Raw genomic sequence first — 576,716 nt, forward strand, 5'->3', positions numbered from 1 at the left:
GCTGAAATCCAGAGCTGGCTGCTCAACCCACTGAGCCACCCAGTGCCCCTGCAATGCATCTCTTTAGAGCAAAAGCTCTGTCCATATTTAGCACAGTATTCTTTCCTTTCTTCCTTCCTTCTTTTTCTCCTCCTTCCCTACCCATTCCCTCCTTCATCCTTTCTTCCTTTCTCCCTTTCTTCCTTTCCTCTCTCACTCTTTCTTTCCACTTTTTCTTTTCTCTTTCTTTCTTTCCCTTTCCTTCTTTCTTTCTTTTTTTTTTTCTTAAGACTTTTAAATTTATTTATTTGACAGACAGATCACAAGTAGGCAGAGAGGCAGGGAAAGAGAGAGAGGAGGAAGCAGGCTCTCTGCGGAGCAGAGAGCCTGATGTGGGGCTCGATTCCAGGACCCCTGGGATCATGACCTGAGCTGAAGGCAAAGGCCTTAACCCACTGAGCCACCCAGGTGCCCCTCCTTCTTTATTTCTTAAATAGGGTTTGAACTCACAACCCTGAGATCGAGACCTGAGCTGGTATCAAGAGTCAAACACTTGGGGTGCCTGGGTGGCTCAGTGGGTTAAGCCGCTGCCTTTGGCTCAGGTCATGATCTCAGGGTCCTGGGATCAAGTCCTGCATCAGGCTCTCTGCTCAGCAGGGAGCCTGCTTCCCTCTCTCTCTCTGCCTGCCTCTCCATCTACTTGTGATTTCTCTCTGTCAAATAAATACATAAAATCTTAAAAAAAAAAAAAAAAGAGTCAAACACTCAACTGACTGAGCCAGACAGCCCAGCACAGTATTATTTCTTTAGAATATATTTTCAAAACAGGACTTTGTAGGTTAAGGTACATGGACATATTTAAGGCTCTTTAAAGGATATAATATCCTGTAATTTGTTTCTTACTATATAAGAATATATAGATATATCTCTTACTGGGAAGATGGCAAGGATTAAACCATAAGTGCCAAAAATAGATGATGAGACAAAAAACAAAAACAAAAACAAAAACAAATGGGCCAGAGATAGACCCTTTATTACTCACAGCCCAGCAAACAGCAGGAGCCCTAAAGGAGAAGCCAGTTCTGGCTCCAGGTACCATCAGACAACACCATGGGCCCACGTGTGGGCAGTGGACTGGGAGAGAGCTAAGGAATCCAAGGCTAAGGGCTCATCATTTTTGTAGCAAGCAGTAAACAAGCCTGGGCCCCTCCCCCTGGGAAGTGAGCAGGTGCTCCTTAGTCCCACTGTGACTGCTGTCATCTACTTAATTGCCTATGCACTAGCTAAAGAAACAGCTCAAAGTGAGAGGACAGTTAAGTCTTGTGGTCTGGCGTACTTGGGAATGTGTGCAGGGGTCCTGAGGGTCCCATAACTTCACACTGCATAATTGCTGCATGGTATTTCTTAACATAGGTAGACTGTTCAATGAAACTTTACCTGTGATTTTTATAATAATCATTGGGTTTCAGGTTTTTTTTTTTTAAATCAGTTGGCAGATCTTCCAGTCCTCATTTTAGATTGACCTGCTCTATATTCAAAGATTGACTTTAACTCCTAATTAAAGCAGACATCAGGCACACCTTGTCAGGGAGTTGGAAGAAAAACAGAAATGTACTGGAAAGAGAAGGGAGGGTAGGCTTTGAAAACAAGTCTGTTTTCTTCAGAGTTCTGTTCTCTGTATTACCAGTCGTAGGTTTCTGAGCAAACAAATTAAACAGAAAAGATTTAATATTCTCAAGTGAAACACTAAGTAACTTCAGAAAGTGTAACCGTCACAGGGGCGCTGGACAGACTCAGTCGCTGGAGAGGCGCTGGGACTCTCGATCTCAGTGCTGAGAGTTGGAGCCCACCCACCTTCAGTAAAGGGCCTACGCAAAAGTAAAAAAAAAAAATCTTGGGGGTGCCTCAGTGTCGGCACCCCAAGTCGGTTAAAGCGTCTGCTGCAGTCAGGTCATGACTCTGGGGTCCTGGGATTCAGCCAGCATTGGGCGCCCTGCTCAGCGGGGAGCCTGCTGCTCCCACTGCTTGTGCACTCTCCCTCTTAAATAAAATCTTTAAAAAAATTTTTTAAACTCTTTTTTAAAAAAAAGATTTTATTTATTTTATTTGTCAGAGATCACAAGTAGGCAGAGAGGCAGGCAGAGAGAGAAGAGGAAGCAGGCTCCCTGCTGAGCAGAGAGCCCGATGAGGGGCTCGATTCCAGGACCCTGTGACCTGAGCGGAAGGCAGAGGCTTTAACCCACTGAGCCACCCAGGCGCCCCTAAAAACTCTTAAAAAAAAAAAAAAAAAGGTATAAACGTCTTTGGAAAGTTATTTCCCTGCCCTTCCTCTCTAAAAGCACACCTTGGAATTCTCCCCAGGCCCCGCCCTCCTCCATTTTCCCCTCCATGCAGTTGCCCTTTAGTGAGCCCGCCCTCTCCGTGGTTTTTCACTTCTCCCGCTGCGGGGGTACCGTAGGGTACCGGCCCCGCGGAACTGCGCGGGGTGGGGTGGGGGGGTGGGGCAGGGGTCGATGAACCCCTTACCCGCAGCCCAGCACCCGGGACCCCGCAGGGAGCAGCGCCCCCCTGACCCCGCGCGGGCCTCCCCAGCGAGAACCGGTGTGGACTCCCAACGGCCGAGCCTCGGCGGCCCCCGAACCAGACTCAGCTCCCCCGGCGCAGCGCGGCCCCCTGGCCCGCCTGGGTGACTGGCCGGTGGTGGCGGCGAATCGCGGCAGGTGAGTGCGGCACCGGCTCCTGTCCCGGGCCCGGCCCGCTTTCCTCCCTGGGTGGGGGGACTGGAGTCGGTGCTAGAATTCAGTGTCTCACCTCCCCGCTAGTCCTCCCGACTGGCCCAGTCAGCCCCCTGCTGCAGAACCGCTGCTCCGTCACCTCTGCCTGCGAATCCCAGTGTGTTCCCTGGACGTCCGACCTCACCACTTTCCTCCTTTTAAGAAGTCAAAATTAAGATAGACAAAATATCTCTCCCTCCGGGTTTGTGTTTCCAACCTCTCTCTTCCTCACTCCCTTGTACCCCAAAAGTCTCATCATCGAACTTTTTAAAGACACTTTTCCCAAGGAAGCGCTGCCTTTTCCTGCTTTCTGGCATTTACACTCTGCTGTCTCCCCACTTCTGGCCTAGAACAGTCCCCTCTTCCATGTTCTCACGAAAACTCTTCAGACCCAACTCAAATACCATTTTCTCTGTCAGGGTTTTCCTGAAGTTTCTTTTTCTGCCAGTCTCAGTCCCTTTGCTAATTTAACCTTTTCTCGACCTTGACCATGGGGTGTGTGTGGTGTTTAATGGTTTGTCTTTCCAGTTTGTGCGTTTTGCTTCGGGGGGAGCCTCTTAGTTTTATGCGTTGCTACAGCGGCTGAGCACACGGAAGACCCTCCACAGTCACGAATGAACTAATGCGTGAAGGGTTAGGGTTACAGAAATGGGTACAAGAAAAAGGAGTGTGGTTGAAGTGGCTCTACGCTGAGCACACCAGTGTACCAACCTGCTCGCTTCAATACTCCTCTGGGTGGAGAAGTCCCACTGTCCTATGGCTCCTGAAAATGAGCAGGGATGACTTTGTGGACATGCAATTAACGTTCAAATTGAACTTAAGGAGGAGGGATGGTGGAAGTTTAGAATGATTGCCTGTGGCATCAAGTTGTGTGTGGAGGAGGTGGGGGAGGGGAAAGAGATGAACAGGCGATTATCCTCAATTCATTCTGTACCAACTGATGGCCAGCCAAGTATGAACACCTAGAGCCAAGACCTGCCTCTTTTTTTAGCAATCTTGCTACCTCGGAAAATTCATGGGGAATTTAAGGTTCTAAATATTAATGTTGGTGGAGAAAATTTAAACACATATTGTATGTTGTATATGATACATACACATATGAGTAAAATATATTATGTGTAAAATATATAATATCATTATGATCCACTAAAAGTTATAGAATTGAAAAGCACAACTCTTCCCCTAGTTTCCCCCTCTGTCTTTCTCATTCAAGGTGATCATTGTTGATAAATTATTGTGTATCTTCCCTAGAAAACTTTTAATGTGTTTTATCAAACCTAAACTATTACCGATTATAATTTTATGCAATTACACAAATGCAAATTATATATATGTGACTTCATGAAGGAAAAAATGTGAAGAAAGAAAAAAGTGTTGCCAATTAAGACTTTTAAAAATATGCATCTTAGAACAGATGTAGTAAAAAGTAGGGCCACATGCACCCCAATGTTCATAGCAGCAATGTCCACAACAGCCAAACTGTGGAAAGAGCCAAAATGCCCTTTAACAGATAAATGGATAAAGAAGTGGTCCATACACAGACCTGTACCCCTAGGGCTAATAATGCAATATATGTTAATAAAAAAATTAAAAAATTGGGGCGCCTGGGTGGCTCAGTGGGTTAAAGCCTCTGCCTTCGGCTCAGGTCATGATCTCAGGGTCCTGGGATCGAGCCCCACATCGGGCTCTCTGTTTGGCAGGGAGCCTGCTTCCCCTTCTCTCTCTGCCTGCCTCTCTGCCTACTTATGATCTCTCTCTCTGTGTCAAATAAATAAATAAAATATTTTAAAAAAAGAAACTTAAAAAAAATTAAAAAATTAAAAAAAAGAAGTGGTCCATATATACAATGGAATGTTACTCAGCCATTAGGATGAATACATAACTTTTTCATCAACGTGGATGGAACTGGAGGAAATTATGCTAAGTGAAATAAGTCAAGCAGAGAGAGTCAATTATCATATGGTTTCACTTATTTGTGGATCATAAGGAATAACATAGAGGACTTTAGGAGAAGGAAGGGAAAAATGAAGGGAGGAATCAGAGGGGGAGAAGAACCATTAGAGACTATGGACTCTGGGAAACAAACTGAGGGTTTTAGAGGGGAGGAGGATGGGGGAATAGGGGAACCCAGTATTGGGTATTAAGGAGGGCACATATTGCATGAACCACTGGAATCATACACAAACAATGAATCCTGGAACACGACATCAAAAACTAATGATGTACTGTATGGTGACTAACATAACATAATAACAAAAATGTGCATCTTAGAAAAGACAAAATATATATATAGTTTTTAAAATGAATACAATTGGTATTATGCAGTGTACCCTGCCTTCCTTTTTTCTTTCATGAAAAATGTGTTAGAGATCTTTCTGTATCTGTATATGTAGCTCTACCTCATTCTTTTTACTGCTAGGGTCTGTATTAAAACTCTATTGAACAGGATACTGTTACCAAACTCAGACTTGACTGTGCACCCAAAGAGCAGTAAGCCAATGGCTAACACACCAGTTTTGAAGCTTTATTATCAGAAGGGCAGCCCAACAGGAAGGCAGGGGTCGTTCCCAAAGCTACTTTTCCCTGAATCAAATTTTGACATACAATGGGTCCTTTATTAAGGGATATTTTGTTTATTTCCAGGAAATGTGGTTCTTTTTGTGCTTATTTTTGCTATTATAAACATGTTGCAGTAAATAATTAACCTTCTCTGTATACATACATACATACAAATGGATATAATGTGTATAATGTAGTAAGCTGATTTATGTTTACAAAGATTGTCCCATTTCAACTATGTACTCTTCAAAATTTTGCTACAATTTTTAGAAATTCTACATAAAGTAGTTGTATATATTTCCAACTTAAAATGAAATAGTTGCATTGCTCTTTGGAAGTGGTAAGCTGATATTTTATATTTACAGTTAATTGCATGCCAAGTACAACTTGACAGTTGAAAACCACGTAGAAAATGCATCTCAGATAATTTTGTTAAAGGAAGAATTCTATACTCCCCTAAGCAAAATACCCCCAAATGGGCAGTGGTTGTTTGTCTTTTTGTTGGTTTATTTATTTATAGCGTCTCAGATATATGATTTACTTAAAAATGTTAAACTATAACAAACTATTTGGAATTTATTTCTCAGTCACAATAGTAATTAATACCTGGTTATCAGTTTCCTTACATTCAGTGTTTTTTCCCAGACTACTAACCATAAAGACTCTTTAATGTTCACAAAATAAGAGCTTAATCTGTCTTTTGCTTGAAATATTGGGGCACCTGGCTGGCTCAGGGGGTAGAGCATGTGACAATCTCAAGGTTGTGGATTTGAGCCCCATGTTGGGTGGAGAGATTACTCAAAAATAAAATCTTTAATAGAAAAGAGAAATAGATGTGTCATCTGTCGGTAGGGCACAAGTTAAACTCTTTACTCAGAACATGCATCTGGGAGTATTCTAATGTTTCAGAGATTAAGTGTTTTTTATTTTTCCTTAAATAATTTCACGTAAATTCTAAGAAAATTAAGAGGACACACATAGAGGTGGAAAGAGTATACAGGCTATAGTGAGATACGGTTACCTGAGCCAAAGCTATAGATTATGTTTATTAGATTACCATACAAGCAGAGTAACTGACAATGACCTCTTCCTGTGTATTTTATGATAAATTTGACGTATTCTTTTTAAAAAAGATTTATTTATTTTAGAGGTGGGGGCAGGTAGGAGCAGAGGGAGAGAGAAAGAATCCTGAAGCAGACTCCCCAGTGAGCACGGAGCCTGAACTCGGCTCTGTCCCAGGACCCTGAGATTCTGACCTGAGCCAAAATGAAGTGTCAGTGGCTCAATCGACTGAGCCACCCAGGCACCCCTGGACGAATTCTTGATTAGGAGATTTTCAGAACTACTTACGGGTGCTAGAAAAAAAGCATTGGTAGAACTGTGCCAATTTCCTAACATGTTAACAGTAAGATCTGTGCTTTATAAAAACCACATTTTATTATTCATGATTTATTTATTTTAACTGATTCTGAATCTTTGCCATTTGTAGTCTTTTGGAAGAACAAATAAAATATAGCATAATTCTAAGCTTTATTTTTTTTCCCCAGGCAGCTTCTCCTCTTTTTGATCCCTTCATAGCTTTTCATGCCTTTACCTCTTTTCTTTTCTCTCTACATTTCTTCCCTCTCTTCTTATTGAATCCTACCTACTCTTCAAGGGCAGCTTATGCCCAAATCCTCTGTGGAATCCTCTTTGTCTATTTTGTCTTTACTAATTTTTTTTCCTCTAAATTTTCTAGTAGAGCTCCACAATTTTATTTTATTTTTTATTTTTAAAAAGATTTTATTTGTTTGTCTGGGGAGAGAATGAGCAGTGGGGAGAGGCAAAGGAGAGCGGGGGAGAGAGAAAAGCAGAAGCTTACTGAGCAGGAAGCCCAATGCAGCTATATGCTGGGACCCAGAGATCATGACCTGAGCCCAAGGCAGACTATTTTTTTTTTTTTTTAAATATTTTTATTTATTTATTTATTTGACAGACAGAGACCACAAGTAGGCAGAGAGAGAGAGGAAGAAGCAGGCTCCCTGCAGGGAGCCCGATGTGGGGCTTAATCCCAGGACCCTGGGATCATGACCTGAGCCAAAAGCAGAGGCTTTAATCCACTGAACCACCCAGGCGCCCCTCAATGCAGACTATTAACTCACGGAACTACCCAGGCCCCCTGAGCTTCACAATTTTACCACTGATTGATTTGCAAAGATTACATTTTCTCTCCAAAAGCATTGTGAGTCCTGTCTTGTTTTCTGCCTCCCAGAGTGAGTAACATAGCCCTGAGCATATATACCCACTTTGCATGGGGCCTGGGGCTTGGACACAGGAAAGAGGGAGAAGCTTCCATTTTTTCCTTCCCTTTCTATACTTGTTTTCAGTGAGATTTCCTACTCTAAGTCTGTGGATTCAGCCTGATCTTAATACCATAAATATTGTTTAATCCAACTGATGATATTCAGGACTAAATTAAACATTTTCAGCTCTAATATTCCTTCTTTGCAAGATTACAAATAACTACTTGAGCAAGGGGGAAAGAGTGGTGCCTACAGATGGGTAAGAGTGCCTTAACTAATTCTATCTCCTTTTAACTTTCTTAATTTCAAAATGCTTTTTTTTTTTTTTTTCTTTTAATTTCCTGGTGAGTTTAAGAGGAAGTTTTCCAAACTAAAGCCTCCTGACAGATGGTCAATACATTGGTCATTTCCTTTTTTTAAAAAAATCTTTTTATTATTTTTAATTTTATTACAATTTTTCTTAGGTAATCTCTCCACCCAGTGTGGGGCTTAAACTCATGACCCCAAGATCAAGAGTTGCTTGTTCTACTGACTGAGCCAGCCAGGAACTCCAACTGGTCATTTCCTTAATGCAGTTGATCATATTTTCTTTTCTTTTAAAAAAAATAGCATTTTAAAATTGAGTTATATAATTACTTCACTAAGGCATATCCTTCAGTGGTTTTTATTATATGCACTGTGTTATACAACCACGGATAGTCACTATTGAATCCCAGAACATTTCTATTAACCTCAAAAAAGAAACCCAGGCCAATTAGCAGGTAGGCTCAATTCTTCCTTCCCCATCCTCTGACTTCCACTGATTTATTTTCTATCTCTATGGATTTGCCTTTTCTGGACATTTCAAATAAATGGACTCATATAATATGTAGCCTTTGTGTCTGGCTTCTTTCACTTAGTGCAATGTTTTCAAGGTCCATCCATGCTGTAGCATGGGACGGTCCTTCATTCCTTCTTATGACAGAATGATATGATATTCCAAGGGTAAGGATATGCCACATTTATTTATCCATTTGTCACCTAACTCGGCATTTGGGTTGTTTCCAAATTGAACTCTACATGAATAGTGCTGCCATGAACATTTGTATACAGATTTTTGTGTAAACAGATATTACCAGTTCTCTTGGGTAGAATTGCTAGAACTCCAGGTAGGCCTGGAGGGACTGGCTTATTTGCTAATTCTATGTTTAACTTTCTGAGGTACTACCAAACTGTTTTCCTCAGAGGCAGCGCAATTTTACATGCCCACCAGCAATGTATGAAGATTTGAATTTCTCTGCAACGTTCTCAGCCCTTTTTAATGTCTTTTAAGAAAAAATTTAGAGCCATCCTACTGGATGTAAAGTGCCATCTCATGGTGGTTTTGATTTTCATTTTCCTAGTGGCTAGTGGTATTGAGTGTCTTTCCATGCACTTGTTGGTCATATGTGTATGTATATAAAAATACATATATATTTATATATATTTTATATACATATATATTTTATATACATTTATATATATTTATATATTACATATTTTTATATATATTTATTAATTAAGCATAGTTATATATGTCACCAAGCATAGAACTTGGCATTTAGTTGTTGACAATTAATATTACTTCCCCATTCTTCTCTATGGAACGCATATGGATCCTATTAAGACCTACCTTAAATGACAGCTTCTCCTTAGAGAGTTCCTTCTTGAGTTTTCTGCACTGATGCTACAGATTCTTGTCCACTCCTTGGCTGGTTCTGTGGAAACCGCGAAGTGTTCATTGGTATGTTTGGCCTTCCTCACTAGGCTGTGAGCTCCTTGCCAAGGACTAGCAACTAGGGGTGAGAGAACAGTGCTGGTTTCAGGAATAGCCAGAGTTGCTGTCACCTCAGGCAGCACCTAGGGCAAAGGCAATGGAAGAAACTGGAGAGAGAGCTTGGAACCAAGTTAGGAAGCCCTTGGAGGACCCAAGGATTTGTATTTGGCATCCAGCGGAGAACTTTAAGCAGGGCAGTGATATGATATGATTGGAAGTTCAGAAAGATCATTTTTGTCTGTGCAATTGGGTAAGACCTGTACCTTCTCTGGATCTTAGTTTCATTAGCAATAAAGAGGGAGAGCTGAACTAGGTAATTTCTCAGGTTTTTTTTTTTTCCCTACTTCTGAAATGATGTGCCATAAATCGCAGCTATCTGGACTCCTCAGGGAATGAACTGTGTTGGATAATAACATTTTATTAAAATTTAATCTGTGCCAACACTTAAAAAATAGTAGCCAATTTTAGTTGAAAAATGCATGAAGATTAATTACATACCTCCCTGACTTATTAAATATAATATGATTCCATTTTCATCTTTCCTTGATGGCTTAAATAATAATGGCTCTACAGTGACTTAAATAACTCTGTGGCTCTAGAAAAAGCACTGGTTACCTGCAGAGAAGCTCTCCAGTCCTACTGAGCTCAGTTAGTGTATGTGTTTTACTATTACATTGAAATTAAAGTAAATTTTGCATTGGTTTCAGAAATCAGACAACTATGCCTGTCAACATCCTTTGAGAGAAGGCATGATTCTCTGACTGAGTAAAGTGAAGTGTTTTGCAGAATTCAAAAGTGCATATTGGAGCAGAGTGACAGGTAGTTGCTATGACTTCACTAATATGTATCACTATACTTGTTCTTGATAGACTGTAGGTAGGAGGATCAGCTCTGGGCCAATTTCAAGGGTAAACATGTAATGTGCACACAACTCCTGAGTATTGTAGATCACCCTGTCCAATAGTAACTCAGAGATGTTCACTTGTTACTTTCCAAGAGAAGGTACTCGCATGTAAAGAAAACAGACGTTAGAATGTGGTCAAGGAACAAAGACAAAAACTGGGATTTCTAAAAGAGAGGAAAGAGGAATAAAAAGAAAAATCTGCAGACAGTTTGGGAACAATTGTTCTGGTTTGCGGATCTTGGGCATGAGTGCTTAGCTGGCAGCAAACAGATTGATCAGTTTGGATATTTTCACTCTGGAATAGGCCAATTTAGGGTATCAAAGGAAACAATTTCTTCTGTTGATGGGATCTCCATAAAAGCAAGAGGGGGCAGCTGTGGGGTGCAGGTTACAGGCTGTCTCTGTGTCTTATGGAGGTCTGCTCCTGTCCTTCCATGAGAAACACCATTTAACTTAGCCTAGGTGTGCACAAGTCTCCTCAGAATTTTTCATTAGCAAGCCTCTTTCTCTGTCTTCCTTTGAACTCTCTGCTTTGGAATTTTTGTTGTTATTCAAGTGTTTACTATAATCCTGGCTTCTGGATTTTAGCCATACTCTGAAGATTTATTTCATTGTAGGTTTGATGACTGTCCTATAAGTGATTTTTTTGTAAGTGACATTTTCTCCTGTCCCACTGGTGTCGCCTGATTTTCCTGGTTATGTGCTCAGGAAAACTTACACACTTGTGTATAGAGCTTTTCTGATTGGGTAGGTCAGATTTATACTTCACATGATATCATTGCTTCCGGAAATAATCGCCATCACATTTTAGGGGCACATTGGGAAGGCCATTACAAACAAAAAGTCCATTGGAGTAAGCTGGGTGCTGAAAGTACAGTCGTTTTTCATTGGCTAAGTTGTGACCATCTCTCATTGGCTGGGCTGTTGCTGGGTGAGAGGAAAAGTCTTAGTCCCTCTGGGATAAGAAAGTAGGATCTGGATGCGTCATGGGGCTCTTCCTGTTTGGTCTGCAGTTCACAACCAGTGGTAGGGCTGGTAGGGTGAGAGCCTGTCCTTGCTGGCACCCTGAATACATTCTAAATGAGGTTTCCTTTTATTAGTTTTCACACTGCCAAGAGGATGTTTTATGTTTTGGGGGCGTTCTTGGATATGCACATGTAGATGAGATGACTGGACAGTTGAGTCTCTGATTGGTGAATTGTATCATAGCATGGAAGAAATGTTTCAGTCCATGTAGTTCTTTGATTTGTCTCTTGGACAAGTCAGTGTCTCAGCTGTAACACACAGCTCTCAATCTTTTTTCAGCCCTTACATACCTGAGGACAAGTACCTTTCCATCAGTTGCAATAATTACTATGACAGGGATGGGATGTGTGTGGGGTAGCAGCACCTTAGGGTCAAATCAGTCAGGAGGAGCACTTAGAGCTTCAGAAAGCCCCTAGGTGTATGTGTGCTGTCACTCCTAAAACAAACAAACAAACAAACAAACAAACAAAAACAATTATGATATCACCAGTCCTGTGAGCTGAGCTTCATTAGTTAATATAGCAAGGAAGAAATAGATGATTTTGCTACCTGTCTAGGTTCAAAGGGAGGAATAAATTAACAGAGAACATTCAACTTATTGTACAGTTTTAAAAGAAAACATTTTGTCATTCTAGGTCTTAAAGTTTAAGGTGCTCTATGGGAGGAAAAAGCTGATAATATGAGCGCCAAAGAAGGGGGTTCACCCCCTCCAGAAGAACCAGCTCCTCCCTCTTCAGGAGATACAGTACCCCCTGGGTCAGAAGGGACTGGCCAGAGGGATCCAGGAGATGAGGCCCCCCCCTCTCCAGGAGAAGAGGCTCCTCCTCCTTCAGATGAAGGCCCTCTGCACCCTGCCACAGAGGCAGCCTCAGCTCTAGATGACGGCTCTCGTTCGGAAATAGGTCCTGTTCTTTCTCCAAGTGATTATCTGAATCTCATCCCTTCCGATGAAAGGATAATTCTTCCAGAGGATGAGGAACTGGATGCACACAGAGTTCGAGCTAAGCCTACGCTTCGACTGGGTCAATCCATGCTTTCTGATATGCTTTCTCAGTCTTCCCATAGATCGTCTCGGTACCGCCGAAGCATGAGTGGCATTCCAAATCTACAGGAAACATTAAAAGAGAGACAGGTTTTTTTTTTATAATAAGATTCTACTTGTGTGTCACTTTTATGTCAAATTAAGTGTTTTGGTGGTTTTTCTTCATAATGACATGTTTTTCATTCTTTAGGCAAGATTTAGAGATGCAAGAGAAAACCGAAAAATGAAAATTGACCCTTCATACAAATATATATTTGAAATTCTAGCGGAAAAGCTTGGCCTGGACTTAGTAACCGTTGAAGAATTAATTTTGGATTGTCCATCTGTAAGTTTAAATCTTATCATTATATTTTTAATTGCTCTTTGAGAACTGATTGCTTTAAGCTAGAATCATTGTCATGAACAACAAAACACTTAGAAATGGAAAGTAGTAATTTTACATATTAAGGAAGTTTTATAGAACTATACCCAGATGAATCATATTTCTCGTTAGGTCTACTATTGAAGAGGAAGGGAAGAATTAGCTATAAGAATTTGGCTAAAATTCTAACTCAAAATGCCTTTAGAGGTTAGAGGGATAGTCAAGCACAGGTGGAGTTAAATATTCTAAAAGTACAGGTTATATGAACTACACATGCAAATCATTTGGAAAGATAAACAAACTGCATACATATGAGCTAGGGAACAATGATTTTTGCAAGAGTATAGTAGAAAACAACAAGGTGATTACCATGTGTCTCAGCATGTCAGAGACAGTCCTAGATTATGCTCACTTTCCTGGCATATTTTTTTTAAAGATTTTATTTATTTATTTTACAGACAGAGATCACAACTAGGCAGAGAGGTAGGCAGAGAGAGACGTGGAGGCAGGCTTTATCCCAGGACCCTGGGATCATGACCTGAGCCAAAGGCAGAGGTTTTAACCTACTCAGCCACCCAGGTGCCCCCTAGCATAATTATTAACAGCCCCTCCTTTCACTCCTAAAATGTCCCAGTTTGGGCTGATGAATTTCTATGGTCACCCTCATTAGAGTAATATATGGTAAACTGTGGCTTTCGTAGAAGCTGCCAGAAGCAGTATCACAGGTTCCTTTCTGATAGCTAAGCTTCTAAATTAACTCTCAAAAAAAGTACTATAGTTTGCTTGAATTTTTACCAGTCCTAGTTGTGGACTGGCCTGGAGCCCCAGCAAGACCAATGGACAGGTGCATACTGATGGTGAGCTGATCATCCCACTGAATGCACTGGTGAGAGCATAGGGTAGGGGGCCGTGTTGTGACAAGGTTGTCATCACTGGGGTCCATACCCCCTGCTTTTACAGAGAACTGTTGACGGGCAAAACTCTTTTAGCTGGTTATAAGAGTCAAGATTCTGTGGGTTGGTTTCTAAAGGAATCTCTCTCTTACTCCCTGCCATGTGTTGCCAAGTTCTGGAAAGTTGTCTGCCTTTTCTGTCAGGACCCTTGTAAAAGTTGAGAATGGGCTGTCCTCTGATAGTATGAGTGGGATCGCTTGTTTTCCTGTTCCCTTAGTGTGTTATGGTGATCTGGGAATGTGAGTGATGCAAAGAGATCAATAACTCTGAGCTATTTTAGTGATGAAAGATAGGAAAATTCATGAATTGTGCACATAAAACAAGAGGCAGTACAGCAAGCAGCTGAAAATAGAGCATAGTTTCTCAGGCCACCACAATTCCCTGTAGGGATGTACAGGTGTGGTCAAGAGTGGCTGCCTGGGCACACGGACTGTGTCATCAGACAGACCCGTGTGCTGAAAGGCCCTGCACTTGGTTTAATGATTTCCTGTTACCACTTGGAAATTCGTTTAAAAATATATTTTTTTAAGTTTTATAGTTCCAGTATAGTTAACATAGAGTTTTATATTAGTTTCGGGTGAACAAAACAGTGATTCAACAGTTCTGTACATCACCTGGTGCTCATGGTGATAAGGGTAGTCTTTAATCCCCATCACCTATTTCACCTATCCCCCCACCCACCTACCCTCTGGAAACCACCAGTTTGTTCTCTATAGTTAAGGGTCTGTTTCCTGGTTTGTCTGTCTCTTTGCCTCCTTTTACTCCTTTGTTTAATTTCTTAAATTCTATATATAAGTGAAATCATGTGGTGTTTGTCCTCTGACTGGCTTATTCTGCTTAGCATTGTACCCTTTAGCTCCATCCATGTTCTTGCAAATGACAAGATTTCATTCTTTTTTATGGCAAAGTAATATTTCATTGTTTATATATACCATGGCTTTTTTACCCATTCATTTATCAACAGACAAGTGGGCTGCCTCCATAACACTATTGTAAATAATGCTGCAATAAACATAAAGGATCATGTATTCCTTTGAATTAATGTTCTTGGGTAAATACCCAGTAGTGTGATTACTGAATCATATGGTAGTTCTATTTTTACTATTTTAACTTTTTGAGGAACCACCATACTGTTTTCTACATGGCTGTTTCCACTGACAGTGAGCCAGGGTTTCTTCCCTTCCATATCCTTGCCAGCACTTGTTGTTTCTTATGTTTTTGGTTTTAGCCATTCTGACAGGTGTGAGGTGATATCTCATTAGAGTTTTGATTTGTATTTCCCTGATAATGACTGATGTTGAGCATCTTTTCATATGTCTGTCGGCCACCTGTATATTATCTTTGGAGAAATGTCTGTTCATGTCTTCTGCCCATTTTTAAATTGGACTATTTGGTGTGGTTTTTTTTTTGGGGGGGGTGTTGAGTTGTATAAGTTCCTTATATATATTGGATACTAACCTTTTATCAGATATATCATTTGTGAATATCTTCTCCCATTGAGGAAGTTGCCTTTTTGTTTTGTTGACTGTTTCCTTTGCCATGCAGAAGCTTTTTATTCTGACATAGTCCCAATAATGTATTTTTGCTATTATTTCCCCTGCCTCAGGAGACATACCTAGAAAAATGTTGCTATGGCTAATGTCAGAGAAATTACTGCCTATGCTCTCTTCTAGGATTTTTATGGTTTCAAGTCTCACATTTAGGTCTTTAATCTATTTTGAGTTTATTTTTGTGTATGGTGTAAGAAAGTGGTCCAGTTTCATTCTTTTGCATGTAGCTGTCCAGTTTTCTCAGCACTATTTGTTTTTTTTTTTTTTTTTTTTTTTTAAAGATTTTATTTATTTATTTCACAGAGAGAGATCACAAGTAGACAGGCAGAGAGGCAGGCAGAGAGAGAGAGAGGGAAGCAGGCTCCCTGCTGAGCAGAGAACCCGATGTGGGACTCGATCCCAGGACCCTGAGATCATGACCTGAGCCGAAGGCAGCGGCTTAACCCACTGAGCCACCCAGGCACCCCTCAGCACTATTTGTTAGAGACCTTCTTTTTCCCATTGCATATTCTTGCCTCTTCTGTCAAAGATGAAATGACCATATCCACCTTGAAATTCTTTTTTTTTTAAGATTTTATTTTAATTCCAGTTAGTTAACATATAGGGTAATATTAGATTCTGGTGTACAATATGGTGATTCAGCATCTCCATACTACCTCCGGTGCTCATCACAAGTACACTCCTTAATCCCCATCACCTGTGTAACTTATCCCCCTCAACCAGCTCCCCTCTGGTAGCTATCAGTGTGTACTGTATAGTGAAGTTTCTTGATTTGTCTCTCTCTTTCGTTTTGTTTCTTTTCTTTCTTTCCTTCCTTCCTTCCCCATTTGCTTGTTTTGTTTCTTAAATTCCACATATGAGTGAAATCATAGGGCATTCGTCTTTCTCTGGTGATTAATTTTGCTTTGAATAATACTTTCTAACATCCATCCATTTGAATGGCAAGATTTCACTCTTTTTTATGGCTGAGTAATTTTCCATTGTATATATACACCAAATCTTTGTTTTCCCCCTTAGATCTAGGATTAGGGTTTGGTTTAGGGCCAGAATAAGGGTAAGGGGTAGGGTTAGGGCCCATGTGATTGTATGTGTCTATTATCATGCAATTTAGAGACCACTCTGGAGGGATAAGTTTAGGGTTAGGTTAAGGTTAGTTTTAGGGTTAGGAATTAGCGTGTGTGTTTGGATTAGGATAAGGTTTTTGCTTAGAATAACGTTTTCTACCTCCAGCCACATCTTTTAAGTGGCAAGATTTTATTCTTTTTTATGGCTGGGGAATAGTCCATTGTATGTGTATGGGTTATGGTTATTGTTAGGGTGAGAGGTTAGTAGTGGTTATGGTAGTGGTTAGTAGTTAGCAGTAAGGGTTAGGGTTAGGGGTTGGTTTTGGGTTAAGATTAGATTTAGAGCTAGGGTTGGGGTGAGGGTGAGGGTATGTGCCTGTTATCCTGCAGTTCAGAGACCTCTCCAGAGGTTAGGTTTAGGGTTAAAGTTAGGGTTAGAGGTAGAATTTAGAGGTTACCTGCAGTTCAGAGGCCTTTCCAGAGAATAAAACCTCAGACCTCCGTTAGGGTGAAAATAAACATGGCAACCATCCATTGCATTGAGGTAAAGAGAGGATTTGACATGCGAAATACTCTACTTTTTAAATTAAGATTTTATTTAAATTCCAGTCAGTTAACATACGATGTTATATTAGTTTCAGGCGTAGAATTTAGTGATTCAAGACTTACATAGAACCTCTGGTGCTCATTACAGCAAGTGCCCTCCTTAATCGCCACCACCAGTTTCACCCACCCTGCCCCTCCCCAACTCAGCTCTGGTAACCATCAGCTTGTTCTCTCTAGTTAGGAGACTTTGCCTTGAAATTCTTACTAATTTTTTTCACAAGTGTTCCTGCAGTTTTAGTTTTTACTGGGCCTGTAGCTCACAAATTTTGTAGCCTGTCCTGGCTGTGGATGGTACCATCCATGTAGTAACATAGGTGATCAACCTTGTTTCACCATACATTTGGTGGATTGGAATTGCACCGGCCAGCATGACAGTGTCATATGCCTTCAAACCGTTCCATTTGTCATTCCTAGAGTATGTCTTGTACTTTAGGTCAGAGAGCTTAGGTTCTTCTTTGAAGGCCATCATGGACCAGTTTAGACCCTGCTTCAGCTGCACATCTAGGAAATCTAGGGAAATGTAGGTCTTAAGGGAAGATGTAAACCAGGAAAGCTGTTCTGTAAGAGTGGTTCAGCAGTTGCAAAGCCACAGTGGAGGGGAGAGAGTATAGTCAGGAGGGAAACCAATCTCAAAATCTGGGAGAGATCAGAATGCTTATTTGGTTGAAGGTTCAAGGCAAGCACCTAAATTGGCATCAAGATTGGTGGACAATTGAATAAGGAGATGGAACCAGGAGCAAAGGGTGGCCTAGTTTGCTGTGGTGATTTAGGAAACTGGTTATATGGAAGGGTTTCCTTTTATGTGAATCCTGGTGTAGCAATCCAAAGTGGAAACAGCTCATTAAAGGTCACACAAAAAGATGAACCGTAGAGGGTATGATGCTTATTTTGTTTGCCTTCAGATCTGTTATCCAGTCTTTATTACTGATTCTGTGGCCCGAAGGCTGACCTCTCTAGCACCTATCACCTGGGCTCCCTTGCTCTCTGACTTGCACGGGACTCAGTCACTAGGAGGCTCCAGCAGGAGGTAGGAGGGCAGAAGGGAGACCAGTCTGACCCCTCCCTGCTCAGCCATTTTTTCTGGCTATAGTCATATCTTCTAACTACATTTCTTCCCAAGCCATTCTCCTTCCACAGCTCTTTGTCTTCCTGCTTCCAGCTGTCCCCTACATTACTCATCACACTTTAAGGTCTTGGCTGGTGCTGCTTTTCCTTTGTTGATAGTCCTATTGTTGCTGCTAGTCACAGCTTCCCTTAACCCTGCTCTGGCCTCTGGAAATAGCCTCTATGTTATAAAGTTTCTTTAAAAACCCATTTTTGGGACTTCTTTTCTTGCCAGGACCCTGACCAATACAGAAGTTTCTACCGCATTGGTGTCCATGGTTTGCTGCTGTCTTCATTCAGCACTGCTCAGGATAATCACAGACTATCTTGCTTTCCCCGCTTACATGACAGTATTTTCCAAAGTCAAGGCAATAGCAGTGTGGTTCTGTGGATGGAGCACAGCCCTGGAGGCCCAAGGCTGGCCTCTGGTTCTAGGCTCTGAACTTGTGGTTGTGTGTCTTTGGGTCTTTTACTCAAATTCTTTTTAGCTTTACTTATCTCTTCTGTAAGAGGGGCATAATAATGCCACCCTATCTAGTGTAAGGCAGTGGTAAAGTGCAGATGAGATATTTGTAAAATTTATAAGTGAATTTTTAATTTATAATCATGATTTCAACCCATGACAATATTCACTCTCAGATCTCAGGAGCACATTGTGTCCAGAGAATAAGAATTTGTTGCATTTGATATTGTGATGTCTTTTTATCATGGGTGTGTGCTCTGTTTTTGATAATTTGGATACTATCAAATCTAATGGGTCATATGATCAGACACAGCAAGAAGGTATTTATGGAACTGAGCAGGAATCGCTGTGCTGACAGTTTTTGTATCTTTCAGATTGTAATTATGTAAGAGTCAAGTTTATGTGTGAGATGGAAGAGTAGAAAATGAAGGGCTTCAATTTGGTGCATCTGTGTGGATGTTTCATTTTCTGGGATGGCGGTTCTCAAATGGGATCCCAGAACCAGAAGCATCATATCAACTGGAACTTTTTAGAGATTTATTTATTTCAGAGAGAGAGAGAGAGAGAGAGAGAATGAAACAGAGAGAGAGAGAGAGAGACGTATCATGCGCAGGGGGAGGACCCAAGGAGGAAGGAGAGGGAGAATCTCAAGCAGACTTCCTGCTGGGCTCAGAGACGACCCATGTGGGGCTCAATCTCACAACCCTGGGATCACGACCTGAGTTGAAATCAAAAGTCAGAGGCTCAACCGACTGAGCCACCCACACCCCTCATCTGGAACTTTTTAGAAATACAAGTCCTCAGGGCCAGAATTCTGTTTTATTTTTAAAGCCCTAGGTGCTTCTCTGATGTATGCTAAAGTTTGAGAACAATTGTCCTAGGGGGAGAGGCTTTGCCAGATCTGGTGTACTTCCCACATGTGGCCAGTAAGCGAAGAGAAGCCCGTTGCTCAAGAGAGACATTAAGTATAGACTCCGTGGACAAAGTGGGTTGAGTAACTTTGTATTTCCCAAGCGATGTGTGACGATTTTTGTTTACATGACCTGTTTACTTTTCCACTTACTGAAGATATGACACTTACATATAAGTAATTAAATAAGAGCTTCATATTCATTAACATGGGAAACTCTCATTATAATAGTTTGGTTTTGGGGGTTTTTTTTTGAAGACCAGGAGAGAAGTTTTTTTTAAGATTTTATTTATTTTTTTGACGCAGAGAGAGAGATCACAAGTAGGCAGAGAGGCAGGCAGAGAGAGGGAGAAGCAGGCTCCCTGCTGAGCAGAGAGCCCGATGTGGGGCTCGATCCCAGGACCCTGGGATCATGACCTGAGCCAAAGGCAGAGACTTAACCCACTGAGCCATGCAGGCACCCCTAATAGTTTGTTTTTATGTTAGTTTGGCTACAATATGGGTCAAATGACAATAGCTGAAAACATAATTACTCAAATAATTGGTCTAAAAACCAATTAGTTCGTAAGGCAAGTTTTCTATTCTCCAAGTCAGTTTTTAAGAATAGTTTGTTTTAGTAATAATTCTTTATATTTACCTCCAGTTGGACTCATTCATTTACTCCTATAAAGTTCTGTGAGGCAGGGTCAGGTAAAGTGCCTGCCTAATTATATATGCAGATCATTAGTATAGGTTCAGAAATAGAATTTACCATCTATTTCATGGTAATTTGGGGGTTAAAGTAGTTCAAATTCTAATCCTGCTTCTGATGTCCCTGTCACTCTTGAATAAAGTCTTGAATCTTGAATAAAGTCTTTGAACCTGCCTATCCCAGTTCAATTTATTGTAGCTAATGTAACTAGTCATTTTACTGATCATCATTTTCTTTTTTATTTAACAGCTGGAAGCATTTACTCATTTTTTTATGAAAGATGGTTGTAAGACACTGAAATTTTTGTACCAGGAAGGAGATGTCCCTGGCCTTGGTAAGGATATTTTATGAAAGCAATGTGCTGGCTATTAGTTAATGAATATTAAGATGCAGCATATCTTTCCTCTTCTAAGTAGATATATATTTATAAAGATTTACAGAAGTATATTTATACAGAAAATTTATCAGAAGCTTAGGTGTGGAAAAGAGAGCGCCTTTTTTTTTTTTTTTTTTTAAGATTTATTTATTTGAGAGCAAGTGTGTGCATGCACAAGCTGGGAGGGACTTGGGGAAGGGAGAGAGACTCTCAAGCAGATTTTTTGTCAAGCATGGAGTCCCTTATAGGGGTCAACCTCATGATCCTGAGATCATGACCTGAGCCGAAATCAAGAGATGGAGGCCCATCTGACTGAGCCACTCAGGTGCCCCTCCAAAAAAAGTGTCTTAAAAAAATACATTTTGGGGGGATCTGGGTGGCACAGTCTTTGGCTCAGGTCATGATCCCAGGGTCCTGGGATCAAGCCCCACATCAGGGTTCCTACTCAGCAAGGAGCCTGCTTCTCCCTCTCCCTGCCTTTCCCTCACCCAACTCATGTTTTCTCTGCTAGCTCTGCTATCTCTTGCTCTCTCTTAAATAAATAAATTTAAAAATAATACATGTTCAGCCCAAATATGTATTTCAGGGACCACTATAATATAAGGAGAAAATGTACTTACAGAAATCACTGATATCTCTTAATGGATATATGTTTTCACTAGAATTTAATTCCATTTTCCCTGAAACAGGGGGAGCCATTTTGCATACAGGATTTCAGATGACCAGGAGAACTGTGAGGGCCCAGCAGCTGGCCCTGTGGTCGTGAGTCAGCATCTTGTGTCTGTTGCTGCTGTCAGTTGGAATATCTGGGCTCCTCACTATTGGCAGGATTCCTAAAATAATTAACACTTTACTAGGATGTGAAACTTTTGTCTTAATAACCAGATGAATGGACCATCCTTTTGGTCTTAGACTATTTGTCTTAGAAGTCCTGTGGATTGTCCCTCCTGTTGGTTCTTTTTCATTTTTCTCCTCTGCTGCCTTTAGGTGAGGTTCATCTCTCATGCTTGCTCTAGTGTTCCAGAATGAAGACCTGTAGCTCTGAAATCAGATTCCCTCCCTGAAGTTCACACTGCTTTACTTATAAATTATAAATTGTAAATTATAAATATTTACTTATAAAGGAAATCTTTTATTCCATTGTATATGTCTATCACATCTTCTTTATCCGTTCATCTATGGAAGGACACTTAGGTTGCAGCCCTAACAAAAAATGACATCTTGGGGCACCTAGGTGGCTCAGTTGGTTAAGGATCTGCCTTTGGCATAGGTCCTGGGATTGAGTCCTGTGTTAGGTTCCCTCCTTGATGGGGAGTCTGCTTCTCCCTGTCCCTCGCCTGCAACTCTCCTTGCTAGTGATCTCTTTCTCTCTCAAATAAATAAATAAAATCTTAAAAAAAAAAAAAAGATTGAAAGCTTGCCATTTGCAACAATATGGGTGGATCTAGGGGGTATTATATTAAGTGAAGTAAATCAGAGAAAGACAAATACCATAGGATTTCAACTTATTTATGGAATTTAAGAAACAAAGGAACCAAGAAAAAAAGAGGCAGACTAGCAAACAAAAAACCAGCCTCTTAAAAATACAGAGAACAATCTGGTGGTTTCTAGAGGGGAGGCAGGTGGAAGACTGTGTGAAATAGGTAAAGGGGATTAAGATCACACTTATCTTAGTGAGCACTGAGAAATATATAGAATTGTTGAATCATTACATTGTACACCTGAAACTATGTAACACTATATGTTATCCTTCAGCAAAAATTCTAAAAAGTAAAACTTTATATTGTGATGCTAGTTATGGGACTGGGTCCAAACCCCTCATTTCTCTGCCCATCGTAACCTGGACACACAGTGTTTATTTAGCCTGCTCTCCTATTCTTGCAGACATAAATTTGTTGCTCCCTTTAAGCCAGTCTCTTCCTTGTTTTCTGGACATTCTAGGTCATTTCTGTGCCCTTTGCTCTGTTCTCCTGACTTTCACAGAATGCCTTTTTCCTCTATACCCAGCCAAATCCTACCCCTCCTCTGGATTACCTCTGACATTCTTTTTTCTACAGAGCCTGCCCAGGGCATTCCAGACTTATCCACCACTTTTCTCCAAACTCCTCCTGTCTCATTAAGTTTGCACTGTGAAATACAGAACTTGATTATGTTCTTCTATTTTCATCTAATGCTTTAATATAAGAAAATACCTACAATGAGAAGAAAAATGAAAAACACCCACATTCTTAGCCATTTGGAATAAGCACTGTTAATTCCTTGATGACTATTCCTCTGTAACTTCTTTGCCCCCTCTTGTATTTGGAGAAAGGATGGGAGTGAAAGAGAGAAAGTTATGTATATGTATAGTGTGTATGTATATATATGTAGAGTATAATATGTAAAAAAAAGTATATATAAAAATAGGTATATATGTTACAAAAATGGGATCCAACTCTACATGTTATTGTATGGTGGCTTTTAAAATTTGATAATATTCCCTTCTTCGTGTCACAATTTTTACAATTTAATTTTAAACAGCTGCATTATATTTCATTAGGCTAATGATACTATTATTTTCAAACCTTATCTCTTATTATTAGAGCTCAGGTTGTTTACAACTTTTTGATCTTGTAAACAATGCCTCAGTAAATATCACTAAAGTTAATGCGCATTAGGAAGACTTTAGGAAGGATTCTCAGGAGGGCAATTGTCAGTAGAAAAGATATGTATATAAGATATGTGTCTATATATATATATATATATTTTTTTTTTTTTTTTGAGAGAGAGAGAGCACATGGGGAAGGGGAGAAGGAGAGGGAGAGAGAATCCCAAATGGGTTCTACGCTCAGCACAGAGCCCAACACAGGGCTCAGTCTCATAGCCCTGAGATCATGACCTGAGCTGAAATCAAGAGTTGGAGGCTTAACTTCCTGAGCCACCCAGGTGCCCCAAGATAGGTATATTTTTAATGATTATTTTGCTACCTAGAAAAGTAATACATTTATTAGCTAGGCAAATATTCCTCTACATGTATTTCTTAGAGGCATCTACTAATACATAAATGTTTATTATTATTTAAAAATGTGATCATATAGTACATTTTTTTCTTGATTTGAGTTTTGCATTTGACAGTATAGACTGGACATTTTCCAGTTATATATAGATTTATGTTACTTTAAAATACCATACAGGTGCGCTTGGGTGGCTCAGTTGGTTGAACATCTGACTTTTGATTTGGGCTCAGGTCATGATCTTGGGGTCCTGGGATAGAGCGCCGCATCAGGCTCCCTACTCAGCGGGGAGTCTGCTTGACACTTTCCTCTGCCCTGCCTCTGTTTGTGTTCTCTCTCTCAAATAAATACATAAAATCTTTTTAAAAAAGCTTTAAAAATGCTTTGCAATATTCCATAGTATAGTTGCATTGTGGTTTTTAGATACCATTCCCCTGCTGATGGGTATACAGAATATGTAGTTAATATACAGAATATGTTTAGCTGTAGGTAATGGAAGTCCTAATAGTGTCTTAACCAAACAGGGGCTCTATTTTTCTCTCATAAGAAAGTGGGTAGTGGTTGGCAATGGTTCAAATACTCAGCATTGTCATTAGAAAGCCAGATTCTTTTTTTCTTCCTATTCTGTCATTTTTAACATGTTGGCTTTTGTGTTCATATTTGCTCCTTATAAGATGAAGTTCTAACCATCACATCCAAGTCTAAGGTGCTTGTGGGAAAGGGCCTTGCCTCTTCCTGTTATTGGGAAAGCGTGAGCTGATCAGCCAGAACTGTGTCATGTGGCTACCACAGGGGTTCAGGGGGCTGAAAAAGCTGTTGTCTCTTTGGGGATGTACATATTGCCGGATGGGTAAGAAAACCCATTGCTGGATGGGTTTTCTTATCAAGGAAAAAGAGGGAGGGAGGTTATTAAGGGTAGAGGCACCTCTCTGTGCCAACCTCCATGAATGAGCACATGAGCTCTTACATACCGTGTATCAAGGCTCTTTGGTTGTAGGCAACCTCAGTAAACAGTAATCTCTGGTTTACATTAGCAAAAAAAAAAAAGTCTGGGCTGTTCACAAAATTGAGAACTAGTGGAACCACCAGGCCTTGGGAAGGACAAGCATAGAGTATTCCCACAGATTTCAAGGCAGTTTCCTTAGGACTCACCACCAGATTGACATCTCTCCAGTCTCCTTTTACCTTTGTGTGCCTCCAGTCGGGACTGACCTCCTTGCAGAGAGTCTGCTCAGTCTCGTTTGCACATGCCCACCACAGCAGGGCTCTGAGGCTGGTGTCCTCCAGAATCACAGGACAGGAGGAGCCCCCCATACCCAGAAGAGAGAAGGCTGGGAAGACAAAATATTATCATGGCTTCAGGATAGGGATTTTAAAATTTCTTTTATCATATTTTAAATTATTGTGACTAGGAAGACTGATAAATTTTGTTTATTAGTAGTACAACTAACCATCTAACAAAATTCTCATCTTTTACTAGTTTTTAAAATTAAATGATTAGTTTTCACTGAGATCAGTTTGAGGAAGAATGTAATATACTATATTTTCCTATATATCCATAAAGTTTAGTTTCTAAATTAAGCCTAGTAAGATTAACAATAATAATAAAATAGAATAATTATAACAAAAAAAGAATTTAATATAATTGGGGACTATGAGTGTGTTCATAGGGGGCTATACCCTAATATATCAGTATATCAGATATCAGATATCAGCTGATATCTGAAAGATAAGTAGAAACTGGGGAGGCAAAGGACTGGAGATGGGTTAGAACAGTCTGTGTGAAGACCCTGCCTGAGGCGAGGCCAAAAGGAGCAAAAGCACAGAACTCGGGGAAAGAAAGCTGAGGATGCCACACTTCAAGTATTCCAATTAGTGATGTCTTTTTGTAGACAAAAAAAACCCACAAAAAATTATTACAATCATATAAAAAATTCCTTACAGTAAAGTGAAGCAAGAGGCAATGCTGTGACACCCATAATCATTTGCCACAGTTGATCCATTCTGTGATGACGCACTACACTCTTGACTTTTGTTTTCAGAATGTGGTCGAACTATTGCTGGAGCAACCAAAGGGGCCAAAATGATGAGATTGTATATAGACAATGCTGCCCCGGAGAAACTAAAAGGATTATGTATCTTTTTTGTTCGCTGTCACAGTGATATTGCTATAAATATTAAAAATATTCATGAGGTATGTTTGCATTTTTTTCAAATATATAGTTAAATGTTTTTTCCAGCTTAACTGGTGCACCTAACAAGAAGTTTAAGTTGTATGTAACATGTTGATTTAATACACTGATATTTTGTGAACTGATTACCACTGATTACCACTGTAGCATCAGCTCATCATCTCATTTAATTACCTTTTTTTGGTAATGACATTTAAGGTGACCTGTCTTAGCAACATTCGAGTATATATGTTTTTATTAGCTATAATCACCATGCTGTATGTTAGATCCCCCAAAGGTATTCATTTTGTAGCTTACAGTTTGTATGCTTTGACAAACATCTCCTGATTTCCCCTAGGTAATCAGCATTCTACCCCCCTGTTTCCATGAGGTCAGCTTTTTTTGATTCCACATGTAAATGAGACCATACAGTATTTGTCTTTTTCTGTTGGACTTATCTCACTTGGCATAATGTCCTCAATGTCCACCCATGTTGTCTCAAAGGCAGGATTCCCTTCCTTCTTGTGGTGAAATAATATTCTATCCTGTATATATCCTTTATCCTGTATATATCAGGTATATCCTGTATATATATTTTATCCATTTATCCATAGATGGACACTTAGGTTGTTTCTATATCTTGGCTATTGTGAATAATGCTGCAGTGAATGTATAAGTGAAGATAACCCTTCAAGATCCTGATTTCATTTCTTCTGGATATAGATCCAGAAGTGGGATTGCTGGATTGTATGGTGTTCTACTTTGAATTTTTTGAGGAACCTCTGTACTGTTTCCCATAGTGCCTGCACCAATTGACATCCCCACCAAGAGTGCACTAGGATGCCCTTTTCTCCATATTCTCACCAACATTTATCTCTTGTCCTTTTTTTTTTTTTTAAGTTTATCATTTAAGTAGTCTCTACACCCAACGTGGAGCTCAAATTTATTATGCTGATGTTGAGAGTCACATACTCCCTTGACTGAGCTAGCCAGGCATCCCTCACTATCATCTTGTCTTTTAGAATTTAGCCATTCTAACAGGTATGAGGTGATATCTCATTGTGGTTTTGATTTTCCTTTCCCTAATGATTACTGATGTTGGGCATCTTTTCATGTTCCTGTTAGTTATTTGGATGACTCTTTAGAAAAATGTCTGTTCAGTTCCTCCACTCATGTTTTAACTGTATTGTTTGCTTGTTTGCTATTTAGTTGTACAAATTTTATCTCTATTTTTCCTATATTCTCAGCTCAGATAGATGGTCATTCTATTAGTTTTCTGGTTTCTATTTCATTTATTTCTGCTCTTTGTTATTTCCTTTCTTCTGCTAACCTTGGGTTTAGTTTGTTCTTCTTTTTCAAGTTCTTTGAGGTGTAAAGTTATGTTGCTTTATCTTTCTTTTTTCTTACCATAGGCATTTATTGCTATAAACTTCCCTTTTAGAATGGCTTTTGCTGCATCCCAAATCCTATAGATTTTGGTATGTTCTGTTTCCATTTTCATTTGTTTCAAGGTATTTTTTATTTCCCTTTAGATTTCTTCTTTGACCCATCGTTTTTGCAGGAGTGTGTTAATTTTCACATATTTGTGAAATTTCTAGCTTTCATATCATTGATTTCTAGTTTCATATCATTGTGATTGTAAAAAAAAATTTGGTATGATTTCAGTCATCTTAAATTTGCTGTTTTGTGACCCACAACAGGATCTTTCCTGGAAATGTTCCATGTGCATTTGGGAAGAGTATATATTCTACTAATGGGTGGAATGTTCTGTATATGACTACTAGGTCCATTTGTTATAAATTACAGTTCACGTACAACATTTCCTTCTTTATTTTTTATCTGGTTGGACTCTCTACTGTTGCAAGTTGCTGCAAGTTGCATTGTCTGTTTCTGCCTTCAGATCTTTTAGTATTTGTTTAATATATTTAGGTGTGCTCTGTTGTTAGGTGCATATAGATTTATGATTGCCTTGTCTTTTTGATAAAGTGACTTCTGTATCACTCTATAATAACCTTTTCATCTTGTTACTGTTTTGGTTTAAAGCCTATTTTGTCTGATATAAGTATCGCTACCTCCACTTCCTTTTGGTTTCAGAAGTATATTATATTATTATAATGGAATATTTGTTTTCTCTTTTCACTTTGAGCCTCTGTGTATCGTTAAGGCTGCAGTGAGTCAGTCTCTTGTGAGCAGCAAATAGTTGGGGCTTACTTTTTGAATCCATCCAGCCATGCTGTGCCTTTTGATTGGTGATTTCAAAACATTTACATTTAGAGTAATTGTTGCTATGTAAGGACTTATTAATGCTGTATTATTGATTGCTCTCTGGTTGTTCTATACTTCTATTTTTTCTTTTTCCTCTGTTTCTACTTACCTTTGTAAACTGGTGTTTTTCCATGTGGTATGCTCTGTTCCCTTCCTTTTTAATCTTTGTGAATCTACCCTAGATTTTTGCTTTGTTGTTACCACGAAGCTTACATAAAACATTATAGATATAACAGTTTATTTTATGCTGATAACAAGTAACTTTCATTGGAAACAAAACTCTACCTTTTGCTCTTCCTTTTTATGTTTTTGATGTCACAATGTCTCTTTTTATACTGTGTATTCTTTAACAAATTTGGTAGCTATGGTTTTTATCATTCTTATTTTTGAACTTTTTTTTTATCATTCTTATTTTTTTTTATTCTTATTTTTGAACTTTTATACTAGAGCTATGTGGTTAACACCACTCATATTACAGTATTTAAGTCTTCTGAATTTGACTGCATACTTACCTTTCCTAGTGTATTGTATATTTTCATATGTGTTCACGTCAGTTATTAGTGTCCTTTTATTTTGTTTTCTTTTTTTTTCCTCAGATTTTATTTATTTATTTGACAGATCACAAGTAGGCAGAGAGGCAGGCAGAGAGGGGTGTGGAAAGCAGGCTCCCCGCTGAGCAGAGAGCCCGATGTGGGTCTGGATCCCAGGAACCTGAGATCATGACCTGAGCCGAAGGCAGAGGCTTAACCTACTGAGCCATTCAGGCACCCTGTCCTTTCATTTTGGCTTGAAGAACTCCTTTCAGCATTTCTTGTAAGGCAGATCTACTCCTGATGAATTATTTCAGCTTTTGTTTGTCTAGAAAAATCTTTATCTCTCCTTCATTGATGTAGGGTAATTTGTCAGATAGAGTATTCTTAGTTGGCATTTTTTTTTTCTTTTAGCACTTTGAATATATTATTCCACACATTACTGGCTTATCAGGTTTCTGCTAAGAAATCTATTGGTAATTTTATTGACTTCCCTTGTAAGTCACAAGCTTCTTTTCTCTTACTACTTTCAAGATTTTCTCTCTGTCTTTCAGGTTTTTTTTAAAAAAATTATTTAATTTTTTCAGTGACCCAAGATTCATTGTTTATGCACCACACCCAGTGCTCCATGCAATACATGCCCTCCTTAGTACCCACCACCAGGCTCATCCAACCCGTCACCCTTCTCCCCTCCAAAACCCTCAGTTTTTTCTCAGAGTCCACAGTCTTTCATGGTTCATCTTTCCCCTCCGATTTCCCCCAATTCACTTTTTCTTTCCTTCTCCTAATGTCCTCCATGTTATTCCTTAGGCTCCACATGTAAGTGAAACTATATAATTGACTCTCTCTGCTTGACTCATTTCACTCAGCATAATCTCTTCCAGTCCCATCCATGTTGATACAAAAACTTGGGTATTCATCAGCTTTGACAGTTTTATTATCATGTGTCTTGGAAAGGATCTATTTCAGTTGATTTTTTTTGGTGACATATGAGCTTTATGAACTTGGATATCAAAATCTTCCCCAAGATTCGAGCAGTTTTCAGTCACCATTTCTTTAAATAAGCTTTTTGCCCTCGTCTGCCTCTCTTCTCTCACTGGAACTCCAATAATTTGCAAATTGGTGCTTTTGATGATATCCCATATTTCACATAGGTTAAAGTTTCTGAAATTCTTTATCCTTTGTTGTGCCCTGACAAGATAAACTCAAAGTTCCTATCTTCTATCTCACAGATTCTTTCTTCTGCTTAGATCCATTTTGTTGTTGATTATTACCATTGCATTTTTCATTTCTTTGTATTCCTCAGCTCTATAATTTCTGTTTGGCTCTTTTTTCATGATTTCTAACTCATTTTGTTCATGTATTGTTTTTCTGATTTTGTTGAATTATCTTTGTGTGTTTTCTTGTACTCATTGATCTCCCTTAAAATAGCCATGTTAAATTCTTTTTCAGGTGAATTGCAAATTTCCACATCTTTGGGGTTAGTTACTAGAAAATTAATTATGATCCTTTGGTGATAATATTTCCTTTATTTTTCATGTTCCTTATAGTTTTGAACTGCTCTCTTTGCATTTGAGGTAATAGTTACCTCTGCCAGTTTTATTGTCTTTAGTAGAGAAATACCTTCCCTAAGATGATCCTAAGGCTCCCTTGGACCTTCTATGGATAAACCTGCTCTACAATTTTTCTCTTTTTTGTGGCTGAATTCTTGTGTTTGTATGCCTTCTCTCAATCCTGCAGTGTACCAAGCTGACAGCCTCCCTTTCATTTCCCAAGGTGATGTGAAAGCTCAAGTTTGTGATCTCCCCCTGGCCAAAAGATTTGGGCTGGCTTTCTTCATGTACTCAGTAGCCATCTGCCAAAGCTTGCTCTTCCTGTTGCCATCAGGAGCATGCACAAGGAGCCAGCCACAGGGCAGAGGGGCATGTGTGGCTGAGGCATGCTGAGAGCTGGGGGTGCCCAGGGCCAGTTGGGGGAATCCATGAGTCAGATGTTCCCAGTGACCATGCTCTCTCAGGGTGGGCTTTTTGATGAACTCTGTGATGCAGTTTGTCTGCTTCCCTTTAATGTCTTCCAAAACTCTTTTCTGGTACTCTCTCTGCTGCTTTCTGCCCCCTGCTCCCAGCCATGCAGCTCATAGTTCAGTACTCTGGATAGGGTGGGAGAGAAATGAACCTCTTTGGCAGCATCCTACACAGCTGGGGAGGTTGGATGCTCACTAACATACTCTTACTTTCCCCTGCAAGAGAAATTGAAGGCTGAGAAGATCTCTCTTGGTCCTAAACTATGCTGCCTTGGGGGAGGGGTAATACACATAAAGTCAAGGTGCTCCTCTTACCTTACCCAGTGCACCCAAACTCATTTTTTTTTTTTTTTTGCTCCAACTGTGTGCTAGAACTTCTTTTCTGGAAATCTGGACTTCCATGAAGGCTCTTCTGTCTGTGAGTGATTAAGAGTGCTTTCTAGGGGCCCCTAGACAGTATCTGAGTGGGGCTGAAGTTGGTACATGGCCACTGCAGTTTCCACACCAGGACTGAAGTCTGTATGCCTGTTCCCTGATGCATGGTGGGTGAGACTCCTCCTGAGTTCCTTGGCAGATGGTGCTGGATGCCCAAGCTCTCATAATGCCACTTTTGTCCATGGATAAAAACTAAATTCCTGGTTCTTGTTAAGAGACAAAAATAAGGGCCATTCTATTCTGCCATGTATTGACATCACCAGCCTATAAACATTGAACATACCGTCATAGTCATATTTTCACTTTACTTTATCTCCTTTCTACACATAGGACTGAATTGAGTCCCAAGAAAAATAATGTATTCATGTATTCAAAGAAACTGAGAAATTACTATAATAGAGCTCAGTGATATTTATCCCTTAGATACTGCTTTTAAAATTCATGAAAATTCCATTTCTTCTAGATGGTGTGCAAAAAATTTCCATCTTTCCATTCACTGGGAGTGAATTTAATGCAGTTCACACAATTCTGAGTATAAGTTACTTTATTTAGCCTCTTCTTTCCTTAATATTTTAACTCTTTGACAGTTTCAGAAAGAAGAGAGAATTGACCTAGACATTGCTTACTTAGTCCCAGAAAGGCAGCTTGTTAGATTGGGAAAAACAGCAGTTTTATTCAGATAGACCCAAATTTGCCTCCTAGCCTCACCACTGATGAGTGGTGTTCCTTGACAGGTTGCTTTTCTTTTCTGTCTGTGACTTAGGGTTTTACATACTTTGTTTTTTAAGGTTGTTTTTCACTTTTTATTTAGAATAATTTTAGATTAACAGAAAGTTAGAAGGTAATACAGAGACATCCTATATGCCCTTCCCAGATTCCCCTAATGTTGGTTTTTACATTCTTAAATTGGGAATGGTCATACCCACCTTAAAGCATTTTGGTGAGACTAAATGATAATATCAGCAAGTTCTTATGTCGCTTAACATAGTAGTCCCTCAACAAATACTAGTTCTCTATTATTTTAAAGAGTCTTAGTAAATAAAAGTCTTCCTTTTTACAATAGGAAGGGTTGTAAATTTTTCTCCTTTTCTTTTTATGCCAAAAGTTTGCTTTAAGAGAGGTTGTTTAGCTTGGTTTTAGATTCTGGGAGTTATTTCCCTCTAACTCCTTGTAGATATTTTGTTCTGATATCTCTGGAAGCTGATGAAACTTATCCTGTAAGTGTACTTCATAAGTGATCTCTCTTTTCTTTGTTTTTGTCCTTTGTCTTTGAAACTGTTTTGCCATGATGTCTGCAAACATGTGGATTTGTTTCCTCAGTGTATCTTCCATTTCATGAATTCTCCCTTCAGCTTGTCTGTGACAACCCATTCTTTTTTTTATTATGTAGTTTTTATTTTGTCACAGTTGTATGCAGTTTTTAAAAAAAGGAAGAAATTCTGGAAGTCTTGTTATAAGAACTGACTTCAATCTCACTCTCTAGAAACAAACTTTAACTCTCAGCAGATTCTTTGATTTGCCTCCATATCTCCAAGTAATAGGCTCTAACTGCTCCTTTGCCAGGTTAGGCATTATCTATCGACTCTTCCCTATGGAAAATGAGCGTTTAACTCTTTTTTTATCCTCTTCTTCTCCTGCCATGTTCTATCCCTTCATTCTTTCAATGTAGTTATATTCTATTTTGCTTAGCTAGATGTTTGTTTATATCATTATAACTGTGTAAATACAATCATGGTTGAACATCAGTATACCAGTGAGCCTCAGCATGGTCCCTAAGACTCTTCCATGCAATCTACAAGGTCAAAATGTATTTTTATTATAATACTAAGAAATTTGTCCTTTTTACTGTGCTGACATTTTCCTAATGGTGCAGATGCAATTGTGAGAAAGACACCTTAGCACAAATCAAATCAATAGCATCAAACTGGACTAGTAGCTGTTGTATTCTTCTGTGAGTTAAATGCACTCACAGTTGAAAAAATATTTTCATGGCTTTGGGCAATTAAAAAAAAAATTAATTTAATTTAATTTTTTCAATGCCCCAAGATTCATTGTTTAGGCACCACACCTAGTACCCCTGCAATATGTGTCCTCCTTAATACCCACCACCAAGCTCACCCATACCCCCACCCCCATCCCCTCTTTCTCAGAATCCACAGTCTCTCATGGTTTGTCTCCCCCTCCAATTTCCCCCAATTCACTTTTCCCTTCCTTCTCCTAATGTCCTCCATGTTATTCCTTATGCTCCACAAGTAAGTGAAACTATATAATTGACTCTCTCTGCTTGACTTATTTCACTCAGCATAATCTATTCTAGTCCCATCCATGTTGATACAAAAGTTGGGTATTCATCCTTTCTGATGGAGGCGTAATATCCCATTGTATATATGTACCATATCTTCTGTATCCATTTGTCTGTTGAATGGCATCTTGGCTCTTTCCACAGTTTGGTGATTGTGGCCATTGCTGCTATGAACATTGGGGTACCTACAGCCCTTCTTTTCACTGCATCTGAATCTTTGGGGTAAATATCCAGTAGTGCAATTGCAGGGTCATAGGGTAGCTCTATTTTTAATTTTTTAAGGAATCTCCACACTGTTTCCAAAGTGGCCACACTAACTTGCATTCTCACCAACAGTGTAAAAGGATTCCCCTTTCTCCACATCCTCTCCAACACTAGTTTTTTCTTGTCTTGTTAATTTTGGCCATTCTAACTGGTGTGAGGTGGTATCGCAATGTGTCCCCCCCAAAAAATTTTTATTTATTTATTTGGGAGAGAGAGAAAGAGAGAACATGAGATGGGAGAAGGTCAGAGGGAGAAGCAGACTCCCCACAGAGCTGGGAGTCTGATGCGGGGCTTGATCCTGGGACTCTGGGATCATGACCTAAGCTGAAGGCAGTTGCTTAACCAACTGTGCCATCCAGGCGCCCTCTCAATTTTTTCTTTACAGATATTGGATATCAGCCCTCTGTAGTGTCACTTGAGAATATCTTCCCATTCCGTGGGTTGCCTCTTTGTTTTTTTGACTGTTTCCTTTGCTGTGCAGAAGCTTTTGATTTTGATGAAGTCCCAAAAGTTTACTTTCGCTTTTGTTTCCTTTGCCTTTGGAAACATGTATTGAAAGAAATTGCTGTGGCTGATGTCAAAGAGATTACTGCCTATGCTTTCCTAGATTACTGCCTATGTTCTCCTCTAGGATTTTGATAGATTCTACCTCATGTTGAGGTCTTTTATCCATTTCAAGTTTATCTTTGTGTATGGTGTAAGAGAATGGTTGAGTTTCATTCTTCTACACATAGCTGTCCAATTTTCCTAGCACCATTTATTGAAGAGACTGTCTTTTTTCCACCGTATATTTTTTCCTGCTTTGTTGAAGATTATTTGACCACACAGTTGGAAGTCCATATCTGGACTCTCCACTCTGTTCCACTGGTCTATGTGTCTCTTTTGTTCCAGTATCATGCTGTCTTGGTGACCACAGCTTTGTAGTAAAGCTTGAAATCAGGCAACGTGATGCCCCAGCTTTGTTTTTCTTTTTTCTTTTTCGACATTTCCTTAGCAATTTCTGCTTCCATTCAAATTTTATAATTGTTTATTCCAGCACTTTGAAAAATGCCAGTGGAATTTTGATTGGGATGGCATTGGAAAGGTAGATTGCTCTGGGCAGTATAGACATTTTAACAATTGTTTATTCTTCCAATCCATGAGCATGGAATGCTTTTCCATCTTTCTGTGTCTTTTTCAATTTCTTTCATTAATGTTCTGTAGTTCCTTGAGTACAGATCCTTTATCTCTTTGGTTAGGTTTATTCCAAGGTATCTTATGGTTCTTGGTTCTATAATAAATGAAATCGATTCTCTAATTTCCCTTTCTATATTTTCATTGTTAATGTGTAAGAAAGCAACTGATTTCTATACACTGATTTTATATCCTGTCACATTACTGAATTGCTGTATGAGTTCTAGTAGTTTGGGGGTGGAGTCTTTTGGGTTTTCCATATAAAGTATCATGTCATCTGTGAAGATAGAGAGTTTGACTTAATTTTTGCCAATTTGAATACCTTTTATTTCTTTTGTTGTCTATTGCTATTGCTAGGACTTCTAGTACTATGTTGAATAATAGTTGTGGGAGTGGGCATCTGTGTTGTGTTCCTGATCTCAAAGGGAAGGCTGTCAGCTTTTCCCCATTGAGAATGATATTTGTCGTAGGTTTTTCATAAATAGATTTTATGCAGTTGAGGAATGTTCCCTCTATCTCTATACTTTGAAGAGTTTAAATCAGAAACGGATGCTGTATTTTGTCTAATGCTTTTTTTGCATCAATTGAGTGGACCATTTGGTTCTTCTCTCTTCTCTTATTGATTTGTTCTATCACATTGATTGACTTGCAAATGTTGAACCACCCTTGTATCCCAGGGATAAATCCCACCTGGTCATGGTGGATAATCTTTTTAATATACTATTGGATCCTCTTAGCTAGGATCTTGTTGAGAATCTTGGCATCCATATTCATCAGGGATATTGGTCTGAAATTCTTCTTTTTGATGGGGTCTTTGCCTCGCTTGGGGATCAGGTAATGCTGGCTTCATAGAAAGAGTCTGGAAGTTTTCCTTCTGTTTCTATTTTTTGAAACAGCTTCAGGAGAATAGGTATTAGTTCTTCTTTGAATGTTTTATAGAATTCCTCAGGGAATCTTTCAGGTCCTGGGCAAGTTTTTTTAATCTTAATTTCTTGGCTTGGGATTTCCATGTCATTTAAATTGTATGAATTTAGTTGTCATACTCATAAATGATGGATTTCTGATTTCTGTGCCTTTGATTTCTTCAGCTGATCATTTTTCCCACTTAAAATGCTGGGCTAGTATCATTGCTCTTTCCCCATCCTACTGGAGTTTTTATAGTCCCATTTCTACTAAACAATTTCTGCAGAAAGCTCAGCTTCATTTCCTTCATATTGTATAGGCTCCAGGCCATGTCTCCTTCCCTAGGTAGAAACTAAAGCATTAAGGAAAATGTCTCCTTGATCAACCTATATGTGAACGGTTAGAATGGGGGCAGAATATAAACTTGGGGATTTTAGAACTCTCATTTTCATGACCACTTATGTTTTCCTATTAGTATATAAAAGTATTATCTATGCATGTTGTAGTGTGAAATAGGTTATGATTTTCAGTTCTTTAATGGGATTAGCATATAAAATCACTTTTCAACACTTCCCTTTCAGGAAGTGCTATTTACTGTACTGGATGCATCAACAGGAATCTTAAATGGGATTAAGAATATGCTGTCAAGTGTATTTCTACCAGCTATTCTTGCAACAAATAACTGGGGTGCTCTAAACCAGTCCAAGCAAGGAGAATCTGAAAAACACATTTTTACTGAAACCATCAGCAGATACCTTTCATTCTTAGATGGTAAGTATAAAATTTAGTGCTTAGTAAATTGCTAAAAATGAGCAAATTAACTATAATACATGTTATTTTAAAAAGATTTTATTTATTTTTTTGAGAGGGAGAGAGCACATGCAAGCTCATGAGCAGGGGGAGGGGCAAGGGAAGAAGTAGACTCCCTGCTGAGCAAGTGGCTGGATATGGGCCTCAATCTTAGGGACTCTGGGATTATGACCTGAGTCAAAAGCAGGTAGTGGGGCGCCTGGGTGGCTCAGTGGGTTGGGCCGCTGCTTTCGGCTCAGGTCATGATCTCAGGGTCCTGGGATCGAGTCCCGCATAGGGCTCTCTGCTCAGCAGGGAGCCTGCTTCCTTCTCTCTATCTCTCTGCCTGCCTCTCAGTGTACTTGTGATTTCTCTCTGTCAAATAAATAAATAAAATCTTTAAAAAAAAAGCAGGTAGTTATTCTGAGATGCTTTCTGGCAGTTAAAGATAGCTATGCCAGCTACTCTACATGTCAGACTTCGAATAAAACATGAAAGCATTAAAAAAAAAAAAAAAGCAGGTAGTTAACTGACTGAGCCACCCAGGCACTCCTGTAAGATATGTTACTAAAGGTAATCATTAGAGGAAAAACATTCCATCCTAAAAGAAATTGTTAATCAAAGTAATTATGAGACCTAGAGGTAAGAAATCAGATCCCTAGATCCTCTCATTTCCAGGGATCTTTGCAGGAGTACGATATGTTTTTTTCTTCCATCGTAGTGGGAGGAGTCTATTCTTATATTATTAATGAAAAATTTCACCGCATTTTAAAATACTGCTTCACTATTAGCTCTTTTAAAAATGTATAATTTTATTTTGTTATTAAAATAATATTATTAAAAATTATCACATCACGATCTAATGATCAATTTGTATTATATTTCTATAAGGTATTCGATCTTTAACATTTGAGTAATTATAGCTGGAAACCACGCATTGACGTTAAAAACCTCTTCTCAATATTGTTTCTTCCCTCTTAGGTGCTAGAGTAAGTATCGAGGGAACAGTTATGTTAAAGAAGGTAGACAATATTGATTTTTCTAAACTGCACACATTTGAAGAAGTGACAGCTGCAGCTAGCAATTCAGAAACTGTTCGTCAGCTAGAGGAGGTGCTGATGACATGGTATAAACAGATTGAACAGGTGAGCTAACTCAAGTAATTACACCAGATATGAGTTGTAGTCCTCATCTGTGTCCTAGCCATTGCATTTTTGTCCCTAAAAGTAAAGGGAAGAGGAGTCCTGCAGATTCTGTTATGAAACTTAACCTATTCTTGACTCTAGTGCAAAATCATTGTTCTCTATGAATTTTATTTTATTTTATTCTTTTAAAAAGATTTTATTTATTTATTTGACAGAGAGAGAAACAGCAAGAAAGGGAAGACAAGCAGGGGGAGTGGGAGAGGGAAAAGCAGACTTCCCACTGAGCAGGGAGCCAGATGCAGGGCTTGATCCCAGGACACTGAGAGCATGACCTGAGCTGAAGGTGGACGCTTAATGACTGAGCTACCATGGTGTTTCTGAAAATCAATTTTAAATATTTTTCACTTTTAAGGAGGGAACCATAACAATATGGGTTGAGAGTGGAGAAATGAGTAATTAGGAATAGTTGTTCATTTCCAATAGTTTGTGTATTGCTTATACTCTTCATAAGCAAAAGGAATAAGATACAAGGAAGTGACTGTAATCACAGTGCTAGACACTAAATAAATAGCTCTTGATCAGTGGAATTCTCTCTGTTGACCAAGAGGTTCAAACTAGGCTCATTCATGTCAGTACTGCAACTCCCTGGTCAAATAAATTTTTCTCTGGCAGTAGGAAAAGCAACAATAGGAATGGGGCATATGTCAACATTCTGAGAGGTATAAACCTACACTGTACATACAGCCCCAAATCAGCTACTATGTAATTGCTCTAAACTGAAAGAGGACACTATGAACCAACACACAGATCTTATTCATGAACACAGGACAGTGGAAGTAAAGAAGAAAATCTTCAGTTAAGTGAAGACTAAGATAAAAAAAATCTTGACCAAGCCAGAGTTAGAGCATTTTCAGTTTTACCTCTCTTAGAGCTATGTTAGAAAGAAGGAGGTACAGTTGGAATGGAAACATTGGAAGACTTTGGAAACTCTAACTGGAGTATGGCGTGCTGGCCACAGAATTTCTTCCAGGTGTCACTAGGAAATTGAAGTGGGTAATTGGACACCGCAGGACTTCTGTACTCACCTACTATGTCACTGGAGGAATTGTAACCCATTGTGGAAATTAGGGTCTGACCTACACAATGGCTGAGGAGATCCTCTCTAACTATTATGATCAATCAATACAGATTTTCTTTCATAGAAATGAGCAAGCAAAAGACAATAACTTGAGATTTAGCAACTTGAAATAAGAAAACCATGTGGGCAATTGCAACAGATAGCTCCAATTAAGCAGAATCAATGCAGGAAATGGAAAAGATCTTTAATATGAAAAAAATCTGAACTGTGACATCTAAAATAAACCTTGACCAATAAAACAACCAAGCAAACAAATAAAATAAACCTAATCCTTGTTCTTGACCTCTTGTCATGCCTAAAAATTAGTCAAGATGGATTATAGACATAAGTATGAAAGCTTAAATTTAAAAAACAGATACATGCAACAACATGGATGAATTTCAAAGATCCTTTGAGTGAACGAATGCAACCTTAAATAAGTAAGGTGAAAAATAAAACAAAACCTATAAATGAACCAGAGGACAATACAGGATTATATTAATATGTTCTTAAGAGGCAAAACCCAGGAACCACAAAGGAAAAAAACTGACATACTTGACTATACGAAAAAATTTAAGAACTTCCATATGGCAAAAATTATCATGGGAAAAACTAAAAACTAAATGATATTCTGGGGGGAAATATTATCAGCATATATAACAAAGAGTTAGTATCCATAATACATAAAGAACTTCTATAAATCATTAAGAAATGAGCAATATAGAAAAAAATAGGCCAATGATATAAACAACATCATTCAAGGAAAATATATGGAGATATTTGACCTAGGGGGGAAAAACAGAGTTGGGACTATCATGTTATCTTCAGATATTTGATGGGATTTCATGTCATTGAAAGTCTCAATGTATGGTCCTAAATGGCAGAAGTAAGACCAGAATGTGATGGCTATAAGGAGAGAGATTTTTAATGTTAGCAATCAGGGTAACTTTCTCAAAGAATCCTCTCCACACAAAAAAGTTAGAATGTGGTGATAATGGACATCCCTGCCGTGTTCCTGACCTTAGCGGAAAAGCTTTCAGTTTTTCTCCATTGAGAAAGATATTTGCGGTGGGTTTTTCATAGATGGCTTTGATGATATTGAGGTATGTGCCCTCTATCCCTACACTTTGAAGAGTTTTGATCAGGAAGGGATGCTGTACTTTGTCAATGCTTTTTCAGCATCTATTGAGAGTTTCATATGGTTCTGGTTCTTTCTTTTATTGATGTGTTGTATCACATTGACTGATTTGCGGATGTTTAACCAACCTTGCAGCCCTGGAATAAATCCCACTTTGTTGTGGTGAATAATCCTTTTAATGTACTGTTGAATCCTATTGGCTAGTATTTTGTTGAGTATTTTCGCATCTGTGTTCATCAAGGATATCGGTCTATAGCTCTCTTTTTTGGTGGGATCCTTGTCTGGTTTTGGGATCAAGGTGATGCTGGCCTCATAAAATGAGTTTGGAAGTTTTCCTTCCATTTCTATTTTTTGGAACAGTTTCAGGAGAATAGGAATTAGTTCTTCTTTAAATGTTTGGTAGAATTCCCCCGGGAAGCCATCTGGCCCTGGGCTTTTGTTTGTTTGGAGATTTTTAATGACTGTTTCAATCTCCTTACTGGTTATGGGTCTGTTCAGGCTTTCTATTTCTTCCTGGTTCAGTTGTGGTAGTTTATATGTTTCTAGGAATGTATCCATTTCTTCCAGATTGTCAAATTTATTGGCGTAGAGTTGCTCATAGTATGTTCTTATAATAGTTTGTATTTCTTTGGTGTTAGTTGTGATCTCTCCTCTTTCATTCATGATTTTATTTATTTGGGTCCTTTCTCTTTTCTTTTTGATAAGTCGGGCCAGGGGTTTATCAATTTTATTAATTCTTTCAAAGAACCAGCTCCTAGTTTCGTTGATTTGTTCTATTGTTTTTTGGGTTTCTATTTCATTGGTTTCTGCTCTGATCTTTATGATTTCTCTTCTCCCACTGCTATTCAACATAGTACTAGAGGTCCTAGCCTCAGCAATCAGACAACAAAAGGAAATTAAAGGCATCCAAATTGGCAAAGAAGAAGTCAAATTATCACTCTTCGCAGATGATATGATACTATATGTGGAAAACCCAAAAGACTCCACTCCAAAACTGCTAGAACTTATACAGGAATTCAGTAAAGTGTCAGGATATAAAATCAATGCACAGAAATCAGTTGCATTTCTCTACACCAACAGCAAGACAGAAGAACGAGAAATTAAGGAGTCAATCCCATTTACAATTGCACCCAAAACCATAAGATACCTAGGAATAAACCTAACCAAAGAGGCACAGAATCTATACTCAGAAAACTATAAAGTACTCATGAAAGAAATTGAGGAAGACACAAAGAAATGGAAAAATGTTCCATGCTCCTGGATTGGAAGAATAAATATTGTGAAAATGTCTCTGCTACCTAAAGCAATCTACACATTTAATGCAATTCCTATCAAAGTACCATCCATCTTTTTCAAAGAAATGGAACAAATAATTCTAAAATTTATATGGAACCAGAAAAGACCTCGAATAGCCAAAGGGATATTGAAAAAGAAAGCCAACGTTGGTGGCATCACAATTCCAGACTTCAAGCTCTATTACAAAGCTGTCATCATCAAGACAGCATGGTTCTGGCACAAAAACAGACACATAGATCAATGGAACAGAATAGAGAGCCCAGAAATAGACCCTCAACTCTATGGTCAACTAATCTTCGACAAAGCAGGAAAGAATGTCCAATCGAAAAAAGACAGCCTCTTCAATAAATGGTGCTGAGAAAATTGGACAGCCACATACAGAAAAATGAAATTGGACCATTCCCTTACACCACACACAAAAATAGACTCAAAATGGATGAAGGACCTCAATGTGCGAAAGGAATCCATCAAAATCCTTGAGGAGAACACAGGCAGCAACCTCTTCGACCTCTGCCGCAGCAACGTCTTCCTAGGAACAACGCCAAAGGCAAAGGACGCAAGGGCAAAAATGAACTATTGGGATTTCATCAAGATCAAAAGCTTTTTCACAGCAAAGGAAACAGTTGACAAAATCAAAAGACAACTGACAGAAAGGGAGAAGATATTTGCAAACGACATATCAGATAAAGGACTAGTTTCCAGAATCTATAAAGAACTTAGCAAACTCAACACCCAAAGAACAAATAATCCAATCAAGAAATGGGCAGAGGACATGAACAAACATTTCTGCAAAGAAGACATCCAGATGGCCAACAGACACATGAAAAAGTGCTCCATATCACTTGGCATCAGGGAAATACAAATCAAAACCACAATGAGATATCACCTCACACCAGTCAGAATGGCTAAAATCAACAAGTCAGGAAATGACAGATGCTGGCGAGGATGCGGAGAAAGGGGAACCCTCCTACACTGTTGGTGGGAATGCAAGCTGGTGCAGCCACTCTGGAAAACAGCATGGAGGTTCCTCAAAATGTTGAAAATAGAACTTCCCTATTACCCAGCAATTACACTGTTGGGTATTTACCCTAAAGATACAAACGTAGTGATCCAAAGGGGCACGTGCACCCGAATGTTTATAGCAGCAATGTCCACAATAGCCAAACTATGGAAAGAACCTAGATGTCCATCAACAGATGAATGGATCAAGAAGATGTGGTATATATACACAATGGAATACTATGCAGCCATCAAAAGAAATGAAATCTTGCCATTTGCGACAACATGGATGGAACTAGAGCGTATCATGCTTAGTGAAATAAGTCAAGCAGAGAAAGACAACTATCATATGATCTCCCTGATATGAGGAAGTGGTGATGCAACATGGGGGCTTAAGTGGGTAGGAGAAGAATAAATGAAACAAGATGGGATTGGGAGGGAGACAAACCATAAGTGACTCTTAATCTCACAAAACAAACTGAGGGTTGCTGGGGGAGGGGGGTTGGGAGAAGGGGGTGGGATTATGGACATTGGGGAGGGTATGTGCTTTGGTGAGTGCTGTGAAGTGTGTAAACCTGGTGATTCACAGACCTGTACCCCTGGGGATAAAAATATATGTTTATAAAAAAAAAAAAAACCTATACCGGATATTAAGGTAAGAAACTCAAAATTTTCCCACTAAGATCAGGAGTAAGGCAAAGATGTTCCCTTTCATCATTTGTGTTTGAAATCATATTGGAAGTCGTAGTTAATGCAATAAGATAAGAAGGAAATAAAAGACATGAATCTTGGGGGAAAAAAAAGTTAGAATGTGCTGCATTCCTGAAAGTATCCACTTTGAGGATGATAATTATCTATAAATAATGTAACAGGAATTAAACATCAAAAGAGTTGTTTAATTTAGTTAATTCTTTTTTAAAAGATTATTTATTTATTTATTTGACAGTCAGAGATCACAAGTAGGCAGAGAGGCAGGCAGAGAGAGAGAGAAGGAAGCAGGCTCTCTGAGAAGCAGAGAGCCCGATGCAGGGCTTGCCCCCAGGACCCTGGGATCATGACCTGAGCTGAAGGCAGAGGCTTTAATCCACTGAGCCACTCAGGCACCCCTGATTTAGTTAACTCTTAAAGTCCATTTTCATTCTTTAATTCAGTGATTCAAGCTATATAGACTTTTAGCCATTTAAGAAAACTTGAAACTATCTGTAGTATCCTCTTTTTAAGGAGATGGGGAAGACTGTGATAAGATCAGGAAAGAGTTCCATACACCATGGTTAAAATTAAAAGCAAATAATTCTTTCATGAATTAAAGAATGCACCTTCATAGGTCTAAAAAATTAGCTATGTATTTTACCTCTTTGTATTATTAAAACATTACATCACAATTTAAATTATGTCAAGTTATGGGACTCCTGGGTGGCTCAGTCAGTTAAGGGTTCAACTCTTTTTTTTTTTTTTTTTTTAAACATTTTATTTATTTATCTGACAGAGAGAGATCACAAGTAGGCAGAGAGGCAGGCAGAGAGAGAGAGGAGGAAGCAAGCTCCCTGCTGAGCAGAGAGCCCGATACGGGACTTGATCCCAGGACCCCGAGATCATGACCTGAGCCGAAGGAAGCGGCTTAACCCACTAAGTCACCCCGGCGCCCCAAGGGTTCAACTCTTGATCTCAGGGCTGTGAATTCAAGCCCCTTGTTGGGTTCCATGTTGGGAGTGGAAGCTACTTAAAAATAAATAAATAAATAAATAATGTAACATTATAAACATAAAAAGTACAGAAAATAACATAACAATGACTCCTGAAAACAAAGACTCTTGAGATTAAACAGATACTGTTTGCCACATTTGCTTCTGATCTGTTTTATTTTCAAGAAAGCCTCCAACCCATGCCGTTTCCCTCCCTCTGTATTACCACTGTCCTGATGTCTTTGTCTTCTTTCATTCCCCTGAAAGTTTCACACTTTTATTATGTTTGCATACTTACAAGCTTTAAATTATATATAAAAATAAATTATGTATATATATAAATACAGAATATAAATTTATGATTAAAATCTTTACACAAATGTTATAACACCATTAAATATCATTTTACAGTTTATTTTTTTCTCATTTAGTATTCTCTTTCATCTATGTTGGTACAAGTAAATTAGATTGTTCACTTAATTACTGCCTGATATTCCTCTATAAAGAAGTCAGTTTGCTATATAATTTTTCACACATTAAGGACACATATAAATCATGTCTAATATCCTCTGTTTAAGGAGGTAAAGAGGTTTATTCATCCATTCCCTTAGAAGAACAGTTTTTTCTATCTTTTCTTTCTTCTTCTTTTTTGCTATTACAAACAATAATAATACATATTCAGTGAATACTTCTGTTCAGATCTCCTTTGCACATATTCCAGAATTTCTCAGTGGAATTGCTGAGAGAAATAGTATATAAATCTTTACTGGATATTACAAATCCCTTCAAGTAGTGGTTATATTAACTTATTTTTACAGAGCATATGAGAGTTCCCTTTTCTTCAGATCTTTTGTTACACTTACGATTGTTAGACTTTTAATCTTTGCCAGGATGTTGGGTGTGAAATGATATCTTATTTTGCATTCCTCTGACTTCTGTCGAGGGTTGAGCACATTCAGTGACTATATAGGTTTCCTCTTTGTTGAGTTCCTTGTTCACATCCTTTGTTGAATTCCTTTAGTTCAGATTGCTTGATGATATATTACTGAAATGTTGGAGTTTAAATAATATTTTCCAGATGTTAAATCCTTTGTTGGTCCACAAGTGTCCTACATTTGGTATGGTGTCTTTAGTCATGTGAAAGTTGTACATTTTAATGTACATTTATTAGTTACAAATTGTAATTTAGCTTCAACTTAGTCACCTCCAGTGGCTAGGAACTTCATGCTTTCTTGTATTTTACTTAAGAAACCTTTGTTTAGTATTACGAAGATATTCTCTTAAGTTATTTATTTATTTAAAATAGCAAAACCTACAGAAATGAGTACAATAAAAGAAATGAATTATTGTAAAGTGAGCATTCATGTAACTTTTTGCACAAGAAGCAGCATCACCAACACCTTAAAATCCCCATGCGGTCCTCTTCCCAGTTTCAACTCCCTTTTCTTCCCCCTAGTGGTGACCATTTCCCTGACAATTATGGTATTCAGTTGCATGCTTTTACTTTATATTTTTACTCTCATCTTGTATATTTTCTTTAAAAGCTTTGCCATGCTGTTTATAATATTTAGGCTTTTAATATATCTGGAATTATTTGTGTGTGTACGTGTGTGTTTATGTAAGGTAGGAAATTAATTTTGTTTTTTTTTTTCCATATAGTTAGCCAGTTTTCCATATAGTTGTCCCAAAATTGAGCTGTTTAATTGACAGCCTATTGTTTCCTTTTTAAAATTTTATTTATTTATTTAAATTAAATTAATTAACATTTAGTGTACTATTAGTTTCAGAGGTAGAGTTCAGTGATCAATCAGTCTTATATAGCACCCAGTGGTTATCATATCATTTGCTCTCCTTAATGTCCATCACTTGGTTATCCCATCCTTATTCCCCCTCCCCTCCAGCTACCCTCAATTTGTTGCCTGTGATTAAGAGTCTCTTGGGGTGCTTAGGTGGCTCAATCAGTTATGCGTCTGCCTTCAACTCAGCTTGTGATTTCAGGGTTCTGGGTTTGAGCCCCACATCAGCCTGCTTGTTCAGTGGGGAGCCTGCTTCTCCCACTGCCTCTGCCTCTCTCTTTCTGTCAAATGAATAAATCTTTTAAAAAAAGAGTATCTTCCAGCAATTACACTACTGGGTATTTACCCTAAAGATACAAATGTAGTGATCCGAAGGGGCACGTGCACCCCAATGTTTATAGCAGCAATGTCCACTATAGCTAAATTATGGAAAGAGCCTAGATGTCCATCAACAGATGAATGGATAAAGAAGATGTAGTATATATACACAATGGAATATTATGCAGCTATCAAAACCCCCGAAATCTTGCCATTTGTAATGACATGGATGGAACTAGAGGGTGTTATACTAAGCGAGATAAGTCAATCAGAGAAAGATAATTATCATATGCACTCACTAATATGAGGAATTGGAGAAACAAGACAGAGGATCATAGGGGAAGGGAAAAATGAAACGAAATGAAACCGGAGAGGGAGATAAACCATAAGAAACTCTTAATCAGGCGCCTGGGTGGCTCAGTGGGTTAAGCCGCTGCCTTCGGCTCGGGTCATGATCTCAGGGTCCTGGGATCGAGTCCCGCATAGGGCTCTCTGCTCAGCAGGGAGCCTGCTTCCCTCTCTCTCTCTGCCTGCCTCTCCGACTACTTGTGATTTCTCTCTGTCAAATAAATAAATAAAATCTTTAAAAAAAACAAAAAAGAAACTCTTAATCTCAGGTTGCTGGAGAGGAGGGTGGAGGAAGGGATGGGTGGCTGGTGATGGACATTGGGGAGGGTATGTGCTATGGTGCGCACTGTGAATTGTGTAAGACTGATGATTCACAAACCTGTACCCCTGAAACAAATAATACATTATATGTTAATAAAAAATAAAATAAAGGGGGTGCTTGGGTGGCTCAGTGGGTTAAGCCTTCTGCCTTCAGCTTGGGTCGTGGTCTCAGGGTCCTGGGATCGAGCCCTGCATCGGGCTCTCTGCTCGGTGGGGAGCTTGCTTCCCTCTCTCTCTCTCTGCCTACTTGTGGTCTCCCTCTGTCAAATAAATAAATAAAATTTAAAAAAAATTAAAAGAAGAGTCTCCACATATGAGTGAAATCTATGTTAATTGTCTCGCTCTGATTGACTTATTTTGCTTAGCATAATACCCTTGAGTTCCATCTATGTTGTTGCAAGTGGCAAGATTTCTTCTTTTGATTGGCTTCATAGTATTTCATTGTATATGTATATGTATATATCACATTTTCTTTATCCATTCATCTGTCAATGGGTATCTGGGCTCTTTCCATAGTTTTAGTCCATTTTTTCCTAACACATTTTTAAAAAGATTTTATTTATTTATTTGAGAGAGAGAGAAAGTGAGAGAGGCATGAGAGGGGAGAAGGTCAGAGGGAGAAGCAGACTCCCCATGAGCTGGGAGGCCAATGGGGTCTCGATCCTGGGGCTCCAGGACCCTGACCCGAGCTGAAGGCAGTTGCTTAACCAACTGAGCCACCCAGGCACCCTTCCTAACACATTTTTAATAACACTTCTGTAATATATTAAATTTCAAAATCCACTGTCTGTCCCACTGGTGTACTTATTTGGGTTTTATACTCATATAATATGGCTTTCATTTCTGTAGTTTTTTTACTAACTCAATATTTGGCATGGCAAGTCCCTTTCTGTATTTTTCTTCAAAATTACATTGATTTTTTCCTGGTTAATTGTTTTTCCAAACTTATTTTAAGACTAGTTTGTCAAGTATCACAAAAAACGCTATTGAGATTTTGATTGTTTTATGTTGAAGATATACATTAATTTAAAGGAAATTGTCATCTTTATATGGTTGAATTTTTTCATCCATGAACATGGTATCTCTCCACTTATTTGGGTTTTCTTTTATATGTTGAAAGTACATTTTCTAATTTTATTCATATTGCACATCCTTTGCTAATCTCTAGATATCTTATCATTATTGTTATTTATTATAACAAATGCTCTTTTTTAGAAATTACATTTTTGGTTTGCTAGATGGCTTGTAGAAAAATACTACTGATTTGTGTATACATGTATACATGCAGTAATCTTACTGAATTATTCCCTTTTACTAAGTGTAAAAGTTTATCTTTAGATATTTTTGAATTTTAAAAATGTAACCAACCATATCATCTTTGATTTTGTCATTTTCGTTTTTTTAATTTCCAATTCTTATGCCTTTTGTTAACTCTGCTTATCTTGTTTGGAGACCTTCATTAACAGGTTGAATAGAAGTGGGCGGCATTCGTGGCAAACTTGTCTTGCTTGGTTTTAAAGTGATATTTTATAAAATTTCATCTTCAAGTATGAGTTTGCTGTAGATTTTTGGTAGATACTATTTGTCATGTTAAATTCCCCTTTGGGGGCGCCTGGGTGGCTCAGTGGGTTAAGCTGCTGCCTTCGGCTCAGGTCATGATCTCAGGGTCCTGGGATCGAGTCCCGCATCGGGCTTTCTGCTCAGCAGGGAGCTTGCTTCCCTTCCTCTCTCTCTGCCTGCCTCTCTGCTTACTTGTGATCTCTCTCTGTCAAATGAATAAATAAAAAATCTTTAAAAAAAAAATAAATTCCCTTTTGGGCACCTGGATGGTTCAGTGATTGAGTGTCTGCCCTCAGATAAGGTCATGACCCCAGGGTCCTGGGATAAAGCCCTGCATCAGGCTCCCTGCTCAGTGGGAAGTCCACTTCTCCCTCTCCCACTCCCCCTGCTTGTATTCTATTTCTCACTCTCTCTGTCAAATAAATAAAATCTTTAAAAAAAGAGAAAAAGAAGGAAATTCCGTTTTGCTCTCAGTTAAGAGTTTTTAATATTATTATTCAGTGCTGAAAGTTGTTTTTTTATAAGCTCTCTTTGAAAAGATGCAAATAATAAGGATTTACCAATGGAGAAACTATCATTTCTATAATCTGTGAATTCTTTTGATTGCAGGTACTTATTGAGAGTGAGCAAATGAGAAAAGAAGCTGATGACTCAGGTCCACTCACCGAACTGGAACACTGGAAGCGCATGTCAGCCAAATTCAACTACATCATTGAACAGATTAAAGGGCCAACTTGTAAGGCTGTTATAAATGTGCTTAATGTTGCACACTCCAAACTGTTGAAGGTAAAATGTCTTTTATTTTAAAATTTGTTATGTTTCTGAACAACCAACTGGAAAATTACCCTTCTTGAACTGCTTCTTCACATCATATAGTGGAACCATATACTTACAAGTGTTAAATTTTGAATAAGGCTTTCTTATATTCTACAATTATTTCCCAAAGTAAAAAAAAGAAGTATAGAAATATTTAGTTCTCAATATTTTCACACCAATTTTGATAATACTCCTGTAGGGTGATTGCCATTTATTTTTAATTTGTTTTTAAAACTGTGAATCAATAGAGGCTCAGGGGGGTAAAGAATTATATAGAAAGTCAAAAACAAAAATAATGTGGTCAATATACATCTCCTGTCCACTATTCCACAGTTTGATTTGATTCTTTCTGGGTCATTTTCTTTTGCTATATTCTTCCTTTAAAAAAATCTGTATCTATCTACATCTGTATCTATGTAACTATATCTTTCCATCTGTACATATATCCTATTCTCAAAGACCCAAAGTAATGTAATGTCACAAATAAGTAACCCAGAAAAATCACTCCAGATAGAAGCAAGTCCAGTTTAAGCCTACAAACAGGATGTTAATTACAAACAGAATGAGCCTTCAGTTCTACTAAGTCATTTAAGGTATTTATAATAACCTTAAGTTTTTTTTTTAAAGTTTTTTATTTTTATTTATTTATTTTAAAAGATTTTATTTATTTATTTATTTATTTGATAGAGATCGCAAGTAGGCAGAGCAGCAGGCAGAGAGAGAGGGAGAAGCAGACTCCCTGCTGAGCAGAGAGCCTGATGTGGGGCTCCATCCCAGGACCCTGGGATGCGCCGCAGGCAGAGGCTTTAACCCACTGAGCCACCCAGCTGCCCCATAATAACCTTACGCCTTAAATAATATAAGAAAAAATACATCATTCACATTTTATTTTTATTTTATTTTATTTTTATTTTTTAATTTTTTTTAAAGATTTTATTTATTTATCAGAGAGAGAGAGGGAGCGAGCACAGGCAGACAGAATGGCAGGCAGAGGCAGAGGGAGAAGCAGGCTCCCTGCCAAGCAAGGAGCCCGATGTGGGACTCGATCCCAGGACGCTGGGATCATGACTCGATCCCAGGACGCTGGGATCATGACTCGATCCCAGGACGCTGGGATCATGAGCCGAAGGCAGCTGCCCAACCAACTGAGCCACCCAGGCGTCCCCCATCATTCACATTTTAGTATCAACTACTTTAGGGAAGATAGCTTGAATTTCTTTTTTTTTTTTTTTAAAGATTTTATTTATTTACTTGAGAGAGAGACAGTGAGAGAGAACATGAATGAGGAGAAGGTCAGAGAGAGAAGCAGACTCCCCATGGAGCTGGGAGTCCGATGCGGGACTCGATCCTGGGACTCCAGGATCATGACCTGAGCCGAAGGCAGTCGTCCAACCAACTGAGCCACCCAGGCGTCCCAGATAGCTTGAATTTCTTGATTAAAATTAACTACAGTGATATATTTGGGTATTTCATGATATTCTTATACATTTTTTCCTAGAATTGGCGTGATTTGGATGCAAGAATAACAGATACAGCAAATGAATCAAAAGATAATGTCAGATACTTGTACACTCTAGAAAAAGTATGTCAGCCTCTCTATAACTATGACCTCGTAAGTATGCTTTTTAAGGTGTAGTTTGAACAATAACTCATTTTAAAGTAACTTTATAATGTGTGCTGTGAAATGCATACTGAAGAAAAGTTAGTTTAGTTTGAAAAATAACTCATTTTAAAGTAAGTTTATAATATATGTGTACTGGGAAATGCATACTGCAGACAAGTTATTTCAAAGATATACTTTCCTATTATATAAATATGATGAATTAAAAACTCATTTAAACCCACATCTAAATATTTGATATTATCATAAGTATAATCTCATTTGTGAGTTAAAGTAATTAATTAATGCATTGATGCATAACAAATTACCCCAGAACTGACTGACTTAAAGAAATAAGCATTTACTACGTCACAGTTCCCGTAGGTCAAGAATCCAGGCATAGCATAGCTTGAGTGCCTCTGCTTCATGGTCTCTCATGAAGTTGCGGACAAAATTTTTAGCTAGCAATCTTGTCTCAGTGCAGTGCAGGCTGACAGCTAGAGAGTCCACTTCTAAGCTCACTCATGTGATTGTTGGAAGGCCCCAGTTACACAAGCACAATGAGACTTTCAGTAGGGTAACTTCCTTCCCTTAGGGTGAATGATCCAGGAGTGAACAAGAGAGAGTACCCAACCGGAATTACCCTGATACCAAAGCACTTCAAGAAAAGAAAATCTATTATAGGTCAACATCTTTGATGAATATAGATGCAAAAATTTTCAACAAATACAAGCAAAGCAAATTCAACAGCATATTGAAAGGATCATACACCTGACCAAATTTGAATTATTCCTGGGATGCAAAGATGGATCAACATATGCAAATAAATACATGTGATATGAAGGGTTAATAGAATAAAAGAAAAAAAATCATATGATCATTTCAATTGATGCAGAAAAAGCAATTGACAAAATATAACATCCACTCATAACAAAAACTCTCAAAAACTTGAGTACGGAAGGAATGACTTCAACTTAATAAAAGCCGTTTGGGGTGCCTGGGTGGCTCAGTGGGTTGAGCCTCTGCCTTCGGCTCAGGTCATGATCTTGGGTCCTGAGATTGAGCCCCATTTCAGGCTCTCTGCTCAGCGGGGAGCCTGCTTCCCCCCTCTCTCTCTGCCTGCCTCTCTGCCTACTTGTGATCTCTGTCTGTCAAATAAATAAATAAAATCTTTAAAAAAAATAAAATAAAAGCCATATATGAGAAGCCCACAGCTAACATCATACTCAACAGTAAAAACTGAAAGCTTTTTCTCTAAGATCAGGAACAAGGCAAGAGTGCCCCCTCTTGCCAATTTTATTCAACATAGTACTGGAGGTCCTAGCTAGAGCAGTCAAAAATAAAAAAGAAAAAAAGGCATTCAAATTGGAAAGGAAGAAGTAAAATTATTTCTGTTTGTAGATGATATGATACTGTGTATGGAAAACCCTGAAAAATCCACCAGAAACTTTTAAAACTAATAAACAAATTCAGTAAAGTTGCAGAATACAAAATTACATACAGAGATTAGCTGTATTTCTATGCATTAACAACAAACATCTGGGAATTCCCCAGGTGGCTCAGTTGGTTAAATGTCTGTCTTCTGCTCAGGTCATGATTCCAGGGTTCTGGGATCAAGTCCCATTTCTCTCTCTGCCTGCTCCTCCCCCTGCTTGTGCTCTCTCTCTCTCTCTCATTCTCTGAAAAATAAATAAATGATTTAAAAGAGTATTTAAAAAACCCAAAACATCTGAAAAGAATTAAGGAAAACAATCTCATTTACAATATCATCAATAAAATAAAATATGCAGTAATAAATTTATTCAAGGAAATGAAAGCCATAATGCTTTGATGAAAGAAAATGAAGAAGACAAAAATAAATGGAAAGGTATCCCATGTTCATGGATTGGAAGAATGAATATTTTTAAAATTTCCATACTACACAAAACCATCTATAAATTCAAGACAACCCCTATCAAAATTCCAATGGCAGTTTTTTAAAATAAAGGAACAAAGTCCTAAAATGTGTGTGGAACCACAAAAGACCCCCACAAACAAAAACAATCTTGAGAAAAGAGAACAAACATAGAGACATTGCACTTCCTGATTTCAAGCTATACTGCAAAGCTATACTAATCAAAACAGTATGGTACTGGCATAAAAATGGACACATAGACCAACTGGACAGAAACAAGAGCCTAGAAATAAATCCTTTCATAACGGCTAAAAAAATTTGATGGGAGACAAGAATACTTAGTGAGGGAAGAATAGTCTCTTCAATTAATGGTATTGGGAAAACTGGATAATCACATGCAAAAGAATGAAATTAGATCCCTACCTTACCTTGCTTACAAAAATTAACGTGGGATGGATTAAAAATTTAAATGTAAGACCTGAAACAATAAAACTCTTGGAAGAAAAAAACAGGGTAATATCTCTGTGACTTTGGTTTTCGGAATGATTTTTTGGATATGACACCAAACATACAATCAACAGAAGCAAAAATAAGTGTGGCTACATCAAACTAAAAAGCTTCTGCACAGCGGGGTGCCTGGGTAGCTCAGTGGGTTAAGTCGCTGCCTTCGGCTCAGGTCATGATCTCGGGGTCCTGGGATCGAGTCCCGCATCGGGCTCTCTGCTCAGTGGGGAACCCGCTTCCTCCTCTCTCTCTCTGCCTGCCTCTCTGCCTACTTGTGATCTCTCTCTGTCAAATAAATAAATAAAATCTTAAAAAAAAAAAAAACCTTCTGCACAGCAAAAGAAATAATCAACAAAATGGAAAGGCAACCTTGAATGGGAGGAAATACTTGCAAACGATATGTTAGATAAGGAATTAATGTTCAAAATAGGTAAGAATTTGTTCAACTCAATAAAAAGAACAAGCAATGCAATAAAAAATGGGCAGAGGAGATATGAGGAAGTGGAGAGGCAACGTTGGGGGGTTGGGGGGAAAAGAATAAATGAAACAAGATGGGATCGGGAGGGAGACAAACCATAAGTGACTCTTAATCTCACAAAACAAACTGAGGGTTGCCAGGGGGAGGGGTGTAGGGAGATGGTGGTGGGGTTATGGACACTGGGGAGGGTATGTGCTATGGTGAGTGTTGTGAAATGTGTAAACCTGGCGATTCACAGACCTGTACCCCGGGGCTAATAATACATTATATGTTTATAAAAAAATTTAAAAAATCGTTAAAAAAACCAAACAGACAAAAATGGGCAGAGGAACTAGACGGATGTTTTCTCAAAGGAGTCATCCAAATCAATGAATACATGAATACATGAAAAGATGCTCAACATCACTAATCAGGGAAGTGCAAATCAAAATCACGTGTGATACCACCTCACCCTTATTAGAATGGCTATCATCAAAAAGACTAGCTAAGAAGTGCTGAGAAGGGTGTGGAGAAAATGGAGCCCTTGTGCACTGATAGTGGGGATGGAAATTGATGCAGCCACAATGGAAAACAGAATGGAGGTTCCTCAAAATATTAAAAATAGCACTATCCTATGATCCACTACCAGGTATCTAGACAGAGTAAATGAAATTTACTTTGAAATTAGAATTGAATTAATTCTATTTTAAATTAAATGAAATTAGAATCTTGAAGAGATACCTGCACTCCCATGTTCTTCACAGCATTACCCATATTAATCAAGATATGAAAAAAAATCTGTATCTGTCATTGGTTAAGTGAATAAAGACTCTCTCTATATACATATGGATAGCTAGAAGGATAATGGAATATTATTCAGCTACAAGAAATCCTGTCATTTGTAATGGGTTTGGACCCTGAGCACATCATGTTAACTGAAATAAGTCAGAGAAAGACAAATAGTATATGATATCACATGTGGAATCTTAAAAAAGTCAAACTCATGGAAACAGAGTAGAATATTAATTGCCAGGGCTGGGAGTGGGGGAAATGGGAAGATGTTTGTCAGTGGGCTCAGAATTCCGGTTATAAATCAGTAAGTTTTGGGAATCAATGTACAGCATGATACCTTTCATCCTTTCTTTAGATAGAGAAGGGAAGTCAGGGAAACTAGTATTTGTTAAGAACTTAGGGCGGTGTTTCCCAGTTTTGACTGGGTGTTGCCTCTTTTGTGAATCACATGTAGGTAGGAGGGTTGCCCAGACAGTTCTGTTTTTAAAGGTGTCCACCGTCTTAGGGACTCCTGATCTTTTGTTCTAGGCAGTGTACCACATACTTTCTATATATTTTTACTCTGTATGCACAACAATCCTCATTCTAAAGATTAGGAAACAAAATTGGAGCATTTCTACGGCTGTAAGTCATGAGACTGAATTTGAATATAGCACTGTTTGGCATTATGTGTTGTATTTGTTTCTACTTCTCCATGCTGCTTCTTCAAGGCATTCTCTAAGTTAAAATGCATTCAAAATAATTTATATTAATGTCTGATACACATATTCAGCATTCTCCATTCTAATTTTTGAAGAAATAGTCAAAGCCTCTACACATACGGCTGTTGACTATATGGTTTGGTTAACCAGAATTCTGGAGGCAGGAAAAATGCTGGTTTCATCCTAGAAGCATGGAAAGAGGAAGAGTCTGTGTTCCATGTCATTTAGATTTGGCCGAGAGGGTTGTGTTTAGGGCTGGTTCATACCCCTCCCACGAGGGCCTTGGAGTTTAACATGGGTGGGGAGGGAAAGATGTCGGGCTGAGAGTTTTGAGCAGGTGCAGCTCTTAGAGCCATGCAGGAATCCATCCTCCATGAGAGAGAATAGGAAGACTTCCAAGAGCAGTCTTTAATTGCTTCCATAAAGACATGATGGATTTTACTTACAACTTATTTACACCCCTAGTACTAGGAACTCAGCTTCTGTTGGGGACCTTTTAAAATCTGTTTTTCATAAGAACATTTTGTATCACTTTTTAGGTGTTTGTGTGCATGTGACCATGAGTAAAGCAAACTAGACGGTATGGTGATAGAGAAACATGGCCATTACTTAGCTCGCTCAGTAGCCTAGCGACTTGATTTCCTGGCTTTACAGCATGTGCAGTTAAAATTTGTGTCTAAGAAAAATCAGAATTTTCAAATGTCACGTGTATACAGGGTTGTTCACAAGAGCTGAAGATGCACATCTTAAATATACATATAGCTAACGCCTATTCTAGGAATACCTGCAAGTAGGTCTGGAGTGAAAAATAATAGATGAGGCACATGTACTAAAATATGAACATTTGTCAAGTGTAGTGATGGGTATAAATGATCATTATACTGTTCTCTGTGCTTTTCTATATATTTAAAGCTTTTCATTATAAAAGTAAACTTGGCAGAAAGGTACAGTGCTTTTTATTGTTATCAAGAACTCTACATTTTTAGGTGTACTACTTTCAAGTTCTTTGTTCAAGAGACTTGTTTATATAAGTTTCAAATCTTTTGGTTTTGGTGTTCTTTTCATCTTAGTAGTTTAAAACTTTTTACTCAATTGCTCTAGTGTGGCTATACCTTATTATTAGTAGTATTGTTATTTTGTTGTTATTAAACTCTTTACATTTTCTCAGGCAGGAATGTTTCAAACATTATCTTTGAAATTAAAGAAGTTCTAAAAGTATTGTCCTATAATTGCTTCCCCCTCATATATTTGCTATTTTTGAGGTTTCAAAAATTCTATTTATCCTCATTTTCTTTTTCTCATTAAAAGCAAACAGTAACTGCTGTTTGTAACTCACATTTGAGCAGGAAAAGTGCAGAGGACTCATACTTCCATTTCTTGTAGATAAATTTTGTGAATTTTGTGTTTAATGTTTCATTTTATTATCTTGGTGTTACAATTTCTGCTATTGGCATATCTATCATCATGTATTTTACATACAAAGTGTCTGAACACTGTGTATAGATAGGTAAGAACTGTGTGCTCAAGGAGCTTCTATTGTAAATGATGTTTAAAATTTAGATGGAGGGCATTTTCCTGATGGAGCCATTTGATGCCATCTCTGAGTCTTCTTCACTGGAATTATGGGTACTTTGTAGACTTGTCCTATTGAGAGTGGAAGGGTCCCCTCCTAGGTTTATTTTTATTTTTTTTATTTTTATTTTTTTAAAGATTTTATTTATTTATTTGACAGAGAGAGATTACAAGTAGACAGAGAGGCAGGCAGAGAGAGAGGAGGAAGCAGGCTCCCTGCTGAGCAGAGAGCCCGATGCAGGACTCGATCCCAGGACCCTGAGATCATGACCTGAGCCGAAGGCAGTGGCTTAACCCACTGAGCCACCCAGGCGCCCCCTAGGTTTATTTTTATTACACTCTTCTTGACATACAGATAACACATATAATATGAATTCTGACATACAAGGTTTCCTGCAAAGTAATGATATTAATTTTATAAACCACATACCATTGAGCTAATTATGTCATAGTTACAACTCATACCTAGGACACCCAGTACACTAATTAGTAATTGTTATTTCTAGGGTGCCTGGGTGGCTGAGTTGATTAAGCATCTAACTTCAGCTCAGGTCATGATCTCTGGGTCCTGGGATTAAAGCCCTGCATTGGGCTCCCCACTGGGGGGAAAGCCTGCTTCTCCCTCTTCCTCTGCCTGCTGCTCCCCCTGTTTGTGCTCTCTGTCAAATAAATAAATCTTTAAAAAAAAGTTATTTCTGGTTTTATTTATTTTGTCACCATTAAAACATCTTTCATATATTTTATACTGTCCTAGCAATTAAGAGACAGCCTCCTTGTGGGAATGCCATTGACCTTACCTGTTCTTCCAATCTGATTTGCATCATAGTTAAAAGCACGATCTCAAAATCTCAGGCACATAACTGTGGTTATGTAGCAGTTGTAGAAACCTAGACAAGGTGCTTAACTTCCCTAGGTCTCTATTTTCTCATCCGCACAATGGGAATAATCATACTTTATTTGATAGATTCTAAGACAGTAATCTTTTTTTCACACTTAACATCCTTATATTCAGAGCACATCTCATAGTTTCTCTAGTTTTATGAATCATTGTGGATGTGCCTTAACAGGATCTTATATTATCAGTTCTCCCCTTGGGTAGTATTTTTGTTTTGTGAATTTGTGTGAATACAGATTGCTGTGCGTAAGTAACTAGACTGTGGTACAAATTCTCAGGATAGTTTATTTTCCCAGCCTACCCAAGGAGCAAAATATGGACACGGAAGCTTTGTTTCTGTCATTTTCTCCATGGCTGGTTTATTTCCTGATTACCTTTACAGAAAGCAGACAGCTCATTGGTGACTTAGTTTTATGCAGGGGTGGGGGTGGTTAAGGCTCCCCATCTTGAGCATTTTTTTTTTCTTCCTCAGTAGCATGTAAAGAATTGGTTCAGTCTTGCGATGATCAAATCTACCTTAAATGGCTCATTATTAGCATAAATGAAGGTGATATGAGAAGCTCTTTTCCTGGTACCTGGCCTACAGGAAGCATTTAGTATGTGTCAGCTTTGCTTTATCTCTCTGTTGCACTCGATTTCCTTTGCTGTATACCGATACATTTGTTTCACTGGTTTGTGTGCATCTCTCCCACTCTGCTATGACCTCCAGAAGTTCCCCTATACTTGAATTTCTCCCGATATCCTCTGAAACGAGTGGCATTGAGTAGGCTTGCTGAAAGGTGAATCAAACTGACTTAAGTGGAAATGAGTTGTAGTTTGATCTCTGTCTTTAACTGGCTTTCTGACCATAAGCAAGCCTCTTTACCCTTCAAGATACCAAGTTTCTTCATCTTTAAAAAGATCATCTTGGGGACACCTAGATGGCTCAGCGGTGAAGTGTCTGCCTTTGGCTCAAGTCCTCCAGTTCCTGGGATCGAGCCCCGTGTCCGGCTCCCTGCCCAGTGGAGAGCCTGCTTCTCCCTCTCCTTCTGTCCCTCCCCTGCTCATGTTCTTTCTCTCTTTCTCACTCTCGCTCTACCTCAAGTAAATAGATAAGATCTTTTTTTAAAAAAGGTCATCTTGAACTATTAATCCTTAAAATTACTTTCACCTCTAAAATTGTATTTTTAAATAAACTTTTAAATTTAGATGTACAGAAAAGTTACAATGATAGTACAGAATTCTCTTCACCCAGTTTCTCCTGTTAGGATCTTGTATTACCATGGTACATTTGTCAAAACTGATGTCCTTTCTCTCTTCCAAGATCCAGTCTAGGATGCTACATTGCCTTTAGTAACATTTGACTCTTAAGATAAAAGTGTTACACTATTTTATCTGTGGTTAGAGTTTTGAATATTATAGGATATTGGTTATTAAAACTATAAATATATGATGGAATTCACTTAATATATTTCAATTTTAGGTTTCCATGGCTCATGGAATACAAAATTTGATTAATGCCATCAGAATGATTCACAGTGTGTCACGGTATTATAATACCTCAGAGAGAATGACCTCACTGTTTATCAAGGTAAGTTTCCAAGGGAAGAAATCACAAATGTAACCTTGTAAAAAAGCGAACAGTATTTTCCCTCTGGGCCAGGGAAGGGAAATGGGAAGTTTGGGTGCCTTTCAGAATTCTGGATTTGAATACTTCCAGGGGACAAGAAAAGAAAGTTGTACTTCATTGAAGGCTACCTTTTTCTTGTCAGAGGTAAGCCCTCAGGCTTTTTGTTTAAATGTAGCTGGTCCTCTCCCTCTCCCCTCCCCCCTCCCCCCTCCCCCTCCCCTCATCCCATCTCCTTTCCTTTCTTTCTTGTCCTATCTTATTCTCTCCTTTCCCCTTTCTTGTCTTTTCTATTTCTTTCTCCTTTCCTTTTCTTCTTTTTTCTTCCTTCCTTTCTTTCTTAGAGAGAAGTGGTGGGGAGGGGCAAAGGGAGAGGGAGAGAGAGAATCCTAAGTGATCTCCATGTACTCAGTGCGGAGCCTGACATGGGGCTCAATCTCACGACCTGGAGATCATAGCTGGTGCTTTTCTAATTTATTCATTCCAAATAGTTCTGCTGAAGAGCTAAGAATTATGTGCATGATCAACAACACTTCTTTAGCTACTCCCACCAGCACTGTAATTTGTGTAAAATCTTCCTCTGTCGTGACATATGGTTCATTACTTAAATAATTTGAAAAGCCATCCAATAGACACATGAATAAAATTTCTTTGTGATGCAAGCAAAACATAAACACATAAAATAACAGTCACATCTCAATTCTCTTTTTAGAAAATCAATTAGTAGGGGCGCCTGGGTGGCTCAGTCGGTTAGGCGGCTGCCTTTGGCTTGGGTCATGATCCCAGAGTGCTGGGATTGAGCCCTGAATTGGACTCCCTGCTCAGTGGGGATTCTGCTTCTCCCTCTCCCTCTGCCTGCTGCTCTGCCTACTTGACTCTGTCAAATAAGTAAATAAAATCTTAAAAAAAATCAATCAGTAGATTTAATCACTATCCATCTCTTAAATAAGGCAAGAATGTTAGGATTTTCCCCCATCACTTGTGTCTTTCTTGCTATATATGTCCCACTCTGAGATTTCTTGTTCCATATTTTTAAAAATATTTATAAACCATTTTGTCTAATATTTTGTGAACATTATGAATCCATGTGTGTTCAGAATAAAATTCAAGCATTGCTAGTTTCTTTGATCACCTCCATTTTGTGATTTTCACATCTTCCTCCTTCTTGGATTCACTATTTCTTCAGCCAACAAGTATTCTCAAGTGGTTCTTTCAGAGAGGGTCTATATGTGGTAAACCTCTGAATTCTTGCATGTCTGAAAATAACTTCATTTTTGTCCTGCCACTCAATTTTAGTTTCACTGGGACTCCCAGTTCAACATAATTTTCTCCTGGAAACTTGAAGTATTGTTGTCTCTTATTCAGTACTGTTGATGAAAAATTTATGCTAATCTGATTCTTTTTCCTTTGTAGGCACCTTGTCTTATTCTTTCAAGAAGATCTTAGGATTTTTTTCTTTATCCTTGAACATGTAAAATTAATCATTTATTTTCTTAAGTGTTGTGGTCTTTTTTGCATTTATGTTATTCTATACTTTTGGATTGTTGTAATCCAGAAATTTTTGTCTCCATTCCTGGGAAATTTCCCTCTTTGCCTTTGAATTATTCCTTACCTGCAAGTTCAATTTAGGCTGTCCCCTTGAATCTAACTTCTATTTCTTCTAATATTTTATGTTTTGTTTTATTTTGTCAGTTTCTGCCATTTGATCTTTCAGCTCATTTGTTTGCTCTTCATTTATGTCCCAGTTCCTGGTCAGGTCCTGAATATAATTTTTTTATTTTGATAATACAATTTCAATTTCCAAGTTCTCTAGTTCTTTTTTTCCCCATGATGTAAAATACTCTTATATCTTTCTCGTGGATTAATTTAGTTAATAAAAGATACCTTGAAGTATTTTCCATGTCTTTTTTTTATATTTCTTCTTTGTTGAGTTTAAAGCCTCTGTTACCATGTTTCTTCTCTTTCTTTCTTTCTTTCTTTTTTTTTTTTTATAAAGATTTTATTTATTTATTTGACAGAGAGAGATCACAAGTAGGCAGAGAGGCAGGCAGAGAGAGAGAGAGGAGGAAGCAGGCTCCCTGCTGAGCAGAGAGCCCGATGCGGGACTCGATCCCAGGACCCTGAGATCATGACCTGAGCCGAAGGCAGCGGCTTAACCCACTGAGCCACCCAGGCGCCCTCTTTCTTTTTTTTTAAAGAGGTATTTATTTATAATTAGAGAAAGAGAGAGAGCATGTGAAAGTGTGAGTGGGGGGAGAAGCAGAGAGAGAATCCTCAAGCAGACTCCCCACTGAGCACAGAACCTGATATGGGGCTTGATCTCATGACCCTGTGATCATGACCTGAGCTGAAATCCAGAGTCCGATCCTTAACCAACTGAGCCACCCAGATGCTCCACCAAATTTATTTTCTTTAGTTGCTTGGTGATTTGGAGTTGTCTGCCCATCTTTGTATTTAACTCCTCATTTGCCTCCCTGTTCTGTTTCTTGTGGTCTGTCTCTTGTGTGTGTGTGTGTGTGAGGGGGTAGGGAGTGTGAAGAGCCTTTTTCTCTGACCTATCTTTCTGGGGTGCTGTAGCTACCTGGGGTATAGTCCACGCTCATGGCTCTGTCCTGTCAGCATATGCAATTGTTCCCTGCCATACAAGTTGCTCCAAATTCAGTGTGTAGGGTCACCTCCCATTGTTTCCCACCTTGAAGATTTCCCATAAATGTTCCACCTTCACAGTAACCTTCTCTAGAATTGGGTTCTGGTTTTCCCTAGTCTTGTCTTGTCTTGTCTTGTCTTGCCTTTCCATTCCTTCCCTTCCCTTTTCTTTCTTTCTTTCTTTCTTTCTTTCTTTCTTTCTTTCTCCCCTCTTATAGAGTTGATCCTTTGTGCTTTCCATATTTTAGGAATTCCCCCAAATTTCTGTGTGTCAGACTGTCCTCTCTCTCTAACCTCCTGACCATTTTTGTTTTTGTTTTTCTCTCATGATTTTAGGGTATGTGGAGGTGGTTAACTTTAAACTTAGTTTGTGTTTTGAAGGATGGTGAAGAATGACACTTGGATCCTAGTTAGAGGAAAAACAGATGAAAGGAAAATAGGGTTGACTTTGAAATGTATGGCCCTCATGACATTGACTTAAATGCAGCCAAAAATTTGTTTTCTTGGTTTTGACTAGAATATGTATTCTTCGTTTTTTATATTGTGATTTATTCATCCCATAAGTTTACTATTTATCTCAGTTTTACAATTGTGGTTTAAAAATCTTAGATTTTATTTCTCTCTTTACCTATAGCTATTTTGGACTTGTATTTATTTTAGGTGACAAATCAAATGGTGACGGCGTGTAAAGCATATATTACTGATGGAGGAACCATCCACGTGTGGGATCAGGAAACACCACTCGTATTAAAGAAAATTCAGGTTTGTAGAGATATTCTTATTTTCTTAAAATATAGCTTTCACCACCTGGCCCATTTTTATTTACCTTTGTTCATTCATAAACATATTAACTTTGAAAAAACACTGTACAGATTAGCACAAGGAGCCTCGTTAAAATTATTGACTTCCCTTTATATTTAGTGCAGAATTCTTTAGGATAAAATTCAGTTCTTACCGGGCACCTGGGTGGCTCAGTGGGTTAAGCCGCTGCCTTCGGCTCAGGTCATGATCTCAGAGTCCTGGGATCGAGTCCCGCATCGGGCTCTCTGCTCAGCAGAGAGCCTGCTTTCCTCTCTCTCTCTGCCTGCCTCTCCATCTACTTGTGATTTCTCTCTGTCAAATAAATAAATAAAATCTTTAAAAAAAAAAAATTCAGTCCTTACCTTCACGATTGCCTGTAGTGGACACCGCTTGCTTTCTCATATTCCCTGGTCCCCACCTTTCACTCCAGCCCCTGTTGATTTCATTTTCTTGCCTTTTTGCTTTGGCTGGGACCGCCATGCATTCTTAAATAGTCAAGGTGATTGTTGGACAGAATGTTTCTGACATTTCCCCATTTTGATGTATTCATAGGTTTGATCAGATTAAGGAAGTTCTGTTCCTAGTTATAAAGTACTAGGAGATATTTTTAAAGTTATGAATGGGCTTTTAAGAAATGTTTTTCTGCACATATTTATTGAGATGCTTATTAGATTCTTCTCCTCAATCCGTTAGTGTAATGGATGACATTTTTAGTTTTTCTAAAATGAAACTTTCTGGGTCATGGTGTAAATTTATTTAAAAAATTTTTCATTTATTTATTTGTCAGAGAGAGAGAGAGAATACAAGCAGGGGAAGTCGGGGACAGGCAGAGGGAGAAGTAGGCTCCTCGCTGAGCAATGAGCCCAATACGGGACTTGATCTTAGGACCCTGGGAATCATAACCTGAGCTGAAGGCAGATACTTAACTGACTGAGGCGCCCAGGCACCCCGTGGTGTAATTTTTAAAAACTTAAAAAAAAAAACACTCTAAAATTTGAGTTGCTACAATTTTGTTTAGGAGTTTTTGAACTATATTCATTAGAAAATAGAAAGCCTATAAATTTCCTTTCTCATACTGTTCTTGTCATTAATTTTGGCATTAAGGTCTCCGACTGAGTGGGGAAGGAGAAGCAGAAGGTAGCAGGAGTATTCATCCCTTTTCTATTCTCTGCAAGTGTTTGCAGAAAATTAAAAGCATCTGTTTTTTGAAAGTCTGCAGGAAATGACCACACTGGGAAGGCTGCATCCGACAGTGGTTATTGGCTGTCCACATTTGCGGTTCCCTGGGCTTTCTGGAGCCAAGGCACCAGGCTGGGACTGGGAGGGAGAGCCAGAAAGGATGCTCAGTGCCCTCCAACTGGAGTGTGAAGGACGGCACTCACAGGGCTTCCCCTAAGCACTGCTTTGCCATGCTCCGATCTCTGGAACCAGAGGATAAAAAGGAGTGAGGAGAGGGAGCAGAAGATGAAGAATTACAGTTACTGAGATGAGGAAACCCAAAGGAGCCCATGAAAGGAAGCGCTGTTTTCCCCTTCCTTTTGTTTCTTTTCCAGCTTCTGTTCTGGCTAGGACCTGGACCCTCACCCCACTCTACACAGGCCTTATAATGCAAAAAACTTATGTCCTCCTTGTAGGGGATAAAGAGAGAATGATATCTTTGGAGTCTTCCATTATAATAGATGATATATAACAAGTGATCAGGCAGAGCCATCATGTGCCTATTCCAGACTTCAGGCACTAGACATTTCAATGCCAAGACCCCTGGCTTCCGGAAATGAGTGACTTTTAAAGGACATCTGGACCCTGTCTTGTTCTGCCCAGTTCCTGGATGCCTAGGAGGACATGTGCACCAGACTATGATTGCCAATAAAAACTCCAGACCCCAAGCAAAGACGACTCAGGCTCCTTTCCTTTCCAGGTCTCCCTGAGGGTCTGTCTGTATTTGCTTTCGACACATTGTCAATAAACTCTTGCTCTTGCCTCCTGCTGGCTCACATCTGATTTCCATCCTGCATGAACCCAAGAACCCTTTTGGCTAGTCCTGTGGGGCCCCCTCTCCGTCCTCAAACACAGGCTGCCTACATCATTTGACACCCATTTCAATTTATTATGGCTTATTATGTGGTTCTTAGACTTAGCCATTCGAGACACAGAGTTACACAGAGACAGACCAAAACTGCTCATAAAGCAGTGGTATTAAAACATCCCTGAAAGAAGCCAGTGACCCAGTAAAGGTAGATCATGGCTATTTCATATCCACTGGCATAACAAAAGCTTATGAAATGTTTGATCCAGTGAAAATAAGAGAATCTAAGAAATGGAGCTTATGTTCCATAAGTCTGTTCCTTCTAAAAGTAAAGCAAAGGACAGTTTCTTTGGAGTGTTTTCCCTAGGGCTTGAAAGGAATTCTAGATCGTTAAATAATAAAAAGGTTCCTAAACTTGATGATATGAAGTCACCATTTGAAGAAGTAGAAATTTTATTCCTCCTGGTGTATTTTTTACTCCTAGAGAGAATCTACATATTTAAATGAAGAAGCAGGATGTCATGATGGCTGAAGATGGATTGAAAAATAGAACCATGAGAGACTATGGACTCTGAAAAACAATCTGAGGGTTTTGAAGGGGCAGGGGGTGGGAGGTTGGGGGATCCAGGTGGCGGGTATTGGAGAGGGCACGGATTGCATGGAGCACTGGTTGTGGTGCAAAAATAATGAATACTGTTACGCTGAAAAAATAAAAAATAAAAATAAAAAAAGAAAAATAGGACAGAACAAGGGAGTACCAAGAAAAAAAAAACCTGAATTGAATGAGAACATTAATTGATCATGCATGTAACTGTGATACAAGGATAAACGCATTCTAAAAAGAAAAAGTCAAGAAAGAAAGAGAGAAGAAATGGGCACAGAAGGAGCCAGAAGCTAAAGAAAAATAATGATGAGCTGAATCTGAAGCTGCTTGGGTTGCTAAGGAGAAAGGAGTGGAGGTCAGACTATAGGCATTATTGACAAGGAAGGAAAAGATACCCAGGGGGAAAAAAGCTATTAAAAGGGAAAGGCAAAAACTTCAAAATTCTTTGGAGACCTGGAATCACTTTTCCAAGAATGAGATGGGACAGGCTGGAAGGAAGGGAGAAGTGGAAAACCTTTCAGATAGGTTCCAACTAGCAGACTTGGGTACTTAAATGAAATGTATCAGGATCTGCAAAAGAAGTAGGCGTGGAAGCTCTGATAAAACAAAGAAAAGAAACAAATGAGCCACTTAGAAAAAGGAGAGAGGAAGCTGAGGCTTGTATGTGACAAGCATCTAAGAATGCGGGGACATCAACTGCTGAAAGGTAGAAATGGCAGTAAAAAGTGGTCAGAAGAGAATTGACTTGCAATTACTAATCAAAGCTGTGAATTTCCTTGCTGGAACAAATTCAAGATGGGGAAGTAAGGGTTGTGGACTCAGTTCTAGTGTGTGTGTGTGTATGTGTAGGGGGCTGTTTCCCATACCAGCAAGTGATTCTTAGACACAGCTGGGTGTCCTACAGTTTAACTCAATTTTGACCCACAGGAGTGGGGTTTCTGATGCCAGTTGTAAGTCCAGGTTGTCACACATGCTTTTGACTGACTGGCTGTAGATTGGAAGTTCCCATGACACCCCCAGACCTTGAGTTCTAGTAATTTGCTTGAGTGGTTCACAGAACTCAGAGAAGTATTTTACTTACTAGAATGCTGGTTTAATGTACAAGAATGTAACTCAGCAACAGGCAGATGGAAGAGGTAAGTACATGGGGAAAGGGGACAGAGCATGCATGCTCTGAGTGCACCACTCTCCCCAGATCTCCATGTATTCACCAACTCGAAAGTTCTCCAAACCTCTTCTTTCGGAGTCTTTATGGAGGTTTCATTACATTACATAGGCATGGTTGACCAACTCCTTGGCCACTGGTGATTGATTCAACCTTCAGAATCTGATTGGCTCTGGTTAGTTCCCCTGGCAACCGGCCCCCACCCATAGGTACTTCAAAATGTGAATCCAGTTGTGGTAGAAAGGGGCTTGTTATGAATGACCAGATACCCATTTCACCTTTATGGCTCAGAAAACAGTTTCAAGAACTGAGGACAAGAGGCTGAATCTTATAACAAAAGATACTTTCATTGTTCTTATAATTTAGGAAATTGTAAGGTTTGGGGGAGCTATGAGCCAGGAACCATGGATAAAGACCAAATATATATGAGAAATGTATTTTGGTCTTTGGAATGACCAGATATATATATATATCTCTTATAAATTACAGTATCACAGGAAGCTGTTGCTGACTACATGAAAACAAATTCTTTTTATGGAGTTGGCAAAAAAAGAGTCTCCGGAGTCATGACCTGCATCAAAAAGATGGCTCACTACAGAGAGTCAGGCCTCAAGATGACAGTACACCACCTTTGGAACAATTTGAAAGTCTGCACACATTTCACCTCTTGGACAACAGAGGAACGGAAGCTTTGCAACAAGCTTTGAAAACCAATTCAATAAATACACCTGAAAAATGAAGGGAAAATAGCAGAAGCAGTGCCTTGCGGATGGAAAAAGACTACCTAAAATAATATAAGGCACTTGTTGAAACTGTGAAAGCAAAGAAAGGTGCTCAAAACAAATGCTGAGTGCAAGTAGAGCCATGACATGACTTAGTGATAATCTTTGTCATGTGTGCCTTTCAAAAATAAAACTGAAAATGTTCTCAAAAAAAAAAAAAAAAAAAAAGGCTGATAGAACTCATCTATTAAATCACCTGGGCTTGACATTTTCTTTGTAGGAAGATTTTATAATTATTTTCCTTTTTTACAATTAGAATTTTAAAATGGTGGAAAAACACACTTAACATAAAATTTACCATTTTAAACCATTTCCAAGTGTATGGTTCAGTGGAATTGAGTACATCTCCAATATTGTGCATCCTTAATGACTATCCATTTCCAGAACTTTCACATCCTCCCAAACTAAAACTCTGTACCCACTAAACAGTAACTCCCCAACCTCTACTCCCCACAGCCCCTGGTAACCTGTGTTCTATTTTCTGTTTCTATAAATTTGCCTATCCTAGGTACCTCCTTTAAGTGGAATCTTACAGTATTTGTCCTTTTGTGTCTGGCTTCTTTCACTTAAGTTGAGGCATGTTGTCATAGCATGTGTCAGAATCTTATTCCTTTTATGGCTAAGTAATGTTACATTGTATGGATATGCCACCATTGTAAATCCATTCATCTGTTGGTAGACATCTGGATTGTTACCACCATTTATCTGTTGTGAGTATTTCTGCTGCGAACATTGCTGTGCAATTATCTGTTTGAGTTTTTGCTTCCAATTCTTTTGGGTATATACCTAGAACTGGAACTAGGTATATACCTAGAACTGCTGGCCATATGGTAATTTGATGTTTAATTTTTTTCAGAAGCCACCAAACTCTTCTGCAGTGACTGTACCATTTCACATTGCCATCAGCAATGCAGGAGGGTTCCACTTTCTCCACATCCTTGCCAGTGTTTGTTATTTTCCATTTTGTTGGTAATAACCATCCTGATTGGGTGTGAAGTGGTATCTCATTGTGGTTTTTATTTGCATTTTTCTCTAATATCTAGTTATGATTGAATATCTTTTCATGTGCTTATCAGCCATTTGTGTATCTTCTTTAGGGAAATGCCTATTCAAATCCTTCACCTTATTTTTCCAACATGAAGAGATTGAGTGGTGAAGAGAAAGTAATATAAAGTAATTGGTATTAGGTGGTATATTCCATGAGGGTTAGGGGTCTTATCTATATTCCTAACATCTCAAGGAGTTCCTAACACTTGGTGGGCACTGATAAACACTTGTTAAATGAGTAAAAAATAAATCTGTGACCTTGAATGGAATAATTACATTGTTTTGGAGACTGAGATAGAAGAGGGAAATGTGTCATAGTTAGAAGTAGGTATGAGACCATTTATTGACAAAACTCAATGTTTGTAGGAATCACCCAGGAACTTGTTAAAAATACAGATTCCTGAGTCTCAGAAATTCTGACTTAGTGCCTGTGGTAGGCAAAAAATGGCTCCCCAAAATATCCATATATAATCCTCAGAACACATTTATGTTAAATGGCAAGATGGTGGGGAATAGGATTTTAGATGGAATTGGTGTTGCTAATCAGCTGACTTTGGGAAGGGGTGATTATCTTGGATTACCCAAGTGGGCCCAATGTAACTGCAAGAGTCCTTATTTGCAAGGAGGGAGATGGAAGAGTCAGAATCAGAGAGATGGCATTGTGATAAAGATTCAACTGGCAGTTGGTGGCTTTAGAAAAGTTTAACATTATTATTATTATTATTATTTTTTTTTTTTTAGGAAATGTTAACATGACAGAGAATTCCTACTGGACCCTAGGGACCATGTCCGCTTCTATATTTCTAACAGATTCACCAGCCTGGCCAGTGGGATAGCTAGAGTCAAATACTCTGGTTTCAGCAATGTATTCACCAAAGACTCTAGGATAGCCTTGTGGAGAAACAGTGGTTAAACAATAAATTAGTATCACAGAGTCTTAATGTTTACCTGTATGTAAAGAATGCTGAAGAAAAGACAGATACTAAGTGATAGATGAGTGACAATAAATAAAATTGAGAGAGAATTTCTGACTTCCCAGGAGTTCTAATTAGCCATGAAAATGTACAAAAAATGTATGGCATACTCTGGTAAGGATAGGAGAGAAGGGGGAATAGTGAAAATGAAGAAGATGAAAATATGATGTAAATTAAGAGAAACAACATTTACGCTCCCGGACTTTTCAGTATATAGGCAGAGAACTTGAGGTTTTATTTATTTTTTTCAAAGATTTTATTTATTTATTTGACAGACAGCAATCACAAGTAGGCAGAGAAGCAGGCAGAGAGAGAGGAGGAAGCAGGCTCCCTGCTGAGCAGAGAACCCGATGCGGGACTTGATCCCAGGACCCTGAGATCATGACCTGAGCCGAAGGCAGCGGCTTAACCCACTGAGCCACCCAGGCACCCCGAGAACTTGAGTTTTAATGTTAACAGCAACAGCTCCTGTTGAGGGGCTGTTGTGATCATTCCTGCGTGAGGACAGATTCTTGAATTACTGACTCCTGAAAAAACCTGTTCTCTCCTTTTAATTTTCTCATAGGATTGCATTTTTCTATTCAAGGAATATCAGACATCATTTCATAAAACAAGGAAACAGATTTTAGAATCCTCAGGGGAAAAATCTTTTGAGGTTTCAGAAATGTATATATTTGGAAAATTTGAAGCTTTCTGCAAAAGACTGGAGAAGGTAACCATTATGTAGTCACTGTACCCACACCCCCACCCCCCTCTGATTATTTCGTACTCTATGTGGTCCCCCCACTGAGAATTACTGACCTGGATTTTTTTGTCTCACTGTGGACATGAATCATCTCCTATTACTTACAGTTCACTACATTTTGGTCTAACTTATTTTTCAGTCCTGATGACTGTGAAGCTATTGTAGACTTCCCTGCTCTGAAGACCTCAATTCTATCTCTACCTATGGAACATGACCTTAGAAGATTCTGTGTCTAAGGATTATATTAGGTTGAGGAGAAGTGTGTGGTGAAATTCCCACAGTACCTGGCAGAACCCAGTAGGAGTCTAATATCTGGATGTGTAGACACCTTCTCTTTCTTGGCTGGTAAAAATGGTGGATACCTAAACTCTGTGGGGGAGCCTTTGTGGGTCAGGCAGAGGTCAGACACTTCACCTTTGATTCATGTATCAGCTTTAGCTGAGGGGGTGTTGGGAAGCTCATACCAGAGGCTTCTTGGAGTCAGCTTTTGAAAAGGGCATAAAGATAGCATATAGGTACCACCCCTTCTGCTCCCCTAGGAGTTGGCCAACTCCTAGGTCTTGGTAGTATCTAGGATTCTGTCCACCATTTGTTGGAAATTGTCAAGGGCATCATATAGGTTGAAGGGCCTCTCCTAGACATGTCTGGAAGCCTGGTTTTTGTTTGTAACCTCCTGATCTGGCCAGGATAGGAAAGTGTGGATGATGAAGAGAACCAAGTCATTGAGTGGGGTCCTCCATACATACTTGTGTAGAACTGTTTTTTTTATTTTTTAAAGATTATTTATTTATTTATTTGACAGAGAGAGAGATCACAAGTAGGCAGAGAGGCAGGCAGAGAGAGAGAGAGGAGGAAGCAGGCTCCCTGCTGAGCAGAGAGCCCGATGCGGGACTCGATCCCAGGACCCTGAGATCATGACCTGAGCTGAAGGCAGCAGCTTAACCCACTGAGCCACCCAGGCGCCCTAAAGCTGTTTTTTAGTTAGTTTTTTTTTTTTTAACAGCTTTATTGAGATATAATTCACATACCATACAATTCACCAATTCAAAATGTACAAGTCCCTATTTTCTAATATATTCACAGGGTTGTATAACCATTGCATAGTCTAATTTTAGAACATTTTTGTTTTCCCTAAAAGAAACCCCATCCACCTATCACAGTCTATTCTCCCCTCTACTCACCTCTAAGTAGACACTCATCTACTTTCTCTTTCTCTAGACTTGCTTATTCAGAACATTTTATATAAATAGAATCTTATAATATGTGGACTTTGTGAGTGGCTTCTTTCACTTGGTGTCATGGTTTTAAGATTCACCCATGTTGTAGCATAACTTTTTAGTGCTGAATCATATGACAGTGTATGGATGCCGCATTTTATTTATCATTTTATTTATCACCTCATTAGCCACTTTTGGCTAGTATGAATAATGCCCAAATGAACATGTGCATACATGTTCTTGAGTGGACACGTACCATTGTTTGTCTTGAGTATACACAGGATTGGAATTTCTGGGCCCTATGGTAACTTTTTGAGGAAGAGCCCAACAATTTTCTCAAAACAGCTGTATCATTTTACATTTCCACCAGAAATGTATGAGGGTTTTGGTTTCCCCACATCCTTGTCAGCACTTATTATTATTTACCTTTTTGAACTTATATAAACTAGAGGGAGTGAAGTAACATCTCTCTCACTGTGGTTTTGATTTGCATTTTGTTGATGACTAATAATGTTGAACATCTTTTCATTTGCTTATAATCCATTCATAATTCTTCTCTGGAGAAATTATAATCACATCTTTTGCACATTTTTAATTTGTTATTTGAGTTTTTAATTGCTGAGTTGTAAGAGTTCTTTATATATTCTGGGTATGAGTCCCTTATCAGATATATTTTTATCCATTCTGTGAGTTGTCTTTTCACTTTCTTGATGGTGTCCTTTAAAGCACAATAGTTTTTTAATTTTAATAAAGTCCAATTTATGAATTCTTACTGTTGCTTGTGCTTTTTTACCTTATGTAGGAAACTATTGTATGGAGTTGTGAACAATAGAGATTTCTTGGGGACAAATGTCCAATTAGAAGGATATCAGAATGGAGGCCCTATTGCTCAGACCCTGTTCCATAAAGATGTTTAATGTTTCTGAGTGCCCTGTAGTGTAAAACTTGGGGTGGGTCCTGGTTACTCTAACTTTTTCCAGGGACTAGTCCCCTTGACAACTTGAGCGTAATTTTATGCTTGGTAGTGTTTCAGGGTTGGACCTTAATGGTTAGCCCATTAGCAGTAAAGATCTTTGGTGGCAGTTGGAATGCTGGGCATAGTGGGCATCTATTCATGAAGTAGTAGCCTGAATATTCATGATGCTAGAAGGAGTGGGTGGTAATGGCCAGCTGCACTAACCACTTACCTGACTCTACCTCTGGAGAAGCCTTGCCACTAATCTTAAGGACACAGCTTCATGTCACAAGGGCTCAGCAGCCAGAGCTAATGCAGAAACACCCAGAGACCTCACCTAAGGTGTATTCTGATTGCTAGGTCATCCCAATTCCCCTGTTTTAAGAATCCCTTATTTGATAGGCATCACTCCCATGTGTAACTGGGAATATTGGCCTCCAGATTTTCAAAGATGGGACTATAAAATGTACCCTGAAGTGTGGCCAGGTTTTCCATCATCTCCCAGAGGTGATTACTAAGCTGCCTGGATGGGCTTCCTCTGATGAGTGGGCCACAAGAGGGACCACTATTGGGCTACCCCTGTAAACTCTGAACTAGTAGAAGAGGAGAGTCAGAAGATCAAGCTAAATCAGAGCCTTCTAGGGAAAGCAGAGACTGAGATGTCAGAATGAACACATGGTAAAGTCACAGGACAGACAACACTGAGGTTGGGGTTGGAGGGACAAGACCTCAGAGTTAGGCAGAAATGTTTAAGTGAGGAAGTTTTCTAGTGTGTCACTAGTTTGCACTTCAGTTTGCCTGAAGTGCAAACTAGTGCACCTTCTCTTGGTAGGTGGAGACTTGATAGTACATTAAGTGTTAGTCTGTCCCAACGAGCCAGAATTGAAGGGTGTACTTTGCTTCTTTTTCCTCTTCCTGCCGTATGAATTTTGGTGAAGATTGGTGTTTCCCAGAGCCCTGTCTTTAGCTTTGTTTTCTTCTCACCCCAAACATTTGTGGGAGAGAAGGGATAGGAAACTTGTATTGGTGGGGGGAGATTTAAGGGACTGGAGCCTTGTAGGTGGGGTAGGGTGAAGTCGAGATAAGACAATCACAACAAGTTGAGAACTGGAAAGGGTGCCAAGACTGGTGAGCAGAAGAGGGATTACAAGTCTGTTGTCAATATGGAGGCGTCAAAAGCACATAAGGAGAGCTGACGAAAAAGCCAAGATGAGGACAAACAAGCAGGAATGTGGTTGAGGTTGATCACCCTTGACTGGCTTTTACTTTGCTACATGGTGTTGGAAGTGGGAGAAGCCCTGGCTGAGTTCAAAAGGCCAAGCATGGGATAGACTGCTGTCTCTGCCCCCGATGACTCTTCATCTGGCCATGGACAAAATGGAGGATGTGTCAGTGGCAGGAGTTCCATCCCAGTGTCTGGGTGGGAAGGGATAATGGCCAGAATTTTGGCAGGTTATAAGAGCAGAGCATGTGGGTTTTTTCAGTTCTGCAGTTTGTTTTTGTTTTTTAAGGGAGTGGACTGTATGTGTTGGTAGGAAACCCAAGTATTTCTTATCTTTACATACAGTATGTGGACATGTGCTACAAATTGCAGGCAGTTTGTATTTCCTCCAGGGTTGGGCTGGTTTCTAGGATGACAGTGGAGTTTGGAAGAGTGAAGGTTGCTCTGGAAATGGTTGTCTGGGTTGATGTGCACAGGGAATTTATGTGAATTGTGCGGGCTAGTTGCAATCTGTAGTGTTTCTTCATGGTGTGTAGTATTTGGAGGAATCCCCTGAAAACAGGTTTATTTTCTGTTTGGCCATTGGACCCATGGGCCTGCCTTGAGGAGTTTTGAGTGTTGTTCTCCAAACCAGGAATCAAAGTGGGAAATCACTGATGAAGATTCAGGAACTGAGTGGCCTATAGACATGAAGGACTTTTATTTTTGGTGTGTGAGGTTGTTGTTGGTGGTACATTGAGCGAGAGGCAGCCATTCATGGAGGAAAGTTCATTTCTAGGGTTTCCCAAGGCCCCTAGGGGTCAGAAGGGACTTCAGTTGTCTTCAGTCTTCTTGGGCCTTTGGTTGCCTGGATGCAGGTAAAAGGGAAAACACATGTGGACTCTTGATAGTCTTACATATCAGAACTGTGGTGAGGGCCAAGAAGAACACTAAAGCTTTTGAATCTAGTGGCTCAGGGAAATGATTTTCAGAAAATTCTCCAGAGCAAGAGGATGAAGCTATTCAGACATCTGTAATAGCTTTTACTCTAATTCTTTTCTTTTACCTCTTAAGGGACAAAGTGATCAAAATCTGAGAAATCTAGCAAACTTTCTCTGGATATGTTAGAAGTAGCCTAAGAATAGTAATGATTGGTGACAGAGATTTGTCTTCTATTTTATCTCCTCTAGCTGGTTTTAGCTAAATGATAGTAGGGGCTGTTTATTGTTTGTTTCTAATTTTTTCTTTGTATTATTTATTTTAAAAAGATTTTTCAAAAAGATTTATTATTTTGGGAAAAAGAGAACATGGAGAGGGGAGTGGCAGAGGGAGAGGGAGAGAGAAACCCAAGTAGACTCTACCCTGAGCACAAAGCCATGCACTGGGCTCCATCTCGCCTCCCTTGAGATCATGACTGAGCTGAAACCAAGAGTCAGATGCTCAACTGACTGTGCCATCCAGGAGCCCCCTAAAGGTTTTTTAAAATTATTTTTTAAATTAACATATAATATATTATTTGCACCAGGGGCAAAGATTTTATTTTGTAATCTCCACACGCAGCATGGGGCTTGAACTCAAAACCTCAAGATAAAGAGCCACATGCTCCACTAACTGAACCAGCCAGATAGCCCTTGGTTTGCTTTTTAAATCAATATTTCATTAAGAGTTTATTCTAGGGAAGGGTGCTAACATCCCATTTCTAAAATGACACTTCTCTTTTTAAGATTACAGAAATGATAACTATTGTGCAAATGTATTCAGCCTTGAGTAATTCGACAATAGAGGGAATAGATATTATGTCAATAAAATTCAAAAACATATATCAAGGGGTTAAGAAAAAACAGTATGACATCCTGGATCCAAGAAGGACAGAATTCGATATAGACTTCACAGAGTTCATGACGAAAATCAATGGTTTGGAGGTAAATAATTATATATACTTTTAATTAAGTAAACCTGTAATGTAACCAATAGTACTAGAATTCACATATTTACTATTTATTAGAAGTTACTCTTGTGTATTTGATCAAAACTATTTGATGTGAAAAATTTTTAAACTAGTCCACAAAACATTTTCTCTCTTTTTAAAATGAAAAATCAGCATATTCAGTAAAAGATATCAATGAATAACCAGGAGGCCCAAGGGTTATTATAGCTGGGGTTCATTTTTCATTTGCATTGGAATTTGTATTTGATTTTTGGTGTGCTGAGGAGCCAGTGTCATTTTTTCCAGGCCAAGAGGAAGTGTGTAATCCTTATTCTTTAAGTGTGAAAAGATTTGAGGACAGGTTAGAAAGATGGATCACTCTCCCCTTGGCCTTGTACTTTATGGTCACTTTCTCTCTGCAGCTTAGAGGACAACTCTAAAGAAGACTTTTCATCCTGTTTGTCATAACTTAAGGGACATCAGAAGGGTGAAGGGTACTTAAAAAGAGCATGTCTGGTGACACCACAACATATTTCTCTCCCACCTTTTGGGCTTACATGACCACAGTTACTGTCTTATTGTAAACTACTGTAAACCCAGGCTTAGCGCCAGGGAGAGGTCTCCTCTTTGCTCCAGAATGTCTTGGAGATACAGAAAGGGACAGGAATATACTGTATCCACTTCCTGAATCTGAAATTCTTGTCATGAATGTGAGAAAAACATATATATATATAACATATATGTTTATTTAAAAAAATATATATGTATATAAAATAAAATAAAAATAAATGAATACATGTATTCTTTAAAAGGATTCTTTAAAAATTATATTAAGATAATCTAGGAAATATATATAAGAATGATCCTAAAATTCTAACAATGCCTTTTCTTTTTGGAATAGATTTCCTTTCAGTTTTTGAGAGACTGTTTGATATTAAGATATGTTTTAGTTATTGTTTATAGTGTCTGACTAGTTGGGCAGAGTGAGAATTTGCTTCCAAAATGCTTTAGGTGTTATAGCTTTATCGCAATTGGAATTTGTGAGTTTTAAAAAAACTTATTGTTTAACTCACTTGCTGTGGCTAGGTCTTGCATACTATGTTGAATAAAAGTGGTGAGAGTAGACTTGCTCCTGACCTTAGGGGAAAAGTTCTCAGTTTTTCACCATGGAATATGATTTTGGCTGTGGGTTTTTCATATAAGGCCTTTATTAAGTGCAGTTTTCTTCCCTCTAGGCCTACTTTACAGAGGGTTTTTTATCATGAATGGATGTTGTAATTTGTCAAATGCTTTTTCTGCATCTATTGAATTGTCAATTGATTTTTATCCTTTTCTCTTACTGATGTGATGTATCATGTCAATTGTTTTACGAATATTAAACCACCCTGCATCCATGAAATAAAACCCACTTGATCATGGCGTATGATTTTTTAAATATACTGTTTGATTTGGCTTGCTAGTAATTTTGTTGGGGGATTTTTGCATCTATATTCATGAGGGATAATGGCCTGTAGTTCTCTTTTTGTGATGTCTGTATCTGGTTTTGGCATCAGGGTGATACTGGTCTCATGGAATGAATTTGGAAGTTTTCCTTCCTCTTGTACTTTTTGGAATAGTTTGAGAAGAAGAATTAATTAAATGTTTGGTAGAGTTTGTCTGTGATGCAGTCTGATCCTGGGCTTTTGTTTATTGAGAGTCTTTTGATTAATGAATCAATTTCATTGCTAGTAACTGCTCATTTCAAATTTTCTATTTCTTCCTACTTTAGTTTTGCCAAGTTATATGTTTCTAGGAATGTATCCATTTCTTCTAAGTCGTCCAATTTATTGGTATGTTTTCATAATATGCTGTTACAATTGTTTGTACTTCTGTAGTGTTGGTTGTTAGCTCTCCTCTTTCATTAATGATTTTGCTTATTTGAGTCCTCTTTTTCTCTCTCCCTTTTCCGTTTATGATTCTGGCTAGAGATTTACCAATTTTGTTGATTTTCTCAAAGAATGAGCTGCTGCCTTCATTGATCCATTCTATTGTTTTTGTTTTGTTTTGTTTTTCAGTTTTAATGTCATTTCTTCTATAGAATTCTTGATTCCTTCCTTCTGCTAGTTTTGGATTTTATTTGGTCTTTTTCTAGCTCTTTTATATAGAAGGTTATGTTGTGTATTTGAGATTTTTCTTGCTTCTTGAGGTAGGCCTATGTTGCTATAAACTTCCCTCTTTCAACTACTCTTGCTGCATCCCATATTTTTGTGATTTATTAATAAAGATTATGTGTTATAAAGGCTTTTTTGTGGCCTTAGGTACAAATTTTAGCTTTCAGTATATTTAGAGGCCATCTTGAATTTTTAATAGTTTCAAAGAAGTGTCAGTGTTTAAATTTTCCTTCCTTTCCCAAATTTTGATTAAAAAACATGGTCTATATTAGTAGACTGTACCAACTTATAAGTGAAAATAATTTGGAAAGATTGCATCAGTTCCATTGGTTGGGTACCAGGAGTTTGGAGTTCATTGTGAAGGACGGTGGGAGTTTTGGAAAAATATTTTCTTCTTCTTTTTCTTCCTTAATGTTGCAAAGGGGTTTCTGAGAGCAGCAGTGTTGGAAAATGACACCTGTTGACCCTGGGCATCGACAGTGTCATTATGTTGCTCTCCCAATATGCTTAGAGTTTGAGAAGTTCTTTATAGATCCTGGATATCAACCTTTTAGTCTGTACTGTCATTTGTGAATATCTTCTCCCATTCTGTGGGTTGCCTCTTTGTTTTTTTTTTTTTTTTTTTTTTTTTTTTTTAAAGATGTTTTATTTATTTGACAGAGAGAGAGAAATCACAAGCAGGCAGAGAGGCAGGCAGAGAGAGAAAGAGAGGAGGAAGCAGGCTCCCTGCTGAGCAGAGAGCCCGATGCGGGACTCGATCCCAGGACCCTGAGATCATGACCTGAGCCGAAGGCAGCGGCTCAACCACTGAGCCACCCAGGCGCCCATGCCTCTTTGTTTTGTTGACTGTTTCCTTTGCTGTGCAGAAGCTTTTGATCTTGATGAAGTCCCAAAAGTTCATTTTCGCTTTTGTTTCCTTTGCCTTTGGAGACATATCTTGAAAGAAGCTGCTGTGGTTGATATCGAAGAGATTTCCGCCTATGTTCTCCTCTAGGATTCTAATGGATTCCTGCCTCACGTTGAGGTCTTTTATCCCTTTCAAGTTTATCTTTATTAATTGTTGTTAAACAAAAGGAATCTCTTCCTTAACGCCCCCACTCAATGGAATATTCATATTTTATTTTAGATACAAATACAGGCATTTATGAACAGTACGTTTGGAAAAATCTTATCTTCTCAACAGGCCCTTCAGCTGCTTCAAAGGTATTTATAATGCATTAAGCAGTGTATAAAGATATAACTTTATATCTGAAAATACAATTTCAAACACGATATTTTTAGAACTCTCTCCTCTGTAAACTTTAAGACTTATAAACATTAATCTTTCAATTACCATTAAGTAGACTGGTAAGAATGTGAAATATGGTATGATATTTTTCATCGCATTTTTTGAAGCAGAAAGTCTTCCAATAAGAGAATGGAATTATTTCATATGATTTTTTTCCTCCAGCTATGTAATATATTTGAGGTTAATTTCATAGACATTATTGGAAAAGGAGCCAATAATATTTAATTCTGCATACTGCAAGGATTTCCGAAAGTGAAATTATCTAAGGGTAGTAGATCCTCCAACTTCCCATTTTCCCTCCAGAGTGCTCCTGCTGCTTCTTTCTCCTCTATCCTGACAACAGTGCTCCCCTGAAGGGCAGGAAGGACAGCTTGGACTATAGGCCATTTCCTTTGAGCTCAGGGAGGGCTCGAGGCCTGTGTTAGGGACCCTCTGGGAACTCTTTCCTGAGTGCCAGTGCCTCTGCTTTTGGGCCCAGTTTTGTTGGAGTTCCGCGTTTCTGTGATAATGGACATACCTGTGAGACCTTACCTCATGACCCCACTGAGAGAGTTAAACGAGTCATATTAAAATGATTTTGACAAATGAAAGTACTGTACAGACAGATGGCAGTACCAATTTCTTGGCAATTTCTCTCTGTGTCTCTATCTATCTTCCTGTCCATCTGTCTCTCTTTTTACCTCCAGTGCACTGGTGTAAATTTGCTGTGTTAATAGGATGTTACTGTCCTAGTGCTTCCTGTGCATCACTTAGTCTGACAGGGGAAGTGATATTTGGCTGACAGATCATTGCTATGATGTGGCAGAGGGAAGCTCAGTGTGCTGGCCTCCATCTTGCTGAGCCAACCGCCACCACCTTTACTCATTTTCTCAATTTCAGTTTAAAGGTCTCCTTCTAAGGGATATCTTCCTCGACTCCCCAGACTTGGCTGGGTTCCCCGATATGTGCATTTCTGGTATCCTTGTAATTTAAATAATTATTTACCTAACTCTTGACTAAATCTGCATTTTCTGTAACATAACTGGAGGTTCCAAGAGGACTGGAGTGACATCTGTCCTGTTCCTGTCTGAATCCTGGGATAGTGGGTGAGGCCTGGTACGAGTATTTGTCAAAATGAGTGAATGAATGGATTTTTAGGATGGCAGCAATTCTTAAGTATGTTTCTCATTTACTTTTAATTATTCACCTTCCTTTACTTTCAGATTCCAGAAGCTGCAAATCCCCTGTCTTCAGTCAGAAATAAACCACACAATTGAGCGTATTCTTCAGTTTTATGTGTCTGAACTCGAAGCTACTAAGAAGGCAAGGATGGTTTTTGTAAATGGAATAGTACTTCAGTTTTTAAAAAAGATTTTATTTATTTATTTGAGAGAGAGAGAGAGAATAAGTAATGGGGAGCAGCAGAGAGAGAGAGAAAGAGAGAGAGAGAGACTCCCTGCTGAACAGGGAGCCCGACACCAGTCTCGATCCCAGGACCCAGATCTGGAGATCATGACCCGAGCCAAAGGCAGACACTTAACCAACTAAGCCTCCCAGGCGTCCCCAGAATAGTACTTTGGTACAAAGTGAAAGTATCTGCCATTATTATCTTGTGCTAAACTTCCCAGAATGATCCCTTCACTGCTAAGTACTTCCCATGTGCCCTTCTCTGTGTGGGAAGGTGTTGACAGTTTATGTCATTGGACAGTCAGCTTTGCAGCCCCGTGCTCTTCACAACTGTTGCTTTTTTTTTTTTTTTTTTTAATTTCTGCAACAGCATTTATGTGTATATAGGAAAGCCCATTGAAGTTAGTATCTCTGTGTACAGAAATAGAGGCTCTGAAGCATATTATAACAATTAAATATAGCTCATGTACTCCCTTATTTGAAGAACTCCTTAAAGTTTGGGATGAAATATAGAAAAAAGGTACATGTCATGGGAAAGAAGAGTTAAGAGAGAATTAAATGTCATATATTGTAAGCATCATAGTTTCGGAGCCGCAGATTATCACTGAAGGGCATTTACATATTTTTGCATTACCTCCCATGTGTAAAACATAGGAATACAAATGTATTGATTACTTTTGGCATTTTCCATTGTACTGAATTTTAAACATTAATACCAGATCTTTAATTACAGCTCTATCATTCTCAAAAAGATGACCCTCCCCTTGCTCGCAACATGCCCCCCATAGCAGGAAAAATACTCTGGGTGAGGCAGCTGTACCGGCGGATCAGTGAACCCATCAACTATTTCTTTGTAAGCCAGTAGTCACATTTACAGTATGAAGATTATGGTGGTTTTAATACAAGATGTGTATTTTATCCTGTAATGTTTGTGTCCAATAAAGTTAGTTAGAGCTACTGCTTTCACGAGGCAAAGAAAATTTAGTTTATAAAGATGCTTGAGGGAGACTAAACCAGTCCTCTCATGTTTCCGTAGGTAAGCTCACTTAATTACAGTTAATCTTTAAGGGGGGAAATCTTATAATCTTATGACTTTTAATAATACAGGGCACTTTATCAAGGCTTTTAAAGAGTCATTGTTTTGAAAATAGTGAAGTCTCGGCGTCGTACTGAAGATTTCTTCTGTGTGGACGGATGGGTCACTGACATGTATTAGGGAAGGTGAAGACAACTCTTAGTATGTTTCTGAATTAGGAATTGAGATCTAGAGTGAAGTATAAAAGAGTTACATGACTTCTCTGTGTCCTTAAAATTATTAGATTTCTGAAAAGCCCCACGATACTCTTAGGCCCCATTGTCATTCTGAAATTGCCAAGTTTCCTTCTCTTTGTTTTTGGTTTGGTTTGATTTTGTAAAGAGACAGACTCACAAAGTAGAATTGGCTTGCTTAGGGTAGCATCTTTTTAAATTTTTTTAAATTTATTTTTTATTTTCAGCATAACAGTATTCATTATTTTTGCACCACACCCAGTGCTCCATGCAATCCGTGCCCTCTATAATACCCACCACCTGGTACCCCGACCTCCCACCCCCTGCCCCTTCAAAACCCTCAGATTGTTTTTCAGAGTCCATAGTCTCTCATGGTTCACCTCCCCTTCCAATTTAGCATCTTATGCCCAAATACAGGACAAAATAAGTACTAAAAATAGTCTTACAAGTAATTTTAATATTTAAGCATTCTTGGCTGTTAAGTTTCGATTGTTTCTGCTTGGCTGCTGTCAATCATTTTACTGTTCTCACTATTTGTAAAAAAAATTCAAAGCCTGGTCTTAAAAAAGTGGCCAGGGTGGGGACTCCATTATTGATTGACTTTGCATGACAGAGCCAAGATTGCCCTGTTTTTGACATCTGCCAATCAAAGCATAAAACATTTTTTTTTTTTTTTTGTTTACCTAAAGGAATTTGGTTTTTGTTCTTTGATATACAGTTACTTTTTTTCAGTTCTGGAATTTGGGAATTTTCCTGATATTCACAAGTCAAGGAAAATGAGTCCATTCTATCTTTTTTTTCCCCTTTTTATTTAGTATTATTATTAATTAAATATTTCAAACCTACACAGTATAGAAAATACAAAATTGACACCTTATCCTGAATTGTGGGGAGAGAATAGAGAGTTGCAGGCAGAGGCTCTCAGCCTGGCCGGCTGTTAAGGCTAGAGACCTTTCCTTCTTAAGCCCTTTATTGCCTTTTCCAATGTTCCCTTTCCACCAGTGAAGTTTTTCTACTTCTGTCTCTAGTTTGTATGGGTTTCCTCATCTCTGTTTTACTCTGAGGCAAAATCCAAGGCATAATTATTTGATGACATTTTAAATACCAGCAGCTATCTGCTTGGGATAGGAAAACAATCAGCAGTCTTTTAATTATAAATATTTTTTTCCCAGAAAAACTCAGAAATTTTGTCAAGTGCGGAAGGTAAAGCTGTCATACGTCAGTATAACAAAATTTCCTATGTTCTGGTGGAATTCGAGGTGGTCTATCACACAGCTTGGGTCAGAGAGATTTCACAGTTACAATATGGTGCGTATAAGACATACGGTGATGCTGTGGAGGGGTATTAGGTGATTTTGAACAAAGTCATGGTTCTGGAGAATTTGTACATCCCTTTAATACAATATTACAATAGTTACTTTTAGATTTGGGGATAATATAATAATTTTTTTATAGTTATTACTAGTATTCTGATTCTATAAGTGAAATTTGCCATCATCTTAAAGTTGATATACTTCGATTGTGACCTCCCACTAAAAAAGCAGCATTTAAAAGTAACTATTGAGACTCTTCATAGATATTTCTCCATAGACGTGGGGGAAGTTTTCATATTCAGTTTTATCATGTTATAGATTCAAATCTCAGTCCTGATCAGGGGAGAAAGAATTGCACTTTGTTTGTCTTCCTCCTCCCCTTCCATTCTTTCTTTTTCTATAAGCGAATTTAACTTCACTTTTGAGCTCCAGGAAATTCACAGTATTAGGGCTGTGCCTGAGTACCTCTGTGGGGTGCCAAAGTGTTGGGTGGAGTCAAGTGTGAGGCAGGGGATGGGCAGTTTCAAGCCCTCATGCATCCATGCTGCCATCACCTGTAATGTTTGTTACTGTGGGGGCTCAGTTATTGGTTGGTTCAGGTTCCTGCTTTGTGCCATCTTAACCTTAAGCTCTTATCTATAATCTTGGTGGAACCCTGATCGTGACCCCAGACAGAAAGGTTTCTCCCTCCCAGGCCAGGATCCCCACTCCAGCAGAGTACAAATTTGCAGACACAGAAAGCACAAATCCTGCGGTTGGATCATTGCGAGTGATAATAAGAAGGGCCGCTTTTTCTGCCCGTTGGTTCTAGACCCATGTATTTTAGCTGTTGGAGGACATGTCACTATTGCCACCCATTGTTTAGCTCATGCCTGCGTCCTGGAGGACAGGGTTCCAACCCTGCAGGTTGTCTTCCCCGCCTGGCCCCTTTAGCCATTAGTAAGCCACTCGTACCAGCCCAGGCGTTTCTGGGTAATGAGTATGGTAGAACCCTATGGATCCTACTGAAAACTAGCTCTCAAGGACTGTCAAGAGAAACTTAAAGTTCACGTTATGGAGAAGGACAAAACAGAACTGTTAACTGAAGTATGGAGCACGTGCTATCTTGCTTCTACAATATCATATGCTTTTCTACTTTTCATTTGTCCTGATTGTTTTTCCTCTTATGAGCCCATGTTCAAAAACAAGTTCACCAGTCACCTCTTCAATATAGCCCTTCCTTATTCTTCCTCCTCTACACACTTTATTTGTTCATCGTTCCCCTGACACTTACTGCTTTAGGGATCTGTCTCAAATCCCCTTCACATTCCAAGGATACTGTCTCTGTCTGTTTCTTCTTGTATACTTTAAATAACAGTCAGTGATGCCAACACTTACAGAGTCCTTACCCTGTGCCAGTCAAAGCAGTTTAAACATGTAGCTTCCCTTTGTAGCAACCCTACGAGGAGCTGTATTTATCCTCATTGTTTAGATGAGGAAACTGAGGTACTAAGAGATTACGTCACTTGCACAAGCTCATCACGCAGCTTGGAAGTGGCAAAGCTGTGGTTTAAATCTACCTTTCCTATGAACACAGGTTAGTGGAAATGAATTGTTCTGCAAGGCTTCTTGTTATATTGACGTGGCTATATTTAACCATATAGAAGCTTGGAATAGTAATTGAGGACCTGGAATTGGCCTCTTGTAGATGGTTGGTCTATGAAGTTGAATGAAATGTCACTAAGTCCTGGAGCCGACTTCCTGGCTGTCATAATTCTTAGTGGTCTTGCTGACCATTTCGTCCTTTGAAGAAAGCTCAGTACAGCCTTAAGGAAGACAGATTTCATTACATGAGTGTTCCAAGGTTATTTTGGAATTTACTTGGGAGGATAAATGATTTCTGGCTCAATTTTAAAAAGATTCCACGTGAATTTGGTAAGAATTTTTGTTGAAATCCTCATACAACCAGCATCATTAAGAACCATTTCGAGACTAATGTTATCTGATGAATAAAAGTCAGCTAACTTCAAAGGAATATATAGACAATTCCATTATACTAGAAAATAAATGCAGCCACATTCTATGAAGTAATGTGAGGCTTGGAAGATACATAAGAAATTCTCCTGTTAGTAATGTTTGTTAATATAAGATATAATTTAGGCTAGCACATACTCATCTAGAAGTGTGTTATTATTATGCCTCTAGAAGTAATTCATGTTAGGATAACAATTTAGCTAAGGCTACTCAGCACTAGCCAGGATTATATATTTCAATTCATAATCAAAAGCATGCCCGCAAATTCCTATTTATATGAATGATGTTCAGGTAGTAGTTTAGGTGTAGCATAAAAAAAATCTTTATCTCCTAGAAGCTCACAATGCCATGGTCTTTAATAAATATATCTTATTGATGCTGAGCTTAGTTAGCAGACTTTCAAGATGAGGGCTTAATTCTTCCTTTAAAGGAGCAGTTTGGGTTTCATTGTGGAAAAGGGTTTGTCATATGAAGCATGTCCTATTTTATACTTGTGCACACAGTTCTCTCCCAGAGGTGCATGAAATCACAATCCATTAAAAGAAACTACATTGTGTTATAGCTCTCGCTCTCTTAGACCCACTCAGAAAAGTGTTGCTGTTCATAGCATGAAGGCTATCTGTTTTTTTTTTTTTTTTTTTTAAGATTTTATTTATTTATTTGACAGAGATCCGAAGTAGGCAGACAGGCAGGCAGAGAGAGAGGAGGAAGCAGGCTCCCTACTGAGCAGAGAGCCCGATGCGGGGCTCCATCCCAGAACCCTGAGATCATGACCTGAGCCTAAGGCAGAGGCTTAACCCACTGAGCCACCCAGGTGCCCCAAGGCTATCTGTTCTTCATTCATTTTTATCTCTCTGGATCTGATTTTATGGGTTTGCAGACATACTGCATTCCCTTATTTAAGTTTTGGGCACAGACCACATGTCAGATGCTATGCCTCATCACTGGGGTATCCAACACTGTTGTTCTATTAAGAAGTCAGCAGCCAGTGGGGAAGGGAGGTATGTAAGCATGGCTGGAAGCAGAAGAGAAATCCAGAAAAGCTAATGTCAGTAATGTCAATAATTGTTTATTTGTAGCTTTACAAGCCACACTTTTTGTGCGACATCCAGAAACTGGGAAGTTGCTGGTTAATTTTGATCCCAAAATTCTGGAAGTTGTTCGGGAAACCAAGTGCATGATAAAAATGAAGTTGGATGTACCAGAACAGGCAAAGAAATTGCTAAAATTGGAAAGTAAATTGAAAGCAGACAAATTGCATTTGCAGGTAAGATAGATTATATACATATATTTTAAGATTTTATTTATTTATATGAGAGAGAGTGAGAGAAAAAGAGAATGTGCGCAACCATGAGCATGAGGGGAAGGAGGAGGGAAGGCAAAGGGAGAAAGAATCTGAAGCCAACCAAGTGCAGAGCCTGACTTGGGGCTCCATCCTTGACTTTGAGATCACGACCTGAGCTGAAACCAAGAGCCCGATGCCCAATTGATTGAGCCACCCATGTGCCACAAATTAGATTATATTTTAAAATTATTTTGGGGGATGCCTGGGTGGCTCAGTTGGTTAAGCAGCTGCCTTCGGCTCAGGTCATGATCCCAGCCCCTGGGATCGAGTCCCACATCGGGCTTCTTGCTCTGTGGGGAGCCTGCTTCTCCCTCTGACTCTGCCTGCCATTCTGTCTGCCTGTGCTCGCTCTTGCTCTCTCTCTCTCTCTCTCTGACAAATAAATAAATAAAATCTTTAAAAAAAATTATTTTTGAAGGAGGTTTTTTGTGTGTGTGAAAAAAATATAGCAGTTGTGCTGATATGGTAGTGAGAGATAGTTTTTTACTTTGTTGATTCTTTTCATTTTTCTTCAGCTTTATTGACGAATGGTTGATAAGTAAAATTGTAAGATATTTAAAGTATACATCATGATGATTTGATATGAATATACATTATGAAAGGATTCCTCTCATGTAGTTCATTCATCAATATGTCATGTATAATATATAAATATATATGTATTTAGGTATCTGTATATTATACATATATATTATATCTTGATATATATATGTATATATTAAACCAAAAAGAAACAGTATATATTTGTTTGTATATACACATATATCGTTTCTTTTTGGTGAGAATGTTTAAGTCCTACTCTCTTAGTAAAATTCAATTAGATGACATAGTGTTATTAGTTACAGACACCACATTATACATTGGATCTTCAGTCCTTATTCATCTTACACCTGAAAGATTATACCCTTTTACTCACCTCTTCTTATTCCCTCCCCACCCCCAACCCCTGGCAACCACTTTTCTACTGTTTTTACAAGTTCAGCTTTTTAAAAATTCCACATATAAGTGAGACCATACAGTATTTGTCTTTCTCTGTCTGCCTTATTTCAATTAGCATAAGGCTTTCAAGGTCCATCCATGTTGGTGCAAATGGCAGGATGTCTTTCTCATGGCTAAATAATATTCCATTATGTATATATACCATATTTTCTTTATCCATTCATCTACTGATGGATGTTTCCATATCTTGGTTGTTGTAAATGATGCTGCAGTGAACATGGGAGTGCAGATATCTCTTCGAGATCCTGATTTCATTTCCTCTAGATCTACAGTTAGAAGTGGGATTGCACACATCATGTGGCATTTTTATTTTGAACTTTTTGCGGACCCTCCATACTGTTTTCCACAGTGGCTGCACCAATTTACATCCACACCAACAGTGCATGAGGGTTCTCTTTTCTGCATATTCTGGCCAGCACTTGTTATCTCTTGTCTTTTTGAGATAACGATTCTAACAGGTTTAATTCTAATTAATTAATTAATTAAATTTAATGATTAAATAAAATAAATAATTAAAATAAAATGGAAAATAAATCATAAAAATAATAAATTAAATTAAATAAATAAATAACTTAACTTAAATAAATAAAAACCATTCTAACAGGTGTGACATACCATCTCACTGTGGTTTTTTTTTTTTTTTTTTTTTTTTAAAGATTTTTATTTATTTGACAGAGAGAAATCACAAGTACACTGAGAGGCAGGCAGAGAGAGAGAGAGGGAAGCAGGCTCCCTGCTGAGCAGAGAGCCCAATGTGGGACTCGATCCCAGGACCCTGAGATCATGACCCGAGCCGAAGGCAGCGGCTTAACCCACTGAGCCACCCAGGCGCCCCTCACTGTGGTTTTGATTTGCATTTCCCAGACGGTTAGGGATATTGACTACCTTTTCATGGACCTATTGGCCATTTGTGTGTCTTCTTTGGAAAAATGCTCATTCAGTTCTTTTCACATGTTTTAACTGGATTGTTGGAGTTTTGGGTTATTGAGTTGTGTGAGTTAGTTCCTTATATATTTCAGCTATTAACCCTTTATCAGATATATGATTTGTAAATATTTTTTCCCATTCCATAGCTGCCTTTTCATTTTGTTGATGGTTTCCTTTGTTGTGCAGAAGCTTTTCATTTATATAGTCCATTGGTTTCTTTTCGCTATTGTTGCTTGTGGTTTTGGTGTTAAATCCAAAAATCACTGTCAGGACTGATGTCAAAGAGTTTACCTCCATGTTTTCTTGTTGGAGTTTTATAGTTTCATGTCTTAAACTTAAGTCTTTAATCTATTTTGAGTTGATTTATTTGTGTGTGTGTGTGTGTGAGATAGGTGTCCAGTTTCATTCTTTTGCATGTGATTGTCCAGCTTTCCCAACACTATTAAAGAGACTGCCCTTTTACTATTGTGTAGTTTTTGGCTCATTTGTATATTCTTGCTTCTTTGTACATTAATGGACCATATGCACATGGATTTATTTCTGGGTTCTTTATTCTGTTCCCTTGTTTATTCTTTATTATATTTTGCTTTATTTTATATTCCAGTATGTTAACATACAGTGTTATATTCCCTTGTTCCTTCTTTATAGTAATAAAATACTAATGTGCAAATAGGAGAGTGGGAACAGAAAAGGAGGAAAGGAATTAATAACTTCAAAACTATTAAGTAAACTTTGAAACAGCTTAATATTATTTATTTGGGGAAAAATTAACCTGAATCCACATTTCCCAACACACTATGCAATAAATTACAAAATGATCAATTTTTACTGATCATTATCGTTCATCTCTAAAAAATATCTAAAAGAAAAAAGAAAAGCCTATTAACTCTGATTGTGCATACATTTATTTTGATTCAAGGAAAGAAGTGTGGCATCAGTAACAATATGCTTTAATGTGTCAGAAGACAAGGAACAGAGAGGGGAAAAATGTATAATGACAGCTACTGTGGAAAGATAATTATCCAAGCTATTTGAAATAGCATAAATACAGAAAAAAATTAAATAATAAATACAAAACATGCAACACTAGAAAGTTTCACTGACTTGCTGTTTAAAGGATATGTTAAGGTAATTTACAGGGGAAGAAAAAGTATGATAAATTAATCTAAATTTAGGCGAGCAGCCTTAATCTTGGCAGGACTATGAGGAAAAAGGTATAATGAAACCTTCCTGGTATGGATGAAAATATGACTTGCTTTACAATAAATTAAAATCACACATACCATTTTGACTTTCAACAGGGTCTTCTGCAGTATTATGAAGACTTATGTCAGGAAGTGCCTTCGGTGTTTGTCAATCTGATGACCCCTAAAATGAAAAAGGTTGGTAATGCTGAAGGTTTATATTATTTCCCTGTTGTTTAAAATTAGATCCACGTTCTACAGATTATGGATTTTAGAACATCTATTCTTGCCTGGATCTTCTGTCTTTCTAGTTCAACATCATAGCTCTATTTTTCCTATAGAGTGATTTCTTGTCAACAAGTTTTGTTGCCTTTGAAAAACAACTAAATCTCAATAATGAGCACTTTCTAAGAATCCATGATTCTTCATGGACAACCAAAGATGATTAAAAAGCAAAGTCACCTTTACCAGGTATAGTGGAGGGAAATATAATTAAGGAAATATAACATATGATAATTCCAGGTAATAAAAAAAAGCTTTTTTTTTTCTTTTTGTAAACGCAGATATTCCTGCTAATCATGGAAGCTGCTACTTTTTTTTCTTCTTTTCCTAGGTGGAATCTGTGTTGAGACAAGGGCTCACAATATTAACATGGTCGTCTTTAACACTGGAAACCTTCTTTAAGGAGGTTGACTCAGTTTTGAATATGTTCAATCAACTTTTAAAGAAGGTATGACACATACATTTTAAAAAACTACATACATTCATACTCAGGCTATAAGGAATAGTTTGCTTACGTATGAAAGCTAAAGGGTGTGACTTTTAACAAGAAGGACTCCTATTAAGTCAAAAAAATAATGCTTTATGTTTCTCTTGCTGCTTTGGGACCTTTTCATTTAGGGTTGCCTTGTTTTTATCTCTGAATTACTTGCTTTCAATTTGTTAAAATGGCGGTTCTTCTCCACTGTGCAGTTTAGAAAATGGGATGATGGTAGACTGTGGAAAATGGCAGAATAGAATGCTTAAATATTAATATTAATACAGCTACTATTAGTTAGTTGAGGCATTCATCTAACTGGAGACTGCCTATTGATTTCTGACATCTTTGCTATGTAGATTATGCATGCCTATTAGATGTGCTATCTGTGATGGCAGCCTGGTATAACAGACAAAACTTGGAGGTTTGGGAGTCCGCTAAACCTAGCTACGGCGATCTGCCTTTTGCTATGTATGTGTTCCTTGCCAGGTTACTTTACTTATCTGAACCTTTGTTTCTTTAGCTATATAAATTGGATAGTAAGTGAGTCATGGACCAGAGTAAGGATTAAAAGAGATAACACATAGGAGATTATGGTTCATGATGCTTGCTTGCTGTATAAAACTTTATTTCCATTTTAAGCCTTCTTTGCAGATGTACTCTTAAAATTTCTACTAAATTGTGCTTGGCTCAAGGCCCAAGTTTCTAGATATAACCCTCTAAATTAGTTTATAACTCAAGTACATTTGGATGAAAGAAGAGTTTTCCTCTACATTTATTTTTCTTGTTGGTAGATCAATGACTTGTGTGAAATGCATATTGATACGGTTCTAAAGGAGATAGCCAAAACTGTGTTAATTTCCCTGCCCGAAGGGGGTGCTACCAAAGTAGAAGACATGTTGACGCTCAATGAGGTATGCATTTATTTATTATGTTTTAATCATAGAAATCCTGGCTCATAAACCTAACATGGAAAACCTAACAGTGGAATTCTCTATCAATAGCATATAGACGTCCTAGCTTTTTTGGAGAGCCTCAGATCCAAAGATTCAACATGGCTTCAATAGCTCAAACTCACGGCCACACCCTAGACTGATCTTTCTAATATCCTCAACCTCAGGCTGGAGTTTCCTGGGTTTCTAGCAGTGGTTCACTCTTCTTCCTTTGATGGGTGACCTCAAGTGCCTCTTGGTTTTAATTGCTACAGACTTTCCCTTAAGCCACTCACAGAAATCTGCAAGTCATCTGGAATCATTTCCTGCCTCCCATTTCTAAATTCTCAGTCAGTCTTCAGAAATAGTGAGGTTTTTGCCTTTGACTCCAAGTTTACTTGAATTGCCTCTTCTTTTCCATACTTACTACCCTTTCCTATGTTGGGCCCTTAAGGTTCATTCTGAGTTTAGCAACTGATATTATGATCTAACTGGTCTCTCTGCCTCCATATTTGCCCCTGTCATATCCATTCTCCACATTGCCACTCATGATCTTAAATCCTTCAAGAGCAGTTTCATCCGGTGTCTAGAGGACAAAACCCAACCTCCTCAGCATCACAATATACTGAAATTCTTTGAGTACATATTTATGTTCCATTGACAGGAACCCTGTCTAATCATTTTTGAGGCCTGGCACATAGCAGTCTCTTAGAAATTCTTACTTTATATCTTGAACCAGATTCTTCTTTCTTTCTTGCCTGCTGTGTGCTTCAACTACACTCACCCTGCTGGTTTGGCTCACCTTGCTCGTGTCAACCAAAGGTAGCTCTATCTCAAGGGGTCCAATCCTGCCCATGGCATACAGGAATGTTTGCTCCTTTTTCTATGGAAATGCAGACTCCTCTTGCCTTTAGGGGTTTGGACAGCCAGCTGGCCTCTTGCCTTAGGACAACTTAGGCATAGGTCAACTCCTCTATCCCCCAATTCTAGAGGACATGGGTCAAGGTCTCCAAGTGGTCCCTTTGGTATACCCTACACTTATTTCTACCTGATCTTTACCAATGATCATACTTCCTTTCTATAATCTCAAGATGGGCAAAGGTCTGATGATTGCCTCCTCTGCTACCATTTAAGAACTACCTTCTGCATAAACTGTAGGATGTCATTTGTTCTCAGCACTGGGGCTTTGGCTATAACAGGGACAACACAAAATGGCCCATTTTTATATCTTGTTCTTGGAGCATGCAAGTTTAAAATGATCATGTCTTCCTGACCATTTGTTCCTTCTATCACTGTTAAGCTTTTAATCTTTGAAGACTATTTTATTTGTCATTATTATAGCTACACCAGACTTCTTTGGTTATTATGTTCCTATTTTATCCATCTCTCCACCCTCATCCCCTCTGGCAACCACCAGTTTTGTTTTCTGTATTTATCAGTCTGTTTCTGTTTTTTTTGTTGTTGTTGTTTTTGTCTGTTTGTTCATTTGATTTTTTGTTTTGTTTCTATCCAAGTTGTTATAAATGGAAAGATCTCATTCTCTTTTATGGTGGGAAAATATTCCATTGTTTCTACATATCACATCTTTATCCATTCATCTATTGGTGGACACTTGGGCTGCTTCCATAATTTGGCTATTATAAATAATGCTGCAGTAAACATAGGGCTGCATCGATTCCTTTGAATTAATGTTGGTTTTTTTTTCTTTTTTCTTTTTTTTGTGTAAATACCCTGTATTGTGACTACTGGATCATAGAGTAGATCTATTTTTAACTTTTTGAGGAACTTCCAAACTGTGCCAGTTTGCATCCCTATCTATAATACAAAAGGGTTCCTTTGCCTCCACATCCTCGCCCAACACTTGTTTCTTGTGTTTTTTATTTTAGCCATTCTGACAGGGGTAAGGTGGTGTCTTATAATTTTGATTTGTATTTCCCTGATCGGGGACATTGAACATCTTTCCATATGTCTCTTGGCCATTTGTATGTCTTTTTGGGAAATGTCTTTTTGGCGTTAAATTTTTTCCATCTTCATTAAGTGGAATCCTTCAGGCTGGCTTCTATATTTTTTTATATGACTCCGGTAGTCTTTGAAAGCTCCCTTGCTTTCTGGAACTATAGGGTATCACGGGCTTATCTTGTACATTTCCTGTCCCAGATCTGGGATCACCCATTTCTCCAGTCAGCCTTCATTCCTTTCCACATTACCAGTACAAAATAGTATATGGAGATCACAATTTGGGTCTTAGGAAAGGCACTCAATTTTAAACTTTTGGCTATTCCTTATAGTATTATTTCTGTATCTCCCAAGTAGTATATCTGGGGTGCTGCTTCTTGAATTGACAAATTTGCATATTATTTGCTTCCTGCTTTAATAAGTGAGCCCTATCCTCTATCAATCCTCCCTTGTTTTCTCAATATAGTTATAAAATAATTTTTAGTTAAACAATAATGGTAAATAGCAACACTTAATTATGCCCATACAAATATTAGTCAATGCAGAACCATATATTGTACATGTAATGTATTTTTTCTTAAACAACTTTTCTGTTTTGCTTGGGGTTTCTCATTGTTTCTGTTTTCACACGTTCTTTCAAATACACAATTATATCGGACTCCCAGTTTTCCCCCCAAGAGACTTCCTCTCAGAGCCCTCTGACTACCCGTTTTTAACCCGGGTTGATTAGTCTCTAGGTCAGCTGCAAAATTATTAACCTGGAACTCTCACTGTCTGCTCTGTTTCTTGAATTCTGTATTATTCTAGGAGGGACTGCCCTTCAGATGCTGAAAAGGCCTTTTCTGAGCAAATGAAATTTTCCAAAGAAAAAGTCTACTGCTTCCTGCCCCAGGGGGGTGGAGGGGGTAATTTCCTGCCTGTCATTTTCTTCTCACTCATTCTAGAATCTGACTCTATGCACTTCACACCAGGCCTTACTTAGAAACAAGCAGAATACAAAGGAACAGGAAATATCTCTATCAGTATCCTTTTTGTCCCATTTACAATGATAATCATTTTCTATTGATATATACCTATAACTGTTGTGGGAGAAAAACTCACACTACCAGATAGAATTTACTTTGCACACACTAATGAAGAAATTTTATATGCATAGAAAGAGAAACCGATCACACAAATCAGGGAAATTAGAATAAAGTGTGACCGAGTTTGAAGGTGGTGATTGCATTGATATCCTACCAGCAGATGCTATTACTATTAGATAAGTGATAAGTTAAGATACAAAAGCTGGAATTTTGAAGAGCGCTTTGCCAATCAATATGTGCCAGTCACTTGTATCAGACGGATCCAAGGTCTAGTAATATAAACCTGTCATCAGGTGGGCCTTTATAATGAAGGCAGAGTAAGATTTATAATGACAGGGCAAGTCTGGTAATATTCTGGACAGAAATAGTTTTGGAAACACACATACAATACACATACTGCTGATTTTGGTGGGAGGTTTGTGTGGGCCAACCGGGGGTTTCAAACCATATTTCAGACCGGCGATATTTGCAGTCTGGGATGTGGTCCTTGACTTGGAGCATCTAACTGTGGTTTTAGGGGAGATTATGTTCTTTTAAAAAAAAAAAACTATCATCACCGGCTTCACTCTGGATCCTTTGCTCCATGCTGCTGAGCCTGGGACTCGGCAAAGTGCATTTATCCTTGGCCACCTGGCTTCCTTTTAGACTTTGCCAATAGCGGTGATAGAAGGAGGGCGGAGGAGAAAGAAGAGACTTACCCTTTCCGGCTTTTCTTTCTGTTCCCAATATAGTCAGACAACCTCTCTTGGCTGGCAGTGACAGTCAATCCTAGGTCCTAGCTTTTTCTAGTCCTTCCAGAACTCACCTCTCTGGCTTCTCAGATGTACCAGCCCCACAAGGCCCCGCCCTGAGGCAGGAGCACCGGCTGGGCAGCTCCCTTACTTCCCAGCTCCAGGTTCTAGAAACTCCAGCCTCTTGCCTTTGCTTTTCCAGGTTCGGGAGCTGCTTCCTGCAGTAACTCTCCATGTGACTTTTGTGTCTCTTTTTGCCTATTTGAGTCCTTTAACAGTTGTTTAATCACTTCTCTATATTACGTTCTCTCATTCTGTCGGGTAGAATAGCTGGTGCGGCATCTGTTTTCCTGACTGAACCCTGACTGACATATCTGTATCTCGATAGGTACACAAAGGGAATAGAAAATCAGGGAAATGTGATCCAAATTATGATAGGAAGACTGGTAAATACATCAAAGGGTATTAAAAGTTATTTCAACCAAATCAGCTTGGCTCCATGGAGACAGAAAGTCGATTGGTGGCTGCCAGCTCTGTGAAGATGGGTGAACGAGGAGGGACTGCTAATGGGTCTGAGAATTCTTTTGGGGGGAGATGAAAATACTCTGGAAATAGCAGTGATGGTTGCACAGCTCTGTGAATATACTAAAAACCAATGAATTGTATACTCTACAAGGATAATCTTTGTGGTATTGTGTTGTGAATTGTATCTCATTTTAAAAAAATAAAAAAGAAAGAAAATTAGTTTGACGGTTTTCCAGTCTGTCCCTGGACTGCCCTTCAGTTCAGGCTGCTCTTCACTGAGTTCTGAGAAGCCTCATGGAGGAAGTTCCAAACTCTTTTCAAAGTCTCGGTCCTCCAGATGGGCCCCAAATCCCACTGTTTTCTTTGTTTTTTTTTCTAAATTTTTTATTTACTTATTTGACAGACAGAGATCACAAGTAGGCAGAGAAGCAGGCAGAGACAGAGAGGAGGAAGCAGGCTCCCCGCTGAGCAGAGAGCCCGATGTGGGGCTCGATCCCAGCACCCTGAGATCATGACCCGAGCCGAAGGCAGAAGCTTAACCCACTGAGCCACCCAGGCGCCCCCAGATCTCACTCTTTCTTGCCCTCTTGGCAGCCTTCCTCCCACAGTCTTCTTTCCTCTCTTCTCTATCTTCACTTTTCCCCTCCACCGGACCCCTCCTTCTAGCAGTCTAATACGTTCTCTTGTCTTTTCCTTGTCAACAAACAAAAACCTTCACACACTTCCCTTCATTTCTCATTCACAGCCCAACTTCCCATGCGTGCTGCCTTCACTGTCCCATCTTTCACTTCCCATCTCCTTTTGTGTTCCCCAGTTCCTGGCTCAGATTATTTCTGGCACGAATTAATATTTTTAATACCTTTATGGAGATACATGATTCACACAACATAACAACATACTCATTTAAAGTATACAGCCCAGTGGTTTTAGTGTATTTACAGAGTTGGGCAACCATCATCACAGTTTTATAATATCTTTCATCTCAACCCTTCCAGCCCTGGGCGACCAATAATCTGGGTTCTGCCTCTTCAGAGTTGTTTGTTTTCCCTGCTCATCTAACATGGCTCTCACCACTGTCATTCCAGTGTTAACCACTGTGTTGAATTAATCAGAAGGGCTAGAATGAATAAGTCTTCCCAGTTGGGAAGAGCTGGCGCGGTGGGGAGGGCATTGGAGAATATCTCCAGGTCGGAGGAGGAACAACACCACTTCTTCTGAGACTGAGAAAAGAAGAGGGTGGGTTCAGATACACACAAAGTGGAATAAATGAGAGAGAGAGAGACTTCGAAGTAGCTCTCTCAATCCAGTAGTCAAAAAAGGAACATGCAAAGGCAGTGCATGAGAGATATGGGACTTTCTGAGTCTTGTCTGTATGGAGGTTTTTGCTTAGACAGGCTCAGATCCCCTTGCAGAAATGAGTTTGAAAGCCTGTGTCGGCTGCTCCCTTTTATTTTCCTCTTCCCTAAAAGGTATGGACATCATAGACATGTCAAAAGACCTGTTCAACCTCATAGGCCAGTTTTCTTTTCTGAATTTAATTAGTTCTTAATTTCTTCCCAAAACCTATTAGAAAAGTTCAGAAAGGCAAAGTCCTGGGTTTAAAATCAGGCAACACTGGTTTCAAACTCCTGCGTTGTCCAGTTGCTATGTGACCTTGGACAAGTTGCTGGTTCTTTGAGCCTCGGTTTTCTCATCTATGAAATGGGGACAATGATATTACCTATCCCAAGTGGTTGTCATTTAATTAAATGGGCTATTACATGGGAAGCTCTTAAATAGACGCCTGGCATAAATGAGCCTCGTGCTCACTTTAAAACCTTATTTTTTTTTTTTTTAATTTTTTATTTTTTATAAACATATATTTTTATCCCCAGGGGTACAGGTCTGTGAATCACCAGGTTTACACACTTCACAGCACTTGTTTGAATCTCAAAGCAACTCTTTGGATTGTCCTTTTTTGAAACCACTTCTCATTTTCAATGTTTGACATCCTTATCTCTCTTGTTCTTCAGCTTTCTAAAAAAAATGTTGTTTTTATTTCTTTCTTTGTTTTGTTTTTGTTTTTGTTTTTTAAGTAAACTCTATATTCAACATGGAACTTGAACTCATGATCCCAAGGTTAAGAGTCTGTTCTACCTAATGAGCCAGCCAGGTGCCAGTCATCATTAAATGTGAATGTAGATGTTTACGGGTGATTGAGTCAGATAAAAGTCAAAGACTTTGAGTTTTTCTTTTTCTCTCTTCCTTTTCTTTACTTGGACCTTAGCAGCTATGCCTTTAGCCATTGACAGTTTTGGATCTAAAACATTATGCTACTGGCAACTATCTCTAGTCATTTTTCTTTTCTTCTTCTTCTTTTTTTTTTTTCTTCAAGATTTTATTTATTTACTTGACACAGAGAGAGTGAGCAAAAGAAAGAGTAACAGAGAGCAAGCACAAGCAGGGGGAACAGCAGGCAGGGGAGTAGCAGGCTCCCTACTGAGCAAGGAGCCTGCCGTGGGGCTCAATCCCAGGACCCTGGGATCATGATCTGAGCTGAAGGCAACCACTTAACCAACTGAGCCACCCAGGCACCCCTCTCTAGTCATTTTCAAGTGATGTTAATTATACTTTTAGAGATTAAAGTTATATTAATAGATTTTACAGTATTTTTAAGCATCTGTAAATTAATAGTCATTGCCTTATTTAATAGACATACACAAAAGAATGGGCTGATGTTCTAAACCACAAAAGTAAGCATGTGGAAGAAGCTGTCAAAGAACTTATATTAATATTTGAAAATATTTATGAAGTTAAGTACAGTGGGAAAACAGCAAAACCACTACCAGGTAATTTTGCTTCCTAGTTACAGTGTTTGAGTTATGATAGTATAATCACAAGAGTGATGGATATGTTCTCAAGCAGGTGCCTTCTGCTTAGCAGGTACCCAAATTCCAGACTCCCTGAAGGAAAACGTGTTCAGCATACACTATACCATTTGCACAAACTACTTAGGCATACGGCGCCCTTATATCAACTAGAGAATGGTGGGAATCAGATGCCAACCAAGGACCAATGTTGCAAACAAATCTTAGGCCTGCTATGTTAATCTCTCTCTTTTTTCTTTTAGCACACCATGCTAAAATGTCTGGAGACATTTTTGGTTGTCATATAGCAGAGGCGCTGCTACTGGCATCTAGTGGGTAAAGCTCAGGGATGCTACTGAACATTCTTTAGTGCACAGAACAGCCTTCAATAACCAAGAATGTCAGTAGGGCTAAGACTAAGAGCTTAAATAACTATCCACAACCTTGGAACTAGAGGGTATTATGCTAAGTGAAATAAGTCAATCAGAGAAAGACAATTGTCATATGATCTCACTGATATGTGGAATTTAAGAAAGAAAGCAGAGGATCATAGGGGAAGGGAGGGGAAAAATAAAATAAGACAAAATCAGAGAGGGAGAAAAACTGCTAGAGACTCTTAATCATAGGAAACTAATTGAGGGTTGCTGGAGGGGAGAGGGATGGGGAATGGGGTAACTGGGTGATGGACATTAAGGAGGGCATGTGATCACTGAGCTCTGCCTCTGAAACTAATAATAACTATATGTTAATTAATTAAATTTAAATTTAAAAAGTAAGTATCCATGGCCTGTCTTATTTCTCTTAGAGGTTTTCCTACTTAGTTTAATTAGCTTTCTTCAGAAGTGTCAAAAACTCCAATTAGCTCATTAAGTTAAAATGCTCAAAAGATAAACACATATTTTATTTTTAATTTTTATTTATTTGACAGAGAGAGAGAGAGCACAAGCAGGGGGAGTAGCAGAGGGAGAAGGAAGAAAAGACTCCCCACTGAGCAGGGAGCTCTATGTGGGCTTGATCCCAGGACCCCGAGATGACTTGATCTGAAGGCAGACGCTTAACACTTAGAGCTACCTAGGCGCCCCAACACATATTTTGGAAAGATAATATATAAAGCCCACTTAAAATCTTTCTTAATTCTGTATACTAAGAAGGAGTATATTTAAAGAGTATTTCTTAGTAGAATTGTGATTCTATTGAGATGGGTGATTTAAATTGAATTCAAAGATGATTCCTACTGAAACAAGTCTTAAGCTTTTAGATTAAAAACTTTTAAGGAAGAGGTTTCCTAAGAAGATTTGGGTATGTGGAATAAACTAAATGCTCAACATTAAATGTTATACATATATACATTTTTGTTTTTTATCTGTAGAACAGAGGAAACATGTTGTTTTTGGAAGTGAAACAGAAGAGGGTGAAAGCACTGATTATGAGGCTAATATCATTCCTGAGGTTGATGTTAATGATAAAGAAGATGAATTTAAGAAGGTATTTATTATGACATGACTTCATGCAGTTTAGCTGAATTATGACTCCTTGGGCCATAGATGACACCAAATGATGCTTCCTCTAGGCAGTTCTGCACCCAACCTGTATGGACTTATAACCAACCTGGATTTATAATGAAATCTAGAAAATGTAATTTTTGATTCTACACTGTAGGATCTTGCAAGATCTAGCCATCCTTCTAGTTTTCCCCAACACCATCAACTTTTAAAGTGATTCATCAATACAATTTATAAACTCATCTCCCTGTATTGTGATTGGCTGTGTTTTCTTATACAGTAAATGTCATACTCCTGGGGCTGTAGTGCTAGTCCATCTAACCCAAGAGTGGAGAACTCTGTTTTTAGTTACTGTGTTTTATTGAGTTACCTAACTTGCAAGGCCAAATTTTGATTCACTTGGGCCCAAGGATCTGCATTTTTTACTAGCATCCCTGGGATAACCTGTGGACTCCCCTCCAGGAGAAATCCAGTGTGGGCAGATTTTCATGTGTTGAGATGTGTTGAGAATGAAGGTTGACAAGGACATATGGGGTTTCTTGTTCCTTTTGAGGCCTCACCCTTGTGATCATGCACAATTCTGAATGCCACTCCCACATTTGTGCTAATTCCTACTTTCTCCTCCTCCTGCCAGTTTTCTTTTAATCCCTTATCTTCTTTTACTTCTTCTTCTATTTTACACACTTCTATACCTCTAACGAACACTGTAATACAGTTTTGGAAATAATCAGCACACATCTGATCCACTTTCACCTTCTTGCTCAAGGAGGTTATCACCAGTGGATAGAAAAGCCCTTCTCCACCACTGAGACTAGATTTTAGCTGTAGATTCCTTCTCAGTACCGTGCTTCAGGTGGCCGTCATCAAGTGGCAGGAGGCAGCAGGAGAGAGGAAATGTACGCCCCTGCTAGCGGTTCTCCTCTTCCAATTCCCATTGAAACTGGCTGGGGTCCTTAGACCAAGGCTGATGATCATCAGAGTCTCTTGAATTGGGGGATCACTTGGAGCTGCATGAGTGCCATCACCCCTCAAATCCATCATCCTCCACATTGCTGCCAGAATGGTCTCTCTAACGTAAAAATCGGACTATGTCATGCCTGTGTTTTAGCCTGGTAATTCACCAGCACTGATCCTATTCCTCTTTGCTCAGGCCTGATAACTCTGCCTTCTTTTTTTTTTTTTTTTTTTTTAAGATTTTATTTATTTATTTGACAGAGAGAGATCACAAGTAGGCAGAGAGGCAGGCAGAGAGAGAGGAGGAAGCAGGCTCCCTGCTGAGCAGAGAGCCCGATGTGGGACTCGATCCCAGCACCCTGAGATCATGACCTGAGCCGAAGGCAGCGGCTTAACCCACTGAGCCACCCAGGCGCCCCGATAACTCTGCCTTCTGACCCAACTCAAACTGGCTGGTCCACCCTATCCCAGAGGACGTAGAAGGGTATAGAAGCAGAGAGGAACACAGAAGCTGAGAGGAACAGAGCCTGGGCCTGGAGCTGTGACTCACTGTGCTAGCAAGACATGGTGCCCAGATCCCTGCCCAGGCTCAGTATTTGTTCTGTGCTCTAACCAATAAACTTGGCAACACCTTTAGAGGGGGGAAAGAAGGGCTTAGAAAGGGGGCAAACCATGGTCCCCGGGTGGTGGAAATTTCATTCCATATATTTTGGTGTTGTACATTTTAATTTTTTTTAAGATTTTATTTATTTATTTGAGAGAGAGAATGAGAGAGAGTGAGCACAAGCAGATTCCCCACTGAGCAGGGAGACTGAGGTGGGTCTCCATCCTGGGACTCCAGGATCATGACCTGAGCTGAAGGCAGATGCTTGACCTGGGTGCCTTTGTTGCCACCTTTAGAGAGGCAGGTTCTCACCCTGCCACTTGCACTAAGTTCCCTGGATCTGAAGTTTTGTGAGGAGAGGGTCTTGAATGGTCCCTAACATTGGGGCATGTGACTGCTAGTGTATCATTTACAGATGCTTTCAGTTTTTTCCTTTAGATCTGTTAATATTTGCTTTATATATTTTGATGCTCCTGTTGGGTGCATCTACATTCATAAATGTCCTATCTTCTTGCTGGGTTGACTCCTTTTATCATTAAGTAATGCCATTCTTTGTCTTTTTTTTTTTTTTTTAATTTTTTAATTTTTTATAAACATATATTTTTATCCCCAGGGGTACAGGTCTGTGAATCACCAGGTTTACACACTTCACAGCACTCACCAAATCACATACCCTCCCCAATGTCCATAATCCCACCCCCTTCTCCCAAACCCCCTCCCCCCGGCAACCCTCAGTTTGTTTTGTGAGATTAAGAGTCACTTATGGTTTGTTTCCCTCCCAATCCCATCTTGTTTCATTTATTCTTCTTCTACCCACTTAAGCCTCCATGTTGCATCACCACTTCCTCATATCAGGGAGATCATATGATAGTTGTCTTTCTCTGCTTGACTTATTTCGCTAAGCATGATACGCTCTAGTTCCATCCATGTTGTTGCAAATGGCAAGATTTCATTTCTTTTGATGGCTGCATAGTACTCCATTGTGTATATATACCACATCTTCTTGATCCATTCATCTGTTGATGGACATCTAGGTTCTTTCCATAGTTTGGCTATTGTGGACATTGCTGCTATAAACATTCGGGTGCATGTGTCCCTTTGGATCACTACATTTGTATCTTTAGGGTAAATACCCAATAGTGCAATTGCTGGGTCATAGGGCAGTTCTATTTTCAACATTTTGAGGAACCTCCATGCTGTTTTCCAGAGTGGCTGCACCAGCTTGCATTCCCACCAACAGTGTAGGAGGGTTCCCCTTTCTCCGCATCCTCGCCAGCATCTGTCATTTCCTGACTTGTTGATTTTAGCCATTCTGACTGGTGTGAGGTGATATCTCATTGTGGTTTTGATTTGTATTTCCCTGATGCCAAGTGATATGGAGCACTTTTTCATGTGTCTGTTTGCCATCTGGATGTCTTCTTTGCAGAAATGTCTGTTCATGTCTTCTGCCCATTTCTTGATTGGATTATTTGTTCTTTGGGTGTTGAGTTTGCTTAAGTTCTTTATAGATTCTGGACACTAGTCCTTTATCTGATATGTCGTTTGCAAATATCTTCTCCCATTCTGTCAGTTGTCTTTTGATTTTGTTAACTGTTTCCTTTGCTGTGCAAAAGCTTTTGATCTTGATGAAATCCCAGTAGTTCATTTTTTCCCTTGCTTCCCTTGCCTTTGGCGTTGTTCCTAGGAAGATGTTGCTGCGGCAGAGGTCGAAGAGGTTGCTGCCCGTGTTCTCCTCAAGGATTTTGATGGATTCCTTTCGTACATTGAGGTCCTTCATCCATTTTGAGTCTATTTTTGTGTGTGGTGTAAGGAAATGGTCCAATTTCATTTTTCTGCATGTGGCTGTCCAATTTTCCCAGCACCATTTATTGAAAAGGCTGTCTTTTTTCCATTGGACATTCTTTCCTGCTTTGTCGAAGATTAGTTGACCATAGATTTGAGGGTCTATTTCTGGGCTCTCTATTCTGTTCCATTGATCTATGTGTCTGTTTTTGTGCCAGTACCATGCTGTCTTGATGATGACAGCTTTGTAATAGAGCTTGAAGTCCGGAATTGTGATGCCACCAACGTTGGCTTTCTTTTTCAATATCCCTTTGGCTATTCGAGGTCTTTTCTGGTTCCATATAAATTTTAGAATTATTTGTTCCATTTCTTTGAAAAAGATGGATGGTACTTTGATAGGAATTGCATTAAATGTGTAGATTGCTTTAGGTAGCATAGACATTTTCACAATATTTATTCTTCCAATCCAGGAAATTAAAGGCATCCAAATCGGCAAAGAAGAAGTCAAATTATCACTCTTCGCAGATGATATGATACTATATGTGGAAAACCCAAAAGACTCCACTCCAAAACTGCTAGAACTTATACAGGAATTCAGTAAAGTGTCAGGATATAAAATCAATGCACAGAAATCAGTTGCATTTCTCTACACCAACAGTAAGACAGAAGAAAGAGATATTAATGAGTCAATCCCATTTACAATTGCATCCAAAACCATAAGATACCTAGGAATAAACCTAACCAAAGAGACACAGAATCTATACTCAGAAAACTATAAAGTACTCATGAAAGAAATTGAGGAAGACATTCTTTGTCTTTTTATACAGTCTTTGTTTTCAAGTATGTTTTGTCTGATCTGAGTAGGTACTTCAGCTTTATTTTCATTTCCACTGCATGAAAGATCTTTTTCCGTCCTTTAACTTCCATTCTGTGTGTGAATTACTTCTGAAATGAGTCTCCTATAGGCAGCATATAGATTGGTCTTATTTCTTTATCCATTCAGCTACTTTGTGTCTTTTGTTTGGAGAATTTAGTCCTTTTCATTTCAAGTAAGTGTTGATAAGTATATAATTATTGCCATTTTGTTCATTGCTTTCTGGCTATTTTTGTTTTCTATTTGTTCCTTTCTTCTCTTGTAATCTGATGACTTTGTTTACTGTTATATTTAGATTCCTTTCTTGTTTTCTTCTGTGTATTAAGTAAAAGTTTTTACTTTGTGGTTACTCTGAGGGTCACATAAAATACCCCATTTAAATAGCAATCTTTTTAAAATTGATAGCAACTCAATTTAAACATATTTTAAAACTTTATTTTTTCTTCCCCACCTCTAGTTTTTATAATTTGGGTGATACACTTTATATCTTTTTATTTTATACTTCCTTTAACTATTAAAATTTTAGCTAGTTTTACTACTTTTATCTTTTAACTTTCATGCTTGCTTTATAAGTCATTGGTTCACTACCTTTGTCATATATTTACTTTTTCCAGTGAGGCTTTACTTTCATATGTTTTGTTATTATTAATTAGTGCCAGTAATTTTTTTTATCATAAAGAAATCCCTTTAACAATTCTTTAGGGCCAGTGTAGGTGATGGACTTCTTTAGCTTTTGCTTATCTGGAAAGCTATGAATCTCTCCTTAAATTTTAAATGATAATCTTGCCACTTGTCACATAGAGAATTCTTGTTTGGAAGGTTTTTGTTTTGTTTTGTTTTGCTTTGTTTTGTTTTTGTTTTTTTCTCTTTCAGCACTTTGAATGTGCCATACTACTTCCTTCTGGCCTATAAAGTTTCTGCTGAAAAATTTGTTGATTGCCTTATGGGGTTTCCCCTTGTATGTGAAACATTGTTTTTCTCTTCTCGCTTGTAGGATTATCTCTTAAATTATCCTTAAATTTTATCATTTTAATTACAATGTGTCTGGGTGTGGATCTCTTTGGATTCATCTTAGTTGGAACTCTGGGTTTTGTGCATGTGGATGCCTGATTCCTTCTTCAGACTAGGCAAGTTTTTAGCCTTTATTTCTTTAAGTCATTTTTCTGGCTCTTTTTCTCTCTCTTTTCTCCTTCTTGATTCCCTATAAGCACTTTTACTACTTCATGTTAAAGGTACCTTAAGATATTTTCACTTTCTTAATTCTGTTTTCATTTTGCTGCTTTGTCTGGGTGAGTTCCATTACTTTGTCTTCCAGCTCACTGATTTTTGTCCATTTACTTCACTCAGCCTGCTGTTGAACCCCTCTAGTGTATTTTTCAGTTCAGTTATAACTTATCTTTGGTTCTTTCTTTCTTTCTTTCTTTTTTAAGATTGTATTTATTTATTTGAGAGAGAGAGAGAGCATGAGCAGGGGGAGAAGAAGGCAGAGGGAGAAGGAGGCAGAGGGAGAGGGGGAAGCAGGCTCTCCACTGAGCAAGGAGACTGATGTGAGGCTCAATCCCTGGACCCTGGCATCATGACCTGAGCCAAAGGCAGATGGTTAACTGACTGAGTCACCCAAGTGTCCCTCTTCAGTACTTTCTTGTATTTTCTCTCTTTATTGAAGTTCTCCTTACTGTGTTCATCCTACTCTCAGTGGTGGGTAGGCCTGGCACTCAGTCTGACTGTAGAACACGTCTGTTACTGCTCTGATACATTGGTGGGTGGGGAAGTTTGCTATGCCACCATCTTGAACCCAACTCTCAATATGATTTTTTGTTACAGGAATGTAAAGAGGTCTATGCTTTTTTCTCTCATCAATTACTAGACAGTCTTCAAAAAGCGACACGGTTATCTTTGGACACAATGAAAAGAAGAATATTTGTTTCAAGGCAAGTAGAAAATAAGCTAAGGTCTGGCAATACTATCATAACATAATACTAATAGTACCTCTTATTTTTATTACTTTAAAAATATTAAAATTTAAAATATCACATTTATGAAAAGACTGTATGAAAATATGTGTGTGATACTTCAAGAACAGTGATCAAATGAACAACCATGTTTCTGGCACCCAGGCTAAGACAAAGAACATTGGATATTATCAATCCCTTTACCAGTCCTTTCTCTGCTCACCCAAAGGTAACCACTATCCAAATTCATGTTGATTATTGTCTTGGTTTTCCTTACACCTTACCATATGTTTGTATCCCTAATCAATGTATCATTTAGTTTTTCCTGTATCTGAACTGTGTTCAGTATTGTGTTTTGGGGATTCATCTATGTTGCTATACTTTATTATACACAACCTGTTTATTCTACTGGTGATGATCATTTGGGTTGTTTTCAGTTCAAGCTATTCTGAATAAAGCCTTTATGAATATTTTTGTACCTGTCTTCCTGCTACACTTGCTACAAATGGAAGTGTTGGTCCTGAGGTATGTGCATACCTCACTTTACCATGTGATGTCCACCATGAGAGTCCCCAGGGTTCTTCATTCTTGCACACAGTTGTTGTTAAACTAAAAAATTCTTGCTAGCAAAGGGGTGTGAAGTTGTATCTCACTGCGATTTAAATGATCATTTTCTTGGTTAATAATGAGCTTGAACATGTTTATGAGCCATTTGTGCCTTCTTTCCCTTGAAATTTATGTTCTTTTCTTTCTCTTATCTCAAGTGGCTTCTCTTTCTTCCCTTTTTTCCTTCCTTCATTTCTTTCTTTTTTGCCCATTTTTCTGTTGTATTGGACTTATTCATGGATGTTTTCAGTATTTTGCTTTGTTGATGATAATATAGCAGATATCTTCTCCCTCCTGTGCCTCTCTTTTCATTCTTTTTATGGTATCTTTTACTGAGTTTAGAGTATTCAAGTTTATCAATATTTTCTTTAAAAAATTCAAATTCATTTATCTTTTTCTTGTGGTTTTTATGTCTTTAAAAAAAATCATTCCTTACCTCATAATGTCTTCTAAAATTTTATACTATTGTCTTTATATTTAGGCATTTAATCCACATGGTATTGATTTTTGTGTTTAATATGAGGTAGGAGATCAATATATTTTTTCACATGGTTAATTAATTGAGCAAATGAAAGTTGTTGAAAATATTACTTTTCTCTTTGAGAGATTTATTTATTTATTTAAAGACTTCATTTATTTGGAGGAGAGAGAGAGATGGTGAGAGAGCACAAGCAGGGAGAGGGACAGAGGGAGACAGAGAAACAGACTATCTGCTGTGGTAGAGCCTGACTTAGGGCTCGAATCCTGGGATCCTGAGATCACGACCTGAGCCAAAGGCAGGTGCTTAACTGACTGAGCCACCCAGTAGCCCCAAGAGAGTTATTTAAATGACATTGAATCTCTAGATCAACTTGGGAGAATTAGCATCCTTACAGTATTGAGTCTTCCATTCAGAATTATGGATTACCTCTCCATTTAAGTCTTCTTTACTATTTCTCAATGATGTTTTATATTTGTCTGTGTAAAAGTCTTGCACATTTTTCTTAGATTTATTCATTGACTATTTATGAATTTATTAAAATTAAATAAACCAAATTTATTTAAATTAATTATTATTAATATTGATCATTTAATTATTAAGATTTAAATAAATTTAATTTAATTTATTTAAATTAATTTAAATAAATCAATCACACTGTTATAATCTCCTAATGTGTTGTGAACACATTGGCAAATTTACAAATTTTCCTTCTCTTTTGATCAGTTCTTGTTTTAAGTGCTTTAAGCCTATGCTTAAAGGTGTATAAAAAATCATAGTAGCTAAATCTGTTTAGAACACTGTATTTTTAATTTTTATTTTATTCCTTTATGTTTGTTAATCCTAACTCCTCAAATTCTTTTTTTTTTTTTTTTTAGATTTTATTTATTTATTTGACAGAGATCACAAGTAGGCAGAGAGGCAGGCAGAGAGGAAGGGAAGCAGGCTCCCTGCCAATCAGAGAGCCTGATGCGGGGCTTGATCCCAGGACCCTGGGATCATTACCTGACCCGAAGGCAGAGGCTTTAACCCACTGAGCCACCAGGCACCCCTCAAATTCTTTTTAGTCTGTTATTAATTTTCCTTTACCAGCTTTTTTTTTTTTTTTGGTATATTGCTTTTTAAGACTTTGTTTAAATCTAACTGTACAGTTTTTGTTGTATTTCTTAAAAGATTATTTTTTAAAGATTTTATTTATTTATTTGAGAGAGAGAGAATGAATGAGAGAGAGAGAGCATGAGAGGAGAGAGGTTAGTGGGAGAAGCAGACTCCCTGTGGAACAGGGACCCTGATCCGGGACTCCAGGATTATGACCTGAGCCAAAGGCAATCACTTAACCAACTGAGTCACCCAGGTACCCATTCTTGATTACTTTTATTCAATCTGATTATCTCTACTTTTTTTTTTTTTAAGATTTTATTTATTTATTTGACAGAGAGAGATCACAAACAGGCAGAGAGGCAGGCAGAGAGAGAGGAGGAAGCAGGCTCCCTGCTGAGCAGAGAGCCCGATGCAGGGCTCGATGCAGGGCTCGATGCAGGGCTCGATCCCAGGACCCTGGGATCATGACCTGAGCCGAAGGCAGCGGCTTAACCCACTGAGCCACCCAGGCGCCCCTGATTATCTCTACTTTTAAATGGAGTGTGACTTGTTTACATTTTTTGTGATTTTTTTCATGTAGCTGTACTTAATTTTTTACATTTCAGTTTGTGTCTTCTTTTAGCATCTGTTTTCTTTGGTTCATTTCATTACCTCTGTTATCTTTGGGATGGATAATATTTTCCTTCCCATATTTCAGTTTTTAAAGTAGTTATCCTTAAATTGAGAATACGTATGTCTTGCTCCAGTTTTTTTAAAAAAATACAATCTATGGTTTTTCAGTTTTCTGGTCTTATTTCTAACTACAAAGGCGTTGGCATGCTTTACTCACTGAACTGTATCTACCTTGTTATTGCTGCTTGATAGTTTCATTTTACCTTTTTTTAAACAAGAATACTGGCATATTTTATTACAATCTCCAGATTCTTCTGTATTTCTTGTATCCCACTAGTTCCTTAGTCGGGGTATATGAGGGGTAAACTCTCTTATTCTTCATTTTAAGTCTGAAAATTTCTTTCTTTTCTTTTATTTATTTATTTATTTTTGCTCTTATACTCTCATGACAGGCTGGATAAAAAAATTCTTGTTTGTCTCTTGGCATTTTGAAAGTATTTCATTTTTTTTCTTACTTATGTTGTTGCTGATATGAAGTTCACAGTAAGTTCAAGTGAAGATTATTTTTTATCCTTGATGTTCTGTAGTTTTCTTTCCCTGTGTGGATTTGTTTTTACTTAGTCCTGCTTTGTTCTCAGTGTGCACTTTCTATTCAAGGGTGTATAGCATTCCTCATCCTGGAAAATCCTCAGCAATTTCCTCTTCAGATATTTCTTCTGGGACATTCCTTTCATTCTCTTCTGATAGAACTCCTAGCAGCTGAATGTTGAATAGATTAGCTACATGATTAATTGTTCCAACCAGGACACTCTTTTGAGTGAGGGGACACTATCCAGATGAAATGTTAGGACAGATTTAATCTGGAACTGTCCTGGGCACACTGGACATGCAGTCATCTCAAATCTTGGGGCTTTTGGTCTGTCCTCCCTGTCTCCTAACTCCTCTGTTATATGTTTTGGCTTTTTGCCTTTCTGGGCTACATTATGAGCAAGTTATTTCTCTTTCTCGTTTAAAGATGATCTCATCAATTGCATCTTAAATATCTCAATTAGTACTTGTTCATTTGCAAAATGCAAAAAATAATCACAGGATCTGCCTTACATAGTTAATGTGAGCGTGGAATGTGTTAATTCGTGGAAAATGTTTGGAAAAGTGCCTGGCATACATTAAGCATTCAATAAACATTACAAAGAACATTACAAAGACAAAGAAATTTGTCTTTTTTCTTACTTAGTCTTTATTTTTTTATGTTTTATTTTTTGTTGTGTTCAGTTAGCCATTATAGTACATAATTAGTCATTGAAGCAGGGTCAACGATTCATTAGTTAAATGTCACACTCATTGCTCATCGTAGCATGTGCCCTCCTCAATACCCTTGACCCTGTTTCTCTCTTCCCCAACTCCCCACTGAAACCTCCAGATTGTTTTTCAGTGTCCATAGTCTCACGGTTCATCTCCCTCTCTGATTTCTCCCCCTTTGGATTTCCTTCCCTTCCCTTATGGTCTCTGTGCTATTGCTTATGTTCCACATACGAATGAAACCATATGATAATTGTCTTTCTTTGTTTGACTTACTTCATTTAAAATAATCTCCTCCGGTTCCATCCGTGTCAAGGGAAATGGTGGGTATTCATCATTTCTGATGGCTGAATAATATTCCATTTTTTATATGGACCACATCTTCTTTATCCATTCATCTGTTGAAGAGCGTATCGGTTCCTTCCACAGTTTGGCTATCGTGGACATTGCTGCTATGAACATTGGGGTGCACATGCCCCTTATTCCACTATGTTTCTATTTTGGTGGTAAATACCCAGTAGTTCAATTGTTGGGTCATAGGGTAGCTCTATTCTTAACATCTTGAGGAACCTCCATACTGTTTTCCAGACTAGCTGCATCAACTTGCATTCCTACCAATAGTGTAAGAAGGTTCCCCTTTCTCCACGTCCTTGCCAACATTTGTGTTTCCTGTCCTAATAATTTTGGCTATTCTAACTGGTGTAAGGTGGTATCTCATTGTGGTTTTGATTTATATATCCCTGATGGCTAGTGATGTTGAGCATTTTTTCATGTGTCTGTTAGCCATTTGTATGTCTGGCCTTCTGCCCAGTTTTTGCTTGGGTTATTAGTTTTTTCAGTGTTGAATTTGAGAAGTAAGTTCTTTATAGATCTTGGATATCACCCCTTTATCTGTAATGCCATTTGCAAATATCTTCTCCCATTCTGTGGGTTCCCTCTTTGTTTTGCTAACTGTTTCCTTTACTGTGCAGAAGCTTTTTAACTTGATGAAGTCCCCAAAATTCATTTTTGCTTTTGTTTCACCTGTCTTTGGAGACATGTCTTGAAAGAAATTACTGTGACTGATGTTGAAGAGGTTACTGCCTATGTTCTCCTCTAGGATTTTGATGGATTCCTGTCTCACATTGAGATCTCTCATCTGTTTTGAGTTTATCTTTGTGTATGGTGTAAGGGAATGGTCCAGGTTCATTCTTCTATATGTAGCTGTCCAATTTTCCCAGCACCACTTACTGAAGAGACTGTCTTTTTTCCATTGGATATTTTTTTCCCGATTTGTCAAAGATTGGTTGACCATAGAGTTGAGGGTCCATTTCTGGAGTCTCTGTTCTGTTCTACTGGTCTATATATCTGTTTTTGTGCCAGTACCATGCTGTCTTGGTGATCACAGCATTGTAATGTAGCTTGAAGTCAGACAACGTGATGCCCCTAGCTTTGTTTTTCTCTTTTATCCTTCCCTTGGTCATTAGGGATCTTTTCTGGTTCCATACAAATTTTAGGATTTTTTTGTTCCAGCTCTTTGAAAAATGCTAATGTTCCCCCCCCCCCAACGGTATTTTAATAAGGATGGCTTTGAAAGTGTAAATATCTCTGGGGAAGATAGACATTTTAACAGTGTTTATTCTTCCAATCCACATCAATAAAAGAAAAGATAAGAACCATATGATCCTCTCAATTGATGCAGAAAAAGCATTTGACAAAATACAAGTTCCACTCCTGATTAAAACTCTCCAGAATATAGAGATAGAAGGAATATTCCTCAATATCATAGAAACCATCTATGAAAAGCCCGGAGTGAATATCATTATCAATGAATCAGGAACACGACAGGGATGCCCACTCTCACCACCATTATTCAACATAGTACTAGAAGTCCTAGCTTCAGCAATCAGACAACAGAAAGAAATGAAAGGCAAATTGGCAAAGAAGAAATCAAACTCTTTCTCTTTGCAGATGACATGATACTTTATGTGGCAAATCCAAAAGACTCCACCCCCAAATTACTAGAACTCATACAGCAATTCAGCAATATGGCAGGATACAAAACCAATGCATAGAAATCCGTTGCTTTTCTATATAGGAATGTAAAGAAATCTAACAATGTAACTGTAGAAAAAGAAATTAAGGAATCAGTTCCATCCACAATAGCAACAAAAACCATAAGATACCTAGGAATAAACCTCAATAAAGACATAAAAGATCTATACTTTATGTCTATATACATAAGTGTATATACACGAAAGAATTTGAGAAAAACACAAAAAGATGGAAAACTATTACCTTATCTTTAAATAGTATCTATCTCTTTGTAAGTTACTGAATGATCTAGTGTGCTGTTCATGACCTCTGTTGCTTCACATGTTTATACTTTATAAAACTCTTTCTTGCTCTGGGATTCTGCCCTTTTAAATACAGTTTACACTTGTCCTGTTTCTGCATCTTGAATTTCACAATGAGACTATGAATTAGAGGTTTTCCCCCTTTATTTGCTTGCTTTTGGTTCAAAGACTTCCTTGCTATAATAAGTTTTTCTGGGAACAAATGGTCCTGCATCCTAAAGTGAGTCTTCACGTTGGAGGCTTTGTGTTTCTTATGACACCCCCCACCCCCATCTGCTTGCATATAAATACAGGTGTAGTTTTTCAGTAATTGCCCAGCACGTGAAACCTACACATTGATCTTAAGAAGAGACCTATTTTATCATCTTCGAAAGATTCTCTGTGTACCTGGGAGGATTCAAGGGAAAAATCACCTACTCCTGGTCATAAAATTTGTGGATTTCTAGAATCAAAGGGAAAGCCCTCTAAGCATCCAAACAACAGGGTGTCACTTAGAAAACTAGACTAAGGGCAGAACCCTCCTTTGAAAGTAGAAACAAAGGAGCCAACAAAATGGTATTTGTAGAGTGTGAGAGAAAGAAATTGTGAATCAAGTGGACAGCATTTCTTGCTATGGAGAGCAGTAAAACATGGCTAATAATTTTGTCTGGGATGGGGACAGAGGTCAAGGCAGACGGAGATAACCAAACTAGTTTGCAGCTCTGATGTTTGTTCTTCGTTATTTGTACTTGTGTGTCTGCATGTACTTCTGTCTGAGCATGAATATGTCGTTTAAAAAATCAATTATAGGGGTGCCTGGGTGGCTTGGTCAGGTAAGTGTTGGACTCTTGATTTTGGCTCAGGTTATGATCTCAGGGTGGTGAGATCGATTCCCATGTCAGGCTCCGTGCCCAGCTTAAGATAGTCTCTTCTTCTGCCTCTTCCCGGCACTTCTCTCTCTAAAAGAAAAAGAAAAACAAACAAACAAAATTAAAAAAAAAAAACACAGTTTTGGAGGGCTTTGGCCAGAATTCTCCTATGTAATCTTGCAAAAGAGTATATATAAAAATACAAAATATATGAAGGTTTTTTTTTTGTTGTTGGTGGTGATCTTGTCTGGCATCTGTTACAGGGCAAGAACAGGATGTGCTTTTATTAATTTTTAAAAAGATTTTATTTATTTATTTGAGAGAGAGAGCAAGAGAGAGAGAGCCCACAAGCAGGGTGGGTGGGGGGAGCAGTGGCAGGGAAAAGGTGGAGAGGGGCAAGGAGATTCCAGGCTGAACGGGGAGCCTGATGTGGGGTTTAATTTCAGGACCCTGGGATCATAATCACAGCCAAAGTCAGATGTTTAACTGACTGAGTCACCCAGGTGGCCCTGGGATGTGCTTTTAATAAACAATATTAAATGGTTATTACTGAGAGAGAGCAACATTAAAATGCTAGAAAATGTATGGGAGACTAATATTTCACTTCTAATAATATTAAAACATTATGTTTTCTTAGTTCTTTGAAATGTATGGTTTCATTGTAAGTAATATTCCCCATGTAATTTGGTATTTTGAAAAGGTCTTTATTTTTAGGATCGGAAATGGTAGCAGAAACAAGCTTTTATGAAATTTCAGGTTAAGTTTTATAAGTTAAATGTCCATCTTCTTCCAGCCACCATGGACGAAGGCAATCAGAAGATATTATTTCCTTTATAAAAACTGAAGTACATCTAGCTATTCCGAATGTGGTAAGTATAATTTAATATTCACATTAATACAATGATATTTTGATAGTTTTTAAAGAAGTACAGCACTACAGCTGAGCTTACATTTAGAATAACTGCTTGGCTCTATGTCTTTTTAGCTCCACCAGTATTTAATGAAAAGCGGAACATTATTTTAATCTATTATAAACAATTACTCTGCATAGTTCTTGCTGTATTGACGGTTGGCATAAAAGAGGAGTTAAGCATCTAGTCAGCCATCAGTCAGCAAGTACTCTAAAAATATTCTTGCTTTTTCTTTCTTCAAGCATTAAATGATCTGAACAGTCCACCTCAGAAGTCCAGATCCCTAACTCCCCAACACATAACTGTGAGGTAACCAAGAATGGCAGAAGAGAAAGAAAGAAAGGGCCTATGACTCGAGCACAGGGACACTTATGCCTTCTCCTGGCATGTGTTTCTACCACCATCCCAGCTGCCCCTTGGCATTTGGACCTCCGGGTCACACAGGCTGACTGGGGTCCATTTTGTGATGTGCCATGGGATAAGGAAAGGCAGGAACAATCCGTGACTCATCTCCCACCTTTGACACCAACATGGTTTGGGCTCCCGGAGGAGAGCTTCTGGGCTTATTTGGCACATTTCAAAGAACCAAGGTCAAACCTTGGTGGTATAGCTTCTTCAGTCACTTTGCTTCCTGAGCTCCACACAGAGTCCACAATTTCTGGCTGCAACCAGAAATTTCCCTCACAGGGAAAGGATGACAAGGACTGTTCTTGACCTGTTTAGCCTGCAGGAAATGACAGAATGGGCAAACCTCAGGATAGAGAAAATCCACAGCCTATCCTCCTCTAACAGTCCTCACCTCAGAGCAGCCTTCCACTGGGCCAGCTGGGGTTTTCCTACCCAGTGGGGAGTGATCTGGTGAGAAACAGAGAGATGGGTGGTACTTGGCGCCAGTACCAGGAGCCCAATTCTTCTCTCCACAGGTAATGATTCCTAGTTTGGATGACATTCAACAAGCCATCAATCGGATGATCCAGCTCACCTTGGAGGTCAGCAGAGGAGTGGCTCACTGGGGGCAACAGCAGACCCGTAACATCAAGCCTGGCATCACCAGTCCCAGCCGTACTGCGCCTGATGTGACCCCTGTAAACGCAGCGAAACTGGCGAAGAAGGAAGAGAGTAAGAACATTAAGACAAATCTCAGATGAATAGAATCTTAGAGTTGTAAGAACTAGTCAATGGTCTTTAGGACTCTTCTGGGTATGACAGCATGTAGATTTTTAAAATTTTAATTCCAGTGTAACTAACATATAGTGTTATATTAGCTTCAGGTGTATAAGATAGTGATTCAGCGCTTCCATAGATCACTCAGTGCTCATCACGATAAGTAGACACTTGATCCCTTTCACCTGTTGCCTCCAGTCCCCCACCCTCACCTCCCCTCTGGTCATGATCTGCTCTCTATAGTTAAGAATCTGCTTTTTGGTTTGTCTTTTTTTTCCTTGTTCATTTGTTTTGTTTCTTAAATTCCACACATGAGTGAAATTATATGGTATTTGTCTTTCTCTGACTGGCTTATTTCTCTGACTTAGCATTGTACTCCCTAGGGTTATTCTCCAGCCATGTTGTTGCAAAGGGCAAGGTTCCATTCTTTTTTATGGCTGATTAAAGTCATTTCTACATGTTTATTTGTTTAACTTTGCATTAAAAATTTAAAAATTAGTGTTTTCCGTACTCCATCATAAATATAACACACAGACATTTTCTTTTTTTAAATTTTTAAAATTATTTTATAAGCATATAATGTATTATTAGTCCCAGGGGTATAGGTCCAGACAGACATTTTCTTTGTTTTTTTTTTTTTTTAAAGATTTTATTTATTTATTTGACAGAGAGAGATCACAGGTAGGCAGAGAGGCAGGCAGAGAGAGAGGAGGAAACAGGCTCCCTGCTGAGCAGAGAGCCCGATGCGGGACTCGATCCCAGGACTCTGAGACCATGACCTGAGCCAAAGGCAGCGGCTTAACCCACTGAGCCACCCAGGCGCCCCAGACAGACATTTTCATCCAGAGTTTGGACATAGGTGAACAAGGATTTCTATATCACTGCTCTACTATCATAATCTTAGATTCAAAGAGAAATTATAACAATGCTTAGTACTAATTCTACTTTTAGCATTGTATTTGGTCCAATGAACTTAGTTTGTCAGAACATGATACCTAACAGTTCTGAGTCCTGTGTTCCTTGTACATAAAATACATATAAGCTATTCCCTTAAGTAATTATGAATGTGATACAGTACTGACCCAAAGTTTCATGGATGTTTTTACACAGTTTTGTGTAGAAAGCCAAATTACTGAGAAGTAAAAATTGCATATATTTAGGATACAAATGTGATGTTTTGATATATGTATATGATTACCACAAAGTAATTAACATGTCCATCACCTCCCACAGTTACCATTTTTTGGTGTATGCGTATGGTAAAATAATTTTAAATCTACTCTCTTAGCAAATTTTAAGTATACAATACTTAAATACTTATTGTAGTATCTGTAGTCACCATGTTGTACATTAAATCTCTGGACCTTACTCATCTTATAATTGAAAGTTAGTACCCTTTGATCAGTATCGCCCCTTTCCTCCACCCCTCAGCCTCTTGTAACCATTGTGTTACTCTGTGTTACTATGGGTTTGGCTTTTTTTTTTTTTACAACGGAATATTATTCAGCTTTAAAAGAATGAAACCCTGCCTCTGGTGACAACAAGGAGAACCTGAAGGGTATTATACTGAATGAAATAAGCCAGACACAGACAAATATCATGTAATTTCATTTATACATGAACCTAAAAGAAAAGTCAAACACTTTTTTCTAAAACTACATCCTCTCCATTGGTAACCAGTAAAATGTAAATTAAAAACAGTAAGATACCATGTAAGTTACATGAACAGGTGGCCCAGGCTCCATATACCCTTTCTACGTTGCACCAACACTGCTCTGATTCTATCTGTGGTCTCATGGGGTATTCCCTACAGCCAGCTAATGGAAGATGAAAAATCTCAGGCCCAGTCTATGTTGAGTTGGTTTGATATATTGGTGTGAGTTGAAAATGGACTATTGCACTATAGACTATAAGAAGTGGCCCTTAAGGACAGCAAGAAGGGTACTTTCCCCCAGTAGGCAGAGCTTCAAGCAGTATATCCTTTTGAAGGAGAGGTGAATGATCTAAAGCAAAGATATACATGACTCTTGGACAATGATGAGTGGCTAGACTGGTTGTTCAAGACCTAGAAGGAGCAACAATGAAAATCAGAGGTATGGAGGCCTGGGGAAAATCATGCGAGTGGTTCTATGTATGCACATAAAATAGCTGGCAAAGGAAATATTAGTGCCATCCTTTTTTTCAGAAATGTTAAATAATTTGTCCAGGGACACCTGGGTAGCTCAGTCAGTTAAACCTCTGCCTTTGGCTCAGGTCAAGATCTCAGGGTCCTGGGATCGAGCCCTGTGTCAAGCTTGGTGTTCAGTGGGCACTCTGTTTAATGGTTCTCTCCTTCTCCCTCTGTCCCTCACCTCTTTATCTGTCTCTCTCTCTCAAATAAATAAATCTTTAAAAAATTTTTTAAAAATGAAATGGAAAAAGATTGGTCCACTGCCCTGGCCATATTCCTGCTGTGGACTCCATTACATGGCTCATAAACACAGCCTTGCCAGATGCTCTGATTAAGATGAGACCTTTATTTTCCAGATCATAAGTGATAGGACTAACCTATGATCCTAACCCATGGCTTCTCCACAAAGGGCTTTTGTAAATTTTGAAGCCAGACTGGACACAGTCGTTTAGCTTCTTTTTTTCTGAGAACCTTCTTCTAATATGGGCGAATAATGTTCTTTCCAACTAGGTTTGTGCTTAGTGTTCAGTTAAAAAAAAAATTAAACAATATATTATTTATAGATAAGCATGTTGGTTTATCTTCAATGAAAATTCAGGATCCTGGTTACCACTGAGAGTAAGGGATGAATATATGATTGAAAAGGACCGGAGGACTCGAGTCAAGATGGCGGAGAAGTAGCAAGCTGAGACTGCTTCAGCTAGCCGGAGATCAGCTAGATAGCTTATCTAAAGATTGCAAACACCTGAAAATCCATCGGCAGATCGAAGAGAAGAAGAACAGCAATTCTGGAAACAGAAAAACAACCACTTTCTGAAAGGTAGGACCGGCGGAGAAGTGAATCCAAAGCGACGGGAAGATAGACCCCGGGGGGAGGGGCCGGCTCCCGGCAAGCGGTGGAGCAACCGCGCACAAAATCAGGACTTTTAAAAGTCTGTTCCGCTGAGGGACATCGCTCCAGAGGCTAAACCGGGGCGAAGCCCACGCGGGGTCAGCGTGGCCTCAGGTCCCGCAGGGTCACAGAAGGATCGGGGGTGTCTGAGTGTCGCAGAGCTTGCGGGTATTGGAACGGGAAAGCCGGCTACAGAGACAGAGCCGACAGTAAGCTCGCAGCTCCGTGTTACCTTGAACCGGTGGCAGGCTCGGTGAGCTCGGAGCGCGGCCGGAGGTCAGGCAGACGGGAGTAACTGGGCGCTGTTCTCTGAGGGCGCACTGAGGAGTGGGGCCCTGGGCTCTCGGCTCCTCCGGGCCGGAGACCAGGAGGCCGCCATTTGTATTCCCGTCCTCTGGAACTCTACGGAAAGCGCTCAGGGAACAAAAGCTCCTGAAAGCAAACCCGAGCGGATTACTCACCCCGGCCCCGGGTAAGGGCGGTGTAATTCCGCCTGGGGCAAAGACACTTGAGAATCACTACAACAGGCCCCTCCCCCAGAAGATCAACAAGAAATCCAGCCGAGACCAAGTTCACCTACCAAGGAGTGCGGTTTCAATACCAAGGAGAGCAGCAGAATTCCAGAGGAGGAGAAAGCCAAGCACGGAACTCATGGCTTTTTTCCTGTGATTTTTTTTAGTCTTGCAGTTAATTTAATTTTTTCTTTTTCATTTTTTTTTTTTTCTCGCCTTCGGGTAAAATTTTTTTTTAACTGTTACCTTTTTCTTTTTTAACGATTTTTTACTAGTTTATCTAATATGTATATATATTTTTTTACATTTTTCTTAGGTGTTTTCTTTCTTTAAAAATATTCTTTTCTTTTCTTTTCTTTTTTTTCTTTTTTCTTTCTTCCTTTTTGAACCTCTTTTTATCCCCTTTCTCCCCACTCACGATTTTGGATCTCTTCTAATTTGGTTAAAGCATATTTTCCTGGGGTTGTTGCCATCCTTTTAGTATTTTACTTGCCCCTTCATTTACTCTTATCTGGACAAAATGACAAGACGGAAAAATTCAACACAAAAAAAAGAACAAGAGGCAGTACCGAAGGCTAGGGACCTAATCAATACAGACATCGGTAATATGTCAGATCTAGAGTTCAGAATGACAATTCTCAAGGTTCTAGCCGGGCTCGAAAAAGGCATGGAAGATATGAGAGAAACCCTCTCGAGAGATATAAAAGCCCTTTCTGGAGAAATAAAAGAACTAAAATCTAACCAAGGTGAAATCAAAAAAGCTATTAATGAGGTGCAATCAAAAATGGAGGCTCTAACTGCTAGGATAAATGAGGCAGAAGAAAGAATTAGTGATATAGAAGACCAAATGACAGAGAATAAAGAAGCTGAGCAAAAGAGGGACAAACAGCTACTGGACCACGAGGGGAGAATTCGAGAGATAAGTGACACCATAAGACGAAATAACATTAGAATAATTGGGATTCCAGAAGAAGAAGAAAGTGAGAGGGGAGCAGAAGGTATACTGGAGAGAATTATTGGGGAGAATTTTCCCAATATGGCAAAGGGAACGAGCATCAAAATTCAGGAGGTTCAGAGAATGCCCCTCAAAATCAATAAGAATAGGCCCACACCCCGTCACCTAATAGTAAAATTTACAAGTCTCAGTGACAAACAGAAAATCCTGAAAGCAGCCCGGGAAAAGAAGTCTGTAACATACAATGGTAAAAATATTAGATTGGCAGCTGACTTATCCACAGAGACCTGGCAGGCCAGAAAGAGCTGGCATGATATTTTCAGAGCACTAAACGAGAAAAACATGCAGCCAAGAATACTATATCCAGCTAGGCTATCATTGAAAATAGAAGGAGAGATTAAAAGCTTCCAGGACAAACAACAACTGAAAGAATTTGCAAATACCAAACCAGCTCTACAGGAAATATTGAAAGGGGTCCTCTAAGCAAAGAGAGAGCCTACAAGTGGTAGATCAGAAAGGAACAGAGACCTATACAGTAACAGTCACCTTACAGGCAATACAATGGCACTAAATTCATATCTCTCAATAGTTACACTGAATGTGAATGGGCTAAATGCCCCTGTCAAAAGACACAGGGTATCAGAATGGATAAAAAAACAAAACCCATCTATATGTTGCCTCCAAGAAACACATTTTAAGCCCGAAGACACCTCCAGATTTAAAGTGAGGGGGTGGAAAAGAATTTACCATGCTAATGGACATCAGAAGAAAGCAGGAGTGGCAATCCTTATATCAGATCAATTAGATTTTAAGCCAAAGACTATAATAAGAGATGAGGAAGGACACTATATCATATTCAAAGGGTCTGTCCAACAAGAAGATTTAACAATTTTAAATATCTATGCCCCCAATGTGGGAGCAGCCAACTATATAAACCAATTAATAACAAAATCAAAGAAACACATCAACAATAATACAATAATAGTAGGGGACTTTAACACTCCCCTCACTGAAATGGACAGGTCATCCAAGCAAAAGATCAGCAAGGAAATAAAGGCCTTAAACGACACACTGGACCAGATGGACATCACAGATATATTCAGAATATTTCATCCCAAAGCAACAGAATACACATTCTTCTCTAGTGCACATGGAACATTCTCCAGAATAGATCACATCCTCGGTCCTAAATCAGGCCTCAACCGATATCAAAAGATTGGGATCATTCCCTGCATATTTTCAGACCACAATGCTCTAAAGCTAGAACTCAACCACAAAAGGAAGTTTGGAAAGAACCCAAATACATGGAGACTAAACAGTATCCTTCTAAAGAATGAATGGGTCAACCGGGAAATTAAAGAAGAATTGAAAAAAATCATGGAAACAAATGAAAATGAAAATACAATGGTTCAAAATCTGTGGGACACAACAAAGGCAGTCCTGAGAGGAAAATATATAGCGGTACAAGCCTTTCTCAAGAAACAAGAAAGGTCTCAGGTACACAACCTAACCCTACACCTAAAGGAGCTGGAGAAAGAACAAGAAAGAAACCCTAAGCCCAGCAGGAGAAGAGAAATCATAAAGATCAGAGCAGAAATCAATGAAATAGAAACCAAAAAAACAATAGAACAAATCAACGAAACTAGGAGCTGGTTCTTTGAAAGAATTAATAAAATTGATAAACCCCTGGCCCGACTTATCAAAAAGAAAAGAGAAAGGACCCAAATAAATAAAATCATGAATGAAAGAGGAGAGATCACAACTAACACCAAAGAAATACAAACTATTATAAGAACATACTATGAGCAACTCTACGGCAATAAATTTGACAATCTGGAAGAAATGGATGCATTCCTAGAAACATATAAACTACCACAACTGAACCAGGAAGAAATAGAAAGCCTGAACAGACCCATAACCAGTAAGGAGATTGAAACAGTCATTAAAAATCTCCAAACAAACAAAAGCCCAGGGCCAGACGGCTTCCCGGGGGAATTCTACCAAACATTTAAAGGAGAACTAATTCCTATTCTCCTGAAACTGTTCCAAAAAATAGAAATGGAAGGAAAACTTCCAAACTCATTTTATGAGGCCAGCATCACCTTGATCCCAAAACCAGACAAGGATCCCTCCAAAAAAGAGAGCTATAGACCGATATCCTTGATGAACACAGATGCGAAAATACTCAACAAAATACTAGCCAATAGGATTCAACAGTACATTAAAAAGATTATTCACCACGACCAAGTGGGATTTATTCCAGGGCTGCAAGGTTGGTTCAACATCCGCAAATCAGTCAATGTGATACAACACATCAATAAAAGAAAAAACAAGAACCATATGATACTCTCAATAGATGCTGAAAAAGCATTTGACAAAGTACAACATCCCTTCCTGATCAAAACTCTTCAAAGTGTAGGGATAGAGGGCACATACCTCAATATCATCAAAGCCATCTATGAAAAACCCACCGCAAATATCATTCTCAATGGAGAAAAACTGAAAGCTTTTCCGCTAAGGTCAGGAACACGGCAGGGATGTCCATTATCACCACTGCTATTCAACATCGTACTAGAGGTCCTAGCCTCAGCAATCAGACAACAAAAGGAAATTAAAGGCATCCAAATCGGCAAAGAAGCAGTCAAATTATCACTCTTCGCAGATGATATGATACTATATGTGGAAAACCCAAAAGACTCCACCCCAAAACTGCTAGAACTTATACAGGAATTCAGTAAAGTGTCAGGATATAAAATCAATGCACAGAAATCAGTTGCATTTCTCTACACCAACAGCAAGACAGAAGAAAGAGATATTAAGGAGTCAATCCCATTTACAATTGCATCCAAAACCATAAGATACCTAGGAATAAACCTAACCAAAGAGACACAGAATCTATACTCAGAAAACTATAAAGTACTCATGAAAGAAATTGAGGAAGACACAAAGAAATGGAAAAATGTTCCATGCTCCTGGATTGGAAGAATAAATATTGTGAAAATGTCTATGCTACCTAAAGCAATCTACACATTTAATGCAATTCCTATCAAAGTACCATCCATATTTTTCAAAGAAATGGAACAAATAATGCTAAAATTTATATGGAACCAGAAAAGACCTCGAATAGCCAAAGGGATATTGAAAAAGAAAGCCAACGTTGGTGGCATCACAATTCCGGACTTCAAGCTCTATTACAAAGCTGTCATCATCAAGACAGCATGGTACTGGCACAAAAACAGACACATAGATCAATGGAACAGAATAGAGAGCCCAGAAATAGACCCTCAAATCTATGGTCAACTAATCTTCGACAAAGCAGGAAAGAATGTCCAATGGAAAAAAGACAGCCTTTTCAATAAATGGTGCTGGGAAAATTGGACAGCCACATGCAGAAAAATGAAATTGGACCATTTCCTTACACCACACACAAAAATAGACTCAAAATGGATGAAGGATCTCAATGTACGAAAGGAATCCATCAAAATCCTTGAGGAGAACACGGGCAGCAACCTCTTCGACCTCTGCCGCAGCAACATCTTCCTAGGAACAACGCCAAAGGCAAGGGAAGCAAGGGAAAAAATGAACTACTGGGATTTCATCAAGATCAAAAGCTTTTGCACAGCAAAGGAAACAGTTAACAAAATCAAAAGACAACTTACAGAATGGGAGAAGATATTTGCAAACGACATATCAGATAAAGGACTAGTGTCCAGAATCTATAAAGAACTTAGCAAACTCAACACCCAAAGAACAAATAATCCAATCAAGAAATGGGCAGAAGACATGAACAGACATTTCTGCAAAGAAGACATCCAGATGGCGAACAGACACATGAAAAAGTGCTCCATATCACTCGGCATCAGGGAAATACAAATCAAAACCACAATGAGATATCACCTCACACCAGTCAGAATGGCTAAAATCAACAAATCAGGAAATGACAGATGCTGGCGAGGATGCGGAGAAAGGGGAACCCTCCTACACTGTTGGTGGGAATGCAAGCTGGTGCAGCCACTCTGGAAAACAGCATGGAGGTTCCTCAAAATGTTGAAAATAGAACTGCCCTATGACCCAGCAATTGCACTATTGGGTATTTACCCTAAAGATACAAATGTAGTGATCCAAAGGGACACATGCACCCGAATGTTTATAGGAGCAATGTCCACAATAGCCAAACTATGGAAAGAACCTAGATGTCCATCAACAGATGAATGGATCAAGAAGATGTGGTATATATACACAATGGAATACTATGCAGCCATCAAAAGAAATGAAATCTTGCCATTTGCAACAACATGGATGGAACTAGAGCGTATCATGCTTAGCGAAATAAGTCAAGCAGAGAAAGACAACTATCATATGATCTCCCTGATATGAGGAAGTGGTGATGCAACATGGAGGCTTAAGTGGGTAGAAGAAAAATAAATGAAACAAGATGGGATTGGGAGGGAGACAAACCATAAGTGACTCTTAATCTCACGAAACAAACTGAGGGTTGCCGGGGGGAGGGGGTTTGGGAGAAGGGGGTGGGATTATGGACATTGGGGAGGGTATGTGATTTGGTGAGTGCTGTGAAGTGTGTAAACCTGGTGATTCACAGACCTGTACCCCTGGGGATAAAAATATATGTTTATAAAAAATTAAAAATTAAAAATTAAAAAAAAAAAAAAAAAAAAAAAAAAGAAAAGGACCTAGAGGGGACTACTGATATATTATGACCATTCTTCCCTTAACCTGGGTACTGAGTACATTGAAATTATTTTCCTTCTAATTTAGTATGTTTTATATATGTTATATTTTTTTTAACAAAAGATTTTATTTATTTATTTGACAGACATTTATTTATTTATTTATTAGATCACAACTAGGCAGAGAGGCAGGACCTGATACAGGGCTCCATCCCAGGACCCTGAGATCATGACCTGAGCCGAAGGCAGAGGTTTAGCCCACTGAGCCACCCAGGGGCCCCTTATATGTCATATTCTTATTTAACTACTGTTTTATATATGCTGCTGTATATATGATATATTTCAGTCACCCATACACATTCTTTTAGCACACTAAGAATATGAAGGATTTTCTGCTGATGGTATCTGTGGAAAAATTTAGTAGCATTTATTTCCCATTAAGTTGAAGAATAAAACAAAGAAGACTGCTATCATCACCTCTATTCAATATTTTATTGGAGAAATGAGGCAATAAAAAATGAGATAATTGGAAAGGAAAACTAAGTTGTTCTTACTTTAAAGATCATGCATAGGAAATCCCATGAATCTAGAGATGTCTATTAGAACTAATAAGTTCAATAATGTTAATGTATAAAAGGCCAACATACAAAAGTATTTCTATAATGGTCAATAATTCAATTAGAATGTAATAGAATTATATGTCACTTATATCTCAATAAAGCTGGGAAAAATGTAATAGAAAAAATGGGTTTTTCAATAGCCACAAAACGATAAGGTGGTTAATAAATAAATGTAAAAAATATTTGCATAGCATTTTTGGAGAGAATAATTATTATGGAATGGTATAATGAAAAATAGGAATAAATCCACAACATGAAGAACTTCATTTGTTAGTTAATTTACAAACTCGACATAACTCGATAAAATTCCAATGAAATCACAACAGAATTTTTTATATAATTTGTTAAATTAATTTTCATTTTCTTCTGTAAAATTATATGGAAGGGTAAAGAGCCAAAAATAGCTCAAAATATTGAAGGAAAACAAAGTAAGGGGTCCTATCCTGACACATAGGAAGGAGTGTTATTACGATAGACTAATTAAAACAATCTAGTGTGTCTATTAAGACAGACTAATTAAAACAACAAAATAAATGCTTCTAAATTTTGAGTGGTCCAAGAATTGATAGACCAGTGGATCAGGACAGAGGTACAGCAATACTTATATATATGAAAATTAGATATATGACACAGGTAGACTTACCAATCAAAGAAGAAAGAATGTGCTATTTATTTATTTATTTATTTATGATATACTTTTATTTATTTATTCTTTTGAGAGAGAGGACAAGCAGCAGGAGAGGCAGAGGGAGAGGGAGAAACAGACTCCTTGATGAGCAGGGAGCCGGACTCAGGGCTTGATCCCAGGATATTGGGATCATGACCTTAGCTGAAAGCAGACACTTAACTGACTGAGCCACCCAAGCACCCCTTAAATTAGATTTTAAAAGCATCTTAAATTCATAACCCATTATTCTATATTTTATAGCACTGTTAAATAAATATATATATATATATATATATATATATATATATATCTCCTATAACACTCTTTTGAGTCAAATATAACAAATATATTTATAACATTAGAGTAGGGAAAAATTCTTAAGACACATGAAAGTCAAACCATAGAAGAAAATATGTTTAAGTTTGACTTCTTTTTTTTCCCCCAAGCTTTTATTTATTATTTGACAGAGAGAGACATAGCGAGAGAGGGAACACAAGCAGGGAGAGTGGGAGAGGGAGAAGCAGGCTTCCCACTGAGCAGGGAGCCTGATCCGGGGCTGGATCCCAGGACCCTGGGATCAGGACCTGAACTGAAGGCAGACGCTTAATGACTGAGCCATCCAGGCACCCCTAAGTTTGACTTCCTTATATTTAAAAACATTCTTTTAAATTTAAATGACTGTGCTGAGATCCTTAATAAAATATCAGCAAACTGAATCCAGAAACACATAAAAAGGAGCATCTATTATGACCAAAAGAGAATTATCCCAGAAGGTTGGTTTGACATGACAATATACACCCTCATAACAGAATAAAGGACAAAATCACATGATCACCTCAGTAGACACAGAAAGGATTTGGTAAAATCCAGCTCTCTTTCATGATAACATATTCAACAATCTGGGGACAGAATTAAACTTCTTCAACCTGATAAAGGACAACTATGAAAAACTTACAGTCAACATCCCACTTAATGGTGAAAAAATTAATTATTTTCCCATAAGATCAGAAACAAGTTAAGAATACCAGCTTTCACCACATCGATACATTATACTGAACATTTGTTCTAGTGGCTTTAAAGATTTTTATTTATTTATTTGACAGAGAGACAGTAAGAGGGAGCATGAGAGGGGAGAAGGTCAAAGGGAGAAGGAGTCTCCTCATGGAGCTGGGAGCCTGACTGGGGACTCAATCCCGGGACTCTAGGACCATGACCTGAGCTGAAGGGAGTTGCTTAACCAACTGAGCCACCCCTGATCTAGTGGCTTTAATAAGAAATTAAGATATACAGACTGGAAAGGAAGAGACAAAACTGGCTTTATTAACAGATAACATTATCATGTAATGTTGATGCAAAAACATCCTCAGGAATATATACACATGTAAAACTATTAGAACTAATAAATGAGTTCAACAAGTATGCAGGATATAAAGTTGATATAAAGGCTTGATTATATTTCTAAATACTAGGAATGAACAATCCGAAAATGAAATTAAAAAAAATAATTTCATTACAATAATGTCACAAAAAATAAGTTTAACAGAAGTTTTAAGTCCTGTACACTGGAAGCTACAAAATGTTGCTAAAAGGTACACCATGTTCATGGATTGGAAGACTCAGTACTTACTGCTAAAATGGCAATTCTCCCAAATTAATCTATAGATTTAGTGGAAACTCCGTCAAAATCCTAGAAAGTGGTTTTGCAGAAATTGAGTTGATCCTAAAACTTGAATAAGGAATAGGAAAATTCAAAGAAGCTATAACAGTCAATATGATTTTGAAAAAAGATAGTAAAGCTAGAGTACTTGAATGAGTTGATTTCAAAACATACTATAAAGTTCAGTAATCAAAACAGTACAGTGTTGCCCTAAGGAGAGACATTTAGTTCAGTGGGACAGATAGGCAACCCAGATATAAACTTTAAAGTCAACTGACTTTCTGAAAGGATACCAAGTCAAAAAAATAGGGTAATGGATTGCCTCTTCAACACACAGTGCTGGAACAATTAGACATACATATACAAAAAAAAAAATGGAGTTGGTATCTTACCTCACAATATTCAAAGAAATTAACTCAAAGTCAACTATAACAAAGCTTTTAGGGGGGGTGGGGGGTGAGTTAGTCTGGTGATGGGTATTAAGAAGGGCATGTATTGCATGGAGTACTGGGTGTTATTAGACAAAAAATAAATCATGGAACACTACATCAAACACTAATGATGTACTGTATGGTGACTAACACAGCATAATAAAAATTTTTTTAAAGAAAAGAAGAGCTGAATCTATACAAATTTTAGAAGAGATCATATAAGAAGTTAGAATTTGGGGTTAGATAAAAATTTCTCAGAAAAGACAGTAAAAATGTGATCCATAACAAAGAAAATAGACCAATTGGACTTCAACCAGTTTAAAAACTTTTGCTCTTCAAAAGACACCATTTAAAAAATTAAAAGGGGAAGCCACACATTTGGAGAAAATATTTGCAATTCATACATTTGATATAAAGTACTTGTAATTCAGAATATATATAAAGAATTCAAACTGAGTAGTAAGAAGACCATCACCCTTCCCAAATGGGAAAAAGTGAGTTCAACAAAGAGGATACATGAATGTCTAAAAAACACATGAAAAGATACTCAGCATCAATAGTTATTAGGGAAATGCAGGTTAAAACTATGATGATATACCAATGCACACCTACTGGAATAGATAAAAATTTTTAAAAATCTACAATAATAACTGTTGACAAAGAACTTGGAACTCTGATGCATTACTGAAGGGAATATATAGAAAGGTACAGCCACTTTGGAACTGGTTTGCCGCTTCCTTAAAAAGCTGAACATAACTCTGCCATTTGGCTCAGGAATTCCACCCCTAGGAATTTACCCAAGAGAAATGAAATCATTGGTCCATGTGAAGGTATGAATTTTCACCGCCAAATGTGGTGAAGCTATTTCTAATTGCTTCAAATTGCTAGCAAACCAGATGTCCAAAAGCCAGCCAATGGACAAACAAAATGAGGTAGAGCTACACCGTGGAATGCTTCTGTGCAGTAAAAGGGATAGAACTGCCAGTACTTGCAACATTAGTTACTTAGCTAATTAAGCCAATACCTTGTAGTTTCTTTTGCTTTGATTTTGATTAAAATTAAGACAAAAGAGCAATTGAGTGACCTGATCTTAAGAAAAGATAGTGGTGGAGAGGGAGACGGACGTTGAGAGAACGAGAAGGAAGGAGAGAAAATGGCGTCCACGGATTACAGTACATACAGCCAAGCTGCAGCCCAGCAGGGCTACAGTGCATACACCGCCCAACCCACTCAAGGATATGCACAGACCACCCAGGCAGATGGGCAGCAAAGTTATGGAACCTATGGACAGCCCACTGATGTCAGCTATACCCAAGCTCAGACCACTGCTACCTATGGGCAGACCGCCTATGCAACTTCTTATGGACAGCCTCCTGCTGGTTATACTACTCCAACTGCCCCCCAGGCATACAGCCAGCCTGTCCAGGGTTATGGCACTGGTGCTTACGATACCACCACTGCTACGGTCACTACCACCCAGGCCTCCTATGCAGCTCAGTCTGCTTATGGCACTCAACCTGCTTACCCAGCCTATGGGCAGCAGCCGGCAGCCACCGCACCTGCAAGACCGCAGGATGGTAACAAACCCGCTGAGACTAGTCAACCTCAATCTAGTACAGGGGGTTACAACCAGCCCAGCCTAGGATATGGACAGAGTAACTACAGTTATCCCCAGGTACCTGGGAGCTACCCCATGCAGCCAGTCACGGCACCATCATCTTATCCTCCTACCAGCTACTCCTCTACACAGCCGACTAGTTATGATCAGAGCAGTTACTCTCAGCAGAACACCTATGGGCAGCCGAGCAGCTATGGACAGCAGAGTAGCTATGGTCAACAAAGCAGCTATGGGCAGCAGCCGCCCACTAGTTATCCCCCCCAAACTGGATCCTACAGCCAGGCTCCAAGTCAATATAGCCAACAGAGCAGCAGCTACGGGCAGCAGAGTTCATTCCGACAGGACCACCCCAGTAGCATGGGTGTTTATGGGCAGGAGTCTGGAGGATTTTCCGGACCAGGAGAAAACCGGAGCATGAGTGGCCCTGATAACCGGGGCAGGGGAAGAGGGGGATTTGATCGTGGAGGCATGAGCAGAGGTGGGCGGGGAGGAGGACGGAGGACGCGGTGGAATGGGCGCTGGAGAGCGAGGTGGCTTCAATAAGCCTGGTGGACCCATGGATGAAGGACCAGATCTTGATCTAGGCCCACCTGTAGATCCAGATGAAGATTCTGACAACAGTGCAATTTATGTGCAAGGCTTAAATGACAATGTGACTTTAGATGATCTGGCTGACTTTTTTAAGCAGTGTGGAGTTGTTAAGATGAACAAGAGAACCGGACAACCCATGATTCATATCTACTTGGACAAGGAAACAGGAAAGCCCAAAGGTGACGCTACAGTGTCCTATGAAGACCCACCAACTGCCAAGGCCGCTGTGGAGTGGTTTGATGGGAAAGATTTTCAAGGGAGCAAACTTAAGGTGTCTCTTGCTCGGAAGAAGCCTCCAATGAACAGCCTGCGGGGTGGCATGCCGCCCCGTGAGGGCAGAGGGATGCCGCCGCCCCTCCGTGCAGGTCCAGGGGGCCCAGGAGGTCCTGGGGGCCCCATGGGTCGCATGGGAGGCCGTGGAGGAGACAGAGGTGGCTTTCCCCCAAGAGGGCCCCGGGGTTCTCGAGGGAACCCATCCGGAGGAGGAAATGTCCAGCACCGAGCTGGAGACTGGCAGTGCCCCAATCCGGGTTGTGGAAACCAGAACTTTGCCTGGAGAACAGAATGCAACCAGTGTAAGGCCCCGAAGCCTGAAGGCTTCCTTCCACCACCCTTTCCACCTCCTGGCGGTGACCGTGGCAGAGGTGGCCCTGGTGGAATGCGGGGCGGAAGAGGCGGCCTCATGGACCGCGGTGGTCCCGGTGGGATGTTCAGAGGTGGCCGTGGTGGAGACAGAGGGGGCTTCCGTGGTGGCCGGGGCATGGACCGAGGCGGTTTTGGTGGAGGAAGACGGGGTGGCCCCGGCGGACCCCCTGGACCTTTGATGGAACAGATGGGAGGAAGAAGAGGCGGGCACGGAGGACCTGGAAAAATGGATAAAGGCGAGCACCGTCAGGAACGCAGAGACCGGCCCTACTAGACGTAGAGACCCCGCAGAGCTGCATTGACTACCAGATTTATTTTTTAAACCAGAAAATGTTTTAAATTTATAATTCCATATTTATAATGTTGGCCACAACATTATGATTATTCCTTGTCTGTACTTTAGTATTTTTCACCATTTGTGAAGAAACATTAAAACAAGTTAAATGGAAAAAAAAAAAAAAAGAAAAGAAAAGATAGTGGCAAATTCAACAGGAATCCTCTTTTAAGAGATGCTTCTCGTCTTCGGCTAATTGTTACCATGCAGAAACATGGGTCCTGTGCTACCAGATTAAAGCTTTTCATTTTTATTTTCATTTCTTTTTAAAAATTTTTTTTTGAGAGAGAAAAAGAGAGAGGAGGGATAGAGAGAGAATCTTAAGCAGACTTCATACCCAGCATGGAGCCCAGGGTAGGGCTTGACTTGGGGCTCGATCTCACAACCCTGAGATCATGACCTGAGCTGAAATCACATAACAAATTGAGCCAACAAGATGCCCTAGATAAAATGTTTTTATTAAAAAAAATTTTTTAAGTTTTTACTTATTAACTGGAGAGAGAGAAAGCACAATAATAAGCACAATAATAAGCAGGGGGAGTAGCAGGCTCCACACTGAGCAGGAAGCCAGATGTGGGGCTCAATCCCAGGACCCTGGACGATGGCCTGAGCCAAAGGCAGATATTTAACTGACTGAGCCACCCAGGCACCCCAGATTAAACCTTTTTAAAAGAGAAGTTAGAGATCTGGCATTTTGCATGGAAGATCATGCTTTTTAATTGTTCACAACTGTTTTGAAAAAGCAAGGTATTATTTGGTCCAAACATATCTGTATAGTCTGTTGGATGGGGAATACTTGAGAATTTTGAGCAAAGCGGTGACATGATCAGATTTTGCCAAGAGATGTTTAAAGTCGTGGTTAATAGTGATAGCATGATCTAGATATACCAGATGTTGAGCTAAGATGAACATATGTTGTCTCATTTAATCCTCACAAGTATTTTCATGAAGATTAAAAAACTGGCCTAAAGTTATTTAGATAATAAATACGGTGCCTCTATTTAAACCACCATGCTTTTCTGTGGGGCAGCAATGCCAGCGCTTTTGATCTTTCCTTGGAGGATTTATTTGGCGGGGGGGGGGGGCAGGGTTCATCAGTGTCTTTCTCTTCTCTGAAAAGAGTTTCCCCACATTAAAGAAATCTAGGCCTCAGAATGTGACACAGTGGTTTAATAAGAGTAAATGAAGGCATAAGAGAATAGTTCTAATTACTTGGAGGGTCTTTCAAAAATGACAGCTTGAAAAAAGTTTATAAATACTAACATTGATAATATTTAAAGTTGAATATAGAAGTTATCTACATAGAAAAACATCTGACATCTGTTTTCAGGATCTTTTGAAGAAATTATTCCTGCAAGGAAGCTGAAGAATTTTTATCCGGGGGTAGCAGAGCACAAGGATATTTCCAAGTTGGTTCTCCTCCTCTCTTCCTCTGTGAATTCTCTGCGAAAGGTGGCTCATGAAGCTTTGCAGGACTTTCAAAAGTATAAGACGCTTTGGACTGAGGATCGAGATGTGAAAGTGAAGGTCTGTTTCTGCTACTTGTGATACATTCTGGGTTTGGGTTGTTTATATCTAACCGGTGGCAGAGGACCAGGAAAGTGTCAGTGACCATGACAGGAACTCCTGAGCCGAGGTCAGGAACCTGTAAATGCCCAGCTCCTAACATACTTGATTTTCTGCAGTTCTCCCAATGACACTCGGAGGCAACTGAAAGGAATGAAGCTCAGGCAGATTTTGTTTAATTTGCGTAAACAGTTGAGTACCGATTACGTTCCAGACACATTCAGAGGCTGGGTATTTGAGAGCATGTCACACTTACATAGATACAGTGTCTTTGTCACACTTACACAGATACAGTGTCTTTTTGGTTAGAGACCCAAGGACACATGAATAACTTATTATTATTATTATTATTATTGTTATTGTTATTGTTATTCATGGTAGACTATGGCATTCCCTCACATAACCTCATCTTCTGATATTACTGGCTCATCCCTCTCTTTACTGAGCTACTAGGCTCACATATGAGTGGAAAAATATATAAGCAAACAAAATAAAACAAAAAAATGCAATGTGAGATTTATACTATCAAAAAGCTAAATAAAGAAAACACTGTTTCCTTACTACAGGAGTTTTTGGCTAACAACCCCTCTCTGACTGAAATCAGATCAGAGATTCTACACTTTGCTACTTTTGAACAGGAGATTGATGAGTTGAAGCCTGTTATTTTTGTGGGAGCCCTTGAAATGCATACAGGTATTTAAAAAATATTATATATAATATCTGTATTTTCACGTGAAATGTTGCTTTATTTAGAAAACAGTTATGAAGCTACCTTGGTACAATTTTATAAATATCAAATATTTCTGGACCACTAATCTTGTTCATATATATGTTATATATATGTATATATACAATGTGTGTCATATATATTATTATATATTCTTTGCATATAATATTATATCAGGGTGGCTTAATTTACTGAGTACAATGCAATTCCTTAACTGGCAGTCAAACAACGAAGTGACAGGTGAAACTCTTTTTCAGGTTACTGTGAGGAAGGAATTGTATATATGAGATAGGAATGAAACAATTTGAGGTTTCCTGAGATGTTAATCCACTTGTGATTAGAGTATCAAAGGATGATAAGACAGCCAATTAATATCTGAAATAAAAAGCCCAACTTGATTTTACTGATTACAAGAGTAAGGGAGAGTGATGCTGGTCAGGCCCAGGTGTTCCCAGGAGAGTATACTCATAATGGGGTGTCTGGGCAGCATGGGGTTTCAGGACTGTGGGTGTAAATAGGTTAATACCATCTGTGGAAAGATATTTACCCAGGTGAGGTTGTTGTTGATTGGTTGGCACACAGAGGTGGGTTTATCCATATGTTCTTTTTGATTGGTTGACATTCAGAAGGGAGGGACTGATGCTGATTGGGTGGCAGAAGTATGTGACCTGAGGTCAGTCGGTCTATAGATTGGGTTTAGAACTGAGTTATGGTGGCTACTAATTGCCATGGTTACAGTGGTACTTTCTTGTCAGAAGTTTGTGAGATTTTATTCTCAGAAGATATTTGAATGACCTATTTAACATCAACTATTCGCCTTAAGTAGATTTTCAGATCTATCCTTAAGGAATAAGGGTAACTGTGGCTCTCAAATTTGACTATTAAGGTTACCCAACCTCTTTAACCCCATTCTTTCTGTTGGTGGTAATGACAGAGCTCACAACATGAATTGCTTTATATGGGACACTTAGCATACTACTTGGCAAATAGTTGATGTTCAATAAATACGAAATATTGTTATTGGTTTTTTAAAGGTTTATTTGTTTATTAGAGAGAGAGAGAGAGCATGGGAGGAAGAGGGGGGGCAGAGAGAGAGGGACAGAGAGAATCTCAAGCAGACTCTCCACTGAACAAGGAGCCAGATGCCGGGCTTGATCCCACCACCATGAGATTATGACCTGAGCTGAAATAAAGAGTCGGCAGCTCAACTGACTGAGTTACCCAGTTGCCCCTTAAATGCTGTTACTATATCTATAAAGAAGGGATTTAATTTGGGGAAGAATCACAAATACTTGAAGGGAATTAGTTAGAATTAGAATTAGTTAGAATTAGGGAATTAGTTAGAAATCAGAAGCTATGCTTCAGGGGCAATAATTCCAAGAAGTATAGACTTTTGAAAAAAGAATTTACCTGTTATTATTACTATTATTTAAATTTCCTACTTGTTTTCTCATAGTGGTTAGCACTGTGATTCCTCATACAAAAATCAACTCCAGCTCAATGTGAGAGTTGACTGGGGGCTCGATTTTAGAGAGAGAGAACTCAGAAATGGAATAGGCAGCAACGGTTCTAACGAATGGGGGGAGATGGGCTGAATGCTTGGGAACTGAAGAAAAGGACAAGGCAGGCCCATGAGGTGCACACCTCACGAGAGGATCTCTCAGTCGCAACCAACAAACTGGCTGTATGTTACCTCAGCTCCCTGGTCTAACTGTTGGAAGTTGGCGGGGAGCAGTCATGTTTCAAGTGCGGCAGGCCTGGGGGGCCAAGGGATACTAAGAGAAGAAAAGAGGAATGTGTAAGGATTGATAAGATAGAGTTGCCTAGTTGGAGCTGGGATCATCGAGTAGGACGGTGCAGTTAGAGATGCTCAGATTAGACAAGAAGGAAATAGTTTCAGAATGTCATTTGTATTCCATTCTGATCATTCTTCCTCTTCCCCAGAGCCAATGAAATTGGCCTTATCAATTGAGGCTAAGGCATGGAAGATGTTACTCTGTCGCTACTTGAATGAAGAATACAAAAAGAAAATGTCAGACATGATAGCATTTATCAATGAATACTTGAAAAAGTTATCTAGACCTATTCGTGATTTAGATGATGTCAGGTTTGCAATGGAAGCCTTATCATCTATTCGTGATAATGAAATTCAAATGGACATGACTTTGGGACCAATTGAAGTAAGAAATGATCACATTTTTCTTTCTTGAAATTTTTTTTTAAAAGAGATAACACTAAAAAATTGATTCTGTTAACATCCTTTCTTCATCTATTTTATGGCACAGTCTGCCAGTTTCTCCTTTCTGATTTGGTGTCTTTGGAGGGGTTTTGAAAATTACCAACAGTAAACAGTATACAAAGGAAAATATTAATTAAATACTTATATATAATACAAATATATTCATAAAATATTAATTAAAATATTGATAATGCTGAACTGGTCTAGACCGTGTTCAGTTTTTTAGGCTAACACCAACATTTTACAAGAATGAATGCTGGTGTTGTCCATGTCAATCCCAACATTCCAGGCAAGTTCCCCAAATATCTTTGACTTTCTTTAGAAACTGCTTTTAGGTCTCATTCATGACCAAAGGCATGCTGAGGGCAGCATGGTGGGAAGAGTCCCCTTAGGCTCAATAGTAGTCTGTTGGAACTAACATCAACCAGAGATGTTTTTAGGGTGGAGTAATATATTAGTTTCCTACTCTGGCTATAACAAATTTCCATAAACTTAATGGCTTAAAAGAACATAAAGGTATTATTTCACAGTTCTACAGATCGTAAGTCTGAAAATGGATTATACGGAGTTAGAATCAAGATGTCAGAAGGGCTGTATTCTTTCTGGAGGCTCTAGGAGAGAGTCCATTCCTTGCTTTTTAGCTTCTCTTCTAGCTTCTACAAGCCACCTGCATTCCTTGGCTCACAGCTCCTTCTAGCAGTGGCATCACTCCTGCCCTTGCTTCAGTTTTTACATCTTCTCTGGCTTTACTCTCCTGCCTCCCTCTTTCCCTCATATGGACCTTTGTGACTACACTGGGTCCACCCAGTTTGTCCAGGACAATCTCCCCATCTCAAGTTTTTTTTAAACATAATTGTTTCTGCAAAGTCCCTTTTGCCATGTAAAGTAACATATTCACAGGCTCTGGAGATTAGGATGTGGACAACATTGGAGAGGACCATTATTTTGTCTACCACAAGTTAATTATGACTAATATTTAAATTCCTGGCTCAAGGTGTTAATAAAAATTTGCTTAGCATAATACATCCATGTTGCAGATGGCCCTTAATTTATTTTATTACTTTTTTTTTTTTAAGAGAATGAGTGCACTTGTGTGAGTGGTGGAAGTGGGGCAGAGGGTGGGGAAGGGAGAGGATCTTAAGCAAGCTCCATGCCCAGTGTGGAGCCTGATGTAGGGCTCAATCTCATGACCTTGTAATCATGACATGAGCCAAAATTAAGAGTTGAATGCTTAACCCACTGAGTCACCCAGATGCTCCAGAAACCTTATTCTTAAGCATAAATTCTTTTAGTAAATCCAGTTGCCAGTCCCTCCCTTTGACCATTCAAGTTTCTTTTCTTCAGAGTATCTCCACATCATTGTTTCATTCTGTTCTTTATATAGCCAGTGCATATTTTAATAGAGTAATGAGAAGATATTTTGCATGGTGTTGGACAAGATCAAAGAGGAGAGAGGAGAAAATGATCCTAGAGATATTTTCTAGGCTAGTATTTCTTTCTTTTCTTTTGTTTTTTTAAGTTTAAGCTCCAGCCCACTGTGGAGCCCAGTGTGGGGCATGGACTCATGACTGTGAGATCAAGACCTGAGCTGAGACCAAGGATCAGATGCTCAACCAACTGAGCCACACAGGTGCCCCGACTAAGATAGTATTTCAGTGTTATCTGCCTGCATCTCCATCAGAATCACCTAGGTGCTTATTAAATGTAGATTTCAGGACCCAAGATCTAGAGTCAATATCAGGTATCAGGGAGAATCTAGAGGTGCTTTATATGTATGTATGTTTAACTCTTCTAGAATATACTCTCTTTTTCTAAGAATAGGAAGACTAGGAATATATTTCTAGAAGGCATCTAAATCATTTGGAATTTGCTTTTCTTATGATGTTTCTGAACTCTCTTTCACTTTCCAGGAAGCCTATGCTATTTTAAATAGATTTGAAGTTGAAGTGACCAAAGAAGAATCAGAAGCAGTTGATACCTTGAGATATTCTTTCAATAAATTGCAGAGCAAAGCTGTAAGTACAAACTTAATTCTTATTTTTTATAAGTTACCATCTCTAGAAAAAAGTTTTATACATTTTAAAGCTTTAGTATTATTGTTTTATTAGCCTTATTGAGGTATAATTTACATACCATAAAATTTACCATTTCAAAGTATACAGTTCAGTGATTTTTCATATATTCATAGAGTTGCACAACCACTGTAATTATCTAATTTTAGAACACTTTCATCTTCCTGAGAAAAACCCCATACCCATGAGCAGCCACCCCATCTTCTCTCTCTTTCCCTAGTTACTGGTAGCCATGAATCTACTTTTCCATCTCTATGGATCTGTCTTTTCGGGACACATAATATAGATGGACTCATACAATATGTAGCCTTTTGTGACTGGCTTATTTCATTTAGCATAAAGTTATAATGTTTATCCATGTTGTCCTCTGTACCACTGCTTCATTCTCCTAATGGCTAATGATGTTGAACATCTTTTCATGTTCTTATTGGCCATTCATCCATCTTGTTTGGAGAAATGTGAATTTAAATCCTTTAGTTTTTAACAAATGGGTTGTCTTTTTATTTTTGAGTTGTATGAGTTCATTATGTATTTTGAATATTTGGATATCCCATATGAAAGAATTTATAAATATCTTCTCTCATTCTGTGGATTGTCTTTTCAATTTTTTCAAGTTTTTATTTGAATTCCATTTAATGGTATAATATTAGTTTCAGGTATATAATATGGTGATCTAACACCTCCCTACAACACCTGGTGATCATCACAACAGGTGTACTCCTTAATCCCCATCACCTATTTAACCCACCCCTCACCCACCTCTGCTCTGGTAGCCATCAGTTTGTTCTCTATCATTAAGAGTCTGTTTCTTGGTTTGCCTCACTCTCATTTTTCCCTTTGTTCATTTGTTTTGCTTCTTAAATTCTACATATGAATCCTATGGTATTTGTCTTGCTCTGATTGACTTAGTTTGCTTAGCATAATACATCCATGTTGCAGATGGCAAGACTGTTCTTTTTTATGGTTAAGTAATTTTCTATGGTGTATATATATATACCACATCAAAATAAAAAGCTTTACAACAAAGGAAACAATCAACAAAACGAAAAGGCAACCTTTGGAATGGGAGAAGGTATTTGCTGATGCATATCTGATGAAGGATTAGCATCCAAAATGTATAAAGATCTTAAAAAACTCAGCATCCCAAAATGAATTATCCCATTAAAAAATGTTTAGAAGTCATGAATAGACATTTGTCCAAAGAAGACATACAGATGACCAACAGACACATAAAAAGATACTCAACATCACTAGTCTTCAAGGAAATGCAAATCAAAACTCCCATATCACCTCACACCTGTCAGAATTGATAAAATCAACAACACAAGAAACAAGAAGTATTGGTTAGACTGTGGAAAAAGGAGAACGGTCTTGCACTGTTGGCGGGAATGGAAACTGGTGCAGCCACTGTGGAAGGCAGTATAGACATTTCTCAAAAAGTTGAAAATAGAAACTGTCCTATGATCCAGCAATGGCACTACTAGGTATTTATCCAAAGAACACAAAAATACTGATTCAAAGGGATACATGCTCCGTGATGTTTAAAGCTGCATGATCTACAACAGCCAAATTATAGAAACAGCTCAAGTGTCCATCAACTGATGAATGGATAAAGAAGACATCTTTTTAGTTTCTTGATGGTGTTTTTCTTTTCTTTTTCATATTTTTACTGTTTTAAAATAAAAATAAAATTTACCATCTTAATAATTTTTTAAGTATGCAGTTCAGTGTTATTAAAGACATTAACATTGTTGGAGTTACATCCCTGTAACTCCTTTCATCTTACAAATCTGGTATTTCATGTGTATTAAACTGTAACTCTACATTCTCCCTACCCCCAGTCCCTCGTAACCACCATTCTGCTTTCTGCTTCTGAATTTGAAATGCAAATTTTTAAAATTTTAATGAAGTCCAGTTTACCTTTTTTTTTCTTTTGTCGCTTGTGACTTAGTATCATATCTAGAACATGGATGCCTAATCCAGGGTCATGAAGATTTACTACTATATTTTCTTATGTCAGTTTTATAATTTTAGCTCTTACATTTAGATTTCTGATAAATTTTTTTTGTATGGTGTGATTTAGGGGTCCAACTTCATCCAAAAAAGACATGTGGATATCCAGTTGTCTCAGCACCATTGGTGGAAAAAAACCATCCATTCACCAACAAACTGTTTGGCTCCCTTATCAAAAATCAATTGACCATAAATGTAGAGAGTTATTTTTGGCCTCTCAATTCTATTCTGTTGATTCATATATCTATCCCTATGCCAGGAACTTACTGACTTGATTATTGTAACTTTTTGTTTGTTTGTTTGTTTGTTTGTTTTTTAAATTATGGTAAAACACACATAGCATTTGTCATTTTAACTATTTTTAAAAAGATATATTTACTTTTTTAGAAAGAGAGTGTGTGCACAGGTGAGCAGGGGAAGGGAAAGAAGGAGAGGGAGAGAGAGACTTAAGCAGAGCTTAAGAGCATGGAGCCAGGCGCAGGCCTCCATCTCAGGACCCAGAGATCACAACCTGAAGTTGCTTAACTGACAGCACCATTCAGGCACCTCTCATCTTAACTACTTTTTTTTTTTTTTTTACAGTTTTATAAACATATATTTTTATCCCCAGGGGTACAGGTCTGTGAATCACCAGGTTTACACACTTCACAGCACTCACCAAAGCACATACCCTCCCCAATGTCCATAATCCCACCCCCTTCTCCCAAACCCCCTCCCCCCAGCAACCCTCAGTTTGTTTTGTGAGATTAAGAGTCACTTATGGTTTGTCTCCTTCCCAATCCCATCTTGTTTCATTGATTCTTCTCCTACCCACTTAAGCCCCCATGTTGCATCACCACTTCCTCATATCAGGGAGATCATATGATAGTTGTCTTTCTGTGCTTGACTTATTTCACTAAGCATGATATGCTCTAGTTCCATCCATGTTGTCGCAAATGGCAAGATCTCATTTCTTTTGATGGCTGCATAGTATTCCATTGTGTATATATACCACATGACCTTGCCTCATGCAGATGCTGAGACTTTGGGGAAGTTCCTTAGTGTCTCTGTGCCTCAGTTTTCTCACCTGTAAAATGGGTATAGTATTAGCATTTGCCACACAGGGTTGTCCTGAGGATTAAATGAGTTAATATAGGTGAAAAAACCTGGTGGATAGGAATTATTCCTTAAGTGCCAGCTATTATGACTGAAGGTTTAAGCAGAAGCTTAGAAGACGGTCATGGGAGGCATTCACTTTTTTTTTTTTTTTTTTTTTTTAATACCCAGAGTAATATTACTTTCTTTTAGAGGTGACTTTTTCAGCCCTGTGAACCTACTAGAGATTACTAATCCCAGACCTTCATCTGGTCTCAGAGATGGCATGTGACCCAGATTGGGGCCTATAGCAGTAACTGTTTCCCTGGCCATAGTGATGGCCAGAGCTGGGTCAGCCAGAAAACTTTTTCCTAACTGCAGTTATAGAATATGGCTTTGCCTCTTGGGTCATGAATTAGAATGTTTTGTGTCTTCTTTTGGTGCATTTGGGTTGTTTATTTCCCTTTGCTTTTTTTGTTTCTTGTTTTTTTGTTTTTTTTGTTTTTTTTTTAAAGCGGAATTGTAGAGACACCCTTGTTCATACTGGACATCTGCAGGATAACGAACTTGCTGGGACAGAATTAGAGTTTTCATTTAAATACATTTTCACTTGAATCCGTCTCATGTTGGTTATTCTTTTTTATTCTAGGTTTCTGTGCAAGATGAACTAGTTCAAGTGCAACCAAAGTTTAAAAGTAGTCTTCTTGAGGCTGTGGAAGTTTTTCGTGAGGATGTAATGAACTTTGCAGAATCATACGAGACGGTAATCTAAGTATTTGCATGCTGTGTGATAAAATGTTCTGTGGCATGTTTATATGGGATGACAGTGATGAATCTTGAAAAATTCACTGTGATTTTCACATTGTATATAAGAGGATAGATTTAATATTTGGAGAAATCAGAAAAAAAAGGGGGGGGACAGCTGAACCTTTAAACTTATTTTATAAAGGAAGAAAGAAGATTTAACTGTTAAAATGAGCAACAACTTCTGAGATTGTGGAAGGAAGGAACAAGAGGTTTGGTCTTATGTCTTCTTTCTCAGGCCAGAATGCTCATTGTTGAAAATGTAATACAGTTGTTGGAAGGCTATAAGAAATTATAAAAACCTAAATACCAGGGTATTATGCAACAGATCTTTTTTTCACTAACTCTTAGAGAACCAAAAGGGTCACTGAATATAAATAATCAATGTCACACCTGGTCAGTCCCTCAGACAATTCAGCCTGGTAACATGACTGATGGTGATTCTCCCCTTTGAAGTTAAACTCAGAAGTTGAATATATTCCCCTAACATATGCTACTTTCTTTTCATGGTCGCAGTGGGTCTGGATTCATAAGCCATGTTAACTCCTTAATAATAATCACATAACACATTTTTTTTGCATGTACTAAACTTCCCTCTTTTAGTTGGATTTGTCAACATTTTATGGCCTTATCATTCCATTATCCTGCGAATCTGGTCTATTATTTAGCATATTCATATATTCAGGATTGTACAGACCATCTGGAGTCCCTTTTGCAACTGGGTTCTGGATGATGGCCACCAGAGACTGCATTTGCTTCATCCAAGTATTCAACCTACGTGCTCCTTTATTTCCATATTGGGCTGAACAGTCAGTGGAAGGAGGCTGTTTTCAGAACTCTGTATCAGTTATTCTAATGCACAAACACAGCATCATTACTTACAATCATAAGTGAAATGAAACAGAGCTCTAGTGGTGCAGGCTTCCTACAAGATGTAATTCTGGCACATTTTTAAAAAATGAATGGAAGTTGGAGTGATGCAAATGTTCTAAAATTGATTGTGGTCATGGTTACACAACTCTGTGAATATACTAAAAGCCATTAAATTGTCCATTTTAAATGAGAGATTGTATAATATGTGAGCTATATCTCAATAAAGCTGTTACAGAAATTAAATGAAAGCTTCATATATGGGACAAAATTAGGTTTTCCAATTAAAAATAATGTTTATTTGTTTAAAGGAAATAATGGATAAACTCAAAAAATTGATAAATACATGTGTTTAAGAATTTAAATGGAGATTATATTATTCATTACAGGAAGGACCCATGGTTCCAAATATTCCACCCCAAGAAGCTAGTAACAGGCTACAGATATTTCAGGTGAAACTTCATTTTCTGTATGTCAACCATGTGTTGTTATTCTTTAAAGTAATTTTAGAGAACAATTTATGTGTTCTACCTTACACTGGAAAATTTAGTGTTTAAAGGGCATACAGATTTTAATCTGCAAAATAATGTGATTGATTCCTTTTCTTGTATCCCTTTGTGTTGTTCTCCACAGAATCTCTCCCAGTATTTTTTAAAGAATAAGCCTTTGATTTTGAACTTACGTGTATACCTTATTTTGGTTCCAAGCATCTCATTTGTATGCAAATGGTAAAAATTCATAGAATAATAAAATATATCAGAATAAGATCTAAAATATTGACAAATGGTTTCCCGGTGTTCCCTCAGTATCCATTCCTTTTTTATTCTTGACTTTAAACTTCCCAGCTCATTTCCCTTACCCTGGACTCTATTATACTCATTGGATTCACCCTCTTTTCCTATGCTCAGATTGCTGAGCAAATCTAGAGAAAAATCACATACCCCTTTGGGTCATTGTTTTGCAGATTCATGGATTCCTATGTAAGCTAGCCCCTAAAAGGATCAGGCATTATTTGTGTCTGTTCTCTATCCTGTTTTCTGTAGTGGCCAGGCTATATGTTCATGTTCTGTTTATGTTCTCTGTCCCGCATGCATTTGTAGTCATTAAAAAATATTTATCAGATGCCAACTGTGTGTCCTGGTCAATAGAAAAGTGATTAAGGCAAGGTTCTTCCCTCTACACTGCTAAAATCTGGTAGGGAACAGAGAGCTAGATAGATAGTAAGTGCAAAACTGTGTGGTGAGCCCTATGATCTAAGTGTGAGAACTAGTCTTACGGAAACAAATGTAGGGAACTACCAACCAAAATAGGAGGTGGGGCAGCCAGAGAAGGCTTCCTGGAAGAGGAGCCATCTGAGCCGCATCTTGAAGGACTATTTAGAGTTAGCCGGGGAAGAAGGAAGAAAAACAAGTTAGACAGAATTTATACCTCTTACAAAGGCCCCGAAATGAGGAGTTAAGCCAGGGGATTTAGGGAGATGTGGGGTACAGTGGGCAGAGAGGATAGGGATGAGGCAGGGATGGGACAGCTGAGAGGGTGGAAATCACTGCTGAGAGGGCTTTGTAGGCTCTGGTAAGGAGCTCCTGGCCCGTTCTGGGGGCTGGAGGGCTCTAAGCAAGGAATGGCCTGTTGAGATTTGGATGTTTTTTTTTTTTTTTTGAAGATTTTATTTATTTATTTGACAGACAGATCATAAATAGGCAGAAAGGCAGGCAGAGAGAGAGAGGAGGAAGCAGGCTCCCCGCTGAGCAGAGAACCCGATGCGGGGCTCGATCCCAGGACCCCGGGATCATGACCTGAGCTGAAGGCAGAGGCTTTAACCCACTGAACCACCCAGGCGCCCCGAGATTTGGATTTTTAAAACAGCTGCGTGTTAAAAAGATTTCTCTGGCATTAGTGCGGAGAATGCTCTGGAAGGAGGATGGTTAGACTCATGGCCGCTTCAGTCATGCAAGTTAGAAATTGTAAAGAGTGAGACCAACCAAATGCACTTGCAATGAAGAAAACTGGATGAATCATGAGTTTATTAACAAGACCAACGTGATAGGCCTGGAGCCTGGGCTGAGGGGAAGAGGGGGAGATGTCCAGCTTGGGAAAACAGAAGAAAGTAGAGTCCTTTACTGAAGTATGAGTGTGGGAAGAGTCGTTTTGAGATTAGTTTGGACAGATGACCTTGTCTCCCAATTTACAGAGATGATTTAGGGTGTGTGTGTGCAGTAAATTTCAGAGAGATGTGTTGCCTTTCCTGTCCCTGGGGACTCTGGACTCTCTCTTGTTCCTTCTTAGCCAGACCCTTTTCTCTCCTTTCCTCTTAACCCCGTCCCCTTCACTAAGTCTTCCCAATCAATATTTTAAAAGCTGTGTGTCTTTCCTTTTTAAAGTAACGATAAGACACCTATTTCTCTGTTCTGTGCTTCCTTTTAGATGTTACTTTTTCTTCACCAGGCCCCAGTTTCTGCCTGCCTTTGTGCTCTGATAGCTTCCATGGTTGGGCCACCAGAGATCCAGAGATGTTGTCCAAAATCCAGTGTTTTCTTCTTTACTAGCAGCCATATGAAGGCTTTCTGTAGCTAACTTAGTTTCACCTCGTGCTGGGTGGGTATTTCTTAATATCCTTTTACCTATGTCAGAGATAACTTCCTAATACTTAGCCATTGGGTTTTTTCACCCCAAAGCAAATAAAAAGAAGAGTAGATTCAGTAATCTTGTCCTCGATGCTGTATGTGCATGTTCCTTAGATGGTTCAGGCTGGTTCCATGCATGCTTTTCTCAGAAGGGTTCAGTCAAGTGGAATTTCTCATATGGTATCTAACTTTCAAGTATCTCCCTTGATTTGAGTGATTTAAATGGAAAATCCAGACCCAAGTAGCCTGGGTGGCTCAGTTGGTTACGTTTCTGCCTTTGGCTCAGGTCCTGAGTTCAGGGTCCTGGGATCCAGCCCAGCATCGGGCTCCCTGCTCAGTGGGGATTCTGCTTCTTCCTCTCCCTCCCTCCCCACTTGCAGTTTCTCTTTCATTCTCTCTCTCAAATAAATAAATAAATAAATAAATAAAATCTTGAGGGGGAAAAAAAAAAGGGAATCCAGACCCAGATAAAAAAGGGTTCTTCTAGGATCACTGGAGCAACCAGGATTTGTAGCCTAGACTCTAGAGGAATAATCTTGTGCCAAGTAAGGAAATCAGCTGTCACAGAGCCCATTGTCTGTGCTGCCTGGTTCCACGGGCCAGGTAGGTCTAGCCCAGAAAGCCTGATGGATTTCTATAAGGCAGGTTGTCCATGCCGGCCAGGGTTTTCATGGGAGGCAGCAGGCATAAGCCTTCCACTTGAATATGGTGTCCACAGACAAAAAGTCTAGTCCCTTGTTATTGCTGTGGTTCTTTTGTCCTAAGACAATAGTGGTCACTTTCGGTACCTTTTTGCCGGACCCTGGAGGAGGCTCTGATCCTTAGCTACCTGAAGTCTCCTGAGTCCCAGGGAAAGACCTGCCTCTCTGGAGGAGCCAAAACCAACACAAATTTGCTCACCTGGTAGCTGCCAGCTGAGCCAAGCAGAGCCCCTCAGCAATAAAAACAAGGTGAAGATTGAAACTAGATAGTAATGTTGAAGGGTGATTAGTGCCAAGGGAAAAAATAGCGGAGAAGGGGCCTAATGTGCTGGGCTCTGTGTATGTAACATGGAAGTGAACTTTAACACCATATCTCCAGAGATGGCCACCTTGAAAAGCTGACATTTGAGTAGAGACCTAGAGAAATGAGGGAACGAGCCAGACAGGTACCTGGAAGAGCAGCTATCCAGACAGGAGGGAGAGCAAGTGCAAAGGCCCTGAGTGAGAGCAAATACAACATCATCTTACCTATGTTCTTAGTGGATTGTCCCGGCTACACTGTTGAGAGTAGATTATTGACTGTCAGGGGTGGAAGCAGAGAGAGTAATTAGGCTATTGCAATAATCCAGAGGAAGGTGACAGTATCTTGGACCAGACTGGTGGCATTGGAGTTGATGAAAAGCGGTTGGAGCCTGGGTATATTTTGAAGGTAGATCCATTTCCTTGCCTTTCCCTCAGGAATTACCAATTCATTGGTCAGTGACTGGGACTATAATATACTACCTTTTCCCTGGGGGGTGTGGCTACTTCATTGAAAAGACATTGTAGGGCCCATCTCTTGCTATCTTGCTCCTTCTGTTCTAACTATGCTTGGGGGTGTGCACACAGTAGGCTATTCTCCATGCATCTGGCTGGGTATATGACCCAACTGTCCTCAAAAGCAGGCCCACCCTCAACTTCCTATCCCCCCCAAAAAAACAGATGCCAAGATCTAGATCTTGGAAAAAAGCAGGAAGCCTCACATTAGGCCTCAGGGTGCAGTGGTGTTCCCAGAGGCAACTTTACTCTGATCTACGGAATTACTGGGCACTGGGTTGGCCTGCTGACAAAGTTGATATTTTGTTCCCCATTTGGCTGGTGACATGGGTCTTTTTATACTATTTGGGGCCTGAATGGAAAAAGGGTGAGTGACTGGCATTCATGAATAGTCTTCACCACATAAACAAGATTTGAAGTGTCATTATTTTAAAGTATGCTAAGTTTCACATTTTTGTTTCTCTTTTTCTAGTGTTCACATGGTTCCATGGCTACATTAGTCAGTAACTTTATTGAGTGACCACTGTGCTAACCAGCAACTAATAGAAAAAGTGCAAAATACGGCCCTTACTTTCTTGAAAGGAAGAGTTCATTGGAGTTCCCCTAGGGTCTTCCCCACTTCCTGAGTTGGGTCCTCTAAAATATGCTAATGGTAGCTGTCAGATCGGATTCACTGAATGTGTGAGGTCTCCAGGGCATTCTCCAGGGTCCTCACTGATTATACCCTTATTTTAAAGCCGCACATACCTTGTCACATGTGGATTATTTCTGTTTGCTTTTGTGCTTTAAACACGCTCCATGTTTAGCATTCTAAGTATAGGAGATCCCACTTCCAATTCAAGGGGCATGGGCATTCATTTTGCTGATTCAGATTGTTAGAATTCTCTCAAATAGTGTTAAAAGGGAATCCTTCATTTTATAGACTATTGCTTGGAGGGAAGACAAGGTGGTAAGGATTATACTCACTCATTTGAACCCTGTAGAAGAGAGGACAGGTCTAAATTAGTGAAAAAGCCTGAATTATAGATTTTTTAAAATGCAGTTTTATTACTTTCAGACATATTTATGGGAACCTGAAGTATAGGTCTTCTGGGGACCACAGAATTTACTAAAGAAAAAATTTTATGTAAAATGGATGCTTTTAGAGTGTTTGAAAGTTAATTTTCCTAAGTGCTCAACTTTTCTTCTGATTGCTTGGCACCAGTATAAATTTCTTCACAAAACTTTGTTTCATAGATATTATTAAATAAACCTCAGTGTAGCTTTTATTCCAATTATAATAAATTCTACTTTAATGGGGCCTGAATTAATTTTATTTTACTACAACTTAAAAATCTTTTTATAGGCCAATTTTGATGATCTGTGGAGGAAGTTTGTTACATATTCATCTGGTGAACAACTTTTTGGATTGCCTGTGACTGATTATGAGGTTTTACACAAAACTAGGTAAGTGTAGAAACTGGGCAAGTATTACATGCAAATAATGAAACACTGCCCATTAAAAGAATCATGTCATCATTAAATCCTTTATCATGCAGAGAAGAGCCTCCCTTAGAACACTCCTAAATATTTCCCTTTTTCCTGGCTGTTGCTGACCTACTAGATCAATAGTTGTCACATGTAAAACAAGCATTCTTGGGGAATGCAAAGTACATTGCAAAAATCCCAGTGTTTTTAACCTATATTTAGCCTGTGCTTTACTTTGTCCTCTTGAATATTTTTAAACAGTGTCTATTATTGTGCAGAAGCACGCAAATAAAATATTGTTTATTTCGAGGACTAGTCTCCCTGGCTTTCCAGCGCTTCTTACTTTTATGCTAAGTGCTCTTTTCTGTTGGGTAGACATAGAAATTCATCAGGGTTGAAGGCCAAGGAACTTCATTGATTTTAAACAATACATAGATCTAGGATTTAAGCAACAATATTTAATTGGAATTTTATGTAAATTTCCTCAAGGTCAGAATTAAAACTGGTTTTTTGCTTATTAGGATTATGGCTTTAGAAAAGGACTTTATGTTAACTTCTTTCAAAGTCGATTTACGTCTTTGCAAGAGAGACAAGAAATTGTCCAACCATAAATTAATGCCTCAGCCTACTTTAGGGTACATAGTTTGTATTCTTTTTCCAAAGCAGTCATTCACCAAGCTTAATCTGATGACCAGTTGCATTAGAACTGCAGGCATCTGTTGCTTACCCTGATTTGCTGAATCAAAATCTCAGGTATTGGGTCTTGCATTTTTATAAATTCTCTAGTTAACTCTTTCGCACGTTCATTCCAAGACTGTTTTATTTTAACTGGCAGAATTCCAGGAAAAACAATCATCTTCATTTATCATCTGGACCAATGGACCCTTTTAATTTTTTAATATTTTCAAGTAATTGATGAATAATTTGCAAATTAAGAATAAGGGAATAGTGAAACACACTTTTGTTAGAAAATGTAATAAAAATTTAAGCAGAGAAAACCCACACTTTTACTCCATTAACACCCTGGTTTGAAGATACACACGCAAAATGGAGACTGATTCCAGAATGTGACTGGAGCCCAACCAATGTGAGTTGACTCTTTGGTGAGTCAGAAACTACCAAAGATGAGTTGTTGCACAAAGAAAACCTGATTTACTGCAAATAAGGAAATCATAGGCAATGTCTTCCAAAGCAATGGCTCCCCAAGAAATGGTGAATGGGTTCCTTTTGTTTAGGGTTAGGATGAATGTTTAACGTAGAGATGGGCATAAGGTCACACATGCGCCTTAAGGAAACATGCCTAATCACACATTGTATGTTATGCAAATGAGGCTGTGCTCTTCTTTGGGCTGAGCTTTAGTGTTATAGTGAGGTAAAAGTGATTGGAGGTCTTTCCAGAGGTTCCCTCCATGGTCCATCTGCACAGGTGCTAGTCAGAGGTTTGGCTCAGAGGGTCTGGATGGTCAGGTCAGGTGGGAGGTCTTGTCAGGGGAGTGGCCATCACCTAAGGGGTGCTTTCAGGTTTCCTTTGCCCAAGTGAAGAGGGAAGCTGGAAAGAAGATCTTTAGGAAAAATGTAAGAGAAAATGAATAAGTAGAAACGGGTGGGTAGTGAAGGTCAGGTTATGGGGTCTCCTAGGTGACACAACCAACTGCTCATCAGCTATCCTGCAGGAATGTGGATCATACTCATTCTGTAAACTCTGATTTCTGGTTTCAAATCCATCTCCTACAGCTTCTAGCTTATTATTACTTCTGATTCTTCTTGCACTTGGATTATTAAAACACAAAACTGTTGAAAACTCAGACACTCGTAGTTTTGTTGAAGAGAGGATCACTATCTTTCTTATATTATAAATGCCAAAATCTTTATTTGTAGATTTGAATCTTTAAGTCAATGAATTTCTTCATTTCTGCATCATCTGTCTCCTTTGAGTATACATTTGCTTTCAGCATTCATCCACTTAGGGGAAGTCCCCAGTAAAATCTATGCAAACATCACAAGTAATGAAAGAACAATCATTTATCCTTTTCACAAAATGGGATGGTCTAGGTTCTTATAAAGCACTTCGTGATGAAGCTCTTGCCTCTATTGAAATATATTGCTCACTCATAAGGGACTGATCTGAGTAAAATTCATCTAGGTAATCGTCATCTAAAGACCCACAGTCTGAGATCTCACTACACAGTTCCACTATTACAGTTAGAGTCTAGAGTGCTGCTCTGTGTCATTCTCTTTAATATTTGGGGAGAACCTTTCTTATCAGTTGTCTTTTCTTTACTGTTTTAGGTTTAAAAAAAATTCTGAATGCTTAACCCTATTAAGTGAAAATTAACCAAAGATCAAAAGAACACAAAGATGGTTGATGTCTGTCTGGTGTTCTTTTCTGATAATTTCTTAAAAGATGATGCAATGAGGGGTGCCTGGGTGGCTTAGTTGATTGAGCATCTAACTGTTGGTGTAGTTTAAGGTCATGATCTCAGGGTCATGGGATTGGTCCCACATTGGGCTTGTGCTCAACATGGAGTCTGCTTGGGATTCCATCTCTCCCTTTCCCTCTGCCTGTCCCCTCTCTCTCTCTCTCTTTCTGTCTCTCTCAAAATAAATAAATAAATCTTTAAAAAAAAAAAAAGATGATGCAATGCTTTGGGTGTCACAGTATGAAACTTGAAGGATGACTGTTGTCCCTTCCTTATGGGAGATCTTGTCATACTTTTTGTATTATTTTAGTCATTTTTAGCATAGCTGGGAATACTCTGTGATTAATAATGAAATAGTTCCTAAGATGATCAGCAAAATAAATCAGCAAAATGAAGTAAGAATTGGAAAAATAAGATAACCAAGATTCCAGAATGTGTTTTAGATTTATAAAAGGGTCTGATGTGCCCTTTTGATAATTGCAAGATAGAATGAGTTTTACTATATTAAAAACATAAGCAAACCTTGCCTTTGGTCTTTGGATTATTTACAATAAGTAATAAAATTGTGAATATCAATCCTTAACAATAGAACCACTCAAAAAATAACCTCAAAAACTAAAATTGTGTCTCAGGGACATTCATGGTCTGCTAAGGAGGGTGGAATGCTAATGTGAGGCATTCTTGGGAGTATCCACAAACTCTGTTGAGTGTTCAATTTTTGATGTTTGACACAATAAAGGACTTTTTTTATGCTTGGATCTATAATCACTCCTCTTATTCTTGTAATGTATATAATTCCATTTGGGTACATAAGGGAAAGCTTTCAGTAGGAAAGTGATGTATAAGTCACTTTCCTAAAGGCAGATGTTCTCATAAAAAACCAGCTTGCATTTGGAAGAAAGACAATCAAAACCTTAGCCTGAGCTTTGATCTTATTATCAGGTTCTGGTCACATTGTTTGCAATGTTTGGAACCATAATAATAATCACACCATTTGTTAATGTGAAGTCTTAGTATGACTTGGAATGTTTGAAAACTATAAAATTGACCTAATTGATGGGGCTTTAATAAAATTTTTGTTTGGAAACTGACAGAGTTGTTTGCATGTTGGTGTCTGTAAGACATGATACATGTCATGTATGAAATGTTTGATTGGATGAATTCTGCCTATCCAATAATGATATTTATTTTTAAGATATACATTATGTTATAACTTAATTATTTGGTTTCTCAGAAAAGAGCTCAACTTGCTGCAGAAGCTGTATGGACTATATGATACTGTAATGAACAATATTAGTGGCTATTATGAAATACTTTGGGGAGATGTAGACATTGAAAGCATTAATGCAGAACTGCAGGAATTTCAAAACAGGTGAGTTTGAATTGAATTAAGCTTACCTTTTTATAATGCCTATCTTCATAGGAACTGTAGGTATTTTACAAATACATTTATCTTCTGATATATTGTTGTATACAGATAATGCTTCAAAGAAATGTGTAGTGATGTGATTTTTCCTTTTTTCTAAAAGGTGTCGTAAACTCCCAAAAGGACTTAAAGATTGGCAAGCTTTCTTGGATCTGAAAAAAAGAATTGATGATTTTAGTGAGTCATGTCCTCTGCTGGAAATGATGACCAATAAGGCAATGAAACAGAGACACTGGGACCGAATCTCTGAGTTAACTGGAACCCCATTTGATGTGGAATCTGATTCTTTTTGTCTTAGAAATATTATGGAAGCACCACTACTTAAACATAAGGATGACATAGAGGTACATAAGCTTATAAGATCTTATCACTGGTTCATTAAAGAACATCTCTTATTTTTTTGAAAATTATGCAAATGGACATTTGATTTAAGGGTGTACTAATTGCTCTATATATTGTACCCTCAAAATTTGGAATAGCCCTGAACATCCTTTGGTTTTGCAAAATAATATAGTAATTCGAGGAGATAAGATGATTATTTGAAATATGTTAGTTTGGGAGATCCTAATCTATCCTCCTTGTCCCTTAAGTAGCTCTCATTTTTAAAAAATAATCTGTTTATTTATGTATTGCATTGCTGTTGAATCCCTCAGAACTATTAATATTAATAGTATGTGCCTGTTGCCTTTTTGTTATTCATTTTCTGGTTCTTTTGTAATTCCTTTGTTCTTGTCTTCTCTCACTCTCTTCTTTTGTTATTTGTATATCTGTAGTGGTATGCTTTATCTCTTGTGTATCTACTACAGGTTTTTTTCTTTGTGGTTGCCATGAGGTTTATATATAACAATATATTTATAACAGTTTGTTTTCAGTTGATAACTGAAGCTTGAATGTATTCTAAAGCTCTACATTTTTACTCCTCCCCCACTGCATTTTGTTTTTGATACCACAGTTTTCATTTTTTTTAATCCGTGTCTCCACTGACAAATATTGTAGTTATAGTTTGTTTTACTACATTTGTCTTTTAACCTTCATATTGGCTTTTTAAGTAGTTAACTTACCACCTTTACAACATTAGACTATTCTGAATTTTACTATATATTTATCTTTACCAGTGAGATCTACACTTTCATATATTTCCTGTTACTAATTAACACTGTTTCATTTTAGCCTAAAGAAGTCCCTTTAACATTTCTTGTACGGTTCGTCTAGTAGTGATGAACTCCTTAAGTTTTGGCTTGTCTGGAAAACTCTTTAGCTTTCCTTTGATTCTGAAGGACAACTTTTCCATGATAATTTTTTTTCCTGTCATCACTTTGAATATATTGTGCTCCTGTCTTCTGGTATGCAAAGTTTCTGCTGAATAATCTGCTGTTGGTCTTGTGGGAGTTTCCTACATAACAAGTTGTTTTTCTCTTGCTACTTTTCTGATTTCCTCTTTGTTTTTAGCTTTTAATACTTTAATTATAGTGTCTTGGTGTGGGTCTCTTGGGTTCATCTGTTTTGAAATTCTCTGGGCTTCTGAGATCTAGTTTTCAGCCATTATTTTTTCAAATACATTTTCTGCCCTCTTGTCCTCCTGAGATTCCTATAATGTGAATGTTGGCTTACAGGATCTATAAGTCCCTTAAGTTGTCTTCACTATTTTTCATTCTTTTTTTCTTTTTGCTCTGGTTGGGTAAGTTCTGGGCCCTGTCTTCAAGTTCTTGATCCTTTCTTGTGCTTCATCTAGTCTGCTGTTGAACTCCTTTATTGTGCTTTTCAGTTCTGTGATTGTATTCTTCAGCTCCATGACTTCTACTTGGTGCCTTTAAAATATTTTCTTTCTCTTTGTTGGAATTCTCACTTTGTTTATGCATTGTCCTCCTAAACTTGGTGGGTATTTTTATGACCATCATTTTGAGTTCTTTATGTGGTAAACCACTCATCTCTGTTTCATTAAAGTCTTTTTCTGAGGATATTACTTGCTTTATTTGGATCATATTCCTTTTTTTTTCATTTTACTTTGCTCTGTGTTGATTTTTATGCATCATATAAGACAATAACCTCTCCTTGTCCTGAAGGAGTGGCCTTGTGAGGAAATAAACCTTATCCTTCAAGCCTGCCCTAGCTCTTGGCTGTCTCTCAAACCTTTATGTTTGTCCCAGTGGTCTACTTTGTCTTTAGGTGCTCTCAGTAATTGAGGATGTAACGAGACCTATCAGGTCCCGAAGTGGAGGATTTCAGTCAGCACCTAGACTTAGGCTGATTGGAAACTACATCCTTAGGCAACAACTATTAAAGCATGCAAATATGCCTATTTAAGGGAATACTAGGATATGGACATTTATATCTGTTCTCTCTGCTCTAAAGCTGGGAATGACAGCCAGTTAGGAACTTTCTTTGCTTCCTACCATTCTGTTGAACCCATGAACAAAAGCCCTGCTGGTCACCACAGTCAGGGATGTGCCTTTTGCATGACAGCCACAATTGTGGAGTGCCAGTTTTTTACTCAGGCTCCTTTGTTGGAGATGCCAGCATTTGGGAGCACAGCATAAGGAGTCTGAATATCACACTCACCCTTCAAAGTCTCTGGAGAGGATTACAGTTGACCTTTGGACATATGTTTAATTGGGACTCTGCTCCTCAGGCCACAACTGTGAAGAAAAAGCAATAGGCCTCTTTCACAGTAAGAAACTGAGCATTTCAGTCTGATGTCTCAGTGCTCAGCACTGGGAGGTGGGTAACTAGTTAAGAACTACCCCCCTCCCCCCGCCATTTATTCTAGTCCTGTGCACCTCAAACATAAGCCTCATTTGCCACCATAATCAGGGGATCATCCAGATCCCCTGTGTGGCAGCTACAAAACAAACAAACAAAAACAAAAACAAAAACCAGGGTGCCTGAAATGTGCATAAGCTCCTTTCAGGGAGATACTGGTGACCTACAGTGAGGTAGATGGACACTGCAACAGTGGTGCCCACCAGTGTCCATCTTGGGAGAGTGTTTTGGGAGGCCCCAAGTTGTGTATTAAATTAGATGTCTGCCCCTAAGGCAGAAGCTCTAATATAAGCAAATAGGCCTTTTTCACAGAAAGGATGGGCAGTTTCCAGGGGTCTGCCTCTGTGGGCAGTTTCCAGGGGTTTGCCTCTGTGTGGAACCCACGGGTGTAACCAGATATGTCGATGCAAACTGTTTACAAGGGCTTGCTGAGCCATCTCCCCTCCCCCTCACCTTACAAGAGCCCTCAAGCTTGGGTTTCATCTCCATCTACTGGTCTGTGTATATTTTCTGCTCTGGTTCATGGAGATGTTTGTTTGGTTTTTAAGCCTGGCTATGTTTTCTACTTTCTCTGTCACGTTTTATCAGTTATTCTATATTTTTGGAGGTGAGGAACTATACCATGTAACTGGAAATCTCTCATATATATGATTTTGAGTTTTCTGCCTTTTCTTCCCCCTTCTTTTTTTTTTTTTTAAATTATTTATTTATGAGAGAGAGAGAGAATAAGCAGGGGGTGTAGCAGAAGGAGAGGGAGAAGCAGACTCCCCACAGAGCAGGGAGCCCAACACGGGAGTTGATCCCAGTACCCTGGGATCATGACCTGAGCTGAAGGCAGATATTTAACCCAATGAGCCACCTAGGCTCTCCATTTTCTTCTTCCCTTCTTAACAATACATGTACACCAGCAATATATATTTCAAAGAATTTTGTCCTATTTATAAATGCCATGCCAATACTATTGAAGGAAATGAGGAATTGAAAAAGAACTTTGGTGTCCATCTCATTCTTATAAGTAGGTTTTATACTGAAGAATATAGCCATTTGTAAGCTGTGCTTTGAAAAATGCCATTTTGTAATTCCAAGGAATTCTAAGGTTCAGTTACTATTTGTACCCCAAAACAGATTCTCAGCACTGTATATGCCAGTACATCCTGTTTGCTCTGCTCTGCATGTCCTGCTGTTTGCCAAGTTGGATTCTTTCTGTTCTGGGACTCACTACTCCTAAAGGAACTCTTTCCTCTCTCTGTAGAGTGTCTGCTCCCACCACCCACGGGAATCCCACTCAGTCTCATGCTCCCTCCTCAATGAGGCCTTCCCTCCTGCCTGCACGCAGGAGTCCTTTCTCCCTTTTCGGAACTCCCAACGAGTCATACCACTCTGAGGACATTTATTTATTTTTATTTTTATTTTTTTAAAGATTTTTTAAATTTACTTGACAGACAGAGATCACAAGTAGGCAGAGAGGCAGGCAGAGAGAGAGGAGGAAGCAGGCTCCCCACTAGACATAAAGCCCGATGCGGGACTCGATCCCAGCATCCTGGGATCATGACCTAGGCCGAAGGCAGAGGCTTTAACCCACTGAGCCACCCAGGTGCCCCTGAAGACATTTATTATATGCTACTTGTATTATAATTATTTGTGGAAATACCTTGCCCCTTTCAATTCCTTTTCATCTCTGAGATCTGTGATTCTGAGTATGAAAACAAATAGAAGCATGATGGGAAAAATATGTTACTTTTATTTTCCTTTATGAGACTTTCATATCAAGGACTCTCAGAAAAACAGGAAACCCTGTGAGGAAAAAAAAAAAAGAAAAGAAAAGACAAGACTTTTAAGCAAATGAGACATTCAATTAGGGCCAGAGCAGGCTGGAATACAGAAACGATTCTATGCTACTTTGAAGAGTTCAAAGGACCCCCCACATATATTCTCCCTTGTTTCCTGTAACAACCTGCTGAGATAGAGCAGCTGTTATTATTTCCATTTTGGCCAAAAATCTCCAATTAAAATGTAATCAAGAAACATGAAGATTTAAACTCTGCTATTGCTTGTATATGGTATCATAAAAGAACTAGTAGTCAGATGCTCAGAAGGTTTCCTTGGCCATAAAATGACTAAATGACTTCTAGGTTCAAGCTTGAAAATGCTATGATTTTCTAAGGCACTTAATTTGTAATTGGAAATGTCATGACATATTCTTTGATCTCCCTCTGAAGGATATTTGCATATCTGCCATTAAGGAGAAGGATATTGAAGCCAAGCTGACTCAGGTGATTGAAAATTGGACCAACCAGAACCTGAGTTTTGCAGCATTTAAGGGAAAGGGAGAGCTCCTTCTCAAAGGAACTGAATCAGGAGAGATCATCACTTTGATGGAGGATAGTTTAATGGTCTTAGGTTCCTTACTAAGCAACAGGTAATTTTATACTTTGGGGGAAGGTTTTAACTTGGTTTCTAGGGTTATATAATACTGGATGAAAGCCCAGTTTTGCATCTATGGCAAGATTCTGAACTCAAGGGCTCACTCTTGTCTGTCCTTAAATGAGCTACCTATTTCCCTAATGATCATGGCTTCTGTCTCTTCTTTGTTGTACTCATTTCTTCTTAACTGTTTTTCTGGTGGGCACCGTCATAATTATTTCCCCTCAGATTGGCAGTTTATCTCTTGAACATCTTGGGTCCCCACTGAGATAACATATTCATTTTGCTTTCTTTCTCTTTGGTTCCTCTAAGTTGTTATCTTTGCCTTCCTTGGCTAGCCCTGCTCAGGTGTTCACCCAGTGACCCAGGAAAAGTATGCTGGCAACACATGAAAGGAATATATTATTAGGGGCTTATTATGTAAACCCTTCATGCATTCTTTTATGAGGAGAATGGTCTATATGTGTGTTGGTTTTACTTTTCCCTAAGTGAGACAACCTATCCATCATTGGATTACTGAAACAGCTGGAAGGTGACTGTGACCTTGAGTGCAGTTTTTGGAAATGGGACTCAGATTAAGTATACTGTCAGGTCGTAATCTGGACATTAGCAACCTCTAATCCCCTAGCTGACTATGCAATAATTCTCAACTGTTCTTCATTTCAGCACACCTAAGAAATATGACATTACCTCATCATTAGCAGAATCAATGTCTGGGGTGCATGGGAATTCTAATATCCCTTCTCTAGGTTGGAATTACTGGTTAATGAATGATACCCTCCATGACTGCTGGCCTCAAAGGCACACTTGCACTTGGATAATGACCTAACTCCAAAGCTCCTAGTTCTGGGAGTTCTGGGTTGACTTGTTGGGGTTAAAACTGTACATATAGGGCTGCCTGGGTGGATCAGTGGGTTAAGCCTCTGCCTTCGGCTCAGGTCATGATCTCAGGGTCCTGGGATCGAGTCCCACATCAGGGTCTCTGCTAGGTGGGGAGCCTGCTTCCTCCTCTCTCTCTCTCTCTCTCTGCTTGCCTCTCTGCTTACTTGTGATCTCTGTCTGTCAAATAAATAAAATCTTAAAAAAAAAAACCACTCTACATATATCTCTGCTTTCAAGGAATCTGAATAATCCTGGCAAAGGTGACCATAGGATATTCAGTGGTTCTTAAACTTTATGGGATACTGCTTCCATTGCTCATTGCAAATTTTTCCTTGCTGATTTCCTGGGTGATGTCCTCTTGAAGAAAGACTGTAGATTCATCTGAACAGTGTCTATAGCCAACGAATTTGGGATTGGAAGCCTTTCTTAGTTTCATTTTTAACTTGGATTTAGCCTGATCAGTATAATATTTATTTATAGTACTAGTAAACTCAGTGCTGACACAGTGCCTGCTGGGTCTCTAGGGCTACCTGGGTGTGACTTCAGGAGGAAATTATTTATCTCCATAGGTGAGACTTGACTCCAGATACTGCCTGGTTGGTGACACCTTGCTAGTGGATTCCTGATTGATCTATAGGACTAACTATCCATCATGACAGGTTCCACTAGCCAAAGTTGTGCAATGACCAAAGGGCAGAACGTGGTTATGCTAGATCTTATTTCAAGTCTCCCTTTTTGATGCTGGGAAGTTACACACCGTCAAAGATGATTTTTTTTTCCCTCTCTCTGTGCAGGACCATTTTTATCCTAAATATCTAGATGCTTCAACCCCCTGAAGTGTCCATCTGTACCATCTTAGTGTGCTTGTCTTAATTTCGAAGACGCTTTTAGCATATTGACTTCTTTTGGCTCTAGAGTGTTGGCCAGATGGACAGTATAAATTGAGTGTTGAGTCAAAAGCCTCTTACTACCTGAGTAGCTCACGTATCTCCTACATAACTCCCCTTATACCTCTCTATATAGCATGGGCTTCTAGAGAAGTTATGGGTTGCATCCAGGCATCAGACTATACCCAGAAGAACCCCCTTCTGTATGTAAGCAACTGCAAGTCACCCCACCCTGGATTATGAAAAGTTTGAAGAGTGTTATCAATAATGGCCACTCACCAGCAATATCACTATACCACACCAAAACTGCTTGTCATTGCCACAAACTGAGGTCACCTTCTTTATCCAACTATAGGTAATTGGGTCCTTACCTGGTAGCTTCCCATCACTTCTTGCACGACATCCCCTGTATTTCTTGTCTTTCTTGGCTGGGCCCGGCTTTCTGGACACCTCAAATTCTCACAAACTCTGCAGCTAGCCCTGATGTTGAGAAAAGAGGAAGCATGCAATTTGGGGCCAACTATTCTGGATCTCTAACTCCCTAGAATCTAGGCATAGTGCTTGGTGGAATTAAAGTCTATGGGTGAGAAGAGCCCATCTGGAGGTGAACATCAACCCTCAATCTTGACTATTGGCCTTGTCGTCATAGTTACAGAGACCAGGAACAGTGCCCTATGTGTTATTCCTGCAGTCAGTGCTCACTTAGATTTGGTTCACAGTAGTCTTCTAAAAACACCTTACTCTGTGTCATCATTTTCCTTCCAGAAACAACCAGACAATCATTTTGCTGGACCTCTGTGTCCAACACTTGGCCCATCTTCCTAGTCTGTGACTCATACACGGAAACAAGGAAAATTGCTATAATGATATGAGTTTTATGCCTAGAAAAACAAATATCTCATTCGCTGTATGAAATTTATTAGGAACTGCCTTTTAGGGAAAAAAAAGTTAATTTCCAAAGGAATGTTTCTCCTCTAATATACTTTTTTAAAAAAAGATTTTATTTATTTATTTGACAGAGAGAGAGATCACAAGTAGGCAGAGTCAGGCAGAGGGTGGTGGGTGGAGCAGGCTCCCCGCTGAGCAGAGAGCCTGATGTGGAGCTCTGTCCCAGGACCCTGAGCCAAAGGCAGCAGCTTAATCCACTGAGCCACCCTGGCACCCCTCGTCTAATTTTCTTTGTTAGGCCATAGTATTTTCTGCATCATCCTTCAAATATGGTATTTTTCCATTTTTACTTTTTAGATATAATGCTCCATTTAAAAAAACTATCCAGAGCTGGGTGTATAAATTGTCCACTTCCTCAGATATAATTGAAGAGTGGCTGGTAGTCCAGAACCTTTGGGTGTATCTTGAAGCTGTCTTTGTAGGTGGAGATATTGCCAAACAACTCCCTCAGGTAAATACGGTTTTTGTAACTACCAAACGTACAGTTTGATGTGTGTTGTCTGTATGTCTCTGTAAAAGTCTTTACAAAGACATATGGCTGTACCTTGATTATTTAAACCAGGGTTGGCGATCTCTGGCCCACATATCTGTTTTTGCAAATAAGTTTTATCAGAACACAGCTGTATCTATTCATTTATGTTCTGTCTACAGCTGCTTTACCATTGCCGCAGCAGACTTGAGTGGTTATATCAGAGAACATATGGCCCACAGAGCCTAAAATATTTACTATACAGCTCCTTTGCAAAATAAATTTTTAAAATGTGCTGATTTCCTAATTTATATTAGTAGAAAGAAGAAATTCACATATTTTCAAATTTCCAGGTTTTCTGAGGTTGTAAGGTACATTGAAATGTGGTACTATTAAATTATAGTTGTTCATCTCTTCTAAGAGGTTACCTTAAATCTTCCTCTGAGATTAGAATTAAAATTAATCTGTATTGTATAAGCACAAATTAACTATTAGTAAGTTGACCAGTAAGAGATCAGAAATATCCCTTGGGGCAAAGAAACATCTTCAGAAGCCCTTAACAAAAATCTTTTAAACAGCTTTATTTGGGCCTTTTAAGTAAATACACTTACTAATAGCTTTATACTATAAAGGTAATGTCCCTCTTATGAAATTAAGGCTGCTCTTTCTGAATTTCTATAAATATAGAATCTATATAAATTAAAAATCAAGGATAAAAGTGGTTTTTTTTTTAGATTTTATTTATTTATTTGACAGAGAGAGATCACAGTAGGCATAGAGGCAGGCAGAGAGAGAGAGAGAGGAGGAAGCAGTCCCTGCTAAGCAGAGAGCCTGGTGTGGGACTCGATCCCAGGACCCTGAGATCATGACCTGAGCGGAAGGCAGCGGCTTAACCCACTGGGCCACCCAGGTGCCCAAGGATAAAATTGTTTTGAAAATGACTTGTTTCCCTTTGTAACAACACATTTTTAAAAATAGTTCTTTTCTTTTTCAATCAGAAAGTTGTATTGTTGAAAAAAAAATACACTTAAAAATGTTAAGAATCAAGTTTATGCCATTTCTTGAGGCATTTTTGCAATTGAATGCAAAGCTTAATATCATCCATAGTAAATAGAGAAATTTCATTTGCAAAAATGTAAATGAAGCTTTGTTCTGGGGTTTTACTTTTTTTTTTCTTTTTCCTGAGGTATTTTTGAGCTGTCAGAGGATCTTGAGATCAGATTATTTTCATACTTCTTCAGTTTGCTCATCAAACCAAACACCTGGGGTGCTGAAAGACTAGATTTGAGCTTTAAGTTGATAGCTCTGCAAATTAATCGTGTGGCATTTTGAAAAATATATTAAATGTAAGAAAACAAATAAGCAATAAGCCCCATTGTGACAAAGCAAAATGTCAACAGGCAGTTTTATGGCTGGTTTTTTGTTGTCCAGAGTTAATGCAGATGAAAAAAAAATTGCTCCTTTAAATTATATAGACTGAGAACTAATAGAAGCCGGTCTGAGGAACTCTAGAAAATTCCAGAATGAAGACTTTGCTTTATTCAAATGTTAATTTTTACTGACTAGGAGTTTTTTTGTTTTGTTTTGTTTTGTATTTTTTAAATTTTTTATTTTTTATGAACATATATTTTTATCCCCAGGGTTACAGGTCTGTGAATCGCCAGGTTTACACACTTCACAGCACTCACCAAAGCACATACCCTCTCCAATGTCCATAACCCCACCCCCCTCCTCCCAACCTCCCCTCCCCCCAGCAACCCTCAGATTGTTTTGTGGGATTAAGAGTCACTTATGGTTTGGCTCCCTCCCAATCCCATCTTGTTTCATTTATTCTTCTCCTACCCACTTAAGACCCCATGTTGCATCACCACTTCCTCATATCAGGGAGATCATATGATAGTTGTCTTTCTCTGCTTGACTTATTTCACTAAGCATGATACGCTCTAGTTCCATCCATGTTGTCGCAAATGGCAAGATTTCATTTCTTTTGATGGCTGCATAGTATTCCATTGTGTATATATACCACATCTTCTTGATCCATTCATCTGTTGATGGACATCTAGGTTCTTTGCATAGTTTGGCTATTGTGGACATTGCTGCTATAAACATTCGGGTGCATGTGCCCCTTTGGATCACTACGTTTGTATCTTTAGGGTAAATACCCAAGAGTGCAATTGCTGGGTCATAGGGCAGTTCTATTTTCAACATTTTGAGGAACCTCCATGCTGTTTTCCAGAGTGGCTGCACCAGCTTGCATTCCCACCAACAGTGTAGGAGGGTTCCCCTTTCTCCGCATCCTCGCCAGCATCTGTCATTTCCTGACTTGTTGATTTAGCCATTCTGACTGGTGTGAGGTGATATCTCATTGTGGTTTTGATTTGTATTTCCCTGATGCTGAGTGATATGGAGCACTTTTTCATGTGTCTGTTGGCCATCTGGATGTCTTCTTTGCAGAAATGTCTGTTCATGTCCTCTGCCCATTTCTTGATTGGATTATTTGTTCTTTGGTGTTGAGTTTGCTAAGTTCTTTATAGATTTTGGACACTAGCCCTTTATCTGATATGTCATTTGCAAATATCTTCTCCCATTCTGTCAGTTGTCTTTTGATTTTGTTAACTGTTTCCTTTGAGGTGCAAAAGCTTTTGATCTTGATGAAATCCCAATAGTTCATTTTTGCCCTTGCTTCCCTTGCCTTTGGCGATGTTCCTAGGAAGATGTTGCTGCGGCTGAGGTCAAAGAGGTTGGTGCCTGTGTTCTCCTCAAGGATTTTGATGGATTCCTTTCGCACATTGAGGTCCTTCATCCATTTTGAGTCTATTTTCATGTGTGGTGTAAGGAAATGCTCCAATTTCATTTTTCTGCATGTGGCTGTTCAATTTTCCCAACACCATTTATTGAAGAGGATGTCTTTTTTCCACTGGACATTCTTTCCTGCTTTGTCGAAGATTATTTGACCATAGAGTTGAGGGTCTATTTCTGGGCTCTCTATTCTGTTCCATTGATCTATGTGTCTGTTTTTGTGCCAGTAACATGCTGTCTTGATGATGACAGCTTTGTAATAGAGCTTGAAGTCCGGAATTGTGATGCCACCAACATTGGCTTTCTTTTTCAATATCCCTTTGGCTATTCGAGGTCTTTTCTGGTTCCATATAAATTTTAGAATTATTTGTTCCATTTCTTTGAAAAAGATGGATGGTACTTTGATAGGAATTGCATTAAATGTGTAGATTGCTTTAGGTAGCATAGACATTTTCACAATATTTATTCTTCCAATCCAGGAGCATGGAACATTTTTCCATTTCTTTGTGTCTTCCTCAATTTCTTTCATGAGTACTTTATAGTTTTCTGAGTATAGATACTGTGCCTCTTTGGTTAGGTTTATTCTTAGGTATCTTATAGTTTGGGGTGCAATTGTAAATGGGATTGACTCCTTAATTTCTCTTTCTTCTGTCTTGTTGTTGGTGTAGAGAAATGCAACTGATTTCTGTGCATTGATTTTATATCCTGACACTTTACTGAATTCCTGTATAAGTTCTAGCAGTTTTGGAGTGGAGTCTTTTGGGTTTTCCACATATAGTATCATATCATCTGCGAAGAGTGATAATTTGACTTCTTCTTTGCCGATTTGGATGCCTTTAATATCCTTTTGTTGTCTGATTGCTGAAGCTAGGACTTCTAGTATTATGTTGAATAGCAGTGGTGATAATGGACATCCCTGCCGTGTTCCTGACCTTAGCGGAAAAGCTTTCAGTTTTTCTCCATTGAGAATGATATTTGCGGTGGGTTTTTCATAGATGGCTTTGATGATATTGAGGTATGTGCCCTCTATCCCTACACTTTGAAGAGTTTTGATCAGGAAGGGATGCTGTACTTTGTCAAATGCTTTTTCAGCATCTATTGAGAGTTTCATATGGTTCTGGTTCTTTCTTTTATTGATGTGTTGTATCACATTGACTGATTTGCGGATGTTTAACCAACCTTGCAGCCCTGGAATAAATCCCACTTTGTTGTGGTGAATAATCCTTTTAATGTACTGTTGAATCCTATTGGCTAGTATTTTGGTGAGAATTTTCACATCTGTGTTCATCAAGGATATTGGTCTATAGCTCTCTTTTTTGATGGGATCCTTGTCTGGTTTTGGGATCAAGGTGATGCTGGTCTCATAAACTGAGCTTGGAAGTTTTCCTTCCATTGCTAATTTTTGGAACAGTTTCAGGAGAATAGGAATTAGTTCTTCTTTAAATGTTTGGTAGAATTCCCCCGGGAAGCCGTCTGGCCCTGGGCTTTTGTTTGTTTGGAGATTTTTAATGACTGTTTCAATCTCCTTACTGGTTATGGGTCTGTTCAGGCTTTCTATTTCTTCCTGGTTCAGTTGTGGTAGTTTATATGTTTCTAGGAATGCATCCATTTCTTCCAGATTGTCAAATTTGTTGGCGTAGAGTTACTCATAGTATGTTCTTATAATAGTTTGTATTTCTTTGGTGTTAGTTGTGATCTCTCCTCTTTCATTCATGATTTTATTTATTTGGGTCCTTTCTCTTTTCTTTTGATAAGTCTGGCCAGGGGTTTATCAAATTTATTAATTCTTTCAAAGAACCAGCTCCTAGTTTCGTTGATTTGTTCTATTGTTTTTTTGGTTTCTATTTCATTGATTTCTGCTCTTATCTTTACGATTTCTCTTCTCCTGCTGGGCTTAGGGTTTTTTTCTTGTTCTTTCTCTAGCTCCTTTAGGTGTAGGGTTAGGTTGTGTACCTGAGACCTTTCTTGTTTCTTGAGAAAGGCTTGTACCACTATATTTTCCTCTCAGGACTACCTTTGTTGTGTCCCAAAGATATTGAACCGTTGTATTTTCATTATCATTTGTTTCCATGATTTTTTTCAATTCTTCTTTAATTTCCCGGTTGACCCATTCATTCTTTAGAAGGATGCTGTTTAGTTTCCATATATTTGGGTTCTTTCCAAACTTCCTCTTGTGGTTGAGTTCTAGCTTTAGAGCATTGTGGTCTGAAAATATGCAGGGAATGATCCCAATCTTTTGATACCGGTTGAGTCCTGATTTAGGACCGAGGATGTGATCTATTCTGGAGAATGTTCCATGTGCACTAGAGAAGAATGTGTATTCTGTTGCTTTGGGACGAAATGTTCTGAATATATCTGTGATGTCCATCTGGTCCAGTGTGTCATTTAAGGCCTTTATTTCCTTGTTGATCTTTTGCTTGGATGATCTGTCCATTTCAGTGAGGGGAGTGTTAAAGTCCCCTACTATTATTGTTGATGTGTTTCTTTGATTTTGTTATTAATTGGTTTATATAGTTGGCTGCTCCCATGTTGGGGGCATAGATACTTAAAATTGTTAGATCTTCTTCTCGGACAGACCCTTTGAGTATGATATAGTGTCCTTCCTCATCTCTTATTATAGTCTTTGGCTTAAAATCTAATTGATCTGATATAAGGATTGCCACTTCTGCTTTCTTCTGATGTCCATTAGCGTGGTAAATTCTTTTCCACCCCCTCACCTTAAATCTGGAGGTTTCTTCAGGCTTAAAATGAGTTTCTTGTAGGCAACATATGGATGGGTTTTGTTTCTTTTCCATTCTGATACCCTGTGTCTTTTGATTGGGACATTTAGCCCATTAACATTCAGGGTAACTATTGAGAGATATGAATTTAGTGCCATTGTATTGCCTGTAAGGTGACTGTTACTGTATATTGTCTCTGTTCCTTTCTGATCTACCACTTGTAGGCTCTCTCTTTGCTTAGAGGACCCCTTTCAATATTTCCTGTAGAGCTGGTTTGGTGTTTGCAAATTCTTTCAGTTTTTGTTTGTCCTGGAAGCTTTTAATCTCTCCTTCTATTTTCAATGATAGCCTAGCTGGATATAGTATTCTTGGCTGCATGTTTTTCTCGTTTAGTGCTCTGAATATATCATGCCAGCTCTTTCTGGCCTGCCAGGTCTCTGTGGATAAGTCAGCTGCCAATCTAATATTTTTACCATTGTATGTTACAGACTTCTTTTCCCGGGCTGCTTTCAGGATTTTCTCTTTGTCACTAAGGCTTGTAAATTTTACTATTAGGTGACGGGGTGTGGGCCTATTCTTATTGAGGGGCATTCTCTGAACCTCCTGAATTTTGATGCGCGTTCCCTTTGCCAAATTGGGGAAATTCTCCCCAATAATTCTCTCCAGTATACCTTCTGCTCCCCTCTCTCTTTCTTCTTCTTCTGGAATCCCAATTATTCTAATGTTGTTTTGTCTTATGGTGTCACTTATCTCTCAAATTCTCCCTTCGTGGTCCAGTAGTTGTTTGTCCCTCTTTTGCTCGGCTTCTTTATTCTCTGTCATTTGGTTTCTATATCACTAATTCTTTCTTCTGCCTCATTTATCCTAGCAGTGAAAGCCTCCATTTTTGATTGCACCTCATTCATAGCTTTTTTGATTTCAACTTGGTTAGATTTTAATTCTTTTATTTCTCCAGAAAGGGCTTTTATATCTCCGGAGAGGGCTTCTCTAATATCTTCCATGCCTTTTTCGAGCCCGGCTATAACCTTGAGAATTGTCATTCTGAACTCTAGATCTGACATATTACCAATGTCTGTATTGATTAGGTCCCTAGCCTTCGGTACTGCCTCTTGTTCTTTTTTTGCGGTGAATTTTTCCACCTTGTCATTTTGTCCAGCTAAGAGTATATGAAGGAGCAAGTAAAATACTAAAAGGGTGGCAACAACCCCAGGAAAATATGCTTTAACCAAATCAGAAGAGATCCCAAATCGTGAGGGGGGAGAAAGGGGATAAAAAGAGGTTCAAAAAGAAAGAAAGAAAAAGAAAAAAAAAAGAAAAGAATTAAAAAAAGAAAATGAATAAAGAAAAGTATAAAGAAAAAATATATATATTCGATAAACTAGTTAAAAAACGTTAAAAAAGAAAAGGGTAAATGTTAAAAAAAATTTTAGCAGCAGAAGAGAAAAAAATGAAAAAAAAAATTAAATTAACTGCAAGACTAAAAAATTACAGGGAGAAAGCCATGAATTCTGTGCTTTGTTTTCTCCTCCTCTGGAATACTGCTGCTCTCCTTGGTATTGAAACCGCACTCCTTGGTAGGTGAACTTGGTCTTGGCTGGATTTCTTGTTGATCTTCTGGGGGAGGTGCCTGGTGTAGTGATTCTCAAGTGTCTTTGCCCCAGGCGGTATTGCACCACCCTTACAGGGGCCAGGCTGAGTAATCCACTTGGGTTTGCTTTCAGGAGCTTTTGTTCCCTGAGCGCTTTCCATAGAGTTCCGGAGGACGGGAATACAAATGGCGGCCTCCTGGTCTCTGGCCCGGAGGAGCCGAGAGCCCAGGGCCCCACTCCTCAGTGTGCCCTCAGAGAACAGCGCCCAGTCATTCCCCTCTACCTGACCTCTGGCCACGCTCCGAGTTCACCGAGTCTGTGGCTGGTTCAAGGTAACCCCCTGAGCTGGGAGCTTACTGTCGGCTCTGTCTCTGTAGCCGGTTTTCCCGTTCCAATACCCTCAAGCTCTGTGACACTCAGACACCCCCGATCCTTCTGTGACCCTGCGGGACCTGAGGCCATGCTGACCCTGTATGGGCTTCGCCCCGGTTTAGCCTCTGGAGTGATGTCCCTCAGCGGAACAGACTTTTAAAAGTCCTGATTTTGTGCTCCGTTGTTCTTCTGCTTGTCGGGATCCGGCCCCTTCCCCTGGGGTCTGTCTTCCCATCGCTTTGGATTCACTTCTCCGCCAGTCCTACCTTTCAGAAAGTGGTTGTTTTTCCAGAATTGCTGTTCTTCTTCTCTTCAATCTGCCGATGGATTTGCAGGTGTTTGCAATCTTTAGATAAACTATCTAGCTGATCTCCTGCTAGCTAAAGTAGTCTCAGCCTGCTACTTCTCTGCCATCTTGACTCCTCTCCCCTGACTAGGAGTTTTGTTTTAGGAAGCAAAGCGGTTTCAGAATATTGACAAGTCCTGGACGAAGATAATGCAGCGAGCTCATGAGAACCCCAATGTGATTAGTTGCTGTGTTGGAGATGAAACCATGGGTCAACTTTTACCTCATTTGCACGAACAGTTGGAAGTATGTCAGAAGTCACTCACAGGGTAAGAGTGGAAGTTGTTAAGTTTCCTCTCATTTTATATGTGATGGTATTTTCTCCCAAACAAGTAAATAATATTGATGGCATTTCTGGTTTGATAGGGATGGCTAAAGTGGCTCTAGGAATTTAACATGAATTTAATTTACCTGCAAAAAAGAACCCATAGCTTTGGGGGTTGGGGAGTTAAGGCATTGTAGTAGTTCTATAGGGCTTCTGTAAGAAATTTCCACCAACTGGGTGGCTTAAAACAACAGACATTTATTTGCTCACATTTTGGGAGGCAAGAGATCTGAAATCAAGATGTCAGGATCTTCTGAAGGTGCTGATGGAGAATCTTCCCTTCCTCTCCAAGGAATCTTCCTTTCCTCTCCTTGGCCTGTGGCTGCATAACTCAGATCTCTGTGTCTTTGCATGTCCTTCTCCTCTTCTTCCTGTGTGTCTCTTAGGAGGACTCTTGTGATGGGATTTAGGGCTCATCTGGATCAACCAGGATTCTCTCTTCTCAAGATCCTTAAATTCAATGCATCCACAATGACCTTTTTTCCAAATAAGGCCACACGCACTGCTTCCAGGGAACAGGACGAAGACATGTCTTCTGGAGGACTACCATTCAACTCATTACAGGCATGGAGTAGAGATGCACACTAATCGATCAATTAGCCAGACAAATTCATGGATGGTTTTCTTAAAAGGCAGTTCATTCTCAATTTCTGTTTAAAATAGAGTTATTGGATATCCTAGTTTGTCCAAGTTTATGTGCCTCTGCCCCAACTTCATGACTAGTGGGTCCCCCAGTGCTTCTCCAGTATCCTGGTTGGGAGATAATTATGTGTTCATCCTGGGTTTAAGCCATGAAGTTCACAATATCCCTAGAAAGATCACAGTGATGTGATTTGAAGTGGGAGTTCATGAATGAATGGCAAAGAAAGAATTCTTGAGACGTTTTTGGTACAAAAAGGTGGCTTTGTTAAAGCACGGGGACAGGACCCATGGACAGAAAGAGCTGCACTTGAATTGTGAGGAGCAGTTTGTTACATACTTTGGAGTTGCAGGATGGGTAAAGACAAAGGAAGTTTCCAAAAAGATTTTCATATGCTAAAGAAGATTTATAGAATCCTGGCTAAGGTTTTTGTTTTTGTTTAATTTTTATTTATTTTTTAAATTTCTTTTTAGTGTTCCAGAATTCATTGTTGATGCACCACCCCCAGAGTTCCATGCAATACGTGACCTCCTTATTACCCACCACAGGGCTCACCCAACCTCCTGCCCCCTGCCCCTCCAAAACCCTCAGATTGTTTTTCAGAGTCCACAGTCTCTCATGGTTTGTCTCCCCCTCCAATTTCCCCCAACTCCCTTCTCCTCTCCATCTCCCCATGTCCTCTGGGTTATTCCTTATGCTCCACAAATAAATGAAACCATATGATAATTGACTCTTTCTGCTTGACTTATTTCATTCAGCATCATGTCTTCCAGTCCCATCCATGTTACTACAAAATTTGGGTATTCATCCTTTCTGATGGAGGCATAATACTCCATAGTGTATATGGACCACATCTTCCTTATCCGTTCATCTGCTGAAGGGCATCTTGGTTCTTTCCACAGTTTGGTGATTGTGTCCATTGCTGCTATGAACATTGGGGTACAGATGGCCCTTCTTTTCACTAGATCTGTATCTTTGGGGTAAATATCCAGTAGTGCAATTGCAGGGTCATAGGGAAGCTCTATTTTTAATTTCTTAAGGAATCTCCACACTGTTTTCCAAAGTGGCTGCACCAACTTGCATTCCCGCCAACAGTGTAAGGGTTCCTCTTTCTTTATCCACATCTTCTCCAACACATATTGTTTACTGTCTTGTTAATTTGGGCCATTCTAACTGGTGTAAGGTGGTATCCCAATGTGGTTTTGATTTGGATCTCCCTGATGGCTAGTGATGATGAACATTTTTTCATGTGTCTGTTAGCCATTTGTATGTCTTCTTTGGGGAAATGACTGTTCATGTCTTCTGCCCATTTTTTGACATGATTATCTGTTTTGTGTGTGTTGAGTTTGAGGAGTTCTTTATAGATCCTGGATATCAACCCTTTGTCTGTATTGTCATTTGCGAATATCTTCTCCCATTTCATGGGTTGCCTCTTTGTTTTGTTGACTGTTTCCTTCGCTGTGCAGAAGCTTTTGATCTTGATGAAGTCCCAAAAATCATTTTTGCTTTTGTTTCATTGCCTTTGAAGACATATCTTGAAAGAAGTTGCTGTGACTATGTCAAAGAGGTTACTGCCTATGTTCTCCTCTAGGATTCTGATGAATTCCTGTCTCATGTTGAGGTCTTTTATCCATTTCAAATTTATCTTTGTGTATGGTATAAGAGAATGGTCGAGTTTCATTCTTCTACACATAGCTGTCCTATTTTCCCAGCACCATTTATTGAAGAGACTGTCTTTTTACCACTGTATGTTTTTTCCTGCTTTGTCAAAGATTATTTGACCATAGAGTTGAGGGTCCATATCTGGGCTCTCTACTTTGTTCCACTGATCTATGTGTCTGCTTTTATGCCAGCACTATGCTGTCTTGTTTTTGTTTTTGTTTTTTTAACAGTAAGATATTGGAAGCTCTTGCAGGAATGTTATACTCTGCCTGTCTCAAGTATTTGTCAATGGGCTGCAAGTTATAAGAAAATCTAATTTTATCTACATTTCTTTTTTCCCTTGTTCTCCACATCGACAGGAGGGCTCTTGAGAAAGAAGAACCATAGGTGATGGAGCAGGTTCGCTCTGAATCCCTTTCTTATTTTACTTGCTTTCCCAAGTGCCATCCATGACCTAGCACAGACTTTGGTTCTAACCAAACATTTCAGAGGCAAATGGGAATTGACTGTAGGTGTTTGCTATTATCTTACTGAAGATGTTAGGGATTGTGTCTTGGCTAAAAAATACCCCCAAATTACTAATTCAGAAAATGCCATTTGGTAATATGACTTTATTTAAAGGTATTTGGAGAAGAAGAGATTACTGTTTCCAAGATTCTTCTTTGTATCTGATCCAGTTCTCCTGGAAATTCTTGGACAAGCCAGTGATTCCCACACCATACAGGTATAGTCTTAATATCTGTTACCTAAATTGCTTTTTTATACAGCATACATAATTTATAATAAAAATGAAGTTAACAGCTTAATAACACAGGCAGGAGAGTATTAAAAATTATGTTGAGGGTAAAATGTCCTATTTCCTGTGTTTTCTGAGCTCATCAATCTAAGACAGGAGTCACTGATGATTATGCAACTCAACAGTTGAGTGACCTTAGCCAGATTCTTAATTTTCCCATGCCTCAGTTTCCTCATCTGTAAAATAGGAATGTTAATGGTTCCCACCTCATAGGATTATCATAAGGATTATGTGAGATCATGCACTGGAAAGTGTTTAGAACACAGTATGTGCTCACTAAATGTATTCATTATTGTGAGTATTTTAGTCTAAATATTCTTAGATCAAATTGGGATTGTGGTTTGGATTTATTCAAGTCCAAGAGTTTCTCAAGAGTTTTTAGACATTTCCAAGGGTGGTACTTCCAGAAAGCAGAACTAGGTATGGGAGGCACCAAAACACCCCATCCCAGGGCTTTGTCTGGTTTGGCAATCTGGGAAGCCACTGCTAATGTCTTCCTTGCTGGTTTCTGGGGAACTGTGGGGAAGAAAAAAGAGTTGAGGGAGGTCAAATCTGTGTCAGACAGAGAGAACCAGGAGAGAAGCAAGACAGAGATGTGTCTGGAAGGGACATAGGTAGGGACCGTGGGTTTTAGTCTCCATGTGGAGGAGGGCAACAGTCTTAGTCCGGCCTCCATTGTGGAACAAGGGCATTTGCAGGAAACAGGCTGTGGGGCTGATCTTAAAAGTGGTCCTCTGAGTTAGTCGAGGATGAAAGCAGTGTTTTGTTTATTTGTTGAAGCAATGAAATGCGTTCTTTATCTCTTACATGTAAAAGCTTTTAAAAATGTCTCAGTGGCTTTTGTGTTTAGCCTCATGTATGATGCCTTTTCTCTGTCTTGTGCTTCCTACAGCCACATCTCCCTGCAGTATCTGACAACATAAACGAGGTGACATTTCATGCAAAAGACTACGATCGTATCCTGGCCGTCATATCAAGAGAAGGAGAAAAAATTATTGTAATTTAATTTGGTTAAAATTCTGTTATTTGGATTTATTTCAAAATTTAGGTTGAAAATTTTTATTTATTTCAAAATTTAGGTTCTCTTTTGAACAACAGAGAGTTAGGGAGGAGGGTGAACTTGGGTTCTAATCCTGTCACCTTGGCTTGGTTACCCTGGCTTTCTATTGATTTTTAGCATTAGTTGATTTTTCTCATGTTTTAAATATGCTGTGTAAAATTATTTGCTTTGCATTGAGGTACTGTGATTTATCAAGTGAAGTGTGACATTTGTAAAAATAGGAAATTATTATCAATTTGTAATCTCTCTGTAATATACTTTTTAGTTGGACAATCCCATTATGGCCAAAGGTCCGGTAGAGATTTGGCTTATGGATTTGTTAAAAATGCAGATGTCGTCCCTACATAATATCATTAGATCTGCATTCTACCAAATCAGTGATTCAGGATTTCAACTCTTACCTTTCCTCAACCACTTCCCAGCACAGGTGAGAATATATGTTTAAATAATGGAAATATGGGGGAAATATACTCAGGAAGCAGTTGGCCTTGATGGTGTGGCAGCCTTTGTAGCCCTGAACTAGCTAGGGAGGCCTTCCCACCCTCAGCAACCATCTCCCTACTTGTCCACCTACATGGTTCTAGGCCAACCTGTCCCATTCCCAGGAAGAGGATTTGCCACTCTTCTCCCATCATTAAGGAAAACACTAAGACTAAACTCACAAATGGAAAATTTCATCTTACATATAAAACACACCTCTCATTTTATGAAAGATATCTGTCCATGTATGGATTAGATGGTATATTTTCCATATACCTATGTATAGATATGTGTAAATACACATATTGCTAGAAACATAGACATAAATAAAAGGAATGAGTATATTTTTTCCTAAAACAAACTCTATCTTGGCTGTTGTGTATTTTCCCCTCAAGGGGTTAAAAGTTGGCATAATCTGTTAAAGGAGGCCTCTTCATGCAGCTAACTTCCTAACAGGACAGGACCTTGAAGAGCCTGGGATTAGACCAGGTGTTTTCTTAAACAACCCTCACATTCTAAGGCTCTCAGGAACTTATCATGTTGCGCCAAGTATTATTAAAACTGAGTGCAGGAAAAGAAGAGCCAACAGTTCATTCAAATTTTCAAATTCCAGCCAGAATAAATGAAGAACGATGCTTTGTGATCTGGGTCAGAGATAGCGTGGGAGAGAAGGCAAGAGATATCAAGGGAAGAAACAGGCAGTTTTGACCCAAACTACACTTCTTGTCTAACTGCTTCTCCCAACCCAGTGTCTAAATCATGACTTAATGCACACACAGCGGAGACAGCTGAAATGATAGGAAATTACTTATTCAAATGACACAACTTACTGCTATAGAATCAAGCTTTATTAGAGAGAATATTCTGATATTGTATTTAATATTTTTGTATTGTGTAATCTCCTTGGCAAACCTTAATATCCTTCTTAGCTTTATTACCTTTGTGATGAAGCTTTATAAAATATTTGATAAGGTGAGAAAAATAGCTTCTTAGACCAAATCAGCATACCTTCCCTCTCCTAGAAAACTTGATTGCCTGTGTATTCTGAAGGAGATGATCAGTCTACTGTAGACAGAGCAGTTAGCATTGTGTGGAGAACTGAAAGCAAATTCAGAGCAGGCATGAAGTTGAGCAAGGATGGAGCAGGAAAGCTGACCAGCCGTCAGGATTTTCTATAGTGTGTATACAGCACAAATGAGGAGATGAAATTTTAAAAAATTTTAGTGGGCGAACTTCAGTTATTTGGAAAAATTGCTGTAAGGAGTAATGGGGATATATATTCATCCAATATCTATTCTGTACACACATGTTCATTCAGTATATACATTACTTATTTCAACCATCTGGAAATGATGACTTAATATTTTAGTGTTTTCCTTTCTAGCCCTTTCCCCATGTTTATTACAGGTAACGAGTAACATCGAGGAGAATGAGCATTCTTGTTTTGTTTTCATTTTAATGAGACGTCCTCCAGTTTTCACCCTTAAGTGTCCTGCCTTCTTAAACTGAGTTAAAAAAACACAATTTAAACATTTCTTGGTGTCTGAGGATAGTCATTTTATTTTTAAGTAATCTCTATACCCAACCTGAGGCTTGGACTTCACAACCCTGAGATCAAGGGTTGCATGCTTTGAGCCAGCCAGGCTTTGAAAGATTAGTTTTCAGACTTTACCACTAAGCAGTGATTTCTCAGAGAGTGTGGGTCTCTGTCTCTAAATCAGAGAGGCTTACACTGCTGGGTATTTTTGTCTTTTGCTTTGTTTTTTTTGTTTTCATTTTTTTGGTGTGTGTTTTGTTGTTGTTGTTGTTTTTTGGACTTCACAACCCTGAGATCAAGGGTTGCATGCTTTGAGCCAGCCAGGCTTTTAAAGATTAGTTTTCAGACTTTACCACTAAGCAGTGATTTCTCAGAGAGTGTGGGTCTGTGTCTCTAAATCAGAGAGGCTTACACTGCTGGGTATTTTTGTTTTTTGCTTTGTGTTTTTTTGTTTTGTTTTGTTTTCATTTTTTTGTGTGTGTTTTGTGGTTGTTGGTGTTGTTTTGTTTTTCCTCTCTTGTGCCATTTTCTGCTGCTTTCAGAGTCAGAATTGGCTTGCTACTGGGAGCTTCCTGATGTGGGAGGTTTCCTCCACATCGGTTTGGTCTCACCTCAGTTGGGTGCCTTCATTTGTCTTCACCTGCAGACCACAGGTTTGGCCACTGCTCTAGCACAAAACATTTTGCAGTCTTGAGAAGGCAGGGATAAGGAAAGGGTTATATTCGTGCCTTAGCCACATTAATACCATGCCCAACTGTATCCCCATGCCACTCACTCTGTTCTCAACCCTCCACCAAATGTGAGGTTGCCTTAGGTCCAAATGATCTCGGATCTGTTACTCAACTCTGTGGATGAACAGAAGTTCTTAAAGGGACAGCTGGCGCAGCAAGGTGAGGGTGGGCCTTGTCCCAACAATTTTATTCCTTACTCAGGGTAGAAGTTGTAGGCAAGGTGACAGTCACAACTTCCCTATGCCATCATCAGGAGAAAAAGGACTAGCTTCTTCCCCTTCTCATTTTCTGTCTCTCTCTCTCCTACAGATAAATATATATAGAGAGAAGTAGATGTAGGAAAAGATACAGATGATAGAGGGAGTGGGAGATTAAGAAAGGAGAAAATGTACTGTTTCTAGAAGCTGCAAAATGTACTGTTTCTAGAAGCTGGGAAATCTTCCTGCAGAAGAATACACAACAATGAGTCTAGTAATTCCATTTGCTTTTGTTGGTGAAGAAAAATCATCATATGGAGCTATCTGGTTGTCTCATACCTTCCTCTATAGACAAATTTGTTAAGCATCCTTCATAAAATACATACAGCTCCATAAATGATAGCCGTTGTTTTCATTACTATTTATCTCTCTGCATTGAAATCATTAGATATCAGCACTTAGAACTTCAAATGTTTATTTTTCCCCTTTTGGGAGTGGAGAAATGCATGTCTTTTTTGAGTTTAAAGTGGGTCAAACCTTGCTCGCCTTCATATTGGATGAGTGACCGCCAAATTTTAATGCAGATGTGCTTTAAATAGTTGGCAAATTTACTTATTGTTTTTCTTCCGGATGCATAGGTGGGGCTTCTGGGAATTCAGATGTTGTGGACACATGATTCAGAAGAGGCTTTAAATAATGCAAAAGATGACAGGAAAATCATGCACGTCACTAATCAGAAATTTTTGGATATTCTAAATATTCTAATTGGCCAGACAACACATGACCTAAGCAAGTTTGATAGAGTGAAATTTGAAACTCTGATTACCATCCATGTGCATCAGAGAGATATTTTTGATGACTTGGTAAAGTATCTTTTTTTTCTTAAACTAATGTAGTATACTGATTAAAAACTTAGTGCTCCTAATAATGAGCAATTAGATATTATATATATGTCCTAATGTATATGAACCTTCCATCTACTTGGTCCTTTTCCAAAACTGTCTCCATATATACCATGTCAACAACTCTCTCCATTTGGTGGTTTAAACAACTATATATGTACATTCACATATGTCATTCTGAAAGGATGGAACCGACTGATGAGATGTGAACTAACTACTTGTTCCATTACACCAAATCACCAGGGATAGGATACAGACTAGGTGAGATTGGTCATGAGTTATATGTTCCATTGAGAAATAAGTCTTGATCAAATAGAATCAAGCTTCAGAGAAGTCTCATGGACATTTGTCCAGTTGATAGCGTCCAGCAGGGCAGCATGGACTAAATTTGGACAATGTTGTGTAGGGTGAGAGTAGGAGGTGTGGTATTTGAACTCCCTTCAGAAATAGGGGTCTAAACAGCGGTCTTGAGCCAAAGTTCTCCTAAAGCAGTGGTTATCATTATAGGGTAGGAGCCCAGGAGGCTTTGATAAACACCCATTTGACTATCTTTGTCTTTAGCTACCATTGCTTGATTTGATTTGATTTGATTCATTTTAAAGACATCTCTTTTCTTCACCAGAGACATGTAATTCATGCACCGTGGGGCTCTTTTTTAGAGAATATAATCAATCAGAGACAAATGGTTTCAAACTTGTATCAAAGGTTCTAATCAGGGCACCTGGGTGGCTCAGTTGGTTAAGCCTCTTCCTTTGGCTCAGGTCATGATCCTGGGGTCCTGGGATCGAGCCCCACATTGGGCTCCCTGCTCAGTGAGGCATCTGCTGCTTCTCCCTCTGCCCCTGCTTGTTCTCTCTCTCTCTCTCTCTCTAATGAATAAATAAAATCTTTAAGAAAAGGAGTTCTATCAGATAAGTTCATATTTATGGAAGGTTAAAGGACATACAGTCCATTTATTCTCCTGGAATCTAGAGCATCACTTCTCAAAATGTTATTATATGCCAACCAGTTGCATTAGCATTTCCGGGGAGCTGGTTAGAAAAGCAGAATCTCCAGTCCTCTCCTCCATCCCATCCCCCACTGAATGAGAATCTGCATTTCAGGATTCCCAAGTGATTTATAAATGCAGGTTAACGTTGAGGAAACATTGCTCTAGAATTTATCTCTGGATCTTCTGATCACACCAGTCATACTGAGCTGCATACTCAGACCATAGTTCTTTGGCCATCTACAGAGTTGCTTTCAGTACATTGTAGTTACTGTAATATGTTGGCTTTCTTTGAAGTCCACCTCAAGAAACTCCCGTGAAATCCCTTACTGTATCTGTGAAGAACATGAGGCTAACCTTTCTTATTTACTTTTTTAAAAAAATATATTTTATTGATTTATTTGACAGAGAGAGAGAGAGAGAGAGAGAATACAAGCAGGCAGAGCAGCAGGCAGAGGGAGAAGGAGAAGCAACTCCCAGCTGAGCAAGGAGCCTGATGTGGGGCTCAGTTGTAGGACCCTGAGATTGTGACCTGAGCCCAAGGCAAATGCTCAACTGACTGAGCCACCCATGCACCCCCTCTTGCTGACTCTTAAAGCTGAAATACCATGGAAGAAATTTCTTTTAAATTGAAGTGCTGAATAAAGCCTTACTTCACATCCAGAATGGATTTTTTAAAAAGAAAACCCTATACACAATGAAAACCACATAACTGTAATCTTTTTGTCTTAATTACTATTGAACTCATGGTCTCTCTGCCTCCCAACTAAGATGAGATCTCATGGCTGGCATATTTGCATTTTATTTTTCCATGTGCAATGCTTAGAACAGCCTGATGCACGGAGAGAACTCAATCAGTATTAGCTATTATTTTTTCTTCAACTTCCGTCTCCTCCTCACCATCTTAATGGATTGTTGAGAGGAGCTAGTTGACAGCATCTCCGTGGCTGCAGGTCCTGTGTGAGGGAAGGAGTCCCCGGGGGAGACACTGGATCGTGTCACCTGAAAGTTGTTCTTTAAGGTGATGAATACAAACTGTGATTTAGCAGAGAAGCCAGAATTCCTAAGTGCAGGGGGAAGCAAGACCGTAAACAAACGATGATGACAAAAAGCGGGACTCTTCCTCGCTTGGAGACTTGATTAGGTGGAGACTGGACCATGGCAGGGTTCCCGGAGGTCAGCTGAACGACCTGGAAGTGAGATTGAATTTAAGACCAGTGAAGGGGGATCCTTTGCCACTTGCCCCTGTTGATGCACCTAAGTGGGCAGGACCAAATTTTCTCCAAGGTTGCCCATGGAAAATCACAAAGTACTTGAGAATGTGGTTTTGGTGGGACATTGTTCCTAAATGTGCTTCCCTGGTTTCTCTCTCTTGTATACATGGCTGTAGGAACCCAGGACCTCTTGCTCATACAGGTCATACATTGATGACCTGGCAGATTGGTGGGTTTGGCCACATTGCTGGTGTAGGAAGGCGTGTGTGCATAATCGACCGTACATTTCCCTGCTGATCCCTTTGGAGGCTTCCTTTTGCCACGAGAATACTGTTCAGCTCTGCCTCCATGTCTTGTGAAGCCCCAGTTCTCTCTTTCTCTAGAATCCCAGATGCCTCAGCTGTACTGAACTTCTTTCACTTTCCCGAACATGCAGCCAGATCTTCTGAGTCTTTGCCTGGGACATTTTACCCCTTTTAAAGATTTACTTATTTTTTTTCTTTCAGTTTTGTTTCCCTGGGTAGTTCCTACCATTTTTTTCTGGGTTTAGTTTGAATATCCCTTTCAGGACCCCTAGACTACATTAGGTCCTCTTGCTACATATTTCCATGAACCCTGAATTTCTTTTCATACATTTTTGCAATTACTTGCTTATCTGTTTGTCTTTTGTCTTCTTTTGTCAGCTCCAGAAGGCAGGAACAAAGCCTGTCTGTGTTCACCCAGCACAGTGTCAGGCCCAAGAAGGGACTTAATAAATATATGTTAGATAAATGAGAATTAGTTTACAAACGAGGATAAAAACTGCACATATGCTTGTTTTATGCTATTGCAATTCAGTATGTAATCTCTTTGCATTTCATGTTTTTAAGGTAAAAATGCATATCAGATCAGTTACTGACTTTGAATGGCTGAAACAGAGTAGATTTTATTTTAAGGAAGATTTGGATCAAACTGTGGTGTCTATTACAGATGTGGATTTTATTTACCAGAATGAATTTCTGGGATGCACTGATCGTCTTGTCATCACTCCCTTAACAGATAGGTGAGACACTCTGTTTTTGTTACTCCATTTTCTAATTAAATGATGTTCTTAACATTGCTTTCAAATTGCATTTGAAATATTAACAAAAGCGTATTGCTGTTGTGTTAGGTCTATGCTAGCTCATCAAAGTCAGTCTAACAACGAGAGAACCAAGGTTATTACTTAAATGTACATGTGCATTACATTTTTTGTAAAGCAGGAAAAGATAAAAGAATGAAAGTGAGCTTAACATTGACTGTGAGTAATACAGTAATGAATTTTAGATGGCAAGATGGAAAAATATCTCTGGCAACAAAAAAGGAACTCGTTAGATTTACAAAGAAGGAAGGGACCTTGGAGATTATCTAATTTAGTCTCCTGGTTTTCCAAATGTAGAAATGGATACCTAAAGTGAAGTTTCTTGGCCAGGTATGAATAATCAGTCAACGACTGATCTCCTCACAGTTCTTTCCAGCATGTGACATCAGACAGAACTGGTCCTTTCTCATCTCTACATAATCCCACGGCAACCAGTTCAATATGTTATACATAGAAGATGCTCAGTAAGTGTGTGTAGAATTGACTTAAATTGGGTCACAGAATGATTAATTCTGCTCTTACTTTAAATAGAATTGTCTGCAGGTAAAATTATGGTGCAGATTATGTCTTTAGTTTCTTGATTCATCCAACCTCCTTCTGTATGCCCAGTGCTATTGTAGCATAAACTTGTCCATGTGTTTCCTCTTCCCCTGAGGTTTACATATAAAGCTTCAAATCTAGGAAGCTTCACTAAGTTTTACTTGGCTCTGAAACAAACATAACTTAAGCTGGATCATGGATACAAGAAGATTCATTATATTATTTTTTTTACTTACCTCAATGAGTGAAGCATTTCATAGTAAAATGATTTATTTGCAGTGGCGTCCTGGAGTTGACTCATACAGCTTTTTTTTTTTTTTTTAATTTAAAGATTTTATTTATTGATTTGGGAGAGAGAGAGAGCACAAGATGGGGGAGGGTCAGAGGGAGAATCAGACTCCCCAGTGAGCAAGAAGCCCAAGGTAGGGCTCGATCCCAGGACTCCAGGATCATGGCCAGAGCCAAAGGCAGTCGCTTAACCAACTGAGCTACCCAGGTGCCCTTGTACCAGCCTTTGAGAGTCAACAATATGCATCTCTTCCCAGTTTTGTGATATCACATCGATAGCCTTTCGTGGCCCTGGTGGAAATATTTATACCACTGCAATTGGCAAACATGAAAATAAGATTGATTAATTGATTGGTTGATTTCCTGGAGAGCCAGTTGTTCATCATCTGCCAGCATACGATGGCTTCTTTGGTTCTCTGACTTGCGATTTATCCTGACCATAGTGCAGGGAAGGCCTGAAAGTTTTAAGTCAGGGTTGAGGAGTTTAGAAAGCTTGTCCTAAGAAATGTTTGCAATCACTGTACTACTTCTAGTGAATATCAAGTGCTTCAGCCTCTTTTATGTGAGCAGCTCCAATTCTCAACTAGATAGGCCCATTCCAGTCACATTGGACTTTGGCTTATGCTCTAGGGCAGTAATAAGCTCTCCCACACTCCCGGTGATTTCTCTTTTTCCTGTTTGCAGATGCTATATCACCTTAGCGCAGGCTTTGGGAATGAACATGGGAGGTGCTCCAGCAGGACCTGCAGGCACTGGCAAAACAGAAACTACAAAAGACATGGGAAGATGTTTGGGGAAATATGTGGTCGTGTTTAACTGCTCAGATCAAATGGATTTCCGAGGGCTGGGACGGATTTTTAAAGGCAAGTGTCAAACACTGTTGAATACATTGTTAGTGAATGTATTTTTATTGCTCTTTAACATTATTTTCTGATATTAACCTAAAGGGATATTTTTCCACCAAAATAGTATAGGTTGGTGCATATGATATTGCCATTTTTCTGTGTCAAAATGGCTGGATGTCATCAATTTCATATGGTTCAATGCTATTGCTGGCATTCTAGTCCATGAGTTGAATGTGTATTGGACTGTGAAAATAAAATCAATTTATTATTGCCTGAAATGGTGGTGGAGGGGATAAGATCAAGATAGCAAACCCATGACACATGTGGCTTCCCTTCCTGCATTAAATCCCATTGAAATGAAAGATATCATTTAGGACAGAATTTAGAGATGGTGGTATTGGTGTGGGGATTGATAAATAGACCAGTGAAATATAATGGAGAATGCAAAAAATGGGCCAAGGAGATTTGACATATGGCAAAGGTGGTATTGTAAATCAGTGATGAAGAGATAGACTTTACTATAAATCATTCTGGGATAAAAGATGATTAATATTTAACAACGGAAATCAGATCCCTACACACATAAAAATTGGATGCCTACACCATATATAAAAATCAGTTTTGGGGATGAAATACCTGAATGTGGTGGGCAACAACCATACAGTTTTTAGAAGGTAATAAATAAAAATATCTTTAATACAAAAATCACAAGCCATAAAGATAAGACTGATAAATTGCTTATCCTCAATCAAAAACTTCTCTTCATTGGTGGATACCAAAGGGAGAAAAGCCATGCCAGAAATTTGGAAAGGCATTAGCAACCTATATTACCTGCAAAGCATTAAGATCCCAAATACATGACTAATGCCCATGAATGAATGAAAGCAAACAGAGAAAAAGTCTTGAATAGACTTTTCATGAATGAAGAGAATCCATGTCACCAGCAGTGGAAGAATTATAAATCTTAAAGTGATTCCATTTTGTACACACCAGATTGCATAAATTTAAGTGTGACATTTTGACCATTGGTAAGGGATAGCATAACAGAAACAATCATCAGCTCCCAGTAGAAGTGTAAAAGTTGTTTGGGAAAAAACAGCACCATGTGTATTCTCATCTGTCCCACTGAAAGACCCGCGGATCCCCTTACCCAAGAATCCAACACTGCCACTGGATGCAAACAGCAAGAGGTTTATTGTCACGCAGGTACCAGCGGGTGGTCGGCAGCTCCAGCTAACCGAGCACCCCGACCGGAGTGAAGCAGGGTCTTTTATAGGAAGGTACAAACAAGTTTTGGATGGGGCGCAACTGATTGGTGGACAGTTTGAACTTTTGAAAAAGGCATACTTGGAGTTTGCGGGTTGGCTCCAGGGACCCGCGCGCGCGAAGAGAGCGGCGGGGAGGGGGGAATAAGCTGATTGGTTATGAGGGCCCGCGGGCGCGAAAGGAGAGGTGGGGAAGGGGAACAAGAAGGGGGAAGGGAGGAATGCCATCATGGCGTCTCTATTATTTCTATAAGCCACGCGGCTAGAGAAAGGTAAGAGAGCAATTCACACAATTGATGACCTAATTTCATACCTAAAAGCCAGCGGTTTACAGAAAAGCAAACAAGCAGTTAGTTATCCTATCTATCTACTAGGGGAGGGGTCTATCTAGGAGAGGGGTCTTTCATTCCCCCCTTTTTCTTTATCATGGATAGAATCTTATATCCATTTGTCTTGTTCCTGCTCTAAGCTTGTCCGGGACTCTGATCGTTTTAAAAGTTGGTATTGTTGTGTTAGTACCATAGTCTGAATTACGGACAAGCGGTCTTTAGTGAATTGGACAAGTCTATTAATAATGCAAGGGCCAACTGACAGAATTAGTAATAAGATAATGAGGGGCCCCGTAAGGGTGGATATTAAGGTTGTAAACCAAGGGGAACGGGTGAACCATCGTTCAAACCAGCCCTGTTGGGATTCAGAGTCCCTTTTTCTTTGGGCTAATCTTTCCCTTAGCTTGTCCATTGTTTCTCTGACCACCCCGGTATGGTCGGCATAAAAGCAGCATTCTTCTTTTAAGGCTGCACATAATCCTCCTTCTTTCAGAAATAAGAGGTCTAGTCGTCTCCTGTTTTGTAGTACAACTTCTGATAAGGAAGTTAAGGATTTTTCTAAGGCTGTGATTGATTTTTCTATGGCCTCAAGGTCAGCGTTCATAGCAACTTGTAACTGTCTGAGCTGATTACCTTGGATTAAAGCAGAAGCTCCTGTTCCAATACCTGCTGTTATTCCTCCAATGCCCAACAGTAAAGCAATAGTCAGCAATAGTCATAGTTATGGGCTCCCTCTGGTATCGAGACCTATGCTTCTGCTCGAAGAAGTCAAGGACAAATCTCGAACTGTGGTAAGTTACCTTGGGCCAAAGTTGCACTAATATACAATAATCAGCAGCAACATTTAAAATTTGGGCAGAGACACAAGGGGTCAAGCCGGTGCTGCAAGCCCAATATGTCCCATTAGGTGCTGCTAGATAATTACTACCAGGAGGGATATTCCGGATGGTGGTATTACATAGTGCCTGATGGGAAGTGGGCACGGGGCCTAAGCATAGTCCCTGGCCAGATACTTCAGAAAGGGTGAGTTTATGCCCCTGGGAGTTGCAAGCAGGTGGGGGGCTTAAGTGGTTGGTGTAATTGGCGACGATGGCTATCCCCTCGTAATAGGGGGGACTTGAAACCAGACAAAGCCAACAGTCTTCAGTAAATTCAGGATTGGAATAATTGAGGGCCGTATATGTTCCTAAAATTAAATTGAAAAGCCGGTCCCCAGTTCCAACAAGCGGAGTCTCTGCTCTACCGACTGAGCTAGCAGCGGGGGGTGCAGAGGGTGTGGAAGTCCCTTTATAGGTTTCTAATTCATGCTTAGAGGCGGGGCCTTCGGAGGCGTGGGTTGGATGGGGAAGTATGGGAGGTTGGCGGGCGGGACCTGGTGGAGCTGAAGGGCGCCGGGGGTTGGAGGGTTTCTGGTCTACCAGAACAGAATTTGGCCCTATGGGGTAAGTTTGGGGATTTTCTATAGAAAGTTTCTATAGAAAGGCTGCACATAATCCTCCTTCTTTCAGAAATAAGAGGTCTAGTCGTCTCCTGTTTTGTAGTACAACTTCTGATAAGGAAGTTAAGGATTTTTCTAAGGCTGTGATTGATTTTTCTATGGCCTCAAGGTCAGCGTTAGACCGTCGTCATAACGTTCTTTGTAGAATCTGAGGCCCCATGTATATCCCCTCGCCCAGTTAAGCTGTCTTTTTCCTGAATCAGTAAAGACTATTTTGAGTGGGTGACACCAGTTATCTTTACAGGCTGGGTTCTGTGTCCATCTGGGGCGGCTCCTGGCGTGAGAATAATTCGCCGTCATGGTTATGTAGTCCCAGCCTGAGGTGGGTTTCCAATAAGTGTCACCCGTAGTTTCGCAGCCCCAAGTGCGACAATAAAAGTGGGCTGCCCCACTACATGAGGTCCATTCCCTGGGTCTGTGAAACCCGGGGCATACATAGAAAGTAAGTGTGCTTAACATACTTCGCTGACTCCAGCCCCCACAGCCTCCCCAAGGATCTAACCCGAGTCACCCTGGGGGGGATGGTTGTGAAGGGGGCTTCCGTAGGTTGAAGTAGTTTTCTATGTCCCAGTTAGCTGGAGCTCCCATGGCTAGTTTACAGATGTCAGGGTACAAGTTAGGCCACCAAGTGTAGGGAGTGGCTGTGTGTGTTATGTTCCAGACTACTAGGCCTGCACGACTAATGACTTGCCAAGTTAATTGTTTGGGGAAATGTGGACTGGTACCTCCAAAGGAAAGGAAAGTGTGAACAAGGAGGAGGATTAGCGGCGCATGAGTCTTATCTTTAGTGGATTTGAGGATCGTCGGATGGTCCATTCTGAGTCCCGAAGGGGTTCGGTCTGTTCCTCCGGACGCGCGGCTTTCACGTGGGAGGCGTGGATCCAGGCTGCAATCCCGTCAACCTTCAGTGCTGTGGGTGTCGTCAGGAGCACTGTATGGGGTCCCTTCCAACGGGGTTCAAGGTTTTCCGCCCGATGTCTGCGAACCCAGACGGTGTCCCCTATCTTATAGGGGTGTGGCCCCAGTGGGACGTCGAGTCTCTCCTTGTAGGCGGCTGCCAGGGGTCTCCAGATTTCCTGCTGCACCAGCTGCAGAGCTTGCAGGTGGGCCTGTATAGAGGGGGAGGGGGCATGAGCGGAGATATCGGGGGCAAAGAATGTGACAGCGGGGGGTGGAGCACCATAGAGAATCTCAAAGGGAGTCAGGCCATGAGGCCCTGGGGTGTTCCTAGCCCGATAGAGTGCTAGAGGTAGGAGTGATACCCAATCTTTAGAGCCAGTTTCAAGCAGTAATTTGGTCAAAACCTCCTTGATGGTTCTATTCATTCTCTCTACCTGCCCTGAACTCTGGGGTCTATAAGCACAATGTAGTTTCCAATCAATCCCCAGCAGCTTGGCCACTGACTGACTTACCTGGGAGACAAAGGCAGGCCCGTTGTCGGACCCTAGCACCTCAGGCATACCATACCTTGGGAAGATTTCTTCTAATAGTTTCTTAGCAACCATGGTAGCTGTCTCCTTTTTGGTAGGAAAAGCTTCCGTCCATCCTGAAAAGGTGTCTAGAAATACTAAGAGATACTTATATCCATACATGCCGGGTTTAATCTCGGTAAAGTCAACTTCCCAGTGTGTGCCAGGTCGCCGTCCGCGTGCCCGGACACCTGGTCCAATAACAGTCTTTCCAGGATTGACTTGAGCACAGGCTCTACAATTAGCAGCTGCTTGGTGAAGAAGAAAATTTTGTTTGGGGAAATGGTTTTCTAAGTTGGCCCTTTCCATGAGGGCCTTCATTTTGCTTGCACTCAGGTGGGTTAGCCGATGTAGGTGAGTTATTAGCTCCTTTGCCATTTTTATGGGCATTACGGCTTTCCCTTTATATTCCCATCGATTGAGGGCTGGATTGTAGTCAGCTCCCAGTTTTTGTACATAGTCCAAATCGGCCTCCTCATAATTCCAAGTGGTGGCATTATCTATGTCTTCTGTCTCAGTAAGTATTGTGACAGTTAGCAATTGGGGTCCCAGGGCTGCCTGTTTAGCCATCATATCAGCCAGGCGGTTTCCCCTTGCCTCAGGGGTCTCCCCTTTCTGGTGGCCAGGACAGTGCATTATGCTCAGCTTTTTGGGAAGGAATAAGGCTTTTAATAAGGCTAATATCTCGGCTTTATTCTTGATTTCTTTGCCATCTGAGGTGAGCAGTCCCCTCCTTCTATAGATCTCTCCATGGACATGGGCAGTGGCAAAAGCATATCTGCTGTCGGTATAGACATTAAGGCTCTTACCTTCTGCCAGTTGGAGGGCCTGGGTCAAAGCTATCAGCTTTGCCCGTTGTGCTGATGTACCTTCTGGTAGCGCGCTGGCCCATACAAGCTGAGAGTCAGTCGTGATGGCCGCCCCTGCCCGTCGCTTTCCATCTTGTAGATAGCTGCTGCCATCTGTGTACCAGGTCAGGTCTGCATCCTTGATAGGCTGATCAGTCAGGTCGGGCCGTGTCCCTTGAGTCTCAGCAAGGATCTGGTGACAGTCATGTAATGGCGGCATCTCTCCAGGAGTGGGCAGCAAGGTTGCAGGGTTAAGAGTCACTACAGGCCCGAACTGGATTCTGTCCGTGTCCAGGAGGAGGGACTGGTAATGAGTCAGGCGGGCGTTTGACAGCCAGCGGTCCGGTGGTTGTCTGATTAAAGACTCCACTGTATGTGGAGCTAGTATGGTTAGGGGCTGCCCCAGTGTCAGTTTGGTGGCGTCTTTGATAAGGACTGCAATTGCCGCAATCATCTTTAGGCATGGTGGCCAGCCAGCCGCTACGGGGTCTAATTTCTTAGAGAGGTAGGCGACGGGGCGTCTCCAAGGCCCGAGTCTTTGGGTCAAGACCCCTTTAGCGAAGCCTTGTTTTTCATCAACAAAGAGGTCAAAGGGCTTCGTTATGTCTGGCAGGCCTAATGCCGGAGATTTAAGAAGCGCTCGTTTGATATGATCGAACGCCTGTTGCTGTTGCTCAGTCCAAACAAAAGGAGTATCTTGTTTAGTCAATGGATATAAAGGGGCCGCTATCTCTGCGAATCCCGGGATCCATAGTCTGCAAAAGCCCGCTGTTCCTAGGAACTCCCGCAATTGCCTATGGTTTTGAGGCGCAGGAATGTTAGAAATAGTTTCCTTCCTTGCAGCCGTTAGCCACCGTTGTCCATCATATAGTTCATAGCCCAGGTAGGTGACCCTAACCTGACAAATCTGGGCCTTCTTGGCAGATGCCCTATACCCCAATTGGCCTAGGGTCGTTAAGAGATCCCCAGTACCTGTCCGGCAGTCTTCTTCGTTGGTGGCTGCCAGCAGGATGTCATCGACGTATTGAAGCAGGATCAGGGAGGGGTGCCTTACCCGAAAGTCGGCCAAGTCCTGGTGAAGAGCCTCGTCGAACAGCGTTGGGCTGTTCTTGAACCCTTGCGGTAACCGAGTCCAGGTCAGCTGACCTGATATTCCCAAGTCTGGGTCCCTCCATTCAAAGGCGAAGAGAGGCTGGCTCTGCGGACTCAGTCTTAAACAGAAGAAAGCATCCTTGAGGTCCAAGACGGTGTACCAGGAATGGGTTGGAGGCAGGGTGCTAAGTAAGTTATAAGGGTTGGGCACCGTAGGGTGGATGTCTTCTACCCTCTTATTGACCTCCCTGAGGTCCTGAACTGGCCGGTAATCATTGGTGCCGGGTTTCTTGACGGGCAACAGAGGGGTGTTCCAAGGAGACCGGCATGGGGTCAAAATACCCTGGTCTAGTAACCGCCGTATGTGTGGCTTGATGCCCTGATGGGCCTCGTTGGACATGGGGTACTGTTTAACGTTGACAGGAACGGCGGTTGCTTTTAACTGTATGTGAATGGGGGGCTGCTGGATAGCCAATCCCATTCCTCCTGTTTCTGCCCAGGAATCCGGGTAAGATGTGAGCCAGGACTCTATGTCCCTCTGAGGTTGAGAGGGCTTCTCGTGTAGTCTATATTCCTCTTCCAATTGTAGGGTGAGGACATGTAGAGGAGTCCCATTAGGGCCGGTTACGGTGGCCCCTTGTGGTTCAAAATGGATCTGGGCTTTGAGTTTGGTTAATAAGTCTCTACCCAGAAGTGGGTATGGGCAATCGGGGACATGAAGAAATGAATGAGAAACTTTACCTGAGGCCAGGTGTACTTTCCTGTCCGTAGTCCAGCGATATTGCTTCCCTCCAGTGGCTCCTTGAACCCAGGCCATCCGGTTGCTGAGTGGCCCCGGGTTCTTGGTCAAAACGGAGTGTTGAGCCCCTGTATCTACTAGGAAGGTGATTGGTTGCCCCCCAACGGTTAGGGTTACCCGGGGTTCAGGGGGGGGCTCCTGACCCTGACGCCCCTAGTCTTCATCTAAAGCCATAAGTTTTGTGACTTGCTTAGCGTTCTTCTTAGGATTCCTCGGGCAGTTCTTGGCCCAATGTCCTCTCTCCTTGCAATAGGCACATTGGTCCCGTTCTATCCGGAGCCTCCTTATCTCTCCCTCCCTATTTGGCCTTCCTATCTCTAAGCCCTGACTGCCTTGCACTGCGGCGGCCAAGATTTTACTAAGTTCCTTGGTTCGCTTACGCTCACGCTTCTCTTCCTTCTCTTCAGCTTCCTTCCTTAGTTTCTCTTCTTTTTCTTCCTGCAACTTCCTAAGTCGTTCCTCCTTCTCTTCCTGAGTTTCTCGTTTATTAAAAATCTTTTCTGCCTCCTTTAATAAATCCTGCAAGGAGAAATCTTGTAGGTTCTCCAAACGCTGCAACTTGTTCCTAATATCTGGAGCCGACTGCCAAATGAATGTCATGGAGACATTTCCTCTCTGTTTGTCACTATTTGGGTCAAAAGGCGTATACCTGCGGTAAGCTTCCTTAAGCCTTTCTAGGAAGGCGGTTGGAGATTCCTCCTTTCCTTGAGTCACCTGTCTTACCTGGGCCAAATTAGTGGGGCGTCGCCCTGCATTATGGAGGCCTGCTATAAGTAACTGGCGGTAAAGACGTAGGTGGGTCCTACCTGCAGCTGTATTGAAGTCCCAGTCAGGGCGAGTCAGAGGGAAGGTTTCGTCTATCATGTTAGGAAGTTGTGTGGGCCTTCCGTCATCCCCTGGGACATTCTTTCTGGCCTCTAAAAAGACCCTCTGTCTCTCCTCTGTGGTGAGAAGAGCCTGCAAGAGCTGCTGGCAATCGTCCCAAGTAGGCTGATGTGTAACTAAGATAGATTCAATTAAGGCGGTTAGGGCCATAGGGTCCTGTGAGAAAGAAGGGTTATGAGACTTCCAGTTATATAGGTCAGATGCAGAGAAGGGCCAATATTGGAGGCTCCCTGGTTCCCTCCCTTGGCGCAAGGGAAAGAGCTTAGAAGTCTCCCCTTGTTCTGGTCTCTGCCGGCCTCTAACTCTGCCGGCGATTGGAGATGGATGATCTGATTCCCCCATGGGGCCGGATGCCGGCCTAGGAGGATGATAAGGTGGAGGGTCCTCGGTTAGGAGGTCTATCAAAGGGGATTCCTCGGGAGGGAGGACCTGCCTGGGGCGTCGCAGAGAGGAATCGTTGTTGGACGAGGGAGATTCAGTAGGGACTATAGGGTAAAGGTTGGAAGAGGTGGGTGGTTTGGAGGGGTCAGTGGGAGTTTGTCTGGGGCGTGGAGTCGGTATCGGTGGGGCGGAGCGAGCTGGGTGAGGGGTTGGAGGCGGCGGGGGCGGCGCCGAAGGGCTTAAGGGAGGGCAAGGGGGAACAAAGGGAGAGACCCACGAAGGGGGCTCTTTGACCAGGCTTTCCCAGACTACGATGTACGGTGTTTGGTCTCGATGTCCCTGTTCGAAGATTCGCCCTTTGACCTGCAAGATAATATTGATGTTAAAAGTTCCTTCTGCAGGCCATTCAACCTTGAAGGTGGGCCATTCAGAGGTGCAGAGAGCCTGCCATTTACTCTTCTTAATCTCCACTGATAAGTTGTTGGCTCGGATCCGAACATCTTTCCAGTGACCTAGAGTGAGGCTCAGAGGGGTTGTGAGAGTCTGCCCCATTTTAGACTCAAAGAAAACACCAAGGACAATGAACAGCACGCACAAAACAATCAACAAAAAGGTCGCTGCGCGGTTTCGGTATGCTACCGAAAGCAAGGTTTCCACCGGCCCAGAGGAGCCTCGAGATCTCCCTGCGGTGGACAAATTCCGTCCAGGGCCGAGGGGTTCCTCTGGAACGGACAAACGAATATATCCCTCGGACAAATGAGGGGCTCCAAAAAATTGGGCCCCTCGACACCCTGGAGCGTCCCCCAGGGTTGGCAGGGGAGAAGTCCGAGCTCGTCAGCTCCTTCTCAAGCTGCCTACAAATACAATCCAACAACGCACGCTGTTGTACAAACACTATACCGCTACCCGCAGTATAGGTCAAACAGAGGCCTCACAAGACTAGAGACAAACGAGAACACGAGACAAACGAGAACATGAGACAGGAGACAAGAATGCTGGCCAGCTTACCTCCCGGTGGGAGTCAGTTGGATCCGTGGGCAGGAGTCCGACGATCTCGGTGGAACCTCCAAATGAAAGACCCGCGGATCCCCTTACCCAAGAATCCAACACTGCCACTGGATGCAAACAGCAAGAGGTTTATTGTCACGCAGGTACCGGCGGGTGGTCGGCAACTCCAGCTAACCGAGCACCCCGACCGGAGTGAAGCAGGGTCTTTTATAGGAAGGTACAAACAAGTTTTGGATGGGGCGCAACTGATTGGTGGACAGTTTGAACTTTTGAAAAAGGCATACTTGGAGTTTGCGGGTTGGCTCCAGGGACCCGCGCGCGCGAAGAGAGCGGCGGGGAGGGGGGAATAAGCTGATTGGTTATGAGGGCCCGCGGGCGCGAAAGGAGAGGTGGGGAAGGGGAACAAGAAGGGGGAAGGGAGGAATGCCATCATGGCGTCTCTATTATTTCTATAAGCCACGCGGCTAGAGAAAGGTAAGAGAGCAATTCACACAATTGATAACCTAATTTCATACCTAAAAGCCAGCGGTTTACAGAAAAGCAAACAAGCAGTTAGTTATCCTATCTATCTACTAGGGGAGGGGTCTATCTAGGAGAGGGGTCTTTCACCACCTCCTGGTCTATAGTCAGATAAATGACACTCGTGCACTGAGGTCTGTGTGTAGATGTTCTCTGCAGCATTGCTTAAGACAACAAACAATGGGAAACACCTCTAGTGTCCTCTTCAATGGGGTGGATGTATACACACATCAATTGGGAGAATATAATTTATATATTGTGTATCCAGGAAGGAAAAATATAATGTATATATATGGATTTGTGTATAATGGTGTTATGGAGCAGTAAAAAGGAATAACTACAGGGCGGTGTGTTGACACAGATATAATTCAGAGTGAAGGAAGCTAGTCTCACAAAAATACATGTAGTATGATTAAATTTATTTAAAATTCAAAAATTGGGGGTGCCTGGGTGGCTCAGTGGGTTAAAACCTCTGCCTTTGGCTCAGGTCCTGATCTCAGGGTCCTGGGATCGAGCCCCAAGTTGGGCTCTCTGCTCAGCTGGGAGCCTGCTTCCCTTCCTCTCTGCCTGCCTCTCTGCCTACTTGTAACCTCTGTCTGTCAAATGAATAAACAAAATCTTTAGGCCAAACTGTGGAAAGAACCAAGATGCCCTTCAATGGACGAATGGATAAGGAAGATGGGGTCCATATACACTATGGAGTATTATGCCTCCATCAGAAAGGATGAATACCCAGCTTTTGTAGCAACATGGATGGGACTGGAAGAGAATATGCTGAATGAAATAAGCCAAGCAGAGAGAGTCAATTATCATATGGTTTCACTTATTTGTGGAGCATAACAAATAGCATGGAGGACATGGGGAGTTAGAGAGGAGAAGGGATTTGGGGTAAATTGGAAGGGGAGGTGAACCATGAGAGACTGTGGACTCTGAAAAACAATCTGAGGGGTTTGAAGTAGCGGGGGGAGTGGGAGGTTGGGGTACCAAGTGGTGGGTATTATAGAGGGCACGGATTGCATGGAGCACTGGGTGTGGTAAAAAAAAAAAATAATGAATACTGTTATGCTGAAAATAAATAAAAAATAAATTAAAAAAAATTAAAAAATTAAAAAATTGGATAAAGCTGAAAATACATATCATTCAGATATGTATACAGAAATAGTAAAAAGTCAAAGAAAAGCAAGAGTATGATGGTCACACAGTTCAGACTAGCAGTGCCTCCCTCTGGGAGGGAAGAAAGGGGATATAGTAGGGGAGAAGTACATTGGGGCTTCCTTCCATAAAAATCATGAATCACCCATGCAGCCCTTTCTTTCTTTCTTTCTTTTAAATTAACATATAATGTATTATTTGTATCAGGGGTACAGGTCTGTGATTTATCAATCCTACACAATACACAATGCTCACCATAGCACATACCCTCCCCAATGTCCATCACCAGCCACCCCATCTTTTCTGCCCCCCTCCTTTCCAGCAACCCTCAGTTTGTTTCCTGAGATTAAGAGTCTCTTATGGTTTGTCTCCCTCTATGGTTTCGTCTTGTTTCATTTTTTCCCTCCCTTCCTCTATGATCCTCTGTCTTGTTTCTCAAATTCCTCATATCAGTGAGATCATATGATGATTGTCTTTCTTTGATTGACTTATTTTGCTTAGCATAATACCCTCTAGTTCCATCCATGTCATTGCAAATGTCAAAATTTCAGGGTTTTTGATGGCTACATAATATTCCATTATATATATATATATCACATCTTTTTTATCCATTCATTTGTTGATGGACATCTAGGCTCTTTCCATAATTTGGCTATTGTAGACATTGCTGCTATAAACATTGGGGCACAGTGCCCCTTCGGATCACTACATTTTTATCTTTAGGGTAAATACCCAGTAGTACAATTGCTGGGTCATACATAGGGTAGCTCTGTTTTCAACTTTCTGAGGAACCTCCACACTGTTTTTCAGAGTGCAGCCCTTCCCTTAAATACAATTTGAGAATATTCCTGTAATAGATACTATGAGATTTCACATCCAGCTCTCACTTTAATATATGTACATAACATCTGAAATACATATATACAAATACATAGTCATACATATATATCTATATTTACATGTATGTGATGCAAGTCTTTTTTTTTTTAAAGATTTTTATTTATTTATTTGGCAGACAGAGATCACAAGCAGGCAGAGAGGCACACAGAGAGAGAAGGAGGGGAAGCAGGCTCCCTGCTGAGCAGAGAGCCCAATATGGGGCTCGATCCCAGGACCCTGGGATTATGACCCAAGCTGAAGGCAGAGGCTTTAACCACTGAGCCACCCCGGCACCCCTGATGCACAGTCTTTGTGTGACATTTTTCCACTTAAGAAAGAGAACAAAACACAAGCTATAGACTGGGAGAAAATATTTTAACATGTATAGCTGACAAAAAATTAATACCCAGCATTAAAAAAGATTTTCTTCTGATAAAAAAACCAAAATAAAGCAAAAATGAGATATCAACCTCACTCCTTCCAGATTGGCAGAAATGGAAAAGTCTGGCCAAAACACTAGTGGTAAGGATATATAGAAATTACAACCATTGATACTTCTTAGCTGTGTGTAAACTTGTAGAGCTGCTTCTGAGAACAGGCTGGCAGCAGGTGGTAAATGTGAAGATGCACATACTCTCTTTGACCCAGCATTTCCATTCCTCACACATGTTGTAAGAAGACATGAGTCAGATTGATACATTGTTACAACAAATTATTAGCAGCAACCCAAATACCCATTGAAAGGAGACTGAAATTTTAAACTGGCATATTTATGCAATAGAATACTGTACGGTATAATATTTAAGATAGTGAATTATATCTATGTGTATCAGTTTAGATAAATCTCAGAAAAATAATATGGAACAAATAAATCAGATTTCAGGAGGAGATATGCAGTGTCTTATAGGTAGCCACATGTAGATAGATACATATATACAAATCTTGAATAAGCAAAATATACAGTGTCCACGAATACATGCATAAGAGCAGTCTTTTAAAGCATGAATTTGGGATCCAGCCATTGAACTGGGATACAGGTTACCTCTGGAGAAGGAGGGAGTGTGCATCCAAGAGAAACATACATGGATTTGAGCTGTAGTTCTAATATTTTATTCTTTAGAATGAAATTTGAAGCAAATTATTAAGGTTTGATAGGTAGGTGCATGGGTATTCACTAAATTATTTTTTATAATTGCCTGTTCAGCCATTTATGAACCTGAGAATCACTTCCTTAACCAGAAAGAATGGTTCTTCTGTAAATGACTCCTAGCTTAAAGGCTGGGGATGGGGGAGAGCAGCAGACTAGAGCACATGGTAAATCCCAGAGTGCCAAAATGATAACAGATGACAGAACAAAAGAAAAGGATGTGGCTATGTCCAGTAGTATTCCTCTGTATAAAAGTTGTAAGTCAGCTCTCAGAAGTGGGAATCCTGTCAAAGATAAAGATGGGGTCCATACAGATGATGGAATAGTACTCAGCCATGAGAAAAGATGAATACCCAATTTTGGCATCAACATGAATGGGACTGGAGGAGATTATGCTGAGTGAAATACATCAAGCAGAGAGAGTCAATTATCATATGATTTCACTTAGTTGTGGAACATAAGGAATAGCATGGAGGACATTAGGAGAAGGAAGGGGAAAATGAAGGGGGGGAACTGGAGGGGGAGATGAATCATGACAGACCATGGACTCTGGGAAACAAATTGAAGGTTTTAGAGGGGAGGGGGGTGGGGGGATGGGTGAGCACAGTGATGGGTATTAAGGAGGGCACGGATTGCATCCCCCCACCCCCTCCCCTCTAAAACATCATAACTAATGATGTACTGTATGGTGACCAACATAACATAAAATTTTTTTAAAAAATTTAAATCAAAAGCTTCTGCACAGCAAAGGAAACAGTCAAAAAAACAAAGAGGCAGCCCACGGAATGGGAGAAGATATTTGCAAATGACAGTACAGACAAAAGGTTGATATCCAGGATCTATAATGAACTCCTCAAACTCAACACACACAAAACAAGCAATCATATAAAAAAAAAAATGGGCAGAAGATATAAACAGAGATTTCTCCAATGAAGACATACAAATGGCTCTCAGACACATGAGAAAATGTTCATCATCACTAGCCCTCAGGGAGATTCAAATTAAAACCACATTGAGATACCACCTTACACCAGTTAGAATGGCCCAAATTAACAAGACAGGAAACAACATGTGTTGGAGGGGATGTGGAGAAAGGGGAACCCTGTTACACTGTTGGTGGGATGCAGGTTGGTGCAGCCTCTTTGGAAAACAGTGTGGAGATTCCTCAAGAAATTAAAAATAGAACTTCCCTATGACCCTGCCATTGCACTCCTGGGTATTTACCCCCAAAATACAGATGTAGTGAAAAGAAGGGCCATCTGTACCCCAATGTTTATAGCAGCAATGGCCACGGTCGCCAAACTGTGGAAAGAACCAAGATGCCCTTCAATGGACGAATGGATAAGGAAGATGGGGTCCATATACACTATGAAGTATTATGCCTCCATCAGAAAGGATGAATACCCAACTTTTGTAGCAACATGGATGGGACTGGAAGAGATGATGCTGAGTGAAATAAGTCAAGCAGAGAGAGTCAATTATCATATGGTTTCACTTATTTGTGGAGCATAGCAAATAGCATGGAGGACATGGGGAGTTAGAGAGGAGAAGGGAGTTGGGGTAAATTGGAAGGGGAGGTGAATCAGAGACTATGGACTCTGAAAAACAATCTGAGGGGTTTGAAGTGGCAGGTGGGTGGGAGGTTGGGGTACCAGGTGGTGGGTATCATAGAGGGCACGGATTGCATGGAGCACTGGGTGTGGTGAAAAAATAATGAATACTGTTATGCTGAAAATAAATAAATTTAATTTAAAAAAATTAAAAAAATTTTAAAAAAGAAAAAGATAAACCTTGGTTGGGGGCTTGTGTTCAAGAGGCAAGCAGAACACCAGGTCAGATTACAAAGCTTCTTTGAAGAAATTCAGGAGGCACTCCAAACAGCTAAGAGACCTACTGACAACTAAACGGATTAATAGAGGAAACAGGAGAAAACAGTAAGTAAAATCAGTAGCTTCAGGGGCGCCTGGGTGGCTCAGTGGGTTGAGCCGCTGCCTTCGGCTCAGGTCATGATCCCAGGGTCCTGGAATCGAGTTCCGCTTCGGGCTCTCTGCTGAGCGGAGAGCCTGCTTTCCTCTCTCTCTGCCTGCCTCTCTGCCTACTTGTGATCTCTCTCTGTCAAATGAATAAATAAAATCTTTAAAAAAAAAATCAGTAGCTTCAGAGGGATTCAAGAATTCATAACATACAACTGATCGAAGAAAAACAGGCTGCTAGGAAAAAAACAATTAGAATAATAAATAAATTAATGATTTAAAAACCTCTTTTGAGTTAAATGATCTAGCCAAGAGAATAAATACACTGCAGAGAGAAATGGGAAGTTTGCCAGAAAAGCCTGAGGGTCATGGAGATAAATACAAAAGTTCCAACATCCATATAATGGAAATTTCCAAAAGAAAGAAAAGAAAAACTGATTTTTGAATTCAATTCAAAAATCACTACAGGGGGGACAATCATAAAAGGAAGAAGACCATTTTATGCAGCTGAAGATAATGAGGGTTTTCATCCTTAGAGATAAGACAGGAGCAAGGTTCTTCATAATACTTCTTTTTTGTATCCAGTTTGTAAGGAATAAATATCCCTTTGACCATTTTCTGTCTCACCCAGCATCCCCATGTGTCTCTCATTGCAACAGGAAAGAGATAGAGTGGTCTGACACAGACATTTTTATCAGTTTCGTTTTGTCAGTTTCCCCAAACAGGGCTCTTTCAGCTCCTGCACTGGAAGTGGGGCTTCCAAGCTGAATCAACATTTATCATCACCCGGCATCCCTGGGCATAATGATCTGTCTATCCTTTTGATTTTGGCAGTGCACAAATTTCCTTGTTTCCAGGATGATGTACAATTACTTAAACCTCTCTATGTCGCTGGAATTAGATACGTCTTTACAAACAGCCAGACTTGACACTTTATATAAGTTGTATTTCAATCTATAGTTGTTTGAGAGCATTTTAGAGAAGTGCTTCTTCTTCTTGGTAGCAGGTATATTACAAAGTAAAACTTTTCAAATCAACTGTTTTTCCTGCCAGGTCTTGCGCAATCCGGTTCTTGGGGCTGTTTTGATGAGTTTAACAGAATTGAATTACCTGTGTTATCGGTGGCAGCCCAACAGATTTATATTGTTTTGACAGCAAGAAAAGAGAGAAAAAAACAGTTCATTTTTTCTGATGGTGATTGTGTTGATCTGAATCCAGAATTTGGAATCTTCCTAACGATGGTGAGAACATGATCTTTAAATACAATGGGATTGGTTTAATTGCTAAAGACTTAAATGAAAGAAAGCACGTATTAGTTAGTAAATGATGGACTATTCGGAGGTCATGAGTGATTCTCTCTCTTCATATGATTTTTTGAGCACTAAAAATAGCCCAGAGAGAAGATAAAATAGTAATAGGTTAATGAAAATAATAGCAATTGTTTAGTGAGTACTTGTAATGTGTAAGGTGCAGGGCTAAATGTGTTCTGTATCGTATCGAACTGGCTAGCTACAGTAACAGCCCCCAAATCTCAGCTGCTCAAAACCTCAAAGATTCATCTCTCCCTCATGTCACATGTTTTTATATGTTCTTTATATAGTTAAATCTCTACATTGTAAGATAACATGTAATCTAAATTTTAAGTGGCTCAGTGGACAAAGATAAATTATAGAAAGCAAAATCAGGAAGTTTTCTGATAAGATTTATTGTAACCAAACCTAAGCAAAACAGTTGAGAGTAAATAATGATAATCCAGAAGTGATTATTTATAACTCAGGTAATGGGATGAATGAATTTATTGTGTGATACTATGGTGTAGAATAATTTAAAAGAAGAGTAACAGTCTCCATGGATTAAGAATAATATTGGAAATATCAATTAGATATTGCATTGGGTTATAAATAACCAAAACATGAAAAATAGTGTCTTAACGCATGATGATTTATTCTCTTAAGATCCTCCCATGTTCTACACCATCATGATTTCCATCTTCAGTTTACTTTATGACCCAAGGTGCTAGAGAAGCATCTATCTTGCTGCAGCCAGTTAATTGAATCATCTCCCTTCAAACAAGCACCAAAGACACTGTGTGCCCCTTTGCATCTCATGGTGTCAAATTTTTTTTTTAAGATTTTATTTATTTATTTGTCAGAGAGAGAGGGAGAGAGAGCAAGGGAGCACAGGCAGACAGAGTGACAGCCAGAGGCAGAGGGAGAAGCAGGCTCCCTCCTGAGCAAGGAGCCTGATGTGGGACTCGAACCCAGGATGCTGGGATCATGACCTGAGCCGAAGGCAGCCGCTTAACCAACTAAGCCACCCAGGCGTTCCTCGTGGTATCAGATTTAATCATACCAGCTGCAATGCAGGCTGGGAATTGTAGTTTTTATTCTGGGTGGTGATACACCAGTTTGCAGCTGGGGTCCTGTGACTGAGAAAACAGAAAAGAAAGAGCAATGGGAGGCAACCAGCCACTGCTGTATTCTCAGCACTGAGCAAGATGTCTGGACAGTGGACAGTGCCCAAGAAATGCTCAGGGACTGAAAGTTTCCAAAAATAACTGACCCCTTTTTGCCTTACTAATCTTTGAACCCCAAACCTCTCCCTTGGAGCTTTTGGATCTTGCCTATCCTCAACCTATTGATACTTGTGAGTCCTTAGCTTTCTTTCCACTTCTACTTTTGTCCTTTCTACTATTTTTCCCATCATTCCCGTCTTTATTTCCCCTCACCCCTGTGTTTTTTTTTTTTTTTTTTTAAACGGTCAGCCAGAGAAGTTTATCATTCTGACTGCAGAGAATAATGGAAGAGATAAAACAAAGAATTACCTATGTAATGATCAGTATAAAATCTTGAGTTTTCTCTCTCTTTCAGTGACCTATTTTAGACCATAATGATCCTGGTATTTATGCATCTTTCTTTTCTATTTTCTTAACCAACAGATACATGGATGCTTAATTTTGCTACATAAAGTGGTGTGTGTGTGTATCACTTTGTTAGTATAATGAAAATGGAAATATGTAGCAGGGAGTGATATGACATTAAAAAATATGGATGGTTCAATACATATTTTTGAGAAAGGAGGGGTGTATTGTGAATCTAATGTTTTTCAATACAACCTTAGAATATGAACTAGGATTTTGAATGTATTTGTATTCATGAAGTGAAAATTATATCAATATTTCAAAACAATTTTAATTTTTAGAACCCTGGATATGCTGGGCGCCAGGAACTACCAGAAAACTTAAAAATTCAGTTTAGAACTGTTGCTATGATGGTTCCAGACAGACAGGTAAGCACCAGGTTTTAAAAACATAGTATAATTTATGTTCTTTACTTATTTTTCACTAATGTTGAAAAAAATCTCACAATCTTAATTTTCAGATCATTATGCGAGTTAAACTTGCAAGCTGTGGTTTTCTTGAAAATGTTATCTTGGCTCAAAAGTTTTATGTTCTTTATAAACTCTGTGAAGAGCAACTTACCAAACAGGTAACTTTGTGAATCTGTTTTTTACCCAGCTGCAGAACTTGATTTTTTTACTTTGCAATTTTATCTTGATAAATGTTAATCAGTGAGTTAAAAAAAAAAAACTCTTTTAAAAATATATTTATAATTAATTTATCCATGTGTGTAGTTTTCAAATCTTTTTTAGTTTGAAATTACTATGAAGTCTCAAGAAAGTTGCAAAGAAATATACAGGAGGTCCTGTATACCATGCTTCCTGCAATGTTGACTTTTAATTTAAATATTTCACTTATTTATTTGAATGAGAGAGAGAGAGAAAAAAAATTAACAGGAAGAGAAGGGCAGAGGGAAAAGCCAACTTCCCCACTGAGTGGGGAGCCCCACACGGGACTTGATCCTGGGACCTGAGCGGAAAGCAGCCACTTAACTGATTAAGCCACCCAGGGTCCCAGTGTTAACATTTTGTAACTACAATGACAAATAAGAAAATGTACAATGTACATTGTACAATGTACAATAACAACAAAACCAGAGAACCCACATTAGTACAATTCACACAGTTTGTTAAGAGCTTGCCAGCTGTACATGTACTTTGTGTGTGTGTGTGTGCGTGCAGTACTGTGTAGTTATGTCACATGTGCAGATTCATGTAACCTCTACCACAATCAACATACAGGACTGTTCTGTCACTGCAAGGTTTCCTCACACTACCCCTTCATAGCTACACCTACCTTTCTTCCAGATCCCTAACCCCTGGCAACCCTGATCTTTCCTTCATGTCTATAATTTTATTATTCCAAGAATATTACAGAAATGGAATTACAGAGTGTTTAACCTGTTGGTTACTCATTTAAATCTGTTTGCTGTATGGACCATATCAGACTGTATTATTCTCAAATTATATTTAAACTGTGAACTTCCCATGGGGCACCTGGGTGGCTCCATTGTCTGTCTTCGGCTCAGGTCATGATCCCAGGGTCCTGGGATCCAGCCCCACATCAGGCTCCCTACTCAGCAGGGAGCCTACTTCTTCTCCCTCTGCCCCTTCCCCCTCCTTGCGCTTGCTCTTTCTCTCTCTCTCAAATAAATAAAATCTTAAAAAAATAATAAAGTATGAACTTCACAATGGAATGGTCATTTTGCAATCAAGAAAGGTGAGAGACTGGAGCTAATAGAACTTTGTAGCTCAGTCCCTCAGAACAGCACTGTGTACATACCAGAATATGGACTCTGGGAAATAAACTGAGGGTTTCAGAGAGGAGGGGGTTGGGGGGATGGGTATTTAGGAGGGCACATATTACATGGAACATTGGGTGTTATATGCAAACAATGAATCATGGAACACTACATCAAACACTAATGATGTACTGTACGGTGACAAACATAACATTTTTAAAAAAAAATCTACCTGTGTGTAAATGGTGTGAGTCTACATTTAGTTCAATGAAACAACCTTTTCTCCCCCCATCTTAGGTCCATTACGACTTTGGGTTGAGAAATATTCTATCTGTATTGAGGACACTTGGAGCTCAAAAAAGAGCCAGACCAGAAGACAGTGAGCTAAGCACTGTCATGAGAGGACTGAGAGACATGAACCTTTCCAAGCTGGTATTCTCCGAATTCCCTTCTCCTTCCATAGTGTCATTTGGGTTTTTCCCTCCTTAGCTCATATGTGGGGGTTGGCTTGGGTTGAGCTGCGAGCATTAATGGCTACAGGGACAATGGATAGGTGAAGCTACCTGCATGTTTCCAGAAGGCAAAAAGCCCATGACCTTGTATGCCCAACATGGGCGGAAATGCATCCTCTTACCAGCTGTGAATAATAAAATAGGCTTCATCGGTGGACTCTGGCCCTCATATTTCAATCCAGCCTTCTACCATTACATGATGTAACATGAACTCTAAACATGAAAATCCCTGTTTTTTGGGTTCACAGAGAACCACGGGAACTTTTGCTTTCTCAGAATATGTCTAAGCCTATTTTAGCTATCTATGTATCTCCCAAGACATCAAAACCATTTCTACTTTCCAAAAGCTCATTGGAAGTTCGCTATGAAGATGTCATAGTTATCTTACTGCTTTCATGCTTGTCACGATTATAGCCAGCTGCCTTGAACTAGCTGAAGGACAGATTCACGTGGTGTTTATTCAAGGGCTCATGTGGGTTACATATTGTGTCTGTGCCCTGGGAGTACGAGGTTGAGGAAGACATGATTCTCAGGAAGCTCCCGTTCTAGTTATGGAAGCTAACAGCTGACCTCCATGTAGTTCCTTAGTATTACAAAGCTTTCTCAGGGGTACTGTCTTGTTTGCACCTCCCAGCCACTCGCGGAGACACCAATGGCGAGTGTATTTATTCCCTTTTTACTTATGAGGAAACCAAGTCTGGAAGACTCACCCACTATCATGGTCCGTTGAGAAACTGGAACAAAGATCCAGGAAACTTTCTGATGCCAAGTCCCCTGCCCCTTCCAGTACACCTCACTGCACCTCCCTTGGTAATAGTATTCTTGAAACTGGTAGACAGGAATTCCAGAAGGCATCAGAGGAGTCCCAGACAATAAGGAGAAATCAAAAGGGGTCAGCAGTTGGGAATGGGGTGAGGTAGGTATTAAAGACAGAGCAAATGAGGATGAGGGTCCATTTACTCAAAACTTTGGCTTCCAAGGAAGGCCAGACACTGCTCTGATGGAGTTTTCCAGTCTGTGTTGGATGAGCCAGGCAGGTAGGGTTATAGCTGTTTTCCTAATTTCAATGAAATATTAATATTCTATTTTCGTGGGGTTGGTTTTTAAGTGAACACCTACAGCTGTTGGTGGGAAGCACAGCATTCGTAGATGGTCAAGTAATGAGATCAACCTTGAAGCAGTAGATTGTAGAATATGTTGAATGCCGAAGGGCTCTGGCTACCATGGTCTAGGTAGTGTGGATTTGGTGGGGGTGTTTGGGAGTCGGTTCTAGAGGATGCAATTCTGGTCAGGAGAAGTAGTCCATGATTTTTTGGGCATCCAGTGATTAGTGCTATGATCTTCCCAGCTGGCCCATAATTACTCGTGGACTGAAGAAGCATGTATTCATTCTCTGCCATCTTAGGTTGACGAAGACGAACCCCTGTTCCTCAGCTTAATCAATGACCTGTTTCCAGGATTACAGCTGGACAGTAGTACCCACGTGGAGCTGCAGGCTGCTGTAGCCAACCAGGTTCAGATAGAAGGTTTGATTAACCACCCACCCTGGAATCTCAAACTTGTGCAGGTAAAGACATTTTAATCTCTTATCAGGGTAGTGATAAGCATGTGTTGTTTAAAAATGGGCCAGTTGAAGAGAAGAACTCAGGAGATTTGTCTTACCTAATGTGGATGTTGAAAGTAAATTAAAACACATCCTGGCAAGCAGAGGACGCTTGCCAGGATAGGTGGGTCCGAGAGAGAGTGGGGATTCTCCTGGCCTCCACCTTGCAATCAGCAGGCGATAATTTACTGAGGTTAGCTATGCCTGGGGAGAAGTTTAGGTGGTAACCAGAATCTCAAGGACAGTTGGGAGGGGATTGTAGGTTATAAAAAGCTGGGGAGATGGAATGACCCTGCTGGCTGCTTGTGTCCGGCTGGCAGGATCCCCGTAGCTGGGTGCCTTCATGGGCTTGGAGCCCAGGGAATCTGAGAATGATATGGTGCTTCTGGTCTGTGTGTGGGCAAGTTCACCTCCCCTAAGATTTGCATCTCTTGCCTGTGTCTCTTGGTGTCTTTTTGTCCATCACGTTTCATCCTTGTGACAACACCCTACAGTTTATCAGCAGAGTCAAGAAGGGTTGGAGGAGAGGCAGGATTAAATCTCTATGGGCCTGATGTTTCAGGGGTATTTTCCAGATTTCAAAATGAGAGAGCCGAAATTGTGGAGAGGGTTAAACACTGCTTTTTGAAAAACAACGATTCTTATTTTAACTTACTGTTCTTGCCAGATTATAAGAAGTGTAAGTCCAATTTTCACAGGGAAGGCTATGAGGAACAGCTTAGACATTTTTCATCATCCATGGGTTGGAAAACCATTAAACCCTTGTTTTTAATTTCTGGGAAAGTTTTCCAAAAATTTCTATGTGATATGCATACAGTATATTGAGTACTAAAGTTGTAGTCATCCCAGTGGGTAGGGGAGCAGAATATGGTGGTGTTACTCAGTGTCAGTAGTGTTACTCTTGAATACAATGTGGTGGAATGAGTCTCTGCTGCGTTTAAACTATGGGCTACAGCAGTAATACATTTCTCTCTAAAAGATTAGGAGAGTAACTTAAATTCTGCCTCTGATCAGCTGTGAGCTTTTGCCTTCTTATTTTCATCAAGAAAACAATAGAGAGGATGTTCTAACAGATATTGTCCAGTTCTTAGCTTGTCTTCTTGAATCTCTTCTACCCTAACTATGTGCCTCTTCCCTGCTTTTAATAGCCCACATTCACTTTTCCCTTCAGGACGACTGGGGTCATTTGGTTGGCAGGCACAAACAGCAGGTGGTACCTAAAATTTATTTCCCACCCACTCCCAAACCAAACTCTCCTTAGTTAAAGACTATTGGATGATGGAGTAGGAAAGTCAACCTCCCCTTCCAGGTGGAACATTCCAGAATGTCCCGCAGGATCAGTGTTAAGGTTTCCCTCTACAGGATTTTGTTCTCAATCACACCCTGCCTGACTTCTCTCTCCTGTCCTGTGTCCCCCATTCCCTTACCAGTTTCTGCCGGAGCAAATCACTTGCAGGGGAATCCTCAATCTCAAGCTGGTCTTCGTTGTGATGGTTTGTGTTGCCGCTTTCCACCACCAGGGGGCGGCGTCATCACATTGAATGCAGGGAAAGCTTGTGCCAGGAAAAAACCTATGCACAAACCCCCAAAACCACAAAGAAGAGTAGTTTGAGAAGGAAAGAGAGAGAGAGAGAGAGAGAGAGAGAGAGATCGCTCCTGAATTAATTACTTCCAAAATGGAATTCAAGCTCCATATTATCATAATTTTATCACTTATCACTATTTTATACTGTGGCACTAATTTGCTATTCACATCTAGCAAAGCAAACTAGACACTTCTTCTTTTCCTTTTTTTCCTTTTTTTTTTTTTTTTGCATTTTTTCATCTTTTAAATCGTGAACTAGTTGCTTTAATAAGAACCCATTTAAAGCTGTTTAAATTTCAGCACGCTGCTTCTGTGACTATCAGCAAGAGACTCATTAGTTACATTTTTCAATTGATTGCCTCACTGCGCAGTTGTACGAGACATCCCTGGTCCGTCATGGTTTGATGACTCTGGGGCCCAGTGGTTCTGGGAAGACAACTGTCATAACAATCCTGATGAAGGCATTAACTGAGTGTGGGAGGCCTCACAGAGAAATGAGAATGAATCCCAAAGCGATTACTGCGCCTCAGATGTTTGGCAGACTGGACACCGCTACTAATGACTGGACAGATGGGATTTTTTCTACACTGTGGAGAAAAACATTAAAAGCTAAAAAAGGTACCCATCCGCTTTCCTTTGTGAACCTCCCTCCGCAAGCCCCACCTCTTCAAAGTTAAATGGCACGTTCAATTTTTGGTACGTGAAAAGTGATTTTTTGCCTTTTAATTATTCGCAGGTGAAAACATTTTCCTTATTTTAGATGGCCCCGTGGATGCCATTTGGATCGAGAACTTAAATTCTGTGCTCGATGACAATAAAACCCTCACACTAGCCAACGGAGACCGCATCCCCATGGCCCCCAATTGTAAGCTCTTGTTCGAGGTGCACAATATTGAGAACGCTTCTCCGGCCACGGTTTCCCGCATGGGCATGGTCTATATCAGCAGCTCCGCGCTCAGCTGGAAGGCCATACTGCAGGTGGGGACAGGAGGCCGGTGCGTGCGCGCTCAGCATCCTCTCGGGTGTCGCCTCCTTGGCAAACTGAGGTTCTGTTTCTTTGCCACAGGCTTGGCTGAAGAAGCGCAGTGCGCAGGAGGCGACTGTGTTCCTTGGTCTGTACAATAAAATATTCGAAGACATATATACGTATATGAAACTAAACCTCAATCCCAAAATGCAGCTCCTGGAATGCAACTATATCATGCAGGTAAGACTGTTTGTGTACATTCATTTTTTAGGTTGGAGATGTCCTTCCCCAGTACCCCCTCGCAGTTTAGAGGCATCTGAAATAGAAAATTCTTGCAATCCATAGAAATACTTCTGTGATATGGCTGTGAAGGCCCAGCAAAGTTTGATTCCTGTGAAAGATTTTGGAAGAGTTCATTCATGATTTTACTGCCATCTGCTTTATGATTTTTCTCTCCCCAGAGTGGGTGTTGGCAGGGGAAGAGGAGTGAATGATCTCTCCCACTGGCAAGCTTAGTAACCTTCCCAGGAAGTGCACCCAATAATGACACTAGACTGAGTAAATAAAGCAGGCAGTCCTCCCGAAAAATACAAAGGAGAGCTGAAGACCAGCAAGAAAATGTGAATGGCAATCTCAGCATCGTAAATTTAGAGTATATAAGATAGGGAAAAGCTTTAAACAATTTTCCAAGTCATTTCTAGCATTGTATGCATGTTTTCCTCTCATACTCAGTTTGCCTTAATAGTCTTTGGAAAAAATCAGAACCTAATTATAGATTATGAGGGGCTCCCCTGCTTCCAGGGTATAAGTGATCTTTCATGATCCGTTCTGGTACTTTGGTTTTCTCTAAGTTTAATAAAGGACTCCAGTCAGTGAGGGCGGGTAGATAAGAAGTAATACATAAGGGCCCAAATCAATGAATTATTTAGTAATGATTTTAAATGCATAATATAAATGAAAAATCTTATCTTGAGTTAATTTTGTTTTGCAAGACTGAGGATGTCTTACTGTAGATATATTTCTTTCTGATGCCAAATGGGAGTTGGCACACTTTTCCTTAAATGAGCGGGTAGCAAATATTTCGGCAAATGTTTGCACAACTGTCTGTCTCAGCCACTCACATCTGCTGCTCTATTGCAAAGGCAGCCAGACACAGTGCTTACACGAGTGAGTGTGACTGTGTCTCCGTGAAACTTGATTTGCGAAACAGGTGGCGGACCCCTGGGGCCACAATTTGCTGACCCCTGCCAAGAGTGAAAAAGAAATGCAATCTCTGTTGTAGAAAATTTGGGGTAACTAAACTTTAGATGCAGAAACTACCTTAGAAAACATGTAATCTTTAAAAAAAAAAAAAGTGAAGGAAGAAAGGAAGGAAGGAAAGAAGAAAAGAAAACATCTAGTTTAGGACATTTGTTTTTCAGATCAGGAGACCGAGGCTCAGTGAGGTTGGTGGCATGAGTGTGGGGTAGAAACCACATCCTCAGATTCCCATTTTGGCATCTTTTCTGCTAGTCCATGCAGTCTGTTTAAATAAAGCAGAATGATCTTTCTCTAAATGCTATTCGTGGTTAGGACAGTGATCAAGAAATACCTGGAGAGCTATATATTTTTCTTCCCCATTTTCCTCCTTCTTTTAAATTTATTATCATTTAAACGTTTTTATTTCAAAAACTTGAGTACAAAGACTTATTGTAATTCAAATATTTGCAGTCTCTCAATCTACTGGAAGGTTTAATTCCCTCCAAAGAAGAAGGTGGCATTTCATGTGTCGAACATCTTCATAAATTATTTGTGTTTGGCCTAATGTGGAGTTTAGGAGCCCTCTTGGAACTGGAAAGCAGAGAAAAGCTTGAAGCCTTTTTACGAAATCATGAAAGCAAGTTAGATTTACCAGAAATACCCAAAGGCACTAGTCAGACCATGTATGAGTTTTATGTTACTGATTATGGTAAGTAATGTGACTTTTACCTGAAATGAGATAATCTCTTTTTCAATGAGAAAAACATAAACTTCCATAGACTCTTCTATGGGAAAATATTAAGCCTGTTGTAAGTAAGATGATTGCTAATACCATTTTTAAAAGGCGTATATACAAAGAATCATAGAGTTTTGCATATTGGCCATGTTGGGAACTGATAAGAGACTCTTGGCTTCTCCTGTTTTTGGAATGGCCTAAGTGAAATCTTGCATAAGTAAGTTGGCAATAACTCTTATGTCATGTGCTTTCTTTTTTTTTCCTTAAGATTATATTTATTTATTTGGCAGAGAGAGAGATCATAAGTAGGCAGAGAGGCAGGCAGAGAGAGAGGGGGAAGCAGTCCCCCTGCCAGAGAGCCCGATGTGGGGCTCCATCCCAGAATCCTGGGATTGTGACCTAAGCCGAAGGCAGAGGCTCAACCTACTGAGCCACCCAGGTGCCCCTTACGTCTTGTACTTTCTGATGCTTGAAGAAGAAGAAGAAGGAAGGGCAGCAGTATAGAGAACATAAATTCTTCACAATGCGATAACAGATCAATCCTACAACTTCTCTGTTGGAAATGCCAGAATAGTTAGAGAATGAACCAAGCCAATGGCGTCCTACTTAGGATTTACATGTAGGACTTGGCAAAGCCCAGTGCTGTGACCTCAGCCCCCAGCCTCCTGTGTGTGGCAGGGTCCAGCTTCCCTGTCTCTGAGAGAAATGCCCTTAAATTCAGTGTCCTATACCCAGAGGATAGCTCTCAATTCTTCTAAGCTCCAGAGAAGATAAAACATGATTCTTAAAAACTGTATTTACCTCTAATTCTTCCCAAGACCTCCAAACAGCAAGAGCACTTGTTGTTTTTTGTTTTGATGCATAAACTCTAAAGAACAAGAGACTAGACAGCAAAAATAGCATTTTGAAAGCAAGAAGGCAGAAAGGTAAGGGATATTGCTTTAGCACACTGGCTAAGGTAAGTCCTAAACTGACAGTGGGAAGAGTTGAGAAGCAATGTAGTGTGTGCCACAAAACCTTCAAAGGGCTTGAGGTAAAAACCAGCAGGCTGCTTGTAAGTCTGTTTAAGACACAGACCTCCAGGTCTTCTTTCCAAAGTCACATGGCTAGAGACCTGCACCCACCTCACACTGGCTGAAGATGGAAGAATTAGTTTTTAGGGAGTATGAAGCACAGGGTTGCCTAGATTTGGAGGACACTGGACACATGTGAGAATAGAAAAGTCATAGTGAGGGGCGCCTGGGTGGCTCAGTGGGTTAAGCCGCTGCCTTCGGCTCGGGTCATGATCTCAGGGTCCTGGGATCGAGTCCCGCATCGGGCTCTCTGCTCAGCGGGGAGCCTGCTTCCTCCTCTCTCTCTCTGCCTGCCTCTCTGCCTACTTGTGATCTCCCTCTGTCAAATAAATAAATAAAATCTTAAAAAAAAAAAAAAAAGAAAAGTCATAGTGAAAATAGAGATTAAGTGAAAGTCTGTGTTTTAGAAGGTTTTTTAAAGAGACTGAGGCAAGGGACACCTGGGTGACTCAGTGGGTTAAGCCTCTGCCTTCAGCTCAGGTCATGATCTCAGGGTCCTGGGATGTAGCCCTGCATCGGGCTCTCTGCTCAGCAGGGAGCCTGCTTCCCTATCCCCCAACCCCCGCCTACTTGTGATCTCTCTCTCTCTCTCTCTGTCAAATAAATAAATAAAATCCTAAAAAAAAAAAAAAAAGAGAGACTGAGGCAAGTGAATTATTTCCGCTGGCCATCTTTAATCAGAATGACCAGTGATTCTACCTGTGATTACATGTTATTAAAGATTTGGGATCATAAAAAGGAGCTCTAATTCAAAATGCCAATGACAATGAAATGCAACCTTGGACCTAGATATGAATTTTGTTATAATCCAAAGCCAATCAAAAAAACGTTCTTTGAAAAGATCAATAGGATTGATAAATCTATTATCAGAGATACCAAGGTAAGTAAAAGAGAAGGCATAAATTACCACTGTCCAGAATGAAAGAGGGAACATCGCTACAGGCCCTGTGGACATTAAAAAATAAGAAGTGAATACTAGGAACAATGTCATGAAAGCACTCTTGACAATGTAGATGAAACAGGCAAATTCTTTGAAAAATACAAGCTATTAAACCTCATCAAGAAGAAATAGATATCCTACATATCCCTATATTCACTAAAAAAAAAAAAAAAAGTATAATTAAAAACCTTTCTACAAAGAAAACTCCAGGTCCAGATGGCTTTACTGGTGAATTTACCAAATAGCTAAGTAAGAAATAATGCCAGTTTTACAGAAGTGCTTCTGAAACATATATTTTTATAAGGACAGTTTTATAAGGATATTTTATAAGGACAATATTATCCTGATATCAAAACCAGAGAAATACATTTTAAGAAAAATAGAGTATAGACCATTATCTCTTTGGAGTATTGATACACATTTCTTTTTTCTTTTTTAATTTTTAAAATTTTATTTTAAGTAGGCTCCACATCCAGTGTGGGGCTTTCAGACCTGAGATCAAGAGTTGCATATTTTACTGACTGAGCCAGCCAGATGCCTGGACACACATTTCTTAGTAAAATTTTAACAGGTTAAATCCAAGTAAGCATTTATTCTAAGAATGGAAGGTTAGGTTAACATTCAAAAAGCAATCAATATAATTCATCACATTAACAGACTAAAATCCAAACAAGCCATCAGTCCTCTAAATAGATACAGAAAAAGCAGTTGACAAAATTTAACACCCTTTTATGATGAAACTCTCGGTAAACTAGAAATAGAAACTTCACCATTTGGAAAAAGAGCATCTACAAAAAGGCTAACATTATACTGAATGGTGGAAGACTGAATACTTTTGTCCCAAGATCAGGAACAGAACAAGGATGTTCTTTCTCACCATTGCTATTCAACGTTGTACTAGAGGTCCTAGTCAGTGCAATAAGGCAATAAATAAATAAACACAAAAACAAATACATAAAATATCTAAAGATTAGAAAAGAACAAGCATATCTCTCTTTATTTGTAGACGATGTGACCATCCATATACAATCCTCAAAAAAGTTATTAGAACCAGTAAATAACTTTAGCAAGGTCATAGGATAAAAGGACAATATATAACAATAAATTTTATTTCTATATGCTTACAGTGAACACTTAGAAATTGAAATTTTAATATACTATTTAAAATAGCATCCAAAACTTAAGCAGCTGTGAAGTTAATATTGATTGCTATATGCAGAAGATGTTATGTACAAACCTAATGGTAACCATAAATCAAAACCCAGTGATAGATGTGGAAAGAATAAAAAGAAAGAAGTCCAAATATATCATTAAAGAAAGTCAACAAATCATGAAAAAAAAGGGAGGATCAGAGAAAAACCACAAAAACAACCACAAAACAAGTAAAAAAGCGGTAATAAATAAATACATATCTATCAGTATCATATCTAACCTTGAATGTAAACGGACTAAATGTTCCAATCAAAAGACATAGGGTAACAGAGTGGATACAAGAACTATCTATATGCTGTCCACGAGAGACTCATTTTAAACTTAAGGACACCTGCAGATTGAAGGTGAGGGGGTGGAGAACCATCATCTATCATGCTAATGAACATCAAAAGAAAGCGGGGATGGCCATACTTAGACAAATTAGATTTTTTAAAAAAGATTTTATTTATTTATTTGATAGGCAGAGATCACAAGTAGGCAGAGAGGCAGGCAGAGAGAGAGGAGGAAGCAGGCTCCCTGCTGAGCAGAGAGCCCGATGTGGGGCTCGATCCCAGGATCCTGGGATCATGACCTGAGCCGAAGGCAGCGGCTTTAACCCACTGAGCCACCCAGGCGCCCCCAGACAAATTAGATTTTAAACCAAAAACTGTAACAAGAGATGCAGAAGAGCATTATATCATAATTAAGGGGCCTGTCCATCAAGAAGATCTAACAATTGTAAATATTTATGCCTGCAACTATAGTAATAATAAAAGGACAATTCAATAAGAAGATATAACAATTATAAATATTTATTCACCCAATATGGAAGCATCCAAATGCTTTTTATGTATCCAAATACGTAAAAAGAGTTAGTAACAAACATAAAGGAACTAATCTATAATAATATAGTAATAATTCCCCTACAGTAATAGTAGGGAATAACAATACTCCACATCAATGGATAGATCATCCAAATAGAAAATCAATGAGGATACAGTGGCACTAAATGACACAATGGACCAGGGAGATTTAACAGATGTAATCAGAACACTCCATCCTTAAATAGCAGAAGACACATTCTTTTCAAGTGCACATGGAACAGTCTCCAGAAGTTGTCACATATTAGCCTACAAACTGCCTCAACAAATCAAGAAGACTGAAGTCATACCAAGCATTTTTTTTTTTTTACCACAATCCTATAAAACTAGAATTCACAAGAAAAAAAATCTGGAAAGAGCATAAATACATTGAGGTTAAATAACATGCTATTAACAATGAATAGGTCAATCAAGAAATCAAAAAAGAAATGAAAAATTACATGGAAACAAATGAAAATGAAAACACAGTGGTTCAAAATCTTTGGGATGTAGCAAAAGCAGTTCTAAGAGGGAAGTTTGTAGCAATACCTTAAGAAGCAAGAAAAATCTCAAAGAAACAGCCTGACCTTATGCCTAAAGAAGATAGAAAAAGAAGAAACAAAACCCAAAAGCAGCAGAAAGAATGAGAAGGGAGAAGGTCACAGGGAGAGGCAGACTCCTTGCGGAGCTGGGAGCCAGATACGAGACTCGATCTTTGAATCTGGGATGATGAACTGAGGCAAAGGCAGTCGCTTAACTGAGACACTCAGGTACCCAGAAAGAAAAAATTTAAACAGACCAATTACCAGCAGTGAAATTCAATCAGTAATAAAAAAAATTCTCAATAGACAAAAGTCCAGGTCTAGACAGCTTCATAGGTGAATTCTATCAAACACTTAAAGAAGAGTTGATACTTTTTTTTTTCTCCAACTACTTCAAAAAGTAGAAGAGGTAGGAAAATTTCCATATTCATTCTATGAGGTCAGGTTCACCCTAAAATCAAAACCAGATAAAGACACCACAAAAAAAGAGAATTATAAGGCAATATCTCTGATGAAAATAGATGCAAAAATCCTCAACAAGATTTTGATTTTGATGAAGTCCCAAAAGTATTTTCGCTTTTGTTTCCTTTACCTTTGGAGACAAATCAAAAGCTTCTGCACAGCAAAGGAAACAGTCAAAAAAACAAAGAGGCAACCCACGGAATGGGAGAAGATATTTGCAAATGACAGTACAGACAAAAGGTTGATATCCAGGATCTATAATGAACTCCTCAAACTCAACTCACACAAAACAGGCAAACATATCAAAAAATGGGCAGAAGATATGAACAGACACTTCTCCAATCAAGACATACAAATGGCTATCAGACACATGAAAAAATGTTCATCATCACTAGCCATCAGGGAGATTCAAATTAAAACCACATTGAGATATCACCTTACACCAGTTAGAATGGCCAAAATTAACAAAACAGGAAACAACATGTGTTGGAGAGGATGTGGAGAAGGGGAACCCTCTTACACTGTTGGTGGGAATGCAAGTTGGTGCAGCCTCTTTGGAGAACAGTGTGGAGATTCCTCAAGAAATTAAAAATAGAACTTCCCTATGACCCTGCCATTGCACTCCTGGGTATTTACCCCAAAGATACAGATGTCGTGAAAAGAAGGGCCATCTGTACCCCAATGTTTATAGTAGCAATGGCCACGGTCGCCAAACTATGGAAAGAACCAAGATGCCCTTCAACGGACGAATGGATAAGGAAGATGTTGTCTATATACACTATGGAGTATTATGCCTCCATCAGAAAGCATGAATACCCAACTTTTGTAGCAACATGGATGGGACTGGAAGAGATGATGCTGAGTGAAATAAGTCAAGCAGAGAGAGTCAATTATCATATGGTTTCACTTATTTGTGGAGCATAACAAATAGCATGGAGGACATGAGGTGTTAGAGAGGAGAAGGGAGTTGGGGGAAATTGGAAGGGGAGGTGAATCATGAGAGACTATGGACTCTGAAAAACAATCTGAGGGGTTTGAAGTAGCGGGGGTGTGGGAGGTTGGGGTACCAGGTGGTGGGTATTATAGAGGGCATGGATTGCATGGAGCACTGGGTGTGGTGAAAAAATAATGAATACTGTTTTTCTGAAAATAAATAAATCAATTTAATAAAAAAAATAAAATAAATAAACCTTAAAAAAATCCTCAACAAAATACTAGCAAACTGAACCCAACAATACATTAAAAAATTACACATCACAATCAAATGATATTTAGTTCCAGGATGCAAGGGTGGTTCAATATGGAAAAATCAATCAGCATGATACTTCACACTGAGGAAAGAAAGGATTAAAAACCATATGATAATTACAACAGACACAGATACAAAAAGACATTTGGCAGGGTACAACATCTACTCATGATAAAAACTTTCAACAAAGTAGGTCTAGGGGGAACATACTGCAACATAATAAAAACCATATATGAAAAACCCACAGTGAACATCATTCTTAAAGGAGAAAAACCAAGAACTTTTTCCCTAAGGTCAGGAATAAGACAAGGGATGTCCAAAAGACAAAGCAAGAAACAGACTTTTTTTTTTTTTTAAAAAGAAACAGACTTTTTAACTCTGGAGAACAAACTGATGGTGCCCAGATGGGTGGTGGTGGGGAAGGGGGAGGTGATGGGGATTAAGGAGGGCACTTGTCATGATGAGCACTGGGTGCTGTATGGAAGTGTTGAATCACTATATTGTACACCTGAAACTTATGCAACACTTTATGTTAACTGTATTGTAATTAAAATAGGAAATGTCATGGAAATATACATCAGATAAAATAATTTAATACAGAATGCATGAAGGCTCTTTTAATTCTATAATAATGGGTAGACAGCCAACCCAAATTTTTTAATAAATGGGCAATAGATTTCAATACATGCTTCACCAAAAAAGACCTATAAATGGTGAAAAAGGCACAAGAAAAGATAATTCCACGTCATTGGTTATCAAGGAAATGCAAATTGAAACTGTAATGTTATATCATCACACAGCCACCAGAATGATTAAAATGAAAAGATTAGTTCTACCAAATACCGGCGAGAATGTGGAACAACTGGGGCTCTCATATAGTACACAATGGTATAACCACTTTGGAAAACAGTTTCTCAGTTTCTTGAGAGTTAAACATATACTTAACATATGACTTGATATTTTGCAAGGAAATTTGAAATTGAGGTCATTCCTGTAGTACTGAATATTGTCTTTGCTACTCTCAAATGTGTGCTCCCCTGCTCTGTTTTTGTGCACTCAGTATACACAGCACCTTTTTTTGGTTCAATCCTGAATGGTAGTATGGTATTTCTGGAGACATTTAAAATGCCTGTCAAAACGAACAAAGCAATACCAACAATGCAAGTAATCTAATTTAAATGGTAGCAATATTAGCGAATCTGACCAAGCTGGCCTAACCAATAGTGATTATAAGCCTTCCTAGGTTGTAAGGCACATTCCAGATATGCTAAAATATAAATAAATAATTTTTAGAATTGATGAAATGTGGTAATAATAATTATCATACCAATAACATCAGTTAATAAATTAGTAGTCAGGAGCCTGAGTACTTTATTAAGTAGTTTTAGAGCTAGATTTATTTTTCCCATTTTCCATGGCAAACATTCTATGTTCATTAATCAGTTACCCCTTTAGGTGTTTCTCATTCTTTTTTTTTTCTTATTTAATTTTATTTTTTCTGTGTTCCAATATTCATTGTTTATGCACCACACCCAGTGCTCCATGTAATTCGTGCCCTCCTTAGTACCCACCACCAGGTTCACAAAACACCCCACCCCCACTCCAAAACCCTCAGTTTGTTTCTCAGAATCCAGTATCTCATGATTTGTCTCCCCCTCTGATTTCCCCCAATTCATTTTTCCTTTCCTTCTCCTAATGTCCTCCATGTTATTCCTTATGCTCCACAAGTAAGTGAAACCATATGATAATTGACTCTGCTTGACTTATTTCACTCAGCATAATCTCAATTGATGTGGGTTTCCTACTAGACACCAAATATGTCTTTGGTTTTTACCACTAGCCAATCCTAATTCCATTTCGGGCCAGATCTCTCTAGATGAATGATTTAGAAATTTAAAAATTGACTTTATAAAAGTGGCATAACAGATTTTTTTAAAGATTTTATTTATTTATTTGACAGACAGAGATCACAAGTAGGCAGAGAGGCAAGCAGAGAGAGAGAGGAGGAAGCAGGCTCCCTGCTGAGCAGAGAGCCCGATTCGGGACTCGATCCCAGGACCCTGAGATCATGACCTGAGCTGAAGGCAGCGGCTTAACCCACTGAGCCACCCAGGTGCCCCGAGGCATAACAGATTTAAATGATCAAATGCCATATATATTAGATAAGCCGCTATGTTAGCATATTTTTGGAAAATGTTTTAAATGTTCCTATGATTCTGTTGCTTACTTATAGTATTTGCATTTTTATATTTTGAGATAACTTTCAAAGAATGCAGTTTTTGATGAATTAAGATGAATTTTTACTTACTGTGTAGGAGATTGGGAACACTGGAATAAGAAACTTCAGCCATATTATTATCCAACTGACAGTATTCCAGAATATTCATCTATTTTGGTTCCAAATGTTGACAATGTTAGAACGAATTTTTTGATAGACACCATTGCAAAGCAACAGAAAGTAAGTTTGATTTGATAGTTTCTTAGCTGATCACAAACCTATACAAAACACATGCCTTTTCACACGCTACAGATAGAAAAACCAAATTCCAGCACAAAGGGCTAGAGGTGATGCCATTTAAAGGAAGCACATTTAGGAATTGAACCCCAGGACATGCTTCAATTCATTATCCCCTGAGCTGCTGACGTCCAGCTTGCAAGGGAAGTGGGTGTCTGCTCATAGAGTCCCTCCCTACTCCCATGGTCACGTGACTATTTACCCATACTTCCTTCCAGCATAGTTATAGTACACATTTTATATTGAAATTCTTATTTGAACTAGAATTGATTGGTTGACTGATTATTTTTTTTTAGGATTTATTTTGATGTGGGTCTAATTCTAAAAAGTGATTACAATTAGTTGTGTTAACTATTACAATGAAGAAAAAAAAAAGCTACCAGAACCATAAGGTATTTAAAGCTGAATGCTTTACAACCCCTTTCATCATGATTATCTGATTATTGCAGGCCGTTTTGCTCACAGGAGAGCAGGGAACTGCAAAAACTGTAATGATTAAGGCCTATTTGAAAAAATACGATCCTGAAGTACAGTTATCCAAAAGTCTGAACTTTTCATCTGCCACAGAACCCATAATGTTTCAGGTAAAACCCATCATCTGCTGAGGTAATTAACATTTTAAATGTTTTGAGTGCTGGTTGCAGTAAAATGTGTATGAATATAAAATATGGTATGTATGTGTGTGTGTGTGTGTGTGTGTATAGGAAATGGGGCTGCACTTGGCGTTCAGTTATTAGCTTTCCTAGGCCAAGTATAAACAGCAGATTTTCACCTAATATTGAGGTTGAAGCTGAACTTTGTGTATAAAATTCATGATTCACATTTTAATAACTTATTTTTTTGCAGTCTTACAATGTCTATTTTAATAAACATTTATGTAAGTTAAATAAGTTCTACTCTGAAAAACAGGCTCATCATTTCTAGGAAAATGGGTTGAAATCTTAACACTTAAGACAAACATTTCCTCTTCTCTAGAGAACAATGGAGAGCTATGTGGATAAGCGAATGGGAAGCACATATGGGCCACCAGGAGGCAGAAAAATGACTGTATTTATTGATGATATTAATATGCCTGTGATTAATGAATGGGGAGATCAGGTATGACTACATTATCTCATATAAATGATATTTAATTGGTATTTTTAGTTATATTTGAAAGGTCTCAATAGCTTTCATCTTGTGAAGCTGAGTAGCAATTCTCTCAGTTTTGGCTTCTCTGTTAAGAGCTGGCATTCTCCCTTCTTGAAATCCCTGTGTGTTTTCAGCAGTACCCCTTCCTGCCTTCAGGCTTCTCGATTTCACCATCCTTTCTGACTCCTCTTTTTCTTTCCCCAGGGTTTTATCCTTGCTGTTACCTCTTATTCTATATACTCCCTCTGAGGAATATCCAACTTAGAAAACACCTTTTTTTTTTTTTTAAAATTTTTAACTCTGTCACATACGTGCCTTACTCGTGATCATCTGTCAACCCCAGAGTCATTCTCTATCAGAGACCGTCACTGATGATTTCAGAATTCTGCATGTTCCTTGTGGGATTCTCAACACCTCCCTCTCACCACTGCCCACTGCCTCATCAGTAATGTCCACCTAGAGCTTGCCAGGACCCATTCCATCTGGCCTTTTATCTGAATTCACCTCAGATACCTATAGGAAGTCAGGACTCCCAGATCCGTGCTTTCCCTGAGACTGTTCCTCAAACAGCTCTGCATGGCCCTTGCAATAGCAAGAAGAGAAAAAGCCAGTGAGGGAACCCTATAGAGCAGTGAGGGATGGGTGGAGAAAGAGTGATTTAGGAAGTTATCCAAAGTCACAAGGTGAGCCTGGGAAGAACTGAGCCTCTGAATTCAAAAGAGGAAAAGTTGTCAGTGAGGAGGGAGCGTTAGCAGTGTGAGAGGCCACCAAAAAGATAAGAACGTAAAACAGAAACCCAAAACACTTAGTAGTCCTGAACGCTCAAGAGTAAAACCATCCCACATTCTGATTTAAAGTAGTTTGAAGTGTTCAGTATTGATACTTGTAACTCTGAATACTGTTGTAACTCTACCAACTATTCCATTACTCATTAAATTTCTTTGGAGATCCATTTCATCCACATGGTAAAGAGCACCCTGGACTCAATTCAGACGTTTAGCTTATGGTTTTGTTCATGAATGGTAGTACTGAAATCAGATGGCCTTGCAGGTGACCATCAACATTCACAAACACTTCACTGACAAGTGTTGAATACTTTCTTCTAATCTCAGGTGTACAATTTTGTAGGAGTTGTGGAGGAATATGATAGTGGAATGTGACTGAAGTATCACTGTATAAAATTTCAGATAACTAATGAGATTGTGCGCCAAATGATGGAAATGGAAGGAATGTATAGCTTGGATAAGCCTGGAGACTTCACTACTATTGTTGATGTGCAGATCATAGCGGCAATGATCCACCCTGGAGGCGGTCGAAATGATATTCCCCAGCGTTTAAAAAGGCACTTTACTGTGTTTAACTGCACATTGCCTTCCAACGCTTCAATAGACAAAATTTTTGGTATGGCTATTTTTTCGCGTTTCTGTCTTTTTTTGTTTGTTTGTTTACTGTATTACATAATGGACATAAGCCAAGCAAAATCTTATTTAGGAGACAGAAAGCCTCTGTCTGTAGTAGGGATTCATTATCTGAAATGCAGAGCTAAACAGAGAGGAGGGACTAAATATTCATGTTTATAGCCCATTCTAAAAATATTTAAAAGTTTGGCTTTAAGGTTTTAGTTTTCTTGACATGATCAACCAGAGAAATTTGAACTAATAAATGACAGCAGATCTATCATGGATAAACAATATAATGTATCAAGTCAAAAGTAGCATTTTATGTAAGTTAATGAAATGAGATTTTTAAAAAAGATTTTATTTATTTATTTGACAGTCAGAGATCACAAGTAGGCAGAGAGACAGGCAGAGAGAGAGGAGGAAGCAGGCTCCCTGCTGAGCAGAAAGCCTGATTCAGGGGCTCGATCCCAGGACCCTAGGATCATGACCTGAGCCGAAGGCAGAGGCTTTAACCCACTGAGCCACCCAAGCTCCCTGAAACGAGATTTTTTGACAACAAATTTAGGCTCATATAAATTGTTTTGTCAAAAATTATATAGATCAAGGCATACAAGAGGAACTGACCCATGCATATATGTACATTAATTGAAATAGCAAGTACTAAAGATTAGGAAAAAAAGGAAAGGGCAGACTTTCAGTAAATAGTAATGGGATATGTAGTAATTTTAATGTGAAAATAATTGGAATGGAACCCCTACCTCACGCCAGGCATATCATCAATACAGACAGATTAAAGACTTAAAAAGCATTTAGAAGAATGCCCAGGAATAAATCCCACTTGATCATGGTGAATAATTCTTTTAAGGTACTGTTGGATTTTATTGGCTAGTATCTTATTGAGAGTTTTTACATCCATGTTCATCAGGTATAGTCTTCTTTTTAGTGGGGTATTTGTCTGGTTTTGGAATTAAGATAATGCTGGCCTTTGTAGAATAAGTTTGGAAGTTTTCCTTCTATTTCTATTTTTTGGGAACAGTTTGAGAATAGCCATTAACTCTTCTTTAAATGTCTGATAGAATTTTGCTGGGAAACCATCTGGCCTTGGACTTTTTGTTTGTTGGGAAATTTTTAATTACTGATACAATTTCTTCATTGGTTATGCAGCGGTTAAAATTTCTATTTATTCTGACTTCAGTTTTGGAGGTTTATATGTTTCTAGGAATTTGTCCATTTCTTCCTGATTGCCTGGTTTCTTGGCATATAATTTCTCATAATATTTTCTTATAGTTGTTTGTATTTCTGTGCTATTGGTTGTGATCTCTTCATTTGTGATTTTGTTTATTTGGGCCCTTTCTCTTTTTCTATTTGATAAATCTGGCTAGGGGTTTATCAATTTTATTAATTCTTTCAAGGAACCAGTTCTTTCATTGATCTGTTCTACTGTGTTTTTTTTTTAATGTCATTTATTTCTGCTCTAATCCTTATTATTTCCCTTCCTCTGCTAGTTTTAGGCTTTATTTGATGTTCCTTTTCTAGCTCCTTTAGGTATAAGTTTAGGTTGTGTATCTGAGACTTTTCTTCCTCCTTGAGGTAGGTCCGTATGGCTATATACTTTCCCTTAGGACCACTTTTGCTGCATCCCAAAGGTTTTAGATTGTCATGTTCTCATTTTCATTTGCCTCCATGTAATTTTTTATTTCTTCTTTAATTTTGTGGTTGGCTCGTTCATTCTTTACTAGCATGTTTTTAAGCCTCCATATATTTGTAGTCTTTCCTAATTTTTTCTTGTGGTTGACTTCAAGTTTCAGACCATTATGGTCTGAGGATATGCATGATATGATTTCAATGTTTTTGTACTTGTTGAGGGCTGGTTTGTGACCCAATACATGATCTATTCTGGAGAATATGTCATATACATGCAAAAAGAATGTGTATTCTGCTACTTTAGGATGAAAATGTTCTGAATATATCTGTTTAGGTCCATGTGGTCCAATGTGTCACTCAGCCATTGTTTCCTTGTTGAGTTTCTGCTTAGATCACCTGTCCATTGCAGTTAAGTGGGGTGTTAATTTCCCCTATTATTACTGTATTATTACAATGAGTTTTTTAATGTTATTAATTGGCTTATATATTTGGGCACTCCAAATTGGGGACATAAGTATTTATAATTATTAGATATTCTTCTTTAAAAATTTTTTTAAAGATTTTTAAAATTTACATATTTGACAGAGAGATAGAGAGCACAAGCAGGCAGAGTGACAGGCAGAGGCAGAGGGAGAAGCAGGCTCTCTGCTGAACAGGGAACCTGATCCCAGGAGCCTGAGATCATGACCTGAGCCAAAGGCAGATGTTTAACCAACTGAGCCACCCAGGTGCCCCTACAATTGTTAGATCTTTGCAGCACTGTGTGGTCAGTAGACAGTGTATACTGTGTGCCTGCTTGCACTGATTCTCAGTCACAGTGGAGAGTCACCTACAGGGTACCAGGGTGAGGGCTTCGTATAAGCATCTCTGGCCTCCACTGAGGGGCACGGTGTTTCTCCCTGAAGTTGGTTAGTGCCTATTGGGATGGGTAGGGGACAGGGAATGGCATCGTCCCACTCTCTCATTCTGGAGTGGGGAGTACGTGCCCACCACACCTCCGGAAGCCCTCGCAGAAAAATAATCACTTCTCTGGGGTCCCCAGCTTCTGTCAGATCCCTGCCTTCACCCTGTCTGTGTCCCAGCTGTCTGCCTGCTAGGCAGCATAGAACTCCCGTGTTTTATCTCGGGCACCTCGCTGGTTTTCAAAACTTTTTAGGGATTCTCATTGCACAAACCCATGCTGATCTTCTGGGGGAGGGTCTCGCCATGCTATGGCTGGTGCTGGTGTGTCCCAGAAAAGCAGTCGTGTGACCACGCAGTGGTTTGGGATTTTTGGTAAAATGCAGCAAAATGGTGGCACCAAGCCTTGCTGCCCTCCTCAGGCATCTCTGTTCCTGTGCTAGCGAACAGACCAGCATGTTGGCTCCAGCCAGCTCTTCTGCCCCCAGAGAGGTCATGCCATGACTCCGAAACTCACTCCCAAGAAGGGGAACTGTGCCTCCCCAAGTGACCCCGGGGATCTTCAGACTACACTGCACAGTCCCGGGCCTCTGCCCTCCTTCTCCACCAGACTAGCGCTAAGCCCACCATGCATGACCCCAGCGATGGTGCAGATGTCTAGAACTTCTGACTTTGGGCTTCAACATTTATAAAGATTTGTGATAGTCAGCTCCTCTCCTTTTCCCAGTCTGGTTTTGGAGAGTTTTTATTGTGCAATCCTCTGCCTGCTGCATCACTCTTTCTTTCTCTCTCTCTTTCTCACTCCTCTCTCTCTGATCAGGGCTCCCTCCCCTTTGCAACACCTACATTTCTTCCTCCTCATAGATAACCTTTCAGCAGTTCCTACAGTCTATGATGTAGACATTTTTCTATCTCTAGGTGTGCAGTTTGTTCTCTTAGTCCTCAGATCTATTTCTTGGGTGTTGAGAATGATTTGATAATTATCTAGCTGTGTTCAGGGGTTGAGGCAAGCTCAGGGTCCCCCTATTCCAACACCATCTTTACTCCTCCTCCAGGAAAGAACTTTTTTTTTTTTTTAATTTATTTGACAGATGGAGATCACAAGTAGTAGGCAGAGAGGCAGGCAGAAAAAGAGGAGGAAGCAGGCTCCCCACTGAGCAGAGAGCCAAATTCAGGGCTCTATCCTAGGACCCTGAGATCATGACCTGAGCTGAAGGCAGAGGCTTAAACCCACTGAGCCACCAAGGCACCCCAGGAAAGAACTTTTTAAGAGAGACTCAGAAAGCATAAACCATAGGGAAGGAGATGACAAGCTTGACTAGATTAAAAATAAGATCTTTTGTTTGTCTAAAAAGCAACATTAAAGACTGAAAAGACAAGCCCCAAAAGTGGAAGAAAAAATTTCAACACCTATAGTAAAACAAAAAAGTTAGTAATCTGAACACTTAAAGAAATCCTGTGAATCTATCAGAGAAAAGCAAACATCCTAACATAAAAACCAAACCAAAGCATAAAACCAAAGGTCATAAAACCAAGCATTTTAGAAGAGGAAAGCAAATGGCCAATAAACAAATGTAAAGATGATAGACATGCTAATATTCAGGAAAATGCAAATTTAGAACACCAAGGAAATACCATTTTATACCCACTGGATTTGTAAATCAGGCATTGGTGAGAACGCACGAGAACTGAGACACTCACGCTGGTGTCTCATTGGGACAAGCACCAATGACTGGACCTAACTGCTGGTAAAGCAGAACGTGCGGACACCTGCGGCACTTCCACTCCCAGGCATACACCTCTTTATCCTTTGTCTCCTTAATGATTTGCACATTCTGAGTTGCATTTAGGAAGTCCTTTCCTACCCAGAGGTCATGCAGATACTGGCCTGTATTTTTTTCCAGACATTACAGTTTTGCCTCTCATAGTTAAACCCTTCAACCATCTTTACTTGATTTTGGGTATGTGTACCAGAAGACATGCAAGCATATTTATAGAACAACGTTCATGATAGCAAAAACCGTGAAATAATCCAAATATTTATTGGTGGAGAAATTGCGTCAATAAATGACAGTGTAGGCACCCAGCTTAATGCTATGCAGCAACAAACACGAATAGACACAGCTACAGGCTCCCACGTGGCTTCAGTCCAGGAGTATCTTGGGTAAAAGAAGCAAGTCAGAAAGGAATACGTGAGAGGATGTGCAATTAAATTTCAAAAGTTGAAGTTAAAGAAAAGGTTCAAGGTCAAAACCCTAAGCAGAAAAGCTACAAAGAAAAGCAAGTCACAGGTTCTCACCAGGTCAGAGTCGTGGCTGCCCGGGGAGGAAGAAGGGGTTGTGGACGGGGATGGACAAAGGGGGGCTTCTGCTGTGTGGGGGCAAGGTTGTGTTTCTCAATCTAGTAGACTCTATGTGAGCGTTTATTTGTTAAACTATTTTATACATGCTTCCGTGTGATTAATACTGAAAAGTAAAGATAGAAAGAAACGAGAAACTGAGGCTCAGAGAAGTAAAATGACTGCCCCAGCATGGCAGAGGTGTGGCGCTAATCCTGTTTTTCGATTCCAGACACCAAGCTTCTTACAGAACACTTGGCCCACAGGAAGTTAGGGATCTAGAATATGGGGATTCAGGGAGCAAAAGGGCCTTGTAGGCATTGGACACAACCAACCCTGGCTTTACAGGACAATCTGATATTCCCTCGGGGCTACTCTTCTTCATCCATGTGAATGACCCCAGTTTCTTTAGCTGGTCCTCCCTTTGTAAACCTTCTCTGTGTCCCTGAGCACATACTCCTGTTTGTGTTCCTCTGAAAATACCATGTTCAGAACTGAAAGCGTCATTCGACATGCAGGCTCACCAGAGTGAAGTAGAGTAAAATCTGTAAAATTTTGTAGTTTAAAACCCAAAACACTGAGAATTTAGAGACCGTCTATAAATGTACAACCCAGTCCTTCGTGAGGAGGGATTGTGTCCGATTGTCATGGTGCTGAGTGTTTCCTAGGGGCGTCACCAGCCCAGGCGAGTGTCCCAAGGTGTGGGTCCTGATTCCAATTCTGTCAACAACCAATCCGTGTGATGTTGAACAATTTGCCTTCCCTGTCTTGATCTGGTCTCCGTATCTGTGATACGAGCAAGAAGTCTCTAAATTCTTTTCCAGCTCTTGTTGGCTTCAGGGCAAGTGTTTTGTAGGCTTCAGGGCAAGTGTTTTGTAGGCTCCAGACCCAGGCTGCCTAGTTTCAAACTTCAGATCCACCCACATACAAGCTGTGTGACCTTGGGCAAGTTACTAAACTCATATTAGAATGGGAATAATGATAATATCTTTCTGAGATCCTTTTCCATAGGATGTGGGGAAGATTAAGTGAGTTAATACATATAAAATGCTTACTGCTGCACACTAGCTTTGCTGGCCCCACTTCTGACCTCCAGTCTTAGCTGATTCCTTGAGACAAATTCTTAACCTCACCCAGCTTACTCAGTCTTATCATGATTTATTCACCAGGATAAACATGCGCCTTGTAATCTTTTCGTAAGTGTGTGCCTTCAATCTTGTTTTCTTTTCCAGGAATTATTGGCTGTGGGTACTTTGATCCTTGCAGAAAGTTCAAACCTGAAGTATGTGATATGATTGCAAATTTAGTCTCAGCAGGCAGAGTGCTATGGCAGTGGACAAAGGTACAGAAGCGTTATTGTCCGTAATAACAGAAAGTCAGCTGTCCATTCTCACCTCATGGCTCATGAGCTTATAATCACATCATGGAGTAGTGGGGGGGGGGGGGATGGGGGAAAAACAAATTAGGTGCTCGAATAGATTTATGACACTTTTTCCTTCCAGGGAGCAAATATTCTGGCTGGAAGTTGCTTTCCATATGTATGAGATATTACTATAAGATAAAGTAGAATTTTGCTAAAATGAGAACACTGCTTTTCCACTTGTTACTCTGATTTGTATGTCAGACACTCATGTGTTTACTGGCTGACTGAATGCATGAATTTCAGGATGTTCTTAGCTACCTGAGACTTAAAGTCTAACTTGTATGAGTCTCTGAGATGGAGCGGGGATTAGATGGATAGAAATGTATTTCACAAAAAAGAATATATATATATATATATATATATATATTCTTTATATATGTATATATATATTTATATATGTATATTTAAGATTTATTTATTTACCTTAGAGAGTAGGGGGAGGGGTAGAGGGAGAGGGAGAGAGAGTCCCGAGCATAGTCCACTCTAAGTGTGGAGCCCAACGCTGGGCTCGATCTCACGACCCCGAGATCATGACCTGAGTCGGATGCTTAACCAACTGTGCCACTCAGGTGCCCCTAGTCTAGATTTTAATATACAGGTCAGTCTCCTAAGTAAACTCAGCAAACCTGTAGCTATCACCAGATGACTTAAAGCAGACTCATGAAAAAGCAATTAAGTGTAGGTCTGTGACATCTCAGACCTATGCTTAGAACGAAGTTGAGGTATTTGCTAAAAAACGTTCATTAGGCCAATTACACATTTCCTGGAGGAAGTTTATGTCCTGGTAAAACCTGGAGGGTGCCAACCTCTCAGATTCCTGGAATTCTGGGTAAGAGAATTACCAGGAGAGGAATTGGGTGTTTCTTATGAAATGCTCAGTCCACACAGTGCCCTGTAGTGGCCAGTTCCTTGCAGGGCCTTCTCCTTGCCAACACAGGGTCTTTGCACATGCAGTTCTGCCTCTTGTAAGGAAACTTCAAAATGAATGGCAGGGGCTGAGTGTCTGAGATAATTTTCTGTGGTAAGACCCATCTGTTTTCCCAGGGGGCTACTGTTCACAGTAAGGAGATTATATACATATTCTCCTGAAAAGCTTTCGCCTTCTGGGTGTCTTTCCATCAAAGGTTCTTTTGTTATACAAGTGTTTACTGGTTCCTTTCTCATCTTTCTTTACTTCTTTAACCTGTATGGCACAAGCTTTCATTCCACTGCTCTCATCAAGGTTACCAGAGACCTCAGTCTTGCCAAATAAATCCAAGGGGTGATTTCTTCTTCTCACTTGACCCTTTAGCAGCATTTGACATAAATTATCCCTCTTTATTTTTTTTAAAGATGTTTTTATTTATTTGACAGAGAGAGATCACAAGTAGGAAGAGAGGCAAGCAGAGAGAGAGAGAGAGATGAGGAAGCAGGTTCCCTGCTGAGCAGAGATCCCGATGTGGGACTCGATCCCAGGACCCTGAGATCATGACCTGAGCCGAAGGCAGAGGCTTAACCCACTAAGCCACCCAGGTGCCCCTAAATTATCCCTCTTGACACCTTCTTCACTTGGCTTCCAAGGGACCTCATGCTCTTGGTTTTCTTTCTACTTGACAAGTTACTTTTATAAAGATCCCCCTCTCCTTCCCTTCCCCTAGATACTGGAGTGCGCCCGATTTCGACTCTAGAACCTCTCCCTTGTATGCATTCTTCACCCAGATGGTTTCTCCAGCTTCAGGGCCTTAAACACCATCTCCATGCTGATGACTTCAAAATCAGTGTCCAGTCCAGGCCTCTCTGCTTGGCTCCTTACTGGTTTCTAACTGCTTAGTAGACATTGCCGTTTAGATGTCCAATAACCATCTTAAAGTTAACGTGTCTCCACAGAATCCAACTGAGCTTCAATATGACCTTGACTCAGACTTTGGCATCTTTTTGGTTAATAGCAACAACACTGATCCTCCTCCACAGACTAGGAAACTGCTGCCATCCTTGGTTTGTCTCCTCTGCCCCTCTACTTCCAGTTCTTCAGCAAGTCTCCATTACCATGCTTTCAGAATACAGTCCCAAGCTGAGCACTCTGCCATCTCAGAGTGACCCCCTCGCCCCAATAGATGCTTCAATCACCTGCCCTCTGGACCATTCAGTGACTTGCTTTCTTCTTGCCATCCTAGAGCATGTTCTTTACATAATGCTTTTTTAAAAAGTAAATCAGAGGTGCCTGATCCTGGGGTCCTGGGATCAAGCCCCATGTCAGGCTCCCTGCTCAGTGGGGAGTCTGCTTCTCTCCCTCTGCCTGCTGCTCGCCCCTGCTCTTGCTCTCTCTCTCTCTCTCTCTGTCAAATAAATAAATAAAATCTAAAAAAAAAAAAATTTTTTTTTAAAGTAAATCAGAGATCATTACTTCTTGAAACCACCAGGAGGCTCCCAGTTAGACTTGGAGTGAAACCCGGATACATCTTACTCTGCCCTCTTGCTGTTCCTTCAACACCCCACATTTTTTGCGCCTCTGGGCCATCATACTTTGAGTCATTCTCATCCTTCTTACTTTCAGAGGGGCTTTCTCAGGTAGGCTCTAAAGTAACTGTCCATGGTCCCCAATGGTCATTATCTGTCTCCTGACCATACTTTTATTTTTTCTGACCATGACTTTTATCATTATTTTTTGTCAACTTGTTTGTTTACCGATATATTTGCTTCTTATTTATTTATTGTCAGGCTCCCCCACTAGAATGGAAGCTCCCTGATGGTAGTGGATTGAGCTGCTAGTTACCATGCTATATTTTTAGTTACCATGGTATCTTCCTAAGGACAGCAGGAAGTACTTGAAAATAGCCACTGAATAATGAATACATCTTTCTCCCTTCCCTACCCCCAAATAAACAGCAAGCAGCCTTTTTTGTATCTTTTCTTCAAACCTCTCATCCTTCCAAAGCACTTTTAATCCTTGTATACCATTTCATCCTTATATTATTGGACACAGCCTTATCTTTTTAAGATTTATTTATTCATTTGAGAGAAAGACGGAGAAAGAGAGTGGGGGGACAGAGGGAGACATGGGGCTGGATCCCATGACCTTGAGATCATGACCTGAGATGAAATCAAGGATTGGATACTCAACCAACTGAGCCACCCAGGCACCCCTACTTTGCAAAGCTTTAAAGGAAAAGCCCAGGTGAGAAAAGAAAGGAATTGACAAAAATTAAAGTGAAAGAAGCAGGTTAACAGGTGAGAAGAGGGGGAAAAAAAAAAGGAATTTATTCAATTCTCTTTAATGATTGCCTCAATGGCTGTCCCAGCGGAGGTCCTTCATAGCAAAGAAATAAGCAGTATTCACACAGCCTGAGCCCTTTATTTCTGCATATTTGTAATATAATCTTACATTTTGGTGAGTAGAATGCATATTTTATCTGGGAATGGAACTGAGCAAAGAGGGAAATTGAAGGATAATTGCTAAAATAACACTTGTCTTCATTCTGTCTTCCCTGGCTACCTGCTGTTTTAACTGACACAGGGAATTAGCCTATAATGATTCTGCGATAAGCTCAATGGGCTACTTTTTCAATGTAGAAAGGGCATATTCCATGAATAGGTCCTTAAAAAATATTTTTTTTTTTTTTGCTTTCCCAAATTAATCATGTGGGGAGTTTACTTTGAATCTCCAGAATTATTGTTTGCATACTCAAAATGATGCTATTGGTATCATTTACAATCTTTACACATGGCCAGCAATGCTTCCCACACCTAGTAAACCTCAAGTTTATCCGTTGACTAGTATCTCTCCACACAAGAATGTGTCGTTGGTATAGATTTGCCTGTTTGGATTCAAAACCCAGAAAAGCTACCTAGTTATTACAGCTGCATTTCACAGTTGCCTGCCAACTTACTATGGGTAGACAGATAAGTGAAAGCATGCTGACTGAGTTTGGATCTCCACAATGAAATGTAGACTATGATATATTGACAGAAATCCAAATATACTAAAGACCTTATAGCAATCTATGGAAATGATCGTTATTGACTTTAGAAGTGAAATTTCATTGTTCTTAACTGTGTGGCAACAAGCTCACACCCAGTTTTTTGTTATGATGTATTTCCACATACACACTAATATGGTTAACAATGATTAGGAATGGTCATTCCCACAACTCACATAGTTTTTTAGAATACAGGGGAAAGCGACTTGTTCAAAGCCAACTAATGCTGATGGAACGGGCATTGGCATTGGCATCTAGAGTGTTACTCTCGAATGGATCTGATTCAAGAGCTTATGGTCTTTGAAATTCTATGTTGGTTTATTTATGATGTGATTTTCTTATCAGCGCTGCAACAAAAATATAAACTTAATCTTGATTTATTTACTCAGCTGATTTCATTTAAAATGAAATTTGTGAAATAAAGTAATTCTAAAGAACTGTTTTTATCTTTTAGTTTTATCTGTGAAGCACCTTGAGAGCAATACATTTTTTTTCCATCTCTAGATGAAAATGCTGCCAACGCCTTCTAAATTTCATTACATTTTCAATCTTCGAGATCTTTCCAGAATTTGGCAAGGAATGTTAACCATAAAAGCCGAGGAGTGTGATTCGATATCTATTCTCCTTTCACTTTTCAAACACGAGTGCAACAGAGTAATTGCAGACAGGTATATATCGTAGCACTTGAGTTTAAATGTACTATGTAAAAAGTTGATGCTGTGTGACCCAATTCCTGCATTATCTACTCAAATAATTAGAGTATTGTCTTCATTTGCTCTGGGGCTCGTGAATCATTGATGCCATTTCCCACTTGCTGGTCCTCTTGAAAAATGTTCAGCCAGTCTACTTGAGTATTATCTCCATAACACATCTTTTTAAATGACCACATCATCTGATAACATTCAGAGGTGAATTTTAGTTATGTATATTTTCTAAAATGTTTGAGCTCTGTGTAGTTTTCACTTGGTGAAATCTGGGAACATAGGCTCAGTCATAGTTCTGAGCCTCCCCTTCCTCCCGTTTAAAATACGGATGGTGATGCTGATCTTGCAAAGCTGTAAGGGATTATCACAACATCACATACATATGTAGTTTTTCTCACATGTTGGTCCCCCTGCTATGGATAGATTTACAATGAAACAAATGAAACAAATGCTCTTCCCCCTCTGATACTGGTAGGTCTGAAAAGGACCTGTGCTGTGTGCTCACAAAACCAGAAAGTGGGCGCTCTCCCACTACTTAATGTCAGTCTGCACTCTTATTGCAAATCTTAGGAACCTTTGACCGCACTTAAGTGACTCATCTGTATTGTTAAAGAAAAAAATTATTTATGACACCTGTTCAAACAATAAGGCATGCAGACTTTATTCAGGACTATTGGCAATGGGTATATGGACCACTGCGATGGGGTCTCCTGTGGAGAGAAATTGAGCTCAACTCCAAATATGACAAGGAAAGAGTGGGAATTTATAGCCATGGAGAAGTTTAGGGTAGGTCGGTGGTTATAAACTACTGAAAGGATATATCAAAGGTAAGGGAGGGATTCTAGCTAAATTGACCTAATAGGATTCTTGCCAAAAACAGACTAGGGTGAATAGATGTTACATGGGGAGGGTGGGGAGTGGTGATGGGACATGAGGAATTTGGTCAGATATTGGAGGGTGATCAGATCATGGGGAGTGGGAGATTCTGGGATTAAACCCACTTGACAGGATTCTTGGTACAATTGGGTAATGCAAAGAAAGACACAGAAGTCCAAAAGTCAAGGCCTAATTGGTAAGAGGATTCAGAGGAGACTAAGATTTTAATCAAGGAGAGACTCTTTGCCAGTATTTTCTTTAAGTAATACTCAGTGTTATAACTCTCTTGAATGGAGCTACATCCTTTTCTGTCCTCCTGTTCTGAGGAGCCCGAGGTGCAGGATGGGGCCTTAAGAGGTAGAGGGAGGTCAGGCATGTTCAATTAGGAAAGATGCCTTCATATTTTATGTATTTACTCCTGTATTTCTCTCCCAGATTTATAACACCTGAAGATGAGCAGTGGTTTAATATCCATCTTGTTCGAGCAGTTGAAGAGAATATTAACCCAGATGTGACATCGTACATTCTTCCTGAACCATATTTTGTGGATTTCCTCCATGAGATGCCTGAACCAACCGGTGATGAGCCTGAAGACACCATATTTGAAGTGCCCAAAATTTATGAACTGGTATTTATTTTCTCCTTTGAAAAGAGCTTTTCAATCAAGCACCTAACTGTATATTTCTTAGCACCCTGGAGTCCTACCATGGAGTTGGAACTTCTGCATTAGTTATATGTTGGGATTCATATCCAAGAAAAATATTTCAGTGTAATTTAGGAAGTAAAACATTTCAGTGTAATTTAGAAGCAATCTCATTAAAGTCAAGTATAAGACAAGGATGCCTCCTATTATCACTACTATTAAGTATGGTTTTGAAAGTTCTAGGCAATGAAACAAATGACAAAAAAAAAAGATAGAAAAAAACAAAAGTATTGTGTGCAGGTGAGGTGATTATCTCTTAATATAATAGAAAAGAACTGAACATCTGTTTTAACTCTTAATAGTTCAGTAAGATGACCAAGTGTGATAGAAATAAAAAACTCAGTAACTTTCCTCTATATGAAAGGCTGGAAAGTTATGGTTGTTGGGCCAGATCCAGCCCTCTGCCTGTGTTTTGTGAAATTTGTGAGCTAGGTAGGGTGTTTACATTTTTTATATGGGTGGAAAAAGAATCCAAAAGAGAAGAATATGGTGGGACATGTGAAAATTATATGGCATTCAAATTCAGCGTTCATAGGCAAAGTTGTATTGGAACCCAGCCATGTGGATTTGTTTCCGATGGCCCAGGACCACTTCTGCACTATGAGGGTGGAGGGAAATAGTTGTGACAAACCATATGGTCCAGGAAGCTTTAATCCTGCCCTTTGCAGAAAAAGTTTGCCAACTCTTGCCAACAATCGTGCAATAGAAACTATAATAGGAAGGTACTTCATTTAACAACAAGTATGTTAAACATCTAGGGATAAACATGATAAAACTTGACTTAAGTCAACACATCATTCTCCCTAAATTAATGTATAGGTATGTAAAATTAATGTATAGGTAATATATAGATTTCATGAAGTTTGAACAGGACTCCAAAAGGACTTTTTTCCCTCTGAGAGAGAGAGAGAGAGAGAGAGAGCATGCACATGCATGCTTGTGTGGGTGAGGGGGGTCAGGCAGAAGGAGAGGAGGAGAGAGGATCTTTTTTTTTTTTTTTAAAAGATTTTATTTACTTTTCTGAGAGAGAGAGAGAGACAGAGAGAGACAGAGAGAGAGCAAGAGAGCATGAGCAGGGGGTAGAGAGAAACAGGCTCCCCACTTAGCAGGGAGCCTGATGTGAGGCTTGATCTCAGGACCCTAGGATCATGACCTGAGACAAAGGCAGATGCTTAACCAACTGAGCCACCCAAAATCTTAAGTGGGTTCCACGCTCAGCACAAAGTCCAAATTGGGGCTCAATCCCAGGACCCTGATATCATGACCTGATCCAAAACCAAGACTCAGAGGCCCAGCTGACTGAACCACACAGGTGCCCCCCAAAAGGATTTTTTTTTCAAGATTTAATTTACTTTAGAGAGAGTGAGAACCTGGGGGAGGAGCAGAGGGAGCATGAGAGAGAATCCCAAACAGACCCAGTGCTGAGTGCATAGTTGATGTGGGGCTCAATCTCACAACACTGGGATCATGACCTGAGCCAAAAGCAAGAGTTGATGCCCAATTGACTGCTCCACACATGTGCCCCACAAAAGGTTTTTTAAGCAGGGTCACAAACAAAGTACTTCTGAAGTGCATGTAGGTCAAAGAATTAAAGGGAGAGAAAATATTTGCAAAACAAAGTATTTACTTAGAAACTGTTTGACTACATCAATGATGTAGAACTTCTGTGTGTTTTTTAAAAATCCATAAACAATATTAAAAAGCAAATACAAACAGAAATATTTGTTATATTCCAATGGTAGTTCCCATGGGTGGGAGTTGGCACTGGGGTTTCTGAAGGGGAAGGTCAAGGAATGATTTCATGCTGGCAACCAGCTAATGCTGTTAAAGTTTCAGACCTCTGATAATGGAAGTAACTTATAGTCAACCAATCCATGAAAGATATTTAGAAGTCCATTAGGTTTTTATCTTTATTTTTTGAAAGACTTAATTGATTGGGCCCCTGGGTGGCTCAGTCATTAAGCGTCTGCCTTCAGCTCAGGTCATGATCCTAGGGTGCTGGGATTGAGTCCCGCATCAAGCTCTCTGCTCAGCAAGGAGCCTGCTTCTCCCTCTCCCACTCTCTCTGCTTGGGTTCCCTTTCTTACTCTCTGCCAAATAAATAAATAAATAAATTCTTTAAAAAAAAAAAAGACTTTATTTATTTATTTGAGAGAGAGTGAGTGCAAGAGAGGGGAGGAGCAGAAGGGAAAGAGGAAAGAGGGAGAGAGTCTCAGGCAGACTACGCTGAGTGTAGAGTCTGATGCAGGGGTTGATCTCACGACTGGAGATCACAACTGGAGTTCACAAACTGAGCTGAAACCAAGAGTTGGCACTTAACCTAACCTAACTGAGACACCAATCCACCTCTCCATTAGGTTTTTTAAAAAATTAGAATTACTTTTAAGAGCCTTTACAATTGGTGATTTCATAGATTTGAGCTCTTAAATATTTTTTTCTCTCTCTGTACCCACAGGTCCCATCCTTTGACTTCCTGTCTGAAAAACTCCAGTTCTACCAGAGACAGTTCAATGAAATCATTAGAGGAACATCTCTTGATCTAGTGTTTTTTAAAGATGCAATGACTCATCTTATTAAGGTTCTAACTATTGACTATTTGTTGATATATGTATCAATATATCATATATATTATATGATATATGGTCATATAAAAACTGGGTAAATTGCACAGACAGATGTTTTGAGAGAAGAAATAAGTAATTTCAGGCAGAGTATAGAAGAATGTCTGTAGGTTGGGTTGTTCACTGTCTCAGAAAACAAAGGCTTAATCAGAAACCCCTTAGCTGAATCCATCTACATGACAGCAGATGATTTTCAAGGACAAATTGATGGGTTTTTGTATTCAGAGCTTTTGACATGTCCAGAGTTTTTCCTTTCTAGAAAGTAAGCTAGAGAACCCTGTGAATATGTAGTCCAATTTTTATTTTGGTATAATGGGAATCCTGTTCCCTTCCCTGTAGCGGAAAAGTTGATGCTTTTAAAAATGTCAATTTCATGATTGGCTTACAGATCATGGGCAAACTGATGAGGAAAGAGTAAGGTGGGAGCACAGGACTGGTATAAAAACAGAAACCAATTAGATAACGACACCCAAAGGAGCCGTTTGTATCATGTGTAGATCGAAAAGGAGTTTCTACAGGAAGTCTGAACACAGTGTCAGGAGGTTTGATAAAGAGGCAGTTTGTTCTGTGTTTATTATACTTTGTCTTCCCCAAAGTTGGTGAATTTCCAGATGTCCTAGGGCTGTTTTACATCTATCCACGTCACAAGTAACTATTGCGTACTCGCTGTGACAAGGTCTCGGAGGCCTGGTTAACATATTAAAAAATATAATGATAGAATTGGACCCCCCAAGTGGTTAACATATTAAAAAATATAATGATAGAATTAATACATACCACCGTGTTACTATCTGCCATCTGTCAAATTTCCATTTAAAAAAAAAAAGCTTTTTAGTATGATAATGAAATTAGTGATCCAACTAGACTTTCATCTTAATCAGTGGCATTAATGTAAAAGGCAGTTTTTTAGCAATGTCTTCAATGGCCTGCGTAAGATGTGAGCCACAATTCCAATCTTATCCTTATCAAGGAAATCAGCCATAGAAAAGCAACACAAGACTAGTCTAAGTCGTTTTCTACAAATGCCTTCCTGCCTTTCTTGTAAGTAGAATTTGGGTACTTAAAATTTTTTTCATTGGCAGAGATACAATAGAGGTAATATTCATTGTAGAGCAGGGTGTCTATCTAGGTTAGTGTGTTAGACTGAACAATAAGCGGATAATCCAAACCTTTCTGTGGATTGGGAAGAGTAGCTCCATCATGCTTTGTGTCCGAAAATAATAAAATTCAAAATTACACACACACACACGCACGGAGAAAGTGGCTTTGAAAAAGGAGGTAGGAAAGCCAATTTGTTCTCTCTTTCATGACAGGCAAGGAAAGAATTTGAGTTGACTAAATCAGTAGGAGGCATAACTAAAAAACTGACATAAACCATTAAAGGAAAAAGTCCAATGTAGTCTGCACACGTACCTTCAAAATTTCGACTCATGTAGGGCAAGAAGATGTGAACAGTTGAATTCTATTTGTAAATACATACCGTTTTATTCCCAAACAGATTTCACGAATAGTTCGAACATCCTGTGGAAATGCGTTGCTGGTGGGTGTTGGTGGTTCGGGAAAACAAAGTCTTTCGAGATTGGCCTCTTTTATAGCTGGATATCAAATATTTCAGATTACATTAACCAGGTAAGGTGAAACAAAACCCAGAAATATATTTTTCTATAATTAATTTCTCTGAAATAAAATGTTCACTTGAAAAATATGACAATTTGGTGTATCTTTTAAATTAACTTTTTATTTAAGTATAACTTATTTAAGGAAATGTATGCAAATCTTGGGTGTCACAAAGTATGTACACCTCAGTTGTTAGTCTACAGATGAAGAACTAAAATATCAGCAGTACCCCTCAAGGGTTGTCCAGTCATTACTCTCTTAAGGTTAATCATACTCTGACTTCTAAACCTACTTAGTTTTACCTATTCTTGAGCTTTCTTTCTTTCTTTTTTTTTTTTTAAGATTTTATTTATTTATTTGACAGACAGAGATCACAAGTAGGCAGAGAGGCAGGCTGAGAGAGGAGGAAGCAGGCTCCCTGCAGAGCAGAGAGCCGGATGTGGGGCTCGATCCCAGGACCCTGAGACCATGACCTGAGCCGAAGGCAGAGGCTTAACCCACTGAGCCACCCAGGTGCCCCCATTCTTGAGCTTTCTATCTATCAAATGCTATGCAATCGACTCTTGGGTCTGGTTTCTATTGCCTGTATAGTGTTTGGGGCTTTCGTCCATGGTACTGCATGTACCTGTGGTTTGTTCATTCTTGTTGCTGGACAGACCTCCACTTTCTCACATTTTACCACAATTTGTTACCTGCTGTGCTATTGATAAACATATGTGGGGATTTTTTGGCAAGTAGAGCTGTAAGGAGTGTTCTTGCCCATGACTGAGTACAGTTCTGGAGATAGAACGGCTGGGTGTGGAGTGGACATATATTTAGTGTTCGTTCCCCTGAGGAGTTGTTTTCCACAGTAGTTCCACCTACACTTCCACCAGCGGTTCATGAGGGTTTCAGTTGCTCTGCATCCGGGAGCGCTTTCGGCACCGTGAGTCTTTCTCGCTTGAGCAGTGCTGGTGGATGTGTAGTGCTATGTCTCGGTGCCTTCTGTTTGCATTTCCCATGGCTCATGTTGAACCCATTTTCAGAACTTACTGGCTGTTTGGACAGATCTGTGTTATGTCCTTTGCTTATTTTTTTCCCCAGTTAGGATGTGATTCTTTCTCTTACTGATTTTTAGGAGTTCTTTATATGTTTTAGATCTAATTCTGTTGTCAGAATGTATATTGCATGTATCTTCTCCAAGTCATTGGCTTGCCTTTTCACTCCTGGCGGATCTTACTTTGTTTTTTTTAAGATTTTATGTATTTATTTGAGAGTGAGCGAGAGAGCACACTCACACGTCTGCATGAGTGGGGGGAGGAGCAGATGGAGAGGGAGAAGGAGACTCCCGGCTGAGCTGGAAGCTCCCATTTGGAACTCGATCCCAGAACCCTGAGATAATGACCTGAGCTGAAGGCAGATTCTTAACCACCTGAGCTACTCACGTACCCCTTGGTAGATCTGATCTTACTTTTATTATTATTATTATTATTATTATTATTGTGTTTTTATGTCTAAATTACATTTTTTATTACGTTCAATTAGCCAACTTAAGTTACCAAATTTTTTTTCTTTTAGTGTTCTTTGTATTCTGTTAAAAAATATTTGTTTACCTTTGTTTACCTATGAAGATATCTCCTGTGATTTCCTTCACATTTACAAACAAAATGTGCTCTTTCTACATTTAGAACTATAACCCACCTAGAATTTATTTTCTTATAAAGTCTGAGGTAAGAGTTAAGATATAGATATACAATCACTCTCAACTCCATTATTGACAAGGTCATGTTCTTCCTGACACATTTCAGTGTCTTTGCTTCCCCATCAATCAACTGATCACGTCTTTGATTACAGTCTATTCCACTGATTTATCTATCTTTGTACTATTACAACTGTTTTAATTACTGTAGTTTTAATATATTTTGAACAATTTTGTTGTTCTTCAGGATTGTCTTGAACATTTGGCCTTTTGTAGTTCCTTCTAAACTTTAGGTCACTTTTTAAATTACTAATTTATACAAACTACTCTGCTGCCAAATAGATAAAAAAAATTAGTAAGGTACAAATGATAAGAGCAGTTAAAAAAACATAAAGCATTAAATATCTAGAGATAAATTAAATCAGCTGTCAACATTTAAAAATTGAGAGATTTCACATAAAAAATGGATTTCGGACTTCTCTTCACACAGTTGGAAGATCTGGCAACACTGTGCCTACATTCCCAGGTGGCTGGGTCTGAACAACATGCCTCCTTAGGTGAGACATACAGTCCTCCAGTTTACCAGAGTGTTGACTGTATTTTCTTGTTTTCTTTTTTCTTGATGCTCTGGAACTGGGGTCTTGCTGACTGCCCCTCCCAGGGCAAGCCAGTTCTTTGAGACAGCTAATGACTTGTTCCAGTACTGTGCCTTCCATAGGTAAACCAACCAGTCCAGAGGTCCTACTCGGAACCACCCCATCTATCTGGCATTCTCTGCCAGGAAGCAGTATTGCTCTGCCCTAATCACCCCAGAGTCAAGGACCAGTAACTAGGGACAGCATCGGTGCCCCAGAGTCCATTGAAATGATTCAAACAAGCCAGTCCTAAATCTGCTTAGCCTGCCTACCTTTGGCTTTCTCATGGAAACCACAGTTAAGGCCATGTTGCCCATGGTTCCTTTCACTCCTTCCACCTCCTGACTGACCCTGGTGCTTCCCCAGGCAGCCCTATGTGGTGTGGAATATCCCCTCCTGTTTCTTGGTGTCTGTGAGTTTAAGCTTCTTCCTTCGTGGCAGTCCTTTCCATGTCTGTGTCTCTTACCATACCTGACGAAACAAATCCTGAAAACATTTTAAAATGGCAGGGAAGATGGGAGTAGAGTGGAATCAGAGGGGAAATTTGAAGTAGGACCTCATAGTACCTAGTATATTGGTAGGACTTAGTAACTGATTGGATACGGGGTAAAGAAGAGGAAATAAGGTCTAGAAGGACACACCTAGTCTCTCTAGTGGTATTTATCACACTGCACTCTAAAAATGCTTGTTCGGTCCTCTGTCTCTTTCACTGGGCTGTAAGCAACCTGCGGATGGACCATCGTAACCTTTGTCTTATCTACCTTTACTATCAAGTGGGTACTTTTAACCGACACCACCGTAAAACTATCTGTTGAACAAAGTAACAGTTTTGGAGGGGTGGGCGGGTAAAAGGAGAATTCAGTCAGTACATGGGGCGAGTGAAATGTTTGAGCACATGCAGTTCATGGGTGTGGAGTTCAGGAGTGGGTCCTGGAAATGTCAGCACAGATGGCTCACTGGAGAGAACACATACAAGGTAATAAGGAGTACGAGTAGGGTGTGTGGCTAGAAGAAAAGATGACTGAGGGAAGAATGCTGGGGTCTCCCAACATAGAGGAAGGGGACTTGCTTGCAATGGAGAATGAGCAGAAAAGGCAAGGCGGGGAGGAAAAAGTCCAGAGTGGTTTCCAGAAACCAAACTACATCTCAGCAAGCCATCTTACCAATTTCTCCTAGCGAATGTCCGCCCCTGCTTGGCAATTATTTTAAAAGACATGTATATTCTCCTTTCAGTGGAGTTCCTCTTGCCCAAGTCTGCAAGACATGTTACTGTAGTGTTCCTCAGAAGGGGGTAGCTGCTTCTCCTACTTTAAAATCAGCTCTTTATTCATTCGAGTGCACTTAAGCCAAATCATCTCTAATGCCCACAACAGTCTTTACAAACAGGTACTATCTTCATTTTGCAGAGGAGGAAACAGAAGCTGAGAAATGTAAAGGAACATTTCCAAAGCTGCAGAATAGGGATTTGAACGCAGGTCCTTCTGGTTCGAATGCTGGTAGTCTTTCCGCTAGACCCTATGGCTTACACTAAACTCCCTGTGACCTGCACTGTACAACCTCCTTCAAGTGAAGATGTCTGTGTTGTTGATTTACTCATGAGGATTTATGCACAACACTTCAGAAAATGTCTGCTTTATTTCTGCACATCACCTCATCTCCAAGAGCATGTACATTCAACAGGAAACAGAGTAAACAGAAAAGCAAAGACTAAGATCTTCTTGTCATAATCTGTAACTACATAATTGTAACATTTCAATTATTTATATCACATTGCATATGCATATTCTTCTGTAGGCTGTCTCTGTATTTAGCCACTTAATGAGATACACAAATTACCACTATATATAATTTATCACTAATTTTATTTATAATTTATCTTGACTTTCTTACCAATCCACACTCATCCAAGTTTCAGATTAGTTTTAAATATTTTACATATATTCACTTGGGACAAAATCTGTTGTGGAAGACTGTCAGCTTGCTGAGAATAAAGTTCATATCTGAATTTTTAATTACTCTTCATGAGTCACTTCTAGTAAATTCCCATTTCTCCCTTCTCAAGTTAAATAAAACATTCTTGCTTTGAATGATAACATACAACTATTTCACTCGAACCTCTGTGGTTTTTTTTTTTTTTTTTTTTTTAGCAGCTAAGCTTATTTAATACTTCTTGGAGCAGGTGCAGAGTATACTCTTATTATCATGGGTTATATTGTCTTTTGAAACACTTATGACTATATATGTATATAAAATTTTTAATTTTAAATTTCCTACCACCTTTTTTAGGTCTTATAATGTGAATAATCTAACAGATGATTTAAAATATCTGTACAAAGTTGCTGGTGCTGATGGAAAAGGTATCACCTTCATCTTTACTGACAATGAAATAAAAGACGAGGCATTTCTGGAATATCTTAACAACCTGTTATCTTCAGGGGAGGTAGGTCTCAAAAGGAGAGAAAAAGCTCCTATTTTTTAAAAATGTAAATTATATTTGAACAGAAAAAGCAGCAACCCTTCATAAGCGAGGCCACTTAACATACATTTTTCATTTTAGAAAGGATTCATGTATATGACATACTAGATTTTGTTTAAAACAACCTGTGAAATTTATGCTGCCCACCTCCAGGTTGTTTTTTTTTTTTTTGTATGCATTGTTCCATTTTAAATATGATTGCTTACTTATTTTGTCAGTCTTCTATTTGGTCCTGTAATTTATTTTAGAAGAATCACAGAATGTATCTGAGAGTCAGGAGTATAAAAGAGATGAAAGAGTTCTGCCAGCTCTAAGTAGATGTTTGTGTCATCTCTTCTGACACCACCTTTGTCAACGCTCCCATGACCACTCACATGCTTTGTGCTTCATTAGAAGGACTCACGGGACTCAGCAGACAGTTGTACTCCTAAGATTTATGACAGCAGCACAGCAAGGATTCACAGCCACATCAATGCAGAAAAAGGCACATCAGGTGAAATCTGGAGAAATTCATGCTTCGTATGTTCTCATCAAAAAGGTGATACTGGATGTGAGTCCCCTCCAGTGGTGAAATGCAGTCACTTATGCACTGTGTTTCCACTCAGGAAAGCCTGTGGGAGATTCAGAGTTCAACAGTTTTATCAGGGTCTGGTCTGGTTATTTCTCCCTGCCTAGACACAGCTGCCAAAATTCCAGACTCCCAGAAGGAAAGCAGATGCTCACCATGTATCACAATGTTTGTATTAAGAGCCCAGGCACAGAAAAGCCTTTTCAATTAGTAATAGAGAAGACATTCAAAAACCAAGTTCCCAGAGGGTGGCCTAGTGCTAGCCATCCAAACATATGCTTCTCAAAGTCGGACCCACTGTGTTAACTCTTCCTTGCCCCATGGTGTCTATCAATGCTTGCTGCTGCCTGAGCTCCTTAACTCCCTCAGAGAGGACTTCTGTAAGATGGTGGCATAGGAAAATCCTGAGTTTACCTCCTCCCATGGAAACACCAAATCTACATCTACATATGGATTATTTCCCTCTGAAAAAGATCTGAAAACTAGATAAGCTGCTTCTCCACATCAAAGGATAAGAAACCCACATGAAGATAGGTAGGAGAGGCGGAGACACAGTCTTGCCAAAGACTTCACCCTTATCATAGTGATGTGCAGTAGGGAGGGCTCTCACAAATTTGGAGGAGTGACGGGTTGGTGCCTCACATCAGGCACCCCAACACCTGGAATATACACCAGAGAGAAAAGCCCCCGAAATGTCTGGCTTAGAATACCAATGGGGGGAAGAAAAGAAAAAAAGAAAAGAAAACCACTGGGGTTGACATTCAATGACCCAAAATGCTATAAGAAACTGAGATTCACTACTGATGGATTTCTATATAGTCTTATATGGAAAAGACCATATAAAGACCCAGCAAAACAAACAAGCAAACCAACCAACAAACAAAAACCCCAGCACTTTCAAAGTGCCTAGATCATATGTGAAGAATCATTTGCTAATCTGCAAAATGGAGGTGGACAGGTGAAACTCTCCCCAGAGATGGAAGTTGCTGGTGGATGCCAGTTTTGCACTTTCTACCTACCCTTCTTGCACAAATGAGAAAGCTGGGACAAAGCACCCTACTGTCACCATACTAAAACAGGCTGGGGTGAGTGAGTGTTCAGTACTATTCTGCCACCTTGTTGAAGTTGAAGAGCGTGGGTTGCAGCAATCCCTTGCTCACTGGCTGGGGCAGGTGAGCATTAATGTGGAATTCACCTGTTCCCTAGGTAAGGTCAGCAAGCATTGGGAGGTTGAGACACCCCCTTTCGTTGGCTGGGGCTGGCAAGTGCAAAAGGAGGAAACATTCTTCCACTCTAGTTTAAAGCTGGTGCATACACTCGGACAAGGCACTCAGTCTCTGCAGTCTTGAAGACCACGGAAGCATGCAGTTAAAACATTTTTCCTACTGCTTTTCTGAAGCTGGCAAGTGTACCCCTCTTACACATTCTCCAGCTGCCTAGTTAAAGCCAGCAGGCATGGGCAATCTACATGGGGATGCCACTTGATTGCCTAATGCTGGTAGCCAAGGGGACTGACATTCCTAAGCTCCACAGGAATGTAACATTTGTAAAGACAGTTCTTGGAAGACCATCACACCCAGGACACTGCACAGATGAGGGACTGTAACACAACCCCAGTCTTCCTGTGAAAAAGCCTATATATTTAGCTTGAAGCTTCCACAAGAGGGACAGGCTTTCAGTTTCCCACACATCTAAAGGTTGAGAAGACATTCAAAGGGAATGTAAGCAGGAAGACACTATCCTTCCACAACCCCTTGGCCTTGCTATAGTTCAACAAGACCTTCTGGGAAGGAGTTTATATACTTGTCTGGAGCCCCAACTTTTGTGATTTGGAGAGATTTCCTATTCTGAGGACAGCAGGCATTATGACTGTGGCCATAACAGGACTGTATGTATTTTCACAGTTTAAAAACTGTTGCCAGAGGGTCTACATTCCAATCAATCCGAAACCAGGTACTAAATGAGATTCCTCCCCCTTGGACACTGACTGGTTTTGGTGCACCCTCAACAACAGGGGCATATCAACAATAAATCAGGTGGTTTGGACAATCAAAAAGTTTTGTCAGACAACCGAGAGCTAGGGCAATGTTGAATGAGAAGTTCCATCACCTACATAAGGCTACTTCTTCAAGACTGGGAGAGGTAGCTGTTTTGTCTCATAGAAACAAACACAGAGAAAACAAAAACAAACACAGAGAGTCAACCAAAATGAGGAAACAGAGAAATATGTTCCAAATGAAAAGCAAAAGCATCAGAAAAAGACCTTGATGACAAGGAGATAAGTAACCTACCTGATAAAAGATTCAACTTAATGATCATAAAGATGCTTACTGAACTCATGAGGGGAATGGATGAACAAAATGAGAACTTTAATAAAGATATTGACAACATAAGAAAGTACCAAATAGAGGTTACAGAGCTGAAGAATTACAATAACTGAACTAAAAATAATACACAGGAAGAGTTCAACAGCAGACTGGTAGAAGTGAAACAGATCAACAAGCTGGAAGACAAAGAAATGAAAATCAGGGCAGCAAAAAGAAAAAAAATAATGAAGATAATGTAAGAGATATATGGGACAACAGCAAGTTGAATAAAAGTTGCATTATGGGGGCACCAAAGGAGAAGAGAGAGAAAAGAGGACAGAAAACTTATTTGAAGAAATAGTGGCTGAAAATTTTCCTAACCTGGGGGAGGAAACAGACATCCAGGGCCAGGAAGCCTAGAGTTCCAAATAAGATGAACCTAAAGAGATTCATGTTAGGACACATTATAATTAAAATGTTAAAGGTTGAAGATAAAGAGAGAATCTTAAAAGCAATAAGAGAAAAAATTGTTACATATAAGGGAAAATTCCTTAAAGTTATCAGCTGATTTCCCAGTAGAAACCTTACAGGCCAGAAGCGAGTGGCACAATATATGCAAAGTGCTAAAAGGAAAAAAATACTTCCAATTAAGAATACTCTATCCAGGGGGCGCCTGGGTGGCTCAGTGGGTTAAAGCCTCTGCCTTCGGCTTGGGTCATGATCCCAGGGTCCTGGGATCGAGCCCCGCATTGGGGCTCTCTGCTCAGCAGGGAGCCTGCTTCCTCCTCTCTCTCTCTGCCTGCCTCTCTGCCTCCTTGTGATCTCTGTCTGTCAAATAAATAAATAAATAAGATTAAAAAAAAAAAAAAAAAGAATATCCAGGAAAGATATCATTCAGAACTGAAAGAGATAAATAGTTTTTCAGGTTAGTAAAAGCTAAAGGAGTTCATCCCTACTAAACCAGCTTTACAAGAAATGTTAAAGGAACTTCTAAAAAGAAATGGCACTAATTAATAACAAGAAAGCACAGAAAAATATAAATCTCACTGGAAAAGATAAATATAGTAAATGGATTTACTATATTTATGGTATGGTATTTACTATATTTATGGTATATTATGGAATATAGTATGGAAAAGATAAAAATAATAAAGGGAATGTGTTAATCACTTAAGAAACTACTAAAACTACTATGAAGGTAGTAAAGGTAAAGGTGATAAAATTAACTAAAACCATAATAATCAGTTAAGGGATATAAAAAGATGTAAAGTGTGACATTGAAAACATAAAACATGGGGGAAAGTAGTAAAACTGAAGAATTTTGGACTGTGTTGAAATTTAAGTTTCTATCAAATTAAAACAGAATGTTAAATATATAAAATGATAAAGTGAACCTCGCAGTATCGACAAAGCATAAACTTAGAGTAAATGCTTTAAAGAAAAAGAGCAAGGAATCAAAACGTAACACTGAAGAAAGTAGTCAAACCAGAAGGGATAAGAGAAAGAGAAGAAGAAAGGAACAGAAAGGAACAATGAAAGCAGCCAGAAAACAGTTAACAAAATGGCACTAGGTTACATACCCATCAAACACTACTTTAAATGCAAGTGGACTAAATTATCTAATCAAAGACAAAGAGTGGCTGAATGGATTAAAAAAAAAAGAAAACCCATCTATGTGCTGCCTACAGGGGACCCACTTCAGAAGTAAGGACACAGAATGACAGTGAAGGGACAGAAGATAGTCCATGCAGATGGAAATGAAAAGATAGCTGGTATAGCTGTATTTAAATCAGACAGAACAGACATTAAAACAAAGATAGTAATAAAAGACAAAGAGGGCACTATATAATGAAAAGGAGTCCATCCAGAAAGGAGAATATAACATCTATAAATGTATATGAACCAAACATAAGAGCACCAAAATACATAAAACAAGTATTAATATATCTAGAAGGAGAAACTGATAGCAATGCAATAGTAGGGGACTTTAACACCCCACTTAAATCGATGGAGCAATCATCAAGATAGAAAATCATTTAGAAAATACCCTCTTTAAATGATTAGCTAGACCATGTGGATTTAATAGATATACATATAGGATGTTCCATCCCAAAACACTCTTCTCAAGTGCACATGAAACATTCTCAAGGATGGATCACATGTTAGGCCACAAAATAAGTCTTAATGAATTCAAGACTATTGAGATCATATTAAGCATCTCTTTAGACCACAATTGTATGACACTAAAAGTCAGTTATACGAAGAAAGCTGGAAAGACTACAGATAAGTGGAGATTAAACAACATGTTACTGAATAATTACTGGATCATAGAAGAAGTCAAAGGAGAAATTAAAAAATACCTAGAAATGAAAACATATATGATATGCCAAAACATGCAGTGTGGTAAAAGTGGTTTTTAGAGGGAAGTTCATGGCAATATAGCCTTACCTCAAGAAATGAGAAATCTCAAATAGAGAATTTAACTGTGCACCTACAGGAACTAGGAAATGAAACAAAAAGCCCAAAGTTAGTAGAAGTAAGGGAATAATAAAGATTAGAGTGGAAATAAATAGAGACTAAAAAGACAATAGAAAAGATCAATGAAGCTAAGAGCTGGTTCTTTGGAATGATAGGCAAAATGGACAAACCTTGAGCTAGACTAAACAGGAAATAAAGAGGGAGGACTCAAAATCAGAAATAAAAGAGATGAAGTTGCAATTAATATCAAAGCAATACAAGAGAGACTACTGCAAAGCATTCTATGTCAGCAAATTAGATAACCTAGAAGAAATGGATACATTTCTTTTTTTTTATTAATTTTTAATTTTTTTATTAACTTATAGTGCATTACTAGCCCCAGAGGTACAGGTCTGTGAATCATCAGGCTTACACACTTCACAGCACTCACCATAGCGCATACCCTCCCCAATGTCCATAACCCAGCCATCGTATCTCTCCTTCCCCACCCATCAGCCCTCAGTTTGTTTCAAGAGCTTTTGAGTCTTTTATGGTTTGTCTCCCTCCCAATCCTATCTTGTTTCATTTATTCCTTACCTACCCCCCAAGCCCCCAACATTGCCTCTCAACTTCCTCATATCAGGGAGATCATATGATAATTGTCTTTCTTTGATTGACTTGAAATGGATACCAGATGGATGGATTTATAGACACTTATAATCTTCCCAGACCAAATCATGAAGAAATAAGAAATCATTCTGAATAGACTGATCACTAACGAGGATGTTGAATCGGTAATCAAAAATCTGCCAACAAAATTCCAGGCCCAGGGGCTTTATTGGATAATTCCACCAAACACTGAAATAAGAGTGAGTATCTATTCTTCTCAAACTCTTCTAAAAAATTGAAGAGGGGGAACTCATTCTCACTCTTCCAAACTTACTCTACAAGGACAGACTTACCCTGATAGCAAAGCCAGACAATGATACCAGAAGAAAAGAGAATTACAGGCCAATATTCCTGATGAAAGTAGATGCAAAAATCCTCAATAAAACAACAAACTGAATTCAACAATACAATAAAAGGATCATACACAATGATCAAGTGGGGTTTACTCAAGGATTGTGAGGATAGTTCAACATCCATGTCAATCAACATAATACATCACATTAACAAAATAAAAGATAAAAACCATATCATCACAACAGATGCATAAAAAAGCATTTGACAAAATTCAGCATCCATTTATGATGAAAAACTCTCAATAGTATGGAATGGACAGAGGAAATATACCTCAAAATTATAAAGACCATATATGACAAACTCACAGCTAATATCATACTTAATAGGAAGCTTTTTCTTAGGGAAGATGAAATAAAAGTCATCCAAGTTGGAAAGGAAGAAGTAATACTGTCAGTATTTACAAATGACATGCTCTTAGATGTAGAAAATCCTAAAGATTCCACCAGAAGACTGTTAGAACTAATACACAAATCCAGTGAAGTTTCAGGATACAAGAATAAAATACAGGAATTGGTTGCATTTTTATGCACTAATAATGAACTATCCCAAAGAGAAATTAAGTAAACAATGCCACTTACAATTATATAAAAAAAATAAAATACCTACAAATAAATTTAATCAAAGAGGTAAAAGACCTTTACATGGAAAGGTGTTTTGTGCTTATGGATTGGAAGAATTAATATTGTTTAAATGTCCATACTATCCAAAGCCATCTACAAATTCAGTGCAATAGCCATCAAAATTCCAGTGACATTTTTCACAGATACAGAATAAAGAATTCTAAAATTTATATGGAACCATGAAAGACCCTCAATAGCCAAACAATCTTGAGAAAAAAGAACAAAGATGGACATATCACGATCTCCGATTTTTAAGTTATACTGCAAAGCTATAGTATAGTAATCAAAACAATGTGGTATTGTCATAAAAATAGAAACATAGATCAACAAGACAATAGAGAGCTCAGAAAAAACCCACATATATATGGTCAATAAATTTATGACAAAGGAGCCATGAATATCCTTTTCCATGAGAAAAGGATAATCTCTTCAATAAATGGTGTTGGAAAAACTAGACAGCCACATGCAGAAGGAGGAAACTGTACCACTACTTTACACCATGCACAAAAATTAACTCAAAATAGATTAAAGACTTAAAAAGGTAAGACCCCAAACCATAAAACTCCTAAAAGAAAACATATGTGGTAAGCTCTCTGACATTGGTCTTAGCAATGTTTTTATGGATGTGACTCCAAAAGCAAGGGAAACTAATGGAAAAAGAAACATATTGGATTATATAAAACTAAAATTCTTCTGCACAGTGAAGGTAACCATCAACAAAATTAAAAGGTAACCTACTAAATGGGAGAAGATATTTGCAAGTTGAATATCTGATAAGGGGTTAATATTCAAAATATATAAAGAACTCCTCCAACTCAACAACAACAAAAACCCCAAATAATCCTATAGATTATAGATCAAAGGATCTGAATATATATTCTTCCAGAGAAAATATACAGATGACTAATAAGCACATGAAAAAATGATCAGCATCATTAATTGTCAGAAAAATGGAAAACAAAACCACTGCAAAATAACATCTCACACTTGTCGGGATGGCTGTTATCAAAAAGATAAGAAATAAGAAGTTTTGATAAGGATGTGTAGAAAAGGGAACCCTCATGCACTGTTAGTAGGAATGCAAACTGATGCCCTCACATCACTTGAAAAACAGTATGGAGGAGCCTCAAAAAGTTAAAAATAGAACCACTGTGTGATCCAGCAATTCCACTACTGGGTAGCTAGCTGAAGAAAATGAAGACATTAATTCAAATAGATATATGCACCCTTTGCTCATTGTAGCAATATTTACAGTAGCCAAAGCATGACAACAACCCAGATACCATAAGTGGATAAAAGGATAAAGAAGATATAGCATGTGTGTATACACACACACACACACACACACACACACAGTGGAATACTATTTAGCCCCAACAAAAAATATAATCTTGCCATTCATGAGCACATGGGTAGAACTTCAGAGTAGTAAGTTAAGTGAAATAAGTTAGAGAGAGGCAAATACTGCATGAGATAAAATATGAGATATCTAAAACACAAAAAACTCCTAGATAGAGAGTATAGATCAGTGGTTGACAGAGGGAGGGGAACTTGCTGGGATGGGAGTGGGGGAGAAGGGCAAAGGGTATCAAGCAAAGGGTACCAACAGAATTTCCTCCTGATTAAACTGCCCAATAACAAGTTGCATTATTGGTTATCTCTGGCAAATGAGGGATTCTGACTGTGGAGATGCAGAAAGAAAATATGAGAAAACATAACGTGTGGGGGGCGGGGAATTGGTGTGGGGAACTTACGAAGTACGAGTCTTGTCTGTTTCTCAAAGATTTCCAATCTGTTTGCACGAGATGAGATGGATGAAATCACCCAAGGTCTGATATCAGTGATGAAGAAGGAAATGCCTCGCCACCCTCCTACCTTCGATAATCTGTATGAGTACTTCATTTCAAGATCAAGGAAGAACTTGCATGTTGTTCTCTGCTTTTCTCCAGTGAGTTGTTACTTTATATTTACGTGGGAGGAATTATTTGTTGAAATGCACTTAATAGTTTACGTTCTCTGATGAGATGGTTTGCTCAGAAACTAACGTTTGTCACACTGAATTGAAATCAACACTTCATTACTACCAGTCTCTGCGGGAGGCAATCTCATACCAAAGTGTAATAATTTAAAATATTCATTTTATTAGATATTATTACATAGCCTACAACTTCCATTAATTGCCTAGAGATATAGATCACTTGAATTGTAAGGAATTTGGTGATCTTATCCATCTCTTCCTTCAATATAGACATATGATCTAGAATGTCCCTGATGTAGGTTTGAATATCCCTAGCACACTGTATTATCCAGTAGTAGCTAATAAACATGTATGGCCATTTAAATTTTGATTAGTTGAAATGAAGTAAAAATAAAAATTCAATTCTTCAGTCCCATTAGTGCTATTTCAAGTGCTCAGTAACTACGTGTGGCTTGTGGCCACCATACTGGATGGCACAGACACAGAACACTTCCACAATTCTGGCTATATCACGCAGCTCTACTCAGCGGGTCTCACTAACTTACAAGCCAGCCTGCTTAATTTTTACATAGTCTAATTCCTGGAGAGGCCTTCTATGGGATGAATTGAATTTTGTCTATTTTTTCCCCCCTGTGATTCTGTTTTGGCTTGTAAAATGAATCCAATCCCTCCCTGCCCCCCATACCTAGCTCCTCATATATTTAGAGAAAATTTTTGCAGATTCCCAAAGTTGCTTCCTCTGTGGACCAAACACCTCCCACCCCTTCTGCAATTCTCACTTGTCCTCGTGTCCAGGGCTTTCACCGTCCTGGTCATCTTTCTTTAGAAGAGTCTTAGTCACTTTCCTCATAAAGGTAACTTTTACAATCCAACCCAGTAATGCCAGATCTAGTCTTAACGTCAGGGAATGGTGTGGAGGAACGGTGTGGAAATACTACTTCCCTTCATCTGAACATTTCATTGATATATTAATGCAGCATAAGATTTTTTTTTAATTGTGATGTCACACCGTTGGCTCTGAATACCTAAGCCTCTCTTGAGCGGAATCATCATCACTGTGTATGTCTGACGCTTTCTGACTTTGTTGTCAACAGGTTGGCGAGAAGTTCCGAGCCCGTTCTTTGAAATTTCCTGGCTTGATATCAGGTTGCACCATGGACTGGTTTAGTCGCTGGCCGAAGGAGGCCTTGATTGCAGTGGCCTCCTATTTCCTTTCAGGCTATAATATTGTCTGCTCCAGTGACACTAAAAGACAGGTTGTAGAGACAATGGGCCTCTTCCATGACATGGTCTCCGAAAGCTGTGAAAATTATTTCCAACGGTGAGTGGCTTTCCCTGAGGTCTGACTGCAGCACCAGAGTTCACTCCAGAGAGGAATTCTGTCAGCAGCCAGACTGAGTGTGTACAAGGTCCCAGCTGCACTTAGATTTTTTTTTTCCTGGCTTTGATTTTCTAATGATTATGTATTGAAATCAGGATTAATCAATGAGACTTCAAGAAGAGCTAGTGTCCATACTTAAGCACCTCTTTCCCTCCAGGCTTCAAAGGAGCAGATGCTTAATGAATCACTTTATTTCCTTTGCTTATGAAATGACTTAACTAATTCCCGATAAATTGTTTAAAATTAGTTTCCTACTCAAATGCATTGTTTATTTTAATTAAAGAAGTACACTGTTTTAAAGTTTCACTATTGCCTGATGTTAAGGGACATTTGGGTTTTGTGTTTGAACTTCTTAGTCTTAGCAATGTTTTTGTGCCAAATAATTTTAATTAACTGCAGGAGAGTCCATTGGCTAAAAGTAGCAATGGTGTTCACACGTGAAAACTGTTGTCAGCAGTTCAAAAATACAACTTCTTCCCTTCCCAAAGCATGATAGCCACTGTGTACATTTGATAGATGGAATTTGATAGATAGAATAAAGGTGGACCAAAATAATCGTTGAGCTTCTGGAGGCAATGAACCTGCCAGAAGGAATTTTTCCAGCTAGAGAGTCTAAGTAACACTTAGAGGTTCCTATCTCGTAAAAGGATGTTTATCCTGGACTCTATCCCCAGAAAGCCCCCTCTTAACTAGTTCTGGATAACCACCCTCCAGATCCTCTTGATGGACCCATGCATATTTTTACGCTTAGCAAGATTTTCCTTCCATTTAACTTGAACTCCTTCTGCCACTGTCATCTGTGGAAAGTTTTACCTTCTTACAGCTACAAAAAACTGTGTCTTTATTTTTGAAAAATTTGGTATATTTTCCAAAATTCTCATATCCTTTTAGGTTGGGGAAGTTTATTCTGAATGTGCTATTTATCAAATGCTTAAGTGCTAGTCACATATATGCCTGAGTCCTTAAAATTTTTTTAATGTTAATAGTCTTCAGGGGTGCCTGGGTGGTTCAGTGGGTTGAAGCTTCTGCTTTCAGCTCAGGTCATAGTCTCAGGGTCCTGGGATCGAGCCCCACATCGGACTTTCTGCTCAGGGAGGAGCCAGCTTTCCCCTCTCTCCCTGCCTGTCTCTCTGCCTACTTGTGATCTCTGTCTGTCAAATAGGTAGATAAAATCTTAAAAAAAAAAAAAAAAACCCTCAGAACTCCAAAAGTGAAAAATTAATTAAAAGATAAAATTATTTTATAGTATGTGAGGAGCTCTTCTTTGACTTGAGTTTCTCCTGTATAAAATTATTCCTTTTATTTAATTCTGCCATTAAATAGAATTACTGTACTAAAGCCACAGTGAGTTGAACACTTGAATCAAGTGTGACCATTCACAGTTCCTGCCCTCCCGCTAGTGAATCACCCTTCAGAATTACACTGATTCCACAGTGGGAAGAATGTCCGTAGGATGCTTTCTAGGTATAATCAGAATGATAGAGATGAAGATCATCTTTACGTTCTATTTTCAGATACCGCCGAAGAGCACACGTGACTCCCAAGTCTTATCTCTCATTTATAAATGGTTATAAGAACGTTTATACTGAAAAGGTGAAACATATCAATGAACAAGCTGAACGCATGAATATTGGTAAGCAGAATGGGATCTTTTAAGGGCTTCTTGATAGGAATCCATATATATATCCACAGATTATGCATACATATATATGGACTATATTGGAATCATATGGTTTTGGGGGGAAAGGGGGAACACTCATCTGTACATTTCCCAAATTCCATGGTCAGTACTCCCAACATGGCTGATGAAACACAACATTATATGGAAACAATATGTAATATATTTAATGTATATATGTGTATATAATATGATATAATATGAAATGATAATGTAATACATATGTAATATTGCATATGTGTGTATATTATTGTATGTATGTAATATGCATATTATGCATATATGTGTAATGTGTATAATATTATATATATTACACTAGTTTATATTGTGTTTGAAAACAAAGTACTGACTTTACCCTTAGTATAGGTTATTTTGAGGGATACTGTTAGGGCCTTTTAGGTAAAAGAAGAAGCTTCTTCTTTGAGAACGAAGCTTCTTCGTCGAGAAGCTTCCAGGCAAGGGCTTCTGGGTGACTCCGTTGGTTAAGCATCTGTCTTCCGATCAGGTCATGATCTCAGGTCCTGTCATAGATTCCCATATTGGGCTCCATGTTCAGTGGGGAGTCTGCATCTGCCTCTCCCTCTACCCTTCCTCTTACTTGTGCTTGCTTTCCCTCTCAAACAAATAAAATCTTAAAGAAAATAAAACAAAACAAAATGGAACTTCCGAGGAGAAGAAAATATAAACAGAGGTAGTCTGTTTTCTCTCTTGAACATTTTCTCCCCGCCCCTTCAACTCTGGGTTCAGGCTGTTGGGCCAGGAGCCCCATTGTCACTGAGTTACTATCTGCAGATGGAGAAAATCCAGCTCTTGGGAAGTGACCATGATTTCAGTTTTTGTTTCATTACAGTTTGTTTTGATTTGCATAAAGTTTGCCATGTTAATGGTTCTCATATTTCTAACAAAGGAAAAAGAAAATCAAAACAAAAAGAGGTAGTTTACCTGAACAATGAATTTCTATGTCCAGTACATGTAATATAAGCAGAAAAAGTATAAATTGGAACAAATTATATGTTAAGAAAGCATATGGCCCAAACACTCCATAGAGAAGTACAAAAATCCTGGACCCCCTTCTTCTACAAAAAATATGATCCCATAGCTCCAAGATCTCCAAGATCTGTGCAGTTACACTGATGGAAACACCGTGGAAGAAACCATCCTTTGTTTTTCTCATAGCTCACCTTCTTGTAGCTTTCCATATGATTCTCTATGATCAGTGGTGGGCTGGAGCTACTTGTAGCCTCTACAGTTGATTGTTAAGTCATAGAAATTTTATAATCTGGTTACATAGCACATCTTTAATTAAAAATTAAATCCTATAAACTAACAAATAAATTATGTTTGAAAAAGGCAAGAACAGGGATGCCTGGATGACTCAGTCAGTTAAGCATCTCCCTTCATCTCAGGTCATGATTCCGGGGTCCTGGGATTGAGCCCCGAGTCAGGCTCCGACTCAGTGGGGAGTCTGCTTCTCCCTCTGCCTCTGCCTTCCCTCCCCATCCATGCTCTCTCTCTCAAATAAATAAATAAAATCTTTAAAAAAAGGGAAAAGGCAAGAATACTCAAAATTCATCACATCTTAGTTATTTTTATTCTATTTTACTGCTATGAATGTTGTTGAGGTTATTTCTATTCTATCAGTATGATAGGCATATAATGAATGGTGTGCTACTGGGAATCTCTTGGTAACTTCAGATCAGCCCTTGTGGGAATACTGACACCATGGAAATTGGAAAACATATAGATGAGTGCTCCCCCCTCCTCCCAAGACACTCGTGCTAAATGCTCACCCACACACCACTGTCTAGAACTCAGTTGGAATGGGAGAAAATCCAGTTATTGTGCTCTATGGCACTGAAAGTCACAGGGCCAGTCGCGCAGGTGTTAGCAGCTGTCTTCATTTTCACAGCAAAGAGAACCACACGACTGTGACTATATTACCTGTTCATTTGTCACAGCAGCAGTGTGATTTGAAGGCAAAAAAAAAAATGATATTTACATCATTAAAAATGATGTTTGCAAAGCCAAGGAGAGGACTAATTTTGTCAACAACGTGTCCTAAGTTAATCTTACTCAATATGGCCTTGGGATCTTCCCTTAAATTTAGGTAGATGGTGTTCTTCACCCCCTGTCAAAACCCTCAGAGATATAGTCAAAATCAATGGTCCTCATACATACATATTTGTCCATAAATAATTATCTTATGGTTGTTACAATACTGGTACAGTTCCTTGTAAGTAGTAAATACTGAGCAAATATTTGAGGAAGGATTGTTCAGATACTAAGCAAGCATGTATGTGTGTGTGTGTGTTTGTAAAGGTCTGGATAAGCTCATGGAGGCGAGCGAATCAGTGGCTAAGCTCTCTCAGGACCTCGCAATAAAGGAGAAGGAGCTGGCAGTGGCTTCCGTAAAAGCAGATGAAGTGAGTTGGCATTTACTGTATAACCAGTGGTGAGGAATTGTAGTTCACATTTTAAAAAGCATTGTTTATAAAAATGTTACTAAAGGGGTGCCTGGGTGGCTTAGTGGTTGGGCATCTGCCTTGGGCTCAGGTCATGATCCCAAAGTCCTGGGATAAAGCCCCGAGTCAGGCTCTCTGCTCAGGGGGGAGCCTGCTTCCCCCTCTCTCTGCCGGCCTCTCTGCCTACTTGTGATCTCTGTGTCTGTCAAATACATAAATAAATAAAATATTTTTAAAAAAACATTTCTAAAAATGTATAATGAGGGATGTCTGGGTGGCCCAGTTGGTGGGACATCATCTTTGGCTTGGGTTATGGTCCTAGGTCCCTGGAATCGAGTCCCACATTGGGCTTCCTGCTCTGTGGGTAGTCTACTTCTCTCTCCCTCTCTGCCCCTTCCCCTGCTTGTGCTCTCTTTCCCTCTCTCTCTTTCTTTCTCTTTCTCAAATAAATAAATAAAACCTTAAAAAAAATAATGTATAAAATCACAAACTGGGACGCCTGGGTGGCTTAGTTGGTTGGGCAGCTGCCTTCAGCTTGGGTCGTGATCCCGGCATCCTGGGATCGAGTCCCGCATCGGCTCCTTGCTTGGCTGGGAGCCTGCTTCTCCCTCTGCCTCTGCCTGCCACTCTGTCTGCCTGTGCTTGGTCTCTCTCCCTCTCTCTCTGATAAATAAATAAAATCTTTAAAAAAATAAATAAATAAAATCACAAACTATTTCTAGTGAGATAACGTTCACAATGACTATTAGGTATTTTTGTTTAACTTACACCAAGAGACACCTAAATTATTATATCCCCTACCTGGTCTAAGACTATTCTTTCTTCTCTCGGTCTGTCTTTTTTGTTCTCACTTATCTATGAAATGTTTGCCTCTCTCTAAGTTATATTTGATCTTCTCTTTGAGGTTCCTGCATGATGAGCGTTTCTAGTATGGCCCAAGTCTCATCTAAAGTTTATGTCAAGGAGGGAAAAAGCTAAGAGGAATTGTTGGTGGAGTTAAAAACAAACAAACAAACAAACAAACAAACAAAAAAACTCCTCCCAAATTGAAAAGGATATATGTATGCTATTTTTTGATCTGTGACCATCATCTTCCACTCACTCAGTTGGTTAAGTGGGTACTTACCTTAGTCAGTTACTGAAATGAGAGATATAGCATAGGAGAGGGTCTTAGCATTGTCCTGCTGTATAGGCATTCAACAAATACAACCTATTTTATTTTCCTTACCTGGGCTTTGATATGGTTTCTGACTTTCTTCCATTACACATACTTGAGCTGTGTTAATTTTCTAGAAATTACATAGAATAAAAATGCCATTTTCCTGAAAGCTTAAAATTTTATATTTACATATTTTATATATTTGGCATATAAATATATAAATATATAAATAAATATATATTTGTAAGCCTCAGGGAAGCTTAGAACATAGAAGATCTCAAGAATCTGCTTAAAGGAGTTACTGTAATACACCTTAAGACATAGATTGGGGAATATATATAAAATATACATAGGGAATAAATTTGCTCTTATTTGTGTTTTCTTTTTTATTATTATTATTTGTGTTTTCTGTTATATCAAATAAATATTCTCTCACTGCTCAAATCTGTCCATTTTGCTCAGAAGCTACCTATTTGCCCTCATGTGTCCTCTCAATTTAACAGGTACTGGCAGAAGTCACGGTAAGTGCTCAGGCTTCAGCCAAAGTGAAAAACGAAGTGCAGGAGGTGAAAGACAAAGCTCAAAAAATTGTGGATGAAATTGACAGTGAGAAAGTAAAAGCGGAGACCAAGCTGGAGGCGGCCAAACCCGCCCTCGAAGAAGCAGAGGCGGCCCTGAATGTGAGCATGCGCTGTTGCCCCTCTCAGCGCCCATCCCAGCCCGCTCCCTGGGTCCTTCTGCGAAAGTCACCGCGCAACTTCTAGAATCTGAAAACTGAATGGAATTCTAATGTGATTGATAATCTCTGAGTCTGAAGACAAATGTTTCTGTTGGTTCAATATTCTGAGTTCTAATTTTTTTTTAAGTCTTTAGTTCTTATAACTTGTTAGTTTCATGCCACAAATCAGCTTTCCGTGAGAGCTGAGAAATAATGCGAGTGATTCATGGCCTGAACAATAGTGTAAGGGATGTTGATTATATAGACAGCCTCCCCAGTTCCTCCAAAGCATCCCCTCCAGATTACTTTATGTGCCTTTTAAAAATCTTCTCGCGAGTTCTGGGGGCTCTTAGGATAAGGCCTGCGGCTAGGCGTCCACAGTTGGGAGACAACCTATAGTTGCCTCTTGCAACCCCCACGCCCTAAATAGATGATATGAAGTAAATTTACTGCACTTTTTTTTGGATCTCTGTGGGGATTATAATTCCTCATTGATCCTTGAAAAATCAATGTAAGCATAAAAAGTAATGAATACAGTTTGCTGGGCACACAGAAAGTACTTAGTAAATATCACTGCCGCCGTTGCAACTGGTAACTGGTCTCCTGTCTACCCCTTGGGCCCTTCTGCCATTCTGTCTCCACACACAGTATGGTCCAGCCATGCAGAAACACCCACAGGCTTCTGGAAGAATCACGGTGTGTTTAAATGTGTCTCTCCCTCTGCCAGGAATGCCTCCCCTAACCTTCATTGCCTAATAAGAGCCATTCTCCAGGACCAGGCTCATCCCTTCCAGGAAGGTTTTGACTCTTCAGGTTTACCCTTGTGTTTCCTGTCACCCCTCTGCTTCTAGCATAATGACAATTCTAGTTTAGGATAATTGTGCTTTCTTTTTCTTCCTTGGAAGATTATGATGACAGGGCTATTTTTCTTTATTTTCTTTCTTTTTTTGAAAAATGGGAGGATGCCTGTATTTGTTGAGTAACTAGATTTATGATAATCATTTAATAAAATTGTGACAATGATCAGGACACATTCTCCACCCCCAATCCCTTTATGAGTACTACAATAATATACAAGAAAGAGAAATCACTGAACAAACAAGTCTTAGGGGATTTTATTGATCATGTTATCTTCCAATCCTTCTTGCCTTGAATGTCAGCTAACATCTTATTCCAAGCCCCGCTGACAGATAGAAACTTGGAAAAATATTTTTGTGAGCCATATGTTGTAATAACTTCTCTTTTCTCCTTTGAATTTCTCCCTCTTCCTTTGATAGGGCAGCCCTTAAAATGAACACTGAAGGTGAGGTTTCTGTTATTCAGAAAGTGCAACAGGGTTCCTGTGCTCCTCTTTTCCTACCACACTTAGAGTATGTGCTCTGAAGATACAAGTTACCTGAATGTTACCCATCAATGAGGCTTGTTGCCAACATAGACTTGAGGTGGAGGGCAATGAATGGTAGTGATATTCTATAATAATTAGTTGAGAGCAACAGGAGAAAAGAGAATAAAAACTAATAGAAATCCCAAGATAACAATGAAAAAAGCATAATGCGAAATTCTTGGAGTACAAGTCCTTAAGGGAATAATGTCAGGGGATAGGGAGAAAGTACATTTTAAAGCTTTCTACTTTCATTGTTTAAAAGCATTAGATATCAATATGATTATTAATACTACTCAACAAAATAACATATTGATTCCTAATCCCAAATACAGACTATCAAACCAAATGATATTGCCACAGTCAGGAAACTTGCCAAGCCCCCGCATCTTATTATGAGAATCATGGACTGTGTCCTGCTACTATTTCAAAAGAAAATTGACCCAGTTACTATGGATCCAGAAAAACCCTGCTGCAAGCCTTCCTGGGGAGAGTCATTAAAAGTAAGTAAAAAAAATCTTTGCAAGTCCTAAAGGTGCATTAGAGTCTCCCAGCCCAGGACCTTCAATATAGACCACACAAGCTGGCAAGGCAGTAATTGATAATTGTGTACGGAAGACTTTTTCTTAGATTGCATTTCCCAAAGTGTAAGTAGGGAAAGCTTGTAAAGCTGAATGGTTTCTTTCTGTAAAAAGTGTTTAAAACCAGAGGCTTTTTTTTTTTTTTAAAGATTTATTTATTGACAGAGAGAGAGAAGGAGAGAGCACAAGCAGGGGGTAGTGGCAGATGAAAGGGAAAAGCAGGTTCCCCACTGAGCATGGAGCCTGATGCAGGGCTGGATCCCAGGCCCCTGGGATCATGACCTGAGCTGAAGGCAGATGTTTAACCGATGGAGCCATGCAGGCACCCCTTGCCACACTCTTGATGTCACCCCAACCCAGTCTCCAAAAGAGAGCTTGTATGGTTGTGGCATTTGGATGCATGCACTGGACAGGAAACTTATTCATTCACCACAGTCACAGGAAGACAATTTGCAACTTACAGATTTAGGCTGACTACCATCGCATAGTCTTGATTTGTATGTATAAGAGTGTATCAATCATTACTTCTTTGAAAAAATTCGATTTAGAATTATATGCTAACTCGGGAAGAAAGTATTTTACTCCCAGAGCTTACAGGTTGTAATGCTATTTTTCAGTTGATGAGTGCAACGGGGTTCCTGTGGAGTCTCCAGCAGTTCCCCAAGGATACTATAAATGAAGAGACTGTTGAGTTACTGCAGCCGTATTTTAACATGGATGATTATTCTTTGGAAAATGCCAAAAAAGTCTGTGGGAATGTGGCTGGTCTGCTATCTTGGACCCTTGCTATGGCAACATTTTATGGTATCAATAGAGAAGTGTTGCCTCTGAAGGTAAGAGTTTCCCTCCTTCTCCTAGGAAATCAATGTTTAATAAAATCTATCTCTGGTATTACTCCTATGAAAAGACAAAGCATAATTTTGACTAAATTTTTTATTTTCTTCATGTCCTCTCACATTTCTTGTTTTCTTTACCTCTGATTAGTGTTTCTTGGCATGGCGGACAAGAAATCAAAACCAACTTGTTAACTTAAACAGAAAATGGATTCATTGCCAGTAATAATTAAGCTGTCATAAAAGAAAACTTGCCATTTCTTTAAAGTTTAAAGAGATTAAGTTTGGAGGTAGAATTTGATTACTATATTCCCAACAAAGTTTATAAAAATAAAGCTCAACACCCAGAAATGTTTTAAATTTGAAAGATGGGGGGGGGGACCCTTATATGTATCTAAGAAACAAATGATCAGTCAAAATCAAAAAAGCTTGCAGAAGAGAAATCAGGATGGCACAGACTTCCTGCAACCCTAAATATTAGAATGTAATGGGAAAATATGTGCAGAGTATTGAGGAAATTGCGGTGACCCAAGAATGTAAGAATTGGCCAAGCTGACCTTCACGTATAAGGGGAACAAAAAGACGTTCTTAAGGATGTGACTTAAGGAGTAAGTGGTAGGCACACACATGCATCCACATGCGCATGCGCGTGGACGCACGCACACGCAAGCACACATACACCTTTTTTACATTGTGCCAGACTGTTCTTCTGGTCTAAGGGATCATTCGCAGGAGTGCAAAGGGTCCATGAAATACACCACCCTGATGCTTACTACCCTCCTGCCCTCCGCCCCCACATAAAGCTGAAATCAGTCAAGCAGAGAGTCAACTATCATATGGTTTCACTTACTTGTGGAGCATAACAAATATCATGGAGGACAAGGGGTGTTAGAGAAGAGAAGGGAGTTGGGGTAAATTGGAAGGGGACGTGAAGCATGAGAGATTATGGACTCTGAAAAACAATCTGAGGGGTTTGAAGTGGTGGGGGGGTGGGAGGTTGGGGTACCAGGTGGTGGGTATTATAGAGGGCACAGATTGCATGGAGCACTGGGTGTAGTGAAAAAATAATGAATACTGTTTTTCTGAGAATAAATAAATTAATTTAAAAATAAAAAAATAAAAATAAATAAACTTCTGGGACTTCTTCAAGATTAAAATTTACTGCACACCAAACAGTCAACAAAACAAAGAGGCAACCCACAGAATGGGAGAAGATATTCATAAAGGACACTACAGAGAAAGGGTTGATATCCAAGATCTATAAAGAACTGTTCAAACTCAGCATAAAAAAAAAAAAAAAACAGATAATCTGGTCAAAAAATCATCATATAATAATAAACAATTATATAAAGAATAACTCATAAGAGTTATCAATTAAATAATTAATAAGTAACAATAATATGTAATAAAGAGTTATCATATGGTCTCACTTGTGGAGAATAAGGAATAACACGGAGGATAGTGGGAGTTGGAGAGGAGAAAGGTGTTGGGGGAAATTGGAGGGGGAGACGAACCAGGAGAGACTGGACTCTGGGAAACAAACTGAGGGTTTTGGAGGGAAGGGGGTGGGAGTTGGGTGAACCTCGTGGTAGGCAGGTATTTCATGGGACACTGGGTGTTGTGCATAAACAATGAATCTTGGAACACTGAAAAAATAAAACTAAATTAAAAATATATATATACGTACACACAAAGCTTAAGGAAAGTGGAATACAGCTAATAAAAATAACATTAAAAATTAGAGAAAAGTAGCAGAATTGAAGAATTGTTGCTTTGCAAAAACAAAATATAAAAGATATATTCTTGGAAAATATCAAGAAGAAAATATGTATAATCACAGGTATGTGGATTTCAATAATTAGAAAACAAATTTTAAAGTTATATGTAAATACATTAGAAAAATTAAATTTAATAACAATACTATTAATATTATTTAAATTAAAATTTCCTGCAAAAGAGGACTAAATTTAAATAAGTATTGAGAAATAAAATGAGAATGTTATCAAAAAACTTCTACTCCAGAAAGCTTTAGGGCTATTATACTTTACCAATTTTTTTAAATTTCTAAGGAACCAATCATTTCTAAGAAACAATTTCTAAGTCCATGCTCTAGGAGTTAGAAAAAAGATGAAAAATCTACCATTACAGTAAGTTAACTTCAAAAAATCCTTAAGAAGGAAACAATCCAAAATGTTTGCATGCCCAATAACTTTGTTTATAATAATTAAAAATGGTGGGAGGGGATGTCTAAAAGTAGGGCTATGGTTAGGTGAATTGTAATACATCCAAATAATGTGATATTGTGGTAGCCATACTATTAATGTTCGAGGACATGTTTAAGGGGAAATGAATACCCTATATTAAGTGTAAAAGAAAAAACTGGAAAATGCCAGTTATCACCCTCTTAACACAATACTGACTGCTCTGGGTAAAATCACAGATAATTTCTATTATCCTTTCTGTGCATTGTTGTGGGTTTTTTCCATTTTTTGGTTGAATATTAATAATTATTTTTTTAACAGATGTAAACTATTTATTGAATATTTGCCACCAAATATTGTTAAATACATTATCTTGCAGCATATCGCTTTCAAGTTAAAATGTCAAACAAACATCAATATTTACAATTCTTTTAAGGAATGTTATATAATGACACATTAAGGCGTAAATTCTTTTGGCTTATAATTCTTAAAAGAATGATAATAGCAAAAGTGATGCAAAATCTTTAGTGTGAGATTATGATTAAGCTACATTTTACAAAAATATGGTGTAAGATGGCAATAATCCCATTCAACATCCTGGATTAGATCCCTTCAGGAGGGACTGATAATTTATACAGTCAAACTTTAAAATTTACAGATAAAGGCAGTCCAATACTGCCACTGAGAAGTACATCTCTTAACATATACAACTTTCAGGCCACAGTTTTGAAGGTCTGAAGTATCAAGTTGGTTTGATGAATTAGTCGGTTGGCACTTATGAACACATTTATTGCCTTGCCATCTTTAAAATAGGTTTTCAGAGTATCACTGAAACTTTTGGAGTACTTTACAAATTCTTTCTTTTGGTGTTCAAGTGCCCTGCGGTTCTGGTATTGATACTTCTTGAAGACATTATTCACCGTGTCAAGAAGTTCTTTTATTGCACTAGCTATATCCTTGATTGTCTGCAGAAACCTCACTCTGTCATTGATCTCATCTGGGATCTTACTGAGAATCTGTTTAAGTGCTCGTGCCTTTTCATTTAGGTCCTGGAATTCTGGCTCTGGTCGTTCAATCATATACTCTTCTACATCATCAGCTGCCATTCGAAGAAGGGACTCTGTGAAGTTAACTTCTACACTTTTTTTCTCTAAAATTTTCATAATGATGTCTTGTGTGAGTCCTGGATTTTCTTTTTCAGCCTTAATGAAAGCTGCTCTCAGTGTCTGAGCTGCTGACAGGTTTACTCGTTCTAGCTCATTAAACACAGGATACATGACTGCATAAAGGGGCATAGAAACCATGGAAGTGGTCTCAGCTTCATTCTTCATCTCTTCCATTGTCATCCTCATTCAAAAGCCAACTACAGTAGAAAAAGCAGTGCTAAAATGCAGAGGAATCTTCATTCACTACAGTATTTCTTCTCTTTTTTGTGATAAAATAGGGCACAAAATATATACTGACCGGCAACTGGGGCACTGACTTCACTTCCCACCTTTGGAGCCCTCTTCAACTCCCGGATCGAATATTAATAATTAAAAGAAAAAAGAGAGGGGTGTCTTGAAGGCTCAGCCCGTTAAGTGTCCAGCTCTTGATCTTAGCTCATGAGGGTCTTGATCTCAGGGTAATGAGATTGAGCCCTGCACTGGGCTCCATGCTGGATGTGGAGCCTATTTAAAAAAAAAAAAAAAAAAAAAAAAAAAAGGAAAAGGAAAAGAAAAAGAAAAAGAAAAAATATAACTTTAATGGAGTATCTCCAACATCCTTTGCTTCCCCAATTGAACACACTCAAGCCTCTAAATACCATCTTGGGCCACAAATGCGAAAATTCTCACCACAATACTAGCTAGGAGGATCCAACAGTACATTAAAAGAATTATTCACCATGACCAAGTGGGATTTATTCCAGGGCTGCAAGGTTGGTTCAGCATCTGCCAATCAATCAATGTAATACAACACATTAATAAAAGAAAGAACTAGATGATACTCTCAACAGATGCTGAAAAAGCTTTGACAAAGTACAGCATCCTTTCCTGTTCAAAACTCTTCAAAGTGTAGGGATAGAGGATATATACCTCAATATCACCAAAGCCATATATGAAAAACCCACCGCAAATATCATTCTCAGTGGAGAAAAACTGAGAGCTTTTCTGCTAAGGTCAGGAACGTGGCAGGGATGTTCATTATCACCACTGCTATTCAACATAGTACTAGAAGTCCTAGCCTCAGCAATCAGACAACAAAAAGAAATTAAAGGCATTCAAATTGGCAAAGAAGAAGTCAAACTATCACTCTTTGCAGATGATAAGATACTATATGTGGAAAACCCAGAAGACTCCACTCCAAATCTGCTAGAACTTGTACAGGAATTCAGTTAAAGTGTCAGGATATAAAATCAATGCACAGAAATCAGTTGCATTTCTTTCTTTCTTTCTTTTTTTTTTTTGAATTTTGTGGGGTATTTTTGTTTGTTTTGTTTTTTATGTTTTATTTATTTGACAGACAGAGATCACAAGTAGGCAGAGCAGCAGGCAGATAAGGATGGGAAAGCAGGCTCTCTGCTGAGCAGAGAACCCAATGTGGAGCTTGATCCCAGGACCCTGGGATCATGACCTGAGCCAAAGGCAGAGGCTTTAACCCACTGAGCCATCCAGGAGCCCCTCAGTTGCATTTCTTTACACCAACAACAAGACAAAAGAAAGAGAAATTAAGGAGTCAATCTCATTTACAATTACACCCAAAACCATAAGATACCTAGGAATAAACCTAACCAAAGAGGGAAAGAATCTATAGTCAGAAAACTATAAAGTACTCATGAAAGAAATTGAGGAAGACAAAAAGAAATGGAAAAATTTTCCATGCTCATGGATTGGAAGAACAAATATTGTGAAAATGTCTATGCTACCTAAAGCAATCTACACATTTAATGCAATCCCTATCAAAATACTGTGAATTTTTTTCAAAGAAATGGAACAAATAATCCTACAATTTATGCAGAATCAGAAAAGACCTCAAATAGCCAGAGAAATATTGAAAAAGAAAGCCAAAGTTGGTGGCATCACAATTCCAGACTTCAAGCTCTTTTATAAAGCTGTCATCATCAAAACAGTATGGTACTGGCACAAAAACAGATACATAGATCAATGGAACAGAATAGAAAGCCCAGAAATAGACCCTCAACTCTATGGTCAACTAATCTTCAACAGAGCAGGAAAAAATGTCCAATGGAAAAAAAAAGAGTCTCTTCAACAAATGGTGTTGGGAGAATTGGATAGCCACATGCAGAAAAATGAAAATGGGCCATTTCCTTATACCACACATGAAAATAGACTCAAATGGATGAAGGAACTCAATGTAAGACAGGAATAATTAAAATAATAAAATAATCAAAATCCTTGAGGAGAACACAGGCAGCAACCTCTTTGACTTCAGCCATAGCAACTTCTTCCTAGGAACATCACCAAAAGCAAGGGAAACAAGCACAAAAATGAACTATTGGGACTTCATCAAGATTAAAAGCTTTTGCACAGCAAAGGATACAGTTAACAAAACCAAAAGACAACTGACAGAATGGGAGAAGATATTTGCAGATGACATATCAGGTAAAGGTCTAGTATCCAAAATCTATAAAGAGGTTAGCAAACTCAACACCCAAAGAACACATAATCCAATCAAGAAATGGGCAGAGGGCATGAACAGACATTTCTGCAAAAGAAGACATCCAGATGGCCAACAGACACATGAAAAAATGCTCCCCATCACTCGTTATCAGGGAAATACAATCAAAACCACAATGAGATACCACCTCACATCAGTCAAAATGGCTAAAATTAATAAGTCAGGAAATGACAGATGCTGGCAAGGATGTGGACAAAGGAGAAACCTCCTACACTGTTGGTGGGAATGCAAGTTGGTGCAACCACTCTGGAAAACCACATGGAGATTCCTCAAAAAGTTGAAAAGAGAGCTACCCTATGACCCAGCAATTGCACTACTGGGTATTTACCCTAAAGATACAAGCATGATCCGAAGGAACATGCGCACTTGAATGTTTATAGCAGCAATGTCCACAATAGCCAAACTATGCAAAGAACCTAGATGTCCATCAACAGAAAATGGATAAAGATACAATGGGATGCTATGCAATCATCCAAAGAAATGAAATCTTGCCATTTGTGATGACATGGGTGGAACTACAGGGTATTATGCTTAGCAAAATAAGTCAATTGGAGAAAAATAACTATCATATGATCTCCCTGATATGAGGAAATGGAGATGCAACATGGGAGGTTTGGGAGGTAGGGAAAGAATAAATAAAACAAGATGGGATTGCGAGGGAGACAAACCATAAGTGACTCTTAATCTCACAAAACAAACTGAAGGTTGCCTGGGGGAGGGGGTAGAGAGAGGGTGGTGGAGTTATGGACATTGGGGAGGATGTGTGCTATGGTGAGTGCTGTGAAGTGTGTAAACCTGGCGATTCATGTTATAATGTATGTGTAACATACATTATATGTTAATTAAAAAAGAAGTAATTTTTAAAATACCATCTTGGGCAAAAATTATGTAATCTGTGTTATTATTTATAAATTAAAACCAAAAATATTTTGCAGACCTGCTACCACTCCATGCAATGACCTCTTCTTCCTTTTAAGGCTAACCTGGCCAAGCAGGAGGGCCGTCTGGCAGTTGCTAATATCGAGCTGGGGAAGGCGCAAGAGCTGCTCGATGAGAAACAAGCTGAGTTGGATAAAGTACAAGCAAAATTTGACGCAGCCATGAGTGAGAAAATGGTGAGATTAAATCTACAAAATTGCAGGAATGAGGTGTTAACATTGTCCAAAAGCATGTATTGTATATAGAAGTTAGGTAAATGTTGATGACAAAAAGAAAATAGATACGTGACTGTCCTTCACAGGATGTGGCTACCTGTTTGGGATTTTTGGCATTCTAAGGTCTTTTTTTTTTTTTTTTAAGATTTTATTTATTTATTTGTCAGAGATAGAGAAAGAGAGCACAGGCAAGCAGAGTGGCAGGCAGAGGCAGAGAGAGAAGCAGGCTCCCCGCAGAGCAAGGAGCCTGATTTGGGGCTTGATCCCAGGACCCCAGGATCAAGACCTGAGCCGAAGGCAGTGGTTACCTTACCGAGCCACCCAGGTGTCCCTCTAAGGGCTTTTTTTTGTGTTTTTAATAATCATTTTTGGTAAGAGTAAGCTGGGATGTCATACCCAAAGTGTCCTGATTTGGGGGTTAGAAAAGTCAGTTTGTGATCCAGTGCAGGTGCATAATCATGAGGCAATTGATCAAGGTTCATCTATCAGGCAGGGCTCGTAATACAACCTTGTAGGATAGGTTGTAGGCAGTGGTGGTCTGGTACCAATAGGATTGGAGGCGGGGGGAGAAAAGCCATGATTTGCCCTGTTGGCTGTTTTCTGTGGTGTAGGTCCTCCCACCACTGTCCGTTCTCAATTACCAATGTGCTGACATTGAGAACAGATTTGGAAACAGCTGCACAGCAGGGCACGGTTGTATATCTAGCCTTGTTATATCCTGCACCCCAACCATATAGCACCGTGCAGGTACAGTGAACATAATCCCAAGTGCATAGATCATCCAAAACTGTAGTGAATTATTAGGAGGTGATGAGTTTTGATTATCCATTACCTTTGCTTGTAATGTAGTTTCTGTAATTGCACGTTTATATGATTTAATTATTTAATAATGTCTGTGTTTAACATTAGCCCCCAAGTCTTCTAAAATGTAATGGTTGGCTCTGGTGAGGTGACACAAGTTGGCTGCAGCACATCACTGCTGTGTAGAATTTCCTGGGAGAAAAAAAAAAATCACTTTGTGAACTTCCAAGAACTGAGAACTATTAAATCCAAAACCTAATGTGGTGTATTTTATTGATTTGATTTGTTTTGAAAACACGGACTAGAAACGCTATATTAATTTAGTGATTGGCATTCTCTCTCACAAAAATCTCTTTTCTTGAGATTTTGTAAGGTTAAAATAACTACATTATGGATTAATTACCAGAATTTAATATGTAAAGTTTCACTCACATTGCTTTTTTAGACTATTACATTTATTTTGCAATCTAAGAAATTCCTCCCTGTGTTTTTATGTGTGAATACAGTGGATGTTTGATTAAATACTTAAAAAAGTTCTTTGGGATCTTCTCCCTTTCTGAATGTAGGATTTGGTAAACGATGCGGATATGTGCCGGAAAAAGATGCAGGCGGCTTCCACCCTCATCGACGGGCTGAGTGGAGAAAAGGTCCGGTGGACTCAGCAAAGCAAAGAGTTCAAAGCTCAGATTAATAGGTATACATTTTGGCCTGTGTTATAATTGCTTTCCTTCTTAGTCATCACCCCAAACACCTCCTCTCTGTGACATGAGAGAAAATAAAATACATCTCCCCGGTGAAGCCCTTTGCTCCTTCATTTCCGTATATCCATTTCCGAGTCTTCAGCGGAGGTTACCCACTCTTAGTAAAACAGAGGGATTAAATGGTTGTGAAACATTTTTAATCTCAAGTTTGGTTCAGCAATGTAGGTTTTCAGAACACGAGTGCTTCTTTTTGTTGTTGTTGCTGTTTTTGTTTTTGTTTGTGGGGGGTGAGGGGCAGGTGCAGAGGGTGAGAGTGTCTTAAGCAGGCTCCATGCCCAGTGCAGAACCCAGTGCAGGGCTGCTCAATCTCACGACTCCGTAATCGTGCCCTTTAGCTGAAATCAGGAGTTGAACGATTAACCAACTGAGCTCCCCGGGGACCCCAAGAGTGCTTCCAATATTGTTTGGATCGGCCAGAACTGTCTACATAATTTCTCCAGTTCTGCACTCTTCATCTCAGTGATTTTCAACGTGTGGATCAGTTGCTCTAAGTACCAGGGTGCCCTGTCATAGTGTCTATTGGTGTTCTCAGAAAACTGGAAGAAAGGGGAATGGAAGAGGCAGAGAATAGCAAGAAGTGGGAGGAGGAGAAGGAAATATTTATCGGGACTGAGTCTGAGCGGGACCAGAGCATGGCATGGTAAAAGGATACTTTCCTTCTTAGGAGTCAAGACTAAACCTACAGGCTTAAAGGAAGCTGTTTCTCTCTTGCTCCTTGGCCTACCCCAAATGCGGCTCCTACTACCACCACTTGGGTTTGCAGGCTCCTTTTTTTTTTTTTTAATGGATTCTTTTTTTTTTTTTTCTTTTTAGATTTTGTTTATTTATTTGACACAGAGAGAGTGAGAACAAGCAAGGGGAATGACAGGCAGAGCATAGAAGAAGCCTCCCTGTAGAGCAGTGGGGAGCCCGATGTGGAACTCGATCCCGGGATCCCAGGATCATGACCTGAGCTGAAGGCAGTCACTTAACCAACTGAGCCCCCCGGGCACTCTGGGGGCTCCCTTTGCATGGTCTCTCCATGTCTGGTTACCAAGTGTTAAGCAGGGAACGGAGAAGGATTTTGCCTAGTAAGGCTGAACTGTGGCCTTTCTGACCCATTAATGGGAGAGAGTGAATGTGTTAGGTGACCCACGTTGTCTCCTTTCCCCACAGACTTGTAGGTGATATTCTGCTGTGCACTGGATTCCTTTCCTACCTTGGTCCTTTCAATCAGATATTTAGGAACTATTTGCTTAAAGATCAATGGGAGATAGAGCTGAGAGCTCGGAAGATTCCTTTCACAGAAAACCTGAATCTTATTTCAATGTTGGTGGATCCCCCAACAGTGAGTGTCACTTTCTTCATAATATTCTTTGAATTCCACCCTTACTCACTGAGAAATCACAGTACACCTACTTTTTTTTTTTCTTTTTTCATTTAATTGAAAAGACTGTTTTGAAAATACTTAAGAATTAACAAAAAAAGCAACATTTCTTTTTGGTATAAAAGTTCCTTTCAGTTTTTTTTTTGAGATATTTTTTTAAATTTATTTTTTATTTTCAGCATAACAGTATTCATTATTTTTGCACCACACCCTGTACTCCATGCAATCCGTGCCCTCTCTAATACCCACCACCTGGTACCCCAACCTCCCACCCCCCACCCCTTCAAAACCCTCAGACTGTTTTTCAGAGTCCATAGTCTCTCATGGTTCACCTCCCCTTCCAATTTCCCCCAACTGCCTTCTCCTCTCTATCTCCCCATGTCCTCTATGCTATTTGTTATGCTCCACAAATAAGTGAAACCATAAGTTCCTTTCAGTTTTAAGAAATTTTGCTTTCGAATTAATATTACAGCACTGCTGTGAGCTGAAAGATGGGGGTGCCTGGCTGACTCAGTTAGTAGAAAGTGCAACTCTTGATCTCAGGGTCATGAGTTCAAGACCCACATGGTGGGTGGAGAGTATATTAAAAAAAATAAAAACTTCAAAAAAAAAAAAAAGATCATTCATGAATTATAGGTTTACTAATATTGAGCCCTTATTTTAACTTTCCATTATTTGCACCACTCCTATTAAGTCACACTCTTTCAGATGTTTTAGGTAATTATAGGCATTAGCTAGGCCGTAAGTACTGGTATTAATCTTCTTTGGATCATGAGCCATCTTTTCGTTGTGCCCAAGAGCATAGCACGTCAGTACATTCTGGCATCACTGCGTGATGGCCCCATGACCCTAACCTTCCTTGCTGGGAATTGATGCCACTGTCAGTTTTCAGTGTCTCTGGCAGATCTCCTCTGGCATTAAATGCCTTCCAGGCAATTTGTATTCCTGAGCTGCTTTCTGATCTGTAAATAAGTTCCCCAGTGGCCTTTTCCTTTGGGAAGCCGTGCTATTAGTTCCCTGTTATCGTATTTAAAAGTTAAAAAATTAATGTTTTCCAATTCAAACAGTGTTCAACTGCCTGTTTCCAGGGACTAGGTAATTAAAGATGCAGTGGACACTGACGAGGCAAAGTGGGCCAGGGTATTCCTTATTAATTATGGCCTTTGGGGGCTGCTGGGATAATTTAATGAGCATGGAGGCTGGTGGATTCATTGGATCGCTGGTGATTTTATTGACCACGGGAAGGCAGGCTGGCAATTCTCTCATAATTAGGGAGGATGTTTTTTAAGTTGAGTTATTTATTTCTCAGTGATCTCTACCCCCTAAGTGGGACTCAAGCTCACCGCCCCAATATCAAGAGTCGCATGTATTTCCAACTGAGCCAGCCAGATGACCCAGGAAATATTTTTTAAATGTCATTGATGAGCACCTGCCAATATAATATTTTATCTCTCCTAATTTCTCTGCCTCCAGCTATACAAATAGCTGGAAGCTATTTGGAGCTGGAAGCTTCAGGGGTTTAATCCTTGGTGCTTATCCTTCCAGGCATTTCCATGTGTTCTTCCCACTAACCCTGCCTAGCCTTGTTCCCACCACTCACCCAGGCTTACCGTATTTTAAGCCCCTATGTTCTCTGAATATTCAGCAACCACGCTTCAAAAATCCACAGATTTTACCATATTCTCTCATAAATTAAAAAAAAAAATGTAGCATAAGGGACTAAGTCCTCATCTTGGGTCATTAAAGGATTCATTAGATTATAAATTTATTTTTTTTACGTGAATGTTATTTGATTCACATTTACAAATTTGTTTTTTTTTCTAGGTATCCATTTTAGAGTCTCAATGGAAAAAAATATGTATCCCAGTATTAAATTCTTCTAATATTGTGACACTTAATTACTATAAAAGCGTTCTTGTTCTCCTCTGACTGGCCATATCTGTTTCTTGTTACTTAGATTGGGGAGTGGGGTCTGCAGGGATTACCAGGAGATGACCTCTCAATTCAGAATGGCATCATTGTGACAAAGGCCACCAGATACCCACTCCTCATAGACCCACAGACTCAAGGCAAAACTTGGATTAAATCCAAGGAAAGAGAAAATGACTTGCAGGTACGTACCATTTGGTGTACGGGAAAGCTTTCCTAAAATCATGAAGTTTTCCCAAAATTTCAGTTGATTCTGCCAGTCATAAAGTTGTCATCTCTGATAACTGTTTGTTAATTTATAACCTTGAGTTTTTTTTTAACAGTGATTTGGGGCAAGGGTTCTGATTATTTTCTCTCTTTTGTGTTCTCTCATGATACATTCTCCTGTCTATCCCTTTCCCTGTCTCTTCTGCTGTTGCCAATATTGCATGTGGCTTTTATTCTGGGCCTTGAGTTTAGACTTACAAGAAAGCAGCAAAAATAGAACTCATGACTCCTCGGTTTAAGGATATTTGCTCCATCCTAGCTCAGGCCCATGGTACAATATGACATTGTGCAGTCCAGTTTTAGAATTGGGGTATAGGGGTACCTGGGTGGCTCAGTGGGTTAAAGCCTCTGCCTTCGGCTTAGGTCATGATCTCAGGGTCCTAGGATCAAGCCCTGCAACCGGCTCTCTGCTCAGCAGGGAGCCTGCTTCCCTCTCTCTCTGCCTGCCTCTCTGCCTACTTGTGATCTCTGTCTGTCAAATAAATAAATAAAATCTTTAAAAAAAAAAAAGACTTGGGGTCTAATAAAGTGTTTATTTTTAATTAATTAATTAATTTAGAGAGGGAGGAGTGGAGGGGCAGAGGGCAAGGGAGAGAAAGAACATCTTAAGCAGGCTCCACGCCTAGTGCAGAACTTGATGTACAGCTCCGTCTCATAACCCTGAGATCATGACCTGAGCTGAAATTGAGAGTCAGATGCTTAATTGATTGAGCCACCAGGCACCCCATAATAAGATCTTAATTTTAAGATAGAGGTAGACAAAGGCAGGATTCCAATCTCAGATTTACCATCAATATTTTAACTACCAATACAGACTATTCTATTTCCCGGGCAATGTTCGCAGAGTTCTAAGTTTCCTGCCTCCATATTTTTGCTTATGCTCTTCTATTAGCCAGGATGTCTATTGCCCTACCCTATTGCCCCCTTCACTTACATCCCAGATAAATCTCTTGAGTGTTCTTCTGAGTCCACATCCAGCAGTACCTTTGTCAAGACTCCCCTGTGTCCTCAGTTTAAAATAGCCTCTCCTAAATGCTCACAATGTCTTGTTTGGATTTCTGATGTGGACTTAGAGTCTGTCTTCAATACTGTTCATTGCACATTTGTTTTTTGTCTTTACTGTATCGTAAACTTCTTGCTGGCAAGATTTTTATTTTTGTTTTCTGCACTGTTTTTTCTATAGAGTAGGAATTCAGATATTGAATTTCAAGGAATCAAAGTGTGCCATCATTACAAGGAAAAAAAAAACAGGAAAATCATGTGATCATCTTGATTAACGCAGAAAAACACTTGGTAAAATTCAACACCCATTCATGATAAAACCTCCCACAAACTAAGAACAGGAGGGCTCTTCCTTAATCAGATAAGGAGCATTTACCAAAAGCCTACAACAAACATCACTTCCCAGTGTAATACTGGATGATTTCCTTCTGAGATGAGGGCTTCCCTGACAGGTGGGAGCTGCCCCGTGCTCAGGGACACCCCTGAGATACTCCCAGCTCACTGATCTTCCAGGATACAATGCACCAATCTGTTTATTTGGAAAACCCAGAGAAACCTCAGAAAGAGGGTGTCAGCAGAGGAGGAGAGTTAAGGGAAATGAAGCCAATGGGAATGTAGCATCTGAGGAGCGGTCTTCACAGAAGGAAAGCGCGAGTAGCATGTACCAGAGCATTCCTGCCCCTGAACTTCAGCTCCTGGACCCAGTGTAGCTGCAGCGTGTCCCCTGTTCCATTCCTCTCGCCTCTACTGACTGTCCATCTCCCTACTTTTCCTACTCTTGATTTTCCTGATCATAGCTTTGTCTCTACATTTTGGCATTAAGCTCCTTGCTAGACTTTGATGCTTCCTGATGTCACCCAGTCTCAGCAATCTTCTTGAGGAAGTAACAGAAATATGCCAGAGATACCAACACGTTTTAAAGCCATCAACTCCTGGAACGTAAGGAGATTGAACTCTAGTCTCCTTACTTAGGAGTCGTTATATTTTTTAAATGTTTGGGTAACTACATGCACAGACACACATAAATGAGAACAGAACAAAACAAAAATAGTATTTCCTTATTTGGGAAGGAAAACAAAATGAAAAGGGAAACACTTTATAAATAAAAACAAAACGTGTTTCACATGCCCAGGACTGCATTCCACTGTGGCAGCTTTGCCGAGGCCACCTTCAACAGTTTCCAGAACCTTCAGCTATCACTTCCAGAAAGAGAAGGTCAAGTTTCCCTGTAAAGAATTCACTGACCACCTTGTAAAGACCCAATACCAGAGTCTCTGTGCAGGTGACCCAGGCTCTGATGGTAGCTACCACATAGTGTTTCTACACAAGAAAATCAGGTGAAAGGGTTCCTGGTTGGCTCAGTCAGTTAAGCATCTGCCTTTGGCTCAGGTCATGATCCTGGGGTCCTGAGATCAAGCCCCACATTAGGCTCCCTGCTCAGCGAGGAGTCTGCTTCTTTATCTGCCCCTCCCCCCATTCATGTGCGACTCTTTCTCGTTCTCTTTCAAAAATGAAATAGATAAAGTTTTTTTAAAAAAAATACTCAACTAATGAATTGTTGAACTTTACATCAAAAACTATTGATGTACCATAGGTTGGCTAATTGAACATAATAATAAAAAATAAAAATAAAAATAAATAAATAAATACAGATATCTAGAAAAAGATTTACTATGAGAGATTGGCTCATGGGTTTGGAGAGGCTAAGAAATCCCACAATCTGCTGTCTACAAGTTACAGTTCCAGGCAGACTGGGCATGAGTTTAGAAGGTAGTCCCAGTCTAAACTCTGAAGGTCTGTGAACCAGGGGAGTCAGTGGTATAAGTCCCAGTTCAAATCTGAAGACCCTGGAACCAGTTGCTGATGTCCAAGGGCAGGAGAATATGGATGTCACAGCTCAAGCAGAGAGCAAATTTGCTCTTCTTCCATCTTTGGGCTCTATACAGGCTCTCAGTGGATTGGCCGAAGCCCACCCAAAGATAAATGAGGGTGATCTTCTTTATTCAGTCTACTATTCCAAGGCTAGTCTATTCTGGAAACACCCACAAAGAAAGCCTAAAATAATGTACATCAACTCTCTGGGCATCCCTTACCCCCATCAAGTTGACATGTAATATTAACCATCACACTTAGGAAGCAAATCACAAAAACAGAATTTACTCCTTAGGAAACAGAGCAGGACAATTATACTTAGTCTCATTAGGATCTTGTTTCATCTTGTTTAATAAGCTGGTTAAAGCTCTTTGTTTAGATTCATTTACCTTATCAACTCATAATGAGGTCTTTCACAGCTCATCATTTGTGTAAATAAAGCTATCCATCCAGGGAAACAAATTCCTTCATGTGCAGAATTTTTTCTTTTAGTTATTTCCCTTTTTATCCAAAACAGGAAAGAGTAGACTTATTTAATTTTTAATTCCACATCTTTTTTTCATAGCAGGTGAGAGATGATATCTTTTAATTCCACTCCCTTAATCACCTGCTATCCCAGAGGATCTTCCTTGTGTCTTAAGATCAGCACTCACAGCCACATAGAGACAGTAGCAGAATCCAGATGTAAAGTATGAGGAGACAGAGAATTGAGGGCTGAACCTTCAGGAATCCTCCCATTTAGGCAGGGGAGGGAATCACAGAAGTCAGAGTTCAAAGCCATTTGGTCAATGCAAAGATCAACCAGCCCAGTGTGTCTATTTTTTTTTTAAAGATTTTATTTATTTGAGAGACCAAGAGAGAGAGAGAGACAGAGACAGAGAGAGAGAGAGAGAGACAGAGAGCATGATGCGGGGAGGGTCAGAGGGAGAAGCAAGCTCTCTGCTGAGCAGGGAGCATGATGCAGGGCTTGATCCCAGGACCCTGAGATCATGACCTGAGCCAAAGGCAGGTGCTTAACTGACTGAGCCACACAGGTGCCCCTTGTATATCTATTTTAACTACTCAGCGAACACTGAACTAAAACAGTGGGCCCCACCAGGTACTCAGAATTCTAATTTAAAAAAAAGTGAATATACAGTCTTTTAAGTTGATTTTGTATATTGAAATTGTAAATGAAGTATCTACCCTCTTCTTCCATTGTGCCACTATTAGAGGCAGAATACATGGATGGGCTCTGGGTTTGACTCCATATATAATTTCTGGCATTCTTATGCCTATTTTTTTAATCACTTGATGATCTCATGAGTGGTCCTGAAGAGATAAATGAATATTGCAAATTTGCAAAGTTACTTTGCTTTCCCTGTACAGTTGTAACTGTAAATGTAGCAGGTTTAGTCCGTGATTACTTCTGTGCTCTGTGTAGGAGCGAAGCTCTGAGGAGTGCCGCTCGATTCTCGTGTTGGGATCAGAGAGACTGTTGCTCCTCCAAGGCTTCCACAAAGTCATGAGCTCACCAAGTTTGGAAAATTAAATGTCCTTACTTTTATTTTCATAAAGCATCCTATATCGCCCTTAAAATTCTCAGGCACTTTGCAACAATTCTCTTGGTTTCCACCTGGGAAATAAGCACATCCTTTATCACGTTTCTATAGCAATGAACCTTTTATTTTTAGGTAACATCTCTGAACCATAAATATTTCCGCACACACTTGGAGGACAGCCTTTCCTTGGGCCGACCCCTTCTCATTGAGGACATTAGTGAAGAGCTGGATCCAGTCCTGGATAATGTATTAGAAAAGAATTTCATTAAATCAGGCACCACATTCAAGGTGAGCTTTGGGAAGGGGGAAAAAAAAAAAAAAAAAAAAAGAAGAAGACGACAAGAAAAGAACAATGGTGACATCTACTTATCTTTTTGAGCATAGCAGCACAGGTTCCTTTGCTTCAGGTGGTAGTATTTGATACACTGGAAAAATTATTTCCAAACTTATATTTAGCATTTCTCTTATTTTTAAAATTATATATGAAAAATACAGGGGGAGAGCAATATTTTGGTAAGAGTAACCATTTAGCTGACACTAAATAACATATTAAGGAAAGACATTGTCTGGTCATAATAATATATTAGTATTACACACTATATGTGTATATATATTGGCAGCTCTGAGAAAATTGGATTTATAATTTATAATTTACAATTACAAGTCATATATTCATCTGTATAATAAAGCTTACATTTTCTCACAGGGAGAAAATGCCATTTTAATAAAGTCTATGGACACTGATTTGTTCATTTCTTTCTGTATTAACTTTCAATCTAAACAGACTTTGCTAGAAGCTGAGGAGTCACGTTTCCCATCATTGGTGAGAACATGAATGGTTCTCAGTAGAAGTGTTTCTTTCTTAATTGGCAGTGTTCTCCACCTTTAGGCTTCTTTGGTTTTATTTCTTGACGAATGACAGCATTTCTGATGCAGATTTTTCACTTTGGACAATTTAATTTCACAAATATCACCGAATAAGTACAGAATGCAAATGTTCTCATTAAACAAAGATTTATTTAGAAAATTTTTCTTCATAACGTGAGTCTTTAATGTGCTGTATTTAACATGCCAAAGGAGGGTGTAGGATTTTTATTCCTGAAGGTCTTTCAAAAGAAGAGATTCTTCTCTGTAGTGTGAAAGCATGGTGCTTGAGAGCATGGTAATGCCTTATAGATGTGGTTTCTAACCACATGTAGAACCAAGATTAATTAAAAATTTAAGTCCTCAAGAAATTAAAAATAGAACTTCCCTATGACACTACAATTGCACTCCTGGGTATTTACCCCAAAGATACAGATGTGAAAAGAAGGGCCATCTGTACCCCAATGTTTATAGCAGCAATGGCCACGGTCGCCAAACCATGGTAAGAACCAAGATGCCCTTCAACGGACGAATGGATAAGGAAGATGTGGTCCATATACACTATGGAGTATTATGCCTCCATCAGAAAGGACGAATACCCAACTTTTGTAGCAACATGGATGGGACTGGAAGAGATTATGCTGAGTGAATTAAGTCAAGCAGAGAGAGTCAATTATCATATGGTTTCACTTATTTGTGGAGCATAACAAATATCATGGAGGACATGGGGAGTTAGAGAGGAGAAGGGAGTTGGGGTAAATTGGAAGGGGACGTGAATCATGAGAGACTATGGACTCTGAAAAACAATCTGAGGGGTTTGAAGTAGCGGGGGTGTGGGAGGTTGGGGTAGCATGTGGTGGGTATTATAGAGGGCACGGATTGCATGGAGCACTGGGTGTGGTAAAAAAATAATGAATACTGTTTTTCTGAAAATAAATAAATTTAAAAAAAATTTAAGTCCTTTAGGGGCACCTGGGTGGCTCAGTGGGTTAAGCTTCTGCCTTCAGCTCAGGTCATGATCCCAGAGTCCTGGGATCAAGCCCCACATCAAGCTCTCTGCTCGGCAAAGAGCCTCTGCCTGCCTCTCTGCCTACTTGTGATCTCTGTCTGTCAAATAAATAAATAAAGTCTTTAAAAAAAAAAATCTAAGTCCTTTGAAAATGATATAATTTCCACCTTAATTTCAGATAATAAAATCAGTTGTTTTTTTAATATAGTATACTGCAAATTGTAGTGTTTAAGATAAATGTCATGTTTGTGGAAAAAAATGTTGGCATTTTTTTCTTTGAAAATTTCATTATTCCTTTCTGTTGTCAAATATGCTTTGGATACGATTGAAATGCAAAGAGAAATAACAAACACTTCTTCTAAACTCCACAAATTTCCTCGGTAGGAAAAAATTTCCTCTAGTGGGAGAAAACAGTCAAATCTGAGATGTGTTTGAGTTTTCCTTTATTCTACATATGTTGGGGATAAATTTTTCATTTAATTTGTTTGTTCATTTAATTTGTTTGGTGTCATGGTTAGCAACGTCTCCTGGCAAGACCGCGAATCTGAATTATTTAAAATCAGTGATTAAAGTCTTATAACCTTTTCCTTTGCAATTCATTCAAGTTTCACAGCCCTGACCTCTGGTAAATTCTTTCCTAAGTTAACCCCAAATTCCTTGTCCTGTTGCTTAAGCTGTTTTTAATTTGGTATTTGAATTGATGTAGGTGAAAGTTGGTGATAAGGAATGTGATCTCATGGTTACATTTAAACTGTATATTACCACGAAGCTACCCAACCCTGCCTTTACCCCTGAGATCAATGCTAAAACATCAGTTATTGATTTTACCGTCACCATGAAAGGACTTGAGAATCAGTTATTAAGGAGAGTGATTTTAACTGAGAAACAGGTAATAATTTCTCAAGGTAAACCAGTACTTCTAATAAATCATAATAAATACTTAAAATGGGTTATGAAATTTTTAAGTATTTGGGAAGGGAAAAAAATGAAGCGAATTTTTATTTACCTTCGTAAGCATAAATATTAGTTTAGTTGTCTCCTGTCAAGTCCTGTCAAGAAATCATGTAACTAACTCAGCTGTCCTCCAACTGCAAACATATATACATGTGTGTACACATACATATACACGTGCACACACACACCACTCACACTGTTCTTTCTACTTCTGTCTTTAATCCTTGGAGTATGTTGAGCTCTTATCTGTAGTCCTAGGGATAGATGCTCTTTGACATTCCTGAAAAATTCACTAAAATAATGATCCTGGAGAAAAAGAAATTACTCTGAATGAGTGTATTACCACTGGGGTATTTTCAACTACTACATTCTAGTACTGTAGTGATACAGAAAGCCTAACTTGAATTTTAATCAAATAAAATTTACATTAAGACAGAGAAATTAAGTATGATTGAGGGTTCTCATAAAACAAAGAACAACTTAAAACAGGAAGATTTTAAGAGACTGATACAAGTTGAAACTAATTTTTGAGATAAATGTCAGAATACATTTAACATTATGCATAAAATATGCTTGCATAAAATGTAATTATACTTATTTGCATATGGAAAACATATTTGCGTAAAATCTGAGAAAGATTATGTTTGCCTACCTAGAATTAATTTGAGTATTGAAGGTTCAAGGAAAGGGCAAGGTTAGCAATACTAAGACCAGAGAGGCTTCCCGTGGGAGGGTGAGGGAAAGATCAGTAGCAGAAGACTGGACAAGCAAACGAGAAAGACAAGAGATAGGAGTAGATGCCACCAACATGGGAAAGACATTGGAAGAGGGCAGGAGAAATGATCCTCACACCAGAGAAACAGACTCAGTAAAAGGCGAGGGGAAGCCCTACGGCGGGGCCGGCCCTTAAAGGGGACCATTCTGGGCAAAGCAGAACCAAGGGGACATAGTCCCAGCCTCCGCTCTCACTAGCTGTTTGACCTTCCCTTCTAACAAACAGCCGGGGGCTTCTACAGTCTAGTAAGGGAGCCATGCTCTTTCCACAGCCTGGCAGAGAGAGCCCGGGCCCTTTAGCTCATTGCTCATCACCTCTTAGGGCCACATGGTGACACCTGTTGAAAATCAGTCCTTCCTTGATGGTCTCACTCGTGCTGTTGGTCTGATGTGAGAGGATTCCTCATGGGTCCAGGTGCCACATACAGGCTGCCCGAACTTCCCTAAGGCAGGCCACTCCACAGTCTAAGGCAGGCTACATCCCATGTCCCCAAAAAGCCCACACACTCTCTCCTAGGCCCCAGTTTCCTCTTCAAGGGATGCACTAAGGTGCTTATACCGTCCTTGCTGGGAAAAGCCAAAACACACAATCTGTAGGAGGACATCCTGACCATGATGTTTAACCTTCTTAACTATCCTGCTCTTACATCCTCATTTTACAGAAGAACAAACAGAAGTCAGAGAGAATAGGGTCTGAGCTTCTAAAAGCACACCGACTTTCCATCCTGTCAGGCCTTCTAGATAAACCTTTCAGATGATGCTGTAGAACCCATGAGTGCCTACTGTACCATGATGCTTGTTTTGCCAGATCACACTGAGAAGGAGGCTCATGGGATTTCATTTTGTCCAGATATTCTTATACTGCCACCCAGAGGTGACCATCCTAATGGAAACAGCTCATTAGGTACTCCCCCGCAAATGCAGCCATGACCTTCGTTGCCACCCCCATCAAACACGGCAAACCTTCTAGGACTCTGGCAATCCAGAGCCACTGGTCTTGGAGTTGGAGAACAAGAGCATGATCCTGCCTTTGCTGGTAACTAGCCATGAGGACCCTGCTGGGATGGGATTTGGAGTTAATATATATTTTCTGGGTTCTCAGTTTCCCCAGAAGTAAAATAGAACTGTTGAACTCCATTCAGCACACTTCAATTTAACACATATTTCTCAGATTGAGTCCCTTTTCTGCAAAACCTCAAGGTAATGCTGTCAAGAATACAAAAGTGAATAGGACAAGTGTCTGCCCTCTAGATACACAGAATCTCATTGGAGGGACACGATCGACACACAGACAATGATGCAAGATGTGCCAGGTGTAGAGGTGAACACCTTGCCATAGCTTCGGATCCACAAAGTGGTTTAAGGCTTTCAGAAAGTGGTAGAACTTCTGAAATGGTTGTTCAAGAAACTTTCTCAGATAAGTAGTTTAAAAACACCTCCTTCTAACATAATTCTAAATACAATGTGTGATTCTGTATAAGATCAGGAAAAAATGCTGTAAAAATGCTATTCAGACAACTTTAATTTACTCTGCATGTAGCAAGAGTATTATATCCATGTTAAATCTCCTGAATTTGAAAATTGGACTATACTAGTGCAAGAGAATGTCCTGGTTCTTAGGAGATTTGCTGAAGTTTTTAGGGGGGTAAAGGATCATGACCTCAGCAGATGGTTCACCAATAATAGAAGAACAACAATGATAATAAGTATTATATATATAAAGAGAGTGATAACGCAAAATGGTATCTGGTGAATCTGAGCAAAACATTTATGAGAGTTAATTATATCCGTCTTGCACCTTTTCTGAAAACTTAACATTTTTTCAAAATATGATTAAAGAAGACATTATTCTTGTAGGAAAAAATGTGCCTTCCAAACATCCAGTTTAGCCCCTCTGGTGGAAGGAGATGTAAAACAATGGAAAATGGATTTGTATTGGCAGCTGGCTCTGGTAGACCAGATACCTGGTGTCCCTACAGGTAGATCCCAGACCAAGAGCTGACATTGGGCTTGGCTGTCCTCATGGTGCTTTGATATTACATCTCTGCTTCTACTACTTCTGATGGCCAAAAAGTTAGCATTTCACACAGAGGCCATGTGGGGCAGGACCAAGAGAATGAGACACTCTAATTTAAATAAACTTAGAGCCAGGAAGGGAGCATGGAGGATAATCAGACAAAATTCCTTTAGCAGGGGAATCTTGTGCATGCCAGAGTAAGCAGTGTGGAAACCTAGTACTAGTGGGCATAATTTCTTAAAAAGCATCCAACCAAATTAAGGCCTTCCAGAGGCACTTTAGTTTAATCTTTTAAAAACTGGAAGCACCTGGGTGGCTCAGTCCATTGAGCATCTGCCTTCAGCTCAGGGCAGGATCCTACTCCAGCCCTGCATCAGGGCTCCCTGCTCAGCGGGGAGTCTGCTTCTCCCTCTCCCTTGGCCTGCTGTTCCCTCTGCTTGTGCGCTCACGCTCTCTCTCTCTCTCTCTCTCTCAAATAAATAAATAAAATCTTTAAAAGAAATAAACTTTTTAAAAACTGTTAAGAAGCACTAAGTAAATTGGATTTGCCATAGTGACTGGTGATTACAATTTGGCTATTATTTCTTGTTTGTTTGTTTGTTTTTAAAGAGAGAGCACAAGATGGGGGAGATGTAGGCAGAGGGAAAGCAGGCTCCCTGCTCAGCAGGGAGCCTGTTGCAGGACTTGATCCTAAGACCCCGGGAACATAACCTGAGCCGAAGGCAGATGCTTAACGACTGAGACACCAGATGCCCCTGTTTCTTTCTTTTTTAAAATCTGGATTTGGAAAAAAAAAAAAAAAAAAAAGGATTTTCTTTATTTATTTGAGAGAGAGAGAGTGAACAGGGGGAGGGAGAGGGAGAAGCAGACTCCCCCAAGCTGAAGGCAGACACTTAACCGACTGAGCCATCTGGGCACCTCTATTTTTTGTTTCTTAACAGGAATTAGAGTCTGAGAGGGTTAAACTTTTGGAGGATGTGACATTCAACAGGCGGAAGATGAAGGAACTTGAAGACAACCTTCTCTACAAGTTAAGCGCCACAAAAGGTACTGTGTTATGAACAAGTAAACTGAATGATGGTCCCAAGTAAGGGTTTCGTGGGCCTTGTTTTCAGCATCTCAGTATTATAGGTGTTAGGAAACTGTTGAGTTATTAATGCAAACACAAGCGAGGCACTTTCCCTCTAGACATTTAAAGAGGGACCGCAGAGAATGTGATTTTTGAATTAGCAAACAGAGTCTGAGCATTTGAGAAGAACAGTTTTCTAGATGTATTTGCTCTCTCCTGAAAAAAAATAAGGGCTCCCAATAGAGCTAGGTGACTGGTAATAGGCTAATTTGCTTGCCCAAAGGAAACTAATGTGCCTCATCTATTGTTTTTTTTTTTTTTTTTTAAAGATCAACTCTTGCATTTGGTGCTGAAATGCAATTACCACAATGGGTGATGATGTGTGTAATCTGTATCAGCCGTTCTTGAGCACCAAAGGCCCAGGCTCACTCCCCACTGGCCTTGACCTCCTGCTTAGAAGTCAGGGGTGTATTCTCCTTCGGGCAGTCAGATCATCATGCCACACCCTGATCTGGGGATGGAGACTCTCTAAATAAATAAAAAACATCCTATCCAATGACACTAACATCAGCAAACACTGTATTGTTCTGCAGTAGGCAAATTCCAGTAGCCTAAATCCTACCATTTATTACAACTCATAATGAATGCTTCCCAATAGCACTTTATGCCTTGGATAAACAAAAACCTTAACCTCCCAGAAGTACAAGGTAGATGATTCTCATGCCATGCTCCCGCACTGCTTGATGGAGACCACAGGGAAGAGTCCTTTTCATCTGCCTTGATCACACTGCTTATGTTGATGAAGTTGTCTGCGCTCTGGTCCAGTGACTTCTCCCAGCCATTTGGATACCCTTGGGCATCCTGCTATTAGCAGAGATGGCTGAGAGGTGAATTTCAATTTACAGTAGTAAACCGCCGGGTGGAGGTGGTGGGTGGAGGTGGCCAGATTTTGTCTTCAGACCTTTGGAGACCAGTCATGTGGGCTGCCTTGGGAATCCCCTTTTGCAGATTTACAGGAAGCATCTGGGATAACTTGTCCGCAAGGGTGTTTGGAAGGATTCAGGCATCAAATGACAGTTGGGCCAGAAGCCTCTCAGCGTGTTAATATACGCCCTTCTACCTGGAGGGGCATTGAAGAAATTGATGTGAAAATGAGCAGGTCGATTTTAGAAGTGCTGCCTCTTGCTTTGTGGGCTTCCCCTTCTTGTGCTCTAGGGTTTTCCTGTTTGGCTTTTAGGTTCCTTGGTAGACGACGAATCTCTCATTGGTGTTCTTCGAACCACCAAGCACACAGCAGCCGAAGTAAGTGAAAAGCTGCACGTGGCTGCAGAGACGGAGATCAAAATAAACACGGCTCAGGAGGAGTTCCGACCTGCTGCCACCCGCGGAAGCATCCTCTACTTTCTCATCACAGAGATGAGCATGGTCAACATCATGTACCAGACCTCGCTGGCCCAGTTCTTGAAGTTATTTGACCAGTCCATGGCCAGGTAGGGAGGCCCTCCCTAGCCCCGTGGGGAGCCATTTAAAATTTGTGTTTGTTTTCCTACTGTCTTAGTGATGGCTGTTGACATCCTTAATTTTTAAAATGTATTGCAGATCTGAGAAGTCTCCACTGCCTCAAAAGAGAATTACAAATATTATTGAGTATCTGACATATGAAGTTTTTATATACTCTGTCCGAGGCCTGTACGAAAACCACAAATTCCTCTTTGTACTCCTCATGACCTTGAAGATTGATCTTCAGAGAGGAACAGTGAAGCACAGGGAGTTTCAGGCTCTCATTAAAGGTGAAGGGCTTAGAATATGAATGTGGTATGTAAAGGAGGTTGCTTCTGATATGCTCTTTGATGTGCTGGGGACCTGTTTTTATGATACAGTGGGGAAATCATGTTCCCATGAAAGGGAAATTCTTTGTACCTCATTTTCCTTTTCTGATTCCCATTCGTTTTGCTCTGGTAACTCAAGATGATTTATTTCAGGTCTGTGTTCACTCCGTGGGTTTTTCTTTTTATTATTTTTTTTTTAGTTATATCATTACCTGAAGTTTGATCATCGTTGCCTGGGATTAGGAAACCTGAAGGCAAAAGGGAAGAAAAGTGAGGCTAGTAAGGAGGTTCCTATCACAAAAGAACAATTCCTTGAGCAAGGGATTATCACAACTTTTAAGACTGCAAAAGGCACACGTGTATTTTGTACTGGAAGTTAGTCCTATTCAATGCTCATCTCCCATGTTAAAAGTATTATCAAGAATATCAAAGAGTTGTATTTTCATTCAATTTGGTTAAGCAAATATTTATTAAGCATATACTCTGCACCCAGCATAGTAATGTTGGGATAGAAGGGTAAACCAGACATTGCTTTCAAAGAAAACAGTATTATTATGGGGATAGAGATAATAAAAAAAAAATTATTGCAAAACAAGACAGAATACTCTCACTGTTAGAAAAGAGCTAAAAACAAAGTCTTAATGTCTAAAAGGAAGGAGAGACTTGTGTTGGGTGAGGCCAGTAGGAGCTCTTTGGAAAATACACTGTTGTGGGGTAAGCCATGAATTTTTCAGATGATTCTATCCATGGGAAAAATGTTTAATGTTTTAAATATCTCTTACACTTTTTGCTCTTTGTGTAAAGCTTAATAAATCATTTCCCAGCTGTCCCTCTCCCTGCAAGGAGTTAAAGTGGCCTTTAAAAAGGACTCTGAAGGCTGAGTAGAAGTGAATGTGATTTGGGGACCTAATTTCAGTCAGAATAGACCAGATTTTGTGGCCATACAAACAATCCCAGACTTTCAGTGGCTTGACATGATCAGGGTATTTTCTCATTTATTCTCTCTCCAACATGCCTGTGGTGCTCACCCAAGAATTTCTTCTATAATTACTACAGCAGAGGAATGGGATAAGACAAATCATGGGCCAGCTTTTAAAAGTTATCCCACAAGTGACCTTTGTCACTTAAATGCTCATCTTACATTAGGCAAAGCAAGACACACAGTGATCACTAACTTCAGAGAGGGCAGGGACCTGCACTTCTCCCATGTGCCTGGATGAAGGGAAACTTGAATGTCCTTGAACAGCTCTGGTGACTAAACACACCTGTTGAATTTGAGATCTCCAGCAGACAGAAAGGGTAGGCCAGACGATTCAGAAATCAGACAGCTACAAAGCTAGGGCCATAGAAATAACCACCTAGCCATGGGAATGAAAGAGATTATGTAGGAAGAAAATGTAGAGTATTTCTAAATTCAGAGGACAAGGGCATAGGACACGATACACAATACACTTTTCTCCATAACATCTCATTTATAATAAACAGGGAGTAAACTATGGGTTACTACTCTATCTTCTTTCTCTACTTCAGTGAATTTCTTCCTCAGCTTCAGGTTAGAGGACTGTTGTAGAAACTTTGCAAATAATTTTGCAGAATGGCTAAAATGTCTTGACTTTTTTCTGTCTTGTAGTTCAAAGGAAACTGGAGCATGTCATGCAGTTCATAGTTTTTCTCAGGTCTAATGCACCTGGAGAGGATGAGGTCTTAAAGTGTAGCGTAAGGCAGCGTGGTGCAGTGAGGTGTGGGCTGGACTAAGAAGCGGGATACGAGCTGGGCTCTGCTGCTGACCAGCTGTGTGAGCTCAGAGACCATCACCTCTCCTTACAGGTACAAGGGGTTGTGGGGCCAAAGGGGAAGTGCTAAGTACCATCTGAGAGAGGCGGGCAAGCTGTGCAGAGCGTCCAGATGTACAGGTCTCTGGCCTCTGTGACATTTAAATAAAATGAGTCTAAATTTACCAAACCTAGAAAACTCCTTTGACTATCTAGGCAGAAGCAGGAGCAAAATGAGCCTCAGGTGTAGGAAGGCCTTTAAGCATGGCATACGAATGGGATGGGAGGTATACTTTGGGTCTTTCCTGATCTGTGAGCTGGCCTTGCTTCCTGAATCCCATGTGACAACATGGCCACTGGGAAGGAGATAGACAAGCTTTAGAAAGAAGAGGAAACCTGGCACTCTGGGCCACAGCGGAAAGGACGAGAGATTCAGAGGTAGACGGAGGTCAGGTGCAAAGATCCTTGTTTCTTCCCAGTCTCCTGAGGCAGAACCGCGTGTGGGTACAGAAAGGTGCTCGAGAAACATCCAGACAGGAGATGCCCCTTCATTCTGCTCAGCGCCAAATCCCACATGGTGGCTGTAGGGCAGACTTGGTGGAGGGGAGCGGCTCGAGGGCTAAGCCTGACTTATGTTAGGCAAGTAGGAGTGTGTATGTGGACATGTTGCAAGGGCTGGTGTGCAGCAGAGGCCTGGGCTCAAGCCAAGAAGCTGCAGGCCCCGGGGAACTTAAGTCCTGGACACAAAGGACCGGTCTGTGGACAGCAGCCCAGCACCCCTGTAGGTCAGACAGGATTTGTCACAGCACGGAGGACGCAGTCCAGGGATCCCAGCCCATGGCAGAGACTGGAGGGCAGCTTTCGGGTCTGAGGCATCCTCCCCATCACAACGCAATCCCAATCCACCTGCCTCTCCCCTCGCCCACCCAGCCAAACCAGAGCCCTGCCTGAGGGGGCTGGATGCTTGGAGAGACAGGTTGTAAGTCAGAAGAGACTGAGAAACCCAGGGAGGAGGGAATTTGTGAGAGGATGGGAGTGGTCACAGAAAAAGTAAAAAGCCTGCGCATCTGGGTCATGGTAAAGGTACATCTGGGACCCCAACTTCATAAAGCTGGAGCGTCATGGAGACTCGGATTGCACAGGGCCAGGAGAGACGGTGAGAAGAGCCTGGATTTAATTTCATTGGCCATAGAAGCCATCGAATGTTTTATGAGCAGGGAAGTAACCGGAACAGAGCAGTGCTTTGAAAAAGATTAATTTGGGATTGTATGACAGGTTGTCGACCGAAGTACAACCAACTCAGCAGTGAAAGAGGGTTTTGTTTTGTTTTGAAAAACAAAAACCAAAACAAAATTGGTTTGTTGTACAGTTTGTCCTAGTTTTGAAGTGGTTTACATTTTAACCAAATTATTTTTATAAAAATGATAGATGGTTTTGTTTTTTACAAAGTTAACAAATATAACCCTTAGATCTTCGACATCTTTTCTATCATTTTTAACTCAGGACTTAAGAGGGAAAGAAGACAGACTTATTTATCATAGCAGAAATATTTGATCTCCTAGGAATTACTATCCCTTTATGTCAATTCCTACTTGTTTTTCTGCAGTATGTGGAAGGTGCCTTTGACTTTCTTCTTCAACTGAGAATGTCAGGACACTTTGAAAAATGAAATAGATACCACGGATAGCCCTGTGTTATAGAGTAATTGATATAACTATTTCCCCTGCCTAGTTATTTTAGAAAGACACCTTCTTTCTTTTGTTATAAACCATGGACCCAACATGAGTGGGGTGGGGAGGGGGGAGGTCTGCGCTTGCCTTCCAGATTGGATTGGACCTAAGGCTTCCAAAATAGAGAATTCATGTTGAAATGACAGCTAATGATTACATAACTCTTATTATGGGCCAAGACTGTTCTGAGGTTTTTACATACATGAATTTATTGAATTTTCACAGAAACTGATCTGGCAGAGTCCGTTATTATACCCATTTGACAGAAGAGGAAACTCAGAGAAATTGCGTTCTTTGTCTGTGCTTCGGCAGCTAGCATGGTCGAGCTGGAATATTTTGGGGAGTACAGTGGGATGTGATTTTTCTGGGTTCATGGGTGTCCACTGGGATGTTTCAAAACACTTGTGGCTTAAATGTTTTCTCCTGATGTTTTTGAGGCTTACGGTCACATGAAAACATTTCCTTTGGAAAAAAAAAAGAAGAAGAAGAAAATGCATTTGTCTTTACGTTAGAGAACCAGAGTCCCTTGAGTCTATCCATGATGCTCTCCAGCCATGGCTTCTCCAGTAAACTCGGTTCTGGCAGATATGCTTCGAGAGGATGGATTTCTCTTCCCCCAAGTAGCAGGGAGTGGGGTGTCAAGAGGAAGGTTTGCCTGCTCTAAAGGTGTTATGGCACTAGGAGTTGCTGCCCCAGAGGTAGTGCGAGGGGATTTATAAGAAAAGATCACTTCAGCTCATTTACCCTCTCAAGAAGGTGCTGGAGAGAGAGCGGCCACTGACGGACGTCCCCTCCATCCCCTCTTTTGCCCAAGGGTCAATATGTGAAGTGGTGGCATTAGATGTTTCTTCAGTAGGACTAAAGGATTTAGGATCACTGTTTTGCACACATCCAAATTAAAACACAACTGATAAAACATTACTGAAGATAATGCAATAGAGGAGTTTTGAAGCTGGGATTATGTGTCTTGGTGGAAGATTGTCCCATTGGGAATGCTCATTTGATTTGGGATTTGCTTCAAAATGTGATCCAATGCTGTAATTCACGATCTCCTCTAGACTCCGTGAGAGCAGAAGCCTTGTGTGGTTTTCTCTGCTTTATCCCCAGTGCCTGGGATATGCTGGTGCAGAGAGGGTGCTCAATAAATATTTCTTGAATAAGTAAGTGAACAAATTATCTGAACATGAGTTACTTCCTTAAGAACCCACAGAAGTATCATATCCCTCCCACCATCCATCTATCCATCTTTCTGACTTAAAAAAATATATATTAAGTATCAAATTTTTGAAAGAATGAGAGCTAAGAAGTGACTTTAAAAATCACACATGAAAAGATCAGGCTATTCACTGATATCAAAATTGTAAATTTCATGAAATTGGCTGTTTAAAAAATAAAAACAGTAAAAATGCAAACAACTGCAACCACCTGAGAAAAATGGCATAAATCAGAAAATAAAACCCTAAGACTTGAAGGAAATGGACCTAGAAAATATAGCCACATTTTTTTCATGATTATTTCTCCATTTTCTCTGTAATATGGTTACCTTTCTTGGAAAATAAATGTCTAAAAACGAAGCCCAAGCTGACCTGATTCCTTCCTGCCAATGCCTTTCCCCAGGGGGAGCAGCTCTGGATCTGAAAGCCTGCCCTCCCAAGCCTTTTCGCTGGATCCTGGATATGACCTGGCTGAATCTTGTGGAGCTGAGTAAGCTTCCACAGTTTGCAGAAATTATGAACCAGGTAACAGAGGACTGGGAGAAATAAGTACAGATCTGTAAACCAAACATACCTGGGGCCATTTTAATTGGGGCCTCCTGGCCACAATTCCTTCACCCAAAAGGCTCAAAGGAAGCATGTAGTTTTAAGGCACTAAGCTTTCTGTGGGCAATTTTGGATGAAGACTATCAGAAGGAGCCTTATCGTAGGGGCAGGTGACTGCCTTTTCCTCTTGTGTGATGGGTGTGGGTCATTTATAAGCCTGCTTGCCTCAAGCTGTCAGAATTAGAACCAGTGGGTGGACCTTTTTTTGTAGACTATTTCGTTAGAGACCATGTTTTTACATTTTTCCTGCTGCTTCTGATCAACTAAATTGTGCGGATTTGAATTTGAGGCAAATTAAGAGAGTGGGGTCCTTTCAAAAAAAAAATTATCAGTTTCCTGGTGAAAATATAAAAGGGTGAAGGATAACAGTGAAACAGGTCCTGATTCACCCATTGCTTTTCTTATTTGAAAATGTAAATATGGTGTTGGGGCTTAGTTGATTCAGTCCTCACTGGGAAACAATTGTACAACTCAGCATAAAGATGATTTTTATCTTTGAGGGTTGTTGGTGACAGCCGCCTGTCACTGAGGCAGGCCTGTGGTTTCCCAGCATCAGCTGCCGAAAATCAGCTTTTTGGGGGTTACTGGTGATGGACAACTGGGGCGATGGGTTGACCACAAGTTGACAGACATCTCACGCTGTCATCACAGCGTGATTCCCTCCCATCCACACACACCTGCCTACGCCCTGCCCAGTGTACAGTAGGTGTGTCCGTTCAGTGGCATTTCTGAAACATTATGGAGATTCTTTACCTATTCAGCTGTGGCTAGGTCAGAGTCCCTGGCTTCCATCCATGGTGGATGGGAAGCTTTGTTCTGTATGAGTCCTCCAAGCCCAAACAAATACTTTGGGAAGAAATAAAGTTGGTCTGGGTCTGGCAGGAGACTGGTAAGGGAGACCTTGGAGCACCACTGGGGTTGGGGGGGGAATCACTTAACACTTGTGCTCTCTGCTGATGGGTTGTATTGATCCGGGGCTAGACATTATCGTTTGCCCCTGTTAATTAGAATTTAATTACCTGCTGTGTAGAATCTGATACCTGCTACTCTTAACAATACGATAAGTACTTTGCAACAACTATAACCGTGCTAGGGTGAAGTATTATTGACCCCACTTTATAGATGAAAAAACGGAGATTCAAACAGGTTAAGTACTTGCCCAAGTCTGCATAGCCACTAAATGGTGAAGCTGTAATCTGACCTTATGTTCTTTCCCTGCCATCAGGGTTATTTCTCTCCAACTCAACATGGGGTGGGCTAGAAGTAAGGGGAATGGTCATTCTCAGGAAAGTTGCAGAAGTTCATGGGACCAGCGATCAGGAGGCCATCGGTTTGGCGTCTCCTTGTGGGGGGAAAGGGCAGAAGGAGAAGGGGATCCGTCTCGGCTGATGGGTGTCAGGACCTGAAACAAAAGTAGCCTCCAACAGCACCTAGCCGGCTTGGGCATCTCAGAGAGAACTGTTTAGGCCCTGGAAGTGGTGTTGCTAACAGGGCCAGGAAAAGCAGTAGGAAGTGGAGGTGAGCAGCGAGGGGCTGGAGGAGATCCCATTGCCCCTTGCAGAGGCGACTGGCCCTGGAGGCTGTATTGAGTAAGTAGAGTCAGAATGAGCAGATACAGGGCCAGGAAGCTGGGAACGAACACCCTCTTTCTTCTTGTGCATCCTCTCTCAAGCGGCGAGGCTGGAGGAGACCAGCAGGGGGCGGGGTGGGTCGTGTGCAGGTATCCATGCAGTGGGGGTGGGGGGTGTGGTGCTCCAAGGGCGGTGGCCAGATTCTTTGGGAACAGTCAATGTGGGGGAGCCACTGCAGTCTTCAGGAGAGAGAAGACATTTCAGAATTCCTCCTCTTAGTGTCCCAAGGCGACAAAACTGTAACTGAATTCCCGAGCATGGGTTTCGCTCATTGGCACCCCGCCTGGATCCTGTATGATTAATTGTTTGCGTGGTGTGGGCTTCGGGGCAGTTATTTAACCTCCTTGGGTCTGCGTAAAGAACGAGGATAATGCAGCTAAAAGCACAATCCTTGGTCTTCTTCATAGGACCTGCTCCGTTCGCATTTGCCACTGGCTTTTAATGCTGACCGTGGCTTTGAAACTTGGTTACAAACCCAGTCTCAGTAATCCAGACTGCTTATTGCTGAGGGCAGAGTGGGACTCACCAATCGGCTGTTTTTGTAATTGGTTTTGTCAGGACTGGAGCTTCCGGGAGTGCCTTTTAATGACCGAAAACTGGCGTCTTTTCCCATGCTTCTGAGAGAACAGATATCAGACACCAGCTCTTGGAGAGACGTGTGTGTGTGTGTGTGTGTGTGTGTGTGTGTGTTACCTTAGCTACCATACAGTACATCATTAATTTTTGATGTCGTGTTCCATGATTTATTGTTTGCATATAACATCCAGTGCTTATCACAACACGTGCCCTCCTTAATACCCATCACGGGGCTGCCCCATCCCACCACCCCCCTCCCCTCTGAAACCTTCAGAGTGTTTCCCAGAGTCCATAGACTCTAATGGTTCTTCTGTCCCTCTGATTCCGCCCCCCCTTCAGATTTCCCTCCCTTCCCCCAATATCCTCAATGTTAGTCCTTATGTTCCACATCTGAGGGAAACCATATGACAATTGTCTTTCTCTGCTTGACTTATTTCACTCAACATAATCCCCTCCAGTTCCATCCATGTCGATGCAAATGGTGGGTATTCATCCTTTCTGATGGCTGCGTAATATTCCATTGCACTATTGGTTATTTACCCCAAAGATATGATGTAGTGAAAAGAAGGGACACATGCACCCCAATGTTCATAGCAGCAAAATCTATGATAGCCAAACTGTGGAAGGAACTGAGACACCCTTCAACAGATGAATGGATGAAGAAGGTGTGGGTCATATATCCAATGGAAACTTCTTTTATTTATTTATTTATTTGACAGAGAGAGATCACAAGTAGATGGAGAGGCAGGCAGAGAGAGAGAGAGAGGGAAGCAGGTTCCCTGCTGAGCAGAGAGCCCGATGCGGGACTTGATCCCAGGACCCTGAGATCATGACCTGAGCCAAAGGCAGCGGCTTAACCCACTGAGCCACCCAGGTGCCCCGGAAACTTCTTTTATTCTTGGGTTTAAGGTCTCAAGGCAGGGAATCATTAAGAAAATAAAAATTTCTCTTTTCTTATCTATTGCTATTTTAAGTAAAGGTCAACATTTAGACGTTTGGTTATCAGAATGATCTGTATCTTCTTAACCAAGAGAGCATTTGACAATATCGGGAGACATTTTCATTATCATGAGTTGGTGACAAGGGCGCTATTGGCATCTAGTCGGTAGAGGCAAGAGATGCTGCTAACAGTCCTACAGTGTGCAGGACTGCTCCCCCAAAGTCATCTGGTGCCAAATGCCAATCGTATTGGCAGATTTTAAACCCCTGGTCTGTGCCTGATCATTTGGTGTAATTGACCCACAGTCTTAATTTCAGTGAGTAATATAGAAAAGCAATGGAAAACCTGAGAGGGATTCGTAATAGCCATGTTCTTTGAGTCATTGATTCTGAAAAATAAATAAATAAACAAATAAACTGTGTGGTTATGTTTGAAAAACTGTCTACCTATGAAGAATGACCCCCTAAGTTTACTCAGAATTCTCTCCAGTATATCCCAATTGCATGTGGTCCTATGGCTTGCTAATTGGCTTATTTATTTTAGATATCTCGTAATGAGAAGGGTTGGAAAAGCTGGTTTGATAAAGATACTCCAGAGGAAGAAATTATCCCTGACGGGTATAATGATTCACTGGATACCTGCCGCAAACTTTTACTTATCAGGTAAGAATAGGTATTATCAGACCTAGAAACATCACTCATCATATTGTCAAATTACAGATCTTACCTCTGTGAGTTTACTTCACTGTGACCCAGTGGTTATTGTAAATATGTGTGCTTCCAGATTGCCATTTGGGATGGCAATCCCTTGTGTTTTTTGACAAGCAAATACAATGGTGATGGTGGCGGGGAATGTATTAGTGATAGTGCTTTGAGCAAAAAACATGAACAATATGCCTTTGTTATGTCCTCTGTTCATCATTTACCAGTGAGTGAATTATTTATTGTTCAATTCACTTCTTAAAAAAAAATACATGACAGAGTTGCCAGGCAATTAGTCGATAAGCTGAAATTCAATTTTACCTGACAAAAAAAGCTAAGAACTGCCTATTGAAAAATATAAATGCTGTCTTGGCTATTAAAAGTGGAAACAAATTCTGAAATTGATGTTAAGGAAGAAAATTCTTCTGTTTCTTTTCTTTTACTTCTCATTTTTCATATTTTTTATATATATAGGAGCTCAAAGAAGGCTTCTATACTGGAATGTAGGGGTGTAGGGGTGTGTGTGTGTGTGTGTGTGTGTGTGTGTGTGTGTGTATGTGTGTGTGAGATTGAAGGGTGAGACAGGAGGGTGGAATGGGAGATATATGGGACCACCAAAAGAACAACAAAAAGATGTAGGATTATGTTGGAGTAGTTTTTGTTTTCCTAATATTATGCACCTGAGCTTGCTTTTCTTAGAACAAGTTGTTTCCTGGATGTTGTCTACTCTTTGAGGGTCATCAGAGTGGTCAGCTGTGATGACTTCATGATGTACAAAATATGAAAGGGTTACTTTTTTAAAAAGATTTATTTATTTATGCACTCTCTCAGAGAGAGAGTGCATGAGCAGGAGGGGCAGAGGGAGAGAGAGAATCTCAAGCAGATGCCATGCCAAGCGTGGAGTCTGATGTGGGACTCGACCTCACAACCCTAAGATCATGACCTGAGCCGAAACCAACAGTCAGATGCTTAACTGACTGAGCCACCCAGGTGCCCCAGGGCTACTTGTTTTTATTGGAATAGATGTATCTATCTTTTAACCATCATTTAAAAATTAAAACTGTGTCAAATGAATAGCATGATCTACGAACAAATAAGCATCCATAGAGCTTGTCTGTTATCTAAAATACCAAATACCAAATGATATTTATTTGAACTGTTGCTGTGTATAGAACCTACTACAGTGTGAGCTATACAGATGGTATTGAATACATGTTTGCTGGTCAACCTCCTTCTGAGAACTTTGACACTTTAATTCTCTCCCTGAATGCTGCAGAGCTCCCGCGTGGGCAGCAGGTTGGCCCTCAGAGCTGACATAGGGCACCTCTCCTTGTGTCCCTGTTGAGTCCCCACACCTGATGTGGGTCTGATGTATAGTAGGCACATGGTAAATATTTATCAAAGAGTGAGTGTGCTCCTGTGGGTTAGTCTGAATGAGGAATTGCTTACCTGAATTTGATAGCTTCAGTGACTACAGATAATCAGTGATGTGATTTTTAAAAAATATTTATTTACATTTAGAGAGAGAGCATGTGCATGGGAGCAAGGTTGGGGGGTGCAGGGAGAGAGAGAGCCTCAATGCAGGGCTTGCCCTCACAACCCTGAGATCATGACTTGAGCTGACATCAAGAGTCAGATGCTTAACCAACTGAGTCACTCAGGCACACCATCACTGATGTGATTTAAAAAAAAATAACTGAAAGTAATTCAGATTAAGTAAAACAAAAACAAAAACAAAAACAACAACAAAAAAAACCCCACACTAAGAGCTTCCAAGTAATTGATGCTTCTGAAAATGAGACGATTGGATCAGCTAACTTCTAAGTTTCCTTCCCTATTGGCAACAGACCCTGTTGTTACCAGCTCTGCCCTATTTTTTGCCAGTGCCTCATACCAAAACCAAATGACTAAATTTGTATCCATCCAGGGATGGAAAACCTTCCGATCCTTCTTTCACAGACCTGTGAGAGGGAGGATTACCTTTTTGTTCTTCGCTAATTAAATATGTTCTTTACATGCTTGGAATTAAATAGAACAAAAAATGAACACACTGAATTTTTTCCTCTAACTTGTATTCATTTCTAGGTCCTGGTGCCCAGATCGTACTGTTTTTCAAGCAAGAAAGTATATTGCAGATTCTTTGGAGGAGAAGTACACAGAACCAGTTATCTTGAACCTGGAGAAAACTTGGGAAGAAAGTGACACACGGACACCTTTGATATGCTTCCTGTCCATGGGATCTGATCCCACAATTCAAATTGATGCGTTGGCCAAGAAACTGAAGCTGGGTATGATCAGAAATCTATGCAATTCAGCAAAACTTCCATATCTTAGTCTCAAACCTTACCTTTCATAATTTTATAACTGATTCTTAGAAGTATATCTAAGTTAGATATAGTATATCTGTATATATAGTTAGAAAAAAAATTAAATTCTTTCCTCCCTTTTTAGATTTCCTAGAGTGTGGGTATGATACAGATATCTTTGTGCAGAGAGGAACACACTTACGTTATTATTTTTTTTTAAGTTTGAGCAGAGGAACATACCACATAGATAGTAGGCTAGCAAAAATGAACATACAGGGGTATTGCCATGTCTATATAAAATTATAGGAAAAAGTCTATTAGGTCACAAATTAAAACATTTTAACACTGTTATGACACACAGTAATTAGGGATTTATTTATTCTTTTTTCATACAACTTTCTTTTCTAATTTAAATTCAATTAGCTACTATATCATCATTAGTTTTTGATATAGAGTTCAATTCATTAGTTGCATAGAACATCCACTGCTCATCACATCACATGCCCTAATGCCCATCACTCAGTTTCCACTTCACCCACCTCCCTTTCCACAACCCTCAGTTTGTTTCCCAGAGTTAAGAGTCTTTCATGGTTTTTCTCCCTCTCTGATTTTTTTCCCATTCAGTTTCCCTCCCTTCCCCTGTGATCCTCTGTGCCATTTCTTAGATACCATATATAAGTGAAACTCTATGATAATTGTCTTTCTCTGATTAACTTTGTTCACTTAACATAATCCCCTCCATTTCCATCCATGTCGATATAAATGGTAGATACTCATCCTTTCTGATGGCTGAGTAATAGTCCATTGAGGGATTTATTCATTCAATAACCCTACAGGTTATTGTACAGACAGCAAGTTAGATTCAAGAAGTACAGAGATGAATACAACATAGCCAGGGAAGACAGTCATATAAGCATATAATTGTGATAGTGCTGTAGGAATTACATAGACACACCTGACTACAAGATTCAGAGCTACTCAGACTGCAAAGGGTGCAGGGGGAAGGTATCACAGTGATGATATTTTGAGTAGGATCTAAAAAATAGATAGTGGGATAGTAGGAGGTAGAAGGAAAGTTGCTCTAGGGGGAGAAGGTAGGGCAAGGAGTCAGAAACATGTAAGTGGTGAGAGTAGTTACTGAGTCAGTAAGACCAGAGGACAAGGACCCATATGATGCAGAGCACATCTTGTTAAGATCGAGGCACCCTTTTATAGGTTGGATGTTTGTAGGAGGGCTGTTTACCTGCTCTTCATACTCTGTACATCAGAATGTGTTTGGAATTGCCATTTGGTATCTTTTAGATTCTGATCGCTATAACTATACCTTATTGGGTTAACTCGTTTATGTCCTCATAAAGATTATAAAAGTGATTGATTATGAATAACTAAACCTACCCTATGAAATAAAACTTACCTTGAGTTCATTATTATGTTAACATAACATGATATAAAATCAATTTCTGTCCTCTCTGAGTATTCACCATGTATCCTGCATGAAGAAATTACTATAAACCATTACCTTAGGGTAGCATGGTCTATGTTCATTCCCTCTTTATTCATCTTGACCTTGCTCTGTTGTCACTACACCCTTTTATGTTCCATATGGATCCATGTTTGAATGGTCACTTTCTTCGGTTTGAACGCTGATACCCAATATAAAGAACTCCCAGGCTCTAATAGCAACTGTTCCTGATTAAGTCTCATTAACCACCTTTAGTGTAGGCTATGTTGCTCTCGTATTTATGGCAACATGCCAGTCTTCTTCATTGGCTTAAGAGTAGTGATGCCTCTCTTGCAGCCCTGTAGTTTGCAGATCTCCCTCAGATGTATTCCTCTTTGGATCTTTGTCCCATTGCTTTGTCCAGCTGCCCCCCTTCTTTCTGCTTATGGGTTTCTTTTTTCTATCTTACTATGAACCAATCTCCATGTGACAGAACTCTTGGTCTCTGGTGGCTCATGAGCTACACTGCTTACGTGTTCAGTAAGTTCAGTACTCTCAAGGAAAGTCCACTTACTCTCTTGGTCCCAAGTCCAAAGGAAACTTCAAAGGAAGAAATTAATTGGTTTTGCTTTGGTCAAGTGCTCCTTTATGGACTAATCAATGAACTGTTGCTGCAGAGATAGATTCACAGTAGAAACCACATGCATGGAACTAGAGCGGGGTCATTTCTTAGAAGGGGGGGATATTTTTCCTAGAAGATGGGTGTTTTTCCAACTAGAGATACAATGTCAGATGTTACCTCAAAAATGGTGCTGTTGTCTAGGACAAGGGTTTAGGAACAGAGTTTAAAAATTCAAGGTCTCCATTGGGAGAAATTATAACCATAATATTAAACGGAGTTGTCCTATTACCTTTAGTATTATCACATGTTATCGTACTACTTTGCTTGACAATTTGGTGACTTTAATTTCTTGCCTGATTTTAGTTTTTCCAACAGTTGTTCCGGTTTCTGTTGATTAGGATGCTAAAATAGAGTAAGATCTAAAACAGATGCTAAAATAGAGTAGGATCCTAAAACAGAGTAGATCTGATCCTGAAGGACCCAATGAATTTGAGAAACAACTCTTTGCTGAATAATTTTTAAGAATGCTAGAAATTCTCATGCTCTTCACCACTTTGGATTAAAAATCCCCAAAATAGCTGTGAAAATGAAACTATTATATAGGCAAAATAACATATTAATCTAGTCTCTACCACAAATATTTTATTTGAGAAACTGGATAATAGATAATCATAGAATTCTCAAGGCGAATAGGTTAGAAATCTTGAAATTCAACTACTTTATTTTATAGCTGGGGAAACTAAGGTCTGAAGAGCAGGTCAGACAGCTAGCTGGGGTCAGACAGCTAGCTGGGGACAGACTTAGGGGGAACAGATCAGATCAGGCCTTATCCCAGGGCTTTCAAATTTCACTACAATGGTGTGCTCTTTCCTTCCGTCTCACTGCCTTCATTGGATGAATTAGCCAGTTACCAGGCAGCCATTTGAAGGATGGGCCCAAGTCAAATATACTTTTGTAAGAAAAGTATATATCTCACTATGGATATTGTCAGGTGCCTGTCAGACTCTGCAGTGAGAGATTCAGAGCAGATAAATTCTTCCCAGAAGTACTGGGTACCTGGGCAAGAGGGAGAAGAGATGGATGACTTTAGCATGAGAACCCTTCCAGAGCCTGGATAAAGGGGCAGGGGTCCCAGAGGAAGGATGAGTTTGAAAATTGAATCCAAACACAAATGAAAGAGAACAAGTAAAAAACAAACCCACAAATATACAGGAGAAGGAATGAGAAAATGGGTATAAAAACATATATAGATGAAAAAATATAAATAATAGTGTATAGTTATGGTAATAACCTTTAAGATATCATTATAACTGACAAGTTTGTAGAAAAATACAAATTGAGCAAATTTTCCCAGAAAAGGTAGAAAAACCTGAATACACCAGTAATCAAGATGAGAAAAATTAGAAGTTTTTAAATTATGAACTCAGCAAAGACCCTGGGGTTGGATGACATTTTTAGTAAATCCTTTAAAAATTTTACATGTTTTATTCCATTTTAGAACAAAGAAAAAGAAGATATATTTTCCTTTTTATTTTAAGGGGATAGCATTATCTTACATGTTTTATTCCATTTTAGAACAAAGAAAAAGAAGATATATTTTCCTCTTTATTTTAAGGGGATAGCATTATCTTGATATAAACAGATAAGATGGTAACTTTATAAAAGAAAAAACTACAGATTGACCCTACTTGTCAATATAAATGTAAGGATCTTAACTAAAAATGCAACCAAGAAGAAATCATTATAATATTAAAAGAAATAACATGCAAAAAAAGTAATAATTTACCTTGACCAAAGTGGAAATGCATGGGCGAATATAGGAAGGATACAGTATTAAGAAATCTCATCACAACAATAAGTAAAAGGCTTTTCTTTAGGCTATCATATTATTACTTTGATAAATGCTAAAAAGACATTTTATAAAAATTTAGCATTTGTATTTGACTTCAAAGAAGTTGAAACGGAACACTTTTTAATATGATAGTGAAGATGAACTTCAGACATCAACATTTTACTTACTGGTAAACAACTAGACACATTAAAGTCAGAAATCAGATAAAGATGTCTGTTATCACCCTATTATTTGGCATTGTTGTGGAAGAGGTAGCTAATGTATTGTAAGAACCATATATAAAAGATATAACTACTGGGAAGAAGGGACAAAAATCATCATTACTCTCAGGCAGTGTAATTGTCTAACTAAAAACGCAAAAGAATCAACTGAAAAACTAAGATTTAACGGGACAGTTTGGTAAGGAGGCTGGTCACAAAATAAATATATAAAAAAATTAATGGCGCATTCTTGTAAAATAAAATGTAAAAATCCCCTTCACTATAGCAATAAAAATAAAACCAAGAAATAATTTTTAAAATACCTATTAGAAGAAAACTATAAAACTTTCTTAGAGGCATAAAAGTAGGATAGAATAAATGGAGAGTTAAACCACATTCCCAGTGTAAAGACAGTATTGTAAAGATGTCAATAGTCTCTAAATTAATCTATAAATTTAATGCAAGTCTAATTGAAATTCCAACTATATTTTCTGTTCTAATTGGATAGTAGAGGGATCTTAGATCATCTAGAACAGTAAGTGAACAATGACAACCAAGAAAGCTTTGAAAAGGAAAAAGAATAATGGAGAGCAAGCACCACCAGATTTGTAAACCCTTATCAAATGGCAATATTTTAACCAGTATGGAACTGGCTCAGAGTAGATAAACAGATCAATGAAGCAAAAGAAAAGACCTCAAATTAGGCTCTACTATCTATAATAGCTGAGTCTATGATAAGATTCACATTTCAAATCAATGGAAGAAAAATGGATTAGTTAATAAACATTGTTGGGATAGCCGATTAACTTTAGGAAAAAGTAAGAATTTTATCTCGCTTTAAACTCCAAAGTAAATTCTAGATTAATTAAGGTATAAAAGAAAAAAAGAATATATTGATATGATTGCGATAGCTAAGATTTTCTTAATCGTAATACCAGAATCCAAAACCAAGGCAGATAGTCTGACTGGGTGAAATTTTGAAACTTCCATATGTCAAAGCACCATTAATAAAGCACAAAAGAGGATAACTATGTGGGCTGGGAATGACAGCATTCCATTTCAGCTAGAGACACTGGTTCCACTTGAGTCTATTACAATTCCTGATTCTCCCAAGCCGTGCTCTTTTATCCTCAGTCAGGCACCCTTGCAAAGTTTCTCTCTGTGACCCTGAGTTCATGAATAATCCCTAATATTGCATCATACAAATCCTCACAGAATCTCTGCCCATTAACCACACAGCGCCATTTAAATGGCGTGTATCCTGACAATTTCTTCTGTGGTTCCTGACATACTTCCCTCCTACCCCATAAATTTCTCCAGTCCCTTGTAGCCTGTTGCAGCAGTTCCCAGGCTAGGCTCATTATTTACCCCATCACAGTGGCCCACTTTACTGAGGATCCAAGCTCATCCAGGAGAGCAGGGCAAAAGCATTTACTGCTTCACAGGGCCTCCACTGACTTCCTTTCTCAGTGCTGAGATGGCACCTTTAAAACTTGAAGAAATCAGGTCTACAAAAGTTAGTGTAAAAGTTAATTTCCAGGTCAACTAATCTTCAACAAAGCAGAAAAGAATATCCAATGGAAAAAAGTGTTGGGAAAATTGGACAGCCACATGTGTAGATGAATGAAACTGGACCATACACCAAAACTCAAACTGGACCATATACAAAAACCCTTGCACCATACACAGAAACTAAAAAATGATTGAAAGATCTAAATGTGAGACAGGAATCCATCAAAATCCAAGAGGAGAACACAGGCAGCAACCTCTTTGACCTCAGGTGCAGCAACTTCTTGCTAGACACATCTCCAAAGGCAAGGGAAACAAAGGCAAAAATGAACTATTCGTACTTCATTGGGATAAAAAGTTTTTGCACGGCAAAGGAAATAGGCAACAAAACCAAAAGGCAACCTACAGAATGGGAGAAGATATTTACAAATGACATGTCTGGTTAGTATCCAAAACCTGTAAAGAATTTCTCAAACTCAACATCCAAAAAACCAAAAAAATTCATTCACAAAATGAGCAGAAGACATGAACAGGTATTTCTCCAAAGAAGACATACTAATGGCCAGTAAACACATGAAAAGATGCTCAACATCACTCATCATCAGGGAAATACAAATCAAGACCATAATAACGTGCCACTTCACACCTGTCAGAATGGCTAAAATTAACAACTCAGGAAACAAGAGATGTTGATGAGGATGCAGAGAAAGGGGAATCCTCTTACACTGTTGACCGGAGTGCAAACCGGAACAGCCACTCTGGAAAACAGTATGGAAGTTCCTCAAAATGTTAAAAATAGAATGACTCTATGACCTAGCAATTGTACTACTGGGTGTTTATCCAAAGGATACAAAAATAGTGATTCGAAGGAGCCCATGCACCCCAATGTTTATAGCAGCAATGTCCACAGTAGCAAAACTATGGAAAGAGTCCAGATGTCCATCAACAGATGAATGCATAAAGAAGATTTGGTGTGTATGTATCTACAATGGAATATTACTCAGCCATCAAAAAGAAGGAAATCGGGGCGCCTGGGTGGCTCACTGGGTTAAAGCCTCTGCCTTCAGCTCAGGTCATGATCCCAGGGTCCTGGGATCGAGCCCCGCATCGGACTCTCTGCTCAGCAGGGAGCCTGCTTCCTCCTCTCTTCTCTGCCTGCCTCTCTGCCCACTTGTGATCTCTGCCGGTCAAATAAATAAATAAAATCTTAAAAAAAAAAAAAAAAAAAACCAAGGAAATCTCGCCATTTGCAATGATGTGGATGGAACTAGAGGGCATTATAAGTGGAATAAGTCAGAGAAGAACAAATGCCATATGATTTTACTTACATGTGGAATTTTAGAAGCAAAACAGGTGAGCATAGGGGAAGGGAAGGAAAAATAGAAGAAAATGAAAGTAGAGAAGGAGGCAAACCAGAAGAGACTCTCTAACTATAGGAAACAAACTGAGGGTTGCTGGAGGGTGGGGAGATGGCAGGATGGGCTAACTGGGTGATGGGCATTAAGGAAGGTCCGGGATGTGATGAGCGCTGAGTGTTCTACGCAACTGATAAACCACAAAATTCTACCCCTCTGTAACTAGTAGTACAGTATGTGTTAACTAAGTTGAATTTAAATAAAAAAATTTTTTAAAGTTAATTTCCAGTTCCAGTTTCACAAACATGATTCATAGACTTCTTCATTTAGTAAGTTCTTACTGCACAGCACAAGTGGGTTCTCTGCCTGGGACGACAGATTCACTAAAGAGCCTAAATACTGTATTCTCCCCCAGACTGTAATCCCACTTCCAGTCTTGCGGCGGCCTCCACTTTCTCTTCACACCTCAGTTCCAAGGTGGTGATCTAGTCTAAGCAGTAGTTACCCCTGAATGTAGCCCTCCTGGGGCCGAATGGCCTTGAGTCCTATCTCAGAAAACGGACAGCCATGCAAACAAAACCAAAATGGACAGAAAGCACTGTAAGCCTGACATCTTAAAGGAATAAAAACCCAATTCCATTTTCACGGAAGCATTTGTGAAACCACCAAAGAGAGATTCTAATCAAAACATACGGCAAAACTAAAAAAATCCTCTTTCCCTATAAATACCTGTGAGAGCACTGTCGCTGCCTCTCCCACTGTCAGCCTTTCTCCTCCTTACCTCCAAACACCCCCAGACTCTCTAAGAGCCCAGCCACACACCCTTTGTGTGGCTTTCCATGCGGTGCCTCCAGTTTCCGCCCCACCCATTTCTCTCATCAGCACAACCAAAGGCCACACACCTGTTTGAATCACAAGAGGCCTTCTTAGAAGCCATGGAGTGAGGGTGGCTGTGACCATTCAGAAATTAATTTTTTGTCCCAATCCTGTTACAAAATTATGTTTCATTGTAGTGATCTTTCTCCTATGTTATAGAATGCAGAACTATCTCAATGGGGCAAGGACAAGAGGTACACGCTCGAAAGCTAATTCAGATGTCCATGCAGCAGGTAGGTAACAAGGCTAGCTAGTGGCAGGGCATCCTTCTTCCTAGGAGCCCTCTGGCCATCAGGTCTATCTCAGACCACCACAGTGGTGGCTAAAGCATTCTGCCTGGCATGGTCCATCACAGTTTTCCATTTTTAAAAAAATATATGCATAGTCAGCCTTTGATTGCCAATACATTTTAAACCTTAAGCTGGTTGCTCCTGACATCCCCACGGAAAGCTTGTTTTATTTTCCATAGTATAAACTCTAGCTTATTTTCACTAAATTCTTTTTTCTTTTTTTAGTGTCAGGCAGACAGACTCCCTGGTCCTAAGAATGTAGCTCTAGCTGGAATTTTGCAATCCATATTAATAGATAGTGCTTAAGAAGCGACAGACCAACACAGTTAAATTTCTATTTTCGGTTAAAGTCGGGCTTCTTCTTTTTTTTTTTTTTTTCATTAATGGGTAGTTTCAAACAAAAAACAAATATTTGAGGATGTTGTGTTTAAATATCAATAATAGTTTTTATTGAAAATTGCAAGCTGAATGGAATGCTGAGAAATGTTTTCTGTCACACCTAATAAATACACAGAACATTAATTTTCTAGGGATGCTTGGTAGATAGCAATTCCAGCTGTGATAAGAAATCACACTACTTATAAAAATAAAGGAAGATCTCAGTTTATGTTTAAGTGTTTGATCTCATAAGGTCTGAAGCAACTTTGGTGCCGCTTTTCCTTGGGAATTAATGACTAGAGAGGGTTAATGAGCTAAATCTCTGCTTGGTCCATCAGATTTTCAAGTTAGTCATTAATTCTCAAGTGCCTGAAGCCTTTTTCTTTGCCACTTAATTATATTTAATAATATATTGTATCTAATTTATATATATCAAGGCAGTTACATATAATTATTTTTACTTGGATCAAATGATTCCCTTCACTGAGTGATTTGACAGATTAACTCTGGACCTTAAATAATTTCTTCAATTTCCATGAATGAGAAACCCTTAAATTTCAATACTGCATTCACACTAACCTTCTTTGGAATATGAGCTTTTATAAGTTCCATGTTCTCTTTCTCAAGGTGGGGTAAGTATTGATAATAATGACATTATGAGGGAAAAAACCCAACAGCCCAGGAACAGGTACAGCCACTTGGCCACATTATGGACCCCAGAGGGAGGATGAAACTCACATTATTGAACAAAAAGGGGAATGAGAGAGAAACTGGATCCATTATGGCGCCAGCTGACTCAACTTTGAGGTCCTTCCTCCTCCGCACACCCCAGCTATCTAGGTCAAACTGTACCCTTTGCTGTTTAAGTCTGAGTTGTAGTTTCTCCCACAGTAGAAGGCATAATACAGAATACATGTATTTACTGTGCTCAGGGTTTTGTAGCTCTATTGATCTGATCTCGTTAATATAAAGGTATCAAAATGTTGTCAGTTAAGAAACTATGTTCTCATAGAGCAGTGATGGTTCTGTGACTTATATATTGCTAACGATAGTTTTTTCGAGTATTAAAATAGTGCTTAATAAGTTGTGCGGTTTGGGAACTATATGGGAAGAGTGATGAGAAAGATTTAGGCTTAGTATTCTTGTAGCCCAAGTCACCACATGTATGGTGTCCAACTTTCAGGAGGTAATATGCATCTCTCTTTGTGACTATGGATGATATGATTTGGGGGTGAGTCCGTTCGGATTCATTTTAGGATGAGTTTTTACAAATTCCAAAATACCCGTTCCCACCATTAGATGGTGCACACACTATATTTACACAAGACTTCAAGTTTTAATTTCTGTTTCCTTCCAAATCAGAGATGGCAGAGTACAATTGTTTTGAACCCACTTGATTCCAGTCTTAACAAGTAGCAGAAGGAATGTTTGTATTGACATATAATCATTTCATTAAAAATAGGTGCTCATGTATTTACATGCCCTAAATAGAGTTTATTTTTTAAATTATACCTTTTGTTTTCTTAACATCATGGCAAAAAAATTACAAGAAATTAATACAAAATCATTTTTGAATACAGGGTGGCTGGGTATTACTGCAAAATTGTCACCTTGGCCTAGAATTCATGGAAGAATTGCTAGAGACGTTAATTACCACCGAAGCCAATGATGACTCTTTCCGAGTGTGGATAACTACTGAGCCCCACAATCGATTTCCAATTACACTGCTTCAGGTTTGTTCCTGTGACATAGTGTCTTTTCCTTAAGAGTGGTTTGAATGAAGATGGCATAGTGGCATTCCTGAAAGATGAAAACATGCCAGGGCTTTCAATCCAGCAGAGTCTCCAAGACCCTATACTCTTAACTGTCAAGATCTTGACTATAATCATCAATATTACATAGCAAATATTTCTGCACAAGAGTTATAAGACTCAGTTCTAATTTATGGGGTTTCAGTTATGATGGACATTACTTTCGAATTTCTGCTGACATTTTATGTTGTCTAGGTATTGTCATTTCTACTTTATCCCTCATCTAATTTATAAAAACAAAACCACTGTTTGCTTTTTACAACAGACTTCTCTTAAATTCACTAATGAGCCCCCGCAAGGCATGCGCGCTGGTTTGAAAAGAACATTTGCCGGAATTAATCAAGACCTTCTGGATATCAGTAACTTACCCATGTGGAAGCCGATGCTTTACACAGTGGCATTTTTACACTCCACCGTGCAGGTAACTTCTGACACAGTTTGCACCTTTAGGGGGATGTTAGTGACACCCTCTTGTTTCTCTGCCACGCTGTCTGCTCTCCTCACCCTGCTTTTTCTGTCCTTCATGGCACTTTGCCCCACCTGGCATGGTATATATTCGTCTGTGTACTTAACGTGCCCCCTGTCCCTTCCCATGACAGTGTAAGACTCTTGAAGACAAAGACTGTCGCTTTGTAATTGCTGAATTCCCTCCATCATAGCAATGTCTGGGGCATTGCTAGAGCTCAGTAAATATTTGTGAGGGGAACATGGGTTATTTATATAAGAATTTAGTTTTCACAGTGCCTATGCCGGCCAGGGAGGGTGTGTGCACCTTCTCATGTAATACTAACCACTACGTTTCTCAAGATAAGATTATCACCATGTTCAAAACGAGGAAATTGATGGATAAGATGTCCAGATGCATGAATGAATGAATGAAGATAATAGTACTTTGAAATAGACACCAGAACAGGAACGTCAGCTATTTGCTAGTGATTTTTACTAAACTACTCTACTATTCTAATATTTTACTAAACTATTCTACTAAATAGATTATTTAACCAGTATGACTCCAAAGCTTGTGATTTTCCTCAAGCTTTCAGGAGTTTATGTCCTGGATTGTCCTAAGTAACAGGAGAACTTTGTTAAACTAGACACAGGGACAACAGAGCCCCAGCCCCAGGAGGGATCCATCCCCCTCATCCTTTCAGTGTGTGAAAAACAAATGAACTGCATCTCCAGAAAAATAAAATAAAATAAAAATGAGGACATTGAGGCTCAGAAAGATTAAGTTCATAAGCAGTAGATCTAGGGGTCGAGTCCAACACTTCTGCCTCGCATGGTAGTATGTTTTGAGCCCACCAGTGAAAGCAGTGCTGATATTGGGAGGGACGGTGGCTAGCTGTCATTTTCTTTTACCAGGCACTTGTGTATTTGCTTTTATTATACACTTCTATATTAATGTAGTAATTTTATAGCTCCACAACCACTTGTCTATGGGATATTTTCATTTTGTTATTGCTTTGTTCTACATTTGACTTTGTATTTTGTTCTGGTTTTTTTTTTTTTTTTATGCTATATTAGTTACCATACAGTACATCATTAGTTTTTGATGTAGTGTTCCATGATTCATTGTTTGCATGTAACACCCAGTATTTCAAAGCTGTATAAGTTTAATGTACTTGACTGGCTCCTTCAGAGAGAGAGATGGACAGAACGGGCTCCTTTAACACCTTTCACATCTCTTCCCCGCTCTGAGGCTGGAGTGAGGAAGGAATGAATGATGTGGCTGTGTCAGGAGCCGGGGTTTAGCTCTGCAGTGGCATGGAGAGCTTCATCTCCTCTCTCCCCATCCTGCCCAAGGGTGGGGGGAATTTGGTGCTCATCCCAGAACATCTTGGGCGTATTTACCCTCAGGTTCCTTGTCCCTGCCACTTTACCAGGATCTCTGCTGCCCAGTGGGGATGGCTATGCAGAGGAGACAATTGTGCATCTCCTGCCTATTGGTCCCCTAACCCTGAGAGAGTTAAAATCAGGTTAAACACTTTGAGGGTGGTTATTTTTACTAAGTCTGATTGTGGCCTTTGGATTGTAAATTATAGCTTTCAAGTCACTGAAGCCTATTTCATACATTCTTATCTGGGAATTATTTGCTTTGCTAGGCCTTATCATACTCTAATACAAATATTACTTTAACTCTGCTATTTAATTCACAATTCACAAATAATGTATTTTATGATTCTTTTCCCAGTAGTGATGATTCAACTCTTCCACCAGGCTTATCTTGGGGCGATGATTGGGGGTATTTTCCATATGGTCAGTGCGGTAGCCTGTCTTTCAGTGGCCATTAACCAAGTGTGACACAGAGGAACCACAACAGGGCCATGGGCCAGTCATGGGGCTAAGGTGTGCTTGCACTTGACATGACATGTATTTGGGTTAAAACAGAAAAAGTCTCCGTTGCGTAGGCCGTGAAAATAGGAGGTCCAGTGTCTTTTAAAATCCAGCCATCATGTGCTGGAAAGAACACGTCATTGCGGACCAAGAGGCTGGGACATTAGACTCACCGTGAAATCAGTTAGCTATGTAAAGATAGTTTCCTATCTGTGTGTTTTGAAGCAGAAGGAGGTGACCTTTCAAGTTTTTTTCCCCATTTCTAAAACCCATTTCAAGTTCTATGACTACACAGGGAGCATGGATAATTCAAGCATGGTTTCCTCTGTTCTGTTTTCATCATTAGCAGAAATACTTACTGTGATAGTGCCTAAATAGTTTCTTTTACTTGTTAGGATAGAGCTGGCTTGAGAGGAAAACCCAGCATTCTTGAGGAGCCTGTGGTCCTGGACCAGCAGCATCCCTGTGACCTGGGAGGTTGTAAGGGAGCTTGTAAAAGATGAATCTTGAGCCCCACCCCAGACCTGCTGAATCAGAATCTGCATTATAATAAGATGCCCAAGAACTCATGTGTGTTCTAAAGTTGGAAGTGCAGTCACTGCTCAAAGGATATTTTCATTTTGTTATTGCTTTGTTGTTGCTCTGGGTTGGAGTGGTTGTGACTTAAATTTCTCTAGTGTTGGACATAATAGCCAAACACCTGATTTGTTAACTGATTAATTGATTCCTCCAAATTTAACACATTTATCACTTGCTCTATGCAAATATGAGGTTTATATACTTGTCCTTGCAGAGACAGACAAAAAGAACAAGGAATTGGGTCATGTCACATAATCTGAAGCTTTAGGCCTGGGGAAGAGTTCATACTGGAGCCCATCACCCCTCAGAATACAAAGCCTGGTAGTGAAACAGAGATCAAATGCGAGAGCTGTGTGACCCCCCACCCCCATGTAATTCCCTTACTGAATTGCAGTTTGGCCCCATGTCATCAACTCATCCCCACGCAAGGGCATCATGTGTTATGTGAACCTCACTCGTCACAGAGAACTAAATGAATACCCCTCCTCTCCTATAAGAAGGGGAACTAGACTTGGATGGTCAAGGGTGGTACAGTAAAGAGTGTGGTTTGTTTTGTGATTGAGGTAAGAGCAGGTTTACCCAGTAGAAGGGGGCCCTGGGTGCTTCCATGGGAACTGCAGAGACATACAGACCAATCTACATTGAGTTCTTCTTTCCTCAGTCTCCCTTGGGCTTCCCTCCCCTCTCCACCAGGAACTTACCAACCACAGAGGCCAGGAAGTTACAACAGCAACAGCACTCTGACTGCAATCAAGTGATGTCTCTGCCATAACCAGCCAGCCCTCCTGCCTTTCCCATGGGAACCCACCACCATCCCCAGCATCCTAGTGGATGCCTTGGCCACTGCTCCCTGACGACATATCCACCTCCTCTTGGAGCTTCGTCTCAATGGGATCTTCCTTCTGGCCTTATCATCTCTCTATGGTTTCCCAGAAATTCCAGTGCAGCGCCATTTTGGGTTTCAGAGCAAGGTTATATTCACCCTTCAGAATCCCAATTTTAAAATATCATCCTCCAAAGTCTTGGTCTTTTGAAACAAAGTAATTACATTTGTGTTGTCCTCCCAGTACCTCCTGCAGAACGTCAGAACAGCACCTTCTGGTGGTCAGTGTGCCATCCTTTGATGGTCCGTGTGCCACCCTCTGTTTGAACAATGCATTGGACCGAGGGAGTATCTAACACAGTCATTGCCTGGTTCTCAGTCATTGCCTGGGCCCCAGAATCCCTGGGAGCAGGCAGCAAGGTGGGCTGCTCAGTCCTTCTTAAAACCTCGGAAGTGATTCTAATACCAACAAGAATTAGGAATAACTGCCAACGGGGCGCCTGGGTGGCTCAGTGGGTTAAAGCCTCTGCCTTCGGCTCAGGTCATGATCCCGGAGTCCTGGGATCGAGCCCCACATCGGGCTCTCTGCTTGGCAGAGAGCTTGCTTCCTCCTCTCTCTCTGCCCGCCTCTCTGCCTACTTGTGATCTCTGTCTGTCAAATAAATAAATAAACAAAATCTTAAAAAAAAAAAAAAAAAAAGGAATAACTGCCAAATATCCATTGTCCTTAAGACAGGAGTCCATCACTTTTATGTCCTTTCCATGGTTTGGAAATTGTCTCCTCCTCACCTTGGCTTGCCGAAATTGAGGCTTGCTTTTTGAGAATTTTCCAATAGGTTATGCACGAGTCTATGAGGTTTTGTTGCTAAAGTCATTGATTAGGCCCTCTCGGGGCTTGCAGTGGCAGATGCAGACGTGCATATTTTATCCTGGCCCTTAAAAATAATTAAATATTTAATGAAAATGGCCCTATCAAATAGGATTCAGGGAATTCCACGGCCAGCAGATTTTCTTTCCAAAAAGTCTCCTACATCTTGTTTTCTTTCTCAAGTTTGAGCCTTGACAAGGATTACCTTCAAGTTTAATAGTGCATATGAAAGTCTTGCTTTGGGGAAGAATGACTACAAAGTTCTTAGTTTAAATGTCTTTAGAGGACCCCAGATGGCTGAGGTGGTTGGGCATCTGCTCTTCAGCTCAGGTCATGATCCCAGCCTCCTGGGATTGAGTCCTGCATGGGCCTCTCTGTTCAGCGGGGAGCCTTGCTTCTCCCTCTGCCTGCTGTTCTCCGCTGCTTGTACTGTTTCTCATGGTCTCTCTCTAATAGATAAATAAAATCTTTTTAAAAAGTCTTCAGAATAATTTCAATAATATGATACAGGTCTAGAGAAAGATCTTTTACATTTTGCTTAACGGTTTTTTGCAGGGGTTCTGGCCATTTCTGTTCGTTATTTTTACCTTTTAAAATTTCCCTTGTGTTGTGTAGTATGAATTGCATTTTTCATTTTATGTTAGTTCCAGTAATTGAATAAAACAGGATGTGATGCTCCAAAGAGATCCTTGTTTTGAAGATGCAGCTGAAGTGATTCTGTCTTGGGCTGTGGGAGATGGGCTCATTGAGCTGAGGTAGAATCCAACATAAAATTGGAAATGGCTTTGACATCATTAAGATGAGCAACTTGTCTTCAGCATCCAAAGGAGGATTCCAAGTTTTCCGTATTTCACTGTCTTGTTGATTCTTTGGAATACAAGAAGGAACCATATTGGTCAAATTCGGTAAAGAGTAGACTAGTTTTCTTAAAACCACCACTCTCCAACTTAGTAATGAATAATAACTCCCTACCGTTGAATCAGGTTTTCGCTCTCTTTCCTGACATTCATATCTGTCTTGTGTTTTACCCCTGAATCATCACATGAGCGTGTAGTTCTAGCTACTCACCCGAGGTCACTCTCTGCTGCAGTAAAACCATTTACCTGCAGCCTCTTGCTAGAAAAATCAGGAGCTTTGTGTTTCTGTCTTTGTCATAGCCTTCACCAAGCCCGGAAGTCTTTTCTCCCTGCTTTTAAAAGACCACCTTCAGGGGAAAAAAAAAAAAAAAAGGAGCAAAATATATATAGAGAGAGTAAACATGAAAAATGTATATTTATATTCTAACAATAAATTTTATATATTCATAAAGCAATATGTACGTTAAGTTTAAAGAATCTGAATAATTAAATAAAATGCAAATGGTTGCAAGAAATTAAAAAAAAAAAACCACCTTCGGTTTCATTCTTCCCACAAGCCTCTGACTGAATGTCCTCTTCAGGCTTATCATTTGTTAAATTTTGATAATTAATTATAGTCACCATCACCTTGTCCTCTCCTTGTTTCTAAGTTTTATTTTCTCAACTGGATTAAAACTTCTTTAAAATACATTGATTTTAATATTTTTCCATTGTCTCACATAGGACTCATTCCATAGTTTCAAAAATACTAAAGTACTAAAATACTAAAGACTGAAGAGATTTAGTATTCCCAATATTCCAAATTCTAGCAAAGCAGCCTGCTTTTGATATTCCAGATGTGTTAGCTCTTCTCCCGAGGGTTTGAGTCTATGATCTGACAGTATTCAAGGTGATAATTCAGGGTACTTTCTTTATTTTTTTATTTTTATTTGTTTATTTATTTATTTACTTTCTTTATTGTCACTTAAAGAGATCAGTGAATACAAAAAAAAGTTACAAGAAAATGAATTTACTTCATTTGTAAAGAAAAGTCACCCTCCCAAGATTTTGTCTTTTGTTTTTTCCAAGATAAGCTAAATAGCCTATGACTTTAGTGAACCAACCTAAAAAGTAAATGCTTCAAATGAAATTTGAGAGTAAATACCATTAAGTGAAACAAATCTCAGCATTGAGCAATTTTCAAAGATCATATTTTTAAGGAGCAGTGGAATTGCAACGGCTCAGTACATGTAAATGGAAGTGTTTCCATAGAGCCAATTTAAGCAGTTTTTGTAATCGGAAAGGAAGAATTATTTTCCATTCAGCCTCCTGTCTAATTGAACTGTAAATTTAAAAAATTAAGTCAAACATAGGTGAAACAATTTTAGAGTTGATTCTCTTTAAAAAAAGAAATAGTGGAAAACATTTTCATTTCACCAGTAATTGGTTAGCTTCCTTCTTTTTGAAGGCTTCCAGGTACAAGAAATTCCAGAGGCTCAAGCCTTAGCTGAATGCATTTTCATGTTCATATCGCACAGGGTCTCCCAACTCACTCTTGGTCCAAAATAACTTGGAGGGAGATCACCTCAGTGTTTCTGAGATCCACTCCAGAAATTCTTTTGAATTTCTGTGTTAGCCTCAGAAATCACCCCCCCTGAGGATGAGGAGAGTGCCTTTCATTCTGAAAATAATCAATAATCAATCTAGTGTTCATTTCAGAATCCTAATCCTTTCCCCAAGAAAGCACAAAGGGGAGACAAAAATGGGAGACATGTTTCTCACTGTCAAGGTTCAAAGTCTGGTTATAGGACCAAATATTTCAACATGAAACAAACAAACAAAAAAACACCACATCACGGCAGCATGAATGTTGAGACCAGGAAGTGGAAAGCCATCAAGAGAAACTGACACATTAAAGAGCCACGGTTCTCCCGTGTGCACAGGGGATGATACTGCAGTCCTCTTCATCTGTCAAGGCACCTCTGCTCCTTCTCACCTTCTCTGTGTTCAAGGTGGAAGATGGTGCTTCACAGCTCCCAAATTTAGAAGTCTCCCTACTTTAAGCTCTAACTAGGATAAATTCTAGATAGCAGTTCTGAACCCTAAGTTCAAATTCCTGGGAGGAGGAATATGGTTTGGTTTTTCTTGGGCTGGCTGTCTACCTTCTGTCTAGTTGATTAGCTAAGGGATGAGGACGGGAGTCACACCATTACAGATGTCTGATATCCGACAGCCTAACCTAAGGAAGCATGGGTTCACCGACCCAGAACAGAGTTACTTGTGCTAAGCCCACATTGTCAAACTGAGACTAATACATAACCTAACTGCAATTTCAACCTTCTCCAGGAGTGTGATTTTAACTGGTTAGTCTGGAATTTCCTGGTCAGTACTAGTGAGGTAGCCCCCTAATAGACCCCTTCCCCCCCCCCCCCGCAAGAAAGGTGACTTTGCCCAAAATAATCCTTTTTCTTACTTATGACTTCCTTGTGCCATCTCCTCTCTACCTTTAAAAACCTTCCCTTTTTCTGTAGCTCTTTGGGGCTCCTTCCTATTTGCTAAATGGGATGCCTCCTGATTCATCAATCATTCAATAAAGCCATGGAGATCTTTAAGATTTACTTGGTTGAATTTTTATTTAATAGTCTGATCTCCCAGGGTCAGGACATCTGGACCCAAATTACCCAGATTAATTTTCATGTTTTACTTAATATTTTGAAAGCACATTCTGAAAATCAGTAATTAAACCTTCTTGCTTTCTGAATTTTTTTCTCTGCCCTGTGCATGAACTTGGCTAAACTAAAATTCATTTAGATTCTTTTAAATCGTGGTATTCATTAGGATCTAAAGCATGGAGCAGTTATACTAAGAAGTCTCAGAATGACTTGTAAAAACAGTGTGGGAGTGTGTGGTATGTGTGTGTGTGTGTGTGTGTGTGTGTGTGTGTGTGTGTTAAGAAAGGCAGAAGAGAGAAAGAAAAGTTAGTATATATTTAGAGGTAGAGAAGTAGAATTATACCTTTCTATAGATGTTTTGGGATTCTACTCTCCCCATGGATTCTCACCTCGACCACTAGGGTCAAAGGGCTGGGAGCTAAACCCAAGTAAATAACTGGACCTCCCTTAGAGACTGGTTGTGTGCTGACGCAGAGAAAGCTGATGGAGTAGTGATATTTGAGTTCATCTATGCGGTTCAATAGGTGATCAGAGCCTGGACTGCTGGTTCTAATGTGGTCTCCAGAATATGGAGGCAGTCGAATCATTTGATCTGAGCCCCTTTGGATTGTTTATGGGCAATCTGGCAGTTCCAAACAGTTAACTATATCCCATGGGAGAGAACAAAGGAGGGCAATGTGCAAGTTTTCAGAAGAAATGTGTCATGTCTCACAGTAGAGATTTGGGGTTTTCAAAGCCTGAAATTGCAAGATTACAAAGTCAAACTAGTAGGGGGGTCTAATGCTCTCAAGTGCTTAAGATATTCAACTGGGAAAACAAAAGTTTAAACTCTTGCACTGAACATTTGAAAGTTTTTAGAGTCTAATTTAGAATAAATGAATTAACTTAACAGACATTTGTTGAGCATCTACTGCATGTTGTTTTTTTTTAATTAATTTTTTATTTTTATAAACATATATTTTTATCCCCAGGGGTACAGGTCTGTGAATCACCAGGTTTACACACTTCACAGCACTCACCAAAGCACATACCCTCCCCAATGTCCATAATCCCACCCCTTCTCCCAACCCGCCCCCCCCCAGCAACCCTCAAAATTGGCCATGGAAACCTAGACTTTTTTTTTAAAGCCCAAGAACTCTGCTCTAGCAAATAGTTGAGGATTTTTTTTTAATATTTATTTATTTATTTTTGCAAGACAGAGAAAGCAGGCACATGTGTACATGAGCAGAGGGAGGAGTGGGCAGAGGGAGAGGGAGAAGCAGGTTCCCAATGCGGCACCTGGACTCTATCCCAGCGCCCTGGGATCATGACCTGAGCAGACAGAAGCTTAACTGACTGAACCACCCAGGTGTCTAAGGATTTGTCCTTGTAAACCATTTGGCAATAGAACCATGAAATAGTATTTCTAAAGAAATACTTTTCTAATATACCTGAATACATTTCTAATATACCTGAAATTCTATACTGTTCTTTTATGACATCAACTCATCTCTATATCATGCCTTAATTTTCCTGTACTTTATGTTTTAATAATAATAAGAGAAATCAGCTGCATTCAATTTTAAAATCTCACTCATTTTCTTTGGTGTTCTTAAGGAGCGACGCAAATTTGGCCCCTTAGGATGGAATATTCCCTATGAATTCAATTCTGCAGACTTCGCAGCCAGCGTCCAGTTCATTCAGAATCACCTTGATGAATGTGATATTAAAAAAGTGAGTGAAATTGTTATTTTCCCCATTTTTAGTATTGTCCTCAAATCAAGGTTCTACAGACATTTTCAGACTATAATACACAGTTGAACCCACTGAGCTTCCCCTTACCTCTCCCAAAAGGGACTGCTCATTCTAATCCATTGTTTACTTGTCCAGGCCCTTCCCCTCACACCCCTACTTCGCCTAGGAGTGCATTCAGACCCCAATCTCACACTTGTGTTCCCCCCCTCATCTCTCTCCTGTGCACATACAGCAGAAATAGACCACAAGTGAGGCAAATCTGTGTGCAGAAACTCCACAACCTTCCTCGGATCGCACCTAACTGCCCCCAGTGCACTTTAAGAGAATGTATACCTTAAATCAGACTTTTCTTCCAACATCTCTCACTGATGCCTCTTCAGAAGTGAAAGGTTATCTCAGCCCACACCACACAAGGTTCTTTCTCACCTTTAGTCACATCATTTTTTTTTAAAGATTTTACTTATTTATTCAACAGAGAGAGATTACAAGTAGGCAGAGAGGTAGGCAGAGAGGTGGGGGAACCAGGCTCCCCACCGAGCAGAGAGCCGAATGTGGGACTCCATCCCAGGACGCTGAGATCATGACCTGAGCCGAAGGCAGAGGCTCAACCCACTGAGCCATCCAGGTGCCCCCTTTAGTCACATCTTATCAGATGTTTAAACTTACATAAATAGATAGCAATAATTTCTAATAATGGTCACCGGTCATTGTCCAGCATTTCACAGTTCTCAGAGTGCTCGTGTGTGGAGGATCTCACCTGTATCTTCACAACTCTGTGAGGTCAGCATAGAAGGCATTACTGTGTTCCCATTTTACTGATGAGGTAATGGACAAGAGAGAATAAAGGACTTCCTCCAAGTCACAGAGCTAAGAATACAATCCAGTTGTCCTCCACATGTGTTAGGAAGGGTTGGAAATTCATTTTTTCTATGGTCTGGAGCAAGTTTATGAGCCTCTAGGAGGCTATTTCCTCATCTACAAAGCGGCCTTGGTTTCTGTGAGGAATAAGTGAATTCGCATTTGTGAAAGCACAGTATATGGTGCATAATAAGAACTCAATAAATTCCAGTTTTCTACTGTCTCCTCTTCTCTTCTTTCTCATAGTAGATCTTGAAGCTAATTATAGGTGCTAGAATGTCAGTATGGCGATGGTAAGTCATGATGAATTCTCTTTTTTTTAAAGATTTTATTTCTTTATTTGACAGACAGATCACAAGTAGGCAGAGAGGCAGGCAGAGAGAGAGGAGGAAGCAGGCTCTCTGCTGAGCAGAGATCCTGATGTGGGGCTTGATCCCAAGACTCTGGGATCATGACCTGAGCCAAAGGCAGAGGCTTTAACCCACTGAGCCACCCAGGCGCCCCACCATGATGAATTCTTATGTGGGCCACCAGCAGATCTAGAATCAAACCATTACTTTTTCTTGAAGTTACAAAGGGATATTAAATTGAGTATGACAGTTTGATGAAAAATACATCGTATGGGTTCACAGTCTGTTATTATTTATCATTTGTATACACAAATAATAGTTAACCTTGAAATAGTTGCCTTGAAAGGCAGTGGAGCTGATGAATCAGAATTTAGCCAAAAGAAAATAAATTTTTTAAAATCAAGCATTCTTACTTTTCCTACCCCAAATGTATTAAATAAAAAAAAAAACCTATTAATATCTGTAATGTATTGCCAGGATAAGATTGCTATGGAAATTAATAAATACTTTGATTTAGTCATAGCTCACAGAATGAGACAGCAAAGGATTGCATTGTAGAAAAATGCTGTGGATGAATAATTTTCTGGTTGTTCTCATACTGATTCAGAAAATATATTACTAAGAAAGCACATTAAACAGTTGATTACTTGATTTTGCCCCCTTTTTTCTTTTTTCTAACAGCTTGGCATTACTATAATGAATATTATAGAGGATTGCATCCACCGAGTGAAAAAATTGTCTTTTCCCCCTATTTTAAATAATGAGTAATATATTCCCTTGTTATTTAGTATTGTAGATTTTTCTTTGATGACCAAACCCTGGCAGTTTCCATCATGTAATAGCAAAAGAGTTACTAATAGAAGAATGTGAGTCATTTTAAAAGTGATCTAGCTCATGCTTCCTTTTTGAGATATTTCCTCCAGGAAAAGACTTGAAATGTTTAGAGTTACTTGTTTGGATTGACAATGAATAATCTTTTGTATTTTTAATAAAGGGTGTATCATGGAGTACAGTTCGGTACATGATTGGAGAAGTTCAATACGGAGGCAGAGTGACAGATGACTTTGATAAACGTCTACTCAATTGCTTTGCTAGGGTAAGTCAATTTACAGGAAAAGCATGGGACACATTTCATTTTATTTTCCTTTTAAATAAGAATATTTGTTTGTTTATAATTGGTGAGCCAAACTTAAGGGCGGGAAAAACCCAGATTGCAGAGCTGCTGAAAAGAAACCAGCCAGCAAAACCAAAACCAAAACCAAAACCAAAACCAAAATCCAAGCCCAACCAACTAGCAATCTACCTGTGGTCAAGAGGATAATAGTGGTCAACTTCCAATAGTCTGTAAATTTTCCCCTGTATAAATGAGTTGCATATTTTTAGGGTCTCTCGCCACTGTCCCTCCTCCATCAAAACATGACCGCTTATTTGCTACTTTCTTAGAGTGTAAGTCTCAGGAAGATTTCAAACCCCCAAATAAGTGACTGGAGAATTAACCATGATTTTAGTATTCTCATCTTTTCCATTAGGACACACAACTGAAAAACTGTTCATTTTTTCCTTCTGTGTCCAGTAAAATCTACATACATCATACTGGCGGACATTTTCTAGTGAAAATTATTCCTTAGCAATTACAGTTTTCTCATCGTGATAAAATGTATAAATATAAGACTCAAACTCTTCTTAAAATTTTTACATGTTAGAGAAGCAATATGTATTACCTAAGTGGGAAAAATCAGATATGTTAAGTATTTTATGATTATCTGAATTCCTTATAGTAGGATCTATATTGACAATTATCTGTTTCAGTGATGTTTTTTCTCCTTGACAAAAACAGCAAAGCAGGGCGCCTGGGTGGCTCAGTGGATTAAGCCGCTGCCTTCGGCTCAGGTCATGATCTCAGGGTCCTGGGATCGAGTCCCGCATCGGGCTCTGTGCTCAGTGGGGAGCCTGCTTCCTCCTCTCTCTCTCTCTGCCTGCCTCTCTGCCTACTTGTGATCTCTCTCTGTCAAATAAATAAATAAAATCTTTAAAAAAAAAAAACAGCAAAGCATAAGCTTTGGCAATATTTTGGTAAATTGGAGGTTGACCAGGAATCTGATTTTTCTTTCAATCCTTATTTATTTTTGCAAGTTTTTCTTAAAGCTGTAGCTCATGCTTCCTTTTTGAGATATTTCCTCCAGGAAAAGACTCTCCCCCCACCACCCCTTCTCCTTGCTTGCTCTCTCTCTCTGCCTCTCAAAGCTGTATATGGAGAAAGGTGGAAGATGATAAGTGTTGTGTGGAAGTGGGGGCCTGACTGCTGGAGATTAAGTGGGCCTCCTGGAAAACGACTGGGCAAAACTTACTGAAATTAAGTATTCTAGATAGACACATCCCAGAACATTTCTAGAAAAAGTGTACAAATGAACGTGTATAATGATGTTTATGGCAGTGTTGTGTGTGGAACTGAAGGTAACCATCATAGGTTGGGTTGCTTGTGGTTTCCTCTTCCCCAGGCCATGACCTTGGTTGAGGCAGGCTCCCTTCTGCCAGGGCAATACCTTGGGAGGGACAGTGTGATGAGCCTTGAGTAGTCAATACTCCAGACAGCTGAGAGTGAGTGCCTGGGTCCTGAAGAAGGAACTGGTGGTACGTCACAACATCCACTACAAATGCCTAAATATCTTAAGAAGTAGTGAAATGAGCACAATGGAATACTATTGCTCCCCCTTCTGGGGTACAGTCTGGCCACCTTTGGTCATATCAAGCGGGTGATACTTTCTGACCAGACTCCCACTCCTGAGTATATGTCCCAGAGAAATTTGCAAACAGGTGTCCATGGACATGTACAAAGATATTGCTCATAGTATTATTTGTAGTAGTAGGAAGTTGTAGGAAGTTACAGGAAGTACTAGGAAGCTGTAGAAGTAGGAGTCGGCCACGGGGGAGTAGATGAGTTCAATGTTGTGATGCCTATCATGGAATATAATGTAGCACTTGGAAGAAATGATCCATATGACATCATGCATAGATTTGAAAAACTTAGTGTTGAGTATACAGCCTAAAAAAAATAAAATGAGATCTATAATGTAATACTTGTATATTTCACAAGGACAGAGGTCAAGCACATTTAAATAGATGCCCTCAGAGGGAAGGAGACTGGGAGTGGAGATCTAGACTGAATGGGGAAAAGCAAAAATAAAAGGGGCCTCAACTCTGGCCCTCTGGGTAGCTCAGTTAGTTAGGTGTCTGACTCTTGATTTCAGCTGAAGTCATGATCTCAGGTTGTGAGATTGAGCCTTACATTGGGCTCTGTGCTGGGCTCTCCCCCCACCACCCCTTCTCCTTGCTTGCTCTCTCTCTCTCTCTGCCTCTCAAAAAAGGGGGGCCCAAGACTCATGAGTATGATAAAATAAAGAAATATGGTGAACTCACCTCTATACCTGATATCTAAAGGAATAAAAAGATGTCTTGTATACTGTGTGTTAGAATAATTGCAAAAGAACCTAAAATTGGAGTCTTGTACTCGAGATGCTGAAAGGTGATTAGATTTTTGCATGTATTGTACAGAACTACCAGCAGAATGCTAATGGCAAAAGATGAGGGGGTCAAGAATCACTCCTAGTTTTGACTTAAACAACTGGGGAGAGAATCAAACTATTTACAGAGGAGAAGGTCTATAGAAAGAATGAGTTTTATTGACTGGGGCCAAAAATTAGGAGCTCTGTTCTGATCATGTGACTTTTGAGATGCCCGCTAGACACACAAAATGGAGTTGTCTACCACTGAGGTTCCCTAAAGGCAGGGACTTTACCTGATTACATCACTGCCAGATTCTCAGCATGCAGAGCAGAAGCTAGAACATACTACCTCATCAATAAATACATGTTGAATAAGAGAATGAAGGAAGGTAAACAAGGCAGTTGGATTTATGGTTCTGGAGCTCAGGAGAGAGGTCAGGGTTAGAGAAAAAGAGTTGGAATTTGTCAGCATATAGATGGCATTTGAAGTCAAGATAACAGATGAGAGCACCATCTGAGAAAGAGTAGAGAAAGAAAAGCTAAGGACCGGGTTCTGAGTACTTTAATGTATCAAGAAAGAGGAAATGGTTAACTGAGAGAGGTCAAGGAAGATGAGGAAAAGGACTTTACCTGTACCTAGTATTTGGGTGATAAATCTTTTAAAAAGCAACCAACTTTTAAGAAATATGAAATATACAGAAAAATGTATAAAGCATAAACATATAGTTGAATAAGTCTCCTCAACTAGACATAGAATATTTCTAGCTCCCCCAAAGACTCACGCATGCCCCTTCTCCATCACAACTCCACATTCCCTCAAGGTAATCACAATATAGACTTTTACACAAACCGTTTCTTCTCACTATGCTTGTACCATCTAAGGAAGTACTCCTTATTAACATAGTTCAATTTTTCCTGTTTTTGAACTTCATATAAATGGACCCATAGACTATGTTCTCATTTTGGTGCCTGCCGTCTTTTTCTCAATATGGTATTTTGAGACTTACCCCTGTTGCAAATGTAGTCTACTCGTTTCCTTTACTGTGTTGGGTTCCATTGTATTGTATTGGTGGAAATTAGGATTGTTTCCATTTGGTGCTATTACAAATAATGCATCTGGGGACATTTTTGTATGAGGTTCTTGGAGCACATGAATATGCCTTTCTATTAGGAGCTGAACTGCTAGGTTATAGGGTTTGTGTACTTTCTGTTTTAGTCAGTCACACCAATCTGGTCTCCAAGAATACGTCCAGCAGAAGAATGTGTTATCCCATTAAGCCACATCTTCACCAACACTGGGCATCATTAGCCTCTTAAATGTTAGCCATTCTGGTGGATATATAATGGTATCTCACTTTGGTTTTCATTTTTGTTTCTGTGAATGCTAATGGACTTGAGTACCCTCACATGTTGATTCACTGTTTCAGTTTTCTCCTTTGTGACTTGCTTGTATGTTCTCACCTCTATTTTTCTTGTATTATCTGTCTTTTTAAAATATTGATCTACAGGATCTTTTTGCATATTCTGGATGTAATTTCTTTGTTGATCATGTGGTTGTAAATTTCTTTTCCCATACTAAGCCTTGCCTCTTCACTCTCTTATTAGTCTTTTAATGGTTAGAGATACTTAATTTTAGTATACCTGGTATACATTTTTCTATTTCTTTTATTTCAACCTTTCTATGTCATTATGTGTCAGATTTATCTCTTATAAACAATAGATAACTGGAATTTTTAATCTCTAGTCTGAAGAGCTCTGTATTTTAACAGACAAATGAGTAATTTGATTATTGTGATTGTTGCTATGTTTTAACTTATCCTACCATCTTTGTATGGTAGGCTTTCATGACCCCTTCTTTCAGTAGCCATACTTTTTTTTGGCCTTTTTTTCCTTTTTCGCTTTTTAAAAATGCGTTTTTATATTTCTGATTGGTTTGAAAATTATCTATTCTATTTTTAGTCTTTGCCTTTTCTAACATGATTACTTAAGTGAAAATCTAACCCTACATTTTAGGCGTTATTTTCGAGCCTTTCTGATTTGCATCTTCCATATTAAAGCTATGGAGAATTTTGGCTCCTCATTTTTATTCCCATTCCTGTTACTCATTATGATAATTTTGCAACCAGTGCTGATTTAGATTTACCAATATGTGTCCTGGTTGTTAGAAGGAGGGCAGTCCATTCCTTATGATGGGGCAAGCCTAGGAAACCTATGGATGGCAAAGACTGGACGACTTGGTAGAGGAAGATGGGGTTGTTTTCTTCTCATCTTATCTATGCTCAGAATGAAATAAGAAGCATCATTAGCTAAGGGGACGCAGGTCATCAGCTGAGGGGAGGGTATGGCAAGTTTGGGACCTTTGAAGAAAGGGGAAGGGAAGTGAAGTAGTTGCCTTGGAGAGTGGGAAAAGAAATGTGTGGTCCTAATACATGTGTTCAGCCTCCCCCACTAGATTGTAAGCCCATTAAAATAAGAAACAGGTCATCTAAGGCTCTGTGTCCTTTCTAGCACCTAGGAGACACTCAGTACATGTTTGTTGATGATGATAAACGTAATTTAATCTCAGAAGACTGAGTTTTGTGTGCCTGGGGTCATAGTCATCTAAAACAGAGTAGACTGGATTGAATTTTCACTGTCCCCAGAGCACAACTTGAAAATCAGGCATACTTTTTTTTTTTTTTTTAACAATACTTTTTATTAGCTTAAAAAAAATTGCTTAGACTTTTTCTAAAAAGTAGAGTTCAAGGAGAGTCCTGATCTAGTGGGTTTGTCTTTGTTTTATTGAAACTGCCTTACTTTAAGGTGGCAGGAACACCACAGTTTACTGGCTCAGTAAAGGGGATTTCTAAGAGACCTCTTTGCCCTCCACATCAGACCCAAAGCCGGCTCTCTGGATCGCAGCTCAAAGTGGCTTGTGGGCAAAGAGGGGGAAAGGAAGAGAGCCTGTTGCTCAAACTGTTGCACCTTCAAGACCTCAAGGTGGACATTTCCTCCCTCTAACCTGAATCTGTCTTCCTCCTCTTCTACTTCTTCCCTATTCCCACCCCACACCGCCCCCCCCCCCATATTCAGGGCAATAGAAGACTAGTTGGCATACCCTAACCCCATATCGGAATGCTGCAAGCCCCACCTGGGGAAGCCCATCTGGGCTTGAATTACTGCCCTAAATGAAAAGTCATCCCACCATTTTACATTCTTTGGCCCCTGGGCAGCTTTTCCTCATGCCCTGCCCCCTCCCCCCAGCCTCCACTTCTTTCTTTCTGTCTCTCTCCTGACTTCCCTTAGGGCTGCTCCACCTTCAATGGCTCCAAAACTCTCTGAGCACTGGGCAGCCCTGCCCCTTTCTCCCCCGAATGTACACTTCCCCCTGCACTCCCTTCAGCCTCCTGTCTCATCAGTTCCTTCCCCTCACCTGTACCAGATGGCCCTTCAGTAACCAGAGAGGTGAGTCAGCATCTCTGGCTGTAAGGACACGGGGTTACCGGGAAATGTTACTGAAGAAGGCCGCAGAAAGCACCATGGAACCCACATGCTGCCTTCCCCTACCTCGGTCTCTGCTTCAATCCTACCTTCTGACCTGCTGACCTAACCTCCTTGTGGCTACTTTACCCTGATGTCCAGCTGGCGAGTCTCTCTTCCTGCTCTGAGCCTGCTTTTATTTTGCTTATTTTTACTTCCTCTGGCTCTTACCTTAGTGGACTTTGCACTATGGTGTGTTATGTAATTGACTCATCCCACCAGTGGGTCACAAGCTCCTTGGAGGAAAGAACCGTATGTGACTCATCCTTGCCTTCTATTCCAGTTCTAAGCTCCATGCCTAGTGTACAGGAGTTAACTAGGAAAGAACAGGGTGGGGGGGGGGGGTTGGCGGGGGGAGGGGCTTGGTGGGGGGAGGGGTGAGGACAGAAGAGAGAACCAGCACACAGGACATTTCAGAGTGATCACTGGACCTAAAAAGAGCTGGAAGAAGGATACGGAAGGAAGATGCTAGAGAAAGTGTAAACCACTGAAGTAAAGCACAGTGCCCACCTCTTTTCACATCAAGTCCTCTGAGTGATTCAGACGTCCTGCCTGCACTTCTGTTCCTGCTGTCTTCCTATTATTTCCCTTCCTGCTGAGAAAATTGCTCTGTTAGACACAGAAGTCATTGCCTCAAATCTGGCTCCTAGGCATTCAGCATTCTTTTTTTTTTCCCCCTCTTCATAATAAGTCTGTTCACACCAAGTATATATTTGTTCTCTTGCTTTTACATTACAGATAATCAATTCATATGGAATGAGAAAAGGGTGTCTTCAGGCAAACAATAAGACGGTTGGATACATTTGCTTCTTGTGGCCAGGGACATAACTTAATTAACAGAGGGAACTCTCCAGCTCTGGGTGGAAGGGGAGATGATTGTTAAGTTTTCCTGGCCTTGTGGGGTGCACGGTGCTGCTGTGAGCCACCCTGAGCACAGCACATTCCCGGCATGAACCTTGTTTTGGGGGCGAAGGGAGGCCATGGAATTGCCAAGATCCTTTCTCATGTGTGTGGTTATGGCCTCCTCTCTGCAGGGTGTTCCCATTCATCTTCAAAAGCGGGGTGGAGGCTTGTGAGTTAGTGGAGCAGAGAGTGGGCTTACAAGACTGGCTCTCTCTCATCACTGCTAGCAAGCGCCTTTGGTCTCCAGGAGAGGCTTAGGCTCCACTGTTTTTGCATCATGTGGCCTCTCTCTTTTCTTCATATTTGTGCTAATTATTTCTATCTGTGGTTTTCTTAAGGTTCTTTCACACCCAACATAAAAATCTATTAAAATGGAAATAAGCTGACCCTTCCTTCCTGATATTTTCATTTAGATGTTCATCACTTTTATTTCTTCTGTTTTCTCTCCCGTTTAGGTCTGGTTCAGTGAGAAGATGTTTGAACCGTCGTTCTGTTTTTATACCGGATATAAAATCCCCTTGTGCAAAACCCTGGATCAGTATTTTGAGTACATCCAGTCACTGCCATCCCTAGATAACCCTGAAGTCTTTGGGCTGCACCCTAATGCTGATATCACGTAAGTTCCTGACATTTTTTAATTTTAAGGGATCATTTGTAACTCAGCCTGGCAAAGGCTGTGCATTTCATTTTCTCTCTTAATTTCTCTCCTTTTCTTTCTTTTTATTTTGCTGTGAAAAATAATGTCATTTCCTGTCTCCCAATTACAACTTTGTCATAGCTTGGCCTGCTCTCCCCTCACTAAATCCTGATGCTCCAGAGTTTATGACGATGTTTAAGCTCTGATTTATGCATTGATTATTCCTCTTCTGTCATGTCATAAAACCAACTGGTGTTCTTGGTATTGATGCTTTCTACGGATAAGGCAATAGCCTCCCAGCTCCTTGCCTCTTACCTTAAAAAAAAAAATCCATTAAAAGTAATGGTCATAAACAGAGTCTAAAAGGGCCAGGAGGACAGAAAGAGAGGGTGAGGAATTGTGCTCCTCCTTGATCCTCTCTCTTGTGACCCCTGTGCCTTTATTTGCTCGTTTGCTTCCTTCTGTCCCTAACCCACATGGTGGGCACAGAGCACGGAGGAAAGGCTGTGGGTTTCAGCTCAACGTGACGCCCCTGCTCTAGTCGCTGAGGTAAGAGGTGATGAGCAAAGAGACAAGAAATGCATCCAAATCCCAAGTCCCTTCTTGGAGCCATCCTTTGAAAGAAGGAGCCTGGAAACAAGGCTATCTGGTTCCACAGAGAGGGCGCCAAGAAGCCCCCGCTGAGATTCTCCTGCGGAGAGTCATCTCTGGCCCATCGAAGAAAGACCACGGAGTTCATGTCACTTAGGAGAGTGGTTGTGGGGGATGGAAGAGACCAAGATGCCTCTGGCAGATTTTAAGCTGTGACAACCCATTGAGAAGGAATGGGGGGTGCCTTTCTCCTAGTCCCTCACCAGCTGCTGCAATTTTAACAACTGTGCAAAGTGGCAAGGACATTTCTCACTTCCTTCTTCTCTGCCCTTGTGCAGCCTCCGTCGAGTCCCAGCACACTTGTCTGTCTACCCCTGAGCATACATGCCCTTCACCCTTCATGTGAGGCTTGACCTCCTCGCCTCTTTGTTACCCATACTGATGCTAAATTGTCTAAATCCTCCAATCTCTCCCATGTTCAGAGATCATCTTCAAAGATGTGGGCAGGACCCAGAAGAACCACAAATGGCTATCACTCTTTTCGAGCCTCACGATGGAATCGTGATGGCTCTGGTGGTTATTGGAAGAGGCCCTCGTAAGTTAGCTGAAAACAGGAAAGTGGTGAAGAAATAAAAAGGTTGCTCAGGGATCCATTTGGAATCAACTCAAACATTATCTGAAAGAAAGTACACAGAGAAATAGTTTTGCTTTAGCTGAAACTTCAAAAATCTGAGGCAGGCCATGTCACTCCTCTGTTGAGAAGCCTCCTAAATCTCCTGTCTCACTCCAAGTCAAGGTCAAAGGCAGACAGTGACCTCTAGATGAACTTCAAGGCCCACTAAGACCACCTGCCCCCACCTCTCGGCCTGGTCTCCTCCGCCCTCGCCCTCCCTCACTGCCCAGCTCCAGCTCCCGCTAGCTTCCTGTTACTCAGGCCAGATGGCTCCCCACCATGGGATACTTGCTCCTTCCGGAACATCCCTTCCCCCCAGGTATCATTGCGGCTCACCTTTCCACCTTTTCTGGTCTTTACTTAAACTCTACCTTTTCCCTGTTTAAAAATTGCTGACCACTCCCCAGCGCTCACCCCAGACTCCATCCTCCTTGCCTGCTCTTTTCTTTAGATTGTATCTCCAACTGGTATATTCTGTATTCACTTATTTATTTGCTACCATCCATCTACCATCACTAATCATAAGCACCATCAGGTCCGAAACTTAGGTCTGCTTTTCCTGCTGCTCTGTCTCCATTGCTACACAGGGCCTGATGCTCAGGGACTCCCTGATGGATGTGCCAGCCATGCTAAGTTCTTCTGGGTTATGGAGAATCTGACGAATGGGAATAGTCTACAGAAACAGCTCATGAGTTCATGTGGGTGGGCAGGAAAACGGCCAATGTTTTAAGGCACTTATACATCAGTGCTTGAAGCAGCTCATATACGAGGGTGCTGAACTTTGATTTCCTCCTTGGCAGGAGCCCAAGGAGACATGACAGCCAGTTCCTAGAGAACTGGACGCTGTTGAGCACCATAGGATTTGGCTGGGGAGTGCGAAAAGCAGAGTTGAACTCATCTCATCCTGACTTACCCATAGGACCCTAGCAGTTTTGGTCATTAGCTCCCAAGAAAGACAAACCAGAACTAGCAAAGGCCCAGAAAAGTACAACTAAGATGTAACCTAGATAGGAGGCAGTGTTGAGACAAACTATTTTTTTCCCTTGACTCTTTACTTTGAACTATTATAAACCCTCAGAAAAGTACAGTGAATACCATATACCTTTCACTCAGAGTCATCAATTGTTAACATTTTGTACCATTTTGCTTTTTCTCTTTCTATGTTTATATCTTTGTGTATTTATAGATCAACAGTTATGTCCATATGGAACCATATCTATTTCTCTTTGTGTGTGTGTGTAGGATTATAATCCCTGGAATGGATAGAGCTAGGAAATAAGTAGTTTGTAATGTCATGAGCTAATACTAATAACTCCAATTGCAAAGGTATACCTCACGTCTCTTCCTTGTCATCCCTATTTCAATATTGATATCTCCTTTCTCCCATGGTAAGAGTTCTGGTTCCCAGTAAGTTCAATATTGACTCATTTGTTCTAAATCACTCCACCGATACCACTACCAACCACAAATGTATTAAGTGGAGGTCAAGATTTCTTTGCAGTTCTTTTTGTCCCTAGACTATATCCCACTGAGGTTGTACAGAGTACTATATTCAAAAATCACTCAGATTGCTTTTTCTATGTGGTTATGCTATCAATTGATAGATAGGTGCATTTATTTATTTCTATTCTTACTACATTTAGTTTTTGTCCATCTTTGTTGATTGTCTTAAATATGTGAACCGTGGACATGGCTTGGAAATCCTGACTGGATAACGGGGTATTCTCACACCCTTCCAGCCCACTTTCCTCTTCCATTATGGACAACCAAGTGCATTAGTTTCTGGGTTATCTTCCCTGTTTTTTTTTTTTTTTAAATTTTTAAAAATTTACAAAGAGAGAGCATGCACATGAATTGGGAGTAGAGGTGGGTAAAGGGAGAGAAAGAATCTTCAAGCAGACTCCAGAGCTCAGGGCCCGATGCAGGGCTCAACCCTATGACACTGAGATCATGACTTGAGCTGAAACCAAGAGTCAGATGCTCAACTGACTGAGCCACCCAGGTGCCCCTTCCCTGTTTCTTTTTGCTAAAACATAAATACATATATAATCTTATTACCTTTCTTTTTCTTACATAAAGTTGCCATAACTTACATATATATAATTTTATGTCTTATCTTTTTCAGTTAAAAATGTATCCTGTGGGACATCTTGGTGGCTCAGTAGGTTAAGTGTCTGACTCTTGATTTTGGCTCAGATCACAATCTCAGAGTTGTGAGATTGAGGCCTGAGTTGGACTCCTTGCTATGGAGCCTGCCTAAGATTCTCTCTCTCCTTACACCTCTGCTCCCCCCCCTGCTTGCGTGCTCGTCCTCTCTTTCTAAAAGATAAATCAATAAACAAAATCTTTAAAAAATGTATCCCATAATCACTCCATATGTTACCATGTCTTTCTCACAATTTGTTTTTACAGTGGCATGTGCCTCCATTGTTAATTTGTATCACAGTTCATCATCTGTTCTCCTATGGGTAGGCATTTAGGATGTTTCCAGAATTTTGCTATCTCAAATAATTCCTCAATTACTCTCATGGTTATGGTTTCTCATGTTGTTGGAGATGTATTTTCAGGGTAAATGACTGTGTGTAGGGGTTGCTAGATCAGGAATTAGTGAATATTGCCAGGCCCCCTCCACAGGGCTGTGCTACTTTGCGTTCTCAACAACAATGGGATGGGGCCCTTCCTTCACAGCCTCTTCAACAAAGTATTGGTGAAGATTTTGAATTTTCACCAATAAGACAAGTGAGAAATGGTATCGCAGCACAGTTTTAATTTGTTTTCTCTTATTATGAGTCAAATTGAGTACATTTCCTTACACTTGGGGAGTGTTTGAAATAAGACCATCTTGGAGACCCTATGGATAAATCCAGATGTGGACTGATGCAGGCCCAAGATCAGGAATAATGAGGGGACAGAGAGGGTAGAGCGAAAACAATAGGACATGTCCCACAGGAGACTGGTGGGATTTAGTAAGTTTAGAGCAATGGCTGAGAACCTTATGTAGTTTTCATCCATTTATTTCTGCTACCTGTGGGGTCGAGAGCACAGTGAGCCTTCTGTGTCTTTTGGTAGCTCTTTTTACTGCTCTGTCCAAAGGCTTCTCTGCCATTGCTGACTGGCATGCTTTAGATGCCACAGCTATCTTTTCCCAAAATAGAGTGTCAGGATCTTGCAATCTCTCATTTCACTGTGTAAGATCAAGTAGAAAGTTGCTAGAATTCTGCCTCCACTCTGCTAACAAGTAGCTTCTAGGACCGGTGACCCTTCTCCACTGATCTCTCTTCATGCTTAACTTCCCATCTGGTCTGTCCTTGGGTCTTCCCCGCCCACTCCTGCTCTCTTCCTCCTGGGGACCGTGGTCCATTTTTGGTTCTTGTTCAGGCAGTAGGCTCTGTTGTGCAGCTCTGCGTTTGGTCTTTTTCTCCTCTTGACTCTGGTATTTCTGATAACTGGAATCCTAGGCATGCGAGCCCTCCTTCCTGGAGGGCTGTGTTCTAACCCCTCGCTGTTCCCCCACCAGCCACCAGGAGGCAGTAAGCAATTGCAGATGAAGTTTCTCAGCTAAAACCTACCCCAGGTCCACTCCCAACAACGTCCCTCCCATTCCAGCAAGCAGTGACTCTCCAAGTTGTGTGAGATGAAAAAAAAAGGAATCAAAGCTTCCCCTGACATTTCTAGTCTGGAAGCTGGGATGATGGTGGAGTTTGGAACGGAAGTGCATTTGAAGGGGAGTTGCAGAGTCCGGTTTGGGTGTATTGAACTGGGAGAGGCAGAAGGATGTTTCTGAGTGGGGAGAGAAACATGGATTGGAGCCCAGGTGAGAAGTTTCAACGTATTTGTACAGAGATAACACTTGAAGCTATGAGAAGGGGCAGACTCTCTAAGATAACAGTGAGAAATCTGTGCAGATGTCCCCAGCTAGAAGAATCCTTATTAATTTATCTGACGTGCACCCTGTTCCATAGCACCCTTCCAGATAGGTTCTTGGGCTGTAATTGGGCCAAGGTGGAGAACTCTATGTCCCTACTTCTAGAATCTGCCCTCTGAAGTTAGCATTCATAAATTTGAGAGGAGGGAGAGATTTGTGAAAGGGAATCATGAGTGTTTATCTTCCTTAAGAAGGCACAATCCCTGAAAAGGGGGTGAAGGTGGGATATACAGCTGAATAAATGTTTTAAAACAAGTAAAATCTCTCCCAAGAGCTTAGATACTTTGGCGACAGACACCATAAAAATGCATAGTTTATTCCCATTTTATTATCTAGATTTATAAGGTACCAAGGACTCTGGAAATGCAACTATCTCAATGTCAAAAACAGTTATTTATCTTCACGCTTTTTCTCATTAACCATTATGCATATTTTTCTACCTTCTGAAATTTATCAAATGTTCTATTACAACTTTTATATTCATTTCTATGCAGGATGAATTTAATTATATTCCTTTTAGTATTAGCTGAGATTGGAATTTCAGGTTTTTATTAAAAATGTATTCTCATCGTTATCTCATGTGCAAAAATGTATATAAATCTAAGCTGATTTGGGTGTGATCGTGCACCAGGATCTCATTAGATGGTTAATTGTTTATTTATAGACAGTTCCGTTTCTCATTTGTCTTGCATTTTTATTGCCATGACCTCGACTCTGCTACCCAACAGAGACGACCTGGACAAGTGACCCCAAACCACCACACTACATTACTAACATGCGCTTCTTCCCATATTTACTCCAAAGAGAGATTTTTCTTCTAGAGGTAACTTAAGACCGAAGCTCGTGGAGTATTATAGTTCTTGTTCTTCATCTCGGAGCATTTATGGGGACTGTGTTCCTGAAAGCCTGAAAGGCTTTTGAGGCATATAGAGATATTCATGGTTCTCCATTATAGCTAGCTAACCAGGGTTCTGCCTTTCCTATCTCCACAAACATAAAATCACATGGTGGATAAAGAAATGTGAGCTGGATAGCTCTGGCTTTCTGCATCTAATGAAATGTGTGGCAGAGAGATGATCTGGAGAGCTTGTGCAGGTCTTAGACAAAATGGGTCAGCTTTTCAGAAGGCTTCTTCCCCACGTCCATGTCTGGGGGATTCTTTTCAGATCACCTCATAAAAAAATAAAATCACCCACCAAGAAGATGATTTCCTAGATGAGACCTAGCTGGACTAGCATGTCCATTGACCCCTCCCTGGAGCAGTGGTGAATACGGCTCACTTTGGCCAACAGGAGAATGGTCATGTCTGCAGCAGCATGAGCTTTTGGCACTCAGCCCCTGGTGCAGAGCGGGTTTCCAGAGAGGCAAGGAGCTGGCGGCAAGCCAAGAGCTCCTGAGAGTCCCAGATGTGGGGTCTTTACCCTTTTTTATTTGTAGTTAGTACAGGTAGGAAGAATGAACTCTGATTTTCTTTGTATGAATGGAAACTTACGGCAGTTTTCTCTTCTTTAAACTTTAAGGATCTGTGCTTAAATATCATAATAAAAGCAGGGTTTCTTTGCCCTCAAATGATGTCTTTCTGATCCTCCTGTGTTTTGAGGAGCACATAAATTCACATATATGTTTCTCTTTGTGTGGGTTAAGATGCCAGAACCAGGTAAATAGTGATAATGGTAATGTACTATATACGTTTACCATGAGAAGAAACAATTAAATTTTCATGCCTTTTAAATATTGGAGAATTGCTCTCCTTTATATCGAGGTTTAATAAAATTCAAGCCAATTGGCCCGAATTCAAAAAACATTTATTGAGAACTTACTTTCTAGCCAACTCAGGATACAGAGATTAGTAAGACCCAATCCTTGCCCTTGGAGATCATCATGTACTAGGGAAAATGGATGACAAATAGTTATGTAATACGGTATGACAGACTTTAAAATCAGGCTTATATGGAGCATGTGCGTGCGCACGCATGCGTGCACACACACACACACAAACACACACATTGCTGTGAGAACAAAGACGAAGAAGCAATAAATTCCAATTTAAGAATTCAAGTAAGCTAGTGAGAGGGGCCACCTCTGAGCTGTGCCTTAGTGGATGTGCAGCAGTTCTCAAGTAGGAGAGGGGGCAGGGAGGAAGGGACTGCAGCACTGGGGACAAGAAGGACAGTGCGAGGAAAGAGGAAGAGAGGGAGCAGTAAGTGTGTATACGTGTATTGAGTCACCGAGTTGTACACCTTAAATATATACAATTGAAAAAAATTAAGAATAAAATGATTTGGCACACTGAAAAGAAAAGGCATCGATTAGGGCACATACATGAAGGAACAGTCCAGGGGAAGGGGCATGAAGATGTTAGTGTGTGCTGTGTGTATGAGGAGGAGAGTATCTCTGAACTTGGTAGGTCAGCAGCTGGGTGAAGACATTGATGTTCAAGGAGATGGGACAGGTAGGGCAAAGGGAGAATGAAAGCAGGGAGCTGAGTGTTGAGATTGTTTGATTTAAGAAGCAGAGAGCCTAGAAGTCAGCAGAAATGTGGATATGTGGAGGTTAGGATAAAGTCGGAGGTTTCATGCAACCCAGCCTTGCCTGGTGGTTCACAGCCCTTGGTAGGATGACTGTGACAGTGACAGCTACATCTTTAACATAGCACTCTGCCCTCACTGACTGCCTTTACTGTATCTAATACTAGCATGAGATCACGGAGTAATATACAGCGCAGAAATGTACCTGTGTGAGAATTGTATATAAGAACATATGGATCCTTGACTTTTGATGACTTCATGTTATTGTCACATCAGCTGTTTTCTTAGGGTTTCCCCTGGGAGTTATCTGTATTTTCCTTGGAATTTAGATGACTTTTAAAAACTGAGATAGCACCGTACTTCAAAATTCAGGAATGAGTTGCAAATGCCTTTTGTCTCATTTTACTAGACTATTCTTTTACCTGTGTATGTGCTCAATGTTGTGTGTGCTTGATGTGTTCATCTTTCAGCTTTTTACATTAATGTATTTGGGGATATTCCAAAACCCCAATATCTGAGTAGAGGTTTCTCACCAAAAAATAATGAAAGTTAAATTTAAAATTCTCTATAAAATTATGCAAATCCAATTTTCCTTTTTTTTAATATTTTATTTATTTGCCAGAGAGAGGGAGAGAGAGAAAGTACATACAAGCAGGTAGAGAGGCAGGCAGAGGCAGTAAGAGAAGCAGGCTCCCCACCGAGCAAGGAGCCCGATGTGGGACTCAATCCCAGGAACCCAGAATCATGACCTGAGCCAAAGGCAGTGGCTTAACCAACTGAGCCACCCAGGTATCCCTCAATTTTCTTTTTAAAAAAAGACCTTATTTATTCATTTGAGAGAGAGAGAGGCAGAGAGTTGGGAGGGAGGAGCACAGGGAGAGGGACAAGCAGACTCCATGCTGGGTGTGGAGTCAATCCCACTACCCTGAGCCAAAATCAAAAGTCGACTGCTAAGTGACTGAGTCACCAAGGCGCCCTATACAAAATCAGTTTTCATTTAATTTTATTAAAAATCAGCTTTTACCTTATTGGCCCTAATTATGAAACTTCTATGTTTAAAGATAATGAGTTGATAACCCAACTCTGGTTGGGTTACAAACATTTGCTGGGTTTGACCCTCATCATCACCATATCCAACAAAAGTCCAGCTTATTAGAGCATAGTGGCAGATACATTTACCTTAGCCGTGACTAAGCCCAAAGAATCTAGTTCTTTGGGTATGTGTGTTTGGGTCCAGATGTAGTAATCTACCTGCTAACCAAACGAAAATGCTGAAGACAGATCATCTACCATTTTTCAGCTGGTTCCCTATATGAATGAAAGGCTAGCTGAATAGAATTCCCTGTGTGGACACAAAATGCGGGTTTTTCATAAAGAAGCCTGGATAATTTTAGCTGTAGCTCCTTGGGATTTTGTTAGTTAGTGAGATAATCTGCACAGTTCGCAGCTAGAGATGAAAAAGAAAAAGGTGTAATCCTTTCTGTACACTGTGAGGGAAGGCAGAAGGGGGCCTTTCTGGTGTGGCACAAAGATTACTAGGAATTTGTAAGATGTGTTTCAGTGGATCTCAAACATTTGTCACTGATGGGTCTTTGTTGAGTCCTTGGTGGGCTTTATATCTGGGGCCTTATTTTTTTTTTTTTTATTTTTCAAAAGAAAATTGCCTTAATCCTCTTCATTATAAAAAATCATACTTTCTCATTGAGAAAAACAGACAACACAGAACACAGAAAGCAGAAAGTCATTACAGCAAATACTTATCATACAAAAATCTCACTCTCAAAATACCATTCTAGATTTTTTCTATGCTTATACGTACAATATTTACAACAAAAAAATTAGATTGTACCATGGTAAGGTTTTTGTAACATGCTATTTTTTTTATTGAAGAATATATAGTTGAGACACAATGTTACATGTGTTTCAGAAGTACAACATAGTGATTTGACAACTCTATACATTATGCCATGCATAATGTAGCTATGATTTGTCCTCATACAACACTATAAAATTCTATTGACAATATTCATATGCTATCCCTTTCATTCCTGTGACTTATTTATTCCACAACTGGAAGCTTGTACCTCCCATTCTTCACCCAATTTTCCCATCTTCCCACCCCCCTCTGATCTGACAACCACTAGTTTATTCTCTGTTTTATGGGTCTATTTCTCCTTCTTTTTTTTTCACTTGGTTTGCTTTTTATATTCCACATATAAGTGAAATATTGTATTTTTCTTTCTCTGTCCAACTTACTTGGCTTAGCATAATGCCCTCTAGGTCCATCCATGTTGTTGCAAATGACAATATCTCATTCTTTTTTATGGGTGAATAATGCTGCAATTTACATTATCATGCTTGTTAATTGCAATCTTAATTGCAGCATTATTTACAATGTCTAAAATGTAGAAGCAACTTAAATGACCATGATTGATGAAAGGATAAAGAAGATGTGGCATATATATACAAAGGAGTATTAGTCATAAAACAGAATGTACCATGCTATTTCATTCAATAATCTCAATTCAGTACCTCACCTTACCAATGCATACAGAGCCACATCACATTTTTACTGGCTGTATAAATATTTAGAGAACTTTACCAGGATTTATTACTACAGCTATCATTATAAACAGTCTTGTATGTACATCTTTGGACACTTGCTACTTTAAAAAACTGATTTGTTAAATATAAGAGTATTTATAACATGTGTGTAAAATATAAAATGTTGCTCTTTTTGCATCACCATATCTACATTTTGCTCCATCTTCCTTGTCTTTTCAATGAAGGGAATTTTAAAGGATGGACTTCAGAAAGGATAATTATTGTAGTAGAAGGTTTGAGGTATAGAAAAGAATGGGTAAATCTAAATAAGTATTATAGCATAGAACAATAATTTTAATTGTGGGCTTATTTAAAAAAAAAGATAGAATTAAAATGCTGAAATGCCAGGAGGGAAGCGACTGTAGTTAAAGTTACCTAACAGTCTTTGATTGAGAGGAGGGTAAAAATGTTAATTTTATACTTAATTAAAAATGGATGTTAAAATTTCTAGAATAAAGAGTTAAAAAATAGAAAGAGTATATAACTTCTAAACTAGCACAGGAGTGAAAACAGAATTTAAAACCTCATATTCAGAGTGCCTGGGTGGCTCAGTGGGTTAAGCCGCTGCCTTCGGCTCGGGTCATGATCTCAGGGTCCTGGGATCGAGTCCCACATCGGGCTCTCTGCTGGGCAGGGAGCCTGCTTCCTCCTCTCTCTCTCTCTCTCTCTCTCTCTGCCTGCCTCTCTGCCTACTTGTGATCTCTCTCTGTCAAATAGATGAATAAAAAATCTTTAAAAAAAAAAAAACCTCATATTCAGCAATAAGTCAAAGACAGGCAAACTTCTCAAAAGTTAAAAACAGATCTTAGGACATTGAAAAAATAAAATTATATTTTTTAAAAAAAGGAAAAAAAAGTTAAAAATAGAACTACCCTCTCACTCAGCAATCACACTATGAGTATTTACCCAAAGGATACAAAAATAGTAATACAAAGGAGCACATGCACCCCATTGTTTATAGCAGCAATGTCCACAGTAGCCAAATATGGAAAGAATCTACATGTTCATCAATAGATGAATATATTAGGAAGATGTGTGTAATACACACACACACCACACACACACACACATATACACACACATACTCCGTGGAATATTACTCAGCCATCAAATAGAATGAAATCTTGTTATTTGCAATGATTTGGATGGAACTAGAGGGTATTCTGCTAAGCAAAGTAAGTCGTTAAGAGAAAGACAAAAACCATATGGTTCAAGAAACAAAACAGAGCATTAGAGGGGTAGGGAAGGAAAAATAAAATAAGATGAAAACAGAGAGGGAGACAAACCATAAGAGACTCTTAACTATAGGAAACAAACTGAGGGTTGATGGAGGGGATGTGGGTAGGGGGATAGGGTACTTGGGTGATGGGGATCAAGGAGGGCACATGATATAATGAGCACTGGGTGATATATCCAACAGATGAATCATTAAATTTTACCCCTGAGACAAATTGGAGAGGGAGACAAACCGTGAGAGACTGTGGACCCTGGGAAACAAACTGAGGGTTTCAGAGGGAAGGGAGTGACAGGTGATGGGTACTAAGGAGGGCACATGTTGTGACGAGCCCTGGGTGTTATACTCAACTAATGAATCATTGAACAATACATCAAAAACTAATGATGTACTACCATACAGTGGCTAACTGAACACAATTAAATAAATAAATAAATAAAATTTTAAAAGTAAATAAAAAATTTCCCCTGAAACTAATAATATACTGTATGTTAACCAAATTGAATTTAAATAAAAAAATTTAAAGTTTTATTGACTTATAATTTGCCTATCATAAACCATAAATTCATTCATTTTAAGTGATCAATTCAATGATTTTTACTGTTTATAGACTTTTGTGACTATCACCACCATCTAATTTTAAAATATTTCCATCACCCCTCAAAAGAATTATGTAATTCTTTTGTATTCATTTGTAATAAATTCCCACTACCACCCCCAGCCTCAGGCAACCAATAATTTACTTTCTCTATAGATTTGCCTTTCTGGAAATTTCCTATATCTAAAGTCATATACCAGCTGATCTCCCGTGGATGGATTCTTTTACTTAGTATAATGTTTTAGAAGCTCACTCATGTTGTAAACTGTACCAGTACTTCATTGTTTTTATGCCAAACAATATTCCAATATATGAATGTACCACATTTTGTTTATCCATATAGAAATTGATGAATGTTTGGGTGGTTTCTGGGTTTTGCTGCTATGAACATTCGCATACAAGACTTTGTGTAGATATGGCTTTTCATTTCTCTTGAATAGATAACTAGAAATATAGTTATTGAATCATATGATCATTTTTAACATTTTAAGAAATTGCCAGATTGTTTTCCAAAGTGGCTGTACCATTTTATAGTACCCTCCAAAAATATATGAGTGTTAGGTTTTTCTCCATCCTCTTACCAAAGCTTGTTATTGTCTGGTTTTTATTCTAATCATTCTTGTAGGCAGGAAGTGGTATCTCAGTTGCAATTTTAATTTGCATTTTTTCTATGAATGATGAGCATCTTTTCATGTGTTTATTGGCCATTAATATAGCTGTTTTGTGAAATATCTATTTAAATCTTTTGCCTTGCCTTCATTCTTAAAAGATAATTTTGCTTGGTATACAGTTCGTGGTTTGTAGTTATTTTATCCTAACATGTGCAACACACTTTTCCATTTTCTTCCGGCTTCCGTCACTGCTCTTGAGGATTGGCCATCAGTCTTCTTGTCATTTCTTTCAAGATAATCTGTCTTTCTCTCTGGTTGCTTTTAAAATACTTGTTTTGTTTTTGGTGTTTTACAGTTTCATTGTGATATGTCTCCCTCTGGATTTCTATTTATTTGTTTGTTGGTTTGTTCATCCTACATAGGAGGCACTGAATTTCCTGAACTTTAGGATTCAACTCTTTCATTAACCCCCAGTCATTATTTCATCCCTTATTTCTTTTTTATTCTCTCTCTTCTATCTTTCTGAAGCTGTCCTGAGATATATGTTAGAACTCATCACTCTATCCTATATGTTTTTTAACCTCTCTTTCATATTTTCCATTTGTTTTCCTCTACAGCATTCTGCATAATGTCTTCAGGTCTATTTTCCAGTTTCCTAATTCTTTACTTGGCCAAATCTAATCTGCTGTTTCACTCATTGTTAACTTTTATGGTAGGCAGAATAATGAATCCCAAAGATATGCACATCCTAATCCCCGGAACCTGTATATATTTTATCTTTTGTGGCACAAAGGACTTTACAGATATTCTTAAGGGTAAGGACGTAGGGATGGGAACGTTATCATAGATTATCAATTGGCCCAATTTAATCACATGAACCAGTGGGAGATGGAGGCAGAAGTATAAGGTAGAAAGATGAAATTCAAGCAGGAGAAAAAATTCAAAGTGAGGGGCGCCTGGGTGGCTCAGTGGGTTAAATCCTCTGCCTTCAGCTCAGGTCATGGTCTCAAGGTCCTGGGATCAAGCCCCACATCGGGCTTTTTGCCTAGCAAGAGCCTCCTTCCTCCTCTCTCTCTGCCTACCTCTCTGCCTACTTGTGATCTCTCTCTCTGTCAAATAAATAAAACCTTAAAAAAAAATTCAAAGTGAAAAAAGGACTTGACCTGCCACTGTCATGAATAGCTACCAAGGAATTAGGGTCCTCAGTAAGAAAGTAGATTCTGCCAACAGCTCAAATGACCAAGGAAATGGATCTTAACCAATCACTTATGGAGAGGAACTCAGCCTTGCTGACATTTTTATTTTAGCCCAGTGAGTCCTATGTAAGACTTATTAACTACAGAACTCTAAGACAATAAATTTATGTTGTTTTAAGACACTTACTTTTGAAAAAGATTTTATTTCTTTAGAGAGAGGGCACAAGTAGGAGGAGGGGCAGAGGGAGGGGGAGAGAAAGAATCTCAAGCAGACTCCTTGCTGAGCATAGAGCCTGATACTGGGCTCAGTCCCGTGACCCTGAGATCATGACCTGAGCTGAAATCAAGAGCCAGAGGCTTAACTGACTGAGTCACTCAGGAACCCAAGACAGTTATTTTGTGATAATTTGTTATAGCAGCAATAAAAAACTAATGCAGTTTTTCAATTTTGATATTTTTTCAAATTTTCAAAAGTTCTATTTGGCTCTTTTTAACATATGCTACTCATGTTTAGATTTTCCTGTCTCATATTTTCAATAACACTTTTTTAAAAATTCCTGATATAGTAAAAACATCTATTTAATGTGCATCTGAAAATTTATTATCTGTGATCTTTGCAGGTCTGGTTCTGCTTTGTGTTGTTTCTACTGGCTCTTGCTCAGAATAAGAGGTCTTGCTTTGTTTCTTTATGAGTTTTTTTTTTTAAATTTTTGACTGTGAGCTCATCATGTCTGTTGGAAATTAACTGTTGGATTCTTTTTTTTTTAATATAATTTTTTTTTATTTTTTATAAACATATATTTTTATCCCTAGGGGTACAGGTCTGTGAATCACCAGGTTTATACACTTCACAGCACTCACCAAAACACATACCCTCCCCAATGTCCATAATACCACCCCCTTCTCCCAAACCCCCTCCCCCCAGCAACCCTCAGTTTGTTTTGTGAGATTAAGAGTCACTTATGGTTTGTCTCCCTCCCAATCCCATCTTCTTTCATTTATTCTTCTCGTACCCACTTAAGCCCCCATGTTGCATCACCACTTCCTCATATCAGGGAGATCATATGATAGTTGTCTTTCTCCGCTTGACTTATTTCGCTAAGCATGATACGCTCTAGTTCCATCCATGTTGTTGCAAATGGCAAGATTTCATTTCTTTTGATGGCTGCATAGTATTCCATTGTATATATATACCACATCTTCTTGATCCATTCATCTGTTGATGGACATCTAGATTCTTTCCATAGTTTGGCTATTGTGGACATTGCTGCTATAAACATTCGAGTACACGTGCCCCTTTGGATCACTACGTTTGTATCTTTAGGGTAAATGCCCAATAGTGCAATTGCTGGGTCATAGGGCAGTTCTATTTTCAACATTTTGAGGAACCTCCATGCTGTTTTCCAGAGAGGTTGCACCAGCTTGCATTCCCACCAACAGTGTAGGAGGGTTCCCCTTTCTCCGCATCCTCGCCAGCATCAGTCATTTCCTGACTTGTTGATTTTAGCCATTCTGACTGGTGTGAGGTGATATCGCATTGTGGTTTTGATTTGTATTTCCCTGATGCCAAGTGATATGGAGCACTTTTTCATGTGTCTGTTGGCCATCTGGATGTCTTCTTTGCAGAAATGTCTGTTCATGTCCTCTGCCCATTTCTCGATTGGATTATTTGTTCTTTGGGTGTTGAGTTTGCTAAGTTCTTTATAGATTGTGGACACTAGTCCTTTATCTGATATGTCGTTTGCAAATATCTTCTCCCATTCTGTCAGTTGTCTTTTGATTTTGTTAACTGTTTCCTTTGCTGTGCAAAAGCTTTTGATCTTGATGAAATCCCAATAGTTCATTTTTGCCCTTGCTTCCCTTGCCTTTGGCGTTGTTCCTAGGAAGATGTTGCTGCGGCTGAGGTCAAAGAGGTTGCTGCCTGTGTTCTCCTCAAGGATTTTGATGGATTCCTTTCTCACATTGAGGTCCTTCATCCATTTTGAGTCTATTTTTGTGTGTGGTGTAAGGAAATGGTCCAATTTCATTTTTCTGCATGTGGCTGTCCAATTTTCCCAGCACCATTTATTGAAGAGGCTGTCTTTTTTCCATTGGACATTCTTTCCTGCTTTGTCAAAGATTAGTTGACCATAGAGTTGAGGGTCTATTTCTGGGCTCTCTATTCTGTTCCATTGATCTATGGGTCTGTTTTTGTGCCAGTACCATGCTGTCTTGATGATGACAGCTTTGTAATAGAGCTTGAAGTCCGGGATTGTGATGCCACCAACGTTGGCTTTCTTTTTCAATATCCCTTTAGCTATTCGAGGTCTTTTCTGGTTCCATATAAATTTTAGAATTATTTGTTCCATTTCTTTGAAAAAGATGGATGGTACTTTGATAGGAATTGCATTAAATGTGTAGATTGCTTTAGGTAGCATAGACATTTTCACAATATTTATTCTTCCAATCCAGGAGCATGGAACATTTTTCCATTTCTTTGTGTCTTCCTCAATTTCTTTCATGAGTACTTTATAGTTTTCTGAGTATAGATTCTGTGTCTCTTTGGTTAGGTTTATTCCTAGGTATCTTATGGTTTTGGGTGCAATTGTAAATGGGATTGACTCCTTAATTTCCCTTTCTTCTGTGTTGCTGTTGGTGTAGAGAAATGCAACTGATTTCTGTGCATTGATTTTATATCCTGACACTTTACTGAATTCCTGTATAAGTTCTAGCAGTTTTGGAGTGGAGTCTTTTGGGTTTTCCACATATAGTATCATATCATCTGCAAAGAGTGATAATTTGACTTCTTCTTTGCCGATTTGGATGCCTTTAATTTCCTTTTGTTGTCTGATTGCTGAGGCTAGGACCTCTAGTACTATGTTGAATAGCAGTGGTGATAATGGACATCCCTGCCGTGTTCCTGACCTTAGCGGAAAAGCTTTCAGTTTTTCTCCATTGAGAATGATATTTGCGGTGGGTTTTTCATAGATGGCTTTGATGATATTGAGGTATGTGCCCTCTATCCCTACACTTTGAAGAGTTTTGATCAGGAAGGGATGCTGTACTTTGTCAAATGCTTTTTCAGCATCTATTGAGAGTATCATATGGTTCTTGTTCTTACTTTTATTGATGTGTTGTATCACATTGACTGATGTGCGGATGTTGAACCAACCTTGCAGCCCTGGAATAAATCCCACTTGGTCGTGGTGAGTAATCTTTTTAATGTACTGTTGAATCCTATTGGCTAGTATTTTGTTGAGTATTTTCGCATCTGTATTCATCAAGGATATTGGTCTATAGCTCTCTTTTTTGGTGGGATCCTTGTCTGGTTTTGGGATCAAGGTGATGCTGGCCTCATAAAATGAGTTTGGAAGTTTTCCTTCCATTTCTATTTTTTGGAACAGTTTTAGGAGAATAGGAATTAGTTCTTCTTTAAATGTTTGGTAGAATTCCCCCGGGAAGCCGTCTGGCCCTGGGCTTTTGTTTGTTTGGAGATTTTTAATGACTGTTTCAATCTCCTTACTGGTTATGGGTCTGTTCAGGCTTTCTATTTCTTCCTGGTTCAGTTGTGGTAGTTTATATGTTTCTAGGAATGCATCCATTTCTTCCAGATTGTCAAATTTATTGCCGTAGAGTTGCTCATAGTATGTTCTTATAATACTTTGTATTTCTTTGGTGTTAGTTGTGATCTCTCCTCTTTCATTCATGATTTTATTTATTTGGGTCCTTTCTCTTTTCTTTTTGATAAGTCGGGCCAGGGGTTTATCAATTTTATTAATTCTTTCAAAGAACCAGCTCCTACTTTCGTTGATTTGTTCTATTGTTTTTTTGGTTTCTATTTCATTGATTTCTGCTCTGATCTTTATGATTTCTCTTCTCCTGCTAGGCTTAGGGTTTCTTTCTTGTTCTTTCTCCAGCTCCTTTAGGTGTAGGGTTAGGTTGTGTACCTGAGACCTTTCTTGTTTCTTGGGAAAGGCTTGTACCACTATATATTTTCCTCTCAGGACTGCCTTTGTTGTGTCCCACAGATTTTGAACCGTTGTATTTTCATTATCATTTGTTTCCATGATTTTTTTCAATTCTTCTTTAATTTCCCGGTTGACCCATTCATTCTTTAGAAGGATGCTGTTTAGTCTCCATGTATTTTGGTTCTTTTCAAACTTCCTTTTGTGGTTGAGTTCTAGCTTTAGAGCATTGTGGTCTGAAAATATGCAGGGAATGATCCCAATCTTTTGATACTGGTTGAGTCCTGATTTAGGACCGAGGATGTGATCTATTCTGGAGAATGTTCCATGTGCACTAGAGAAGAATGTGTATTCTGTTGCTTTGGGATGAAATGTTCTGAATATATCTGTGATGTCCATCTGGTCCAGTGTGTCGTTTAAGGCCTTTATTTCCTTGCTGATCTTTTGCTTGGATGATCTGTCCATTTCAGTGAGGGGAGTGTTAAAGTCCCCTACTATTATTGTATTATTGTTGATGTGTTTCTTTGATTTTGTTATTAATTGGTTTATATAGTTGGCTGCTCCCACGTTGGGGGCATAGATATTTAAAATTGTTAAATCTTCTTGTTGGACAGACCCTTTGAGTATGATATAGTGTCCTTCCTCATCTCTTATTATAGTCTTTGGCTTAAAATCTAATTGATCTGATATAAGGATTGCCACTCCTGCTTTCTTCTGATGTCCATTAGCATGGTAAATTCTTTTCCACCCCCTCACTTTAAATCTGGAGGTGTCTTCGGGCTTAAAATGAGTTTCTTGGAGGCAACATATAGATGGGTTTTGTTTTTTTATCCATTCTGATACCCTGTGTCTTTTGACAGTGACATTTAGCCCATTAACATTCAGGGTAACTATTGAGAGATATGAATTTAGTGCCATTGTTTTGCCTGTAAGGTGACTGTTACTGTATATGGTCTCTGTTCCTTTCTGATCTACCACTTGTAGGCTCTCTCTTTGCTTAGAGGACCCCTTTCAAGATTTCCTGTAGAGCTGGTTTGGTGTTTGCAAATTCTTTCAGTTGTTGTTTGTCCTGAAAGCTTTTAATCTCTCCTTCTATTTTCAATGATAGCCTAGCTGGATATAGTATTCTGGGCTGCATGTTTTTCTCATTTAGTGCTCTGAAAATATCATGCCAGCTCTTTCTGGCCTGCCAGGTCTCTGTGGATAAGTCAGCTGCCAATCTAATATTTTTACCATTGTACGTTACAGACTTCTTTTCCCAGGCTGCTTTCAGGATTTTCTCTTTGTCACTGAGACTTGTAAATTTTACTATTAGGTGACGGGGTGTGGGCCTATTCTTATTGATTTTGAGGGGCGTTCTCTGAACCTCCTGAATTTTGATGCTCGTTCCCTTTGCCATATTGGGGAAATTCTCCCCAATAATTCTCTCCAGTATACCTTCTGCTCCCCTCTCTCTTTCTTCTTCTTCTGGAATCCCAATTATTCTAATGTTGTTTCGTCTTATGGTGTCACTTATCTCTCGAATTCTCCCCTCGTGGTCCAGTAGCTGTTTGTCCCTCTTTTGCTCAGCTTCTTTATTCTCTGTCATTTGGTCTTCTATATCACTAATTCTTTCTTCTGCCTCATTTATCCTAGCAGTGAGAGCCTCCATTTTTGATTGCACCTCATTAATAGCTTTTTTGATTTCAACTTGGTTAGATTTTAGTTCTTTTATTTCTCCAGAAAGGGCTTTTATATCTCTCGAGAGGGTTTCTCTAATATCTTCCATGCCTTTTTCGAGCCCGGCTAGAACCTTGAGAATTGTCATTCTGAACTCTAGACCTGACATATTACCAATGTCTGTATTGATTAGTTCCCTAGCCTTCGGTACTGCCTCTTGTTCTTTTTTTTGTGTTGAATTTTTCCGTCTTGTCATTTTGTCCAGAGAAGAGTATATGAAGGGGCAAGTAAAATGCTAAAGTGTGGCAACAACCCCAGGAAAATATGCTTTAACCAAATTAGAAGAGATCCCAAATCGTGAGGGGGGAGAAAGGGGATAAAAAGAGGTTCAAAAAGGAAGAAAGAAGGAAAAAAAAAAGAAAAAAAGAAAAAAGAAAAAAAAAGAAAAAAGAAAGAAAAAAAAAGAAAAGAATTAAAAAAAAAAAGAAAACACCTAAGAAAAATATAAAAAAGAAAAAATATATGTATTAGATAAACTAGTAAAAAATCGTTAAAAAAGAAAAAGGTAACAGTTAAAAAAAAATTTTACCCGAAGGCGAGAATAAAAAACAAAAAATGAAAAAGAAAAAAATTAAATTAACCTCAAGACTAAAAAAAATCACAGGGAAAAAGCCATGAGTCCCGTGCTTTGCTTTCTCCTCCTCTAGAATTCTGCTGCTCTCCTTGGTATTGAAACCGCACTCTTCGGTAGGTGAACTTGGTCTCGGCTGGATTTCTTGTTGCTCCGCCACTTGCCGGGAGCTGGCCCCTCCCCCCAGGGTCTATCTTCCCGTCATTTTGGATTCACTTCTCCGCTGGTCCTACCTTTCAGAAAGTGGTTGTTTTTCTGTTTCCAGAATTGCTGTTCTTCTTCTCTTCGATCTGCCGATGGATTTTCAGGTGTTTGCAATCTTTAGATAAGCTATCTAGCTGATCTCTGGCTAGCTGAAGTAGTCTCGGCCTGCTACTTCTCCGCCATCTTGACTCCCAAAATCAACTGTTGGATTCTTTGAGACCTGGTTGTAGGCACATTATTCTAGGAAATGTGTGTGTTGGTTCGACCAGCTGCCACCTGAAACTTCCTGGAAGCACCTCAAAATAAATTTCTAGTTTGAGGATTTTAAATTCATATAAGTAATATGAGTGAATATTAAGTAATACAATAAACATGGTGAATTTTCAGGAAGAGGCAGTTCAAGTTAGCTGCATAGGAAGTTCTTGAACTAAACTCTTCCCACAGACACACCAAAGCTACAGCTACATATGGAACAGTTCCTCCTGCTGTTCCATAGTGAAGTGTAAAAGGACTACATCAAGATGGGTAGGAGAAGCAGAAATGTCATCTCATCCAAATCCTCACCCCTGGCACAGTGACATATAATTGGGAGGGATCTCATAAATGCAGAGCTTCTCTTTTAGAAGCAAAGGGATTATGTCCCACATCAGGAACTTCAACCCTTGGGACCTGTAACAGAGAGGCAAACCCCCAAAATGCCTGGCTTTGAAAACCAGTGGGGCTTATATCTAAGAAATAATACCAAAGGGCTGTAGGGAATTAAGATCCTACTTTTATCCTCATGAGCAGACTCACTCATCCTGAGACTCAGAGCAAAGGCAGCAGCTTGAAAAGCACTTAGAGCATTTCTGAAGGAGATTTATTTGTTAATCCTAAGGCATTTGCTGGAGGGGCAGAAACCTGTTGGGACTCTCGCTAGGGATGGGCACCAGTTTTGTGTTCTCCCTTTGTCTTACTAGAGCCTGTGGGAGTGTCCCAACCCCAGTGGCTACTGTGGCCCTGCGAAAGCCAGAAGACACATGCAGCCCACACAGAGGTCCTTGCATGTCCCTTGCATGCCTGGCCTGATAGCAGGGTGGAGGGGGGATGCATTTCTGGTCCCCAGAGGGCTGAAATAATTGGAGAAACAGTTCTCAACAGGTTGCTACCCCCAAGGCATGGTACACATAATGAACTAAAGCACAACCTCAGTCTTCCTGTGAAAATGCTTATTTATATATTTGCTATCAACTTAAAATAGACTTTTTTTCCCGAAGATTTTATTTATTTGCCAGAGATCACAAGTAGGCAGAGAGGCAGGCAGAGAGAAAGGGGGAAGCAGGCTCCCTGCTGAGCAGAAAGCTCGATGCGGGGCTTGATCCCCAGAGCCCTGAAATGACCTGAGCCAAAGGCAGAGGCTCAACCTACTGAGCCATTCAGACGCCCCTTAAAATAGACTGTTATATTTATAAGTTGCTATATGTGAGCCTCATGGTAACAAAGCAAAAGTCTATCATAGATACAGAAAAGATAATAGGAAAGGAATCTAACACTAGAGAAAGTCATCAATTCACAAGAGAAGAGAAGGAGAAGAGAAAAGGAACAGAAAAGAACAAAGAACAGTCAGAAAACAATGAACAACATAACAATGAGCACATACCTGGTAATAATTACTTCAGATGTAAATGGGCTAAATTCTCCAATCAAAATCATAGAGTGGTTGAATGAATTTAAAAAACAAACAAACAGGGGCGCCTGGGTGGCTCAGTGGGTTAATGCCTCTGCCTTTGGCTCGGGTCATGATCCCAGGGTCCTGGGATCGAGCCCTGCATGGGGCTCTCTGCTCTGCGGGGAGCCTGCTAACTCCTCTCTCTCTCTCTCTCTGCCTGCCTCTCTGCCTACTTGTGATCTCTGTCTGTCAAATAAATAAATAAAATCTTTAAAACAAACAAACAAACAAAACAAACAAACAAACAAACAAACCAAAAATGAAAACCCATGCTTCCTACAAGAGACTCACTTTAAATGTAAGGACATGCACAGACTGAAAGTGAAGGAATGAAAAGTGAGGTTTTATGCAAATGGAAACTGAAAGAAAACTTGGGTAGTTATATCAAACAAAATACACTTTTAAACAAAGACTGCGATGAAAGACAAAGATGGTCATTAAATATGATAAAGGGTCAATTCAACAAGAAGATACAACATTTATAAATATTTGTGCACCCAACATAGGAGCACCTAAATATATAAAGCAAATACTAACAGACCAAAGGGGAGGATTTGACAGCAGTGCAACAATAGTACTATAGTAAAATGTAATACAATAACAGTAGGGGACTTTAATATCCTACTGACTCTCACAGTTATGCAAACACACTATCTGTGTTTCTAGACCCAGGCACTTCAAGACAAAAACTAAGTGTGTGCCTCTCAGAGCATCTGGTTGACCCAGAAGAGATCTAGAGAGTGAGAATAAAAGCAAGAAAGAGACACGGACAGATGACTGTTTTAAAGCATCCTGTTCTTTTCTTCCACAACATGTATTAAAGTAGTATCGACAAATACATCCCTCTTCCACTAGATAGTGAGGGGCACCAAGGCAAGGATCTGTTTATCACCATATTATAGCACCTAGCTCTGTGCCTGATACATAGTAAATCTTTATTGGATACATAGATTTTAAAGATGGGTGGATACCTTTAGACAGGTGCAGCAGATGGATGCCAATAGATTATTTTGGAAGTCATAAAGTGGGAAAGTGAGAAAAAAACAGAAAATACCAAAAACATTTTAGTAATGTGTAATTCACAGAGGAAAAATGAGTGATCTTCTTTGATCTAACAAACTGTCATGTTATTATAGATTCTCATGTCCAGTCTATAACTGGGCAGAATAAAAGGACATGTGTTTGTTGCCCAGCACAAAGTTTGTAGTGACAAGCAAAATTGGATAGTACTATTTTGGGTTACTGACGACATTTGTGGAATCTCTTTCCCTGAAAATGGGGAGAGCCTTTCATTTCTGTGATGTTCTTCATGTTTTGTTAGGAGGCAGTAGGATATGGATCTCTAGTTTTTTCATTCCTGTGGGTTGATGGTAAAGTTTCCTCCTCCGCCCCCTCTTTTTTCTATCTGGCTTAAGTGATCTTATTCAGTTCATCTTAGCTTTGATAATTATCTCTGAACATACATTTCCCTGCTACATTCTGAACAGTTCACTCTTTTATCAGGTATCAGAGTAACACTGCTTCTGCTGTTCTTGAAACAATTACCAACATTCAACCCAAAGAGAGTGGAGGGGGTGTGGGAGAGACCCGGGAAGCCATCGTCTATAGATTATCTGAAGATATGCTGAGCAAACTGCCTCCTGATTACATTCCTCATGAGGTAAGCTACACCCTTTGCCCCCTGGTATGTATAGGGCTGTCTTTGGGTTCTACAAAGCCTAGGATGTCCTGGGACAGTTGATTTCATTCTCTTCCCTCTCTATTCATTCCTGCTTCCTTTGCAACTCTTTTCTTTTAACCTTGTGGTTTCTTCCTTGCTTTGTCTCAAGTACCCTGCAAAATATGATCTGCACTTTTCCTGATGCCTTTCTTCATCCGCCTCCTACTCTATCTTCTGTTTCAATTGCCTTTTCTCTGCCCTTCTCCCATCTTTGGATTCCTCTGTCTTTGGATCCCCAGACATCTTATCCTTCTAGGCTGGAAATGTCTCTCCACTTCTCTTACCCATGCCTGCTTTGTCCACTCAGCCAGTGGACAGTCCACCCAGCCAGGAAAGCAAGCCATTTAAATGAATTCACTCCACATGGGGATGGCAATAGTTTTCTATTTCTTGAACCTCTCAGCTATTTGCTTATTGACCTAAGCCAGTTTTTCTCAAAATATTCTTAACCTCAGGACCCCTTTACAAAATGACTGAGGACCCCAAATAGCTTTTGTTTATGTGGGTTTAAACTACTGATATTTAATATAGTAGGAGTTTAAACTGATACATTTCAAAAATATGTATTAATTATTACAAACTAACAGTAAAAAACCCCACTACATACTAACACAAATAATATTTTTATTTAAAAAAATTATATTTTCCAAGACAAAAAAAATCATTGAGAATAGTGGGATTGTTTTACATTTTTACAAATCTCTTTCAGGCCCATTTAATAGAAGGTAGGTAGATTTTCATATCTGCTTCTGCATTTGATCTGTTGTGATCCCATATGTTACGTAGCTCTGGAAGACTTCTCTGCATATTCTTGAGAGAAGAAGAGTTAAAAAGTCAAGTGATGTTTTAGGATTACTATGAAAAACATTTAACTTTGTGGACTCCCTGAAAGCCTCTCTGGGCCTGAGGGGATCTTTGAGAACAGCTGATCTAAAAAAAAAAAAAAAAAAAGAAAGAAAGAAAGAAAAGAAAAGAAATCCTTAATTGTGGTAAAACTTCTGGGTGGTTGAAATTTCTGTGAAAGGTCCTCTTTCTTGGTCTTTCTTGGTCTCCTTCTTCACGCAAGAAGACGGGGTTGTGTCCTCTGGCCATCTAGGACCTCCTCTCTCTTGTTTTCAGCCTCCACTCCTCACTGCTGACGGTCAGAGTCCCAGATGTGGCTGAGTCAAGGGTAGCTCTTCAACCAAGAAGAGAGAGGCTAACGCCCTAGTACTGGTGTAACTGTGGTCTTGTGTCTACCCTGACTTGCTTTCCCAAGTCCGGGGAAAATTGATCTTGTTTGCTGGGAGCCCCGAGGCTGCTTGAGTACAGGCCTCCCACTGCAATGAGTACCCTCAACAATAAAAAACATTTTCTGGCTTCTTAAAATGGTTTTTGCTTCTGTTATGTAAATAGGTACCAAGGCATTTGGCCAAGATACTGAAATCCATTGCTTCACATAGAGATAATTGTAGTAGGGGGGGAGCATTTTTGCAGACGGATACATGGTGTAAGTACATACTTTCAGTGGCTCATTGTAAGTGATCTTCAGGAGACAGGTGAGGCATAAAACCTGCCTGCAAACATTTTCAAAGCTGGCACATGAAGGTGAGCTAAAACTCACTCTGGTTGACTAGACCACAGGTTCGTATTACCAGAGGAGCGGGGCCAGGATCTTGGGATAATTTGAGCTATCCAGGCTTGGTCAGGGCCACTTCCCCAAGTTCTCTGTTCTGGCAGTTCTCTAGCAGGGACTGAACGCGAGGGATGTCGCTAAGTGGTTTGCTAAATGGGAAGGAGTTTGTACTAGAGCAGCTAAAACGGCTTCCTCCTCCAAGATCACTTACCTTTTAGTGTCCTTTATTTCACTTCTGAGAGATGTATTCTTGAAAATGTGGCTGTAAAGTGAATTTTGTAAATTGAAATATAATTATACTATTGACTTCCATGGTAAAAACGCAGCCACATCACTCAAGAAGAGACTACCGGGTCCCGGAAACATAATGAAAATCCTATGTAAGACTGCAACACATCTTTCTTCTTATTAATAAAAAGATAATTTTAGGCTGGAACAATAACCATATTCAAAGTAAAATCAGTACTAAAATTAGATTTTCAAGAGTTTCAGTTTTTCCTAAGCTTGTCTCTATTGCAAAAGAATTTTCTCATTTAAAACTGTAAGTAGGCATAAACAATGAATTCTGTTATGCTGAAAATAAATAAATAAATAGCTGTAAGTAGGGCAAGGTGATTAGTTTGGGGCTGTTAGCATATTAAAAGGTAGCTGGGCTATTGATGTGACATGGTGCCAGTACCCGGGCTGAATTTCCCACTTATGGGGGCTGCAAAAGTATTTCCATAATTTCTTTCTTCCTTCAGTGTGAATTTCTACAGAGTAGTCATGATTTAAAGGGGGCTGGAGGCTGAAGGGCTCAAGATGAGAAGGAGGCAGTGGAGCCTGTAAAAATGTAAATTCCAGAACCAGGAATTTAGGAGGATGCCTGAAGGTTGGTATGGTGACTGTGTTAGGGACCTCCACCAGCATGTTTGGGATTGCAATATCATTTGCTCTCCCTGCCCAGACACTCCCACCTGGACTGTCCGATTTTATATCACCGCTTCCCTGAGTTTGTGCTTCCCCTCTTCATCCCTTGTTCATTAGAAGTGGCCCAGCTGCAGGAAAGGGACACGTCAGCACCATGGTTGCTGAATGAGACACTTGAGCACCATGGTTGCAAACGTGTTCTGGAAAATGAGGGGAATGGCCCAGATGAGCCTGAAGTCCATCGTCTTTAACATTCCATGACTCAAGAAGGGGGGCTGTGGGTGTCTCCAGCAGAGAATCCTGCAGCTGGCTTTCTGGTGGTTCTGTGGACCAGTACATCTCTCTAAATTCTGTCCCCCTCCATGCGCCTCTCCTTACCCTTCCTATACTGGCATCTCGATTGTGGCAAGGAGAAACTTCAGATCTTCGTATGAGTTCTTGCCGATATTCGTAGTCAGCCTTTTCTTGGGGATAGGTCACTAAATTCAAATATGCATATATATTGGCTTATTTTCCAATAATTATTATATTTTATTATTCCCAGAACCAGATGCTTTTATATTGATCTCTTCGAATGGTCAATAAATGGTATACTAAAGGGGCAAATGACAGGTGCTTAATGGCTCTCACACAAAGTCAAATATTTTCATTGATTAGATTAGGAAAGGCTCTCTTGAGACCACCTAACCAGGGCAATAATGATCTTAGGAAGCTGCAACCAATGATTCATCGGTTGCTTGCTCTGTAAAGATTTTGGCCATATTAACTTTCTGTGACATTTCTAATAACGACTCTGTAAGCATTATGAAAAAAAAAAAAACATGCCAAACTGTACTTTTACAAAGGTTAGATTGCAAAAGAATATTTAACTGACACTTAGCACTTAATCATTTGAAAGGGGGAAAAGGTACAATTTTGTTTCAGCTTTTTAAAGTACATTTCCAATTACCAACTAAGTACAATCAGTAGGGAATAAAAACCATTTTAGTTGAACAGTAGTTTTTGAGGCCTGGAAAATGGGGAATTTAATGTCAAGTTTGGTTCCGCAAGAGATATTTTAGAATCCATTTGGTCTAGTAGAGATATATCCAGAGGAAGAAAAAGAATAGAAAAAGAAGAGCTCATTGGAAGAGAAATGACAGATGATTAAAAAAAAAAAAATCCTTTCTTGTATGCTTTTTTTTTTTTAAGGTGAAAGCTCGTTTGATAAAGATGGGACATCTCAATTCAATGAACATATTTCTTAGACAAGAAATTGACAGAATGCAAAAAGTCATCTCAATACTTCGCAGTAGCCTGAGTGATCTAAAATTGGCCATTGAAGGGACAGTCATTATGAGTGAGGTAAGCTATGATCTCAATTTTCATTTCCCTCTTTTGTTGGTGTTGCCCATTCTTATCTTTTCACTCACTCCTTTTCAGAATTTGAGAGATGCCCTGGACAACATGTATGATGCTCGCATACCTCAGATCTGGAAAAGAGTGTCCTGGGATTCATCCACACTGGGTTTCTGGTTTACTGAACTTCTGGAAAGAAATGCTCAGTTTTCTACTTGGATATTTGAAGGGAGGCCCAATGCATTTTGGATGACTGGTTTCTTTAATCCCCAAGGTAGGTGCTCATAAGAGAGTGGGCAAAGTTGGAGGATGAGGGTGTAGTAGCGCTGTGTAATAAATACATATTATAATACCACTGGAGGTACAGCTTGCTAAGTGCTGAAGACATGTTTTCAAATGCTGGAAACCACAGATGAACCTTCTGTATTTGTTTTATAAATTCGATCTGAAATTCATTCTATCATTGCTTCCACAATAATGGAAGCAACCCTTCCATTTTTCTTCTCATCTGCCTCAGCAAGCCTGTGGTTAGGACATGTGAAATAGTAAAGTATTGTTCAAATCCTAATTTTAAATTTTTATGAAAATGCCAAACATGAAGCACCCACATAGGCAAAAATTGTTTCCAGATTTCAGGAAATTAGACTGATTTCAAAAACCATCCTGTGGCAAAATTTTTGTGGAGTGAACTTCTAGAGTCTGTCCCCACTCAGATCCCCTCCTGAAATTGTGCTTTGTGGTTCTGCTGCATTTCTTCCTTCACTCTAGACATTTTTACTAAATTACTGACTAGATGTCTATTGAAATAATAATAAACTATATATCATTTGGCAAGCTCATCAAAACCACCATGGTTAGTGTTTCAGACTTTAAAAATGTGGCGTTCAGGGGCGCCTGGGTGGCTCAGTGGGTTAAGCTGCTGCCTTCGGCTCGGGTCATGATCTCAGGGTCCTGGGATCGAGTCCCGCATCAGGCTCTCTGCTCGGCAGGGAGCCTGCTTCCCTTCCTCTCTCTCTGCCTGCCTCTCCATCTACTTGTGATTTCTCTCTGTCAAATAAATAAATAAAATCTTTTAAAAAAATGTGGCATTCATAAAGTTCTGAAACATGGCAACTTTTTTGTCTACTATAATGTGGATAGTTTTACTTGAAGTAATTCTTTCTTTTAAAGTTTTTATTTAAATTCTAGTTAGTTAACCTACAGTGTAATATTAGTTTCCTGTGTACAATATAGTGATTCATTGCTTCCATGCATCACCCAGTGCTCATCACAGCAAGGGTGTTCCTTCATCCCCGTCACCTGTATCACCCATCTCTCCACCCCCTTCCCCTCTGGTAACATAGTTACTGGTCTGTTTCTCTGTTTGCCTTTCTCTCTGTGTATTATTCCCTTTGCTTATTCATTTTCCCCCCTTAAATTTCATGTATGCACGAAATCAGATGATATTATTTTTCTCTCACTTATTTTGCGTAGCGTAATATTCTAGCTCCATCCATGTTGTTGCAAATGGTAAGATTTCATTCCCTTTTTTATGGCTGAGTAATATGCCTGTGTGTGTATGTGTGTGTCTATAACATCTCTTCTTTATCCATTCATCAGTTGATGCACACTTGGACTATTTCCATAATTTGGTTATTGTAGATAATGCTGCTATAAATATCAGGGTGTGTGTATCCCTTTGAGGGTGTGTGTATCCCAATGACCCCTAGTAGGGTCATTGCTGGATCATAGAGGAGTTCTATTTTTAACTTTTTGGGGGAACTTCCATACTATTTTCCAGAGTGGCTGCACCAGTGTGCATTCCCACCAACAATGTTCCCCTTTCTCTCCATCCTTGCCAACACCTCATGTTTCTTGTGTTGTTGATTTTAGCCATTCTGACAGTTGTAAGGTGATATCTCTTGTACTTTTGATTTGCATTTCCCTGATGATAAGTGATGCTAAGCATCTTTTCATGTGTCTCTTGGCCACCTGCATGTCTTCTTCAGAAAAATGTCTATTCATGTTTTCTGCCTATATTTTAATTGGATTATTCATTTTTGGGATATTGAGTTTCACAAGTTCTTTATGTATTTTGGATACTAACCCTTTTTAGGATATGTCATTTGCAAATATCTTCTCCCATTCTTTAGGCTGCCTTTTAGTTTTGCTGACTGCAGAAGATTTTTATTCTGATGTAGCCCTAATAGTTTATTTTTGCTTTTGTTCCCCTTTTCTCAGGAGATATACCTAGAAAGAAGTTGCTCCAGCCCATGTCAAAGAGGTCATTGGTTGTGTTCTCTTCTAGGATTTTTATGGTTTCAGATTTCATATTTGGGCCTTTAATCCGCTTTGAGCTTATTTTTGTGTATGGTGGAAAAAGTGGTCCAGTTTCATTCTTTTAAATGTTGCTGTTCAGTTTTCCCAACACTATTTGTTGAACAGACTGTCTTTTTACCATTGAATATTCTTTCTTGCTTTGTTGAAGATTAATTGACTATGTGATTGTGGATTAATTTCTGGATTTTCCATTCTGTTCCATTGATCTGTGTGTCCATTTCTGTGCCAGGACTATAGAGTCTTGGTCACTATAACTTTGTAATATAACTTGAAGTCTGGAATTGTGATGTCTCCAGCTTTGCTCAGCTTTTCCAAGATTCCTTTGGCTATTCAGGGTCTTTTGTGATTCCATATAAATTTTAGAACTGTTCGTTCTAGCTCTATGAAAAATGCTGTTGGTATTTTGATAAGGATTGCATTAAGTGTATAGATTTCTTTGGGTGGGTTAGATTTTTTTTAAATTTTTTATTTTCAGCATAACAGTATTCCTTGTTTTTGCACCACACCCTGTACTCCATGCAATCCGTGCCCTCTCTAATACCCACCACCTGGTTCCCCCAACCTCCCACCCCCCCCCGCCACTTCAAACCCCTCAGATTGTTTTTCAGGGTCCATAGTCTCTCATGATTCACCTCCCCTTCCAATTTCCCTCAACTCCCTTCTCCTCTCCATCTCCCCTTGTCCTCCATGCTATTTGTTATGCTCCACAAATAAGTGAAACCATATGATAATTGACTCTCTCTGCTTGACTTATTTCACTCAGCATAATCTCTTCCAGTCTCCATTCCTGATTAAAACGCTTCAAAGTATAGGGATAGAGAGAACATTCCTGAACTTCATAAAATCTATCTTTGAAAGACCCATAGCAAATATCATCCTCAATGGGAAAAAGCTTACAGCCTTCCCGTTGAGATCAGGAACACGACAAGGATGCCTACTCTCACCACTCTTGTTCAATATAGTATTAGAAGTCCTAGTAACAGCAATCAGACAACAAAGAGAAATAAAAGGTATCCAAATTGGCAATGAAGAAGTCAAACTCTCTCTCTTCACAGATGACATGATTCTTTATATGGAAAACCCAAAAGACTCCACCCCCAAACTACTAGAACTCATACAGCAATTCAGTATCGTGGCAGGATACAAAGTCAATGTACAGAAATCAGTGACTTTCTTATACACTAACAATGAAAATACAGAAAAGGAAATTAGAAAATTGATTCCATTTACTATAGCACCAAGAACCATAAGATACTGGGAATAAACCTAACCAAAGAGGTAAAGGATCTGTACTCGAGAAACTACAGAACACTCATGAAAGAAATTGAAGAAGACACAAAAAGATGAAAGACCATTCCATGCTCTTGGATTGGAAGAATAAACAATATTAAAATGTCTATACTGCCTAGAGCAATCTATACTTTTAATGCCATTCCGAGCAAAATTCCACCAGTATTTTTCAAAGAGCTGGAGCAAATAATTCAGAAATTTGTATGGAACCAGAAGACCCCGAATCGCTAAGGAAATGTTGAAAAACAAAAATAAAGCTGGGGGCGGGGCCCCTGGGTGGCTCAGTGGGTTAAAGCCTCTGCCTTTGGCTCAGGTCACGATCTCAGGGTTCTGGGATCGAGCCCCACATCAGGCTCTCTGCTCAGCAGGGAGCCTGCTTTCCCCTCTCTCTCTGCCTGCCTCTCTGCCTACTTCTGATCTCTGTCTGTTAAATAGATAAATAAAATCTTTAAAAAAAAACTAAAAATAAAAATAAAACTGGGGGCATCACGTTACCTGATTTCAAGCTTTACTACAAAGCTGTGATCACCAAGACAGCATGGTACTGGCATTAAAACAGACACATAGACCAGTGGAACAGAGTAGAGAGCCCAGATATGGACCCTCAACTCTATGGTCAAATAATCTTCAACAAAACAGGAAAAAATATACAGTAGAAAAAAGACAGTCTCTTCAATAAATGGTGCTGGGAAACTGGACAGCTATATGTAGAAGAATGAAACTCGACCGTTCTCTTACACTGTACACAAAGATAAACTGGAAATGGATAAAAGACCTCAACATGAGACAAGAATCCATCAGAATCCTAGAGGAGAACATAGAGTAGGTTAGATATTTTAACAATATTTGTTCTAATGATCCATGGTCATGGACTGTCTTTCCAGTTTTTTGTGTCATCTTCAATTTCTTTCATCAGTTTTTATAGTTTTCAGGGTACAGGTCTTTCACTTCTTTAGTTAGGTTTATTCCTAAGTATCTTATTTTTTTAAATGCAATTGTAAATGGGATTGAGTCCCTATTTTCTCTTTCTGCTGCATTATTATTGGTGTATAGAAATACACCTGTACCCCTGGGGATAAAAATATATGTTTATAAAAAATAAAAAAATTAAAAAAATTTTAAAAAAATACAACATTTCTGTACACTGATTTTGTTTCTTGCAACTTGACTGTATGAATTCTAGCAGTTTTTTGGTGGAGACGTTAGGATTTTCTGTACAGAGTATCATGTCATATGCAAATGGTAAAAGTTTGACTTCTTCCTTGATTATTTGAGTACCTTTTATTTCTATTTGTTGTTTGGTTGCTATGGCTAGGACTTCTAGCACTATGTTGAAAAAAAGTGATGAGAGTGGACATCCCTGTATTATTTCTGACTCTAGAGGAAAAGTTCTGTTTTCCCCTATTTAGGATGATGTGAGCTGAGGATTTTTTATAGATGGCCTTTATTATGTTGAGGTATGTTCCCTCTAAATGTACTTTATTGAGGGTTTTTTCATGAATGGATATTGTACTTTATCAAATGCTTTTCCTGGATCCATTGAAAAGATTGTATGCGGGCACTTGGGTGGTTCAGTCATTAAGTGTCTGCCTCTGACTCAGGTCATGATGCCAGGATCTTGGGACGGAGCCCCATTCCCTGCTCAGTAGGGAGTCTGCTTCTCCCTCTCCTGGTCCCCTTCCTTGTGTTCCTTCTCTTACTATCTCTCTGTCAAATAAATTGATAAAACCTTTTAAAAAGAGAGAAATGATCATATTATTCTTACCCTCTCTCTTATTAATGTGATGTATCACATTGATTGAATTGTGAATATTGAGTGATCCATGTATCCCAGGAATACATGATTGATTGTGGTGAATGATTTTTTTTAATGTATTGTTGGATTAGGTTTGTTAGTATTTTATTGAGGACTTTTGCATCTGTGTTCATCAGAGGTATTGGCCTGTGGTTCTCTTTTTTATGATGTCTTTATCTGGTTTTGGTATCGGGGTAATACTGGCCTTGTAAAATGAATCTGAAAGTTTTCCTTCCCTTTCTATTTTTTGTAATAGTGTGAGAAAAATAGGGTTTCTTTGGACAATTTTAACATAATTTTTAAAAATATGTTATCTAGATAATGCTGAGTGAAATAAGTCAAGCAGAGAGAGTCAATTATCATATGGTTTCACTTATTTGTGGAGCGTAACAAATAGCATGGAGGACAAGGGGAGATGGAGAGGAGAAGGGAGTTGAGGGAAATTGGAAGGGGAGATGAACCATGAGAACCTATGGACTTTGAAAAACAATCTGAAGGTTTTGAAGGGGTCGGGGGTGAGGTTGAGGGAACCAGGTGGTGGGTATTGGAGAGGTCATGGATTGCGTGGAGCACTGGGTGTGGTGCAAGAACAATGAATACTGTTACGCTGAAAATAAGTTTTAAAAAAAGTTAAAAAAAATGTTTTCTTAGTCACCAAATAAGAATATGCATTAACTCTTTTTTAAATGTTTGGTAGAATTCACCTATGAAGGTTGTCAATTTCTTCCTGATTCAGTTTTGGAAGTTTATGGGTTTCCAGGAATGCATCCATTTTGTCTAGGTTCCTTAACTTATTGGCATGTAACTGTTGATAATAATTTCTGATGATTGTTTCTATTTCCTTGCTGTTAGTCATGATCTTTCCCTTTTCATTCATAATTTTATTAATTTGGGTCCTCTCTCTTTTCTTTTGGATTAGTTTGGCCTGTGGTTTTTCAATCTTACTGATTCTTTCAAAAAACCAGCTTCTCATTTCGTTGATATTTTCTAGTGAATCTGTAGTTTCTATCTCATTGATCTCTGCTCTGATCTTGATTATTTTCCTTCTTTTGTGTGGGGTTGGCTTAATTTGTTGTTGATTCTCCAGTTTTTTAAGGTGTAAAGAGTAGAGAGCCCAGATATGGACCCTCAACTCTATGGTCAAATAGTCTTCGACAAAGCAGGACAAATTATACAGTAGAAAAAAGAAGCTTTGCACAGTGGCAGTATTGTAGCCAATGAGGTTTATCCGAGGCGCGATTATTGCTAATTGAAAAAAGACAGTCTCTTCAATAAATAGTGCTGGGAAAATTGGATAGCTATGTATAGAAGAATGACACTCAACCATTCACTTACACCATATACAAAAATAAACTTGAAATGGATAAAAGACCTCAATGTGAGGCAGGAATCTATCAAAATCCTAGAGGAGAACATAAGCAGTAACCTCTTTGACATCGGCCACAGCAACTTCTTTCAAGATATGTCTCCAAAGGCAAAGGAAACAAAAGTGAAAATGAACTTTTGGTATTTCATCAAGATCAAAAGCTTCTGCACAGCAAAGGAAATGGTCAACAAAACAAAGGGGCAACCCACAGGATAGGAGAATATATTTGCAAATGACACTACAAAGGTCTGATATCCAAGATCTATAAAGAACTCCTCCAACTCAACATACACAAGACAGATAATCACATCAAAAAATGGGCAGAAGACATGAACAGACACTTCTCCAAAGAAGACATACAACTGGCTAATAGACACATGAAAAAACATTCATCATCATTAGCCATCAGGGAGATTCAAATCAAAACCACACTGAGATACCACCTTACCCCAGTTAGAATGGCCAAAATTAACAAGACAGTAAACAACAAGTGTTGGAGAGGATGTGGAGAAAGGGGAAACCTCTTACACTGTTGGTGGGAATGCAAGTTGGTGCAGCCACTTTGGAAAACTGTGGAGACACCTTAAGAAATTAAAACAAACTGAAGGTTTAGGAGAGGAGAGGGTAGGGGGTTGGGTAAGCCTGGTGGTGGGTATTATGGAGGGCATGTATTGCATGGAACCCTGGGTGTGGTTCATAAACAATGGATTCTGGAACATTGAAAAGAAATTAAAAAAAAAAAGAAAAAGAAAATTTAGAGCTTCCTTATGACCCTGCAATTGCACTACTACTACCCCAAAGATGCAGATGGAGTGAAAAGAAGGGCCATCTATACCCCAATGTTCATAGCAGCATGGCCACAATTGCCAAACTGTGGAAAGAACCAAGATGCCCTTCATCAGACGAATGGATAAAGAAGATATTGTCCATATATACATTAGAGTATTATGCCTCCATCAGAAAGGATGAATACCCAACTTTTGTATCAACATGGACGGGACTGGAAGAGATTATGCTGAATGAAATACATCAAGCAGAGAGAGTCAATTATCATGTGGTTTCACTTACTTGTGGAGCATAAGGAATAACACAGAGGACATGCGGAGATGGAGAGAAGTGAGTTGGGGGAAATCGGAAGGGAGACAAACCATGAGAGACTGTAGACTCTGAGAAATAAACTGAGGATTTTGGAGGGGTGGAGGTGGGAGTTTGGGGAGCCTGGTGGTGGGTATTATGGAGGACAGGTATTGCATGGAGCACTGGGTGTGGTGCATAAACAATGAATTTTGGAACACTGAAAAAAACTAAATTAAAAACAAAAAAGAATTCACTTATGAATCCATCTGGTCCTAGATTTGTGTTTGTTGGGAGTTTTTGGTTATTGATTCAATGTCTTTGCTGGATATCTGTCTATTCAAATATTCTATTTCTTCCTGTTTCAGTTTTGGTATTTTGTATGTTTCTAGGAATTTATCCATTTCTTATATCCTGTCCAATGTGTAGGCATATAATTTTTCTTAATATTCTTTTCTAGTTGTTTGTATTTCTGTAATGTTGGTTGTTACTTCTCTTTCATTTGTGACTTTATTTATTTGGGTCCCTTTTCTTTTTGATAAGTCTGGCTAGAGGTTTATCAGTTTTATTAATTTTTTCCAAGGAACCAGCTCCTGGTTTCATTGATCTGTTCTATTGTTTCTTTAGTTTGTATATCATTTATTTCTGCTCTAATCTTTATTATTTCCTTCCTTCTGCTGGCTTAGGGTTTATTTGTTGCTATTATCCTAGCTCCTCTAGGTACAAGGTTAGGTTGTTTTTTTGAGACTTTTCTTGCTTCTTAAACTAGGCATTTATTATTAATACGTCCCTCTTAGAACCACTTTTGCTGTATCCCAAAGGTTTGGGACCATTGTGTTTTCACTTTTATGTGTTTCCATGTATTTTTAAAATTTCTTGTTTGATTTCATGGTTGGCTGATTCGTTGTTTAGTTGCATGTTACTTATTCTCCATGTATTTGGGGTCTTTCCAGATTTTTTTCCTGTGGTTGACTTCTGGTTTCATAGCTACTTGAGGTAATTCCTGGCCAAAATAAAGTTATGTTGGGTTCCTTACAGTTCAGCACCTTATAGCTCCACTAGTAATACAATCTAAGAAATATTCACATGTACAAATTTAGGAAGCATTATTGCTACTCACAATATGGTTGACTCTCATAAAATATTAAGTGAAGGAAATAAAACAGAACACATTACAGTGTGTTATACTGTATACATTATAGTCTATGTGTAATGTAGGTATACTGTACAATTCCATTTATACAATGAATCAAAACAGGCAAGACAGAAATCCATGGTGTTAAAAGTTAGACTAGTGGTTGCCCTTGAGACAGAAGGCAGTAATTGCAGAAGGGCACAAGGAGATTCCTGGTGGTCAAGCAATGTTCCATTTCTTGATCTAGATGTTGGTTACATGGCTATTCTCCTGGTGAAAATTCATCAAGCTGCTGTACATTTACAACTTGTGCAATTTTCTTTGTGTAAATAAATAATAGTTCAAAAAATGGTACATCAGGGGCACCTGGGTGGCTCAGTGGGTTAAAGTCTCTGCCTTCAGCTCAGGTCATGATCTCAGGGTCCTGGGATTGAGTCCCACATTGGGCTCTCTGCTCAGCAGGGAGCCTGCTTCCTCCTCTCTCTCTGCCTGCCTCTCTGCCTACTTATGATCTCTGTCTGTCAAGTAAATAAACAAAACCTTTTTTTAAAAAATGGTACACCAGAATTGTTCTCCATACACATACATTTATTCACTTCATGCATTTTCAAATATCTAAACATTTTCTAAACTTAAACACTAACCATGGCTGTTTTTATGAGCTTACAAAACTATACACAGTGTACTATTATTTTAATAGGCTTTAGATTTGTAAAGGACAGCTCCTAGATTTCACTTATCTATTTTTCTCCCAGAATTTCCACTGAATTTGGGGAGGAAACATTTTTATTATGGTTCTAAGATTGTGAATCTATTTATGAATCTCTCTTTCCTCCTTACCAGCCCTCAATTTGAGTGAGCTGTCACCAGGTAATTCCTGGCTTGAGGGCCTGAAGAAATAACACTTAACTTAATTAGGGTTGTCTAACCATCTTCCATTTGCCAGCCCTTCCGTTAGGTGCTTTCAATGGAGAGAGATTTGAGACCCAATTCACCCCCTAAAGGAGCTCGTAATCTGATTGGTAAGACAGACCCATCAGCAACTTTAACATAATGCGATAAGTGCTCCACCCAAGTGAGAACTGAGTGCCACAGTAGTACAGAGGACAGGGAGATGAATTCGGCCAAGGGGAAGAGCTTCATAAGACCAGAAGAGCTTTACACAGGAAGCACAGAGTAGGATTTGCAGGGACTCCAGAAAAGGGCATTCCAGCCAGAGGCTTGAGGAAAGAAGGACAACAGTATGGCCAGGGCTCAGGAAGAGGGAGCAGAGGAGAGTGGCAGTGAGGCTGGAGTGCAGAGTCTTCTGGTGGAGGTTAGGCCACATCATAAAGGCAATTGGAAGTCCACAGAGATCACAAGATAATCCCAGGAGAAGGTAGAGGGTAGGCTGGAATATGGAGGTCCAGAGCAATGAGACTTACCAAGTCCAAGGAAGAGAGCCTGGGATCTTAACCAGGTGAAGAGGAAGGGACAGATTTGATGGGGAGATTAAATGGGGGATCTTTGAGAGAACAGAGAGAGGCAATGGCTGGGATTGAAGGGCTGTTCTAGACAAGAAGCCCTGGAAGAGGGACAGGTTGAGAGGAAAACAAGAAATACTCGAATTGTCAGCTAGTGCTGGTAGGACATCCAGGAGGAGAGGCGTGTTGGCCCACTTGGAGTTCAGGAGATGGATAAAGATCAGTGATTTTTAAAAGGATGTGAGGTCATTAAGTACATTTTTGATATTCAGAAGCCGAGAGAGAAGGGTTGGTTGATCCCTGGCTTTCCATAGATGCAGACAAATTAAGTCGTGTATCACAACACACAATCTCTTTCAATGATTGCTTTTTTCCCCATTAGAATTATGACTTAAAATAGCAAAGTATTAATATGAACTAACCTTTAATTGATACTATTCTTAAGAAATATTAACAAGCCAGAACATTTACAGAAATACAAATACAGACATACATGTTTTCTCTCTTTGTTCATGATACCAATCCTTTCTCTCCTCTTCATTTCTATTTTCAGCTTAAACTTTGATTTTTTTCTCTCATGACTCTCCATGTCTTAGAAAGCCCTGGACATATTTAAGCATGTTACCTTTACACACAAGCATATCTATGATTGCTTTCTATTTATAGCATAGAAGAGCAGAAGTCAACTTTCTCTGCACACTAATCACTTGTCTACTTCCTTTTCCTTCTCTTGACATGAGAAACAATTTACTTTCTGTTCCATATTACCTGACCAAATCTGGAAAACATAAAGATTACACTAGCTGCATGCATGTTCACAGGCAGTGTGCCAGCAGATAAAGTGCTTTCCAATTGGAAGCCTCTCTGGTCACTATTTGACCTTAATAATTGATTTCTCAGCATGACTAGATCTCCTGGGTTTTATATATTCTAATCTAGTCTCCGTTGATGAAATTTCTTTCTTTGGCTCCAGGTATTTAAGCAAATGAGGTTTTTTAAATTAAAAAAAAAAAAACATGTTTAAGTAAAACACAATGCAGTTTGGGTAGGCCATAGTTTAATCACAAATACATATAGTCAGAATCACCTAGGCTATAAGACATACAAAAAAACATTTACATATATGACCATTTGTTTTATGCTCCTATAATACGGCATCCAGTAATGTCTGATGTATTTTTCCCATCATGCCTCTGGTGATTGCTCCTCGGGCCTAAGTGACTTCAGGACCCACATTGCCACAATGACTGGTGACAGGACTTGCGTCCCCCACCCCCAACACACAGTCTGTGCCTGAGCCGATGCTGTTTATAGCATTGCTCCTTTGCCTTATGGTGGCCTGATATTTTGTCGGTCTTACTTGAAGAGACCACATCTGCCAGCCGCCATGGAGTGGTATTTTCAGCCCCTTTCACAGTCGTTTCTTGTAGCAGTTGATGAGCTCAATCATGTGTCAGTTCGTTTTGATTATGAAAGTGGTCAAGTTCTCTCTATCCATGACCCCCATAACATTTGTTCGATGGCTCGGCTTTTGGCAGCACATGGATTTGCCTCCCAGTGGATTCTCAGGGCCAAGAGACCTTTGTGCTCCACTGGGGTTTCCCGGCAATCATTGGTACACATGTTCACATATTGTTTAAGATTGTGCTTCTCAGGATTCTTGAAGGATTTGTTCGGTCGCTGGTTCCTACAGGTGTATCTTTTCAGAGCATCATGTACACCTGATTGATTCTCATTTGTGTGTGTGTTTGTGTCTGTGTCATAAGTGGGGACTATGAATTATGAGCTTGATTTCAAGTGGGTATTGACCACCTTGTAAAACCTCTTAATTGATGGCCATGGTTTACCATTTGATGTTAGGCATGACTCACAGGCACTGCTAGTGCAGAAGCTGAATGTAGTCTCCAGCCTCACACCTCTATAGGAAATTGAAGCATGCAGTATCATTATTCTCCAAATATTTAACTCAGTCTGGAGCTTGATGCCAACTTGCATTAGTTTTTCTCTTTTCTCTTCAGTGTCTCAAAAAGCCACGTCAGTCTGTCATAGCAGATATCAGTGACAACTTATATAGTGGTACAAATCAAGATTTTCAGAGAGGATTTTACTGAAGCAAGGGATACTTTTTGTCCTGTAATCTTTTGATACAGTAAAATCATCTACAATCTCTTGCCTGTGAATTTGTTTCAGGCAACATCATCAACTAGCAGCACTCTCTGAATGCTTGTCTTATAAAAGCCTGTTATTTGTGGGGTGGAAAAGTACACTGAGAGTTAACAGAACTTTGTGATTGGAAGGAACTGGGAGATTTCTTCTAATCCCATAACAATCCTAAGCATACCCCATGGCTACAGTTTTTGCAGAACCAAAACGGACTCTAACTGCAGGAAGCCAGGTAAACCTCAGGGTGCTAAACCTCTATCTGAGTGATAGTCCTTACCTGCTCTGTCTGCAGGCCACAGAATGATAAGAGGACTGGACATCTTAGAAATGCCTCCAGATTGAGTAACAACCCATCTTCCTTGCCTTCATGTGGGAGGGGCTTAGGTGCATCTGGCTTCAGTCACAACCACATCCCTTATCATTCTAGTTTCTGTACATGTTTATCTTCCTTACCAACAGTCTAATCACTTGTAATCTGGCCAGCCTCATCATTGTTCTCTCCAGGGCCACCAAATCTAGTGACCTTCTTGCCAACTTCATTCCCCTTCACTATACTAGAATGTCAATTCTGGAAACTCTTTCACACTTTGGTTTTCATTTATTACCTTCCTTGTTTCTCCTTCTCCTTCTCCTAGGACTGTTTCTTGGTCTACTTTGTAGGTTCTTCTCAAGCAAGTTCTGCCCTTGGCCCTGGTATCTATGTGGATGACATCAGCCATTCTCACAGATGTAACTATTTATCCCTACTTTTGACTGACTCATCCAAAGTCCTGGTTTAAGATTCTGGTTCTTCACTTCCAACTGCCAATATAGAATATTCCATCTTCCTGTGAATCTTACCAATACTACCATCAAATCACCTTCCTCCTAAGCCATCCTTACGAAGATTCTGCTACATTTGCTTGTGTATCGCCATGTTCCAGATCACCCAGTTCTTGTGAACGGTCCTCTCACATGCAAAGAGCTTGGAAGAGGGAAAACAAGAAAGCATAGTGTGGTAGCAGACAAGAGGGGGAAGTAGGAAGTAGTGACAGATGCTACTAGAGGTCAAGTAAGATAGGACCAAAAGTGGTCAGATGACTTTATTGATAAGGAAACTGTTGGTAGAGGAAGTATCAGTGGAGTGGATGGAGAAGTGGAGGAGTGAGACCTCAGGTGAGTGAGTGAGACAGCAGGAAATGGAAAGACAGAGTATGGACAGGAAGGAAAATTGTCTTAATTTCTCAAGAAATTTGGCTTTGAAGAGGACAAGCAAGTTGGAGGAGTGGTTGTAAGAAGATAGGATTCTCTTTTTTTTTTCTTTTAATGGTAGGAGAATCTTAAATCTATTCAAATACATGTGGGAAGAAGCTAGGAGAGAGAGTAAAAAAAAAAAAAAAAAAAAAACAACAGAGTGTAAAGATAACAGAGAGGGGTTAAAGAGGCAAAGAGGGAATGGCTCCCAAGTGGAGGGACGCACTCCGAGCAGGTGGAGGGAAACCACACCCGTTGTAGTAAGAATAATAAGGAAGGAAAGAGGGTAGGTGCAAGTGAGTTTGTCAGATTGATGGCAAGAAGTTAAGGCACTTCCTGTCTGACACTTTCTATTTTCTCCTTGAAGAAGGAGGCAAAGTGATTTCAGGAGCAAGAAGGTGTCAGAAGACAGATTTAAGAAGAATGGCAGGTGTTTGAGAAAGTGGGCTACTGAGGGAGACAAGGAAATATTGCTGGGTGGTTTTGAGAATCCCATCAGGGCTAGTCGCAACTACGTAACTGTCTATTGCTCAGTGGCCTGGGATAGGCGTATGAAGGGGGACATTTGGATTCACCTAGGGTTGAGGTTTTGCGGGGCAAGTGGTGGAAAGAATGGATCTAGATGGGCAGGAAAGAAGTAAAGGAAAGCTGGAGCTCAGGAGGTCTTCAGAAAAGATGAGTTTGGGGAATGGAGGGGTCAAGATTCTGAATGGAGGCTGAAGCAGCCCAGATGATGGAGAATGCTTAGCGAATGGGGGCAGACAGTATTTGGGGTATGTGGCCAGAGGATGTGCTTGTCAGAGCACCAGAGAGTCTCATAAAGGGTGAAGGAAAAACTGGGAAGGACTGTGTTTTTAGAGTTGAGCAGGGCTCCAGTAAGAGGAAGAAGATGGAATGTCCTGTGCAGAGGTGGGAAAATGGGAGAGTCGGTTAACCATCGAACCACTCCTAAGGGAACACTGGAAGGGTTTGGCTGGGGCAGGGGAAAGGAAGCATAAAGTAGCACACAGAGAAGAGAGCACAGCTCAGGAAATTAACACTTTGGTGCATGGGGAATGGTGGATGAAGCAGAGGCCACCATTAGGCCCAGCTTTCCCACTTGAACTCAGGTTCTGTTGGAGCCAACCGTGTCCTGGATTAACAACATCCCAGAGAACACGTGTGCCTCGGTGGACTTTGGAAGGAGTCCGCTTCTACTACTGACAGCCTTCCTAATGTTTTGCTGGTACTGTGAGGCATTTCTGTTCCTACTTGTCAAATTTGTTCCTTAAAAAAATGTGGGTCAGTGAACTGTCCAGTAGCCTGCTGTGGAGATCTTTCTACAGAGCAGTGGCTCTCAGATCCGCCTCTCCAACTGAATGACCTGAGAGACATTTAATATATAGTAATGCCTGGAGCTCCAGACTAATTATATCAGAATTGGTGAGGAGGCCTCTGGAGTCTGTACAATCCGTTTCTTAAATTCACCTGGGTCATTCTAATGTGTGAAGAAACCCAACCTTAGACTTGCTACCCAGTATGTGGTCTACCAGCCAATGGCTTCTGTATCACCTGGGAGCTTGAGAGAAACAGAGAACCTCAGGCCCCACTCTTGACCTACCTACGGAGTCATAATGTGTGTTAGATATGAGCTCCTTCCCCAGCAGATATCTATGAAACATAAACGTTTGAGAAGCCCTGCCTTGAAACTGTGCTGATGCCGGGGTCTCACCTCTAGATTCTGACTTCATTGATCTGGGCTGTGGCCTGGCTTCCCAGATAGTTCTAATTTTCAGGCAGGTTTAAGATTCCCCACCTTACAGCATCTAGCAAAGCATCAGGAGAGCTGCCTGGTGCCTTTTGATTCAACTGGGTGGATCAACCCCATCTTTGTTTAATGATTTCTGACCTTTATTTAACTTACTAATGAACTCCGTTTGCTTCTCATTTGGGGAAAAAACTGCCTGTCATACACTTGTGGCAGGAACATCATTTCTCCTCATCTTTGGAGATGCTACCAGGAGGCTTGGTAACTAATAAGACAGGAAATACTGCCCAACCTAAGGCCCATTACATAAGGACTGGCTCATTTATTAAAGAAAAAAAATGTCTGATAGGACTGTCATTACAGAATACCAGCCTCCTCCTGATCAAACAGAGACAAGCAACCTTCCCGATTAGTTGTTTCTTTAGGCTTTTCTTAGGCCTTGTTTGAAGTGACACTTGAACTCTACAGCTTTCTTTAAGCCGACTGACTACACACGTCAAACAATAGTAATTAGTTTGCTGAAATGTTGGGTTACTACTGTTATAGGAATTAAGACATAACAAGTGTTACTTTAGACCTGAATTTCCAAAGTATAACCCCAGCTTAACAGTGAATTTTTTAAAGAACATACTTGACAAGTGTTTTAAGATTTCATTGTGCTGTATGAGTTTGAAGGGGAAAAAATTTTTTTTTTCCAAAACATCTCATTTGGACTGCATGCAACTCAGATGTTTGAATAGTCAAATCACCCATTTCCATGTGGGTGGTTATATCTCATGAACAGAAGTTTATTATTGGTGAAGACTTTCCCCAGCTTGCTTCAGAGTCAAACATATGAATGCATGAATCACTTTTCCAGCACTGATGATTGAAATTTTGTTTAAGAATTATTAGAACTAAATTGGTGCCAAGACAAAAGTACTGCTTTTCAAGTTTTTATAAAGAAAAATGTATCAATAGTCTTTTAAAATTATACAGGCTTCAGAAAACACAGATTTTGATTCCATTAGCCTTGATATTAGTCGACAAGAAAGATGGTCATTCATTTTTTTAAATTCAATAATGAAGATTTCAGTGGATTTACTGCAGTTTGAATTCCACAAGATCATGTTTTTCTTTTCAGGAAGCCAAAGCAAAACTATGAAGACTTGAAAAATTATGTGTCTTCTCCATGTTCTCTGGGTGAGAATGGCCCAGGGAATAGTTCCCCTACCCTCCACTTTCAGGCCTCAACTACATTTATTTAACCTTTTCCTTTCTTAACAGCTCAAGATAATCTGTATTCAGATCCCTCCTTTCTTAACAGCTCAAGATAATCTGTATTCAGATCCCATCTACCAGCATACTAAGGGTGTTGCCTAAATCAGGAGGGGTACTGTTCACATAAACTAGACAACATCCTGCGTACTCCCCAGTAGGGAGGAGATAAGAGATGCTCTCACCCTAATGGCATTCGAGATTTTTAGAGCTTTCTGACAATGACAGAAGTCTTCAAAGCAGATGTGTTACATGAGTGAGAATCCCACTCATGCATCATCTGGCACCTGTGTCATTGTCCTGAATGCCATATGGAGAGAGGTTAAATTTACAATTTAGTTAGAATTTAAAATATTAGAGAAAAATTCAATTATTCAATTTGTGCAGATGGATGGTTAAGACAAAGACTCATGTGTTATGCATTATGACCTTGTAGATTCATAGATCATGGATGAATTTTTAAAATATCACAAAATAGGGTCGATTGAATTCCAACTCTACTTGGATACACAACATATAATATGCCACATGGAGGTATGCTTAGTGTTGAATGATGAAAATGACATTCATGGAAGGACTTGCAAGAAAGAATTGTTTATTATTGTTGTGGTCACTGTTTGGTTTATAGCTTCCTAGGGAGCTTTCCAGGTGTAAAACAATCCCCTTATGCAGAAGGCAGGGAGAGACTAAAGAAGAGGCAGGCCCCTCCAGATTGGTAGGTGGCAGGTTTTATAAGTAAGGGCACTTACTTGTAAGAGAGACTTATCTTGGGTGGCCACGAGCTATTCAGATCTCTGTACCCACACACCAAATATTTAAAGTTTACACAGAGGACTTAACTGGGTCCAATCATGTATATCCTCCAGATGGCCTCAACAGCACATTATTAGCTCAAGGCTATGTCCTTAGGGCAGCCTCTGGTAGCAGGAAAGGCAGGTGGAACACACATTTCAAGGAAAGGGAAGGTGGGGAGGAGCCTCCAATTGCCCAGGTGAAGCTCATGGGTCAGCCTGTGGCCATGTCCTCTTGATGACCTTCCCCAACACTTGATGACCAGCTCCTACAATCTCCTGGGCCCCCCTCTTCTGCAACGAGACCTGAGCCATCAGCAAGGGGTTTCACTAGCATAGAGGAGGCTCTTTGGGCAGCCATTGGCTACACCACGGGCAGATGCCACAACAAAAGTATGGATACATGTAAGAGAAAACACGGATTAAGACAATGATTCCAAAATGAGTCAAAATTTTCTCCAATAAGACCTCCATGGTTCAAACTACTGATTTACTAAGTCCCCTGGGCTGGGAGTTGGATTACCCAGGCCATTCACTGATCTCCTCGTGTGATTTAATAAAGATGATACATTAGCAGACTCATCAGGAATGAACACACAGCCTTCTTTTTACATAATGGCAGAGATGCTTCCTTGCAAGGCAGTAATAATAATAATAACAAGGCCATCCTATGTTGGGATAGTTTTTCTCAGTAGAGACATTTCAGTGTTTGGTAAGGACATGCTCTGTTGGCTGTCATTCCAGGCTTGCTGAATGGATTTAGTAAGGGCTTCTGTGTGTGTAAGAACATCCTCCAGGCCAATGGACAAAGACTGTGGCCAAAGGATTGTGCCAGGGGAAAACTACATACCGACCTGGCCTTGAGGAGAGGGAAACTGGCAGTTTTAGGAACTTGACCTGGTTGCACATACCATCCATGTTAATGGAGGTAGGCAGCCCTGTCAGGTGTGAGCTGATGGACTGAGGGTGAGATATGTCAGACCCCACCCTCTCTCCTCTTTCAGTGGTGCATCTTCCATTTCAGGCATAGTACATTTCAATGGGTCTGGCTTGCAGCAGGACAGTGGGATCCCAGGGAAGATTGAGTAGCTCCCCCTTAGCCAGGGGTGTGGAAGTAATACCCATCCCAGCAGGACATCCCATTGCAATTCCCAGTAGGTAATTCCTTTCCTAGGCATAGTGGGGGTTGGTGTTCTCAGCAGCATAGCATGTTGATCTGGGGCAATGGCTGTTTCCCGCAGTTTCCATACCTGTATGGGATTAGGGACCTCAGCAGGGGTCCCCAGTCCGGCATATGAGGCAACAGGCCTTACTAGTTGATCATTCAAGTGTAGTGTATTAAAGCCTGAGACTACCGTATCTCATTGGGCTAAGGTGGCTTTACCTATTTCTAATTTAATCTGCTGCTTTCATATTCCAATTGTCCTTTCACAGTGTACCCCTCCCACCCCCCGCTACTACTTGCAGGTTGTAGGGGAGATGGAGCTGCCATGCCATGTCATGTGATTTTGCCCAGTCCTGTACATCATGACCTTTGGCATGTGACCCCTGATCAGTGTCTTAGTCAATGAAGGTATCCATACATGCTGCTTAGCTTCTCTAGTCCCCTAATGGTGATTGCCTGCTTTGTGTGGTGACAGGGGAAAGCTTGGCTTAGACCAGATGTGGTATCTACACAAATGTAGATTCCTCTCAGAGGGAGGGCCCAATATAATCAATTTTTCAATCCCTTACCGGTTGGGAACTCTGGTGGATGGCCCCAGACTCCTTTAGAAGTTACCTTGGGCATTGTTTAGAACACACAGGACATGCTGTTACTGCCTTAACCAAGCCACTGTATTTCGAGGGCAATCTGGCCGCCATCTTTGGCAATATGCCATCCCACCTCAATGCAATGGCAGATGCTCTTCCCATGTACTCAACCTACTCTATCTACTGAAGGGCCAGTCTCTAGGGCTTGTACCTGACCTAGAACTTCAGCTTTTTGATTGACAGTGGGTGTCAGTGCCTTATGAGCCAGGATGTGGAAGATGGTGAGGATGGCCCCAGGCTCTGGCAGGTGAACCAAAATGGTGCCCCCATACATCTTAACCCCACAATGGCCTACTCATTATCATTCACCCCTTGGCTTCCCATTGTCCAAGCAATAGAATTAATCCCTTTAGAACAGCCCAAGTGTTGGGCCACCTGGGTGGCTCAGCCAGTTAAGCCTCCTACTCTCAGTTTTCACTCAGGTCATCACCATCTCAGGGTCATGAGGTCGAGCCCCGCATTGGGCTCTGTGTTCAGCACAGAGTATATGGGAGGTTATCTCCCTCTCCCTCCCCTTCTGCTCTCCCTCTGCTCCACCCTCTGCTTTTCCCCTTACTCACAGGTTCTCCCTCTCTAAAATAAATAAAATCTTAAAGAGAGAGAGAGCGAAAAAAGAACAGCCCAAGTGTCAGTGCAAAGGGTTAAAGGTTAGGGCTCATAAGTGATGACCAGCTAGACCACTCTGAGCTCAGCCTCTGCTGCGTGAGAGGCTCTATTTGTAGAAGCTCTGTCCCCAGCCCTCCTGGAGTCACAGACATATCTAACTCAAGTGGTAGCACTGGTTAGGAGCTTCACTGGTACTTTTGTCTTCTCAGAGGTGGCTCACTGCTCTGATTCCCAGTCCCACACATGCCCCTTCTTTGCCAGGCAGTGTAAGGGACAGAGGCATTGGCTAGGGGGGGAATATAAGTCCTCCAAACCCCCAAATCTCCACAAAGCCTTGTACCTCTTTCACATTCTCAGGGGTTGCGTGAGCTTGCCCTTATCAATCACAGCTTCTGGGGCAAGATGCTGCTTATCCCACCAAATGACTCCCACAATCTTACAGCAGTGCTTTAGCTTTTATTTTCTGTGGGTTCACTGCTCACCTTCTCCCCCAGATGTTCCAACAAAGCCTGCAGAGTGTCTTGCCACAGAGGCAAGTCTTCACATGTTAACATTCTGTCATCAGTATAACGGGCCAGTTTTACCAATGTGGGGAAGGAGGACAGGGACAGGTCTTGGACTTCCATTCCGTGACATATGGTGGGGCTGTGCAGGACACCTCGGGGAAGCACTAGAAAGGTCCATTGCTGCCTCTCCCACGTGGAGGCAAATTTGATCCTGTGACCCAGTGGCCAGAGGTCTATTGAGAAAAGCATTTGCTACATCTAGCACAACAGAGTCAATGCCTAAGAACATGACCGAGGTATCTAAGATGATGGCAGTGTGGGGCCCAGCCTCATATTGAACACTACCTTGTACGATTTTGGGGTAGGTCCACTGTCATCTGCCACTAGTCACCTGGCTTTTTTTTTTTTTTTTTTTTTTTTTACCTCTCAGACCATGCTGGTGAGAGCACTGTGGGCAGGGCACACAGTACCCACTTGGGGCAGTTCTTGCATAGTTCTCCTATCTCCTTCTGCACCCCCAGGCGGCTGATACTGTTTAACAGCTACCCCTCTTCATGGGGGAAGCAGCCTTATGGGTTCCCAGTTGGCATATTCCCCCACCGCTGCTTTGATTACTGTAACCTGGAAGCAGAATTTACCAACAGAGCTTTGCAGAGTTTGACCTTGTAAGATATCAGTGTACACCATATTTTCTGGTACTGGAGAGAAAAACAAAACAAACAAAAAACCTCACATTTTGGGGGGGTAGAATGCCAATTTGCAGGGTCCAAAGGATCTTCCTAGTCATAATTGTGTGCCCTCCATAATTATCAATGACACTGACGGGGCCACGAAACTTCTGAGAGTTACCATATGGTAGAGTAACTTTAGCTCTGGTACTCTCTGGTATCCACCAGAGCCAACACTTCTGTTTTTCCCTCAGGAACTGTTGAGTTGTGAGCTCAATGAGTCCTCTGATTATCTCAATGGTCCTCACCCAACGCACTCTTGGACTGCATCCAAAAATACCCTGGGCATAGGAGGCACCCACCCCAATAAGACTATACCCTGGAAGCCTACAACTAGCTACTCCGGTTGATTGACCTTTTAGATTAATGCAAGGGCTCTTCTTTAGCATGCAAATCCTGTTTTAGAGAACACTCTGAGTATACTACTCATTAGTATATGATGCAAATATAATCAATATTAGTATATGATGCAAATCAAATCAAATCAAATCATTTGCCTACTCTAAATATTCAGTGGCTTCCCACTAGCCATGAAATCAAGTCCAAACCCTGACCCTGAAAAGTCCTGCCTCTACCTTTGTTCTAACCTTATCTGCCAGCATTGCCTCACCTTTCACCCAGACCGCCATGGTTTTTTTGCACATGCTGTTCCTCTAACTGGAATTGTCCCATCTGGCAAACTCCTATGTATCTTGCAAGAGTTACCTTCAATTTCACCTTCTCGATTCAGCCTGCCTCAGTGGAAGACTTCATTGTATCCACACCTCTGCTCATAACATTGTGTTATATGTCCTGCCTTCCTTCACACTCCTTCTAGACCAAACTCCTGGAATGCAGTGTCCATGGATGGCCTTTTCATCTTTGTGGTCATCCTACTTAGAGTGGTGCCTGGTCCATAGTGGCCATGCCTGAGAAGTTTAACAAACGAATGAATGAATGAATGAATGAGTGAGTGAATGAAAGAATGAATGAGTGAATGAAGATGTGTCTCCCCAGTTGTCTAATTTAATAACTAAAGAGGGACTTGGGAACCAGAAGAACTTGATTATTTCATTCAGCAAGGCTAGAGCCCTGTTCTTTCTTTCCAGCTTTGAGGGATAGTAACTCAGTGTGCTGCAACTTTTTCTCTTTCCTCCGATCCCAGCCTGACTTGATAAAATATTCTCACTGATGTGCTGCTATGTACATAATAGTTCTCAGATCTCACTGGGAGTAGTGGGGACATACATATATTCCAAAATTTACTCATGATTATGAGTCAAGAGTTTCATGATTTTCACTATTAACATGGGAGCCAAATGTAATAGAGAGGTCACAGATAAATCTTCCCAAGGTTTGAAGTCCAGGGCTTAGTTTCTAAAATAATTGCTACTCTTGAAGACTTCTCTTATTGAATTGAATAGCATGGTTTGCAAATATTAAGTGTAAAGAAAGGCCACAGTATCTGGAGCCATGTATTACCTTAAAATAACTGTATTATGCCCATTAAAACACATAACTTTTCTTTGCGGTGTGATTGCATGCTTGATCAAATTGAAAGTTGGGTTTTCTATTTTGGCATTATGCCTTGTTTCCCTAGACCAAATGAAATTGTTCCATTATAGCAAATAGAAGCTTGATAATGGCTTGATTCGAGTTTTTGTTGGAATGCTGATCTCAGAATATTTACCATTCCGGTCTTGTTCCTAAATAGCGTGTTTTCAAATAGAGACTCTGAGCCCAGCCTAGGTTACAATCTTTAGACACTCTAGTGGTTGAAACCCCAGGGGAGAATTTCAAACCAAGGTTCTGGTTGAGGCGGTTGGGGTGCTGCTTTCCTGCTGTCACCCAGCAAGGAATCCCCAGCTCGTTGAAGATCCCCTTAGAAACAAAACACTGGAAGAAATGTGCTCCAAGGTTCAATCTCAACTTCTCCGGGGAGGACGGACATTCGGAGATGGGTAAACAACTCGTACTTGGCACTACTCACTTCCTGTTTCTCGGGTAGACCTCACCAAGACCTTGGGATCTTTTTTTCAGGCTTCCTCACAGCAATGAGGCAAGAAGTGACCCGCGCCCACAAAGGCTGGGCCCTGGACTCTGTGACCATCCACAACGAAGTTCTGCGGCAGACCAAGGAGGAAATTACATTGCCCCCTATGGTAGGCACCACTGGGTTATAGTGGGGACAGTTCTGGAACCAGGGTTGAAAGCTCAAATTCCACTTGACACTGACCTATGAGTGCCTCCGTTACAGCCATTGGCTTTGTGGCTGGGGTCCTTACCGGGAGACTTCAGTGCCGAAGCCTCCTCCGTTTGCTGGAGTGGGAATTAATGACAAGTGTTGGAACTCCTCAGACAGCATATCTTTATAATTTCAAGTTACCCTTGTGTTTGCTAAAATGCGGTTTTCCACATGTCTCCGGCTCCTGCTGTGGGTTGCTCACAGACCAGAGGAGTGTCAGCTCTAGGGCCAGTTCCAGCAGCATCCTGCTAGCTCTGGGACCCTGGTTACAGGGACACCTGGAGGCGGAAGAGAGGGGGGCGCCAAGGTAAGAAGATGCCATTGGGAGCCATTGTTTGGACGTTGACCCACTCTGTGAACTTGGGCAAGTTCTTTAACTTTTTAAGCCTCAACTTCCTCATCTGTGAAAAAAGGGTGATGATTCAGCCTTATGAAAGATGGTTGTGAGAATCAACTGGAATCATTTAGGACTCCATATAGGTACTCAGTACATCAGCCTCACTTTCCCTTTCTCTGATTTTAATTCCCTCAATTGTCAAGGAAGAGGACTGGGCCAGGTGAATTCCAAGCTCTGGCCCTTTCTGCCATGTCAAGCAAGGGTCACCTTTCTTCCAGTGTCCAATAGCCTAGTCCTCATTTCTGTCTGCCACTCCAACAGAAGCACACTTAACCTCCACATTTCCACCAGCAGCCTCTCCATTCAAGGCAACCATAGGCTATTTCAATCATTCAGAATTCAGAATTCTTCTAGAAATTTCCCATTATGCAACTCCAAAGTCATTTCTACGTTTGTAGGTGTTTGTGAGAGCAGCACCCCATTTCCTGGCACCGAGATAGGTACTCATTTCCTAAGGCCACTGCCACCAAGTACCACAAACTTTGTATAAAATTTATTTCCTCAGAGGGGAGGAGACCAGGATTCTGAAATCAAGGTTTTGGCAGAGTTGGTTTCTTCTGAAGGCTCAGGGCGGAGGGGGAGGAATCCATTCCACTTCTTTCTCTCAGCGTCTGATGGTGGCTGTAGTCCTGGGTGTTCCTTGGCTTATAGCCTCTGCCTCCATCATCACATGACCTTCTCTCTCTATCTTCATGTTCCCTCCTTTTCTCATAAGAACGTCCTCTTCTCACAAGAACGTGGGTCATATTGGGTTTAGAGCCTACTTTAATCCAATATGATTAATTAATTCCATCTGCAAAGGCCCTATTTCCACGTGCTCACATTCAGAGGTTCTTAGTAGACATGAATGGGGGGGGCACTCTTCAGCCTGCTACACCTTCTAACTATGACCTTGTAAAGTTCTGAGATGAAAAGGAACCTAAAAGGGGTACAGTTTACTGTCGGATGATACCTAAATGGTTGTGTCATTTGTGCAGTAATTGTCACCCACCGGCAATGATGGTAATCATATGTCCTGATTTTTTGGGATTTCTCCTGGTCTTACTGTCAAACCATGTACTTTAGGTTTGGGTTTAAAAATATGGTCCTCATACTCTTAGCTCACTTGAGGGGATTCCGGGAAACACTTTGCAATTAATCTCACTCTCTTTTATTATAATCTACATTTGCTTCCCCTTACCTATGCCTCATTGGAAAGAAAAAATGGTTACCATCTTCTACATAGATATATCTTACGGGTTTATGTGATTTTCAGTCTCCCCATGATTCCCTCTAGTCTTTCTTTTCTTACTGAAAACATGTTCTATGTCTCCCCATGGCCTACAAGGCAAAGTTCAAACTCTTCAGTTTGGCTTCTAGACTTTTCCAAGGTCAAGCCCTACTTATTTTATAACCCCTGAACCCTCTGCTAAATAAATTGCTTGGGCTTTCCACCCATCCCACCTATCTTTGTACTATTGCTGCTGCCTGGATGTTTGCCCTCTGTCCTCTATCTTCCCCAAAGCTCTTCAAAGATGTCTTCTCCACAAAGACCCCCAAGCGCTCCAGCCCAGCTGCTCACTAGGCAGCCCTCTAAAAAGTGTGTGCTGGTATTCAATTCATGTCTTTTCCCCCGATTTAATGGTGAAGCCGTCAAGGGCAGCGTTGCTTTGCATCAAAGAGAAACGGGATGACAGGCAGCCACTGTCCAACCAATGCACCCTGTTCTTGTCTGTTATGCCCGTGCTAGCTCTACCACACCTGGCCTCTGGGGGCGCTCTGACTCTCCCACTAGCTGGGCCTGGCTGTGCAAACCTCACTCCCTCCTGTGACTGAGATGGTTAGAATGGCAGGTTGGCTTGGCCAGCACAGGCTTAGATCCTATGTGCTCCAGCTCCAAATCGCATTCCTTGTTCTGACCCTACGCTGACTCAGACCAGATCTCTCGAGACATAGCTCCTTACAGAGGTGACTTAGTTCTGCTGGCTAAGTCTGTTGTCCCCAGCAGCTACCCCTATGCTCAAACAAGCAATAACAGGAACATGTCTGCAACCCTTAAGGCCTCAAGATAGGCCCAAGGGGAAAACTGGGCTCAGTATTTTGCTCATGCAATGAACCCAGTGCTGTTTTATTTTTTTGGTGGTGTTTTAAGACTGGTGTATGTCTTCTTTCTAAACTGACAACAACCCCTATTACAGTAATGAATGTTCATCTCATAACACCTAGTTTTTCAAAAATCGTATTACCTTATGCTTGACTCTTCCAGGAAGGCGTGTATATTTATGGGCTGTATATGGACGGAGCAGCCTGGGACAGACGGAACGGGAAGCTTACAGAATCCACCCCCAAGGTGCTCTTCACACAGCTGCCTGTGCTACACATCTTTGCCATTAATTCCACCGCGCCCAAGGACCCCAAGCTGTATGTGTGTCCTATTTACAAGAAACCCAGGCGTACTGACTTGACCTTCATCACTGTGGTGTATTTGCGAACAGTTTTGTCCCCAGATCACTGGATCCTGAGAGGAGTAGCTCTTTTGTGTGACATCAAGTAAATTCATTTCTCCTTGCTGAGGGCGCTAGAGCCAGAGCCAGCCAGGGCTAATGAAAGCCTTGGTGATGTGTGTCTTTTCTCCTCGGTAATTGCTTGATTGCTCTTTTTAAATTAAAAAGTTGATATTCTGCAATCATTTGTGTGTGTGTGTGTGTTTCCCCTCATATCAATATTAAAAATAAAAAGCCAGTTCTAAAGTAATGCATTTTAGCCCAGGAAATCATATTCCCATTATAATTATTTGTTTAGATAAAGTCCCATCTTCATGTCAGAACACTGGAAAGTTTGAATTTTTTAAAAAATCTAAAACAAAGTATGATTTTGTTGCATTCTAAAAGAGGCCTAATAGATGTGGGCTTTTCTCTCAAATGAAAACCACATTTCCCTAGAAGAAAATCTGCTCCTGTGTGTGTTTATGCTTATGTGCTATTCTTTGCTTATTGGGGTTTGGCCTTGTCTCTGTGCTTGTGAAATGGAAACTGAAGGGGTTCGGTCAGTACCCCTTAGGAGTAACAGCTATGTGGTGTGATGTGTTTGAGACAGCAAATCCACAGGGATGGCTGCTCTTGTCATTTATTTTAATTTTATTTAATATTCTTTTATTTATTTATTTATTTTTGATGTGCTTCGAGGCCCAGAGAACTCTGAGTCTCCAGCTCCTACTGCCCCCCCCAACCCCAACTCTGCAGGAGATAATGGAGCACACATTTCTAGGAAGCAAATGGAGAAGGAAAAACAAACTCCATCAAATGAAATTAGGTTACATGCCGAATGCCTTAAAAAGCAGTGTCTTTAAAAAGTGAAGCTATTTCTTACGCTATAGCTGGTCTGAAACTCAGTATGAACCTTTATTTCCTGCTAAAGGAAATTGTCAATTTAACTAAACAGATGGAGTCCTACATTGAATGTTCATGCAGCTTCAGGGTAGGGAAGTGTTTCTTCTGGCCTTTCCGTCTAGAAGGCTCTTGCTCGCCCTCGGCTAAACTCACCAGCTTCATTCCCGTCTGTTCTGAAGGAAGGCCACATTTCATGTAGCCTTGTTCTCCTCCCATTCTTCTGTCGCTCCGATCAGAGATGCCAATGAGAAACCAACAAGATGGTCAAGCAATAGCCCAGGCAAGGTGTCCAGGGAAGACCCCAGAAAAAAATTCCCGCATAGTCTAGAGTACTTCCAAATAGTAGAAAATATATTGTGAAATGTACCTTGTAGGAGTGAACCCACTTATGCTCTGAGACTGGTTCAATGTCCTAGCCGTAGAACTTTCCGGGGCAGTTTAGAAAACTAAAGAAACCAAGCTCCCAGGCCAAATGTGTTTTGGCATTTCCCTTGGTCCATAGGCACACTAAAGGATGGCATTCTCTGGAAAGGGTGTCCGCCTGAATTGAGGCTAGAATTTGGAAACCTCGGTGCTCGGGGAGCACTGAGGAAGTGAAGCACATTCTAGCACACCAAACTGCAGCCTCCCGAATAAAACACATGCGTTTTTTCATATTCCTGTGCAGTTGCTAACACAACTGAAGGCAAACTGCATAGTCTAAAGCCCTGGATATCATCGTAGGCTTTCAGAGAGTAACAGGTTCAGTGTTCTCTACTGACTTGAATATCTTACGGAAAACTAGAAAAGCAGGAAAGATGTCAATCTAGCAAGGATATAGATCAGACTGTTTAAGCCATGGACCATTTCCTGGGAACTTCTTCACTGATTCTTTTGTTCTGTGTCAGCACTGAGGAGAGAGTGATGGGTGCTGGGGCCACCCCAGTGAGTCCTTGCTACATAAGCAGTGTCTCAAAATGGTCTTCTTTCCAGGGTGTGCTTCTCAGCTGTCCCTGGTTTTTTGCAGAGCTGGCTGGGGCCCAGTTCTGCTTTCTTTCTCTGGGCCCATTAAATGATTTCATTAGACATTTTGAGCCATTGAACTTCCATAAACACATAACCCATTTTCTCGGCAAAATTGTTGCTCTTTCACTAATTACATAATTTGCCACACTTGAGTGAAGGAGACCTGGTGAGCATAAGAGAGCAAAGGGTCGGGGACAAGGTGGTTAAACCAACGGAAGCTGGGAGGGAAATAGAGTGATTTTGTTTTTCCTCCTTGGATCCAGTCCACATATTTTCATGTTGGTCTCGGGAAAATGAGCAATGAGATTTATACCTTAGTTGTTTTAGAATTTTATTTTAGTTTGGACTTTGCATCAAAGCAAGACCAAAAAAGAAGTGTCTAAAGATATATCTTCCAAAAGGGATTGGTCTTGTGGGTGATGTTGCGTGAACAAGCCCTTGGATAAATGGGGAACTCCCCAGCAATGTAAGTGTGACTCAGAGCCATGACATATAAAAGAATGATTGAAGAGATTCAGGGTAGAGGGGTGAAGTTGAAGACAAGTGAACGTTTCAGTTGGGTCTTGGTCTTTCCACAGATGGTGCCAAAATGGTACCAAGACAGCTAAGGAAGACAGCATGAGAGAGAGAATAGCGTACAGATGGGAAGCTACAGACAACATTCAGAGCCAGAGGCCAAACAAATTATCCTCTCCTCAAGAGCTCTCAGTGAGTTTCCATCACCTAGAATGTACACTCCAAATGCCAAAGCCCTCAACGAGCTGGCCTAAAATAAATTTTCTGCCTGGTGGCCCACTATCACTCCACTTGCTCAATTGGGACTTTTTGATGTTCCCTGAGCGTTACACATAATTTCAACCCCGTATTGTTTCCTTATCAGGGGACACCTCTTCCATGTAGAATCGGAACCTTCCCACACTTCTGGAGACAATGTAAAATGGGACAACCATTTTTGGAAAATAGCTAGACAGTTTCAAAAATTAAACTTCTTGCACTTCAGTAAGTACTGGACTGGACCAGCTACCATATGACCCAGACACTTCCCTCTTGGATAGGCATCCAAGGAAATAAAAGCATCATGCCTACAAAGACTTACACATGAATGTTCCTAGGAATTTATTTGTAATACCAGGAACTTGAAACAACTCAAGTGTCCCATCCACGCCTGAAAGGATAAACAAACTAGGGCACACTCGTTCTATAGAATGCTACCCAGCAACAAAAAGGAACACGCTACTCATACATACTACATACATGGGTGAGTCTCAGAATTATTTTGCTGAGTTAAAGGATCTAGGTGGAAAAAAAAATGCATGACCTATGGTTGCACATATATGTAAAACAAATGAATCTGACATGAAGATAGCCTCCCCGGTTGCCTGGCAGGATGAGAGGAAGGGGGCAGGGGAAGGAGATTAAAACCCTGCGGAGAGATGTGTTCACTGTCTTGGCTGTTGTGATGGCTTCACAAGTGTCGAGATGCACCAAATGTGTACCCTTCAAACATGCACTGGTTACTGTATTTCAGTGCTATCCGAATAAACCTGGGATGAAAAGTGCCCCCTACACTAGTTGATCCTTTCTGGGCTCTCTGTGAGGACTTTCATGACTTCATCCTCTCATCCCTCCACCACATGGGATTTGTTGCTCCTTCTGTGGCATTTTGGTAGCAACTGAATTTGGCAATTTTAATCTTAGGAATTAATAATGGGTGCCCGGCTCCCCAGTCTATACCAACCTTCTGGAAAGCAGACTCTGGCTTTTTGGCACCCCGTTAAATATTGACTGAATGAAAGAATAAATGGACAGTAAGTAACCCAGTCTGATAAATGTAGGCAAATGATGGGGAAATGCCAGGTGGGAGCCATGTTGGGAATACCACGTAAGGACTGTGTGACTACTGATGGTTCTGCACTGTTGAAGGGTTGGAAGTGAGAAGGTGGGAGAGAGGAGGCTGTTGCTCTAGACCAAACAAGGTGAAATGAGGGAACTAGAGAGAAGATAACTCGAATGGAAGTAAAGCAAGTTGTTTGAAAGACGAGATGGAAGCAAAATTTGGGGACTTAAAAACCCAAGTTGATGAGATGAATAATAAGCAGGAAGGATTAATAAATAAAGCCACTTATAGTCTAGAGAGTCTAGTTGGATGTTTCTTCTGCCACTGCACTTTGGGGGAAAAGACCTTTTGCTAGTTTCTTCTTCTTAAAAAAAAAAAAAAAAGTTTTTATGAGAGAGAACATGAGCAGGGGTGGGGGTAGGGGAGAGGGAGAAGCAGACTCCCCATTGGGTGAGGAGCCCAACGTGAGGCTCAATTCCAGGATCCTGAGATCATGACCTGAGCCAAAGTCAGACGCTTAACCAACTGAGCCACCCAGGCTACCCAAGAGTTGTTTTCTTAGCCACGAGCTTATACATAACTGCCAGGGTCTCTGAAGGAAGATTCAAGCTCTTGTGCTCACCATCGCTCATGGTGTCACCATAACACATGGTGTTAGCACTTGTCAGGCACTGGTCTAAGCCCTTGACATGAATTACACTGAAGTCATCCTCATACCAACCCCAGGAGGTCAGTAGTGATATTATCATCTCCATTTCATAGATGAGGAAATCAAGGCACAGAGAAGCTAAAAACCCTGCCTCATTTTCTTGCAGCCAGTAAGTGACAAAGCTGGGATTTGAACCCAGGTTGAATGGGTCCAGCCCATGCTCTGATGGGCTGTGTAAGACAGTACTGGATTTTTTTAAAAGCCAGAGACTAATGGCATAAACTTCTTAATTTCATAATTGTGCACAGAAAATAGTACATCTATGTTTCTGTGCCTTGTTAATTTGAGCAGCTTTCATTTTCTGGATGGAAATGATAATGTGCATAGAGAAGAAGCTATCAGACAAATATCAGCATTTATATGGTATGCAAACAAATGGACATTTAAAATTCAGGAATTTCAAAGGGAATTAAGAGGTTCATTTAACATGCTCTTTCTGGGTTTTCTTGAACATTCTAGACCAGCAGGTGCATTGTTAACAGGAAGGAGCTGGAGAAATTTGCTCTGGACTCCCAAGTGAGAAGACAAGAGGTCTAGAGCAGGATGTGGGCCCCCATGCTGGGCAGCTTCCTTGTCCATATATAAAAGTAGAAAAAGTAAGATGCTATTCTAAGGAACACAGTTCAGCCAAGGGTAAAAGAAAGCCAAAGTGTGAAAAGTAATTCACTGTCCCAAATGGAAAGAAAGCAAAAACAAAAACAAAAAACCAAGCAACTGTGGGGATTCTTTCCATTTAAAAAGCCATTTGCCATGAAAGTAACTAATGACAGTCCTAGGTGTCTAGTGTTTTTTGTTTAAGTTTTTTAAAAAATGATCCTGTTTTAGATACAAAAAGTGTCACATGACAACACTCCAGAAATAGGACATACAGCATAAATCCAAAAACATGCTGGATAAAGAAGAAAATACTGAATAAATACTGAATCCACCAAACATCACCCAGAGCCGAGTGGATGTTGGCTTGTAAGCGTATTCCATATTTGGTAAAAATTGTCCCCCCCCCAATTAAAAACACTAAAAATATACCCCTCTCCTTGTCTTATGTTGGATTTTCTGGAAGCAGACTCTGAGCTGGAGATTTGTGCAGAGGATTCCCGGGAATAGCGTCTGTGCAGGAGTGAAGGCGGCAGGACTTAGCAGAAGCTGGGCTTGGATGCAGTCACTCCAAAGGCCTCAACCACCAGCTGGGACCTGCAAAGCGTGGATGGCCCTGCAGGGGGCGCCACTTGGAGAGAGGAGCCACTCCGGCCAGGCAGCTGTAAGCAGTTTGAGGCCACACTGTTGGCATCTGGGGAGCCTGGGACCTGACCGGTGGAGTGGGGGGGGGGGGGGGGCGGTGTCTGGACAGTGCCTCCAGTGCCTCTCCTCTTATTCTCTCTCCCTACCTCCTTTGATTTAAAGACAAATCATGAACATGTTTTCCCTTGCTTCCTTCTTAGGGTCTCCTCAGAGGACCCTAAGACTTGAGAGAGAGTATTTCTGACATCTGCACACAGAAGCCACACCTCTGAAATGCAGAGAGTTTTCCAGACCGGCTGAAGTGGTGGGAAAGATCCTGAGGGAGGTGTGGGACTCCTGTCCCTTCTAAGAGGTGGGGGAAAGGGGGGTCCCTGCCTGAGGGAGTCCCCCGAATGTGTGGAATGACAGGACAGATTTTGAAAAGACCCCCAAACACAAAGACAACTGAAATCTGAAAGCATCGGTTCTTCCCTGCTTTTTTTCTCAGAGCTGTAAATTCCCTGATAGTCTTTGAAGGATAGAGCTGTGTTTTGCCTTAGGAAAAAAACCAAAACTGACTTTTGTAACTTGAGCCCATGAGAGGAAAAAGTAGTCCATGCCATTGCTCTTCTCTTCCAGCATCTGGTTTTTACTTCAAAAGGGAACCAGTCTTGATTTACATACAGTCTTCTGAGATGAATATAAATACTTTGGAGTACTGCTCAAGAAATGAAAATTTTCTTTGTCTACCCTGAATTGATACCAATTCCTGGGAAGCTGTTGGTTTAGAGGAGATTATCTTAATTAACTGCTCTATCTCTTCCGAAGGAGTCAGGGAGGGAGGGGTCTCCCAGGGGCTTCCATCCTGGGGGACTTGCAAAGTCAACGTCCGTCCGTGGGAACGTGAGATGCGGCGGGGTGACAGTGTTACAGTTGTCTTTATAGACAGTTTTAATGGGACAGGTGTCCTCGGGGAGCGGGGAAATTCCTCTTTCCCTCACACATGTGTTAGGCTGGCAGCTCCCTGCCTTTCCTGACAGAAGCTGCCTCTGCACTCGTCCTTACTCAGGCTGTGTGGCTGATTAATTAAAGCAAAGCACCTCCTCTCAGTTTCCAGGCAAAACCTCATTTGACCTGGTGCAGATATTCGATGCCTGAGCTTCTCATTTCCTGGCACCTTCACAGCTGCTTCAAGATGGTGTCTATGAATGTGGGGGCTCTTTTCCAGCCTCCTGATTAACAAGTTCCTGGGTATTTCTGTCACTGGAACCCCAGCCTCCTCAGACACCTGACTGGGGGACTTCAACCTGTTCGAGGGGATAAGGACGCCATCTGTCATTTGCAGATTCCCTGTATTCCTTCCCGATTATGCAAATCCTTCCTCTTTCTATTGTTCCTCTTCTATTGTCCTCTCAAAACACCTCCAGTGTCTATCATGATAAGAACCTGTAGGAGAGGTTGCCAGTCAAATAGAAAATACTGTTTAGTCTCTTTCTCCCTCTTTCGTTCTCTCTCTCCCTCCCGAGCTAAGAAGCAACTGTTTGGCGTTTAGCTCCACCACGTCAGAAGCTTTGTCTATTATGTGTCATCCCCTCTCCTGGGGAAAGCAGTCACTTTTAGTTTTTTTCCATGTTTATGGAAATTTTTTTTTGAGAATAGACTTGATCTTCCTGCCTGGTCAGCTTTCTCCAGAAGCTCAAGCAAGTCCTTGGCGACCAGCAGTCAGTTGCGGTGTTCCCTGGTGCACCCCCCCTGTAGCCCATGGAACCCTGGACTTTGGGACAGCTGGTCCAGGGGAGGAGCAGGTAAATTTCTTTATCTGGTCCTGCTCTTGCCCTCTTATGCCTGCCTGCCCTCCCTGCCCTCCAGGCTGATGCCCACTGGAGGAAGGTCAAGCTCTCACTTCATTTGTCTACACGCCTCACAAGGAGAGCAGGTGGTCGCGTGGGGCAGGCTGGAAGCCCCGGAGGGCACCACGCTCAGGACCAGTCTGTGGTGTCCCTCTCATCTTGGAGGAAGGCATATGTGGGAGGGGACCTGGGGACTACCAACCAAGCTTTTCTCCTAACATCCTTCCAAAGGCCCTGGAAAGTCCCAGGAGCCAGTGGCAAAATGGCCTCGACCTTTCACACCACGTGTTCCCCCAAATGAAGTATGTGCACACTTCCCCTCTTCTGGGGGAAAAGTCTGAGCTCTTTCAGAGGTATCTTGATTAGAGTTGCCTAATCCAGCATCTTTGTGGGAAATTCGATTTGACGGACACATAACGTGCAAACACGGGCCGCGTCGTCCAGCCATGAGAAGTTCAGGTGCCTCCTGCCTTCATACTCGCCAATGGGAACGTGTGTGTATCTCTAGGTCAATTTATGTATTAATTTGTCATTTGATGCATAATATTTAGTACCGCGATAAAAACAAACAAGCCAATCCTATGAGGCATTGATTTTCCCTTCCACAGCTGTTCACGAAGACATAAATCTAAAGTTTTGCTACTTTAAAAGCCTCCAATGCAAATATAATCTAAAATTGCTAGGCTTGGAAGTTGGGCTTTTCTGTCAGAAGATGTTTATAGACCTGCTCCCCAGAGCCTGGCCACTCATCTGCCTCCAGGCCCCAAAGACATTGATTACATCTTGAGGTCCCTTCTGATTTATTCCAACTCCATCTGACGCTGCTGAGAACCTTCCGCGCACAGGCTCCAGGCCGACCATCAGGTTTGGTGCAAGAGCAGCCCAGCCATCACGCACGGGCTAGAGCAGAGAACACAGACTGCACGTGAGCAGCCGCAGGGGAAGTCAGAGAGTGGTGGCTGGACTAAGGATGAAGAGGCATGGCGGCACAGAGGACACACTTGACTTTGCTTTGGGAGGATAATGCAAGGTCCTTGGAGGGAGTGGACTTTGAAGGATGGATGGGATTTGACAAGGAAGTAGGGGAGAAGAGCATTCTAGGAGGAAGCATGGCAGGAGCAAAGTCCCAACGTGGCCAAAGCAGGCTGAGTTTGGAGGAATTGGGGTCGGCTGCAGTACAGGATACATGACTGGGAGAGTCTGTGGACACATGCCTGTGGAGGGTCAAGAACGTTGAGGGTATGACCGTCATGGTTTCCCCTCCCTAGGTAGTGGTCTGCAGTTTCCAAAGAAGCTCTTCCTAATGTATTATCTTGTTGGATTTTCACAGCAGTCCTGTGAGCACCCGGGTAGAGGCCCATTATACAGACGAGGAAACTTGGAAAGTTGAGATGATCTGCTTTAGGGGATAAAGCCCAGGTCTTCCCACTCCTTGACCAGAGTCTTTCCCCTAAACCAGTGGTGGTCGTAGGGAGTCTGTGGGAGAACTGACTCCTTAGAACCTGCCCATTCTCCATGTTTGGAGAACTTCTGTGTGTTGGTTTGCTTTCAGGTTCCGTTCACTGATTTTTCCTGGGGGAAAAAAAAAAAAAAGGACCACGTGGTGACCACCAGCAAATATGTTAGCATGGGTCAGTGAATTCCTGACAGAGAGACTTGGGGAGCAGTCTCTGCCCAGAGGTCAGAGTATGGGTCTTGGATGTGGCATTGGGGTGGCCTTGGCAAAGCTGGCAGAGCTGGCAAAGACCTGTCAGCAGCAGCAGCTTCCTGGGCAATGGAACTGAGACAATGCCAGGGGGACAGGGATGAAGCCCACGAGCACAGAGCCTCAGGGTTAGGTCACCATGTGGGGCTTGCTGCCCCCAGAGTCCTTCTGTACCAGGATGATGGCCAGGATGGAGGCCCTGAGGATGGCAGCAGGTATCTCCTTGAGCTACTTGCCATCCAGACTGACATGACTACTATAGTCCCTGATGACTACAGTCACCTTGAACCTGGTCTGCTGGCCAGCCTAGGCCTGCTTGTGCTTTGCACATGATCTATTGGACCTTGTCCTTGAAGGGTATCCTCAGAAAAAAGTCCATGATCTCGAACTCTTTGATGGGCAGAGAAGAGATTGATCTCCAGGGACTTGATCTTCATGTCCCAGACCTGGCCACCTGGTTTGATGTTAGGGACCCACTTCTCATCCTCCATTTGCCTCCATCAGTTCCAGGCCTCAGCCCTGGTTCTGACACAGCAGAGACTCCAGCTCTGCAGGGCTCCCAGTCTTCCCCCAGCCACACCTTTTCCACCTCTTTCCACGCCCTACCATAGTGCTGGCATCATCAGCTTTTGTCTCTGAGAGCTGTTTGTGAGCTCTCATCTGGTCAAACTGCCATGCTTGGAGTTAATTCTGGGAGCCCTTTCCCCCAGGGAGCTCTCCACGACAGCACCTGGATGGTGGGAGTTTGGACATTTGAGTCATTAGGTGCTAGGTGGCTCCATCAGCTTTTTTGCCATCTCGTTTGGCAAATGATCCAGAAACCAGAGCATTGCTCTGGGGATGAGGGCTTTCAGAACAGGGGAGCTGTTTCAGTTCAGTTTCAGAACTCTTGAGCTGGATTTGAGAGGGGAAAGATTGGGTCCTTGGAAAATGTCAATTGCTGGGCAAAGCCATAGGTCCACTAGAGGTCAGGTCTGGGGGGTCAGACCACAATAACAGAAGGTGACTCTGAGCTTCCCCTAACCATTTGCCAGTATGGAATTCTGAAGCATTATCAGGTCACAAGTTAGCCAGGACTTGATCCAAAATGGGAACAGAAACTTCTGGGCTGCGGAAGTCTAGGAGACAATTGCCGGGTCAGTCCTGTATGACTGCTGATGCCTCAGGCTGGACCCGAGATGTGACCTGTGAGGTCCTAGGCAGCCAGAGATGACCAATGAGTCTACATTCAGAGAGTCAGGGCATGGAGGTGCAGGTTGCTAGGAAGAGTCAGATTTTGTTTTTTGTTTGTTTCCTTTGTTTAGGAGAAATGAGTAAATGGGTTGTCACCTGCCTTTTATGCAGAAGCAAGGGAGGTGGTTGTCCAGCCTGAGTGTGTAGTGAAAGTGAGCTCCAGAAGGCTCTGGGAGAAGAGCGTGGCTGTTCTCAGGGGCCCCATCTGTCCCACGTGCTTGTATTTCCATGCTCTGGGGGACTCTGACGAAGCTTTACATTGACCTTGACTCAGCACTGGAAGCGATGCTGGTTCCTGACACGCAGGGACAGCTTCCTGACCCCAGCTCCTGGCCTCTGTGCTGAGCAGTGTGGCCTGTGATAGGATGGTCTGAAGAATGCCCCAGGGGGAACAGCTGGTGTGCTGGTGGGCTGGTTAGCATGTTAGTCTGAGGAACCCTTTATTTTAGATTCAGGCTGATGTTGGTTTCATTTCTCATCTTGGTCACAGTGGGTTTCTTGGCCGTGACAGAGGTGCTGAAAGGTGACAGTAAGAAGGCCCACGTGGTGCTTCTTTTTTATTTGCTTTCCAAATGTGTGAAATTTGGCACATTTCCTTTTTTCCTGCAGGGCTTTAATTCTGTGAATGGACAGTGTGGGCTCTGTCACAACTAACCCCTCTCAGGTCCCCCCAACCTTCTTTCCAGAGAAGGCAGACAGGTGGGAACAGCAGGGATGAGGGGTAGAGAGGAGCCAGGTGGATAAGACCAAAGGGGCCTGTTCCCAGGCCCAGGAAGCTCAGCCACACAGACCCTAAATCCCCATTCCGATGCTGCCACCCACGGACAATGGTGAGGGGAACAGAAGAGCGGGAGATGGGCCTGGCGCACAGATTCTCATTCACCTAACTGCAGCTGCTGAGGGGGCCTTCACAAGCCCTCTGCTTGGACTAACTATCCCTGTCCCACAAAGACTAAGGACAGGTGCCACCCGTGGGTGTCAGGATAGGCTAACTGCAGAGATAAACAGTTCCTGAATCTCAGCGGCGTTAACATGAGACAATACAAGGCAGGTCAGCAGGAAATTGCTCCAGACAGGCACTTAGGGACCCAAGCTCCCATTTCTGGTTCTACCGTCCCCTGGAGCCTTAGAGTTCTCCATTGGATCACCTGTTCTACCGTCCCCTGGAGCCTTAGAGTTCTTCCCTCGATCACCTATACGGGCTGGCCGTTGGAGGGGGAGACGGTGTGAAGGATCGTGCGGGAAGTTGAATGGCCCCAGCCTGGAGGGAGCCTATCCCACCTTCCTCCACATTCCACTGGCCATACTAACGGCTGCTAATCAAGGGACACTGGGAAATGTGGTCTTGCTGTGTCATGGGTTGAATCACGCTCCCCCTACCTACCCCAAAGAAAGGGATCTTGGAGTCTTGGCTCTCAGTACCTTAGAATGTGACCTTGTTTGGAAATAAGCTCTTTACAGAGGTAATCGAGTTAAAATGAGGTCATTAGGATCCTAATCCAATAGACTGGCATTGTACACAACAGGGAAATTTGGGGACAGATAGTTGCAGAGGGAAGATAATGTAAAGACAAAGGGAGAATGCCACCTATGGGCCAAGGACTACCTAAGGATACCAGAAGCTAGGAGAGAGGCCTAGAACAGATTCTCCCTCTCAGTCCTCAGCCAACATCATGATTTTGGACTTCAAGCCCCCAGGACGGCGAGGCAATAAATGTCTATTGTATAAGACCCCTAGTTTGCTGGGACTTTATTATAGAGCAGTCACAGGAAACCAACACAAGCTATGTGCCCAGATTTGGGGAGCATTCAACCAGCTCTGCAACGTAAGCTTCTTGTCAAAAGGAAGAGAATAGAAGGCTCTTTGGACAGTACCTGCCTCCCTTGCTGGTTCTACCATTCTGCCCATGCCACCCTCCCTGTGATTCTCTCCCTCCCCAGGGTTTCCTCTCACCTCTCCTCACTGCCAACCCAAATTCCTCCCAGAGGAGATGGAGGGAGACCCATCATTTCTTGCCAGGATTCCCATTTGGAGAAGAGAATGGAACTCTGCTGTCCTCTTCCTCTTTTTGTTCTATTCCCTGGTCCAGAGGAGCACAGACCCTGCCAACATCTGGTTAAATGACCTCAAGCAAATCCCCTGACCTTTGTGGGATTCAAGTTCCCTCTCTGTAAAGTAGGAACGATCCCACTGACTTCTTTCTCAACAGAGCAGTCAGTTAGGAAAACAATGTCCTGGCCCTTTGGAAACAGAGCTGCATTTACCCAGGAGGGAAATAATCACTGTAGCCTGAGAGACTGTAAATCCTTCCCAGCTGACTGCCCAGACCGGGACAGGACCCAGCACCTGGGAAATTTGGCTGGATTGGTGAGTGGTGGGGGCAGGGGTAGGGGGATAGTGAGCATGGCCTGGTTGGGGCTGGGGGCAGGACCTCTTTTGGTTCAGCCAGCCTCCTTCCTCCCCCAGACCTAGGGGATCAGGCTGGAGCCCTTTGGACAAGGAAGGGATGTCCAAAGCTGGAGACCCTGGATGCTAGCATCTGTTCCTGCTGCCGTGCTGAGACCTGGCCCAGCTGATGTGACAGGGGGGAGATGGGAGGGTTGTGGGGAATAAGAGGGGTGTTAATGCTGCCATTTACGGAGAACTTGTTTATGCCAGGCTCTGGGCAAGCATGGTTTCTGATGGTCCAACAGTTGTGCAAGGTGGTGAATGTGAGTTGTGTAGGTAGGGCACGAGGTCTGGGAGGGTCGCATCCAGGCTACCTTGGCTATCCGGAGTCATCTTGGGCCAGTTACTCCACTGCTTTGTGCTTTAGGGTCTGAAGAGGTCAAGCGGGACATAAAAATGATCCCACTTCACAACCCAGGGCTGCTCCTTGCACAGGGACGGGCAGAAGAGAAGCAAGAGGCGGAGCACAGGACCCTTGATGGCAGGGGCAACCTCTGGGGACAGACACACTCCTCCACTCTTGCCTCTGTTGTGGCCTGCAACCAGGTTCTCCGAGCTCCTGCAGAAGGAGGACTCTTGGGCCTGCTCCCTCTGTCTCTGCTTTCTTCCCTCGGCCAGCGGATCTTCAGACTCTACTGGCAATGGCCAGGCTGGGGGCAGTGGTGAGCATTAAAATGGAGTAGCACTCACATGGCTCCTGGATCAGTGCCTGGCTTAAGGCAAGGACTCAGGGGATGGCGGTCTTTATTATCGTCCTCCTTTTACAGACTGTGAGACCAAGGCTAAGGGAGCAGCTGAGATTGGATTTGTTGGACTTGAACCCGAGACCGACAGGCTCTAAGATTGATGTGGAGGTGTGTGTGTTTCTATTATGCTAAAATATGTTGGCTCTTTCCTCATCTGGACCCCCCAGAGGAGGGACAGTTTTGAGCTTTGGAAAATAAGGAACTGGGAGCTCAGAGAGGAACTGAACTATAAGGGCAAGAGACACCTGTCCTTTTAGCAGTTTTCCTCATCCCCCCCCCCCTTCCTCTCTGCCTCCCCCAAGATGCAAGATTCTGCCCTGCCCGCTGGCCAGGTCTTCCTACTAAGGAGAGGTTTATCCACAGCCAAGGACAAAGGGTAGGGTGGCCTGCTCCCAGGTCTGTTTCCATAGGAAAGAACCTTGCTGCATCTTTTCCTCTGGGGCTCCCAGTTGCTCCCAGTCCCACTCTGAAGGGGATCTGAAAACCAAGCCTTCTTTGTAAAAGCTGATGGGGCCATCCTTTAGGGCCACAGGAGAAGCTTTGGGCATGGAGGTAAGGAGAAGGACCTGGAGCTCGGGGATACAGAGGAAGGAGCCAAGGGCAGGTGCTCCCAAGACAGCCTGGCAGAGGTGAAGCCTGTCCCCTCTGCGATTCCCATCAGAGCTGCTGTACTGGCTTTGGGGGCAGGGGACCCTGGGGATGAATGTCAGCACCTCTCTATGAACAACTCAATTTTCATCCTGGAGCCTCAGTCTTCTTCTCCATAAAATGGGTATAATAGTACCTGCTCATAATACTTGAGGAGATCCGGGCATTAAGCAACCAGCAGCACCTGGCTCAGTGCTGCCAGCAGCTCCCTAAGTGGTAGGGAGGTTGTTGTTGTTCACGGGTTTTCTTAGTTTAACAGACTAGTCCATCTGTTCAAATCTCTGTTCTTTGGTAGCTCATCCTGCCCTCTGTTCCAGGGAGCCTTAGTCTGTTTAGGCTGCCATAACAAAATAGCATAGACTTTGTGCTTATAAATAAGCATTTACTTATCACAATTCTAAAGAACTTCAAGATCATGGCACTGGTAGATTTGATGTGTGGTGAAAACCTGCTTCCTGGTTCACTGATGGTGGCTTTCTCTCTGCATCCTCGCATGGTGGCAGCTGGGGGAAGGACTTCTCTGGGGTTTCTTTTATAAGGGCACCAATCCATCATGATAACTCTGCTATCATGACTTCATTGCCTCCCAAAGTTCCCACTGCCATAATCACCACCTTGGGGGTTAGGATTTCAACATGTGAATTAGGGGGGAAGACGCAAACATTCAAACCACAGCAGGACCTGGGAGGGGGCTGATAACAGTGTAGAGAGAGGAGGTCCTGTACTCCCCAGGACCTAATCTGTCCTCTGTACCAGCCCATCTTTCTTCTGAGAAATTTCTGAGCACCTACTATGTGCCAGACATCTCACTGGACACTTGGATTGACACGCTCTTATTGCAAAAAACACCATTGAGCACCTACTATGTGCCAGGGCCTGTACTAATGCTGGATACCCAGAGATGAACAATGAACAATGAGAGATTCCTTCCCTCAAGGAGCCCACAGTCTAACAAGGGAAACACAAATGGACAGTGATAGAACATGGTAAATGCTTCAATTCATTCCATTTCTTATTTTAAACAAGAGCCACCAAGCTCCTAGTATATATTAAACACTGAGCTGGGTGTTGTGGGGTATTACAGTTGGTAAAACAAGGCCTCTGCCCTTAAGGGACTCTGAGTCCATGAGGAAGCTGAGAAAGTAACCGGCAAACATTCAAGAGGGTTTGAAATACCCAGATGGCTATATGCACAAGGCCCTGGGACCCTGAGGAATTAGGTGTGAGGGATTATGGAAAATTTCCTGGTGTGGGTGACTCCTTTACTGAGGCTCTGAGGTGGGCAGAAGTTGGGGAATCCTTCCAGGGATTTCTGGGAGACTGCCAGGGCTCTTGCCACTGACCAAAGCACCTTGGCTGTCTTGAGGGAGCACTGAAGGACAGGGCTGAGGAGATGTTTCTTAGAGAGGGGGCTGCCTGAGCTAGGTCCTGAAGCATGAGTAGGGGCTCAGGCAGGTGAGGTAAGGGAGGACACTCATACAGAAGGAATTACATGTGCAAAGGCAGAAGGCTGCAGGGAGTCACTTGCAAGAAATCCAGTTGGGAGGTAAGCTGGGAGCAGCCCTAAGAAGGCTTCTTAGATACTAAGAGTTTTAAGAACCTGGTCCTAGGTGATAGGGACCCAACACGGACTCAGGGACAAGGTCAGATAAGGGTTATGAGAAAGCTAATCCTCTGGAGATGGGATAAGGAGGAAGGGAAAGATGTGTTAGGAAGAAAGAAAGAAAGAAAGAAAGAGAAAGAAAGAAAGAAAGGAAGGAAGGAAGGAAGGAAGAAAGAAAGAAAGAAAGAAAAGAAAAGAAAAGAAAAGAAAAGAAAAGAAAGAAGGAGGAAAGGAAGGAAGGAAGGGAGGGATGGATAAGTGAATGAGTGAATCAGACCTTGGACTCACCTTGACACTTACTTAAAAGTTCGGGGCACAAATCTTCCCAAATGTCCAACATACAGCCTCCCAGCAGCTGCAGGGCCCTTCCACAGAAGAACCGGGGCACAGTGCCCAGTAGCATCTATCATACCCAGAGACAGAACCAGCAAGGTCTGTGTATACCCAGCCTTCACTCGGTTGGCTGTGCTGCAGTAGAATGCTGGCTCTTGGATCCCCAGTCCCAAGGAGCCACAGCAGGACATGCGGCGATGAGAGGTAGCATCAGGGAAACATCAGAGGCTTTGGACCTCTGGGAAAGGTCAGCAGTCTGCCACCCAAATGACTCTGGGCTCAGGGGGGCCACCTCCACCCCTGGAGACTTCCCTGTGCCCAATGACTTTAGCTGGGCTCTCCCAAAAGCAGACCCCAAGATGAAGGTTTAAGGACAGGTAGTTCATTTTTATCTGAGAGGTGTCCCCAGGCAGCACTAGTGCCCTACTGTGGGAATGCAGGGCAGGCCAGGGAAGGCAGCTGTGGATGGCAGGGCCTCCACTGCTTGAGGAACCTTGAGAGCCTGGTACACTCTTCTGAGGTGTCCCAACCCAGGGAGAGGAGCTGCGGTAGCTATCCATCCACCTCTGTCCATCCAGAGCTGCTTGAGAGCTATTCCTAGGGGCTCCTAGTCTGCACAAAGGCACCTGCTTATCACAGCAGTGCTGGTCACCCTTGTAACTGTAAGAGAAATGGCTCCAATAATTGTTGAATGTCTCTCTCCTGCACAGAGTAGAATCTTCCTGAGGGTAGAGGCAGCATTGCCACTTTCTCCCTGGGACCGAATTCAGTGTCTGGCACATAACAAGGTGTTCAAGATTATTAAGTATCTATTGAATAAATGTGATTCGGAGGCTGAGAAATTCATGACACATGCCCACTTCTGTCTGAAAACCTTCTCTAGCTTCCTCTTCTCCACAGCTCCCCACCCTGGTACAGCAGAGCCGACAAGTTGTTTCCCTGCATCTGTATCGACATCCATATCATCTATGTCTATCATCTATGTCTATAATCTATATCTATATGTCTATATCTATGTTTATAATCTATATCTAATTTTGCCTTCTTTTAGAGCAATATAAACTCCAATATTTAACCTTGCCAGTGACTGCCTGGGACAAAGAGAGCTTTTCTCAGCCCCCTGTACAGCTAGGACTGCCCATGCATCTAAATTCTGACCAATGGGGGTGCCTGGGTGGCTCAGTTGGTTAAGCATCTGCCTTTGGCTCAGGCCATGATCACAGGGTCCTGGCATAGAGCTGGGCAAGGGGCTCTCTGCTTAATGGGGAGTCTGCTTCTCCCTCTGCTCCCCGCCCCATGCTCTCTATCTCAAATAAATAAATTTAAAAATTTTTTAAAAAATGGGTGTGGAACTGACAATTGCCACTTTCAGGATGAGCCCTTACCCATGGAGGCGCAACCCTCCTACTCCCCTTTCTCCTTCAGGCTGGCTGGAATTTGGATATCATGGTGAGAGCTGGGGCAACCCCTTGGATCTTTTAGTGGAAGGCTTGGGCCATGAGAATGGTGGAAGCTAGAAGAACAGGGGGAGCGCTAATGATCAGGGAGCCACTGCTCCAGCCCTAGGGTGAACCTCTGGTCTTGTATATGAGAGCCCTTGGTTACACCATTGCTATTTGGGGTTTTCTGTCGAGTGTAGCTGAACAAGCTCGTAATCCTAAGTGGCACCCCGGAAGGAGAATGTAGACTGCCTTCTGGGCAGGGGAGGGAAGACATGACTCCCAGGTAGTGGAAGTAGAGCTTGCTGGAGTGGATGATTCCTCCGGCGGAAAGGAAGCCCCTGGCTCCTCCCACTGGCTGTCTCCACCCCGCTCCCCCTACTCCCCGACAACTTCCTCAGGGCTTCCAGAAGTTCCTCAGGGCTTCCCTCTTCTTCCTCTTCCCCGACAACTTCCCTCAGGGCTTCCAGAAGTTCTTTCTCCCAGAACAGCAGTTACTCTCACAGACCCTCTTTCCTTTCGGGATGCTCCAGACATCCCCCCCCCCCCACCTATGGTGAGTCCAGGACTGTGTGCTGCTGCCACCCCCCTTCCCAACAGTGACATCAAAGTTCCTTTGGGGCTGGGGCAATCCCCTCTTCCCACCCCTACTCTTTAAGGGCATCAGGGAAGTAAAGTCTGCACAGCCTGGCTGTAAGAAGGGAATCTGAGGGTAGCCTGTGCACCACCCGCCGCCCCCCAAACCCTGCCCACACTGTGTTGGGCACAGTGATGAGAGGTGGATCTAAAGGCAGGTAAAATACAGAGTCCCTATAAAGCGGGTGACAAAGATACAGGAGGCACAGGGAACAGCTATGGGCCCAAGTTGGCCCAGGGACACACGGTTCTAAGAGACTAGTGATTCCGAACAAGGGCCGTGGGGGCTGCAGGAGTGGGAGGAAAACTCAAGACCCTCCACTAAGGGCTCCACCGATCCATTTGTCCTGGTCTCTCTGCTCTTCTCCCAACCTTAGTTCTTCCGGCGCGACCCTCCGGATCGAGCTCGGGAATGAGGAGAGGTCTTGGGGCGGGGCAACCCCGCACGGCGGCTCTTTCTTATACTAGTCACTAGCAGCTCTTGGGGTTACTCGAAAGTAACCGGAAACGGGAGGGGTCTTACGGGTAGTGTGACCTTGGACAAGTCCCAAGCGCTGGTCCAGCCCCAGTTTCTTCTGGGGTAGCCTGAATGGGGGGGGGGGGGATGGTCTGGCTTTCCTTAGCCAGAGGAACTTGGGGGAACCTGGGGGAGGATGGGGGGCGGGGGTTGGGGGGACGAGGGGACCCGCGGCGCTGGGTGCTGGTGGCAGGCTCCTGCGCTTCTCAGTCCGACTGGTCCTCTCCCGGAGCGCAGCACCCGGTGCCCGCGGTCGGGGTCCGACAGGTGAGAGGTGGAGGAGGCCCCGGGCGGCTGGGGCGGAAAACGCGGGACCCCGCCAGCCCTTCCCGCGGGCGGGGCGGCCCCGCGTCGGCTCCTCCCCCGGCGCCGCCGGCCGCCCGGGATCAGTCGCCGCGCGCGGTTCCGCAGGTGGCAGCGATGGCCCGGTCCTGAGCGCCCCGCCATGGCTCGCGCCCCCAGCCCGCTCTGCCTGGCGCTGCTGCTGCTCGGGGCGGTGGGCAGGGTCGGCCCCCGCCCCCAGGTGAGACCCGTGGCCCCCGGGGGTTGGGGAAGAAGGCGGGGGGCCCTGAGGGTTGCGGGCGCCGAGTCCCGGCAGGGGCGGCCGGGACTTGAGCGAAACTCCGCGACCGCAGGTGGAGGGAACCGAAGCCCTGAGGGGGGAGTAGGCACTGGAGAGTTGGGCGCTCTGAGCCGGGGGCTCAGACGGCGGCCGGAGGCGGAGGCTCGGACGGCGGCCGCGCCCCCTCCCTCGCCGCTCCTGTCCCCCACCCCCAACCAGGCCACCAGCTGCCCGGCAGCCGCCCTGCGCTGACTTCTGCGCCGCATCTCCCCAGACCACTTTCCCAACTCATGCTCCTCGCAGACTCGTGCCCGCGGCCCTGGCACGGCCCCGGCTCGCCCCCTTCCCTGACCTCACCTCTCCCACCACGTCCCTGAGCCCTTCCCGCGGTGTGCCTGCCCTTAGCCCACCCCTCTCGCTCCTCAAAGACCCCAAAAGGCTCCGGGAAGACGGAGAGGGCCAGGGTGTGGACACCCAGCTCCATTACCCCCTCACCAGCCCCCCAGCACCGCCTTTGACTCATAGCCCCAGGGACCCTGCGGTGGCAGCTGGTTGTCCTTCTTTCTGACCTCCCAGATGGAACTTGAGTGCCCCCTCCCCCAGCCCCTGCGGCAAACACGTAAGGAGGCTCCCAGCGCCTCTGGGAGCAGCCGGGTCCCCTTTACACACTTGTGTGACCCCCCCATTCTGACTAACCTGGTTGACAACATATACCAGAAGGCATACTGGGACAGGCAGAGACACCTTGGTCCCCTGGATGCCACTGAGGAGCAGACCACAGATAGACCCCTGCAGCCCCTCTCTGTGGTTCTCATTGCCCTCCCTGCCTTTCCTAGCTGCAGGCTCCTGGGCTGGGGGCTGTAGCCAGCCTGCTGGCAGAGTGGGGAGTTGTCCAAAGATGTGAGACGTTACAGCAGAGAGGAGGCGCAGGCTTGGGTGGCCTGTCTGGTGTCAAGGGAAATATCTCTTCCTGCGGCCTCTGGTTCCTACCTCAGATCTGAAGAACTGAGAGCTTTGGGGGAGTGGAGCTCTACAGGCCTTGGAATTTGTCCCACCACGGGTGGGGGACATGGTGAGGGGCCATTGCCTTGGTAAAGGCTGACTTGAGCCTGGCTGAGAATCCAGATGTGGACAGATGCCAGCCCATGTCAGCCCCCCAACCCCAAATTCTTTTCCGTATTCATTCCTTCCCTCTACCTGTCTCCCATCCCAGCTACTGACCCTAGCTACAGGAGACACCCCGGCTTCTCCAGCACTTTCCCACAGTCCCTCAGCCAGGCCTTGACTTCCGTGGTGTACTTGGCATCTCTCAGGAGCCAGGACCGCAGAGACATTAGCATGACGGCCTCTTGGGCTCATCTTCACTGCCTCCGAGTTGGAACTGGGACTGGATGGAGGTGGAGAGCCCTCCGGCCACCTCCCATCCTGCTCCAGGCAGGTTTGCAGACCCGGTTTGGACTGAGGGAAGAGGGCAGGTTCTGGAGGCTGCCTGTCTTCTCCCCAAAATTCCTTTTCCCAGAAGAATCTGGTTCCTTGAACCTGCCCTTACTTCTGATCCCCTCACTCCTCAGCCCTGGGTCAGTGCAAAAGCCAACTATCCTGGAACCCTAACAGGCCTGGGAGGGCAGAGCAGGACAGGAGGAGCTAGGCTCTGAGCAAGGAGATGGAACTTTCCAGGGCTGTTCTTGTTGCGGGGGTGGGGGGTGGGCAGAGGGGCTAAGCCTCCCTGGCCATCACAGTGATCTGAGCAAAGGGGCTTTGAGGTTAGACTGCAGTCCTGTGACACAACCTTATGCCCATGTAGAACATTCTAGAAATGGGTGAATTTTGCTTTCTGTTTTCTGTTCATGAGGTCAGCAAGACTAGGGGTATGCAGACACTGAGAGAAAAACGGGTGAGAGGCTGGGCTGGTGCCTCAAACCTGCTTCCTGGAAGGAGGAACACAGAGTAAGCTGTCCACTGTCAGATCTGGCTAGGCTGTAAGTGGCTTCCTTGCAGGCAGGTGGATGACCAAATTGACCTCTAAAGAAGGGGGCCTAGGCCACTCCTTCACTGTTGCTGAAAGGACCACCCCCTTCCCCTATTCCTTACCTCCCTAGGACCCCTGTGAGGGAGCTAGTCTATGAGGAGACAGGTATGCCTCTGAGACCCAAAATGAGAACCAGCCAAACCTGGGTTCACATCTCAGGTCTGCTCTTAGCTGGTGATCTTGGGTAGGACAATGACCATCCCGAACCTCAGTGTCCTCGTCTGTAAGCAGGAATCACAACGTCTACCACAAAAAGTTATGGAGAGGACTGAGCTACTGGAGCCCTGAAATGGCAGCTTTAGGCACATGGGGGAGCTGACCCATTTGTCCTCCAGAATCCAGAAGCCTTCTTCAGAAGGGCAGCCTAGGGCTTGGAGAGAGGCTGTGGGAGGCCTGAGCCTCCGCATTCTAGTGAAGGGTGGAGGGAGTCCGGGGTGCACAGCGGTCAGCATGGACTTTGTTCTGAGCTGGGCTCCCTCCCGGACACGGATCCCAGGTGGGAGCTGGGACAGGAGCCACCAAGAAACCACATCCTGCCCTCCAATTCCTTGCTCTGAGGAAAAACAGGCCCTTCCTTAGCTGCAGCCTGGCCCTGGGCAGATTCCTCTGGGTGTGTGTGTGAGAGTATGTGTGTGTGATAGAGAGACACAGAAATACAGAGACAGAGACAAGTAGAGAGACATGGAAAGTGAGACCAGGGGGAGGAGGGTATAGGTTTTATGAGCCCCTGTTTCTGTGTGTACGTGTGTGTGATCCTGTGTGTGGCAGTCCGCTGGTGTGCGAGTCACGTGTGTGAAACATCTCAGCGTGTAATTGTGTGTCCAACAGTGTATATGTGTTTGCAACCCCATGGGTGATACTGTGTCTATGGGGAGGTCTACATGTGTGTGTGTGAGAGACAGAGAGATTTTTGTGTAAATGGGTGTCTGCCGGGATGTGCCAGCACATGGGTGAGAGAGAGTGTGCTCATGATAGAATGTGTGTTTCCCTGTGTACGTGTGTGTGACCACGTGGGTCGAGTATATGTTCAGTCAAGAAGGGGGTATGTGTATGTGCGCACGTGTGTATTGGGGGCAGTGTCTCAGCATGTGAGTGTGTTCCTGACAACCTGTGTGTGTGTGTTTGTGTGGAGGGGGGAGACTGTCATGTAAGCATGTGCTCAACGGTGTGCATGATAATGTGTGTGACAGTATATCTGTGTGAGGGTTCCTGAGCATATGACAGTGCGGGTCAGTGTTCTTTTCCCTGCCCTCTGCTCATGTCTCCGGAGCCCTTAAGAAAAAAAATAATGAGGTCAAGGAACCAGGGGTTGGCAGCCCCCACCCTTCCTGGGCACAGGGGCCAGGGTGATGGTTTGGGCAATGGGAGGTGGACAGAGAGGAAGGAGGCTGGGGGTAGGGGGCGGGACTGCTGGGGAGGGTAGGGGCCGCATCATTTGGGAGGTCCCAGAGTTTTCTTGTGGATCGCTCTTCCTCCTTTGGGGTCCTCTCCCATTTTTCCCATTTCAGTGGCCCAGAGAGACCAAGGTCTTGTTCCTCCTTCCCTCAATCAAAAAAGTTCCCAGAAAAGGAAGGAACTTAATTTACACTGAGAAACCAAACTGGAGGAGGAATTGTTTTTAGGTTGGCACCCAGTCTTTGCAGACCGAGTACCTTCCTAGGGAGAAGGGAAGACTCCGCCACCTTGAGAGCATCCACTCTATCTTCATCCTTCCCTGACTGCCTTTCCTTCTTTCACCGCCCACCGGTACAGGGCTGGAGAATTCAGAAAGATATTCACCTACTTTATGTTGCTGGATCTGTACAGTAACTCTTTGGGGAGAGCAATACGCCCATTTTATAGATGAGGAAACGGAGGCCCCAAAGGATTAAAGTGAATCCTGTCAATCCCACATTAACAGCCAGAACTGGGATTTTAAACCCAGGACTTGTGGCTCTCTGTCCAGTGCTCTCTCCAGCACGCCACTCCCTCCTGGCATCCTCTTTCTCACCTCCTGCTTCCTCCCGAAACTCCCTGAATCTGAGAGATGCTCCTCCTTATTATAACCTTCACTGGGCATCGTCTCCATTTTATCCCCTCATCCCCTTCCGAGAGATCTCACAAAGCCTGGCAGGTCCGGATTCTAAAACCTTCCAAGCTGCCCTCACCTGGCCCCATAGCCCCCACCGCTGCCCTTTTCTCTGGGCCATCTCTGCCGTCTCCACGACCGTGTCCTTCCCATCAGCAGCATCCGAAGCTCTGCCTCATCAGTCTTGGAGCGGGGACTCGTGCCAGAGGAGGGTGAAATGGGACAGGGCCTGCCGCTTCTCACGGCTCCCTGCCCACGGACGTTGAGTCCTGAGCCTCCCCACATGGGTTTGCGGCTGGAAGCTGCCACACACTAAGCGGAATGACTGGTCCTTGGCAGGAAAATGTGTTCATTTTCTCCTGGGAGATTGCTGATCCTGGAAGTGAGGGAGGGGTAGCGCCCAGACTCCCCAGGAGGCCAGGCTGCACTGTCCACTCTGTCTTTCCCTTCTCTTGTAAACAGCAGAAGTCCTGAGAAGGGCTGCCTTGGCTGTACAGTTTCCATGGGCCAGGGGCCCTTCTAAGCATTAACTCACTTTTAATTCTCACAACAATCCTGGGGGCGGGGGATAGGTAGGGACTACTATTATTCCCATTTTACACACATGTAAGCTGAGGCTAGAAGTTAAAACTCTTGCACAGGGTAACAAACTTAATCTGTGGGGGAGTCAGGGCTGGGCCTAGATCTGAGCCCAAAGCCAGGGCTGTTCACCCTCCACGGTCTTACTGTGTTCACCTGAGCACTTGGGCTCTGCTTACTGCTGGTCACCATCCTTGTCCCAGACCAGAGTCTCATATCTACCCCAGTCCTGGCCCCTGCTCTCTCCCTGGCCCAGAAATTTCTTTGGAACACCAGCCCAAGGCCTTTCTCTGCTGACAGGAACTGTCCCCACCTCTGCATTTTGGTTCCTGCTGGGTCATCCTGCTGAAATACCCACCCTCCAATCTTGCTAGCCCAGTGTCTTCCTCAGCTCACAGTCCGCAGAGTCCCCTAGAACTAGAACCTGGCCCCAAACACCCCCTGAGCGCTTTCATCCCTTCTTTCTCTGTGATGTCCTGCTAAGCCCTTGACCTGACCCACCCCCAAGTAGCCCGAGGACTGTTTCAGGCTAGGGCTCTGCCTTTCCACTATGTGTTCCCCATCTCCCTCATCCTCCCAGAGCCTGGCACAATATGACTTCCATAAACACCAGATGGGGGCGAGGCCAGAGGTCCTGGTAGTTTGTGCTATATATGCAGTGGGGGGAGGGAGGGGGAGGGAAAAGTGCAGTGAGGAGTTTGTGGAGACCCTGGGCTCATGTGGGAAGAAGACAGAGGACCCAGACTGTCAGGAAGCTCTCTCTCTCTCAGGGGAAAGATATTCCCTCCCTTCAGGGAGCCGTAGTTTGAGAGGGGACACCGCTCTGCCCTCAGGGAGCCCCAGTCTGAGGGGGGAGACCTAGCCCTCCCTTCAGGGAGCCCAGTCTGAGGGGGAACACAGCCCAGTCCTCAGGGAGCTCCAGTCTGAGGGGGAGACACAGTCCTGCACTCAGGGAGCTCCAGTCTGAGTGGGGAGACCCAGCCCTGCCCTTGGGGAGCCCTAGTCTGTGGGAAGACACAGCCCTACCTCAGAAAGCCCCAGTGTGAGGTGGGAGAGATACAATCTTGCCCTCAGGGAATCTTAGTCTGAAGACAGTTTTACCTCAGAAGCTCTGCTCAGAGCAGGTGACAGGGCTCCCTCTGTCTTGAAATGCCCTGGAGTGTTTGTGACCAGGTTCGCCATCATGATGCTGTCCTTAGCCTTTAACCTCATTCCTATCCATACCCTGAGAATTCTGGTTTCCATCAGCTTCCTTTTCCCCACTCCCTGCCCCAGACACACCTGCCCCATTTCCCAGCTGTGACCGTGACCTTGCTTCCTTCCTGCTTTCCTTCTAGAAAGGGAGATCAAGGAGAATTTCTTCCCAGTCTTTCTGCCCTTTTACCACCAGCTGCTGTGTTGGGGGTCCAGGGGTGGGGTAGAAGGAAAAGGGGTGGAGAGTGGGATTGATCCACCGGGACTGGCTGTAGTGAAAATTCTGCTGACCTTTCCGTTGTAGCTAAAAATCAAGACACTGCCTTCACTACTGTTGTGTTTTATTCCTTGTTCTTTTATTTGTTTTTTAAAACAAATCACTTGACCTTTGCCCTCAGAAGAGCTCCTTCAGGTGACACTCCTTGTAGCCTCAGCACACTAACTCCTAGAACACGGCTGGGGCTCTAGCAAGCCCCTTCCAGAAGCTTCCACTGGGGGCAGGGATGAACACAGGACAACCTGTGTCTTTGTGGGAGGTGTCCTTTAAACCAGGGCAAGATTACCCAAAACCAGATCCAGCATGTGCTTAGGGCACCACCACCAAGTCAAGGGTACAAGCTTCAAAAAAGTAGCTATTTTGATTTCAGCACACGTGTATATTTTCAAAAAGCGAAATTTTGTTTTCAATTATGTATGAACCTTAAATTTTGTACAAGGGGCTCCCTGGTCATTTCAGCATCTGCAGCCTCCAAATGAGGAGTATTTAGAATCTTAAGCCTGTTCAGGAAAAAAACACAAATTAAAAAGGAACACCGTGGGACGCCTGGGTGGCTCAGTTGGTTAAGCGGCTGCCTTCAGCTCAGGTCATGATCCCAGCGTCCTGGGATCGAGTCCCACATCGGGCTCCTTGCTTGGCAGGGAGCCTGCTTCTCCTTCTCCCTCTGCCTCTGCCTGCCACTCTGTCTGCCTGTGCTTGCTCTCGCTTCTCTCTCTATGACAAATAAATAAATAAAATCTTTAAAAAAAAAAAAAAAAAAAAAAAAAGGAACACCGTCCCTGGACCTATCTTAAAGAAGTGAACAAAAATTTCTTTTTTTTCTCAGAAGGGTCATTTCTCACGTGGGTGGGTCTGCTTGGGTCTCTGTGCTAAAAAGCCTGTTGTGTCTACCTTATCTAAAACTTGAGGTTCATGTCCCCCTTCCTCACAGATTGGGGGACCCATCCCATTGCAAGCCTGAGCTCCTTTTTCTGGTACTTTTCTGACCCCATGTCCTCAGGACTTCTTCAGGTGGGGAAGCTGAGCTGAATATTTGATCTCTATTGTTACATTAGAAAGGGACAATGCGGGGGGGCGGGGGGGAGGTCCTGTTGGCCTCCCAGATAATGGCTGTGTATTTCAGGAGGGATGCTAATGATGTAGTCTTACCGGGCTCTGCTCCTTATGTGGCTTCAACTGAACTCCTCTCCCACTCTGGGCCAGCGTGTCCCCTAATGGAATGGTTGAAAGTGCAGGAACCTTGGTGGCAGGCTGACTGGGCACTGGGAAAGGAGTCTATGGCAATCATGAAGTCTTGGGCCCTCAGGAACTCTGCCTTCTCGGTGAGGTCAGAGACCATGAATGGACACCCTCTCCTCCCCCGTCACCCACTCACTCCCCAAAAGCATCATTTCAGTTGATATTTGCTGGCCGCTTCCTACACACCAAGGTATGTGCTTGTCTATCGGGGGGGATAAAGATGTAAAAATATCCACCTGGAGCCCCCCTGTGGTAGGACTTGCTCTGTCCCCCTCTTGGACATAGCCAGTGCCTGAGGGAGTTTGGGGCTCTAAGGTACCCTGGAGTTGATGAAACCCAGTGTGGGGAACAGGGGGTAAGAGAGAGATTGGCTGGACCCAAAGGGCCTCCATTTCTCCCCTCCCCGCACAGGGTGCCACTGTGTCCCTCTCGGAGACAGTGCAGAAGTGGCGAGAATACCGACACCAGTGCCAGCAATTCCTGACTGAGGCTCCCCCACCAGCCACAGGTGAGTCCAGGTGGGATTTCCTGGGGACTTTGAAGCCCCACTCCCCAAGTCATGGCCAGGCATCCTCTGCCTCTCTAGGATGCCACATTGGCCCTAGGCCTTGGGGTGCCGTCTTATTCCTCCTTATTTTCGGGAGCAGGGACCTGGCCTTTCCATTCTTGGCCTTCCTTCACACTTCCTGGCCTGTGCAGGGGCTGGAGGCCCAATGAACATGTTTATAGGAAGCATTGCTTCAGGGGAGATTGGAGCCAGATGGGCCTAGGTTCAAATCCTGGCCCTGTGATCATAGCGCGTGACCATAGGCAGGTTATTCTAGCCCCATGAGCTACTGTTGCCCCCTTGCCTGAGACAGAGACTTTAAGACCACTTATGTACCATGCACAGGGATGGCACAGGGATCCATGTGACATAACATTGTTGGTCCCCCAAAGGCCCTGTGGGCTCAGGATCAACCCCATTTCACAGATGAGAAACTAGACAGTAAGTAACTTGCTCCAAGTTCCACGGCTGCTCGGGGCCTGTGTCCCCTTGCACAGTACCTGCCAGGTGGGAAGAGTGCTGACCATACAGTAAGTGCCCAGCAGAGCTTAGCAGGGTACAGGTTTGGGCCCATCAGCCTCCACAGCAGGGAGTGGGGAGGAGTGCGACTAGCAGACCAGGCAGGAACTCAGAGACTCTCTCTTCTGTCCCCAGGTCTGTTCTGCAATCGGACCTTCGATGAGTATGCCTGCTGGCCAGACGGGCTGCCAGGCTCGTTCGTGAATGTCAGCTGCCCCTGGTACCTGCCCTGGGCCAGCAGTGGTGAGTCCTCTCTCCGAGGTGGAGTTGGAGCACTGCTGCCTTTCTGCCTGACTCAGTACTCAGGACTCAGAAGGTGTTTAGGCCTCCTGATGGGTGTCTCTCTGCCTGTCTTTTCCTGGGAGGGGGTTGTGGGGAGCCTCGGGTATAGCCTAGGCTAGGGCCTGTGCTGGCGCGGGAGGAGAGGGAGAGAGTGTGGGGTTTGACTTAAGACAGACATGTAAGCCCCCTCCATCCAGTAGTCAGGAAAGGAGCTGGGTGGGAACAGATCCTAGGGTTGGGGAGTGTGTGTGTGTGTGTGTGTGTGTGTGTGTGTGTGTGTGTATGTGTGTGTATAGGGATGTGTGTTTGTAGGGCCACCTACCTCGTCATGGTGCCCGGCCACCTCCTGACTCCAGTGGTTCACTGGTCAGATGAATACAGATGAGATGAGAGCTTAGGGCAGTGGTGATGTTGTCCCTCCCACGACGCCCCTCACCCCTACCGCCAGTGGGCTTCCCTCCCTAGCTCACTCCTGCCTGCAAGGGATACCCTGCCCTGGGAGAGGTATGTCGTTGGAATGCAGGGACCTACGGAGGGTGCAGGGGGTGCTCTGACTGGAGAGGTAGCCAGTGCACCCCCACTGCCACCCACCTGTCCTGGGCACCAGAGAGGTTAACAGGGGACCAGCACCTTTGCCTCGAGGAGCTCATAGTCTCAGTAAAGGAGAAAAGTCACTCTCATAATAAAAATAATAGCCAATACTTACTGACTACCTACGCTGTGCCAAATCTGGTATCTGGTATCTGGTACCTCAAAGCAGGTATACCATTTACTCTTTACAGCCACCTCATGGTTATGCTTGTTGTACAGATGAGGCAATTGAGGCCCCAGAAAGAGGAAACCACTTGCTTCAGATGATGTAAATGGTAGACCCACTATTTGAACCCAGACTGTGCTCTTAAACACTGTGTCTTGAAGAGGCCTCCAAGGAGAAGCCAGCCCAGAAGCAAGTGGGAGAATGAAGTCATACTGTGGGAATCCAGGGGTCTTCCTGGAAGAGGTGGCCCCTTAATGGAACATCAGGGCCCCTGGCAAGGCCTGGCGGTAGACGTCCCCTCAGAACGAAGGACTGACGTCAGATGAAGCCCAGAGAGGGGTGTTGAGGAGGTTCTTTCCTTCTCAGTCTTCCAGTACACCCACCTCCTCCCCAAGGTGCGCAAGGAGAGCCAGGGCTTAGAGACAGGTAAGATGCAGAGTAGACCAGTGGCCTCTCCCACAGCACTTCTGTGGCCTATTGTAATCACTTTATATCCCTACACTCACTTACTCCTCCCATGAGCAAGGACTCTGATTATGGTCTCATTTTACAGAGGGGGGAAACTGAGGCACAGAGATGCCAAGTGCCTTTTCCAAGCTCACAAGCTAGGGAGTAGCAGACCCAGGAATCCCTTCCAGAATCTCATTAGAATTGGTGGAATTTCTACACCAGGCTCCCTTGAGTGTGCACACACTTGTGTGTGTGTGCCTATGTGTATGTTCCTGTGTGTGTGGCTCTGGGCATGAAGACAGGTGAGCAGCCTGGGTCTGCTGGCTGGGCACACTCCAGGAAATGGCAGTGAGCTACCTGCCCTCTCTACAAATGAAAGAGTTGAGTCCTGCAATCTAACAGTTCTTGTCAGTGCTCTGAGTGGCTCTGGGATCCTCAGCAGATGCCCGGACCTCTTTGTGCCTCAGCTCGCTCGCTTGGAAGACGGGATAAAGCCAGGTGATAAGGGTACGAGGAGGATTGCAAGTTCTTGAAAAACGGCTGCTGTTGAGTTTTTCCACCCATCCTCCTTATCTGCCCCACCTCCCCAAATCCACAGGCTTGCTCTGCCTCTCGGGGATTTGGGACTGGCTGCTCGGCCAGCCTGGGCTGGGCCTCTAGACCCCAGGGAGCCAGGCCCCGGACAGGGCCCATCACTCAGCACTAAGCTGCCCCCAGCTCTGCCTGCCCCTTGCGGCTCCATCCATCACCTTTAATTTTATTTGAGCAGGAAATAGGTCCTGGTGGTGCCCGTTTATGAGCGAACACAGTTTTATTGCTTTCTCCATGAAGATACTGGCCGCTGCCCAGGCCCCCTGCCAGGCTCCGCTCCCTCCCCTGACTCACCATGCTAATTCACTCTGTTTTCTGATGCTCAGGATCACAGGCTCTGCCTTTCTCTCTCCTCTCCCTGAGTTGGGGACCTGCAGAGCCATCATCCACCGTGGACTCCCACAGTACAGTTGCCCGTTCGGCTTGTCCTGCTGGTCCCCTTGGCAGCGGCCCGCCCCAGGGACTTCCCTGACACCCACCAGGCCATGTGGAAGCAGGAAGGGGCCAGACCTGGAGTTTCTTGGGCTGATCAAGGGAATGGCCTATGGAGAAACTAGATTCCGAATGACACAGTTAGGGGTGAAGAGAAGGACCGGGGTGTCGTAGGCAGGGTCGTGGCAGGGAACACACTCAGCTGAGAATCTGAAGAGAATTTAATGGAGGGGACATTTGCCAAGGTGGGCACGGTTAAAGGGCCATGAAGGTATAAAGCACCAAGGATTGTAAGAGGAGGAAGCCTTAGCATTCCTGGACCCGAGTGGAGCCCGCATAGGGCCTGGGGCCCCATGGCAGCCGGAGGTGGTGGTGATGGAGAGCCCACCCAGCAGGGATGTGGCCACAGAAAGGCCCTCCTACCTTTTACTTGTGCCTCCCACTGGGCAAACCCGTAGAGGGCAGGGAGCCCAAGCGATGCTGTCCGCACAGGTCAGTCTTCTGGAGTGCAGGGCAGGGCAGAGGGATATGTGACCACAGAAAGAATTAAATTCAAAACAATGACCAGACACTCGGGTTAGGTCCATGTCAGGAGATGGGGGTGCCGGTGAGACCTCAGGAGTGTGTGAGTGTGTGCATTGAGGAAAAGGGGGTGACCCCTCACCACAGGGCTGAAGAGGTCAGCTCAGCAGCTCAGGCAGTGGTGCTGAGGAAGGTCAGAGCCCTCTTTTTTACCTGGGGTATGGCATCAGGAAGGCTTCCAGAGAGAGGGGGCATCAGCACCAGGTGTGAAAGAACAGAGAGATGGAGAAAGGGGAAGGAGGGCCCTCTGGGAGGGGAGAACAGCCAGGCATCACCTTGGAGATGGAGCTGGGGCCAGGCCTCAGGCCTCAGAGCCACCTGACATCCAGGGATAGGACGCCAGCCAAACCCTTGACTTCTGAGCCGTTTCACTCAGCATTTGGGACCCCAGAGGGCAGAAGCAGATGACTCAAGGAAGGAACGTGTTCAGAGGAGATGCCTGGCATTAATAAGACTTTGTGAACCAGAAGGCTTGAGTGGCTGCCGAGAGCCCGTTGCCGCCTGAGGGCCATCTAGCAGCCTCGTTTACCCACAAACAGCCGATCCGCTCGTTATAAATCATTCCAGTCTCATTAGCGGCACCCCCTCCTGATCTGTACCTGTTTGTTAGTTTAGTTCTCATTAGAGGAAAGTCATAAAAGGCTTTTAAGATGGCCTATAACTCACAATTCTCAGAAACTCTGACAGGTGCCTCCCTTGAATCTTGTCAAGCCCAGGAGCTTTCTTGACAGGCCGGCAGGCCAGTGTTGCCCCAGGGAGACCAGGGCCAGAGCTTGGCCCTGGAGGAGTGGTGGCTGAGGTGGTGTCCTGCCCCAGCCCCAGCCTCACTGAGGGAGTGCTTTCTGGAGGAACTGGGGTGGGGGCAGCCACAGGACTTTTACTGTGACCATGTCTTAAAGGCCTCCTACACACCAGGCACTTCTCATGCTTTATCTCCTAATCCTCACGCCACATACCTGGGACACCATTACGGTTCCCATTTTACAGATGAGGAAACTGAGGCCCAACGAGGTCTGCCCGAGGTCCCACAGCTGGCTGAGGGCAGAGCTAGGATTTGAACTTGGGTCTGTGTAGTTCAGAACCTGAGCTCTTCTGCGCCATGACTGACACACTACACCTGTCCCCCAACCCAAGCTGAGAGCTTTCTGTTCCAGCCCTGCCTTTGACCCTCGTTCCACTACACTGGGGCGGGCCTAGGACTCCCCACCCTGAATCTGAGCCCTCCGGTCTGTCAGCTGGGGCCTAGTAGCCCTTGCTGGCCGCTGCTGTTGCCAGGGTGCCGGAGCTAATGGATTCATGAGCAGCTCTCCACAGCCCTGAGAGCCCGCATCCACGTGGAAGGGCGGCTGTTAGCTTGATTACAGACGCCGCTGCAGTTTCCGGGCGGGGAAGTGTTTAATTGGGGGTTTTATTTCCAGCACCAGGGTCCGACTTAATGAAATATCCCTGGGCCTCCTGGCATGCGGCCGGCGGCCTCCTGGTGTTGACAAGACCAGAGCCAAGCCCCTGGCTGTGATTTACCAGCCGCTCCTGGGCCAGATAAAGCTGAGCTGATAAGCAGGGCTGGGCGCGGACCCACCCCACCTCCAGCCAAGATGGGCATCTGGGGACCAGAGGCCTGGCCAAGAATGAGTCCTGGCTTTTAATACTGGCCACTAATGAAGGGTAATTGACAGACACACTCTCATGGGCTCCCTGAGCTTCTCAGGGACACAGTGATCCCTTGACATGGTGCCAGTCACACATCTGGGCGTGTACCACCTCCCCATCTTCCGAGCTGGCCCTGGACAGAAGGCCCAAGAATGGGGCACACTGCTGGGGATCCACACTGGCTAGAGGACCTGAGGGGAGGATGCTGGGAATGTTAGCAAACTGAAGCCCAGAAGAAGGGCAGACAAGAAATGGCACGTGGCCACGGTTGACTGTTAGCAATGAGCTTGGCTGTGAACTTATGATCTCTGAATGTAGAGAGCTGGGGCTCTGGATCCTGACTCTGCTACTTCCTGGCCGGATGAACTTGGGCAAGTCACCTGGCCACTCAAAGGCTCAGTTTGTCCATCCATAAAATGGGACTTGCCACGCCTACCTTGGAATGTGATTGTGTTGTTCAAAGGTGTCAGGCATGCCGCAGGTCAGTGTGTAGCTTGCAGAGAGGCTGTATAAGGTGCATGTGGAGAGGGAAAGCAATTGTGGGTGCACCTGTGTTACCTGTGTTACTGGTGTCACCCTGCTGTGGGCTGAGGACTGGGTAGAGTGGTGGGTTTTGCCCCATTGCCATATCCTGTCCCTTCCCCCTGGGCCCTCTGTCTCCTTTCTCCTTCCCCTGCTGTCAGGAGAATGGGTTGCCAGTGAGGGCTCTGACGTCAGTCTCACTCCCTATGGGGTCAGCCCAGATCCCCATCACTCCTCTGACACTATGCCGCCACTGAAGACTGGCTTGGCCTCATCTCAGAAGATTCAAGCTCTGGTGAAGAATTCCAGACATCCATGCAGCACATGAGAGAGGCACTGGGTCCCGAGAGGAACCCTTCCAGTTGCTAAAACCAGACCTTTCCCTGCCTTTGTTTTGGCCTGATTTTTTTTTTTTTTTAAGATTTTATTTATTTATTTGACAGAGAGAGAGGTCTCAAGTAGGCAGACAGAGATAGAGAGGGGAAGCAGGCCCCCTGCCGAGCAGAGAGCCCGATGCGGGCCTCAATCCCAGGACCCTGAGATCATGACCTGAGCTGAAGGCAGAGGCTCAACCGACTGAGCCACCCAGGCGCCCCTGCCTGATTTTGTTCATAAACATACTTGAGGGCTATTGGGACTCTGCTCTTCTCACTGCTGGAAGTCCCGCCATTAGGTTGTCAGGTTTTTGTTTCTCTTCCAGGTTAAGTGTCTTAGAATGCAGATCCTTCTAGAAGCAATGATGCTGCAAGCTAATTTGCCCTACTGTATTGCCAGATACTTCTGTCTCTTGAAGAGGGCCTTGGTTCAGGGCTTGTTTATGAAAGAGAGTGGGAGAAAGGAGAAGCGTGAACAGGGAAGCAGCCGTGGGTGACTGGAGGTCGGTGGTAAGGAAGGACGAGGGTCTGACTGACAGCCCCTGCAGGTGTCTGACATACCAGGAGTGGACAGACTGGTAGTTTGTGAACTGCAAGACAGACCCCTGGTCTAGATGGCTGCATCCCTACTGGGCCGTTTCGGGGCAGGCCCTGGGGTCGTGGGGCTCCCATCATGCCCACGTGTGAACGAGTCTCTTCCCACACACAGTTCTCACTGCTGCGGCTCCACCTGGAAACTTCTGACCAGGGCCTCCTAAAATTCTCCATTTTCCCTCCCTCCCTCCCTTGGCACCTTCATCTCATAGCTGTCTTTAACATCTTTTCGTCCTTTAGAATTTTTAAATCTTTTAAATTTCCTCCTGGCTCCAGTTTCCCTCATGGATCTCCCGGGGGCTAACCTAACCCTGTTTTGACCCCGGTTTCCTAGTCCTGGGGTCAGACTTCCATTTACCTCCAGAGAGGTAAGGAGACATTTCCTTCCAGGCACAGGTAAGCCCCTCATTCCCTCTCATGACCTCTCAGTGAACCGGGGGCCCGAAGCCACCGACCTCCCTGGGCAGGGAGATGGCGTGTGGTAGACTTGATGTGAAAGGGCGTGGGCGTAGAGAACGTCCTACCCCCAGCTCTGTGGGGCCTGTGTTTGTTCTCTCCCAGTTTACATTTATGCTGTATCTTTCTGAGGACTGTTTTTTTTTCTGTGAGAGTCTCCATTCCCTGAAGCCAGAAACTGTGCTTCTTCCTTCAGGCTGGGAGCTCTCTGAGGACAGGGGCTGGAACTCTCCCTCCTTTCAGACCGGGAGGTCTCTAAGGACTGTCTGTCGCTATATCCAACATCCCCATTGAAGGGAGGAGCTGGGTCCCTTTGAGTGGAGTGTCCCCAAGGGTTGTGCCTCTATCATGGAGCAGACATCTGATTGAGGATCATTTAGAGATCATTTAGATCAGGCCATCTTTGAGGATAGGAGTGTGTCATTTTTATCAGATTAGGACTTCCTAAAGGCAGGGCTATGTCTCCTCCCTCAGACTGGGGCTCCTCAAGGACAGAGCTATGTCTTCCCCCTCGGACTGGAGCTCCCTGATGGCAGGGCCGTGTCTCCCCCTCAGACTGGAGCTCCCTGAGGCAGGGCTGTGTCTTCCTCCCTCTCAGCTCTGTAGGCATCTGTTGCAGGGTCTGTCCTGTCTGTGGAGTGTTGGAGGGAGCCAGGGACTGAGTCCCGAAAACCAGAAGTCACAGTGGGTGTCTGTGGAGCTGTCAGGTGGTCAGCGCCAGACCTTGTCAGGAGTGTGATTTGAGGCTAGAAGCAGGACATGGAAATAGGCTAGAGTTGTCTCGTCTCAAAAGCGTGGCTTCATCAGACTGCATCCCAGGATGGCCAAGAGGAAAAGGCTGAGGTGGGGCCTGGTGGCTGCCTTTCCTGTCTTGGGCCACATAGGCACATGACAAGACAGGAGGACCTGAGTGTGTGTGTGTATGTGTGTGTGTAAGAGGTGTTGCTAACTCCTAAAGGCCAATCCTGGAGGAGCAGGGGTGACCCTTGGGAGGGGGCAGGAATGAAGGACCTGTGGCGTTAGGCCAAGGCACAGCTTGTGCGTCTCTCTGCCCAGTGCTGCAGGGCCGCGTTTACCGATTCTGCACAGCGGAGGGCCTGTGGCTGCGCCAGGACAACTCCAGCTCGCCCTGGAGGAACCTGTCAGAGTGCGAGGAGTCCAAGCGAGGGGAGAGAGTGAGTTGTAGATGGGGGCTCTGAGGCAGTGAGGGGTAGCAGGGTCCCAGCGTAAGTGGAGCTGGGACCGCGGGCATCTGGGGGGCTGGCCTGTGGCCATCTTATCTATCCTCCTGTCTCTGGGGCCTTTGCACACCATGCTCGCTGGGCAGAGGTGATGTGTGTTCACCCCACTGGCCTTTGGACAAGGCCCTAGACAGCCAAGGGCCATGGCCATAGGTTATTTTCTTTCTTACTTCTGGGGTCCCGTGTGCAGCCTGACTCAGGGCCCTGCCTCTGCCCCTGTCCCCTGGGGAAGGGGAAAGAGGGAAGGGGGAGAGGAGGGTGTGGGCTACCTCATGTGCACCATATCCCTCGTGTGCACACAGAGTTCCCCAGAGGAGCAGCTCCTGTCCTTTTCCATCATCTACACGGTGGGCTACACGCTGTCCTTCTCTGCTCTGGTCATCGCCTCGGCCATCCTCCTGAGCTTCAGGTAAGAAGTGGGGCCGGGGGGCGGGCTGGAGGTGCTGCTCCATCCCAACGCCCCACTCTGTCCCCAGATGAGGGAGCAGCAAATTAAAGTGACCATGCAGCAGGTTCTACTAAGAGATCTCTGGAGAGCCTGTCCTCTTCCTGCATACGAGGCTGAAAACATGGAATAGGACACAGTATGCTTGGTCTAATCTCTACTCTGTAAAAGCATGCTTAAAATACTGCAAAAAAGGAAAAACAAAAAAAAAAAAAAAAAAACAAATACCACATAAGGAATACACAAGGCACACCCCCCCAAACCTTAGTAGTGGGTGCCAGGATTAGGGGATATCCTCTCCTGTGAGCCTGCGAAGCTTAAGTAGGAATTCATTATGATTTTAGATAAGAGCTCAAGGATTTAGAGATTTTGCTTGCTCTCTTTGGAGCTTATCAGCCCCATAGAAGAGGTCTTCCTATGGCTAACCTTGATGAGCCATTCCTTCCTGAGGGCCCTCTTCTTCCCACTCCCTCTGCACTTGGTGGGTGTGTGGGAGGGGGCTGGGTTCAAGGTCAGGAGGCATTTTGAGTGCAGGGACCTCAGGCCACCAGCCAGCAGAAACAGGACAGGCTTTATTCCTCTTGCTGCCCCCATGGCACCTGGCACAGTGAATGCGGAGCCACAGTCAGTGCTTAATAAATGCATTCACTCAAAAAAATAAAATAAAATAAAATAAAATAAATGCATTCACTCAGTGAACATTCCCCCCCTGTATTATGAAGTATTTCTGAAAATAAAGTGGCTGCTACCGATCACTCATGGGCTCAATACCCAGCACAGTCACGCTGCCCTGGGGGGTCCCTCCCTGCCACTGCCTGCCACCCCCCCAACCAGAGGGAACCCCCGAAGGGGCTACTTATAATTCTGCATCTCTATACCTCTGCCACCTTTTTAGTATCTCTGAAAATATGTAGCTGCGGGTCTTGCATATTTTTAAGGGTGTGTTGTACAACCCCTTTTGCAATGTTATTTTTGGCCTGGTGTGGCGTGTTTTTGTGAGATTCATTTGTGTTGATACAGGTAGTTCTGTTTCATTTATTTTAACTGTCACTCCAGACTCTGTTGTATAACATGTTACAATTTATTTGTTATCACTTTAATGGGTACTTGAGGTTTTCCATTTTTTATTCTCCTCTGAATTACAAACCTGGCTACAAGCAACATTCTTACTTATGACCCCTTGTGTATTTCTCCCAGGGCGGGGGTGGGGGTAGGGGGGGGTGGCTGGGGCGCACACCTCTGAGTACCACATGATTTTGTTAATTTATTAGGTGAGGTTGCTCTCCAAAGTGGTCATATTTGCCCTCTTACCAGTAATAGATGAGAATTGCCTTTGCTTACCATCTTCACCAGTAGTTAGTAGTTTTACCTAATTGTGGCTAATCTGAAGTGTGTGAAATATCTTGTGATTTTAATTGGCACAGCCTAGATTCCTAGAGGGATCAAGCATTTGCATCTGTTTCATTCTGTGAATCACTTACTGCCATCCTTTGCTTTTTTTATTGGCGCATTTGGCTTCTTTTTTACTGTTTTGCTTTTCATTACATATTCTCGATCCTAATCCAGGGTATATCCTCTCTTAATCTGTGATTTATTTTCTCACTCACTTGGTGGTGGCCTTTATACCTGGAAGTCCTTAATTTTAATGAAATGAAACATATCCATGTATCCATTTTTATTGATAAAATCTACCAGTAAATGTTATTAATTGATACAGATTGATTTTGCCAATTGATTAGAAAAGACTATCAATTTCTTTTTCCCCAAAGACCAAATTCCTTTATGGTCTTGTTTAAGAAATCTTTCCTTATCCCAGGGTCATAAGTTCTGTGCATTCCTTCTGGCTCTTTAGTCCACCTGGAATTAATTTTTGTTGATATGAAATTAAGAGACTTACTGTTGTTTCTATATACACATCAAGTTAATTGCTTCAGTACCGCTTATGATAGCTCATCCTTTCCCCTTCGGGTTTAGGGCGCTTACTCTGTGATGCAGTGAGAGTTATCTTTGCCTGGGTTGCTTTCTGTCATCTGTATTCTTGCCCGTTGTTCTATTTATCTGTCTGATTGTCAGTATCATGAGGGCTTAACTACTATAAACTCATTGAAAACCTCAGTTCTCTTAAAGTAAAAGCCCACTTTGTGGTTCTTTAGGTGTGTCTGGTGTATTCTTGGCTCTTGGTTCTTTGTATGTTTTGAGAGTTCCAGGAAAACAAACAAACAAAAAACCAACCCTGTTGGAGTTTTTACTATGGCTATATTGAATTTATCAGTTACAGTGGCAAGAATTGCCACTCTCAAAATAGTGAGTCTTTCTGTCCGTGAATGTGGGATTTTAAGTCTTCTCTAACAATTTTAAGCAAGTGTTATTATATCCTCCATAGAGAACTTGCCCATCTTCTGTTGGACTTTTTTCTATGTAGCCAATTAAAAAATTGTAAGTGAATTTTTAAAATTTGTTTTTTTAAGTGTTTATTGCTGCTCTACATAAACGCACATCAGCAACCTTGCCAGATGAACTCTCCTAATTGGTTCTAATAATTTGTGTGTAGATTATCTTGAATTCTCAACGAAGATACTCTCCTGTATAAATAATGACAATTTTGTTCTTTTATTTCCAATTCTTTTTTTTTGTTCTTTAACAAAATTGAGGTGTGTGAAATATCTTGTGATTTTAATTGGCACAGCCTAGAATTTTGAGATTTTAAAATTCTATAAATAATGACAATTTTGTTCTTTTATTTCCAATTCTTTTTTTTCCCTTGCACTCTTCCAGCGGTCAGGATCTGGACTATGATGTTCAATAGACATGATGATAGCTTTGTTAGGCTAGGCAATCCTTATTTACTTGAATTTGAAGGAAATGCTTATAAAATTCCTCAGGTAAGAATGATGTTTGCTCCCGGTGTGGTTCGATAGCCCTTATCAAGTTAAGAAACGCCCTTTTATTTGCAGTTAGCTCTGCCTTTTTACTTGAAAGGATATTGAAACTGTGTCTAATACTTCCTGAATCCTGCCATGTGCTTCGCCCTAGCCCTCTGTGAGGCAACCCTGAGGCATGTGAGAGGTGGGTCCTTTCCTCAGGAAGTCTCTCTTGGGCCAAGGGGTCCTCACACACAAATCACTTGGCTTACACACGACTCTGTAGAAAAGAAGACGCCGTAGAAGGATGGATAGTGTGGACAGAGGGTGGCAGTGAGCCTTCAGTGAAACCTGAAGGCTTCGTGAAGAGGCAGGACTTAACATTGGGCCAAGAATTTTCAGGGTTATGAGGAAGAAGGGCATTTTCAGAGGAAGAAAAGATAGTCCCAGAGACAGGTGCATGCCGGAGGAGCTTTGTTAGCTTGAGAACTGAGGCTTGTGGAGCAAACCCACCGGCCATCTTGCCAGGAAGGAGCCCTGCTTTGTCCCACAGACACCTGCACTGCACCCGGAACTACATCCACCTGAACCTGTTTGCGTCCTTCATCCTGCGAGCCCTGTCCGTCTTCATCAGGGACGCGGTCCTCAAGTGGATGTACAGCACGGCCCCCCAGCAGCACCAGTGGGATGGGCTCCTCTCCTACCAGGTGTGTGGTTTGGACAGGAAGGGCCCCGGGGAGGGTTGCACAGTCAGGGAAGGCAGCCTCTCCCGGCCCACCCAGACCTGGCACAAAGAAACGCAAAAGCTGCCCCCACCTGGTCCTCAGGGAGCCCCCAGTCTGATGGGGACAGGCAGTCCCCCCTTGGGGTCCCCCAAGCTAAGGAGGTGGACCCTCTCCCTGCCCCTAAGGAGTTCTGTCTGACCCAGGAAGGGGATTTGGGAAACGGACCCAGGCTGGACTCCCAGCTCTGCTCCTTAACTAGCTGTAGAGCTTGGAGTGAGTCACTTAACGTCTCTGGGTCTCAATCTTCTTAGCTGTAATGGGGCTAATGGCTTCTGACACCACCGTAGCGATTCAGTGTGCTAAAGCAGGTCCAAGTTCTTAGCGCTGGCCCTGGCAAGAAGGCCTTAGCTCGCTCCTCCTGCATTCAAGGTGGGAGGGTAGAAGCTGGAGCAGGAGGGGGAGAGGGGCCAAGGGAGGCAGAGGGCAGAGCTGTTGTCCCCTGGGGACCCTTTCTCTGCCCCCAGGATTCTCTGGGCTGCCGCCTGGTGTTCCTGCTCATGCAGTACTGCGTGGCAGCCAACTACTACTGGCTCCTGGTGGAGGGTGTGTACCTGTACACACTTCTGGCCTTTTCCGTCTTCTCTGAGCAGCGCATCTTCAGGCTGTATCTGAGCATAGGCTGGGGTAAGGCCCACAGTCCTTCGTCTCACGCGCCCCTCCACCCCAGCCTGTGGCATGGGAAGTGGGAGACCCTGACCTCTCTCGGGACTGTCACCCTCAGGCCACCCCCAGGAAGCTGGCTTGGTACTGAGAACACACTGCTCGGCCAGTGGAGCCAGGCCTGCTGGATAACCCCAGATAATGGGGCTGTGGTTACCCTCCCCTCCCTGCACAACCCTTCCTACTTTATAGAAGCAGAGGCCTCCACCCTGTCTGACCAGATACACCACACACACACACACACACACACACACACACTCACACACACTGGCGGCCATGGCACGGTCCTCAGATAGCTCTAAGACCCTTGGGGAGGGAGCCCCAGGCCCTGAGGGAAATGGGAGAGTCCTGGAGCTCCAGGGAGGGTGAGTGCTGAGGGGCTGTGGTTCTGTCAGCCAATGATGATGAGGTGGGCTCCGAGGATCCTGGCAGGGCAGGGCTGGTTAGCCAGAAGCCCGCTGAGGAAGGGTGGACCGCGGATGCGCCAGGAGCCCAGCTGGAAATGTTCTAGCCAAAAAAGTTTGCAGAGAACCATTGTGTCTTTTTTTTTGCTGGAACATTTCTGGTTGTGCTTCTGCCTCTCGCCATGTGGGATTCTGATGAGGACAAGGGACTGTGACCCCCGCCACCGGAAGTCCCGCAGCCCCCACCCCCCACGACAGGGAAAACGAATGCAACGGGAGTATTCATTTTCAGGAGCCCCCCTGGGACAGAGCCAGAGAACCTTGCCCCTGGCCCTTCCGAATCTGCCCATGGCCCTGCCCCCCACCACAGGGCCCTGCCCTCCACCTCTAGCTTGCCATTCAGTCATTCCCTACTGTCATTCCTTCCTTCCCCTGCCTCAGGTTGCTCTGACCACTCTGCCCTGACCTCCGACCTCCGGGGACTTACGGCCTCAATCAAGGCCACGTGAAGTCCCCCTGGCATACAGGCTCCTCATCCATTCAGCCCGCCTCCTCAGGAAGCCTCCACTGGTTGTCTGGCCCTCTTAGCCTCCCTGTTCCTGTCCCCTCCCTACATTCCTTTCTGCTGGTATCCGTTAGCCACTTGGCTCTCTATGGCACCATTATAGAAGGAGGCCTCTAAAGGGAGTGATCAATATCTTGAAGACACTGAGGCTCAGATAGGGCAGGGTCTTACCGGCAGAGTAGGCCCTGGAACCAGGTCTCCTGACTCCCAGGCCCCGGGCCCCTGCTGCCTGTCATGGAAACTTCTCTGTCCTGTGCTACCTCTTGAATCCCCTGAAGGCCCAGCTGAGCAAGCTTGGGCCCCTGCACAAGTGGGCAGGTGGGCCTGGCCTCTGGGTCCAGCTCCCTGCTCCCACTCTTCCCTCCCCAAGGGCCCATCTCTCCCTGTTCTTCCTTCCTCCCCTTCTAGGCTAGGGCCGTCAACCTGGCAGAGGGCAGCTGGAGAGCCCTGCTGCTAGTTGAGGGTGGGTGGCTTTACATCACTGAGGGGAGCTCTGGGAAGGCTGTCCTTAGGGTGAGGGACCACACCTATCCATTCTGGGAAATAGCATCAGCGCTGTTAGTGCCTGTCTCCATGGCGACCTGAGGGCAGGAACAATCAGAGGGACCCTGTGATGTATGCAGAGGAGTGGGGGTGGTTGCTGGAGGATTGGTGGGGGCACATGGCATCCTAGGGGTTCCTGAGTGGGAAATGGGGGAGGGGCGCCCATCTTTTCCTACCACCTCATGCCGTGGCTCAGGGTCTGAGGGGGCAGAGGGGTAGGACCAGGGGGACCTTCCTTCCTTCTTGAGGGATTGGGATGGGAAGATACAGGGAAAGACAAAGGGGCAGGGACAGAGGACACAAAGACAGATCTGCAGAGAGCTCCATTGTGGGTCCTGGGGACCTAGCCCACGTTGGGGTGCTTGGAAACAACTTTCAGCTTCACGTGCTGGCAGGAGAATCAAAATGAAAACTCGGACACAGCTGGGGAGTCCCCAGAAAACATGTCAGCTTCTTTTGCCATCTGCCAGCAACAGGGTGTCCCCATAACACACCACAAAGAGGCTGCCTGGGGGAAGGCACGTGATGGAGAAGGGAACCATTACTTCTCAGGGCCAGTTCTATGTGTCTTACTTTGGGCTTTTCCCCCCTCCAGCCTATCTTGTTGACTTTCTAAGTAGCGGAAAGATGCAGCCAGCCGAGAGCATGTCGTGTTTGCATGTGGCATAGCTGTGCCCCCATTTTAAAAAAGGCTTTGTTAAGGAGAGGCTGATGAGTGAGTGATGTTCGCCGGGTCTTGTTGATAACATGAGTGAGCTCCCCAATCCTGGAGTGGGGTCTCAGGGAGAAAGGTCAGCAGGTGACTGGGAATATCCAAGAGGGAGGCATCCACAGGCATGCGTAGCTCAGGGAACTGGCAGGTTCTTGCCAGGAGACTTCCCCTGCTCTCACTGATAAGTCAATCCACTCGTCATTCCTTCCCTCCATCGTCTTTGAGCATCTTCTGTGTGGCGTGCTATGTTCTGAGGCCTTTGGAAGCCACCCGTCCCTTGTGCAGTCTCATGAGGGCCTGCTGGTAAAGCATCATGGATGCCCAGAGGTCTGGCTTATGTGACAATAAATGACCAGGGAGAAGGAGATCTGATGAAAACTGACGGTCAGCGGCTGTTTCCTCCGTCCCTGTCTTCTCTGTAATTCCAGGCATCTTTCCTGCTCAGGAGCTGCTCTTGGGGACATGGATCATAGCAACAAGAAAGGCTGGGGAAATGTGCTCTTGAGGGAGACCCCTTAAGGCCACACAGGCATAGGCATGGACTGCCCCCCCCACCACACACTCACATCATTGCACGCACACCTCAGTACACACATTCTTACCTAGCTCAGATGCCCGCATCTCCCACCCTGCAAGAGGCACCCGTAGGGACAGGCATGGGGAGCTGGTGCAGAAAGCCACTGAAGGTGGTTGGTGTAGTTGTGGGATGGCAGCCCTGCGTTCTAGGTTCTAGTCCCACCTCTGCCCTCCTGAGCTCCTGACTCATCTCTGTCCGTTGTGAGGATGGGCAGTCCATTTGGGCGGGTATCTGGGTTCAATGGGGCTGCATGCCTCTGGCTCCAAGTCTCTAACAGGGATGCAGTCAAGGTGTCACCCTGGGATGTTGTCACCACAAGTCCTCACTGGGGTTGGAGAGTCCCCCACAAACTCCCTTGCAAGGCTGTCAGGAAGCACAGGCCCTTTGCTGCCTGTTGGCTGGAGGCCTCCGCCCCTCACCACAGGGGCCTCCACAGGCTCTCTGAGCACCCCCACGACCTGGCAACTGGTGTCCTCCAGAGTAAGCAATCAGATTGAGAGAGAGAGCCAAGGCAAGCCTTTTCTAACCTCTTAAGACACTGTTTTATAACCTAATCTCAGAAGTGACATGCCGTCCCTTTTGCACACGTTATCGGTCATGCAGACCGATCCTGACACGGCGTAGGCTACCCCACGGTGTGAATACCGGGGGCTGGCGGCCGCGGGGGGCCTTCCTAGAGGCCACCTGCCACACCAGCTGAGTCTCAGCCGAGTGCAGAGTGTGGACGCTAGAGCTGTTGTTACACTGGGCCACTGTGCGGTTAGCTGGGCTCTTGGCCTCAAAGTCAGGGTCCCTACCTCCCCTCCAGGCTTCTGCTCAGCCACCTGCAGTGAGAGCAGGCAGGGCACAGGTGGCCGGAGGGACTTCCGGTGCCTGAAGGAGTTGACTGAGTTGGGCACAAGGGCCACAGCAGAGGGAGGAGGACATCAGAGGGTTGGCCTGTCCCCGCCTCACTTGCATGTTCTCCACACTCCATGGTCTTGTTACTTGGGTGTCTGCATCCTCACCCCTCAGCCACGACTTGCGGACAAGCTCTGACAGTGTGCCTGGGAGGGAGGGGCGAGGAGGTGAGGACAGATACAGCCGCAACATGGTGGGATCCTCTCTCTGAGGAAGAGTCTGGTATGTGGGTTGGGAAGTGGGTGTTCGTGCCGCCTCCGCTCTCCCGTGCTCCCAGACCAGCCTAGTTCCACACCTGCTAGGAAGTGGTTTTATGGTCAGGCAAGAGAAGGGCATGGAGGAGGAGAGGCCTGGGGAAGGAGAGGCCCCTGGGTGTGCCTGGTGCTGGCTCGGGCCTGCCAGCCCCTCTCCCCTCTCTCTCTCTTTCCCTCTCTCCTCTCAGGTGTTCCCCTGCTGTTTGTTATCCCTTGGGGCATTGTCAAGTACCTCTATGAGGATGAGGGGTGAGTGTCCTGCTCCTGGGTCCCCATCCTCAGACCCCACGGGATTCCTTGGCCCCTGGGGCATGTTGCTACTACCTGTTGGGAGAGTACACTGAGGGACCAGGAGCTTCCTTTACAGATTCAATTCTCTAGGACCCCTTCCCTGTCCTTCCCCGGGACTGTGTGATGGCAGATGGTGCTGGGTCCAAGGAGCATGTAGTGGCTTTTCTATAATAATTATGAAATGTCTCTGCTATTTTGTGTATAGTGCTAGGCACACACTTGAGTGTTTGTGGGTTCCTGAAGGGGCCATGTGTGTCTTTCTGACCATGTATTTAGGACTCTGGCTCTGGTGTGTGTGTGTGTGTGCGTGTGGCTTGAAGAACTCTGTGTGAGTCTGTGGGACTGGTTGTTGGGTGGCTCATGGTGGCCGTGTCTGTGTGCCCTGGGCCTGCTCTGTGAGCTGGGGGCTCTGTGTCTCCCCCTTCCCCTCCAGCTGCTGGACCAGGAACTCCAACATGAATTACTGGCTCATCATCCGGCTGCCCATTCTCTTTGCCATTGGGGTGAGTGACGGTGTGGGGGCGGGTGTGGCAGTTCTGGCATCCGGAGCTGCTGCGGAAAGGCCGGGAGATTGTGGGTGTTTTGAGAGGGCCCCCAGACGCCGCCTCCTGTCTGCCCTGCAGGTGAACTTCCTCATCTTTATCCGGGTCATCTGCATTGTGGTGTCCAAGCTCAAAGCCAATGTCATGTGCAAGACAGACATCAAGTGCAGGTGATGTGCCCGAGTTGTCTCTGCAGGGTCCCCTCGGCCCTTGTTTCCGGAAGAGACGGACAGATTCTGGGGTGCTGAGCTTGGGACCCCACATGAGCTTCTCCCCCCTGGGCCAGACTGGGACCCCAAGCCTTGTCCTTAGTCCTGGATCTGAGCAGCTCCTAGGCTTCTGGGGGTGTTGACCTCTACTTCCCCCTTGCCAGGCAGCCCAGCCCAGTGTGTCTTGGGTGGGAGTGTCTACTGCCCCAGATGTGGGGTCGGGGCACAGAAAGGGGAAAAGAGTCCATTGGGAGAGATCCAGAACAATGTCTTCACCCCCCACCCCCTAGACTAGCCAAGTCTACCCTGACGCTCATCCCTCTGCTGGGGACCCACGAGGTCGTCTTTGCCTTTGTGATGGACGAGCATGCCCGGGGGACGCTGCGCTTCATCAAGCTGTTCACAGAGCTGTCCTTCACCTCCTTCCAGGTAAGCTCGTGACCCCCTCACTTGCCAGGTCGCAGAGTGGCAGTGGGGTAGAGACCGGCCCGCACCGTGCTGACAGACACCTTGGGGCCCCGGGGGAAAGCGGGCTATGCCCAGGGTTCTGTGGCTGGAGCAGAGCCAGGGCTAGAATCGGCGCCCAGCACCCTCACATGGGACAAGACGCCTTCCCAGAGGCAGCCGTGGGCACCCTGCCTGGCATCACAGCGGCCAGATCCCAGGCTGTTGCTGGGCGCAGACACCTCACCAGGGGCTTTGCATACATTGTCCTCGCAGCACCCCAGGAGGCGTGTGGGTCGCCCAATTTTACAGAGGGGGAAACTGATGCTCTGATGTGTTAAAACAAGACGTGCCAATCACATAGTTTTCAAAGCCAAGGAGTCATCCTCTCTCCTAATATTAGCTGACCCCACAGGCACAGATATATGAGAGTCTGGTCTCAGTCCCTCAGGAGGCCTGTGGGAGGGCCACACGCATGTAGGCCTGTGCATGTGATCGTCACGTATGTGCGCACACACACACACAGATGACAGCTCTGGAGCACCGAGTATGCTGAGTGAGCAGACGGAGCCATGGTGGGAAGATGGCCCATGATCAGAGGACTTCCTAGGGTCAGACCTCCTCAAGGAGAAAGAGCTTCTGCAGTATCTAAGCAAGGGGCCTTCTTGTATCTCCAGAAAGGAAAGGAGAAGAAACCCACCACATGGGCTCTGGGCCTGCTGGGGCTGCCCATTCTGAGGAGGTGGTTGTTGGGACTAAAGCTCCAAGGAGTTCAGGGTCTCCTGTAGGGCACCTCCTTCCCCCTTCCTCCCTGCTGACGGGACTCTTGTTTCCAGGGGCTGATGGTCGCCATCTTGTACTGCTTTGTCAACAATGAGGTAAGGCCTGAGGGGGAACGGTGGGGACTCTTACAGGATGCTACCACTCTTATAGGCTGTTCTGGAGTTGTCAAGGGGGACTCCCATCCATCTTTTCAGCTGAAACCCCCTACATATCCCACTAGGCACTAGACCTGAGGAAGCATCTTGTCCATGCGTTGTTTTCTGTACACGGGTCTCTCTCTGTCTCTCTCACGCACACACACAGGCATACCCTAATTTGTGTGAACTTGGGGCAAACCCAGCCTGGTGTGAAGGGGGTCCAGAGTGAACAGGTGATGGTTAAAAGATGATTCAACAGTAGATGTACCCAAGTCACATACTGGGGCTTTAATAATCACTATCTTATTTGTCACTGCTTCCCCCACCACCACCAAAAAAAAAAAAAAAAAAAAAAAAACCCTGCTAAAATTATGGTTTTTATATTCCCATTTTTCACACATGAAATCATTGGAGAACAGAGAGAATAGGAAGCATGCCCCAGGTTTGGCCTGGAAGTGGAGGCAGAGCTGGGACTGGAATGCATTCTAACAGAAAGAGGGATGTGCCCACTGTGTGTGTGCAGGGGAGAGCCCCGCCTGCCATGGCAAAGGGGCGCATTCCTACAGGGGCTTTCTGCTTGCTGGAGTGGAAGAAGGGGGCTGCTGCTAACCCCCACACCCTCTCCTTTCCTGTGGCTCCTCCTGGACCATAACCCTCCCCTCCCTGAGACCATCAGCCTCTGGGAGGGGTACCTGTGCCTGTGGTGCCTGGGGAAGGCCCCTTCCACCCAGGTACCCAGTTTTGTGCTGGAGCAGATCAGGAGCAGCCCCACACCATCGGACCAGGTGTCACAAATGCCACAGCACCCCCTCCCCCTTCCTTCCAGGAGGGAAACAAATGCTAATACTAGATGTGGCACCGGTGCCCTCTGGGGAAGTAGCCATAGAGGAAGGACCCCAGCAAGTAAGAGGGTGGGAAATCTTCCATTCCAGACTCTAAGGAGCCATTGGAGGCCTCTCTTAACTCTGTTCAGGCGCAGGTGAGGGTTTATATCTGTGAGTCTGGGGCTCAAATGACCCGAGGACACAGCTCCTCAAAGAACCGGTGCTCCTGGTGTGGCCTGTCACCGAGTCTGGGAGTTCAGAGATCTCAAGAGTCTGCATTCATACATTACTTTTACTTGCGCTGTGGGCATGGGGGACATGGCGGTGGCAGTGTGTAGGGACCTTGGTATTTCAGGGAACCGTGCATGGCTCAGAGCGCAATGCGACGTGGTGGGACAGAGGTGGGACGCGGGCTGTGGCTTCAGGTCCCTGCTCCCATCCAGGCCCCACCACTTAATGAGCTGTGCAGCTTTGGGCAAGTCACATGCCCACAGTGGGACACCTGTCTCCTCTTCTGCAAAGTGGAGTTAATGATGCTCAGAGCACATGGATCTCTAAAAGGGAGGGAGACGCTTCCTAAAGATTTACTGTATATGAGGTGCTCACATGTTTTAGTAAATGCTCACATGTTTTAGTAAATGCAATCTATGCAGCAGGGGCTTTTGTCATTATACAGGTGAGGAAATTAAGCCTTGGCAAAATGAAATGAATAGCCCCAGTTCAACAGCTCGAAAGTGGTGGGGCTGCTGGACGGGGAGGGAGGCAGGGCCAGGCACAGAGTGGCCCACAGAGGCATTCTGGCCGGTCTCCGAGGGCTTACCAGGCTTTGTGCGGGGTGGTGGGGGAAGGAGAGGAGGCCGGTGCAGAGAACGCTCACAGGGGCCTTGTCCTCCAGATAGGCCCTTGCTCCACGGGAGGCACATGAGGTACCAGCAAGCTCTTCCCCACACTTGAGCCCTCCCAAAGAACTTCCTAAAGAACTGAAGAAAATGCTGAGAGACAAGGAACCAGCAGCTCCACAGGGCAGCACTTCCCTCAGGAATGGCTCGCAGCCAGAGGGGTGATGTGCCTGCTGGCCCTAGCACTGCTGCTTTACTTCCCAGGAACAGGGCAGGGTGGCAGGTGTCCCCGGTGCGGTGCGGGCTGGAGTGATGAAGCTCCCTTCCGTGCCTTCTCACCTTCTCGGTCCCTCGCGGTTCCTGTTTCCCCCTCCTCCCTCCTCTTCCCCAAAGCCTTGCCGGCAGCACGTGCCTCCCCCAACACACACGCATGCCAGCCTTCCCCACCACTTCTGCAGAAAGTCTCCTGGACCCTGGCTGAGTTTCCTCCCGGCTCTCTTCCTCAAAGCCCATCACCTCCCCGCTTCATCCACCCCCCAGGGCTGGCCTAGTTTTGTCAGGAGGGAGGGTCGGGCACACATCCCACTGGATCCTTGGCAACTAATGACCCCTCAGTCACCAGATTCCCAGCTGGTCTCTCCCAGGCTTAGGCTGTGGGGTTCAAGAGGCCTGCTCGGACACTTGCCTTGTTCAAGTGCGCTGCCCAGTTCCGAGACGCCTCAGGCCCTGGCTCCTCCAGGCACCAGGACAAACATGTCACCTTCACTTGGCCACAAAAATACACGTGGCTCCTGAGCTGAGATCTCTGTCCACAAAAGCTGTTCTCCAGGCCCTCCTCCTGGAGGGCTGCCATGGCAATGCCAGGTACTGCCATGGCAATGCCAGGTACTTGTGACCTGAAAAGATGGCCTGGACATGGGTCCTGCCTCAGCTGCCAGGAGAGCAGACCTGGGGAGGGGAGGGGAGGGGGTGGTTCTACTGTGGCTCACATGTCCTCTCACCGTGGCTCTGACCCAGAAGTCTGAGTGTCAATCCCAGATCTGCCACTATCCAGTTGTGGCACAAGAGCAGTCACTTTGCCTCTCCCCCCAAGTGTGGATAGAATTGAGTGAGCTTCACCTATTCCTCCCAAATCCCAGAGCCTGAGGCCTGGCCAGACAGGACTTCAGAGGCTGAGAGTCGGGTAAACTTAGCAGGTGAGGAAGTGTACCACCATAAGCGCAGGGACAGGTGTCTGGGACTCGTGGCGTCAACCCCTCTGTTTCACTGTAGTAACTCAGTAGCACAAGGAGCCCTGTGTCAGATGCTTGTTTTGTCACTCGCTCCTTCCCTCAGCTCATTTACAAAGCACATGTGGAGGGCCTGCTGTATGTGGTGCATGGTGCGAGGTCTGCGGATCCCAGATGAGGACGAGGTGGTCCCGGCAGAAAGGGCAGCATGGGTCAGAGCTCCGAGAAGTCCCAGGCCCGTCCCTTTTCCTGCTGGTGTCCACGAAACCACCTCAGTCCCTGAAGCAGCTTCCCACAGATGTGCCTCCATTTGCCCTCCTTCTCCCCAGCCTCTGCAATTAAGGCTGTGAGACCAGATGGGCCTCCATGCTGCTGCACAAGCAGAGGCTCCTGTCTCCCTGGGGTGTCCCCGTACCTCCTGTTGGCACACTCGCCACAGGTCCCCAGCCAGGCAGTGAGCTGGTGTGGAGCAGGGCAGTGGGACGCACAGTCCGCTCCGCCTCCCTCTGGCACCCACGCTTGGGTCCCCCCATGCTGCTGCCCGAGACACCAGGGCGGTCCTGGGCAGGCAGGCTCTGGCCTCGGGGCTCCACGGGGCTCCACGCTGCTCGGAAGTCAGGCTCTCCCTCCTCCTCCTCTTCTCCCTCCGGCTCCGGTCTCCACATTGCTCTCACTCTCGTTCTCTTCCGTTAAACAATAGCGTGATGGATTGCGGAGGGGACTTAGCTGAGTCACAGAGTTTAGAGATGGGAGAGACCAATTAGATCATCAACCTCATCTCTCTCCTGAGGAGAGGCGGAAAATAAGAGACAACGATAAACGGTTTTATTGGCATATTAATTTAGGCGCCCAAAGGCCTTGACTTGTGTCTCTTAATATAATGCAGTGGATATTTTTCCCCCTTCCCTGCTAATGTAATAACAGGGCCATTTCGTGGACAATTGGTTTGCATGATGGCTCTTGTTTCCCTCCTTTTCCCACGGAAGGTCCAGCTGGAGTTTCGGAGGAGCTGGGAGCGCTGGCGGCTCAAGCACTTGCACACCCAGGGGGACAGCAGCATGAGGCCCCTCAAGTGCCCCACCAGCAGCCTGAGCAGCGGGGGCACCGTGGGCAGCAGCGTCTATGCAGCCACTTGCCAGGCCTCCTGCAGCTAAGACCCCCGCCCCTGTCCTCCCTGTGGTCTCGCTGCTGGCTGGCTGGCTGGCCATCCCAGGTGGGAGAGCCCCTGCCGGGGCTTGGGCGGGATCGGGACACAAGCTTGCATCCATCCCCGCTTTCCCTTCCCAAAGCCATCAGATGGGCAAACGGGCAGTGCCTCCTGGGACCTGTGGCCACATTTCCTCTGTGGAGAAACAGCTCTGCTAATTTGATCACCGTGGCAGGAGGAGAGAAAAACCGATTGCTGCTGAACTGAGGAGGATTTCTTCCCGTGAAGCCACCAGGCCCCTGGGGTACCCCAAGACAGAGCAGCAAATCAGCCCCGGACTCGCACTCAAGGTCAATGGCTTATTAGCGGGATTGCGGCATGCGAGAGAAGAGGCTCGTATGACCCAGCCACACAGAGCTGAGGGAACGCAAGCCAACCCTGCTTGCCTCCGGTTGGGTCACCGTCCCCACCACCTCCCCGTGAAGGGATGCTTCTCCCACGTCTGCGTTGCTTGTTCACCCTCCCCGGTCATCTCACCACCCAGCTTCTTGGTGGGGGCTTTGTCTGGGCTTCCAGCGGCAGCTGTTTCTAGAAGTGGCTGTGGGTGGTGTTGGGCGTGAAAGCTGAGAAGGTGCCCGACAGGTTCCTTTGCTGGTGCCCACTTCTCCTATGGGTGCCTGCCCTGCCTGGGTGCCCGCTACCCTGTGCCCAGGGAACAAGGCAGGGCCACTGCTGAGGAGCCCAGCATTTGGGACGAGCTCTGAATTCTGTTCTAGAGATGCTCCAGAACCCTCTAGGGTTCAACAAGGAAACCTCAGGACCACCTGCACCGAGGGGTCCACTGTACCTGTAACTCTCGGGAACCCAGAGGGCTGAGAGCTTTACTTCCACCTCTCAGGGGAAAGGCTTTTGTGACCAGATTATGTATCCCGTTAGCATGGGTTTTGACTTTAAGAGACTTCTGGGGTAAACTACCAGTTGCCACTGCTACCATGGAGTCAGTCTTCCCCTATCCTTGGTTTCTTCCCCTTGAAAGTCCCCCACTTGGGAGCTTGCATATATATACTTGATTCATTTTTCTTTATTGCTGTGAACAGTCTGCATGTGCAAATGTGCGATTCTGATTTCCCCCACCTGATGGAAAAAAGGACAAAACCATTGTGATCGTGGTGGTGTTGGGGGAACTGGGGCATAATGCATTTGACTCAGCCACAGTTTGAGCTCATCAGTGTTTTCCCGGCCTCCGGTTTCATCCCATAAACAATGAGCAGCTGAGAGGCTGCACAGGGGAAACCTCTCGGTCCTGCTCCTGCCATGAGGAGAGGGCAGACAGGGCAGAAACCCAGACAGAAGGGAGACAGGCAGCCCAGGGAGGATGGCAATGGAGTCTTTGGATGCAAAGGAAGTATCCAGAGTAGGAGAGAGCTTTTAAGGGAGTCCAGACCACCTGGGAAGGTACAGGGAGTAGCTTCAAGTGAATTCCTCTATGGGTCCATCTCTCCCTCTTCCTCCTTAAGTGGTAGACGACCCTCCCCCCAAAACCTTGCACCAGACACATTTTTCTGTGCCTCTCAGAGAGACATGTGATGTACAGGGGAAATAATAATGGGACATAAAACACATCAAGCAGAAAATTTCTTATACTTCAGCTTCAGTGGAGTGTTGTATCTATGTTAATGGGGAAGTTGAACCCCAGGCTAGAGAAGAATTGTGCAGAGTTGCTCCTAGAGAAAATGTAGAGAGGTGGGGGATGCAGTAGGGGGGACCCCTGCTTCCCCGGAATAAGGGAGGATTTTCCAACAGGCCCCACTCCTTGGCTTTCTTTTCAGATAGGGGTAAGGGAGGAGGTGAGCACCCGTGAGTTGATGTGGGATACAATTCTGGTGCCAGTGTTTCAGTTTGAGATAAACTGGAAGATTTTGAGAATCAGGAATACACTGCATAGCAAAAAAAGAAAGAACCAGATTGATATAGCCTGAGAGAAATAAATTGTTGGGGGGGGGCAGGAATTGTGGGGAGAAAGTGTTTAGTTAGACACCAGGGATGCTCAGATAGTTTGGTTTAAACTGTAGGTAGAGTTCTTTTCCCAGCTGGCACTGATTCCTGATCTCCGAAAGCTCATCATACCCCCATGCTCGAAGCCTTATAACACTGAACCATCTCCTTCATAGATACATATCAGATACTGAATAAGTATTTTCTTTGCTCCAAGACCCACACTATTAATATTCATTTGACTGGCAGTGTACTCCCGCCAAACTATTCTCAAGCTCTCCTGAACTAAATATAACTCGAAGAGATCTGGAAACACTCCCAAACACTCCCAGATTCCACTAGCTGTTTACATGCGTGACACTGAAGTGGGAAGCTTGCTGCACACAACTTCTCTGCCTCTGTCCTGAGGGTACGACTGCTGACCAGCAGGTGTGGACGGTGTGTATGTGTGTGTGTCTGTCCACTGCACAGCCAGCAGGGGCTGAGGACTATTGTGAACTGATTCTGAGTTCAGCACTCTGGCCAGCTCCACTCGTTAGGGGCTTAAATCGTGTTGACCCCATCTTTACCCATGTCGATCTTTAGAACAGCTAAATCACAGAACTGAAACAAACCACTTACACTGCAAAGCTGCCTTTGAGACAACTCTCCAGATTGCCTGCATGATTTTCAGTTGCCTCAAGGCAATCCCCACCGAACCCCATACCAGCTGTGTTTTTAAAGACTCAGAGCAGGGAAAGAACGGCCCTCAATGAAGTAAGTGAGGAGGGAGGCTTGCAGAGGTGACTTGAGGGAGGGGGGCTGGGCTTGGCCTCCAAGTCCAGGGAGGCCTCTGGGAAGGATAGGTAAGAAACAGAAATAGCGATTCAAGATCCTCTTAGTAAAAGCCAGCAATGGGTATCTGGAATTTCTGTTAAAAAGGACTTGCAGCCGCAAAAGGTAGGCAGGTCAGCTAGTGAACGCACCCACCTCTTCAGGGACTTCTGCTGAGAGGAGGGGAAGGCTGCACTTCACCATCGCTACTATGGTCCATCATCCTTGTCTTAAAATGAAGAAATTGAAATGAAGCAGAGCACACACACACAGAGCAAGGGAGCCATTTTAAGTATTGACTTCAGCACTCTGGTACTGGGTTGGCTGGGTTTTCTGATGCGTCTGGGTTTAGTTAACAAGTTGCTCCGCCAGCCACACAGAGTGAATTAAAAGAACTGGAAAAAGGTCCAGAAGACTAGCAAACTGGGCAGCGTTAGCCTAGCAGAGACGGCACAGCCCATACAACGGCAAGTAGAGTCAGCTCATATCTACACCCTGAAAGGCTTGGTTGCCTCATCAGCATGGGTCGTGTTTTAGCAGCTCCTGTCTCCATCCAAGGAGAGAATACTGTGTGTGTGTGTGTGTGTGTGTGTGTGCGCGCGCGCGCGCATGTGTCCTGTGCACAGCAGCATAAAGTTAGGAGATGATGAGTCTGGAATCATCTTACCCACTGTGAAGGTCATGGGACCACACAGTCCAGGGTGAAGATGGGCGGGAGCCTGAGCCGTAGATGCTTCCTCTCCATGCACAGACAGGATTCGCATTATTGCTAATGCCTGCGACGTGCTCAGGGAAGATAAAATATATTCCAGAGGTTTATTTTCCCTCCACTGAATTGATTCTAATCTACGGTGCTGACCCTGCTTTTGGCTCCTACAGGGAGCCAAACTCTATAAAAATTCTCAAATAAAATATGTCGGTTTCCTCTGCTAAAACAGTTATGTGAATGACATGCTAAGTATTTCAGTTGAAACCAAATTAGTATCAACTCAAAACTTTTTTTCCTTTCTGTTGCTGGAGCAAGGTTTTTCTGGGAAAGAAAATGTGAGAAACTTCTTTAAACAACATCGCCCTGCCGGGACAGTATTCTCTGCTGGCTCAAAACAGCTCTTTGGCCATGCCTGGAGGGCCAGAACAGGAAGTGTTGTTAAGCAGTGTCATTCAAACACTTAATGCCACAGTGTGTCTACAGTATCTATAATTACTTCTGCTCTGTTGGTGGCTACCGATTGGCAGGAAGCAGATAAGCATAATTGTTTCCCCATTAACGACCCAGATCTCTTGGACTTTGCCTGCATTTGAATCTCTCAGAGGGGGAGAGTTTTTTGTTTCTCCCCTTTGGCCATTTTAGCCGGTTTCTGCGGACCTGATCCAGGGGGTGCATTTTCTCTCTAATGCACCCCAGCTCCTCCCCACCCCCCACTACCTCCCTCACGCCCACCTCCCCCATCCTCACCGTGAGCTTCCCCAGGCTCCTCCCCCCCCCCACCTGACCACGTAAGGAACGCTGTTCTCTCAGCTGTGACCAATTTGGGGGTACAGCTGAGAGTGAGGCACTGCCAGGGCTGAAATGGTGCATGGTACTCCATGCTCTGGGGCAGTGAGGAGCATGGCAGCCAGCGGCTTGGAGCCTAACTTACACTGGGGTTTTGCAACCTTTCTGATGGAGCCTGTCAACCCGCACAATCTAGCATGACTAATTGCCACTGTGTCAGAGCAATCTGGGAGAAGGAAAACATAAACAAATGAGAGTGTTGGGATGTGCTGGGCAAAAACTCCAAGGAAGTTTGGAACATGTAACAAGTTAGGGTTTTGGCTTCTTTGTAGGGGAGCTGGAGGGACAAGGAGGGCAGGTCAGGAAGAAGCAAGATTTCCCCCAGACAGGGCTGGACCTTGCCAAACCATTCACACTTTACTTCCAACTCTGCAGTTCTAAGCTCCTCCCACAAAACCATAATCATGTCCTCAAGGCAGATCAGCCTCAACATCCCACTGGTTTTGGAGGGGGTTCCATGCAGAGTTTCAAACTCCAAGAGAGAGGCTCTCAGGAGCTGGATTTCTTTCTTCAGTGCTCTTGGGGGAAGTCTGCTCTTCATGAATGTTTAAACAAGATAACTTTCATGCGATTTCTTAATATATAAATTCATGTACAATACGACCTGCGTCTATAGGTAGCAAACATGTATAACTCCTTGCACAGACGTGAAATGGATGCAGACTCGTCCCTAATTTGTCTTGTAAACATCAAATAAAGGTCTGTCATTACTGTGTCCCTCTTGCTCTTCCTTTGGGAGAGGAGGTTTTTTGCAATGTCAACCCAGGTGACAGATGATGCAGTGGGAAAACACAAAAGATGCCGTTTCCAGCCCAAGGGGGGGAAAAAGCCCTTGCTCATTACTGATTTTCATCTTCAGAGCACTTACCAAGTACTAATTTATCCATCGCAGCCTTTATACAGGGACTGCACTGCCATTTAATTAGAGAAGTTGGGTGGTCGAGTGGCTTAAACAATGACTGGCGGCCAAATGGACGTATATTTTAATTCCACTCATTCATTTGATCTCCCCTGTCTAAATGAACTCAGTCCATTAAATCCATTTTTTCAAAAATGTCATAAAAGCACAAGCCTTGTGTGCAGAGCAGCCACAGAATCTGAATGGAGCTGCTGTTTAGAGATTCATCTTCAGAAAAAGGAACTTTCCTCCAATTTAAATAGTCTCTCGCTCTCCAGGTTTGTAACTCACTCTTCCAGCAGAGCAGAGGAATTGCAGATTCTCCCACTTCCTCCACCATGGCAGCTACCCTTGCTTGCAGATCCACGTGCTTATCTGAAGGTTTCCCTAAATGACCTCTTCTCTAGACAAGCGTTGGGGTTTGTCTCTTTCAAACCCAATAATTCTTCCTCCTGAGAGCAAACAACAAATACAGCCAACTCCTGGTATTTGCATCTTGGATGGTCTGACCAATCTTGCTTTTGACTTCATTCACTCGCCTGTGATATTCTCACCTCTCCCTGTCCTTACTCCACCACTCAGCAGCAGGAATAAGATGGAGCTCAGCGCTTTCTCTCCGTACCCCGATACCCAGGGAAAGACCTGCCCAAACCAAGAATGACCAGCACGTTTGTAGGATGTGGAAACCGGACAGATGCAACCTCAGGAAAAGAGGGTGCACTCTGGCCCAACAGGTTGTAACCTCAGGCTGAACAAGGGATAAGGGCAGCTTCCTGCTCTGCTGAAATTCTTGGCTTCCAGACTCATTTGTGTTCACATGTAACATAGAGCCACGTTCCAGAGGCTGATGCCCCACAGATGGGGGATAATTGACCCCCCTCACCCCAACCCCCACCAAATCTCTCACCATCCTTTCAAAAGCCTGTGCTTTAAACATGAGCAGTTCAGTGCCTTTCAATACCTCTCTCTCTCTCTCTCTCTCACACACACACACACTAAGGAGAATACTGAAAATGGTCTCCCTTACCAGAAACAGTGGGAAGAAAGCCCCAGCAGTGCAAACTGGAATAGAAAACAATGTAGGCAGAACGTTGGAGAAGATGGAAAATCAGACCCAATATTGGGACAAGGAAGAAGTAGAAACTGAGTGTCTCCAAAGGTGAGGAGGGGTAGATGGGAAAGATGATGAGGCCAGAACCTAAGAAAAGTAAATAAGGAAAAACAATAGACTGTGTAAATGTGGGAAGGAGAGGTAGTAAGACACAAGGAAACTGCAGCGGTGGGGAAAAAAAGGGAGTTCCCAGTGACAAGCCCATAGGGAGCCAAGTTAGGAGACTCATCTGTAGCCAGTGTTATTAACTCCTACTTCCATAAATCTGAGCTCTTCCACTGAAGAGGTCTCTAATCCTAAACTGTGATAGAATCTTTTCTTTGGTCCTAAGGCTCCTTTTAACGAACGTAATGATTTTAGAAAGTGAAAACGATCACAGCCTAGAGTAAATCCAACCATTTTTTTCTTCCCACTAGTATAGTGCACTAGTGTTAGAATGAATTACTGTGACTCCTCCTCATGTAGGACCAATAGACCAGAGGATTTATCTGTGTTGCAACCTTCCAGAATAAAATCAATAGATAAGGATTATAAATACCAAGCAGTCCCATGCCACGAGATGGACTGCTCTGGGGCTGAAGCAGGCGGGTAACACCTGGAGGGGATTTACAAGCAACTTCTTTTTTTTTTTTTTTAACCTTTCCATATCTCTAGAGTGAAAGAGCAAGGACTTGAAATAATACATAATACATAATACATTTACAGAGACTTTTCAGTTCCAATGACCTAAGGTAGAATCAGAAACAGAGCTCAGGACTTGTGCGCATTAACGACACACATTAAATAGCTACAACAAAGCAGCCACAGTTACTGTACTAGTTTGGTCCAATCTTCAACATTCTCTAACCATTTATGTGCATTTCTGTACAAAAGAGACAAATGTTTTATCACCATATATTCTGCCCTCCAGAAAGCTTCAGAACTTTAAAAATGCCTAGGAAATGAAATTTACAGTTTTACAGAAGCTCAACTGGTATCCACCGATTAGACGGCACTTTACAATGAAACCACCCAGAAGTCCTTTCACTTTTCAAGTCCTGGTTTGGGAAGCAGAGACTGGAGAACCAACATACAGGAGACACACACTAAAGACATCTCACTGTGACGAAGCTAAGCCAACGTCCTTCCAACAGCATCCTTTGGAAAGGTACAGTAAAAAATCAGATGAAAAGACATGTATACTGGGGCACCTGGCTGGCTCAGTCGGTAGAGCCTGAAACTCTTGACTTAAAGGGTGTGAGTTCAAGCCCCACGTTGGGTGTGGAGCCTACTTTAAAAAAATACAATAAAAAAAAAAAAGACATGTACACTCATATAAAAGAAATCAGGTTACCATACAAATTATACTGTGTTGGAATATTCTTAGTAATCAAGAGGAATGTCCATAACACCATACGTTACATAAGGTATTTATAAAAACACCTTCTCTCAGAAAACAGTAAAGATCACAAAGCCTGCCAACCAAGGCATGATGGGGCCACAAGCCCAGAAAAGATGCCATAACCATGGAGTCCTGGCATTATCAGCTGCAACCACATTCTCGCACATTCTCCGGGTCCGGAACGCCACCTGCTGCTCAGATACAGCCCTTCTTTGCTTCTCAGTTTCCTTCACGGACTTAGTCTTGGTCTTTACTCCTCACCTAAGAAATGCAACAGTTCATGAAATATTCTGTGTCTACGGTGCAGAGCCTCTGAGGGTATGCCAAGCCACCTGAAACCCAGCAACGCCCCCAAGTTGGAGTCATCCCCATAATGGCATGTGGGGCTCGGGCAGCCTCTGTTCCAGCAGCCACGTGAACAGACCTTCTTCACCTGCTCTCAGAACGTTGCACTGGTGTAGATTTCTAAAGGCTGCAGCAACGAGATCATGCACACCCTGTGTAGACTTTTTGGAATCCAACCACCCTCTCCTCCTTGGGGCTGGATCCCCCAAAGCTGTCATGTCCTAACATCAATTTCCCATTTGATCAATCTCTCTTTAAGAAATGTCCTCCCAACTGCCCTACGCACCCGCATTTGCCTGCCTTTTACAAGGCATGAGGCTTCCTCTGCTTCTGGGAAATGTACAAATGTTAGGAAATTCTCCTCTTTCCATAGAGTTCTTTGAAGATCACAGATAGGAGCAGAACCTGGTCTCACCCACTAGAAGTGCCAGATTAGTTAAAGACATTACTTTCTCACTGATGAGAATCTAGAACAAAGCAATTCTTTCATATGACTCTGTGCCACTTCACCACATGAGACGAGTAGCACTGCTGAACTCAGTCTAAATCTCGGGGGAAAGTCATTAGAAGAAGCGTGATTAAAACCAACTCCGCATAACAAATCCATTTGTGTCCATAGAGATGGTCCGCTGTAAATCAATGGCTAAATGTATAAAAAATGCTCTGCCTATAAACGCATATGCTTTTCCCTAGGAATCATCAAAATATGACCAGTATCATTAGCAAAGCAGTGGGATGAAGTATTCACCGTAGGAGAGAGGTAGGAAGGGAGATGGACACATAGGGGAGGTGTGTTGTCTGTACCGGGGGGTCAGGGAGGGACTTTTGGGTGATGCGACATCAGACAGGCCTGACAGGAGTAAGGGAACAAATCCCAGGCTCATCCAGGGGAAGTGAGTTCGAGGCAAAGGGGACAGCTCGCGCAAAGAGTGTGAAAGCAGAGGCCGCTTCTGTGTGTTGGAGGAGGGGTCAGCAAACTATGGCTCACTGCTCAGTTTTATAAACAAAGTTTTATTGGCATTCTCATCTGTCCACATATTGTCTCCCATGGCTGCTTTTGCTCTTTGATAGCAAAGTTGAGTCATTGTGACAATTACGGTATGTACGCTCAACAAAACTATTTACTGTCCAGCCCTGTCCAGAGGAAGGCCAAACCTTTTACTTTGCTAACCCCCTGTGTCTGAGGAACATGAAGGAAGTGAGTATAACTGGGAGAGGCAGGTAGGGGCCAGATCACTTAGGGCCTGGTAGGATAAAACCAATAAACAAACCACCAACCAACCACCACACGAAAGATGTGTCCCCCAGGGATAGGAGTTCAGACATCTCTTTGCCAGCTCACTCCAGCGTGCCTGTCTGAACTCTGCCTCCTTGCTGGTCTGTAGGTTCTCAGCCGTTTTTCCCTGGTGGTGGCGACATGCACATCTGGCAATCTCCCATGGACACACCCCCGCTAGGCCCAGGCGAGCCAGCAGGTGTAAAACACAGGGTCATCTTGCAGACACCTTAATAAAATGGCAAAATGAACATTCATGAATCACAGTAATTTCCTAATATGTTAAATGCGTCACAGGGCACAATGAGAACCACTGCTACGGAGTACGTTTTCTAGCATTTTTTTTCTCATTTGAGCAAAACTCCAGACACAAAACGTATTCAAAGACCTTGCTACTCAAAGTATGGCTGAAGACCCATAGCATCAGCATCCCCTTGGAACTTATTTGAAATGCAGAATCTTAGGCCTTGCTCCAGACCTACAGAATCAGGATCTTCATTTTAACAAGATTCCCAGGAGATCTGAATGGTCACTAGGGTTTGAGACCACTATCATGATTGGTCTCTAAGTATTCTTTTTTTTTTTTAAAGATTGTATTTTATTTTGACAGAGAGAGAGATCTATCACAAGTATGCAGAGAGGCAGGCAGAGGGGGGAGGGGGGGTAGCAGGCACCCTGCTGAGCAGAGAGCCTGATGCAGGACTTGATCCTACAACCCTGAGATCATGACCCGAAGGCAGACGCTTAGCTCAACTGAGACACCCAGGCACCCCTCTAATTACTCTTTTCTAAGTGTCCGAGATGGGGTTTTAAATTTCAAAGAGGTTAGCTTATTTATACTATTCATACTAGTAAACACTGGCTATAAAATAATGGTTAATAATAATTAAGGATTTGCTAAATAAATAATGATACATTTATCTATACAGAAATATTAGCGGCTGGCAAAATCAATATTGTAGAAGGACGTGGGAATTTTTTACAGCTTATCATGAAGTGAAAAAATATCAATTATAGGCAGGACTAAGACTAAAACAAATGTATAAATGATAATTAAAGAACAAAATGTGGCCCTTATTAATCTAAACAATACAGTAATGATATAACTAATAAAATCAAAGAAAAATAGGTGATAGGAGGTGTACAGCAGTGTAGTTATGCTGATTCCCTCATCTTTCATAGCCATTGGTAGCAATATGTAATTTAAGGCTAATAAATAATAAGTTATAATTATATTTAAAAATGGGAAGTTGATTAACCAATCAGTCAACAGGATTGAGTATTGAGGAAATGGAGAGAAGTAGGGAGAAGGTGGAAATACTAACTTTTTACACTTGTTTTTTACATGATCTGAACAAATACTGGCTAAACATCCAAAGGACTAAGTAATAAAAGTATAAAAAAAAAAAAACTTTGGAACAGAAATCTAAGTTTTCTAAATCATCAAAAGAAACACACACACAAAGGGGAACACAAAACAAAACAAGGAACAGAGACCAAGTGGTAAAATCACCCATATAAACCGAAAGCGTAACGTGTGAGAAGGTAAACAAGTCTAAGTAAATAAAAATGAGCTAACCTCATCTAGTAAAAGAAAAATAGTCCCCTCATGTATTACAGAGTAAAAGTCAACTATTCCCTACCTACAAGCAACACACCTGACCAAAAGGGCTCGGGCTGAAAACCACAGTGTGCACTGAGGCATACTTGACAAATTCAAACAAAAAGCAAGCAGGGGTCCCGAGCTTAACATCAGATGAGGATGGATTCAGGCAAAAATGAATGAAGAACACAAATATGGCTTTTTATAATGATGAAAGGGGGACACTCTGTAATGAAAAATAGGCTTTTATATATTCCCAAACCTAAGAAATACTAAAAAATTACTATAGTCTCATGAAAATGATTGATTAAAAATGGCAAGAGTCTATCAGCACATTACAAGAACAGTACATTAAAATCAAGAGTCATTTATTCCAGGAATAAAAGGATGGTTTAATGTGAGTAAATATATAAACTGATTACATTAATTGGTTAAAGAGAAAAATCACATCATCAATCTCCACTACACTGAAAGAGATTTTGTGAAATGCAACATCCATTCTTAATTTAAGAAGGAAAAAGCCTTTTAATAACATAAATACAGATGATAATTATCCATCCACTTACCACAGAGCCAGCAGCACGCTTAGTGGGAAAATACTAAAACATGCTCATTAAGGTCAAGAACAAGACAAAGACATCATTGACTATCATTCTGATTTAACATTTTTCTAGATGTTCTAGCTGCTGTTATTGGAAAAAGAGAAAAAACAAGGGCATAAAAGCTGGAAAAAGAGGAGTTAAATTTTACTTTACTGGAAAAGAAAAAATCTATGTGGAAAATCCAGGAGAATCAAGTGAAACACCACTATAATTAGTAAAAAAAAAAAATTCAATAAAGGACAAGAGCTATAACAAAATTAACATGCTGAAATCAACAGTGTATGTGCATGCATATCTATATATATATATATAGATATATATATATATATGGAACAACCAGCTGGGAGAAGTACTATAAGTCCTCAGAATGCATCACCTTTTCCCAAGCACCCTAGTCTCCCTCTTGTCACCTTTTCCCTAGGTGGTTTCCTGTGACTGAAAGGCTATCTCTTTGCCCCCGCCTCTTTTTCTGGGGAGTACAAGATGCTCCTTCAAACTCAATACAATGTCACCTTTAGGTGACTTTGGCCCTTCCCAACCCCTGAGTGTTCTGATCCCCTTCTCTAAGCTCTGGCCCACATTTAGCCATCACACCATCATAGCGCTTACCACACTATCCTGTAACTATCTGATTATTGGCTGCCTCTCCCATTTGACTGTGAGCTCCTTGAGAAAAGGGACCTTGTCTACATTCTCTGTGTGCTCAGAGCCCAGCACCAGGTTTGGCAAAGTTAGTTGCTCCATCAACCCGCACAGTAGATACTCTGTTAGGTTTCTGATTCTATTCACAAGAAATGGCCCAAACCTGAAGACAGGACAGACTGGACAGATCAATGGATAAAGATGGGCAGATAGATATGGAGAGATATGATATAGTCACAGAAGTTTAAAAAGCAAGTGCTGGTTCATAGATTATTAAGTCTCATTTGGTCACATTTATGGATTATAATTCTTTCATTGATGAATGAATTTAATAAAAAATTTATTCAGTAAAATGCTGTTAAATTGATGAATGCACAAATGTATCTGTTTTAGAAATAAATGGTTACAGATTTTGTTTCTTTTTCTAAAATATTTGTAATTTTTATTGTGTTGACTTGTGGGATATTTCAATTTAGTTTTTAATTATCATTAATATCATTGGTTTCCCCAAATTTAAACCTTCCACTTTAGCATAAAAAATGGAATGTATAAATACACTTCATAATTCAATAAGTTTGCCATACTGTCAATATCTGTTAAGAAAAATCTTAAAAGCTAGCTGAATAAAAACATATGCGAACATTTTCACACATGGGAACAAAAAGATCAGGTGCTCCATAAATGAATGGATGGGGTGGGTGGGCGGATGGACAGACGGACGAATGAAGGCAACGGAGAATCCACTTTCCACATGACAGTCCAGGTGATCTCTTAAAAATGAAAGTTGGGGGGCGCCTAGGTGGCTCAGTGGGTTAAGCCGCTGCCTTCGGCTCAGGTCATGATCTCAGGGTGCTGGGATCGAGTCCCGCATCGGGCTCTCTGCGCGGCGGGGAGCCTGTTTCTTCCACTCTCTCTCTCTCTCTCTCTCTGCCTGTCTCTCTGCCTACTTGTGTGATCTCTCTCTGTCAAATAAATAAATAAATCTTAAAAAAAAAAAAAAAATGAAAGTTGGGGACGCCTGGGTGGCTCAATTGGTTAAGCCGCTGCCTTCGGCTCAGGTCATGATCCCAGCGTCCTGGGATTGAGTCCCACATTGGGCTCCTTGCCCTCCGCAGGGAGCCTGCTTCTCCCTCTGACTCTGCCTTCCACTCTGTCTGCCTGTGCTCGCTCTCGCTCACTCTCTCTCTGACAAATAAATAAATAAAATCTTTTTCAAAAATAAATAAATAAAAAAATAAAAATAAAAATGAAAGTTGGATCATGTCATTCTCTTACATAGAAATGTTAGGTGCATGTAAATAAAGCCCAAAACCTAAAAGAGAAAAAACAAACAAACAAAAAAAAAACAAAGGGCAGGATAGCATGCATAGTGTGCTGTCATTTGTAGGCTGGATAGAGCACAGCAGGACATGGGGGAGGGAGATTCTAGTCCCGCATATCTTCTGTGTCTCTTGAACTCTGACATGTATGCATGTGAGTCCAAAAATAAAAATATTCTTTTCTATAGTTCCAACATGTTTTAAAATGAGCACATACTTCTTTTTGTAATAAAAGAAAGAAAGAAAGCTTCAAAAATAACACATCTTTAATTATCTTACAGTCTTTGGAGCTAGTTCCTCAGTAGTTTAAAACCAGGCATGGGGTTCTTTTTCTCTGTGTGTTCCCGGTGAACAGTTTGAAAAATGGCAAACCTTGTTACCCCTTTTTAAAATACATACCCAGGGACGCCTGGGTGGCTCAGTTGGTTGGACGACTGCCTTCGGCTCAGGTCATGATCCTGGAGTCCCGGGATGGAGTCCCGCATCGGGCTCCCAGCTCCATGGGGAGTCTGCTTCTCTCTCTGACATTCTCCTCGCTCATGCTCTCTCTCACTGTCTCTCTCAAATAAATAAATAAAATCTTAAAAAAAAATAAAATAAAATACATACCCATCTTTCTTTGCTTGAATCTAATACATGCTGTTTCCTTCCTATTTTAACATTTGTGATTTTTTAAAAAAAGATTTTATTTGACAGAGAGAGAGAGGGAGAGAGGGAACACAAGCAGGGGGAGAGGCAGAGGGAAAGGGAGAAGCAGGCTCCCCACAGGGCTCGATCCCAGGATGCTGGGATCATGGCCTGAGCTGAAGGCAGACGCTTAATAACTGAGCCACCCAAGCACCCCAACATTTGTGATTTATGTAGTGGCTCTTGATCTTTGGTGAACTGGAGCTTGCCCAAAGGAGGCTGTTAAAATACAGATTCTCAGGGCGCTCCTGCCATACATGCTCAGGCAGTGGGATCTAGGCGGGGCCCTAGAATCTGCATTTGAGCATCACTACAAGAGATTCTAAAGCAGTTGGTCCATAGTCCATACTTTTCAAAATATTCATCTACGGCTTATTAAGGAAACAGTATTTTCATTTCAAAGTGACAATCCTATGTAGTCTACAATTTAGATTTGAAAGTGATCTCTCCTTCTCATGACTCCTCCCCTAACACACACACACTTAGAACTTTAGACCTTTATAAACATCTGTATTATGTTATATGCCTTATAATGTGGTTCTCTGTGTCCTTTGTCTTCTCTCTCAGCTTTCTGAGAGATCCAGATCTTTATCTAGCTTTATCAATGTTCCAATGTTGCAAAATAAAAAAGCATGTGACAAAAGCCAGAGCGTAGAGTTCAGATTTTAGTTTCTTTGCCTTGGGGGTCAAGTTTCTCTGCCAGCTTGAACGTTTCTAGTATCCCCCTTTCCCCAACCCCAACCCCCCCCCAAAGCTCTGATATAAACAAGCACAGTGTTAACCCCAAGTGCCATGCTGCCTGCTAAGTCTAGAGACGGGCTGTTGTTTTATTTTAAAATATCGGTATAAATCACTTCTGGTAGCTTTCAGTGCCTTTCCCAGGACCTCTGATGAGCCCTTTCCTCTGTGAATCTTGAAGTGAAAAGAACTCTTAAAAAGGCAGCACAAGTGGCTCAGATAAACATCCTGGTGGGTTTTCCACATTACATAAATTATCAAGTGTTGGGAAGGGATCAGGATATATAGCAGCAGCTCTATGCTACCCCCTGGTGGCCAGACGCTCCATGGCATCCCAGCCCCACCAGGTATCCTGGCCCTCAGACCAACCGGCCAAGCTCACTTACTGGTTCCTCAGCAGCGTCAAGCCTAACTAAATACAAATTATTTGCTGGTAAACAGCTAACAGTGTGGCTGGCAGGAAACAAAACATGCAGTCAGAATTTTACTTTCTTCTGCACAGCTGAAGATCATCTATCTGCCAATTGTATAACTTCCTTTTAAAAAAAATTTTAGCACAAAGCTTAAGAGCCTAATCTTAATGATGAGATCAGTCAAAAGGCAAATGTGGAAGACCTCTTACACTCAAAGTACATCCCTAATAGCACAAGATATATATACGTAAACCATCACCGGTGAAACTCCAGAGCTTTTGAGAAAAGTCACTCACTGTACCCACCAACTGGGACATTCACCCCTGCCCTGGCCTGGAACCTCACAGCGGGTCGGGGCTAACTTAAAATTGATTGTCCGAGAGGTACAACATGGATAATTTAGCCTGAAGGACAGGGAGGATTAAGAGAGAATAGAGTAACAGTCCACTGGTCTGAAGGATGCTCTGTGTCCCCTGAGATTAGATAAGAAATAATGTGGGATGGCACTGCAGGTGGCTTAAGTTCTTTCAGTAAAGAATTTCCTAAAAAGTGCCTACATCTGGGTGCCTGGGTGGCTCAGTGGGTTAAGCCTCTGCCTTCGGCTCAGGTCATGATCTCGGGGTCCCAGGATCGAGTCCCGCATCGGGCTCTCTGCTCAGCGGGGAGCCTGCTTCCTCCTCTCTCTCTCTGACTGCCTCTCGGCCTACTTGTGATCTCTGTCTGTCAAATAAATAAATAAAATCTTAAAAAAAAAAAAAAGTGCCTACATCTTGTACCTGGATTCTTCTTTAAGGGTCACTAGGAAAACAAAAAGAAATTGTCAGGAATAAAGTGCCCAAGTTGAGGGGGATGAATTTGGTGGCATTTTGGGGTTCCTTCCGGCCCTACAAGCAGAGGTTCATTTCGAAGTCTCTGTGAATAGACAAGACAGGATAATGTGAATAAAAGCAAAAACCAATTTTCTTGTAAGATTCGGACAGAAATGACCTCACCCATGCACACAGCAATCATAGGGACAGAATGCATCTCTGGGATTTCAAGTTCCCTGGTGACAGAGGCGTCCTTTAATGGGAGCTGCTTGCTGAGCTAATGGTCGGGCCCTGAGCGGAAATTCTGAGATCAATAGGCCTTTCTAAATTCAGGAAATCAAGACTCCACCTAAAGCTTAATGGTCTGATAAGAACAGCAAATAAAGACTGTCCCTTCCTCTCTTCCCTGCCATGCATTTAATTGGTTCACACCCCAATTTTCCTAGAAGTTAATGCTGTAATGACATGCAACCTTTGGCAAGAGGTGAGGAAAGAGAAGTGATAGATTGTGCACAGAAAATCCCAGAAAAGATGGGTTTATGGCAATCAAGCTGTACCTCGTTATAAATAGCTACATTTTCAAAGAATGCTAGTGAGATCCTCTCCTAAGGTGAGTCTCTGCTTTGCTTAAGCGAAGTCTCCAGTTTGCTGAGATTGCTAATTGGATCAAATGTTCCCCATTCAGAGTTACAGGCACTTTGTTTTGGGTAAAAATTTGAATCACACTTTTTAAAATGAAAATTCTTCCTTAGAACAAGGCTTACTGAACTGGGCATTGGAGTGTGTCTTTGAGCAGCAATATTTCCTCCTTGTATTTGACTTTTATGAAATGTAAAAGGCCAAATAAAATATCAGAGAAATGAAGAAAGCCTGAAGAAAATAAGTCAGGAAACATTACCATATATCTTTAAATACGATCAAAACTTTTCTGTTTCATAAAGATTCATGTGTTTCCCCACACTTAGATAGAAGTCAAGAAAGAAAAGACTTCTTCATGAGCTAAAGGAAACGTGTGCTGAAGAGATGACTCCGAGAGACAGCTAAACTCCCAGTCAGCATAGGGAGAGATGATCAGCAGACGAGAAGAATGTTCAACAAGGACTGAAACACATGGGTTAGTTAGCCACGAAGTGTGATTCATGAGAATATCCCCTCTATACTCCTCCTACTACTGAAACTTATCTCACTCTATTATTTTTTAAAATCATTTATTTAGTTTAACTAATCTGTATGCCCAACATGGGGCCTGAATTCATGACCCCAAGACCAAGAGTCATAGGCTCTTCCAACTGAGCCAGCAAAGTACCCCACCTGACTCTGCTATTGATATTGCTTGTTTTACTTTGCCCAGCACCCCACTCCCAGCTGGACGATATGCTCAGAGCAATGAGTATATGTTGCTTTTTTCATTATCCTATCTCAAGCACCTACCAGAGTGCTGGCACTCAGTGAATACAAGTTAAATTTAAATTGAGCTATGGTTAAGCAAATCACGCAAGAATGAAACAAGACTTTAGCAACAAGCATCATTGTTTAGTAACATCTCATAAATACTAAAGTTACTGTCATAACCTAAGAATGACTGAATTCTGAAGTTGAAAACCTATTGAGGAATCATTAATTTCTTAAAATCTTAAGAAAAAACTATGGCTTTAAAACAAGACTCTTCTTACTTATCAGTGCCAACCATGAAAAAGACATTTGATGGTTTGCTTTGCCCAATTTTAATGAATCCAAACTCTAACTTTGTACTGGAAAAGGAAGGACAACTGAATCATGTCTGGTTACCACTTTTTACAAAATTTCTCACCTGAGGCCACAGGCGACAGGACTGCTTACTCTAGGGCCCTCGGAATACAAGAAACACACAGAGCAGCCAATGAGTTTGGAGTTCCACTTCCACAGCTCTTATTTGAATACGCTCAAGAATTTCTTTCTTGCTGAATTTATCATGAACAACCACTTACCAAATCTACCAATACTGACTTTGTGAAATCCCTCCCCACACCTGTCACTTAGGACTCTCTTCTCATATCTTCCGTCACTGAGTGCGAGCAGAATAACTGAGGAGAGTGAAAGATGGTGATGGGCAATGGGGATCTGTTTCTGAAAAGCGGATGTTTTAAAGATATTTTATTTTTCAACACCATTAACGACCAAAAAAAGCAAGATTTAAAGCAGGAAGGAAAAAACAAAAACCCCAAAACAATGAAAAAACAAACATCATCAACAACAACAACAAAAAAAAAAAAAACAAAATAAAAACCGAAAGTTACACTTAAACTTTTGGGGTGGGGAAGGGGAAGTGCTGTAAATATGAAAAGACTTTTAAAGAGAACACTTATTGAATACACAGTCCTGAGGCACCTCCCCATTCTTTCAAACCCTCTCCTTTCTCCTCAGTGCCCTTCTAATGCTCTGAGAACCACCTTTCTCAAATAATGACACACACATTTCTTTCCTGAGTACATAAGTTTTATAAATTGCATCAGATCCACAGTGAGTGTCTTTCAGAGGGTTTCACCAAAACCAAAGAAAAGCTCAGAGATCAAACTGCAGTAAAAGATCTGGGAAAGAATGCAGAACTTTACAGTCATAGAACTAACCTGCAAGCTGTCCTTAGTCTTGGGAACCTGAAATCAAACCCACAAGCCCACGTCCAAGGGTGAGGAGGACCACGTGGGAGGCCAGCTGCACAGCAAGAGAGTTGGACCTATCTCCCCTCCAGGGGTCTGAACTGTAACTCGCGTTCAAACTGCTCTGCAGTCAGGGTGCCCTGGATAGCTTCGCAGCCTGGGTTGAACACAGAGTAGGCGCTCTTCTCTCCCTCTCTCTTCTCTTCAGGGCCTCGTGTCCCGACATACATCCAGTAGAACAAGGACAGGACAAAATAGGCCAGGCCAAATTCCAGTTCCACAAACAGTCCCAGCAGGACCAACCAGAGAAGAACCTTCAGGAAGGTGACATTGGTCAGGAAAGACTGGTCCCGGGGTGCTGGCAGAGGAATAGTTATATTCTGTGGTGGCTGTGATGTGCTGGTCCGAGGCCGAGCCACTTCCTAGGACACACAAACAAACAAAAGTAAGAATAAAGGGTAATGGGGCTCAGAGGATCAAAACCAATCTGGAGAGACAGCTCTCACTGCTCTGGAAAGGCTTCTGGCTCATTGATTTCTATTTTCTGGCTCTGCTCTCTAAAACAATCATCTCCAAGGAGCTCCCGTGCCCTGCTCAGACTGAATCAAAACTGATCTGCACTTAGTGAGATGTGATCTGATAAAAACCTGACGGCATTCGGATGGATTCCCATTCGTGGGCGTCACTTCCTCAGATCAGTCTGCTGCTAACAAGAATTCATCTGAGCCCCGTACAGAAATTACCCATAATTGATCATGCAACAACTACACCTAATACTTCACACACAGAATCGATATGTTTATTGATTTGATTAGATGAGCTACAGTCTTGTGAGTGACATGATTCTAAAATGAGAACTATATCAGAAAAGGAAGAAATCCCTTCCACTTATTAAAAACAAATCAGGGGCACCTGGGTGGCTCAGTTGGTTAAGCATTTGCCTTCAGCTCAGGTCACGATTCCAGAGTCCCGGGATCAAGTCCCACATCCGGCTCTTACTTGGAGGAAAGCCTGCTTCTCCTTCTGCCTGCTGCTCCCCCTGCTTGTGCTCTTTCTCTGACAAATATATAAAATCTTTAAAAAATTAATAATAAAACAAATCATTAGTATAGCCACAACCTTTCCATCCTGGGAACATCCTACTCACCGCCAGGTCCAGGCAGTGTGTCTCCTAACTGGACTCCCTGCCTCCTATCTCTTCCCTCTCCAAACCATCCTATGTAAAGCTGCAAAGTGAATTTCCTACAACACCTACCAACCTCCTGTTCACAAACCTTCAACAAATTTTACTGCCTGCAAGTTAAAATTTAAACTCCATGGGCTGGAATCCAAGCAATGCCTTCCATTTATTTAACACATAGAAATGCCAGTACACAGGCCCCTGTGTTGGGTGCTAATGGGAGAAATATTTAGATAGCTTAGGGAGGCCTGATCTCTAGTCCAGCATTTTTCCAAACTTTTTTGGGTATGGCCCATAATAAGAAGTACATTTTGTACTGGGACCCAGCATATAAACATATAAAAAAATAGAAAAAGTTTCACAAACCAACAAATATTCATCACCACATATGAAATTCTCATTTTCTATTCCATTTTTAAAAATTCATCTTTAGCAGAGGACTAGATCCTCTAAATTGATTTCACCATCCACCAATTGGTTGCAATTTGTAGTCTGAAAAACAATGGTTTAAAAAATTCCCTGTATAATCCATTACTCTATCAATGAACCTCTACTCAAGTGCAACAGATCTTACTACCCAGAGACACTGCCCAACTGTAGCCTAGGACAGGCATGACTGGTGAACTGTGTATGCTTGACCTCCTTGGCCATCAAGGAGGGGTGCCCCCTCTGTCTCCCAGAGCACTGACTGCCTGTCTTTCTCACTGAGCATGAAACTGTTTGCCAGTTAAGTGTTTTTTCTTTCAATACAGGTCACATGTGTCCCTAGATTGCTACCAGGAGGCCAGTGGACTACCATTTACTATCCTTTGATGTCTCCAGAGCCAAACACAGCAACCCACACATTGGTTCTCAATGCATAACTTTTAGTCCATTTCTTCAATTATATCCCCCATTCTTGCTATGATCATTTAAAAAGGGACCACAAAACATTATTCAGTCTTGATAAAAAATATAGGTCATCGATTTACGTTGTCTCAGAAGTTCTATTTTGTTAGAACCTTTTTTAGTGTCAACGTTGTAATTATTACCTTTTCAGTTAGATTGGAAAACCCCCTATCAGCAACACACCCCCTCCACACACACACACACATTTGTTAAGTAAATGTGTGCCCCTTGCAGTTAAGTAAATGTGTGTCATTTCAAAAAATGCTCCTTTCAGATTTGACCTGTATGCACAATAGGGAAATCACCAAAAGGCTCAGCAGGGAACTAATATAATCTGATTTATATTTAAGCCAGATAGAGAATGGGCTACCAGAGTAGAAGCAGGGAAACTATGAGAAGCTCACGCAGGAGGCCCAGTAAGAGAGGAAGACTGGGCATAATGGGGGTGGTGACATACGAGTCAGAGAGAAATGATGGACTGAGGGATATGGAATACATTTTGAATGTGTATAACTTGAAATTCACTGTAGTCTGAGTTTATTATTGAGGGAGTATAAAAAGAATAATGCTCATGGCCACCATTTATTGAGTGCCTTCAAGATGTCTGATCTCCTGTCATCCAGGAGACAGGCACTATTGATCCCAATTTACTGATATGGAAATGCTAAGATGTGAAGTAACTCCCCTAACTTCACACAGCGAGAGATAGGCAGGGATGAGACTGGTGTAGGATCCTAGGATGGTCTCCCTCCACAGCCCTTTGTACTTAATTAGGGGCCTTTATGGGGGATGGTAAGGGGAAGGGTTAGAGATCTAGAAGGGAGATGGGGGGGGGGGTGGAAAACCAACTGCCAAAGGGAAAAAACAAGAGGAAAGATACAGAAATTCCTTTACCTTATTTGGCATTTGTTTTAGTACTTGTGTGGCTTCTGCTATGAAAGCTGCAGATGGAAGTGTCTGTGGTCGTCACAGCACATAGAGGCATAGTTTTTTTTTTTTTTTTTTTAAAGAATTTATTTATTTGACAGAGAGAGATCACAAGTAGGCAGAGAGGGAAAGGAGGAAGCAGGCTCCCCGCTGAGCAGAGAGCCCGATGTGGGACTCGATCCCAGGACCCTGGGATCATGACCCGAGCCGAAGGCAGTGGCTTAACCCACTGAGCCACCCAGGCGCCCCACATAGAGGCATAGTTTAAGGAAAGTACTTCCAGTTCTCAAATATCAAACTGCTTCTCACTTCAGGGCCTTTGCACCTGTGGCTCTTTTTGAGAGGCATGCCCCCTTCCCATCACATCACCTGGCTGGCTCCCTCTTCTCCTATAAAGCTCAGCAAACATGTTACCACATGTGCCCCTGGCCTTGTCCTAGGTTTCTCCAAGAGTAGCTCCTAATTATAAAATGCCCACCTCCTCCTGCCCTGCCTCATTGACAGGTGCACCTGTCACCCCCAATTCATTAGCACAGTATCCTGTTTTTTCTGCTTTCCTGGCATTCATTATTCTGTTCTTCTGTTTAGTGTCTGTTGCCCCAAACGCAAGCGCAGGTTCTTTGATAACAGGGCTTTGTCTGCCCTTATCACCCTGTTTCCCCAGATCTGGGACAGAAGCTGGAACAGAGTGGGCACGTGATAGAATTTTTCTGAATAAATGATGGTGAGACAAAGGAAGAAATTAAAAGATGATTCCTGGGTTGGAGGGAGCTGTACTTAGTTAGCCAGGTGACTCCAAAGAAGGAGGGCACTGGAGCGGTGGGTCAACCTGAGCCAAGGGTTGGGGTGAGGAGTCACAGGATGTGTGGGCACCTTGGGAGCTGCAGAATATGCCTGGGGAAGGAGACAGTGTTTTTTTTTTTACAGGACTAAAAAAGTCACAAGCATTCCAGTCTTCATTTGGCAGAAGCTTGTCACAAAAAGTATTTTATCTTGGGGACTGTTTTCCTCAAGCTAAATTGGAGAGTAGGGAAGGAGGATATGGATGCTTCCTTATCAATGACAACTGAGAAGCAATTACAAACAGCAGGCTAAAGAAATGTCTGACAAGCACCATGTGTCAGTGAAATTGTTAAGAGAGATGGATTGTAAATTGGGAGGAAAAGATACAATTTAATGAGAATTTTCACACCAGAGCAAAGCCAGGAATGATAACGGAGTCAATAAAAATGAGCTTAAGACAGAGTCCCTTATGAAAAACGGAGTAATTAATAAAAACCAACTGTGGGTCTAGCATTTCCTGTCATCGTTTTGTCAGGATATCAGTTTTGGGGCTTTAAACAATGGAAACTTTCTCCAAGTTCAGCTTTTCTAGTCCAATTCAACGATCTCAGACTCCTTTGGAAACGAGACATGCGGGCAAACACTCATTGTGTGGGTCAGACTTTTTTTTTTAACTGCAGAGAGGAAAGAGCGTAGGGAAAGTAGATTCTAAAATCTTAAGCAATTGTGCTCAGTCAGTTCTAATCAACAATAAAGTTATACTGAGACAAACCTCATGCAAGGAAATGGATTGTTTAAACCCTGCTGCACTCGCTTTCTGTAAGTCTGATGGACCCCTGTGTGTCATGGAGAATAATATCTAATCAAAACTGAGTAACAGTGAGTTCTCCTTGGTTTAAAAAATTGCCTAAACCAGATGTTGTGTAGTATAGTAATAAATGAACTAAGATAAATAATTTTAAGAGGAGTAAGGTACACTTCTCCTCCAATACATTTTCATTTTTAAAAGGAATTTTTGGCTCTTATTACACTTTTGAGATACAAAGGCTTTTTCACAGATTGCCTCAAGGCACCCTTGATGTTGTGTCCTGTATTTCAACATAAATAATCCAGTCTCACACCTGCAAGGCACCTTGCCACTCTACCTGAGTGAAAACTAAATGAAAATACAAAATGGGAATCAAGATCATCTGCAAAATAAGAGAATTAAAGGGTGAAAAGTCTGCAATACTGATCTAATAGTCTAAACAATGTTTTCTCTTGAACATTCACTACTGAACTTGAGTAAGTTTCCCTAATCCAGTAGCGATGCCCCAGCATCAGCCACCTCTGGCAGTGAGAGCGACCACACCTGCGAGTCTTATAGTCAAATGCCAGTTGTAAAGCATAGTTTATTTGGGCTACAGGCTGCATGTGGCCCAGATGCGGAATCAAAGGAAGCCTTAATTACCGCCGCTTTTTAAGCAGTATCCAATTAGACCTTTGACCCGCCATTAGTGGAGGGCTGCGGCTGAAAGCGGTTGTGGGGAGGTTTCTGGAAGGCACGGGGCATCACAATAACTCAAGAGCAGAGATGCTTTCTTCCAGGGCCCTAGACCCTCACTTCCCGACTGGCATCGGGAGCTGCGTGGGTCGCAAGCTGGAAAGAAAATGTCAAAACCACGGATCAGTGCTGACAGGAGTGACCGGAGACGCCCAGCCCAACCCCGCAGCAGGCGGGAGGCATCAGCACGCCAGTTCTGCCACCGAAGGTGGAAACCAGAGGAGGGGGCGTGGCCCGCTCCTCGGCGGGGGGCGTGGCCTTTAGGCCACCATGCGGTGGGCGGGGAGTGGGCGGGGCCTCGGCCGCAGTTTCCTGGGAGGCCACGACAGCGTCCCTGAAGCCAGGTCCCCGGGGCAAGGCCTCCCTCTCACCTGAGCGAGGCAGGGCTGAACCTGGATACTCGCAGGCCTCGGTTTCCACACCAGGAACCGTTTTAGCCAGCCTAGGGCTGCCTTTGGAGTCGTAGTTGCTTCCGCCTTCTCTCCTGAGGTTTGTGCACTCGCGCTTGAAGTGCTAGGTTCGGCCGCCAGCCCGGCCCGTTTCCTGGCCGCCCGGAACTCGGCTAACCGCTGTTCCATGGCGCGCGCCTCGCTCCCCGCCCGCCGGGAGCGCGCATCCGCCGGCCGGGCCCCTGCCCTCCGCCTTACCCGGTGCCCGGCCGCACTGCGCCTGCGTAGCGACGGCTCGGTGCCGCGCCTGCGTGCTGGCGGCGTGGCCGCCGAGCGTGGGGTTTGTGACGTTCTTTGAGCGGAATATGCAGTTTATGTCCGTTCTAAGTGCTTGTGGTCGTAGAGTCATACTCTCAGGAGAAATGGTGAAGCATTGAAGCATAGGAGCATCTGGCTGGCGCAGTGGGAAGAACGCAGGACTCTTGATCTCGGACTAGTGGGTTTGAGCCCATGTTAGGGGTAGAGATTACATGAATAAATAAAAACTTAAAAATCTAAAACATAAAGACTTATATTGTTCCCCTCTCGCTTGGGGGCTTTTCTGAGGAAAGTTCTTCAGAGGTCCATCTCCCTTCAGGGATCCACTCCCTACCAGATGGTGCATGCCTTTAGCTGTTAGGCACTACTATTGCACGCCAGTTTCAGAAGGTCCCAGGGCATTGAGGAAGGCCCATCATCTATGGGAGGTTCTGGATCGGGAGAAACAGGACACAGTCTCCCTTTTCCTTTTAAACGAGTCTGCGACCTTCGCACTCGGAGGGTGACTGTCAGCGCTCACTCAGCAGCAGGCCGTGCAGACCCTCTATTATTGCTTTTGCCACAATGCAAACTACCCCTTCGCTGTGTCTAGATGACTCAGAAACTAAAAACAAAACAAAAACGTTTATTGGGGTGCAACTTAAAATTCACAAATCTTAAGTGTACCGCTCAATGGGTTTATAATGATGACTACACTTACAAAAGTACTACCTAGAAAAAGAACGTTTTCTGGTGCCCTGAGGGCTCCCTTGTGCTCTCTCCTAATCGTTACTCACCCAAAAGGTCACAGTTCCCGTGTCTGTTAGATTATTTTTTGTTGTTGTTCTTGTTAGGTAGATAGATTTTTAAAGCTCTAAGCATCTAGCTAAGTGCCGCTCACATAATTGAGACTCAAATATCTGTTCCATCTTGCTGCGTTGGAGTCAAGGAACTAGATAGAGTAGAACAGAGTCTTGCATTCATTTAACAGATATTTATCAAGACACTTCTGTGTCAAGAACTGTACCTGACATTAGAGATGCTAGAGTGACTAGAACGAACCCATTTTATCTGCGCTTACATTCTGAATAGACAGACAAAGGTGATCTACATATTTATATTTAATGTACTGTCAGGTACTGATTAGTGCTGTGAAGAAGAATAAAGTAAGGACTAGGATGGTGGGACTATTTAGAGGTAAGGGAAGACTCCTCTGAGGAGTTGCCATTTCCCCAGAGACCTAAATGAAATGAGTGAGCCATGTAGGTATCTGGAAAAGAATGTTTCAGTTGTAGGAAACAGTAAGTGCAAAGGTCCTGAGACCTTAAGTCTATGTTTGACTTGCTCCTAGAACATTAGTGAGGCCACCATAACCAGGGCAGAGGGAGGGAGAGAATTGAAGAAAATAAAGGTTCACAGATATCCAGGTGTAAGGCTTTACGCCATGGTGAAGACTTTATATATTGCAGTCTGAGTGATGATAAGTGTTTGGAAGATTTTTGAATGGAAGACAACAAGATACGACATATTTTTAAAGGATCACACTGGCTGCTTCAGCTGGGGCCCTGGAAAAGTGCAAGAGTGGAAGGAGGAAAACCAGTTAGGGGTGCAGTAGGACCAGAGAGGCTGACTGTTGGGTTAGAGTAGTGGTGATGGGGGTGGTGAGATTCCCAATATATTCTGAAGATCAGAGCCACGTGATATGTGGATGAATTAGATGTGGAATGTGCAAAAAAGGAATAGAGTATGATAGATTTCTGCCATCCTCTCTAGCCCCTCAAACACACCTGGAGTAACCAAGTGAAAGGCACTGGGGCCTTCTACTGAAATGAGGGAAGACTAGGAAGAGAGGACTATGGAATGAACATTGAGAGTTTTGCTTTGGATATGCCAAGAGTCTGAGAAGCCTGTTGGATATCCGGTGTAGCCAATTGGATGGTGAAAATTGTTCAGGGAGAAGGCAGACTATAGATGCCTATTGGAAATCGTCAGCATTTATATGATATATATTTAAAGCCATGAAGCTAAGATGAGATCAGTTAGAGGGTGAGTGTGGAGAAGGGAGGGAAGATACTTGAGGACTGAGCCCTGAATGGTTTGTAAGACAGAAAGAATGGGGTCATCATACTACAATGGCATCTTATAGAACAACCACAGGGAAAATTTCTTGCCTATCTTGTTGTCAGGAGTAGGTCTACTTCTCTCAAGGAACTGGAGGTTCTTTTATTGATTGTGTTTCCCACTTGATAATCACACTGAGACCTGAGAGCTGTATTTATGGTCTACTTCTAGTGTGTAGTTACACTTAAGGCATATGATCTGTGGGCTCTTGTAATCAGGGTCCCTGGTGGGAAAAATGACACTTTCAAGTGAAGTAAGGAGAGTTTCACGAAGGAGTTATTACAAAGGTGTGGCAGGGTGGAGGGAGCCAGCTGGGGACGATTCACAGGCAGTGCTACCGGCCTCTAGGCCTCCAGCAGTAAGAGGACACATTGGTCATCAAACCCTGTGAGACCAAGACAGCGGATCCCTTTAAGGAGGACAGACCAGGTGGGGAAGAAGGGAGAGAGGATCAGGAGGAGCAAACGGAGACCACCCAGCCCCATCTTGCTATGATAATCTTATTTTCCCTTTGCCTTGTTTTCTGATTCATTATACATTTACTTTGTCTCAGTGCTTTGTAAACCTCTTTATTTTTTTTTTTTTTTAAAGATTTCATTTATTTTTTAATTTATTTGACAGAGAGAAATCACAAGTAGGCAGAGAGGCAGGCAGAGAGAGAGAGAGGGAAGCAGGCTCCCTGCTGAGCAGAGAGCCCGACGCGGGACTCGATCCCAGGACCCTGAGATCATGACCTGAGCCGAAGGCAGCGGCTTAACCCACTGAGCCACCCAGGCGCCCTGTAAACCTCTTTAAATCCTTTTTCAAAGAGGTTGAAAGAATGAAAGAAAGTAAAGATAAAAGAGATGAACAACTGCTCACCTACATTTCCCTTTTGGATAAGATTATGAGACTAGTAAATAAGGAAGGTCCCAAAGTGTACTTAATGTGTGAATTTAACATTTGTTACGAAATAGTTTCTACATACCAAGTTCACACACACACACACACACACACACACGTATATACATATACAAACCTGGGGTGAACTTGTATATGTATACATATATATCATATTTGTAAGGTAAAAGTAATAAAATATTCACAGGCCCCCCGTGATATATTAAATCCTTGGCCTCAATTCTTCACTCCTTGTATCTGTGCCATAGAAGGCAGAGTATACTTTCCCATCCCTTGACTCTGAACTCAACCATGCAGGTTGCTTTGTTCAACCTTTGGCAGACATTATGCAAGCAGGGCTTGAAGTGTCTTTATCCCCGTGGGTGCACCCTCTCAGTACTCCATGCTGCAGCAAGATGAGCTTGCATGGGCTGGCCAGCGTGTCTAAGAATTATAAATCATGTGGATATGGACGTAGCTACCCGGCTGACCCACAGACCTTCAATTTAAAGCTGAGGTGCCCAGCTGAGCCCAGCCTCAAATAGCTGACCCTAGCTTATAACCCCAAGATGTAGTTAAAAAAAAAAAAAAAAAGTGTGTTTTATGTCAAAGAAATTCGGTGGGTTTTGCTACCCAGAAAAAGCTACTCAAGAAAAAGATGTCTCTGTGTGCTCATGGTCCATTCCTGACTCTGTCCCACCTCTTCCATCTATTAATGTGAGTTACATTAATAGATTTTCTGTTAAAACATCCTATATTCCTGGAATAACCCCAATTCAATCACGTTATAGAATATAACATTCAAAGCTAAATTCAGTGTAGTGATTTTTTAAAAGGACTTTTGCATCTATGTTCATTTAATGAGATTTTTTTCCTATAATTTTCTTTCCATGCACTGTACTTGAAAAATTTTTGGTTTTAGGATAATACTAGCTTTATGAAATAAACAGAAGTGTGCCTCCATCTTTGCGCTCCCCTTCTTTTCTAGAAGAGCTTGATTGAAATAGGAATTAACTGTTTCCTGAATGTTAGTAGTCGAACCTTCTAGACCTAGTGTTTTCTTAATCAGATAAATAAATGTAAGCTACAGTTAAGTGGAGTCATAGCTGGTCAACAGGGTCTTTTTTCTTACCCAAAAAGTGTTAAGAAAAGGCTCAATGTTAGTCTGTCCTGTCTGATGTTTTGGGGAGTGGCCTGGATGAAAGTTTTAAAAGCCAGGGGTACCTGGGTGGCTCAGTGGGTTAAGCCTCTGCCTTCAGCTCAGGTCATGATCTCAGGGTCCTGGGATAGAGCCCCTCAGCGGGGAGCCTGCTTCCCCCTCTCTCTCTGCCTGCCTCTCTGCCTACTTGTGATATCTCGCTCGCTCTCTCTGTCAAATAAATGAATAAATAAATAACCTTTAAAAGCCAATTTGTATTTTCAGATGACAAAAATGTAATAGGGAAACCTATAATTATGTCCATAGGACAAAAAAATAAATAAACTGAAATGAATCTGATTCAGTTTATTATGATGAGAGGATTGTGGAGATACTAGGAGGGAATACTACCTCCTCCTAGATTTGCATTTCTGTTTTTATATCTTCATTCCTTAGTCATTGGCCCTGAGAGCTGTTTGTTTTGATAGAACTCAGAGCTTTTCATGACTACCGACTAGAGAGGAGGGGGCATATGTTGCAGGCACTTCAGCTGCTTATAGTGAGAGAGGATCCCCCCATGTTCCGTGATTTTTGGGGTCCTATCCCTATTCCTGCATGGTCTGAGCACTATGCTTTCATGACAAGCCACAGTATGTGCAGAGAAGAATGACCTGGATAGTATTTCTAAAACAGAGTTTCTCCGCCTTGTTACTTCAGACCTTGCAGGTCAGGTAATTCTTTGTTGTGGGGGCTATCCTATGCCTTTGTTGGATTTTTTTTTTAAGATTTTTAAAAATTTGCTTATTTATAGAGAACACACACATGAGGTGGGGAAGGGCAGAGAGAGAGAGAAAGGGAGGGAGAGAATCTCAAGCAGACTCTGTGCAGTGCCTGATGTGAGGCTTGATCTCATAACCCTGAGATCATGACCTGAGCTGAAATCAAGAGTCAGGCACTTAACTGCCTGAGCCACCCAGGTGCCCTCTCTTGTAGGATTCTTAGCAACCTCCCAGGCCACAACCCATCATTGTCAGTAGCACACCCTGCTAGTTTTAACAGCCCAAAATGTTTCCAGACAGTGTCACGGGTACCCTGGGAGGCAAATTTACTTCAGGTGGAGAATGACTAGTCTAGAGACCATATTGTGGTCAGAGTAGTAAAGGCAGTGGATGATTTGGGCCAGAGGAGAGGACTCATAGTGAAAATGTACCAGTTATTTTGGAAGCTATTAAAAGGGCTATTGTAAGTGGGGGAGGAGACATTCTGTGGGGCTCCAAAAGGCAGAATTAAGACCAACAATCAGAAATTACAAGGTAATGTATGTGAATGCTTAAAAAAAAAAAAAAAGGATTTTTCAGCAGCTCTCTTATTTTAGCAACAGCATGGGTTGCCTTGGAGCAGTGAGTACCCCGATACTAGCAGTATTCAACCCGAAGCTGACCAGCCCCCTCTCAGGGATGTTGTGGAGGGGCTTTCTGAACTGAAGAGAGATTTGGTTAGCTCAAATGACTACTAATCTCTTCCGACTGGAAAACTTCATGTTAATGCAAGTAGAGCAAACCAGGAGAGAATGGAAGACTTTGGGGCATCAGGCTAAGAATATGTCATGTAAGGTGTTGGCATCGCTGCCCCTATCCCGTCAGATCTCACTGTGGCTGCACCTGCTGATGGCTTGTTTCTCTAAGCACCTGGGGGCTTGCTGTGGCTGCTCCAGTGTGTTCGACTAGTGCATGAGGCAGACTAACAGTGGTGGGGCTTATTCCCCCCCCCCATAGCGTCCAACCAATTTTGGGTGTGAGTTGGTGGATAAATACTCAGGCTCCCTCACCCCTTATGGGGATGACTCTGAGATGTGTTCCTCCGAGTCTCCTAGGGGTCATCAGGAAGAGCGAGCCTCAGTTGCCCATAGCAGTACCTGCCCATTAAAGCATCCTGTATTACTTTTCTTCCCTTTCTGGTCTCACTTCCCTGCTCCACTGTCCGTGCTCCCAGGACCACTACCCCGGTAAATTTCTTCCATTCAGATTATTATCTCAGGATCTTCTTCCAAGACCCATGCAAGTCCTAAGCAAGGCAGAAAGGGAAATCAAGCAGTGGGCCAGTTGGTAGTTTAGATTTACTACCCCTGTCTTGAAGTTTGAAGCAAGCAAAACAGGACTTTTAGACTGGCACAGTCTAAGCAGAATGATATTTGGAGATGGGAATAAAGAAGAGAAAGGGAGAGGAGGGGAAGGCCCCAATGCCTCCACTGACATAGCCTGGGCCAGCTTCTGGGAAGACGAGTTGGCCCACACATTATGTTGAGCCCTGCGGATGACGGGTCCAGTCATGCTATGATTCAGTCCTCCAAGGATTTCAGAGACCCGTCAGTCAGCAAATGTTGACAAAAATCTTGTTATAGGCCAGGCCCTCTGCCAGGCTTTGAGGATGCAGAGAGGCATAAAATACAGTCCCAGTCTTGAGGAGTTTAAGGTCTAGTTGAGACTCACTAGAAGACAATTACATGTGAAGTTCTGAGGGAGCAGAGAAGGGTCACTGACTCAGGTTGGGGAGTAGTACAACTTCTTTAGATTTCAGTATGGGGAAACTGATGCCCGCAAAGGCAAGCTGATGAGGTTGTATGTTCCTGGGCATTGCTGTAGACAACAAATTTTTCTGGAGTCTGTTCTTTTCTTGATAGCACTACCTTTTGAATTTACATTGGAAAGTGTTGCCAGATGACCCCTTGGACCACTTCCTCCCACCCCGCCACCACCTGTTCTTGGCTTGGTGGTCATAACTGCTTTTGGCTGACTCCTACTGCTGGTTTTTTTTTTTTTTTTTTTTTTTTTTTTGCCTTTTTGTGTCCCCTACCCAATTTACAGGGAGGGATCTTCTGTTCCGAAAGAGCCAAGGCATCTCTGCAGGTGTTTCCCAGTCAGCCCTGCCTAGTCCCATCATCTGAAGCTTCCTCATTACCCTCTTTTATCCTGTCTTTAACTCCCTTTTCGCTGGAGACCTCAGATTGTGACAGCTTCCCTGCCCACCTGACTTGGCTGGCATTGTTCTGAGTCCTCTTGTGCTTAGCTCTGATGCTCAGAGAACTGCCTCCCGTGGCTTGTAGGACAGATGATCAGACAAGGCCCACAGAATTATAACAGGGATCATCTACATGTAAATCCCATCCCCAGACTCTCCTTAAAATGATCTGAAAGTATTTGAAGAAGTACCTCTTTGCAATTTGAGGATACACAGAGAGCATAAAGCATTAGGTGTTGTATTTCTGGTAAGCTTGTTCCTCCCTGGTTCTGTATGGGGTTAAAGTCAGGAGGAAGGCAAGCTTTTGCCCTTTAAAGTCCTTTGAAGAAATGGGCTATTTTGGTAAAATACATACATAGGCACTCAAAGTGGTGTCTTTCCTAATTCTTGACAAAATTGGCCGCTCAACCTCTTCTCTGGAAACTCCTGCATTTCTCTCTAGCTGTTGACCTTCTAGAGTTTCTTGCCTGAAGACAGGGGTTTGGGGCCCAAATGGACCCATCTTTCATCCTAATAGCATTAGCTACTGCTTAGGCTTGGAGGGAAAGTTGGCCCCTTCTGCATGACTTAGCAGCAGGAACACTGCCAGGGCGCCTGACTGCTCACTTGTCGCCTGCTCAGCTGTTAGTCATTTCAATGCCCTGCACACTTGGGAGCCATTATTGCTCCAGTAGTAAGGTGGACATGATGGAGGGGAAGTGAGGCAATCCTTACCCAACATTTGGTTTCCTTCCAACTTGCGTGTTACTTTTTTAGGCTTGTATCCCATGAAAAGATTTTTCTATCTGAATTTTTCCTTAAACAAACAAACAAAAATTTTTTTAACCTTGAGGACCAGTTGAGTAATTCGCTATCAACAATGGATACTTGTTGGGCTCCAGTATAGTTGATCTTTGTGGAATGATTCATGTGTGCCGGGCACTGTGTTAGGCCCTGCAAATTATTATGCACTTTAGTTTGCTCAAGGACCCTTCAGGTATGCACTTGGATGGAGATTAAGTAATTCGATATCACACAGCAAGCAGCTAGAAGGGCCAGATTTTGAACCTGAGTCTGACTCAAGAGATCAGGAATCCACTTATTCTGCCTTTTCCTCTGTGCAGACCACTTTCAAAGTTCTACAAATACAAACAGGTATAAATTGTAATCCCTGGCCTTCAGAAAACTTACAAACTCGGTGGGAAAACGAAACAAGAATGTGAAATGCTAAATAATGCCAGGCACTATCTGCTCAGGGTTCTTGTCAGTGGAACAGACAGGCAGGAACTTATTGGGCAGAGGAAAAGATCAGTGAAACCAAGATGGTCTAAAAGGCTCCATGGAGGAGGATGGCATTTGATTGGCCTCGAAAGAGAGAAGGGACTTAGATAAGCTGAGAAGAGGAAATTAGTCAGGGCACAGAGGACTTGGAACACACCGGTTCAAGTCCCAGCTCTGACATTATCTCTACAGTCCTAGGAACGTCCTTATAGTCTTTATTGCTCCATTTCCTTTACTACAAAGAGAGAGGCTCAGGGAGATAGCATGGAATGGGGGAGAAAGCAAAAGTTTGGAACGAGAAGAGGCCTCAGAGAGGTGGGGAGGGAGGAGATAGTGATTTGAGGCGGGGAGGGATGTTGACAGAATTCTCTCTTGACTTAAGTGGTGATTCCCTGAGTAATCACTGTGATAATCCATTGAGCTGTAGAAGTCAAACAAAAACCCCTAGCTTCTAATTTTTATTTTGCCTTAGGCAAGGCAATTGTCCCTCTCTTTCTGTATCTATAAATGGAGGGATAATACCTCACAGGAGGATATCAGGATGAGCTGAGCTGAAAGGGGGTGCCTGGCATTACCTGGACCATTGAAGATGCTTAGTCAACATGGATAGCTTAAGAGAGTAGGAAACCAGCATGGTCCATACTCAATGGGTAACCAAAGGGCTGGGAAGAAACGGAAGGAAGAAAAGAACATCTTCCTAAGCCAGACAAATTGGAATGCATGTGGAGAATTGGTATGTTGGAAGGTGTTTAGACTGAAGAAAATACCATTCACCTGAGATGGTTGAATTCAGATTGTTGTCAAAACACTGACATAAATGGCTTCTGTTTCTGACTTCTTCCTAGACTCCTTTCACCCTCTGGAACTTATCTGAACTAAAATAAGCCTCTTCCTCCTATTTCCTTAATAGGCTTGGCTTAAATTTACTCAGCCATTGATCTCACTTCCAGGTTGGTTTGAGGTGGTATTGATAGGCCTGTCAATCAGCCAGCTTCCCACAGTCTGTTTGTAGGAGGCCCCAGGGAGTCCTTTCTGCCTCACAAGCAATCCTGCTGGCAAGGGCACCAGACTGAGCCCTCTGTGAATCTGGGATTTCCATCAGGAAGCTACCCCTAGGGGAAACCGTAGAGCACTTATTGTTGGCTTTCAGTCTCCTTGCCAGGAGCTGCTCAAGACATGGTGAGATTCCATAGTGAAGGATTCTCTGATTAGAGTTTTCATCGCGACACTACACCCTCTTTTCTTCCCTCACACAAAATCCAGTCCCAAACTCGACCTCCTCACTCCCCACCACCCATTGAAACCCTACTCTTTAGCTATGCTAATTTATAATTCCTCAAACATGCTGCGCTTAATACATCCTGCCTCATAGCTTTGCCCACACTTTTCCTTGTTATCTGGGGCACCCAGTCCTCCCTTCTTCACCTATCAAGTGTTGCCATCTTAAACATCTCCTTCTCTAGAAACTGTCCTAGACCTCGTTCCCTCAGATACATTCTCCTAGCATCAGCTGCATCCTCCGTAGCAGCCTTCATGACCCTTATTAAAGGGCCCTTATTAAAGTACTCGTTAGTAGGATATAGTTTAAGATTTTTGATTAAGACCAAAAATAATAGTAGCTTGAACAAGATAGAAATTTATGTTTTCCTTGTAGGCATCACTAGAGAGTCCCATTGGGCAGTGACCCAGGCTTCTCTGTATCGTTCCAATTTTAGTGTATGTGCTGCCGAAGCGAGCACGACCCAGGCTTCTTCTCTTTTGTTGCTCTGGCATCCTTAGGGCATTGACCAGTATGGTACGAGTGGTTCACTACCACACCAGAATTCTGGCCTTCCTTAATTCCAAAGCCAGCCTCTTAACTACTAGGCCATATCGCTTCTGTTAGTGAAATTGAGCTCATTCCAGATTGGGGAGGAAGATGTGAAAAATGTTAGGAAATTTCAAGATATGTTGGGAGACACTTTGAGTGCCTGGTGGGAGTGGAAGGAGATGAGATCATGAAGGCAGGGCTTGAGTATCAAAAACACATCTGATGCTGTCAGTGACCTTCATTGTCAGATAGTGTTATTTCTCAAGCACATACTCCCAAATCACTGCCTCTGAAGTGAAAATCAGCTCCAAGTGTCTCTCCTAAATCTTTCTCACATTATTTTGTAGAGAAATGGGTTGGATCTTTACAAAGGGTCATGAAGAAGAGAAGCTAATAATCGGTGAATCACTTTGAAAGCAGGAGCCCAGGACCTGATCCATCTACCTCTGAGCTATTTCCAAGCCTGACTGATCATCCTAATAACCTTGTCTCTTTAACAACAACAACAACAACAACAACAACAACAAAAAACAAAAAACAGGATCCTGAGCCCTTCAATGGCTCTTGAATCTCTAGGATGGGGCTCCAGAGTCTATATATTTTTGTAAAATTCTTTCAGTGATTCTGATGAAAAGCTGGGTGTGGGCACCCTTGCACTTAGGAGACCTATAACCACCGTGTATTTAAGTGAGATTCACCAATTGAGCTCTGTTTTTTTGTTTGTTTTTGTAGTGTTGTTGTTTTTTTATGGTGATGTTTTTCTTTCTTCAGATGTTTGGCAAGGTAATTCCTGTTTGACATTCTCCTTGAACTCTAAGTAAACCCCAGGTTGTTGCAATGTCCTAAAAATTTTAGACCTTCTCCAAGGTCTACTCAATGACAAATCCATTCTCTAGAAACTTCAAATAAAGAGCTGAGCAATTCAAAATATCTGTTAACTCCCAACCCAGCATTTTTACATCTTGTAAGGGGGTTTGGAAAATCATTAGACCTCAAAACTTCAAGTGGATCCCTGCTAAGTTTTTTTATTCTTAAATTTGACCATCCATATCCAGGATTCTCATCTCATGAGTCCCTTGGACCAAACTTTCTGTCTTTAGAAAATTACCCAGGCAGAGAATGAACTCACTAGTGATAATAGAACATTTATTTAGTGCCTTCATGAGCCATGTGTTTTATATAGATCATCTCATGAAAACTTCCTTGACAAGCTGGGGATATTAAGATTATTAGTCTAGGGGCGCCTGGGTGGCTCAGTCTGTTAGGCATCGGCCTTTGACTCATGATCTCCATCAGGTTCCTGGGCTGGAGCCTCGCACCAGGCTCCCTGGTCAGCAGGGTGTCTGTTTCTCCCTTTCCCTCTCCCCATGCTCCACTCATGCTTTCTCTCTCTGTAAAGTAGATAAAATCTTAAAAAAAAAAAAAGATTATTAGTCCAAATTTATATGTGAAGACTCAGGCTCAGAAAAGGAGCAGAACTGAAATTCAAACTCAGATCATTTGAGTCCAAAGTTTGAGTTAGTAAACTACTTCTCCCCAATGTGTGTTGGTGGGAGCAGCTGTGTGGGGACAGGGAAGAGGAAGAGAACAAGGGATAGAGGTGGTGAGATAGCAGTTCTTGTTGGGACTGATGCTGATTATCCTTTTCTGTCCCCATCCCACCGCCGTAGTCCCTTCACATTCTCCTGCTAGTAGCAGCTAATACAGGAAAAGCTTTTCATTCTCCAAGGCAAACTTTAGCAAAGAAAGTTGAGCTCCTTTTACAGAATCTAGCTTTCTCTGTGCATCATTTCAGAGCCTCAGTTGGCCCACAAATATCATTTCCAGCTAATCGCATATGCACCAGACAGTTATGATATACAGTAAGTGATTAAAACATTCAGCTGATTCCCTTGAAGACAATTCACCAAATTTATTGGAAGGCACTTTTATTCAAGGTGCCACACAGATTCTTTTTTCCACATTTCCTTCCTTTGCTGATTCACTGTGTATTGTGCCTGAATCATTTGGCCTTTTTAAGTCAACAGGGCCGAATGGGAGAAGCTCAGGCCTATGATTACTGCTGGGAAAATGGCAGATTTGTCTCATGAGAAGAATGTGTGGGGCACTCTTTGGGATCAGGAGCATTCTAAATCTGAGACACTTGAAGAGGAAGATAACCATCAAATTTTGTTCAGAGCTTCCCTTGGAGATTGCTATTATTTGTTGATAGGAGGAAAATTATACTGGATCCCCTTGGTCTGTGGCAGTTAGAGTGAATTCTCCTGTGGAAGCCCAGGCCCTCTAGAGCTTTAATGGATTCTAATGCAGAGCGGCTTAAAATAATTCACTCTTCCACAAGCTAGTCTCTCATTTCCCAGAGCAGATGAATTGTTCAGAAATGAGCCATTGAGAGAAATCTTCCCACTCAGTCCTAGATTTGTGGCGTGTCTTTCCAGAAAAGAGGGACGGATGTAGGGGGGCTAGGGGATGGGATGAGGCTGGCTCTGCCTGTTCTGTGACTAACATTTTTTTCTCTAGTCTGAACAGGCTCATCCTTGTCCCCCAAACCTGCTTGATGAACCCAGGATAATGTGCATTTAAAAAAAACAAAAACTATTCTGTTCCTATACAACATAGAGTACTGGATGGTTAAAAAATTGTTAGCCAGTGCACCCATTTGGAAAGAGTGCCATGATCTAAGTTCTTGCCCTGACCTTATAACCAACTTGCTCAGTTTTTTCATCTGTAAAATGAGCCAGATGGATTCCCTGCCCTCTGAAAACTTGAATGTGATAAAATCCATTTCATTATTCTAAAACAGGGTTTCCTAACCTCTGCATGAATAACATTTGGGGGCAGATAGTTCTTTGTTATAGGAGCTATCTTGTGCATAGTAGGATGTTGAGAAGCATCCATGGTTTCTACCTACCTCACTGAGTAGCACCCACCCTACTGAGTTGCAATAACAAAAACTATTCCCAGACATTGTGAAATGTCCCTTGGGAGGCAAAATTACCCCTGGTTGAGAACTACCTTCAAAAGCGCCTACTGGGGCACGTGGGTGGCTCAGTGGGTTAGGCCACTGCCTTTGGCTCAGGTCATGATCTCAGGGTCCTGGGATCGAGTCCCGCATCGGGCTCTCTGCTCAGCAGGGAGCCTGCTTCCCTCTCTCTCTCTCTCTCTGCCTGCCTCTCTGCCTACTTGTGATCTCACTCTGTCAAATAAATAAATAAAATCCTTAAAAAAACAAAACAAAAGCTCCTATTGCCTATAAATAATGCATAATTTATTAAATATTGATAATTATTTGTTGGTACTTACTAAGGCCAAAGAATAACTGAGTCTCAGTCCCTGCCCTCAAGGAACTCAAAGTCTAGTTAGGAGGGCAGACAGACAGTTGTAATCTAGTGTAGCATATATAATGATCAGGATGCAGAGGAAGGCAGGGGAAACTTTTTTGAGGGAGAAGACAAAAAGAGCTCAGAAAGCTTTTTGAAGAAACTTATCATTAAATTGAGCATGAAAGGATAAGTAGAAATTAACGAGGCCTTCTTAAGGGAACAGTATGAAAAATAGGCCTAGTGGTGAGAAAAATGACCTATTCCCAGAAAGCTGTTTCAACTGAAGAGTAGTGAAGTCGAGTCCCTCAGGGACAAAAAAGATCCCCAATCCCAGCTGTGTGTGTGTGTGTGTGTGTGTGTGTGTGTGTGTGTGTGTGTGTACTGTTTGTTTTGTTTTTAAGATTTTATTCTGGAGAAGCAGTTCAGAACCCTAGAGAACTCCAGCCATTGTTCTCTTGGATCCCCAGTACAATGTGACGATGTGGAGCTCTCCAGGGTACTGAACCGTATCTGTTTAAATTGCCCTTAATCAGCAGCTCTCTACTTAGGAATCGCCTGGAACCCTGCTCTTTCCCGGTCCTTACCCCTGTCCATACCTGGAAAGAACAAAGGTATACCAGCCTAAATGATTCTAATTAGGAGATAGTCAAAAAATGATTAATTTATTATTATAAATTATGGCATGTCCCTGTAAAAGAATGTTCCACATTGGTGGCCTTATATATACATTTTTAAATTATTTGGAAATTTACATGTTTTCTAAGATACCTATAGTAGCATGTATTTCTTTACTTAGAAAATATCATTTAAAATAAAGTAAAAATAAAGAGCCTTGGGATCATAGGATGGGGATGTGAATCCTCTTGTCACTTAATAGCTGTATGACCTTAGGTCAGTTAATTTAATCTCCACTGGCCATTGTTTACTCAACTAAACAATAGTAGGGGGGAAAGGACAAACTGTCCATAAATCCCATATGCCTATCATAGATAATTGTAGATAATTAAATGAGTGCAAGTGCATGTATATACTACTTTAAGTGTTGCTTAAAGAAAAGAAACAAACATGTGGCAAGTGTTTTATGCCATCACTTAGATGCTCAGTTTTCTACTATAGCAAAGGCAAGCTTGGTGTATATCAAGGGTGGCAACATGTTTTGCATGCATGGACTGTCAGTGTCCTTCCCACTTCTCATTCCTGAGGACTTCATTAAAAACAGAGCTCTGTAGTAGGATTTACTCTATATGGGTTTATGTTATTTCCACACTTGGCTCCCAATACATTAGCACCTAGCCCCTTACTCTCATGGCAGGATACTGGAAGATCATTCCCTAGGTAATCTAACTATCTGAAAAGTAATTGCCTATTTTTGATGTTCTTGAAACCAACAACTGAACCAGATCACCCTACTTTGAATCACAAAGTTGTCAGGGCCCCATACCCTGCTTAGAATTTCTAATTAGTTTTTTACTTTCCCATTCATTATCATGAGCATAGAGCCAAATTCACGTCTAAGGAAAGCCTGTGTTATGGGAGATAGAGATCAAAAACAGAGGAAAAAAGCAATTTGGAGGAAACAAAAACTATGCAGGGAAGAAAATTTCCCAAACAAATTTTATGATTAATATACTTTGAAAAATAAAAGAACTTCCATTAAACAAGAACTGGATGGGGGCGCCTGGGTGGCTCAGTGGGTTAAAGCCTCTGCTTTCGGCTCAGGTCATGATCCTGGGGTCCTGCGATTGAGCCCCCCCCGCATTGGGCTCTCTGCTCAGCAGGAAGCCTGCTTCTTCCTTTCTCTGCCTGCCTCTCTGCCTACTTGTGATCTCTGTCTGTCAAATAAATAAATAAAATCTTAAAAAAAAAAAGAACTGGATGCTATATATTTTTAAAGAATGTTCAAGGAACATTATAAGGCTCTTAAAAATGAGAAACTTGATAGGAGAAATGAAAAACTAACTTTTAGGAAGATAATACTGAGGGAATTTCATCTCATTCTCACCTTCTGACTAAAAGAGCAAACATACATAGAAGGAAAATAAGAGAAAACATTAAAAAAGCAGAGAGGACCATCATAAATGTCCAACATTAGAATAATGGCATTTCTAAAAAGAGACAACAGAGAAAATGGGGAAGAGTAGAAAATTCTTAAAGAAATAATACAAGAAGTTTCCCAGAATGAGTATCAAAGGACCCACCAAATACTCAGCCTAAGGAATGAAAGAAAGAAAGAAACTTAAAAGGTACATACATCATTGTGAAATTTCAGATCACTAGGGACAAAGAAAAAGTCCATAAGCTACCAGCAACAGGGGATGTGATAAATATATTTTTTTCTTACATTTTGTGATATATAATTTAATATATAATATAATAATAATATATAATCTTATAAATTTTATATTATATATAAAATCTCAAAGATCTAGAATCAGAATGACTTTAGATTTCTTAACAGCAAATCTTGAAATAAGAAGACAATAGAGAAATTCAAAATACTGATGGAATAATTAACCCCCATTGGGAATTCTATACCCAGCCCAAGTATAAATCAACTACTGTGGAATAAAAACATTTCTAGACCTGTACAGATTTCTCTTCCCATGTGCCCTTCCTCAGGGAGTTACTAGAGTATATGCTCCACAAAAAAGAGTGCACCGAAGAAAGAGAAAGACATCAAGTAGAGGAAACATATGCTCCAGAACTGGGCAGGGTAAAAGAATACCCAAGAGGATGGTAAATGGTGGTCTCAGAATGACAGCTGTGTGACAGGCATTAAGGACAACCAGGCCAGGTGATAGCAGAGTGTCTTGAAAGAGATGTGTTGACAGCTGTCATCAAGACTCTCACTGCTGTTAATCATCTTCTTCTTCCTCCTCCTCCTCTTCTTCTTCTTTTAAATATTAAGTACAAAATTCCCAGGTGAGTCTGGCTGAACCCATGATGTGTTCTGACTTGATTTAATTATTTCTAATGTAGCTGCTGCTTTTCCTACTATGGCCTATTTTCTTATCAGCTGAGCATGCTCTTTTCACCCCACAGAAGTACCCTGCTTGGATCTACTTCAGAAGCTGAAAATAGGCTGTGGTAAAGCAGAAAATCCAGAGGAATCCACACTCTGGACCATATTTCTTTTAGATACCCAATGCCTGGCCCCCACTATAACCCTAACTAACCTAACTAACCCTAAATCTGCTTTCCCAGAACCCATTCATGACCTTGTCCACCTACTTCCCCAGAATAGGCTCTTGTAAGTAAACTCTTGAGGAAACTGAAACCAGACTGACCCAAGGACTGTTTAGTTTCTCTCACTCCTGGATGCCTTCCAGCATTGCCCTTTTATTCTTGGCTAGATTTATGCTTCTATGGAATACACATTGTTTAGAAAAATATACCTAGGTGGTTAACCTATCCAGAAAAATCAAGAGAATGATTAGCACAAAAGTAAAGATAATGGTTACTTCAGGGGAAGAGGTTGGAAGTTTTCTTTGGAAAAAGACATTTTGCAGACTTCTGAGGTACTGGTTAATGGCCTATTACTCTTTGTGGTAAGTAAGTAGGTGTTAAACATACTATATTTTCACCTTCACATGTATTTTAAATACTCCCCCATACATACAATATACTTTACAATGAAAATTTGCATACCAAGCAAAGCCACCCTGTGAAATAATGAAATCAAATACTCATATGTACCCTCTGGGCCTTGAACAGAGGAAACTATGAAGAGGAACATAAAGTTCTCCCTCTCTCAGAGCTCTAATCAAGATGCAGCAGGAATAACAAAATACCCAGCCAGCAGCGCAGAGCTGAGGTTTTTCAGACCAGTTTAATAAATTGGTTTCATAGCATTTGGAATCCTGTTGTAATAACCTGCATTCCATGAAAGACATCTCTGCATAGAACAGCAATCCAGAACTACCCCTTTGGCTGTTAGCAAGAGAGTAGGAGGTAGGAGGCTGTTATTCTTCCTTTACCCCTTCGGATCCATTCACCCTGATCCATGCCCTGTCCACCTTGAGTTGTGCCCCAGAGGCTGACTTCTATGGACTATATCACCCAGGTGCCTCTGTTCTTTAGTTTTTAGCAGATTCTGCCAATAGGAAACACTGTTGAAAGAGAGAAGTCAAGGGGATTTGTTCCCCTCTCCCTGCCTACCTCACCATCACTTTTTGTTTCCTTAATTCCACACACACCCCTTTGAATAGTTCCATATGAAATTTTCTTCAGTCAGACCACTTTGAGTGTCTCTTCCATTTCTTGTTGGGACCCTGACTGATACTTTATTTTAATATTATTTACTTGTCCTTACTGAGTGGCCGACGTTCATATTAATATGGATTGTTGAGGGTCCAAGCTGCCTTATCCAAGGGAAGACGCACACATAAAAATCTCTCTCTCTCCTGGGGGGTCCGCAGCCATGGCTTTTTGAGGAAAGGTTATGTGTTGATTTATTATTCAGTGATTGCTACTGATAGCTAAGTGTAGAAAGGCTTAGGAGACCTTGCTTCTAGCTTGTGGAATTTTTATTCCTTTTCCAACTCTGTCCCGGAAAAAAGGAAGCTCTTCCCTATAGGCCCTTGGCAGAAATGGAGGTTTCACCAGCATCCTTGCTTTGCTTGAAGTGAGGACTTTTTTCCCTCCCAGAGGGTGAGTCAGATGCTGACAGACTCCTAGCATCTCTGATCATCTTCCTGTTGCCCCTTCCCCTCTGAAGATCAAAGCTCACCTCAGGAGAACTTCTAGAGAGAAGAAATAGCCAGCGGAACCTCCAGGGCCAGGCAGGAAAACCCAGTAAACAAGTGATTGACGCACTTTGTAGACAAGCTGGAGGGGCCTCCATGCAGTCCCTGCTGGGGGTGAGCGTGACTGGGGGGAAGTTGAGGAAGTGGTCCAGGATGGGGGCGGAGCCCCGGAGGACTTGGGTAACAGCTCATTGTTCCTCTGGTTCCCAGGGAATAAGGCAGGCCTCCAACAAAACAAACGTGCCAGGAGGACAGGCTATTTGTGTTAAACACGGAAAGAAGGGAAGTGACTAGCTGGAGGGAGCATGGGTTTAAGTGCCTTATCCCAGGCCCCTTGGGACACAAAAGGAAGGAGGAGAAGGAACCTGGACAAAAGGAGGCAGTGCTGGGTGTTAAACACGTGGAACCTGGAGGTCAGCAGACCTGGGTTCGAGTCCTAGGGTCTCAGTTTCCTAACACCATAACTTGGCCCTGTTATCAATTTTCTTTGGTTTTATCATCCTTGAAATGGGTTAATACTTCTTACCCATAAGGTTTCCTTGAGATGTAACAAGGGAATGCACTTTAAGTGACACATAAAAAGTTCTTGTTAGGTGATGCATTAGGGAGCAACTAGAACATGGGGAGGAGGCAGGGTGCTGCTGCATCATCAAGCACGTGGGGTATAATCAAGTCTCTGGCACAAATCCCTTGTGTGAACTTGAGCAAATTACTCTCCATCTTGGTGCGGAGTTCTGCCTTCCTGGAATGAGGGTGCTGAGCAAGATCTCCAAGGTTTGTTCTAGAGCCAACATCTAGAGTTCTAAGGAACGCTCTCCTAGGTGTGGCTAGGAAGTTCCTTGACTTGAAAGAAAAATAATGCAAAAGCAGCCATGTGAGGTGTTTGTACCCATCGTACTGGTCTCCTTGGGAATTTTACTCCTACTAATATGATGCTGCCCTTTCTCAAAACATTTTCAAATTCATTGGTTTAAAATTATCTGTAGAGCTAGTTGTTGGAGACAAATAGGAAAATCATCTCGTTGCTTTATGAATTTCTTTTTTATTTGTTTCTTTAGTTTTTTTGACCAAAAAAAAAAAAAAAAATGTTTTCATTCCCTTAAGGTAAATTAGATTTTACTTCCAGAGTTGCCAATAACTGGTGGTAAATTATAATTTGATCTCTTCTGACCTTAAAGATGGGGATAATATTGCCCACATCGTACTGTGGCCACTAATAAGCTGAGGACTAGGAAAGCAGCACCAGCCAGGGTGCATGGTTCAGGGTAGGCAGCAAAAGACATCAACACATCCATCTGCAACACCCTCACTCTGCCACTCCCTCCTCATCCCAGTTACCCAATTTACCACTTTATCCACTAAATAAACTCACAGCTCACTCAATCCACCACACTATGAGGCTCTGTAGAGGCAGAACCTGAGGCTTTTTCCTGCTGTGGGTTTCCCTTTCACACAAAACACTTCCAACTCTTCTGGTCACCAAATGTGTGCTGGTTTCTCTGTGGCTTCCAGCTGGCAATTCTCTGTGACCAGGTGTCCTACAATTAAGCAGGTGAAGTCAGCTCCCTGACCATCCCAGAGACAGTGCCAGTTCCCAAAGGTGAAGAGATCAGTCCCACAAGACTTTCCTCCACTTCAGATGCCAATCCCAAGTCATAGGAGCCAGGTTGACCACAACTTCTGTCTGCCTTGGCTACAGATCAGAGGTTCCCATAACCTCCCTTCTTGGGTTTGATTAACTTGTTAGAACAACTCACAGAACTCAGGGAAATACTTACTTGCTGTTACCAGTTTATGAAAGGCTATGATAAAGGATTCGGATGAACAGCCAGATGAAGTGATGAAGAGGGTGAGGTCTGGGAGGGAGCCTCTGTCTCTATGAAGTTGGGGTGCTTCACTCATCTGGTACACAGATGCTTTCACCTACCTAGAAGCTTTCTGAACCCCATCTTACTGCGATTTTAGGCAGATTTCCTCACATAAGCATGATTAATTATTAACTCCATTTCCAACCCCCTCTCCTCTCTAGAGAAGTGGGGAGGGGCTGCTGAAAATTCCAAGCTTCAAATCCTGGCTTGGTCTTTCTTGTGACCAACCCCCAACCAGGAGCCATCCAGGCCCCGGATCCAGGGGCTCCAGAGTCCCCTCATTAGCACAAAGGATGCTCCTAGGGCTTGTGCTCCTATTACTTAGGAATTCGCAAGGACTTAGGAGCCTGTGTCAGGAACTGGAGACAAAGATCAGATCTGTAGCTCTCATTATAAATCACAATATGATAGGCTCCAAATGATTTGTTTCCCTTTCCAAAAACCCAATAGAATTTCAGAGGTAAAAATGTGCTACCATGAAGGACATTTCAGAGGAATGTGCTCAGACTTTGAATATTTCACTTTCAGATGATCTACTACATTTATGTGTGTGTGTATTGTGTGCATTTGGTGTTTAGTAAAATCTTCAAACCCTGTGAGAGCAGCAGATAGACCTGCAGCTCGCACTGCCGTGCTTAATCTACTCGGCTTCAGAAAGCCAGGGCTCAGGGTAGTACCCAGAGACAGGGAGATGTTGAGGGCACTCTGGAGCCAGCCAGGCCTGGCCTACAGGCTCAGGGCAGCCTGCTTTGGCTGGGTGACCCTCTGTCTGTCAATCACATCACCCTTTGAAGTTTCTGTTTATTTACCCGGAAAATGGGGGAGTTAACCCAAGCCTCATACTGTTCTTTTGAGGATTCTAAGTACGAGTTTTATGAATGACCAAGGAAGAGGCACCAGTAGGCAGAATGTTAGTTCTATGTGAGGCAGATTACACCAGACCCCATGTGGCAGGGAAAGATGGAGAGAAAAGGCAGACAGCAGTCTTAACTCTGTCCAGTGCAGCTTAAGTGCTCTCCCCAGTGAAACCCAGTTCCCTGCCCGCCCCCCCTTTCCCAGTTGGAAGAGTAGTGCTTTGTTCTCTCCTTCTCCCAAGGAAACCATTCCTAAGCCTCTAGCCTAAAGCTGCCAGACAAGTTTCAAACATGTTTATGAATGCCTTCACCTGAAGTCACTTGATTGGTTTATCAGCCCTGGCCCTGGACACATTTCCTTACAATGAGCAGTGACATTTACAGCTCCAAGAAGAGTAAGGGAAACATTTTTCTTGCTGACTCCTCTCTCCCTAATGAAGCTGTCATTATAGTCTTTCAAAGGTGGACCCTGTCTGTCAAAATGTGCCATAACTTCCCATAGGAGAAACGCTGTAAATGTCACAAACCTGATAGTATTGTTGAAAGTGCATAAAATCAACCGCTTGAAAAGTGTTGAACAAAAGCCGTGTTTCTTCCTGTTCTGCAGCCCAGGGCCAGGTTCACAGGCATGCAAGCCTGGCAGCCACACCGAATCCTAAGCTCACAAGGGCTGTGCTCTTGGTTTAATAGCCTGCATTGAAAACTGGCATTACCACAGGATAAGGAAGAACAGTAAAATTCATGCTAATAATTGAAAACCCTCAGTTTTCTTTACTTAGAATGACTTTACATAGCAAATAAATAATACCATCACCAGCAGAGACCCCAGAAGAAATGAAAAAATTCTGTTTTTGGACATCTAACAACATTGTTTTCCTACCTTTTGAACAAGGAGCCCTGCACTTTCATTTTGCAAATGAGGTAGCCAGCTCTGTCTGCAATAGTGTGGAAAGAGCAGATGTTTCCATTGTAAGAACAGAAGGTAAAAATAAACACAAATCACAGGCACCTTGGCATAACTCACCTAATGAGGACCACTTTTGGGTGAGTTTTCTCTTCCCAGTTTGTAGTCTATTCAAGCTATGTATGTATTCTTGCTTACGCTAAAAAGCTGCCTACTGCTGGACACAAAAATTTCTCTCTGTTTCAGTTGCACGGTATTTTATCTGGGGTGGGATGTGGAATACTTTCCTAGGTAACTACAGTTCCTAGGTATCTATTTGTGAACACCTGTGGAAACAAGGCTCTGCTTTCTCCCCGCTCACCCTTTCAATGGCTCTGTCTCCCATCAGTCAAAATAGTGTATTAAAGGCTCAGAGAAATTCTGCAGCAAAAACAGACAAAATATCCAACCTATTTGATTTCTGTTAACCCAGAATTTTGGAAACTTGCTCTTTCCCAAGCTGGTTCCGGTCCCCTTCTTTGGTATGACACCCCTGATCATTCTCTCCAAGTTAGCAATACAGCACCGTGTTTACAAACTTAGCTCTGGGCTCGGACTCTCTAGATTTGATTCATGCTTCCACCAGTGTCCTAGAGGAAATCTCTTAATCTTTCTAAACCTCAGTTTTCTCATAAGTGAAATGGGGCTAATAATCCTCTCTCATAGGATTGCCGTATGGATTAAAGAACATCATATGTGAAATAAACACATAAGCACTTAATAAAGGTAAAAGCTACTGCGATTTTAAAATCTTAAGGAAGTGCTTCCCTGCAAAGCCATTCCCGCCCTCAGCAGTTACATCCAGTCTGTCTTCATGTTCCTGCCTCCCTGTCTTTCCCTGTTTTCTTAATCCTCAACTTTGGGCTCCTTCAGTCAGCACTCCCCAGGCCCCCAGTGTGTCTAAGGTTCTCACCAGTTTTATGAATCCCTCATCTCCCCCTCCAGGGCTGCAGTTGGGGGTGGGGCAGGGCAAGGCTGCTTTTACTACCCTGTGATGAAGAATTTGCGGTCTGGGTCCTCATTTGAGAAATGTGATTTTGTTGTTGGTTTTTGTTTTGTTTTTCTGGAGTATTCCTTTAAATGCACGCAAGTGTTTATTGCTATAAATATTACAATGCAATACAGTCTGGCTGCAGGGAGACAGATGCCCAGGCTCGGTCTGAGCAACATCCAGAGGCAGAACATGATGTTAATGAAAGATTCCAGTTAGCAGAACTGTCTGTTCTGTGCTGAGGTCTTAATGCCAAGCAAGAGCACCAGTGTAGTTATTAAAATGCCCTGTGGCGGGGTTGGTGGCTCCTGATGCTTTCTCTGTTTAGATCATTATGAGAGCTGTCACCGTGAAGCTCTCTGACAGAGCCTGCTAGGGAGAGGACCCTGGGAACCTTCCTGGGCCTATAGCCTTCCAGATACAGGGCAGAGAGCATTATGAAGTGACCTTCAGTGACGTCTTTTGTTAGCACTCGGGATTTAGTTCAGTAAACAGAAACCACTCTTGATTTTTCAAGCCCAAAGCAATTAGACTTTAAGCGATTAGTTACGGGATCAGAAGTCAGGGGCCACTTGAAGGCTAATAGTTCAAGGTCATACATCCACAGCTGCAGCCAGCGGTCAGGAAACTGCTGTTTCTGCTGCTGCTATCGCCGTGATGTGAACCCACAAACCTGGTGACCAGGAAATTGGACATAATCTCTGGCAGCTGCAAGCACATCTGTCCAGTCTTCCTTACTTCCTCCTCCTAAATCTTTTCTGAGTTTATGTCAGCCTTAGATCTCTACTGCAAGGGAGTCTGGCCTTGGAAACTTCCAGCCCTTGTAATAGAGACGAGAGTGGAGGGACATGGAAGAGAGTCAGCTGGGTTCTGGGAGACCATGTCAGGCACATCTTCTAGACAAAACAAGGTAGCTTGCACTTAGCAAGTGTGTATGATTTCCCAGACACTATGTTAGGTGGTTTGCATATTTATCCAATTTGATTTTCACAGTGGTCTTCTGACGAAGTCGTAATCACAGCAACACTTTACAGCTCAGAGAACTGAGGATCAGTGAGACTGAATAGATGACTCAAGGTCTGTGGTAGTTAATTGTGTGTGTCTGCTTGGCTAAGCTACGGTGCCAGTTGTTTGGTCAAACACCAGCCTAGATGTTGCTCTGGAGGTATTTTTAAGATGTGATTGACATCTACATCAAGAGACCTTAAATAAAACTGATTACCCTCCATAATGTGGTTGGGCCGCATCCAAACACCTGAGGGCCTAAGAGTAGGAAGAAGGAATTCTTCCTCCAGACTGCCTTGGGACTGAAGACTGCAGTATCCATCAATACCTGGCAGAATTTCCAACCTGTGGCCTGACCTTCCCTGAAGATTTTGGACTTGCCAGCCCTTCTGGTCATATGAGCCAATTCCTTAAAATCTCTCTCAAGATAGGTGGGTAGGTAGATGGATAGGTAGAGAGATGATATACTTCAATAGATAAATCAATGGATAGTTTGTCTTTATCTATCTAAATAACCATATTCATCCATTCTGTTTCTCTGGAGAACCCTGATGGGTACAATATTCAATAAGTGGTAAATGTTGGAGCCGAATTTCAAGCTCAGATTGTCCAACTCAAAAGCCTATGCTCTTGAAAGACAGAGTCAGACAGTCTCGTGTTCTTAGACTTTCCTCAGCGCTCTCAGTGCTTGGGGGAGCTCCAGACTCCTTGGGGGAAAGATGTCCATGCATTCTGGGACATCTCAGAGAGGAAGCAGAGGTCTGTCTCAGTTACATAGACCCAGGTTATGAGGGGGTCACCCTATCTGTCAGCTAGTCATTCTTCCAGCATTTATTGACTCCCTGCTACGGATCAGAGACTGTGTCAGGCTTCATGAAGATGCAAAAGAATGGGTGCAAAACAACCACCATGACGGTATGGTCCCTGACTTCCAGTTGAAAGATGAGTGTCTCAAGTGTTCCTGTTCTGGAAATAACCTACAAGCAGTAAGGTCATACAAGAAACAGAAGTTCAAACTCAGCCTCTGTTCCAGCTCTAAGAAAGTCAGAACTCTAAGTAGGGGGAGAGAGTGTCAAAAGATGTAGAAATACATTGGGAGCTAGGGAGGGAAGAGCAGAGAAGGCAAAGGTGGCAGATGTCCAAGATTTTGCCAACCGCGCTTACCTGAGGTGAGGGGTGCACCTGAAGGGTTAGAACCTCAATCCTTTGCTTAGAAGAGTAAGAAATAGGTACCCAGAGCTGGAACCAGAGCTTCCCTGCATTTAGCTTGGTCTCGAGGAAGGAAGGAGATGGGGAAACTCTCAGTGTGACAGTGGGGAAAAGAGAGGTTTTCCTTAGTATCAGGCCACTGGCTGTCTGTACCTAGTGTCTGAAGAGAATTAAAAACGAAACTTCCAGGGCGCCTGGGTGGCTCAGTCGTTAAGCATCTCCCTTTGGCTCAGGCCATGATCCCAGGGTCCTGGGATCGAGGCCCACATTGGGCTCCTTGCTCAGTGGGAAGCCTGCTTCTCCCTCTCCCGCTCCCCCTGCTTGTGTTCTCTTACTCTCTTTGTCTCTCTCTGTCAAATATCTTTTTAAAAATAAAAATAAAAAGCCTTCTATTCCTAATGTGTAAAGAAAATTCTCGCTGATTTGGATCCTAACTTCCTGGGTGAACTCCTGCAAGTACCAGCTGAAGAAGAAACACACCTCACTCAGTTTATCCATCAGAAGTCTATATAACAGTGACTTCTGCTTTGGAACAAGATGGCATAATAAGGACTAGATTTACACTCTGTCTGAAGAAAGAAAAAGAAAAAAACTGAAAATCAGACAAAATATTTGAAGCAAAAATGTTCAAAATATTGGGTGTCATTCAGTGGTACTCACTGATTTCAGAGAGATGGGAAGTTCATGAGGTGAGCCCTACAGTTGCCCCAGGTTACTATTTAGAGTTTTTAGGTCATGACACCGAGAAGAGCTGGTGGTCAGAGCTGGTCAGAGCTGGTGCCCTCAGTTCAGTAGAAGGAGCTGGAAGGCCTGAGAGACTAAGGCGACCAGAGTTTTTAGAGAAGAATATGAAAGAGGAAGAGAGAGAGTGTGTGTGTTCTCCAGAGAGGTACCGAAGGCCCTCCTGAGGCTTTAGCTGAATTCTGATAAGTGTATGCAGGTGAGGAAACCACCTGAGGGGGCCAGGGGAGGAGGCTGGGGAGGCTGGGGAATGAACCACCTAAAGGATTGGAGGAAAGATTCTCACTTACGATCAGGCAAGGATGTCTGCCCTCACCACTTCTACTGATACATGCAACAACATGGATGTCTCACTCGTCATGCTGATTTAGAAGTCAGACCAAAAAAAGACTACATACTGTATGATACCATTTACATAAAACTTTAGAAAATGCACACTAATCCAAAGTGACCGAAAGACGATCAGTGGCGCATGGGAATGGGGAAAGGGTGGGAAAGGACACAGGGAGGGATTATAAAGGGTCACGGGAAATTTGAAGGGTGATAAATATTCTCACTCTGCGACAATGGTTTCATGAGTGTATATAGATATTAAAACAGATCAAATTGTATGCTTAACTATGTGCAGTTTCTTGTATATATTTATACCAGCAGAAAAATATGACCCCCCCCCAAAAAAAGGGCAGGAAAGGTCAAGGAAATACAACATACCAGAAAAGTGGGGTGGCCCTGGAGGGGAATAAAACCCCCAGAAATCATGAATAGAACAAATATTTAAAGATACAATTCATCAAAACTTCCCAGAAACCAAAGAAGATTTGAACTTAGCTATTGAAAGGGGACAGCTAATTCCAGGGGGGGAAAAAAACAAAAACAAGGATTCTCATCATCAAGATCTATCCTAGTGAAATTACTGAACTACAGAGATAAAGGGGTAAACATATTTAAAAAAAGATTAGGGGCATTAGGGTGGCTCAGTCTGTTAAGCGCCTGACTTCTTGTTTTGGCTCAGGTCATGATCTCAGGGTTGTGAGATAGAGCCCTGTGTCAGGCTCTGCACTCAGAGCAGTCTGCTTGAGGATTCTCTCTTTTCCCCTCCCCATTCACAGACACACTATCTGTCTCTCTAGCTCTCTAAGCAAACAAACAAACAAAAAAACAAGATTAGTGACTTGCTGACTTCAGGCCTCTCTAAGTCAATACCCATTGCTGGAAGATAATAGAACCAATCCAAATCATCTTTCAAAGGAAAGAAAATGTGTTCTAAAATTTTTATTTAAATTTATTTAATTTTTATTTAAAAATTTAAAAAAATTATAATTCAGTGACTTTTATTTAAAAGAAATCAAACTAAACATTTTATGAACATGCAAGAATTTAGGAAAAAATTGTTCTTATGAACTCTTCCTGAAGAAATTACTAGAGGACCAACTTCAACCCAAATGACACTCAGAATGGAAGGATAACAAGGAATTATATGGGGAGCACTGCCCGGGAGAAGAGTCCGTTGTTAAGAATCGAAATGACTTAAAACAATTTAAATATGTTAAAAGAGTCTGGAAACTTAACTGTACATGAACTTGGAAGCCTTGATGCCTTGGAATGTGGCCAAGAATAAATGCAGAAAAGCACCCATCTCTGATAGCAGTGGAGATGATAAAACCTAAGTTGATATGCCAACGGTAGCCAAATGGCCACACCACCTAAGGAATTCAAGCCAGGCTAGATTTTTATCCTGTGCCCTTGGAACATGGAATTTTTACTGCCTTCTTGAGAGAGGTGAATTTGCTCATTTCTTTTGGGGAGGGCACTCATTTCTATAAAGAGTAGAAGATATCAAGTGATCAAATAACAGGTTGCACAGTATTTTTAAATGATTTTGGCAGAATTAAAATAAGTGATTGAAAAGTTGTCCCACTCATTTTTGGTACAAATAAGGAAATTTTCCATATAGTCATATTGTAGATTTTGGAACTGTTAATTTTCTGAGATGCGAACATGGTATTATGGTAGGAAAATGTTCTTATTTACAGGAGATTTATGCTGAAATATTTAAAGTTGGAATGTCCTATCTGTGATTTGCTTCCAGATTATGCAGCAAAAAATATATATATATCATCATAAAAAGAAAATATAGCAAAACGTTAACAATTACTAAATCCTGGTGAGGAGTATTTGTTCATTACACAAATCTTCAATTTTTCTGTAAGTGTGAAATTTCCAAAATAAAAAGTTATCCAGTTAAGAACAGAACATCAAAACAGCAAAGATTATCTTTTAGGGAAATCAAGATCTAAAAAAGCATCTCCCTAAGGAAGTATCAGGGCTTAAAGATACAATTCAGATACACAGGAAATGTGCTTGCTGCTTGGAGGACTGAGAAGGGCAGAATAGGAAGAATTCACTGGAAAGCTGGCACTCTTTGGGAAGGTCGCACATTTTTATTCACGACTTTAGAAAGCTTCCAGAGAGCGAAAAGAATCCCTAATAAAGATGAGCTAAGTAAAGTGAAGATGATGTCTGCACACTCTTCAGTTCAGGAAAAGAAAATCTCAGGCCAAATCCAGCTTCTCTTAGGGAGGAGATTGGGATGAATGAAACGCTGAGCTCAGTAAATGAATCAAATTTTATCCGAAGTCTCAGAAAGTCCTTAAAAGAAGCTGTGCTGCACCAAGAGGATGAAACTCCCCTTCTGAAAAAATGGCACTGGGAGGCAGAAACACCTGATGGCCGGGAGTGAGAAGAGAAATGGTCAAAGGAGACAGGCAGTAGCTACTTCTCATCAGAATGAAGAATGGTTGAAAACACAGAGTCCACTTCCCATCCAAACTGAGTCACACGGTATCAACTAGGCGTAGGCTGAAAGCAGAGGGAAGCTAGACCCTGACGCTGGGACACAGCATTCCATCAAGGCTCCCCTGGAAAAGTGATGCACAGCCTTGCAGCCAAAGCCCAAGTTCTCCACTGCCCTGGGCAGGTGGAGAGGCATGGCCCTGCAGGAACAGGAGCAGGAAGATGGAGAGCAGGTGCTCTCAGCTGCAGAGGAAGTAAAACTTTCAAGCAGAGAATTTAGGAGCAGGGGGATGAATTGAAGGGGAGGAGAGGATAAGAGGTAATGAAACCTAAATTGCTGTTTGGGATCAGAAAGTCTGTGACAGCAGGTTCCCTGCTGGTGCTGTAGAAAAAGAGTTCTTGCTGGAGGAAAAGGCAAGCTGCTAGCTCGGATAGAAAGGAATACGAGTAAAACCCAGGCACCAGGGCCTCAAACTTTCATGACTAGAACTCCAGGAAGACATGATCATCAAGTCCTACTACAGAGAGAGCCAAGCTTCTCCCAGAACTGCAGTGTCCTCTACCCAGGGCCAACTACATCATTTGCTGTCTTCGTGCAAAATGAAATTTCGGGTCCCTTGATTATTTCCCATTGGAAAATGCTATTAAAGGTACCAGAATACATGCTCGCTCTTTTCTTCTGGAGTCTTTTTGATGTGGCATGGTGTTGGTCATGAATTTTATCATTCATCTTTATATCATCCTGTGGCACTTTTACATGCAAATAGAAGAGCCTTTATAACATCTGCAGAATCACCAGAATTATAAGGTTCTCATTTTGTAGCTTTTACATGTATATGTGTTTAGTTCTTACCAGAATAGTGGAAACACTGCACCAAACAAACAAAACTTTTGAATTTCACTTCTTGATTCGTATGCATTCTACCAACCCTCTCTCCTTTTGGCAGCCTGAGGAGTAAGAAAGACTGAAGGAAAGGGAACTGTTGTCACCCTGTCTTTGCCTTCCCTTCCATGTCATTATTTCAGGGGTCAAGTGGTTGGCAAATACAGGGAATTTGCATGAGCAAAGATGATATGACAGTTGCTTGGTCATTTGTGTTTCTTAGACCATCACTGCCTTCTGGCTGTGTTCAAAGCAAGTTCTAGTTCTAAGGGAAAGTGTGGCCTCACCAGGCTGTGAACAGCTCTGCTCAGTCCTCAAACACTGTATATCTTATACTTGCTGTCCCCCTGGCTTTACTCAACTCCCACACATTGAGAGTCCACCAGAATTCTGTACTCATAAAGCCAAAATACAAGTTCAAAGAGAAAATTAGTAAGAATTTCAAGATGGCAGGGTGCTTGGGTGGCTCAGTTGGTGAAGGGTCTGCCTTTGGCTCAGGTTTTGACCCCCAGGGTCTTGGGATCAAGCCCTGTGTTGGGCTCCCCACTCAGCTGGGAGCCTGCTTCTCTCTCTCCTCCCTGCTTGTGATCTCTCTCCTCTCTCTGTCTCAAATAAATAAAATCTTAAAAAAAAAAAAAAAAAAAAAGGAAGAAGGAGAAGGAGAAGAAGAAGAAGAAATTCAAGATGGCAACAACAGAATGTTAAAACCAATTGTGGGGCCATTTTAAGAGGCATGCCCACAAAGCCAAACCTGATTCTTACCTCCCAAACTATGATTTGGGGGAATCCTTTGATCTTTAAGATCTGGATCTAGGTGGGAACTTGTGGCTGTCAACCAGCCTCTACCCAGTTCTAGAAGCCTCTCTCCTTAACCATGATGGATGACATAGTTGATGATGTCCCAGGAGTGCCAGCATGATCTTCCCAGTATGAGGATGCCACCACTTTGGGCGACTGGACCACCTCCTAACCTGTGGCCAACTACCTTCCTTAGGGACCTCCACCCATTTTCTTTGTCAGATTCCCAATACTCTTCCAGACCAGGAGAAGAGTCCCTAGACTAACACCAAGAATAAGGTCCTTCAAGCACTTCATGGACATCCATCTTCTAGGTCCTTGGTTTCTTGGTGTAAACTCATACATTCCTTCTGGCCCCACTTACCACTTACCCTCTCACTGCCATCCGAGGGGTGGCCTCCACATTTTAGCATAGTCACAGTCCACGCACAAAAATTGCTTTCAATGTCACACAGGAAAATCCAGAGGCTTCTCTTGGCCTTTTAGCCTGAATCAGTAAAAGGAATTTTTGGAACACTTCATATTTCAGAATAAAATATGCATTCGCTTTGAATACGGGACTTGTGCTTTCCATTTAAAAGTTCTTTTTCTTTGTGCCTTAGCCTGACCAGGAAAGTCACCCCTGAGTTTTGTAGTTGGGGAAAAAAATTATACTTATTCAAATGAAGATCACCTCCTAAACATTATCCTGCTACCTGCTTTAGTCCTAGTTCCTATAGTTCGGGTAATTGATAAATGTTTTTAAATGTTATAAAAATGTAACATATTTAAATACTTTTCTTTTCCAAATTCCAACAACCTGGTCCCATCCTAACAGTAGCAAATGAAGAAAGGCCACAGGCAAGCCTCACATAGGGAATACTTTGTCTACTCTTCTAAGGAAGCCCCAGATCGTGGTCCATCCCGCACACCCTTCTCCGAGCTCCCTTGGCTCCTTCATTTTCCATCTGATCACCGTCTGCCTACTGCTGAACTATTGATTTTTTTTTTTCCAGAGAATATCCTTTATTTAGGGTATCTGGCCCAGAGTTTTTCAAAATGTGTCCAGAGACCCAGATATCAGAATCCCCCTAGAGGAGGAGATCAGGAGACTATTGAAGAATAGAATCCAGAGTCCTTTGCAGACATTTGAAAAAATCTCTGGGAATCTTGGGAATCTTCAGCTTTAACAAGCTCCCTAGAAAATTCTAATGCCTACTGACCTAGACCCACCCCTACTTTTGCATTTGAGGAAACCGAGGCCTAGGGGGTCACCTAAGTCAGAAGCAGTGAAGTGAGGACTAAAAGCTAGGTCTTTTCTCTCTTAGCCCACCTGGAGTTTCTACACCAGGTTATCTAGTCCCCCCTCCCCCCAACTTTCTCAATATACAACCTGCGTCTCAATCATCTTATAAACTCCTCAATGACAAGAACCATATGAATCATAGTAAGTACCCGGCCCAGGGCTGCTGTGATGCAGTGAGTTACTATTTCAGCCGGTAGACCAATGAATGAGGGAATGAATGACTCCCTACAGTAAGGCTTGAGTTTCATGGCTCATTTTAACTTCACTTGAAGTGTGTCTTTATTGCTAGCCATTGCAAATCCTCTTTGGCAGAGGGCTGGGTTTAAAAGAGAAAAATCAGGTGGATGAAAGGAAGTGGTTCCAGTGGAATGGAACCCCCTTGGCCTGCCTGTCTGCTCTAGTACCCAGGAGGGGGCTTCCAGAAGACTGACTACCCCAGCAGAACCATTGATCATTTCTGCCTCAGGCAGCCGCCCACACCCTCCCTGCTTTAACACACAGCTGTGGCTCTGTGCCCTCCCCAGGCCCCCAAGGTCAGTTTAATCCAGTGTTTATAATTGTTTGTTGCCTCTCATTTGGGCTGTTGGTGCTTTGGTTGTCAAAACACCCACCACCCCTTGTGGGGTCAGGGACTGGGAGGGAGAAGTTCATCAGCCTTCACAGCTGCAATAATAATTCATGTCCAGGTAGGGGGTGCATGCATGGCTGGCTAGGGGCGCTGACTGTATTGATCCCATCTCTAATGAGAGGATGGCACCTTGGCTCTCAGGTAGGAGGGAAAGGATCTTTGTCAAAGGCAGAGCCATGTCTTCTGAGACCCTGAGAGGACACTTTCCTGAGAAAGGTCTTACTGGGTCTCCACTCTTTCCCAGAGTGGCCTATTCCCAGTCCTTCTCTCCACCGGCCCCCTAGACTCTTACTCTTGAAAGGGATGAAAGGGATCAGTGGATGAATGGAATCACTTCAGTTAAATGGGGTAAGTGTTAGATAGCACCTGAAGTGAAAGGGCCCCCACAGATCTTTGAATCCAACACCATCATTTTGATGAGGGAGCAGGAGGCTGGTTGAGAACGGAGCAGGGGCTGGCACCTTGCACCCCCTCTCCACCCACTCCCCTTGGTAATATGTGTGACATTTCACAGGCACCCCTGACTGCCCTAAAAGAAGAGCAAATGGTTATCTTGCAGAGATCACAGTCCTGCAAGGCAGGAGTCTCTCTTGGTTTACAAATGTCCTTTAGATTTACAACAAAGAAGTTGCCTTATCAATAGCCCAATTTCCAAAGATACATAACTCAGTTCCTCAAGCCCTAACGTCACCCTCCCCTCCATAAAAAAACCGAAGGAGATGGAGGTAGAAGGAAAAGTAAATAAAGTTAAATTTCTTTAAAGACCTAAATCTCACTAACAAGGACGTTTGATAGCAGGAATGTAACATTCCACCAGGAGACTCCCAATTGTCTTTATGTTAGTGCCTCATTAGAGGGAAAGTGGCCTTGGCTTGATAGTAACCAGGCCTTCCATATCCTGACAGTCTTCTTTATCCCAATAGCCCTTCTGAACAACCCTTTGTCCTCACCTACCCAACTCCTGTGTATATAACCAGCCACTCCTCACAACCCAGAGCAGCAGCTCTTCCTGCCCACGGGTCCTGTCCCCGTGCTTTAATAAACCACCATTTTGCACCAAAGATGTCTTAAGAATTCTTTCTTTAGTCGTCAGCTCCGAACCTCACCCCACCAAACATGACTTAGGTTCTGGAACTTCATCAATTTGACAGATGAGGGGAACGAGACTCAGGGGGGAGAAGGTTGTGGGTTTCAAGGCTTCTGACTGGGTGTCCAGATGTTAACAGGCCTTCATTCTAGTAAAAAAAAAAAAAAAAAAAAAAGAAAGAAAGAAAGAAAAGTAAAGAAAGAAAGAAAGAAAAGAACTGTGTACAAGGGGAAGGGCTGCTTCTAGCCCACTGGATGCTTTTTTGCATATAAGAAAGGGGATCCCTATCCTCCTGGCGACACTGCTCTGCCCCAGGGGTGTGTGGCTTGTAAACTGAGGGCAGCTGGATTTCAGCTCCTGCCGGCTTCTTGGCAGGGCACCCTTGTCCCATGCACAATCTCTACGATCACACTGGTAGCTCCGGCCACGGAAATGGAGAGTTTGTCTCGGAGGGCAGGACCTGAGCCTTATTTACCCCATAAATCCTGCCTCCTCTAGACCTATGCCTATCCCAGGACAGGAGGAAGAGAAATATTTACAGAAGGAAAGAAGGGGGGAGGGGCAAATGCCAATATCCTTGGGAACTTCACAAGGAGCAAAACAAGCAAAACCCAAACAGCCAAACCCTAGGTCTGGTACAGGAAAATAGGCAAAGTGAAATAGAGTCCAATTCGTTTGCTTAAACGATATTAAACTCTAGGGGAAAATGGAAAGATAGCTCCGCTGACAGGACTGCGAGCTGTGGAAAGGGGCCAGGCAATTACATTAGGGAAAACAGATAAGTTTGTGAGTTGCCAAATAAAGAAGCAATCACAGAGATAAAAGCAGGCGCTTTCCCCCAAACGGAAAACATAACTAAATCATTTGTCAACTTCCTGTGCAGAGCCCAGGCACCTGATCTGGAGACAAATAAGGGGTTTTTGTTGTTGTTGTTGTTTTTTTTTAAACCGGTGTTATCTTAAATAGCCTGATTCCTTTGCCTCGGGCTAATTTGGATTAATGTCTCTCCCCAGGAGGCCATAAAATCCTTCCTTTCCTTCATAAACCTTTCAGCCGGTCACTCATCTGCCACTGAAGTTTGAATTCCCTCCTTACTCCCCTTGGTGGGGAGTGGAGGGCATGGGGGTAGGGTGGGGGGTAGGGGGTGCAGCGGTTGGGGGTGGGGTCTGAGGAAGGTGTGTCTGGAGCAGAGAGGCAGAGAAGAGGGAGAGAGAGTACATCTTGCATTATGTTCAGAAGTAATGTCTTCCGATTCATTTACTGAGACAAGCTCCTGTCCTTTTAAGAGTCACTGTGGTCTGTAAACTTTTCAGAGTCACAGATCCTTTGTTTTTTGTTTTTTAAACATCTTATTTGTTTATTTGAGAGAGGGAGGGAGGGAGAGAGAGCCCAAGCAGGAGAAGGGACAGAGGCAGAGGGAGAAGCAGGCTCCGCACTGAGCAAGGAGCCTGATGAGGGACTGGGGACTTGGGACAGGGTTCCAGCATCCTGGGATCATGACCTGAACCGAAGGCACATGCTTAACCAACTGAGCCATCCAGGCACCCAGGGCACACAGATCCTTTTGAAAATCTGGTCAAAGGATTGGGATCCCCACTTCAAAAAAAATACACATATGCTCGCACACTTTGACAAACAATTGCAAAGGCTTCATGCATCCCCTGAAGCCCAACCTTGGATCCCAAGTTAAAAACATGTGCTCTAGAGCCTGGAATGGCAGTCTTTTGGAGAGGGCCCCAGAAGCTTAAAATATGACAATGCTGTCCTTTTGTATTTTAAATGGGGGTTGAAGGCCTCAATTGCATTATGAGGAGCAACTTGGGAAGTGGCCTACCTTGAGGACCCTGCTAGCTGAGACTGAGTAAGGGACAGGTGGGGCTAGGTACGGAGAGATAGGTAGGGGGCTACATGATCTGGCTCACCAAAAATCCCAGAAATGCTGAGGCATAAGGAAACCAGAGATAAGGGAACATAATCAGACCACCTCGTTTGTCTTAAACATCAGAGATGAGATATTCAAAGGAAAAGTAATCATGGTGCTATCCGTGGTGATGTCAAGAACATTTTAGGTCCCTGGTCAGTTCTAGAGAGCTTTCTTTCTGTTCTCATCTTCACTTAATAAATTATCACTTCATCCCTCTGTGTTTGCAAATTCCTTCAACTCCACGCACAAGAATCCGGCAACAAGACCTGGGTGAGGGGAGAAATTGACAGGGAAATGCTAGCACTGTCTTTATTGGGAACACTTAAACCTTCTAAAAGTCAGGTCTTCACTGAAGTTTAGCCTGTAATTTACCAATGCTGCCACAAGGCGGCAGTGCTGCGGTCGTATGGTTTTTCTTGCGAGTAAGCCTGTGTGTGCATATTTCTGGGTTCCAAAACCAAATCAAAATTTTTCCATTCTACTTTTTCAGTAACTCAAGAACAAATATAGAGAGCCAAATACCTGACTACCAAGTGCCTACTGCTGGCTTAGGTATTGGGGGTGCAAAGATAAGGAAGATCCATCAGTATTTTTACGTTCCTTTCTTTTTACTTCCTGCAGCAATAGTTAGCCTTCATGTGGCTAGATTTTCATTTCTGAAACTCTTTCAATCACTTTTCCCTTTCAGAGGCAGGTAGTGAGTACATATATATCTTGTCTTTTAATTTCACAAAATCCGTGTGGGCTGTACCTGGCATTTTCCGCCTCTGAATTTCCTGAACTCTGAGATGATGTAGTGTCTTTTTGCTGAATAACTAAGAATTTTTGTTAAACCAGCTAACTGTTATACAGATGAAGAAGTATTACTGGTCACCAAGGATTCACTAAGCTCTCTTCATAAATTAGAGATATTATTCTTAGATGCCCCTGACCCACACCTCTAACACTCTCTCTCTCTCTCTCTCTCTCTCTCACACACACACACACACACACACACACACACACACACACACATTCTTTAGGCTGCTGGGAAGTAGGTCAACTCCTGTAAGAAAGTTGGATTTGATTTAGGCCTTGAAGGAAATTTTTTGTGATTATTGCTCAAAGTATTTGTCTTCTCTGAATTCCCAAGTTCTTGTGATCTGGCATATGGTGTAAATGACCTAGACTTTCAGCTACTTGTGTGCCTATTCTGTCCTGCAGGATGGGGATGAGTTTCCATCTGCCAAAGCATCGTAGGTAAAATGCCCAATAAGTAACATCGGTTGAATATATCAGCTAAGAAGGATATGAACAATAAGACAAAGAGTTGTGGGGAAGGGGGCACATTGGGCAGAAAGGGCAAAGACAGCTGGGTAGGAAACTCCAAGGCTCTCACAGGAGAAGGTGACTCCTCCCAGTGTGACTAGGGAGAATGCATCAGAAGGGCAGAGGAAGACAGAAGATTGGGGGGGTGGGGAGCAGACAGACTGAAGTCACCTTGAATTTTAACCTAAAGAATCTGGACTTGGTTCAGTAGGCAAAGGTGAGCCAATGAAGGTTTCCAAGTAAAGATTTCAGCAAGACTCAGAAAGAACAGGTTGGGCTAAGCCAGAACTAGTAGTAATCCATCACACACATTCCGGGGTAGGTCATAAGGGGGCCAAACCCTCTTATGAAACACCTTTCACAGTGACAGGGAAGGGTGGACGGAAGTGAGATGGTTAATGGAAGAATGAATTAACAGAAACTGGTGACTGCATGTGGAGTGGCCAAGGAGAGTGGCCTGGGGCCTAGAGGGAAATGAGGTGCTAGATTGGGAGCCAAGATTCACATTCAAAAGAGTACCACTGTAAACTTCTGATGTTATCTCCAAATGAATTTGAATATAAAATTACAAAGACACACACACAAATAAGATTACTCATAGATATAGGCAAGCTGATTCCTAAAATTATATGGAAAGGTAAAGAAGCTTGAATTATCAGAATAATTTTGAAATAGAATTTTAAAATTGAAGAATTTGCACTACCTGATTTTAAGACATACTAGGCACTACAGTAATCCAGATGGCGTGGTATTTGGGAAAGAAGAGACATGGTTCAAAGGGATAAATAGAGTCCAGGAACAGACTCACAGAAATATGATCAATTGATTTTTGACAAAGGTGTATAGGCAATTCAGTGGCATGTTTTCAGCAAATGGTGCAGAGACAGTTGGATTTCAACCTCAACCTCAACCTACCTCACACCATATGTAAAAATTAACCTAAATGAATCATGGATCCAAATATAAAATATAAAGCAATAAAGTTCTTACAAGAAAACATCATAAAATCTTTGTGACCTTGAGTTTGGCAAAGAGCTCTTAGATATGACACCAGAATGATGATTCATAAAAAATAATAATAATAAATTTAAATTTCCTGAACTTTAGAACTTTTGCTCTGCTAATGACACAGAGAATGAAAGTTCAAGCCACAGAATGGGAGAAAATATTTGCTAATCATGTATCTGGCAAATATATCTAGAATATATAATGAACACTCAAAACTCAAGAAAACAGGGGTGCCTGGGTGGCTCAGTAGGTTAAAGCCTCTGCCTTCGGCTCAGGTCATGGTTCCAGGGTCCTGGGATAGAGTGCCGCATCTGGCTCTCTGCTCAGCGGGGAGCCTGCTTCCCCCCCCTTCTCTCTGCCTGCCTCTCTGCCTACATGTGATCACTGTCTGTCAAATAAATAAATTTTAAAAAATAATAAGAAAACAATCTAATAGTTAAAAAAAGACAAACAAAGGATGACTGGGTGGCTCAGTCAGTTAAGCATCTGCCTTTGACTCAGGTCATGATCCCAAGATCCTGGGTTCGAGTCCTGCATTGGACTCCTTGCTCACTGGGGAGCCTGCTTCTCCCTCTGTGCCCCCCCCCACTTTGACAAATAAATAAATAAAATCTTAAGGAAAAAAAAAAATTGAACAGGCACTTCACCAAAAGAAGATATACAGATAGCAAACACACACATGAAAAGATGCTCAATATTTCATTAAATAAAACCACAATGAAATATCATTTTATAACTATTAAAATGGCTCAGTTTTTTAAAATACTGAAAATACAAAGTGCTGGCAAAGATGTGGAGCAACTGGAACTCTCCTACATTGCGGTGGAAATGCCAAATGGTACACTCTGGAAAATGGTTTATCAGTTTCTTATAGTTATACACACAGTTACCACACAACCTAGCTCTCCTTCTCCTAGGTGTTTACTCTAGAGAAATGAAAATTTATATTCATAAAAAACCTGTTCACAAATGTGTATAGCAGCATAATTCATAATCACCCAAATCAAAAATAATCCAGATGTTCTGTAACTGGTGAATGGATGAACAAACTAGGATACAACTATACAATGGAATATTATTCATCAACAAAAAAGAATAAATAATTGATGAATGTAACAAATTATATAGGTCTCAAATACATTGTGCTTAGTTATAGAAACTAGTCCCAAATATTACATGATTTCATTATACGACTTTCTGAAAAGGGTGATAGGGACATGTGGTAGGCTAAGATATTCCCCTACCCCCCCCACCCCCAACCACCACTGAAAATGTACCCACATCTTAATCTCTGGAACCTGGAAATGTAAACTCATCTAGTAAAAAAGTATTTTGCAGATGTGATTAAGGTTCTCAAGATGGAGTGATAACCCTGGGTTATCCAAGGGGACTCCAGATGCAATCGTAAGTGTCCTTATAAGAGGGAGGAAGGAAGAGATTTCACACAGGAAAAGGAGACATGAAGATGGAATGGAGAGGGATTTTGATGATGCTGGCTTTGAAGATTGAATTGACGTGGCCACACCCAGAATGCGGGCAGCCTTCAGAAGCTTGAAGAATCAAGGGACAGATTCTCTCCTGGAGTCTCCAAAAGGATTGCAGCCCAGCCTACACCTTAATTTCAATCCAGTAATACTGATTTTGGACTTCTGGGTTCTAGAACTGTGAAACAATAAATCTGTATTATTCTAAGCCACCGAGTTTATAGTAACTTGTCACAGCAGCCACAAGAAACTAGTACAGGACAGAAAACAGATGAATGGTTTCCAGAGATTGGCATTCTTTAGGGTGTTGAAATTGTTGTGTATCCTGTGTGTTGTGGTGGTTACAAGAATACAGATATTAATATGATCATCTCAATAATGCAGAAAAGGCATCTGACAAAATTCCACATCTATGATCAAAGCTTCCAATGAAGTGGGTATAGAGGGAACATGCTTCCACATAATAAAGTCCGTATATTAGGATAAGCCCACAAATAACATATATCAACAGTGAAAAGCTGAAGACTATTCTTCTAATATGAGGAAGAAAACAAGGATGTTCACGCTGGGCAGTTTTATTCAACATGGTTTTGAAAACCTAGCCAAAGCAATTAGGCAAGAAAAAAGAAAGAAAAGGCACTTAAATCAAGCAGGAAGAAGTAAAACCATTGCTTTTCAAATGATGTATTATATATAGAAAACTGCACCAAAAGACTGTTAGAATAAATGAATTCAGTAAAATTACAGAATATAAAATCTATATGCAAAAATCATTTATATTTATATATAGTGATAACAAACTATCAGAAAGAGGAATTAAGAAAACAATCCCATTTACCATTGCATCAAAAGAATAAAATACCTAGAAAGAAATTGAACCAAGAAGGTGAAAAACCTGTGCACTGAAAACTGTAAGATATTAATGAAAGAAATTAAAGAAGACACAAAAAAATGGAAAGATATTCCAGGACCACTGATTGGAAAAATTAAAGTTGTTAAAATGGCCATACTACCTGCAGCAAGCTACAGATATAATACAACCCCTATCAAAATTGCAATGACATTTTTTTCACAGAAATAGAATAAACATTACGAAACTTCACATGGAACCACACACAAGAAGACCCTGAAAAGCCAAAGCAATCTCGAGAAAGAACAAAGCTGGAGGCATCATTCTCCTATTATAAGCTGTATTTCAAAGCTATAGTAATCAGTACAGTATGGTATTGGCATAAAAACAGACACACAAATGGATGGAAAAGAATAGAGTGCCCAGGATTCATTCACACACAAATGGTCAATTAATTTACAACAAAAGAGCTAAGAATACACAAAGGGGAAAGGACAATATCTTCAATAAATTGTGTTGGGGAAACTGGACAGCCACGTACAAAAGACCACTCGACCACTACATTACACTATGCACCAAAAATTAACTCAAAATAGATTGAAGAGTTGATCTGAAGCCATAAAACTCCTAGAAGGAAACGTAGGCAGCAAAACCCTGGTCATCAATCTTGGTGATGATTTTTTGGAGTTGATATAAAAAACAAAGGCAACAAAAGCAAAAATACACAAGTGGGGCTACATCAAACTAAAAAGCTTCTGTACAGCAATGGCAACCATCAATAAAATGAAAAGGCCACCTACTAATGGGAGCAGGTATGCCCAAATCTTGTATCTGATAAGGAGTTAATATTAAAATATACAACGAATTCACACAAGCCAATAACAAAAAACAATCTGATTTAAAAATGAACAGAGTAATTCCAGAATTAACGTTATTAACATTAAAAATGAATCAACGTAATTCCAAAAAAGACATGCAGATAGCCAACAGGCACAGGAGAAGGCACTCGGCCTCACTGATCGGGGGAAATGCAAAATGACTATTATCAAGAAGACAAGAAATAACAAGAATTGGCAAGGATGTGGAGAAAAAAGAACATTTGCGCGGTGTTGGTAGGAATGTAAATTGGTGCAGCCACTTGTAGAAAACAGCATGGAGATTCCTCAAAAATAAAAAATTGAATTACTAAATGATTAAGCCAATTCCACTTCTTGGTATTTTCTGAAGGAAATGAAAACAGTAACATGTTCACTGAGGTATTATTTAAAAAGCCAAGACATGGAAACAACCTAATTGTTCATTAGTGGATGAAGGGATAAAGTAAATGTGATATATTATATTATATTATATATATATATATATATATATATATATATATATATATATTATTTCACAGCCATAAAAGAGAAGGAAGTCTTGCCATTTGTGACAACATAAATGGATTCTGAGGGCATTATGCTAAGCAAAATAAGTTAGAAGAAATGCGTGATCTCACTTATATGTGGAATCTCAAACAAAGAAATAAAAACAGGCTCATAGATGCAGATAACAGATAGATGGTTGCAAAAGGTGGGGGAGGGGAGGGGAAAATGAATAAGGGGGGCTCAAAAGGCACAAATAAGTCATAAAATAAGTTTTATAAGAATAAAATACCTAGAAATTCTTTATTATTTAAAATACCTATTCTTTAAAATACCTAGAAATTCTTTACTCTTTATTCCAGTCATAAAATAAGTTAGTCCTGGGGATGCAATGTGCAGCATGTTGACTATAGCTAATAATACTGTGTTGCATATTTGAAATTTGCTAAGAGAGCAGATCTTAAAAGTTCTCATCGCGTGAAAAAAGACTGTGACTATATGGTGACAGTCATTAACTAGATCTATGATGGAGATCGTTTTGCCATATATACAAATATTGAATCATTAGATTATACACCTGAAATATACATAATGTTGCGTGTCAATTATACCTCAATTAAAAAACCAATAATTTAGGCATGTGTTAAAAATCAGAAAACTGTGGGTGGCTGGGTCATGATCCCAGGGTCCTGGGATGAAGTCCCACATCCGGCTCCCTGCTCTACGGGAAGCCCACTCCCCCTTTGTGTTCCCTCTCTTGCTGTGTCTCTCTCTGTCAAATAAATAGATAAAATCTTTTTTAAAAAGAATTTAAAAATTAAAAAAATAAAAAACTGTACACCAAGAAAAGTGAATATTACTGTATTTAAATTTTATTTTTTAAAAAAGATTTTATGTATTTGCTTGAAAGAGAGAGAGAGCATGCGGCGGGTAGGGGGGTGGCGGTGGTGGTGGAGAGAAGGGTCTGAAGAAGAGGGAGAAGCAGACTCCTCACTGAGCAGGGAGCCTGAGGAAATGGGAGTCAATCCCAGGACCCTGAGATCAGGACCCCAGTCGAAGGCAGGCACTTAACCGACTGAGCCAGCCCGGCGCCCCTGTATTTAAATTTTTTAAAAAGTGATCAGTAAACAGCATGGAGGTTCCTCAAAATGTTGAAAATAGAACTGCCCTATGACCCAGCAATTGCACTATTGGGTATTTACCCTAAAGATACAAATGTAGTGATCCAAAGGGACACATGCACCCGAATGTTTATAGCAGCAATGTCCACAATAGCCAAACTATGGAAAGAACCTAGATGTCCATCAACAGATGAATGGATCAAGAAGATGTGGTATATATACACAATGGAATACTATGCAGCCATCAAAAGAAATGAAATCTTGCCATTTGCAACAACGTGGATGGAACTAGAGCGTATCATGCTTAGCGAAATAAGTCAAGCAGAGAAAGACAACTATCATATGATCTCCCTGATATGAGGAAGTGGTGATGCAACATGGAGGCTTAAATGGGTAGAAGAATAAATGAAACAAGATGGGATTGGGAGGGAGACAAACCATAAGTGACTCTTAATCTCACAAAACAAACTGAGGGTTGCCGGGGGGAGGGGGTTGGGGAGAAGGGGGTGGGATTATGGACATTGGGGAGGGTATGTGATTTGGTGAGTGCTGTGAAGTGTGTAAACCTGGTGATTCACAGACCTGGGGATAAAAATATATGTTTATAAAAAATATATGTTTATAAAAAATAAAAAATTTTAAAAAAATAAAAAAAAATAAAAAAAAAAAAAAGTGATCAGTAAAATTTTTAAATTAAAAAAAAAAAATACTGGACTTTCAAAGTGGTTCCACTGAGAGCAAAGCTAAGGGGAAGAAGTCCGGTCTCCAGCCCAGGGGATTCCAGGGCAGGAAGCGGCAGGAGGAGCTGCTATGTCTGTGTCGGGGAGGCGAGCTGGGGAATGAAGGGGAAAAGGCCATCAGGCTTGTTCCAGACACTATGAACTTGAGGAGACCTCTGGCTATCTAGGCGGAAATGTGCAGCAGGCGGTGGAAATGGTTGACTCCGAGAAAGGATGATGTGGGAGGCTGGAGGGTATAGGTGGTTATGAGCAGGCTTTTTAAAAATTTAAATACAATTAGCCAAGGTATAGTACATCATTAGTTTTTGATATAATGTTCAATGATTTATTAGTTGAGTATATCACCCAGTGCTCATCATATCACATGGCCTCCTTAATGCCCATCACCCAGTTGCCCCATTCCCCCACCCACTCTGGTTTCCCAGAGTCAAGAGTCTCATATGGTTTGTCTCCCTCTCTGGTTTCTTCCCATTGAGTTTCACCCCGCTCCCCAACCCCAACTGTCCTCTGCACTATTCTTTATGCTTTACGATGGAACATGTAAAGTTGTAGTTCCATCCATGTGGTTGTAAATGAGCGGACTTTCAGCCAAGACCATATTCCAGCTGTGTGACTTTAGCAAATTACTCAGCCTCTCTGAACCTCAATTTCTGGGAAATTGGGACAATGTTGGCACTTACCTCATGTGAGGACTCAATGAGAGAAAACAAGGAAAGCAGTTGACCCTAAGCCTGGCACATGGTAGGGGCAGGAAGTGTGATCTAGGACAATTATTGTCGAGAGAGTGATGGAGACCTAACACATGGAACCACGAAGGGACCAAGGGTCTGTTTTAGGTCTGATTAATTGCAGAGATGCACGGATGGATGTTGCAGGAGTACGGGGCTGGCTGGAGAGATTGAAGAAGAGGGTACAGAAGCAGAACAGGTAGCTAGAAGAGGATGGAGCCGGGGGGAGGGGGTGGTAATTAGATTTAGAGGGCTTCCGTAACACAGTAACCACAGGCGGGTGACTGAAAACAACAGAAATGTACTATATCAGTTCTAGAGGCTAGAAGTCCGAGATAAGGTGTGGGTGGGGCTGGTTCCTTTGGAGGGCTGAGAGAGAGAATCTGTCTATGCTTCTCTCCTAGCTTCTGGGGGTTCTGGGGTGCTCCTGCACATAATACCTCCAATTATGGAAGTGGCTTTGGAATTGGGTAATAGGTAGAGGCTGGGGGAATTTGACTGATAGAAGCCTAAGTGGCCATGAAAGAGACTGGTGCTGGATATCCCCATGTTCAAGGCGAGGTCTCAGAAGAAAAGGAGGAGGCTGTTGCTGGCAGCCCTTGCTCTATGTACCCCAGAGATGCGGAGAATAAATGCAGTGGTCCCTGGGCATCGGGTATGCAGCAGACATGAGGACTCTGATGTCCCATTACAGTGTCCTGCCAAGGGGTCAGCATGAGGCTCAACAGGGGAGGACTGGAGGGACAGAGGCATAAGAAGCTTTGCTGATGAGATGAGTTTCTTAAAGGCAAGTGTAAAGGATCCTAGGCTTGTCTCTGGAGTCGCCCTGGCTGAGTTCCTTCTTCCTGCTCTCCTTTTCACGTTGTCTCCGGCAGACTCCCCCTCCACCCACTACTTTCTCCAGGCTGCCCCTCTCAACCCTGTCCCTTTCTGCTCCCGTCTTGACAGTGACTCCTCTTTTGGACCCCTTGTACCTGCCCAGGGCTTTATGCAAAGGGGGTTTCTCCAGCCCTCACCACAGGTCCTGAGGCTAGCAGGCCAGAAACTGTTAAGTCTCATCTTAAAAATGAGGCTGTGGAGGCTCAGAGACACTGTCGGACCTATCCAGGACACACAGCATGTTGAAGGCAGTGGTGTTAAAACTTCTAGTATCTAGACTCCAGCCTGGAGCTGGGTTCACAACACCACATGGCTTTGGTTTCTGGAGATTGCCATGCTGGGAGGCTTGACCTGAGAGAGAAAGTGAAGCCAGAGGCAGAGTTATCCTGAGTTTCCCAGTCCTGACCCTGGTCCCAAGATACCGCTCTTGGGAGGCCTTCCTTCCCAGGCACTTTGAGCATCCCAGAGGGACAGAACCTTCAGCGTTGCTCTCAAGAGTGACCACAAGGAGGCAGTAGTGCCCGCGTGATGACCTGCCTGTGGTGAGGCTTTGAGGTCTGCAGAAGTGGGGAGGAGTTCTGCTTCCCTAGATGTTGTCAGAGCTCTGGGCTGCCAGGACCCTTCCCAGATTCCCCTCCTCCACGGAGAGACTCATCACTTTTCAGGGTGTATACATTTGACTCAAATTGGTCGTTCCAGCATTTCCTGAGCTGGGGCTGGTTTTGATGCCGGAGAAGTCCCCCATTTCCCACCACCGAACACATACATTCAGCCTCAACCCAGAATCATTAGAGCCCCTTCCTCTGCCTCCCTGGGGACTGAGTTAAGATGACGTCCACATCCACGATCTCCTCCTTGGCTGCTCCCTGAGCGCTGTGGGCAGAGAAGCTCTGCTCCAACCCTCCCTGCTCCCTCCTTCTCTCCCCTTCCTCAGGATCTTAAAATTCTGAGAGATCAGCCCAGATCTCAAACTGGGCTCAAACAGGGCTTATTGGAGCCAGAGAATCTGAGAAGGGGGAGTGGGAGGTAGTGGACTGGGGCGGGGCAGGGGGGTGTCTAACAACTCCCTTAAGAGAACTTCTAGTATCCGCTGTTTTGTATTTTGAGTGTTTTCTTAAGATTTCTTCTGAAGAAAGAGCACCACCGTGGAGGGGGTAGGGGCGAAGTCCTTCCAAATCACTAAACTAATTGATTCTCTTTTCGTTGGAGACACTGACGGAGACCCGAGGGCAGAGAGACTTCCCTGAACACACATCTCAAGAGGAACAGAGTCAACCCTGAAACCCAAGTCTCCTGGCCACCAGGCCCACCCCACACAGCCTACCAGGGGCTTATGGGGTATGTGAGTGGGGTGAGGGTAAGGAGCAGAGGAAACTCCTATAACTGTCAGGAACAAGATAGAAGGGTCTAGAAGTCCATGAAGCCATACCAGTTGAGAATCTGTCACTCACTCAACAAGTATTAATTGAGCACCAACTATGTGTCAGGCACAGTGAACAAAACAACAGTGAATAAAAACAAAGATCTCAGTCTTTAAGAAGCTTACGTTCTAGTGGGAGTCTGTTTGTTCTGTGACAAAGCAAAAATGGCAAAACAGAGGATTAAAAATTCACCCCCACCTTATCCAACTGTATAGTTGCAGTGCCTGTACGTCACCCTTGTGGTGATCTGTCCTTTGTTTTCTTAGAACCATGCACCCATCTCTTCGGTATGTTTCCTGCTTCCTGTATCGCTCCTCTTCATACTCCAGAGAGGCATCATGACAGGCAAAAAGGGGCCTGCCCTTCTGGATCCATGTGGGGCCAAAGGATAAACATCAAGATGGCCATTCATGCGGATGGCCAGGCGGAAGGGAGGAAGCCAGAGGTCCTGCTGTGTCAAGCCCGGAGCAGGCTGCCCCTTGACCCATCATTGGTGGGGACAATCCCCGAGAAGGACCCCTCTGTCAGGGACAGCCATGGTTTTAGCTCTCAGAGTCAACCATCCACACCCCACAGCAGAGGGAAGGGGACAGCCCAGGAATAGGAGGGAGGGGCAGGGTTCCCCAGGGGAGTTCCAGGTCTAAAGTCATCTTTGGTAATGAGGATATCCAGTCTGGACCTCCCTGAACTCCAGCTGAGACAGAGTGCATTTCCTGAGTATTTCTACAGAAGCTTCTGAGATTAAGATAAGTGTACCAGTCAAATAAATCATGGTAAACACACATAGTACTTATGGTTCTTTGTTCCCTGGTAGATCAGCTTCTCAGGCATCCCTAGACTGAGGGGGAAAGGAACAGTCCTTCCAGGGATTTCCAGTATGAGGGAGAGACACAGCCTTGCCCGCAAGGAGCCCCAGTCTGAGTGAAAACACAGCCTTGCCCTCATAGAGCCTTAGTCTGAGGGAGGAGACACAGTCTTACCCTCAGAGACCCCAGTCTGAGGGGAGACACAGTCCTGCCCTCAGGGGGACCCAGTCTAAGGGGGAGACACTGCATAGGGAGCCCCAGTTTGAGGAGTGGAGACAGCCCCATCCTCAGGGTGCTCCAGTCTGAGGGAGAAGACACAGCCCTGACCCTCAGGGAACACTAGTCTGAGGGGAGAGACACAGCCCTGCCCTGAGGCAGCCCTAGTCTGAAGGCAGACACAGCCATGCCCTCAGGGAGCCCTAGTCTGAGGGCAGACACAGCCCTGTCTTGAGAGACCTTCTGTTGTTAGGGGGAAGACACAGCCCTGTCAAGGGAAAACATCCAGTCTCAGGGGAAAGACACACTTTCTGATCTCTAAGTGTCTCTGAGAAGTTATCCTTCTGTCTTCCTGCCCCTGTCTTGCCTCTATGTCTTTCTCACTCTCTGCCTCTTTCTCTTCATCATGTGTGCACACACGCAGAAATACATACACACACACGCACATGCAGACGTTCAGAAGAAGGCTGGGGTGTGAAACTCAAGACCAAATTTTAATAAATGCCACAACACACTGCAAACTCTAAGAACTCTGGAGACTTAGACTCAGGGAGGCATCAAGGAAGATCTTGAGGTTGAGCTGCTGGGGGAGGCTCCAGAACTTACCTCAACTCAGGGGTCTTAAAGCCAATGGGCTTTCTGAGGCTCTGAGTGTGACTACCCTTGTCAGCAGATGTGTCCTCTGTGGTCACTATGTTGGGGGTGTGAAACTCCTCACCTTGGAGCTGTTTCCTCCCAGCCTTAGCAGTCCTGATGCATCCTTGGCTTCCAAGGAAGTGGGACCTGGAAGGGTGAGGAGCACAGTGACTGAAGACATCTCAGAGTCAGAGGGGGATGGGGGCAGTGGAGCTGACCAAGAAACAGAGAATCCCTACTACACACAAGCACACACACACACACACACACACACCCGCCTTGACTTCCAGAGCCCAGGTCTTTGCATCTTCCCAGGGATGTGCTCCATGGCCCTTGTTTGGGACTCGATGCTGGGGAGGGCCCAGGGGTGGGCAGGAGGGGACCTTAAATGGATGCATTTCCAGTAATGTTTAGAAAACCTCCTTCTGTTGCTTTGCATGACTCTAGTCACTTTTTGTCTCAAGAAAAGGACCATTCCAATTCATTTATAAACGTGGAAACTAGAGTCTGTCCCCCAGAACAGACACAGTCCCAATGAGAGCTAGAGGGAAGGAAGCCATGATGTCCCATGAAGACAAGGGGTGCAGAGAGGCTGTAAAGTCTGCCTTTCCTGCGCTCTTTAAACTCAGGGCGGGTTGCCTTCTTCCTTGCTGTTCATTTAGGCTGGAGGCTGAGGAATGAAGAGTTGACATCTTTATCGGCAGAAGCACAAAATGGCAAGACCGCCCATCTCCCAGACAGGGCACTGCTCCAGTGATGGAGAGTTTGCTGTCTTTCAAGGCTGCCTTGCTTTTCACTAGATGCCTCCCACGGGGGCGGGGGGCGGGAGGGTATGGATTGTGAGGCTGCTTGGTCCCCTGCCCTCAGTCCGGCACAGAGGACGGGGCACTGGAGCTCACTCTCCATGTGACACGGAGGCCCAGAGCCTTCCTGGCTGTGTCTGGGAACTGGTCCTGGGAAGCCAGCTTTCACAGATGGGCTTTTGCTCTCAAGTGGCCCCATTGTGCTCTGGGGTGGCGCCAGGGAGGCGGGGGTGGTGAGGCAAGAAGGCTGCACGGGGATCCACCGCGTGATGGAGGTACATGGGGCCTCGGCCCTGGCCCAGCTCCTCCCCAGGCCTGGCCCGGCGCCTCCCTGCCTTGGCACGGCCCACGCCGGGATTATGGTCGAGCCAGACTTCCTGCGCAGGTCTAGCCACTCCTGAGCCCCGGGGGGCCGAAGGAGGAGTTTAAGCCCCGGGGCTACTGTCTGGTGGACAAACAAGATGTTTATTCAGCGAAGGTGAACGGGAAGGTCCAGGGATGAAGCTGCTGGTGCCTAGGCCCAGGTATGCGCCCTCGGACATCAACACCAAAGGATCTATGCTAGACATTATAGACACAAACACACACACCCACACCCACCCCCCCCACACACACACGCGCGCGCATGCACCCACAGACTCTCTGTCTTAAAGGAGGGGCTCGGGTCCAAGTCTGTCACAGCAGCTACCAGTGCCAACATGGAAGAGAACTGGCCCAGAGAGGGACGGAGGCGGTAGCTGGTGGCAGGGACAGGGCATGCAGGGGGCCACTGCCAGGTCTGTGGTGTGGCGCCTCTGGAGTAAACAGACTGGGCCTTGTTTGATCTGGGATGCTGTCCTGGAAGGCCCTGCCTCCCCGGACAAGGGATCCACGCTCTGCGGCCCTGGGCATGGAGAGTGGACAGATGGACAGATGGACCCCCAGAGGGAATCTGAGACCCCCTTGGGCCTTGCTCCTCAAAGTGTAATTCACGGACAGCAACATGATGGAAACGCAGAATCTTGGGTCCAACCCAGGCCCACAGATTATGCATTTACCTAATCAGGTTGGGGAGGCACTTCTCTGGGAGCTTCTTGGACCCTGGATGAGTTTCCCTGTGAGCAAGGCACAGAGGACAATGTCATCGCAGCAGACTTCACTGGAGTCTGGAAGGCACCCCGCCATTTCCCAGCCTTGGGGGTGTGGCTACGTGTCTGGCCTCCCAGGTGGATGCATTCCTTCATCTCCCAAGTGTGCACTACAATACCCTGCAAAGCATGGAAGATACAGGAATAAGCAAAACCCAGACACAGTGCCTGCCCTTGCGGAGTTCTGGGGCTAGTGGGACTGGCAGCTAAGGTTTTCCTGAAGTGTCACTTGAGGTGCATTTGAAGAGGTTCCTTTGGTCAAAAGGGGAGAGGAGCCTATTCCAGGCAGAGGGAATAGCACAAGCAAAGGCCCTGTGGTTAAATGGAGCATGGCTGGTTTGAAGAACTGAAGCTCACCGCGGCTGGAAGGCAGAAAGGGGCAGGACCACTGTATGAGATGACCCTGAATGTGGAAGTCTCCAGTGAGCCAGAGTTCCCAGGTGCCTGCTACACTCATTGATTCAGAGAATCCTAGAATGCCAGGAATGGAAAGAACATCAGGCTTCATCCATGCCGATGCTTTGAACCTGACTTCAAACCTCAGCTCCGTATGAATGAAGGGTAGCAGTGACCTTGGGTCACAAATTTTTTTGTCTGAAAAGTGCAGGAAGTGACACCTACTTTGCCTGGGCTGGGAGTACCTCGTGTAAGACTTTAATGAGGACTTAATTTAGCTAGGACACATTTAGGCTGCTACTAAAAAGAGAACCCCCTGGGTACCTGGGTTGTACAGTCCATTAAGCGTCTGACTCTTGGTTTCCACTCAGGTAATGATCTCCCATACAGAGATCGAGCCCCACGTCTGGCTCTGAGCTCAGCAGAGAGCCTGTTTCTCCCTCTTCCTCTGCCCCACCCCATGCTCATGCTCTTTCTCTCCCTCTAAAATAAATAAGTAAATCTTAAAAAAGAGAGAGAGAGAGGGACCCCCACATATAATGACTTAAACAGGAAACAGTTTCCTTTCTCTGTTGTGTACAGGTCCGAGTAGATGGTCTGGTAAGGAGGGCAGCCAAGTGGTGTTGGGAGAGTCAGGTGTTTCCTACCATTTTGCTCTCCCATCCTCAATGCATAGCTTCATCGGATCCAAAGTGGCGGCTGCAGATCCTGCCATCACATTTGGACCCTCTTTCCTTTTAGAGGCACCATCTAGATGTTGTGCCCAGCCTTCTGCTCAGATCTCATTGGCTAGAAATTAGTCATGTGGCCACACGTTGCCACAAGAGAGTCTGGGAAATGAAGTCTGCAGCTAGGCCACGTGTGTGTGTATTACTATGTGAAAGCGGGAGAATGGATATTGAGGGGCCACAGAGGGTGACACAGAATCTGAAGGTACAGCTGGAGTCAGGACACCCAAGCAGGTATCTCTAGGATTCTCCTCTTAGCATGAGCTGCCCTGGCCCCCCTTTACTGAACTTATCAGGGGTGGGGTCTGTCCTGCCCCACAATCCACCAGCCTTCCTACCAACTTGGGGAAGCAGATCCAGCCTGTGGAGGCTTTGATGGTGAAGGGTCACAATCATGGGAGGAGGCCCCAGCTCTTGAGGGGCCCCCATGACACCACACACTGGGTTTTAGGAGGGTCTGTGGCAGGCTGGTAGGACAGCTCTGGGAGAGGGAGGTTTCCACTGCTCACACTTGTCAAAGGCTACTCTGTCTGTCCTCAGGGTAGTGGGAGAGGCCACTGGGGGGTGGGAGTGGGCTGGTTGTGGTTTCATTACCTGCTCCTGAGTCAGGACCAGGGGTGCTCCCATGGAGCATTTTCCTACCGGATTGTGTGACCCTGAGAAGTCCAAAACCCACACCAGGGATTCCTGGGGCTGCGTCCCTCCCACTGTCTGGGCAACTCATCATAGCTGGCTGCTGGCAGTGGCTCCCCTTCTGGGCCTCTGCTCTCGCCTCCCGTTGTCCCTGAGGGGAACTGGGGGAGTGTGTATGAAGTAGGGGTTATAGGAGATTGGAGTTTCTCAATCTTGACACTATTGACCTCTTGAGCTGGATAATTCTTTGTCCTGGGGGGCTGTCTGGTGCATTGAACGGTGTTTGGTAACATCCCTGGTCTCTCCCCACTAGGTATTGGTAGCACCAAGTCCCTCTCCAGCTGCCAGAAGTTTCCCTGAGAAGCAGGGGAAATCAACCCTGGATGAGAGCCACCAGAAAAGATTGAAAATGTCCTGATTTCTTAAAGGAAGAAGTCAGGGATGGTTGGAGAAAAGGGGGGAGAGAGAATGGGGGGAAAGGGAAAAGAGAAAAACAGGTGGGAGAGAAAAAAGAAGGAAGAAGGGATAGTGAGAGCGAGAAAATGAGACAAAAGGAGAGAAACAAAGATAGAAGGAGCAAAAGAGAGAAGCAGATGTAGAGGGCCAGAGGGAGGGCCAGACCCCAGAAGGCAGGGGAGGGCAAGTAGGTCCGGGTATTGTGCAGGAGTCTGGGGATGTAATGGGCCATGCAGGAGCTGGCTTGGGGCAAAGAGACCATCTCAGAACTCTAGTGTCCTGGGCAAAACCGAGGTCCTGTCACCCGACTTTCTGGAGGCTGGGCTGCAGGTCAGAGCTTTTGGGGTCAAGCTTCTCCCAGGTCTCTGGCCATGCTGCTTTCTTAGTGGAGTTAGAATTTGAATGTGGGATTTCCTCAAAGTTTCTTTAAGCCTCAATTTTCCCCGGCAGAGAATGGGCCATTACTAGAGAGAAAGCATGGAGGTGCCTGCTTTTTATGTCTGCTCTCTCCTAGAACCCCACAAAGATGATGACCATAAGGCATGGCCCACAAGGACAAAAAGAGTGGAGCTCAACTGTAGGCAGCAGAATTCTGGAAGCTGGAAAAGTGTGGGCAGTTAGCTTGGCAGAAGCTGCAGCTTCAGTGCCTGGAGTAGGTGGGGTGGGGGTGGGGATAGAAGAAGGGGCTGGTGAGCAGGCTGCTGGGGGGGCACCAGGGGAGCTCAGTCCGTTAAGTGTCTGCCTTTCACTCAGGTCACGATCCCAGGGTCTTGGGAGTGAGCCCCGCATGGGGCTCCTTGCTCAATGGGGAGCATGCTTCTACCTCTCTCTCTGCCTGCTGCTTCCCCTGATTGTGTGCAGTCTCTCTCTCTCTCTCTCCCTGTCAAATAACTGAATAAAATCTTAAAAAAAAAAAAAAAGAAGAAGAAGAAGAAGAAGAAGAACACGCAGACTGCTTGGAGCTGCGAGTGCCTTGAATGGCTCAGCATGGGGCAACAGGAGATCCCTCTGAAAGGAGGTGCAGTTGGGGCTGAGAAGACTAGCTGGAAGTGGGCAAAGGAGAGAGAGCCTCAGGCCGCCTCTCGCATCTTGCATAGCTGGACACTGATTTCCCCACCTTAGCAGAGAATGGGCTTGCTGATCGTCAGAGACGTTTACACAGCTGAGGAAAGACTTAAGTGCCACTACCCTGTACACAAAGAGTAAGCTCCCTGAAGCCCTTCCCCACTCCACATCAGAACTGGAAACACGTGTTCATGTGCTGGCACATTCTGGGGAATCTCTTGAGGAAAATTGGCCTGAGAGAAAAAGCCTACAGAGGCTGACATTTAGGGGGTTCTCAATGAGAGGATCAGCTTGCCACCAAGTCCCTGAGGCACAAGCCCTGGTCCTACAATCAGAGACAGTCTTAAAGATGAATAGACAATGGTGGGTCGCTGGGAAATGGAGAAGAGGCATTGCTATGAAGAAAGAAACCAAAATAAGCAAGTAAGAAAAAAAAAAAAAAACACCCATAACTCAGAGATGATGCAGAAGCCAGAATCATTTTTTTTTGTCTCTTTGAGACAAAAATATTGTTTCTTTGAGATAATATTCTCAGAGATAATAAAAATGCTGTCACCTTTGAAACAAGAATAGGATGCAATAAAAAAGGAGCATTCAGAGAATAAAAAATAGCTCTTGGAAATTAAAAATATGATAGCAACCTATTTGCATCCTTGCTAAAAATATTTAAACTGATTCTCACCATGATCTTACTTACCCCACAATACAGGGGTTGGATGAATTAAATGGCATGGTGAGGAAATAATCAGACAAATCCAGCATGTAGGACATTCTGTAAGACAACCTGCCTTAAAAGAAAGAAAACCTGACTGTAAGAAAACCTGACTCTTAAAATGTTCTTTTCTGTAAGAAAACCTGACTCTTAAAATGTCAATGTTGTCAGAGAAATAGAAAGAGAAACTATCATATATTTTTAAAAGACTAAGGAGACCCAACAGTCAAATAAAATAGATAGGATCTCCGTTCAAATAGACCAGCTATAAAAGAAAACGTGGACATAGGGAAATTGGGATCTGGACAAAATATTGAAGATATTATGGGATTATTGTGAATTTTGTTAGGGGTTATAATAGTGGTGTGATTGTATAGCAGAACATTTTTAATTTTAGGATCCGCAGGCTAAAATACTTAAAAATCAAGTGTGGGGGCACCTGGATGGCTCAGTTGGTTGAGCATCCTGCTCTTGGTTTCAGCTCAGGTTGTGATCTTGAGGTGGTAGGATGGACCCCATGTTGGGCTCTGTGCTTATTAGCAAGGAGTCTGCTCAAGATTCTCCCCCTCTCCCTCTATCCCTCTTTCCCCCATTCTCCACTCATTCCCTCTCTCTCTCAAATAAATAAATCTTTAAAAATTATTAAAAAATAAAGTATAATATGATCTTCAAATTCCTTTCAAATGGCTCTACCAAAATAGATAGTTCATAGATAGATATATAATAACAAGCTTCAATCTTGTCCTGTGCTAGTACAATAACTAGTACAATAACTAGTCACATGTGGTTACTAAGCACTTGCCATCATCTATCTGAATTGTGATATGCTGTGATCATAAAGTACACACTGTATTTCAAAGACGTAGTACAAATAAAAGGAATGTAAATTTACCTTGATTGTTTTAATATTTATTAAAATATAGTTTGAAATAAAATATTAATTTCACCTGTTTCTTTTTACCTTTTTAGTGTGGCTGCTAGACTTTTTTTTAAAGATTTTATTTATTTGAGAGAGAGAGAGAGAGCATGTGTGAGAGAGATCATGAGCAGGAGAGAGGGGTAGACGGAGAAGGAGACTCCCCACTAAGCAGGGAGCTTGATGCAGGACTCAGTCCGAGGACCCTGGATTTATGACCTGAGCTGAAGGCAGACGCTTAACTGACTGAGCCAACCAGGTGCCCTCGACTAGAAGGTTTAAAGTTACCTATGTGGATCACATATTTCTATTAAATAGCACTAGCCTAAATGTCGGGAAAAAAATGTTAACTCAGTTATTTTTTTTTTAAACTTTTCTACAATCTGTGATTGTCTTAATAAAAAGTTATGAAGAGAAAACAAATAGTAAAGTAGAGGGCTTTCTTTTTAATCACTAAGAGTATTGACAACAAAGTTTGGAAATTCCTCTTGAAAGTAGAATAAGGGGACACCTGGGTGGCTTAGTAGGTTAAGCATCTGCCTTTGGCTCAGGTCATGATCCCAGGGTCCTGGGATCAAGTCCTGCATTGGGCTCCTTGCTCAGCTGGGGGTATGCTTTTTCCACTGCCTGCCACTCCTCCTGCTTGTACTCTCTCTCTCTCTCTCTCTCTCTTTCTCTCTGACAAATAAATAAATAAATAAAATATTTTTAAAAAAGAAAGTAGGATAAGAAGACACAAAGTAAAGATTAGAAAATCAGACCAACCCCAGAGTCCTAACTGAAAATATGTAGAACACAATAAGCACAGAAAGGAGCTGAACAGCATGAGCTTCTAGGTTGAAGGGAAGCCTGAGGGCTAAGTGAACTCCAGAATATACAGACAAGTGCTCCAGTAGCTAAAGAGACCATAAAATATTTCCAAGGTGAAAAGACAACAACACGGATCACATACAAAGGCCCTGGAATTAGAATTTCACGGAACTTTTCTGCAACCACACAGGAAGCTAGAAAACAAGAAGGAAAAACTCTCAAAATTCTGAAGGAAACAATTTCCAACCTAGGGTTAGATACCCAGCCCAGCTATCAATCAAGCTAAAGGTAGGATAAAGATCTTTTTAGATATACAAGATCTCAAACATTGTTCTTCCCTCACACCATTTCTCAGAAAGCTGAAGGAAGTGTTCCATCAGACAAGGGAGTAAACAAAGAAAGACGGAAGACAATGGATACAGAAAACAGGGGCTCCAGTGCAGGAAGGAGGCAAAGGGAATCCCCCAGTGAGGAGTGAAAGGACAATCAAGGATGTTAGCTCTGGAGCAGGCCTAGAGAGCACCCAGGGGCAGAAAGATGTTTGGTTCAGAAAGAAATTTATCAAGAAATAAACAAATGGGTCTGATGGATAATCCTGGGAGGAGTTTTACAGCTGTACAGGGGGCTTGGAAATTAATCAGTGACAGAAACTTACAAAATTAAGCAAACAAAACACATGGAAAACAAAATGAATGCAAGAAAGTGTAGCCAAGTACACGAGGTAGAATTTACATAGTCATAATAATGTGAACATATAAATTAAAATCCAACTATAATAGAAGGGCTGGGGAAGAAGTTTGGGCGTTGGAAGCCATATGGAGTTAATCCCCATTTTTTCTAGTAGGGAGATGGGGCACAAAAATAGCTACACGTTATTTGGAGAAGTGGAAGAAAAATAAGAAATGGTTAAAAAGCCTAGAAGAAGTTACCTCTGGGGACTGGGGATGGGGAAGGGTGAGGCAGGCAATGCCTGTTTTTCCGTTACCGTCTGTGTAGTATTTTTTTTTTAACTTTTTGGAAGTATTTTTATATATATCACTTTGCTAAAAATAAAAATTGAATGAAAAGATAAAAAGAAAACTCGGGCTATCCAGGGCAGGGCAAGTGAATGCCCAGAACTGAAGGTCATTCCAGGTGTCACTGCCTGGCAGCTGCCTACGTCAGCAACTCCGGACATGGCCAGAGGAGCTCTTTTGGAGAAACATTACCCTGCCCACCCCCATGACTCATAGGCTCCCATTGTTTCCACCCCCTGCCATTCTCCCACCATGGCGATGTGTGCGCTGATGTGGGGAGCAGAGACAGAAGAAACTTTCTTGTGCTCTTTGTTTAACTGCGTGCCCCACTCCCATCCCCAGGGGTATAGGCTTCCTTGCCAGGGACCAGGTGTTAAACAGGGGGGTACTGGGTGCCAAGAAGGAAGAAAAAAACAATCTTAAAATACCCCTATGCTTTCCTATTCTGGAAACTCAGAATCATGTGTTTGAGCGGGACCTATGAGTTCAACTGCCAGCATCTCCAAGGATTGGACACCGACCCGTCGCCTGACTACGTTGAATGACAGGGACCTCAGTGTCTCAGAGGCACAATGTGGGGTTTGGGGGCAAAGGGACGGGTGCATAGGGGTCTTCAGTGCTTATAGGCTTTTGTAGGGGCTGTTCAAGTCCCATTATATTAATCAAGGCCCACTGGTTATAAGAGGTGAGGTTCCACGGAAAGATTCAGCTCTCGGGGAAGCCCAGCCTGTCCAGTTCCTTGTCTCTGCCTGTCTTACTATGTATCTGTTCTATCCTTCTGCTTCTGTCTGCATACCTTCTTTCTCTGACTCACACATGACCGCAGAGGTCTGCCACCACTCCCAAGCCTCCATGACCTCACGGCTCTGCTCGCCACTGCTCACTGTCTCAGTCTCTCAACATCCTTGCTTCGAATGCCTAGCTAGGTCATCCCACTGGTGCATCTCGGTTCCAGTTTTTCTCTCCCAGTCTAATCAGCGTTGCTAAGGGGGAACACATGGTTCGGAGCTACAAGCGATTGTCTGAAAGGTCCCAGGGGAAGCAAGGGACTCTTCATGAGCTCTGATCTCCTTGAAGCCCAGACATGCTTGCTCCTTTCCAAGGTGGGCAAAACCTCACTGTTTCTCCCAGCCCCCCTTCCCCCCAGCAGTTCACATGGCCAGTCCAGAAGGGGCTCAGTGCAAAGATGTGCTGGACATGTGGCACATCTGGCCATGTAGAACATCTGGCTCTCTGAGGAGGGGAGAGCCCTAATTTGCAGTGCCTGCCCATTTGCATGGTGTCACTGCTCCCACTAGGGCTGATTTTCAGCTACCGACATGATGTCCCAAAACGTGAAGTTGAGGAGAGAAGCACCGTAGTTCCCATTATATAACAGTCCTTCCATTTACCTCCAATAGATGCAAATATCCTCAGAAGCATGGGTAACGGTGGCATGTGATGAGGAAATGAGGAGCTCTGCCAATTTATCACATTGGTTCTTACTATGACTTGTGTGTTTGTATAATTTAACTTCTAGTACAGCCAGCTTGTGAGATGTCTGAAACTGTAGTCACCGGGTCCCCTGAGCCAGTTCGAACAAGGCTCCTGAGCACTGAGTTGGAAACTTTCCCCTGGTGGTAATCTGAGTGGACAGAAAGACAGAGAGGGGGCCCTGACTGCCTGGCAGGTCATTATCTGTTCCTCATTTTTCCTTCCTCCTTCGTCACTAACATCAGCTGTTCCAGGTAACCTAAGAGGGACAACAAATAGAGATGATTTGAATTGAATGGTGTGTGATGTCAACACCCCAAACAGAGCGGCTGAGCTGCAGGTGAAGGAATCAAAGAATGACAAGGAAGTTTCACATCCCTGGAGGTAAACACGGATTTCAACACAGAATGAAAACACCGGCAGGGATGGATTGCCGGGGGCTCCCAGACACACCGAGGGACCTGCCCTCTAACATCTCCGGCCAGGTGTTGCCAGAACCTGGATATTTCCAAGGTTTTACCCCCAAACTTCCTGATTCAGAATCTCCCGAGATGGAGCCCAGGAACCCCCTGGTGGTTTGGGGGGGCAGTTGCCACAAGGGCTGGGATCTACGGACCGGGTCACTTCCTGGGTCTTGAGGAGGACGATTGGCTGGGAATTGTGACCAGCACACCTTCTCTGGTAACCTCTCCCTTGAGCAGGGGAGCCTGCTCTGGCAACCTGGTGTGGTAGTTAGTAGCCCAGGCTGGGACTTCGTTTAGAACTGAGGCTAAGCGTCTAGCTGTGTGACTTGGAACAAGTTACATAACTACTCTGAGCCTCAGCCTCCAAATGCAGCTAATGATGGGATTAAAGGAGACCATGGACCAACATGTCCCTGTCAGTGCCTGTGTGTGGTAAGGATCCCACAATGGCAGATGTGGCTATGTGGGTCACACTGCCCAGATGGCGGTAGCCCCCAGGTCTCCCAGGACTGTTTAAACCTAGCAGAGAGGGTATCAACATAGTTAGAGAACCCCCCCCCCCCCCAATAGAAGGGGCTTTGATATCTTGCAAGTAAAAATTTTGGTCTTACTTAAGTAAGGACTTAGGGAATGTGCATGTGTTTGGTCTCAGCTGGGACGCTGCTTCAGTTTTGGATTCAGGGAGGCAGATGCTATTTGCATCGGATGTCCCAGTCCCTCCTCCCGCTCTGGGTGTCAGCCCCGCTGTAGTGGACAGCCCCACACACGCTGCCCAAGAGCTTCCCCAGTGTGCCTCAGTGCCACTCTGCTTTTCCACCTCAGAGCTCTCTCTAAAGCTGGCAGAAAAGTCACTCAGCTCAGAGCAAGTCCGCCCTGTCTTCTCCTTATCTCCTGCCGTGTCACAAACCACCCCAAATCTCAGAGGCTCAAAACAGCGCCTATCATTTATCTGCTCATGGTTGGCTAGGTTCTCTTCCACATGGCCTGGGATGTCCAAGGATGTGCCTTGGCTGGGCAGATTCTCTGTCCCCGTGCCTTCCCCACATGGCTAGTTTGGCTCTCCGCAGCGCGGGGCTCAGGGTACTTGGGTTCCTTACCTTTCATCTGGTTTCCCCAAGAGCTCAAAGGTGGAGGCCGCCAGGCCCCTTAATAGGTAGATTCAAAAAGCACAGAAGGTCATTTCTACAGTGTTCTATTGATCCAAACAGTTGGGTCCCATGCCGAGGGAAGAGACTCCACGTCTTGCTGGGGGAGTAGCGAGGTCACTTTGCCAACAAGTATGTGGGCGGGGAGACATTGTTGTGGCCAACCTCGGACCATGCCAACTGCCACATCCAGCCTGCATGGGAGGAAGGTGGGGACTAATGCCTCTGGGGGCATCCTCAACAAGGAGGGTGGCATTTGGTGGGTAAATGCAGGGCTCTTATCCTCCAGAGGCACAGTTCTGAGGTGCACTGGGCAGGTTTTTCAGAAGATCCCAGCAGGACTGAGCCCCAGTTTCCCACAGTGGAACCACTTCAGCCTCTCCACAATGCCCCCTTTATTTCCTTTTGCTCTTTCCCCATCTTTGCCCCCCCTCCCTTTCTACTTCCTCCAACCACCTCCCGGTTGTGCTCTTAGGCCTTGTTCTCCTGGAAAAACAAACCAAGACACTCAGTTTTCCTCACTTGAAAAAGCCGTTTAAATTGGGCTGTAAAATTTTGCACCTGCCTCCAGGGGCTGTTGAATGATCCCGCAAGAACAGACGGGAACAAGCTTTGTAAACTGGGTGGCCAGCCACAGAGGTGAGGGGTCACCGCGAGTGGAGGTATTACTCCCTAGGGAAGGCAGGGACTTGGGGACTGCTGGTGTGGGAGGTCCAGTCCCCCTGATCATCTGTGAACAGTGACTGGGGCTGCTGTGGGGGTGATGAGCGGTGAGGGCAGAGAGGTGAGGGGAGCTGGGAGGGGAGGGGTGTGGACAAATAAGGTGTGCTGTGTCCCCGTCCTGGCTGCCAGACGGAGGTGACTTGGCACAGTTACGTGACTCAGCAGGCCACCACCGCCTGGGACAAGGTCCCTCAAGATCATGTACCCAGCTCTGCTGAGACTCGCCCTTGTGGGATAAGATCTGCCTCCTGATTTGGCTTTTGCCCCAGGAAGAGAGACGGAGTTACCACTGGGAGGGTCCAGGACTCTGGCTCATTCACCTCTACTCAGGAAACCCTGAAACACTGAGCCCTTCCTTCTCTGTGGGCCCTGCGGGAAGTATCCGAAAGTGAACAAGCCACTCTCCGCGTTCTTGGGGCTCCCGGGCAGGGACTAGATGTGGGACACCAGGCGACAAGCACCTTGAACCGCACTGAAGCAGCTGCTTGCTGAACTCCTCCCAGAGAAACTGGCCTCCAGCATTAATCCCACAAGGCTTTAGGATACCACAGGGAGAGAGGAAGGGCATAGCCCGGAAACAGCATAGGGCAAAGTCGTGGGCGGCCTGGCTCATTGCAGAAGCTTTTCTGTGGCTGGAGCCCAGAAGGACATGGGGGTGGGGATGGCCATTAGAGGAGGCTGGAGAGGGGGTGTCCGGAAGAGCAATGGGAGCCCAGAAATTCAAAGCAGGACGAAAAGGGGGGTAGGTTTGAGTTCTGATTCTCCCTGCTGGGGGCAGTGATGGCCAAGTGGGAGAGGGTCTGTGTTAGGGCCAGCTAAGGGTCCTCACTCACTCATTCAACAAACATCTCGAGAACCCCTTTCAGGTGCCAAGCAAGCCCTGATGCCGCTGGTACGAGGCTCCACATGAGGGGCCGCGGGGGCTTGGTTGGAAAGAAGGGGCAGGAGAATTTAGGAGTTCTCACTGTATTACACAAACACATCCTGGAGGTTCTCACGCTGGCTTCCTGAACTAGTTGTGTATGAATTTGGAAGTCGGGGACCTGTTGCTTCAGGGGTGACGAACTGTTATTTCGGGGCTGAGCTCAAACCTCAGGGGCGCCACAGAAGGGCCGCCAGTCCTGGAGACCCCGCCCAGCCTCATTCCTCCCCCTCCTTCCCCTACTCTGTCCCAGGCTCAAGAAAGCATTGACCCACCTCTGCAGTCAGGAGAGGTGGGTCAAGCTCATCCAGTGCAGAGCTACGGGACTCCTCCAGGATGATACCCGAGGTTGGAGGAGACCACTCTTCAAAGGATTTTACCCGGCCCTGGAAGGAGCCCTCCACCCTTTCCCACATGATAGATAGATGACCAAAACCTGATTGGGGGACAGGCACAGGGAGGGTTCATCAGAGAAAAACAGCCCACCAACAAGCCCATCAAAACCCCTAGACATAATAACTCCACGACAGCTCCCTTGGGTCCCCTCCCTCCTCGGAGATGTGCGATCACTTTGCTATCCCCCCCCCCCCACACACACACACACCTTGCTTCGATGCCTAGCCCTCCTGGTCTACCTCTTCATTCTTCCATAGCAGCGTGACCAAGGACTGCGGGCACTTAGAGGCGAGGAAATCCTGTAACAGGGTGTCACTGACGTGGGTTATGAATCCCGAGTCAACAAGAGGGTTCCCGTCGGGGTCCTCTCCCCTGACTCCCAACCACCTCGCCTACCTTCCATGCCCGGCAGCTCACGACCGACTGTGACCGTGACTTGAGGTCTCACCACACCCCCACCCACCACGTGGCATGCCCCCTCTGCTTCAATCCCTCAACAACTTGGGGCCTCCTGGGCCCCACCTTTTACTAGGAAATCTCTGGACTCATCTTAGCCAGGGTTGCCCCAGACCACACCTCCACCCCAATTTGGCATTGGTGCTTTCTGTCTGTGGGATGCTGTGCCTGGTAGAGACAGGCTTTCTTGAGCCTTCATCTCCTTAGCTGACAATGGGGCCCAGTGACCTGCGGTGTGGGGACGCTCCGTATTTGTCAAAAGGGCTTGGTGAAGTGGTCAAGCGCTAAATAAGGGTAGCGCTTAGTTACCTTGAGGTTGAAAGGTGCTAAAGCAAAACCAGAGAATCTTGGACCTGTTGTTGGGGGAGGGTGTGGGGGTGGGGTCAGGAAGGTGAGGGAGGGAGGTGGAGAGTCGTTCTGGTCGAGGTAGGGATGATACCAAGTAGCTCTAGAATGGGTTGGTATTGTTCAACACATAGGACCCTTTGTAAACACATCCATGCCTTCATGAAAATTGTGACTCACTCCTGAAACCACAGAACTTTATATTTTTCCCCAATAGACTCCAACTTTTAACTAACGTCCTGTCTGGTGCTGTTTAGGCGACTCTGGAACCATAGAAGAGACCAGTCTCAAACCCTTTAAATGGACACGGACAGGCTCAGCCTGGTCAGTCCTCCTTTCACATTCTTTCTGATCCCCAGGGCCCATCTCCCCAACTCAAGCCTGGTCCTGTTATTCTCTGGCCCAGATTCCAAGGCAGGAGCCCTTCCAGGGGACATCAGTGGCCACAAGCACAGGCTCGCTCCCTCCTCCCATGCCCGTGGCTGCAACAGGTGCAGGAGCATGGCTGTGTGGGTTTGAATTCAGGCCTACTGAGATCTTGCCCCAATCACCTCTCCACATTTCCCCTGGCCTGTAAAATGGGCACGTACACCCACTGCATGGTAAGATCTTTTGCAAGATCAGAGTTCGTTTGTGGAGCACGAGCAAGAAGCAAACTGCAGACAGTTTACACGATCCCCATCACTGCCCCAGAGCTCTCCCCGGCTCCTCACTCCTTCCCAGTTCTAGGATCCTTTCTGCAAGGGTCTTCCCCATCCACCTTCAGACCTGTTAACTGCCACCTCCTCCAAGAAGCCCTCCCTGACCACCTCCTCTTAACTAGCTGGCTCCTTCCCACACCTCCTCAACTCTTTTTCTCCCCTTTCCCTTCTGGACCACCCCAATCCTCACCATGACCCGCACACTGTCATCCGTTCTTCCCACCCCCAATCCTCCCAGACTGCCCCCACAGAGCACACAAACGCCAGGCTGCCCTGTCCATCTTCAAGGCTTTATTGTAAAAATGTTAAAATAAATTACATTTAACATCATTGCTAGTATGTACATACAGTGTGTGAGTCCAGGATGGCCAGCGACACCCAGCTAGGTCGGGCAAGGAAACTGGGATGAACTCAGAACATTCAGAGAAACAGAAGGCCGCTCCTTCTCACCCAGCTGCCCGGCCAGCACAGCCCTGGGTCACAGGATGAACGCAGGTGGGGGTCACACACACCCATCACCGTCTTCACATGTTGGTGGCGGGGGAGGGGGTCTGGCCCCACAGTATGTGGGAGGGGGCTGAGAGGCGGAGAGTTTGGGTCAAGGGTGATCCCTTGCCTCCTGGCCAGCGTCAGTCACCCGTGAGGGATGCCTCGCCCCTACCACCGCCACTCTGTGTGTGTGTGTGGGGGGGAGCTCTCGACAGCGTGGTGCTAGCTGAGTCCACCAAAAAAGACCCAGCTAAGCTGTGGGTAGGAGGGCAAACAGTTGGCGTCCCAATCCTTGGGAGCCTGCTCTTCCTCCCCTGCCCCCTGCCAACAATGGAAGATCAAAACAGCAGTTTATTCAAAACCAAACCAAACCAAACCAAACCCTACAGGGCAGAGAGGGCTGGCCCCAGGGTGTACCTGGCAGAGGACCTCTGCTGCCCCACACCAGAAGCAGTCTGTGTGCACTTCACATTATCTTTTGCTCCCCGTGTCCCCAGTCTTTTCTTAAACACACAAACGACAAACCGTGGCTGCAGGTGGGGAGCTGATTCACATCTTTGGTCCCTCCCATGTGTAAGCCAAGAGGGACTCGGCCTCCCCCACCATGGGGGCCAGGAGGGCCAGGGAGCCATGAGGTCCTTGTTCTGAGCACAGGGAAGGCTGGGGATGGAAGGAGCCGGAGCCGAACCCAGCCCTGTAGCCCCCCAGCCACCGCTACCCTCTCTTCCCACAGCATTCCCAGGGGGAGGGAAGGCCTGTCACCTCTCGGTGGAAGAGTGAGTCAGGGAACTGGGCTCCGGGTGGCTTGGTCTGGGCAAAACCAGGACTCAGACCCTGGGGCCAACTCAGAGCTTGCTGGGGGGTCCTGTGCATTCGGAGTGTTTCAGCATCTGCCCGGGGTCTTCCCCTCCCTTCCCCTGGGCGCCTCTTCCCTACTGAGCTTGCAGTAGGGCCTGGTGGGCACATGGGGTGGGGTTGGGGGATGCTTATACGGGCATCCCATGCAGCGTGCTGCTATTTGCTGAGGAGCTGGAATGCTCCCCACACCACTGCTGTACCTTCTGCAAAGGCAGGACCCAGGGCTCCTAATGCCCTCCCCCCACTTCTGAAATACTAGCTACGTGCTGGGCACACAGGAGCTCATTAATACTGGTGAACTCAAATGGCCGGGGCTCCGAGCCTAAGAAAACCGTGTGACATGCTCAACCAAACACCCGAAGACCCATGCAGGTGCAGGCTTCCTGAAGGGTCACCTGCCAGGCCACACATGTCTCTGAACCACCAAATACACCAGCCTCCCAATGCCAGCGTGCCCATTCAGCCAGAGAGCAGGGGCCCTGCCCTGGGTGCACGCTAAGTCTGACCCGCAGCATCTCACCGGAGGGGATGGAAGGTGAGGAAGGGCCCTGGCCCCCCACTCCCAGTTCCAGGGCTGCCCCCCACCAGGGGCCAGAGGTCCCAGCCGTAGTAGGACGCTCCAGGATGAGGGGAAGAGAAGCCATCGGAGTTGGGGTGGGGAGCCGGGCCTGCCTCACGTGCCCCTGGGGCAGTCTGACTGAATGTACTCGTTCATAAGCTGTTCGTAAGGCAGAGAGAGCTCCGACTCCGTGCTGGTGAAAGTGGACTCGTCGGATGACGGGAACTCGCCCAGGTTCAGGGGCGCCTCGGCTTCGGTCCCCTCCTGGGGCCTCTCCTCCCCAGCCAGGTTGTCCTCTATGGAGGACTTGGATGTCTCCTCGTCCGAGAGGCCGGCCTCCTCGTTTGCAAAGGTGATGCTGACGTTCTGGAAGATGAGCGGGTGGTAGTCCTGGGCGTCCCACGGCTCACCCTCCTCGCTGATTCGGTCCAGCTGGTTAATGAAGACCTCGGAGGTCGGGGAGCCCTCCTTGGGGGGCCCTGCCCCGGCCTCCTCGCTGGGGGGCCGCGACACATGGCCTTTACTCCTTAGTGTCTGAGATACCTCTTCCAAGCTGGGCACCCGGTTCTTGGAGTAAACCACCAGGGGGGACAGGGAAGTGGGGAGGGATGGAAGCCCACCCCCCTGGGGCCCCAGCCCTGGCGCTGGGACCCTCTCCCCAGCCCCGCTCGTCTTCATTGCCTTCTTCCCGATCTGCTTGATGAGGTCATTGTAGGTCTCCTCCTTCTTGGACAGAAAACCGAAGATATTGATGTCCTTGGATGCCGTACTCCCAGTCACTTGCAGAGCCTTTCTGGAGTGTGGGGAGCTCTCAAAAGACTCCTTCCGCCGCCGCCGCCGCTTCTTGATGGCCTTGTGGACCTCCACGAACATGCTCACCTTCCAGTTGACAAAAAGGGACAGCCAGGCCAGTCCCAGGTAGATCCAGAGCTCCACAAAGTAGCGGTACAGGGCATGGTAGTTGGCGCTGGGGTTCACACCTGCAGATGGGACAGGAACCCCCGAGGGTCAAAAGTGGGTCAGCAGGGACCTGAATACACGTCAAGGCCACTGCTGGGTTCTCTGAAAGCAGGCAGTGTCAGAAACCAGACTGTTCTACCATCCTGATGATTCATGTCCCTATCTTAGTCTCCAACCTGCCTGAGCCTCCGAGTCCTCAACTGTCAGAAGTCAAGAGAGTGGTTCTGCAGGATAAGGTAGGCTCCAGGTCCCAGGTGATAGGAAATCGGTTAATGTAGCCACCATATGTGTCAGAAAATAGTTCATGAATGTTTGCCTTTCGATTATCCACTGTATCACATCTAGGTGTTTTGTGCACCTTTGGGGACGTATATGTTATAATTCAGTTAAAACCAGGATGGAGGGCGCCTGGGTGGCTCAGTGGGTTAAGCCGCTGCCTTCGGCTCAGGTCATGATCTCAGTATCCTGGGATCGAGTCCCGCATCGGGATCTCTGCTTAGCGGGGAGCCTGCTTCCCTCTCTCTCTCTCTGCCTGCCTATCTGTCTACTGTGAACTCTCTCTGTCAAATAAATAAATAAAATCTTTAAAAAAAAAAAAAAAAAAACCAGGATGGAAACTAAGTGAGCGTGTGGCCGGCATATTCACAGCAAGGGATGGACTCACTGGTTTAACATGAGTGGGGCTGGTGGGTAGGCCAAGAGGGCTGTGCCCACCGGTTTCAGCACAAACTGCTCTAGAAAGATGTGATTCTCCTTCAGTGGGGTCTGGCTGCTCCCGGACTTCCTGTTTCTGCCTTCTTCAGACTGGCCCTTCCCATGGTCGAGAGGGCTCTGCCACCCCACACCCTCCTCCTCTGAGCCCAGGCTCCTGACACCTGCTCCAGAGAGTCGGTCCTCTGGGGTCAGCCTGTGCAGCTCTGACTGATCTCCTACATTCCGGCATTACAAGGTTTCCAGCTTAACTTCACGTTTCTGGACCCACTGACCTGCATTAGTATCTATCCTGCCCCCATCACCTTCCAACTGGGAACAGTCTGGAAAAGGGGAAAGGGCAAGGGGGCTTCCTGCAGAGTAGGGCTCCCGCAGGGCAGGAACTATACAACCCTCATCAAATTACAGGTCACGGAGGACAGTGGCTGTGCTTGCCCCTGGAGGCAAGCGGTGTCTCTGAGGGACGCTGGGGGCTCTTGGTCACAAGTGGGCTGAGATGACAAGGAGGGCGCACGCTGACACAGCTGGGTCTTATCCTCAGCACTCATTTGATCTTTGACCACCCTGTTAGGTAGGTGCTGTTCTTTTTAAACCAATCTTAAAGATGAGGAAACTGAGGAAAGGGCCTAAGGTTTTGCTGGAGCTGAGAAAGTATGGGTAAATACACTTCCCTAGGACAAAGGCTTCTCCCTGCCCACTCGGGGTCCCTTAGACAATGGGGGGGGGGGGCGCTGTGCTTACACCTGAATTTATCTCTCAAGACAGCAGGCCCTGAGCTGCCGACATCAGGGAGAGTGTCTGGGTCTCTTTCCTGTCCCCCCTCACCACCACCACCCAACCATCTCTCCCAGCGTTTGGAGTCTCCCCTTACAATAAGGCAGAGGGGTAATGAGCTGCTCCTGCCCCTTAGGAAGGGGGAGGGCGGAGACCAGAGGCCCCTGGAGCAAAGGCTGGGGTTGGCTGAGCAGGGCCAGCAGGTACTGAGGAAACAAACATGGGGCCGGCCAGTGCAGCCAAACAGGGGCTGGTTGAGAAGATGAAGGGCCAAGATGCACTGCTGGCCAGAGACACAGGTCTTAGAGGCTGTGGTCAAAGAATTTTATCACCTGCCTGGATTAAACAGGGGAGGAGTGGGAGGGACTGTCCTGGCCCCAGAGGGTGGGGCAGCTTAGGAGAAGGCCTCTCTTGTTTCTAAACTGCCTGTGGCAAGAGCAAAGTTTCAGGCCTCTCGGCCAAGCCTCTATAACAGCTCCCTCTGCTCCTGTGATGGGAAACAAGGCAGGCAGCTCTGGGACAGGAAGGGGACCCCCCCCCCCCCGGCTTGGCTCCAGGGCTTTGTGGGTAACAGGCTCCAACTCTGCAGAGGGGGAAGAATCTACCTCCTGCCCCGAGTGAACCTAGGCCTGAGAGCAGGGGAAACAGGGAGAGGAAGCAGGAAAAGCTACGGCCCAAGAAAGGGAAACAGAAGAGGACCCCTTTTGGGGGAGGGGTTGCTGCCCAGGACGCTGAGCACCTGCTGGGGCCCCAAAAATGGTCCCCTGAATTGCACATGGAGAAGCAGAGGTCTGGGGGGCAGGGCAGGACTCACCAGCCACAAAGTCACCGAAGCCGATGGTGGAGATGGTAATGAAGGAGTAGTAGAGGCCCTCGATGTAGTCCCACTCCTCTGTCACCATGAACACGAAGGGCGGGATCACCAGGTGGACCAGGACGCCCCATACAATGAAGATGGCTGTGCACGTGATCTGCGCCTGTCGCTGATGGGGTGGGGGGGATGGCAGGGAGACTGAGTCAGACCCATGGCAGAGACAGGAAAATCAGCAAGGGCATTCAGAAGGCCGGTGAAGCAGCCAGGCGGGAGGCCAACTGGTGCCACGCCTGGGAGAAGGCTTGGTGCCCAGGAAAGGGTGAGGAGCACTGTTCCCAGCCTCAACCAGGGGCCGGGGGTCCCCGAAACTGCCCTCTCGTCTCCTGCTCTAGCACCTCTGTCCATTCTTAGATCTTTCCCCTCCTCCCATCCCCTGCCAGGGTCTCCCCAGTGCTGCGCAGCATCCAAGGTTTGGGGACATACCAGGCTCACGCCTCTCTTGGTGAGGAACTGGCCCAACCTCTTGGCACGTCCCCCGAAGAACTTTCCCAGGGCACTGATCCACGTCAGGCAGAGTGGCACTCCAAAGAGACCATAGAAGACACAGAAGAGGCGCCCGGCAGGGGTCTTGGGGGCCACATTGCCATAGCCTGAGGAAGAAAAAGAGTGAGGCATGGAGAGCTGCAGCAGGGGTGACAGAGTCAGACTCAGCATGGCCCTGGGCTCCGCTACATGGCCAAACCTACACCCACATCCACACAGCCCTGTCCTCTAAGATCACTTGATACTGATCTAATATCAGTCCTCCAGAAATGAAATTTTACTTTATTACACAATGGTCATGTCTCTTCCATCAGACTGGGAGCTCCCTGCTGGACAAAGCCTTCATCATTAGCAAGCCCTCCACTAGTCCATACAGCACCACAGTGCAAATTACAAACAGCCTTCTCTGGGGAGACACCCCACAGGCACCACGGGAGGTGGTCTCTAAAGACGGCCGTTCTTTCTTTCTTTATTTTTTTTTAAGATTTTATTTATTTATTTGACAGACAAAGATCACAATTAGGCAGAGAAGCAGGCAGAGAGAGAGGAGGAAGCAGGTTCCCTGCTGAGCAGAGAGCCCAATGCAGAGCTTGATCCCAGAACTCTGGGATCATGACCTGAGCCGAAGGCAGAGGCTTTAACCCACTGAGCCACCCAGGCGCCCCTAAAGACGACCATTCTTAATCCCTTCCCCTCCTGTGCATGCTGCTGCTCACATCCGGCTGATGTCTAATCCCCAACCTTGGAAGCTGGGGCTTCGGGGGCCTGCTTAGCCAGCGGATGCAGCACAAGTACTACCAGATAGGCTAAGCCTGAGAAGCCCTGTTGCTTCTCCCCTGGCTGGCTGCAAGTGCTCACTTCGGGGATTCTCCCCCTTGGAATCTAGTTGCCGCGCTGCGAGCTACCCGAGTCACGGTGTTTTCACCTCTAGCCGTGCTCTCAGCTGACAGCCACGGTCCACTATCCAACGTGTGATGGCAGAAGCAGTCCTAGATGTCTAGCCAGTAGTGCTTTTGGCTGACTCCAGCCTCAGACACAAGACCGCCACCGCCATTACTGACCTCTAGCAAGAACCAACCGGCTGAACCCAGTCAACCCTCAGAATAGCAAAAGTAGCAAAATAGTAAAAAACAGTAAGTTGTATTTTAAGCCACTGAGTTCTGGGGTAGTTGGTCATGCAGCCATAGATATCAGAAGATACACCCAGCCTGGTGAGCAAGCATGGGCTGGTGTGGTGCAGAGCACAACCTGTTCAACCTCCTGCATGGCTCGGGCTATCAGGCTTTGTTGTTTCTGCTCCAAGAGCCCAGGTGAAGACTCCTAGAGAAATCTCCCAAGCATGGCCAGTCACCAAGGACTTACTAAATCCCCAGGAAAAATGCTCAAAGAGCGCAATGCAACTGAAGGGCACGGGGCCAGAGCTGGACTCTTATAAAAAAGTTCCGTGGATGGGGGGCATGGACGTGGGTATCCGGAAGGTCCCAAAAGACTTACCAATGGTAGTGATGACCGTGGCTGCAAAAATCATTGCGTTGGGCCAGTTCCAGTTGTTGAAGGTCTGATTCCCCGTAATGGCCACACCCTGTCCTGCAGCATCAGATACTACCTAGAAGGAGAGACACAAAGTGATGATTTCTTCCCAGTGACAGCAGCGGGTGCAACTCCATATGAACATTCTTACTGAATCATCACAATAACAAGGTGGCAGTTACTGTCTCCAATTTATAAGTGATGAAACATTTTACAGAGGATCAGAGAGGTTAAGCGATTTGCCCAGGGCCACACAGCGGGTAAGAATGCAAACTCAGGCACTCTGTCTCTCAAGTCCATTCCCTCACTGACCCAGTACTTCTGGAACTTACTAGCATGTACCAGCATCACCTGGTGAGCTTGTTAAGTAGAGACTGTGGGGCCCCACCTCCAGAGTTTGATTCAGCAGGTCTGGAAAGGGGCCAGATAATCTACATGTCTAAAAAGTTTCCAGGTGATGTTGCTGGTACTAGGCCAGAGCCCACACTGTGTTAATACTATTCTGCTTCAAGGCAGGCATATGTGATTCAGAAACACAGGACGCCTATGCCCTACCCAGTCCTCCACAGAGGAGTTTCCTACTGCGGGACAGACCTGGGAGGGACCCGCATCCACTCCTCGTCCCAGCTCAGCACCTCCTGGATCTGTTGTCTGAAAGAATACACATCGCATCTGCTGGCTTCCTTCTCCCCATGCTTGGGACTCTATCCTGCTCCCCTAAAAGGTCCCCTTTCCCTCTCTTCTCTGGGTCCATCTCTCTGCCCTGGGCCTGGCAACTTCAAGGTCTAGGCCAGGACAGATCACCAGAGATGGTGTGTACATTTCAGGGGGACTCAAAATCAAGTGATCAGTCCCCACGGGGCTCCCAGCAACTGTGGGCAGCAGGTGACACAGGCCACCTGGGGAGTACATTGGTAGCCCTAGAAGAAGACTGATCTATTCCAGGAACTTTAATAGTTGCCAAAACTGCTTCAACCTGTTGAGAACTGGCTCTACCCGCCACATCATTCACCCCACCCTGCAGATGGCGGGGTATGGACCCCAGCAGAAAGCTCACAAGCAGGGTTCAGGGTTTAAGCCAGGAGTTCCAGGACAACCCGAGGAGGACCCCAATCCAGAGACCAGGAAACTCAGCCGAATTTTCTGTACAACTCAAGCCTGGGTCTGAGGGAAGACAGAAGGGCAAGGGATGGAAGCCAGAGGGAGACGGAGAGCCCACAGTTCTAACCCTCCGTGGCCTGACTGAAGTCTGGTGGGAAACAAGGGAGGGGCTAGGCTGGTTCTGAAGGAACCAGAAGTTTGCAGCTGCGACAGCAGGCCTCGTGTTAACGGCTCTGCAGCTTCCATAAAGAATTTTCCATGATGACATGCTCCTCTAACAGGCCATCAAACCACACCACTCGCTGCCCTGCCTCCTCACTGCCTTTCCAGAACATCTCTCTGCAGGTCGGGAGGGGCGGACGGCTGCCCTCCCCTCAGAGAGCTGGCCGTCTAGCTGGCCGGGCCACTTCCATGAGAGAGCACCAGCACATCTAGATCCCAAGGGGCCTCCTGGTCCATCGGAAATGTTTTCTAAAAGATTAAACCCACGTCCGAAGCAGGAGAATGAGGAGTGGGGTCCTGTGTCTTAGCGTTAAACAGGCTAAGCGTTAAACTGGCCCTTTGTCCTCTCGGTGGCCTGTTGTGCAGAGAGAGGGTCGAAGGCAAAGCCGGGAAGCTCAGCCTGATGGACGAAGGGACATTGAAGGGGAAGCCACCCCACTGAGCCGAGGGCAATGCATTTGGGGCACCAAGGCTGGTCATCCCTGTGGAGTCTCAGGAACATGAGCGCTGTCTGTCTTCTCACACAGACGAGAGGGGTGGATTCCAGAAACTCAAACCAGAGTCCTCACCGGTGTCTAAATGGGGACATGAGAATGTTTGGCACATTCAGAGGAGGAACTGGCGGGCACTAGGAGCGAGCACAGGTCTGTCAAGAACCAGTCACGCTCAGCTAAGTGCATCTCCCGCTCCACAGGGGCTGTGAGCCCTTGAAGTTGGGTGGAATGCGGTAAATCTCGATTTCAGCAACAGATGGGCTGGCAGCGATTTCATGTGGACAAGACAGAGTAATGCAGGGCGGAGCTGGGATTAATTTGGGCCCCTTTACAGGCAGATAAACAACCAAGAAGTATTGATCGTTATCAATTTGACCGGAGGTCTTGGCCTCTTCCGTATTCAAGACGTACGTAGAGGGCTGCCCCGTCCCACTGGCAGAGGAAGCAAAGCGGTAGGCAAGGCAGGGATGGGGAGAGGGCCATGCTCATCTCATCATTGCCGTGCAAGGGCAGTGTGACCTCAAAATCCCCTCCCCCACACTAATGAGACAGGATTATCTTTGACTATTTTCATGTCATCCACTTTGAGTTCCGAAAAGACCAGACCAGGATGGAGGGGAGAAGGCCTTGGGTTTCAGGAGACCACAAACTAGCAAACATGAGGAAAGTCAATAAAATCGCCGGCAGTGTCAACACCTCACGTCTTCAGGGCGTCTTCAGGGCTGGGCTACACTCGGGGAGCTCTGCCCCACCCTGGGTGTCGGACCTCCCACCGTCTGAACGAGGGTGGCATTCTGGATAAGGAGCTACCTGAGAACCCAGGGCTCCCAGCAGCACATCACTCCCGGGGAACAGAACGAGTTTACAGCAAGGCCAAGCAGGGCAACACAGGGCCGCTAAAGGGGTGACAGGAACCCCGGGGAGCCCAGCTGGGGAACAGCGCCCTCCGGGAGAGTCAGCAGGTGCTGAGTGGGGAGCAGTGGGTGTGGGAGACGCTGCCACAGGTCCCGGGGAGGCACTGTCAGGAGGCGAAATCCCTGTCCTCCCCCCTGTCTACGCCAGGTGATGGGGCTTCAAGCCCCACGACACACAGGGACAGCCCACCCCACGCTGCCCAAAGGCCGTCCATGACTTGGGAATCAGTAAGTGCTCAGGAGACACTGAACAGAAGAGGGGCAAAACAGGGTAACCCAAGATGGCGCTACGGTTGGGAGCTCTGAGGCAGACAGGCTAGGTTTCCTGCCTTTTCCCCCACCAATACTATATGCCCTTTCAGGCACAGCCTGCCACCTCAGCCTCCGGCCCTGGGTCCTCAGGGGGCCACAGTCCCAGGCACTCTCCCCACGACCCCCATGATCTCTCCACAGTCATCTAGAGAGGAGCACCCGGATGGGTCCCCTGTGTCTGCAGGGCTAGAAGCACCACCAGCCCTTAGAACAGTCCCACTGGTCAGGTCACAAAACAGGCTGAGAGAGGTTAAGTGGCAGAACTGGGCTAGTTTCTGGGCTAGCTGGCTGTCAGCCAATGGGGCTCCCTCCACCTCCCTTCACGGCTCTAACTGCCCCCTGGGCACACCAGCACCGCCCTGCTGTTGCCTCCTCTCTGCCCATGGGCACCAAGCAGCTGGCCTAGGAATCAGCTTGGCTCCATCCCAGCGCTGGGTGTGAAGTAGGATTTCTGTGCTGCTGAATGGCGGACACCCCTTGCTGGGCGTAGATACACACATCACCTATCCTGCCTGTGTCAGGGGAGGAAAGGGAGGCCTGGGGGATGGGGGTGGAAGTCCCAATGTGGACTTGGGGGCCTGTTCCCTGTTCCCACTGTGTGTAGCTGCAGCTCTGGGAGGGACAACTCAATGGTTAGGCTCACGGTCACAGAGGATACAAAGGGGAGGCCTCCCAGAACCAAGGGCCTGGCCCAGGGCTGAGGTCATTCGCAGGTTACAGAGAGTGGCATGGGGGAGCCAGGCCGACACCCCGTTAGACAGGGCGTCCTGTCCCCAGGGTTAGGGAAATAGCTCTCGCAGGAGGAGGTGGCCCCTGTTCACTCACGAGGTTCTTTAACTTGGCTCCCAGATTCACACAAGACAATATTTTCATTTTCCACAGAACCGGGCAGAGTGATGGGAGAAGGGGATACTGCACACAGCCTGGGCTCAGCTCTTATTTGGGGAAGGAACAGAGTTCCTGCCTGAGCTGCCCTCCTGACCAAGTAGCTATGATTTATTGAGGGCTTTCTGTGCACCAAGTGTTGTGCTAACACTTTACTGCCTTTAGCTCATTTAATGAGGACAGAATCCTGCTGGGAAGATACTGTCATTTTTTCCATTTTGCAAATGAAAATTTAAGGCTTGGAGAGGTTAAGTAAGTAGCCTAAGGTCAGAGTGCTCCAAGCGAAGCCTGGAGAGCCCTGACTAGACACAGTTATCCTGCGCACCCCCCCTCCTGCCCACAAAGGCTTCAGGAAGGAGGCCAGTGCATACTTCCACCCCTTCGCACCAGCTGAAAAAACAGTGCCCTAAAACCAGTCCATCCACTCTGACCCGAGTCAGCATTTCCAGCCAGGCCTCCAGGGAGGCTGCATGCCCTTGCCTTGGCTTCAGGCAACCAGCTGCCCTGACCCCACCCTCTGTCCGCGGAATATGGGGTTCCCGGACATCTCTGCATGCCCAGGGGATCGGGGGTTTCCCGGGCAGAGGCAGCTACCAGGCCTCCCCTTCCTGGAGAGTGGATCGTCCCAGGGCTTGGGACACGAGGCCCACCTTCAGCCCTGGGCTGGTGGGGCCTCTCCCCTCATCTATCCTGGGTGGGCAGGGGTGGGGCACTACAGTCCAGGGACAGGTGGGCTGGCGAAGGCAGCTAGGGGGCACGCAGGGGGCTATGCCCCCCTGGCCTCCAGCTCCCAGGCAAACATGAGGTCTGGACCACAGAGCACTTTCCTGCTATGCAGATGCAGCCGTAAGCAGCCTCCGGCATGCCGGCCCCCCTGGACCCACAGGCTGGGGGGGGGGGGGGCTCTTACCTGCCCCTGGCTGCATTTCACCCTGCGTTTGTTCCATCTAAATCACTTGGTGCCTCTGGCCTGGAAGGCAAAATAAGGCCGCTGGCCACATACTGACAAGGGGCTTGGCAAGAGAGAACAGGACTTTCTTTTATCATTCTTCTGGTCTGGTCCTCCCAGCTCCCCCTTTTGAGGGGGGAAGGGCAACTGCTGATCAGTCCTTGAATCACAGATGAGCAGAGTTGATATTTGAATAGCAGCTGATTTTGAGCACGGAAGTGACAGATACCAACCAAGCACCTCAAATCACTTAGTTTGCTGAATCTTTATAACCCTAAAACGTGGGGGCCGTTAGCCCGATGAGGACAGCTAGGCACAGAGGCTAATGAAGGAGTGTGCCCAAGGTCACACGGCGAGTCAGTGGCGGAGCTGGGGAGGAAGCTGGGGAGGAAGCTGGGGAGCTTCCTTCCACTCCCAACCCCCCCCCACCCCAACCTATAGACAACGGGGAGGATGGATGCTGGGGTGGGTGCTTCTTAGCTCCAAGGAGTGGAGCCAGGCCTCTGGAGAACACAGCTTTCCAAGCAAGGCTTGAGAACTGTCTGTAGAAACACAGGCTCCCCAAGAACATAAGCCTAACGAGGACAGGGCTTTTCAATCTGCTTGCTTTTCTGAGGCTGTATTCCCAGCATCTACAACACTGCCTGGCACATAGTAGGTGCTCAACAAGGACTTGAGCGTGGGTGAGGAAATTAACTGAAATGATTACTGTACATTCTCTGGTCTAGACTGATGTATCCTCCTGTGTCCTTCCTTCAGTGCTTTCCCAGCACCGTTCTGCAGTTGGGTTTTAACTAAATTCACTAGTGCCGAGGTAGAGCAGGAGAGCGGGAAACAGAGGCAGACCCCAGCAAGGGTGGGGGCTGGTGGGGTTGAGGGCGGGAGCCACGGAAACCACCTGCATCAAAGGGGAATTGAGGGGAGGGGAGGGGAGCAGTTGCTAGACTTTGAGAGGGGGCAGAGGGCTGGGGAAGGGGGTGGGCTGAAGGAGGAAGATGAAAGCCCCCCCAGCCATGGCCAAGATGACAGAAGGAGTAGCAGTGGGGCTGGGAGAGTCCCTGGGGAGACTTGAAGGACTTTTCTGCAGGGAGGGGAAGCAGTCCCCTGTGCAAACTGTCCTGAAGGCAGTGGGTGAGCAGAGAGCAGAAAAAGGAATCTAAGTCACCCCAGGTAGCAACACTTTAGTAAGAAGCCCGGCACCTTCCTCGGGGAATGCTTATACGCCTAAGCCCTGCATCTAGGGAGGCGGACGGCTCTTGGGCCCTCTCCAGGGCACTGACCTGGCGGTGAGTCTAGAGGGGCTCCCAATGGCTCATACCAAGTCTCTGGGTAAATAACGTAACCCATCAGCCTCAGTTTCTCCGTCTGCCAAGAATAACACCTACCCTGAGCATACGAAAAGTATGCAGGACATCCAGGCAGGCCGTCATCGTCTGCACTGAATAAATGGATCCACAGTCAGGGCCAGGACTTGCTCCGTGTGTCTGTCAGGAAACCAGACCCTGCACGGACTTGAGACCCGGGCAGAAGGACCACGTGTCCCCAAAGCTACATCAAAGAGCGTGGGGTTAACTTCCCTGCACCTGGAGGGCAGGCCTTGCTGAGAACAGGACACTGTCCCCAAGTTTCCTCACACCTGCCACCTTTTCCCACCCCTTTCTGTTCGAAGACTGAAAGCTGCCCTTCCTCAGTCTCATCAGTCTGCTCCTTCAGGGCACAGGGTGCCTTCTCTGACATCCATGGGGACCAAAACAACTCAAGATGGGGTCAGCGGGTTGGCTGGAGTTGGAGGGGCTGGGGGCACAGGTGTGTTAAAGCTCTCCCTGGAGGAATCAGAGGCATGCCCCAAGATGTCCTGTTTCATCCCTTGGAAGGCCCATCTCTCCTGGTCTCTGCCACCTGGGGGCTCCTCCCAGGCTCCCTGGCCAGTTTCCCCGAACAGCCAAGCAGGGCAGGCAAGCTGGGAAGGAAACAATGCCACACACTACATCCCCTGACACTGTGCCTGCCAGGAGGGGCTGAGCCTGTCTGAACCCCAGTTCCCGCTTGCCACCCCGCTGCCCCCACCTATCCCCCGGCCCCGCCCAGGCTCTCCCCACATGTCCGTGTTGTCCACACACCCATCTGGTCTGACAAAGAACCCCTCAGAACGGGGGGCCATGGGTGGGGTTGAGGCTCTGTAAGAAGGTGTTCTGAACAGGACAGAAGTGGAGGCCAGTAAACCTATCTCAGGTGCTTCCCAAGCAAGTAGTTTGGGCTTGTTTAGAAGTCAAGTTTTTCAAATCCTTTCACACCTGGACAAATGAACAAACAGAAGAAGGAGGGGAGGAGGACCCCAGAGCCCCTAAGTGTGGGGACTCCCTAGAGCAGTCTGAGAAGTGAGAGTGAGCATGTTGGGGGCTCGTCTGTCCAGCCGCCAGGCCAGTCCCCCATCAGACAGTTCTTTCTGGGTCTACTGGCAGATCAGAAGTATCTAGGCCAGAAGGTGAGCACCTGTTAACCCTCATATTCCTAAGACCAATGAAAGAGTTGAAGACCGTTGGTCAAACCCTCCATGATCTCCATCCTCCCTCCCTCTGCACTGCTCAGTTTTCTCTAGCTTTGCCTCACAGGGGATGCGGGAGGGGCTACTGGACTTGTTATCAGATGTGGAAACTGAGGCTCAGGGACCTGAGCCACCACACAGGTCTCAAGTAGTGGTTCTCAGTCCAGGCTGTCTGGTGGAACCACCAGGGAGCTTAAAGGACTACAGTGACGGGGGGCCCCCCGGCAGGTGTGCGCGGCTGATCTGGGTTGCAGACAAGCTCTACTGGGCATTCTGAGGGGCTGCCCCTCACTGCCTCAGGCAGGGTGACGATGTTGGGAGGGGTGTTGCGGGGCTCCAAGCTGCCCCATCCCCAGCATTCTCACCGACCTCTAGCCTCAGCCCAGGTGACTGCGGTGTGGCAGGGAGGGCAGGTGTGCCTTAGGGGCAGGGCACTGACAAGGGCCAGGTGGTCACCCTGATACCCATGCCAGCTGCAGACCCAGCTCCCCAGGCCCGTCACTCCCGGGAAGGAGCAGGTGTCTGTGGCAGGTGCTGGAACCCCAGCAGGCAGGGCCACACCGTGACTCTGTGGAGACCAGACTTCAGCTATTGCGGTGTGGATTTTGTTAACTTCTTTTTTGCTTTTCCGCAACTTTCAGCTTTGCTCCAGTGCCTATCAGGAGTAATTGTAATGTTTTCAGAAGAAGGAAAGACAAACTGTTAAAGGAATGCTAGGATGGCCACACAGGGCTGAAGGACAGGCTCAGCTCTGCTCTGCCAGTCACTTGCTGAGATTCTCCAGAACCCTTGGACCTCTGCCTGCTTTCTTCGCTGTAAAATGAGGCGGCTGGCTTAGGTTGCTGGGGTGCCCCTGTGTTTACAGTCATATCTTCTTCTGCCCACAACCATGACTTTGGAGCCCAGTTCAGCCCTTCCCAAGTTCCCCTGTCCACAGCATGTTCAAGAAAGTACATTTTCATTCTCAAGACTCAGGTTTACTGGCCACCAGCTCCAGCTCCTCCTGAGCCCCCAGCAAGTCAGGCCGCCCACGCCAGGAGTAGCCCACTCCTCAACCACACTTTCTTCCTCATGTCCCTGGGCCCTACTGCAGGATGGAGAAGACGCCTCACTGCGTCCCCTCTTCTCTGGTCCTTAAAGTAACGTGCCGGTGCTGGTCCAGGCTGCTCTCCCACAGCCCATGTGTCTTCTGGGGGACGAGGTGTGTGTACAAAACAAGTCCCCTGCAGCGCTGCTCACACCTACAGACACCCATGTGACTTCATAAGGCAAGGGAGCAAGTGGCCTACGGTCCCATCCTCGACGCACACTTTAGACGTCACTCGACTCCTGCTTCCCCTGGACTACATGTAGAGATCATCTGGCAGGAGTTTGGGCAAGTCCTCCTGCCTGCGTCCTATCCTCAGGGAACCAGTCAGACATGGTCTGGGGCATGGAACCAGGAGGCTTCAAGCTGTCCCAGGTGACTCTAATATGTACAGCCAATTTCAAAGCCACTGCACTAGACCCAAATCGTCCTTTCAGTTAAGAGCCAGAGTGCAGCCCAGCCCAGGGCAGCAGGCCTGGAAGCATGGCTGTCCTCCAGGCCACTGCTGGCCTTCCCCTCACACACCCTCCTGAACCATCTCTCAGCAGCCTTTGCGGAGTGCACAGGCACTCCTAGATCTCACGCTCACCGAGGCAAGCCCGTGCCAGAGGTGAGCACGTTTTCAGCAGAAATCTCTGGATTTCCGTCTTTCTCAGGCCCGGGAGCCCTGTCTGTACTCAGGAGGGACAATAAAAACAAGGCAGGTGACCCTGCCCCCATTGTTCTCTGCCTGGGACGGTAACCCTCCCCAGCAGCTGGGAGCCCCTCCCGTGAGAGCTGAGCCCAGGGACGGGCTGACCTGGGAGGGCAGCAGGTTTGGCTAAAGCAAACAGTGAAGGGCTGGTGGGGCTGAGCTCAGGATGGGACGTCAGCAAGCATTCTCAGGCACCTGGAGGGCTCGGCAGATGCGTAAGACTGGAAATGCCTGTGTGAACAGGCACAGGGGACCTCTCTGGTGTGGCTCGGGTCCCACAGCATGGCCAACTCGGAAAGCATTTCCTCCCACCCACCTACCCAACCACACAAAGATTATTCTCCACAGCCATAGTCTCAAAATCCACCTCCCGCTTCATCTTCCTAAGGACTCAGGGCAGGTGGGATGTCCCGAGACATCCTAATGACAAGAGGGACATCCTTTAGCCACCTCAGCTTTTCTACCCACGAGTTCACACCTACTGTCCCGCCTGGGGTGACTGTGGCCCCGCACCACTAATGGCTCCCTACCTGGGATGCCATGACCCGGGGCCTGGCATCATGACTTGGGTCCTCCCTTTCCCCAGAATCCAAATCCTGGGAGTGTCTCCCTCCAGCACGCCAGATGGGCAAAGCAGTCCCCTTCCTCTCCCACAGGGGTGTAGGGACTACGGAGTGAGAGACCCCTACACCGTGCTCAGCTTCTGCCTTGTCCTTCCCAAGCAAGCTAGCAGACCTTTCTGTTGAGCCCCACTTGATGGCTCTAACAAGGAAGCCAGGAAGGGCGCTGAGATGACATCTCCCTCCTCCTTGCCCAAACCCACAATCATTGGGCACCTCTCCCACCTAGAATTCCTCTAGCCCTAATGCTGCTTCAGACCAAGACCCTAGAGGAAAAGGGAGGCAAAATGGATAGTCCTAGTCCCATTTTGTAGCTGAGGAAATCAATCAGAGAGGGCTAGTGACGTGGGAGAAGTCACACAGCAAGGTGATGACAAAGCACTGGGAAGAATCAACCAGAAGAATCCCCTGACTCTCAGTTGAGGGCCCTTTCCACCCATCAACCAGACCACCCACCACCCACCCCTGGACTGGGCTGAGAAATGCCACCCAAAGTGGAGCTGGGAAGGGGACGATAGACAGGTAAGCACAGCTAACAGGTGGCAAAGAGCTATGAAAGGGTTGCGCAGATCTACTTTTGATATTTGGGATGAGCGTATGCGGACACTCTGTCCCAGCTCCCGGGATGCCTCTTGGATTTACCCCGACCTTGCAGCGGAGTGGAAGGAGCAAACACGGGAAGTCACTATCCATTCGAGGCTTCTAAAAACAGCCCTTGAGCAGGCCACAAAGGAGGTCACAGGAACTGCTGACTTGCCATCTCCCCATCCAGGGCTGATGACCTGAGGGAGATCTAGTTCACCATCAGCCTGGCTGGCCCCCACCCCGCGCCCCACCCCTGCCAGCTTGCTTCCCATCCTGCAGAGCTCAGGTCTGCATGCTGGCCTGGACACCATAAACTGTGGTAGCCATCCACTTCAAAATCACAAGATCACGTTCAGGACTCCACGAGCAGCACAGGGACAAAGCAGGAAAGGCCTGGGCTTTGATGCAGACATGCCTGGATTGAAATCCACGCTCTCCCACTCACCACCAGATCACCTGGCGGCATGTCCTCCCCCTCTCTGAGCTTCAGGTTTCATATTTGTCAAGTGGGGGTACCAAGACTTCGTGGGGTTGGGATGCGGGTTCAGTGTGGCCGTTCAAGGGCTGCTCCTGAAAACAGGTACTAGGTAGAAAAGTGCATGTGAAAGAACACGGGGGATGGGGAGGCCACCTCCACTCCGGGGGAAGTGCACCTGCTGGACAGGGCCTCTGGAGCTATAGACATGAGAGATGGGCTGTCAACAGCAATGCCCTCCTTCCCAGCTACCACCACCTGGAAGACCAGGGCTTGGCACAGTACTTATGGCTACAGACATTCTAGTAGATATCTGTTATCTAGCCCACTGTTTCATCTCCCCCCAAAAGACCGTGGATTTGGAAGGCAGGCCTCACTCATCCCTTACCCCTAGAGCAGTACCTGGCACTAGTAAGCACTCAATATTAATGAGTAACTGAGTCTCTGAGATGTAAATCTTTTACAACCAGCCCTTCCAGGGCACGAGGGGTGCCGGTGTGTTCAGGGTGGGTTCTGGCTCCACAGGAGCAGGTGGGCAGTTCTGGTAGGTGCAGGCAGCCCGGGGTGATGGCTCTGTGTTTCTCTACCCCACTGCCTTTCCCCTGCATCACCCCATCCCACCTGTCTTCAAGGGTAAAGCCCCCAGAGGGCCTAGCCCTGGTGAGTCAGCCGACTTTGCAGACTTTGGAACCATCAAGATTTTAGAGGAAGGAGGCAGATGGGTGGGGAAGGGTGGGAGCCCAGGAGGCATTTCAGGGTGAGGGCCACAGGTCTTCCCACACATGATCCCATTTTCCCACATCTCAGCAGTGGGGCGGGACGCTCTGTTCCACGAAGCTCTCTTGGGCCCTGGTGGCTGTCAGCCCTGTTCCTCTGGACACAGCTGCCTGCTGCCCTGGGCTCCCCTGCTGGGATGCTGAGGACAAGGTTCCCTACCTCTGGCACCCCCCACCCCAACCGACTCTTGCTTTCACGGTACAAAACCCATTCTGATGACACCTGCCGCATTCCTGCCTCCTGGGTTCTCCAGCACCCTGGAAAGAAGGGCTGTGGCTGACAAGGCCCCCTCCTGCCTTGTCTCGCAGAGCACACCAGCCCACCGGCACACTCCTCCACACCCAGGGGCCTCGAGAGCAGCCCCTCCTCCTGCTCCTTCCTCCTTTCCCTCTAGCTTCACCCAGGACTGGTAGCTCTGGGTAATAAATAACCACCCACCCTTGAAGCCTGGGGTTCTGATGATAAGGAATTATTAAGCTTACCCATTTATTGTAATTTAAGATGACTAGATGGTTAAACTGTAAGCCCCTTCACTAATTTAAAAAAAAAAAAAAAAACCGCCCAGGGGGTCTTAGAGGGTGGGTGGCAGGAATTCTGCATGAGCGGCGGGCACCTTGAGCTTCTCTACTATGTAGGAACCCCCCTGCCTGCTTCCTACCCAGCACCCACCAACCCCCCAGCCCCTGATCCTGGCCCTACCACCTCCCAGCACAATCCCAGCCCACCGCTCTCCACAAAGCCCCCTGTGGGATCTTCCTGAGGGCCAACCACCTGTCACAAAATCCTTCCTTATTGTCAGACTCTAACCTAAATCCCTCCGGCTGCACTCCAAGCCCATTTCCTCTGGTTCAGTCTCCAGCTGGAGACGAACAACAGCTGGCTTCCATCCTCCCTGGAATAAATTGTACCAGAAACTACCGGCGAAGTGGCACAGGCATTTTGGGGTGGGGGGTACACCTCCCCACTGCAGGGAGGTGGAGGGGCGGACGGCAGCTTCTGCCTCCATGGCCCCCAGAGGCCAGATCAAACCCCATGAGAAGATGGAGTCCCGATCAGAGACAAGGGGCAAGACCGCCAAGCCCAGCTACCATGAGGATCCCTGGGCCAGACATATGGGGAGCAATGTCCTAAAAGACCGACTGCCCACTTCCCAGACAGCCACAGATTTCACACATCCTGGCTACCAAGGCCCCCTGTTTGGAAATCACAGAGAGGAGATACGAACAGGATCCCCAAAAGGTGTGGGACAGGCAAGGACGCCAGATATAGACAACCAGCACCCCCCACCCCACTTGCCCCCGGGCCAATCCTACCCACGCGGGTTGTGAAGGCACAGGGCCAGACCAGGCACAGTGGCCTCAGCCTTCCCTGCCTGGGATGGACGCGCCCCCCACCCCAGCCCACCTCCCATCCCCAGCCGACTGGGGCATGGACGTGACCAGGAGAAGAAACAGAGAGCCGTTTTGTGCTGAAGGTACGGAAAAGTACAGCCAGGCGCTCCCAGCACACAGAGGCTGGGTGAGGTGAGGGCTGGTGTAGGGGCTGGAAAACCTCCCGTGCCCAGACCTGGGGCCCAGGACCAGTGAAAGGCCGGGTGACAGGAAACTCTCCAGTGGCACAGCCGCAGAATCGTGCCTGTGGGGCCGCCCCACTGCGAACCCCACGAGGCGAAACGGATCAGGACCGCTGCTCACTCGGTCTCTCCTTCAAGAGGGCTGTGATGTTAAGCAAAAGGCCCTTCTCAAGTCTGCTTAACCCCTCCGCCTCACCCCACCCCCAAGGCTCTGGCAGCCCTCAGTCTTCTTAGTGCAGTGCAGTAACAGTGAGTGCTTAGGCCTGCAGGGGGCCAGCTAGATCCCCTGCCGTAGAGGTCACGACCTCCATTTCTTTCCTTGTAAAATGGGAATACTACTGCCTGCCAACTCTCAGGGTTCTGGATCCAAAGGCTCAGTGGACGTGGACACGAGGAGGTTGCACAGGCAAAGCTACAGATGCTCCTGACTTGAGAGGTGAGTCAAGATGGCAGGATGGGAAGGGGTTCCCTTCACCCTCAATCCCTGCAAGGGACCCTGGGGTATCCCCTCTTTGGAGGGGCATGAGGGCAGCTATGTCTGACTGCTATGAAGGCCGCATCTGGCCAGGTCCCAGCCCCAAGCCCCATGCAGAACCCACCCAACTTCATCTAACCCAAGGAAAGATGGGGCCAGAAGCATGAACGACCTTGCACTGTGCAGTTCCAAGTCGGATCTACTGGTTGAGTATTTGCTGAGCACCGGCCACATGCCTTGATGCTGTGCGCCAAACAAGCCAAGTGCAAGACACAGGCCCTGCCTAGCAGGACTCGCTCGCCGTCCTCGCGCCAGAGACAATCTGGCAGACAGAAGTTTCTCGATGGTGGAAGATACCACGACAAAGCAGTGGACAAACATCGAGGCCAGGACAAGCCCCGGGGTTCGAGCCATGCCCTTGTCACAAGTCCCAGCAAATGAGCACAGAGCTGGACAAGGAGCTCAAACACAGACAGGGAAACGGAGGCTCGCAAGACGCAAATGACTAGAGCAGAGCCATCTCCCAGCGAGTGGCCTCCCCCAACTCTGAGAACTGCCTGTCCCGCCCCCTCCGTCCCCACCCTTGGGTCTTGCACTTTTCCTGGAGCGGGACCCCAGAAAGAAGCTGCAAAGCCCATACCAGTTCCATCAGTCACCCCTTCTTCCACTCTTTCCAGATTTGTGATGGAAAACATGTTCACGGTTCTCATCCCAAGGGGAAGATGTGCCAACAGACTCACCCAAGCGGTGAACCTGAACCTTAAGTACAGGCTTCCCTCCCAAGGACCAGAGAAGAAAGTTGATGCTTCACTGGAGATGGGCAGGCCGCGGGAAGGGGGTGGAGTGGGCGATCAGAAGGAATTGAGACCCTGAAGCAACAACTGGAGACCCATGAAAAACAACGAACTTGGGGCGCCTGGGTGGCTTAGTCAGTTAAGTGTCTGCCTTCTGCTCAGTTTGTGATCCCAGGGACCTGGGATCAAGTCCTGCATCCGGCTCTCCGCTCAGTGGGAAGACTGCTTCTCCCTCTGCCCCCTCCGCCTGCTTGTGCGTTCTCTCTCTTAAATCAATAAATAAAATCTTAAAACACAACAAAACAAAACGACTGACTTCCCACAGTCTGGTCCCACCTCCACCGAACCGAGCCTGACCAATGACACCAGGAATGACCCTCCCACCAAATACCCACTCATCTGAGTCTGATGCAGCTCAGAGGGCAAGGCAGTTCAGGGCTCTCTGAATCACTTTCTGGGGTGGAGGGTGGTGGTGCTCACCTCAGAAGGGCTTGCAGGTTCCCGGTGGGTGGGAAACCATGTCTGGTGGGTTCCCGGCACGTCACGCCCGGCACTTCTCTGAGGCGGCCAGGTCAGGCTGGCTGTCCCCTCTCCCACCCCAGAGCGGGAATGGAATTTGACTAGACACTGAGAGAAGCCACTGTGCCATTAGAAACCTCCACAGATTCCTATCAACACGCCAGTGCTGTCCAAGAGAACTCTCTGTGCTGATGGAATGTTCTACATCTGAGCAGTCCCATGTGGCTACCAAGCCTTTGAAATGTGGCCAGGGTGACCGAGGAACTAAATTTTAATTTAAAATTAAAGAGCCATGATATTTAGTGATGGCACGTTAAAAAAAAATTAATTAGCTACATGTGGGTGATTACTGATACCGAATCAAACACGAGACATCCTACCCAAATCCTCTCCTAGGCAAGGCGTGCCTTCCCCTGGACCCTCAGGTTCACCCCAGACCTCGGGCTGTCATCTACGGCATGCTCCAGACTCTGAATTCCGTGCACGCTGACCCAAATCTTGCCGGCTTGTGCTTTTGTTCATTGGAAAGGCAGGGCAAGGTCTCCTTGTGGCCCCGTGGGGCTTGCCGGAGCTGGATGCAATGGAACATGGGGGCCGTGGGCCTCCGGAAGACACAGTCCCTTGCAGGGGATGCGAACCCCAGCACTGGGCTCAGCCGTTGGGGCTCCCCAGGCTCTGCCAGGCACCTCTCAGGGAGCCCCACTTGGAGGCTGCCAACTCACAGGCGTCTAGTCTCCAGCAGCTTGGTTTGCAGACTGAAGGCCCAGCGGGCATCCCCCTTCTCTGAGACCCTTCCCCTCCAAGTGTTCAACAGCACTGCTGCTTGGGAAGCCACCACTCTGGCAGCTAAATTTAAAAATAATGACAGAACGCTGTTAGCAATCCCAGGACTGACACCGGGTCTCAGAGTGTGTTCTGTTTAAGACCCGGTTTGGCTTTGTGCTTGGTGTTCCTCACACGTTTAAAAATAGCGAGCCTAGAAGTGGCTAATGATATAAATTCAGTTTCCTTGTTTTAAAGGCAATTCAACAGCATTTCAGAAAACTGGGGAGTCAGAGAAAGAAAAAGCAGCAATCATCCTGCCTCCCACTCAGCACCGACTGCCTTCTGTTTCTGCACCGAGTTTCTGTGACTCAGTGCGAACAGAACCACACGTGCACTTGGGCGCCCTGGCCGCCCTCACCCCCAGGCTGGTTTTTGCCAAACTTGAAGTCTAACTTCCAGCTCAGGCCCACTTTGGGAACACCAGCGGAAGGACTGGGAGACCACCCCCGCCCTCAGGACCTGGGAGTCCCCTGCGCCAGTCTATCTGAGGGGGTCCCATCAGAAGGCCCCACAGCCCCAGCCTGGCCAGAAGGAAGGACCACTGTGTGTGCAGAGATGCAGGGGAGAGGTGTGGAGGGCTGTGTGTGCACACACACAACACCAGCGTCAGGGAAGGGGAGAGTTTTCTAAGACCTGTGTGCGGTGACCCCAACAATGAGCAGGCCCGGGAGCCAGAGGGTCTGACCATACACCGCTCTCAGCCCTGGAAGATTCCAACAAGACAGGGCATGCCGAAATGGAGATCTGTGAACTTGGAGGCCTCAGCTGGCTGGGTGCAGAGAGGAACCTTCTAGAGCAGGACCCGACAGTGTCCCCCACAACTCTGACGTCGCCCTGCCCCAGCACTATGGAGCCTGCCCCAGGTCGAGACGTGGCTCCATGCCCAGGGAGGTAACACTTTGCTGGGCAACCAGCTGAGCTGTCCCAAGAGGATATGTGCACAGGAGGACGGCAGGGCCGTGGGTGGGCCCACGGCACCTAGTGGGGGGGTGCAGCATCTGGGCAGGCAAGACCCCCGCTGGGAGGGTGAGGGACAAGTATCCAGATTGGAGGTGGGCCTAGAAGGAGGGCCGCAAGGGTCCTGCCTCTGGGCTTTGGAGGCTGGAGAAGACAAGCTAAAGGACACAAGCCTCCCAGTTCACAGTGGTTTTTTTACTAATTATCCCTCACGAGGTACTACGTTTGTGATGCAATGGGGCACAGGGTTAGGACCTTGCAGAGCGGGGGAAGAGTGCAGACAAGGCAGAATCCCCCAAGGCAACATGCTCTGATGCCCCAGGGTGCAGAGGTGATGCCCCGAGAAGGATGAGGAGCCTGCCCTGGCAGCCACAGCCTACAGTGACTTTTCTCCCTTGGGGCCCCTGAAACCCCTGCCACTTGCCCCATTACTAATTAATAATCCTTGATCTAAGGTCCCACCCCAACCTCAAAAAGCAGGGATGATGTCCAAGTCTTCCCATGATTTCCACAACCCTTAAACCAGCACTGGGCATACAGCAGGTGCTCGGGATGTTATCTAACTGGCCTTAGTGACCAGGTCCTGGGTTCAGAGAGGGGCAGTGATCTGGTCTAGTTGCGCAGTAAGTCAGCTGAGCAAGCTCCAGGACCTATGAGTCCCCAGCGCACGGGGCCGCTCCTAAGTAGATCTCTGGGCTGCGGCTAGCGTCTGGGGGATGGGAGAGAAGGGGTGTTGAAAAGCTGATAATCAGGACACCCTCCCTTTTCCTGCTCCCCAGAGGGGTGCTGACGAGACACTACTGCATCAGCCTGTCCCACTTAGCCCACTCAGCACTTATCCCTCAGTGAGAGGCGGCCCTTCCACCCGCTGCTCCAGGGGGCCGGGATGCTGAGAAGGGAAGGGCATCCTTCCAAAGCTAACAGTGTCAGCATGCATTCCACGATCCGGGAGGCAGGAGCTTTATTTGAACAGCAGAGACGGGCCAGGCCTGGGGCTGCTGTTCTTTCTCCTCTGGAGGGTCTGAACAGGTGCCATCCTGCACCCGGGATGTGGGAGGATCAAGGAACTTGCACTAGTCACCACGGACACCCACGCCCAAATCAACATTCGAGGCCGTACCCTGGGGTCCTCAGCCTACGGCAGGATCACTGATCCCTGTCATCAGCCACACAGGCAGGTGGCACTTCTACTCCAGGAGAATGGCAAGACTAAAACTATTCCCTCCCAAGGTGGGGACCGGAGTCCTGCTGGGGCTTTGCCCTGGGGAAGCCAAATGTGGGCAGAGGTTACAAGTACAGGTTTAGCTGCTGAGGAGGGAGCAGGTAGTATGGGGACTCAGATGGAAACCCCACCACTGACAAGCAGTTACATTCCCCCTCCAGCTCCCTGATGCTTTTCTGAAGGCTCGGTTGCTGGGTCCCCTGACCCACAAATTCTAAGTGAAGGGTCAGTGCCTGTTGGCTCTGTAAGGATGCTGGAGGAAAGGGGCTGAGAGCAGGAAAGGAGTTGATAGTCCTGACCCTGAACTCTGGCCTCTACTTACAGGACCCCAAGATTTCCTGCTTTAAACCTTTTCACACTGAAAATGGCAAATATACCTATGTATGGTCAATGTGGTCGGGGAAACAGTGGTGTCAGAACCCACAAGGTTGTAGAACATAGTGCTCAGCAAAGGCCAGCAAGCAGGCCTGGAATGCTTTTGGGGTGCTAGGAGCCAATGGGTCCCAAGGAGAAAGTGCAGCCCCAAGGAGTGGCTGGTAGCTTAGCAAGATGGGTAGGACTGGCGCCAATTTAGGACTCCACAGTCTAAATGACGGGGCGCCTCTGCAGAGCTCTGGCTCTGGACACAAAGGCCTGGGTTCAGGCCATTAACTAGCTGTGTGACCTTGGTTATGTCTTTAATCTCTCTGCTTCAGATGCCTTATCTGCAAAATGAGGTTCCCCACAGCACTTATCTTGTCATTGCTGTGGGAGGGGGGTTGATGCGTGTGGTGATGGCCCTCGCCCAGCCTGTGGCTCCCTTTCCATCACCAAGTGCCAGCCACCGTTACTTCTGGTTACGGTTACACCGTGACTGTGGTCCTGCCCCTGCAGCCACCCTTCCCTGCAGTGACTTACGTTACTAGCGGATACAGACCTCGAGTTCTTGGTAAGAACTGAAAACTTGTGATGCTTCTACAATGTCTTAAAACACCTCTCCTCCCTCATGAGATGGCCTTCTGTCTATATGAAGGTCAACTGGGATCAAAGGGACGGGTCCAGAAAGAGGCCAAGACCACGCCGATAGTAGAGTCCAAATGACAGAGGCCACAGCAAGAATGTTAGCTTGGTCTGACCGAGAAGCCACCGAGGGTTTTCTCGGTTGGGGGTCACGATCTGAGTCTATGAAGACCCCTGACAGCTGACAGCCATGACAATGGCCAGGACAGCTATTAGGAGGTGTGGTGGTCACCTTTCAACCTAACTCTCGGGGACCTTGCTTCCAAGATGACTTCCCTAATTGCCCCACTTAGCTCTAATTACTGCTTCACTCTCCTTCCCTGCCCCTGGTGAGCACAGTAACCTGGGGAAAGTTACATAACCTCCTAAGGACTGGGCCTTGGCTCCAGGGCTATCCCGGGAGGCCGGTTAGGTAACCACTAAGCTTCCTTCAGCATCCCAATTCATGATTCACTGCCAGGAGAGGTGCCCAGAGCTTGACCCTCCTCCCCCATCAGCCTCCTCTGCCAGCCTCCAAGCGGGGTGCTCTGGGCTCTGGAGAAACCAGCTAACAGTAGCTCCTTGGGTGTCAACACTTGGGGTGCGGGGTCCTGTGACAGGGCGACTCCCTAGGAGGCCTCCGATCCGTTCTGCTCCAGGTTCTGGACAGCCCTAAAAAAACCATCCTCCTTACAGAGCTTACAGTTGCTTCCATCTCGACTCCTGCCTCTCGTCCCACTAAAACTCACTAGTAGTTAGGGTGGGGAAGCTGCCACTTGAGGTGCCAGGAAGGCGTGTGCTGGGCAGGGTAGGAAATCAGGCAGACCTGGTTAGTGTACAGAGAATCAGTGCTCGGCACCCCAAAACACCACCATGGTTTTGGTTTAAAGGCCATTTAAAAGGGGATTTGAGACAGGGTGACAGATGGCTTGGTAGAAAAATACTCCGGACCTGGGCAAGCAGAGCCGGTTTACCGGTAGAATTTAGTTCTACCGTCTGTCCCCACCCAGCTCCTCACCAGGCCTCAGTTTTCCTACCTAGCAAATGGGATGGTGTTTCACTGCCATACCTGTCAGGCCCAGAGAGGTCACAGGAAGGCACCTTGCATGAACGGGTCTGCACAGACCCATGGCAAGGCCCAGGGTGGGAATCTGGGAAGGGCAGGAAGCCTGTGTATCTGCGAGCTTCTTGGGGTCCTCCAGGTACTTCAGGCAACAATGTGCAACACTCCTGCTCTGTTCCCTGGGGCCAACACCCTCAGTCCACTGTGCAAGGCTCCCCATAACTGGGGCCCTGGGGGAGAAAAAGCCCAAGGCAGGCTCCAGCCAGGCCAGAGTGATCAGGTCAGGACATGCCCCTCTCCCCGAAGAATAGCCCGGCCTTTGCTCCTGTTCCTCAGCAGGCTCTGAAGGCCTCGACCTGTCTCCACAAGGGAGGGGCAGGGGTGTTGCTTGCCTCCCCCAGCAGGTCCACTTGCCTTCTTGGGTTTCTGCAGTCCTTGGTCTGAAGGCATTCCCCCAAAAGGCAGAGATGCGGCTCATTCTCTTTGCAGCAGGTTTCAAACAGGTTTGGGCACATAGTATGTGCTTAGTAAATATCTGCTGAAGAAAGCACTGGATGGCTATTTGCTCTGCCTCAAGTTCCTTGAAAGCAGCAACCACGGTGAGCCTGGCCGGCTGGCCCCAAGTGGAGGCGGGGGGGGGGGGGGGCTTGGTGGAGGGAGCAGGGGCTGGACAGATTGGCCTTGTTAATCCCAGGAGAAACAAGTTTAGCAGAAGTTTATGAAATATGGGATGGGGAGAGGAAGCAGGGAAGGGAGTTCCCAGAGATAAAGACCCAGAGAGGGAGAGCTGTTACAAGTTCCTCGAAGAGGGAAGAGACAGCAATAAACTGAATTTAAAGGCTAACTTGGAGCTGACAGCAGGGCCACAGCAAGTGACCTCCACGCACATTTTCTCCTACGATCTCCTGTGATCTCCACCCACCAAGATGGGTAACACTGTTCCCACTTTCCACTGGAATAGTGTGCTCAGGGTTGCACAGCTTGCAAAGGTGCTGGGACTTGAAAAGCCTGTCCTTCATCACTAGGAAATGTGGCCCCGGCTCGTGAGGCTTGAAGGGGAAAGCAGGAGCACATTTGATAATGGCATTCCTCTCCCCTCCTCCTTTCCACAATTCCCAGCCTATGAGGCCACGGGCCACAGTCTGGGCCTGGCTCAATGCACCTAGACAAGAGCCTTGATCTTCCAGAGGCCCAGCCCCTCCTGACTGGACATGGAAATGGAAGGCCCACAAGGTTCTCAGCATCCCCCTCGGAGCCAGGCACACCACTGGGCACCTGGGGCCCAACAGACATTGTGAGCACAGCAGTGGGCAATTAAATCCACAGGCTTCGTGCACGTGTCTGTAGACCTGGGCCGAGGGTGGGGAGACATGTCCCTGCCCAGGCAGGGCTCCTACGGTCTAGCTGGGCCTAATTTAATAGGCACTATGAGCGTTCTTGAGTGCATGGATGAATTTACTTGAGGGAAATGGAGTCCAGAGCTCGGCACAAAGCAGCACCACAGGCAGAACTGGAATCAGGGTAGAATCCACTATTTCCTACACAGCAGTTCAGGTTTGAGTCTATCAGCCCTAGCAGCAAGCACAGACAAAGGGAGGGACTTTGAACATGGTACTGGCCTGGCCATCAAGCACCCTGCTAGACTTTTCTCCTGGGGCCCCCTGGGGGGAGGGGAGAGAAAGCTTCTCCCTCCCAGGAAGAGCCTAGCTAAGCAGCTGCAGCCAGATTACACTGGGCCATGGGAGGTGACAACAGCCACAGTACACAATCCTGCCTAAATATTTCGACAGGAAACCCAAATATTTAGATGGAAAAGAGGAAAAATAGAAAAATAGAATGCACATTTCAAAGGCAATCAAAGGGACCTGTCTACCAAGGGCCCTCTGAAAGGGGAAGTGGGTGGGGGTGACTGCCCCCTACGAGGGTATAATTCTGACCCGGGATCCTTTGTGATTACCCACCATGTGAGGCCATCTGCACCTGGAATCCTCTAGAATAGGAAAAGTTTGATGGGGACCTGGGACGAGCCCGGGCCCTGCTGGACAGGAAGAGGAGGCCAACCTGCTATATGTTTAGATGTGGACCATTAATTCTTTTGAGGGGAGGGCTGTGGGTGAACTTGAAAGAAATAGGAAATGGTGGGGGACTCCACTAGAAGGAATCTGGTGGGCTTTACCATCTGTATCTCCATCTCCAGATCCAGAGCTCAGTCCGCGGTGGGGCCTGAAACAGCCATCAGAAACAGCCCCCCCCACCCCGAGAGATGGGGCACAGGATCGGGAGCTAACAGGCAGCAAGTCACCAGCTGCATGTGCCAGGCACTCTGCCTAGTACGTTTCCATGGACTCTGCGGACATGAGGGAGATACTGTACTACCGTCCCATTTCGCAGATGAGGAGACTGACCTGCCCAAGGTCACGCAGCTTGGTAAACATCCTGATAGCTAAGGCATTGAAGACACCATGCAAACCTGACCCTTTCCTGCCTCCAAGCTCCTTGTTTTTTTGTGGACTCCAGGTTCAAATCCTCATTCTTAATTCCGAAGAGTTCCCACAGCCTATGGCTAAACAAGCGCTCGGCTCACACCATTCCTACCCCAACCCCTGTACTCCAACTTCGGGGCTGTTTCTCCATTCCTGGCTCTGAAGTCACCAGGGCAGGATGAATCTCAGCCTCTAGTTAGCCATGTAGACCCAGCCAAATCCCCTGGCCTCCATTTCCCTAGAAAATGGGCGTAACAGTAACATTTCCCCCACTGGACTCTTAAGGAGACAGTCAGAGAACCAGCCCAAGGCTGGCATGCAGTAAGAATTCGGCAGCACGCTCCCAGGCGCTGCTGGCTACACCACTATCTTTCCAGCATGCCTTATATCCTGCTTCTTTAACTCTGAGAGTGAAGGTTCATCTCTCAATGACTGACACTCAGAACCTCCTGGTACACTTACCAATATCAACACGGTGATAGGTCCTTTTACTTTTCTTCCTCTAAACTGGGGGCTCCCTGAGGGCAAGGGTTATGTGTGGGTCAGACCCAGATCCCCTGCCAGCCAAGGGGTCCTACAGGCCTCAGGAAACAGGAACCAAATCCTCTGAGGCCCTGTGACCCTCGTCCATCTCTCTGGCCTCTACCATCTGCAACCCATCACTCAGCACCAGGACCGCATTTCCCTTCATTCCACCACTGTGACCATTTCTCTCCCTTGTGAGGCTGAACTCCCGAGGGCTAAGGCTCCTGCCTGGTTTCTGAGGCTTCAGCACACACTAAAATGCTGGCTAGCAGGGAGGCCCTTCTGTGAGGCCACCCTTTCTTTTGCCCAGATCTCTGAAACTTAGGGACCAGATGAACCCCTCACCAAAAACCCAGAGGCCCCAGGCAGCTGTACAGAGCTGGACTACACCAAACGCACTTTTGCTTAAAGGGACAACTAAGGCATAATTTGGTCAAATGGTGGGGGGGGGGGGGGGGCGCTGTGGCAGGGACCCAGACCTGATTGTCCAAGGGGCTCATGGTAAGAGGAGAAGGTGCCCTAACTGAAAGTTGGGTTTGGGGGGGGTTGCTGAGGGTTCTGTGGGCTTTGGTGGAAAAACCCATACTCCATCACATCAGAACAAGGAAGGGAAGAAGCATCCTTATCAGAACACCCATGGGGTGAAGGGATCAGCCCACAGAAATGCTGTTAATTTCGAGTCAAATACTCCACTTCTTTAAAGTTGCAAAGCCAGTGAAGGAAGAGGGAACTTTCTGAAATGCTGTTCACTCCCTTACTTGAAAATTACAAAAATTTGGTCAGTTCAAATTCCTTGGCTAAACCCAGAGGACTTCATCTGACCCTCACCCTCTAGCCCTGTGGCTGCTGCCCAGGATCATCAGGCAGTTTTCCTCCTCCCTGAGAGCTGTGGGCAAGAAAGATCTATACACCCCCCACCCCTCCCCACCTTATTTGTTCAGCAACTTAAAAATCTCACTGATGCACACCCAGAAGAGGGACTCTGGATCATACGGTTCCACTTCTAATTTCCTGAGGAACCTCAGCACTGTTTTCCATAATGGTTGCACCATTTTTCTCAAAGAGACAAATACTCTGTGATTCCACTTGAAAGGTATTTAAAGTAGCCAGACTCACAGGAACAGAACATAAACTGCTCATTAGCAGGGACTGGGGGAGAGGGGACACGGGAGCTGTTTAATGGAGGTAGAATCTGTTTTGCAAGATGAAAAACTTCTGGAGATCTGTCTCACCACAGCGTGAATATACCTAACATGAAGGAAACGTACTCTTAAAAATGCTTAAGATGGGGAAAAAATGGATATGATGGTAAACTCTGTTATGTGTTTTTTACTGCAATTAAAAAAAAAAAAATTGGGGGCGCCTGGGTGGCTCAGTGGGTTAAGCCGCTGCCTTCGGCTCAGGTCATGATCTCAGGGTCCTGGGATCGAGTCCCGCATCGGGCTCTCTGCTCAGCAGGGATCCTGCTTCCTTCTCTCTCTCTCTCTGCCTGCCTCCCAGTGTACTTGTAATTTCTCTCTGTCAAATAAATAAATAAAATCTTTAAAAAAAAAAAAAAATTGGTTGACATTTCTTCTGCTTCAGGAAGGTCCTCCTGATCCTGTATGAGCCAGACTTGTGTGGGCAGCCCTCTCCCAGTGCAGGGGTGTCTAGGGATAGTAGCAGGGTCAGTGGAACTAACATTTAATGAGGACTGACTATGTGCCCAGCACAGGTCAAGGCAAGCAATGAGGGTGCTATTGTGGCCTGCCTTCCGAGGCCAGCCCATAACCATGACTCACGGCAAGGATGGGACTCTTGCAGCAAAAGCAAGGGCCCTGCGGTTGGTGGGGCGAGTGGTCCTTGGAGGACAGCGTGTCAACCCATCCCCGGGGAGGGTGGACAGGTCAGGCCTCCTCTGTCCTATTCAGAGAGTCCTGGAGAACTCTCACTGAAATCTCCAAGGACCCTCGCCTTGACTTGCTCCACTCTCCAACAGGCAAACCTATTTCACTTGGTTTCTTCTGGTACCCAGCACGCTTGGCCTCTCTGTATCACCCAGTTCTGGCCATGTAGTTCTTCAGCACTGGTCCGATCTAGCAATCCAATTTGTAGAAAGACTCTCTTGGGCGTTCTGTCTCAGGAGTACGGCTCCTCTGTTCCCCAAAGCCTTATACTTCCCTGCTCCCCACCCCCACCCCCACCACACATAGAGTTCAGAGGCTGAGCCCAATCTGACAGCAAACAGCCAAGTTCAAGATGAAAGCCCTTGGCCTGAGGTCAGAGCCAGCCAAGCACAGCATCCAAAACTGGAGGACTGTTTCTTTTAAACGCCAAACTATAAATAGGGCAAAATCCCAGGAAAATACTTAGACGCAACAGTCCTCACCTCCCTTGCACCCCCTCCTATAGGACTCCCCCCACCTCCACTAGAATCTTTCAACACTTGCTAATTCCCACCGTCTGAGAAGTCTCTAATACCATGCCATCTGTAATCATCCTAAGGGTTCTAGTAAAACTCTCCAAACGATGCAATAAAAATTCACTTTAACTGTTGAAACTCTAGAGCAGTTAACGGAGGCAGATTTATCGATTTAAGAACTCTTGTTTTGGGGCGCCTGGGTGGCTCAGTGGTTTAAGCCTCTGCCTTCAGCTCAGGTCATGATCTCAGGGTCCTGGGATTGAGCCCCACATCGGGCTCTCTGCTCAGCGGGGAGCCTGCTTTCCCCTCTCTCTCTGCCTGCCTCTCTGCCTACTTGTGATCTCTCTCTATCAAATAAATAAATAAATAAAAATCTTTAAAAAAAAAAAAAAAAGAACTCTTGTTTTTTTTTTTTTTGGCAGCCCTCAACTTTGAGAGGAACATCAACAGACAAGCCATGAGGAAGGGACCTCCTCCTTCCAATTCCTCTCAAAAACCCGACTTCTCTACTTTCCACTTCTCCAGTTCTAGACAGGGAGGACCCAAGTTCACACTACTGACGTGGAAGCCTCCGTGATCTTGGATAATCAAAAGATCTATTGTGTTCCCTTTACTTACAAAGGCAGTTAAGCAGACCAGTGTGCTTTACCACTTCCAACAAGGCTTGAAACAAAAGAGGTTTTCATGTTAACTCTCAATTCTCAAAAAAATTCAATTAAGGTGCCCCACTCTCAGCATTTTGGGCAGATATAACTTTAGCACATAATCCCTGGTTATATTTTCAAATTTTGGGAGGACTGGTGTTAGTGACTTGAGGTCAGACCTTTAAAATTGTTATCAGCTCGACTGGTATAGATGGGAACAGGTATGTTAAGAAGGTTCTAGGAAATAAAAGGAGAGAGGTCTGGCACACATGGAAAACTTCCAATTAGGATAATGCAGTTTGAAACTGGCAAGGCGGCCAGCAGGATCAGAAAGGCTTCTGGGAACTGGTCAGATACATGAGAAGTCCAGCCAAACCCAGAGGTAGGGATAGGGCATCCAGTAGAAGGCAGGGTCTGGAGCCACCCCTACCACACCCCTAGGAGACATGGGGGAATCTGGAAAGCCACAGCAGGAGCACCCACTCTCTCCTCCCTTCTTCTTCCTCTCAAACCCTCCTAATTTCAAGACTCTACTTGAGGTCATCGCCTCCAGAGAGCCCTTCCTGACCCCTCAGGCTGGTCCTGGGGGCCCTCTCCAGCCACCCCATCCTGGGGAGTTTACTCATCCTTCTTCCCAGAAGCGAGTTTCAGCCTGGCGGATGTCTTAATCCATCTTTGCATTCCCAGAGCCTTGCCTAGTGCCTGGCACACAGTGGGCCCTTAGTAGACACCTGCTGACTAATTCTCATGTACTTCGGAATACAGCACAGTGTGAAATCCGACTCTGTGCCATATAATCCTGGGCAAGTTATATATCACTGTTCCCCTCTATAAAAGGGGGTGGTCACCAAGATGAAATTAAAATAAGAACATCTATAAAGTACTTATTGGAAGCTCTGGTGCACAGTGAGTTCTCAGATCCTTCCTGTTTATGATCACCACACACCGGAGGTGAAGGCTGGAGAAGGTTCACTGCTCCCCTTTACCCCAACCCTTTGCTTTCTTGTGCTGCCAAGGGAGGGGCGGACTGAGGCTTACCGCAGTCACAGAGGAGGTGCTGGGTTGGCCAGGCCCCACACAGGAGGCCTGTGTGCCAATGCCTGTTCTAGCGGAAAGAGAAAATAGAATTCCCCAGCCGGCCAGAGTCCACCTGAACCGATCCCTGCAGCTCACTCACAGACTAACCAGTCAACAGCTTCACATGCCCGAGGGCAAAGGTGCACAAGGAATGGGCTCTGGAGTGCTCCTGCAGTGTCGCCAAGGCCATTCCAACCTCCCTGAGCTTTGTTTCCTTATCTTAATACGTAAGATTGCTGTAAGGAGTAACTAAGGCAGGTAAAACGCCTTGTCACTGGGTCACCAATAAATGCTAACAACAGCGGGAGGCGTGTCAAGTCACACCCAAGTCACACCTGCACGCATCTTGCCTAAGGCTTCTGCTTGACCTGGTCCTCACTGGACCCTCATTTTGCAGGTGGGGAAAGAGGCAAAGTTAAATGGCTTGATGGGAAAATGGCCAAGCCAGATGGCAATACCAGCCTGTGCCCTCTCTCATAAAATGCACATGCTACCCACAATGCCCAGTGCACGAGGCATTCAGTCAATGCTAACTGCCATTATGGAAACCGCTGCAACTTAAGAAGAGGCTGGTGGAACAAGGCTTGGGAGCAAGGTTCCAAAGTGGTTCTGAAGGCAGGAAGGAGGGCGACCACGTGCTCTGAGGCCAGTGGGGGTGGGGAGGTTTGAGGTTTGAGAGTTGGCCTTCAACCACAGCTTGTACAGGGAGGAAGCACATGAAACTTGGGGTCTATTTCCAAAGATCTAACGAAAGGTGAGGGGTGTGTTGCGTTAACTCCCTTCGCATGCTTTTGAAAGCAGGGTAAGAAAAACCCCAGCCCAGACTGCACCCTCACCCGCTTCTAACAACCCCTCCCAAGAGCCCACCCCAACCCCAGGAATTCCTAGCCTGGGACTTCTTTAGGATTACAAAGGGGATTCAGAACCTGACAAAACACAGAACCTCAGGTGGGCCAGATGGGAAAGAAGTTTAAGTTTTCAAAGACTGAGTCTTAGTGTTTTGTTTTTTTTTTCCCTTAAGCCAATTTCCTAGGGCTGAAGGCAATGCTTCAAGTCAGAACAGAAAGCAGAGCCAGGCAATTTCTGCAGACTAAAAGTGACGCTAGCAAAATGCTTCCCCTGGTCAATTTTCATTTCTTGGGTTTTTCCTATGATGGGAGTAGACTCGCCCAGTTGGAAAAGGTTTGAGAGTTTTCTGGCCAGGGATGAGGAACAGGGCTGTCCATAATCGTCTCCAAATCAGACTGGCCTGATGCTCAAATCTAAAAATTACCTGCACACTTCTGCGGGGCCATCATTGGCGGGTTTAAGAGGACCTCCAAACAAGAAGCACAAGAAGTATTTTGTTTCCTCGAACACCTTAGGAAAGCTGTTTAACTTCCAAAGCTACTACCACCAGCTGCACCCGGCTGCCTTACCCTGACCGCCCCCCTTTCCCCTCTCCTTGGGTTTTGAAGTTTATTTTCCCACATTCAGCCTTGAATTCTTTCCTTCCTTCCCCTGCTGTGGCGAAAAGGGAAACACTTCGAGGGCAGCTTGATTCTTCATCACCCGCGCCTGCCCTCTTCCCCCTCTAAACAAAGCCCTGGAAGAAACTAAACAACAACTAGTTCTCCGGGGAAATTGTTTCCTCAAGGGAAATTATAAAGTGACCCCTCCCCAACGCGCACACACAGGGCACGCATTGGAAGGCGCTTCTGCTATGGGGTGAAACCACACAACCCTCTGAGCCCATGCTCCCCACCAAACCTCATCTCTCCTGGGCCCCCACTCTGGGGATGGCTACAGGTCCAGAGACTCTCCCCACTAAAATCCAACACCAAACCTGCCCAACCTCCCCTCTTGCTGGCCTCTGGGAAGTCAAGTCTGTACTTGCCCAAGTGCTGGTAAGTACTTATATGCTCATGTGTGTAAATGTCCATTGATTTCAGGACAAAAAGGAAGTGGCCAAGGCAAGACCTGCTCATGTGCTCCACAGCGTTCAACTTCCCAGCCGTCCAGGGCAGGGAAGACAGATGAAGACTGGTTCGTTCTCATTTCACATATGGGGAGATTTGAGACGGGGTCAAATGAGACAACTAAACAACCATAACACGTTGGGGGCCTGCTACAGATTAAGTGTTTGTTCCATCAAACCTTCTTTCTAGCATCTTTTGCCCCAAGAGAAATCTAACACCTTGGACAATCTCCCTCTAGTCCACCCCACAATCTAGAACCTTCACCAGCTCTTATATCCAGGTTCTGGTCCTTCCACTGGAGGGATGCCATTAATGCAGGCCAAGAGGATGAGGCCAAGGACCTCTGAGAAACTGGAGCAAAGGGCCCTGGGTCCCCAAACAGACTCAAGGTCCCAACCAGCATGGTCAGCTCCAGTTTATCCCAGTGAGGTCAAAGCCATCCATAGAACACAGGGAGAAGATAAGAGGCTTTCAATCCCAACACGGAGAAGAAACTACCCCCCCAACACCTCCCATTCTGCTCAACCTCTCCTTCCCCCTAAAAATGATCCCCAGCATTTTGTTCCTTTGTTCAAGCTGCTACTTTCACAAACTTTAACTCCAAGCCTAGGGGGAGGAGGGGGACTGTCTCTGAGAGATAAGCCCTGCCGGAAGCGTGAGCGCGTCCCCAGCATTCCAGCCATCGCCCCCCACCCCCCATCCAGGGTGCTCTGGTAGGACAGAGCCCCCTACCTACTTCCTGAGGGGGTAGGCTTTGCTCAGGCTGGGGCTGGGGCGGACCCTCCACCGACTACGCTGGGCTCACATTCGCGAAGAAAAACCGCGCGGGCGCGGCACCGGCCTGGAGCTGGGAGGTGGAGATGCGGAGGAGTGGCACCCGGCTCGCCTCCCGAACTCCGGGAGCGTCTCCAAGTGAAGATAAATGCCTTTATCCGCCCTCCAGCCCCCTTCCAAGCAGGGAGGTACCCGCACACTCACACCGAGCCACCACGAAACCTGGTTCACTCGGGGGGTGAACCTCAACTTCTCTCGGGACAAACCGGGTTCCCAAAGAATCTCGGCGCCTGGGTCACTCCGGCGTCTACCCGTGAACGACAGATCCCAGCAGCCAGACCCATGCGAGACATCCTTTCCTGCCACCCCCAGGACTACCCACGGGGACTGTGGGTTATCCAAAGCTGTGAAGGGCAGCCCTTCAGCACTCCTGACTCTCTGGCCGGCTCTAAGTATGTAGGGGCACGGACGGCGGCTCACCTGCAAGATCTTGTCCAGGCCCTCCTGGCCCAGACACGGGAACTCCTTGAGCAGATGCAGTTTCTGTGTATAGTAGCTTTTCTTGGCCTCTTTCCAGTGCGGCTCCTCGAGCACCTCGAAGATCGCTGCCCCGATGGCCAGGTAGAAGATGATGGCCGAGGTGAGCAATGGGCCCCGGTCCACCATGGCTCCTGAGCGGCTGCCTCCTGGAGAAAGCCTCCCCTAGCCCCAGCGGCTCCCGGTCCACGCGCCCTCCAGCCTCTGCAAACAGCTGTTTGAATTTGGAGCTTCGCATGCGCAGTGTCCTATTCCTCCACCCCCCGGCGCCGCTCCCCGGACAAAGTTGCTCAGTCAAATTGGGCCACCGAGCGCGGGTAACTGTACGAAGCTTTCCTCCCGCAGGCGGGGTTGCGGGGGGGGGGGGGTGTGGGAGGCGGGCGGACACCAAGGTGGGGGCAAGGGGGCCGCCCTGCCTCGCGGGGCTGAAAGGAGCTGGGAGGGGGTGGAATTAAGGTCAGACTCTGTGGAGACACGTGGGCCGGCCTCCGCGAGCTAGAGCAGTGTGCGCTGCGCCCGCCTCCGCGCGCCTCTTTAACCAGCGCCCCGCGCCTGATTCCCGTGGGGGAGGGGCCCGCGCAGGCCCCGCCTCCTCGCCTGCACCGCCCGCCCCCCCCACCCCGCGCAGGCCCGGCCCTGCGCTGGCCCGCAACGAGGTGCGCGCTGCGCAATTCGGTGCTCGGTGCGCTCCCGGTGCGGCCGCCAGGGGAAGCTGCGCGCCCCGCGGTGCCACAGGGGTTGGGGTCTCCGGGGCTCGCGTTGGTGTTTTGTGCTGATGGTATTAACTAAGAGGAGTGTGTACCTATTGATTAGGGTCGGGAAGTTAGTACTATTCTTACTTTCATTGTAATTCAACTTCCATGCTCTGACGTTTCTGCCAAGAAAGTTTGATTGTCTCGGTCTCTTTCTCTTATACCCTCCTGTAAACCGGGTTGGCGGCGGCAGCGGCGCTGGGCGGTAAGACTAGAAAGGGACTGGAGAGACTGTAGAGAATCAGGATAGCAGGAGCTAATCCAGCCACAAAGGCGAGACTCCCCGCTCTTGGCCCATTCTCACCTGCCTTGGTGAGACCCCCCACATTGAGAAGGCGCTGTTGAGGCTTCATTCTCGTAGGTGCCTATTCCGCAACCCTCATCTACACCCACACATGCGCACTCATCCCCACTGTTGGGAGATATTTTCTTCCTAATTCCTTCTGAGAGACGATATTTAACTAATGCACCCTATAACGGTAAAGTGACTGCTGGGGGTGGGAATCTGGATTGTTCAAGGACATGTCCCTGGACTGTTACGTAGGAGACACTCAATAAGCATTTGTGCAATGAAGGAGTGAATGAATTTGTTAAGAACAGACGCTGAGGACCTCTCTCACTCATCGAGGGGCTGAAAACCCCAGGGAGTACCACATCCTTTCCATGCATCACGATCCGGGCCTCTAATTATACCAACCTTGCAGTGAGGAAACTGAAGTCGTGTTGGGTTAGTATATTAAAAATTTCCAACCAACAACAGCCAGAAATTGGAATGGCACATTCCAGTGCTTGGTACCAAGAGGCTGGCCTTGACCCTGTGGTGGCCTCTGTGGGGGCAAGTGTGGCAGTGAGCCAAATTGGTGCACTGCCTTTAGCCAAGGCCATTTTTCCCCCATGGGGATGGCGAGGGACTTTGTTCAGGTGTTGAGAGTTAGGACGTTTTTTCTTGGGGGGGGGGGTCGGTGACATGTCCAAATTGGGCAGGGGCAGAAGGTCTAGGGAAACAGGTGTGAAGGGTTGATCTGATTTAGTGGATGTTTCTATCCCTCCTTTATGGCCCCCTGTGTGTGTCTCCAGGAGGCAGGGCAGGAAGTCCCATGTTTCCTGATTTGGTGTCTCTGGGATTTAGGGAGCCAGGTCCCCTCAACAAGGCCTTTCAGTTGCTCGCTCTGGAGCCCAGCCACTCCCCAGCCAGGCCTGGGCCCTACCCCAGGCAGACCACTGTTCTGTAATTCCTGTCTGCCTCCTACTGAGCCTACAGTCAAGCTCTGCAGTCCCGCCGTCCAGCCCTCAGCCCACAGAGCCCCCCAGTCTTCTGTCCCGGATCCCCTGTGTCTCCAGAGAAAGTCAGGGACTGTGGTGTGAACCGTTCATCCAGAGGGGGGTGGGGGCAGTTTGGGAGGCCCCAGGCTCTCTCTGTGTTTGGAAAATTCTCCACTGTTCCTCTCCCACCTCCAGTCTGCGTTCTTTTCCTAAGAAAATAAAGGGCCTCTTCCTATTTCAGTTTCACTGTCTCACCAAAACACTGCAGAATGCTTTGGAATGAATCAGGTTTTATTCAAAGTTTTAAAAATTTCTAGTTTCTCTTATTCAAAGTTTTTATAATTTCTAGTTTCTCTATCTTTCCACCTTACCTATTTCTCCCTTTCCCAGCTTTTCTCTTGCCCTCAGTGTGGTGCTCACTGTCTCCTCATCTCTCCTTCTGTGATCCCATTCCTTACCTTTCTGTGTCTTCCTGAACCTCTTGACTTAGCTCTTCATTCACGCGCCTCTCTCCCCTTCCCCGGGCTCCTTCCAGAGTGATTGTGCTTCTCCTCTCCCCTCACTTCCTCCCCCCTCCCAGACCCCATCCATACATTTGGGTCAACAATTTCTTTTCTTTTCTTTTTTTTTTTTTTAAAGATTTTATTTATTTATTTGACAGAGAGAAATCACAAGTAGATGGAGAGGCAGGCAGAGAGAGAGAGAGAGGGAAGCAGGCTCTCTGCTGAGCAGAGAGCCCGATGCGGGACTCGATCCCAGGACTCTGAGATCATGACCTGAGCTGAAGGCAGCAGCTTAACCCACTGAGCCACCCAGGCGCCCCGGGTCAACAATTTCTGATGGAGATCGGGAGCTATGGCCATTCTCTAAAAGCAGCCAGTGGGGGCTTTTGGAAATATAAACTGTCCTGGGACCAATGAATGTTTAGACTACTTGAACCTTGAGGATGGAAAAGTAAAAGTAGGTAAAAGGTGGGGGAGGGGTATTTTCTTCCACAAGCTGATGTTGGGAAGCAAGAATTTCCTGTGCCCTTCTGGGTCCTTCTAGCTGGACTAAGAAAATCAAATTGACATGAGACAGGTGAACAAGAGAAAATCCAGTTTAATTTCATATGTGCAGGGAATCCACAAAGACATGGAAATTCCAAAGACAGTCTGGCAAAATGAGGTATACCTGTCATTTTGGACTTAGAAGACAGGGGTAGGGGTCTTGGACTTCAAAGGGAAGGATTGCAATTCACAGGAAGATGAAAAAGAGTAAATGTTTGGTAAACAAATGTTTGCTAGGTCACTCAGAAACAATGAGACATAGAGGACTTTGATCAAACAGGCCTTGCCAGATTCCTCTGTCCACCATAGCTAGTTCATAGTGTAATGTAGATATCTGTGGTGATAGCTCTCTTCCTGGAACAGATCCTCTATCTGAATTCTTTTTAGGCAGTTGAGGGCGAAGGTAAAGAACCTTTCCTGAATCTGCTGGGTTTTGATTGCTTTTTAACTCAAAATAATCTTTACGTTGGCATCAAGTGGCCCATCTTGGGGTGGCCTGCCCTTGGCCGCTACACTGAGGCTATGTTTATGGCTGATAATCATTTCAGAGTGCCATCTTTTGAAAGTTAATTAGCTTTGAGAATGGAGTTGAATTTCACATTGATAGCAATAAATCATTAGTGCCCTCTGGAAGAGCAGATCAGCTTTCCCCCCCCAAGTCATGCTCTGGCCACAGAAGGATCCACACTTACTTTTGTTTCTTCCTTGGTTCAATTAGGGGAAGGGGTTATCCTCTTGGTGAATGAATGTTTGATAATACTTTCTTTCTTTCTGTTTTTTTTTAAGATTTTATTTATTTATTTGTTAGAGAGAGAGAGCACAAGCAGGGGGAGAGGCAGGCAGTGGGAAAAACAGGTTCCCCACCAAGCAGGGAGCCCGATGCAGGACTCCATCCCAGGACCTTGGATCATGACCTCAGCTGATGACAGATAGCTTAGCCAACTGAGCCATCCAGGTGTCCCTTTCACAACACTTACCACTTTATTTCTGTTTGGGAATATTTCCGTTGATATTCTGTTCTGGGACTTCAAGGGGAATAACTCCCCTCTGAAATGCACATATGATCTAAGGAGACATATGAAAAACCATTAAGAACATCAAAGTGGTTCAACATCACAATTACTTGAAAACCTTGTTTCCTTAGAAGAAGCTTGGTAGCTGTCAATTCAAAAGTTCAAAAGGTTTGCTTTCATTTTTGTTCCTGTCATATTGCTGGAAGGGTAGACAGTTTTAAATGTCGTATAAAATAGCTTGCATTATGAAAGATTGTCAATTACTTTATAAACTTGCTCTACTTCTAATGGCTCATTTAGAAACCTGGGGAAAATATCTATTAAATTTTCATGTCTACTAATCTCCTGGTTCGTCAGTTAGAAAGGTTCTGAGAAAGGTAAATTAGAAAGTTAGAAAGGTAAATTCAATATACCCAATAAGAAAACCTTCATATTTTATCCTAGGAAAAACAAAATAAAATCACAGAGCAATAAAGTTGTAATGAAAATGGTGTGTACATACAGTAGAATATTATCTAGCTTTTAAAAACAAGGAACTTCTGGGACACCTGGCTCAGTCAGTTAAGCATCTACCTTTGGCTCATATCATGATCCCAGGGTCCTGGTATTGAGTCTCACATCCAGCTTCTTGTTCAGCAAAGAGCCTGCTTCTCCCTCTGCCTGTTGATACCCCTGCTTGTGCATGTGCTCTCTCTCTCTCTCTGACAAATAAACAAATAAGATCTTAAAAAAAAAAAAGTGACCTAAAGTTCTCTTTATTTAAAAAAAAAAAAAAAAAAAAAAGAAGGAACTGCTGACACATGCTTCAACATGGATGGACCATGAGGATGTAATGCTAAGGGAAATAAGCCAGTCACAAAGAAGACAAACACTGTAAGATTCCATTTATTTGAGGCATCGAAAGTAGCCAAACTCTTAGAAACAGCTAATAGAATAGAAGTTGCCAGGGAGTGGGGAGTGGGGGAGGGACAGGAAGAGCTGCTCAATGGATATAGAGTTTCAGTTTCATAAGATGAAAAAGTTCTAGAGAATTTGCGGCAGAACAAGGTGCATGTAATTAACACTACTGTCCATTTGAAAATGGTCAAGAGGGTAGATTTTATGTTATCTGTAAAATTTAAGGTAAACACAGACACACACACAATGAAAATCAGTGAAAATCGAACTTGGAAATTCAAGGTGAGATATTTGAAGTTACAAGGATTAGCCAGCCGTTGAGGAGAGAGACGTGGCTAAGTGGCCGGGAATTAGTGAGTAATTAACCTTCAGCAGGGTTTCAGTTACTCTTAATACTGAAGCTCCATGTCTTTCATTCTGAGAGCTTGTAAAGCTGTGGAAAAACATGACCTTGTAGGTTAATAACAGAGCTCAAACACCAATGCCGGATTTTTGGTCTTGGGAGATTTCAGATATCTCTGTTGCCATTTCAAAGTCTTTTCCTTAAAAAGGGAGCAGGACAGTATGAGAATTTCACTGTTGTCGGACAATGTCTGAAACTTGTATGGTCAGGAAAAATAATTCTGTAAGAAGCCCTCCGCCCCTGTCTGGCCAGTTCAGGGGGTCACCCAGAGAAGTTCTTTATCATTTTTAGAGTTGGCATAGCAGGGCGTGAGTTCCAGGATTTACCCCCAAATCTTTCTATCTGACTGGCATGATGTCTGAAACCCCATATTCGACACTCATGCCTTTGTGTTACGTGTTATCTTCTCCCTAAGACCTCTTTTTTTAATTCCATGAAAAGGGTGTGGCATTAAGACTCTAACACTTGCAGCGCCTGGGTGGCTCAGTGGGTTAAAGCCTCTGCCTTCCACTCAGGTCATGATCCCAGAACCCTGGGATCGAGCCCCGCCCCGCATTGAGCTCTCTGCTCAGCAGGGTGCCTGCTTCCTCCTCTCTCTGCCTTCCTCTCTGCCTACTTGTGATCTCTGTCTGTCAAGTAAATAAAATCTTAAAAAAAAATAAAAGACTCAAACACTTTGCTTCTGTGGATCTTTCCCTTTTATTGTTTTGTTTTCATGACTTTGAGTATCTGATCTCCTCTGAAAAAATGCACCCATGCACTAAACCCCCAAAATGTTTACACAAGTTCTGGTGGTTTCAGAGGGACACCCCATCCTCACCTCCCACCAGTGCTGCCCCTGACTAGCCAGCTCCTTCAACTCCTTGGACAGGGAGGTTTGGGTGATAGAACAGAGCTGTTTGATGAGGAGAGTAGAAGAAGAGGTGAATGGAGGTGCACCTGGGTGGCTCAGTCAGTGAAGCGTCTGCCTTCGGCTCCGGTCATGATACCAGAGTCCTGGGATCGAGCCCCTCATCAGGCTCCCTGCTCAGCACGGGGTCTGCTTCTTCCTCAAGCTTGCTCTGCTTTCCCTGCTTGTACTCTCTCTTCCTGACAAATAAATAAATACAATCTTAAAAAAAAAGAGAGAGAAGAAAGGGAAAGAAAAAGGTAAGTGGAAAGAGGGGCAGGGCACCAGGCAAATTTGACTATCTCTTTTACTTTAGTATTTTATTTCCTTATTTGAGAGAGAGCACAAGTAGGGGAAGCAGTAGGCAGAGGGAGAGGGAGAAGCAGGCATCCGCTGAGCAGAGTGCCTGACGTGGGACTCAATTCCAAGACCCCAGGATCGTGACCCGAACTGAAGTCAGCCACATAACCAACTGGGCCATCTAGGTGCCACCAAAATTTGACTATCTTTACAAATTTACCTATAACAATAATAGTAAGACTCTTTTATTTTTAAGATTTTATTTTTTTATTTATTTGACAGAGAGAGAGAGAGAGATCACAAGTAGGCAGAGAAGCAGGCAGAGGGGGAGGGGGAAGCAGGCTCCCCGCCGCGAAGAGAGCCCGATGCAGGACTCGATCCAAGGAAGTAACCCAAGACCATGACGTGAGCCGAAGGCAGAGGCTTAACCCACTGAGCCACCCAGGCACCCCAGTAAGGCTCTTTTTATGTGTTCACTATGTGCTAGATATTTAATGAACACGAAATGAGGTAATGCAGATAAATAAAGCATATTATTATTATTATTACTATCTTATTTAATGGTTGCAATAACACCACAGGGGGTTATTAGCCCATTTTACATATGAGGAACCTGAAGCTGGAAGAGGTTGAGTAACTTGCTTGAGGTACCTGGTACAGGGTGACCTGAATCTGCAGTCCATGGCTGCCGGTCCCCATTGACCTGAGCACATGCTGTCACTACCCACCCCTCCATGGCCACCTCTGGCTCCCCCTGAAGCCTCCTGGGTTCTTTCTGGACTGTGTATCTTCACCCTGCTGGCCTATCCTGTGTATCCTCCCCAGCTTCTTGAGGGAGTAACTGGGTGCACCTTCCAGTCCTTTGGGGCTACCTCTCTTGTCTCTCTGTTCTGCAGGGAGCAACTTCCTACATAGCCTGCAGTATTTCTTTTGGATGTTGTGGGCTGTCCCTGCTGATCTCTTACAGCCTGCTCCCTTTGCTGGTCACCCTGAACACAGAAAAGAGCTTTGGAAAGAAGAAGAAATTGTCAGTGGGGTCAATTGTTCTCTGCACGTAGAGATGATACTCCTGTATTGACGCTGCCAGTGTCTTTGGGCATCTGTTTATAATGTCTCATATTCATGCATTTATTTATTCATTCATCCATTCTTTCATTTTTTTTTCTAAAGATTATATTGATTTATTTGTCAGAGAGAGAGAGAGCACAAGCAGGAAGAGCAGCAGGTAGAGGGAGAAGCAGACTCCTTACTGAGCAGGAGCCTGATGTGGGACTTGATCCCAGGACCCTGGAATCATGACCTGAGCTGAAGGTGGATGCTTAAGGGACTGAGCCATCCAGGTGTCCCTCTTCCATGTGCTTTTGAGCAAATACTATGTGCCAGGCTCTGCGCAGAGCACTGTGGATTCAGCATAATGGGGCCCTGTCTTTGTCCCAAAGGGCCTTTGAATGACCAGGAGATAAAAGGGCAGTAAAAGTACACTTTGGGTTGGGAAGCCAGGGATTACAGAAGTGGGGGTGGGAATCAGTTCCATCTGGATAGAGTCAAGAACAACTTCAAAGAGGAGCTGATCTTGATAGTCATTTTAGAAGCTAGGTAAGAGTTCACCAGGTGGACTGCGTGGGGGGATCAGTGAGAAATGTCGTGAAGGTAGAAAGCAAGGAGGTGGGCTGAGCAGCTGCAGGAGACTCACCAAGCCTAGCGCTCAGGGGAGGGGAGCCGGAGACCAAGTCCCCGAACTACAAAGAGATGGGGTGTGTGTGTGTGTGTGTGTGCATGGATGCGCACATACGCTCAGGCAAAGGGTTCTAACTGTAGTCAAGAGGTCCATGGATAAAATTGAGAGGCTCCGTGAACTTAGATGTAGAAACATTTTACAACTTATTTTGCACTAATCTCCATCTGAAATTCTTTTTTTAAAGATTTATTCATTTGAGAGACAGAGAGACAGAGAGAGAGAGAGAATGAGCAGGGGAAGGGGCAGAGGGAGAGAGAGAATCCTCAGACTCCCCACTGAGCAGGAAGCCTGTGGAGGGGCTTGATTCCCTGACCCAGCTATCATGACCTGAGCTGCAATCAAAAACCAGCTGCTTAACCAAAAGCCACCCAGGCACTCATCTCCATCTAAAACTTACTGTCCAGTTCAATAACAACTGCAGGCTATACACATGGTAGCATTAGCAGCGCTTCAGACTTTTTGTCAACAACAGATAATCACCAACATCACATTTTCATACCCCACGAAATGGCAGTAGATATCTCAAAACATTGTTTCAAAATTATGTTTTTCTTAGCCCCATTGCTGTAACTTACAATGCCTTAATGAAAAAGCATATATAGTCCTATACACAATTTTTATCTTTAAGGACACTTGGTTGCCTTCATAATACAGCACGTTGCATTTTATGCATTTAAAGACATTTTACTAGGAAGAAGTTCACAGGCTTCACGGGACAGTCAGAGGGGTGTGTGAAACAAGAATAAGGTTCCACCTGGGAGGGTTTTAAGCAGGCAGGGGTGCTTATCACTGCAGCCTTTTCAAGAGTTCACCCAGGCAGCTGTGTCCTTTCGAAGGTAGGGACAGCAGCAGTCCTGGGAGGGGAGACAGGGGGGACCAGAAGGAAGGTAAGAACAGTGGCAGAGAGAGGCAGAGAGGACTCAGGAGATGTGAAGGGGTTGGGAGCTTTGTGATTTGGGGGCCTGTCAATATTTTTGGAACTCCCCTACTTCCTGCTGCTGTTTGCGGACCTGCTCCATTCTGGAGCACCCATGATAATCTTCCTTCCCTCTCGTATTGCCTGAACACAGCCTTTCCCCCAGCCTGCCTCCTCTAGCCTCCCTCAGCCGTTGGCTGCGCCAAGCAACCCCAGAAAGCCTCATTCAGACCCACTGTTCAATGCCTATGACAGCCCCTTCGGGGCCCCAGTGTGACCGTTCCCAAGGGATGTAAACACCCCAGAGACAATTGGCTCCTTGTCCACCAGATGAAAGAGGGGCCTGAGGGTTGGATGAGAGGGGGATGGGGGGAGGGGAGGATGAGGAGGATGCCAAGGGGCAGGAGGAACTGGGATTCCTGAAATTTCTGCCTTCTGAGCTAGTGTCGTGAGTGAGCTGAGCAATAAACAGAACTTGCACACACATAGGACTTTGGTCTCAGAGCCCTGAGACGTGTGTTTCTGAGTGATGGCTCACCGGGCTCTGGGGCTCTAGGGGCTTGGAGCCCCATACCTTGTGACAGAACTCATTATGCTGAAGTTACAACTCATTGACTATCCTGAGGGACTGGAATCCCAGTCACAAAGCACTCCCCTCCTCAAACCAGCCACCCCAATCCTCTTGACCTTGTGTCAGGGACCCAAACTGACCAGGTCTGGAATAACCCTTGATGGGGGTCCTGCTCCCAGACCTTCTTACAGGTGACCATATTGGGGTGAAAGGACTAGCCCCTTCCCTATCTCCATCTTACTCTCAGGGCAAGGAGGGGACTAGTCAGAAGTGAGGCCATGATGGAAGTCACCCTTCCTGTGGACGTCTCCCCCGCCCCCAGCCATGGCGCTGGCAGTGTGTACTTCACAGACACATGGCAGTGTGTACTTCACAGTGACCCTCTAAGGTGAGCCTGACCAGTCTCCACATTTTACCTGTGAGGGAACTGAGGCTCAAGGAGGACAGTGACTTGTCCGATCTGGTGTGTGAGGAAGGTAGGATAGGAACCCAGACTGGTCTGCTGGCAGAGGCCTTTGAGCACTTAGGGCAGGGCCTGAGGGAGCTTCTCTCCTCCAAAACCTGTCCCAATCCCTCCAAAGGCAGGCTTTTACCTGGGGGGTGGGCGGTCTTAATCTATCCATCCTTTCCCACCCCAATAGCTATCTGGTACCTCTATTTTTTTTTTTTTTATGGTAAAGTATACGTAATAGAAAACTGATTGCTTTAACCATTTTTTTTTATTTATTTATTTATTTATTTATTTATTTATTTATTTATTTTAAGGATTTCTTTACTTGAGAGAGAGAGTCGGGGGAGAGGGGCCGAGGTAGAGGGAGAGATAGAATCTCAAGCACGTTCCCCGCTGAGCACAGAGTCCATCCACGCGGGGCTCGCAGCTCGGTCACACAACACTAAGATCATGACCCAAGTTGATATCAAGAGTTGGATGCTTGACCGACTGAGCCACCCAAGCTCCCCTAACCTGTTTTTAAATGTACGATTCAACGGCATTCAATACATTCACAATGTCGTGCAGCCATCACTGTTATTCGTTACCAGATGTTAACATTTTTAAGGTGTAATAGGATATTGTGGCTTAAAAAGAAACATTTTCTTTTTAAGGATTAAAACGCCGAAAGAATCTTGTTGCTTCTCTGTTGAGGCTTGAGATGAAGTCCCGTGTTCTTACCGAGGCCTCAATAGATCCAGTCCTCACCTTCCTCTCTGGCCACGTCTCCCACCATCTTCCCAGCCTACCCACATGGGACCCAGCCACCCTCCGTGCCAGGACGACCTTGTGACTTCCGTGGGAGGTTTAGCTTGTGTGGGTCCCTTTCTTTATAAGTGATATCTTACAAAGGTATTAATATAAAGACCAATACATGAACATCATATTTAAAACAATTTCTTCCACTGAAAAGTTTGTCTTTTTTCTTCTGGTTTTAAAATAAAAATATTTTCATGGGCTCTTTGTAATCTGGTGGGCCTGGGACACTCTCCCAGCCACAGCTAATGGGTAAGTCAGCCCTGTTCCAGAATCTTCCGTCTCTACCTCCCCAAACACTCTCCTCTCTATCCCTTCATCCTGACAAGCTACTCTTCCTTGGAGAAGGCTTCCCTGACTGCCCCAAGGCCCCAAGAGAGCTAGTGGCCCCCATCACAGGCACTCAGGCTTCCTGTACCCTGGCTTCATGAGAAGCATCACAGTTGAGAATCATATATTAATTTGTATGATTCCTTGCTCCATGTCTGTCTCCTCCACTAGATTGTACATCTCTGTATCCCGGGCCCCTAACGCAGTGCCCGGCATATGGTGGCATTTCATGATAAATATTTACTGAATAAAGAAATGCATCCGAAGTATAAAGAAACATCAGTTGTGTTTAAAAACATTGGAATAAGGAAGCCTGGGTGTTTCAGTTGGTTGAGCATCTGCCTTTGGCTCAGGTAAGAATCTCAGGGTAAAGGGATCAAGCCCCGCATCAAGCTCCCTGCTCTGTGGGGAGTCTGCTTCTCTCATTCTCTCCCTCTGTCCCTCCTCATCACTCACTCTCTCTCTCTCTCAAGTGGGTGGATAGAATCTTTAAAAAAAAATTGGAATAGGAAAGAGAAAAACGTCTGGAAAGATATAAAGCCAAAGGGTAACAATGTATTTGGGGGAGGTAGGTAGTAGAAGTTCAAAAGAGGGGTAGGTTTAAGAGGTTTAAGAATTTTTACAAAATTTCTAAGAGACTAGCTCTTGAATGTTCTCATTTCAAAAAAGAAACAATAACTTTGTCATGTGATAGAAGTGTTCCCTATCCTACAGTGGTAATCATGTTGCAATATATAAATGTATCAAGTTGATAGGTAGTACACCTTAAACTTATTCACTGTTTTATATCAATTACACCTCAATAAAAAAAGTGATTTCCCCCCCCTTGGTTATGCTTGAGTTCATTTTCTAGTTATTTCTCTATGAACATCTGTTCCTTGTGTATTTAAAATATTAAATGAAACAGCAAAGAAGCATTCTTTCCAGACAAAAAGAAAGACCCTACTGACTGCAAGCTCCTTGAGATATGGCTGTGTCTGTCTTGTTCTCAGTGGCATCCCTTGTGATGTGCACATTATAGGTGCTCAATAAATATTGGATGACCGATGGAATGCTGATCCTTGAGGTCTGCACTGGAGATGATGACAGCGGGGAGGAGGCGTCTGCCTTGCCCTGGTAAGGAGGAGATGGGCACGCTCTATGGTCAGCAGAATGGGAAGAGAGAGGGACCTTCTGGAGGTAGGATTGTCAGACTCAGATAGAAAGGATGCATTTTATCTGGACAACTGGATGCACGGCAAACTAGAGAATAAGGTGGAGAGAGTAGAGTGGGGTGGGGGTTGATAATGAGCTCACGCTGGGGCTTTTTACATGGAAGGTGCTCTTGGCATACCTGGCAGAATCAGCCCGGAGGGCGGTGAGACCAAAGGACTAGGAATTTGGAAATTTGAAGAGACAAATTTGGGGGTCCCAGCACCCAGATGGTGGTTGTCTTCTTCCAAGTGGATCAACAGCCCACTCCTGCTCCCGGGCTGGAAACCCAAGATGTTAGCAGCACGGCTGGCTTCCGAGCTCTTAGAGAGGAAGAGGGAGCTTCACTGGGACAAGGAAGCAAACTAGTACCAGGGGCCAAACAGAAACTGAGGAGAACTGGATGAGCCTCTGAGCAGAACACTGGAACTGAAACAACTATCAATTACCCCCACTGAGTCAGAGTCCAGGTTGATATTTAAGAAAACAAACACATATGAACACGTAGAGGAGGCAGATCTTTCTGTTCAATAAAAATCACTGCTGTGACCCAGCTGAACCGTCCTGCGGCTCATGCCTGGACTGGAACCACTTCTCATTCCAGGTGCATCCTTACTCTGAAATGGGCATATGAGTCACTTGGAGAAGAGTATTTGATTAGCAGAGATTCAATCAGACTACAGCTGTGGCCAAAAAGTGGGGCGCACCTGCAGGGCAAGCCTTCCCCACAGGCAGCCAGATTGCCAGGCACCCCATTAATGCCTGCTGCCTGCCAGTGTGCCCCAGATCTCACCATCAGGGGGCATGCTGCTGGGTGAAGGCATGGCAGCCTCTGCGGTTCTTACTGCAAAATGTGACCGTCCTTTCATGGTAGCACATCCCAGTGGTTAAGAACTTGCAGTACATTTATTCCCAAATCTCCTGGAGGGTTCATTAGGATCAGGACCCCGAGAGAAAAGAGTTTTCATGAGGAAATGGAAGGACAGACAGTTGCATAATTTGGTATGATGCAGAGGGTAGACTGCAGCTTAAAGGCTGTGGGCATGGGATGGGGATGGGGTACAGCATGGGAAAGGTCTGCGTGGACTATAGCTGTGCTGTTCTGGAACAGATGTATGCAGAGAACAATTGGGCTGATCCTGGAGTAGCTCACAGCCATCGAACCCTGGGCCCCTGTTGTGGGTTGTTCTTCTGTCCATGTATGCTCTGTGATTTTCCTCCAAATGTATGGAAAACCATTTCTTCTTCCAGGGACCTTTCTTCAAAATCCTGTATCCTTCAAATCTCTGGGCATCGCACAGGGCACATAGTCTGGGTGTTAATAAGTTGTCCATTGTTAGCTCAGAAAAGAAAGCTCTGCCAGAAGCCAAGCATCCAGCAGGTGTACTAGATCACCTCCAACAAATTCTTCAAACACCTACGGATCTGCAAATAACAAAGAGCTCCAGAAAGAGCTGCAGTCTTTACAAACAATGACAGGCTCTGCAAACACCTTCAAGCTCTTCAAACAGCTGTGTATTTTAAAGAAATTACAGTTTTCAACTGTGGTTTAAAATTTTTTAAACATTTACGGATGACAGGCTCTGTAGATGGGGGAGTTCTGCAAACATCTGTGGGATCTGTGAACAGCTATAGGCTTTGCAAAAAGTGACAGGTTCTATAAACACCAGGTTCTATAAACACCTGCAGTCTGCCAGCACCTGCACGTTCTGCCCTGCAAGCAGCTGTAGGCTCTGCAACAGCTGGACACAAGGCTGAAAGAGTACCAACTATAGCCCAAACCTGAGAATCCTATTACAGTTCTGGAAACTGATCGTGACTGACCCTTTACAGAAGGACTAAGTATTAGGAAACAGATGGGAAGGGATGGGAGGACAAGTAAATTCAATAAAAAGAAAAAGAAAAAAAAAAGATTATGGGCTCTGGGTGGGTTCACCTAAACATCAATGGAATCATTTTTGTTATTGTTTAAGCTTTTATTTATTTATTAGACAGAAAGAGCACAAGCAGTGGGGGAGCCAGAGAGGGAGGAGCAGCCTCCCCGTTGAGCAAGGAGCCTGATGTGGGACTCGAGCCCACGACCCTGGGAGCATGACCTGAGCTGAAGACAGCCACTTAACCGACAGAACCACCCAAGCGCCTCCACTGAGAATGTGCTGAGAATGGTGCTAGGCACCATGGGAAGCAGTGGGAAATGTGGAGAACGGTATGCATTCCCTGCTCATGGAAATCCAGACATCCTGCGCCGTTTCTAGTAGTCATCGAGAATACCTGTACACAGCTCAGATTGATTTCCTTCTGAGTCACGGTTACCATATTCCTGGCTAATATCCCTGGTTATCAACTGAAGCAATAAAAACCCATCATAATCCACCTGCAGACCGTATCCAAAGGTGATCGACACCTCTGCTGATGGTTGCTGGCATCAGGACCGGGCCAGTCTTGTCTGCAGGGATACAGGCACTCTAAGGGCAAAGAGCAAAGCAGGACTGGGGGCAGGACTCCTGCCTAGCATGTCCCCAGTACATGATGCCCACGTGCTCCTGTGGGTGCTTCAGCACCTATGAAGCACGGAAACGATGCTGCAGCATTTGCTCAGTTGATCTCACCTCCTCTGGCAGGAGGAGGTGAGATCGGGACACATTCCCAGCAGCCAAATGCTAAAGAGGAGGGTGGCTGTTGAGAGGAGAGGAAAGGAACAGTCCTCGGGGAGTGCCAAAGCCACCACACAGACCCCTTCTGGCTGTGTGGCCTTGGAAAGATGATCTGACCTTTCTCAGCTTGATTTTCATATTCTCTGGAAAATGGGGATCATCCTAGGGCCTGCCTCCTGCTGTGAGGCTTAGATGAGTTTGTGTCAACAAAGGGCTCAGAGCAGCAATGGCATGAGCTTAGCCTCATCTGAGTTAGTTAGATGACAGTGATTATGATGAGGATAGTGGTGATGACGATGATGGGGGGTTGGGGGGGCAGTGATGCTGCTGCTGATGGTAATGGAGACTGTATTCATTTCCTAGGGCTGCTGTCACAAAGTACCGCACACTGGTGGCTTAAGCAGCAGAAGTTCATTGGCTCACGGTCTGTGTAGGCCTCAACTGCAGGTGCTGGCGAAGCTGGGCCCTTCTGAAAGTAGGAGAAAGACTCGGGTCCCTGTCTCTCTCCTAGCTTCCAGTGGTTTGCTGACAACCTTTGGTGTTCTTTGGCTTGTTGACCCATTACCCTGATCTCTGCTTACACATTCCCATGGCATTCTCCCAGTGTGTGTTTGTCTCCCTTCGTGTCCAGATTTCCCGAGGACACCAGTCATATTGAATTAGGGCCCCACCCTAATGACCTCATCGTGATCATCTGCAAAGACCCTTTTTTCAGATAAAGTCACATTTCTGAGCCCTGGGAGTTAGGACTTGAACGTTTTGGGAAGGACACGGCTCAACCCATAACAGTGATGATGAGGATGGTGGTGATGACGATGACGAAGGCAGTGGTGGTCATCTGACCGTGCCCTTCCTTTTTCTCACCTTTCTCTGCCCGATAGCATTCTTCTACACTGTTATTGCTTAAATAAATGCCTGTTCATAGCCCTGTGTCAGATCTTACCCCTTTAGGGCCCATAATCATTGACTTGCCATCAATCCCACCCCACCATGAACTTACTGTCTATCTGGGGGTCTTCTGTCCAATCTGAGATGGAGGGGGTGGACATACTGTGCTGGGGAAGTGGGAAACAAATTGTTCTAGCCAGCGTCACTGTATCGATATTCCCAAGACTCCGAGCAAGCCAGGCATGTGGCTGTATGTTTTATGAGTGTCTGTATAAACAGATGGCAGGGGAGCACTCAGTTGTGACAGGAAGGGGTGATAAGGCATGAAGAGTCATAAAGACTTGGGTGCCGGCTTCATCCCAGCTGAGCCCAGGCTTGGTGTTTGCCCAGGTGTGGCCCCTCCCTACTCCCAGTGCAGATTGCATCACCTGTTGCCCTGGGGGACAAGGGGTTAATCTGGGGGATGGAAAATAAATAAGCACACACTCCGTGGCAACACCCCCACCACCCCCACACACAGGGCACACCCTTTTGGAATAATCCCACATACCAAAAAAAAAAAAAAAAAAAGAGTATAACAACAGTCCACTTCTTACCTTCTCTGCATTTTCTGAAACATTTCCGTCCACTCTTTAAAAAAAAATTTATTTTGAAATCATTTCAAATTTATAGGAATGTTGCAAGAACAATACTAAGAACTCCCTTATCCCTTCACCCAGATTCTTTAACATTTCACCACACTTGCTTTGTCACCCTCTCCCTTTAGATCCACCCACTAATCTTTTTCTGAATTTCAGAGCAAGCTGCAGACATAATGCCCATCACTCTTAAATACGGAAAAACAAAACAAAACAAAACCAAAAGCCAAAACAAAAAAACCAAACCCAAACAACTCTCCTATGAATCACTCTACGGCTCTCCAGATAAGGGAACGGACATACGTAAAGACTGCTATTCAGTCCACAGACTCTGTTCAAATGTTGCCCATGTCTCTTTCCTTCCGTGGTCCAGGATAGACTGTGCATTGCGTTTAGTTGTCATGTCTCAACGATCTTCAGTCTAGAAGTTTCTCCATCTTTCCTGCCCTTTGTGTCCTTAGCAGACCTAAAGAGTTCAGGCCTTCTATGCTGTAGGATGACCTTCAACTTGGGTGCATCTTATGTTTTCTCTTGAGTAGCCCCAGGCCACTTATTCATTCTTGACGGAAACACCACAGATAGGACTCTGTGCCTTCATCCTGTGGTCTGGTCGATGTGTGCCAGCCTCCCACCCCACACAGTCACCATCTCTGTGTAGTAATTAACACTATGCCAATCTCCTGATCCTCATCGAACCTCTGCCCACCAGCTTTAACATCTGTTGACAACTCCTCAGTCAAACACTACTACTTCGGTTGCCAAATGGGAACGTTTCCATTTTTGGCATTCTGTCCGTCATTTGTTGGTTGGGATGCGACTACAAGGAAAACCTTCCTCTCTCCCCCATTTGTTTGTTTGTTTGTTTATGTCAGAATGGGCTCGTGGATTCCTATTTTATTTAATCAGTTGAAATGCATTAAAATTGTTATTTATTTTAGTGTTTAAATTTTCCCAAGTTGAGCCAGATAGACCCCCTTCAGGTTGGCTCCTTTGCCATGTCTCTATAGTGCTTTGAGCATTTCCTTACTGTCTGGTGCAATAAAGCGTTCCAGGCTCACTTGTCCTGTCCCTGCTCCAGCCTTGGAATCAGCCACTTCTACAAGGAATCCTTGTTCCTTTTAGTGGAGGGTGATATTTAGAAACCAAGCTTTGGGTGCTCAGTGAGTTGTTACAGGGACATTATTACTCATTACTTCTAGACCCTCTGAAAAGATAGAACTAAGACATACATGTATATACAGCCACTCTCATTCACAGTGATTGTATTTTATAAAGTTTGCCAACACTGAATTAGTGAGCACTGAACCATTGCTCTTAGAATAAATACAAGGTTAGGCTCCTGTGAGCTTCTGGTCGCATTTCTACCAAACAATCAATACATAACCTTGTTTTATGTGTGTTTCTGTTTAAAGACACCTTATTGGGGCACCTGGGTGGCTCAGCCATTGGGCGGCTGCCTTCAGCTCAGGTCATGAACCCAGGGTCCTGGGATTGAGCCTGGCGTCCGGCTCTGTGGGAAGCCTGCTTTTCCCTCTCCCACTCTCCCTGCTTGTGTTCCCTCTCTTGCTGTGTTTCTCTCTGTTAAATAAATACATAAAATCTTTTACAAATGTTATTAAAGACATCTTATTTAATAGATAGTGTTGACTCATGGACATTGAATGCACTGGCATCAGCTCTATAACTTGTGCCTGAACAAAGCTTGTCTAACATGTATTTCCTCCATGAGACACATGGTGGCTTTCCTACCTGCGCAACACTAGACGCACTTTAGCTCTATGCTCGGGCGCTGTTTTAAATAGCAACACCAACAGAAAGCACCCAAATGAGAACAAGGTGGCCCTAAATAGACCATGACAAGGACACTTGCTGACAGCATGAGAGTTGAAACAAGGAGATGAAGCATTCCTTGTTGACCTCAACTGAGACACTCACCGGGACAAATTAAAATTTTTTTACCTCTCTGCAGATCCATAACCTCAAAAGTGCTCCGAGTGTTTACTTTGGGGGTTGCAAATATGTTTTAGTGAGTAGGTGCATTTGCAAATATGGAATAATAAGGATCAAAACTCATACAACTCAATAGCCAAAAACCAATCTGATTAAACATGGGCAGAGGATCTGAACAGACATGTTTGCAAAGAAGACATACAGATGGCCAGCGGGCACATGAGAAGTTGCTTAACATCATCGGGGAAATGGGAAATGGAAATCAAAAGTGCAGGGAGATATCATCTTACACCTGTTAGAATGGCCAAAAAAGCCAAGAAACAACCCGGGTTGACAAAGTTGTGGAGAAAAGGGAACCCTTTGTGCACTGTTGGAGGGAATGGAAATGAGTGCAGTTACTATGGAAAACAGTATCGAGGTTTTCAAAAAAGTACAAATAGAACAACTGTGTGATCCAGCAATCCCACCTCTGGATATTTACCCAAAGAAAACGAAAACACTAACTCAAAAAGATATCTGCAAAACCCATGCTTACTGCAGCATTACTTAGTAGCTGAGATATGGAAGAAACCCAAGTGTCCATCAACGATGGATGAGTGGATGAAAAGTTGTTTTATATACATGTGAAATAATAGAATATTATCAGCTATAGAAAAAAATGAAAATCTTGCCATTTATGACAGCATGGATGGACCTAGATGGTATTATGCTAAGTGAAATAAGTCAAACAGAGAAAGACAAATACCATATGATCTCACTTATGTGCGGCATCTTAAAAAACAAAAAACGCCCAAACCCCCAAGTTCATAGATGGACAAAACGGATTTATCATTGCCAGAGGTAGGGCATAGGGGGGTGGGCAAAACAGATGAGCAGTATTAGGAAGTACAAACTTCCAGCTATAAAATAAATAAGACCCAGGGATGTAATATACCACATGGTGGCTATAGTTAATAACACTGTATTGCATATTTGAAAGTTGCTTGGGATGCCTGCATGGCTCAGTCCGTTAAGCGTCCAAGCCTTGGTTTCAGCTCAGGTCCTGATCTCAGGGTCATGAGACCAAGCCTGGATAGGGCTCTGTCCTGGGTACGGAGCCTGCTTAAGATTCTCTCTCCGTCTCCCTCTCTCCCTCTGACCCCACCCCCACTCACATTCCCTCTCTCTCTAAAAAACAAAAAAACCAAAAACAAAAAAAAAATAGGAAAAATTGATGAGAAGAGATCTTGAAAGTTTTTGTCACAAGATAAAAAATTTGTAACTATCTGTGGTGACCGAGGTTAACTCGACTTATTGTCACCACAATATTATTTCACAATATATACAAATATCAAGCCATTATATTGGGCTCCTGAAACAGATACAATGTTGTATGTATTTTTTGTATCTAAATAAAAGTGAGTTCTGACTGTTTATACATACAATGCATACATATACACATAATACCTAATACAGAGAT

The 576,716-nt window shown here is 42.8% G+C and overlaps 5 protein-coding genes and 2 pseudogenes across 7 annotated transcripts; 4 read left to right on the plus strand and 3 right to left on the minus strand.

Moving 5' to 3' along the window:
• The first annotated feature begins 2,397 nt into the window (after positions 1-2,397).
• Positions 2,398-380,161, plus strand: DNAH8 (dynein axonemal heavy chain 8). Its single transcript, XM_059177846.1, has 93 exons — positions 2,398-2,699; positions 11,955-12,451; positions 12,552-12,686; positions 20,313-20,397; positions 25,475-25,626; positions 36,080-36,269; positions 37,269-37,432; positions 48,617-48,793; positions 50,322-50,435; positions 58,701-58,808; positions 62,151-62,252; positions 69,455-69,601; positions 74,732-74,929; positions 78,211-78,287; positions 79,575-79,674; positions 80,492-80,611; positions 82,200-82,335; positions 85,433-85,620; positions 88,926-89,006; positions 89,422-89,538; positions 90,360-90,479; positions 97,487-97,622; positions 99,010-99,125; positions 105,181-105,287; positions 113,382-113,457; positions 114,423-114,618; positions 131,774-131,970; positions 132,576-132,702; positions 134,681-134,916; positions 136,886-136,990; positions 140,784-140,897; positions 142,198-142,260; positions 147,295-147,395; positions 151,071-151,208; positions 151,366-151,606; positions 156,242-156,441; positions 159,461-159,614; positions 167,564-167,727; positions 170,707-170,809; positions 171,774-171,878; positions 172,207-172,368; positions 175,525-175,749; positions 178,860-179,032; positions 180,623-180,801; positions 197,081-197,268; positions 199,229-199,315; positions 199,408-199,515; positions 200,965-201,099; positions 202,585-202,746; positions 204,739-204,985; positions 205,104-205,345; positions 205,434-205,574; positions 207,045-207,282; positions 215,942-216,084; positions 216,591-216,725; positions 217,117-217,239; positions 218,460-218,673; positions 224,787-224,896; positions 229,438-229,601; positions 230,949-231,141; positions 233,672-233,794; positions 235,336-235,466; positions 240,054-240,207; positions 249,001-249,165; positions 250,290-250,516; positions 252,091-252,209; positions 254,574-254,677; positions 256,379-256,555; positions 258,310-258,477; positions 259,173-259,388; positions 266,245-266,382; positions 267,789-267,916; positions 269,139-269,310; positions 271,307-271,462; positions 276,093-276,248; positions 278,540-278,722; positions 282,520-282,625; positions 283,885-284,137; positions 284,247-284,437; positions 289,596-289,717; positions 293,489-293,607; positions 295,732-295,934; positions 303,967-304,040; positions 306,056-306,208; positions 306,552-306,707; positions 315,995-316,111; positions 318,335-318,436; positions 325,721-325,881; positions 349,512-349,668; positions 353,444-353,596; positions 353,675-353,864; positions 376,895-377,016; positions 379,742-380,161. Exons 2-93 carry the CDS (start codon positions 11,999-12,001, stop codon positions 380,027-380,029), a joined length of 14,196 nt encoding a protein of 4,731 aa, XP_059033829.1. The 5' UTR covers positions 2,398-2,699; positions 11,955-11,998; the 3' UTR covers positions 380,030-380,161.
• LOC131833917 (RNA-binding protein EWS-like) lies at positions 128,370-130,550 on the plus strand (annotated as a pseudogene).
• Positions 261,896-263,106, minus strand: LOC131833918 (programmed cell death protein 10). Its single transcript, XM_059177844.1, has one exon. The coding sequence runs from the start codon at positions 262,939-262,941 to the stop codon at positions 262,303-262,305; it is 639 nt and encodes a 212-aa protein (XP_059033827.1). The 5' UTR covers positions 262,942-263,106; the 3' UTR covers positions 261,896-262,302.
• On the plus strand, positions 360,183-360,303 carry LOC131834873 (U4 spliceosomal RNA; annotated as a pseudogene).
• Positions 380,162-399,187: 19,026 nt separating the features above from the next.
• GLP1R (glucagon like peptide 1 receptor) lies at positions 399,188-435,966 on the plus strand. 2 transcript variants are annotated; one of them, XR_009354689.1, is made up of 14 exons: positions 399,188-399,315; positions 407,152-407,248; positions 407,942-408,049; positions 415,553-415,671; positions 416,040-416,146; positions 419,597-419,750; positions 420,293-420,452; positions 424,632-424,692; positions 425,168-425,237; positions 425,358-425,446; positions 425,776-425,914; positions 426,766-426,807; positions 430,728-430,954; positions 431,124-435,966. XR_009354689.1 is itself a non-coding variant. In XM_059177847.1 (13 exons), exons 1-13 carry the CDS (start codon positions 399,238-399,240, stop codon positions 430,893-430,895), a joined length of 1,392 nt encoding a protein of 463 aa, XP_059033830.1. In that variant the 5' UTR covers positions 399,188-399,237; the 3' UTR covers positions 430,896-435,966. The 2 variants fall into 2 exon arrangements, 1 of the variants encoding a protein (XP_059033830.1); XM_059177847.1 differs by having other exon boundaries at positions 430,728-435,966.
• Positions 435,967-437,991: 2,025 nt separating this feature from the next.
• On the minus strand, positions 437,992-455,717 carry SAYSD1 (SAYSVFN motif domain containing 1). 2 transcript variants are annotated; one of them, XR_009354690.1, is made up of 3 exons: positions 455,404-455,717; positions 449,682-450,133; positions 437,992-438,902 (listed from the first exon to the last, which is right to left on the minus strand). XR_009354690.1 is itself a non-coding variant. In XM_059177848.1 (2 exons), exons 1-2 carry the CDS (start codon positions 455,608-455,610, stop codon positions 449,789-449,791), a joined length of 552 nt encoding a protein of 183 aa, XP_059033831.1. In that variant the 5' UTR covers positions 455,611-455,717; the 3' UTR covers positions 449,192-449,788. The 2 variants fall into 2 exon arrangements, 1 of the variants encoding a protein (XP_059033831.1); XM_059177848.1 differs by lacking the exon at positions 437,992-438,902 and having other exon boundaries at positions 449,192-450,133.
• A 63,425-nt stretch (positions 455,718-519,142) lies between these two features.
• KCNK5 (potassium two pore domain channel subfamily K member 5) lies at positions 519,143-557,105 on the minus strand. The gene is made up of 5 exons (XM_059177849.1): positions 556,513-557,105; positions 526,069-526,180; positions 524,515-524,681; positions 524,032-524,200; positions 519,143-521,752 (listed from the first exon to the last, which is right to left on the minus strand). The coding sequence occupies exons 1-5, from the start codon at positions 556,696-556,698 to the stop codon at positions 520,887-520,889; spliced, it is 1,500 nt and encodes a 499-aa protein (XP_059033832.1). The 5' UTR covers positions 556,699-557,105; the 3' UTR covers positions 519,143-520,886.
• Positions 557,106-576,716: the final 19,611 nt, after the last annotated feature.

The sequence above is a fragment of the Mustela lutreola genome, chromosome 6 (assembly GCF_030435805.1).
Source record: "Mustela lutreola isolate mMusLut2 chromosome 6, mMusLut2.pri, whole genome shotgun sequence".
In the NCBI taxonomy this organism is placed as follows: Eukaryota; Metazoa; Chordata; class Mammalia; order Carnivora; family Mustelidae; genus Mustela; species Mustela lutreola.

Bases quoted from the DNA above. Each gene is read 5' to 3' on its own strand.
- SAYSD1 (XM_059177848.1), bottom strand. From the start codon at position 455,610: ATGGAACAGCGGTTAGCCGAGTTCCGGGCGGCCAGGAAACGGGCCGGG. The intron at 450,134-455,403 runs GTGAGAGGGAGG...TGTGTGTCCTAG, and splicing joins TTCAGCCCTGCCTCGCTCAG to GAAGTGGCTCGGCCTCGGAC.
- LOC131833918 (XM_059177844.1), bottom strand. From the start codon at position 262,941: ATGAGGATGACAATGGAAGAGATGAAGAATGAAGCTGAGACCACTTCC.
- DNAH8 (XM_059177846.1), top strand. From the start codon at position 11,999: ATGAGCGCCAAAGAAGGGGGTTCACCCCCTCCAGAAGAACCAGCTCCT. The intron at 205,346-205,433 runs GTGGGGACAGGA...TCTTTGCCACAG, and splicing joins GCTGGAAGGCCATACTGCAG to GCTTGGCTGAAGAAGCGCAG. The intron at 207,283-215,941 runs GTAAGTAATGTG...CTTACTGTGTAG, and splicing joins GTTTTATGTTACTGATTATG to GAGATTGGGAACACTGGAAT.
- GLP1R (XM_059177847.1), top strand. From the start codon at position 399,238: ATGGCTCGCGCCCCCAGCCCGCTCTGCCTGGCGCTGCTGCTGCTCGGG. The intron at 407,249-407,941 runs GTGAGTCCAGGT...TTCTGTCCCCAG, and splicing joins GGCTCCCCCACCAGCCACAG to GTCTGTTCTGCAATCGGACC. The intron at 419,751-420,292 runs GTGTGTGGTTTG...CTCTGCCCCCAG, and splicing joins ATGGGCTCCTCTCCTACCAG to GATTCTCTGGGCTGCCGCCT.
- KCNK5 (XM_059177849.1), bottom strand. From the start codon at position 556,698: ATGGTGGACCGGGGCCCATTGCTCACCTCGGCCATCATCTTCTACCTG. The intron at 524,682-526,068 runs GTAAGTCTTTTG...TTTCTTCCTCAG, and splicing joins CACGGTCATCACTACCATTG to GCTATGGCAATGTGGCCCCC. The intron at 524,201-524,514 runs GTATGTCCCCAA...CCACCCCATCAG, and splicing joins CCAAGAGAGGCGTGAGCCTG to CGACAGGCGCAGATCACGTG.